The sequence below is a fragment of the Camelus dromedarius genome, chromosome 10 (genome assembly GCF_036321535.1).
Source record: "Camelus dromedarius isolate mCamDro1 chromosome 10, mCamDro1.pat, whole genome shotgun sequence".
NCBI classification, from domain to species: domain Eukaryota; kingdom Metazoa; phylum Chordata; class Mammalia; order Artiodactyla; family Camelidae; genus Camelus; species Camelus dromedarius.
The window spans coordinates 38338230-38914945 of record NC_087445.1 but is presented as its reverse complement, the minus strand read 5'-3'; the positions used below and the strand labels follow the sequence as shown (position 1 = coordinate 38914945).

The window sequence follows — 576716 nt, the reverse complement described above, 5'->3', positions numbered from 1 at the left end:
ACAGTAGACTAGAGAAAACAGCTCAAAACAGGTGCAGGAAAAGCCTGGGGAGAAAAGATGGGAACAATTCCTTTCTAATGAATCCCAAAGTGGCCAAGCTCAACATTGTCAAAAACAGGGAAGGGGGCAGGGGAGAAGTTGTCAAAATAATTAGTAAAAGGCTGAGTATTCAATGGCTGAGCCTTTGTATGTATAGCTGGCTGTGCTACATACCCCCAAACCAAGGCACAAAAGGAGAGGCAATCTTGTGAATACTCTTAATGTGCAAATGAGTGAGGATGTCAGCCGTAGGGAAAAAGAGATTGCGGAGTTGTTGCTCAGTTGGCCTCTTGGTCAACCCTAAAGCCATATACTTCTAGACCTTTTGTTATGAGCAGAAAATAAATTCTTACTTGATGAAACCAGAATTCATTAGTTTCTTTTTTTTTTTTTAATGTTGGGCCAAAAACATTCCAAAATTGATCCAACCTTTAAATGCACAAATGCAAGCATTAGAAAACTCACAATAATAATCTATGTAAGCAACAAACATTTGTAGGATTCGGTGGGGCTGGGGTGGTCTTCATCTTTTGTAGGAGAGATGTTAATAAATACTTTATAAATTTCATCAAGTAAGAAATAGATGTACAGGTCTGTAATGAGAATGATTTCGTTAACACCGCAGAAGTACAAATGTAAATTCTCAAACAGATTTACCCACAGAGATAGTGCTTTCTCAGACAATACAAGAACAAATTAGGAAGAACGACTTAAGGACTCAAATGCCATCATTTCAAATTTAAAAAATACAAGATGATACATATTGAGACTATGAGATCAGAGAAAATATCATATAAGATGATACATCATTTTCTTAATTTAATAACATGTGAATACTGATTTGTACAAATAAAAAGTACATTAAGAAGTAATACAAAGATTTGAAGTATTTCCCACGTATCTGTTTTGCAATTTTCTTCTCAAGAATGGACAAAAGAAAGCCAAAGTATTTTCCCTCTGCATAGCTGAGAAAAAATAGAATGTTCACAGAGTACAGAAAATAGTCTTTGGGGATAGATTTTAAAGATCCTTGGAAAGAAGTAATTGAATGGTTATCGGATTTCAGATGCCATCAGTGAGGGCTTTTTTTCTCCCTCACATTTCCATTCTCACTACTCTCTATTCATTTTCTCTCATTGTGTCAGGTACCTACCTTCCATTTGATGCTAATGGTCTTAAACATTCCAAAATCTTCCTTTAGGGTGTGACCTGACTTTAGGCAATCTGCAATAAATCAAGGAGTCTGTTGGCATAGCACCGGAGGACAAGAAGCAAAGAATATTTAAAAGCAAGATCATTCATCCAAGGACAGGGATGCTTTCTGCCAGACTTCTATTTTGAAATTACTGAGTTCTAAATGGAATCATTCATTCTTATTCACAGTTTACAATGTTAATAGCCAGCAAAGTGCTTCCGCAAGTAAACATCACTGTTTTCCTTTGTATGTTTGCTTCCACCCCGGTGATAAGCGTTGGCCACAATCAGTGCCTTCACTCCCTTTCTGTTTGTTACCAGCCCTGATGATTCTGGTAAAAGGGTGCCGTGCCTTGTCCCTGCTCTCCCAGACCCGTTCACTTCTTCAGCAAGACTAAAATTTACTTTCAGATTCAAAGTGCGGATATGGCGAGCTTCAGTTACCCAAGGGATACCCAAGTGTTCAACAGGTCACTAGATGGGCAAGGCTAGAGCTCTGGGGAATCAATCCTTACACATTAGTTTTGAAGTTCATCAAAATATGAATGAAGTATAAAAGCATACCTGTGGGTGATGTCTGTCATGTGACCATTAGCGAGCCAAATATACCACAATGGTAATACTGCTGCTATAGACTGAATGCTTGTGTCCCCTCAAAACTCGTATGCTGAAACCTAACCTCCAAGGGGATGATATTAAGAGGTGGGGGCTTTGGGATGTGCTTCCATCGTAAGGACAGAGCTCTCCTGAATGTGATGTAGTGTTCATGCTTTCGAGTTCTTTTACATTTTTTTAATGGAGTTCTTAGTAGATATGCTTAGGAGGAAGTTCATAAGGTTTAGCACTAGATGGCAGTAAAGACCAAAAGTTGAACGAAACCAGGGTGGAAAACTTGCAAGAGTAATAATTTTGAAGAAATATTATGGATTTGCACATTTTAAATCAATATCAAAGTTATCTTACCTAAAACAATAGCTAATACATGCCTGAAAAATATGCTGACATACTGTTTGTGCTCAACAGGTAGATTATCCTGGGAGAAACAATGGAAATATTGAAGCCAAATGGTTAAAAAACACAACCTAGTAACAAGGTGCCCGTTTGTATTACGACAGCTGTGCCCTCCCCAACTCCCTGGAGACAAACGTACGAGCTTTTTACGATATATGAGGATCAGGTCTAAAATACTAGAGTACAACTCTGTGCCTTCCGTCAGAAAACATGCATTCCCCAACCAGTAGAGAAATGTCTTCGCTTGGTATTTTAGCATTCTTCATTCTAGCATTTTCTTCATTTTTCAGAAACAGTTGGAAAATACAAAAAAATATAAAACAATATTAGGATGATGTGTAATAATTCTCACTATATTTAATGGTACTTTTTAAAAATTTAAAATAATTTCACTTCCTAACTTTTTGCCAGCACTTTATTTTAGAAAAGTTATATATCCATTGCTGTCCGTAAGCATATTTATCATTTTGCTTCTTTGCAGAATGTGAAGAGTTATGAGAAAACATTTTAGTCATATAGCCTTTGCATTCTAAACAGCACCATTTTCACCCTTTGATCAAAGATCCGGGGAACCTTAACACCTAGATGGACAAGTTTACCTCCAAGAAAGATCACAAAAGTAGGCTGGTTTAGTGAGTAGCCCAGTGGATCAGAAGTGTCTCCTCTCCACTCTGTTTTGATGCCGTTGTTCACTAATCAGCCCCTGTGATGACTCACCCATTACTTAATTGGAGTGAGTAGCTTATGCTTAGAGTGGGACCAGGTGCCAGGGGCATATACTGGACCAGAGACTATTTTTGTGTTTATTTTGTCTTTTAAGGTTGAAAAAGAAAAGTCTTGACTCTTCAGGTCAAGATAGGAAAGAACCACTAAAGGGAAAGATTTAAAATACAAATAAACAATAATCAGCTCCATAAGGTGTCAGTGCTTCCCTGTTGGATGCAGTTATGTATCTTTTCCATGTAATCCATCCAAACACAGGGAAACAAGGAGAAACAATGGGTTAACTGTATCCACTTTAGAAAAAAACTTCACTTAATACATGATCTTACTACAATGTTGTTACCGGGAAAAGGGAAGTAAGAATTACCTCGGTTCTTAGTCATCCAGAAAAAAAGAATTTTTGATGAGAGGCAAAAAGCATGACATAAACAAAATTTTTATTAGTGAAGTAAAAAAACAGTGAAAGATGGTCCACTCCCGAGAACTGGGAGCAGGCCAGTCCACGATAGGAAAAATGGCACCGTTCCTTTGTTTTTCCTGTTTTTATATCCTGGTTTCATGATTGATTGATTGAGTGAGTGACTGACAACTCAGGTTCCCTGCGCTCAGGTTGATTGACAGCTCAGGTTCCTTGTGCTCTGGATTGTTCCTTTCCCCTCCCTCTCCCCCTGCCCAGTGCTCATTTCTATCTAAACTGCCTAACAGTGTTCCTTTAAATAAGTTAATTTTTTAATTTTATATATAAGTGGGGTTTTGGGTTTGATGTTTTTTGTTGTTTCAGAAAAAGATATAAAGCTCACCCCCAAAACATGCATTAATATTTACTTGTAAATTTTGAAAGAAAATCTAGAAAAACGATCATAGATGACTAGGTCAAAAATTTCACATGTCCTAGCTTAGATGTAGAGCAAATGCACAAACCCCTTCTTTTGTCTTTGTTTAACTGGGTCTTTCTCCCAAGCTCCCAGACACTGGAAGAAAAAAATTAATTTTGAGCCCTATCTTGTGTAAAAGCCAATAATGATAGTGCTTCTAGGAACAAATGGCCAGTGTCTCACATCCCAAGTTAACCTCAAATGCAAGTTCCCCCCAGGAAAACAAGAGATGTGAACCAGGAAACAGAAGGGCCAGGGGACACTGAGCCAGATACTTCAGTCCTTCCCTGGACTATGACATCCTCCCCTGTGGTACACTCCAAAAATTCTTAGAGAGTCACCAAGAGAAGAAGAAATGAAAGAGAAACTAAACTCCATTTTCTAGCTGGATAGAGGGAAATATAAAAAGAGATTGTTAATTCAGACTGAAATTCACACCAGATGGCACTAGAAGTTCACTTTTTTTTCCTCCGCAAACGGAGCATGAAGGTTTGTGAAGAAGAGATTATTTTTATTCGACATAAAGAAGTTCCATTTAGGGTGGGCTTCATGGATACACAACCTGTGCAGACACATAGGGTCCCGCTCAGAAGACCCCACATTTAGTTCGATGGTCTGCTCTCACCTAGAAGTTCTTAATGACTTTTGGACAAGGACCCTTACATATTCATTTGCCATGTAGCCATGCTTGGCTATATTTTCTCTACTCCTCCATATTATGATGTGACTTTAATTTTTTTTATCCCACTGGAGACAAACCAATATGTTTTTTTCTTTATTTTCCTTTTGAAGATTAATATAGAAATTGATTTTCTAGGGCAACATAGAGAAGTTTTACATGTACTTTTCTGATGTTTTTCTTCTGTGGTGATAGATTTAGAAAGACTCAAGTAGAGAACTGAATGTGGAGAATTTAAAAGAAAATGCACGCATGCTAGATAAACCAGAATAAACGTACTTAAAGTATAAAAGTTGAGATGTTTGAAATCCAGAGTTGGTTTGCCTGCTGACAACACAGAATTTCCAGTGGTCACAATCTTCATGAAAATAGGACAGCAATAACTGTTTCCAGTTAGAAGCAAGAGACTTGAAGTTTGTGTCCATTATACTGGCCAAAACAGTCTTTTTTCCAAAGGGGTTGTTTGGTACATGACTCAGCTTGGGACTAACCCTGAGTTTTTATGGACTCCTGTGGTGGGGCCAAAGAGAAAACCACACCCACACTGAATTTTTTTTTTTTAATTGAAGTATAGTTGACTTACAATATTGTGTTAGTTTCCGGGGTACACCATAGTGATTCAGTTATATATGTATTTTTTCATATTCTTTATCATTATAGGTTATTACAAGATATTGAATATAGTTCCCTGGGTTAAACGGCAGGAACCTGTTGTTTATCTATTCTGTATATAGTAGCTAGTATCTGCAAATCCCAGCCTCCTAATTTGTTCCTTTTTCCCCCAACCCCCTGCCACCCCGCTTTCGCCTCTGCTTTATTTTCTGTGTCTGAGTCTGTTTATGTTTTGTAAATAAGTTCTTTTGTGCCATTTTTTTAGATTCCACATATAAATGATATATGGTATTTGTCTTTCTCTGTCTGACTTACTTCACTTAGCATGATAATTTCTAGGCCCATCCATGTTGCTGCAAATGGCATTATTTTATTCTTATTTTATGGCTGATTAGTATTCCACTGTATAAATACACCACAGCTTCTTTATCCGGTCATCTATCAGTGGACATTTAGGTTGCTTCCATGTCTTAGCTATTGTAAATAACACTGCTATGAACATTGGGGTGCATGTGTCTTATCGAATTAGAGCTTCCTCCATATATATGCCCAGGATTGGGATTGTTAGATCATATGGTAAGTCCATTTTGAGTCTTTTAAGGAATCTCCCTACTGTTTTCCATACTGCACCAAAATGCATTCCCACCAACAGTGGAGAAGGGTTCCCTTTTCTCCACAGCCCCTCCAGCATTTATCATTTGTTGACTTTTTGATGCTGGCCATTCTGACCGGTGTGAGGTGATACCTTGCTGTGACTTTGATTTGCATTTCTCTGCTAATTAGTGATACTGAGCATCTTTTCACCCGCAGTGAGATTCTTGTTGTAGAGATATATTCACGCCATTTCCCTTTCCTTTCCTTCCTCTCTCACCTAAGTTTTTGCATTCTGCTCTGTTCCTTTTTTACAGGTATTTTTCCTACTTTTACCTTGGACCCATTTGCAGTTCCAGAGCCACAGGAAAAGACAGGCAGAAAATAAGCTTTCCACTCCTTGAAACGATGACACTTTTGAACTTAATAATCTACAGTGAGGCAAGAATACAAAGAATATGATCTATCACAGTTTACTACATGCGGGAAATCTCATTTCATTTATCTTCGCAGTCCCTAGACGTGACCTGATATCTCTGACATCACAGGACATTTCATAATGCGTTCTCACACTCAAGGAAGGTTTCTTTGGCAGATATGCGTTGCAGCAGCTACTTGTATTAATATTCACTGAGTTCTCTGTGTGAGCTAGATGCTGATTCTCTCGTTTAGTTTTCATCACAACTGTCAGTATCCTCATTTTACAGATGAGCAAACAGGCGCAGGAAAGGTAAGAAACTTGGCCAAGCCTCATGGTCAGTGAGTGATAGGGCTAGATTTGAATCAAGCAGCCTGACTAATTCTGAATTATGATTGTGAACACACTGACCTCCTCTGGATCAGTCTTCAGAGCCAAAAAAACAAACAGTGGTAATAATTGCAAGAAGACGCATTGTTTATACATCAAAGCTAAAGAAAGGACTTGGCAGGTGGGTCACTTTGGCTACTCAGTCAATATCCCTAGTTTCTACTGGTGAAGCGCAGGAAAGGACTGTTTCCACATGACTGCATTTTAGGTTTCCAGACTCAAAAGACTTCTCTTTTCCTGTATTTCTGGCTCAGCCTGAAGCAGGTACACAAACTCCAGTACAAGGATTTCTTTTCAGATAGTTCAACTTCTTAAAGTCATTTCAGCGTAGCACTAAGAATTAGCTTAATCCCAATTTAATCTCTCCAAGATCTAGATCATCTATAGCAAAAGAAATGGATGAAAAACAATCCGCACTCAAACGTATTGACTGTTTGGCCTCTCATCACCAATTACCTTAGTATTTGAAAGCAGTGATTTTCTTTCAGTTTCTCTTAGGTGTTTTAGTGTTAGCTGCTCCCCCAGTTTCTTATGCACCTGTTAAGTGTCAGTCACTTTAACTCCATTATGTCTAATCGTTATAGCAGCTCTGTAAGGCAGGCAGCACCGGCTGTAGTTGTGGTATTTCACTGATGAGAAACTCCAGCTCAGGAAAAGTTATTACTCTCTTTGGGGTCACTTAATAAGTGGTAGAGGCTAGATCAGAACTCAGATCTCTGTGGCTCCGACGTCACTACCCTCTATACCACTCTGCCCTCGTATTATAATAAACCCTTAGCAAATACCCACGAATGTCCTCTTCTTCTTCTTCTTTACTAGTAATATCCCATGACTTTCACAAAGAGAAAAAAAATCATTATTAATCCCAACCCTCATTCACTGAGTATGATCTTTTAAACTATGAGATAAGTTATGCCAATAAATTGAATGTACCTTGTAAGCACCCCATAAAAATACTTCCCAAAATGGTTATCTATTATTATTTTGTCTTGCAGTTAAATAATCAAAATAGGAGAATCATGACAGTTTTTTAAAGCAGTGACGTTTTGTGAATCTGCACAGCCACTCTGTGGAGGACATTGCAAACGATGTTACATGGAATGTAGTGACTTGCTATTGTCCTACACACAGAGTGTCTTCTTTCCCCCAAATGACTGTCACAATATCTCTATTCTTCCCCAAAACATCTGAGACCTTGCCACTTCCTGTATTTTTTTAAATTGAAGTATCATCAGTTTACAACGTTGCATCAATTTTTGGTGTATGACAGCTGTTTCAGTCGTACACGTACATACATATATTCATTTTCATATTCTGTTTCATTATAGATTACTAAAAGATATTGACTATAGTTCCCTGTGCTATACAGAAAAAACTTATTGTATATCTATTTCATACATAGTAGTTAGCATCTGCAAATCTTGAACTCCCAGTTTATCCCTTCCCACTCCCTTTCCCCCCTCATAACCGAAAGTTTGTTTCCTGTCTGTGAGCCTGTTTCTGTTTCGTAAATAAGTTCATTTGTGCCATTTCCCCTTTTAAGAGGTAAAGTGTAATTACTCTTCACTTGAATCTGAGCAGGCATATGACTTGCTTGTAACCAAAACAATGTGGAGAAGTAACGTGAGACTTCTGAGGCTAGGTCATAAAAGGTGATGTAGTTTCTGCCTCGGTAGCTGGAGCATTTTTGTTGGAGCCCTGAGCTCCTGGGTCAGTCAGCTTACTTCTCTGAGCTACCGTGCTGTGAGGAAACTCAATCTAGTGTGCTGGAGACGCCCTGAAATTTTCATATATAGAAAGATGCCTGTGAGCCCTCGGTTTTCCAGCTCCAGCTGACGACAGCTGCAGGAGATTCCTCTAGCCAGACCTGCCTAGCCAGGAAGAGAGAGGTTTGAAGGTGACTTCCCGCAGCGGTCTTGGTGACAGCAGAGTGGTGGTCTCCCGGTTAGGATGTGGGAGCATGGAAATTTGCTATACTTTTTTTTTCTCCTGTTTCTCATTCCTTCACAGCTCCCAATTTTCTTGCCTATTTCTAAACTTGGACCCCTAGCCTTCTACCCATTCTCAGTCCCTTTTACTCCAACACATTCATTCCTTCATATATTCTTCTTTCATAAGTTAACAAATTAGTTTATCTTGCTTTCAACCAAAGACCTAACTGATACTCTTAACATTTAAGCTCAAAGAGACCTGTTGCTTTACATCATCATGTACACACATAATCGTCCAGCTTTGTTTCTAAGCAGAAGAATTAGTTCAGGGAACCTAAGTAGTTCCTAGACATGATGAACCTAGACATGATGTCTGGATCTCGGGAAGCCACTTTAAGATCATGAGGTAGCCAACATAAGAAAGATGCCAAATGATCTCAGGATTTCCTGATATTCAGTCTCTGGCCCAATGCCAGCAGCAGTCTTCTCCTTGATTTCTTGTTAAAAAAAGAAAGCAATCTATTTAGCCACTGTTAGTCATCTTTTCTGTTAATTACAGAAGGTCACAAAATTAACTGATACATACATAGAAACTGTCCCTGTGCATTCCATATGAGGCATATAGGAACAGGAAGTAAAGAGAAAGAAAAAAGTCAAAGGAAGTGGAGCTCAAAGACTTAACCTAGACACTCTGGTGACAAGTGTTACTGAGGATGCAAAGAGCAGAGGTGGGTCACCATGCTGAGTATTTGCTTTATTATTTAATAATAAGAAGAAAAATAAACAAATGAGGGTAGATAAAACTAACACAGAAGCAAGAATCAAGAAGCTTATGAGACATTTGAGCCATAGATGAAGTGTGTAGACCAAATGTGTGCTTAGCCCAGATAGAAAAGCATGAAAGGCCAGTTATTAACACATGGGGGACGGATGGTTTTGCAGTAAGTATAGTCTGTTTTGTACTGTTCCTAGATTTATATAGATCGTTGAAAATTCTGTTACTATGTAGTTTGAGAAATTTTCCATCGACAGTAAGTAGTTTCTACTCCTCCATGCCAAAACCAATGAGTCTCATGTGTTTTGACAAAATCACCATAGGTTTACAAAAACTCATGTATCAGACGAGGAAGGGTGAAGCAAAGTTTTTTTCTGCAAATACAAAATACCAGCTACCTGCTTTGTGTGTTTGTTCATTTATTTATATTTAAAGACTTAAGTATATTATTACCTAAGAGAGTCTGGGGTAGCTACTAGAAAAATAGAAGTGAATAAAACAGACACAGTTTCTACCCTTCTGAAACCTAGAAAACAGTAAGTGCAAATGAGCAGGCAACTACAGTACAGTATTATGGGGGCTTGGAGGAGGGAGACCTAACCTAGATTCAGGTGTCAAAAGACGACTTTTTGGAAGAACTGATGTCTGAACACTAGCTGAAGCTTTGTTAGAAAGGCAAAAACAGGAGAAATTTTTCAGGCTGTAAGGTTAGGTAAAGTGTGTAGATGTGAAACCAAAAGCAAAATCAATGAAAAGAAAAATTGAAAAATGGAATTAAAATTTAAAATGTTTCCTCTGGGAAAGACTACCTATTCAGAGGATAAAAAGACAAGCTACAGACTGAGAGAAAGTATTTGCAAACCACGTATTTGACAAAGGACTAATATCTAGAATATATAAAGCCTCAGAATTCAACAACAAAAAATAAATCATGCCCCAAAAAACAACGTAGTGACAATACCAAGTGCTGCTGAGGTTTTAGAGAAACTCGATTACTCGTACATTTATGATAGAAAAGTAAAATGGTTCAGCCATGCTGGAAAACAGTTTGATAGTTTCTCAGAAAACTAAACGTGCAGCTACCATTTTTTTAAAAGTGAGGAATTTTTATAGCTGTTGCCATTTCATCTTTATGCTGGTTCATGAACTATAGCTGAATGTCTAATTGTCACAATGCTGATGCAGTCAATCCGTTACTGTACAGAGATGCTCTCAATAATCTGTACTCAGATGGTAGAATGTAGGATGTTCATTTTCTAACTTTGTGCACATTTAATTTAATATGTAAAGTTTATTTCATTACATGATTATAATTTGGAATTCAGGCTCCTGTCCCTTGATATCACATTAAACCACTACATCACACACAAAAGAAAATCAGAATAAAAGAACTAACGACAGACCAGTTGTCCTGTAAAATCACTTTATTTTCTGCAACATAAACATCTTACTCAAGGAGTGTTACTAGAACAACCTGTTTATGGGGTTTTATAGTTTGAGGTAAATATAGTTTAAAAAAAAACTTATCTCTATTATGTAGAGTTGTAATACAAAAAAAGTGATTAATAGGCTCTATTTTTCAGAAAGGAGTTAGCTAGACTGCAGTTCTGCTGAAGAAACTCTCCTATTAAAGTCTATGATATGGAATGAAAAGATATGATTAAAAAGCCTTCTGATCAAAGGGCTTGAGATAATCAAAGGAATGTTTAGTTTCCTCCGCAGAGAGCCACCAGGATTTTTTCATAATCTCCCTTGGTTTCATCCTGTTGATTAAAAAATAAAGTATACTTAATGCTACCTGAAACCATAACCAATATAAGGTATTTTTTAATTGTAGAAGAATTATTGTATTAGTAGACTTAACACTTACAGAACATACATCACAGTGCATCAATTATCTAGGATCTTTGATAAGAATATCACTAATTAAATAATATAATTCATATAAAAAATAATCAGTTATTACATGAAAGACAACAACTTTCAAAACTCAGATTGCAAACTTCTTTGAATTAATTATATTATATTAGAGCCATTATTTTCTAAGAATGAAACATCACACAGAATTAAGTATAACATCATATATTTTTATATCGTCTTGAAGAATACCTGACAAGCTCATTAGAGAGAAAGACAAGCCTGTGATTTTCTCAGTTTTTCTTGGTAAATTTTAGTTATCTACTATAAATGCCAAATTGAATTTAAATAGTCACATATCTTTCATTAAGTCCAAAACCCCTTGACTTATCTTTCTATTTATTTTTTAACATTATAATATGATAACTTCAACCATGCATTTTATACATTTTGTGTATGACAAAGTTAAGGGAAAATTGAGGATAATAAATTTTTAATCCTCTGATCAATATTCATTGCAACACAAATCATTATCTCTCCCTGCTAAAATATTTTGATTGCTAAATTTATATATGGAAAACTATTTCCATAACTATTGAAAAATTTGCAGTCTTTCAGTATAAAACTCATTAGCAGATTTTACCAATGAAAGTTCAATTTACTTTAAACGATGTATCTTAATATAACAAATTAATCTTACATATGAAATTTACAGATACAAAAAGCCAGCCTTTCTCTTTGAAGAAGTTGCAAAGGAACTGTCACTTGCGGGGGTAGTATGATGAGAATCACAACGTACCAGGATGGCTTGGCAGAGAGAGACGCCGTACAACTTCTGATAGCATGCTTTGATGTCATTCATATCGATTTCAGAACGAGAAACCATAATCCTGATTAGTGTCTTATGACGAGTTCCAGCACCCTGTCCAAAGCAAATGATGGTAAGTGTCCTTCACCTTCAGAGCATCCTCTTAATAAGGCAGGATATGGGTTTGAATGTGAAGCTTTTGGTTTGCCTATGAAGTTTCTATGGAGAAACTATCTCCACATTAAAATACACACACACACTTTGCACAAGTGGTAATGAAATAACAAGAACCCAACAGCTACACCAGCAGCATGTAAGAACTTTTACAGCCTCCTAATTAGTCTTCCACCATCCAGTCTTTCCTCTGTCTATTCATTAATTAAAAATAAGCTTTCTAAATTGCAAATCTTATCATCTAATTCATCTATTTAAAACCCTTCAATGGCTTTCTGTTGCTTTTAGGATGAAAATCAATTATTTTATCTGGGCTTACAATGCCCTGCCTAACTCTACAACTTCTTCCACCACATACCATCACTCTAATTATATTTATTATCTTGAAAGGAATGTGCTACCTCCTCCTCCTGGACCAGACTTGGTTTAGCCCTTCATCTCTTCCACTCCTGCTCTCATCTGGCTAATTCCTCTTCAAATATCAGGTCTTAGTTTAGCTGACAGCAAGTCTACATTGGTTTCCAAGGTCTGGGGCACAGGTCCCTCTTCTGCTCTTTTACAATGCTAGGTGTCCATCATTACCCATCTAATTACCTCAGTAGATCCCAGCGGGCAGGGGGTCAGCACTGAGGGGGGCTGTACTGCCTACTACCCAGTGGCACAATGCCTATCACTTCATAGGGGCTCTTCCTATTACTTCTCTCTGAAGAGTTCCTTATTTGGGAGTTGCAAAGGAAAAAAAGAGACAACTTTATAACTTCTCACAATACGAGTATATAAGTGGCTTCCTATATAACAGAATGCATGCTGGACAGTAACTTTAAAGTCAAGCAGTTAAACTGGTATCTCAAACACATCCTAGTAACACCATCCACTTAGTAATCTTAGAACATTTTAAAGTCCTAGAGTGACGTTAAGCCACGCAATGGCATGGAAGACAGAATACTAAAAAAGATAAATGAAACTTAGAAAGGGGGAGATTGTAAAACTCACAACCTTGGCAGAAGTAGGTTGCTAAAATTATACATTAAAAGAGAAGGTATCTCACCCTTCCTCTACTGACTCAGGTTTTATGCGAATCATGAGTAATCCACAAATTACCTATGAGCTCACCTTACTATCTTACCTATTAAAAAAAGTAACAAATCTGGCAGAATTTTATTCTAATAAGGAAGTGTATTACCCTTTACACTGGATGGAAAAGTAGTTCTTTTTAAGAGAAAGATATTAAAATAAGTGAAATTTTCAAACAATAGGTTTTCCATTCTTCTCCCCACAAACAGTATTTTTTCCCCTAAGCAAATCATATAAGCAGAAGGCTACCTTCATGGCCTGATGAAGCTTCTCAGCAAAGAACATTGGTTTGCTTGTAGCACACTTCACTGCAAGAGAGGCATATTTTACTTCACATATTCACCACAAAAGGAGAAAGACGCATATAAAAGAAACAGGAAATACAGTTTTGCAAGTAAAATTCTATTCTCCATCCCTGTTCCTCACTACTTTGCTCCCCAGTATGGGATACTTGGCTTACAAAAAGCTATTCCCTAGATGATGATTTTGAATGTTCTGTCCCCTAACAATGTGACTTATCTCCTGTTACCTTAAATCCACCCAATAGCAACTTCAGTAATTCATGCTATCCTGAGTACACTCTTCATGGAAACAGGGAAACCATTAGGTGTTAATGGGCATGTTGGCATGCAAGAAATACTTTTTTCATGTTGTAATAAGAAAACAATTTTAAGTGGAATTGGACAGGCTTAAAATATAAGGCAACTGCCAAAGAAAGCACTTAAAACTTCTGTCAATTATCAAGATTCTCTACCCTGATACTCAAAGTGTGATGTCTTGACCAAAAGAGTTGGCATCAACTGAGAGCTGGTGAGAAATACAGAATCCCAGGCCCCACCCCAGACCTGCTGAATCAGAATCTGCATTTTAACAAGAGTCCCAAGGGATTCATTTGCATATTAGTGTTTGAGAAGCATTGCTTTAGAGTGCAGGTTCCCAAACCTTGACAGGCCATCTGACAAAATGGGAAACCTTTAAAATCTTTTTCTTCTGAAGAGCTTTTCAGAAGCCACCAGAGACCTACTGAAACAAATTCTCTGGACTTGCCCAAGATTACTCAATTAGCAAGTGACAGACCAAGATGTGGCTCTGCATTTATCTAATTCCAGATCCTGTGCTCTTAATAATCATTTTGAGTTTCCTCCGTGCCATGCCCAACCCGGTGTATTGCTTGGGGTAAGCAGGTGCCCAGTAAATATTGTCCACCTGTTTGTCTTTTTGAAAAAGGAAACACCTGTTATTACTAAGAAGGCCATTGTATAACTTTAAGTATTTATTGCCATTATCTTACAAGTTGTCTCTATTTGAAACATAGATAAATTATATCTTAGTTTTTGTTTTGTTTTGTTTTATTATATTTTGTTTTATAAATTATGGGACAGCCTTGGCAATGTAATTTCAAGTTAGAAAACTCTGCCCCCTCCAGGACTACATACCAATAACTGTGAGGCATTTCTCGATGTCGCCTTTCAGCTCCAGGTCCAGAACTTTGTTCATGTCATGCTGACTGTACTTGGAATACTTCTGAAATACTGAATATTAAATTTAAACTAAGAGATGTACAAAACTTCCTCTTCTTTTAGCAAAATCAGGGCAACTGAGTCAAAGCATTCCTTAGGAGCTTCAAAACACACATTTTAAAGCTAATCATTCAACTGAGCATATTTTGGATACTTCATCTTCTCCTAGGAATGTAACTCACATGGCTTATTTTGGTGCTTCTGTATATTTTGGGGAAATTCTTGCAAATGTTGACATTTATTATAAGTGGCATGTGATTGACAGCCATGGCACTACATCAGAGCTAGTGTCATAGCAAATGGATTTTCCCTCATATAAAGATCTGTGCAGTAAATTTCTCTTAATTCTAACATTAGCAATCAGAGTGCTATTACAAAATAACAAATTTTAGGTAGTCATCACAATCTTCCCTTTGCCTTGGCTTCCAGAAGACTCAGAGCTAAATCTTGTGATTAAAGGCAAGGACTCTTTTTTGGTTTTTGTTTCAAGCATCTATATACTGTTTACTAAAGAAAAGGCTTTTTTTGTTTTTCTTCATTGTAAGTTTATTTGTTCTGTTGTATGTGTGCATTTTGTCAGACCGATTCCAAATATTTGGGGGAATAGAAATAGTAAAAATAATGAACTAATGTTCTACAAGCCAAAGTCATAAAATGGGTTTCAAATACTGTAAAATGGTGTCTGTACAAACGTGGACAAATGCACAAATAGCAATAAGGGGTCAGAAGCACAGCATCCACAGTGACGCCGAGTAAGATTTCTCTCTTTCCTTTCTCTTATTTGTCCTCAAAACAACTGCATCTTTTATAAACAGGTCCCAGGAAACATTTGTTTTCTTCTTACCTCTGCGAAGATGGGCATAGCTTCTGGTGGTAAGAATGGTATTAAACACATTCACATCTGTCCCTTTTCTTCTTTCTCCTGCTTCATACAAGGCCTGTCAAGAAACACCAAACTCAACACTTGACTGTCTGCTGTCTTGATATGTGCACAAGAATGTTAGAGCTCTTCAAAGATTTTTGAGGCAGCTGCTTTGTGTCCAATACAATCAGAATAGGCAATGCTAAGATCACAAGTTCCCTAAAGATGGGGACCTTATTTTGTCAAGTATTTTCCACGGTATCTCTCCAGGTGCCTTGCAAACACTAGAGATGGAATATATGTTTGCAGAATAAATGTCTGTTGATTTAAATTGCTGTAAGATTTATGTTCTGTATCCAGACAACTCTAAGGGACTCTCTAATTTTTAATTTCACTTTTAATTGTTTAAAGTAATTATCAGCAAACAGTACTAATAAATCAATAATCCATCCATTACCAGATCTTGAATTTTGATGTTAGAATTTCTGGATTCAAATTCTGACTCTGCAACCTAATAGCTCTGTAATCTTGGACAAATACTTTGACCTTATTAAACTACAGAATTTCCTCTTTTGTAGAAGAGAAAGATAATCCTTGCCTTATAGTCACAAGCATGCTCTGTTAACTTTGAAATGTTAATTACCGTCATCCTCCTGGATCACACTAATCCATGTAGCTGCCATAAATATGTATCTAAGAGCCCTGATAGTCTTAAAATGGAAAGCAAATTCAGAAATGTCACAATCAAATAAGAGTGATTTCTTATTATGGAAATTATTCAAATACCAACTTTTTTCTTTGATATGATTACACAATTTCTAATATATTCAAATGGTCAAACTTCCAATGGACATTAAGTTATTCTGGACTTTTTAAGCAAACATCTGATATATATGCATTTATTCAACAAAAGTTAATGAGTGCCTATTATGTGCAAGATAATGTACTGGTACAATGAAGGGAGTGGGGGTGGACAAGTAAGTTTCTATTCTTACTCACTCACTGTGATGAATTTGTAGCAAATACTATCCCATGAGCAAGGTGTATGCAAATAATAGTTGTCTTTTGTTTGTTTTTTTAAACAAAAGTTCCAGGCCCTAAAATGATATAATTTTTCTAATGTTGCTAATGGATTGGTGTATATATAAAAAACCAGCAACCTTGCTGAAACTATAGATAACAATATACTTGAAAATATATAAATATCTTCTATTTTTTACAATTATAATATCATTATCATAATATTTTTATTAAACTTACACCTCTAAACCATTCCAGTGCTCACTGTTAAAGACTGTTAGACAGGCCTAGTCTTTCCACTTTCCTTAATAAAATATTTCTTGTCCCTTTCTTATACCTAGAAAAATAAAAACTCAAGAGTTCTCTCAACAAAACAATTCATGGGAATGACAAACCAAAATCTCATTGTTCTCTCCAGTCTCTCTCACCATCTAGTGAAAATACAAAGGCCACACTTCCTCTCTCAGGCCCCACAAGTGCAGGACAGTAAGCATCATTTGGAGAAAGGACTCTAGGTGCCCTTGTCCTGTCAGAGGAGCTCAGGTGGTACCTCAGCTCAGGATAGGATCGATTTGAAGAAGGAAGGTGGATTCTAGGAGGATTGGGAGCACTTGCTTACCCTGGCATCTGAATCAGCCAAGTCGTCGTTTACACCAAGATCCTCAGATCGGTCACCCTGAAAAATATCCCGTTCTCTTGTAAGTAATTTTCTAGCACGTAATCACACGATTTACTTAATTCCCTTCAAATCAGATAACTAGTATTTTTTTGTGTGAAAAAGTGAATTGCTCATTTCTATAGAGAGGTGAAATTTAAGATTTTACTTTTCATAAAAGAAGAGGCATTTCCTGAACTATTTGAGTTTTACCTTAACAAGAGACAGCAAAGCATTCCGATAATCTCCAGATGTGTCAAAGGTGATGTCTTTAGCCAGATCTCTCTTCAATTCTAATAAGAGAAATATATTTTACAGTAAACTAGTGATAAATAATGGTGATAATAATAATATCTCCATAATGGCCCACAATTTGCAAAGCCAAATGTTTTATGACTCATGAAACACATTTCAAATATTACCATTTTTTAATAAAAACAGAGAAATCAGAGCAAGTAAAAATTTTGATCATCAAATTTATTTCCTATAGGGCAATTAAAGCAATTTAGGTCATACTGTGAATGAAAACCTACAGTCCTAAAGCTTTAGCTATCAAGAATAAATTGCATTGGTATACATTACTAAGTCATACCAGAGTTTAGCACTGGTATGAATAAAACAGTTATTTAAAAGAATAAACCAGAGATACTTGCTTGAACACAGATCATTTATTTACTTTAAAAATGATAAATATCTTCTATGTAATATAGTTTAACTATGTAAGCATATGTATATGTATACACATCTATTTATAGATTTTAAACTTTGTCTAAACACCTCACTTGCAAAATAACGCTGTGTTAGAAAAAAATTAACTGAATTTATAACTGACTAGAAGACAGAACAATATAATAAGACATCATTGAACTACGCCTTGGAAAAGATGGAGAAATATGGATATTTACCTTTGTAAACTATGTTTTATTAAACAAAAAACTAAGAATAATGCCCCTCTTGATGATTATCACTGATAAATGGATCTAAGATAAATATTGGTAATGAGATAAGAATTGCAAGAAAATGAGGTTAAAACTTCCTCATTCTGATTCCTTTATTAGATTGCTCTGAAAACAGTTAGCAAGGGTGACTGTATTCCCTGTGCTTGGGATGAAAACCAAGCAGCAAGACCCTCTGTGGGGCCACATATCGGAAAACAAAAAGCTGGGTCTTGGGAAATTATCAAAGGAAAGCAGTGAGAGGCCCAGCACTGCCCAGAACCCGCTTGCAGATACTCCCTTTATGGTACTGAAAGTGTCATTTAAACGAGATGTTTCACTGAGTAAATAAAATGAGTCCTGGCTGCTGTTTCATCCCCGTGGGTCTGACTGGACGTAGAGAGTAAGTGAGTCATTTATGTTCATAATAGTAAAGTTAGTTTCCATCAGAGCATTATAAGCACCTAGCTCTTTACCGTTTCAAGGACAAAGGTTTGGAAATTCTTTTTGTTATCTTTTCAAAATAAAAGGCAACAGGAAATTTTTACAAAATAAATCTCAGAGGAAGAGGAAATGGTTTTAGAAAATTCTTTAAATTCAGTGCTTTGAATTGAGTTTTCCATTGCAATTATATGTGGCCATTTGTCCCGCATTTTCTATTAAGGTGCACGCCTGATGAGGGCTGGGACAACTGTGTCCCTTATCTGCACCTCAGCAACTGAGATGTTGTCTGGTAACAGTGTGGGCATGCGGTAGACACATGCCAAACAATGAAGAAATATTTTAATATGTAGTTTCCAAAGTCCCCATAATTAAAAGCCACACTCAATTTTAAGAGAAGTATAACAGATTTCCTTTCAAACTAAAACATTTAGATTGTTGGACACAAAAAAACTTACCTTCGCTATAGACCCTGTTAATTTCTCTGATTTCTCTGTTACTTCTTGATGCCAAAATTTCATTCAGAGTGTCTTCATCAGTTCCAAGGCCCTGAATTGAAAAAGAAGAAAAAAAAGAAATGTAGAAAAATCTTCATTCATGAACATCAACTAGTTTTGGTGTCCCCAAATTTGTTTAAATCTGATATTTAGTAAATTTCCCACAATACTTAGTAAATATCCACAGTATTTAATAATTTCAATAAGGTCTATTATATTGCTCTAAAAACAAATGGGTTTAAAGCTAATATTTTGGGCAAACATATAAGAAGTGAGATCTGTGACATAGTGTAACATCACAAGGGTAGTGGAAATAACATAGTTATCACCGATGTTTATTTATTCATTTCATTTCCACTGATTGACAGCCCTGTACTAGATGTTGAGAATACAACAGGAGGTATAAGTGGAATTGACCTATGCATTCTCTTGAGGAAAACAGTTTTGCTTAAATCAAGCGATTTACCTTCATAGCAGCACGGAGCTCATCAGCATCAAACTGGGCTGGAGTTTTCAATAGAGCCAAAACAACTTCCTCAAGGTGACCTGTGAGGGCTTTCTTCAGAGCTTCATCCAGGGGCTACAACAAAGAGATGTTATAACCTTCTAGTAAATAATATGCTAGGTAATGTGATCGTACCTAATCTTTAGGTAGTCTTCCTACCGATTCCTAAACCCAACCATCTTTTAAAGCTCTTTACTTTTACATAGAAAGGGGTACCCAATATTTCATGTTATTTTAATCTTTTAGATCTATATTCGTGTATAATTTCTTAAAAGACCGGGTGCTCAATCTTTTATATAGGGAGGAAATTACAAAGCTCAAAAGATTGGAGCTGTGTATTAACAGAAACAGTAGTAAGAATTCTTTACAAATAATGTATTAATAAATTTTCCAACCTTTGAGGTTTGCACTGTTGAAAAAAGCACCATAATCAGAGATTGACATTTTATAGTTGTCTAACTGCACTCCTTAAAGAAAGTACCCATATTTGGTATAAAAAATATAAAGCTTAATTTTAAAGTAGAATTATATGTATAAACTTACATTCGGACATTTAACAGCTTAGTTTAAATTTTAGCAGAAGACATGATCACAACATATTCCTTATTGACAATAGTAATCTTAATATCTGTCATGTTCAGATTAACGTCTTGTCTCCAATATGGAATACCACATGTGCAAAGAACAAGATGACAAAACAATGTATAAAACCAGTAAATTTGCTAGAATTGATTACATGGCAATATTGCAACCCCAGTCTTAGTTGTAATGGGAAAACAGTGACTAGAGACTGAAAGAACTAGGCAACTGTGTTTCAAAACCTATTTTTAAACCTAAGTATGGCTGGCATTTACTGTCTCGATTTACCACTACAACCTACCTTTCCTTTTTCCTGGAGATATGCCGCTTTGATCTGCTGGCGCTGTGCGTTGTTTCTCTTAGTTAGAATTTCAATGATGGTTGCTTCATCCACACCTGGAAATAAAGGGCACCTAGACTTTTAAAATCACTTTTCTTCATCCTTAATATCTGACATGAAATAATTCATTATCAAGATGCTCCAAATGAAGCTCTTAACAAAACTAAGAAGTACAAATTAAATCAAATGGATGGAACAGTACATATCAAATGGAAGCCCTTCAGATGACTTCCATTCGTTTGAATGAGAAAGGAAGAGGAAATTGTTCCTGAGCCTCAGTGTTACAGTGTTTGGTTCCTCTTTCAAACCCTAAGTATGAGCAGAGGCTTTGACTTTAGCATTGAGTCTCTGCCAGAAATGAGCTGGTAGGGATATCTGATGTAGCAGTAGAGATTCTACTGATTTGACCAAAATTTCCTGAGTGCTGAGAAAGGATATCTATATTCGTTGACAAAGAAGTCTTTTTATCTTCAAAATGAAACACTCTTTCCATTGCACATGTATGGTTTTCATAGCCATTCAAACAGCCATTCTGGAATGTCCAGGAGGAGAATGTTTTGGGGAGATATAATTACCTTTAACTGTTATCGCTTTATGCAAGGCAGCAACATCCGAGGATGGATTGAAGCTGGGATAGGGGCTCACTGCTGACCCAGGACCACCTTTGGATCCTTTCACAGTTTTCTGTGGATGAGAGAGAAATACATTACTGTCCATTCACTTGCATTAGTTCCTATTTTACTATTTAACTAAGTTTATTTTCTTGTCACTTGACTTACGATGTATTCCTGCTCCTCATTGTCAATAAACCAGGCCTGCTTGAGGAATTCAGATACCATTGCCATTTTTGAAGGATCTGGAAAAAAGCAGATGGATGCTTTTACAAACCACAAACCCACCACACATACACACCACTCCACCCCTCTTAAGTACACAAGATATACAGTAGTTTTGCCCTTACTTTCCAGGATTGGTCTTAGGCTCATCATAAGATGCTAGATGTAGGTTTTTTTTTTTTTTAAAGAGAGTGTCTACTGCCCTTGAACAGAAGCCTCAACTCAGAAAGTTGGCTCTTTCTCGGAGTATTCAGTCCTAACCTTAGGGATCAGATGACTTCTACAAGTAAGCATATAGGCTGAGGGAAGAGTTGGTGACTCCCTTCATTACTCCAAATTTATAAACCATCTATTGTATATGCCAAGCACTGAGGATGCAAAAATACTGAAACATCCTCTGCCTCAAAGAACTGAAAAGCATTGTGTGCTCTCCATAAGAAAACTCAAAAGCTAAGGACAGTTCTCAGAGAAGGTGCTGGCTGATCTGAGCCTCTCTCAAGAAGAACTGAGATTAGCCTGGCAGAAAAGCTAAAGAGAACAAAACAGAGAGAAGCTTGTCATATTTAGGAAGTTGAAAGAAGTTTACTGGAGCAAGAAATGTTAACCAAAGCCCAAATTTTAAAAAATAAATAAGTAAACTGTAAATGTATTTTCAAAGCTTTGGGAAAACATGAATAGATTTTTTTTAAAGAAAGTTGTATTTCAGAAAGATCATTGATCTTGTATCATAGAGTTTGGCCAAGAGATGGGCAAGATGGAAGATTAGAGACCATTTAGTAAGCTGTGAGAGAATCTATGTAGGATTAATGAGGACTTGAACAAAAGTAACAGGTAGAAAAAGAGCACAATATTTACATTTATAAAGTGAAATAACCCATGACAATCTGCAGGAGTGGATTCAGACTCAAAACACTATCTGTAAAAAGGTATTCCAGTGACATTTCTCCCTAGACTAACTCAGTTTCCTTTTCCATTCCTTGGTATAAAATTATTTCAGCACCCGGAGTAATTGCTACACTCACATTTCTTCCTATTTGAGCTGTCTAGACACTAGTCCTCCATGTGTTTTTCTACCCAACACACACACGCACACACACACGCACAAAACCCAGAAAAGGCTAATTTTATATCAGGTTCTTTGCTGTAACAGGATTCAGTAGAGTGAAATTGCACCATGCATGCCCTCTTTTGGAAAACTCTACCTTAAAGAAAATTTCTTGAATTGTCGTCATGGTTCAGCAATATTTTTATTTAATAAACCATGTATACTTTAAAAACCTAAAGTATGGTGAAAATTAATGCATTCTCTGGTTTATCTACAAAAGATGCCGTCAATGATCCTTTTTGTCTAGGATTGTGTTTTTAGAAGCCCATGCTCCTGGTCTCCACTGACCTAGCTCTCCATTCTCTTTTGTTTATTTCTCATGAGTACGTCTGAAGGCTGTTGGAAGGATAATCTTAGCAGTTTTAAATTCTTTATATGAAGCTAAATGACTCGTGAGAAGTAAAACCCATAACCTGATTCCTTAACAGCATGTTCAGACAAAGTGTTTCAATCCACACCTGCTGAAAAATAGCTGCAGTTCCAAGTAATGAGATTAAATACGTGAGGGAAATAATATCCACAGCAGAAACGATCTCCACTTAATTATCGTGGGGATTGTTCAAATTACTGTTCTGTCATCTGTGAGAAGAACCAATATATTGTGCATTCATTTAATCTCTTTCCATCCCCAGCAATTGATAAATTTAAAGTTATTTCCTGAGACAGAGTCATGGCATACAGTTTTGCACAAGGTTTTAGTTCCTATTACACTGTGATCTGGTACAATTGCTGTTGGCACGTGGAGCTTCATTTTCCTGTTGCTTAATTGGCACATTCAAAACTTGCAACTTCCAGGAAGGTTTCAGGTATTTAAAATTTCCATTTTTACCATCTCCTCCATGCCCTTTATGAAGTAGAATCCTCAAAATAAGTGATATGATTGGTCTCTGAACAAAGTACTTTCTCCTCAGTTACAGAAATATGTATTCCAATATTTCCACTCTTTTCAATTAGAAAAGAAAAACTTCAAAAGAGTTTAAGGCTACTGTAAAATACAATTTTAAAAATGAGCCACACAGCTTCAAAATAAACTTCATGAAAACTGCACTACACTTCGCAGTTTTTTTTTTCTTTTAAAGAAATACTTCTGTAATTCATCAATGTCTTAAAAAAATAAACTTGAGAAAGCCTAGAAAAATAATATTGCTTTATTAATTACATTAACACAAAATAACAAAAATAAATGGGTTGAATAATGTATTTGACACAAGAGTGTCCATAGAGGAGACAGCTTTGTGACATATCCTCTGTGTTCCTAGATTGTAGTCTGAAGTCATTTGGATGGCCTGAAAATATGGTCTGGAACAGGCTCTGGAAAAGAAAAGCAACCCGAATAGAACCTGCCTCAGGAAAGCAATTAGAGGAAAATAGAATCTCAATTCTTCCAAATGAGATCCATTAGCTATCAGCAAAGCTTAAAGACACAAGGATTGTGGCAGGATGTAAAAAATTGCCTTAAAGGAAATAGATTTGATCATGCACTTCTAGTTAAGTGCTCAAACACAGCCACATGTATCAACAGAACCTTTAACAGTTGCAACGCACCTTACCAATACCGCTGCAAAACTATTTTGCTCAAATTGTATTGCTAAACCATTCTGTCTGCTCAATACCTATCCTCCACCTGAAAACCAGCATTTTGTACTTGATAAAACCCATTCGATAATCTGAAGGCAAAATTTCTTAACTATAAATACATACAACATGTAAACATGTTTTATAGATTGCCGTGTTATACAAATATTTGTTACTATTCAGAGAATGATCTGATGTAGAAATTAGAATTGTACAGTAAAAAAAATTTAAAGAACCCTATAGTTCACAAGAGATTTTTCTTTCTTTCTGTCTTTCTTTTTACTTGCAATGTTTAGAACATGTACTAAGTATTTAAGAGCAAGTACTAAGTATTTAATTTTCCTTGGTTCAATCTGCATTTAATTTTGCTACCAGTGAGCTCTGAAGCCAAGTTTATCTCAGTCCTTAACATCATCTAATTTGAAGATGAAATTGGCTGACCAATATGGAAATTAATAATGTTCCAGAGGTCTTCTAATTAATCATCTGTTTGTGAACATACACTGCCAACCAGTCTCACTTAACTGTGAATAAGTTGTGTGAATTTCTAGAGATTAACATTTTTCATGTATTTATGTGTCATAAGAGAGGGCTCTTCCTCTCATTCAGCAAGAAATTAAAGATGGCAAATATGCATAAAAAGTATGCTCAAGATGCTAGAAAGAGAGGGAGCCATGCTTACTAAACGTAAGAGAAAGGTATTCCAGAAATGGTCCATTAGCAATTTTACCCCTGGGACAATTTGAGACAAAATTAGGTTTGTTATAACAAATTTAAATTCCTGATTTTTTTTTTTTTTTGCACTATGGTCATGTCTTTATTTTTTAATATATACAGACAGAAGTTTTTAGAGACATAGGAACATCATATCTGTGTGTTCTCTCTAATGATACAGAAAACATTAACTATATAGAGAGGGTGGAAGCAGGAAAAGGAAGAATTAATGTTAAAGCAAATGTGGTGAAAGGTTAACGGTTGGGGAATCTGGGTAAAAAGTATATGGTAATTCTGTGCAATATTCTTGCAACTTTTCTAAAGGTTTGAAATTATTACAAAAGAACAGCATAAATTTTTTAAAAACTGCAATATCTGTCTCTGTCAGCTTCATGAAAGGCTATTTCCAGAACTTCTGACAGAGGAAACTGAGGTTTGCGGTCTATCATGCCTTCCTGGTGACAAGCAAGTAAGACCAGAGTTCTGCAATGACAGCAGCAGAAATGAATCCTTGCCAGGACACCGTCGTTGTACCCACTGTCTACTTGGGAAAACAAAGTATAATTTTTTTCGTATCAGTTTTCTAGATACTAGTGGCAAGCATTGAGGCATTCATAAATCCATGCCTTCTGATTCCAAAATATTGTATATTCGTTTAAACTAGGGCCCAAAAATACAGTGACAAGATCAATGTTATTTTTAGTAGCTTATACTTAACAATCAAATTCATTCACAGTCAACCCATGGAGCCTGTAGCAGGTTTCACCCCAGCCCTAGGGAGTGTATTTTTCAATGCTTTGGCCTGTGTGCAGTTTTTTTCCTCAAATATATATTTCACAAGTCTTTCCCATTCCTACTCAGGTGAGCAAAGTTAATTAAACTGTACAATGGCATGACTGATGAAGAATTACTTTATGAAATGTAAACTCATAATGTCTTGATTTTAGGTCTTTGAACAGGGTGTTCCCTTTGCCTGGAATGCTGTTTCACCCTCCAGGCCTACTACCCTTTACCTAAATGGTGCCTCTAAGTGAGGACTCAGCGTGGGCCTCATCACGTCCCCCAGGAGGCCTTCCTTGGTTCAGCCCTGGGGTGAGTGACCATCAGTGCTCTCCCAAAGCATCCTGCCTTTCCCCCTACACTTACCCCTATTGTTCTGCATGATCATTGTCTCTATTTACAGCAGCATTCCATGGGGGCAATGATAATCTACTATTGATTATGAACCTCCAACCTCTGGCAGAGTACCTGGTATTTAGTATGCTAATGAGCATTATTGAATGGATAAATAGTGTATCAGTGCTGATTATTTAGGGAACATGTCTATACTAATTTAACTAATGTTTCCTATCAACAACTAGAGGATATAAAAATAAGAGGTAAGGAGTTCTGAGCCCTATTTTGAATCTCTTTAACTGGTTGTATGACCTCAAGAAAACATTTAACTTCTCGGGGGAGGGGGGTCTTCATTTATAAAAATAGGAGTGTTGGAATACACAGTAGCTAAGATTCATTATAGCTCTGAAGTACCAATCTTAAATTTCACCTCAAGTAGATGGAGATGGAGAAAATTAGCATAATGAAGGAAGGTATTATATAAATTGTATCTGTTCTGATCTTTCTGATAAAAATCCATCCCATTTTAAAGAAAGAGGAAATAATGTACTCCAAAAATGGCTTTTGGTTTATCACTGAAAAATAAGGTCCATTGGTGTAGTACTGATTTTTAAGTATGTCATAGATGAACGGGTCTAGAGAGGACTAAGAACCAGCTCAGCAATCTAACATCATGTACAGAAATCAGACTTTACAGATCTTTTGATTGAAAAAGTATTTAATAAGCATGAAACTCTAGCTGGTTCCTTAATAATATTATTAAGGATTTTGTCAACATCAGTCAAACACTGGATTTCTGCCAGAGGTGGCTGAGCCTGGGGCTAGGGCGGTAACATAACTTCTAGAGAAGAGGCCATTTCAGAATTATGAAGCCAGCGTTTTACCACTTTTGAGTCGTTTTGCAACGTACCTACCAAAATATATTCCTGTGGGTGGAGAATATTGCTTTTTCAAAATCCATACATATTTGTAGACACAAACAAGGCAAGAAAATTTGCACACCTTTCTTAATTTACTAGCACTAAAAGATATCAGGTCATTTACCATTCAGAATAGGCTAAGAAACAGAAATCTTGAAGGAACATTTGTAATAATCAATAGTCAGAAATATGGTTATGATTCAAAGTCTCTCCACTTTGTACATCAACACCAGTAAAAACTCTGCTTTAGATATGCTTTCTGCTTTGCTAAGGAGTTTTATGGCCATTAACTCATTGAACAATCAAGATGCTACTAAGTATAATAATATTTAGAGGGCCCTACTGGCATTCCCAAAGGATAACTTATCTGACACCACCCAGGAAATATTTCCTTTCCCCTTAGGTTTTCAAATCAGCACTTGAAAAGCCTGTCTATGACACAGAGACTCCAACAGAAAGAATGTGGCCACACCCTCTCTAAATGAAATGATTCATAAGCAGATCTTCCTATTTATTTACACTGCATAAGTGAACATAACATTAATTTCAAAACGTTAATTACGAAGGACATGATTGCCACTATGAGATCTGAATCTATTCTGGTTTTTTTTCTTTTTTCTTTTTTTTTTTTTTCACAAAAGAAGAAAAATTATTTAAGCCCTGCTATTTTGAAATGGTTCCCTGAAACCCACCTCTGGCACTTCCATTCAGGCCTGGCCCCCTCAAAACACCCACAGCCATCATGATTTCCACGTAAAACACACACAGTTCTCAGAAATTCATAACTTGTAGGAAAAAACACATTCTTTCCTTCTTTTCCATGGTAACTCACCAACAGTACAATAAACCACTATTAAGCAAAACTTCCTCATTTTTAAAATTATATTTCTTAACCAAGTGAACTAAACATTACAATTTGTGATTCCCAATGTAGTGTTACAAAAAGTTTTATCAGACATATTAAGTGCACCTAGCTATAAATCCCACAGAAGAAGCAACATTAAACATTGTGATGAGAAAAGTTTTCAAAACATCCAAAACTAACTGAAAGGAAAATCAAGACTTACCTTTTTTTTCACCGTTGTCCAAAGAACTGAAGAGAGATTCTCCTCTGAATGCTGTTTCGAACTAGAAGTGAAAACTTGGGCTTCTGATTTTATAGAATTTGAAAGGAGGCCACACCTAGCAACCAGAAGTTAGTAACTGGCTGCCTTTTGTTTGAAATGCAGGCCCTGCCTAGCCCAAAACAAAGTCTTGCAAAACTACTCTCTAAACCAACTCATAGCCGACAGCACAAAGGAAAAGAAACGGAAGTACAGATTTTTTTCTTCCCTCTTTAGTTTGCACTATTTTTTCCAGGGGAGTAGAATGCAAGAGATTCTCAAGCATACTGTACTAAACTCCTCAAGCCGGACACCAATGATTGGCACACTTTTTTAGTTAAACAAATCATGAAATGAAAAATCATAAACTTGAAAACAAAACAAACAAACAAAATGCTTTGGTTAAGTCCCAGCTTCATCACTAATTAGTATGTGAGCTTCGGGACATATTTAATTTCCCTGAATCTGTTTCAACTTTTGTAAAATTAGGATAATATTTTCTAGTCAGCCCGCTTACTAGAATTCTTGTGACAACTGAGAAAATAATGTATAATTTGTATCTTTTAATGTTACACAGTACTGGATTATTTTCTATTTCTTTTTCACCAGCATTTTTCTTGCCTTCAAAATAAAAGATGTTTTGTGATTGCATGCAGCTTGTTGCTATCAATATGAAATATGAAAGAAATAAAGTTCCAGATTGTCTTAAAATTTCAGTTAATGTTAGAAATACGATCTTTGTGACATTCAAAGAAAATATTGGCATCAGAGGAAGGCCTATGTACATTACTTCTTTTAATAGAATAAGTTATATATAAACTTTGCTACAAATAGACCTTTGACATTCTAGAGAATTTGAACACTAAACCAGAACTATAAGATGAAAGGATTAATGGAGTAGCAGCTATCACGGGACGGGTACCATGAGAAGTTTCCCACTTGATGCAAGGAAAGGAAATTTGTCCCGGTAGCTTCAGTGGTGATTCATCTTTATCCTTAATGAAACCTTACAAAATCATGTACGATGTTTCCATTAAACTATGTGCAAGCGTGAGCCGTCTCATAGCATTATGGTTCAGTGTGTGCTGCATTTTAGTGGTTTGTTTGTTTTCCTCCTAGATATCTCAGGTAATTATCTATCTATCTATCTATCTAGGTTTTAAAATCTATCAGGTTTTAAAAAATCAGTAAAAATACTTTCTTAAGATTGTCAGTTTTTGTAACACAGCCTAAATTCTCAATGCTAATGTTAATGAAGTCAGCATATCCTCAAGTAAATAACTTGGGAAAATGCCACTCTATTTTGTCACCTACCAGAGATAAGTATTGAACTAATTAAGTATGCGCTAACTAACTAATTGATTGGTATTATTGCAAACTGATCTTGACAAATGTAGACCAGCTTTCTCACCCCACATTTGTTTTGTCAGGTGAAAAGGGGAAAAGATAATTACACAAAACTTGTTCCCTGTTTGTATTTGTATCCCTAACTTTGGTAATGGAAACATTGGAACACTTCTGCACGGTGACACTCCTGTGAAAGGAAGAAAAATGTCCATGTACCTTTCATAAAATGTAACTACCTAAGAGAGACATACAGGCTCATTTGGTTTTGTTTTTGTGGTTAGCAGTAGCATAAACCTGGAGAAATTACGTTATATATTTGGATTTACAATGCATTGGCAAACCTATAATAGCAGCAGTAAATGTGGTCCTTCTGACAGAATTAAGGGAAAAAAAAGAAAAACATTTTTCCAAAATTAACTTCCAGCTATAACTCTAAAGGCAATGAAACTCCCAAATATAAAAAGGAAGAAAGTCACTAATCATATAAATTTGTTGCCGTGAATAAGTTGGAAACTTTTCCTCCCCTACACGATAATAACGTCAAATGGATTTGTGGAAATAGAAGAAAACATATCTTATGTTAGCATTTTCAGCTAAAGGATAATCACTGGTTAAATGCTTTGTGTATATGAAATGCCACGTACTGCAGCTCCTGAGAAATGAGTCACCACTCTTGCTGTTTTTCGATGACTCATCAGCTCCGTTTACTTTACAGCCAGAGAGAGAAAACAGAAAGTCAAGGAAGAGAGGGAAGGGAAAAAAAAGGGAATTAAAAGCAACCACTCTATTTTATGTTTTCACGGCATGTTTGTCTCTACGTCTGTAGTGCAGACCTGATAGTGAAGAGGAAATAAAACAAGGAGACAGTGTATGGAGTCTCCCACACACGTTATACCTTCACGGAGCAAGTGTTTGCATAAGGCTCTAGGAAAACATCTGATTTAAGTAAGGGGTTTCCTTCACCTCTTTATGTTAGGTTCTATCTAAGCTTTACTTTTTATATGGTGATAGAGGTAAAATCAGAATCAAGAACAGCATTTCACTGAAATCCCCAAATTTCCCCACGGCTTTCTCACACCCATATCCACAGCCAATGAGAACGCTGTTTTCAGTCTGTATTTCTAATGTGCTCACAGGCTAAAGCAGTTGGAGAAATAGTGTTCTAAATGATTTTCCCTGTATCGCTAGAAATGTCAAGTGGTCAAATAATCATCACACACACAAAATTACTGATTGTTATTATTATCGTTATTATTCTTACTCAGTTATTCCCAACATCACATGAAATAGAGAAATGATTTTTTTTTTCAAATTTGGCCCTCTCAAGTTAATGAAATGGTCAAACTAGGATGTTGAAGGCCAAAGGATTGCATCTTCTTTTGACCTCACTTAAGGAAAAAGAGACAAATTCATCTGTGTGTCACAAATTGAAGGAAGAAACATCACCTTTTTAACACATCAGTGTAGGAAGGTGATTGATTGAGAATGTGAAGGTTTAACGTTTTGATAAATTATCTTGCTTTCTTGATGTGGATTCAACAAGAATGATAGTTAACACCCTGTATTCCAAGGGATAAACCATGACCAGAATTCCCTGAGATTGGAATTTCCTTATCTCTACGGACTTTGGAAGGAATTTTCTCATTGGAATCAGGCCGAAGTAAGACTTTTTTTCTTTTGTTTTTGGTTTTGAAGGTCCAGACACATCTGGAGCAATGTTTCAACCATTAGGTCAGAATCGCTACTAAATCATGAAGTCCATTTGCTTTGTAGTGACGAACATTAGAAAAGATTTAAAAAGAAAGGAATAGAATAGAATGGAATGGAGCAACATGGAGACCACAGGAATGCTTCACGCATTATAAGGTAAGTGTTATTTTGTGAAACCTTGGCTTAAAGTGTTAGATGTGTGCTTGTGTGTGAGTGAATGGTGTAAAGATAAAAATGTATTACAACTGAACGTTGCATTTAAGGTATTACAAAGACTGAAGTTGTTTACTAAAGTGAATATACCCAAGCAAGGTAGAAAATACTGTGTCTACCTGATTGTATAACCTAGAGAATGCAATTATATCATAAGGAGTCATGTATATGTATGAAAATCAAAGTATTGCTTGTATTATCAAAAAATGGAAAACAACCCAATCATCCATCAATTGAGAAATGAAAATGAAAAAGATATAATATGAGTGAGCTAGATAATAAACATGAATACATCTAAACACTTAATGTTGACCAAAAAGAGCAGTGACAAAGGGTAAGTATAATACTACTTAAGAAAAAATTTTAAACATCAAAACAAAAAAATATGTTTTAGAAATGTTTACATATGAAATAAAGTTATAACGGCATGACTGAGAAAAATACTTACTAACTCTAGGTAAAGGTTAACCCTGAGGAGAAAGAAAGGTGAATGACATAAGATATAGGTTTTTCACCATACCTATATCTTCTTATTTCTTTTTAAAAAAGCATTCTGAAAAAAGCAACATTTGTTAAACTTGAATATTAGATGCCAAGGTGTTTATTATGGCCTTCTCTATAACTGTCTATGTTTAAAAATTTAAAAATTTTGTGTGATAATGGAATCAGACACTGTATGACTTTCTTATTCAGACATATTTATGAGATTCAGCCATACTATTGGGTACATTATTATTGTGTGTTTCATTGTCTTCACTATTCTCATTGCTGTATGCTATTCCATTGTATATACATATATCACAATTTATTTATCCATTTTTCTCTAGTCAAATATTGGAGTGTTGCTAATTTCTGGCTGTTACAAATTGTCCTACACAGACATTCTTATACACGTCTTCTGAAACTTTTGTTAGGTCATGGGGTTTGCATGCAGTCTACTTTGTGAGTCAATACTGCCACATAGTTTTCCAAAGTTGTGTCAGGTTACCTCCCATTTCAGCAGGAAATGAGAAATCCAGTCTTTCCTTATCCTTTTCAATATGTGCTATTGTCTTTTTCATTTTAACAATCCTGGTGATGTGAAGTGGTATTACCTTGGAGTTTTAATTTGTCTTTCTTCAGTGACTATGAAGTTGAACATCCTTTTAGATACATGTTGATCATTGGATAGTTATGTTCTTTCTTGGACTCCAGTTCAAGTTTTTGGTCTGTTTTTCTAATGGGTCATCTCTCCATTTCTTATTGATTTGTAGAAGTTATTTATATATTCAGATTCTTTATACAATGTTCACAAAGAGACAAAGCTTATCTGTTTTAATTTTTTTAATATTTTAAATTTGAATAAATTTACACACACACACACACACACACACACATACACACCCCATATGCACCCAGTAATTGGTCTGACCTAAAGAGATGGTTGCAGTTCTCAGTCCTGGGAGTGACGCAAGTGCTTTGGGGTCTCCAGACCATATAGGCTGCTTGAATCTGCTCAGATGCCTCTGTGTTAGCGTGGTCACAGGAGGGGCTGACTTTCAGGGGCTGACTTCATGGGACATGAAAGAGGTTAGCCCCGATTGCCATGGTCAGGGGGCCTGAATGCAGGTCCCCACTGTTGAGCTGGTCATCAGCAATGGAGATCATGGGAATCAAGAGCAAAGCGGTGCCCTTTCTCATTCCACTAGATTTTCTGAAACCTTGTATTCTGGTGCGACCCAAGGATAAGAGAGAAAGTGCTGACTATTCACTCATATTAAACCTACTGCCATTCTCAGGGTGTGAGTTTTGAGGTAAAAATTAGTCTCATTGATAACTTTAAGGAATGTTCTATTTGTCTCATCTTCATATTGTAATTCCAATAGCTACTAAACAAAAAAGCTAACATACTTGTGCTAAGATTGTATGTCTCTGCTTCTCTACATTTCCTTCAGTGGGTAAGAAATTTTAGGAAGAACAGAAACTCACATTCAGTGGTGGCTTAGAATTTATTACTGTGTGACTTAGGGAAACTTAGTGAATGATTTGGTGAGTCAGTTCTTACACTCCTATCAGCAGGATCATGCTAGGATTAGTAATTTAATGTTTCACAAGTTTATTCTTGAATATGGGATCCCCATTCCTCTCTGTGTTATCCTAAAAAAAGAGAATAAGATGGTCACATTGACTATTGTAACTAATTTTATCCCAATAAATTTTCAAGAAGTCTTGAGGAAGAAAAATTAAGATGTATGTTAGGGTCAAGAGGTCAAACTCTGCTTTCTAGGTTCAAGAACATCAAAGAAACTATTTAAATCCAAAGTTGTGAAATTTCAGGTTTCCTAATGCAGCTTAATTCCCATACGTTTTATATGCAAATTCTTCTATAACCTGTAGTAGTTTATTCTATCACAGTGATTTTTCCCTTTTATTTAAACCCGCTTTCAACAAAACTGTTTGGTAGGAAAAGAAAAAAATATATAAGCTCATTGCATGACAGTGTTTGAGTAATAGATATTGCTTATTCAAAAACCCAGCGGACAGGAACACTCATTCATTACTGGTAGGAATACAAACTGGCACAGCCCTTTGGAAAACAGCCTGATGGTTTCTTATAAAAGTAAACATAGGTTTACGATACAATGCAGTGATTGTACTCCTAGATACTTAGTCAAATGAGTTGGGAAACTTATTTTCATACAAAAACCTGCACACAAATGATTATAGCAGCTTTATTCATAACTGCCAAAAATTGGAAGCAACCAAGATGTCCGTTAAGAAGTAAATGGATTACCAGACTATTATGCATCCATCCAGCGGAATTTTACTCAACAATAAAATGTGTTATCAAACCAGGAAAAGACATGCAGAGATCTTAACTGTACATTGCTAAGTAAAATAAGGCAGTATGAAAAGGCTATATATACTGTCTGACTTTATAGGACATTCTGGAAAAGGCAGATTCTAGAGTAGAAAGATTAAGGGTTGCCAAGAGTTTGGGGAGTGGGGGGAGGAATGACCTGGTGGAGCACATGGTATTTTAGGGCAGGGAAACTATTCTATATTATCATAGTGTTATATGCATGGTATTTTGTATTTTACAAAATCCATAGAACTGTGCACCATAAAGAGTGAACCCTAATGTAAACTCTGGCGTTAGTTAATGATAGTGTATCAATAGCAGTTCACCGGTTACAACAAATGTACCACACAAATGCAAGATATTGATAGAGGAAACTGAGGCCAGGGGAAGAGCGATCTTAGGGAACTCCCTATACTTTCTACTCAATTTTACTGAAAACCTTAAACTGCTCTAAAAAATTAAATTCTATTGATTAAAAAAGGCTCATTGACTATATAGTGATAGATGAAAAATCCCTCAGTGAAATAACTCACAGAGTTATTTTTCTCTGTACTGATTCTTCTGTCCCCTCAAATTTTGTGGAAGCTTGTTCTATTTACTATCTTGGGGTGGGTTTTTTGGGTTGGTGTTTTTTTTTTTTTTTTTTGGTATCTTGAACTCTCTTTAGCCATTGTTATTTAATGTAATTTAATGTATTTTTCCACTTAATGTACAATGGATTTCTGTGAGAAATCTTTGTCCAAAAGGTATTCCCAATTTCCTCCTTACCCTTCTCCATTGACCTGACCTAGGTGATGTGGTAGAATTAGGACTAGATATTCCCATGTTGTAGGGGAGGCAGTGGGTGAGTCCGAATGCCTCTCCCGTGATGCAGTGTCCCTGTCTACATCCCTGTGGAACTGTGGCTACAGATGACCAACAAATCCCTCGGTGTGCGCCCCCAAGAAAGTGCAGGTCCTGACCGGCTTGCAGTTGAAAAAGAAATTTCTCCTAACAGTGGAGAACAAAAGACAAATTTTGTTTGCACTGTTTTGGATAAAGAGTAGATGGACAGTAGAATAACCGTTTGCTGATCTTTGTCTCTTGACATCCTGAAGTACTGATTATTATGAAGAATTTTTTAAAATTTTTGTCTAGAGTATATGGTTATCTGATTTTGACAAGGTCCTACAGCAACTTTACTTTCCGATTTCACTTTCCTATTGCAAGACAGATGTTACTGTAGTTAAAGGGTAGAGTCTTGCAACAACACACCACATTTTTTCGCCATGCCTTAAGGATGGCATGGGATTTAAGACCAATTGTCATAACTGAATGATGCCAAATGTCTTGCAGTGCCATAATTGTACAAAAATATTGGATGTGACTACTGTGTAGCTAGCTAGTATTTAAAAATTGTTCTTTTAGTTGCGTATATATTATATAGTTTTTATGCATCCATACTATGGAAGGTCATGAAACTGTCATGAAATCAGTATCAAAACATAAGATAAAAAAGAGGGGGAAAGCTGCACACTTTTTATAACCAAGATCATCTTTAAGCTCAAAGCCAAACATGCAAATTCTAACATTTTCTCTAAATCTGCTACATAACCAGGAGTCTTTTAGAGAGACTAAAAGTAAGCATAAGGTGAAAAAGAGACAATTCTAAATTCCAAGTGTGATAGCCATGTTCAGAAGAACCTCAAGAAGTTTAAATTCAGCTAATGGGTTTGTAGTGAGGAATCCAGAGAATTAAAGATCCTTAGGCTTCAGCAGCAGCTCTTCTTTCTGTCTGAAACTGTATCCTGTTGCCTGGTTAAGGTTTTGTATTTTTAAGAGGCTGTGGCAGGTGCTTGCAACATGCACATTTCAGTTTAATTTCCATCTGGGTGAACAAGAAGTCAGCTGCCTGGCGCTAAGGCATATTTGCTGTGGACACAGGTAAATTTGCTTAAAGTACTCTAAGTGTAAAGAGAGTAATGGCTTAGTTGAGTAAAGAGGGAGCACAAAAAACTCACTGGGATTAGAAATGATGGGTTAGGCAAATATTCTTCACAGCATCTGATATTTGCAATATGGAAATGAAATGCAGATCAGAAAAACTGCCTCTTGGACTTAAAATGCAATGTCTCCTAAACTTCCTTTAAACTAAAATATCTGTTACATTTCTATGTAGTTTGAGTGTACTAAGTTTACTATCACCATGAGATATTTTTAAAACTTTATAAAGGTGGGGTTTTGTGAAAACAAGTACCACGTTGAAGAGAACTATTGTGTAGCGAACAGTCACTACCGTAAAAGAGACTTTCTGAGAAAAACTAATGAAGAATCCATTTTGTGAACAAACTTGTTTTGCCGAAAGAGTCACCAAAGTTCAGAATGTCTAACTGTGGTTTGATGAATCATGACTTTAAAATTTGCCCAGGGCAGGGAGGAGGGGGAGGAAGATGTGCAGGGGATTGTATAATTCTGTCAGAATTTAAGTAATGAGAAGATAATACCATTTCTTTCTGTGAAATACCTGTATTTTTCTTTAATAGGCAGTTCAAGTTTAACATGACAAATGTTTAAAAGCGAAACATAAATTCTTAAAAAAAAAACATAAGAAGCTTTTTTCTTTTTTTTTCAAATTATTCATTTCACTTTAAGGAAAAAATGATAGAAAAGCCACATTTTTCCCCATGGGAGGGCTCTAAGAAGTGCTTAAAGTGCTTGTGTCTTGACGACACTGCAGTGCTTCCTAAATTTCAGCCATTGAGACAGGTGATTCTTTATGTCTGCTGCTCTCATGGAGGCTCAGAAGAGATTTTAAGACCAATTTCTAGGGCAAGGCACTCTTGCCTTTGAGCTTCTCTCTGTGGAAATCCTATTCATATTTTAAGACACAGCTCAAAGCCAATCCTCTACAGCATAACTTCAGATCTCTATAGAAAGGAGCGTTACTTCTCCAGAAAGCAAACAGCACATTGTTTGGACCTTGAATGCAGAATCAATTCACTTGAATTTTTAGTGCGCCTTTTTGGATATTGTCTCTCTCCCCTCCTAGACCAAGTTTCTTCAGGATGCATTCTTATTCATGCTAAAATTGTCCACAGGGCTTTGCACGTTGCGGGGGCACATCCACTGAAAATCAAACATTTATTCAGTTACTTAGCAGACTGATTCAGCTCTGCAGTCATGATGTGTAGCTCTCCAACAAATGATAGCAATCCCATGTACTAGGTGCTCTTCCAAGCACCGGGGACTTGGCGTAAAAAAAGACAAAAAAAAAAAAATCTGTCACCCTCACAGAATTTAGATTTTTTTTCAAATTATTTTTTTATGTTTTTTTGCGAGGGAGTAATTTATTTAATAATTTATTTAATTTTAGTGGAGGTAACAGGGATTGAGCTCAGGACCTCATGCATGCTAAGCATGCACTTTACCACTTGAGCTATACCTTCCCCCCCTTTTTAAAGTATTTTATTTTCCCATCACTTATTCCTTTTTCAATGCTATTCCTTTCTTCTTTTACGGGCTTGAGTGGGCAGGGTCCATAAGCAGGTGCTCTTTGAAATCGCTGGACTTTCCAGATGCTGCTTTCTGTTGCCGCTGTTCTCACTTTAAGTGCCCCCTCCTTTTTTTTTTAAAGGAGGTACTGGGGATTGAACCCAGGATCTTGTGCATGAAAAAAGCCAAGATCGGCATTGTGTCCAAGGGTGATGGTCAAATTCAGGAGGACTAGCTTGTCCCATATGGGCCAATGAAAGCAGGAGCACAAAAGGAGAGAATCTGAAGACAAACCAACTACAGCCAGCTAAGTAGCTCTCAACAGTAGAGGGGCAAGAAGCCAGACAGTCCAGATTCGATGTAAAGGGCCAGCACAGGATGATGGTGCTGAGGAATTCCTAATACTCACTGAGTTCTTGCAGAGGGCCAGGTAATGGCAAATAGGCTTTACTAAGGAGGAGGGGAGAGGAATAGACTCAAGACACAGAGGAGAGACCTTGGCAAGGTAAGCACCGTGGGAGCCTTAGCAATTCACCAGGGGAAAACAGTGTTTGCAGCAAGGGAAGTTTTTCAACTAGTTTGTCATCCTTTTACAAGTCAATTAAACTCTCCTTAATGTAAGTAATATCTATGGTATTGTCGATTTGTGCTGTTAAATGTAAGTACCCTGGATTAGTCAGGATTGCTCGTGCAGAAACCGAACTCCAGCAGGCTTCGTTAGAAAGGGGAGAATATGTGAGAACAGTACAGGGGTGTCTTTTGTAACTCAGGTATAGATCTGGCCCTCAGACTCTTAGAACCAGGAATCTGCACGTTGTTTGAAGGTTCTTTCTCTTCCTCTTATCTCTGCATGAATCAGACTAGTTTTTCTCCTAATGGTGGGAAACTTGACAGCCAACATTCTTGTCCTTCATACTTCTCACCTCTTCTCTGCCAGAGAAGCACTGCTTCTTCTCCTGTCTGAGGGGGAAAATCCTGGCAGTGTTCTGACTGGGCTCACTTGGATCAGTCACCTATACCTTAAGCCATCCGCTGGGGACTACATCCGCTGGTTGATGTACTACAGTTGGAAGACCTTACTAGAACCAGTTGGTTGGTTGGTTTTACCCAAAAGGAGATAGGGTTAGTCTTAGCATCAATAAGAATGCTTCTCAGACAAAACAACAAATGTCCACAACTTTCTTTCAGGAACAGAATCCACTGTCTCCCTCAGTATTTCCACTTTTATTGCCTGGAAAGGTGTAAAATTCTTAAGTTCCATTCTAAACCATAATGCCTTTATTTTCCCCTTGGTATAGCTGGAAAAAAGTCTTCCATAGTCTATAGAGTGATTTATGGATAATATGAAATTTTTCAAGTATGTAAAATTTTCGTACATTGCTCCCATCCTGAACAACAGGCAAGGAATAAGTTTTTCCTTTGGTACTAACCTAAAAGTGAAAAAATAAAATAAAATAAAATCCTCCTTTCAGTAGAAATCAGTATCAAAGTTAATTGGTTTAATGCTTTATGCAGTGATGTTTTTGAAAATGTGTTATAAATTTGTAGCTACTTGTCATGAACATCTATCACATGACAGAATTTGAAAATTTATATAAATAAGGTTTATTTTATTTTTACAATTGACATAGAACCTCATTTCATTTATTTTTATCATAGTGAAATATTATGAAGATGGGGAAAATGCAGTCCATATCTGTGTACAACCTAATCTTTTTGTTCCTTCATTTTTGTTACTCTGATCATAAGCCTTTCATTTACACAGTGCATCATTAATTGCAAAGTCCCATTATCTGAGTCTCTCATTTTATCCTGGTTGACTGCCATGTGCTTTTTCTTATTTCTTAGCCCAGCTAAGTCCAACAGAACATAAAATAGCCTTTGGGCTCGCGATTCATTGACTTTGAGTAAGATACACATTGTTGCGTAGGTATAGACAGAAATGAGATGAAGAGTAGAACAGACTTTTCAGAAGATGTATGTTCAACTGGATAACCCTCAAAGGTAGCAAATTTGAAATAATGAGAGCTTATTAAAAGCATGTTCTTTGTTAGGAATTTCATGACTGGTTTGTAATACCCCCAATCACTGCCAGTTTACTGGTCCATTTGTAGTCAGAGGGGACAAGAAGTATCCAATTAAAATTTATAGTCTACCCCAGACTCTAGAAGATTCATTCTAAAGATAGAGACATAGAGTACTTAGAAATGTTCATCATTTTACACTTAGGAAAACACCGCTTTTCTTTTTTTTTTTTTTAATTTAAGTATAGTCAGTTTACAATGTTGCGTCAATTTCTGGTGTACAGCACAGTCATACATGCACATACATCTAACCATTTTCATATCCTTTTTCACCGTAAGTTACTACAAGATACTGAATATAGTTCCTTGTGCTACACAGTATGAACTTGTTTATCTATTTTATATATAGTAGTTAGTATCTGCAGATCTCTAAGCACGACTTTTCATGTGAAAACTGAGATTTATATTCAGATGAATTCTTAGAATACACACTAAGTCAATGGTGAATTACCAAACGTACTAATTCAAGTCACTTTGTAGCTGTAACTGTAAATAATATATGTGTCATTGATGGCTCCAGATCCTGGGGAATAGAGAACAAAGCCCAAAGCCTTTGAGGATTGCCATGCAATATAAACATTTAGATTTTCTTTAAAAGGTAAACAAAATCTAAATCAAAGACATTTATTTCGTTTTAAGAAATAAAGATGTTGTTCCATTAAAAAAAGAAAGTAATAGTTTTATAAAGATTGGCACCTTGCTATTCTTTATATATATGTATATAACTGAGAACATGAACCAAAATTACTCATTTTTAATCTTTTTTTCTCCTAATAGTTGATCTTTTCTGATCAACTGCTTTTTTGATGCCTGAAGGCAGTAATCCACTTTCATATACATTCATAGATTGTAATTGCACTATTATAAAGGAAAATGATGATTTCAGGTAGAACTCTGTGGAAGAAAATAGATGTATGTATGTGTGTTTGTAAATATATATATTCTGTCAATGCTGAGAATACCTACAAAGTATATGAAGTGAAATAATACAATAATTTCTATTTCCAGTTGACGAATTTAAGCAACTGCCATGTTCATTAAGAGTCTGTCCTGGTTCTGTACCTGTCTTTCAAATGAAATCTTATTTTGCAGGTTCAGGGAGAAACTCTTTCCTTCAGTATCTTTTCTGGGGAAGAACACAGAACGTGTTTTATAAAGTAAAAATTTTCATCTTGCTTTAATGTCTTTAATGTCTAAAAAGATTGAAAAATGGGAATATAATGCAATGGTTAAATATTATTTTTGTTTGTTTTGTTTTTTTCCTTCTCATCTGCAGGCAGAGCTAAGACCCTGAAGGCTTGCCTCTTCCTGTTCCATTCTATGTCCTCAGCTTCATGTGTATTCTCAGCCCAACAAGACCAATTTCTCTACCATTTCCCAATATTCTCCATTCCCACTTGTGCACATTCACTTATCCTGTTCCCAGTAAAGACTCTCCTCCTTTTTCCCCATAAATCTTTGCATTCTTTAAAGTACGGCTGCAACCCACACTATGTACTCCTTAACTTTCCAGTTCAGTCCTTTGAGTAATCAGTCATATTCTTATTCCTATTAGTACTTAATAGTTTCTTGGTTTTAGAAATTTCTTTAGAGCATCCACTGAGTTTTTAATGCTTCTTTAATTTAAACCTTAAAAAATCCTGTTAGAATTATTACCATCTTCATTTTTCTCTTGATAAAAATGAAGTGAGGCTCTCACACAATTTCAGGCATTTTTTTCCTCCTAAGGGAAAAATGAATTAAATGACAATATTTGAACTCAGGTCAGGTTGTTTAGGACTGCAACTGATGTACCTGCCTACTACAATAGAGCAGGGCTCAGTGCATAGTAAGTGTTTGAATTAATTGTTATTCACACATTGCCTTTCAGAATTAGAAGGAAAAAATTAGACAATTCTAACTATGACTTAAGAGGAAGAGTGCACTGAACTCCTTTGTTTTGAGTTCGGTATGAATTTATAGCTTCTTCTGTGGTTTTCTATGAAATTATGTGCTTGATATCTGTCTCTCCCAATAGACTATAAATTCTCTAATTTATTTCTTGTTAGTTCCACTTCATAGCACAGTGCCTGGAATATAGCAGGCACTTAAGAAATACTTGTTAAGTGAGCTCATTTGTCTAAGAAATTCTTTAATCATAAGGAATCAAACAGAACAATCTAGTTTACTTTCCATGATTGAGAAACCGATAATATTGTCTTATAGTAGCTCAAAGGAAATCTGCTAGGGGTGCTTGGGCAGAATAAATGTGAGCCAATACTGACTGTTACATAATACAACACAGGTCCTATGACTGAGCATCAGATACGGAAAATTCATTTCTGTGACATCAGTTTTAGTTTCAGTTTCTGCATTCTAACATTCTTTCTTCTCCTTTCCTTCATTTTAAAATGAAATTCTTCACTGTTCATTATTGATACAATGACAGTGATGAAGAATGGCTCTCTTGTTTAGTAATCTATTGTAGACACATTAACTAACAAAATTTGGAGTGACCAGAATGAGATTTAGAAGGATATGACTGTAAGGAAAAAAAATAGTATTTGGGTATAATTTTTTAAAAACAACACTAGGAGGTTGGTGAGGGTGGAGAGGAACATATTAAGGGTGAAGCCAACTGAGAGAATCAAGGATAAAAGAAGCACTGTTAGTACCTGCCTGACTTGAGTAAGTTCCTGAGTTAATAAATCCTTTACATGGGACCAGTGCAGAGTTATTTGAAACTGAATGAGTAAGGAGGAAATGTAATCCATCATGGTAAACCTGAATTAAGACTCTTTGTTTCTTTAATGCCCTGGCTACCACCAGTATAAAGTACATCTCCAACCAATCCACAGGCTTTGCCTACCCATGACTCTGCACTCTGAAATACAAAGCTCTACAGGGCATTGTGCCTACGTGGGCAGGTGGCGAGACAATGATAGCGATTGTGTTTATCTATGATTGATTAGCTGACTCCTGTGGTTTAAGACTGAAACTCGACAGATCTCACCCTTTAATACACAGTGAGGCATATGGTGAGATTCCTGAGACAAGCCTGAACTTTCCTCAAATGGGCAAATAGAAACCAAGGAGAGTGGAGAGGAATGTCGCAGCCCCATGCCTGTCCCTGGTAACTTTCAGAGTATAAGCAGCGCTCCTTCTCAGGTTTCTTACACTGAGTGATCCACCTGCTGTAGTAGACATGTTTACCTCCTGTAACAATGCTTAATCATTTAAGTTATAAAACTGAGTTGGTTTTCTGCTGTAGCACAGACAAAGCTGTGCATGTGCACCTGTGTCTGTGTTTAACATTTACTCAGTGTCAGGTTTTCTAGACAGCAGTAACTGAAATTTTCTCAATATTTTTGACCAAATGATAACTGAGAACATCTGGAAGAGTTTAAACACACTGGGATAGTGGACTCTGCTACAGGATCTGGCTCAAGGGTGGCCACATGTTATTATGATATGTTCATCTTACTCTGATTCCTGCATAGAAACTTCATTGGTACTTTGTGAACAACACTGTGTAGATTTTTCCAAGAATAATAAGGCAAGTATTGATTCAGAAAGGTACATCTAATCATAGTCATTATTCAATTTAAGGCCATTTTGTTTAGAAAATACATTGGAACTATACTTACTAAAACCATAAATAATATTTATAAAACATCTCAAAGAACACTTCAAACCACTTTGTTGGTTTGAGTGGATTATTTAAAATATTTATAGATATGTGTATTTATAAATATATGCTTATTTTTGAGTATAGATGACAAAGTTGTCTTCATGCCAAAAATCATTTTACCGGTGGAATGAAGTATATGATTGATCATCTGGAACTTTATCTTCTGACTGCTGATTCTTGACAAAAACATCCTGAGGGCAGGGACATTAAAAAGTGCATAGTGTTTTCTTCTCAAACATGTTAACTATACAGTGTCTTAAATGAAAGACAGAGAAGTGAAATTCTATCTGCTATATCCATCAAGGGGGAAACTTTCTATTGGCTTTAGGGCTTACAAAACTTTTCCACATGTATTTATTCCATCCTCACATTTATATTGTTGGAAAGGTTGAGCAAGTGATATTATCATTGTACATATTTCAAAACTGAAACCCACTAAAGTTGAGATTTAGCTAAATAATTACTAAATAGGGGAGTCAGGACTTGAATCCAGACCTTATACTTTCTTTGCGTGCAGACCATGGTGCCCACTTTAACTTAGACATTTGGAGTCATAAAATTATCTAAAATTCTATATTACAGATTGACAAAACATTTTAGAAAGAAAATTATTCATTGACAATAAAAGCAAAACGTAAGAACGGAATATGAAGGCTTTGTGACTAAGAACCTATATACACATCCAACATTTAGTATTTGTAGAACCACAGGCATCCACTTTGTTTCCCTCTTTGGCAGAGTGTGGGAACCTCTAAAGGACACTCATGTTTCTAACTACTATACATCATTATTCGGTTTCTTGCATGATTCTTGAAAAACCAGCTCTTCTGGAGTTAACACTCATGGTGTGTTCATACCTTTCAAAGTTTTCTTCCTTTTTGAAACTTTTGTTCTTCTCAGTAATTTTTCATACCTGACACTTGAGACAAAGCGAGGTGATGAAATAATGATGCAGTTTGATTCATTCATTGTCTTCTTAATGAAAGGAATCCAATGCAAAGATATCACGCCTGTCTAGTTTTTGTCCATTCAAAATCTTTTCTCTGGGTTGATTGTTCTTGAACTCTGCTTTCCATGACTTTCTTTGACTTAGTCTCCAAAGTTCTTTTATCTTTGGATTACCTTTTACCTTTTCAGTTTTTGTGTGGAAATCTTCTTTCATTATTTCTTTGCGTCTGTTCCCTGAAATCATTGACTATAAATAAATACTTTAGTTTCAATTTTCTTAGAATTCTTCAGAAAATAAAAAAGTATGCTGCCTCTCCAGACAACTTTCTTTGTGTTTTTGGTTTCAAATAAGTTGTAATCCCTACAAAATTGTCAAGAATAAGTTTTATTGATTACAGCAAATGTAATACAAAATACTGTTATTTCATCTTCAAAACAAACCAACCAGAAAAATACCAAAGCATGAACTAAGTCAAAATGGGTAGATATTATGGTTTACTTTGATCTCACATGTCTTGGAAAATAATCCAATTAAATAAACTTCAAAATGTGCTATCACTGTATATCTGTGATGTATTTAAATAATTGATGATACTATTGATTGGAATTATTCATCTTTCTAGAAATTTAGAAAGTTTTATGATGTAAAGTATTTTGCTTGCATCAATGACATGAATGCTATAATTTGGGGGAAGTATTAAAATCCGATCTTAAAGACCTTGTTGAGGAGCAAAAACTAAATTATTTGATTTTCATCACTCTCAAGTTACCAAACTTAGATTTTTAAGAAATATCACCAAGATGATGACTCCAGAAGAAAGAAAAACCCTTACATTTTCTACAGATTCTGGGCTTTAAATATAAAATATATATTCTGCACTTTATTTTAGGAAACAAATTGTAGGAAATCCTGTATTTCTTCTTAAGGAAATGAATTTGGGAAAGAAAAAATATCAATCAATCATCACTTTCAAAAGAGGAGATTTGGAAAATTCTGATGGATCATCAATACAATTTTTCCTCCTAAGATTGTGGTCATTGGCTAATATTTCAGCACAATTTCGGGTAGAGGAGCAATGCAGTTAAGAAATCTTCCAGGAAATATTCTGTGCTGTTTCACATGATACATAGTTGATTCTAGAATGACATTACGTCTCTCTGAGTATATGGTGAGACATATAGGGAAACACAGGAAGTATCAATGTAAAAGTAGCTTTTGAAAGCATTTGGATTCTGGACAGTTACCTCATGTATCAGGAACACAGAAACCTGCTTGGGTGAGCAAGAGGCAGGACATATTCTGAGTACAAAAGCTGAGGCTTGCTACAACTGGCTCATCAGGGTGGGGCCAAAAGAGTCAACCAAGGAAAAAACTACATCACACGCAAAATGCGAACATCAAGCCAGTTGTTGGCCAGAGTCCTGACAGAGTCCTTAATACATTATTAAGAGATACATGCACTCCAATGTTCATAGCATCATTATTAACAATAGCCAAGATGTGGAAACAACCCAAATGTCCATCGACAAAAGACTGGATAAAGAAGTTGTGATATATTTACACAGTGGAATACTACTCAGCCATAAAAAAGAATGAAATAATGCCATTTGCAGCAACATGGATGCACCTGGAGATCATCATTCTAAGTGAAATAAGCCAGAAAGAGAAAGAAAAACGCCATATGATAGCACTTATATGTGGAATTTTTTAAAAAGATACAAATGAACTTATATACAAAACAGAAACAGACTCACAGGCATAGAAAACAAACTTACGGTTACCAGAGGGGAAAGGAGGTGGGAAGGGATAAATTGGGAGTTCAAGATTTTCAGATACTAACTACTATATATACAATAGATAAACAAGTTTCTACTGTAGAGCACAGGGAACTATATTCAGTATCTTGTACTAACCTATAATGAAAAAAACATGAAAACAAATATATGTATACGTATGGCTGAAACATTATGCTGTACACCAGAAATTGACTCAACATTGTAAACTAACTATACTTCAATAAAAAAAGAAATATCGTGGTTCACTGTAGAGTGTACAGATGCTCATCAGGATAGCTAATTTTTATTGACACAGTGTGGGTCATATATCACTGACAGAGTTCAAAGCGTAAAGGCTATTCTATCTTTTACTATTTTCTTTATGGGATTGGATGTAGAGAAAAACTCATATACCCAGTAACTTACTTTACCTGAACTCCAGTGTGATGAAACCTTGAGTTATGAAGTTCTTTTATTAAACTATTTTTATTTAAACTATAATTAAAACAGTATATAAATACTAGAAATACGAAAAATAAAAAGAATCTTTCACAAAAATGAAGATTATAATCCAGTTTTACAGAATCAGTCATTACAAAGTAAATCTACAGGTTACAGAATTAAGCAGCGGCATTAGGTGAAGATTTAAAGCTAGAATTAATTAAACTACTTCCAATCATACCCATTTATTTTTTAATCTGTATTTTCTACACTTCTTACATGTAGAACTTGATTTTCCACAGGGAAATCTTCTTTCCCATCCAAAATCAGCTTTCATATTTTTCTGCCTTCCAGTTTTGCTTCAGCCCATCTTAAGAAATAAAGGCAAAAGATAACATTTATTGCTCACATGCACACTGTCGAGTATTATGGGAAAAAATGTGTACCATACATTACCAGAGATAATTCTTGGGACAGCCTAAGAACCGGGTACCATTATTATCCTTGCCTTACAAGAGGCCTCACATTGGTTAAATAACTTGCCCACAAAACCTCAGTGAGAGAACTTGAACTGGGGGCAGTTGTTCTTTAAAGGTCATGCTCTGAAAAACCACACCATAAGCAATCCAAGTGCAAACTTCTCTCTTATAGAACTTTAATTTTAATACAATTTAGTATTAGGTGAACTTCAATAAGTTATGAGAAAATGAATTAAACCAGAGGAGTAAAACTGTATGTTTCACACACAAACACACACACACACACACACACACACACACACACACACACACACACACATTTTTGTTGTTTGTTTGTTACCATTCTTACAGAAGTTTTGGGAAAATGACTTCATTTCCTCTCTCTCATCCATAAAACAGAGAGAGTGTCAATGTCACTTACTTTTTTGTGTCCATGGAAATGATGTGAAAAATGATGATGCATAGTTCAGAATGGTAAGATGATGAGAAGCTTTATAACATGAGAGCTAATAGCAGAAATTCCGGAATCTACTGCAGAACGGTTCGGACTTGGTACTTACTAGCTATGTAACTTTCAACAAGTTTCTTAATCCTTCTGTGCCTCAATTTCCCATATATAACAATATTCTATATAGTTGTTAATCTATTATATGAGAAAATCTGTGTAGACGGGAGGGTACAGCTCAGTGGTAGAGCACCTGCTTTAGCATGCGTGAGGTCCTGGGTTCAATCCCCAGTACTACCGTTAAAAAAAGAGAGAGAGAAAGCTTAGCACAGTTTCAATATGTAAAAGTGCATAGACATTTCTCAATAAAGATTTATTTTGTTCCTCACAACAGATGAACTAGAGACTAGACGTTAAAAAGAAGAACAAGGCTGGTCCCTAATTAGATCACATTAAGGAAAGTAATTTTCCAAGACAAAAGTGAGTTTTAAAACAAGACAAGTTTAGATTTTCTTTTGGAAATGGTTATTTTACCATTTTGCTTTTTTTTAGAATGAAAATGAAGTTATTTTGGAGAATGAATTCATTTTTTAATACTTCTTTGATGTTCTCTGAACTTCTTCCTGTGTTTTTAAAGACACATGATCCAATTTTCCTAAGAGTTTGTCCCTTATGGAGAATAGATTAGAAGAAATCTTAAGAAGCTGAAAGAAAACAAGTGAATTATTTATAATTGCATTTCTCCTAATTGTGGTTATGAGCTGCCATTCAGGACAAGCAAAATGTTTATCATTTTATCAGAAGATTGTATGTCATGAAACAGGAATGAGGGGAGTTTACAAGTCATGCAATGAAAAACTCTGAAAACAAGCAGCATCCAATGATGCTGTAGGAGCAGAAATATGACTGATCCTAGAAATGAAGGGGAAGAGAAAGACAACAAGGTGTTCTGAAGCTGGAATATTTAATGCTGGAAACTCAAGGAGATACAAAGCCCTATGGCTGAGCGCTAAGCCTGTCACAGCATGTTTTCCTCTGAGTCTGTGTGCTGTCAAGGCACTTCCTTAGCTGGTTGCTATAGAAATAATTATACTTTGAGAATTCAAAAGCAGATGGATGTTAAAGTAGAAATGCTGTCATCTTTGTGTGTTGGCTATAGCATCCTCAAGATTAAAAAGGAGATAAAATTTTAAAAAGAAAAAGCATCATTATTTGAATTGAAATTTAAGAAATACTGATTTCATAGTTTAACAAAGTGTTTCACTTCAGCACAACAAAACAGTTAAGGGAGGGCTATTCAAGGGGGAGAGGGTACAGCTCAGTGGTAGAGTGTGTGCTTAGCATGCATGAGGTCCCAGGTTCAGTCCCTAGTACCTCCATTATACGCTGGGATGGCACTACTTTGAAAAAAAAAATACTCCAAAAAGCAAAGCTATTTCTTTGCTATCATTATATTGATGTTGATTCTGGCTTTCTTTTAAAATTTTTCTTTGTGAGATTTATCATATCTAAAGAAGATTTAATAAGCTATAAACATATGTGTGCATATGTGTATATTTGTGTGTGTATGAAGATAGATAGATATTATTTCTGTCCTGTTCTGTTTATCTTTCGGTCTTGCTTTTAACCAGTACTGCAGTATCTTAGTTTCTAACATGTGTAATGCATTTTAATATTGAAATGCATCTTCTTCCGGTTTCTCTGGGCCAAGACGCTTTAATAATTTTCAGCAATTAGGAAACAGCCACATCCCCCAATCTGGCATGATAATTTCTGGAAGGATACTATGATAGCAATTGTGGCTTTTTAGTCATTATGAAGTAATACATGACAGAGTTTCAAAAGGGCCTAAATTGTAAGACCATGTATCTGTTCTCAGTGGCTATTCATTTCCCTTTCACTCATCTGTTGTTGAAAACTTATTCCAGCGTGAATATAAACACCTGAATTTAATCTACTTGAACACACAAGTTAATCATTCCACATTAAGTACTCCTATTTAAGTTTATCACAAGGATTTCAAGTAAATCTGCCAATTAAGACCCTTAGATAAATGTATGGGTGCAGTAATATTTGCATTCTTATAAGCAGTGATAAACAAGTCCATTTCTCATTCAAAGAATGAAGGGAGTTAAGTTGCTAAATGGGAAATTCTAATTAAGAATGTGTTCAACATGAAGCATTGTAATAAGCTCTGGTGTATAAGATTGATCTTATCTGCAAGGGTCTAAGAATCAGGTTGGAAAACTGGACCTTTTATACATAAAATTTTCAACAACCAATCAAGGCTGAATATAGTAAATGTTAAGTGAACAAGATAGCTACTTAGAAGAAAGGGTGACTACCAAGAGATGGAGGTCCTTGGGAGAGGCTTCACTGAAGCCTTAAAACGGAGTGGCACTCACACAGAGAGAAGGCACCAAAGGGTATCCCAGAGACGGAAAGCATCACTGGCCTGTAAAAAGAGACTAAACTAGGCATAGCAGGCTTGCTGACAGATTTCAAATTGTAAGTGGATTATATGCAAAATATAAAGTTACATTGCAGAAATCTCTACAGTAGACACTTGTGGCATCATAGGGCCCTTCTGTGGGTGTCAGAAGTAGCTCAGGCTTTTAAACTGGTTGAGGAAGTGGTGTTCCAGGGCCACTGATGATATCAGGCTTCTGCTCAACCACTTTCAATACTTTTTTATTATGCGTATCAAACCATGCTCTTGCCAGCTGTCCATCTATTTTTCTTTTAGAAACAGCTTGGTGTATTAACCATCACCACAGTTCTCTAATAACATTGTCTATCATCAACCCTGATGCAGTCACCACTGAACTCTGCAGACATCCCAGTACCTCCATCACTAGCATATTCCTCGTAAGCTGAGTGATGAGAGCATTCTCTGACGCTTCCAAAGAACGCAGCCAGCTGGTGACTTCTCAAGTGTTACATAATAGAGCCATTCTAACATGCTTACTTCTCTGAGCCTTTTGATCCTTCCCTCAAAACTCTGCCAAGGGAATTCTGTCATTTGCTCTTAATTTAGTATGAGTCTTTTGTGCCCACAAGCCTCCAGCAACCGTCCCAACACCTGGACCATTTCCAGGTCCTTTTGCTGCGGAGTTTGCAGTCATGGTCAACTGTTCCCTTATTGGATAATTCCCCTTTATGGGCTTACCTTTCACCTCCCCAAACCCCACCCAAGTCCAGTGCTATTAAGACATACTTCCCAGCATGCTCTTCCCCACCCTCACTCCCACCCCAAATTTCTTTTGCTATAGTTAATCAAAGGACTATTTATAAGACTCACATTATCATCTGTTAGTTTCAATCTTTTTATATGCTTTTATGTTTTCAGATCTAATTCATATAATGTCTCATTGAAGTGGCATTCTACTATATAATGCAATATAGAGTTGATCTTAACTTTAGTCATTCCTAACATAACTATTATTTGTATAATTTTTATCTTCAGTTGGAGTTATAGTTTTTTATATTCATTTCCTACAGAAAAGATTTACTCTGGGTCTGTAGCTCAAAAATTAGTATTTCAAATATCTTTCTTATTACACATTTAAAGAAAAAATATCACAATTATGATAATTAAACTCTCAAACACTTATGCTTAAAATGCAGAGATGTGGTTCTTATCTTAGAAAAAGGAACAAAATGATAAATGTGATATTACAGTTTTTTCCAATTAGGAATACTTTGTGTAAATATATACAAAAACCAAATTATTATAATTTTCATTCTGTCAAACATAACAATGAATGCAGAATCACTTAGTACAATTTTTAATAATAGAAATTAAAATTTTTGCATGTAGCTCTGTAAGTGGTATAAGAAAATTATAAATTATCTACAAGGGTGAATCCATTTAAAGGCATTGTTTATAGCCATAGAATGGAAAATGTTCCAAACATAATTCAGCCTATGATAGAATAATCTTTATTTTTTTCCAGAGCTAAAATAAACATCTAAATAAATCTTACATTATGTTCTGTATGAATAATTATTTTGATGTCAGTTTCACAAATGTTATTTTCATACCCAGTGTTAATTAACTTTTAAATCTATTAATTAAAACAACAGAATCTCATGTTGTAATACAAATAAAGAAACAATTGTCTTCCTAGGGAGCCGAGCTAAATTAGAATTCAGAGCTTAGAAACAGAATATACACAAAAATATTAACCTTCCAACTCAACCAACCTCCAGTTAACACATGCATGAAAAAGTAGATTAAACAAAACCCTTAAAACTGAATAACTCCATGCTTGCAGGTCATTAGCTCATGATGAAAAAAAGAACAAAAACTGCATAATTCTTGCATAATTGGACAAGTTACAAACTGATGGTGGAAAGATTTTGTGAAAACACAAGTCAGTGTATATTCTAACATCATCTCCTATAAACCTGCTCTTACTCATGGATCTATCATCCCCCTTGTTTTCTTGGCCTGCAGAACCTTTTCCTTGTTCATCATCCCTTGGCCAGTGACTAGGAATAGCTACTTGGAAGACATCTAACCTACTTTCTCATCTAAGCAACCAGTATCAATCAACCCAGGCAGTATTTTAGGTACTGAAGATATAGGAGTGAACAGAAGTCCATGTACCTGTCTTCATCAAAGTTATATTTTCACTAGAGTGAAAGACATAAATAAATTCAAAAACAAACAAATAATTACCTTAAATCCTGAATCTTACTGTGCAATCCTTAAGTAAGGTATTTAACCTATTAAGCCTCAGACTTTTAAACCTGTAAAATGGGGATCATAATATTGCTTATCAATGGCTCTGTGTATGTGTGTTTAAATGAACATATATATATACAAAAGAATGTATATATATTATATATATATGTGTATATATATATTTTAAATCTTCCTTAAGGTAAAATTAGCCTTTATTAAAAGAGAATTATAAATCCCAGTCAGATTGAGGAAGGATCCTTGCATAGACAGGAATCAAGCTTATGAAAGTAAACATATGCTTTAATCAGATCTTCTGTTATAAATTGCCTTTGTTGACATGATCAAATATAAAGAAAGATGTAGATTATGGATGGTCCAGTGAGCAAAGAACCTTGTCATCTGACCGCTTGGGCTGAAGCACAGCTCCTCCAGAAAAAATTAGAACATGTCTTTTTCTTTATCCTAAGTTGTAGGCTCTTTGTCTCCCCTGACATTCAATGTGAAGATACTAAAAAAAAAATTTCTAATGCATCAAATCATTTTACTAGAGACCATCGTTCTGTGTTAACTCCAAATCTTAGAAATCAAAGTTAAAAAATAAGGATTAAAATTATAACTATATCTGATATGTGAGATGGTGTTAGTTCATAGGTTTTGCATTTCATTAATCACTTAGCTTATGAATAAACTCAGAGTCCTGTGTTCCTTTTCATTTCTCTGATCCTCTAACCAATCTGAAATCTCTCACAGGAGAGAAAGCTCAGTAACTGCTTATCTCAGGTCGGTATTAAAGTCCGTCATTGCTTGCTGACTCTAAACACAACAGAAAGCTTTCTTTCTTCCACGTTACTGCATAAGCTTGTGGTAAAGTTACATGAGATAATCCATGCAAAACTCTGCACACTGCCTCGTGTATAGTAAGTGATCAATAAATGTTAGCTACTGTTGTTATCTGACCCCTTTCTCTACCCTACTGGGCCTACCATAGTTTAGATCTTAACATATCTTGTTATATTTGCAATAGCTTCCAAGAGGTTTTCCCATGTCTAATATAAGCCACCCACACACATATATTATGTATTGCCACCCAAGTAAATGTCCTGATTAATAAAACTGGTGGATCTAGACTTCTAAACAAATGCCTTTAGTGAATTCACACCTTAATCAGGCATTCAAGACCTGCCACTACCTAGATCCGCTTTCCCTTTCTAATTTTAGCTCCCTTATGCTCCATAATGAACACTAAATTCTGGTTAAACATCTTGTTTTGCCATTGTTTTAAATAACTCATATTTGCTTTCCACCTGGAATGCCCCCACTCACCGCCTCACCCCCCCACTGGCCCACATCCACACTCTCCATTCTCTAAATGTCTTTTCCTCATAATCCTCTCAGCTGAGAGCACACTCTCTTCTTCCTCTTACTTTTCTCAAATAAGTCCGTATCATCTTCCATTTTCTTTTTACCTTATGACATTGTTGGTTTTGTACCTGCTTTATCTCTCCTGGTAGAGTGCAAGTCGTTGAGGGGAAAATCCATATCTGGTTCATATTGTATTCCCAAAGTGTCTGCACTGAACAAATATTGTCTAAATGAGTGAATTAACTTTTAAAGCACTTCAGATCAGACAAATGAGGAGGTTAAACATCCAATACAAATAGTATTTCACTACAAGGCTGGTTTCTTAACCAAAGAGGTGCTGACTTAATTTGTGATATGAGTTCTTCCAATCCCCAATATTCTGCCAGTAGAAAACCTACAGAAGTTGATTTTCTTAGTCTTCTGAATGAATTTAGGTAAGTTTAGGTTTCAAGAGACATGCACGTGCTAAATGAAGTTGCTTGCTAGATTACAAAACATGAAAGAGACAAGAAAGGGTAAAATGGCGTGGAGGTGGGTGCAGAACGGTGCAGAGAATGTAGCACCTAGTAAGCTTTTTAAATACATGATCTTGTTTTCGTGTTTGGCAGCAATCTAAGTTTTTCAGTGGAATGTGTCATATTCATCCAACGTGAGGCCAGCTCCTGGCAAGTTCCAAGAACCTGCCAGGGGGCAGAGTCAGAGGGCATAGCTGAATCTCGACATAATTTGAGGGAGTTCAAAGGCAGGCAAGAGTCAGTCTGTAGCTGGGAATGACAGGGCCAGGAAATAGAGATGAGACTCCAGCAATTCGTGCAGCCTCACCCATGCAGATTGAGAGGGCCCTGCTGAGTCCATCCAGGTGTGAGCAGTCACGTGGTGCCCTGGGAAAATCCAGAGAAACCTAGGAAACAATTATGTTAAACCAGGAAGAGAGAGTCACTAAAGCAGGCTAGAAAGGGAAACAGCCCATGTCAAACCAGGAGAAATACTGGTAGTTGTGCAATAGCAAAGGAGATGCGTGAACAGGACGTGGCTGATAAGCTAAACTAAGTCATAGCCCATGGAGTTGAATGCTCTTCTTATTAAAATGATTTCTATTTGCTATATTAATGAATCATATATATGCATGGTGTTTCAACTATGGAAAAACAAAAAACCTAAGAATCATTCTGCCACAAATAGCTGTTTGTTTGACCTTAATTATTGTACGTCTACCTCATCTGTAATTTTATGAAATCTTATTGGAGTTCAGTAATTTTTTTCTTAATGCATAATTCCACTTGACAAAAACAGGTATTAAAGAGCAAAATCAAGGATAATGGAGGAACACTGAGGACAGTGAATCTTGTAATATGGGTAAAAATGTTTTTGTTGCATAGTGATATAAGAAAAATCCAGCAATTTTATCAGAGTCTTAAATATACAGTGATGAAATGAAGCAAACAGGTTACATTTCACGAACACTCTTTCTGAGTTCAGTTACATTACGGTGAAAATCCGGTGACGTAATTTGGCTTAATGTAGGGAAGCGTTAGTGATTCTCATGTTAGCAGAAGCTTGAGCTTCACATCTTTATTTGGCGGAGGAGGTTTTCTCTCTTTCCCTACTCACTTATTCTCAGAAAACCAACAACTGGAATAATTCCAGTCAGGAATTAACCAGGATACAACTCAGGCTCGCTACCCCTCTGTGCCCCAGGCAGGTCGTCCTGAGTCAGTCACCCAGCTAAGGTGCTGCTGCAAGGCTGACTCAGTCTCCAGAGTGAGAAAGAGAGGGCACTCTTGCCCTGACCTGCGACCAGAGACTAGGAGAAAGGTCATGCGTTATGACTGACTCGGTGTGAAAATGTGGGAAGGAAATTTTGGGTCATTATATTATATCCCAGTGACTACATAATTTGTACAATCTATGTATTCAGCTGAATGAGGGTTATGTTAAAGTTTCCTCTCCTTAGATATAATGTCTACTCTCTTACTTAATGGCTTTAAAAAATGTAATCTTGTAACTCTGTATTTAAATCTTGTTTAAAAATGTGATGAGAATGGGAGAAAAACAAATTAAAACAAAAAGATAAATTCAAAAAAGAAAAAATAAGTATTTTTACCTTATATAAAGTAGTAAAATGTGTACATGAAGGGAAAACAGACCTAAGTTATTACCTTACCCACTCCAACTGCGAAAGGGCCTAACGTAATGATTTGGACCTATTAGACCCTCGATTCTTATTTATTGAATTTAATGCAAATATTCAAAATAAAGTTAAAATTAGATTGGCTATTTCTGAGAGAAGTTCCAAATGTAAGCATTTGGTTTTCTTTACACATAATGAAACATTAATCTGCTTACAGAATCTTGGCTACCTCAAAAAAATCCAATGACTCTGTCGAGAAGCTGAAGATTACCTAAAAAGGATTGTCAGCAGGGCCGTGACACACACAGTCATTGTGCCTCATACTCCCCTGCCTGGAACTGTTCCTGATGAAATGCAAGCTACCCACCCTGTGTGACTAAAGGTGTTAAGGGTGATGAAGATTATGGACAGAGTAAGCCATAATTAATTGCTTAGGTCTATGAAACTAATCCAAAATGTACATGAATTCCAATATTTAATGGTCATTATAAAAGAGATCTCTGATGTATTAAACCTTCAAAACCATTGATTCAAATCCATTCTTTTAGTGGGGAGGATATAGCTCAGTGGTAGAGTGCGTGCTTAGCAAGCACGAGGTCCTGGGTTCAATCCTCAGTACCTCCATTAAATACATAAATAAGCCTAATTACCTCCCCTCTCCCCCCAAAACAGTATACTAATATATTAATTTACCTTCCGAAGAATTTCCACTCATGAACTCTCAACTCAGTAAAAGCATTAATTCTAAAAGTAAACAATCTAAATTAATCAGGTATAAGCTTTCCTAGGTTGTCATATTTATCCAACATGAACAGTTTTGATGAAACTAATTATGCTGCTGTTTTTTTAAAGTTGTCTGTAAGTTGACAGGTTAAAATGTGTCCTTGCTTCTCTTCAGCAAACCAGAAAACACGTTCTTTTGGTTTGTTTGTTATTGTTATTGTTTTTCACATGTAGATCAAACATCTGAGAGCACTGAACCAAGAAATGTTAGGGTAAAGCGGACAATCAGCGCAGAGCCAAGGTTGTAGCAAAAGTTTCCGACAGAAAGAAAGACCCCTGAAATCTCACCAGCTTAATAAGTAAAAGTGTATTTCTTAGGGGGAAGGGTAGAGAGCTCAGCGGTGGAGTGCATGCTTGGCAAGCAGGAGGTCCTGGGTTCAATCCCCAGTACCTCCATTAAAGAAATTAATAAAGTTCTCCAGAGCCATGCTCTTAATTTGGGGCAATAAGACTACCTCTGGCCAGCAGGCTGTGAGTGGCAATGGTGTATCTTCTCTGGAATGAGGCATTTAAGAGCCTGTGTGAGTTCTTCAAGCTTTTCCTTCCAGTGACATTTGACTGCAGTTCCCAATGGTAGAGCCATAAGATTTAAAATAAAAGAAAAAGATCCTGATTCCTAAGTCAATGTGTAGAAGCGAGCTGCCCCAGAGAGCTCCCGGACCCACAAATGACTTGGTGTGGGCAAAAGCAGGGTAAAGTTGTACCTGCTAAGCCTTAAGATTTGGAGTTTGTTTCCACAGCGTAACCCAGCTCGTCTTTACTGATACCCCGGTGGGGATGAGCGCTTCAGCACGCAGCCCTCCAGTGGAGAAGGTCACAAGGGGCTCGTTTTCCTAGACGCCGACTGCTGCTGAATGATCGCTATTACGACTCAAAGTTAACAGCGTTCCATGAACAGGGATAAGGCTATGTGGCTAGGAATGTGTCTGTCCAGTTTACAAGCAGTGGTACATTTTAAATATAACAGCTAGTTCTCCCAAGAACAGATTTTATCTTACCTCTAACAATTTTTTTTCAGGATGTAAAATAATAATCTGGCTACGGTTGTTTTTAACTGAGGGCCACCAGATGTTTTCATGACAGACCTGAGTGGTCATTTCCTCATGGTAAAGGATAATAAACTCCCATGCGTCCAGCTCTTTTATTCAAATGGGATTTCCCATCTGCTTTTTCTGACATATCAAAAATAATTTCAAATATTTTTTAATTGGGCATATATAGATTACAGAAACTGATGACTTATAATCTCACTTTCTTTTTGAAAGACACTAGTAATACTTTTTAATGTGTTTCCATTTTTATTTTCTTTTAATATTTGGAAGTAGGAAGGCCCTAACTCCCTCTAAAATTGGAAACAATTTCTGTTAAATATTCCTAGGAGAAGCAAGGCTATGAAACTATTTTTACTAACTCTGCAGATTTTAATTTAAATAGAAGTTGTACATAGTTTGAAATTACTTACTGGGAGCCAGATATCCTTGCCTCTGGGAGGGCCAGACCTCATGACTGGGAAATGTACAGTCAGAGAAATCATGAAAGTACATTTTAAATTTTGCTTTGAGTTTTGAATCCTTTGGTTTCAGTCCAGATATAGGAAGTCAGATTTATGAATAAGAAAGCCACTTCTTCCCTCTCCTGTGATGAATCAGAGGCAGTGGGGCAGGCAGTTAGAGCCCAGCACAGATAAATAGAGAGGGAATTGCTAAGCTGTCAAATACTCTCTTTTAAAGACAATAGCAGGAAACAAAATGTTCAAGTACAACTTTAAATTTATAGAACTATTACAAACCTAGGAATTTTTAATACTCAAAACAACATAAGAGAGAAGTCTTCAAGATACCTCGTCTGGAAAAAAAGGAAAATCAGTCATGTTAGGAGGTGATTAATGATAATAAAATATGTCTCCCCTTGTTTATATTTCTTTAAAATTTGATTTCAAATATATTATTCTTTTAAACATGTTACCTTCTGTTATGGTACCAGAAAAAAATTTACAGGTGAATATCCAGAATCTCTTATTATCTCTCACAAACGAGGAGAATTTTTTTTCTTTGTCACCGTAATTTGGGGCTTGGTTGTGCAGCCTGGAATGGTGAGGGAGGGAGGGGACAGTAAGAACAGTAAGCTGAAACCCATCTGATTGACTCTTAGGGCTTAGGGTAAAGGAAGAGTGAAAGGGTGGCGACACGTGGCACAAGAGGTTGGGCTGGGTTAAAGGAAGATTTTAAATGATTTTAGAAATTGAGGGAGAAGATTGGGATTCAGTTGCCATAGTGTGATGAGTGATGAGTTTGGGGCAATGGAAGGATAGGTGAGGAGGGTTATGTCACGCATGGAAGCCTTCTTTTACAGGGGATTCAGTGGAGATTAAAGAAATCTCTCTCTCTCTCTCAAGATAAGAGATGATTTTCCTCAATTAAATGCTGAAATGGGCCAAAAAGTGACCAGGTTCTTAGGTCATTCTGACTTTTAACAAGATACTTTAATTATCTAGAAAAATATAGCTAAGCAGACATCAATATGCTCTACCAAGTCAATAGGAAAACAGCACATAATGATAGATCGACCTGGTCAATCACTTAACGAAAATTCTCACAATGGCGATCTGGGATCAGGACGTAGATTTCAGCCAGGAATCTTCCACTTAGAAGTAACAGAAACTGTCTAACAGGAGCTTGACAGCAGACGATGCTTATCCTACATCACAAGAAATCTGAAAATAAGCCTCTGTTGGCATTTGTTCAGCAGCTCAGTGACGGCAGGCCTAGCATCTCTGGTACTTTCTTCTCCTCTCCTGACTGAAACGTGTCTGCCACTCCACAGTGGCAGGTCCCTGAGATGAGAGAAAAACTACTCTGATTCTCGTAGTTCACGGCAAAGAAAGAGGATAACACAGGGAGTAGGATGGCCCCGAGAAGGAGGCTTGGGGAAGCCGTCAGAAAGGCTTTTGTGTAGTTCAGTATTACCTACTTCCAGTTTGATTTCTAGGGGTGTCCCACAGAGAGCAATATTTTGGGATTTTTATGATTTTCCTGTGAATAGCCTCACTATTCAGATATTTCCAATTAGCCTGGTTAATACGAGGTTGAAAGCAGAGGCAAGGAATAGGATGTATCTGGACCCTGAGGCATAACTTGTTCCTTCCATCCACCCTCTTCCTGAAGTAAAAATCTTTTCACAAAACAGTGTTGATACAAGCAATTCGACATGTATTTGTACTACTTAAAAAAAAAATCAAGCTCTTTAATTCTGAAAATAAATTGCCTTTTGGACAGAAACAGAAGGGAACGTTGTATCATCAAGGACTTTATTGGCGATACAAAGCAGCTAGTACATTTTATAACCTTAAAATCTCTAACAACATAGAGAAAGGGTCATGACTCAAAACTTGTATTTCCATCTGGATGATGGAGATTGACAACTTGAGAGGTTCCCAACAGAGCAAAGTCAATATAACCTATGTCACCTACTGACTAATGTACCTTCAAGCACGTTTGAAATAATACATTAGTTTATAGCTCCCAGGCCCCTTCGTTTTGTGCAGTACCACCTCTTTCTACGTGCTGTTCTGGTAGAGAGGCTCTAGTCTGCCCCTGCTCAGTGCATGTGCATCTCTGACCTGAGACGTTACAGTCCTGGACCACAGCGAGGAAATATACATTAGTATTTTTCTCTCTCAGTGTAACTGTGTGGCTTATTCCCACATCTCTCCTTTAAGGTTAGTTTGAGGTTAGACCTTGATCACTTCCTGATACCTTCCCATGAAAGTTTTCTACCTGAGTTCACTTGTCTTTTGAAGTTGAAGAGCTGGGAGTGTCCTGGATGGATGTATTTGTCATCAACAGAAAGCTGAGTTTTTTCAGATGGCTCATCAGAAGGGAAGTAAAGAATACAACTGTGGAAAAAGGTATTTTGTTACACAATCTGCAAATATTTGTATTAACTTGTAGAACAGGTTTGATAAAACACACCCCAAACCAAGATAAAATAAACATTCAAATAGCCTATTCTTCCTACTAATTCTCGGACAATGAAGAATGTGTTTCAATTTCCTTATCATTACAGATGATAAAAAAAAAGTTTATTGCGCTATATAGATAAAATTGAAAGGTGACAAGAACTGATATAATCAAAAAGTGGTAGGAATGGGAATAAATCATACACAACGATGTGTCTGCTGATATAGTAAGCCAACAAAATATAACCTTTTTTCCAAAAAATGTATATATTCTTATACATATTATTGATAATGATAAGGATGGACATAATAATAGCATACTTTTTAATTGAATGGCTGAATAAATAAACACTGATGATTGCTTTTATATAAAATTCTAGGAAAGGCAAAACTCGTCTATAGTGACAGAAGCAAATAGTGAATTCTTTGCTTTGTGTTACATAGTGAGAGATTATATTTAAGCCAAGCTGATAATGTAATCTTTAATACTGAAAATAGAAATACAAGTTTCCCAATATTCTCGACAGGTGACAAGACCACTGACTACCTCCAGTTCCCAGAACATTTAGCTGCAGGCCAGCCCCAACCATGTCAGAGCAGAACACCAGGCTCATCTTAACATTACAAATAACAGATTCTTTGAATGACACCAGCATCTTTAAACATATGGTGAAACTGAGCAAGATCTGGTTCTCAAGTTCAGACCATGAGAAATGAGGAGGAGGAAATTTATCTCTGAAGAGAGGATAATCCCATATACTTGGCATGTACCACAGACTGGGTGAACAGCTGATGGGAGGAGTAATTTAGGAGAAGAGAAAATTACACGGGAATTAGAGCCAAAGACTAGGGTTCAAATGTCACATTAACCCCTTACTAGTAGTTGAAGTAGTTCGACGTAAAAGTCTCCCATATTTCCCAAGTAGTGATTCCTTCACCTATAGAATTCAATTAATAAAACTAACTGTGAAGATAATTTTTGAGAATTAAATAAGAATATGTGTGATAAGTGTTTAATATAGGACATGTACGAAGTAGATGATAAAATATTTTGAGGTTAATTCTGAAAACATTATGTTAAATTTTTAAAAGTTGGCTTATATGTCATATGAGCTTTTCTTCTACTTTTTAATTTTTCTATTTTTCCCTGAATTTTTGCAGATGCACCAAATGCAACCTAAACACAAATAATGAAGCAAATGGGGTTCATGAGAAAAGAAGGTGAAGGATGGTACACATTTTCTATCATAGCTATGCTGTGGTACATAAGTGCTAATCATCTACCACTGGCCTCATTATCTTGCATTAAAACCGATTTTCTGTTAAAAATTATAGTATACATTATCATATGTCTTATGTTATTCCTTCTAAGGTTTTAATTTATATGATTGGCCTAGTGACCCACTTAGCAATCAAAATCTATAGTTTTTATTTTGAGAAAAGATACCTCTGAGGTACAGGTCTTCACAGAAAATGAATTTGCATCCACAGTCATGCTGCAGCGGCAGGTGACAGCTCCCCCTACTGACCAACAGTGTAGAGGACTATACGCATGGTCACACCCCTAAAAGCTATTAATAACTTACTGTGTGGGTCTATTGGTGGGAAGACCACTAGAGAAATACACACACATACACATGTATGCACACACACACAAAACGCTTTCTGCATGCATGCACACACAAAACTGTCCACATTTTCACTCCTGCCCCCATGCATAGGCTGGGCAAATGCTGAGCACTTGGAGGACAAGTTGATACAGCTGAATGGCATGCTCTGCTTGTGTGTAGCAGGAGTACCATCCATGTGGACTAATGCCGGTATTTAATAACAGCCACATAAATCTGCATCGCAGGCACCAAGATAAGATTTTAATTTCATCCAGTTACAAGGTTCTCAGAAATCAATTATGTCTGCATTAAATTTAAGTGTAACTATTTTTATAGTCTTTTATTAGTTTCTAACTGTGTCAGACTCGTTTTAATTTATTGAGCTATTTAATTATTCTTCATTCGATGTCTCCTCTGGGCCAGGCAGCATGCTAAGTTCTGGGTATGCAGCAATGAGCCAACCAGGCAAAATCTCTCCTTTCGTGCAGATGACGTTCTAGTGGGGAGGAATAAACATTTCCATTAATTCACACTCAGTCTCTGAAGTTTTCCATGTGTAAAATATTTCAAATAAGTAACAGTGAGTTTTAATCATCCCTTCATGAAGTTTAGAAGTACGAGCTTTGATTCACTTATGATAGCTTACACACTGCAGTTGACCTGTTCATTAGTAAACTTGTGGCTCTGTTTCCAGTTTCTTGCTAATGTTTTTAAATGGATCCAAAAGTGCTAATAGACAGACATCTTATGAAAATCAGATACTGTGAGATAAAAATGTGGAAGTCAGTGGTGCTCACGATATGGAACTTAGTGGGAGATATGTGTGTGTAGGAGAACTTACTACCGTTTCCTTAAGACCTTGATCTTTTTTCAGTCTCCCAAAATATAAGCTGTCTCTGTCACTAAATTCATCATTCTTCTCGTTTACAGGGGGTTTCAGAGAAACACGAAGTAAAGCGTGATTTGCAAAATCCCCATAAGCTTTGAAAGAGCAGGAAAGATCATCTAAACAAAAATGCCTGTGTACAGACCCGAGTGGGGTTCATGTTTAAGGTTACCTTCTATTAAAGCTCTGTTTTTAAGATACGCAGATTAGATTTTTGGAGCCAAAAGTTAACCTGTCCAAGACAGTATGTGAGTACGTTTATGAAGTCAAGAATTGGCCACAGCAGACGGCTGCTGGGTTACCACGTAGCTGCAGGCTGTTTTGATTACCATTGGGCCACTACCCATGGCCAAGTGCGGGGGAGGCATGAGATTTAGACTTCTGAGCTGCTCTCCTTGTTCCTAATACCTGCACAATGGGAAATGGGTAGCCTTGACTGTTATGGTCTCCCTCTGTGGTAAGGGGTTTGTTGAGGTTTTAGCCTATAGAATGCGCCCGAATAGTAAGGAGCAGAGATTACACTTAGCTAATGCAGTTTTGAGGATTCTTCCTCATCTCTCTGTAGAATGACCATGAGAGGAAAATAAAGATACTAAAGAGAATATCTGAAGCAGATCACGACCAAGTATAGTACAGAAGAACAAACTCTGGCAGGGTAGAGTGAAGGTAGTGTCAGAATGTAAGCTGTTTCCTAGAAGTGTAATTCTATATAAAATACTAAATAGACCCACAGAGATAATTCTAACTAGTGCTGGAAAAAAAAAACAACCCTTTTTATTATTAAAGTCCTTTACTGCTATAATCCACACATCTCTTCTTCCTTCCGCTGTTGGTATTCTTGATTGACAGAGGGAAATGGTTCACAACTGTTTGCAACTGCCCACTTTAAGGAAGGTAGCGTATGCAACAGAAAAATGCTAGTTCTTTCTCAGCCTTCAAAAGTCTTATCTTCGTGCTAAAGAGTAACGATTCACATAACTGCCATGCAGTTAGTCCGTTCTTTTTCCTGTTTGCGGGAAACTACTGCAAATCATGTATTTCATCATGTATTTATATTTTTAAAAGTCTGAAATGGAGCTGTAGATAATTCGGAGAATTCTATGTCTTTTCAATTGTCATTGTTGATATTGGGTCTTCTGGAAGAGGAAACAAAGAGATTTCACAGCCGCAACTCACTTTTTTCTTGTATACATACATATTTTTTTAATTGAAATATACTCAGCTTACAATATTGCATCAATTTCTGGTGTACAGCACAATGCTTCAGTCATACATGCACATACATCTAACCGTTTTCGTATTCTTTTTCACTGCAAGTTACTACAAGATATTGAATATAGCTCCCTGTGCTATACAGTATAAACTTGCTGTTTATCTATTTTATATATAGTAGTTAGTATCTGCCAACCCCCCCCCAACCCTGGTAACCATAAGTTTGTTTTCTATGTCTGTGAGTCTGTTCTGTTTTGCAACTCACTTTTGAAACTTCTTTGCACTCTGAGACTAAGGACTCGCCAACAGAAACACAGGGGAGAGTTAGAAGTTTGGGCCTGGGGGAGTCAGCTTGACTCATCCTCTGTCATCTCACCCATGTCAGGATGAGAAGTTATTCTCCTTAGTTGCCACCTTAATTTAAAATGCTTCTCATATGCTTGCAAAATTCACAGTGCACTTGACTAAAAAGCAATGTTATTTTTCTCTGGAGTTGCTTTTCAAAGTTCAGTTTGGGGAGTGAAGCCTGTATTCATTTACTATTGCAGCGATAACAAATAACCACAAATTTATTATTTTAGAGTTCTGCAGGTCACAAGTCCAAAAGAGGTCTCACTGGGCTAAAATCAAGGTGTCAGCAGGCTCTAGGGGAGAACATTTCCTGCCTTTTCCAGCTTCTAAAGCTGCATCCCCTGGTTTGTGGTCTTCCTCCGCCAGTGTTGAAGCCAGCAACCCAGGATCTCTCTGACCTTCTTCTGTTCTCACATCTGTCACATCTCTGTCTCTGACTCTCCTCTTCTGCCTCCCTCTTCCCCCTTTTTAAGAATCCTTCTGATTACATTAGACCCACCCAGAAAATCCAGGAGAATCTCCTTAATTTAAGCAGATAGTTAGCAACCTTAATTTTATCTGCAAATTTAGTTCTCCTTGGCCATGTAACCCAGCATAGTCACAGGTTTGGGGGTTAGGACATCCAGGGGGAGGACCTCTCAGGTGCCGCTATTCCCCTTACCACAGAGACTGTAGGTGAGAGGCACTGAAGTGAATTTGATACTATAGGGTCAGTTTATAAATCCGCACAGCAAAACTTGAATTAAACCTTTCAACCTCACCTTCAGATTGTGGGGCGATTTCATAGCTGATTTTGTTCACCTACTATTTGACCAAATGCTACAGCTGAATGAGTCATCTCTGTGTTAACTCACTCCATATATATTCTAGCTTACAGACATGATTTTAATAATATTCCCTAAAAATTCACTTTAACACTTTTTTAGACCATAACTGATTTTGAAGTATCTTTTTCCATCTCGAAAACAAGCATATATAAAGATAACAGTGTTTAAATACTGGAAACTTCACTGTTCTGCCCTTGCCCCTTTAGCTTCTTTCAATGTATATAGGCTCTGAGGAAGAAAAATGATAAATTTATGGAAGAAAGGGACATTCCTTCACCAAACAAAGAAACTGAAAACTGGGAGAGAGAAAGGTTAGGTTTAAAAAGTGTAGTTTATTATTCATAGTTTGGGCCCATGGAGTTTCAGTTAGAAGCTTTTATTGTACCCTGTGATAGCATGAACTCAAAGTTTCATCTGAAGTTTTTGTGAATAATAACCTCTCATTTTTTCAACCACAATTCGTGAAGCAGAGTGCTGGATTCTAGGATTATAAAGAGAAACGAGACAGGGCAAAGGCTTATGGACATGTAATTTCAGTGTAGGAAGGAAAGTGTGTTAAGAGAGATTTGTGAGTGATTAGAGGGGCACCAAGAAAGTGTATCTAACACATCCTGGAGAAGAAAAATAGAGACAACTTCAGGAATAACTTCCTAGCCAATAAATGCCTGAGCTGAGTAGTAAAGTGGAAAGAAGTAAGGGTAGACGTGAGCTCACACTCCACACACAAGGAAAAGCATCCACAGAAGTGTGAAAGTGTACCAGGAACTCCAAGCTTCTCATTCTCAGCGGGGTCGGCTTCTTCTTGTCCCTCAAGGTGCACTGAACAGACCATCTTCTCTGCGAAATCGTCCCTAATCAGCCTTACACAGTCAACCCAGTAATTCATTACTGTAGCACCCTATTTACTTCTTAACGGATATTTATTACAGTCTTTAATTATGTTCATGCACGTGTTTAGTGGTTTGCTTCTTTTCTCCCTCTCTAGAATGTAAACTCTCCCAGATGCCCTCTCATCATTACACTCCCCTGGAGTTTTCTGTTAATGAAATATCTGCAGTGATTTGGGCTGATAATTTCTTGTAAGGGTCTTCTTTATTCTTCCTCTTTCTTCATTCAGCTGCCCACCAACCGCAAGAAATTATGGTGGAGCTGGAAAAAGTCCAGAAAAATTTGAAACTTGCACATGGCCATCCAAATGAAACAGTGTCCCCAGGGAAGATGATTTCCTGGGATTTGGATGTAAAAGCGAACAAGAGAGCATAAACAAGCTTTTTTAAAACAAACAAACAAACAAGCAAACAAAAAAACCAAGCTGGGAAATGTAATCCTTTCTCATGGCTTTAGAATAACTAAAACGATTTTTAACATTAATCTGGTGGCCTTCAAGTAAGTATCTTTCTGATATTTGAATTTGTAATGCAAGATAGCATATTAAAAAAATTGAAACCATCACATTGCTTAACATTCATAAGGAATACATTTGAAGGCATTTATTTCATGGACACCCAAATGCATATATGCCATTTTCTTTTACATTTTTTTCCTTCAAAAGACTTTTGAAAAAGTACTTCACAATGTTATGTTGAGATGTGTTGTAGGTTCTGGCTGTTAGGTAAAGTACACTCTCTAGATAAGTGGCTCACTCAATTCATATTGTACCACAGCTTGAGAATCTTCAAAACTGTATCTTTGAAGGCAAAGATCTGTTCTTTCTGATGTGTAGCTTTTAATTTAAAGTTCTACCCAATCACTGGTTATAAGTAACATACACACACACACACACACACACACACACACACACACACACACCTTCTTAGGCTAGAAGTAAGGATTTAGACCAAGATTATATTTTTTATTTTCCTTTCTTTCCAGCATCTGGTAGTTTACAGCCAGACACGCAGCAAGTACATAAGACACACTTGATGAGGGCTCAGCCATAATGTCCCACTAGGCTCACAACCACAGCATCTAAATTACTGTGCAGGTAAAATAAAATGTTTCCTATCCCTGACTTTACATGAGAGATATTTTCACTTCTTTTATTTAGGAAAAAATTTGGTAAAATTTACCTGTAAGTAAGAAGCCTACATCTCAAACAGATCTTCTTAGGATTAAAGGGGAAAAAATAAGCCTCTTTTATCTTAGCAAGATTTTGTTCACAAACAGAACACTGCATTAGACCTAAGAAAGAAAGACATATAAACACACAATTATGTTTATTTCCAGTTGGACTGGACAAAATCAGAATAATGGAGCCAGCCAAGCCAGAGACAGTAATCTTCTTAATCAAGATCATCCTTTAAGACTACAGAAAAACTGAGAGGACATTTCATTTACATTCTCTTTTTTGCCCCCCTCAATGATTGGTATTATAATTGATCTTCAATTACTAGTGTAATTATTGATTTTCAGTGGTAAAATGCAATCATTGGTTGTCTCACAAATTGCCATTTATTCCCTTGCTAATATTTAAATTTTTAATTCATGCCAATATAACAAGTATTTATTTTATTCTTACTATCACAACCTTTTCAGATTTACTTCCTTGTTTACAAGATTTTGGTCTACAAGCAACATCTTAGTTATAAGCTTAACTGTTCCGTTCCCAAAACTTCATGTAGTAGTGGATAAATAAGTGACTCAACTACAGTAGATATTACAGGAAAGAATGTTTCCTGTACTTACTTATCTTTGATTCAAGAGAGAACATGAAAAGAACTTCAGAAGAAGCAGAAGTTTTTTCAAAGTAATCACATTATAACTGAATAGTGTTTCAAAAATATATATATATATCTATAGTATCCACAAAATGCATCTTCAAATTACTTAATTGTTTCTGTTTTTTAAACTTCATAGCACCTGATAAATCACCATGGATTCCACAGGAAATATTTCAAGATGACTCGCAAATTAATGAGTTAGTAAGCTAGGCTCAAAGCTCAAGAAACCCATAAAAATGTTATGAGAAAGCACTTAACTTGTGATTTTGCAAGCCCTGGAAGAGAATTAATTTTATGACAAAAATTAAATTAAAGAAGTATGCAATTATGAGTTTTAATTAATTTATTTTTATCACCTCAACGCGGTACTGCATCCCACACTTCTTTAAAGCACTGATGTTTCATAGCATCAGAGCAAATTAAGCATGAGACAGTTGGCTGAAATCATTTGAACTTACAGTAACAAAATATCAACAGTAAATATGGATTGTGACTTAGAAGATATATAAATATATGACTCCCACTGGCTGTAACATTAATTGCTGAAAATCTGCCACTGAGTTTATGCAACTAAAATTTAAGGTCATATGGTGATATACCTCAACATTTAGACTATTATTGAGAATAATAATCATGTACTCTTCATGAGAGAATAACTTTATTTCTAGAAGACAAATGGATAACTCAGTGGTAGATATGGTGTGTATTTTTCTTTTATGATACTTGTGCTTAGCCAAGATCCAGAGAAAGAATACAGTGAAAAAATGTCTTAGAATTATGATTGAAAATGCAAAATCTCTCAAGCCATTTTTAAGATTCAAAACACTGTGCATCATTACGTATCCATTCTTTCCACATGTATTTATTAAGTTAATGGTGACTATCACCTAGGAACACTTTAGTTAATAAAGTGTTCTTTTTATATTTACCCCATTTTGTTTGTTGCCTATTTAGAATACAGGTAGAAACTTTCTGGGAAACATTTTTTTTTAAGTCTGGTATTACATTTTATAAAGTTATTCTTAGAGCTGTCTTTCTCCTCTCATATAAGCACTCAGTTACTTGAAAAGATTTGACTACAACAGCAACAAAACCCTCAATTTATAGTTTTAAACCATTTCTCGCAATGTCTGGAAGATTTAAAAAAATATTTTCAAAGCACATATCTCCGAATTTAAAGTATATGATATTTTATACATGACTCTTTGCTTTTTATTAAGTGCATTTAATTGCCACCTTTTAGTACATTATGACATAATACTGTTTGCTAAGATAGTCTATTTATTTGAAAGGATGCTCAGTAACACAGTAAAAGGTAACATGGTGTTATTTTAATATAGACTTTTTCTTGTGCTCTTTACCATCATCAAGACTGTAGTACGTCTGTAGCGCAGTTGATTAGAACATTGGGATAATCATAGGTTTAATTTATGTGTGGGCTGCATGGTGTAAGTCCCTCATTGGCCTTTAATTAAAACAGCTAGTTATCTTTCAAATGCTAAGGGCAAGAAAATGTTGATGGATTAGTATCTTAAATCTTGAGAGCCTTCTAAAAACAGATGCTGGAGTTATGATGGCCATTATCAACTTTATATATAAAGTATTTATAAGTATCTTATTGTTAATGTTAGAGGAATGTCTTAGTAAACATTTAAATGTCACATTTTACCAGTCATAATTCCAAATTTCATGCCTGGTTTTGTTTGGTTTTCTTTTTTCTTGTCAGTGACTAATGGCTAAAGTTGGGCAGATTAATGCCAGGTTAATGATCAAGTTTGTTCTCAAAGTTAGTATTTATATTTATAATTAATTACCTAAGTCCAGGAATGGTGAGGTCTAGAACCTAAATCATTTAAACGGTTGCTCGGAGCTTAGAGAACATCTACGGACAAAATGACATTTAGTGGAAAATCTCAACAATAGGCATATCTTAAAATAAAACAGTGATTTGTTAAAGCATAACATGTATGCATTTTAAAAAATTACTTGTTTTGTCCGAACAGAAAATGCAGGTAGTTTTAGCACACAACACAAACTTTTACAGCCTTTAAAAAAGAAAACATAGAATTTGGAAAAAAGTTTTGACTCTTTACAAAATGTGAGTAATATTTTGTTTTAAAAAATAACATGGAAATAAAAATGGTGTTACAACAGTGTATAACTACATTGGAACAAAACAAAGAAGTTCCCTCAAGTTCACGGGGTGAGGTACAAAAAAGACTTGGTTTTCTATAGCACAGAGAGTTGCCAAAACCAGAGTATAGCGCTAAACAAACACGGTCTCAGTTCACTTGTTTGAATTTTATTTGAAAATTTTTAAAAACCCAATGGTTTGTGTTATGTAATATAAAACACAATTAGTGCTACTTGCACACTGGGGTGGGAGAGAATGCAAATGCATTTGGAAAAGTCACAGAATCATAGGTTCTCAGAGCCATAATGAATTTCAAATGACTCTCTTGATTCTTGAATCCTTCTCATAACTTCCCAGCCTATTGGCCATTTAAACTTTGTCCACATGTCTCATGGTGGAAGAGGATAGTTGAATAGTGGTAAGGAGAAAGTTCAAAGTCTGTCAAAAAATGATTGATCACTTTTTTGTCAGGTCCACATTATATACAGTGATAATCCAGCTGTATGACAAAGAATCTATCAGTTACTCAGAAAAAGAAAATGATGCTGAGATATTTGAGCACAAGAAAACAGATAATTGCATATGGGCAAATATTTGGTTCCATAAAGCATTTTTTCAAATGTACCAGAGAACCTTGAAAGGTACTCTGAGCGGTTATGAATTTATGAGACGTATTCTTGGATTTTATTTTTTATATCGATCACTAGTTAATAAAACTACTGCTTTCAATGTGGAGTCATAGCTTTTAACCAATCCTGTCTTACTGGAGATTTGCATAAAGAAGACAATCTCTTGAAATATCTGAAAGCAAAGCAGGGAGAGGAATAATAGTTTGAGACCTCAGTTATAACCCTCTGCCTTTTGGTAGGCATTCCTAAATCTCCTATAAAATATCTTGATGTGTTTATTTTTATTGTATTAACTTTCTCAGTGTTGTGATTTTGTTTTTTAAAATTCAACAATTTAAACTCATACCTAGTAAATGAATCACTCTATCTTAATGTATCTAAAGACATGAAAGTATTATTTCTTAAGGAATAATGGGATCCCCAATTTTAAAGCCATTTTATTTAACACAACATATTGCCTGTTACACAGAGCACATTAATTCCAATATTAAAATGTACTGTTATAATTCTCAATATCTTTGTGACTTTCTAAACTGTACGGTTGATGCATTTGTGTCAAATCTTTTCAGAACTCTTATGATGGCTAAACTCATATGAATCCTCAAGACAGAGAAAATAACACTGGATTGCATTAAAATGGTAAGTCCCCCAAATTAATTATTGCAGATAACCCACCATCACAGACAGGTGTAATTAATAATTAGTGATTTTCATTATGGGCTTTCAAAATCCATAATGTGTGTTACGTCTGGTTATACACTGGTCCATCTGGGCTATTATGGAAAGTAAAATTTTCCTAAAACTGCAAATTATTTAAAGAATAAAATTGACTGTAAGCAAAATTTTGTCCATTCACAAATACTGATGAATGTTTTACTGTGTACCAGATGCTGATTTTGTTAATCAGCTTTTTTGTGGTATAATTTCACTAAAATGAGCCCTATAAGTGTATAGCTCAATGAATTTTAACAAATGTATATACCCGTGTAACCAATACGATGATCAAGACATAAAAGTTCATCACTCTAAAACGTTCCCTATCCTCACTTCCTCATCTAGGCGACCACTGACCTTTCTGTTATACATTAGTCTTGCCATTCTAGAATTTTGTATAAGCGGCATTGTTCAGTAGGTACTGTTTCGCATCTGGTTTTTTCATTTGTATTTGGCATAATGTATTTGAGATCACCCATAGTTTTGTATTTCAGTAGTGTGTTTCTTTCTATTGCTGTGTACTCCTACTGTGTGTGGATAGACCAGAATTTGTTTCCCTGTTTACCTGTGTTTAGACTATTTTGCCTTTTTCCTAGTTTTAGGCTATTATGAACAAAATGTGATAAATATTTATGAATATGTTTTTATATGGATATATGTTTTTATTTCTCTTGGGTAAATGCATACATACAGCGTTGCTAGGTCATATGATCAACTTGCATTTAACTCCAAATGCTGTTTTAAGGAGCCGAGCTCAACTACTAGAGGTTGTTCTTTGCCATGTGGCCTCTCCAGACCTCTCACAATACAGAGCTCACTTCCTGGAGGCCAGTATTAGGATCTGTCTGACTTAAGGGGGGGCCCTGTTCCCTCTTGTAAAGGGCTCACCTGATTAAGCCAGACTCACCAAAGGTGATCTTCCCTTTGCTTAACTCGAAGTCAACGGATTAGAGACCTTAATTATATCTGAAAAATTCCTTTTGCCATAAAATGCAACATAATCATGGAAGTAATACCTCATTATATTCACTCACTCAAAGAGAAGAGATTATACAGGGCATATACACTAAGGGTCAGGTGTCTTGGCAGTCATTTTAGAACTATCTACCACACAAAGAAATTCATTGGATTTGTTCAAGTTTATTGACTTTACTCTCTCCATTTCCTCTCTTAATTTAAATGGTCATTTTTCCGAACTGAATGAGAGTGGTAATTTTGCCACACAGAGGAAAGACTTGAACTTCCATTACCCGAGGAGGATGATGGCTCATGTGTTCTTGTTCTGTTTATAGGGTGTTCACTTAAATCATTTTAAAACAGCTACCTTAAGGGAAAAGAAATTTAACCTTAGTAATTTTCTGGTTATAATAATAGTATTTTATGACATTAGATTTCTTTGACTTGGGGTTTATTTGTTTCTTTTGGGTTGTTATCTGAGTTATTTAAATGAATTCAAGCTCATTCTTAGACTTTCCCAACATTAACAGTCTTGCCCACCTTTAGAACATGACAAATATCAAAAGATACCACTCACTCTAGACGACCCATAAGTCTGCAGAAGAAACAGAGAAGCTAAAAGAAGATTGGAAGGATGAACCAATAAGCAATTCTCTCTCTCAATGTTAAATGTAAATCAGATCAAACTCCTCTTTATTTGGAATAGATTGAGATGGTATGGTTCACAGCAAAATTCTTAATCTCACCTGTTCGAGCACATACATAAAACTTGAAAGCATGTCTAGTCAGTCGCCATCAGATCCAAGAGATATAATTTATCCCAAGCAAATTCTGCCCATTGGTGGAAATTTGGGAATTACTTCTCTAATCCATCCAATTAATTATAGGTGCTGTGCTATTTCTTAATTTTATGTTTTTGGACTGTAGCACCCAAACTCTTCAAAACTGAAATAAATGCTGTTTCGTAGTTTTCTGTGCTAAATGCATTAAAGGGGTATGATGCTTATTTCTTTTTTTATTGTTTATTTTTTTTAAATTTAAGGTATACAATATGATGATTTAATATATGCATACACTGTGAAATAATTACCACAATAAGTTAATTAACACATTCTTCACCTCACAGAGTTACCATTTCTTTTGTATTCTTTTGGAAAATATTCCACCACATCCCAAAGAGAATATATAAAATCAGAAAGCCAAATAAATGCATCTCTAGAAAATTCTGTATTATCTATATTAATAAATGAAAATAATTGTATAAATCATTGAATAGAATATTTTGTAAAGAAAGCATTTATGTATGATATTAGAATCTGTTTTGTATTTGTAATATAATACTAACAAACAGTGAAATGCAAAATATTTTTAAATTTCATTACCAGGATCAAATCTCCCTGGTTAAAAGTAAATAAATCTAATTAAAACAACAATAGAAGACTAGAAATGTGTCTAACCCTTTGGAAAGTCAATGGAAATAATTTAGTCAAGACTAAAAGAATCTATGGTAGGGCAGTAAGGAAGCTGGCTTCCCCACCCTGCAGACCTGCTCTGTGAGACTCCATGCCTGCCCTACCCTTTCCATTCCCTCAAACATCGTCACAAAGGCTCTTTCTGTACTTTATAAATTTGGCCCAAGTCAAAGCAAAGAAAAAAAAGTCTTCTTATATTTATTTTTGTCCTTTCTGCCTATTGCATAAAAAATAGTCAATGGGCAAACTGAGAGAACAGTGATAAAGTAAAACAAAAGAAAACAAAACAAAGAAAACAGCAGCAACAGCAGCATGTGGAATCCAGGCATATTATCCAGCCTGAACTGGCGAGATGTGAAATGACGCCAACAGGATGCCTTTGGGTGGTTGAAATTTGACTTCAATACTTTTAATAGTCAAATACCTAGAAATTAAAATGCCATAGGAGTAGAACCACGTACAAACTGAATCTAAATATTCATTTGAAAGCCAGTTCACCCACTTCTAAACTGCAATTTTAAACAAGTTAATTAACTCCTCTGCCTTACAGTGTTTTCATCTTAAGCTCCGGGTGCACACACTCAGCTACATCAGAGGGTTGTTATACGCTGACGATAGGACGATCTTAGAGGAGTGCCTGGTTGAGAGTGCACGCCTAATAATTTTAGCTATTAGCATTATTTTTTTTAAACACAAACTTGGAACTATATTAAAAACATTCTAAGCATTGTCAAATGATGGCTTTAATGTTTCCAGAGCTCATGAATAGATGTGTTTATGTGCTCATTACCTTGTATTGCTTCTCTTAATAAACATTGTATTTCTTTTTAGATTTCTAATAATCAATAACTGGGGTTGATAAATCATAATAAGTACTAGAACACATTAATTTATAAATCAAGAGGCAACTGATTAAAGTTAGTATGTCCTGGTTTTGATGTTCTGTAAGCTAGTAGAGGTATTAATTAGTTTATACTTATGCTAATTTAAAATTCATGTAACAAAAAATCAAGTATATTATTTCCAAACCAATAGAGTCTTAAAATAATTATTTATTTAAAAGAAGAAAGATCAGGGAAAGAGTGAACAAAACATAGAGAAAGCAGGACATACACAAAATAAAATTACTGGAATTAATCCAGACATATTAGTAATGAAAATACATGTATGTAAACTGAAATAGTTATGATCATTCTCATTGCATTTGAGCACAGAATAAAACTTGTATGGCTTTCTATTACTGGTGGCATTGTTAGACGCTATACACTTTGGTAGAAGGAAATTTGGCAATTTGACAAAGCAATCTGACAATCACTCTGATAGTTTATATAATAGAAAGATCAGAAAACGTAGAGAAAGCCATGAATGCAGTACATTATTTAAAATTCTAAAAAGGGAAGGAGGGAGGGAGGGAGGAAGAGAAAAGAAGAAAGAAAGGCGAACAACTTAGTGCTGCTCAGAAATATAGGGGGATGTTAACATAAATTGTGATATATGATCATTTGCTAGATAACTTGGCAAGTATTTGATGCCAAAGAGACTATGTAACACTATGGCAAAAAATTACCATCAAATAACAGAACTGTTTTATGAACGCCATAATTACAAAATATGTATAATATATGCATAGAAAAACAAAAATATTTTAAACTATGTACATGACTGTTTGGAGTCATGTAAATATGGGTGACTTTATTATCCAAACTTTCTACAATGTGATTTAAATTTACATTAAAAGAAAGGATTTCTTATTTCAAAAATAGCCTCAGTGTAGTGTACCCCAGAATCTTTCTGAAGATACATATCATAAATGAGATGGTCTCAGTGTTTTTGGATTTGCTCAGGTCTACATTTCACAAGTGGCCATCTGAAAATACCGCAACTGCATTTCAGGCTGACTTTTCTCCCACACTGCACTCGCCTCTACATAGCACGGAGAAGCTAAAGTATACAAAAGTCAGATCTGCCATTTCTACCAAATCTTTTGGAACAAACTTAATAATGCTGCATCTTGTGTTATGATCTTGGGCAGAACACGTCACCTTTCTGTGTGTTTGATTAAATCGGGGTGGAGGGTTAGCTGTATGACATCTAATCTCTTGTCTCTAATTATCTGTAATTCCATCTCATTTGTCCCTTTCATTTTCAAATGGAGACAAGCAGAATGATAGCCAGTATAAATACTGAATTATACTATTTCAACCCTAATTTATCAGGTCATAGTCATCATAGTAAGGATCACAGAGCTGAAAGAAACTTCAGATACAGTATAGTCAGCCTTTCTCTCAAGGACTCTAAGCTCTAGAGAGTAGTGCTCAAATTTTATTTAGAAAGTTAGTAATAAAACTGAGAGTGAAATCAAGATTCTGGGCCCTCTGTCCAGTAAATAAAATAATATCTACAAAGTGATTAACAGAGTGGCTGTCTCATAGCCATGGTAATAATGCTTTTTTCCCCCATTATACTGTACACAATGGATATTCTGCTATATACTGAGACAGGAAATAATGATTAGATATATCAAATAACTTTTTGAAGGAAAACATTAGAATTTCAAGGATGGGAATAGTATCACTTTTTATTTGCAAATAATTTCATGTTTTCCAAATAGTTAATTCAAAAGGCATTTATTAAGTTCCTACCACATATAATCCCCGTGCTATGGTCTGTTAAAGCAATAGAGATGAATGAAAATAGAGACTTTGTCTTCCCAGGGCTAATAATAAGGGAAAACATTTATTGCACATTTACTGTGTGGAAAGGTGCTTTGCCAAAAAGTCTGTGTGCATATATACCATTCAGTTCTCACAGCATTGCTAAGAGTTACATATTATCAGCATTGCCTTTTTTCCAGGTGAGAAAATAGACTTGGGGAGTTTGTGCAGCCTTGTAGCTCCTTAATGGAAAAATTGGGATTCAAGGGAATCTAGGGGTAGAAATGCTAAATATTAATTCTAAGTATTAATATTTAATATATGAAACAACATCGTTCTGAATCTTATTAGTCATGAGTCATCATTTTAAGGTGATGACATGACATGAACCTTTTTCCCCTCATCTTCAACCTGTCCACGTCATGAAAGTATTTGTTTTAGACAATTGTGTATGAGAATTACATTGAGAAAGGCAGAGTATTTCTAATAGGTAAAGAGAAATAAAAAACACTGACCACAGAAGCAACAGAAAATAAAAGGGCATAGGAGGGAGAAAAAGCAAGAAAATAAATGAAAGTTTAGGGAAAGAATCAGATTTGAGGTCTTCGGTTTTTTGGAATCTGGGGCACTACAAACCAATCCCCAGTAGGTGGTGCTAGAGTATATAGAGTCTAACATCCGAAAAGGCTGGCAGGGTCCCTTTCCTCCCACGTACAAACACGAAACAAACCCACAATTGATCAAACACCGGGAGTTGAGCCTTGACTATTTGTTAGTGATGCCAGCTTTAAATTAAATGATATTTTCAGCCATATTATAAAAAAGAGACTGTTTGGAATGTGGAGCTGTTAGGAAGTGCTGGAATGCCATCACATGTTGCAATCCTTTATTCAGCACTTTTCCACTGGGGTTTTCTTTCAATATTCACAGATGTTTTCCGTGGCCACTTCATAAGTACAAAGCCATTGGAATTTTAGAGATTCTCAGTTCCACGTAGTAAAAGTAATGTAAAAGGGCATTTACAGATGCTCACTTCCTCGGCCTATTTCTCACACTGAAATAAAGAATGAGAACAGTACAATTTCAATATAACATGACTTCAGTTAAGAACACACTGACAGGTTAAAAAAGAACCAAACTCAAAAAACCCAACTTTTAAATTTCTCAATCAATTAGCACAGTTATACGTCCCCAAAAAACCAAAGACCTGAAAAAACTAACAAGCATTCCATTCTCGGCCCAGGTTAGCCGCCAACAAATATACGTTCATTGAAGTGTCATCTGTCTGTGAACCCTGATGCACCAAGATAGAATTTCTAATGTGTCGAGGAATGATCACTCGTCATTTTTCAGTACAACAGTATCTTTAATTTAACTGTAAGTGAATATTTGACAAGCTATTTATAAAAAGTAAACATATCTTCATTGGTTTGTTATCAAAAGCAACATTCATCTGTCTGTTATTCCTGGCAGAATCTTTCCAACTCAGTTTCATGGGCTCATGGGAGTCAAGAGATGGTTCCATTTTTCTAATATCCTGAAGGGTACAGCTAGTATGAAGGGTTTAGAAAGACTGCAAGAGAATATGGTGCATCTGCATATGTAGAAGACGTAACTTTTACATAAATGAGTGGTGACATTTGTAATTTAAGTTTTCTTCCTTCTGGTTTTATATTTCAGGAATAATAATTTTAAAAAAACAATGATTGTAATAGGATTATAAAGGTCAGGCCCCTGATGGAGGTTTAGGGCACTCCTTCAGTCACCCCACTATGCCTGAGATCCTGGACTCTCAGGTTTATAGACTTTGCAAAATTTGCTGGACTTCCAGATGGAACAGAAACCCAAGGCTCTCAGATTTCAGTAGCTTGTATGCTATAAGGCATCTAGACGTAACCAAATGGGTACCGAGACCAAAGGGCTTCCCCCATATGCTTTGTTTTTCATAAGATGAATGTGAGTGAGAGAGCACCAGAACAGATTCAAATTGAATCATCTTGGGATTGGAGCTGAGAGAAAGATCTAAGTTTATGTTTAAAATAAATGCTTTTTCTGAGATGTTAGACTAAGATAATTTAGTTCAAGTTCAGTTTCTCATTCTGAGATTTTTTTCCCCCGCCTAGGAATTATTTTAACTAAGTGTCCATCTCAGCAAAGGAAAGTAATATTGGTTTCAAAGAAAATTAGAAATATGAGGAGAGAAGAGAAAATTATATGAGGATAACTTTTTCTTTTTTGAATATTCTTGACCGGGGTAAATGCATTCATTGCAGGATCAAATGACAAAATAAAAATTCAAGTAAATATTATTATGTATCAAACTAGTTCTTATGAAATGGAAATCAGAAGGGTGGAACCTGTGGATTTTAGTAAACTTGTTACCTGCAAGAAAAGAATCATGTTTGGGCTTTCAGAATGTGAGCCAAGGGGTACCCTCATGGCTGAGTTATCCAGTGAAATAGAGACATTATCGTCTGCAGCATTCTACATAACAAGGAGGTGACAGACAGGAAGCTAGACAAGAACCTACCCTGGGTCGCACCACTACCCGTTTAAGCTCATTATGTTCTCTTCACACCTACCTTTCTCCAGTTCCTCAAGCAAACAAGGTGTGTGCCAGCTTAGGGTTAGAATTCTCAGGGGTAATCTTTCTTCTTCTGTTCTACCTCAACTAGAGCGAGGGTCAAAACAAACAAGTACTTTCACCATCTCCATTTTAAAGGAAAGGCACTACCAAACTGGACAGAAAATGTTAATTAAATACTACCAGACAAGTCAGATTTACCCATCAGTTACCTGCGTTTACAAAGAGTGGGAAAATAGCTCAAAGACGATGTTCTAGGCTAAAATCTGACAGCGTGTAGTTTCTACCAAACACAACATTTTTATCTACACGTCATTAATGACCTCTACACTGAAAAGTTTAATGTCGTTTCCCAATAATATTTTGCTCCAGCTATTAACAGCTTTTTGACATAATTAATGACTCCCTCCTTTTTGAAAAAAAACAAAATGTTTTTGCTGTTCCCCTTGCTGGTTCCTCTTGATTATTTTCATTCGCCCTTCTCCCTCGACCCGCATTGCTTAGGTGATTTCATCTAGTTTCAAGGGTTTAACTACCCACCTTATGCTTAAAATTCCTAATATTTTCATGGAAACGCCTGACATCCATACATCCATTTTTTAAAAATTCACATTTACTGTCATGTTGCCATCTTAAGGCTGTGTTATCCAAAATTCAACTTTGATTTCTTTCAGTCTATCCTTTAACACACACACACACACACACACACACACAACCTCTGATCCTCATGCACGTCCAGTTACTGAAGCCAACTGTGTAGAGTCATCCTGGATATCTCCAGGCTCATTCTCCACCCTTCCACACCCTGCTTCATAGCAATGAAAGCACACCTGTAGGAACTAAATCAAGGTTCTTCCTTGTCCTTTGTTTCATAATTGGTTTCAGTCAATAGGGAGCCTTTGCAGAAGTTTGGAGGGAGGTCACAGTACTGATTCCCTTGTCTGTATCCTTAAGGGGGCCGTTTGGGGATGGCTGCTTTCTTTACGGCTAGTCTATTATAACCCCTCTTAAGATAGGTTGTTATCCTGGACTTTCAGCTTCATTCTCAGGGCACTGCACTATTCTTTGAGTTCCTTTATACCCCACTCACATCTTTCTAAATAACTCCTTTATTAAACACACGGCTCATCATCTTAATTGAATATGCCATATCTTTTCCGATAGAACACTGATACAAGCCCTCTGTTTCACATCCAGCAAATTCTCTTCATTCGTTTTCATAATATATCGAATATGATGACTTCTCACTTAGAGTTCGCTGTCCAGGCACCATCATCTCTCTTCTGTGTTATTGTAATAGCTACTTCACTGATTTTCCCCTAGAATCTGAAAGCCCAGAAGAGTGTGCTATAATGATGTACAATTTTTTTTGAAACATAACATTTATTTCTTCTACACTTACCTTGTCAGGGTCATTAATGACCTCCACACTGAAAAATTCCGTGTCATTTCGCAGTGACTATCTTTACACTTGCCCTCCTATGATCTATTCTCATCCGTGAACAGAGCAATCTTTTAAAACAAATTATTCATATCCCTCGTGACTGAGCCCCCTTCATCTGTTTTCTGTCTCTCCTGGAGCCTCACTACTCCAGGCCTTCTGGCATTCTTGCTAACTTTTTAAATACGTTAAGCATTCTCATGTTGCAGAGTCTCTTCACTTGTCTGGAATGTGCCTTCCTTGGGTATCCATTTAGTCCCTACGTCACTATGACTGCATAAAAAGTCACCTTAGCAGAGGAGACTTTGCTCACAATTATATAAAAGGGTGTCCTCATCCCTTTCCACTGTCATTCTCTGCCCTGCTCTACTTCACAGTAACTCATAGTTCTTATCACCACTTGATATCATTTAAATTTTGTGTATAGGTTTATTTGCTCCGTCCTCCTTGGAACCTAAGTTCCATGAGAGCAAGATCTTTGTCTGTTTTCCAGTGATGTTTCTACTGTGTCTAGAAAAGTGCCTGGATTATAGTCGTACCCAGTTTAACCTGTGGAGTGAAATGGAAGAATGAATAAGTGAGTTATCAAATGATACCAAAGTTATGTTTGGAAACCCTGAGTGATAGTCAGTCCTAATCCTATTTGAGTCTCAACTATTTTTCAACAGGAAGCAAAGGAGTTCCCTAAATATAATCTCAAACATGATCAAATGTTTAAAAGCTGTTGATTGGTCTCAGTGTGACTTTAAAGCCGAAACACAAAAAAATCAGAATTGTGCAATAGGTTGTAAGGAAATGGATAATAAAGAAACCAGCTGGATAAACAAGATGGATACAAAAGAGAGTGCAGAACACCATAGTGGGTTCAAGTTATATTTTCATGGCGTAAAGGAACATAATTATGCTATTTACAATTAATGTTTGTTTTTTAATTAATAAAAAGGCCTTGAATAAAATAATGATTGTCAGGTGAATTTCTAAACTCTCTGTTAGAAGGGAAGTATTAATATATTAAATTTCTATTGTACAGGAATAGAAGATAACTGTCCATCATCCTTTCACACAATTGATTTACTTTATTTTTACAGTTTTGCACTTGGAAACCCCCAATACTTTTTATTGTATTACTAACCCTTTAAACTGAGCTCTTTAATGAAGCAATCTTGGTTTTATCCTACACATCTTTGATAACATTGCAACAATTCTCTAAAGTTTAACTCTACTCCCATTAAAGTATTTTTCCTATGATAGTTGCAGAGTGTGACTTAGCATTTTTCTGAAGGTTCTCAGCATCACAATCATCCAGAAGAGTCAAGTTCAAATTTCTGTACCCACCTTATTTGATAAGCAAAGAAAAATAAGACCTCCTTAACCCTGCTTAAATCAAGTGAAAATAGGGGAAGTTTATTGGCTTGAGTAACTGAAAAGGACAGATGATAACGGTTTTGCATGTGGCTTGTTCCAGAAGTTCAAATAATAGCTGTAGCACCTGCTATGTGTCCACCTATGGATTTTGTTTTCCTTCATGTTGCATTGATTCTCAGGTTCCTTATGACAAGATGTTTTTCATCTTGAGTATCTCTTCCCAGAGCCCCTGAAAAAGTCTTAAGAGTAACTCTGATTGGGCACTTTATGAGACTCAATAATTTTTCTGTCTTAACAATAATGTTTGAAACTAAAGTGAAAAAAATATACATTTATAATAGGGATGAAACAACAAAATTCTTAGGCCTAAATATAGGAAGAATAAAGTAAGACATAAAAAATTAATTTTTGAAATCTAAATGAAGTACATAAACCAACCAGAATAAGAACTATCATTGAAATGTTAGTACTTCCAAAATTAAGATATAAATATTATGCAACTCAAATTATAATCTCAATGGACTTTTCTATGGAAACATGTAAAATAATTCTGGAATGTGTAATGCAAGATAAAATCTCTAAAAGTTGCTAAGAAATTTATGAATACTGAGTAAGAACAATTAGGAAAGCAAAGTTAGAGATTTCCAGATACTAAGATAACCATAAAGTCACTGTAATCAAGTATATGATACTGGCATATAAGTATATAAATATATTAGCCATGTATGGTCAAGTACCCACAGAAATATAAGTATGTATGTAGCTTTTATCTAACTTAGAAAAAGTGGCTAATTTAATAAATGATGCTGATATGATTAATTATCCAGAAAGAAAAAGGACTGGACACTACCACTTTTTTTTTTAGAAGAAAAATATTGGAAGGCACTATTGTGAAGGAAAAACCGGGCTGGTCTAACAAGATAACTCACAAGTCTAGAAATGTGAAGGAGAGGCTGGGCTGGGCTAACAAGATAACTCACAAATCTAAGTACTGGAATACTGATCTGAGTTCTGCTGGACTAACTTGTAAATTTAGGTTAATTAGTGTTGGTTTGCTGTTCATGTTTTTTGCTAGCCAGCTGGGTTTTCAAAGATACATATCTGGCTTTGGAATGTTGGTTTGCTGCCTCCCCGCCTCCACTTTTGTGATGATAATGCTGCTAAAGCTGTTCCATGCCTATTGGCCAAATACCCCAAGCTTGTACTTTACCCTGTAAAACCTCATGTGCACGTCTTGGAGGTGTTCAGAGCTTCGGAGCAGAAGCCCCTCTGAGCCCGCCGGCGTAATACATCTGAGTACTCCAGCCCTCCGAGTGGTGCTTGTTTCTTGGCTGGCCTGTCGTTTCCGTAACACTATAGGAGGTTATTTGTATAAACTTGGGGTGGAGAAAGCTGTCCTAAGTATGACAGGAATCTCAAAAACCATGAAGGAAAAACTAGATGTATTTGGCTATTTAAAAATCACTTATATTTTCAGGGCAAAACTTACCATGAACAAAACGAAGAGGCAAATTTAAAGATATGGCTGTAAATTAAGTGTGGAATAGGTTTATTTTTCTTACAGACCAGTTGTTGAAGGAGCATTTCATATAAACTCCATGTGGAATTCCTATTATCACCTAACTATATGTACAACAGAAAGAGAAATTTTAAACTTTCTCAAATTATCGGCAGAATTTCAGTTAACACTTAAGTTTTATTGCCCAGAGATAGTTTTCTAACTAATGCTAAAAATATGAAAAATTATTCCAAGTCTTTATTTTAAAATAAGTAAATACTAAGCAGAATGGTGTTAGTTGGATAATATATAGAATGAAATTGAGGAAAACAAACACAAAGGCAATGGAAAATTGTAAGATCTCAACATGTTCCCTTCTGGATTTCCTTTCCTTGTCAGGAAGACAAAAGTTTGGAAGGGTGAATAGACTTACACTTTTGACCAAAAAGGAATTCTAGAAATGTGAGTCAATAGAGAGAACAGCCTGTTTTTCAGTCACAACTGTTGCAGTAAAAAGTAGAATTCTGGAAAATATTAAAAGCATATGCCACAAAGAAAGCAGATCTAAGTAACTACTTTTAGACTATCCTGAAATTATGAACAAAACATAAACACTATAATAACTGAGATACATGTTAAAGGCAGAAATTGTTTTGATTACTGGGGAAAATCCTGTAGATTCTCTTCCCAAGGAAATTAGAAAAAAGACAGTCTTGGCAAAAACTGCTTTCTCAGGAGGCCCTGGTAACTGTGAGCTCAGAGCGTTTTGTGTTCGGGGGAAGGTGGCAGAGGGTTGGGTGATCATTCATTTTTGAAGGACGTCAGTGGGTGAATGCACTCAATTTGTCCTAGATTCATTTCATTAAGAGAGAATGAACTCGCTAACTTTGCCAAAATCAAGTTCACTTAAGGTAACAGGCCAGGGATTTTTCTGACCATCTGTCTCATTATTAAGGGTATGTTTGTCATCACTGTGGCTAAAACAAAAATACAGAAAATAAGACGGAAAATACCAACTTTTGAAAAAGATGTGGGACAATCAGAGAACTCTTTTACTTGACTAGTGGGAGTGTAAATTGGTACAACCATACTGAAAAAATTAGTGGGAAGTTCTCGGTTAAACATACAAATCATTTAGACTCAGCAGTTCCTGTCTGCATTTATATGGGCCAACAGGAAAATGTACATCTGTTCACCAAAAGTCGTGCACAGGAATTGTTCATAGCAGCACTCTTCACAACAGACCCGAACTAGAAATTACCCAAGTGGCTTCTGTCAGCAAAATCAACTCATAAACGTGGAATGTTCACCTAATGGAACACTCTGTAGCAATGAGCAATAAGAATGAATGAAATATAGCTACTGTGAGCGAAAAATACTGCAAACCATATCAGTAAACAAAGAATGCTGAAACCATCAAGTCATCAGCGGCTGCCGCCACCCCCCAGTGAAGACAAGCCTGCAGCCTGGCCTCTGCAGCTACTCACAATGGTGCACTCTGAGGGGACTCAGAATAATAAAGGACAGGATACTGGCCCTAGATAGCTAGGTGCTTGTCAAAGGAATGAATTCAATGAGTCCAAATGTTTGCTTCCTCCCATACATAGAAAAGCACTTAATTCTTTAACTTGATACTTGGTTTTCTTTAGTTAACAGGTAATCTTTTAATGTTCCAACTACCTGGGTCTTGTTGTAAAGCTCCTATATATCCTAGCTCCTCCCCTACCTCTTCGGAGCAATCCCTCAGAGCATCTGAGACGCTGTCATCCCGGCTCGAATCCTCCCGCCAAATAAAACATAACTCTCAACTTATAGGCTGCGCATTTATTTCAGTTGACACTACACACAACATGGATTAATTTTTCAAATGGGTAAGTCTTGCAAGCACAGTGTGTTACAAAAGAAGTCAAGCACAAAAGAGCACATGCTGTTTGATTTCCTTAATGTAAAATTCAAAAACAGTCAAACCAGACTATGGCATTGAAAGTCAGGATAAGGGTTATCCTTGGGGCACAGAGATTGGAGACTGTCCGGGGGCATGAAAGGATGGAGGGGTGCCTCTAGGATGCCAGTGGTGTTCCACTTGGAAAAATTCATCAAGCTCTAAACTTACATTTTGTCTACTTTTTTGTCTGCGTGTTATACCTTAATAAAAAGTCCCTCCACCAATTTATGTTTGTTATATAGAGAAAGGAGCACTGGGGGAAGAGAGGTGAGTAACTTAACTTTCTTTAAATGGAGGAACGAGTTTATAAAAAAATTTTAACAAAAAAGCAGTAGCAACTTTCCACATGGAGAGTAATTATGTTCACATCTATCTTGCCCAATAGTCTGGGAAAAACACCACCTTTGATTCTTATTTCAAAATCAAAGGCTATTACTGCTCTGGCTCCAAAGAAGAGTTTTCATATACTTGGCTTCATTTCCCAATTTTATGAAATACCTAGAGTAAGAATACTGTTAACCGAAGAGATACCATCTTGTAAATCACTTCACCACCCCCAGCAATTTTAACTTTGGAAAGAAAGCCTTCGTTAACGATACTGTTCCCTGGCCCACAGGGCCCAATGAAGTTCGTTGCCAATAAATACTTGAAGGGGGATGATTCACCTGAGTACCTGTGGAAGGCCTTTACGTTCCAGGCACTAAGCTCAGCAAGCACTGCTAACACGATAGGTGATGCTCTGCCTTCCAGCCGTGTTAAACTCTCTTCCCAAGGTGATGAATTTCTAAACTGACCTGTTCTCACCTACTCTGAGAGGGTAAAACCTGCTGGCAATTCTAAATAGAAAGATGAAAGTCAAAGTGTCAGGCAAAACAGTGAGAGGCATGGTGAAACCCAGTGAGGACCACTGAGTATGGGATGCTAGGATATAGTATAAAATAGGTCAAGCTGGCACAAAGAAATCAAAGAATGAAGACTCCTTAGAAGAGTGACCAGCTGTGCAAAGCGGCAAGTTGGCAGAACCACAGAAATCCCTTGATCAACAAAGGGCATTCACTCTGTCAAGGACTCTTCACAAAAAGAGGAAGTTGCAAAGAAATTTTCAAACACACATCCCACTTAAATGTGCAAAGAGGAGAGGAGGAAGCTTGAATTTTTATGACCAGTCTTAGAAAGAGCAATTAAGATATGTATATATAACTGTATAATTATCTCTCTCTATACATATAGGCACATTATGCACTATCTATGCATATGTATGTATGTACATGTATATATGCACACTCACAATTATCATTATTTGCCTCTACCTTAAAGAGCTTCTGAAGTTAGAGATCCTCTTTTTTATGCCTGACATCTAACGGCCTGACTTAAATTAGGCACCAAAAACCACTCATTAAACACCTAATAAAAGTGTTGTGTAAGTGTGTAGAGCTTCTTAATTGATCAATGATTGACTCCAGACTTTTAAGGTTTTATACGGACAGTTTGTGTCTCTTTATTCTCAATTCCCCGCTTTTGTTTTAATTTTTGCAAAACTTCTTTAACTGAGTGTTTTAACTCCCACTTCATTTGTCTAGTCAGATTCTGAAGATTCATCCTCCTCTCTAGACCAAACCCATGAATTCTCTGATAGGTACTTTCCAACCTTAAACTTTTCTTCACCCTTATGTGAGTTCACAGAAGTAGAGGAAATTTATAATCTCAAATAAGTGCAATATTATATTCGAAGCATAAGCCTAAACTGAAATAGGCAAAAAGTCATTTTTGTCGGCATTCTACATGTCACATCTTACTCTTTCCCCACATATATATATATACACACACAAAATCATCAATAGGGTACATGCAATATTTCACACTTGCTTTTTTAAATATATCATTTCTCCATGCCAATAAATAAGCTTTTATAAGAATAGTTAAATAGCTATAAATATTAACCATTAGCATGCATTTATCACACACTATTTAGTTTTAAATTTCAGATCCAGCAGTCAGAAAATCAGGAAAGGCACAGTTGAACTCAATAACACCATCAATCAACTAAATAATAAGGGACATATGGTAGACTACTTTATCCAACAACAGCAGAATACACATTCTCCTCAAGCTTATATTTGGAGGATTCACTGAGATAGACCACATTCAGGGTCATATTAGAGGAAATTTTATAGCATTGAATGTATATTATTAGGAAAGAAAAGAGAGTCTAAAATCAAAAAACTAAGTTTCCCCCTTAGAAAACTAGAAAAATAAGAGCAAAGTAAATTCAAATAAAAAGAAAAGAAATAAGAATTAGAACGGAAATCAATTGAATTGAAAACAAAGAACTACTATAAAGAAAATAAATGACACCAAAGTCTGGTTCCTTGAAAAGAGAAATACAACTGATAAGCCTCTAGCTAGGCTGACGAGAGAGAAGGGGGGAGAGAGAGAGATAAAGCACAAATTACAGATCCTATGAGAATGTGGGTTTGGGGGGTAAGTAGAGGATGGGCGAGTTGGTCTTGTCCACAAAAAGCAAAGAGGGCAAGGAACTGACCAGGATGAGGTCTTAAGAACAATGTAGGCTTAGGCTTAAGCAGTAGGTGACAGGACGTGTGTGTGTGTGTGTGTGTGTGTGTGTGTGTGTGTGTGTGTGTGTGTGTATGTCATCCCTTCCAATATTCCCAGACCTTAAGTAAGCTTTCTTTAGAATCACTGCCAATTCTCAGTTACACCACTGAAAAATAGGTAAACCCTAACACCCATCCTTGAGTGTAACCCTTACAGGGAGAAAGCAGTGACCCCCTTCCCTCCATCAGTGTGGGCAGAAGTGACAGATGCCATCAGACAACAGACGTGTCTGGTGAAGTTAATGACATGGTCAGCTGCCGATATGCTTGTGCATTGGCAAGATGAAGAGGTCGGAGCGGGAGAAACATTGACTTTTTGGAACGCATTTGAAATGTGACTTTTGGAAAGTTTCCTAAGTGCTTGGGACACACTTTGACAGTGGTCCTGGGGAGAGAGAGCTAACATCCAGCTGGGGTCTGATGCCATAAAAATGAGAGTTTAAAAAAGAGACTAAGGGTGTATTTGATGAGATCTGGGTCTTTTGGCTTAAACAAATATGAGAAGACTGAACAGATTTCTAGACTGAGGAGATGTAGGCAGCAAGGTAGAAATTAAAACAGGGAGAGAGGTGGGGAAGGGTATAGCTCAGTGGTAGTGTGTGCGCTTAGGATGCAGGAGGTCCTGGGTTCAATCCCCAGTACCTCTGTTAAAAAAAAAATTAATTACCTCCCCTCCGCAAATAAATAAATAAGTAAATGAAACATAATTTTTTTAATTTTTAAAAATAGGAATAGAGATGCCAGAAATATTACCTGCACTAGAAAATCTCAGATACTTTTGTTGCTAAAGCTTTTCTTGCTCCTCTGCTAGATTCATTCATTTAATCATTAATTCATCCCCACATTCACCAAACAACCATTTACTGATTGCTGTGTCCTGAAACAGTGCTGGACACCAGGGATGCAGTGGGAAGCCAAGCAGATTTGGCCCTGAGTTTGTGGAGCTTGCCAGGAGCTGGGGAGCTCAGCATTAAAATAATGGACGAAATCAGGTACTGAGGCAGGGATGAGGGGGTGATCAAGAGTGCATCAAATGAGTATAACCCAGGGTAGGACCCTTGGAAACAAATGTCAATATAGATTCTGGAAAAGATAAAATTATATTTAGTAAATGTGTTTTAAAACATTAGAAACTCAGAAAGACTTTCATTAAGATTCATTAAAATGAGCGTTTTGGAACTTGATCATCTGATTTAGCTGAAAAATTCACTCATGCAACATGCTTCCATCCACGGGGGTACAGATGAAGGCAACACTATGGTGTGAGTGTAGTTTACAGCTGATGCGGCCTGACAGTAATGTTGAATTAAGGTTAACTATTCTCTGTAAATAACTAGAGGGATAGAGAGAGACCTATGAACTTTTACGATTTTTATTTATTTTGGCTCTCCCACTGTTGAAAATGTGTATCACAGAGAATCAGTTGCCTGCATCCTGCATTTTGTCCTTATCTGAAGAGGAAGCCAGCGGTGCATTCCTCGCAGGCATTTGTTTTTATAGCCTGTTAAGCCGTAAAACGACTCTCTTTCACTATTTCTGATTTAAGGTGTACATACGACAGTGCTTTTTTGTTTGTTTAAGGCACGCATCTTGGATTTCGTGGGGAAGTCCTGTGTGAATCTGAAACATCAAATTGTGTATCCACACATCTGGAGGCCTGGAAGCATCTGTAGATTTTACAGCCTAATTAACAATTGTGTAGATCGCAGATTCCCCAAAGACCCGTTCTGCCTCTCAAACGTGGTCCTGACTTCTTACCCCATCATAGGGCTTGATACCACATCTGAATTATAGGTTTAACTGGGAAAAAATTAGAGAAATTCAGTGTGGGAATAGATAAATGTCTTTATAAATGTTAGAGCAGGTTTTCTTCTTTGACAAACCCTTAGGGCCAGACACAGTCTGCTCTCGCTTGCATCATGCGGTGGATAATGTTTCTAGGCTGGCTTTCCTCGGATGGTGTTACCAGAGCCCTGAGGGGCTGAAGCCACTAGGAGGGCACAGAGTTATAAGCATCCATATGCCACTGCGTGTAGCAGGACATCTAATTTCTATTACACTGTCTTTTCACTTCATATATAATGACTTTAAGGACCATTCATCTTGGATTACCACTGATGCATATACCCGTATATAATCACCTGCTCTACAGTCATAATGAATTCTGTGTATAGTTTCCAGATGATTATTTATTTATGCTAATGTAAGTTATTTCAATACAATATTTAGATATACTGTGTTGCTTCTAATTATATTTCATAAAATAAATTATTCCAACATAAGTAAATATGAATAATTAAAATAAATCATTGTTACGTATTAAATGACAAAGAAAAGTTATTCCTATTTTGCTTTTAAACTTTCTTTTCCCTGTTTTATTTTTATTCATGTTTCTAAAATTACATAAACTGCAAACTTATGAATTATACAAAAAGCCCAATAGCAGGCTATTTAATTATGCCTTCGGAGCAGAGTATAAGTAAAAATTAGCATTTTACAATAAAATGTCTTAAAATAAATGCATAGAATCATGTTTGCTTACTGTGAAGAAAAACAACAGCAAAAATAAGAGGATAGAAAAATACAGTTCCTTAAAGAAAATACCAGATAAACAAATAACAAGATTCCTCTAAAAAAATGTTAAAACAAAGAAAAAAAACAAAAAAACAAGATTCCTCTACTGTTCTAGTCATCCCCATTATTGTTGAGTATACAAAAGATTTGATAGTTTCTTACAGAAAAAAATGTAAGAATAGTTCAGTTTGACACACTGTCACGTGGATAATACAAATAATTTCAAAAGCATTTACAAAAAAGGACAAGCAATCCAGTTTGTTTATTCCCAAGGCTAATGCTGAATTTATTTGTACTTAGAAAAAAAGACTAAGTTCTCAATGTCTGTCGGGTTGTTTAATTTCTCTGCTTCCATTGCGACATCCTGGCCAGGATGGTCATTATCTCTAGGGTCACTCCTCCCTAAGTGCTCTCTTGTTTGAATCAGACCTCAAACAGGTTCTTATTTCCCTCTTGGATTCCGAGTCCTTTATATTGCAACTCCCCCTTAAAGCTTTAGTCAGAAATTCTTGGTTTTCACAATTCCATTTTATGTTCCTCATATGCTTAGCTCATTAACAAGTTCAATTAAAGAAGCACATACTTAGTGTTGGATACTATATTGAACAATTTTTTTTAAATCACTGTCTTTTTTTTCTCATGTTATTATGAGCTGAATTGTCTCCTCCAAATTCATATGTTGAACCCCAGTACCTTAGAATGTAACTGTATTTGGAGATAAGGTCTTTAAAGAGATAGTTAAGCTAAAATGAGGGGCCGTTAGGATGAGGTTTTTAATCCACTGTGACCGGTGTCATGAGAAAAAGGAGAGACACAAGAAGTGTGCGCACATAGAGAAAAGGCTGTGTAAATCCCATAATTTTTCTGAGTTGAACAAGAACCCCTCCACCAGTCTGAGAATCTAAGAACACGAGCTACCCGTGGAGCAGGGTTCTGCATGGAGCTGGTATGGTTTGAGCTTCACGACTAATTCGTTCCTGGGCATCAGGTCAAGTTCGGCTCTGAGGCTCTTCTTCAGCTTGAGCTGTTGCAGAACTGTGGTGATGAAAATGAACATCTCATTTTGTGCAACATCTCCGAGACACTTCCAGATCCCCATTCCAAAAATCAACACTTTCTCAACGAGACTTTTATTCAGCTCCCTGTTTTCATTTAGAAATCTCTCAGGTTTAAGTAAATTGGGATTATCCCAAATAGTTCTGTATAAAATAGACGAAACTAAAAATTTTCAAAGAAATCATTTTATCACTTTAACTTTTGTTGCCAACTTCTCCACAATAATTTTGTTTTGCATGAAATGTTTTGTTCTAGTTTATAACACCCTCTATAAATTTATGTATATGTCTACATATAGTTATGGATATATACGCTTATCATGGGTATATACGCCATTCTTTCCTGTAATATACTGACAAGGTTAGTTATCATAAAGATTTAGTAAAATTATATTTAATAGTCACTAAAATGACTTCTGGTTCATTAAATAGTGAATAAAATACTTGAACATTTATTTCAGTTTTTAATTATTTTAAATGAATAGTTCCACAAAATTCTCATAAGAGCATTCCAAAACTGTGGTGTAAAAAAAAAGTAATGAATATCCAATTTCCTTTGCTTTTAGCAAAATGAGCAGTTTGAGCCACATCTCTCATGCTGGTGCTCACTCTCACTGTGTCTGGGAAACGGCCTTCACACATCATCACAGAGAGGAGCCAGGTCTCCCCGAGGCAGCCCTGATTGGGGGGTGACCTTCCGTTCCCAAGGTGTCGTGCCTTTGGTTCTCTCTTCTCCCTCCACCTTTTGTCACAAGCACTGCATCTGGCTCGCCTGTGACCACTAAGGTGAGCATGTTCCCTGCATCCTAAGCCGCACATCAGGGGCTCACTCCCCGAAGTAGTGGGCTTCTTTGCCTATGGGTGCCACTCTCTAGGAGAAAAGTTTGCTTTCTCTCTCCGTCAGAGGTCACAGCCTTGGAGACTGGGCTGGATTGGATACCAGAGATGACCCCTCCCCACTGCTTCAACAAAGTGCAGTTCTTTCATTTTTTTGGTGTCTTCCGCTGCTCCGTGGGGGCTTGAGCTTGTGACCTTTCAGATTAAGCATTAATGATTGCCTCATAATATCAAGCCTTGAACTACCTACTCATTTAACTTAAACAAGTGTCTCCATGCAGTATTTCTTTATTAACACTGTTAGCTCACTTTGATCACACTCAGTTTTCAATATAATCACGAGTTCTTAGGATTCTGGAACACTTGGGATACTTGGGGTTGTGCTAACTGAAAATAATTGCCATTCAGTTCACACTGACTGTATTTCTTCTTATAGTGGGTTTTAAAATGCTTCGGTTTGTCTGGTTACACAGATTGTGAAGGTGCTGTTAGGTACACAGGATAATCACCTCCCTCCCTCAGGGCCTGGAGCATAAGCCATCAGTCAGATGAGATCTTGGGTGAAGACGGAGAAGCTGTACACGAGGCTCTATATACAGCCCGCTGAGTGCGTAAGAGTGCAGTCGTCACCAGTTTACTGTAGACATCAAGCCCTCGTGACATGAAACATTTAATTTCCATTAAGTAAGATTTACGTATTAAGTAGGATTTACAGTGGATGTGAGTCCTGCTTCTGTTACCTGCCGAATATGTGATCTTAAGTAATTTGTTTACTGGCTGGGGGTTCCTTCGTCGGTACAATTGGGATCACGACAGCACCGCCGTACAGGACGACTGCCGTGGTCAGAGGGGACACTTCTGAGCTTTCTGTGCCGGCACACAGTAGGGGGTCTATAAATAATAGCTAAATCATCATTATTCCTACCACTGCCGTCACCACTTGCCATCCTCCCTTTTCCTGCCTGAGGTACCCTCAGCTCAGCCTGGGTAAGCCTCTAGCTTCATTTTTATTCACAAATATTTACTGAGTGCCTACTATGTGCCAGGCATTGATCTAGGTGCTGGGGTTGAGGAAAAAGCAAACAAACAAAAAAAGAGAAAAAAAGAATTCTTACTTGGTGGTTTACATTCCAATGGGAGATTTCAGGCTGCTGTTGAAACATCAGCTGCCCGTACCCACGCAGAGGGTGAGCGCATGAGGTCCTCAGCTCCCATCTCCCTCAGTGAGCCCACTTTTGAAATTCAATTTGCCCTGGATGAATCTGTATGAAGATTTCATCCTTCCTATTATGAGTGAGGAAAGAAAACTGAATTTCTTTCCAACTTCTTTCCAGAGAAACAGGAGACATGAAGTCTGATTAAGAAGGATGTAAATTTTTCCCAGATTAATAAATAGTGCACAAACAACCAAGTAAATCTGATCTCAAGAAATAATTTCAGTGTCTTGCTCATCATGATTTACTTGATACATGTTAATAAAGGTGCACGTTTCCAGGCTATTTCCTGAAATAGCCATTCAGAGTAGTGTCTGCCCTACAATAGGAGAGAGAAATACAGCATTACAACACATTCTGTAAATTCAAAGAGTCCATTATTCAGCCACCTCCCACCAGGCATAGCCTCTTTTTATTAATGCCTTTTTCTGATAATAATGATACGACATCTTGATAAATCTCCATTTGTTTATTAATTGATGTATCTTTTAACTACTGTCAAATTAGTAATTTATTCTTTTTCTTGTATTTATTAAATATTGGGCACTTAATATTTTGAAGGCATTGCTATGAGCTGAAGTCTCAGTAGAAAATTATCTCAGTGTCTCCGTGACAGAGTTGGTCATAAGTAGACACATCCAATTACAGCAGGAAACTATTAAGGAAATTACAAAGCAATTTCTTTGTACCCAGTGTGTTTTGGGCTTTCATTAATAGATTTGAAAAACAAAACATAACATTATTTAGTACTTGAAAGGAGGAACAACTAGGAAGTCTGAACTGTACGTTCTGCTCTCGGTGACATGCTGAGCAAATCCCACGTCTGCTCTATTTCATTTCCCAGCAGCGAAGTGATAGTGGTTGTACTGTTTAATCTCTAAGTTGCCTCGGGAACAAATACTCCATTTTCCTAGTCCCATGCTCAGACTTCTTTATGCACACTGTACACCTTTCCCCTTTATACCTCTGTAATTTTGCATGGCTTGGATTAAATCATGTTGTTTGCATACGGCACTCCCTAACTTCCTACATGGCCCTCACCTCACTTCTCCCCAGAGTAGTAGTGACATTTCAATTTGATGAGTCTGAGAACAATCACTGGACACACTTGTCTTAGCTACTTCCGAGTTCCCGCTTCTGATTAGCCGTCCCGTAGAAACATTTCATCTGTGATTACTAAAGAGCTGAGCTTGGAGGAGCAGGTTTCCAAACGAGACTGCAGTTGTCCAGCTTTGCCAGAGACTGAGTGGACAAGCCTGTCTAATCCAGATGAAAAGTACGAGTAAGCCTTCTTGGTCTGGCTCTAAGCTAAATTGTACAAACTAGCTCTGATCATTAAAAAAAAGCTAGTATTTGAACTTTAAATCTGATCTACCTTCATCTCGCAGGTGGTACCAAATTTTGACAAATAATGTGGACATTATTCATTGGGAGGCAAGGATGAGCCTCTGACCCAAGGTGAACTTCCCTTAGGAACATGGAATTGGAATCGTGAAAGATCATTGTCTCACTGGGCAGCTAGATCTAGAAGATGTAAGTCTGAAAATATGATTTGGGGACCTTTCACCCACCAGGAAGACCTGAGAAACTGGTCTGAAAAATAAATGAAGTAAAAAGGAAAAGACAGAGAGAGGCCTCATAGCCTTGCATTCACTGTTTCTAGGACTTTCACAAGATCTTGTCCTCAGGCTGAATTCTTTCCTGCTTACACTGGCTAGAATTGGTTTCCGTTACTTGCAACCAAGAGGATCCTAACTCCCCACCCTCCTCTACAATAAAGTTGAATACACATGAAGAATATTTTTGTTAGCTATTGCATTTTATAGTAAGAATGTCCAGTTCTCTTTGAGTAATCCAAACATTTGATTTCTTCAAGACTTCATATGTGTGTGTGTGTGTGTGTGTGTGTGTGTGTGTATAACTGAGAAGCATTCTTGCAAGCAGCAATAAATTTGTCTCCTAGTTCAGAAGACAATGATAGGGTGGTAGAAACCTCTAGACTCATGTTCTACTTTTAAAAAGCACCAAGGATCAAAGAAATATGTATCTTAAAACCCCTACTCTGAATACGCAAGAAAACCCTTGTTACCTATCTTATTGGTCTGTTTTACCTTTCCAAGTTCACAGATAAAATGTGGTTAATTACCAACTTGGCTGGCACTGTTTTCTAAGGAGTTAAAAGTGAAAGATCAGCTTCTTTTTATGAAGTAAAAAAAAAAACCAAATGTGTATTTGAACTAAAAAGAAAAACTGAGCCCCTAATCAATGCTACAATTTACAAAACTTCCTTTTTCTCTCTGTTCAGAAAGAAAACGGGGAACGCCTGCGTTGCTGCTTCGCAGCGTGCTGATTTGGGGAAACCTCTCCAGGGTTTCCAGGGGAAACCCTGGCCTCTTGCCAGGGGTCAGATCCAGAACTAAGCATCAATCTACACTGTCTTTCAAAACTCATACCTTCGTGAGGTAGTATATTATCCTGTTATGAAGAGGTTTCGCGAGATAAAGTCATTCTCCTCATTTATTTCCCATATTTTTGAGCTTACTAATGAATCACCAGTTACCTCTACCACTTGCTTTTTTACAAAATTCAATTTCTTGCAGGCATTCACCAAACTGTCAGTTTGTACACTGACAACTGTTGGAGGCATTTCGAAAGCCAACTGCTAGACAGATGAGAAGTAGGTGTGGCTGGAAGTGGGTGTAGCTGGACTCTCAGAAAGAGGACTGGGTTTCCCTCCTGCCTCTATCCTTACTTAGCTGTGGGACTTCTGTTAAACTGCAATGGCTCTTGGCCTCAGTTTCCCCATCTGTAAAATGGTCCCTTCAGACTAGAGGACTTTGAAGGCCAGCTTCAGCCTTCAGTCTTCAAAGCTGGAAGGGAAAACTGGGCAGAAGCCTAAGTGTGATGTCCAGGGTTAATTGCCCTACATTATCAAGTTGCCAGAGTTTCCAGAGCAGTTCAGCAGTTCATCAACAAACGTAAGTAACTGTGTGATCACCCTGGCTTCTTTTCCAAATGGGGCCCTTCAGGTTTTTGTTATTAAATTCCCTTTGGCAGTTTACCAGGCCCAGAAGCATTGCCAACTTTCCCAGCAACTTTCTTGGAAAGCTCTGAAGGCACACTCTGTCCCCGTTGTTTTGGGGTGAACTAGGGCTAACAACAAGGGGTGTACAGCTCTCTAAGGGTGGGCTGCTGCATTGTCCAAAATTCAAGGAAAATTCTTTAGAGAAGAGCTGGGTGAAAAGAGTGAAAGGAGGTTGAAGGTTTTTGTCCTGATTCTCAAACCCACAGACACACAACAGACCTCTCTCGGAAGTTGTGAAACCATTACGATGACCACATCCCAAATGGACCAATTAAGTCCAAATCTCTAGGGGTGGATGCATTTTAAAAAGCTCCTCAGTATGACTAAAGGGCAATCTGGGTTGAGGACGTTTTTCAAGAGAAAACAACCTGCTATGAGGTCAACAAATCCATTCAGTCAAATTACAATGAAGCTTGGAAGGCTCACCTGGGCCCAGAAATCTTGCCGTCAGTGGGAGGAATCTGGCGGAGGGAGATCTAAAAGAAGGTTTTAAAGAAAGTTGAGTGTCTCCTAGGAAACAGAAACAGTGTGGGCACAGCAGCAGCAGGCCTGGGGGAAGGCTGGCAGAGAACGTCCTGCGGAGAGACAGAGTGCAGGGTCGTTCTCGGAGCTGTGTGGGGAGGAATCTGGAGTTGGATTAGGGCATTTGAGGGCTGGAGGGAGGAAGGCAGAGGCCTCTCAGCTAGAATTGGGCCCTGGAAGCTGGGAAATTCCAGTGTGAGTGTAGGGAGAGGGACCACATCTGGAGCAGGAGGTTCTGAAGAAGAGTGTAGGATGGAAACGGATCTTGGAAAAAAGGCAGGGGTGCAGAGGGAGACTGGAAAGACTAATCATATAAATAAAAATTGCTGGTGACAAACAGAGGTAGGGTCAAAAGATATGCAGCAAGGAGGCAGAAGCAGGAAGGAAAAAGACTGTGGAGCAGAGGCATCGCTGTGCTGTGAGTTTCAGGCAACCAGGGGAATGCACGCGGCGCTCTGGGCAAGCAAGCGCAGGGGCGGGAAGACAGGGGAAATAAAACTCCAGGAAGCCCAGCCTCCTTTCTCAGGCTGGTTTGGTAGCTTCTCCAGAGTCTTCACCACCTGGACAGATTTGTATTTCCACAGCTGTTAACAGTTGACTTCTGAGTATGATATTTATAGCTTTGATTTGAGAAAATATTTCTATCTGTGTCAAGGCGCTTTTGTCCCATCTGGATAAACACCAGTTTTTCTACCTCCACAGCGTGTGAGGTGTACCTCTATAGGGAGATGACGTGTGGTTTGGGGACATCGTCCTGGCAAGGTGTCTGTAACTTACTATGTAATACACTTTTTTTTAAAAAAGCTGTGGAGTTTTTGGCCCATAAGTATTTGAGGTTTCAACGTCTGCTTTTAATGAGAATGTCTAAGAATGATCATTGCGAGCTGGAACTTTCTCACATAGGAAGAAAGCCAGGCCCCCAAAGAGAATGTTAAACCTCATATATTTCCTCAAGGGTAACCTTCAGGCCCTGAGCCACAGTGTCATATTCACAGAACATCATAGATTTCTAAATATTGAAACTCAAGAAGTCATATAGCAAAAAAAAAAAAAAAAAAAAAAAAAAATATATATATATATATGTGTATATATATATACATATATATATATATATATATATATATATATATATATATATGTATATATATGACAAAAGCTTACAAACCATAGAGATTTTCTGACCTAGGGGCAGAAGTTTTGCTAACCAGCATTTAGTCATGTCATAGTTAGCTACTGAAAAAAATTTTTTTACTCCTAATATTTTTAATGAAGTATTACCTTCTTAATGTAACTAACAGCACATTGGATTAACGCACATTGTAGCTACATCAAATTCCTGGTGCAAGTAGCCGTGGGATAGAAAATTAATAATAATCGCCTGGCAATGTATTACTTCAAAGCTTTGTTAGAAGAAAATGAGAATTGCCTTGGTTAAGAAGAGAATCCGTTCCAAAATAATAATTTGATAGCTGTTTATTATGTGCTTATAATGGCTAAGCATTTGAAAATACTTTCCATTTTAGTTCAGTTAATTCTTATAACTTCTGAAAGAACTGGTTTTCTTTTTTTTCTCTATTTGACATATGATTAATTTGGGGATACAGAGAAATAAGAAAATTTGCTCAGGCTAACAGCATATAAGTGGTGGAAAAAAAGATTTGAACCCAAGTAATGTAACTCTGGTACCTGTGCCCTCAGCCTCTGATTTTACCACCTTCTTCTGGAGAATTTTTCAGCTTATGCTTGAAGCTTCTATTGCTAACAGGAGCCATTGTTATTGATGTGACTTCATAAAACAGGAAATGCATTAGGTTGTAAGGTGTGCGTTCCACCCATGTACTAAAGGGCTGGGGATGGTATATTAGACTCCGAGGGATGTTGTAACAAATCACCACAAACCCAGTGGGTTACAAGAACCAAAACAGATTAACTCGCAGTCTGGAGGCAAGAAGTCTGAAATCAAGGTGTTTCAGGGGCCTTCTCCTTCTAAAGGCTGTAAGAGGGAATTTTACCTCGTCTCTTCCAACTTCTGGTGGCTCCAGGTGTGCCTGGCTGTGGCTGCGTCGCTCTAATCTCTGTCTCAGTCTTCACATGGCCTCTCCTCTTCTTTCAGTCTCTCCTCTGTGTGTCTCTCATTAGGACACTTGTCATTGGATTTAGGGCTCAATCAGATAATCCAGAAAGATGTCAACTTGAGATCTTTAATGTAATTACATTTGCAAAGATCCTTTTTCCGAGTTCGGTCACAATCACAGGTTTGGGGTGTGGACATGTCTTTTTGCCTCCATTCAACTCCCTGCAGATACAGTATCACAGTCACTGCCATTGCCCCGTGATTGAAGAATTGAAATCAGGTCATTCAAATTTTGTTTTTTTGTTTTTCCTGTGGGAAGAAGTTCTATATTCACGGATCAAAATTCCAATGACTTTTTTTTTTTTGGCAGAAAAAGACAAGTACATCCCAAAATTCATATAGAATCTCAACTGACCCTAAATATCCAAAAAAATCTTGAAAAATAAGAACAAAGTTTGAAGTCTCACACCTTCTGATTTCAAAACTTACTGTAAAGCTACAGTAACCAAAAGAGTATAGTGCTGGCATAAAGATAGACACACAGATCAATAGAATAGAATAGAGAGCTCAGAAATAAACTTTCACATACACGGTCAAATGACTGCTGAGACCATTAATGGGGAAATGACAGTCTTTTCAGCAAATGGTGTGGAAAATGGATATCCAAATGCAAAAGAATGAAGTTAGACCCTTACCTCATACCATATATGAAATTAACTCAAAATAGTAAGTCTATTACAATAAAAATTAGATAAAATTATAAAACTTTTGGGAGAAAACATGGGCAAAAGGCTCATACACTGGATTTTTTTGGACATGATACCAAAAGCACAGGGGAAAACAACAACAACAAAATAGATCATTTGGACGTCATCAAAATTAAAGACTTTTATGCATCAGAGGGCACTATCGACATGTGAAAAGGCAGTCTACAGAATGAAAGAAAACATCTGCAAATGGTTTTTATCTGACAAAGGATTCATATCTAGAGGATATAAACAACTCCTACAATTCAACAATAACAACAACCTAAGAGAAAAAGATGGACAAAGAGAACAGACATTCCTTCAAAGAAGATAAACCAATGGTCAAAAAACTCTTAAAAAATTGCTCAACATCACTAATCATCAGGGAAATGAAAATCAAATTCACAATGAGATATCAATTCTCACCCATTAGGTTGGCTGTTATAAAAATAAAACAAAATAAAACAAAAATCTCAAGAAATAACAGGTATAATCAAAGTTATGGAGAAATTGAAACCTTTGTGCCTTGCTAGTAGGAGTATGAAAAAGAGTATGGTGGTTCCTCAAAAAATTAACATTTAATTATCATATGATTAAAAAAGATTAGACGCCTGACCACATTTTAATTAGGCTTCTCCTTGCCCTCTTTTTGACCAGGCTTGTGCAGGGCCCTGTCTTCAGTAGGCCTGGTCTAGTTGTAGCCAGAATCCTGCTAAGTCAGTTTAGAGGAGATCGCTCACCCTTGATACCTGTTCAGGTTCCTCATCCTCACCCATGACAACTGATCCTGCTAGTCAGCCAGCCTTCAGGAAGAATACTACTAGGTCAGTTAAGCATGAATGCCCGTACCCTTGATGCTAACTTTTAGTATTTTTCCACCCACTGGCCCCTCAATCTGCTCATTGGCTATAAATCCCCAGCTTTCCTTGCTGTATTCAGAGTTGAGCCCAATCTCTCTCCTCCATAGTAATGGTCTTGACAACTATCACAATAGTCCTGAATAAAGTCTCCCTTACTGGCTTAACAAGTGTCAGAATGATTTTTTCTTTCATTCATGGTCCAGAAATTCACATCTGAGTATATACCAAAAATAGACAAAAGTGGGGATCAGTTAGATATTTGTCTACGTATGTTCATAGCAGTGTTATTCACTATAACCAAAAGTTGGAAGTACCCAACTGTCTGCTGATAGATAAATGGATAAATGAAACATGGTATATACATTCAAAGAAATATTACTCAGCCTTAAAAAGAAAAAAATTTTAACACATGCTACACCATGGGTGAAACTTAGAGACCTTGTGCAACATGAAATAAACCAGTCACGAAGGGATAAATAGTATATGATTCCACTTATACCTAGAGAAGTCAAATTTATAGACACAGAACATAGAATGGTGGTTGCCAGGGGCTGGGGGAAGATGGGAATAGAGGAGTCATTGCTTAATGGGTACAGAGTCCCAGCTGGGGAAGATGAAAATGTCTATGCAAACAGAAATTTAAATTTATCCTGGATACTCTTTATTTAAAAATTACAGTTTGTAGACTTTTTTAAAATCATGATTAACTTGATTTTTACCAGTGAAAGAAAAAAGTCCCAGAAATAAACATTATGCTGTACACCAGAAATTCACACAACATTGTAACTTGACTATACTCAATTTTTAAAAAATGAAAAAGAAAGAAGAAGAAAAACAAAACCCAGTGGGTTTGGACCTGAGGAAGGGTCCTAGAGCTATGCTATACCAGAGTACTAGAAATTTTAAAATAAATTTCTAAAACTTAAGATATATAAATTATACACTTAGCTTCTTAATATAAATTGATTTTGCATCTAAAAATAAATAAATACTTAAATTTTAAAATTCTATTAATAGTATCATATTTTAGATATCACCATACACTTTCAGGGTCTAAGTCCTGGAAAAGTCATGGCCTATTGAGAAGAAGTAAGGACCCATACACAAGGACATGTCTCTTTTTTATATAATCCAGTGTTTTCAAGGATGTGAGTTTAGCTCATTGATAGGTCATGATCAGCATTTTTAAGAAACAAAATAAAACAATGGAAAATATCTCAAGGTGTCGTACAGTCAATGTAGGCGTTAACATGTGAAATTTTTAGTATGTGTTTCCGTGTGTGTGTCTCCCGTGTACTGTGTGGAAAGGGAAGGTAGTTTATTTACTACGATACAAAGAAAGCTGGAAAGCCCACTAGCTTAATCAGAATTGATATCAAACTCATTCTTCGCTCTTATTTCCTACACTACTTGTATTGTAGGTACAAATGTGATATATTTCATTCTTTAATAATTTTCTTTACTCCTGCCCACATTAGATATTTCTAGGACCTTGTCCACAGCCTCTACCCTCCCCACAGCAATACACACAGATCAACTCTTCACCTAGAAATAGTTCCTCTCCTTCCACTTCCGTTTTCTCCTCAGAATTAAAGCAGTTTCAGCCAGCACATCAGGTAGATAATTACTTTAGCTGTTAGGAGTTTTCTTCTTTCCATTAGTAATAATCTTTAGTCTCTTCTCACCTGATGAAATTTGCCCAAACAAGATACCAGTTTGTCTAATTTGCTTACATTTATATACTGAGTCCCCACCCCATGGTATGGGCTCCAGAAGTATTTATTAAATATGAGTACAGACCCATGTACAAAAGTGAGCCTATCTGCCAGCTTCCCGTGGCCTTTCTAAAACACCCCTCCCCACCAGGTGGTTCAGTCTGATTCTCACAGGCCTAAAGCTTCCTCCCTGAGATCGTACAGTTTAAGCGGTAAAGGAGAGAAAGGGAACCTCTTCCTGACTGAGGTTACCATAGGGCTGGCTGCAAATTCAGTCCAGCCAGCAAAAATGTTTTGTTCAGCTCACACATTTTAATCAATGTCCTATATTGTTATTAGCAACTCTCACATTAAAAATTCAGCCTGTCTTTGAAAAAGCGTAAGATCAGGTGGCACCAGCTCCACAGCTGGCTGGACCTGGGGCAGCTTATTCATTCAGATGGGTCAAGTGTATAAATCTTTTCTTTAGATTTGTTTTTCTTACTAGACTGTGAGTTCCCCCAATACCTCATACCATGTTTTTTTTTTTTTTTTTTTCAGTCAGAACTCAACAGATATATGTAGGATGAAGGCACAGATTATGAAAGGGTCATTGTGCTTAAGGTCGATTTTGAGGATGGCTTATGTAACAGTTCTCTCCCCTCCTCCTCACTGCACCTAGAGTTTGTCCCACAGAAATCTTATCTACGCTCAAAGTTCCGTTATCTTCACCGCCATAAAGCTAAATCTGCAAGCCCGGCCTGTTTCCTGGATTGATTGAAAATCACTAACTGTCGCTCGACAACTCAGATGGTGTCATATGCCTACTCTTGACATCTAGCCAAAACATACTTTCCAACTGACTTCCCAATTTTTTTAGCACTGCTGTCATCCTTCCATGCACATAACCTTGAAGTCTCAGCAATTTTAGGCTCCTCTTCCTCCCTCGCCAGCCACATTCATCGAGTTACCAAGTCTAGTTTATTTATTCCTCAAAATAGTGAATGTCTCGGGTTTTTTTCTCTTCTCCTTCCTCTATTCGAGGTCAAGTTTTATCAACTTGATAAACACTTAATTGCTCTCCTTGCCTCCAGCTTCTTGCCTTTCAATATAGATTTATTTATAATACCAACAAATATTTAGCAAATGTCCATTGCTGTCTTAGGAGTTAGGGACACAGCAATGAACAAAAGTGACAGAGTCCCTACTCGCATGGATTTGTAACCATAATCATATAATGTCAGACAGCAATAAATTATATGAAAAAATTAATTACATGAGAATAGGGAATGATGGATTAGAGAGATATAACTTTAAAAAATAATAATTGTAATTCTTTTAACATTTAAATTAGTATGCAATTCAAGGATGCATATTGCATATAGTTTCCCAGATTAAACTTCCTGAAACGTTGCACATTATGCCACGTTTCTATTCAAACATATTCAATAATTGCTTATGTATATTTGTTGATCTACAGTGGGTTGTAGTCCAAAGTAGCTAGTTCAAGATTACTTAATCTGGCCCCAAGTATCCTTTCTTGCCCTTAGTGGATAAACACAGACTCAAGAGATAGTGGTTAACTTCCTGGCCTTATGCTTTGCTAATTGATCAGCAGTTTAAGCCTCTCTGAAGCATCCTTATACCTTTCAGGTTCCAGTGCAAAAGCCCTCTCTCTCCCTTCTCCCTGCTCTGGGTCATCCAGGATGACCCAGAAGCCACCACCTTGTAATGAACTGTCTCCTTGTGGTTATATTTTATGTTCCCAGGTGGATGGCACACTTTTGAAAGATGACTGACTATGTTATATTACTTTGCACGCTTCATAGTACCTTACCAAGTGGTTGGCATGTGAACACATGTTTATTAAGTTAAGTGCTGACCAAACGATTACTGAGTTGACCACTGTCAGCCTTTGTGGCTCCAAGTGGGCGCATCCTCACATCATCTGCCCTTTTCTCTTGGTGACACTAGGCCTGTACCTGAGACAGAATTGTCATTTGAATTGTCCACTTGAGTATGCCTTATATTTTCCCCTTGAAAGCAGTGTGTCGCTGTAATTCAAATAGATCTCACGTCATTTTGCATCTAGGATGAAATGCTTTGCTTTCTCAGGGTGTTAGCTTCCTACACTTGCCACGAGGGGGAGCAGCAGTTCTTTTCCAGGAACCAGAATGACTCCACACTTTTCATTCTTCTACAGTTGCCACCCCAATATTTTACTCTTCCTTGTACTTGTTCTCGTAAATTTTTCTTTTTTTGTTTTTTCTCCCGCATGTCTTTCCCACAAATGAAAGGCAGCTTCTTCACCTTAAGAAATTTTATTTTAGTTTGCTTGATTCCATTTCTCTAGCCACTAATAGTTTAATTTCACTCAGATTCTTAATTCCGTATTTTTAAAGAAGTGGATATCCAAAATGGCACTAGTACTCTTGTAAAATACTTACTGTTGGAAATAACAATCGAAGGGGAAACCAGAAATTATCTTTCAATCAATATCTGACAAGGACAGCAGGTCGTATCTATTTTTGTCCCTCAGTTTACCTAAAGTATTGAGCGTAAATAGGTATTAATACTTGCCAAATAGGAAAAACTCGTAACTAAAACTTGGTGTTCCAATAATCTACACATATACAATTCTAGAGCTGGGAAGAATATTAGAAATAATCTGGACCCAAATCTTCCCTTGCAGATAAGGATTTAAATGATAGAAAGGTCAAATGATGAGCTGAGCTAGTTCAAGGGCTCATTCAGGTCCAATGTTCCTTGCACAAAGCTCCATTGTCTCTCTTGTGAGCATAATGTAAAACCTGGCCTCTAGTTTAAACATAGAGCTGAAGTAGTTCTTTTACAAGTCTGAGAATTTATGCTAAGAATCCTTGCAAAAATGCTGCTTTGGGTTCTGAACACTATGAAATACCTTGCATATACAAATAGTGCTAAGAGTTCCTTGCCGTTGTTAAAGTTATTCAAATAGATCTATTGGTATCCGTTTGAGGCTCAGACTGAGCTGCAGAAAGCAAGTTACATAATGATAAAAGCAACAATAGAAATAGTAACAATAATAATACTATGTAATATGATTTCTATTTATGTAAAGAAAACCATACATGTAAATGCATATTTAAAGTTCTTTGAGTGTATACAGTCAAAAATGTTACCCATGATACTTAACTCTAGGGAGAAAGAAAGAAAGAAGCAGATGAATAACCAGGAAAGCTTTCATCTTGCACTGCATTTATTTCCATAATGTTTGAGTTTTTGCAACAAATATGCATAACTTCTGAGTTTATGGGCATTTAAAAGGCAAACATTAAAATTTTAAAAGGAAATTCCTTATTAACATTGTTATGAGAGGAAAATGTTACTTTTATGAAAGGCCATTGAACTTGATTAAAAAAAAAAACCCAACAACAAAGACATCTATTATTTCCCCACTGAGAACATGCAGTCAGTGATTAACCAGCATAATGATAAGAGCTCAGTATTCAGTCCTCATGGTGGCTCCGTATTGAGTTATGGCTAACAAAGAATGGACTTGTTTTGCAGGGGTGATTAAAAAATTCTTATGAGCTACTTCCTAGTACAACAACTACATTAAAGCTGCTACTCACCACAGTGAATGTCTTGAAGACATAAAGACATCAAGGCTTCATTATCACTCAAAGTTCAGGGTCAGAAGTTTTTCACCTTCCCCTAGTACTTGGCTCATGGGAATGGCCAAGCCCTGGACAGCTACTTCCAGGCCGCCCTCTGTAGACATCTTACTAGTGTCTCCTTATGGCCACAACCCCCCTGCCAACTTTGCTTACTAAAATGCAATTATATTAATGAGTATCTTTTATTTAAATTTAGCTCCATAATTTCTCCTTTACTAAAATTAGAACATAACAAAATAAATTTTGAACCCTTTATGTGCATCTTGTCCTTTACATGATTTTGGAATCTTTTATTAAAGAGAAACATTTACCCACTGCCCTCCCCTACTCCGTACATTGCCATAAAGGAAATGATACCCACCCTCAATTCTGTGATTTAGAACAATATTGGAACAAACATTTCTAGTGTCTCTCTCTCCCTGGCCACTTCTCTTTTCGGTGAAGAAGTAGCTTATCGGAGTGGTGAGTTTGGTGAGAATCTGGCTTTCATCAGTGCCAGGTTTCTCTATTGGCTGAGCTGAATGGGTTGAAGGCCTTGACCATGAATGGCCCCATCTCTCGTCTACTGTCCTTCTCCTCTTGGAATGTTCTGTTCCCAAGTGTACCTACTTTCCTCCTCCAGCTCTTCTGTGTCCACTTGGTAACTTCCTGAAGGGGATGTCTGCCACTCTGTAGACCGAGGAGATCAAATCCCAGCGAGGTCAGGCCCTACAATGTATTCAAATCCAGTATTTTCAGAATCATTCTGATTCTGAACTTTGATTCCCATTTATCTCCTTGGGTTGGTTCTAAATTGTATATAGTCCACAGGGGAAGATTTGTATGCAATTAGTATTCTTTGAGATCCAGAACTCTATATCCACGTGTGTAATGTGCATCTTCTCTTGGGCATCTCAAAGTGACCTCAACCTTGACAGACCCAAACTTAACTCATAATCTTCTCCCTTGGGCAAAAATCACTTAACAAAATGCCGATCCTCCTCTGAGCATCCTCTCCCTCAGCAAAGGCCACTGCCTTCTCTCTGGTTGTACGAGCGGGAGCCAGAGGTCTTCCCTGGCTGCTCTTCTTCATGTCACCTGGGTCACGTGTCCAATTCACCGCACTCCCCTGCATCCCCACCACCTCCTCCCTATTCTAAAACAGCCTCGTCTCTCACCTGAACTGCTGCCATCGCTTCTTAACTGGTCTACTCACACCTCCGCTGGACTCTGCTCAGTGAGCTCACCATGTGGCAGCCTGAGGCCATTTTTTTCCACGCCATTGATGGCGTTCTGTTTCTCTTTCAATAAAGACAAGCCTCCCGGTATAACCTTTAAGAGGGGTCGGCAAACTTTTTCCTCTAAGGGGCTAGATAATAAATATTTCAGGTTTTCCAGGCCATACCGTCTCTGTTGCAACTTTTCAACAGTTATCATAATGAAAATATAGCGACAAATAAATAGGTGCTTGTGGTCCAAGAAACCTTCACCTATAAACAAGCAGTGGGCTGCCTTTGACTCACAGAACATCCCACTGTCACTACTGTTCCGTGTCGCTGACTTCATGCTTTGCCCCTTACCGTGTTCTTTCCCACCATAAGGCCTTCACAGATGTCCTTCTATCTGCCTGGCTTGTTCTGTCGTCTCTTCACTTGGTCAATTCTTACTTTCTTCAGATCTTGGCCCAAAGCCACTTACTCAGGGAAGCCACCTGCAGCCTCGCCGTCTGTGTATAATCTCTCAAAGCCTCACAGAGCTTCCTCCAGAGCCCCCACCAGAGACAGCCCTCATCTCTGCAACCATCTGAGGAATGTTTGTGACCTGTCAGGTAACCCCCACTTCCTCCCACCCAACTGTGAGACCCACAAGGGCAGGGGTAGTTCTTTCTCTTGTTTATCACTGCATCCCCAGGCCCCAGGGCGCAGTACACAGCTGGCACTCAGTAAATTCTTGTTGGCTGATGGAATAAGTGAATGAGTGTGTGATCAACCATTCCTGCTCCCACCGCCACCAGCCTCCAACATCTCATGGTGACCTGTGTCTATTTTCTCAAGCCATCTCTTCATAAATTATTTCCAGCGGTGTTTCTCTCTCCCTCTTTCCATATCAGTCTCCCTTTTTTCTGCACACTTGGAGGAATTTCTATTGCTGCTGCTTTATCCCTCTGTCCTTGGCATATATCGGCCTTCTCTGGTGAGTGTTCCTCCAGCTTTCCTTTGGCCCCCAAATGCTCATGCCACAGATTTGTCGAATCTCTCCAGTCAAAAACCTCCCACATTTGGAGAGTAACACAGTTGCTTCTATTCACCTGTTACAATGAGGGCATTACTGCACTGTGAGAAACCATGGGGGCATCTCAGTAGACAGGTGGAAGAAGGAACCTAGATTTGAACATATGTTTGGTAGTTTTAGGGAGAGTTCAAGAAAGCAGGGCTTTAGCTCTAGATTGATTGTTGCTACCAAGAACTGAGGATAATTCTTTGAATTCTTTGGGCATCTTAATAACTATTGTCTAGGAGACCAGGAGAAATGGAGGACAGTTAAAGCTGTAACTGGTCACAGGCAGTTGTTACTCACATTAGCCAGATCGGGGCAACATCTGGTCTTTTGTATCATTTGAGTAATGTTCTTGTTTTTGCCTGTTAAGAGATGATTACAGAAGTTTCTTGTTTTTGCCTTGATCCAATAGTCACAGAGTGGCCTTGTCTGGTTTTGGCATTCTATGAAGTTCTTTCTCTTCAACAGGAGAATTCCACAGCCCAGCTGTGAATGGCAGGCCAGTTTCTAGGAGCTCCAGGGCCATCTTGTAGCGCCAGGTAGCTTCTGGCTCTCAGAAGCTGCTGTTCTTTCTCTCAGAGTGAGTCCTCCCAAGGAAGAGTGGGTATACGTGAGGGGTGTCCACACACCCCAAGGCTCTTGGGGCCTCGTCGTCTGTCCAGGCAGGCCGATCTTGGCCACCATGTAATAGAATTTCAGGAGTGAATACTTCTGTTTGTTATTTTTCATTGTGTCCTAGTAGAAAGGTCACATTAAGTTATGAAGTTAAATAAATAAAATTCCTCACTTGGTGAAAAATGCATGGAATTCTTTGGCTTGGACTCACTATTTTAATCACGGATAAGAATTTGAATGCACAACAGCTCTTAAAATTTTTCCCCCAGTACATCATTAAAAAAAAATCTCTTGAGTAATTTTGCAGAGATTGTTGACATGATGTCAAGTGAGAAGACAAGCAACTGTATTTTAGAAAAGAACCAATCTGCTAGCATTCATTATCGGCTGTAGCCATCGGTCCTGGGTATGACACGTGAAAAGGATTTATGAGAAGAAGCCAAGTGTGAGGTGCAGCCCAAGGACTGTAATAAGGCAGCGTCTGTATTCCTGTATGCAGAGTTAGAGGTTCATATTCGTGTTAGATGGTTCCATGAAGCAAGAGCTTCATAAACTTGAACTGGAAGATGGGAGCAGAAAGTACCCGATTCACCAGGGTCCCTCTGAGATCAGTGAAGCACAAGTTATGAAAGTGGAAAGAGGGAAGATAAAAAGCAGAGACGTAAATCACGGTAAAGTGTTCAATATAATTTGAACAATTAAAGTTGAAGCAATACGTGAAAGTGTATTCTTTTTTGGAAGAATAGTAGGAGTTGATCCATACGCCAATAATATGTGTTTTTCTCCCATTCTGTCCTTACTCTTGGCTCACATCCAGTTGCACTAGGAGTAGAACACACTACCACTTACTTGCCCAGAAGCTAGAGCTGGCGAGTCACCAACATCCATGGAGCCGATGGATGAATACTGGGGAGCAGAAAGGTTGTGCAGATGTGACAGGAGCAAATGACAGGGGCTCGGTCGTTCTCTGTTTCCCTCTGAGTGGCCAGAGCTCACTCCACGAGGGCCGAGCTCACCGTCTGAAATAGACAGCTACATTCTGGGCACCTCCTTTTATCTGTACCTACAAGATGAGGAGCATTTGTGAAGGTTTAACCTATTATTTTCATTTTATTTTACTTCCAAAATCAAAAGAGTCTCTGAGTTGAGGGCAAAAGGTAACTTTAACTTAGTGTCGACACAGATCATTAGAGAAGGCAAGCCACTACAGTGGAAATAGCCCATGGCTGGAAATCAGGAGTCCTGGATTCTCAGCTGTGCCTGCTGCAAAATATTTAGTGCACATGTCATTACATTGTTGAGCTCAGGGATGCTTCGGTTTCTTAAATGATACGAAGGTTTCCAAAGTAAAAGCACAAAACGAAACACAAGTCTATTGGAATAAACATAAATTATGCACTCAAACCTAACAAGCCAATTGACTAACAAGATACCTGACTTGAAATTAAAAACAGTTAAAGAATATTAGAGCATGTTTTTTAGGTTCATCAGTTCTAAAGACAGAACATACTGTAGTGTTTAATTATGGAGAATTGCTTTGCTAATTAAGATTTTACTAGACAGAAAAGATGTCACAACACACTCGTTAACTTAGATTTTCTTTAAAGAAGTGTAATTGTAAAGACAGAAGAACACAGCATAGCAGCTTTATAGATCATGTGAATAAGGCCAATGTTTGTGTTCTGGTTTCTCTTGGCAAAGCACAACTTTCTACCTCAAAGAAATAATGTTGACAAAAGCTTATTCTTTAAAAAAAAAAAAGTTTTCCTTAAACATCAAATGTCTCTTACAAAACATTTATATAGTAAAGTATAAATTAATCCAGCACCCTGATATTGGGTTTCCATTTTGAAAATATATACAAGACTTGAAAAATGAAGACCTTGAGCTCAAGAGTTTAAAAGAAAAAAAAAGAGCATTGCAGATTTGTATTGTACTGTACTGTATTGCATTATGTTGTAGAATTCTATTCTATTCTATCCTCATGCCCCTGAAGAACATTGCTGCGTAAGGCCTATCAGGAAATTAGCCTGATTAGACTCACACGGAGAACTCTGTCTGCCTGTGCAGGGCAGCAGCTCAGATCTCACTTCTGCTTTCAGTCCATCCAAATACGCACAGTCCAAGGATCAGCCAGAGACTTGGGGAAGTTTAGACACAGAATCCAGGGTTCTCCTGCTCTGGCTGCTTTTCTGGCATTCCCCTCTCACTCACTGGCAACCTTGGTTGTTCTGGTCTCCCTCTCCTGGCTCCTCTACGAAGGTGAGCCCATGCCCCACTGCGGCAACTGAGGCTGCATAAAAAAATTGGGAATTCATCCCTGTCGACTGCATCCTCCACATGTTACTCCCCTCTAGAACCTGCCTGCTTTTGTTCATTCTCTCAGACCCTCTGATAATCGGTTTCTGTATCTTGTCCAGCTTATAGCTGTTATGTGTAGGAGATTTAGTCTGTTAAAAGTCGCTCCTCCTTAAAGGAAGCAGAAGTCCATTGCTGCTTGCTTGTTTTGTGTGTGGAGGGGAAAGAGGGGAAATGGAGGTGTGAGAGGGCTGATGGAGTTCTGTGGGCCTCTCTCGGGTCAGCTAATGTGAACGAACTCTTTTAACATTCCTGGAATCCACAGTTATAGGGCACATATTTTCCCTTTTCATCTCCAGAGTCCAAAACTCACTCAGAGTATGTAATGAAAAAGACTTCATCCCTGCATTCATTAGGGACATGCTTAGTAGGGACCAAGCGGGGAGGGGAGAGGGCTCGAGAGGGAAGGAACAACTGGCCCAGCTTTCTGCATATTTTCCCACAATATAAATATATTGTCAAATAGTTCAAGGCCCACTAAAGGTTCTGGAATCTTTTTGCTATTTTTTTCCTTTCTTGATTTCTGTATGCTTACATATTTAAAGTAAATCAGATAATAAGACATCCCAAACATAAAATTTGTTTTCACATCTAACAAAATTAATAACCTGTACTTAATATTATCTATCATTCAATTCATACCCAAATTTCCTCAGTTGTCTCAGAAATGAACTTTACAGCTTTATGTTTCAAGTTATGATCCTAGTGACAACATACATTGCTTTTCTTTCCATCTGTAGTACTTTTTCTCTTTGTGTGGTGATTGCCTGTTGAAGGAACCAGGGGACTTGTCCTGCAAAATACACCACATTCTGAATTTGTCTATCACTTCTGTGATTCTGTTTAATTTTTACTCTCAACCTTGTATTTCTTGTAAATGAGAAGCTGGAGCTAAAGGCTTCATCAATCTTAAATCATTTTGATGCTATAAATGAGTATAGGCAGTGTTATGCTGACCTTTGGTATGAAGTATAATACATACAAATGCATTATATTGTTGAGGGTCTCTGTTTAGTCAGGAATGGTGTTTAATTCCGTGAAATGCCTTTAGAGATGTTTAGGGGATTGTTGCCCTTAGATATGAAAAATATTTAACCTAACATTGAAGAATCCTTGCATTCCAAGAATAAATCTCATCTGATATGTTATTCTTTCATCATACACTGAATGATTCTATTTTCTAACATCTTTAAATTTTTACATCAATATTAATGTGTTATATTATTCTGTAGTTTCTTTATTGTTCAATCATTAATTTTGAAAATCATGGCTACTCTTGCTTCACGAAACAAACTTGGAGATTTGCATTTCTTTTCTATGCTCTGAAATACTTTAAACACCACTGGCATTATACTTTCTTTAAGATTAGTGAAATGTCCTCTAAGCACTGTCTTAGCTGCATCTAATATATTCTGATATATAATGTCTTAATTGTCATTGGTTTTAGCAATGATGCAATTTTGTTTGTATTGTAATTCAATAATTATTTAACAGAAATTTTTATTATTTCCAGGTGGAGAGATTTTTGGTCTTTTTTAATTTGTTGAATTGTATTCAGGAATTGTTTGTATTATGTCTACTTTTTTAGAATGTAATCTAAAAATGGCATAATCAAGAGTCCATAACAGTGTACATGGGTAATATGAAGTATACAAGGTACTCAAATGCTATGACTGAGTACTGTTTGAGCAGTATTTTTTTTTCGTTTTGACGTGTATTCTTCATGGCAGTGTCTCATTCATTTTAGTAAGTTTGCCACCACTGAATTAAAACTGTGACGATCATCATGTCATATAAAATGTAAAATACAGATGATGGTGATGGTGGTGGTGATGATGATGATGATGATGATGATGATGATGGCTAACATTTGTGGACCATTTGCTGTATGCCAGGTACTCTTCTAAGCCTACACATTTATTATTAACTCATTTAATTCTCACAGTAATTCTATGATAGTTACCTTTGTTTTCCCCCACTTTACAGACGAGAAAAATGAGTCAGACTGATTAAGTACATTTCCCAAAGTCACAGAGCTAGTAAAGATTTGTTGATGTTAAATCAGAGGTTGTGAAGGCTGTAACAATATTTAAGGCAGAAAATATGTGTAAAATAGTGTCAGGCTAAAAGTAGAAGCTTAGTACTAACTCAATATTTGTTACTTTTTGACTATTGCGTTTTACATATAGTTCTTGTCTCCTATATTGTATTTCAAGCTTTTTTTGAAAGCAGACATATTAGAAGTCCCTGTAGTACATAAAAGGGTGCTAAGCAGTAGTACCGAAAATACAAGCTTGTATTGACATAGCACTATGTGCCAAGCATTTTTCTTAGTGCTTTAAATATACTAACTCATTTCATCCTTACAAGAATAGCGATCACTAATTATTATTACTAATATTCCTATTTTATGCATGAGAAATTAAAGCACAAAGAAGTGTAATAACTTTCCTAAGGTCATACAGTTTGTAAGTGGCAAAGTCAGAATGAGAACCTAGCCAGTCTGGTCCAGATTCAGCATTTTTAACTATTATGCTCTGCTATTCACTGAGTGCTTGTGAGTGACTGAAGAATCTAATGAGAAATGTTTCATTAGAGAATAATATGATTTGAGGTATGATTTCTCCATGTGCTTATTTATCCAAGTTCCAGATTTATTCTCTTGGAAAAAATCAGATAAGAACATAGTCTAGGTATTAGTAAACCATACTGAATAAATTAGAAAGTGCATTTGTAAAAATATACAGTTCTCTGAGCCTATAATTTCTTCTGAGACAATACTGATCATTAATTAAAGTCAAATTATAAATTACTTTTGAGAATCACAGCCATATTTGCACTTGTTCAATATTGTTGTTTAAATGTTCTCCTTTAGATGCAATGTACACTGCATGTTAGTGAAAATAATCATGATTTAGAAGCATTAATATTTTTAAAGTATAGTTGCTGAAATAAACTTCCCAAACCAGGAATGACTATTTTACCCAAAATGATGACGATTTTTCCTCAGATATATTATTTTAAGCCAATATATATTTCATTTATTTCCTACAAAGTATTAATTCCATATTTCAGAAGAAAAGAAGGGATGATTATTTCAAATTAAAGCTTGATGAAAATTTCAAATAGAAAGCTTGCAGATTTGCCCATGTTCTTCACAACTGTATCATTAAAGAAAAAGAAACAAGTGTTTAAAAATAATAACTACAATGACAAACTACACAGATAAGCATGCAGCACTAAGAGCTATCTTTTGATCCCTTTTTCAGGTGAGTCCATGCAAATGACACAAAAATACGTAAGAGATACCAGAATACATACTCCATTGTTTAAGACTTACTGAAGCACAAACAGATCTATTAATAAGGCATTGGAATCACATGAGGACATGAATCACTACTTCTTTAAATTTAAATAAGATTTAGTTTTTAATCCAAGGAATTAAATATATATAGTGTTTTATACACATATTCTGCATAGAAATATACAGTATATACAGGATAGATAGACAGATAGAGAGATAGATAGATGATAGCTCTCTTGCTTGGAATTGTAAAGTAATCACCGAGTACTGAACAGAGGGAATATCAAAAATTGTTACTAGAGACAAAGTAGGATATTTTATCATGTTAAAAGTGTTCAAAAGAGTTAAATACTAGAAGGAAATTTTTGAATGCTAAGAATGAAAAAGTATATCTTTTTCTTCTTCTTAAAATGTTTCTCATGTTTCCATATTTTCTAGAATCAGCTGGGTATTACTTTTAAATCATTAAAAAGTGTTACAACATTCCGCCACCAAAAAGGGGAATAATTATTTTAGAAGATTAGTCATTTAAAATACTAAATATAACCCCTGTATGAGCTGAAAATCATAACCCTGGTAGCGTCCAAGTTAGTAGTCAGTTTAGCATTAAAAGACAATAGTAATTCAGGATCAAGTCACATAAATAATAAACTCACACAGCCTTTAATGAAACATTTCTATCAAATTCAAAAAATAGATCAAGTCATATCTCAAATGATGCAATAAAGAATCACTGGAGTATGTAACCATTTCCATAATTTGATGTAGCAATAAAAACTGGGAGTAACAGGTCAATAAAATTCACCTAAGCTATGTAAGCAATGCACAAACCCACACTGATAATAAGTAGACCAAATAGTGTAACTTATCCACATAAACAATTATGGATACTCTGACAAGAATAATTAAAATTAGAGGGAAGTCACTTCCGAAAGACTAAAACTCAAAAGTATTTTCCACTTTAAATCTTCTGGTAGGCAACAAAGCTTCCCTACTGGGTCTAAATCTAATAACATACTTTCAGGCCAACAGTTAACAGATTCTGTCATCTTCACTCAAGAACAGCTAGAAAAGTTACACGCAGTCCAGGAAAAAAAAAAGATTATAAATCACTGTGTAGATGTGAATATCATTATGTCAGTACCCGTGCTAAGCTTCCCATTCTTGCCCGAGTCATGTCAGAGAAGAGGACTTTCTTCTGAGTCATTTATTTCCACGAATCCTCCTTCTTAACCCCACAGGAATTCAAGGCTTAAATTTCTTTGACTTTTAGGTAAGCATCAGTCTTCACAGGTGGGAAAGAAGCCCAGCGAACAATTTTAAATCATTTTCTTAAAATTCCCAGAAGTTCCATTTGACCAGACTCATTAAATAGAGAGTGACAAATACTTGTCTTCAACAAACTCCATTTCAAAGCAGGATATGAGGGGAAACAAAGACACAAATAAAAAACAACAGGTGGAATCAATGTTTGGATGGGCGAAGGAAGCGATGTCTGAGTTTAGATAGGACATTTCCAGGAACAAGAACACAGGCATGCTTTCTCGTCTTCATGCTCTTCAGTTTGATGTGGAGATCCGGATGGGACTTCTACTTCCCCGTTGGTCGACTCTAGCCGTGGGCTTCTGTCCCCGGAATCAGGGTGCGGGCTCCTAGTGTCCGCACATCGAGGTGATCTCTCACTTCACTGGGAGTATCTTCGTAGGATGGAACAGGGTACATTTTATCTCCTTGACTACATCTGATATGGGAGCCAGTTAGTTGAAGTATAAGGATTTGCATTGCAAAAGAAAGGCAAAATGGCTTGAAGACAATTTTACCCTCATTGGGGACTTTCTTGGGCTCCCTGCAAACTCCTGAAATAGCTGGTGCTGACTCACCTGCTTTGGGGACACACTTATTGTGGCCAAAATTTCTTATGGCACTTGATTTGTGAGATCTTAGATTAGCCATGTTGCTTGGCAACACGCGAACCTCCCTAGACATTGTCACTTTGACTTACCTAAATTCAAATTTTAAACTTTCAGAAACAGCACAGATGGTTTTAAGTTTAAGCATTTTCTATTTGTAAGGAAAAAAACATATACCCTATTCTAATTTACCCTCCTAGCACAAGAAATTCTAAGATTTTGTGCTAAGCAATTCCATTTATAGCTGTGTGAAATATCCTTGCCATTTTCTTCAGTCTCCACCCCAGCTGTTCTCACACTACCCACATTCAAAAAATCTTTCCCTATATGGGTTTTTTAGTCATAATTCCTTCTCCAGAGAGGAATGTGCAGTAATTCAAGTAAATATCTTGGCCTAACATCATAACCTGATTGGCAAAAGAGAGTGAGAGAGAGCAGGGAGAGAGAGAGAGAAAGAAGAAGGGAGGGATGGACGGAGGGAAGAAGGGAGGAAGGGAGGAAGGAGAAAAAAAAAAAAAGAAAGGGAGTTTGCATCTGAATTGTCTTGCAAGTAATTATTTTTCTATATGTGGCAAACTATTTTCAAAGGGACTTATATACATAATAAATATCATTAAGATTCAAACACTGTAATAAGAATAGAGTGAACATTTCTCCAAAATTTAGCATATCAACAAGTGTTTGTAAAGAATTAAAAGAAATATATTTATAGAGTATAATTTATTAATACACATTATTTAACATATCTGAAAATAAAGAGATGACTTATGATATATTAGTGTATCTATGCAGTAGAAAGATACATTAATATCCTATGTGGACAATAACATTGTGGTTGTGGATTATTTAATGACAGGTAAAGATGCTAACAGTTTTAGATTATTAAGTATAAAAGTAGGTTTCAAAAATTGCATGTAGAATGTGATTCCATTTTTTTTTCAGATATAAAGATATATGTGTATGTGTGTGTTATAAGGGCAGAAGAGGCACCAAATTTTTTTAAATGGTGGGATTATGAGAGATTTTAATTTTATTCTTTTTCTAAATTTTCCTCAATGAATATATACTACCTGTATAATATGAAAAGTACACTAGTTCAAGCTGTTTTTACACATACTGTGCACTAGACTGAGCTGATGATCAGTTTCATGCTGTGCTGGTTATTAACCTGCTGTGTGTCATCTCCAAACCCATCCTTCTCCTCTCCTTTGTGATGCTCAGACTGCAACTCTGCAAATAATCTCTGTCCTTTCCAGCAGGTTTCCTGTTAAGAGTCTACAAATGCGGGCACTAGTGGAAGACTGAAGGGCAAACACGGGGAGAGGGGTATGTGCTCCCTATTTGCCTGTTTCTGTGGGCATCACGTCTCAATTATTTCAACCCTCAAGGAGCAAGCATCATCACACCCCCTGGGTAGGACCGGCATTAAACAAGCAGTGTCCGCTCCCAACCACTACCCACCTCTTACTGAATAACCCTCAAAACTGCAAGTCCTGGCTGCAGGCAAGCTGCTCTTCTACTAGCCGACTCACATCTTCAGGTGCTAAGACCCTAAGAGTCTGTGGTAAACAGGTGTCTCATGGAGCCTCGGGCAAATCCCAGTAGGAGGACCACAGTGCAGTCCTCTAGGGTTTGGAAGCAAATGTATACTCTCTTCAACTCATTCTCTTCTTTTGAGAAACAGTTCCTGGAGGGCTTTCGATCCTTGTACAGACTGAACTCCTGACCAGGGGATGTGAAAATGACCATGTAGCCTGAACCGCCCCCCATGAACTGGATGTTATATAGTCCACCAAGCCAGGAGTTTGGGCAAGTAATTAATCATCAAGTGGATGTGTTTTTAAGAGATGCACATGAGAAGGAGGCTGAATCCTTCCCTTGCCCCTGGAGGTCCTTCTTTGACACCTATTCCTGCTTTGTTTTCTTCTCTCCGTAGATCCAAGGGATTTTCTTATGATGGAAGAAAACAACTTGAGCTGTTTATAGATGGTTAGAGCCTAAGGAAGGTGGCTCTAACACAATTTAGACGTTAATGGACAAAAGTTCATTAAACTGGAGGTTAAAACTATTACCTGGACACTTCAGGCTCCTTATGGTAGGTACTCAACTAACAGAGAAGGAGGCTGCTGCAGAGGCTGGGGAAAGGGGTGTCAATTTATCAAAGGGAACTGGAGGAGCTTCTAAGAGGGAGGGCGGGAGGGAGCACACTAACTGGATGATAATGATGCATAAATGAATTTAACTAAAATGCTTCAAAGGGATAAATGGGAGTATCAGGATTTCAAAGGAGGTTTTCATTCTTCCCTACAATTTGTGGTATTCTTTAAAGTTTTACAAAGCTTACACATTATTTACATAATCAGAAAAATTGATAAAGACTATTTTCAATGGGGAAAATAGACAGTAACATAAGCAATATTCTGTTTTTGTTATTTTTAAAGGCACTGAACTTGGAATACCTTTGTTAATTTGTAAGTTCAGAAATTACAATACTTTGGAGAGTGGCTGGGATTGAAGATCACCTTTGCTAAGCTGGAAATAAAAGTTTCCAGCTAATGAATGGTATAAATCCCACATGAGGAAAGGATGTGTATAATTCACATAATAGACAATAATTTAAAAAAATCTCTAACCCACCCCGCCAAGTTGAGGGTGCGGCATCATGAAAATGGAGCTGCTGAGATCCAGTGTGTGGTCCTTGCTCTAACATTCAGGTTTTATGTGGTCTCAGTGCCTTCTCATTTTGGAGTTTCTGATCTGTAAAGTGACCTGGACTAAATGAGATGTCCTCCAACGTGATGGTCAACAGACTCCCCCCAGCATGAGGCCCATACCAAGCATAAGGAATCGGAATCTCTGGAGCTGGAGGTTAGAAGTCTGTATTTTTAAAAATCCTTCATGTCTGGAAGATTTAAGAACCACATGGAACCCCACGTCACATCTAGCCAGGATTGTTTAAAATCTCTGGTTTTTGTTTGTTTGTTTGTTTGTTGGGGTTTTTTTTGCTGTTGCTGCCACACTCTTTCAGTGCAGGAAACAAGTTATCTCCAGTGATCTGTTGCTGCGTTGGTGACTGATGCTCATGACTGACGCTCCTGATACACACTAGTTGCAGTGGTTTCTCAAGGGCCGGTGAAGGGAGAGAGGCGGTTTTTCTTTGAGTGTTGCGTGCAGCTGAGGTTGTGGAGGCTGAGCAGGTACCCCCCCGCACACCAGCAAAGCCTTTCCTTGCGGTCATTTCCTTATCTGTGTGGTGAAAACTATGTGTGGTCCTTGAGAAGCGATGAACTAGATTTTCTGGATATGTGTTGTGTTAGTTGATCTAAATATTAATGAGATTTTTCAATATGCAAATAAAATGTAGAAAACAGCAGAAGTGAAAATTTATATACTGTTACATGAATTACATTCTGAAAAGTAAGTGAAATTAAACCACTTCTATTAAAAGTCAAAAGGGTCTAACATACTGTGTGTATCAAAAAGGAGGAAAAACGTGTCCTCTTCTTATTGCTCCATATATTCTAAATACCAAATAAGATAAAAGTTCGTGATATATTTCAAGTAGGGTGCTTTCTACTCTTTGATTTATTGGAGAATGTTCACATAATAAATATCATCTTTTGTTGCTTTCTAATTCTTATAGAGTTGAAAATATGTGATCAATTAAATCTTCCTTGCCAGTGATGAACCCATTAGAAAATCTATCTTTTCATATATTTTACACTTCTATGACTCATTTCAGTGTATGAAAAATGAGAGGTATGTTGTAGGTTAAAAATTTAATTGCTACCATTCTAAAATTATACTGTTAAAACAAATAGTGTGAAACTATAAAGTCTTAATTCTTTCCATTTTAAAAAAAATGAAATCTCTTTAATTATGACCTATTATGCCCCAAGCATTTTCCTAAGTGTGGAAAATTCAAGGATGAACAAAATATTGTCACCATTTCCCTAGATCTTGGATTTGGTTGGTACACTGTCATATAAAGAACTGTGATAAAATGTGATGAAATGGCCACAATAAATGCATATAAAAACTTTCACCTCATTTATAATTCCCCATTTTTTAATTTCCCCTTAATATAATAAAGTACAATGATATATTTAAATGTTTTGGTATGTTTGTTTGCCTTTAACTACCAAATAAAATGTATTTTAATGTCACAATTGATCTTGTTTCCCTTTTTAAGGAAAGGTAGCTTACAAAAAGGGCATGAGTTGAATGAACTGCCTGCTAATTTTGAAGTATTAGTGTTTTTTAATGAAGACTAGCATGTATAGAATCATATGTATATATTATATTTAGTAATATCAAAGAATCATCTATATTATATTTAATAATATATTATACCTAATAATACAATTATAAATGTCAAATTCCATTTTTTTCTATTGGAAAAGCCTTTTAAAAAATGCTCTGTGGAATTTTTTCCTCTTTCCTCACTCTTCTTTTATTTCTTTCTTTCTTGAGTGTCAGAATTCTAGTGTTAAAGCAGGTGAGGTGTTAAAAGAAATTTTAAAAAATTGAAATAATAACAACAATAGCAAAAAGGGAAAGAAAAGAAAGTCAGAAACACAACTTTAAGAAAATGCATATTTAACCAAGTCTGGGAGATCAAGCCAGACAGCACTTGGTAAATACTCTTTGAAGACAGTAACGCTCAAAGGTTGTGTTTGCTGTTGTGCTTGAAGTTTGCTTTGCGTGGGATCAAAGACACCAGATGACCAGTAATCTCACTTGCCCTTTCTTTTTCTACTCTCTGTGGACTCTGTATACACCTCCTTTCCCTGCAACCTTGCCTGCCCCTGGCCATCTCCCAGCTCACTTGTTCTTCTAAAGATGTCTGGGATGGTTAGGATTCAGCAGGTCACACCTTAGCCTGTCAGGACCTGGCGCCTCCTATGCCCAGCATTAGTTCATCGCTTCATTTCCCCTCCAAAGGGCCCAGTGACAAGTCTGCCTTGTTAGACACAAATCTCAGTGAGCCCAAGGCAGCCAGCAGTCTCCCGTTTGGCTACCTGTCATATCTCCTTACGTTTTGGCAGTCTGAGACACCCGGAGCGCTCAGCCTCAGCCAGGGCCATGCCCGGGAGGGTGAACGTGGGATAGACGGCTTCACTCAAGGGCTTTTAGATTAATCCACACAAAGTCACCATTTACAAACTGCATGGGGTGAGACACAAATTCATGGTAAATGTTTTTTAAGGTTTTAATTTAGTTTAATTCAACTCACCAGTCATCTATTAAGGCTTTGCAAGCTGAAGGAAACTGCCCATGGCACTTCAGTTTAAAACCTTTAACATATCATCCCTTTCCAGTTTTGATCTGCACGATAACTTTGCAAGATACGTGGGTAAATATTTCTTCTATTGTATTGCATCCCATTCATTTATCCGTCTATTCATTCACTAAACAAACGTTTTTGTAAAGAATCTATTCTATGTGATACTGCTCTTAGACGAGAGCTCAAAAGGCTAATGAAATACGGACCTTACTCTCCTGGACTCCTTGTCTTTCGGGAGAGACATAGGATTAGGCAGACATTGCATAGGGTAAAGGCAATGGCAGAGATCAGCAAAGAGCAAAGGAGAGATGTGCAGTGAGGTGGGATGAGAGGTACATGCAAGAACTGGATGCTCCAAAGAGGTGATACCTGAGGTGAAGCATGAGGAGGAGTAAGTTTGCCAGGAAGACAAGAAGCCCTGGCATATTTCGCTCCTATTTTGTAATTCCGTACCACCCCGTGATGCCCTCACTCACACTACTGCCTCTCCTCGGATGTTCCAATCCAGGTTTAACTGTAGTTATAGGAACTACATTTAAGGCAAAGTCACTTAGCAAATAATTGGCAGAAATGGGACAAAGCAAACTCATTCTGTCCGATTCATATTTAGTGCTCTTTTTTGTGAAGCAGTATTACTTCCTTAGGAGGAGATAATTCCCTTTAAAGAAAACATGGATAGTGGAGAAGAAGTGAATTATAAGTTGAGACCACTAATTATAAGACAATTCTATAAGACAATTATTTGTCTAATTATAAGACAAAGAATAAAAATAAGTTTAAGAATTTTGCCTGAAATACTCCACTTTTTGAACTCCTCTGTACAAAATAATTAGAGCAAAATGTCCATCTGTATTTTAAACTAGGCTTATTATGTGGTAAATATTTTGTAATTTTTGTGAGGGACAGACTACCATTCAAACTTGGCTAAATAAGAATAGGATTCAATTTACAGTTTAACTCCCTAACGAAGCAGTTGGTGGCTTTTTCTTTTTTCCTTTCAGGAATCATCAGAGGACTTAAAAGCATACTCTTACCCAGCCAAAGAGAATGTTTAAAATCACTGTGTTGAGTAATTAGAGGAAGTGAAAGGTAAAAAAAATATAAATGCATTCCTCCTGTAGACTTCCTGGAAGCAGGAGGAATATTATGAAATATCACTGAGAGAAATCACACAATGGAAAACTACTACACCGGAATTGCCAACTGCACTAAAATTCACTGTGTGGCTCTGGAGAATCTGCCAAGGTGCACCCTTCTACTTTCTTTTGTATAATGGAGATAATGGTCACTACTGTGTTTCAATTTACCAGTTTCCAGTAGATAAATTAAATGATATATGAGGAATACTTTGAAATATAAAACACTATGCATAAAGTACTGAAAAAAGAATATTTGTTTTTATTATTACAGATTAAATAAGTTGTGTGTATTCATAAAGAAGAAGGTTTGTATTAGTAGATATTCAAGGGAAGAGTTGATAGAGATGTCTTAGGAAAACCCTGAGTCCTCTCACGAGTAGATTGTAACAACTCTTGTTTTGTTGCCTACAATTTATTTTAAATGTCTTAGCATAGTTAATATGATAAAGGGGGTCTAATTTAACTCTAATCTACTTGATAGAATGGATTATTAACATTCAAAGTAGCCTAATTAGCATAATTAGATTGCATTTGAAAGGCTTTAATCAGTGTTGCATGTCTTCCAAAAACAGTGACTTCTAATAAGGACATCTCCATCTGAAATAAAACAGAGGAGATATCTGAGATACTTGCTCCCGCTGTAAAGATGATTTGAAAGGTGAACCAACCCTGTGCTAGCCTTCAAAACAAGTGTCCTGGTCCTAGGACTCCTGTTCTTTCCCACGGCCCACAAGCAAAATAAAGAGCTCACCTAATTTCAGCTGGATGTGTAGCTGATCCTCAAAACTACTGTCACGTGGGCCTCCAAAGAACCTTTCATGCAAGGCACTGGTCAACGGCTAAAGGACAGAGCGCTAAAATTTCACCTAGTTTGAAGAACAGGTTGTTTGAATGTTTTCATACCTTGGTAATAAATCTGTTTACGTTGACTTGTATCCGCAACTTGCTTTTGCTGTAATATACCACTTGGTAAGTTGCAGAGGGTGCACGGAGCTCAACGCTACCCATGACAAAGAAGGGGAGAGGAGGACTGGGACCAGAAATGAACCAAACAGACCCTAATAAGTGTGAATGAACAAACTGGCTTAAGTTACCTCACCAAAACTTTCTTTTGAGTATTACTTGGAATATCAATCTAAATTTTTCTTATAAATATACCAAACATCTACTATAAACTCTAGACTTGTTGAGGAGATTATTACTTGGTGAGCCACAGTATGAGTTCCTATTCAAAAGACTTCAAATTATTTCTTAAAAACATTGCTTCCTCTGAAGAATTAATGTGATTCTCTCTTTTTTAACAGTAAGAGTCACGCAGCCTACTTCACCTCTCCTTTTACTTTGGTTTGCAGAAAATTCTACGTAGGTTTGATATTTGATTATATGCCCTCTGGACTGATCCAAAGAGTGTTCATTTTCGTTTTCTTCCTTTATGTGGTTTGATTTTTAAAATTTTAGTCAGATTGCTCTGTATCTTATTACTATAATGCATTTTTATTTTACTTTTTTGCTGTCTTAAGTCCTATATGTAACAGGGATTAGAATTGCAAACATACTTACAAATAAATCTATCATATACTATGGATTTATGATATTATAAATCCTTAATTTATGATTATGGGCTATTGTAGGAAAATCTTGCAACACTTTTAAAAAAGACTATCTTTTCTCTACAAGTATAATTTCATAGTAAACAATTGAGAACTTAGAGAGATTTTAGTAAACAATAGAAACAACAGTATAAAAGTTAAATTTTTAATGAGTTGTAAATTATGGGATAATAGAATGCTGTGAACATTTGCAATAAGGAATTTTATTAATGTACATCTATAATTAATCACTTCCTCAAACAACAAAATTAGAATAAAAGCTCTCATACATCTTTTTAAATGTCTTTAATAACATATTGTAATACTCAGTCTTTATATATTTTCTAAAGTTTAAAAAACTTGCTAAGCAAGTTTTCAAATCAATAAATTATTTTTAAATCAATAAAGTCTTTCCTATTCCTACCACTTCTACCCTTCCCATCCCCAAGCTAATAATAAATGCAGAATCAAGTGCAAGAAGTACAAGAAAAGGCTTAATATCGCTTTGAAACTTGGGCTATCCTCCTTTAGGTGCTGAAATCCTTTTTTGGAGAAAGTCAGAAATTTGCGTTCAAATGGGGTAAAGCCATTGATTGGTTGGCACTAACTTCCAATATCTGTGAAGTAGTCAGCGGCCTAATTTGTTCCTTTAACATTTATTTCCTTTGTACTCAACATCTTTGAGGTTTAAAATTAGGATTAATTTCCTAGTCTTCATATTGTAGTACTTATCATCTCTCTCATTAGTCTAATTTGAGTTAATTAGAATCTGTAGTTACTTCTCAATCTGTGTTATAGTGGAACAATTGAAAAGAGAGGCACAGACACAATTACGTTGTTTTATTGTCTGGAGGAGACAGAAAGCCAGTGGGGCTTCCCTTATTAGGTTAAGATCTACCTGACTTCAAAATGTTCCAATGATACAAATAGCAATGGGAGCCATTGCACATTCCAAATTCCACCCCTCGCTCCTTTGCCCTACCCTTTACAATCCAATTAATTCAAAGGTGATGGAAGAAGAGAAATGTTCTACATGTCAAAATGACAATGCCCATTACATGATTTACAGAATGAGTAGTATGGGTGATAGTTTGGGGTGAATTTATGTTTTTCTTTTTAAAATGAATTCCCTTTTTGTCACGTTTTATTAAGATCCCCCTTCAAATAAATATGAATGAAGTAAGTGCCTGGATAATCTCTTTGATGCCCAGAGTGGTTTGATTAACATGAGAATGAAATAAATACAAAACGTTGTGGATCCATACCTCCAATTCCCTGATAATCTGGCAGTGGCGGTGTGGTTTGATATCCCAAAACAAAACTTTGCTTTTGTGTACAGGTTACGAAGCCAACTTTCATGAAAAGGGAAGACATTCCATTCTTCAAAATCTATTTCAGTGAACAAACATGCTATTTATAAAAACATCAAAGAAAGGCATAATAATTGGTATGATTAAATATACACACCATTTACTGTAATCAAGTGATCTATAAGCCTCCTGTCCAATGATTAAAACTTGGTAACTGTTAAGAATATAATCAGTATGAATGAGTCATTAACATTTAACACATAGAGGGTTTTTTCTTTTCAAACACATAGGTAAAAAGAATATTCCTTGTATATATAGAAAGATCTCAAAATTCACTCAAGAAAATTCTAGTTGAAAATCACTGGGAGCCATTAGAACATGAATAAATGTAAAACAAATGAAAAACAAATTTTAAGGTACCAAGATCAGGTGGTAGGAAACAAAATAAATGTCAGCTACTTAAGAAATCTACATTTAATAAGAAACAACTAATACTCTTCCAAAACGGATATTAAGGAATTATCTTAAAGATATTCGCCTCAGAGCCTTCTAGATTCACAAAAGCATTAACTAAGTTGTTTTTTTCTTATGTTTAAATAAAATATGTAGCATAAAACATTGTTGATTATTAACTAAAATTAGATTTTAGTTGACTATAATGTAAAGTTGTTTCTCAAAGGTATAGCTGTTATTTTCAGGAATGTTTTCAAGGGAGAACTTCGTTCCATAGGCTCACTGAGATAAGTGGTACAGAATGAAAATTCTAATAAATAAATCAGATTTGGGGGATACTACGTAGCCAGTATTTTTTTTCACTCTTTTAAAATATATAAATTAAGTAACAAAACATGATTAAATATTGTTATTAGAAACCAAAATTTTGATTGAGTTTTAGAAACCAAAAATATGGCTGAATGTTTGCCTTTTGTTATCATCTGTTGTAGCCTACACGTGTTACATTCACTTTTACTTGCGATATTTATGTCTGTGGGGTGCCTCACAAATCATGAGCTACAATTTCATTTGCAAAGGGAAAATGTGGGAATTCTGTGTTCTGTTTCCATCCAGAAAGGAAATTCAGTTCCATTTTCTCTGCTGTAAAAATGAGGACAGTACCTGCTTTTCTTATCTCCTAGCATTACTATGAGAATACTGATAAAATATATGTGAAAGCTGGGAGAGTAATAAAACCTTTGGCAAATGAAAGGCAGTATCAGAACTCTTACTGCATATCATGTTGAAAGATCAATGCACTCTACCTGGATGACTTGAGCAGAAAACAATGTGCTGAGAATGCTTTTTAAAACATTGCAATATTACATCTTGATGCAAACATGCAGAATTAGCTAATCCCTATGCTATTTTTGTGCCAATTAGAAAGAAAGGAGCTGAGTCCTCCATGCAAATGAGCGACCTTGCCAGGGCAAGGGCTTGGTGAGTGGAGTACAGGTTGGGTTTACTTAGGAACCCTTGTGTTGTAAACAGCTTTTACAAATGTACACTGTGACTCAGAAAACATATTTTAATTTAAAAGTTCAGTTTTTAAATCTAATATTAAATGTCAATATAAATATATTAATATAAACTATTAATAGTTTACTGTATTTATATTACTAACAAATATTTTATTACTATATTTTTACTATATTTTATTACTAATAAATATAAGATATTAATCTAATTTGGGTTGTGAACATTTACTAACAATTGAAATGGTCTCACAACCAAGGAGAAACATGTCCTATGTGGTTAGATATAGCTGTGACCACATGAAATGGCTATGCTCTAAAATCCATGTAGTAATAAGGGCCACAGATTTCCTAAACTGCAAAACTTTTAAGTTTGAATTTCTATTTAAAGTGTAGATCAGTACTGTTGCATTGAAAATACATGCAAGCCATATTTAAAATTTTCTAGTAGCCATGTTAAAAATATTAAAACAAGCAAATTTAAAAATGTTATGGATTATATTTTATGTAACTCAATATATCCAAAATGTTATTAATTCAACATGTGAAAAATTCATTACTTTGTTTTTGGGTTTTTCCTTTTTTTTATACTAAGTCTTTATTAATCATCAGATATGATTTGGAATTTTTTAAGGTATGGCACCAGAAAATGTAACAAATTTTTAAAAAATAATATTCAAATAAATAAGTAAATTATTAATCAAACTCAAAAAGCAATATTTTAACAAAATACATACATTTATATAAAATATCTTGTAATGTGTCTACTTTGTTGAAATATTAATTTCCTATACATGCTTATTAACTTACTCTGTTGATTGTCATCTTTTTTCATGAGGGCTTTTTATATCTGTAATAGTCACATTCATACTTTTCTATTTAAAAATTAGTAAGTCAAATGTTACCTCAATAAAAAAAAGTATCTCCTCCTATTCATCTTCTAAAAATCAAGAACCTTGTATCCTTTACTTTCAAGAAGGAAGGGAAAAACTCAATTTCTTTGTTAATAAGAGTATCCTTTTAATACAGAAGAAGGATTTGGAGTATATAATTGTGATCCTTTATATGACTTTTTTTGAGTTGCTACTTGGAAAATGAAACTATGAACAAAATTCTCAATATGTGCACCCAGACTACTCACATTCCTAGTCCCTGGGACAATGCAAGAACTGCAAAAACTGACGAAGCATTAAAAAAATTGTTTGCTGCAAGTTTTACTGCATTATTTTTTTCTATTTTTACATCCTTTTTACATGTACTGGAGAATGTTCACTTTTTAGAGATAAGCTTTATTATTTTGATGGGGAAAAAAAATCCCTGAAGATTTGTTCTATTATTTTATACCAACTTAGTCACCATTAAGTATTGTAATGAAAATCCTGAATACATGTTCTCTATAGGAAAGCAAATTTGAGTGTAATAATCTTCCCCTTTTCAATGGATAACTATCATTCAGATTTTTCATGTGTTTTTGCTTAACTGACCTTGAAAGTTTTCTTTAATTCAATATGTAAAAATATATGTTAAATCTGCACACCCAATTTCAGAAATTAAATATTTTCACTTTTCATAATTTTATGAATTTAAAATATCTATATCTCAGTTTTCTAAAAATATCTCAAAATAACTTCCTTGTGTTTAACACTTTGATGAGATGAAAAACACTGAAATTTTATAATAGACAGTTGCATAAAATTACTTTCCTCAAAAATTATGTTATTTTAAAATTATATACTGAAAAAAAAAACACTGCAAGCTTTCATTGTCTGGATGCTTTTACTACCCCAAACCAGTGAGAAAGTGTCCAGAATACTGGGAGCAATTCATCATTAAAATTTTAAGCCTTCCTTTACTAAATCTTTTCAATTTGCAAAATCTATTCAGCTCTATAAACAACTTTGTATCTGGACCTGACTTGGCATGAACCCGAATGACTTTCACAGGTAAATGACACAGGTTCTAGGTTCACAAACTCTTCTCCCTCCCATTGAAAATTACACAAAGTGCTCATGTAATTTCTCTCAGAGAAAGCAAATGTCTTATTATGCGCCTGTTCATGATGTCCTCTGAATAGAGAAGCAGTGTAGTATTTACTTCAGCAATATAATTTGTGCCACTATAAATATGCTGAGCTGTCTACTAACTCCATGAAGAGGCAGTGAATTGCAGTGATAAAGCAGTGTTCTATGCAGAGAATGACGTGCAATAAGAAAAGCATGCAACCTCATCTCTTTAAAAGAAAATAGCTTTTACAAGACAAATCCCATTGCAGACAGTTTGTTAATACACCTGACAATTTTTATACTGGCATTTTATTGTGTGTAATGCTGCTTGTAATAAGTAATACATCATCTGGGGTGTAGAAAAATACTGTTTCGCATATTTTTATTTTGAGTTCCAGCAGACAAAAGGAAGCTCCATCTTGATATTCTTTGCAAGTTTATAAGTTAACTAAATCTTGTTCATATTTTGGTGCTCCTACTGGAAGGTGTTTCTCATCACTGCCTAATGTCACATGTAGCCATTGTAAATGTGAATATTCATATGTATCACAAAGAACATGTCTCTTTCTGTTTAAATGTAGAAAATTAAAGCATAATAACTCTTAATAATTTTTACTTAAATAATACATCCAACCTATTTGCTCCTTTCTGAACACAAAGCTGTTGAGAGTTGTCATTTGGGGGAGGGCATTTCATTATTTATTTATTTAAATAATTTACTGAGGTGAAATTCAGAATCTAGAAATCAATCGTTTTAAAATGAACAATTCAGTGGCATTCAGTACATTCACAATGTTGTGCAAAGATCACTTCTATCTAGTTCCAAAACATTTCCGTCACCCAAAATAGAACCTCTTACACATTAAGCACTTTCCCTCTGTTAGCACCCTCCTCCCAGCCTCTGGTAACCACCGATATGCATTCTCGAGAGTTGTCATTTTGTGTAAGTAAGGAAAGATCTACATATTCCTACCAGCAGGATGACTGCTGGCCAGCTTTACCTCTTTATATTTATGTGTCATTTTGGGGTTTTGAGCCCCAGGATATATTACAGGCAAGGGCAGAGTTACGGAGAGATGGAGACTGTACTTGGAATCTTTTGGTACATTCTTCACTCTTCCCCTAGATGGCTCTGGGTTCTTTGGCTGCAAATGTGAGGCCCATCTTTTTGTTGATAAAATCAGAAAACTGAAAATATTAAGAGCTGGAGCCAAATGTGTGCTTCTTTTTCCCTCCTTTCCTGCCTCCATGCCCATTAAAAAGCACATCACTCCTACAGTGTCATCTAAAGAGCATAACACATTCTGCCATTGTTAGCCCTCTGCTTCCCTCCTAAGTAAAGAGGGAGATTGGATTGGGAGATGTGTGTATTGCAGTGGTTCTCAAATCCTGTCCCATGCCAAAAGCATTCAGAATACTTGGGGAATCGGTAGGAAATGCAAGTTCTTGAGCCTCATCCCAACCTACTAAATTAGAAACTCTGGGTGTGGGACACACCAATTTGTGTTTTAACGAATCTTCCAGGTGATTGTGAGTTTTGAGAACCATCACCATAGTGAAAGGCAACACACAATTGTCCAACGTCACGTAGTAGAACCAAGAGCCAAGAAAGCATGTGCCCTCACTCCCAGCTCAGATCCACTCACCCGGGGCTTTACGTATGTATGGATATCAGGTTCCTCTTGCACCTGTGTTTAAGGCCTATTTGGACAACTTTTGAAACAGAACTTCTCCAGGACTTGACTTTAATTGATAATGTCCTGATAATGATAGCATTGAATTTTGTATTTTAATAATGCAAAAAATAAAGGAGAATATAATTAGTAATATGTTTATTAAATATTTCTTGACTTTGATCATATTGGAGATAATGGGTCTCTGATCAGGCTCAGTTGTTTGTTTCAAGGAACTTGCTCCTACAAATGGGAAACTCTCAATGTTTTAAAACGCTCAACAAAATCTTTGTGAAGTCTGTTTCAGTGCTTGTTTGAGAATTAAAAAATCTCTTGTGGGACAACACTGATGTATTAGACCATTGATTAAACTGTTGATGTACTCAGATGCCTTTCTTACTTTTCTTCATCTCAGTATCGGGAAGTTCATCTAAAGTAGACCAGTGAAATGGTATTCAGTTCTCTTGGCACTTTCAGACATTCTGATGCTTTAGTGCTATGTCATTTTATTAGTCTATAAACTTGTAAACACATAAATGAACCGTAGGCACTGTCATAATTATGTTATTGTTTGCAGCCAAGATTTACTTTGCATCCCTCTACTCATAAAGAGCTTCTTTTTCAATTTATGTCTTGAGTAATATCTATGTATTTTCATTTTATATATTTTAAAATGTTAACATGGTGGTCTATCTTACCTTTCAAAATATTTAGGGACCTAACAAACTTCATAATTTGGGGAGGGGAATGACAATGAACCACCTTTCCTCTCAAAGTTAATTATTTCACCAATGATCACAGTATAATAGCTTGTCATGAGCATGAAGTTTTCAAAGAGGTTGGCACTGGAAGTTTTTCATTCAATACGGCTTTAAATATATTTCTTTCTAAACGAAATAGAAGGACGGAGTAAAGGAATAGTGGAAGGAAGACAAGTTATCGGGGTGATTATGCTTACCAGGGTTGGTTTCCCTACACCTCAGGTATTCTCCCCTCCCCGCCCTGTCTGTAGGGAGACTTTTGTCAAGTACAGCGAAATTACAGTCACTTGCGGGCTTGCGCTGCCAGACATAATCCAGGTAAAACACATTTGTATGATGCAGCCAAGTATATGACTTAGTGAGCTTATGATGGTATTCCTTTTGGTCTGTAAATTGATAGGCACAGTCAGAGGGATTATGTAAATAATCAAGGGAATGAAATGCAATGCAAGGGTGTAACTCTATCCCAGGCGGCCAAGCAAGAGGCAGCATGTACCTGGCATCACACTGGACTGAAGTGAGGTATCCAGAAATGGATGTAGTTGCTTTTAACAGTCCTGTTCCTCAGGGGGACCTACTCCACACAGTTATGTTAAACAACCTCTTATGTTAAACAACACTTCCAATGCTATGCGGGAGAGTCTAAATCGTTTCATAGTTTTTGGGGCCCAGAGCTCTCTTGGAGAAAAGTTTAGGCTTCTGAATTTACCGTGCTCTGTCTTCATAATTTTTTTCTAAATCTGTTATGTACCTAGTGCACAAAAAGAATGGTTTCTTGCATCGCCTCCCTAGCAAGGATCATGATAAATGTTTATTCATGTAATCATTAATTATTTATTGAATACATCTACTTTAAGCCATGTTGCCAGGGGGCATAGTGCTAGCAAAACACAGACCTGTAATAGCCAAGTGGATATGACAGATTCATAGACACCCTAGTGTGGTAAGTTCCACAGTTAAAAGGCATTGGGTGCTGTAAGAGCCCAAACAGTCTTAAGTGTCAGGGAAAATTTTCCAAAATAAAGTCCTAGTAATGCTAAAACCTGAGTAGTAATTAATCAAGTGAAGAGAGAGGGAAGAGAGTAAGTTACCATGGAAGCACACTTAGAGAACAATTTCAAAATTATATGGCAACAAATCGGTAGGTCCAATCCCTGCCTTCAAAACAAACTAGTGTCTTAAAAGTCAAGAACATTTACCTAACCATTAATTCCCCAGTATTTTGCAGTCTCCCTGAGTGGACCTTTTCCAGCGTTTTCTTGCCCTTATAAATAAGCCCACAGTAGTGTCTGAAGCATTGTAAATGCTCAATAAATATCTCATGAAGTATTACTTAAAATAATCCCCCTTGTATCATATAGTCTAGCATGAATACAGGAAAATAATAGAATCTTTTTTCTAGCAATTTCTGCACATATCTTTACCTTTTTTTTTTTTTTTAAGGTGAAAAGCTTTCCTTAGGAAGCTCAATAATGCCTATACTATCCTATTTCTAAGCATTCAACCAGGGGTATGGTGCGTGGGGGAAGGAGTCTTTTAAAGAACAACCTTGATCTTAACTATGAACTTCAGCGTCAAACTAATTTAACCCCAATCATCACATAATGACAAAGCATTTTGAACATGAATAGTCTTTTAAAGAACAACCTTTATCTTCACTATGAACTTTAGCATTAAACTAATTTAACCCCGATCATCATATAATGACAAAGCATTTCCCAATGTTAAACAGGAGAAAGTGTTTCACTACTAAGCAATTATTCCTTGTTATCGTATATGACCACATGTATGGTATCAGTCCTCCTCTTTACCTGCCTCAAAGTGTAAGGTAATTAACATGATGCCTAATTGCAAAAATATTTACGTACAGATTTATTGCCCAGATATCAAATATGTAAAAATCAAGAGGCTATCTGAATCTTGACTTTGAAACAAAGATTACTTCAGGGAAAGCTGAAAGCTGTTTAACCCCAATTGCTTTTAGCAACACAAGCTGACAATTAAGGACTTAATCTGTAACCTAGTGTGAGATTGGGGATCTATTTGTCTATTCACATTATATTTAATAGAGAAAACCTGAGTCAACTATTCCTTAAAACATTTGAATGCAAAAATTTTTTTTTAAGTAGGAAAAACACATGTTAAATGTTTAATTTGCTCTCTTTAGATATGTCTTTTAAGTCTGGTTATTATCATCCATGGCAAATAAGTACCTTAATGAGGAAGCTGGAAGTATAAAGTACACATAGAATTACGCATGATAAAGATTGAAAGGCAGGTCCATCCAGTCCAAAACATTGCTTCCCAGCGGGCGACACAGAGGACTTGGGAGCCTGAGTGCCTGCCCATGTTCAGGCCCCCACTGCTGATTTTTAAAGGACTGGAACGGGGACCCTGGGCTCTTAACTCAAGGCTCTCTTCACTTGTTCCAGCATCTCTATTTTTTGTTCAGATTTTCCAAATTGGAGTGATTACTATATTGTGAACTATGTCTCAAATCTGTTAGGATTTTCCAAATTGGAATAATTAATACATTGTGAACTACTGAAGAAAAATTTTAAAAGTCACTTGCAAGGAATATCCGTGCATTTTGATCACCTATTACAGTCATCGACCTCTGTGAAGGATACTTTAGTTGGGGGTCTATTCTTTGCTTCCCACTGCCAGTAATTAGCTCAACTTTCACAAATGCATGTGAATTTGGTATATAATTTGTGTTCTCTAGCAATTACATATGCTCAAATTAACCCTTTTCAGGAACTGTTTTGAGGATAATTCTTAAAGTAATTATTGACTAACTTTCACAGATCGTTTGATTAGTTGGTAACTCCTGTGATGTATTAACCCAGGTTGTCTATTCTGTCATTTCCTACCCACAGAAAGTATCTAAATTAGGGACGAATTATTTTTTCTCTCAAGGTCTTGATCTTTTAATAAGATGACTTGGTTCCGAATAGGCGCAGGCAGTGTAATTTACGGTTCATAGTCTCCTGAAATGCAGAGCAGAGATAGGCCAGTGGGTCTTCTCACATCGTACAGGAGCCCGGGGAAAAGATCTATAAAGTTAGATCCTCGGTTACATCACTGTGAAACGCACAGAAGTAAAGAACTGAAAAGGGCTTATGATTCTGAACTCAGGACTATTCCTAAGAAATCACAATTTTAATGAGAATTCTCTTTATTAAGCACTCCTCCTGTAAGACTGATGGACCCAATGACTCATTATCCAACCAGGCCATGAGGGGCAGATTTGGATAGATACCTGGGAGGAGCACCCTGCTGATAAGAGCCCTGGCATTCGTCCTTAAAATGTTGCTCTTTGACTGAGTTATGCTGCTCCTTTTCCAAGAGTCTACTAATAGGATGTCTATCCCTAGGACAGTTATTTCTCAGGGATGATTAGTTTTAGCAACATTCATTTTTTCCCCATCAAATATTTATTGAGCTAATGTATGATATGATATTTTTCATACATCATATTTAATATAGTAATAATAAAAAAATCTTGAAATACTGACCCTTACTCCATACAATACACTCTAATATAGTCTACTGAACTTTATTTTAAAAAATCTTAAGAGAAGAACAAATCTGACTCCATATCGGGTCTACTCTTTGGGCTCTATCTTTTGTGCCCTGCTGCCTGTGCTTAGTCATGCTGATGCTACACCTTTGTGAAAGGATATTGACTATTGCCTGAAATAAACATGATAGTTCATTCTCAAGCCTCTACCTCCTGACCTTGACCTTTAAAGGTGTGACACTTCTCATTCATATAGAGATTTAAAAATTGCAGAATAGGGAATACCATTTGTCTTATTGGAGGTTTACAGGAACACTGTGACTAGACTTGCTGAACAACTGCAGGAACAGAGGGTCATCACAATGCCTCTGGGGTCTGGCCAGCACCAAGAAGTCTACAACAACCAGCCACACACCACCCTCTCCTTTAGTATAAAAGAAGCCTAAATTCTAACTTGGGTAAGATGGCTCTTTGAAACACTAGTCCATCATCTTCTTGGTCTGCTGGCTTTCGCAATAAAGTCTCTTACTCCTTGCCACAACACCTCATCTCTCAATATATTGGCCTGTTGTGTGGCAGTAACAAAAATGCTCATCTCAGCCCACTAAATTGATATCATTACATTTTAGTTGGATAATTAATTTCACCAATTATTTGATTTAACTTGTGAAAAAAATACTGTTTTAAGCCATATTAAATTTTTAAGCCATTTAAAAATGATCTGTAAGGCTTGTAAATGATTTGGGGATTTTGAAGTTGTTTAAGAGTTTTAAGCAAAGAAATGGAGTGATCCTTTGGTATTTTATTTTATTTTGTGCTCAGTTAACATTTTAATTAAGGGTAACAAAATAATTAAATAGATGACACTTTAATTTCTCATTATAAATAGCCTGATGGAAATTATTGTTAAATCTGATTTAAATATTTCTCCTCAGAAAAGCAGTGACCTTAAGTCCACAATAAAAACAGCTCCTACAACTCAATAAGAAAAAAACAAACAACCCAATCAAAAAATGGGCAGAAGACCTAAACAGACATATCTCCAAAGAAGACGTACACATGGCCAATAGGCACATGAAAAGATGCTCAATAGCACTAATTATCAGAGAAATGCAAATCAAAACTATAATGAGGTATCACCTCATGCTGGTGAGAATAGCCATAATTTAAAAGTCCACAAATGATAAATACTGGAGAGGGTGTAGAGAAAATGGAACACTCCTATACCGTTGGTGGGAATGTAATTTGGTGCAGCCACTATGAAAAACAGTATGGAGATTCCTTAAAAACTAAAATAGAGTTACCAAATTATCCAGCAATTTCTCCTCCTGGGCATATATCCGGAGAAAACTCTAATCTGAAAAGTTACATTCACCCTAATGTTTATAGCAGCACTATTTACAACAGCCAAGACATGGAAGCAACTTACATGTCCAGTGACAAATGACTGGATAAAGAAGTTGCAGTGTATATATATACACAATGGAATGCTACTCAGTCATAAGAAAGAATGAGATAATGCTATTTGCAGCAACATAGATGGACCTAGAGATTATCCTACTAAGTGAAGTAAATTAGACAGAGAAAGATGAATATTGTATGGTATCACTTATATGTGGAATCTAAAATAATGACACATGAACTTATTTATAAAATAGATACAGACTCACAGACATATAAGACAAACTTATTGACATCAAAGGAGAAAGGTGAGGAGGGATAAATTGGAAGTTTGGGATTAGCATATACAAACTATTTTGTAAACAGAATAAACAACAAGCGTCTACTATATAGCACAGGGAACTATATTCAATAGCTTGTAATAACATATAATGAAAAAGAACATATATAAATGTGTAACAATCACTATGCTGCACACAAAAAACTAACACAATGCTGTAAATCAACTATACTTCAATTAAAAAAGAATGAAAAGAAATCCCTCCCATTTTTTCCAGTTTTATTGAAATACAGTTGACATCTAACACTGTGTAAGATTGCGTACCACATATTGACTTGATACATGAATATACTGCAAAATGATAACCACCACAGTGTTAGCTAACATCTCTATCCCGTCACATAATTACCATCTCTTTTTTGTGGTGAAAACATTTAAGATCTACTCTTTTAGCAACTTTCAAGTGTACAAAACAGTTATTATTAACTATAGTCACTGTGCTGTACATTCACGCCCCAGGATTTATTCATCTTATAACTGGAAATTTATACTCTTTTAACCAGTGTCTCCCCATTTTCCCCAACCCCTCAGCCCCTGGTAACCACCATTCTAGTCTGTTTCTCTTTCGGTATTTTAAAAGACAATTCAGCCTGTGCCATGGAGCATGGCTTGGAGGGGATGGAGACAGCCCAGATGCCAACCATCTGCACCGGAGCCTGGAGCCTCACTGAGCAGCAGAGGGGAATCTGCCTCTCCTTATCATAACTTGGCCCAGATGTCCAGGGAGCAACTGGAAGGTCAGGGTTTTAGATGGCGATTCCCACAAGAGCAGCGATCAGACTTAAGAAATAAGGAATAAAGCCAGGGAGTTATGAAATCTGTCTAGGCTTTCAGAGCTGGAGTTTAGAAATTTCAAACTATAGTATAGACTTGCATGTTAGCCATGCGTACTTTATTATCCAAATTACTTAGTATTTTAGTCACTCATGCATTCATTCATTTAAGATGTGTAAAATAATTACTATATGTCAAGACTGTACTAAGTGTCAGGGATTAGAGAAATAAGGCTAATTCCTGGCCTTGAAAGAAATCCACATGTCTTTTCCTGAAAGAAAACAAATCTTATGTTTTCTGTATTTATTTATCTTCTGTTTTTTCTACGTACTTAATAAAGGTCTGAAAATCCAGCCTGGCTTCGACATATTCCAAGGAACCTCTAGTATAAGGAAAAATCAGCACCACAGGAAAAGGGAAATGAGAGAACAAATCTGGAGCCAGTTGGGATTCAAAATGGACCTCTCTTTGGTGACTCTGCCTCCAGCGAAAACATCTTTTGAGGTTCTGGATTTTGTTTTCGAGAGTTGGCATCCCCTCAACGCTACATCATAATCTTAGTATAGGCCTTTTCAAAACATGTGAACTATTAAGAAAATCAGTTGTTTATCACTAAGAACCTAAAGACGAATGAAAGACACTCTCCAGTATTCACAAACACATCTTCCTAAATGTGTTTAAGCTGTCAGTGGGTAATGCTGGCAACAGCTGACACAGGTTTACAGAATACTAAGGGACAGAAGATAAAGATCTGAGCAGTAACACAGAACAGAAGTAGAGTTATTCAAAGCACTTTCCCCCAAGCTCCAGCACATACAATAACTCCTGTGTGTAGCAGGCTTCGGTGGAAGATCAAAGAACTAACACTTGAGACTATATCAAGAAATCTAGTCATTAAAGAGCCAAAAACGTAGATCAGAATCGTCCTTCAGATTATTAACTCAGGATATCTTTCCAGTAAAGTGAGGAAGAAAAAAGTAAAAAAAAAAGAAAGCAGTAAGCTGTAGTTCAAAGTGGGCCCCTAAAATATGGGGCATTCAAATATTGTATCTATTTTGAGTACCTGTAGACTGTTTCATCCCCCGTCAAACTGCTGATTATTTGGCCCACATTCCTGAAAATTATAAAAACACTACAGAAAGTTCTGAAAATTGTTTAATAATCCTGATAATTATCATTGCAAAAGGACTGGGTTCAATGGCAAACCATTCTTGGGTTCCCACTTGGCCCAAAAAATTGATATTTAGTCTTGTTATAGGTAGTTTACAATGACTAGTGAATATTTCTTTACTACTTCTTTAATTTTCAAAATAAAATAGTAAAATGAAATAATCTCCACAGCACTTTCCAGCCTTACGATCTTATACGTTCAAACCTTTTGGAAGGATACATCCACTTGATTAGAATGTACATATACAAAAAAAAGAAAGACTTCGTCAGTAAAGAACACACCTGAACTGTGACATTTCTGGAAGATGGCACCATGAGGTGGGTCTCATTGACCTCTGAATCTGTCTGTCTTGATGGATAATTTAATATGCTAAACAAAAGCCCCCACTGGGCACGTGACTTCGTACAACATCTGTTGACAAAGGCCACTTTTTTAACCTGAGAAAAGTGCAGTTTTTCCTGGACTTAATCTACATTAAGAAATGACCTTTAATTTCTTGCACAATGAGTCAGCATTATTTGGTACTAGGAGTGTAAACTAATTTCCACACTTGCTGTTATGCAATCCATGGCTTTTTTCCCCATGGCATTCTTATAAACTTGCATCTCATCACAACCTCAAAAGCCTTTATACATGGTCTTTTGTAAAGATGCACACACCTTGTGACCTTGTGTGTACACCTGAGGTCTTGTTTATACTTGGTTGTTGTGGTGGTACCCACAAGAGCATTTTTGTGGTAGGTGTTGCTGTTTGCATCAAAAGTCTAATTCAACCTTAACTTACATACCCCAGAACCTAGTAAACATACTGAATTCCATGTGACCACATTGTTTTGTATGTAAATAGTGCCTCCTAGAATTCTATGACTTTTGTGCCCTGAATTTAGTGGAGATAATCACCTCTTTGGTAAAGACTGAAAGGAGACAGTGGGGGCCTTGCTCTGAGACAGAGGCCACATTGTAAAAAAAGTTCTGAATGTGCTCAATATTAATAGTTCAAGTCTTGCTAAAATGGTTGTCTTCTGTTCTCTAATTATGTTGTGGATATTTATGAGAGGAAAACATCATGAAAGAGACCAGAATGTTATTTAAAACATATCATTTCATGAACATATAATACCCTAGTTTATCTAAAATGTGTGAGTCTCAAAACAACCATTCCTCTGTCAGTAGGTCGAAATACAGAGTATTGGATAGTAGCCAGGGGATCCAAGTCCAGAAGGAAATAGTTTTAATACACTGCATTGTTCAGACCTATAATCTCTTGTATTGTTATATAACATTTCACTCCAGTACTTGGAAATGTTTCTAAACCACAGAATGTCTTCAGCATTGCAAATAAGTTACTATGCCAACATACTTCTGCCACCCTGTTGAGTCACATTATTAGATAAGTTCCCTTAGCACAAATTACTTTTTGAGGGACTAGATTAACTTGGTTGGAAACACCATACTTTCAATACCTTTTAACAGAAAAACCTGGGATCTCATTGCATGCACGGTTTCAGTCAATCAACGTTTATTTGAGCATTTGCTAGGAGTGTAGTGGAGAAAGTAAAAACAATTAAGAAATGGTTCCTGTCCTAGAGCTGCTCAAAATCTAGGACAGAAAACTGATACATAATCACAACCAAAAAATACTATGATTAAGATTATAAGCAAGATTAACACAAAGTGCTATAATAACAGAGGGGTTAGCAACTGACTGGTGGAGCTTAGAAAGAGCTGAAGAGGTAAAATTGAAGCTGGAGATTGAAGATAATATTTAAGCTGTCCAGAGAAGGGGAATTAAGGCTTTCATGGTAGAGGGTACAGCATTATAAATTATAGACACTTCAAAGATTAAAATATATTAAGAAAATTAAGGCAGTGATAATTTATATGGCATAGATGTTTCACAGCTGGAAATATATTAGGGAACGGATGGGAGATAACAGGGAAAGTAGGATGAGCCTTTAGTCTGTGTACCTATTGCCAAGCAAGAAGGCTGAACTTCATCTAATGAGAAATGGAAGCCTTTGAAAGGTTTCTGAGCAGGAAACTCAAAGAGACATGGTTATAATTTCATTTTTAAAAACCTAATTCTGCTGGCCATATTTAGTGAATTTCAATTTTCAGTTGGCCCCATCACCCTTAGTTTTGGCCCTTCCTTGCTCCCTGTGATTCTGGTGGGCTGACAAACAAGGGTCTTACCTCTCCACCACCGGGCTGGGTACATGGCACAAGCTTGATATTCAGACTGGCCCAGGAGTGGCCCCTGACCCAAGAGAGCTTAATGTAAGTCTTTGGGGATGGGATTGGTGGATGACATCCGTGCTAATGGTCTTCATGCTTTTTTCTCTGGAATTTCTAGCTAAAGGGCTCATTCATGTAAGCATGTGGCTCCTTGGGTCTCTTTGTTATGATGTGGACAGAACCTGACCAAGGAGGTCAATGGTGAAAAAAGCAGAGCTGAGGCCTGGAGAGAGAGAGACAGAATTCTGACAGCATCATTTGAACACCTGCATCTAGCTACGCTTGAAGCCAACTCTCTTCTTCAATTTTTTTAACTTAATAAATTTTTTGTTTGTTTATTTCATAAACATAATTTGAGTTTGGTTTTTTTATTTGCAGGTGAAAATGTTCTCACAAAATGCAGAGGATAAAGGTCAGATAAGAGGGAAAGAAGAGCGATGTACTAAGAGGAATTAAAGTAATCTAGATGAGTGATAAGGACCTGAGCTAAGACAACGGAGCTAACGAAAAGAGGCTGGGTCCAAATGTATGAATCACAAGTAGACAAACTCCAGTGGTTTATTAGATGTGTGAGGGAGGAAGCAGAGAGGGAGAATGAAGAGTGACACAGTATCTGTGAAACACTCTCCACCATAACGTCTAGGCAAGTAAAAGGGTGAGTTCTTAACTAAAATGAATGACTGAAGAAGCAGGATATGCGTTGGTTTACCTTGGGGTTCAGTCCAAGGAAATCTATATGGTTTATTGCACTCAGGTGTATAGCCAATGTGAAGAAGCAGAGGCTGTGTGTGCATCTCCTCCTTGGTACTCCGGGAGTCAGGTTCCAAGCTTAGTGTAATTAGCTAACAGAGCACTTGATGTTCCTTCATCTAAACGCTGGGCACTGTCAGATGTGACGGGCCTGCTAAGCTGAGCACTGTGACGGATGAGGATGACTCACTGTGCTTTGCTTCTATGCCTGCCACTGCTTTGAATGGGATAGAAACTTAAACCCTCATCTTTGAAGCCAGTTTTTGCAGATAACTCTGAGCAGAGCAGTAATTCAATCTCCAGTTCCCAGAGGTATAAGTGATAGTGGTTTCAGAGAGATGATGCCACATCTGTGCCAAAATGCAGCTGGAAAAGGACTTCATTGTTTCTATTTAAGAGCTCAAGATTAATCTTGTGTGATTTGTCCAAAATGGTAGAATGGGAAAAACAAAAACAAAAACAAAAACGATTAAGCATGCACCTAAAATAGATGTTAGTTCTTAAAAAAAAAAAAAAAAGGAAGTCAAGTTATACAGTATCTAGTATAAATCTGCAACTTATCAAGGGACCATTCACATTTTTATGTAAAGAATCAAGACTTCAATATAGAGAGAATGAGCGGGGCCCACTCATGAGGAGACATGCACAACACACAGACTCAAGAAAACCTATTTAGCCTCATGGGCAATCAAATAAATGCTTATTGAAACCACTGTGATACTAATAACTTGGAGGCAGGAAATTAAAATGTTAAAGTGAAATCATCATTTTGGAATTGAGTATGGCAATATTTAATTTACAATATTTAAAACCATAAAATATCCTTACCCTTACTCAATATTCATACTCCTGGGATTATACTCTGAGGATATTACTAAGCAGAAGAAAAAGATAAAATGTCCATTATGGCATTCTCTATCATATCAAATATATTGGAAAAAGTTTAACTGACCAATAATAAGGAATGGATAAACAAAAAAGCTTCAAAGAGGGGTACAGGCACAAGTATTACAAAGCAGTGTGGAAACATGAAAAATAGGGTAACTTCTGAAATAAAGCAGCAGAATACAAAATTGTATACATACTGTGTGAATGAAAAGTATACATTTGGACAAAGACTAAGATGACTCAATGAAAACAGAAACAAAGTAATGCATGTATTGAAACATAATTTATGACTGAGATTATAAGAAAGATAAAAAAGGAACTATCAATAAATAGTCTTGCTATATACAGTAGCCAAGATCTAGAGATCATCATTCTAAGTGAAGTAAGCCAGAAAGAGAAAGAAAAATACCATATGAGATCACTCGTATGTGGAATTTAAAAAAAAAAAAAGAAAAAAAGGACACTATGAACTCTACAAAACAGAAATAAACTTGCAGACATAGTGAACAATCTTACGGTTACCAGGGAAAGGGGGTGGGAAGGGATAAATTTGGGAGTCTGAGATTTGCAAATGTTAGCTACTATATATAAAATTAGATTAAAAAAAAGTTTCTTCTGTACAGCACAGGGAACTATATTCAAAATCTTGTAATAACCTTTAATGAAAGAGGATATGAAAATGAATATATGTATGTATAGGCACTACTGGGACATGGTGCTGTACATCAGAAATTGACACATTGTAACTGACTGTACTTCAATTTTAAAAAAGAAAAATAAATAAATGGTGTTGTATGACACAAAGACAAAAGCAATTCCAGGTAGATAAAAAACTTTAATATGAAAGGTAAAATTGTCAAACTTTTAGAAGGTAATCTAAGAGAAATTTTTTCTGGCTTCAGGGCAAAGAATAACTCCTTAACCTATACATTAAAAACATTTACCATAAAAGAAAGTGATACAACAGATCTCATGAAAGTCAGAAACTTCCGTTCATCCAAAGACACCCTCAAAAGAGTAAAAATATAAGCCACAAATTGAGAGGAGATATTTGTAACACATATAACCCACAAAGCACTAGTATACTGACTACAGAAAGAATTGAAAATTGGGTGAAAATCATGAATATATGCTTCACAGATGATGAAGTATGAGTAGCCATTAAACAAGTGAAAAGATTGTCAAACTCGGGAACAATCAAGAAAGTTTACATTAAAATCGCACTGAGATGTGTTTCCTACCAGGTTTGCTATCAACAGCTGCATGAATCACACTGATCACCTCGAGGGAGCACCATCCTTATGCACTCAAATGTGACTGTCACCCCCCCCCCCCCGAAGCTGTGGAATGCATTGGCTCTGTCTCACAAACTCGAAACTGGCAGAAAATCAAAAGTCTGCCATATCGGCAAGGATGTGGAAAACACTGAGAATCTCAGTCATTTCTTACTGACATGTAAATTTGTTCAACCACCTTTGGAGAACAGCTTGTCATTATCTAAGACGATTAATGGTAGATTTGGAGGAGGAATGGAAAAGGGTGTTGACTAGTGACAAACAGAGAAATGAGAAGAAATTTAAAATAAAACTTTGAAATGGTTCCATTCAGCATACATTTTTCCAGATGTCCTTTGAAGCCTGGCAACAAAGGTGAGGAAAGCAGATCATAACAGGATAAAAAAAACTGTCAGGATGGATGGGGTCAAAGGTCAGGAGGGCACAAGTCGAGGTGAACTTGAGAAATAATTATCCACAGTATCCGTGTTAGTACATGGACTAAGACATGGGCCAGCACTCTATGACCTGCAGACCAAATCCAGCCTGACTACCTATTTTTGTAAATAAAGTTTTATTGAAACATAGTCACATCCTTTCATTTATGTATAATCTATGGCTGCTTTTTGCCCTACAACAGTGAGGAGGAATAGTTGTGCAGAAACCTATGGCCTGTTAAGCCTAAAATATTGACTATCTCACCCTTACAGAAATATTTTGCTTACCTCTGGACCAAAACATTAGAGAAAGGTTAAAAAAAAAAAAAAAAGACTACTTGGTTAAATTTTTTTAAATCCATTTTAATGGAACAGTGAAAAGATTCTTGACCTCCATCAGGGAAGAAAATTACAGAATTCATGTATGCAAAGTCAAAGCTAAACTGGAAGATAACAAGATCCAGAGCGTGTTCATGCCAGTGGGTTGCCAACCTGATATAGAGTTGTAACTAAATCTAGCAGACTTTTTAATATCTAGTAAGCAGAGTGGAAAATCTGGAACGAAAGGCCAAATACTTCCTATGAATTGACAAAGTTCTACATCATGTGGATATAGCTATAATTGTCCGAGTTAAGAAGATCAAAAAATAAATGGTGAGAGGTTGAGTTTTGCTACTGGCTTGTCAGGGTTTTCAATTGCTTCTTATGACTTCTGCAGTTATGGTAACAGGTTACAACTGGGGTATTCACTCACAGATGTATTTGTCAGGATAAGACTAAATGATTGTAAATGACTTCCAAAAATTCAGTGGCCTGTGGATAAAAAATATCCTTGTCTCTCTCTCATAAAGTTTCCTAGAGAGTTCACTCGAGATGTGCAAGGAAGCCTTACTCCTGGAGGTCATTCATAGACCAGATTCCTTTGAAATCATTGACATGCTATCCCTTAGGTACTGTCACTTAGTTGTATGGTTAGAACTGAATTCCCATCTGGCTTCCTGCTGGTAGAAAAGGGAAAGAGAAGATGGAAGAAGTATACTTGGTGCCTGAAGTTCTAGACCAAAAATTGGCACACATAACTTCTGGAAATGTGCCATGCTGTCATGTGTCAGCCTCCATCCTATTATTTTGGAAGATGAGGATAATGGATTTTTGATGAAGATAGCAGTCTCCCTCTCATAAGGAGTAATAGTTTTCTCTCTAGTAGAAGAATACCAGCCCTACCCATGATAAACACAGATGTAAAGCATATGATTCCAAATGTGGAGATGTTAAGGAAATCTACTTATGATATTTGCTTGAAAAAAAGTCCGTAAAAATTCTTCAAGGTTTCAACTTTTAAGCTGCATTATAAGAGATATGCAAAGATCTTTTCTCTCTTTTGCTTGGAGAGAAGAGGAGAAAATGTAACATTTTCCCAGTCACTGAAACTTCTACATATTTAGTTATTCAGAATATGAGAACAAAGTTGGCAGAATGACAATGTGGTCACAGAACAAATTAACCTTAGCCTAAGATAACAAAAACTGACAACACAAAGTTGCCACAGATTAAGAATACTGGCCAGGTGACATGGTCATGGCCTCCTTGCCTCTCAAAGCAAATAAAGTTTCGTGGGAAGTACCCTTGCATATTAACCAAAGAGGAATGGCTTATTAACCAGGTTAACCACAGTTTCGTGAATGGAAACTGGTGCTAATGACATTCTGAAAATTCTTTGGACCAGGTGTTCTTGTTGGGTATCCTGGTTCTTAACTATAATACGGATATTTTATTTATGGCAACTCAGGTTGAAACACTCAGGTAATCTGGAAGCAAAAAAACCATTAGCTGTTCAGAGGATGGATACTGAGTGGTCTATACTCAAATCTAGGTTACTCTCTAACATCAATATCAGTAATTTACAAACTTTAATGTGATTATGAAATATTCAGATTAAAGATGTATCAAGATAAAATCCACACATTTCTATGCGAGGTGGCAAGTCAAAGGAAGTAGGGACTACAGTGATTGGGAATGGTGGGTTGGTAAGGGTTAGGAAGACAGTAGGACTCTGAGGATGTTACTGATCTCACCAAACCTTAGTTTTCTCATCTGTACAATGGGGGAGATAGTTGTACTTTCAAACTAGATCTATAAAACACTTAAAGTAGAATCAGCTTCCTCAAAACTTCAGTTGTCATTGTTGCTGTTTTTGTCTTGATTCATGCAATTTGTCTGAAACTTTGATTTTGAATAATGAATAGGATTCCAATAGTGGAAAATGCTGGAGTGTAGAATTCCAGGCAGAAGGACTGGAATCATTAGCTACTGGATACTCCATTGGTATGAATCTAGAATGCAACAGGATTTAGTGTGGATTTACTAAGCAAAATGCCTTTCTAAGCCAGATGCCTAAAAGGGACTCTGAAGCACCAAGGTTCTTCTGTCCTTGAGTCTATATTTATAAGGAATTATTTTATTTACTCAGTTTTATGAATTTCCTGTTTTACACTTCTGAGGGAGAACTCTCCACCAGTCTCCATTTGCTGACTGGGGTAAAAGAATGTGTCTATGCACATATCAATGATAGCTTGATAGCCCAGATATGGAGGCACATACAAAAACATATCTGCAGGATCAGTCCTCACTCAAATGGTAGTTGAAATAAGAATAATTACATACTGTCAGTTTTGATACCCTGTACTGGTCTGCTTGGGTCAAGTGGTAAAAAAATGAATAATTCACAATTTCATGGGACAGAGTGGAATCTCTGTATACAGATGCTTCTTAAAATCCAAAGAAACAATTTTTCGCATTAGCTGTGTGATTCTTGAAATTTTGCAGTTTGAGGATTGAATCGGAAATCTTACTTCAAATTTGAGGGGGGAAATCGCTTGGAAAAGCAACTGGTTAGTGCACGATAAACTTCCCAGTGCTCTCCTAGGACTCTGAATTTTTGGAGTCCATTTTTATTTGGAGAAATAGTTTGGATCGCCTACAGACAATGTTGGGAGATTTTAAGTGTCTAGGGAGTTCATGACCCTCTTATTAAAGAAATTAGTCTTCATACAGGAAAGGAGGGAGAGAAGTGCACCACTGCTTTCTTACTAGGAAAGTTATATCCAGAGAGAAACACCCCCTCCCCCAAAGGTTTAGAGGGAGGCTTTGAAATGCAGGTCCAGGAGAAATCATGATACTATCGCCTAAGGGAAACCATTTCCTATGTTCACACACCATTTGTTTTCAAAATGTTTAAACTCCACATTCTGAATTGTTTCTTAGTGTTTTAAAGCCGTAGTTGTCTGACTTCAAAGAGGAAAGAATTCCTGATTCTCAGGGTGTTATACAAACCATCTCCAAAACTAACCAGAACATCTTAAAAAAGATTTTGAATTAATACCTACTTTCATTTTTTGAAGGAGGGGGATCCTGAGAGAAATCATTCTTTATCCTTCAGAAACAACAAGAAAAATTTACAAAATTTACCCTTTTAGAATATTCTTGAAGTGTTATCCAATACAGGCTAATCATTATTTATGTTGTCACAATATCTTAGAATTGAGACCGAAATAATAGGGCATGGGAGCAAAATATTTTAAACAGCATGAAACTCATATTTCCCCAGGGCAACCATTCCTGGGTCAGTTTGAAAGTAATAAAAACAGTTTCTTAGGCTTTTAGTATCCATGGTGTTGCAAGGTCTACAGCCTCATCAAAGAATCATCATTATCTGGAGTAGTCCTAGGGTTGTTACATGTGGTCAGTAATAAGTTTCTATCTGTTCCTCTTTATATTTTTAAAATAATTTATTGAGGTGAAATTTTCACAACATAAAATTAAGCCATTTTAAAGGGAACAGTTCAGTGACATTTGAACTGTGGTGCAGCCCACCACCCTTACCTAGTTCCAAAACATTTCCATCACTCCAAAGTAAAACTCATTATCCATTAATCAGTTTCTCCCCAGCCCTGGTAACCACCAACGTGCATTCTATTTCATCTGCTTTCTCTTTCGTGATCCATCCTTTTAGTAAGGGTTCTTACCAGGTTTTGCTGTCCATAAAGTCACCTGAGAGCACCCGACTGCAGCCATTTACAGCTAAAGAAGGCTGATCCTAGAGCCAAGGGCTCTGAGCTGCCAGTATCAACCCTCTGCTGCCTGAATGCTGTCCTCTCTCCTGGACTACCCTATCCCCTGGACATCGCATGGGCTCTACATCTCTGTTGCCATGACTCACTTAGTGGAGTCTTCAAAACTGCCAGTGATCATGTATTTTCTGGGTTCGTTAATGTATGTAAGCCACTGTGGGAGAAAGTGTCTTGCTTCACTCCTGAGTATCTCTTTATCATGTAAGTAACAGATAAATCAAGTACCCCTGACAATTCTCTGATATGTGGAAGAAGGATTTTTCATCAGTTAAGAGTTTTTCATTACCTTCAGCCTATTCCCTCCTTATACTGTGATGAAAACCCATGTTTAAGAGAAGGACTGCTGAGTCAGGAGCAAATCTCAGTAGCAAATGGCAAGCTGTGATAGGATTCAACCCTCATCTCTGATAACCAGAGCATCACTACAGACCTAGGTTTGCTTCTCTGGTGCTATCTTCACTCAGAATTATTCCCAGGAAGATCTTAGCCCATCCTTTAAAAAAACTCCTGATGGGCCAATATGATCAGTGTTCTGGACACATTCAAAATATCTGAATATCAGTAGATTTTAGCTTGAGTTTAGGCTCAACCTGGAATGCTAAGCACAAGTATAAAATTTAGTATTGCAGTAATAAACAACTGGTATAATTTTGTAACTGTAACATAAATTGACTAAGAATTTCTATAAAAGGGAAAAACTGAAAAAAAAAGAACTCCAAGTCAGAAAAGAGGTTTTTATACACATACACCTTTATGCATATGAGTAGAATCAATAATATACATTATTTATATATTATTATAACAGAGTATGAATGTGTTCGGACACTGCCATTTATTAAAAAAGCTTCTTATGAAAAGGAGTATATATATACTTACATAATTGAATCACTATGCTACACCATAAATTAACACAACATTATAAACTGACAATACTTCAATTTTTTAAAAAAGCTTCTCAAAAATATGTGCAAACAAAAAATGAATAAGCCGTAAAAATCTAGCTATCTGACGAACCAACTAGTTTTTCTTTAAATGACTGTGCTCTTTTTGGAAAAATAATTTCCATTTCACTCGTTATAGAAGGCTAGATCATGTGGAAATTCTCCCTCTAAAACAACTGAAAATGCAAGATAAAAATATAATAAGTAACTGTCAAATGCATACTTGCTCAGTGAGAAAGAAAGAAAAAAAAATTCCAGAAGCCAAAAGAACAAAGAGGAAACTTAAAATTGAGGGGTAAACAAACTGTTCCTGCCCTTGAGAATTTGCTGCCTTGATAGCCAAAGGGTTTAATAGCAAAGAAAGGAGCGCAGTCAAGGTTGCATGCAGAGGAGGTAGTAACTAAGACCTCCACATCTCTGAATGGCTTACATTCACTAAAGACTGTAATAGAAAAATATGTCCTTCGAATCACTGGGTGGGGAGGCAACAGCACGGTCAACAGCTCTTTAGCCTAGGCTGCAGGCATAAAAGCAAATTCTTCCTTCCTCGAGATTTCATAGACAAAGGCGTTTACTCTTTGTCTGTGTTAAGTCACTTGGATTTGAATCTGCAGTCCTTCCCAAATGCTAATTAAAAGAATATCAGAAAAACAATAATAAAATGTATGTTCTTCCCTTTACGGTACAGAGGAGCAGATATAATTTCACATTTTAGATTTAGTTCTGATAAAGTAGTGAATCGAGAACATTCACAAAAATATCTCAATACGATTCTCCTTCCCCGTATGGAGATTTGTATAAAAATGAATAATCCTGCCCCAGATCATAACACATTCTTGGAACTGTTATTTATACAAATGAGTCTTTTAAGACATTAAGATTTTGGAGATTGTTGCTGTGTTTTGTAAAATGTAACCTCAACAAACTTCTATGTGTTTGCCCAAGTAATAATATTTGAATCGACAAATTATTTGAGGTTTCATTGTTAGTCCAGAAGAACTTTAAACTTCCTTTTTTTACCATTTATACACAAAGACATAAAACATCTGTTCAATTCTTTAGTTAAATGATGATTTGAGATTATTCATCTCATTTAAATCAAAACAATACCCCAAAAATGATAATTTCAAAAATAACCAAATAAAACTCTAGAAAGAAAAAACATAGTCATTAAAATTAAAAACACAATGGATGCTCTAAATAGCAAACAGTCTTCTAAAGAAAAAGAGCAAAAGGATGATCTTTTTCTACTATATTTAGTGCTTATTACAAAGCTATATATACTAATTAAGACAATGTACTGGTAGTTGGATGGGCAAAATAACCAGAAAAATAAAATAAAGAACCCTCCAAATTGCATATTTGTATAAAATGTTATTCTATGACAAAGGTAGCATGTCAAGGTACTGGAGAGAAGCAAGATGGTTCAATACATGGAACTTGAAAAAAATGGTCATTCACATAGAGAAGATTAATCAGTAGCACTACTCAATTTTGTGCTGGTAAATTAACTCTTTAAAAAACAAACAAAAAAGCTCTGGCTTGCACTGGTTTGTAGCATTTGACAATTCCCATAATGCAAATACTCCACCCATGGTTGAGCTCAAGTAGACAATACAAAGTCATCTGGCTCTCAACTATGGGTCATTTAAAGAGACACATGCAATACATACAGATACAGAGACTGTAAGTGAGAAGATGAAAGAAGATTATGCAAATTCCAACCCAAAGAAAAGCTACTGTGGGTATAATTTATCAAAGGAAAAGTTGAGGCAAAAAGCATAGAGATGAACAGGGGCATCTTTTAAAAATAAAAAAAGTTCAATTCACAAGGAAGATAGAGCAATGCTAAATTTGTAAGCAAATAAAAATACTGCCTTAATGTAAGCTGCAACAATTTGGGGCTGTTTACTGCCAACCAGTAGGGAAATTAAGAAACGCATATCAAAGTAAACCATGAGTCAAGGAAGAAATCACGATGGAAACTAGAAACTAATTTTAATTGATTGAAAATGAAAATGCTATATCCAAACTGGTAGATGTTGCTAAAGACACGCTTAGAGGGAAGTTTAAAGCTTTAAATGAAGGAGGGCTGAAAAATCAAATGATCTAAGTAACAAGAAGTTAAAAAAGGAACAAAACAAACCTCGAGCAATGAGAATATGACCAAAAATTAATTAAATAAACAAACAAACATATAATTAGAGAGGCTCAACAAAGCCAAAAGTTCTTTGAAATACTAATAAAATTGACAATCTCCAGATAAGACTGGTCAAAAATTTGAAGCTCTCACAGACTCTCAAATAGAGAAATTAAACAGAGAAGAAAGGACTGTGAATCATGGGTAAAGACAATTTTAAGTAAATAGGTAAAGTAAAATAGAAATTGATTGAATAAGATAATAATTATATAATTATGCCTAGTTTGGGGAGTATAAATGAAGGTGGAGAAAACATTACAACAGACACATAGCACACATATAACATGCAAAACGGGAATAGAGAGAATCAGAGATAAAGGGTTCAAAGTCCTGAACTACTTGTAAGAGAGAGTGATTAACTTTATACATGTTTATAAATGTGTTAAAATTTATAGGTTGGCTAATAAAAATAGAAAGTATTTCTTCCAAATAAGAAAAGAGGTGAAAATGGAGGAATAAAGAAATTGTAATCAATGCAAGAGAAGACACGCAAAAAGAGAAAGAGTTTGCAATTACCTCTACTTAGTCCTCCCTTCTTAATAGTACAATTACTGATTTTGAACTGTAAGCCTGGTTGCCCAGCAGCAGTTTACAATCTTTATCTTTCCTTATAGCGAAGTGTGGACATTGACTAAGCTCTGGTCATTGAGCTCTAAGCTTCAGGGAAACCTCCTTAAAATGCAGTGGATCCTAGTCCTTTGTCATCTTTTTCCCCTTTCCCCGTTCTGAATCCTGGAATATGAATGTAATGGCTGGAATTCTGGCAGCCTTCTCTTACTAGAAGGCCAAGAGTCATAGTTCAGGGATGCTGGAGCAGTGAGCTTGAAAGGAGCCTCTGTATCTGTTAGCTCTGCCACCATGCCTCCCCCGGACGACCAGTTTACAATGTCTGTTTATGTTAAAGAGAAACCCATTTCCAACTTGATTATTTATTTGGGGTTTTCCATGAGGGGCAACCAAACCTAATCCTACCTGATAAAAGGACAGACAGAAAGCACAAAGCACATCAGTCATTACAATAGATAGAAATAGATAGGAGTGGACTAAACATACACGTGTAGGCAGAGACTCTTGGATTTAAAAATATTAACTGCTATGTGCTCTTTAAAACCCAGACCTAAAATATTGAAAGATGAAAATAATTATTTCAATAAATAAAATTTATAGTTTTACAAGAAAAAAAGGCAAGGAATCCAAAATACTTGAGGTTTGATTTTTGTTGTTTTGTCACAATCAGAAATAGAAAATTCAAGAAAAAGGGTTTGATTTGGGGAAATGATTATTAGTTCAATTAGGGGTCTTAAAATGTAAACTGAGACTAGGCAGTTAACTTAATTGAGTGGAAACAGGCTGAACTAAAAAATAGAGATAGGCGGGGTCTACACTGTAGTGAAGTAGTTCTCAAACTTGAGTTTGGATCAGAATCCCCTGACAGGCTCGTTAAAGCACAGATTGCTGGGCCTAACTCCAGAGATTCTGACTTACTGGTCCGAGATGGGGCCTCAGAGTTTGCATTGCTCAAAGTTTTCCAGGTGATGTGGATGTTGCTCCAGCTTTGCGCCCCAGGAGGAAACAGAGCCAGAACTACTTCAGTGGTTCTGACAGCTGGCCACACGTTAGATTTACCCGAGGAGCTTCAAATGCATACTAACAGCTGGGCTCAAACCACTGTTACTGAATCAGGATCTTGTGTTTTGTTTTGTTTTGTTTTGAATTCCCTTGGTGATTCCAATGGCAGGCAGGCTCAGACACTCTTCGGGTCTTCTGATGTTTAAGTTAAAATCTGGGTTTTTATGTAAATGTTTCTTTTTCTTTTTTTTTTTTTTTTATCATACTGCATGGTCCACAAGAAACAAATATGCAGGCTCTCAGTTTTCAAACCCAGCTATCTGACTAGATGTGACATGTAGCTCAGGTACCCAAAGAGCTGCTGGAATGTAAAGCCAGAGCTTGTAAGATAAGTTTGAAATGTAGTTATAGATCTGGGTATACAGGTGTAACTTTAAAATGTGGGAACAAATCCAAGCAAGCAAATGCAAACTAAGTTTGAGACTGTCCAGCTAAAATGATTATTTTAAGAAAATTAATAGCTTTCACAAACATCATCATCTATTGCATCTTACTTTTACAACTGAATGAACATCCAGTTGTATTACAACTGGAACTGGAAGGTTTTCAAAATGTCAACCTGAGAAGTTTTTATTCCAAGGTACAGAGGGGAGGGAGGCTTTCCTTTATTTGAACATGACTACTTAGATATTAATAATAAACCAGGGAAACATGCAGAGTGTGTGACCAGTGACAGCATGTACTATTTGGAAAACCTGAACTCATGCTTAAAGTGGTTAGTGCATTCAGTGCCCATGACTGATACAACAAATCACCACAAACTTAGTGGTTGAACACAGCACACACTTCTTCTCTTACTAGAGAATTCTAGTGGTGGGAGGGCTGAAATCAGTCTCACTGGCCAATATCAAAGGGGTGGGCAGAGCCAGCTCCCTCCTGAGGCTCTGGAGGAGAATCCATTTCCAGCTTCTGGAGCAGCATTCCTTGCATTCCTGGGCTCCTCGCCCCTGAGCTGTCAAAACCTGTGGTCATACCGCCTTCTGCTTCTGCAGTCAAATCTCCTTTGGCTCCCTTTTATAAGGATACTAGTACTTGCATTTAGGGCCCACCCTGATAATTCAAAATAATCTCTTATCTCAAGATCCTTAACTAAATCACATACGCAAACTTTCCTTTGCCATATAAGGTAACATTCATAGGTTCCAGAGAGATCTTTGGGGGCCTTTATTCAGCTTGGGAAAATTTTATAAAATATAACCAAAGAAATTACAAGGTTTTGTTTTTTTTTATCATGCATAAATTCGGAATGCCAGAAATGCCACTGAAGTGAAAATTCAGCTATTTAACTTTCCAAATGCTGAGGCTGAAGTCAAGGCAAATTGTAGATTCTGGCCAAATACTAAGAGAGAAGCACAGTTTCTTATCATCCCTACACACAGCACACAGGCTGTAACCTGCTTTATTATTAATTTACAATATATCACAAAGTTCACCAGGTCCCTCCTCAAGTATTTGTTTACTTTCCTATGCTAACCCATGATTTAATCTAACCATTTGGTATTTTTTCTTTATTTTTATAAATAATATTATGTTAAAGAAACGTGCTCATAATTTACACATATTTGATTGTTTCCTTAGATTTCTAGAAGCAGAATAACCAGGTCAAGGGTTGAATGTTTTTGATATTCTGATACAATTTCCAAATGCTATTAAGTTCTAACAAGCACTACAGGACAAGGGCCATTTCTCTGCAGCCTTAACACGTGCTGGGATTGGTATTAAAAAAAGTGCCCCTCAGTTCTTAAAAAGGGCTAACTTGTGGCTGCGCATCTTCCATTTATAATTTATTGGAGTCTACTGAGGTGGGGAGTACTCCCTGAGAATCGTTCTTTACCTACAACCACGATTTATCTCACTTGCCAGATTAACTTGGACCCCTCAATTTCCTTTGTAAAAATATTGTGACTGTATAATTGGCTTACAAGTTCAAAATCAGGGAAAAGGGAATATGTGGCATTAGAAATTAAGATACTAGTTATTTGGAATGAGGAAGAAGAGGACAGTGACAGAGAGGAGGTTCCAAGTGGGCTGTGGGGTTCTGATATTGTTCTATTCTTTGACCCCAGTGGTGGTTATTTAGTTTTGTTCCTTTTATGACTATTTGTTAAGATGTTCACTTATGATTTTTGCAGTTTTCTATACATGGTATATTTGACTTTAAAAAATTTTTGATAAAAAATAAATTAAAAGAGAAAAACAAATATTAGTACGGATCTTCATGTCTACATGCACTCAGTTTTGGGCACAATCTTCTCTGCTTAGCAACAGTCAAACTACTTTGCTCCAAACTCTGATCATTCACATGAACCTAGTATTTCAACGGCATAACTGAATTAAATGTGATTTAAGTTGTTGCCATATTAGGAGAAAAGGGAAAATGATTTCTATGAAAACTAAGCTGAGTGTTATGCAAACAATCTCATAAAATTATTAAACACACTGGCTATGTAATCTGTGCATCAAATAATTGTTTAAAAAATGAGAAAATTCATAAAAATCTCAAGTTTGTCTACATTCAGATTGTGTGAAAAATACCTTGAGGAAACAAAAACAATGTGAACACTATTTATGCAAAATTATTTCAAACTAGCAGCAGAACCAGTGCCAAGAAATGGTTTTGGCCCATGAAATTTGGCAAAAACCTATTTTAGTGACCTAACAAATTAGTGTCCTGATTGTAACAGATAAGAGGGGCATCTGCCATATCTTAGTAACAAGATGAAGAGAGAACAGTGATCAGCTATGTGAGGAGGGGATAGCAGAGGTAAAGAAGTTCTGCTAAGGAGATGAATGGCAGATGAGCAGAAATTAGCCGACAAACACACATGTCCATGTACTCAAATGCTCCTTCCATGTCCATTTTTAACATCAACTTGTAAACCAAGCACAGATTCTCTTATCACATACAAGATCCACTTTTTTCAAATTATTAAAACCCAAAGAGGCATAAGAGCCATATGGTGTCTGCTGAAATTGCAGTGATCAAAAGCAAAGGGATATATCCATAGCTGGGCTAACCAACCGGCAGACTCACCCAGTCATGCTGAAGGCAACACTGAAGAGTCTGGGACGGCGGATGTCACTGAGCAAAAGAAGTTCAGCTCCAACAAATCGATCCTGGGTTTTGAAATCAGAAAATGTGGAAAGAGGCTATTTTAAAAATTTCATCATACAATTAAGTTTGTTAAATGTGCATGTTTTTTATTTCACTTACTCAAGTTGTGGGGGAGAAGGTGAGACTCCATTAGCTTCTCAGTGACGGAGGCTTGAGTGGATTTCTGGAAAGATTCGTTACAAAATGAGACAGTACTTTTAGCAATGGTCGAAGACCTACCTGGTCTGTATGTTTCTTGATATAATGACAGCTTTCACAAAAGAAAGCGTACTGTGCTCCTCTCTCCCCTCCATGGCTCTGTGTGTGTGTGTGTGTGTGTGTCTCTGTGTGTGTGTGTGTGTGTGTGTGTCTCCGTGTGTGTGTGTGTGTGTGTGTGTGTGTGTGTGTGATTTAGCTTGTCCCTAAACAGGAAAGGATGATTAAATATCCTTCTTCTATTACTCCCAAGTTCAAGTTCCAGCCCCTCCTCTGCTGCAAAATCTTAGCATACAATAGAAACATATAAGCTTGGGTCCAGGCTTGAAGTGAGCCTTCTTGACCCCTGTGCTCTCTCCAAGGCCATTTTGCCTTTGTAAGCGAGGGAAGTGATGGAGGCCTTTTACCCATGCAACCACTCCCAAGAATGCATTCTTCCACAAGATGAATTCTAGAGGCAGGATGATACTTCAAAAATAGAGATCACAGGCCTTGTGGTTACTGGACAGAAAAGATCTGCCTTTCAAGTAAGATTAAGGTTGGAGAGTTCCTGATACTCCAGTCACAATGCTTTAGTCATAGAGGATAGTTGGTAAATATTTGTTAAAATTAAATAGGCAGGTGTGGTAACCTGTTTCCAAAGCTGTTCCTTTTACTTACATTCAGTATTGTCTGACATAAAGGGACCTGTTCTTATGTAATTATTCAATAAAATATGACTAAGGATGAGCATATAAATAGTGAGATGACACTCCAAGCGTGTGATGAAGCATTGAGCTTTCACTGCCTGGACATCCAATAAGCCACTGTTTGAATCCACAAAGAACTGCAAAGCTGAGAGCAGAAGAAAGCACCAAAACACAGCTGTCTGGGCCTGGCGAGAGCACCACACTGCAGGTTATGTAACAGCTGTTGTATAATTGTGCATTTAACTCAAAACACATTTTTAAAAGAGAAAACAATTAGATTTTTCCAAAAAGAATGAAATTGAGAGCAAGAGAGAGGGAGAGAGAGAGAAAGAGACAGTGAAATGACAAAGTTTCTATCTGGTCTTCAAGCATGAGGCGCAGGGGAGGCAAGGACCTTGGGGGTAATTGTCTTAAAATCTAGGGACATGGTCCATGAGCCAGATCCGGCCTGCCTCCTGTTTTTGCAAATAAAATTGTATTGCAAAACACCTACACGCATTCATGCGTTGTTTATCTGCAGTCTCTTTCATACAGAGTTGAATAAATTACAACAGAAACCTTTATCTATCTCTTTACAGAAAAAGTTTGCCGACCCCTGTCTTAGACGAATAAAAGGCTAAGCTTAATCGCCTGCAAGGGTGACTCCTCCCTGAGAGAAACAAAACAGCCGATTCTCAAGCCTATCTGGGAATTCTCTTATGCAGAGGAGGGCAGGGAGAATAAACAAAAATCAGAGCCAAGGTTTTGGAGTCAGACTGGTCTGAAATGAAATTCTGGTCTTGCACTTAAATTAGATCTGTGATCATAAGCAAGCTACTTACTCTTTCTATGTCTGTAAATGGGTAGCCAAGTGAGTATGGAAAAAGAAAGTAAGACTCCTGCACCTAACTTGGAGTAACTCCTCAGTAAGCCTTAGCCTCCCTACCTAAATCCAATATTTAGGGGAGCCAGCAATGGAAAAAAACTAATTGTTGTTCTTAATTCTTAGTAGTCAATTAAGAGCCATGCAAAGCTTTCCCTCTTGTTCTGTCATTTTTGCTAGAGCTTCAATAAAAATCAACAATTGTGTTTAAAATGGGAGCAGTACAGTTAAAAATTATCCCAACTTGAAACATTAATTGCATTTTAAGAACTTGAATTACTTGGGAGTTCCATTAAATTCACACTTTGAACAATTCCCTTATCAAGGACTGATAAATAAAACCAACTTCCAAAACCAGAGGTTACTTTCTTTTTAAATTAGTTTTAATAGAGGATATTGCCATATTGCTATTGTGGTGATGGTGTGTTGACAGTGCAGTCTGAGTTCCCTAAAAATCCTGCTGACTTTTCTGTTCCCATTTATAAGATAAAGGTAATTCAGAGCTCCTGAAATCCTAGTAGGTCTACTTACCAAGCACTGAAAATACATTTGATCAGTATGATTTTTTAAAGCTGCCTTGGGGCAGGGTCTGTCTAGAAGACCTCTCTTCCACAAACAGCACCCTGCTTTTCTGAGACATGGACTGATTCGCTGACAGCATTGTCCCGAAGACACCTGGCCAGGGTCCTCTCCTCATCAGCTTCCGCTGAGAACAAGTGTGCCCTTTGAGATTCTTTTTCAATCCTCAAATTCTCTGATTCCAAGTCTGTCAGAGAACAGAAAGTTTCACAGTAGCATAAAAAGCATGAAAAGTCAAAAAAATAATAACTGGCCTTAGTGGCCAGCGCAGCTGTGTTTCGTACCCTTATCACAGGTTTCAGCTGTGTAAATTAATTCGTCTGCAAATAGTGCCCTGTCTCCAGATGCAGCTTCAGTACTGGAGCACTGGTTTCTTAAGGATTTAAGTTTAAAGTCAAGGGCTTCCTGCCCTAGGTGTTACAAATAAGTAGTGTCGTTTTCTTTTTGCTCCCAGTTTGTTCATCCAATCATATCCCAGTATGCAAATAAACCTTAGTCCATGCAGATAAAAAGGAACAAATAAAGCCAAGTGCTCTATCGGAACCAAATCGCTGAGCTTGTCACCTGTGTTCCAGGAGCCTGACCAGAAATGTCCTCAGCCAGGCCAGAGATACCTGCCCCACTCACCAACTTGAAGTTTCAATATACTAAGGTTAGTACAATTTATATTTGCTGCTTTGCCTCAGGTTTATAAACACTACATTTATTTAAAGCATAAAAGGTCAGTTTAAGTAAACTCGTGTAAAGAGCCCTTTGCAAATACAAAAATAAAAGGCTTGCAAAATGCAGGTCTGGGTTTAGTGTCTTGATCAAATAATGAATTCTAAATTGTATCAGGCAACTTTCTATAAATTTATTTCTTAAAATATTTTTAAGTGAAAGGAATTCTCTTCAGTGTAAAAGTTCTCGTGCCAGGATTCAGTGGACTTTGCTAAGCAGTTCTGTTAACATTCAGCAGAGCCCAGCATATATGATAAGAGAGGCAAATACTTACTAGAGAAACTTACTGGAAATAGAGAGACAAATGGGAAATGATTTTTCAAAAGAAAAAAAAAAAAGAGAAATGGAGCATACTGAAATCAAACAGAGTATACTGAAGGAATGTGATTTTTCTACATGTCAAAAGAGGGTCAAAATTGAAGGACCTGAGGCTGATAATTTGATGAAGGAAAACTCCAGCTACAAAAATCTTCATGGGACTTGCATTATTTAGCATATTTGGGGAAAGAAAACATTCTTGCTTATTTCTTCAGCCAAATTTGTTGCCATTGGAGCTGATGCATTATTGTTAACCGATAAATATTTAGAGAAATGAGCAGGAGCCAGACCCAGACTTAAAAATCCACAGCTAGGGAGGAGGAAATGAGTCCTTTTTGAGTCGATCAAGAGTATCTCTGAACTTTGCCTGTTTCACATTGTTACACTCCTGCTTTCTAGTCAGAGCCTAGAACTCCCAAAGAAATAAATACAGCAAACAAAACCTAACGAAAATCACTTAAAAAGTGAGCTTTATGCTGTAATGCAGAAAGAAGGGTAAGAAAGGGACTCTTCCAGCTCAGGGAGAGCCATCTGCTTTCTGCATTAACCAATGAAAAACCAACAGCATTATTAAGTTAATGATAAAATAAAAGCTCCACTATTAGTAATTTATTTCCTTACTTGTAACCATGGATGGGTTTGAAATCCTCAAGTCTGTTACATTTTCATTTTCATAAGCCCAGCAAATGAAGAAGTTGTTCAGCTGACTGGCTCTTTTCCATAGGAAAGTGTCTGCAGAGATCAGATTATGCTTTTAACATGGTTGACCAGCAGCTATAAAGTGTATTAAAGTATTTTTTTCAGAAGGTTTTACTGAAAGGGAAAATATATTTTTCCATTTGATTTTATTCCAAACGGGAACATGAAAAATGTGATGAGTCCATACCCTCCAAAAATTTTACCCTTGGCAAAGGTATGCCCAAAAGATAATGAGACTCCAGTTTTCCCAATTTTCTTACTCTAAGTTTGTCATTCACAAGAAATTTCAGTCCAAAGTAAGCACATTTTAAAATGCATTCATTTCATAAAGATTAAAACCATTAGCAATGATTGAGTTATCACATTACTATTATTACAGTCTGTTTTTTTTTTTTTTCTGTGCTATTACCTGGGATATTTTGGTAGTCTGAATGCTACATTAAAAAAAAATGGTTTGCAGAAGTTTGCACTCTTCTTTGTATGTGAAATCTCCAGAAAGCTCTAGTGTGAAATATTCTTCCTCCTTCTTCATTTAGTAGTTATTAATTAATTAACCATGTGAGAAACAGTAGTAGACAAATGAGATGGTCCTTAAAATCTAACATACAAACACACATCTAGTGATTCTTTAACACAGAGAGATATTTTTAAGATTAAAATCTCCTGTTCACTTAAAAGTCATTACACAAGAATACCCTCTAGGGAAACAAACTGTTCAAAAAGAGGCAAGATTCCAAGAGCAGGCATTTGCTCTTACGTATAAGAACTTTTCTGGGTAAAAATACCCAATGCAAGTCAGAGAATTTTGATTGCTCACACATCTTCTCTATAAATCTGTTCTGCTTAGGTAGCGTTTTATTGTGATTTATTAGTTGCAGCATTTTCACACTTGGGAGGACACCAGCTATGTATGTAATTAAATCTAAATGGGTGAGCTTTTTCAAATGCCTTTGCATTTTCTTTTTACTGTGACTCACTGAAGAATTGTATTGGATTTATACTTGCAAGAGGAGTTGGAAAATGATGGTTATTAACTGAGTTTCCTGGTTGCAAACCAAATAAGTAAGGATTTTATAGTGTCTGAGAAATTGCCTTCTACGGCCAACCCCTAAACTCTTATTATTTTTCTCCCCCTATTTCAGTTTCTGTCTTTATTATCGCTAGAATATATTGGGTCATTGGAGCAAGATGGAGGGGAGAGCCAAGCAAGGTCGAGTAACAAAAGATTATTACAACTATGGTAGAACTGCATACTCTCAAGCTCGAGACTGCTTCTCATCCAAACAAAGGAAGTCACTGATGCATAGCTTTTGTGACTTAATTTCTAGCCCAGTCTGATTATTTTTCAAGGTGCATAAAACAGAGATCAGAGTTTCAGAAATACTTTCTACAATGATACAAAGATTTTAGAAGTTAACGCCTCCATATCATCAGATTCCTCATTTTCCCCCTTTCCAATTCCAAACAAACCCTACGTCTGCCAACTCCTCCGTTTTACTGAGATTTTAAAGGAAGAGCTTCTTTGGTGATTATGTGATCTTTGGGCAAATGACATTACTTCTCTCTGCCTCAGTTTCCTTATGTGTAAAGTGGGGATTTCCTAAGGTGGGAGAAAGCACCTGAAGTAGCGCCTGGCACATGGGAGGTGGCTGTTAACATTAGCTCTCCTAGTCGTGCTTATTTTCTCAACTCTTTCCATTTCCCAGAACCTTCTTCCCCTCAGCCCTTCCTAGACCCATCTCCCACAAGTGTCCCTCTCATCTCATCCTCTTCTCCTAGTTTTTCTGTCACCCTTTCTTGCACAGTCACGCCCCACCTGACAAGGATCGCATTGGAGTGAAGTTCCGAGGGTTTAGCTGGGATTTCAGGGATCAAGAACTTTCTCTCACAGGATCCGGTAACTTTGTTTTCCATTCTCTCTTCACAACACTTTTTTTTAACCTTAAAGAAGAAAAGACAAATAGAAAATTCAAGAAGATACTTTGCTCGGACAGGGTTCAAACTCCAAAAATGTTTACCTTAACTCTTATTTAAACATTAACTCATTGAGTAATAATCTATCCATGCTGAAAAGATCTTCATCTGCTAGTGGCATTTCACTCACACACACACACACACACACACACACAGAGAAAATATTATAGTTAGAAGTCATTGTGTTTACTCTGTGCTAATGACTATGTAAGATCTTTAAATAATTTTTTACTCCTTACAATAACCCTATGAGGATGTTACTATTCCTCTTTTGTAGAAGAAGAGATTTAAAGAACAGAGTGGCTAAGTAACTTGCCTTAAATTACACAGCTTGTAAATGACAAAGCCATACTCGAAATGCTGGCAGTCTCAGAGGTCACACCAGCAAGTGACTTGTCTAAGACCAGCATCATGACTTAGGACACAGCGTGGCTGGCATCCTGTTCTGGCTTCTTTACTTGGACTTTCATTGGCCCACTCCTGCTTACTGGAGGGGACATGCCCATGAGCCTTTCCAGCTGTTGCTCAGCTGTTCCCAGGCCAACAGGAGGAAGTTTGCCACCAACTTAGAAAAAGAGGAGAACAATAAGAAAGGTTGGAAGCAAAAAGAATTTCTGCTTTGATTGAAAAGGTAGGGTATGGGCTGGGAGAGGCCGTGATGCAGAGGACTTTGACGTAAGTGTGCAATTTCTATGTGAACTGCATTTCTTCAACTCCTAGGGAATAATAAATTTTGGTTAGAAGGGGAGATACTTTTCAGGATTTCTGGTATTATTGTTTAACCCAACTGAGTGAAAGATATTTTTTCAGAAAAGAAGCATTATGAATCATTAAGTACTAAGTGCTAGGCAAAATTTAAAATTTTGCTTTGTTTTGTTTTTATAATCTTTTAAATTCTTACAACAAATAAAGTCAGGCCACATGCATTTCCAAATACCCTCTTCACTCCTTTCTCCCTTTTTCCCTTCCCCTCTTTCACTTCCATTCCCTTTAAGAAGTAACTGAATGATTAGGTCTTATGATATAAAAAGGCTAATGTGATTCTTGTCTCATGGAGCTTATATTCCTGGAGGGTGTGGAGGGTGGGGGAGGAGGAAGACAAGCAAGTAAGTGAATAATCACAAATTATGGTAAATGTTAAAAAGAAGGAAACTGAAAATTGAGAGAATGTGAGGGGAAGAGTTTACTTTTGATGAGATGTCAGAGAGTCTCTTTAAGGAAGGACAGTTAATGTGAGCCCGAGGGAATCAGAGCATAAGGTGGCCTCGGAACGTGGGGAGACCAAGATCTATAGGTAATAAATCTCATGTGCAAGGATGTCTGTGGACAGGAGCTTGGTGTGTTCCAGGAACTATCAAAAGGCTAACTTGGCCGGAATTAAGTAAGAAAGAGAGAGCATGGATGAGATAAGACTGGAGATGGAGGCTGCAGCCAGACTGCCTGATGGATTTCATTTGAAAGAAACCACAGAGGGGTGCTTAAAACAGAACAGGACTTATGTTCACGACAAAGCTGGTTGTGCGGTGACAGTGCTTTCATTTGGGAAATCTCTTTAGCTCCCTTCTGACTAAAGCAATATTTTGTTTGCTCTTGGCTTGGTAGCAGTTGAACAAAGAGCTGGATGGCTGCAAGGTACAGTGGCTTAACAAGATAAACCCAGCTTCGATTTCCAGCTCTTCTACTTACTTAATGATATGGCCTTGGCCAAGCTTCTAATCTCCTGGAGTTTCAGTTCCCTTGTCTGTAAATTGGGAATAATAATGACTACCTTGGAAAGTGGCTGTGAAAATTAAGTGAGGTAATTTGTGGAAAGTGCTGGGCACTTATTAGCTCCTTGGTCCAGGCTCTCTTTAACCCTCTCCTTCCCCAAGATGACTCCTAGAATTCTAAATTTTTTTCAGTTGCCGATGTAGATGGAACAAATACTTGCATTGCTTGCCACAGTTCAAAGTTACTTTCGTCTGTTGCTCTAATTTGAAGTTCATAATTAATCATCAGGAAGTAGCTAGGGAGATGTTACTTATGACTCATTTTAAAGCTGAGGAAATTGAGCTCAAATAGCTTAAGTGACTTGCTCAAGGTCACACAAATTTTAAAAGGCAAAGACAGAATGAAATGGATTCTGAATCTTCTCATTTCAGATTTGTCTCTTCCACATAATTTCATGTCTTTCCTAAATGCCAAAAATAGTAGTTCTTGAATCTCACTGCATTGTCTCTAACAAGGGCTTTTGCACCTGTTACTTTAATACCATTCATACCTTACTCTGATTGAAAGAATGGGAATTTGGATGATAAGAGAAGAAAGATGATCAGGACACTATATCCCTAAATAGGTGGACCAGTAGAAAGAAGATACTCTAGCTCAGTATATCTCAAATTTGGATGTGCAAGTGAATCACTCAGGGACCGTGCTGAAATGCAGGTTCTGATTTGTAAATCTGAGGTGAGGTATGGGGTTCTGCATTTCTAACAAACAGACTTCCCGGCTTTGCCAATGCTGTTCAAAACGTGGTCTGTTGACCAGTAGCAACTGTCTAAAACTTTTGAGTCAGCTTTATAACTTTGTCCACAGTGATCACCATCTAATTACTTAGGGACCTGACTTCCTGTTTCTCCCAGGAGCTCACTCACACCCAGCCAGGTCAGAAGCACTTGCCTTCTGCTTCAGAAAGTGACAGAGTCCAGCAAGAACTAGATCCTGGCCACAAACCAGTGATGGAACCCACTGTTGATTTTTCTCCTGGGAGATAAACATTCTCCAAGAATGCAATATGTTAGCTCATCTCTGAAGACCGTGTCTTGGCAAATTGTTTTGTTCTCTGGCACCTGCCCAGCTTCAAGAAAACCTAAACAAGAAAAATCCTGAAGTAAATAGCAGCATACCCTAAAAGAGGGTGTTATCCCCATTTCATAAGGACTCTGAATACTACAAGTGTTCACATTATTTCTTTAAACCGGACTTCACCTAATGAATTTGTCATTAACTACTTCATTGAATGAGGGAGCGTGGTGAGGAAAACTCTGGAAGAGTATGAGAAATAACTCATTTGAAGGGCAACCCAAAGAGAGAGTAGTGCCTCTGAAACACCGTGAGTAACATATGGGGTGGTATAATACAGACCAGCATAAAAGAAACTTCATGGAAATATGGTCATTGCTAAATCAGCCCTACACTTGTCTCAAAATAGCAGCTCTGAGGTTTGAGGGATGGTGGGGTGGTGGTGGTTTGGGTTTTCATGATGCTATTATAATTGTGGCTAAATGCATTACACATTTACCAGATTTAAGTGGCAACATACAGCCATGTTCAAAAGAACATGAGCAATAACTGCTTCATAATTAAACATCCGATTAAAAGCCACTGCTCAGAAACAAATCAGAAAAGTAAATATTCGTGTAAATCTAGATTTCATCACATTGGTATATTTTGAGTATGTGCGTGCACTTCTGTGTGCGGGTGTATGCCCGTGTGTCAAAAGTTCCCACAAATACTGGTATTACTTGCAAGGTATGTAAAGCGCTGCTAATATTTAGTTTTCTGATATTATAATATCTCTTCCTGGAATACAAATATCAAACAACTAAATTATGCTCTACCTTTGGTACTTTCTTTAGAAGGAAAAAGGCTTATCTGCAAGCAATTATATTATTTGGTCTTGATATTGTTAAGTGTTAAGTATGTACAGAACTTTCTAGTGCTTCTGCATCTTACCTCTTTGATATAAGGTATACAAGATGCACGGAGATTGTTGACCAGTGTTTTTGTTGTCTGTGGGACAAAACGAAGGTGTGGCTCAAAACAGAAATGCCTTAGCATCTTGTCTTTTTCCCTGATTGAGCTGAAACGGCTGAAAGTGTTTTTCAAACAACAAGAAGGAAAAGAAACTCACGTTACTGAAGTCAGACTATAATACAAAACAGAAATGAAAGGAAAATTTTGTTTCTCCTACTTTTGTTTTGGTCACTCTCTCATTTTGTTTTCATTCTTTTGACTGCAGTTAAATATTTTCCTCCCATCTGTTATTTCCTCCTTAATTTCCTTTTAGATTTTTTTTACTTTGAATCTTAACATTTTGCTTTGTTGCCTTAAGATTTGGGTTATAAGTAGTTGCCAGAGATCTAGCTTTGATTCTTTTAAATGTTTGACACCCTCACCTGACTTTTGTTCAGTCTCTGTCTTATTATTTACCCCCCATCTTGTTCTTTCTCCCTGTCCCCACCTCTTACTCTCATGGTCTTTGGTACTTTTTAGGTTCCTAACTCTGAGAAACAGTTTACACATTTACAACATCCGTCACTTCCTATACACTGACAATAGCACCCATCACTCCACATGCTGAGACCCAGGCGCTCGGGTTTAGAATTTCACACAGGTGACACAAAATGGAGAAACTCATCAACCTTCCTTACTCTTGGCATAAATTAAAAGAAATCCTTTGTGCACTGAAAATGTGACCTGTCAAAATCTCTCTGCCACCAAAAAAACACTGGCTTCCCTTATGGGACCTGGAGCCACTGGCCCGGCTGCAACCTGAAGAGATAATGTGAATTTAGGGCATCCTATGGATCTGTTGGAGGGAGTCAGGGGTTCTTCCTTTCAAGCCAACATGTTCCAAAATCTCGTATCAGCAGATAAGACTAATAGGTTTTATTTGCTTATTAGTCAGCTCAAACTTGATTTAAGCCAGACATGTTTTGTGGAAAGTGCTTTTTTTATTTTGAATTGTGGCTTTATACAAAACACGTTAAGATATAGTAACTTTTACTCAGGAAAGGTTTTTTTTCCTTTCAAAATTATTATTTATTCTTGGACACTAAGCCACATTCAGGAAACAGCTAAATTAAAAAAAAAAAAAACAAAGGTCATATAATGCATCTCTTACAATCTGAATACTATCTAAAATTTAGATAGTAAAAATTAATTTTTAAATTGCCTCATCATTCCCATTGATTGTTTCCCCAGATAAGAAGCACCTGAAGTTTAAGAGTATGCACAGACATCTGTAATGTCCCATCAACACTGTGAACTTTAAGTTGATGTACACAGATATTATCAAAGTATCTTGAGTCCAAAATTCATAATTAGAATATAGTTAACATAATGGTTAAATAAAATCCAAGAATTTTTTTTTTACTCTTATAGCATGATTCCTTTCCCCTTAAACTTGCTAAAGGCAAACAGCAAATGGAAAATGAGGTCGTCACTATGATAGACCATTTCAAAAGGCCTAAAATAGGTTTCATAATTATCAAAATTTAACATTCGTTAGCCTACATTTCTCCATATAACCATTTTATGTAACTACAGGAAAGATGATTATTCAAAAACATTTGGTCACAGTTAGCCAGAAGGCAAATATAAACCTAGTAAGATTAAAACAGAAAAAAAAAGATCATTAAGGTAGTTCCTACCAATAAATTCTCCATCGCCAAGGGGGAGAGAAGGATGGTACAATGCCTCCTTCATCTCATTCTCTGTGCTGAGCTCTGTTTTTATGCTGAAAGGCCTCTTTTTGGCGGGAAATATGTATCATTCATAACTTGCAGACTACAGTGCTACGTCACTCCACGCTAAAGCCTTAAGACCTCATGCCTGGCCTGGAGGCCAATCCCCTGGACTCTGTTTGCTCTACCTCAAAGCCATTTGGGGTACATTAAAATCAGTTCCTGAAACATCCATTTGATCCTGTCACTCTCTTAGGACATCCAAACTGGCTTCATGTTCATGGTTGGAATTCATCTGTGACTTGTTTCCAGTAGAACTCTCTGCTGGGGCCAATCCCTCTGCTGTGTCCCAAATACCCCAAGAGGGTTCCCTCACTCTGCTCCTGTTTTTCTTCTCTCCACCACTCCCATCCTTCAAGGACGCATTCTTCCAGCCCGTGTTCCTCTCTTCCACAGGTTTCGTGCTGCAGTTTACTGACTAAAGCACTGGTCATCATGCTCTATAATCTTCAGTTCTTTACTGGCTGATCCTGATACACACATACTCTCCTTTGTGATCACAGGCCACGTGGAAGCAGGGGCCATAGCTCACTTATTTCCCATGTTTCCACACTACCTGCCAGGGTATTTCTCAGGTCTTTACTCATTGTTAGACAAACACTGTTCTGATAAAACAAAAGGGACCATTTCGGATGATGTGGATGTAAGCACAAATTCAAACAGAAGTTAAGTTCACCATGTTTTCCTATATTAAAGGTTAAAACTGAATAATTCAGAGTAGTTGCTGATAATTTGGGATCATCTACAAATTGATCTTTTCAGTTGCCTGGAGGCTGACAGATAAACCCATGTTGTTACTTTAATGCTCATTTACCAAACATTCACTGACTTGAAACTGGAAGGGGAGCTTCAAGTACAGTTTAAATGCGAGAGTCTGATAATGAAACTAGTTGGTGCACACCTATTGTAACAGTTCTTTCACAAAAAGAGATTGTATAAAGGGATTAAAATAAGTTATAATATATTGAGAGCATATTATTGATACATTGAAATTGCAAATTATCAGGGTAAGAGGACTTAGGTGGGAGTTGGAAAGTTTCACCACAGGCCTAACAAAATATAATACATTCTGTATCTTGTTTTTAGTTGAGTTTTGGTGAAATCATATTGCAGAAGGATGGGATTCTGGGCATATCTCTGACAGGGTGAGACTCGCACTCTCTTAGTTTAGAGATATAAAGTTGGAGGGGGTGATACTATCTTCAGGCAGAGAAAAGGCAGAAGTAGAAATCTGTGAGTGAATTTGACAAGTTTTGCAAGGCTGGCTAAAGAATCTAAGGCAAGTACCATAATGTTTTTAGTTTTCTGCTTGGATTTGATGAGCTGGTATGTAGCTAGCTAGTTTTAATACAAAACAGAGCATAATAAGTAATTTAATAGTAGAGTACTAAAATGCCATGTGAGAAAAAAGGAAAAAAGAGGTTAAATGACTAGTGAAATCTTCATAAGGAGATGACATTTTAAAAGAGAGTTTGAAATATGAGAAGAAAATAGTGAAACTCCCATCCAAGGAACAGCATGAATAAAGCCACGGAGCAGACGAGCATGGTGTTTGAGACAGCAGAATTAAGCTGAAACAGAGGGTAAACCAGGGAAACAGGGAGATAAAAGGTTGGAAAAGGATACTGGGGTCAAATCACAAGCCACCTCAAATTATGTGTTGAGGAGTTTGAGATTGGAGAACCACCTATTCTGAGGAGGAGACAAAATTTGAACTCGCTTGGTTTAGGAGGATTATAATAGGGTGAAAATTAAATTTCAATTAAGCAGAGGTAGGGGGGCAGGCAGAGCAGGGGGTTTTTTATGATAATATAAGTAAAACATAGTGATACAAAAGGATTAGTAGGGGCCGTGCCTGTCATTAATAGAGCAAAAGTGTGTGTGTGTGTGTGTGTGAGAGAGAGAGAGAGAGGGAAAGAGGAAGAATGAGCAAACTGTAAAACTTTAGTTTGAGGTAAGAGCAGCATAAAACTACAGGTGACAGTGAGCTGAATTTGGGAACGTAGTTTAAGTTGCTTCCCAGCCATCCCTTAAGAGGGGAAAGAGGTAAATGTTAAAGATGCATGAAAAACAATACACTTAAAGAGTTATTATAGGATTCCATAAACTGTGCTTTTGATAGCTAGAATGCTGATTCACTCCAAGAGACGTTGGGCAAGTCAGTATTTTAATCTGAATTTATCTTTCTTCAAGTTGAACCTAGATGCCAATTTTTTTCTTGAAGGCTAATAGGAGTTTTCCGGTCTTCCATGCCCGGTATTCCATTACCCTATCAGAGAAACAAGGATTTTCTTGATACTTCTAACATTCCCAAACCTCCTTATATGTGACTTTGGACAGCTAGTCTCTTCATCTGAACTGCTTTGCACCTCCCCCTCTGTTTATTCATGCCTACATCTTTTTCCTGTCAATTCCGGCTTGCACTACGATTCTTCTGAGCTCCTGCAAACACATAGGTTGTACTGGTGTGAACAGCAAAATAGGGAAGCTTATCCTTCTGCCTGTTTTTCAGCAAATCAAAATATCAGCGTGTACTTATGTGCGGACTTTTATAGTCTTACCTGTGTGTGGCTACTGGATTCTAGGTTCTTTGATTCAATTTTAAGTTATTTATTTAAGAATTCCTTACTGAGGTTAAAATCACTTTAGGGCTGGGATTGTGTTGAGCACTGGCTGGGATTTTTTTGTTGTTGTTCTGAGGATAAACCAGAAAAACAGACTAACACGGTCCTCGACCTTATCTTATACAACTTACAGCCTAGGAGGGAAGGCAGAAATTTAAAAATGACTTTTTAAAAAAGTGACAAATTTTACAATAGAAGTGTAGGAGACCAGGGAAATTTTTTGTAATAATCTTGTAAATCACAGAATATAGAGTTAATTATACTTAAGCATTTAGGGATGCATGGTAATATACTTTTTATTTATTCAACAGAATTTTGAGCTAAATTTGGACACTGCACAATAGAATAGCTAGGTCAGTGCAAACTCATACGCTAATTTAAAAGACTACTTTTATTTCAAATATACACGATGTAAGTAATTAACATTAACAATGTGTAATCTTGATAGCTGTCATCAGGGAATTTTTAAGCTAAGTAATTTGTATCTAGTATAACAACAAACTTAAACATTGGGGGGCAGTGTTTCAATAATTCTCCCTCAGGGTTGCACTGTTAATAACATCTTTAAATACATAAGTAAGAGGAGATGTCTGAATTAAGACATATATTATAAACCCAGTACATATGTCACCCTTCATTTAAAACTATATGGATCAAGTACCTGTGATTTAAAATTAAATAAAATAGTTCATGTCATAAAAATAAGTCTAACAGAAAATTGCAATACATAATATTCAATATAGTACTTATGATTATTTTTATACTTCAATAATTAATAAGAAAAAAAGAAAATAAACAAGAAATAATGGGATGAGGAGAGGGAAGAAGTTCCAGCTTTTGTCAAAAATGAAATATAACTTAATTCATCACAAAAGGAGTACTTCTTAATTTGGCTCAATCAAATATTTTTACTCTAATAAAAGATGAATGAGCTATCAAGGCCCTATTAGGCTCCATAAGGAAATGCAAATTCAGGGCTGCAAAAGTTGAAACTCAGACTTTTTAAATCACACACTAATACTGCTTTTCAAAAAAAAATTATTGAATTAAAGATTCTTTAAATTCTATGGAGCTTTACAATTTTCAAAAGTTTCACACACATGATTTTCTATAATTCCATAATAACCCTTTTTTAAAATTCCCTACTCCTGTATGCCTCTTCCCCTCCACTCTCCCCACTGGTAACCACTAGTTTGTTCTCTATATCTGTGAGTCTGCTTCTTTTTTGTTTTATTCACTAGCATGGTGTATTCTCTTTTAGATTCCACATATAAGTGATATCATACAGTACTTGTCTTTCTCTGGCTTATTTCACTGAACAAAATGCCCTCTAAGTCCACTCATGCTGCTGCAAAATATTGTTCTTTTTTATGGCTGAGTCATACTAACACTTCCTAATATTCTCATTCTTCTATTATGTACACAGAACAAAATTCCACTATTTTCTGGAACCCTGTGTTTCCTTAGATGCACACCTCTTTCTCATAGATGTCACTAAGAAATCTAGAATCTGATTTAATCTGAGGACAAATAAATTATTAGACAATCTTTTAAAAGGGAGAATGAAGCCCTTAAACTTTTAAAAAGTCAATGAGAGAGTATCACTATCCAATTTTTTTTTTCTAAGCAACATTATTTTAAAATCCTCCCTCAGGCTACCTTTAAAACTGTAAAATAAAGGTTCAGAAAATAGTCACTTATGACACCAAATCACCAGTGACCCAAAATGAGCACGTTCAGAATCTGAAGTAGAAAATAGACAATGATTCATAAAGATTAAGCCCACTTAGGCCTCTTTGCTCTTGCCTCAAATTCATGGTTATTTCAGATAACAGTATCTTTTTCTAGATTGTTTTCTCCAGTCTGTATTTTCTATGCTTTAAATGACCTCATATCTTAGTGAAATTTAAAAGTATTACTTTATTTTAGTATGTGTATGCGTGCATGCATGTGTGTGTGTAAAATGTCTTAAACAGCCAAAAAATTCTTGGAGGAGGCAGGTATATGAGGGAGGTGAAGTTATAACACTGGCCTCCCTTAGGCGTTCAATAGTGTTTTAGTTTGTTTATAAAGAGTTTCCAAAATCTGCTGCATATTTTAGTGACTTTTTACTTACCTTCTCTCCGTCTCTACAGATCTTCATAAACAACGAATGGCATAATTCGGTGAGTGGCAAGAAATTTCCCGTCTTAAATCCTGCAACTGAGGAGAAACTCTGTGAGGTGGAAGAAGGAGATAAGGTGAGTTTCCTGACACTAGTCCCATTTTATGCCAGCTTTCTTTGCTGCTCACATTCTGAACTCTCAATCCCCTATTCCATGTTTAAATAGACATGTCATGAAAACATGGTTTCCGGGACGTCTGGGGAAATGTTCTTGGTACATAAAAGGCACTTAGTAGTCATGTAATGACAATGAGCCTGTGCTTCTGGGTGTGGTGATTCTTTTCATGTTATTTTCCTTGCTTGTTTTTCAGTTGAAATAGGGTCTATATTTATTGTACAAAGAGACTGCATATGAAGTGATCGGTCATAGGTTTAAAAAGTAGAGAAAGCCTTTATTCATATAAATTTCTTCTTAAGGTGCAAACAGAAACTAAAGAAAATTTAATATAAGACTTCTGTAACAGTATATTGCCAAGTTATTTGTTAAAAATCATTGAATTAATATTAATCAGTACCTTTAAAAATTGAATTTTAAAGTGACTTAAATTGAATTGCAAATTAAAAGTGTTGCTCTCCAGCTAGTAATACTAACAACAAAAACTAGCTTTTATAGTGGTAATTTTTTAAAATTCTAAATAATTTTTTTAACTTAATACTCAATCCAAACTGTATGGGCAAAGTATTTTTAACCGCTTGTACAAATGATGATGAAACAGCAGCATGGAAAGGTTGAGTAATTTACTCAAAATGACACTGCTAATAATTAATGAAATCAGTGTTCAGATGCTGTGCTTCTGGCCTCAGGGCCTGTGACTGGCAGGTTTACTGCCTTACCCTATGATTATTATAAAAGTAAGAGAAGGTAATATTAAATAGTAGGGGGAGTGAGGAGAGTAAAAGCCTTCAGAATTTTTGTATAAACACACATCTTAAAAAGCACACAGTCTAATTTGAGAAGATTTTTCTAGTCCTTAGTTGTCCAGATGTTATCAAGCTTTAAATTTCTGTCACGTAAAATATCAAGAGGTAAATTATTTTGCTCCGTGAAAAGACTACTTACTGGAAATTGAAGTCAGCAAAACCCAACCCATCCCAACACTATGTTTAGTTAATTGTAGCAATCACGTGCTCCTGTCTTGTCTCCGTTCTTTTATTACTTTCTTCCTAATCAACTAATCTCAAGGTATTACACCTTGCAAACCTATTTGAAGGTAGCAATAGACCTGAGGGGTTCTTTGGGATTTAGGGAAGATCCTGGATTCAGGTTGCAGTATTATCAAAAGAAACAAGACCCATGCCTTGAGGGGCAAGAATGCAGAGTTTAGACAGAGGGCTCAACAGCCTGAGAAGTAGAAGCAGAATAGAATGGAGACACATCACCTGCTTTCAGATTTTGCCCTCTGTATATCAGAGCTCATTCGTGCATAAATTCTTCAAGAGCTTCTCATTGCCTCTGGGTAGGGGAACAAGCTCTTGGTTTCTGGCTTCTATCCTGGGCCACGTCATCAACATTAGAGTTCTAACCTCACCAACCCCAGTATCATGTCCCAAACGTTACATGTTGGTCACTGCCTCTGGGGCATGGCCACCGTGCAGTCCTAGTTCAAATGGCCATCTGTAGTAAGAGCACCAAAGTTCCACATTTGCATTTACCCTTTTTGAGCTTCTGTTCCTTTTTGTGTAAAACGTGGAGATAGGAAAGACTTGGGAGGGCTTAAATAAGAAAATATGTAAAGTTGCATAGAACAAATGCTCGATCATTATAGGTTTTACACTTCTTTAAAGGCTTCTCTAACCTTCCCAGGTAGAAGTGCTCTCTTCTGGGTCATTACAGAACATTACATTTACCTATATCCTAACCCTTGTGTTTTAGAGCTATTGGTTAATCTGTGAGACAATATGCTTCCTGTAGGGCTCAACACCATATCTCATCTTTTTACACACAGTATCGAATACACGATACATAATGGATAAATAAAATCATCTTTTTCATCAGGTTTTGAGTTTCCATTTACCCCACACACCTCGCCTTAGGTTTCTAGTACTACAGACTAAAGCAGTGATTCTCGAAATTTTGGATGCATTAGAACTTTTTGGAAAGCTTATTAAAATCTCTGAGCCCCATGCAACTCTAGAGTTTGTTTGGATAATTCTAGAGTCAGACCTGAGAACTTGCATTTCTGACAAGTTCTTAGGTGATGCTGATGTTGCTGATTGGGATGAGGGTAGGAGAATATACTTTGAGAACCACTGAAGTGCTTTGTTAAAACCATAAGCTGTATCTCCTCTCAGGTATCAGTGTTTAATAGGAGGCATGGGTTTTGACGAGTAAGAAAGTTGATGGTTGATGATTAGAAACGGTGCTATGATCATCATTCTGCATCTCTGCAAAACGGTACAAGACCAGACTTGGGCAGAGAAATACTGATGATTCTGGGCAGCCTTCTAGGAGACCCAGAAGCCTGTGTCCTATGAGCCATTCCCAGAAATAAGGGGGAAAGAGGAATCGTTTTTATCAGAGACTTCTAGACAGCTACCCAGCATTACATTACCTCAGATGTCCCTCTTGTTGCTTGAGAGGCTCTGACAACCCTTGGGGGGTGGGAGGAGGCAATAAAGGGCAAGATGAAGGTAAGGCTGAGCCTCTGACAGCTGCCTGCTCTTTCTCTCCAGAGGTGTAAATGGCACTCAGGAGGGAGAATGCAGAACTGTTTGCAGTTTGCAATTAATAAAAGAAAAAAACCAATCCTTGATGCTTTAGCTCTGGGACTTTGGACACCTCACTTTGCCACTGGCTCCTGGGTTTAATTTCATCAGTTAGAACACATCTGTGCCTAGTGTTCCAGATGAAATCTTGTCAGACAATCTGGGAACTATTCTTGGCATCATTGGTGAGATTCACCTTCTTCCTTAAGTGTAGTGATGATCTCACCTGAAGCTTTAGAAATATTTGTCATTCATTTTCTGTCTGCTTGTTGACAGTTACTCTTGCTCAGAGAAGGGCAGAACTGTCTGTGCCAATGTAGATTAAAAACATTAATTAACGTCCAGCAAAGCTTCAAATCAGGTCACAATGCTAATTGAGTTGGCTGGATACTTGATCTCCCAACTTAGATTGTTTATGGTGTAAACTGTCCATAGCAAGCAACTGTTTGCTTAATATCCAGTGCTCTTGTCATCATGTTCTTTTTTGGAATGACTTACAGCATTTGTTTTTAAATAATTATTGCTGTTCTCACAATTTTGCCAACAAATGTATTGTAACTTCTAACATTGCTTAGTGAAAGGTACAAATCTAGCAAATTACATGGTCACAGTAAACCTAATATTCTGGAACTGACTCTTTAGATAATGAGCCAAGAGGTTTTAAGGATTTAATTTATGAGAAGAGCGGAGCTAACAATGGGCTATATACTGCCTTTCAATGGTATTATAAAGAAAGGAGGAGGGGCAAGAAAAAATGGGGGTTACAAAGCACAGCACAGATGTGGGTGGGAACTGTTTTCTTTTCACTTCAGTGGCTCTTTTAGCCCATATTGGCTAATCCCGAAACTGCTTTTAATACTAAAGCATGACCTAAAAAATAATTGGTGAGGACAAAAGTAAATGTCCATTAAAGTAAGTGCCTATGACAGGTGTAAAAGTAAAACTGGTCTGATAACTGTTTTCTCCAAATCTGAATGAATTTAATATGGAAATGCATAGTCTGGGAGGGGTGGAAGAGTTTAGTCCTTCCTTAATTTCCTTAAGGGGCATTTGATACTTCATCATCATTCAGATTGTCTTCATACCTTCAACTTGTGGTCTCTTACTTCAAAAAAGGAAAATTTTAAACACTATAAGGTAAATGTTATTGATGGTAGAAGATCTGAGTTAATGTATCAAACTATCTTTCTGGTTAATAAAAATTATGTCCTTGGAAATTCTAGTCCTGGATTGAAAATCCAGAAACACTAGCCCTGGAATTACAAAAATAATAATAATCACTTACAGAAACCCTTATGCCCACAGTTTGTTATATAATGGAATCAATTAAAATGTGAATTATTTTATAAATATCAATATAAGAAAATCATTTATGTAAGAAGTACCCTTATGTAAAATCAATGTAACATGATAAGTTAATAAAATATATAACAATATTATTAAATATTGATTAACTGCTTATTGTAGGCCCAAATTGTAAGAAATATTATAGTTTATAAGAGATAGCAGATAGCAGTAAATACTCATTGCAAAGGAGATAATTATCAGGAGAGCCTGGAAGAGCACTAAAACTAGATTTTGGAGTCAGATTTGGGATCAAATTTTGGTTCTACTATCTGCTAGATTTCATGTTCTATAAAACCAGGTCCCTGATGCTTAACTACAGTAGAAACTGTGGGGGTTATAAAGGGTTTAGCATCGTGCCTAGATCTTAGTAAGCTCTTCACTAGTAGCTATTATCAAGTTGGATTGGTCTAGCTAGGGTTTAGGTAGGTTGTGATAATTGAGCTGGGTCTAAAGAATAGGCAGAATTTTGAATAGAAAGGGACGTGTTGGTCGAACATGCTAGGCAAGGAGAATTACAGGGGTAAAGGTGAGAAGTCATTTGGCCACATAGAGTACAAAAAATGTGAATACAAGTTTGTGTAGATACAGTTCGGTCCCAAGTGCTAGGCCTTGAAAATCAGCAAGAGGAGCCTGGCATCAGGACTGTAGGCAAAGAGAGCATCTGCAAATATTGGAAAGGAAAAGGGGTAAGGTCAAAGTTGCTGAGGAAGATTAGCCTGGTAGCAATCAGCAAGACAGTCTGGGGAAAGGAGACTAGACTTGGGAAGGCTAGCACCAATATGAGATAATGACAGTCTGAAAGAATACAGGGCAGTGAAATTGAAGGGAAGGGTTAAAATATACCAGAACGGCTGGGAGTTATTTTAGGTGGTTTGAACTGCTCCCGCAACAATAGCACTTGCTAACATTTAGTGAACACTTGACATAATGTCTGTCACATAGAAAACGTGTTTCAAGTGTTGCCTTATTTAATCTTCAACACAACTCCATGAGGTCATTATCCCTATTTTAAAGATAAGAAAACAGAAGCGTAGAGAAGTCATATCACAATATGAAGTTCATTTCAGAATATTTCTCCTGGTTTATAATAATGGTGTGATTATTTGGCTGAATGTTTCTCCCGTACAATCGGAATCTTCAAAAGAGCAATCTCCTTACTTCACTGTCTTATCATTAGCAGCCTGATGATAAGAATGTTACAGAATAGAGTGTTCAGCAAATCTTTAGATGGACGAATGGATGGATGAATAGACGGAAACTTCAAAGGTTATATAGCTAATAGGTGAGGAACCAGAATTGAAATCTGGGTTGTTTTGTTCCTAAGCTATATATTAACTACCATTGTTCTATTTCTGTGCCTGCAAGATAAAATATAAGAGAGAAGGAGGAGCATGATTCAAAGGACATAACCGCAAAAACGTCTTTATTTATAGCAGCATTCTCCAGGAACATATTTTCCATATGGCAGAGTTACTTGTCTTGAAGGCATTTATTCCATATCCCTCTGAGAGGCCAGGATGCCTATGATAAACCATATTTGGCTAAGGCTGATGGTAGAACATTGAGCAGAAGGATCCAAGTGAAAGCTGTGTCACACAGACCTGTTTAAACACAGTGCAGCGTGTATTTTATAAGCTGTGGTATCCACAGATCATGCTGGCAACTTTAGATTCTTGTGATTTGGACCCTGCACCTTTTTTTTTAAACAATGCTCTTCCAATAAGATTTGGAAAAGGTGAGAAGCTGTGGCATAAAACAATGTCCAAATATAAGCAATCAGTGTGATTAACTGAATGCCCAAAATATGACTGTATATCTTTTTCTAGGAAGGGAGAGTAATAATACATTTCTTTTATCATACATAATCATTATTCTCTCAAAAGTTACAGTAAAATACACTTGTGTATGATGGTTACAGTGAAAGAATGTTTGCTTTGTAGTCTGTATTGTGATAATATTATCACTTAACTAGACCAGATTATACTTCAAAAATATCCCTCTGGCCCCAGATCATCTTAGTGTGGTGATAACTACTGTAAAAATAATTTAATTTTTGTATTTTAATTTGCAGACTTGTAAGTTTGGGACTTCCTAACTGAATATAATCAAAGACAGGGGATATAAATCTGAGATCCATGCCTCCAAAAGGGAAGGTATCTTCCTTGAATGGGTTCAACTTAGTTTGGGCAATTAAAAAAAAATTTGAACAATTTTCCTTTCAGATTCTTTAAGGAAGCTACATCTCCTGCACAAAAGATAACCTATTAGCTTAAGAGGTACCATGATTTGTGGAGCTTACATCACTCCATGTAGTGGCCAGAATGAAATACAAAAGAACACTGGGACCATCTATGCCTTTAAAGTGTTTGCAATTGATTTGATGGAGGGAAAAAGACACATAAAGGAGTAATGGAGGAGGTGGTGATTTTTGCAGAAGATATATTCCATAGGAGCTCAGGTGGGATCTAAACAGAGGTCTACAGGAATGAGTGGCCAGGAGAAAGTATTTAACTGAGGTGGACTAGGAAAGAACAGGAGGAGTAAACTGTTTTGGAAAAAAAGAGAAGGACACGTGAGTGAAGGCAAGAAGCCTAGACTGAGTGTGGCATTCCTTGATTATTTGACTTCTGTTTGAATTAATGTAATTTTAAGCAGTGCCTTAGTAATAAGAAACTGACGTCTTTACTTAGTTAAGGATTAAAAGGACCTCTTTGTACTCTTAGTTGGGAAATGAGAGGTTGTGCTATACTGACCCTTCTCTATACTAGTCCCCCCACCTCCCTGCCTTTTTCCCTCTGCACAAGAGGAGTGGCACATATTTATAACGTTTAATCTTTAACAGCAAAACAGCTCTTACTCATCCTTAGCAGGTTCTGCATGAGAGTGCACAGCCTGTGGACTCACCAGAGATCCAGGAAGATATTTACTATTTTAGATCTTTAGCTTTTCCCTGAACTCTTGGTAACCCAATCACCAAGCAGTATAATGCCATGGTAGAGACAAAGGGGCTTCAGTCAGAGGGGCTCCGTGTAAAACACAGTTCAGCCACTTTCAGCTATTGAGCTTGGGCAAATCTCCTCTCTTTGCTTCAGTTTCTTCATCTGTAAAATGGGGGACATACCTGCCTCAGAAAATTATTGAGAATTAAATGAGTTAATATGTGTAAAACAATTGGAACCTTACTTCATGTATGGTAAGCACTCCAGTGATAGCAACTAATAAATGTGGTATTTCTATTCGTGGAAATCAAGCATGTGCTATGTGTGTGGGATGCACCATTACAAAGATTAGGCAGCAGGTGTAATTCCAATATATAGCAGTTGAGTTTGTACAACATGCTAGACTTTGAGCTGATGAAGACACGGTATTTGTTTATGAAGAGTTTTAGTCTATTGTGTAGGGTTATTGCCTTTGAACTCGCTAATACACTTAGCCCACGAATTAAATTCACTTTGACTTGCAGGAGGATGTTGACAAAGCAGTAAAGGCCGCAAGACAAGCTTTCCAGATTGGCTCTCCATGGCGAACTATGGATGCTTCAGAGAGAGGACGGCTATTATACAAGTTGGCCGATTTAATTGAAAGAGATCGTCTGCTACTGGCAGTGAGTATTAACCAAATTGGGCAGGACTCAGAATCCCTGGAAAGCATTCATTGTTTAGATTGGTCAGTTGTTTGGGTTTTAGTGATCACTACACACTCTACACAAACAAATGAAAATGAAATAACTACCAGCTCTTGTATAAGAAAGTTACCATTGAGTTTATTCTCAGATAGTAAGTAATCCTCACTCTGGTTATAGATGATCTTAATATCTACTCCCTCTCAGAATAGATTCTACAGTCTAAACTTTGGCAGACCCTGAGTTAAATCAAATTAAACAGATTTCTTTCCTTTACTTTAGAATATCTGAGCCTTTAACAAGGTCACATCCAAATGAAGATCCCAGAATAATACACTGGGTTTCTTAAACTTACTTGACCACTGAACTCTGTGAATGAAAAATCTCATAGAGTTTGTTAAAGGTGCCCAGAATATTTCTGTAAAATGAATCTTATTTCCCCATAATCTAGCCCACCAAGACACTTAATAAATGGCTAAATTTCTCCCTTCCCAAAATGCACATGTTCATAATGGTCTTGATTAAATTATGTTCTTTTCATAGGTGGAAGTGAAAAATAAAGAAAAATACATTCGTGCATTTATTGAAGTGATATATTGTTTATACTGCCTTTTAAAAAACATCTTAGAAGTTATATGAATCAGCATGTAAAATGGGTCGGGGAGGTGTTGCCTTGTCTTCTCCTCAAGTAGGTATTATAGGGAAGCCAATTTAACCCAAAGCAACACCAACATCAGATCACAGAGTAAATTTCTGTTAACTTTAGAATCTTAACTGGCAGTAACAAAAAGCCTTATGTTTTTAAATCAACATTAGCAATTATAGTTAATCAAAGGGCTATTTATTAGCCAATCAAAGATAGCATAATTTAAAGTATGCAAAAATATGAAATTAGAAGTTATACACAATACAACAACATTAACCACTATGTCCCGTAGGAAGAAAGCAGAATTTGTTAAAACTTGGCTTCCCTAATTTACCTTATCTGTGGATTACAGAATGTTGACCACCTCCATCAGCATAAGATCCTAATTTGGAAAAAAGATCAAGCCTCCAAAAATCTTGTCTGATTAGGTTTTGAGGTGGCATACAGTATAACGCAGAAACAGAAGACTGCACAATGTATGAGGAACCGAATAAAGTTTATCACCTGCACATTTCTGCCCTTGCAGAACATTAGGCCCCAAAGGCTCTTTCAAGTTCTTCTTAAGAAAAGGAGGAAAAAAAGAGAGAAGTCATCCTAAAACCATTAGGGTACTAGACTAGAAAATGTTGAACTTTACAGACTGACCATTCAAATAATAATTATGATCTTAGTAGTGAAACTGGGAGTTTCATGATTTAAAATTTTGCTGAAGAAAGCTCATGAATGAAAAATCCAGGGGTCACTTAACTTTGTGTGAATTGATTGGTTATATGCAGATGAAAAGTAAAAATTAACAATGATTACTGAGGCATTATTAATGGTCGCTGACAGTAAGTTGTCACCCATGGTTGTACTATACAATAAGTGAAAACTTGTTGGAACTCTGACTAAGGAGACTAGGCACCACTCACACAAGCTGTGTGTATATGAAATTGTGACCAATTCCTAAAAAGTTGGTTCACTCGGGGACATTCAGAATGAGGTAGATTGAGCACTAGGGTTTAGAAACCAAAATCTCACTACCCTTTCTACCCAGATCTTGCTATGTCCTTAAGCAAGTGTGATCTTAAGCAAGTCATTTTGACTCTTTTTTTTTCTTTTTTAGTCATCTATTTTAAACAAGGAGGTTAGACAAGACTGCTTACAGGATTTCTTCTATTTGCAAATTTCTCTAGCACATGATTACTCAACATACTGTTTTTTAAATCTAAAATTTCGATGGAAGTTTAGATTTGGGGTGTGATCTCCTTTTCAGACAATGGAGGCAATGAATGGTGGAAAACTATTTCCCAATACATACCTGATGGATATAGGAGGCTGCATAAAAACACTACACTACTGTGCAGGCTGGGCCGACAAGATCCAGGGCCGCACCATACCCAGCGGTAAGTAGTTCTGGGAAGCCACCAGGGGTGAGGGTAGGGGTGAGGAGATTACTGTAGAGATGAATGACTCCAAACTCTCCCTTTTAAAGATGTCAATCAAAAAGGGTAAAATTATTTTCTTATTGACTTTGAGACAATGCAGTTCTGAACCTGGAAGTTCTGCTCAGATTCACCAAATGGCTTTTAGAATTGTTTCAGCATAATCATACAAGGAGATAACACTATAGACATTTTAGAAAATATTAAAGTAAGAACATTCGTATGCCCACAATGACTGATTTAAGGCAGTTGTCTCTCTAAGGGCTCAAACTTTTCAAACCTGGCCTGTGTTTTACTCCAATGGTGACATTTATATCCTTTCTATAATGTAATTATTTAAGCCCCTTTGCACATTCCAGTGTGAGTCAGTTACAGTCATCTGTGCCTGGTCTAACTCAGTATAGTTACAGCAGAGTAATTAAACAAACCAATTCACACTGATTTGTTTCAAATAGCTTCAAAGAAAGATGGGCCTGTGTTTATAGCCCAGTTTAAGAATTTGTGTGACTGAATGTGTAGTGTTTTAGTATTTTAATAGAGTTTGCACTTAATAGGAGATAGGAATATGAAAAACATCAATTTGGAAAACATTATGAGTAGAATTTGATTCATACAAACTTATCGACTATGGAAATACAGTACTCTGCAGGACTGGCCCTGATGTGCATTTCCAATCTAACTGGAGCATCCAGCAGATTAGAAGTGATGGTCAGGAAGTGAAAAGGGGAGAGTGAGACCATGGTGGGACCAAGAACTGTGGTTATTTTAGAAACTTTGACTTTACCCTTTGACAAAATGAGAGAAGCCATTTTAAGTACAAATAGATCTTAAGGAGCCTTCCTGCTATGACAGCCAGGAAGCTTTCATGGGAACTAGAACAGAACAAAACAGAAAGCACAACCCCAGGATGACCACGTCAAACTTTCAGGTGTCTGAATCAATCAAATGCAGATTGAAGAGAAGTATCTTTTACTTCTGGCTTTTTTTCCCCCATAGATTAAGAGAGTTTGTCTATATTGTTTGGTTGGGGGAAAAAAATAGCCTTTTAGAACAAGCCAGTAGGAAAGGCTTATCACTCGTAGGGAGATTTTTTTTAATTCTACTATTTTTAAATTTTACTATTTTTAAAAAATCATAATATGTACTTAAAATAATTTTACAATTACTGGTAGAATTTAGAGCTGTCAGAAACAGAACCCTAACAATTTCTTTCTTAGCCATGTATCTTTTATTTCCTTTCTCATGAAAGAAAGGAAATTTTGAAAATAACTTTGATTTAGAAAATAGCCCTCCTATAGGATCAGAGATAGAAAGGATATTTTTCAGATCTTTTCCAATTTTGCATCTTTGCTTTAACCTTAGTTTTATGTTCTTCATTTCAAATGACTATTTGAGGGCTCAGTTTTTTATTTTGTAAATAATTGGAGATATGTTGTTGGTTTTTCTTTAATTATCGTCTATACTTTTCTCTCCCTTCAGCCCCAAACCACTACTCTGTGACTGTCTAGCACTTTTGTATATAAGTGATTGTGGGTTTTATTTTCCAGATGGAAACATTTTTACTTATACAAGAAGTGAGCCCATTGGTGTGTGTGGCCAAATCATTCCTGTGAGTTGTTCTCCTATATAATTTTCAGTCTTAAAAAAAAATGAGATCTAATTCTATTTCATTTAGTAATGAAGCTCTCTTAGGCACAAATGAATGCTTAGATATTTGCTAAATGTGGAGCAAATATAGTAATTGTTGAACTCCCTAAGACTGAGCCCCTTGGATATGAACCAGGTAGTCCAGAAACCTATCTATATTCTTTCATGTGTGTTTCAGTATTGCAGCATCACCGTATCTTAATCTGTTACTCTACGGTTTGTTTTTAAAAAGCTGTATTATATACTCTGTTTAAGACCCATGCTTTACAGGTACATGGCAGAATGGTCATTGCTGGCACATCTGCTGCAACAAGACACTGACCATGTCAGTGAAGCGTAGTGTGGCCCACCTCTCCCTAACTCCTTCCATCTCCTTACTGGGGTCTCTCATCAGCGAGAACAGCAGCAACCAGAGTGCTCTAATCCTGATTGAAATTTCTTAATTCAGTGGAAGAAATTGTGCCAGAGGCATTTGGAGCATGGTATGGAATATATCCTACCTTTAGATAAGAGGCTTTGATACTCCAAATTCCTCTTAGATGAAGTAGCATTTTTTAAAATTGAAATATAATCAATTTACAACGTGTTAATTTCTGGTGTACAGCACAGTTATTCATTTATACATATATATATTCCTTTTCATATTCTTTTCATTATAGGTTATTACAAGGTATTGAATATATAGCAATTTTAAGCAAAATCATGAAGATTTCCTTTTAAGTACAACAAGTAGGAGACTATCAATGATTTCACTTTAACTGACACATTCAAAAAGGCCACGCAAGAAGATGGTAAAATGTCCTGAAGTTCTTAGATGAGGAAGTGGCAATGACTTATATTTTGCTTCAATGAGATTGAGAATGTATACATATCAAATTTTGAATTAAACTGCTCATTAGTTCAGAAATCTCAGTGAAATCCATAAAAAATGACACAATCTTGAATACTAACAATTGCTAATATTTCATGCACTCTTGTGATGAGCCAGTTACTGTGTTAAGTGTTTGGCCCACTTTCTCTATGAGTCCTCAGGACAACCTTCTGAAGTAGAGAGGACGATTCGCAGCACTTGCAGATGATGAAATCATGCACAAAACATGTATAACTTGTCTAAGTTCACATGGCTGCTCAGTGACTGCGCTGAGATTTGAACCAAGTTGTCAGCCTCCAGACCCTAGACCCCTGTGTCCTTAGCAAGATACTGGTCTTGGAAATAAATACTACTAAATATTATTATTGGGTAAATAGCTAATAATTAAAGATCTACAGGGAGGGAGGAATAATTACACTTTTTAAACACTTATAGGTAACTTACAATATGTTTAGTAGTAAGGCTTGATTTCTAAACCATATGGTGATTTTTTTCCTGGTAGAAAAAGAACTCAAAATAACTGCACTTGATAAAATTTTAACTTTCATTTGCTATCCTCATGTATCTAGTTTATGTGGACTTTTTTTTTTAGCATTTATGAGTTGCTTTTAGAGATGAACTTAATTAGAATATATGAGATGACGAAACAAAAACTACTACAATTCTTATTTAACATGTACAGGGTGTACATAACATAGAGGTTGGAGTAACAAATGTGGCTTTCAGCAATACAAAGAATCTACTGTTATACATTGCTTTCTAGTGGAATTTCCCGTTGGTCATGCTCCTTTGGAAGATAGCGCCTGCCCTTAGCTGTGGAAACACAGTAGTGGTCAAACCGGCAGAGCAAACCCCTCTCACTGCCCTTCACGTGGCATCTTTAATAAAAGAGGTAAGTTTCCTAAATCAAAGTATGCACAAGAACTCAGGAGTCCTAATTTACATCTGGTGCTACTGTAAACTACATTATCTGCCAGTGGCTCCTGTCCAATGGGGACACATTTAGTAAGGCTGCCTGCCGGCTGGGATTTCTGGCAGTGAACCCAAATGAGCCTCTGCCCAAACGGAGACAGGAATCTAGATTCAAAAGCTTCATGTCAGTCACTTTTTTTTATATTACTTTTACCCAACTCTCATAAATGCAATTTCATGTTGAAACTGATACAATTTTTTTTTCAAATGTTGAAATGTAAGTTGGCTTATAACTAATGACCTGGAAATTCTGCAAATTTGTTCAAACTAGTCTATCTGAAGGGTGGAGCCCTCTGAGCTAATACACTTGCTTGTGGCATTGGGCTACCTCATTTCTAAATACATTCAGCCATGAGGGAATATGCTTATGTTCTCTTTTCTATTATGGTTTCCTCTGCATTTACCTTCTTCCTCAAAAACTGGCAAGTTTTTTTTTCATCAACTGTCCAGATTGTTTTAATATATTTTTCTTGAGAACAATTTATTGTCCTTTGTCTTTCATACCTTACAAAAATTTAAAAAATAAATTTTAGTCCTTAGAAATTTAAAAATCAGGAAATTTGAACCAATATTTTACAAATATTCTTCACTTCAAATTAAAAATAGGCAAAGGAGATGTCAAAATGAGACACTGATACAAATAACATGAAATTTTAATGTGTAATTTCAGTTGCCAAACTGCTTTATGCTTGATAATTTTTTAAAATTGGGATTGAAATCAATCTTTGAACCTTAATCATGAATGGAGTGACCATCCTTACAAAACTTTTAAAAATTAATTAATGGTAATAAGGATTAGCAACCAAGTTGATATGCCGTGAACAATCAAACAACAGGTAGAAACAAAAAACGTAAGACTCCTTTAGCTTTTTATTTTTGCTGAATGTATAATAAATGCATTGTCTTCCTTCTATGTGAGTAATTTACCAAACACTTTTACATACTGTCTTTTTGAGTCATCATGGGAGCAATGATCCCTAAGACTCAAACATGGACTTAGCATGAGGAGAAAGGATCCCTCAACAGTGCAAGCCTTGAGGTTAATTTAAGTGGGCGAAGCGAAATAAGAGGAACAGTAAATGATAACACTACTGACGTGACTCCTTCTTTGTAGAGAAACTCAAAAGATGAGCATAAAGAGGCAGCTTTCATCTCACACTCCCCTCTTTTTTCCCATAGAATTAAATGTCATAACTATTGCACGTATTCTCTCTTAGGCAGGGTTTCCTCCCGGAGTCGTGAATATTGTCCCAGGCTACGGACCCACTGCAGGGGCAGCCATTTCTTCTCACATGGATGTAGACAAAGTGGCCTTCACAGGATCTACAGAGGTAACGTCATTTACTCAGGCTGGTGGTTAAGAGCGTCTGCACCTCCAGCTGTCGGAAGCATGTTTTATGTTACTGCTTTTAAGCTGACATTTCCTTAAAACAAAAGTTCTTTTAATAATTCGTTCCTTATTCTAGCCTTCACACGCGTTTACAGAACATAAGCACATGTCATTGAGATGAAACGAAATACCTATTACAAACTCAGAAGGATCGGGAGTAAACGGTTTTCAGTGTGTTATTACTTTCCCTGACAAGAAATACAGCTGATTAGACCTCACCATATGATTAGTAAGGTTTAGGATAGAAAATATAAATTAGGCCACAGTGAGTTGTATGAATGAGTGTAATTTTATCCTGTAGATTAGGAAAACCAAATAGCAGAGCCTCACCCTTAGCTCCTTTTTTGGGGCTCTGTCTTCCCTGAACATTCTGAAAGGGAGCCAGCCGCTTAGCCTCCCTGATCCAGCCTAACTTTCCTGCCTCACTGGCTCCAGCTTAGCGATCCAGAAGGTTAAAGAACAGGACCCCAGGCATGGCACTTCAAGGAGAGGCATGAGGGATGGGGGGAGACGAAGGGAGGGGAGATCGAGCACACAATAATCATGCCACTTTGTGAGTACTCGGCAGTACTCTGTACTCTGTAGGGTGCTGAATGTTTTACTGCTCATTAGCTTATTCCGTACCAATATCTACCTTATTAGTTGTACAGAATAAAGCCGAATAAACTAGTAGTGAACTTGCCAAATGCCATGAAAGAGGCAAAACAATGGATCTGATGTTCATGAACATTTGCTACTTCTGCCCTTATGGCAACACCATAGTATCATGGAACACACTGTTTCCTGTAGTCTTAATAGTTCTTAATCACTGTGGACCTCTTTGAGAAAAATGGTAAACTTTTACTTTTTTTCCAACTGAGAAACAAAATCATGAGGCAAAAACTGATGTTTCCCTTTTTTGGCTTTAGCTAGACCTTTGGGAAAACTCAAGCAAATCTTTTATTTGCCACCTGAACTTACACAGAGCAAAATTGTAGCCTTTCTTTCTTACTCATGCTTCCAACCATTCTTCACGCTAGTTCTTTTGACATTTGTAGCTTTTAGAAAACTGCCTCTGATCTTACTCCCTTCCCCAAGACAAAAATTATCTATTTTAATAAAGTTTCTTCAGCAGTCCTTTCCTAACCTAAAAAATTTTTTTTAAATAAAAGACGCAGAATTTGGAGAATTCAAAGGGAGAAAGGCAGAGATTATCTAGAAAATGGAAAATTCTTAATCACTTTATATGAAAATTCAATTTTTGAAAGTGGTCATAAGAAATATGTTGTGGAAGGAAAATGGGGTGCAAAAGAAATTTCAGACTGGGTTTCCAAACTGCTAGTCTACTTTTAGTTCATTGTTACTAATCTACATTTAAAGATTTGATTTAGTGCATGAAATTTTTAGATAAGATAAAAACTTTAGCAGATTAGTTAATGCTCTACTCTAATGCACAGTAGCAGTCAGTGCTGTAATAACATAAAATGCAACCACACACTCAGCAAGCATCTACTTATCTTTTATTCAGTCAGGATAGAAACTTTCTATTAAAATTGGATGTGTTGAGTAGGAAAAGAAATCCACAGAATAAAAGAAGCAAGATAAAAGAAATCATCTTGCAAAGGTCATTTTAGTGTATTAAGACTTCAGTAAAAATAATAAAGAAGAAATAGTTATAAAGCAAGCCAGGTTTTAGAGATGAAAAATATATAAACTGTAGAAAATAATCTTCATGGGATGTGATCCACAAAGAAAAAAACTGAAAACAATTTCTTTCTCTGAAGAGAGGCAACTAGCATTCAAGAAGAAACCAGAACACTAGGATTCCAGCTAACTGAAGTCGCAGCACAGAGCATAGATCCAATTTCTTTTTCCTAACTTCACTGTCCAAAGGTGTGGAGGAGAACTGGAGAAAAAGGGAGAGAGATACGGAGAGAGAAGGGCTATCCATCAATAAACAGTTAAGTGAGCCCACAGCGATAGATAGTTCTGAGAAAAGGTGTGCAGTCATTGCCACTGCTACCAGGGAGGTGACATCTGTTTGGGAAATTGATGATGCATACAATCTAAGGGAGACTCTGAAAGAGTCCTCGTGAGGGCTCTTACTGAAGGTCACAGGAAGAAAGGGTTATTATCAGCCTTGACTCATCAGAGAGCGCTTCAGAGAGGAGCTAAGATATGAGCTGCACCCCAAGGAAGGGTAGGATTGGAGGCAGCCCAGGTCAGGGTGGGCATATAATGAAAAGCAGGGAGAGGTGGGATCGGGGTGAGGGGAGCGTTGTGTGCAGGGCAGTGAATATGCCACTTTGTCTAAATAGTTTTCTGGATTTCAATACAGGGGATGAAAAGTCAAAGTAGATAAGCTATGGTTGGAACACAATGTCAGATTGATCAGAAGAAAGATGAAATTCTGATTAAAATGAAAAATAACCTCCTGTCTAGCCATGTGCATCAAGATCAGCTATCATGTTCAGTATATCTGTTCTCATGAGTGTTTTCCTGATTCATTATATGTTTATGCTTGAGTGGAGGAGCCTTTGATATATGAAGGTGCCAAATCTGGAAAAATGTCATTTAGTGTTTTTCCCTAATGAAATGTAACTATGGCACAAATATCATAAAAATTAAAAATGCTAAATAAATCTGACTTCATGAGAGCGGATTAAGCTTCCTCCTCTGTAATGCTCCACTTCAGGTTGGCAAACTGATCAAAGAAGCTGCCGGCAAAAGCAACCTGAAGAGGGTGACCCTGGAACTCGGTGGGAAGAGTCCTTGCATTGTGTTTGCTGATGCCGACCGTGAGTAAAAGCCGTTCTGCTCACTTCTCTCCCTTCATTCTTTTTGGTGTCTTGTAACACCATACAGTGAAGGGTTTGCTTCTAATGTCAAAGTGTAAGGCATTAATTAGAGTCCAAAATTACTCTTAAAAATCTTAAATTGTCCTAAAGTTACAACACCTAGAGAAGTCTAACACAGACATGATTTCTTCCTGGCTTGGAATAGACTGCTATTTTCTCAACTGAACTCTAGAGAAGCTAACTATTTTGCCTTTAGGGGCCATAATGTACTCTTAAAAAATCTGTACCTTTAAGTATTAACATCACCTTAAGCATGGTGAGGTACACTCAGACATGCTGGACTGAGACCAACTGGAGAGACAGCAAGTTGCCCATTTGTCATCTCCCTTCTCTCTGTGTCACACATTCATTGAATGAAATGGCTGGAGAAAATGACACCTACTATTTGAGTAATTTCTCCCTTTATTTTCTAGCAGGTGTAGTTGAATTTATATATAATAAATCTCTAATTATGGTGTGACTCCACTATATAATACCCTAGGATCATTCTGATAATATTACCAAGTAGAATCCCACAATCATTTTTTCTTAAATGTGAGTCATTTAGCAGAAAAAGAAGGTCAAACATGCATCTAACTTTGTCCCTAACAGCTGCATTATTGGTATGAGGCAATAAACACAGATGGCTTATGGAATTGGCCTGTTAGTATTATGATCTTAGCTGAAGTTTTTAAGAGCATACTCCCTTATTATACATTCTTCAAACATGACAAGACTTTTGATGGTACCAAACCTTTCTGTAAACTGCTTCCACTACAACTTAAGCACATGTGATAAATTCACAAAATAAAGAAACAATAACTAATTGCTATAATGTTAAATGAAATCTTGTGCATTTAGGAAAATAAAATGCAAAGAATACTTTCTTTAGTTGTTTAGGATCTACTATTGAAGCAAACTCTTCATTTTAAGACCCATTCTGCCATCTCAAATAAACAGGTAAGAGTTTATAGGCATATATGAAATAATATAGCACATTTTAGGTACATCTGGAAAATGTTTTTCCTATAATAGGTTTGTAAGGTGGGTGAGAAATTCTGAATTTTAGTTGTATGTTTTTTGTTTTTTCTCCAGAAATATCACTTTTTCTGTTGATCAGCGTATCTAAGAATGTTTTGAAATTCCTATCTAATCTAATGGATATTTTATATTTTATCATTTAGTTAAAACTCGAGGCCTGAAAAAATATCCACAGTCATCTAAAGAATTACGAATGGAGATATTTATAAAATTCATTTATAGTGAGATTTGATTTTTTTTTTATATTTATAAGGCTTTACTCAGTGTTCAATGAGCTGTCTCTGCCTGCTAAAGCCATTCCTACACTTGTTGCCTTCCTTATCTTTGTCTCTTCCTACATTCTTGGTATTGCCCATATTAAAGTTGGTATAATAACCACTATTGTTTCAGATTCTACTATTTTTGCTATCATTTCTGTAGCAAGTAAAGGATCAGAAAGGCTAATTTGTCACTGGCTGATAAGAGGCAGACTATATTGAGTCTGTGTCTGACTGCAGAACTCATGATTTTTGTATACCACCAAGTTGCTTCTGAGAAATATCTATAAAAATATATAATCTTCAGAAAGTATCTCTTCTTTATCATGAACATCTTCTTTGCAGTGGACAGTGCCGTTGAATTTGCACACCAAGGCTTATTCTACCACCAGGGCCAGTGTTGCATAGCTGCATCCCGGCTCTTTGTGGAGGAATCCATTTATGATGAGTTTGTTCGAAGGAGTGTTGAGAGGGCTAAAAAGTATGTTCTTGGAAATCCTCTGACCCCAGGAGTCAGTCAAGGCCCTCAGGTGAGTATAAAATAGATGGAACAGCATTCACAGGACACAAGAATAAAGAAAAAAAATCCTCTTTAGGCCTGGTTTTTATTGAATACAACTACTTTCTATCCATGTATCTTCTTAGGTGACAATATTTTATCAGTTGGTGATTAAAAAAACCAATGACTTTAACTTTCAGTGGTAAAGAAAGCCTCTTCCTTTTCTGTTGCCCGGTTTTCACATCTAGGAACAGTTTGAGAGATATACTGGAAATTAAAGATATGAGGAAAAATAATGAATGCTGTACATTTGTTTTCCTCACTCTGTACGCCTCTGGATTCCTGTATATAGCCCATTCACTTGGAAATTCTTACATAGTCCTATCATTTATTTCTTCCTCAGACTCAACCCTTTGTCTCACTTCCACCCCTCAGATATAGGCAGCTGGCAGGACACTAAATTCTCTCCAAAGTCTGTAGTCACTCTGATCTTCTAAAGGTAGCATGAATGTCCTAAAAAGCCCTAATTTTGTGGCGAACTTCTCATTTTAGTTGTTAAAGTATTCCCTAGGGTTCCCATTTTCTCCTGCCTACTTAGGACCGCTGCAATAAGAGTTTCTTTCCTACCCAAAGGTCACCTTTGCCTCTTCCCTATACAGTTCTCTGTCTGCTGTGTGGAGTCCAAGAATCACCAATCCTTTAACCTCCCCAAACAGGAATTGGGGCAATAGTTAGCCACAATTACAGTGCACGGTGGGGAGGGACGTGCTCCTGACACTCCCAGCTAGGACTCTGGAGTCATTTCTTTCCTTATAAAAATATTGTTTCACAAACCACTTAAGTTCTGTAATTCTTGTAATAAATTTAGATGTGGCCCATTTAAGGAAGCAGGATGGCAACAATCAGGACGGGTCAGAAATTGGAACCAGACCCACTGTCTGCCCCAGGGGGACCTGAACTGGGTGGGGTAACCAGACTGTGGTCAGCGTGGAGCATGGACCTGGCCACAGGGGATGGTCAGGAACGAGGAGAACCAGAGGTCTAGGAATCTTCCTAAAGTACCAAAGCATCTGCTTCCCAACTGCCATGTCTAATTAAACCCAGTATGAGTCCCCTTTTTCTTCTACAGTTTCTAGGTAAGTATGGTTGCTTATCAACAAGCATTTCAGTGTAAGTAAGTGACAGCTGTGTGAAAGGTGTTGCAGTGCCAATATGCTGTTCTTGCGTGACTGTAAAACAAACACTAACCACAAATATTTATCTCCAAGGTTTCTTTCCAGAAGAGTCATGAGAATAAAATATACCCGGTGAATGAGTCTGAGCCTCTGTCAGATGTTTTGGTTGAAATTTTGACTTAATAACAATATCCTAGCATTTTGAAACCCTTATTAATAATGTATTATCTTTACAAGTTGCTAATTTCTTTCCTTTTCATGTGGTATTTTTCAATTAGATTGATAAGGAACAACATGAAAAAATTATCGATCTCATTGAAAGTGGGAAGAAAGAAGGAGCCAAACTGGAGTGTGGTGGAGGCCCATGGGGGAATAAAGGCTACTTTATCCAGCCCACAGTTTTCTCTAACGTCACTGATGAGATGCGCATTGCCAAAGAGGAGGTAAGTGGTTTCATTCTGTTCTGTTCCCTCTGTTGCCATATTTTGTCTGCATGAATGTACACAAAGTATTCCTTTAACATTCTCAGCTCTTTGAACACTTTTCACAGTAAATGTTACTCTTCTAATACTGATAAAAGATTAAGTTATTTTTGATTAAGACTAAAAATACTAAGGAATCCATTGGGCAGACCAAGAATTTCCAGCCCAGCACAGATCAGGATGTTTAACACTTTCTAGGTGCTTCCTTCACAGATTTAAATTAAGGGAAAATTAAAGTCCACGTTCATTGTGGCTTTTTCTCCTTTGGAAATAATATATTTGAAAATAATTAGGAAAGAATAAAGTGATATACAGTTTTTTTAAGTTAAACTCTTATTTTTGAGATAATTGTAGATTCAATTGCTGTTTTGAGAAGTAATACAGAAAGATTCCATGCACTCTTTACCCAGTTTTCTTCAATGGTAACATCTTACAAAACTATAGTATGATATCATAGCAAGTATGTCAACATTGATACAGTCAAGACACAGAACATTTCATCACCACATGAATCTCTCATATTTCCCTTTAACAGTCAAATCCATGTCCCTCCTATGCCACCCCATCCCCAACCCTGGCTTATACTTAACCACCAATCTGTTCTTTATTTCTATAATTCTGTGATTTCAAGAATGTTATATAAGTGGATTCATACGTCATGCAATCTTGGGGACTGGCTATTATTCACTCAGCATAGTCCTCTGTAGATTCATCTAGGTTGTTGCATGTAAGGATAGTTTGTTCCTGCTTAATTGCTGAATAGTATTCTACTGGATGCACTACAGTTTGTTTCACCATTTACCCACTTAAGAACTTTGATTTGTTTCCATTTTGAGGCTACTTTGAATAACACTGTTATAAACATCAGTATACAGGTTTCTGTGTCAACTTAAGTCTTCATTTCTCTAGGATAAATGCCCAGGAGTAGTACAATTGCTAGGTCATATGGTAGATGCAACTTTTTAAGAAACTACCCAACTGTTTTCCAGAGTGGCTGAGCAAGTTGACATTCTCATTAGCAATGTATGAATGATCTCAGTTTCTTTGCATCCTTGCTAACATTTGATGTGACTATTTATTTTTTGACCCATTCTGATAGGTAAAATAGCTCACTGAGTTTTAAATTTGCATTTCCTTAATGGCTAATGATGTTAGACTTCTTTATATAGGCTTATTTGCCATCTGATATCTTCCTTGATGAAATGTCTCGATTTCTTTTGCCCATGTTCTAACTGGATCGTTTGCTTTTTAGAGTTGAGTTTTGAGAGTTCCTTATACATTCTAGATACTGATCTTTTGTTGGGTGTGTGGTTTGCAAATACTTTCTCCCAGATTGTTGTTTGTCTTTTCATCTTCTTATCAAAGTCTTTCTCAGAACAAGTTTTTAATTTTGAGGAAGTCCAATTTATCCATTTTTCTTTTTATGGATAGTATTTTCGGAGTCAACTCTGAAGTACTCTTTGTTTACTCCTAGATCTAAAAGACTTCTTCCGTGTAGTTTTAAATTTTTTTTTCTAAAAGGTTTATAGTCTATATATTGTGTTTAAGTCTGTGATCCATTTCGGTTAATTTTTAGGCAAGGTATGAGATTTAAAGTCAAGGTTGCTTGTTTGTCCTTGCCTCTAGATCTCCAATTTCTCCAGCATCATTTGTCAAAAAGGCAATTTTTCTTCCATTCCATTGCTTTTGCAACTTTGTCAAATTTCAGTTTTGCATAGTTGTGTGTATCAACTTCTGGGTTCTCTACTCTGTTCAGTTGATTTGTGTGTCTATTTCTCTACCAGTACCTCCTTGATTATGGTAGATGTATAGTAAGTCTTGACACTGGGAGGACTGAGTCCTCTCTCTTTATTCTTCTTTTCAAAATTGTTTTAGCTTAAGCCAATTCCTTTACTTTTCCATTTTAGAATAACCTTATCCCTATATATTAAAAAATCTTGTTGGAATTTTGAGAGGAGTTGCAATAAACGTATACATCAATTTGGGGAGAATTAACATCTTCCAGTTATTGAACATTATAGGTCTCTTCATTTATTTATATCTTCTTTTATTTCTTTCATTAGCATTTTGTAATCTTCAGTATACAAGTCCTATACATATTTTACTGGATTTATACCTGAGTATTTTTTGAGGACTGAACCAGACTTACATCTCTCAAATGAACTTTACTTGGTAATGGTATAAAATTCTTAGTAGGTATTGCTGAACACTATTTGCTAATATTTTTTAGGAATATTTGCTGTAGTTGATATTGGTCTGTGGTTTGAGGGATATGGTCTGCAGTTTTTATTGTTTTCATTGGTGATAAAAGTCATCTAGTGACTGTGCATTATGTGCCAAATGCCCTGTAGGCAATACAAAACATAAACACATTTACATGAATATAGTAAATAGAAATATTTTATTTCTATTTTATATAGAGATTTATATTTATAACATTTGTATTCATTTATATAAAGTTTATTGCATATTATATATCAATAAATATATATTTATATAATACGTGACATTATATAAATATATTTATATAAATAAATAAATAATATTTTCTATAAATATTAAATATTCTCATTTAATTCTCCCAACAACCTCTTGAGAGTTATATTATATTCTTTTCTTTTCATGGAATATCTCCAATGTTAGAAGAAAGTCTTTAGTCCTTTCTTCCCAAAGGCAATCAAATGCTGTCTTTTCTTATTTTCACAAAGCTAGGGTTGTATTATTTTTCTAATGAAAATCTCAGAACATTTATAAGGTCTGTATTTCCTATGGTACATTTTAATGTTTGGAAACTAAATTAAATCAAGCATAATATTCTGATCCAAGAATGTTTCTAAATAATGACATGGTAGTTCTTAGCTCCTTCATGTCATACATAACTCATTACTCTTGTAAATATAACATGTCAAACTTTTTTCAACCTTATTACATCTTTAATTCTTTTTTGAGCCACAAAGTCAACTATGATTTAGAGATATGCTTGTTATCATCCTAAACAGCAGATGAGAAACCCAAGGCCCAGAGAGGTAAGAAGTCACATGGCTAATTAAAGGCATCTTGGGATCACAACCTACTTCTCAGGACCACCATTCCCCCACTTATTCTACTTGACCTACTGTTGCTCATATTAACTTCATTCTCCATGCAATCCACTTAACCTAACATTGGAGAATCTTGTTTTAGGATTGGAACCAGTTAGGTTAGGAACCATTCTGTTAAAAATAGATAGAATATTAGTGCTAGAAGGAACATTATGGATAATGCAGGCCAAAAGTCAAATTTATACCTGAGGTAACAAATCCAAAGAGCTTAAGTGACTTGCTACTGCCACAGAATTACAGAAGCATCATAAAGCTAGAGTGATCACTTAAGCTCACCTTTCCAACTCCCCTATCCATCAGTTTGCTCTTACCAGTGGTCAGTTTGCTCCTACCAGCGGTCAGCCAGTATCTCTTTAAACAACATCAACAACAGGTAACTCACTATCAGGCATTTCCATGTCTGGACAGTACTAAGCATTAGAAAGTTGTGCCTCTGGCTCCCTAGGAATCCCTTCTCTTATGTTCTACCTGTTGGTTCCATATCTGCCTCATGGTCTTTTTCCACGTAGAGGCATCCATATGTTGGAAAATAGCATTCATTCCTCACATTACTCCTCACCCTCCATGAACTTTTGGCACTATATTTTTCAGCTGTTGACCTTCGTAATTTTCTTAGACAAATATATTGCAGCTAAATATTTGGTGAGCACAAACTAATTAACATCAAGAACAGAGATCTGACATTCAACAAGGAAAGTCTAGTTTGCATTTAGGAATTGGATGTCATCTACCTCATAGGCACCGAGGGATTTAAATAAAGACAGTGATGGATTAATTGGCTTTGGACTCTGAAGGTGTTACACAATACACTACAATGAGAAGGCACTGACAACTCAAATGTACTTAACCATAATCCTTTCATTCAATAAACTTGTATTTCAAGTCAGTGATATAATAGAGAGTCTGAATGGGTTGTTTTCTTTAACCAACTCCCCACCCATGACAAAAAAAGTCATCAAACCAGGAGAAAAGTGTAGATTCAGATTTGCAAACAGGAAATAAGTAGAAAAAAAAAAAACAAAAAAGCTAATGCATATGGATAAGGATAATTAAACATACTTAGTTTTATTACATTGATTGAGCCCTCAACTGAATTATAGCTCTGCATTTCTTGACAAATATTTGTCTTCTTAGAGCTGTTGCTCTTGCATACCATGGTTAATAACAGATAAAAAGGATTAGGAAAAAATCTTTAACTAAGGAAACATTTATTGTGTTCCTACTCATACATAGTAGAACAGCTTGTTTGTTACTTTAAAGAAACCTGGAGCCATATGCTGTGTTCAAATAAAATTATGTAAGATAGTAATATATTTCATACAGTAGCTGCTATATGCCTGGTTCCCAGGTTACAGTATCATGATTAGGTTTACAGCCTTAGGATTTGTACTCAACCTCTATTGAATGGCAGCCCCACACTTCCCTCAATATTTAGATCAATGATGAACACTAGAAGACTGCCTTCTCTGATTTTCTCCTCCCTTAATTTACACTTTCCAGAAAATTCTGTAACACTCAGAGGAGCCCCCCTCTTATTTAATTTTAATATATGCTTTATGGAAACCATAACATAGGAGCTCAATTTTTAAGAGAAAATTGTTTTTCTCCCATCTTGGGACAGAATACAGAATAAGCTGAGTTTGAGCTGTGCTAAAAGAGGGTCTAGCAAAAGTGAAAGAGTGGTTTAGGCTGGAAAGAGCAAACTGTGATTTTTTGTTTCCGGTCCTGTGATTATAGTCATTGTCAATGAACTCACGCTTTAGTTAGTACAGGATGGTTGAGGATTTAAGGTCTTGCAGTAACAAATCATTCTGCTTGATATATGTGAATTTCCTAAGCTTTGGCTGAGGAGTAGAATATGAACAAAAATTATGTTGTTTCACCTAACTTGACTGATTATGAAAAGATTCAAGTCCAGTAGAATAAGTGATAATGCAATTGATGTTACACTGATATTTAAAGCATAACTATCATCAATCATTGCCTACTCACTTATCCAGTAGAAGAAGCATTGCTTTCTCTGGTTTGTTGTTTATGTAGTGACTTGAAAGATGAGGAAAAAATAGGCAGAGAATTTAAAATGTTCCTAAATGGGAAAGAAATTCTGAAAGTAATGATTTCATGCACAGTTGTAAGTTCTTGGAAGCCTAATTCCAATTCTAGAAAATTATTATTGCCCAATATATTTGTATCCCATCTTGTTCCAAAGAGAATTTTTAACACATGACAATTGTGGGTCTTAACCTACCATGCCAGCAGCTACAATTTTGATTCTTTCACATAGGTTTGAGATAAGAAGCAAAATCTTAATCAATTTAGAATAGTTTATAGGAGTGAAAAAAGAAACTATAATATCATATAAAATATTTAGTTGTAACCTATTACTTGGATTTATTTCATTCATTTTTTGTGGTATAGATTTTTGGACCAGTGCAGCAAATCATGAAGTTTAAATCTTTAGATGACGTGATCAAGAGAGCAAACAATACTTTCTATGGCTTATCTGCAGGAATTTTTACCAAAGACCTTGATAGAGCCATCACGGTCTCCACTGCTCTGCAGGCCGGGACAGTGTGGTAAGTCAGACTCATTTAATACGAACTTTTCAATGTTAACCATATCAACAGGCTACTTTGAACCTTTCCTGACTTTGATTTTTTGTTTGGAATCATATGACCTTCTGGAAAAGCAGCTGCTGTCTTAAAAATCAAACAAACTAAAACCTCTGCTATATTGGAAAAACTTCAGAAGTGAGTTTATATACAGATACATCCAGTGTTCTGAAACTGCTTGCCCACAATATTTATTGATGTTTGACTAATACAATATGAATGTTAGTAAGTAATTTCTAGGCACTCAGCACTACACTATACACAGGAGAGATAAAAGGTCTGTTTTAATCGAGGTAATTAGATAATAAGAAAATATTTATTCAGTGCCCTTATATATACAAACATTTAGTTCTTACATCAGCTTTTTACTCAGGGATTACTAGAGATGCCTGAAGGTCTTAATTTGGAAGAACATACTAAGTCTTGAGGTACATGTCTGTCCCATTTTTGACCTGGTTTGTATCTCTGATTTTTATACTTTAATTTAGAGGGTATAGATGGTAAGGCTATGCCTCTCAAACTGTTGCATCTCCTGCCCAGCCCTTCATCTCTGAACTGCTTTTGATGGTAATTTTTGTTCCATCAAACCTCACTTTGTCCCCTCAGTCCTGGCAACAGCCCAAGATTATTTTCCTTCTTGACAATGTCACACCGACTCCAGTTAAAAATCCATTACACGTTGAAAAGTACTTATCCTCAAGAGATAACCAAGCAATCCTTGCCCCTCTTGACAGCTCTAGAATCTTCTTTCTTAACCAAAGGGAGAGTCTATATTTTATCACATGCTCCATGCTAAGCACTGAACTGAATTCTTCACAAGCATTATTATCTCATTTTATCTTACTACAATCATTCATTGGTATGGCAAATTTATCAATGAAAAAAAAGCTTAGCAGGGTTACCTAATTGATCAAGATCACACGATAAATGACAGTTGAGATTCAGACTTATTTCAGACTCTAAAGCAGTGATTCTCAACCCTGGCTGCACATTTGAGTTGTCTGGGGAGCTTTAAAAATATCAGGACTGAGCATCACTACTCAAAAGCCTGGTTCCTTCTATAGTAGGATGTTTTCTCTCAGAGACTCTTACAATCAAATAACTTCTTCTTAAATAATCAGTATGGCTGATGATTAACAGAGAATTTTTCTAGAATAGAATTATATAATAGAATTCAGCATTGTTATTGCATGTATATGTAGTATCTCCATTTACTAAAGACTTACTATGTACCATGCACTATAAGAAGCACATTCTATACATCATCTTATTTATTCCTTGAAACGACCTTAATAAATATTATCACTTCCATTTTACACACAAGAAAAGATATACTTAGAGAGGCAAGATAACTTTTCCAGTGTCACCCAGGTTCTACGGAGCAGAGCCAGGATTTGTGGGTATAGCACTTCCCTTTTTTTATCATAAGATAGGATCATAGGAAGAGACTCAATTAGCATGACTGATCATTTTTGAGTAACATTTTTCTCTAACTGAATAGCTCTTAGTTCTTACTCTACTTATATTTAAAATAGTTTCATTTCCAGTGTAGGGTTTTTGACGTTGGAATAGGATGTTATGTGCCTGCTTAATTAAGAAGCTTGTTATAACATCATTCCACCCAGAATAGGAATCCCCAGTCAGGAATTTCTCTACTATTAAAACAGAGGCGACTATATTCTTATTGCTGTGTATCCTAGCACATAACAATGTTCTGGCATTGTCCCAGACATAGTCACCGCTTAGTGTTTTCAGAATAACTACTAAATTCCAAAGTTACTGGGATTTTACCCGTAATTTCAAGGTATGGATCTGATTTTGAAAGAGCTATTAAACAAAGATTATGTTATCTTGAGATATGTTATCTTTTTAAAATGTAAATTTATTCAAGGAATTGTCCTCCAGTATGGGAGACTTGGATAAGAACTCTGTGGTCCAATGAAAATAGAGGCTCTCTGATTGGGACAGTAAATGCTGTAACTGAGAAAACATCTGAATAGTATCTAAGAATCAAATTAACAACCAAACTCTTCCGAGCATAATACAATTTGTTTGGAAGTCACACTGTTGTTCACCTATTATAATAGCATGAAAGGGGGGAAATGTGTAAAAGAAAAACTCCTTGTTTTTTAACTCCCTTTTAAAAATATTTTATTCTCTAATGTATAATAATAATAATAATAATAATAATAATAATAATAATAATAATCATGTAGATAATTAGATTTTGCTGTTCACTTTGGCCACCAGGAAATTTAAAGGTAAATAAATTGTTCATGACCTGCATAACTACATTCTAACTTTTCCTCCTGGTATTGATCTTTTACCATAATTTTTAAGCATTCCAATTATCCATATTTTTATAATTATATTTGTCTATATGAACATTTAAAAACATTTTTTAAAATATGTCAAGGGATAAACAAATTAATAATGAAACCCAATGCCTGCCAAGGCCTCTGTTTAAGCAATTTTGTAAATTAATTAATGAAAAAAAGTGAATTGAATAATATGAGACATATTACAGTTGAAAAAGAAAATTGATTCTAGCCTGTTAAGTAACAAGCCACAAGAGAATTACAAAGCTTACTGAATATAAAGAACACCCATCCAACAAACTCGAGTCTCTCACACACCACACCCTTTCTCCAATGGCATACCGGCTATTCTGCCTCTTATAGTTCACAATACAACTTCTCAGGGACACAATATACTACCAACATTGCTATCCACACGCAGAACTATACCATCCGATTTATTTCTAGGCAGTATATATACATATACTTATACTCCTGCATTCTAATTTTGTAGTGCTACTTTTTTTCATAATGAGTATGTAATATTAAAATAAATGAAGTCGTTAAAGAGCTCTCTGAATTTCAAAAATTCCCAATTAAGGAGTTATTTCATAGGCTAAGTATGATCTATAATGTACTTCTCTTTTCAGGGTGAATTGCTATGGTGTGGCATCTGCCCAGTGCCCCTTTGGTGGATTCAAGATGTCTGGCAACGGACGAGAACTGTAAGAATGTCTTTTGATTCAGATAAATAGTTATCTTGATAAAGATGGTTATCACTTCCAGGAAATTAATTCGTAGTTACTACTGAAATTAAAACCTGCCTCTGTTCTTTTCTGGACATCCATACTGTCAAACAGCTTTTTAAATGCTGGATTTATCCCATAAGTGCAAAAAGGTGATGGCAGAGGGAAGTATAACTTAACTAAGCTCCTATGACTCATAGGGGATCATACTAAGCACTTTACATTAGTTACTGAACAACTGCCTACTTTTAGAATTGTTCCTGTATACATGAATGTAATATATTTGGGAAATGTTTCCAGCAAGAAGGTGGAAACTACAAATTGGTGATTGTAAGAAGTGTGCAAGTGTAAGAACACTTTAGCTACTTGAATATGCCTCTTACATAAATAAATTAAGTGCCTTTATCTCAAAAAATTTTTCAGTGTAGGAGAAATGATTCTCATTTGTTGAAATATTTTTGATGAAGATTCTAAAAATTTAAATTACCTGAATGAGTTATTTTTGGTACTAAAATCTAAACTGAAAGGGAAATTCAACTAAGAAAAACATGTTTTATAGTTATGACTAGATTGAGGAGATATATATTTTATATATATATGCATTTATGAGCCTTCAGTTGCTTTTCAAACCAGGATATGTTAACTTATTAAAAAATGTACACAAACATACTTACACAGAAAATGGTGGCAATATGTTTGCTTAATTTTGTTCAAGCAATTTTAATCATTTTATTTCTTAAACTTTTCTTATGGTTATCAATAAATTTTTAAAGTCATAAAAAAAGACATCATATTCAAACATAGTGAAGCTATGTAAATAGCAAGTAAAAATCAGGCTCAGTTTCTAAAGGTTATGAGTGCATTACATGGCCATGTACTTGCCATTTAAATAAATCAGCAAAATTACAATAAAACAGCTATCTTTGGGGAGCCAGTGAAAACAGGGCTTAAAGTGTTAAAAGGATCCAACCTGCTTCTCAATATACGTTCATTAAATAGTGCTACGTATATGAGATCCTAGGAGCCCCAGAAACATACCATGTTTCATCCTCCATATAATTGTGGAGGCAGGAGTGCTATGTAATGGATAAAGAAGATATGATATATATATATCCATATATATATATAGAATGCTACTCAGCAATAAAAAAAGAATGAAATTTTGCCATTTGCAACAACCTGGAGGGACTTGGAGGGTATTATGCTAAGTGAAATAAGACAGAGAAAGACAAATACTGTATGGTATCACTTATGTCACTAAAAAATATAACAAACTAGTGAATAAAACAAAAAAGCAGCAGACTCATAGATATACAGGATAAACTAGTGGTTACCAGGGGGAAGAAGGAAGGGCAATATAGGGGTAGGGGATTTTAAAAAAAGAGTTATGAAATTGTATGAAATCATGTGTGTGGAACTTTTGAAAACTGTAAAGCACTATAGAATTTAAAGAGTCTTTCATTCACTAAAAAAAAATTTTTAAAGATAACATAGAGCAAAATAACCTACACACAATATGAAATAAATAGTAACAGACTGGGAGTCCATACCTCACAGAGGTGGAAAAGCAGTTAAAATGCAGAGAGCAGTACTGGAGGACAGAAAATCTGGGCATCCCCGGAGCATCACATTCATGGCATCTCTCACTCTATTTCCGTCTGTCAAGCAAGGTCAGCATTTGCGGTGGGGATAGGAGTAGGAGAAGAAAATACAAGGTCTGTGAGCTCCTTTTGATGCTTTAGATTCTATGATTCTAACCTCAGTGGGAATTCAGTGGATAAAAACTTAATGGCAGTGGTCAAAAAGAGAAGACCTCACAGAAATGACTGGACTTAATCTGGGACATGAAACAAGTGTAGGAGGTTAGGAAGTAGAGAAGAGGGCATACGTGAAGGAATGAATGTTCATGTGGCATGTTGAGGAGTTAGTGAATTTGGTTGACTGGCAGGGATTTCCGGGGGTACTAGTATGCTTTCAGAGTTAAATAGGATACAAATTAAGAAGCCTTGAATTCAAGAAAATTGGCTTATATTGTATTAGTGGAACAGTAAAAAGCCATGGATAGCTTTAGAATGTTGTTGGGAAGGCAAAGTGGCAAAATACTAATTTCATCAAAAGTGCATGGCATAGTAAAAATATATATATATAATTGGGGAATAAGAAACCTGAATTCGAATTCTGACTCCACCACTTGCTAGCCATTCAGCGCAGTTCAAGTTGCCTAACTTTTGAGCCTCTATTTCCTCCTATTTAAAATGGAGACGTTAATGTTCCTCCTAAGGTGGTTATGAGAGTTAAAATACATACTATATGTTCATTCCATAGCATTGTAGCTGTCAGAAAGTGGGGACTCAACAAATGGCTTCACCCAACCCCAGTTCATTTTCTTTATAATATCCATTATTGAAGAGTCCCTTGGCAGAGCTAATTACTTTGAACAAAAAGCTGTAACAAAAGTTAGATTATTCTGAAGGACAGTTAGTTTTTTATTGCTGGCCCAGCTTTTAACACATTTCCCTAGGAATGTTGAAGATAAAATAATTAGAAGAGATGAAATAACTAAAGTAGATAAAATATATCAATTTTGTTAAAAACAGTTTGGTAAAACTTCAAGTTCAAGACATAAAGAAATCAAGCAAGAAAGTGATGGAAAACAGGAATAAGCCACCAATAATTTCCTAAAAATCTGGAATATGGATATAGATAATTTCCTCCTTTAAAATACAGAGGGAAAAGCTGTACTGTAATTTTTTACTCCAAAAATTCCAGCTGAGGATGCTGGTGTTAATGTCTACCTGAAACCAAATTTGGCAAATTTAATAAACAAGTTATTTGCTGCAAGACGTTTAAAGAGAATTACTGAAGTCATAACCTCAAACGACTCCCAAGAGTTCAATTACAGTTTATCTCCAAAACAGAAAGGTAGAATTGATCAGTTGGGAACAGAGTCCTCAAAGAGCTAAAAACAGTGGTATGCAGACTGAAATGTGGGGGTGGTCCTGAGTGCCCAAAGAACTGGCGTCTCAGACCATGGTGCTGGCACTGGAGGAAGTTAAATGGCAGAAATCGCTCCCTCTGTGTGGTTGCACTAATTTTTACTCAGATTAACACAGGTCACTTGAGACTTTGTTAATATGCCACTTCAAACTCAACTGGCTCTCAACACCTCACAAGGTATTTCTTTCCTCCTATTCCTTTCAGAGATGGGGAGAAAAGGTGTTATAAATTAGTGGGCTAATATGAGCAATTTTTGCTTGATTATATTTGCCAAGTCAGTTCAGAAAACATTTCCTCTGTGCCTACTTAATTAGTGCCAGGCTCATTTCTGAATAGAGAGTGAAAAACAGACATAAAGTGTTACTAGTATCTTATTATTCAGTGCGGACCATGGATGAGAAGCATGGCTATCGCCTAAAAGTTTTTTGGAAATGCAGTCTCAGGCCTTGCCCCAGATCTGCTGAAACAGAATCAGCATTTGAATCAGGCCCTGGGTGACTGGCACAATGAAGATTTTAGAAGCACAGAACCAATAACGAACTCATGGGCCAGGATTTAAAGAGAAATGTAAACAGATGTTTTGTGTTATATCATAGACACACATTGGAACACTAAGAAGCAAGACTTATTCCAGCCTGAGTATGACAGTTACCACACTTTGTACTCCCCTGAGTTTCAGGTGTCCATGTAACCCAAAATACAATGGAAAGCCTATTGGCAAAAATTGTAGGTTAATTTATCTAACTTACTATAATTTTATCCTTTAATGGGTTTCAGACAACTGAGGCTAAATCTTTAATTACTCTGAAGAACATACTCACTGAAGCTTTTAGAAGGTACTTTCAGAAGCTTAATGGCCAAGAAAATAATCAGTGTAAGAGGATTAGGTGACCCAGGAGAAAAAGATGTCTTCTACATACCTGTCAACATCACCAAACGGAAGGGGTAGAAAAGGATCAAGATCTTTTTCCTCTGTAAGCCCACATGTGCATGGGTGTTATGATTTTAAGAGTACTTTTATGTACGTGTAATTTAATCCTTTCATCAAAACAATACAGAGAATAATTTAGCCCAATCTTTTTATCTCTTAACAAAGGGTAAATCACAGTCAGTTTCCAAAACTGATAGGAGGCCTGGTAACAAATAACAAGATACAAGGGTTCTAATTGATTGACTCATCATTTGTGTTGGACTTAAGAGTTATATAAGCAAATGACAAGAGACGCATGAATAGGAAAATCCAACAACTACAAAAAGCCCCAAATTTAGACCAATGAACCCTCTCCTCATCTTAAAACCAAACCAAACAAACAAACAAAAAACTAATCTCCCTCCCCTCTACAAAAAATTCTAACAATAAGGTCAGGGTTTTTTTTTGTTTTGTTTTGTTTGGGGAAGCGGGGGAAGTTGGCTTTGGATTTGTTTTTGCCAAGAATCAAGAATCAAAAGATACTATTGAAACTACACCTAGAAAATATTTTGTTTCAAGCCATATATTAGGGCATGTTAGGATGAAAATAGAAGCTTGGTCATTTTCTCACCCTCATCCCTTCTGGGTCAATCACATGTGGTAAATACACTAAACTAAGCTACACTTGAATTTTAGTTTTCTATGCTACTTGAGTAATGACGTATTATTACTTTTCCTCTGGTGTTATATCTATCTTATTTATTTGAACCTAAACTAAAAATGATAAAATTCTTGTTGGGCTGATTTTTGTGTGTGTGTTGTGAGCCTTTTTATAGTCAAGTAAAGAAAAAAAGTAAAAAATGATCATGATCATTTAAAATGTAAGAAATTGTTTAAAAATTTTTCCCACAAAGGGATTTATGTATCTTATGGTTGGCTAGCTACTGTTTTGAAATCCTTCTGTACACAGAAAATATTTTCTATTGTCCCTAGCCAGATAAGCAGGAACAAATTTGTACCAACCCACTGACCACAGTACATTGTACTGCTGTGCTGAATTCTGTGCCTTTTCCCCCCTCTCTCTAGTGGAGAATACGGTCTTCACGAATACACAGAAATCAAGACGGTCACAATCAAAATTTCTCAGAAGAACTCATAAACGACAAGCGTGCAGAGATGACTCCTCAATGGCTAAGCGTCTCCTACAGTAGCTAATGTATCACAGTGGGTTTTAAATGCCAAATTGTTCCTTCCTTGATTTTTTTTAAAAACATAAGCAAATCATATTAGCATTAATACTACACATAGAAAATTTGACATGTAGCTTATTATAAAAGAATCATTTGCCTTCTGATATGTGACCCCCAAGTCCTATCTGTCATGAAAAGGATGGATTTGGGTGTAGATTTCTCTAGCTCTGTGACAGTCGTGTGCTTTTCTTTGTAGCTACTTGTCTAGGATAATCATTTTATAGAAGAGGACCAGTTGTCATTTAGCTTCTTGACGACCTTGATGACCCCTTGAGTACTTACAGCACCTGTTAACTGCAGAGGGGATGTGCTCTGTTACCATAGTTGTGAAGTTCTTGGAGTTTGTTGAAATGTTTCCTAGAATGTCACATCTGCTTGTCAAAAAAAGTAATGCCTGAAATACTTAGGTATAATCTAAACACAAAGCTTAATAAAAACAACCCTGCATGATTCTTGTTAAGTGTGAATTTTTTAAGTAGACTTTTGGTTATGGTGATTTACTCTGCCTGTCACTCAAAAACAGTATTAAATTGAACCTAAAGATATATTTAAAAATAAAAGTATAATCCACTCATTCTCAAATGGGTAAAGAGACACATTTTATTTTCTGGAGGAATTCTTGAACTCAATAAAAAACATTTGAGACAGATGACTTCAGTTCCACAGCAAGCATTTACTGAGTTCCTACACTACGTTACTGAGTTCTGGACACTATGTTAGGGGTTGTAGAAAATAAGTGGATAGTGGAGGGTCCATTATTCAAAGTGCCCTAATATGTTGAGGAACAAAGACACCATCCCAAAAAAGGATGGGGCATATAATGGAAATGAGAGTTCAGAGAGCCATAGGAGTACAGTAATGTGCCAAAGGGTAGTGATGACCTGTAACTGACAGACTTAAGAATGGCCTCATGAAGGAAACTTGACTAGATATGAACCCTAATGATGATCAGATTTGCAGTAAATAGGAAAGAAGTTCTACAACACAGTCCCTCAGGACATGTTCCACTGGCAAAATATTTTGGAAAAGTTCTATATAATATTTTCCCCTCTTGGAGTTGCAGCTTGCACATTGGTATATTCTAAGTTCTGGAAAGTCCTACAACCTGTTTAGTCTTATTGAATTAATAGGTTTTTCTCCCAAGTTTATTTAACCAGAGGTCTTGCCTTCCCCTCACCCTCATTTAGTACCAATTAATATTAAGAAATCCACATTGGAAGATGCTATTACATGCAATAAGGTAGTGCTGGGTGTTCTGAGCAGAGACCTGGGGGTCAAAGAGAAGCAGCTGGGAAAACGTCGTCTGTAGAACTAACTGGACCATATTTATGTATTTAGGCCCTTTAAGAGTTCTGCTTGTTCTGTTCCCATGTGGGAAGTGACTTAAGCCCAAGTGTAATATTTTTTGTGTATTACTATACATATTCTAAAACTTTTAGTTCAGCAGATTAAAATTTAAGCCTAGTATTCTTTAGGATAACATTTTTTTCAGATTCAGGTTTCATATAAATGGTTATCGTTTTACATTAACAGATTCTTCAGGGACACTGTTATTAGGACATTATGATAGCTACCATAGTCAAGTGCAACAATGTATGAACGAACGAAATTTATTAGCTTCTTAGACCTGAAATAACTTCATATCCAATTGCAAGAGTTTCTCAGATTTGTATGGGCCTATAGGATTTGCAATCTGGACTATGTTATACAAATTTGGGACATAATGCCCATTTTGAAAATTGGAGGAATCAAAGTCTTATGGAGAACTGAAAAATGTTAGGACATTGAGAAGAGAAAAAATCCAAATACAGAGGAGGGTTGTGTTTTCTAAAAGCCAGACAGTGTCTATATTATAAAAAGATGTGTTTAAAACCATGCATAAATAAATTAGTAGGCTGACAAGTTAATATTTAATGGCATCCCACCAGAACATTTTAAAATGTAGAACAAAGAGGGATGAACATAGAACAAGACAAAAGCCAGAAGCAAGTTTAAATATTTGAAAATCAAATCTTCCTTGTATAAATAAAACATTACAGGATTAAACAAAAAATATCTGTTTAATATTGGCTCATCTTGACCCTCTAGACATTGTGTTCCTTCCCCTCTGATTTATAAAGCCATACTGGCAATAATTCTTAAAACCTTGAGAAGTTAAATTAGGGTATCTTGTTAGCCCATGTGCTACAGGAAATACAATAAGGAATTTTATCATTAAGAATTCAATTCTGCAGTCATAAATACAATCTCATTGTCCTCAATATCCACCTGGCAGAAGTATTTTCATCTCCAGGAATTCCAAAGTAAGTCATAGAAGTTGGAGGTAACAGTTCAGGCAGAGGCAAGATCAGGGATCAGACATGGATTCTCAAATGTCTGGTGTCTTTTTCTCCCCAATTTTTAGGCCACATGTTTCTGGATTTATTTTGAAATAGCCAACAAGAAATGGCGGGAAATATTTTTCTTAAATTCTTGCGGCCAACTGAAAATAGAGTTAGCTCATGGAATTTTAGTCATTTCTTCACATAATTTGGGAGGGAGTAATGGGCCCAAAAGACACCTTTCCCTGGGAAATGCATATAATTTTTTGAGTATGTAATTTTATTCGGACTTTTAGAAGTGTACACGTTCCATCAACTAAACTCTTATTATCTGGTGGCTTTTGCAGATTATATCAAATAACCAGGTTACAATTTCACACGAAGCATAAATTTCCAATTAGAATTTCATTTGCTGATTTACCTTGGGTTTTCTTTTTCTTTCTTTCTTTCTTTTTTTTTTTTAATGCTCTCTGGAGATGGATTTGAGTCTGTCCTTTTTCATACTGAGAGAAGGAAAGGGAATTGGAGATGATAGTTAAATTCCCTGGACACCAAAAATCAGTGACTGCCAGGAGGGCATGGAAGCTCCCTCCCGTAACATGCTGGACCTGTGGTAGCCTGGAAGGTATCGTCCTGAGACAACACACAGATGAGGGAGAAACAGCTCAGTTACCACTTTGCCATTCTGTAGGGCAGAGGGGATGGCATCTGTCTCTGAAGGCAAGGCCACAAAATTCCCAGTGGGGGCTTGTGGTTGCTCTAGACTAGGCCTCTAAACTAGTCTTTAGATTCTGAGTGGTGGTTTTATCCCAGAGGAAAATAGTCACATCCACTATCATCTATAAACATTTAGGATAATTCCAAAATCCTGAGAAAGTCAACTTTCTTGCCTAATGGGATTTCTATGCCAAAGGTATTGCAGTGTGTTTTGCACATTTACTTTGGTGTCATATGCTGACTACTTTCACAGGCATTTAGTTTAGTTTAGTTAAGTTTTTTTTTTTGAAGTATGGTTGTTGTGTTTCATTTCTTTTTAATGGACACCTCTGAGCTTTACAGAAATGTTCATGAAGCCAACATGGCATTAGCCTGAAGCGATTTCACTAGAGTTTCAGGATTTTAGGGTTTCTTCACTTTTTGTCAGGTCACTTGTTCAAAGATTCATCAGGCCTAAAAAAATATACTAAATTTGAAAAAGCAAATTAGGCTGACAACTAATCTTTTTAACTTGTTGTCTAAAATATTTCAAACTTTTGGAGGAGCTGTTACAGCAACACAAAAATTTTTCATGTATCTTTTACTCACTAGTTTTAAATATTTTCCCACATTGTCATTTTCATTCATTCTCTAAATAGATTCATTTTTTCTTAAGACAAACTTCTAAAAATAACACATGAACATCATTGTCCCTTTATTCCAAAATACTTTAGTATCTTTTACTAAAAACAATACATTTTTTTTTCCACAAAGCCACAGTATAATTATTTCATTTAGGAAACTGAAAATTGACAAAATACTAGTATCTAGTACACAACCTATATACAGTTTTTTCTAATGTCCTTTATGGCATTTCCCCCTAATAATCCAAAACTGAATTCAAGACCATGTATTGCATACTTACCATAGCCTCCTTCTGTCTTACTATTCCTCAGTAATGACACCATACCTCGTAAGCACACCTAATATTCAGTCAGGTTGTGTTGTTGGCCTGGAGAGAATCCTAGAGGACACACAAAACTCAAAGTTACTGAGTTAACAAGAATCAGAGAAAAGGAGGTTGAATAGTTTGAAAGAATAGATACCTCAAGATTTGATTTTTAATTACCATCCTCCATGATAAACTGACAAGAATATTTATAAGCCAAATAATATACCTTCTCCCTTGGACAATTTTGAAGAAAAGCCATGAGTTCCCTTGCAGATATTAGTGATTTCCCTTTGTCTGCATTACTACAATATTGCCTTTTTTCATTTTACTTCCTAGCTTACTTATTTGAATATTTTTTTCCTTATTAACAAGTTGCCTACATTCTGGTGACATCTGGGGAGGTACTTGAATTTTAACTAGTTACAAATCCCTAGCCACAAAGCAACATCTTAAATGACTTTCCTTTCAAATTGCAATTGTAGTATAAAGATCTTGACCTTTGGAGTCAAAGAGATTCTAAATTCTGGTTCCACTGCTCACTACTGGTAGTATCTTAGGTCAATTATTAAACCTTTCTCATTTAGCAATCTTTTCAACAGATAATGGTGGCTATTGATACTTGGAAAGCAACATAATGTTCTACACAATCACATGAGTCCTTGGAGCCCGGTAATCTGGTTTCAGATCTCTGTTCTGTACTCACTGGCCCTGAGATTTGGGAAAAGATTCCCAACCTTTCTAAATTCCAAGTTCTTTATCTGTAAGGAGTAATTAATCATGGTACTTATCTAATCGCATTATCCTATTAAATGAAATGTTTGTTGTTCCTAGGATGCAAAAAGTGTCCAACATATTTATGATCTACAGATGAATGTTTTGGATTAATAACAATATCAACAAAAATAATAAAGTGTCTTTAGACAGCCAAGAAAGTACCTTTCTCTTGACCTTGACTTTGTATTTTTTATATGCTCTTTTCCTCAGTCTTTCAGTGACCTCGCTAATCTCAGGACTCCATAGTTGTGATTTGCCTATCCCTTCCACCATTAAAAAAAAATGACAATAATCATTTCTTTCAGATAAAGGTTAAAATTTACCATCAAAGCCAGAGCAGGATGGAGCATGTGAACAAAAAACTTGTCTTAGGGCTGAGGCTAGAAATTTGAATATATTTAATCCCAAAATGGGGTTAGTTCTAATTAAATGACTCAACTGCCTTTCACCCCTGAGTTGCCAGTCATCATGATTAATCTTTAAGCTAATAGTCAGGGACAGCGGGACTAAGCAAATGACCAACAGAAGAGACTGGTTTCAAATGCAGCACCAGAGCCCACGATGACATTGGTTACCTGGTGATTGATTCAGAGACTCAGCCCATATGAATTCAATGGGAAGGATTAGTGGACTTAAAAGCACATGGCTTAGCATTTGTGTTCAATGTGCAGTCATCCTAAATTCATGTAACCACAGAATGTCAGAGCTAGAAAAGAACTCGGTGTTCTTCTAGCCCAATAACTTCATTTCACAGAGGCACGGAGAAATTGAGCCACTTGAAAGGTTGCTAAATTACCATTGGCAGAGTCTGGCTAATGCCCCCTGTATTCTGTCTCCTGGTTCAGTGCTGCTACCTGGGTCCCATGAGGCACTGTAGAGGTTTAACTGATACCTGATTAAATATGTAGCATCCACTGTTTTATTTTATTTATTATGTTTTATTCCTTGTGTCTAAAAAATAAAGTTATGTAATACCCATTGTTACATTTTGTTTGCTTGTATTTTTATTGGATTTATTCCTTTTGTCTATAAAAGGAAAAGCTCTAAATGATAGTTTTTCATAAGCCTTCAAATAATGCAAATTAGTTTCACCCACTTACTTGCAAAACAAAGTGCCTTGATTTAGTTACAAAAACAAAATTCATTGCATTTACTGATTTAACAGTTATGGGAAGTCTACTGTGTACAAAATACTATGAACCGCAAAGGAAATAGTGGGTACTGAGATCTTATTCTATGAAAACACAATTCTAGTGACTTACAGAGGTTATTTGCTTTATATAAAAATGAAAGAGCCTGCTCTCTCAATGTTTACATCTAATAAAGGAAATGAAATGAGAAATACACACAGAATTCTGGAAATAAGACATAGAGTATACAAATAAAGACTGACAGTAAAACATCTGCAGTTGTTTGGAGAGAGGAACATGGTTTCTCCCTGGAGAAGCTTTTGCGGAGCAGGCAGCACCTGGCCCAGCCTGACACATAGTAGGACCTGACCAAGTGCAGATGAAGCAAGAAAGATGTTCTGGCCTAAAAGTCAGGAGTACAAGTTGAAAAGCCCCAAGCATATGTGGTGAACAGTGAAGGTCCTGCTTGGTTGGGAGACAAAGCTGGACAGGAAGTTTGGGGCAAGAGTATGGAAATCTTGAATTCCAAGTTAAGCCATAAAAATGTAACAGACAAAAAGAAATCTTAAAATGAATGGTAAATTTACTGAGATAAGTTTTTTTCAATTAAACTTTTAATTTTTAAATACTTACAGATTCACATGTAGTTGTAAGACACAGTAGAAAGAAATCCTCTGTACCTTTTTTGCCAGTTTTCCCCAATGGCAACATCTTTCAAAATTCCAATTCAACATCACCATCTGAACATGGATGTCAGTACAGCCGAGATACAAAACATTTCCATCATCTTGTGGATCCTCATGTTGCTGTTTTACTGTCACATTCACATCCCTCCCACCTTTACCTCTCCCTTAATCCTTAACAATCTGTCCTCCATTTCTATAATTTGCCATTTCAAGAAACATACAGTATGCACCCTATGGGGATTGGCTTTTTCCTTCAGCCAGCATAATTCTCTGGATATTCATCCAAGTTGTGTGTATTGAGTCATGATCATGTAAAACATATGATTAAATTTTATCACTTGTAATGGGAATTGTCTTGGCAGGTTTTAAGACAGATGTCTCTAGAGAAGGGTTTATTTTTTTTTTCTGTAATAACTTCTGAATGGAGTTGCAATGGCTTATTGTGTCCCAGCCAAGTGTGAGTGCAGAATGACAATGAGATGGTGGGTGAGCAGGAGGAGGGTCTGTTGGCAGGAACATAGAATGTTCTGTTTTCCTGCTTCTCGAGATGTAACTGAATCTCTTCTGAGGTTCTGACTTAGATTTAGGGAGGTAGAATGGACAATTCTTCCAGTATCCACATTAGAAACAAAACAAAGCCTTGAAGAATACAGAGTAGGGCCCCCATCAGAGAGTGTGTCCTCATGTTCTTAGGCAGGCTCACCAGGTCAGGAGACTTTCAACCCCATGGGTCTTCATCCATCTTCATTCATGAGTCCTCTCCAGAAAGCCTGAGGTAGGAAGCATGTGGCTTCTCCATCAGGACACTTTGACATACTGGTCCTTACATTGCCCAATAGACTAGTCCATTCCAGCTGTTCCCCAACCCAGAAGAACTTAGCTTGTCCCCACTTGAACCTAGCTCTTTCTCCCACCAGCTGCTGAATTAGGTTAAGATAACCAGAGCACTCAGGAGAGTTCCAGACCCTCCCTGCAGAGTGAAGGTATAGCTTACATGGGATACCACAGAACACCACAGGACACCACGGGACTCCAAAGAACTCCACAGGACACCACAGAACACCACGGGACTCCAAAGAACTCCACAGGACACCACAGAACTCCATGGGACACCACAGGACACCACGGAACACCACAGGACATCATGGAACACCATGGGACCCCACAGAATATCATGGGACACCACAGGACAACATGGAACACCACAGGACACCATGGAACACCACAAAACACCACGGAACTCCACGGGACACCACAGAACAGCAGCACCCCTTCCAGAACTCTTGGTTCACTCCAGGCACTATTCAAAGTGCACTCAATGAGTTATCTCATTTCTTCCTTGTAACAGCCATATGAGACCAGTACTACTTTCCTCATCTTGTAGGTGAGAAAACTGAAGCTCAGAAAATTTAACTAACTTGACAAAGTTGCACAGCTAGTAAGGAGTAGCATGAAGATTCACAGCCAGGCAGCCTAACTACATAATTCCCCTCATTCTGAACCAATAAACCCTAATAATTGGGCATCAGGCCCAGTCAGGCAATTGCAAACTACAGAATACTACTAGCACATGAAGGGAGCTGTCATCTCTCTCATTCACTGGCTCTACCAATCAAAAATTTACCCAAATATTTCTCTACCTGGTGACATTCAAAACAATGGTCTCCACAGCCCTGGTTTTTCAAGGTCTTATCGGGCCTAGTGGGGTGTTTCTGTAACATTTCAAGACTTTAAAGCTGATTTTCAAAGATAAAGGTATTTTCTTAGGGCTCATCTCCTTCAACAACAAAGGGTGTGCTCATTTTTAGGCAAATCAAATCTTAAGGGAAAAGGTAGAAGAGGAAATCTTTAGATTTAAGGATTTTTTTTTTAAATAGTTAAATTATGGCCAAGGGAAAAATCAAAGAAAGATTTGGAGAAATAAAGAATGAAAGCCCAGGGAAGCACAGACACTGAATAAGAAGAACTGTATGTTACTATAATGTGGACTTTGGTGATTGTTTCTTTAGGACTTAAGTCGGTGGTCACCTCAATCCAGAAGTCTCCCTACCACACGCATCTCTCCACCACTCTTCCAGTTGGTTGGCTCTCCTAACTGTCCCGTAGTTAACCAGTCAGTAAATCTCTCATTTAGAATGTATGGTTCTCAACTATAACCCTCTGTTTACATGCTTACTTCACATACTGGACTGAAAAATGGCAGCCTGAGATTGGATGCTGTGCTTTTATTTTACATTTCTCCATCCAGTACGGTGCTTGGCACTTACTAGGGGTTCAAATAAAACTTACAGAATGAATTTGCCCTCTGACACACTGGTCTTTTGCAAGCTCGGGCTACACTTCAAAAAAATGTGTTTTACATGTACAACGTGTATGCTTGATTTGCCCAACTGGACTTTTGCTCTTCCCAGTCCTAAATCTGGGGAAAATGGAAAGGGTATGGGCACCAGTGATCAGAGGATGCAGGCCAGGAGAGAGCCAAAGCCACTGCTCATTGCACGGCTGCAGGTGGACAAGAGTCATTGAGGTAGATCAGAAATACAGCCTCCTTACCACAGGCAGGCACACCAGTCCTTACAAGAAATATTGTAAGATTTTGCACCATAGAGCTGACTTTAACATCATGCGGACTTGCTTCAAAGAGCCAACTCCTAATTCTGATGTGAATAATTGTGCTACTTTGGGGAGAATAACCATTCTAGGTTTCACCTTCTTCATCTCATGAGTGACATGGGGACAAAACAGTGAAAACTTCAGAGGGCTGTGAGAATTAACCCGTGTGGGCAACGAATTTAGCATGATCTTCACCCATAGTCCGTGATTCATAAAAGCTAGCCATGAAATCATTAGCGGTGCAATCATTCATGACAGCTAACATTTTTGTTGCACTTTACATGGCACTTTGATGCCCATCATTGTACTTGATTCTTATAATATCTCATGAGGTGAGCTGAGAAGGAATTGTTATCCCACTGGATATATAAGAAATCTTAACTTTTAAGAGATTTACTGACTTGTTCAAGTTCAGACAGGTAAGATGCGATGATACAAAGATCATGCCAAAATCTCCTAAGTTTATTACTCCAGGCTCCTACACAGCCCCCTCACATCAGTAACCATTCTTTTATCTCATTGTACTTTTAAAGTCAGAGCCTGCCAGAGAAGCAGCTATAGCAAAGAACAGTAGTTCACTGTCGGGGAAAGGGTGGAAAGGAGGAAGGTGGTGCCTATGCACAGAGAACAAAGATATTCCTCCTTCATTTTGGCCATGAATGTCAAAGGAGAGCTACATTGGTTTAGTTTTGCATAAGGAAGAGATACAGGGATGAGATACAGCGTTCAGTGCCACTGGAATGACAACCCCATAACATCTCTCCCAAAGGGATGCTTGTTTTCCCTCAAAAGGCTGACCTCCTAATTCTTCTTTGTTCTCTTACCATTTCTAATACTAAGCAGAGTCTAGGGCAGTGTAGGTGGGGACAGCATAAGAATGGAAGGATCAGGCTGGACAGCACCATCTCTCCATCCCACAGACAGCTCTCTCTTGGGGGCCTGTGAATCTGACTGCAAATCCCTTCATATCAAAAAAAAAAAAAAAAAAAAAGACAAAAGCTTCAAAAGAAAGTCTGAATGATGATGGAGGTGGGACACTACACACATTTCTGGACCTTTCATCCAAAAAAGTATTGGAAGCAAAATGGTCATTATTAAAGAGCTGAAGAACCTCCCCCAAACAGGATTTACAGAATGAAGCATTCTGAAAGGTAAAATCTCTGAATCTTGCCAATCCCAGGCTGGTTCATGTAACTGAAACTGAGAGGTCTTTCATAGCCTTTCTTGGGCTAGCGTAGATGAAAATGTTTAGCTTCAACCTGCCCTTGGGATAATTGCATGTTCCAAAAAACATCAAACAAAAAGGCAGACTCGACTTTATTGGCATGATGTGCTATTAGGTTGTCAAGAATCCTGTGATCTCAAACTGCAAGAATAGGCAGAAAATGACTGTGCAGGGGATATTAAAGGATCGCAGGATATTCTCTCCATTGTTGCATTATCACTTTTTTTTTCTCCAATCATTTTGAGTTACATTCTGGAGGGGGAAAACTGGGTACGGTTTTCCCATAAGACAGATGGTGTAATTTAAAGAAAGAAAGTGGTTTTGCTGGGCTTATAAAAGTCCCATCTGATCGTCTCCTGGTTTATAAGGTGTTTTAGAAGCAAAGAAATGTAGGCAGCTATGACATGATTATACCCAGCAGGTAAAAAGGAAGCACAGAAATTCTGTAAGTCACCCACATTTCAGTTAACTTTCCAGGGCTTTTTTGGATTGTAACAGATTGCCATTGATTTGAGGAGGACGTCAGGATAAAATGACTGCAAAATCAATCTCCTCCCTCTAGAAACAGACAAAGTCCTTCTACACCTGCCATAGATAGGGTTACAAGTGGGAAAGGATCTAGCTCATATCTATCATTATGTAGATGAAGATATTAAGGCTCAGAGAGGTTAAGTGGGATGGCTGCTATCACACAGCTAGCCAGTGGCAGCATCCTGACTGAAACCCAAGAATGCTGATTTGTAGACTGGGACATTTCTCAGTACCCTTCTACCCGTCACATTTCTAACATAACATATTTGCATCTTCAGGCTGGAACTTACCTGTGAGTTTCTGGCCACACATTATTGGTCATTGTTTCATTTTGCCAGCTTAGGATGTGTTAGAGGAGCCAGCTTTTCTCTACTCTCACTTCATTTGGTTTGGGAAAGTGGGAACCCATGCATTTCCTCTAACTTTAGAGACTAGCATTAGTCCCAGTCTGGTTAATCAGAGTTCTTATCTTCCTGCGCTGGGGGACTGGTGTTGAGTTATATACACTTGGTCCCAGCAAAGCCAACCATAACACTATCTGAGAAAATTGCTGGAACTACAGAGAATGATTACTAAGACATCTAGCATATAGAATACATGAGAGTTAAGGGAACTAAATGGCACACAGCTCTTTTTAAATCTCCCACTGTCCTCTGAAAATGTATTTAGTGGGAGAAGTTCTTTTGATCCTGCATGAGAATGTCAGTAGACTGACGAATTTCTTTCACTCTCAGAGAGTGAAAAGTTCTTTATATTTTCAAGAAGTAATTCAGCATTTAGAATGTCAAGGCCCTCTTGTTAGTCAAAGACCTGCCTTTCCTCGAAGTCATAGCTACTTATCCTCCCCTGACTGGAGCTTGTGCCTGATGAAAACTTACAGATCGGGAAGGAGGGAGAACATGGTCCTTTCTTCTTACTTTTCTCTCTTCCCAACTTATACCTTTATCTCCTTTACCCCCAACTTGCTAGGCAGATTTCTTACTCTCTAGGGTCAAATCCGAGATGGAGGTAGGACGGTGTGACAGGAGAGCAGGGGACAGCATGGCGGCAGGAAAGCGTCTCCGAGGCTGGTACCATGGTGTTCTGGCTTTGTGGTCTCTGCTTCTGCCTGTCTCTCGTGGGCATTTTCATGGCTTCTTTAGAGAACTCCAATGCTGGCGTTCTCCTATCACCCATGCCCTCAACCAGACGAACATTTCTTCTCTATGCCTGGAAACTTATTCTTACCAGAGCCATAAAATGTTAGCAAGTCAAGCTTTCTTTCTGAACGAATCGAACACAGCTACCCTGACCACCCTCTCCTGTGTATAGCTCACACACGTTCTGTGATAGGCTAAACTGTGCCTGCACCCCTGTCCCCTGCATTCATATGTCAAAGCCCTAACCCCCAGTATCCCTGAATGTGACTGTATTTGAAGAAAGGGGCTTTAAAGAGGCAATTAAGTTAAAATGAGGCCATTGGGGTGGGCCAATATCACCGGGCTTACAATGAGAGATTAGGGCACAGAGGAAAGACCTCGTGAGGGCACAGCAAGCAGGCAGCCAACTGCAGGCCAAGGAGAGAGGCCTCAGGGGCAACCAAACCTGCCCGCGCCTTGATCGTGGATTTCAGCCTCCAGAACTGTGAGGGAATAAATTCTTGTTGTTTAAGCCACCCAGACTGTAGCATTTTGTTAGGGCAGCCCCAGCAAACTAGCACGTCGTCCAAGGGAAACATACCTACATCACCCTTGCTGTCAGACGTTGGGAGTGCAAGCTGAACATAGCAGCAGTTTTCCTTCATTCCACTTCTAGGGAAGCCCATCAACTTTTCTCTCATCCCCTGGATTCCTCAGGAGAGAGTCAGATAGTACTCGATAGCATGGGAAACTGATTGCAGATGGCACATAGCAAGCTCTCAGAGTGATTATTTTAAAGCTCTCCACTCAGATCTTCTCACAAACAGTTTTCTCCAAAGAAATATTTCTCCTAATTTCTCCTTAATGTTGCATAAGCCAACCCTTTTGCTGATGGTGAGATATTTTCAGCACTGTATAATCCATCTTCGGTTAACTCTGCAAATTCCACACATGGTTTAGTGCCTCCTTTGTAGTGCAACAGATAACTGAACCTCAGTGATTCAGCTGAGACTTTTATTTAACTAGATACGAAATCACATCCCCTATGGCAAGAGCCTGTGCAGTAATGAAGTCAACTCACAAAGAAAAGCAAAACCAGGAGACAGACAAACACAGAGTTGTGATATTATAATTCAGCCCTCCCTGAAAAGGTACTGCCTTTGGATGGTTCAGTTAAATGACCTAACTGCAGGGCTAGCATTCTCATTGTTTGTATCCTCATTTCCAAAGTTTCAGATGAAATAAAACAAATGATTAGAGGCTTATTTTCAAGTGTTTTCTTATTGGTTGGTTCAGGCCCTTCATCCTATCATAAAACTGCCAGTAGCTCTCACAGTAGCCGCAGAGCTGGGTGTGTGGTGTGAGCCTTGAGTCCTCACTACTCACAGGGCCGGGTGGAAATTCTCCTTAGAGCTCAGGAGTCACTCTGGGCGTGGAGGTTTGCCTAAGGAGGGCTGAATGAAGACTGAAGCTGTCTCAAGTAAGGCAAATGGCCAGAGCCAAAGTCTCTTGCAGACTCCCAGATGATTAAGTTTTTTGAATCCTTGTGCTTCACAGTAATCAACTCAGTCTTCATTTCCTGTCAGTATTTTCACTGCATTATCTTTTATATCTAAACTTGAGTCTCTGTTCATATAATCTATTATTCCAAGTGAGGCTTTCAATAAAAATCTCAGTTGGGATTCACTATATTTAGATAAAAATACATTTATTTATGCACACAATTTTGCAAATAATTTCATGGGGTTTATTCACCTTCTGAAATCCATCTGTAGGTGTTGTAACTTAAGAACTTCTCTTTTGTGATTTTGCCTGTACTGGCTTTCATAATATTGACTGAAACCCTGCACAAGGCAGGTTGAGTTTTTGTATTATTTTGTATTTTCAAATCTCAGATGTTATCAAACATTTTATTAAGTGCTTATTATGTACCAGGCTTTGGTTTTGCATGAATTACCTCATTGATTCTTACCACAACATTCTGATGTACATACTATTTTGACCCCCACTTTATGGGTGAGAAAACAGGTTTAGTGCTGTTACTGACCCTGGACTCAAACTTGGATCAGTCTTGTAAGCATTTCCCTCATCCCCCTGAATTAGTCAGGATAGGCCATAATGTGCTGCATTAAGAAATAAACCTCCAGATCTCAAAGGCTTGCACAGTGAAGTCTTCCTATTACTCTCACATAAAGTCTCAGGTGAGTGCCACAGCCTTCCTGCATGTTTTAGCTATGCCATCTGGAACACGTGACCTTCAAGGTAACCCCTTTAAGGGAAGAGGTAGATGGAAGAGGAATGCTAGCTTTCAACTGCCTCAACCCAAAAGTGATGCATTACACATATAAGCTGGCTTATAGAAATTTAAGAAATTGTATTAGCTTTCTAATCCTTGCCACCATCACAGGAAAATGCATTATATTGCAAAGCTATCTCAGAGGAGTACATTTTCCTAAATATTAAATAAGCTTAGCTATTTTTTTCCTGTAAAATATTTCTCAATCTTCCCATCATTATAGCAATGTACACCCCATAACAGACCGATGTAGTTATTATCTAAAGGTCTAGAAGAGGAAAGCTTTTGATAATTCTAGTCTGGAGTTCATCGGGCATTCATTTCTTCTTCTTGTGGGTACCTGGTTTCTTATGATGTATGGAATCTGTGATACATCCCAGAGACATCGGCGTGCTTCTGCCACCTCACTGCCAAACATAACATCTAAACCCATGAACAGCCACTCCAACGTCCAGCATCTACACATCAAAATAACGAGATTCTATAAATCCTCCAAAGTAATTTAGGAAAAAGTGAAGAATCTATAACTATCTAACTAGACATTAATTGAAACAAGGCACTGTGAAAAGCCCAAGGGTAATGGAAATGCAGAAACTATATATGGCCCTATCCTTCAGTAAGAAAATGCAAGATGTTGGAAAACTGTCTTTCTTGAATATAAGCAGAAGAGGAAGGCAAGCTGCTACTCAGAAAAAAATCATTTACCCATATTAGTCACGTTAATCAGGACAATTCTATTAGGATATATTAAACTCCTCCCCATTTTTTTTGCTTTTGGCTTTGCCTTCTCAATCATAGTAAATGACAGCTATATTTACTGAGCTATGGGCATGGCTGTGTATGTGTGTAGGTGTAGATGTACGTGTGGATGTATATTCTGTACAACTTCTCATCATTTTGGTGACATTACAATCTTCATTATATAGTGAAAGAAACTAGAGTGGAAGGAGGTTAATTATTTCTTCCAGGTCATAAGCCTAGTAGCTCGTGAAGTTGGCATTCAAACTCTGATTGGGATGAATTCAAAGTGAGTCCCCCTCCACCAGAGTAAAAAAGGGATACACAAGACTTCCTCCAGAGCTTCTTAAAGTATTACAAATAGGCATGCCTGACTCTGCCCTGTCTAGACCAGCCAATGGGTGTTGGAAGTAAGCAAACAGAATTGGGGTGCGGTCAGGGGAGGATCTCATGGAATCAGAAACTAGAATGGTAGTTTCCATGGACTGAGGGGTGGGAAAAATGGGAAGATGTTATAAGATGAGTAAGTTCTGGAGATCTAACGTACAGCATGGTGACTATAGTTATTAATACTGTTTGTATGCTGAAAATTTGCTAACAGAGTGTATCTTTAGTGTTCTCACCACATCAAAAAAAAAAAAAGTAATTACGTGAGGTAATGGACATGTTAACTTGAACGTGGTAATCTTTTCACAATGTATACATTTATCAAATCATTCCATTGTACATCTTAAATATATACAATTTTTATTTGTCAATTATACCTCAATGAAGCTCAAAAAAATAACAAGGGGACAGGAGGCTTGAGGCTTTTCTGTTCTGTCATCAGAGTCCTGAATAAGCCCCCGGCCAGGTTACCAAGAATGAAACAATGAACCCCTCTGTGCTAACAAGCTTTTACTCCACCAGCTAATTCATTCATTTCTTCATTTGTGGGTTTACTCATTTATTTGTTAACTCAACTTTTTTTCCTTTACTGTTGGCCCTACTTCTGAATGCTCTTGGGTTTACCCCATCCTCAGTCAAACCTCCACACCCAGAGGGACTCCTGAGCTCAAAAGAACCTTCCTGCCCAGCCCTCTGAGTCATGAGGGGTCCAGACCCACCACACCCAGCTCCCCAACTACCATGACCACTACTTGTTTTATGGCAAGACAATGGCACAAAACCCAACTGGCAATGAAACGCTTAAAAAGAACCTCCTCATCAAGGGAGTGGTTTTAATTCAGTTGAAACTTAGCAGATAAGAAAGTAAGATTAAAAGGTGATTAAAATGCTGAAGGCTCTGAATCAGGGCAGCCCTGAGTTCAAATCCTGGTTCCACCAGTTCTTATTGTGGGACCTTGATCAAGTTCAGTTTAAAGTTGTCACTTATAATGTGGGGATGAAGATGGTACCCAGCCCAGAGGTTGAGAAGGTGAAACAGGATCATGGGAAACACTCAGAACACATGGTGAGGCACACACTGGTCAGGGTCCTAGGTGGGGGCATGATAAAGAAGAGCCCGAGACTTTCCACACTCTTACTCAGCGTGTGCTCTAATGAGGGAGGGGAGAATGAAGAAACAGACAAACGAGCACAGAATATTTTGGCTGGTTGTAAGTGCTGAGAAGAAACATAGCAGGCTAACTGTCTAAGACTGTGGAGCAACTGGGTCACTCTTGAGGGGACACGCAGGGAGAAACATAGGGATTGCTGACACACCTGTGCCTAGTGAGTGCAGCTCCAAACAGATCTCCCCAGGTAGACCCCAAACTGACAGACCCGTTGTGAAGAGGAGAGAAATTCATCATCTTTATCATAAAATAAAGTCACAGTTTGTATCAATTCTTCCTTGCTCTCCTTTTTTCCTGTATGAAGACGACTTACTCAAATCCCTGAATATATGTGACTGAGCAATTTTGTTTAATGAATTACTGACCAAACTCATCCTTTTATATGAATTTGTTATCCTGCAGAACCCAGAACACTTTGATGATGGAAGGGGCTGGAAGTCTTGCAGGCTTCAGAGTTGTATGCCTGACACTTACAAGTCAGAAGTGGGAGCAAACCTGAGCTGGGAGGTTGGAGGGCCAGCCATTGAAGCCTTACATGGAGAAAGGAACAGCTTCTGACATTCCCAGGTTTGTGATCGGCAGGTCATGAAAGCCAACTTGGACCACTGCCCTAAAGTGGTCCACTCTTTCTGGGAAGGCAAGAAGCCTTTAAAACATTGGGTCCAGGGTGAAAACGGTATTTGGCAACAGTTCCTATGGGTTTCTCACGCCCCTCCCACCTGCTTGGTGTCTCCTCGAGAGGTTTCCTGTATAAAGAAAGTGCCTCTTAATCTCCCCCCCTCGCTTCCTTCTTCTGTCTGAGGCACCTGTCAGGGGTGTTCAGCCTTCAAAGACCCTTGAGCGAGTCCTGAGGCCCCAGGAGCCACTAACACTTCCCCACACTGTCTGCTTGGCTCTTATTTCCCCATGGGCTTAATGAGGCCGCCCCAAGCCCACACAACTGCTCATGCCTGTGCCGAGCTCCCCACCCCCTCCCCCACTGCTGTGGTCCCCACACCAATAACCTGCTTAATTTTGGTCAAATTGAAGGTGACAGCTCACCCCATGTGGAACCAGTCTTGCTCTTTCAGGATAATGCCTCTTGCAGCTCAGTTTTGATGTGCTGGCTTCTAAGGGATTATCATTCTTTAGCTCAATGGGATAGAGGCTTGTTTTAAAGTGACAACCCCCTTTCCAGTGCATTGGTTCTGGTTTGTGCAAACTGCCCCACAGGCCCTCCTGGCGGAGCAGGGCAGAGGGTGTTTGTGAGGCAAGGCAAGGCATGAACGGGCCAGCTTCGGGGCTGTGGCGAGCCCCTCCCGCTCCCTCCAGCTCCAGCCAGACATCTTCTGCATCTCTTTACAGAGGGTGCTCCAACAACAGGTTTTTAGTTGGAAAAGGATTATAAAAAAGGTTGAATACTTCTGAACTGGATTGATTCCCCACTACACACACCATTAAACAGGCCCACAAGTTCAGGGCGGTGTGACATGCTCCACAAGACACTGCATCTCAACCTCACAACTCAGATTGGAGCTGTGATTTCAGCTTTGCCCCATCTTCCTTCACTCAGCAGATAATTATTAAAAACATACTCTGTACAGGTGAATCTGAGCACAACAGGACGTCTTCCACAAACAAGACAGAGTAATATAGATCTGCTCTCTTCTGTGTGAATGTCTTAATGTCGGTTTCCAGGGACTGGGTTCTAGGCCCTCAAAGTCTCTTTTGAAAAAAAGTTTCTCTCAGGAAGCTGTGTGGCTGTCGTGGCTGGCTAGGCATCCCAGGGTCCCTGAGGGACACTCCACTGTTGGGCTGTGAAAAACCCTCAGGGGCATCAAAAGCAACCAGGTGGCATCACTGAGTACGTGCAGCATGGAACAGGTGCTTCTTACATGCACCAGGAGATCATGATGTTTTTAAATTTCCCATTTCTTGCAAAGAAGGATAGGTCTCCTAGGAGAGATAATAAACTGGGTCTCATACCACAACAAAAGTATAAAGGAAGAGAAGAGAAAAGAAAAGGAGGAAAGATTAAAAGGGAAATGACTTGGGGGAACTCTTGCAGTGAAGCTTGTAATCATGGTATATGACCCTCTGAGCACAGGGTTGAACTCCAGTCTCCTGGTAGGAGAACAGCAATCCTTCTCCCTTGAGAGTTCCCCAGGTTTGAACACAAAACTCAGTGTAGCCCAAATAAAGTCCATCCCGAGGTACGGTTCAGTGAGCCAATAAGCTTCCTTTTAAATTGTAGCTCTGACCCTAGGAGTTAAAAAGTAACCTAATTCTCATTCTTTCTCTCTTACACGCAGCCCCCTCCCCAAGACACACTCACATCTACACTCACAATCAAATAGGAAATATTCCCATACTATATTAATGGAAAGACAGGCTGCAAAACTCTCACACTATTTCCTCGCCCCTGCACTGCCATATGTTTGATACATACCACTTCTCAATGTTTTGGCAGCTTCATCTATGCATAAAAAAAGAGAGACAGGGGCAGAAGGTGACAGTAATCATCACAATTCGCTTTTTCTTGTCACATGTCCTAAAAAAGAAACAAATTATTCTGGGATAATTCCATACTGTGAAGACTGGCCCAGAAACAAAAGCAAAAGGCCTCAGTGCTTCTCCCCGTCCATGTAGCTACAAGAACAAGGGGAAGAACCCTTCTTTTGAGGAAACTTTAAAGTCATCTCACTACTTTGGAATATATCAAAAATATCTTAAAAGATCTCTCTTTGATTTCCTTGTTTTGTTTTGTTTCCTTCCTGTGCTCTCAGGGAATATGGATGAAGGAAATGACAGAAGTGAAAAGGACAAGACAGAGAATTGTTTCTTTTCTTGAGTTTTTTGCCACTGAAATAAAAATATGATAATAATAGTTACTATTTACTAAAATTCTGCCAAGTACATCATGGTTTCATTCAATCCTTGCAGCTCACGCAGGGACATTATCATCTCCACCTTACAGATGAAGACTGACTGAGGAAGTGAGGATGGGAATTAGCACAAAGTCGCAGGGTGTCCTAGCTGCTGGGAACCACTGTCCTGAACAAGGCACTTCGCATCGCTTATCTTGTGAAAGCTTCACAGCATCCATAGAATAAGTGCATGATTTCCAGTATTTTTATAGCTGGTCAAAGTCGCAGGCTAAGTGCAAACTCAGGGAGATTCCGGGCAGAATGCAAACCCAGGTCTTCCTAACTCCAAAACGTGTGCTCTGACTACTGCACCACAAACATTCTCATACTTCGTCAGAACAAATGTCCTGAGCTTTAGTTCAAAATGTATGGTCACCGTGCATAGCCCACAAGGAGAGATTTAGCCTTTCACTATGGAGTTTCTGAAAAGTGTTTTTAAAACCTTCTTCAACAAGCATTTACTGAGGCTTCTTCTGGGCCAGGCCTTAGACGGTTCACTGCAGGCAGGGCTGTGGTAGAGGTGATCCAGAACCTGAGCCCAAGGAACTTACGGTCTAGGGGAGTTCGGGATTGGAGGTAGGAGTGGCAGGAAAGAAGAAAGAGCGAGTAAATCAGAGAACAACACAAAGTCACTCACTTACACAACACACACTCAGTAAGGCAGAGGCCCACTAAGCCTCAGAGCAGAGTTTCTCAACCATGGCATTACTGACATTTGGGGCTAGATAAGTCTTTGTTGTAGGGACAGCCCTGTGTACTGGGGATGTTTAATACCATCTCTGAATTCTACCTACAAAATGCCAGGAGCACTCTCCTTCCTCAATTGTGACAACCAACAGTGCCTCCAGACCCTAGGAGTGGGAAGCAAGGCAGCCCCTAGCTGAGAACCAATGTCCTAGAAGTAGACCATGGCAGAGATAAGCAAGGCAACAGATAAAGTTTAAGGGTGTTAATAATGGTAGCTGATCTTTAAATATGGGCTTATTCCATGCCCCGTACTTTAGAAACCTGATCTCATTCCATTCTCACAATCACATTGTGATGGTTACAAATTGTGATGACGCCCATTTCACAGGCCAGGACTGAGGCACAAAGAAGCTTAAGTAGCTGACCCAAAACTACACAACAGTAATGGACAGAGCTGGGATTTGAACCCTGGCCTGTCATGTTAATCAATGCACTGAGATAAACAACATTTTAAAAGTCTTACTGGGCTCATTCATTTTCTTTACAGGCTCACAGACTAAATATAAAACTATCAACATAAGAGAATGAATATTTATAAGCTTATATGCAGTGTAATCTTTTTGAGGAGAGTCTATCTTATCCATCCTGGGACTGATTAATCTAATTCAGTCATGGGAATCATGCCCATATAACTAGGGAAAAGCATTCTTAATTCTGAAGAATAGGGTAAGTTTCATATCTTGGCATATCTTTTTGCCAGTCCAACCTCTAATTCTGTGGAGACAAAAAAAAAATCCCTGAAGATAATAAAATGCTATTGACTGAGACTAAATACATCCAGTTATTTTTATTGGAATGACTTAACAACAGGCAAAAAAGCTGACCTGGAAGTCTCTTCTTTAAACAAATACCTGCAAGGGCTCTTCATTCAGGGTTACTAGAAAGTTTTCATTTGCATTGCCAAATCTATCATTCAAGCAATGCAAGTAAATTTTCATTAGTTGTATTTTCTAGGTATTTCTCAGAAAATTCTAAGTGGAACATCTCCTTTATAGAAAAGGTTTTTAAATAGTCCATTTGCTGGGCTTAGATAGTTAGGAGAGAACAGTGTTCATTTTATATTCATTCTTTAACTCCAGTAGGCTATTAGGAATGGCTCCTTGTTATTCTATATTTTTTTTTACTGTATCTACAGTCTATTAGTGCCCTATCCCAGATCTGGTAAGTACAGGAACATCAACATAGGAATGTCACTGAAGCTTTATTAAATCAATGGATTTCACCGACATTCTTGTCTTTGAAATCAGGACCTGGGGGAGAAAAGCCATCAGCAGCTTTCTGACTCAGGGCGGCCAGCTCACTAATTCATAATTAGCCTACTACATGTAAGGGGTCAGGGGGGACCAGGACGGTATGTCAGACCTCTGACAGCCAAGTCTACACCAGTGGACGCAGCAATACTAGATGCATGTCAGGTGGTGTCTTGGGGCTTTCAATGACTTGATTTAAAAGTAGGACATTGTTCATACTAGCCTGGCTCAACTTTGCCTCTGTGCCATTTCACTGGAGAGAAAAAGAACCAGATCTGCTAGTTCACATAATAAAACTCCCCCGAGAAGCAGGGAGTTTGGCCAACTTAAAATGCAAGGCAAGATATTTTCATGCACTTCTAAACTACACTAGGAACAAATGTTGGGAAACATTGTGCTGGTAACAAATTTATGATTTCTACCTTTAATTTATAGAAAGCAACTATAAAATAAAGAATCAATCTGAATGGAAGAGAACTATGTACATTTCACAGATTTCCACAACTAAGGATTTCCACGAATTCTGAGAGGACTTCCTCCATTCGCCACATACACGTTTACCCATGTTAAAATAATAAGCCCAGTGCTCAAGTATATATATTAAATGGTTAAATCTTTCCTCATTCAAACACTTAATAGCTGAGCAAACTTCCTCTTCCCCTCTAACTCCTAGTCATCTTTTTAGGTCTATCCTTAAATGCCAGTTAAAAATTTTTTTCCCTAACCTCCTAATTGTAAGTAAGTTTCCATGTCACACTCTATCTTAAAAGCTGCATATTTTATTCATAGCATCTACAGTAATTTATAACTTTATGCATGTGTATTTATTTGTTTAATGGCTCTTTTCCCATTTAAGGCCTTACCCTCCCCTGCATCTCAAGTCCCCTGCACCAGAGTGGAGACTCGGTGCATATTCAATGAATGAATAATGAATAAATGAGAAGCAGAGATGAGGGTGACTGTGGATTCCCTAAGAGAAGCAAAGAGCAGCCCCTGCTCCTGGTTGGCCTTGGCTATATTTTGTTTTTCCTCCAAAGACGTCTGTGATAGTCCTTCTTGTATATTTATAATAGTATTCTTTTTTCTTGAGCCAGCTTGCAGCAGAAGTACCCTGAGTCACAGCCAGAGAGCGGGGCACATTGACATAGCAGTGAAAGAGAATATGATAATAACAAGGTAACGTTCCAAAAGGGAACTTCAGAGGGAAGAAGTAGTCCCCTTGGTATTGTTTATCTTTGCTTCATCCAATCTGAAACTGAAACTCTCAACCAAATTTACTTCCTAAATTTAACCCTTTAATAAACTGGCCTCTAACTCCACCTGGTGGAGAGATAGAAGCCCGTGGAGGTAAACCAACCCAAATGTGAATTAAAAGGCGCCACACCTACCTGATTTCCCAAAAAGAAAAAACATGTACTCAGAAAGTGAAATAGATGCCCCCCTGGGATGTGTTCCACCCACTCAAAGTCCCTGAAAATAAACAGGCTGCAACAATCATTTGCCTGTTGCTCTTGGTTCCCACTGCTGCCCTCCTACGTTCTGCCATGTATTTTAAGAGTCCAGGGACCTGCGTATTCCATTTCCCAGTTACCCGCCAGCTAGCTTCTGGTTTAGTGTCTACTAATGGGAAGTAGTGACAGAAGTTTGGAAGGCAGGGATGGGGAAAAGTGATTTGCTTCCTGTTCTAGATTCTGTTGGCACTTCCAGCAGCAACAGAGCCAGCACTCCATCCGCATCTTTCAGCACTTTGGCACCTGCAGCAAAAAGCCTCATCACGTGAAGAATATCAGCCTCTCAGGTCCCAGGACCTGTTCTAGGTGTTGCTTCATTTGTGGTTTCAACAGTGGCAGGGGCAGGCCCTTCTCCATGATCCCGGGGTCTGGTGAACCCATTGCCTTCATTTATTCCTTCAAAGGGGTTGCTGTTTCCAGAAGTTACTTAGCATAGAGTTACCTGAGTGTAACCCATTCAAAGAGGCTAAATTAATCTGTTTTCCTATCCCCACCACCCAGATGTCTCCAGAATCTGATTTTTGGTCTTTAACACTACTGTGAGCTGACGGGGAACAGCATTCCTGGGAGAGCAGCTCCTTCCAAGCCGCAGAGAGGGAAGACCAAAGTCTAGGTACATCTGGATCATACTGTTTTCACAAAACAGCTACTCCTTAAAATGAATTTGAATTTTTTAAAAAGTGCTTCTCAAAGTTTCGAAACTTAAAATAAAGTTTTGTTCCTCCCACACTGCTTCATTCATTTCATTCTAGAAATTGCCACCCCAATGTCTCTACTAGCAATAGCAAAACACTTACAAAAACATATGTAAGTTTCCAGTGATGCCAAAAAGTTCTCATAATGAAAGAACAATGAAGTAGTATCATTGTCCATTTTAAAGTGTACATTATTTCTAGAATTTCAAATATATAAAATTTCACAAAATTCATGGACTTCAGTTCTCATAACCTAACAGAGGAGAGTCATTACTAGAAAGGACATATCCTAAGTAAATGGCTTAGGTTTGTTTGTTTTCTTTTTTCCACATCACTTTGAACTACTTGGGTTCTTCAACCCAATTCAGAATCAGCTTATCAAGAATATATACCCTGGACTTTGGTAAGCCTGAGAGAGTATTCTTTTACTTTGGGGTTTGGAAAGATTATTTCCACCTTTAAAAAGGTATAAAAATCAGCATTTTGTAAAATTGCTGCAATCTTGGAACAGTGAAGAAGAAAAGCAAAGCCAAGAATATAAATACAAAATGAAATCATTAATAATGTAGTTACATGTTTTCATCCTTACCTTTACAACTATTTTAATTTTACGGTAATATTTGTAATGGTGTGATATTTTATGTGTGGGTTTTCTACTCTTAAGATTGTTTCAAGCCTTTAAGAGAATTTCATATTTCATGTTTTGATCCCATTAAATATGTAGAAAAGTAAAATTAAATAAATCCATAATCATTTAAATATTTTAGATATTTTCAATGGAACTCTGTTAAATATTGATAGATTAGTCCTGTAAGTAGTACTAAAATATTTAGAGAGATTGTGGGTATTTAATGTTTAAGTGAATGTTTATAACACAAAGGTTTTAAGTTTAATGAATTAGACATTAAACGAAGTGTAAGGAGAAGGCTGTTTTTTCTGTTGTGAAGCTAAAGTCTCTAGGACCATCTCTGGCTCTCTATAAAATGTCACACACTGATAGAAGGGTGTATTATTTGGGGTTAGGGAAGGATAAGTCAACACGTTAGTCTCTTCCAGCACCAACACCATCGATTCTTAATTATCAGAGACCAGGAGCCTAGCAGGCCTGGGGCTTCAGCTGCATTTGACTTTTTATAGAGCCAAGTCTTTTAGATGTTATACTTTTTTATTTTACCTGTGACTGTTCTATAGGTAAAGCAGATGGGGCTTTGCCATCATGATTATCTACTGCCATCTTGACTGAAAATCTCTCTTTTTGAACTTTTAAAATTGACCTGGAAGTATTTATTTTTTTAAATATCTGTCTCTCCTACTTAATCACAAACTCCTTTAAGCATTGGTCTCCTTTGTATAGACAGACTCTGACACAGTAAAGTGTTCAATAACTATTGTGAATGAATTATCGAGAGGGTAACATTTTGTGAATACTGGAAACGCTGGAAAGGGAGGGCAGAAACTACAGCTCAGGTATTATTGATGGGAAAGTAAATTGTTGCAACTCTTTGGAACTGAAGTTAGCAACCTCTTATAAACATGTAAACATGGTCATAAGCTTTGACTGCCCTGATAGGGATCTGGCCTAACGAGATAACGAGAAAGATGCAAAACAACGACAAAATTGCAAACAACTTGCATGTCTACTTCTGTGGAACTGGTTAAGTAAATTACAGTTTATTCATTAGATGGAAAATTAACTCTCTGCTAAAAATATTTTTATATATGATCTAGCAATACGAAAAAAATATTGATGGCATAAGCTTATTTTAAAGGCAGCATTTGGAACAATTAAGACACTATGAAACACATGGATTAAAAACTGGAGGAAGATAACCAAAATTCTAACAGTGTTAATTCCATTCCCTTCTTATTTCTCAAATTATGTAAAAACATGGTTTTGTAAATTGTCCTTAAAAAATCAGCATTAGATACATTTTAAAAAATTTTATTCCCTCTAACTACATATGCAGTTGTAGGAATCAAACAATATACATTTTGGAAAATGTGACGTTTAGTCCAGGAACAAATTCTAGTTTCAGCTTTTTAGGTCATAGGAAGCATGAATTTCAGGGACCCCACTTATTTTTTACAAGTTTTATACACATGGTTAAATGTAAGTTGATATTACAACAGTCTTTGAAAAAATAAAAAGAAAGGGGAAAGAAACGCTGAGTTGAAATTACAATGAAATGAGGCTCAGAGAGACTTAAAAACATTATGAAGCATCCCAACCAATGACCACCACCACCATGAGAGCCATGCCATCCTGGACGGTCCAGCCTAGCCCAGCTACCGATCTTTCAAATCACAACTACACCTGAAACTAAGCATCACCATGTATTACAGTCATCATCACTACCATCATCATCATTGTCATCAACATCAAGCAAACATTTATTAAACACATACTAAGTAATGGATATGTGTCTAAGTATTATATATTTTATTTCATTTCATTTCTCTTTCACAATCTTATGAGGTCTCTAACTTACAAGCAAGAAAATTCCATAGTGCCTTTTCATTCCTTCTTTTTGACCTGTATTAAAAATCTCAAGGTGAATTCCAAATAGCTGCAGTCTTGGGTCTTTTGGTTGGTTCTTTTCTTGAAATATAGTCAATCTTCTGCTTGTGCATGGAATGCATGCTTGTAAAATGTGTTAACACTGTTACATACATATGTTGTAAGGAATGTTCTACTCTGAGAAAAATAAAATATTACAAAAATCTTCAGTCAGGGTGTGTACATTTGGTATCATTCCCTGCAATGGACCCCCATGGTGGCATGTCTTAGTGTGTCCCCCACATGAGAGTCCAAGAGAGTCTCTGACTGGCTGAGCTCAGGTCACATGCCCATGCTTTGGCTTCATAAGAGGAGAGACAAAGAAGAGGTGGCCCCTTTGGCTTCTATAGGGGAAAAAGTACTTCCCATTGAATGCACAGATTCCCAATGGTACTGCGATGGTTAATTTTATGTGTCAATTTGACTGGGCCATGGGTATTCTGGGTGTGTCCATGGGTATTCTGAGGATGTTTCTGAATGAGATAAATATTTAAATTGTAGACTTAGTAAAGCAGACTGTTCCTCCTAATGTGAGTTGGCCTCATCTAATCAATTGGAGGCCTGAAATCAAGAAAAAGGCCGACCCTCCCACAAGTAATGGAAACTATTCCTGCCTGACTGCCTTGAGCTGGGACATCAGTTTTTCCTGCCTTCAGACCAGACTGGCTCTTCCTCGGACTCCAGCCTGTCAACTGGAGATCTTGGGGCTTATCAGCCTCCATAATCGCGTGAGCCAATTCCTCATGGTAAGTCAATAACTGCACGTGCATATATAGATACAGATACACACACATATACATCTTATTGGTTCTGTTCTGCTTCTCTGGAGAACCCTGGTAAATACAGGCAGGGCACTCAGAACCAAGACATCCAAAAAGTGACAAATTCCCCCTATAATAAAACTTCTGAACATGTCCTTCAATTTGTTCTTGTCCTTTCCGATTACACACCTCACTGAAGAGCAATAAGTAAATTAGGATTTACCATTTAAGTAAAGAACTTTAAAGAACTCCATTTTTATCTCAACTGTCATGTTACTGGTTCCAATTTTCTAATTTGTAATTTTAATAAAATAGGATGAAAATACCGTAGTTTGCATTGAATGGTTTGATGCTCACTGTACCGGTATTGTCTAGCTCAGATTAAAATGCTGGGTTGCAGGCAGCACGACAAACTGATGGCTTGCAACGCTCATGTTTCAAACGTATGAAATTCTACTATGAACTTGCTAAGGTCAAGACTTCTGATGTCCATGTCCTTTCCTATGAGGGAGTTCATTAACTCCTCCTTTTCCCGCTATAAACTGAGGCTGGTTGAAACTGCTATGGTGGGTGTGCAGGGGCTTGGAGGGAGACTTTCTAATTCTGCTCCTTTACCTGTAAGGCCTTCATCATACAAATGAAAACAGAAATGAATGGGCATAATAAAGAGCATTAGGATTGAAGCCACAGTTGAGTATTTTGACAATCACCTGTTAATTGGGGTGGTCCAGGCCATGAGGAGGGCAGGCGTGAACAGTTGACAGATTTGAAGCAAGATTTGCTCATTAGAGGAAATTTGTCTCAAATCATACAACCTGTCATTTCAACAGCACAACAAAATGGAATATAGCATTTAAACAGAAAGAACTGATTAATATATTAAAGCAATTATTCCAGTGAGAATAGTTCATTTTAATAAAGGTTAAAAAAAAAAAAAGAATCAAACCACTGCTCATCAAATTACTTACCTCTCAGCACAGGCAACAGGAATTCAGTATAGCTCAATGTAGAAAAATTTCTCTCTCAAGCAAGTGGGAATCCTGCCTCTTCTTCATTTCTGACTCTGTATTTATTAAGGGGATCTATTTATCACTGCAGTGAAGTCCGGAAATGGAAATGCCAAACTTTCATTTCAGGAGAGTATAATCTTTCTCTCTCACGCCAAACTCCTGGGGGGAAAAAAATTAAAGGATATTCAGCCATGCTGAAAAACAAAAAGAACTATAATAGATATGAAATTGTGAAAAATCCTGGAAGGACAAAAGGCCAACAATTTGGATTTATAAGGAAGCTAATAGCACAAGAGAAGTACGGGAAAGTTATAGCAGAAATGGTGGAAACAGCACCCAAGGTAATTCTACTGGTATTTCAAGGTGTAAATTTCCCATATGTCTTGAAAATTTTATGTCTTCCAGAGTTTCAAAAAAAAAAATCAGTTGAGAAATCAAGGAAAAGGGAAAAACTAATTTTTCTATGAGGTTAAAAATCAACACGGAGGCGTTACTGGTTCTAGGAGTTCAGTGGTATCTAGTTGAAAGCAAGACGTTTGTAGCTGAAAGTTAAGACCAACATTTCTGGGAACCTGGAGGAGCACGGAGGAGACAGGCAGGAGTGATCCCATCACTTCGTCTTGCTGTGGTTGTCGTTATAAGTGGGTGTGCGTGGCCCTGTCTGCTGCTAACAGTGATTTACTCTTGCAAATAATATGAATGTCAATTACTTTATCCTCATAGTATACTTTAAACAAATTCTATAAATAGTATGCCGAGAGCTAATACATTTGAAAAGCAAAATGTTCTTAAATTCGCAACTTCAACTAACAATTCTGTGCAATACTGTGAACCTTGCTAGCAGATTCTAATGTTATGTTACTCAGTATTTTCTAGTGTTTTCCAGTGTCTGAGTATTTGCTCTAAGCTACAGTTCTTTGTAAATACCTTAAGAGAGAAAATACAAGAACTGTGAATGTTATTGAGGAATACACCATTGGGAAATCAGAAACTGATCTAAAGTCTGGATGAGCAAAAGCAATATTGATGTCAACAAAAATACCAAAATTGCTTAAAAAGGAAATAAGCTTACAGGAAGCAATATGTATTCTAACACCCAACTTGAAGATAGTTTTGGATGAGTGAACAAATGTTAATGTGGAATGAGAGCACTTTTTGTCATGAAACAAAGACCATCAGATAGGGCAACTAATGCTTTGTGTGTCTTAAATTTCAAAAATTTAAACTTTTAAACATTAAACATATATGGTATAATATTTACATTTTAAAATAAGTTTTATTTGACATTTGTCTTGTCTTTACATTCTCTTCTTTCAATGTTTTCTATTATAAAGTGTTAGTATCAGAGATCATTCTATTATTAAAATATATAATTTTGCTCCAATATATTAGTTTATAATAATGATAAAAAAAAAACCTCTGAACTTTGAATAAAACCCTATGAAAGAAAAGGACTTTTCTTTATTATTATGGTCACACATTACTAATTTAAAATATGCAAATAAAAAAATTTTATAAGTACATCATTACATTATTTCAAGAATTCCAGAGAATTCCTGGGAATTCTGATTCTTCGTTCTTGAATCCAAAAGATTAATACTTTGGGTGAATTTGGAAACCCTATAATAATCTAGACCCAGAAATGTTGAAAGCCAGGAGCGGATAGGTCACAGGAGAAAAGGCGGGCAGGTCACTCACAAGGCCCCCACCCACTCCAAGTAGCGGTGCCTGAAGCGGCCCACGGCCACCAGGTGGCAGCAGCGAGCACAAGCACAGGTCTGAGGTGGGACGAGGCCAAAGGGAACATAAAGGAGCCTTCACTCAGAAGCCTCTTAGGCTTAGTTTCCTTTTAAACTATTAAGATATCGAAACTGTCAACTGCCTTAATTTACCTATTCTGAGTATTTATCTTTTCACTTGACCTTGACTGTTTACCAAGAAAATGTAAGTATGGTGGTCTCTTTTGTGTTCAAAGCCGGAAGCATGCCCTCACTAGAACAGTGTCTGGCACATTATTGGCCCTTAATAAATAGATGTTAAAAAAAATTAATGAGTGACACAGTTCAGAGGAGCAGAGAACGCTTCTACTTGGGAGTGGCCACTTTTCTATATGTGAAAGAATTTCCCCTAAAGAAAATGTTGTAATTGAAGATTAGATTCTCTGCCACAACCCTAATAAACCTTTTATAAAATAACCTAACCTTTTATACAATAACTACACACAGTTTTTATTTTTTTAATCTTTAGCCAACTGGAGAGTGAAGAATCAGCTTTAATAGGAAACTTAAAATTTCTTTAAGGATATTGTAAGGATTGTCTCAGCAGAAGTTAATAGGCGACTCAGAAGTACTCATTAGATATAAGAAAAACAGATTAAACAGTCTTCTGTTTACCTGCTCATCTACATATAAAACCATATATATATACTATACTGCATATATAATTGGGATCCAGATATTCAAAATCTGTGTATGTTTGTGTGCTGCTCATCAGAATATTTACCAGGATTAGAAGTGTATTTCAAAGTCAAGGCCTGTATTAGCACTGCTAGACACCAACTAATTCTTAAACTTTCTTTATGCTAAGTAAAGAAATATTAACGACTTAGCTAGGTATTTAAAACAAAAATTAAACAGTCATCTTGAAAACTGTGAGCTATGTCACAGTTGGAATCCCAGGAATGTTACTTCAACAAGATGTCACTTCAACTTCAACCCATAGCAAATGTCTGCCATAAAGATTCCTAGCACATGTGGAGTCCACGTGTCAGACCCTGCATGGGACACTTCACAGACTTTAACTCAGTGACAGCTCACTAAGCCTCATGGGGGAAGTACTCTTATTCTCCAGGATTTACTGGGGAGGACACAGGAGAAGTGACCGAGAAATGAAGCAGCAAACAAACCACATTTCAGTTCAGGGAACTGGTGTGTGGACTGATGTATTAGAAGAGAGGTTCATGGAGACTCCAAGGGAAATGGAGGAAATAAATTTGGAAACTTTGAAAAGACTAAGTTCTAAGCTGGAGAGGCATTTTTATATACTTCCTGCCTATTAGGATTGGATTAACCATTCGTTTTCCTTTACCAAAACGAAAACATATTTCTTGTCTCGGAGAATCCTGTTTTGTTGAGGGTTTGTTTTTTTTTTTAATTTAAACTTGAATTGTAAGCTATAGGGTCAGTGGTATCTGCATTCTTTTTGTTCCTTTTACCTCTGCCTTGAGCACATATTATGGTAAAAACAGTAATTAAATAAATTGACTATATAAAATTAAAAAATAAAATTTTAAATTAGACTGATACTCTTTATTCTAGGTTTTAGGGGAGTTTGTTCATTGTCTGACTTTACAGTTAGTGATACAGTTCTTAACAAAATCAAGCCACACAGGCAATCTCAGCAGGAAGAGGTAACCTAAAATGTCACAGGATAAGAGTTTCATTATTGCACAAATCAGTGTTCTTATGTAAAACGTTTTTTAAAAGTTTGAGCTCCCCCTTGTGGTAGTACATGAGAGCTGACACCCCCAAATCCCAGGTTCTTGGTGCAGGAACAGTAGGTAATATCTTAATAAGCCAGGAGAGAAAATGCATTTTTTTTTCAAAGCAGAAAAAGACCAAGAAAACCCTGACAAATGACTTCAGAATGTACAAAAGAGGGCTGTTTATTTGAAGGACTTATAATATCAGAAATATCAGAGTGCACACTGATGGGTTTCGGACAGCATCCTGACGACAGATGGAGTGTGTGTTTGTGCGTAAATTAATTTGTGCTCATTAATAACATATAAAATATTTTGGTATGTGCATAAAAGTCCGGGTTTCCAGCATCTCTTTAAAAATCAGAAGATCTGGGAGCCTGGGGTCTGCAATAGTTAGCTAGGGCTGAGCAGTGCACGCTCCCTAAATATAGGCCAGAACTCTTCATTCTGGTCCCACAAGACAACTTAACTTACTGTGTTGATCTGGTGGCCGCTGTCGGCCTCTAGGTTTGCAATCCCTGTTAAAGCAGGAAGCTTAGAGCGAAAAGTCACCATGTCATTGACAGAGCAAAAATCATGAAATAAAAGATCCTTCAGCGTCCCATCTTTGTCACCTCCTGGCTGGTTCACCTTGGCCAAAAGCGTTCTGTACCTTTTAGCCTCTACATTTTCATCATTTCTTACACCCATCCAATCATGCTGGGCTTTTATTTTTGCTAAACAGAGTGGTTTGTAGAGCAGGTGGGGATTATACTCTACAACATTATTTAAGTGATGTTTGTTTCTCTAAAACAGGCAAATCATGGTCAAGCTCCCAACTATCTAATTCATCGTAATTGAAACACTTTTTATGAAACTCCCTCTCACTCCCCAAGTCTACGTGAGTGAAAAAATTCAAAGCACCACCTCTGTTTGTCCCTTTCTCATTAGGTTTTTTGTTTGTTTTTAGGGGACTGATTTTATTCTCTCTTTTTTATATACATATATTTTTATTGAAGTATAGTCAGTTTAAAATGTCACTTTCTGGTGTACAGCACAATGCTTCAGTCATATAGGAGCACACATATATTCGTTTTTCATATTCTTTCACATAAGTTACCATAAGGTATTGAACACATATAGTTCCCTGTGCTATACAGTATAAACTTGTTGTTTATCTTCTTTCTCATTAGTTATGTCTCACCTCCAATGCCACCTTCTCAGACAAGCTTCCTTGACCACCTTGCTAGACAGCCCGCCCAGCCACTCTACCACGTTTACCTTAAATTTTACCTTTCACTTAGCCATTTTCAGCAGCAGAAGTTGTCGAAACCGTGGGTAATGAGTCAAATCCATTTCACCTGCCTTCACTAACAGAGGTCGTTTTAAGACTAGCAAGTCCTCCAAGTGGCAGCCTGAACAAGGTGTTTTCCCGAGCTGTTTTCCGGAAGCTTGGAGTCAGCTGCCTCTAGTTCAAGCTGAGCTGGTTGAGACCGGATAGGAACGCCGTGGCCTCCGCTGGGCATGCGCTTTCTGACGTCAGCGGGCTGAGCGCGCCGCCCTGGGAGCGCGCTGTGGCGGGTAGGCTGGTTACGCCTGCTCAGAATGACCATTCGTGGCTTTTTTCCCAGTCACCTTTCCCCACGCCTCAGACCATCCTGCTTCTTTATTCTTTACCCTGTAAGCATGCTCTGAGCCCCTTGCCTTCTGGGAGGTGGATCTGAGACTTGTTCTCCCAGCCCCTCGCTTGGCTTCCCGGTGAATAAACCCCCTCTTTGCTGCAAACCGCAGTGTCTCCGCGGTTTGGCTTGCTGCGCCTCAGGCAAAACGGACCTGGTTCGGTAACGTCGTTATTGTTGTTTTAATTTACCCTTTCATTTATTTGGTTCATTTGTTTGGTTTTGTAATGGTTTATTGTGTGTTTTCTCCTCATGGAAAGAGATCTGTTAAGTTCAGTGCTGTAGACTGCCTGATACTAACTGCCCACAAATGTTTCTGCGTCTTCTGAAGACTGGTTGTTTCTACAGTCTCACGTGCTGTCTCCAGGGAGAATAGAAAAGGATAAATGAGTGAGAGTCTGAGTCTCCGAAGTCCAGTTATCAAGGAAGGCCAAGGGCCATCACTCACCATCAAGAAGGTAACGATTCACTTTGCTGGGCTCTGTACTAGCAGGTGGGGATCATTTCTCAGCAGTCATTCCGACCCTGAACATGACTCCAAGATCCCTCCTAACAGGGCTTATTGGATTCACTTAGAATATCCAGTATCTCTTGTGATTGATAGATTTGTAACATTTGTTTTTTTTTAATTTTTTGATTCAGTTCTGTACTCTTAAAATGCATTTTAAAATAACTTGGAAAATCAGGAAGAGAGCTAATGTCTTCATTCCTAGGGCCAAATCTCTTCTATTAATCCTTTAGAGTGTAACACAGGTCAGCATGTATATGAAGAGTAAGAAACCAGTCAAAAGCCATGTGACCAATGTGTTTAAGAAAAAATTAACCACAAATGCTTGTCACAAAGTGATAATTTAATTTTTTTTACTTATAGGCTTAGGAAATGGTATGACTTAGCATTCAACCTTGACATTGACTCAAGAATATTATCCGTTTCCCAGAAAGGAATCTCTGTGATCCCCATTTATACCCTGCTGGTTATAAACAACTAGAAAATACAACACAAAAGTGACAATGTTTGTCAACACTTTCTTCCTCCCTCCTTCCTGCCCCTCAACTCCCCAAGACAGCCCAGACAAGACACTCCACGCATGCTAGCCTTCTTGACCGGGCATGTCCTTGCTTTCAAGAAACTGATTTTTAAAAGGTTGTTGTTGCTACTTGGCTGAAAAATTTCCCAGGACTTAAAATACCAGCCTTAGGTCCAAAAGAAGTATTTATTAACATTAAGATCCCAAGAGCTGTTGCACTCACGTTTTGGGATATAAACATTAATACTCTGCAAAAAGGCCACCTGTTTGTTTGTCGGTCGTAGTCCACGAGCTGATCAAGGAGGCTTGTTTCCTGTAAAGCTTGCTCTGTACTCTTTTTTTTCCCCCACAACAGCACTATTTACAGTAGCCAAGACATGGAAACAACCCAACTGTCCACAGACAGATGACTGGATAAGGAAGTTGTGGCGTATTTATACAATGGAACACCACTCAGCCATAAAAAAAAAAAAGAATAAAATAATGCCATTTGCAGCAACATGGATGTACCCGGAGATTGTCCTTCTAAGTGAAGCAAGCCTTTTCCTCTGACATGGTAAAGGGGCAGGGGTTCTTCATTCTCTTACTTTGCTTCTCCAGTTCCTCAAACCAATATCTGAGAAGTGCCTGTCATTGATGTCTGCCTGGAGGACACCAGAGTCCTTTCAAATGGGCCATCTCCCACGCTCCCCCAGCTTCCAGTTGATGGTAGTGCCACAGTGGGGTCATGCTCCATGCACACTGAGCAGAATGTCTCTCTTCTACATGTTAGATCTGTTCCCTGACCACCAACAGAGCATCACACGTACCCATTGTCCCAGAAGCCTCCCTCCACCAACTGGCCCTTCTGAGTCTGTCTGCAGTCTCTCCAGTGGACTCGACTCTATTCCCATTCCTTACCCCAACTTCCTCCAAGGCAGTGTCCCTCCCACCCCAGTGCAGATCAACTGCTGCAGTCAGATGAAGGAGGCTCCAGCTGTCAGCTTATTAGAAATGTCCTAGCAGTCCTGAAACCCAGCTCTGTGTACAAGTTAACTGAATCCTTCACTAAAATTGATTCCATAAACTCAGAGATCTTAGAGCAGGTGTCCAACAGAAATGGAATATAGTCATAAGGCAAGCTATATGTCATTTAAAAATTTCCAAGTATCCACATTAAAGAAAAACAAGTAAAAGCAATTTTAGTAATTTTATTTAACCATGTATATGCAAAATAATCTTTAACACTCAATCAAAATGAAAAAATTATATTTTACATTAGCTTTTTCATAGAATCTTCAAAACCAATGTGTATTTTATTTTTTATAACATTTTTATTTATAATTTTACAATGTGTTAAATTCCAGTGTACAGCACAATTTTTCGGTTATACATGAAAATATATATATTTGTTGTCACATTTTTTTCTCTGTGAGCTACCATAAGATCTTGTATATATTTCCCTGTGCTATACAGTATAATCTTGTTTATCTATTCTACATTTTGAAATCCCAGTCTATCCCTTCCCACCCCCCGCCCCCTTGGCAACCACAACCAATGTGTATTTTATATTTATAGCACATCTCAATTTCTTTGTTTTTTTTTAAATTGAAGTATAGTCAGTTTACAATGTTGTGTCGATTTCTGGTGTACAGCACAATGTTTCAGTCATACATATACATATATACCTTTTCACATTCTTTTTCCTTGTAGGTTACTACAAGATATTGAAAATAGTTCCCTGTGCTATACAGTAGAAAACAGTTGTTTAACTATTTTATGTATAATATCTGCAAATCTCGAACTCTCAATTTATCCCTTTCCCCTCTGGTAACTGTGAGTTTGTTTTCTATGTCTCTGAACCTGTTTCTGATTTGTAAATAAATTCATTTACATCTTTTTTTTTTTTTTAGATACCACATATAAGTGACATCATATGGTGTTTTTCTTTCTCTTTCTGGCTTCTCTTAGAATGACAATCTCCAGGTCCATCCATGTTGTTGAAAATGGCATTATTTTATTCTTTTTTATGGCTGAGTAGTATTCTATTGTATAAATATACCACAACTTCCTTATTCAGTCATCTGTTGATGGACATTTAGGTTGTTTCCAAGTCTTGGTTATTGTATATAATGCTACTGTGAACATTGAGGTACACGTATCTTTTTGAATTAAGGTTCCCTCTGGATATATGCCCAGGAGTGGGATTGCTGGATCATATGGTAAGTCTATTTTTAGTTTTTTGAGGAATCTCCAAACTTTTCCATAATGGCTGCACCAAACTACATTCCCACCAACAGTGTAGGAGGGTTCCCTTTTCTCCACACCCTCTCCAGCATTTATCGTTTGTGGACCTTTGAATGATTACCATTCTGACTTGTGTGAGGTGATACCTCATTATAGTTTTGATTTGCATTTCTCTGATAATTAGCGATATTGAGGATTTTTTCATGTGCCTATTGGTCATTTGTCTGTCTTCATTGGAGAATTGCTTGTTTAGGTTCTGCCCATTTTTGGACTGGGTTGTTTGTTTTTTTTCTTATTAAGTTGTATGAGCTGTTTATATATTCTGAAAATTAAGCCCTTGTCAGTTCTATCATTTGCAAATATTTTCTCCCATTCTGTAAGTTGTCATTTTGTTTGCTTACTTGCTGTGCAAAAGCTTATGTTTAATTAGGTCCCATTTGTTTATTTTTGTTTTTATTTCTATTGCCTCGGTAGACTGCTCTTGGAGAACATTGCTAAGGTTTATGTCAGAGAATGTTTTGCCTATGTTTTCTTCTAGGTTTATAGTATCTTGTCTTAAATATAAGTGTTAAGCCATTTTGAATTTATTTTTGTGTATGGTGTAGGGAGTGTTCTAACTTCATTGATTTACATGCAGCTGTCCAGTTTTCCCAACATCATCTTTTCTCCATTGTATAATCTTGCCCTTTTTGTTGAAGTTTAATTGACCGTAGGTCTGTGGGTATATTTCTGAGCTCTCTATTCTGCTCCATTGATCCATATGTCTGTTTTTGTACCATCACCATGCTGTTTTGATTAGTGAGGCTCTGTAGTATTGTCTGAAGTCTGGGAGGGTTATGCCTCCAGCTTCATTCTTTTTCTTCAGTATTGCTTTGGTGATTCTGGGTCTTTTGTGATTCCATATAAATTTTAGGATTATTTGTTCTAGTTCTAGGGAAAAATGTCTTGGGTAATTTGATAAGGATCACATTAAATCTGTAGATTGCTTTGGGTAGTATGGTCATTTTAACAAGATTAATTCTTCCAACCCAAGAGCATGGGGTATCTTTCCATTTCTTTAAGTCATCTTTAACTTCCTTAATCATTATTTTGTAGTTCTCTGTGTATGTCTTTCACCTCCTTGGTCAGATTTATTCCTAATTATTTTATGCTTTTGGATGCAATTTGAAAAGGGATTCTTTCTTTATTTCCCTCTTCTGATATTCCATTGTTAGTGTAAAGAAATGCCACTGATTTCTGTATGTTACTCTTGTATTCTGCTACTTGGTCGAATTCTTTTATCAGCTCTAGGGTAGTTTTTGTGTGGAGCCTTTAGAGTTTTCTATATATAATATCATGTCATCTGCATATAGTGACAGTTTTACCTCTTCTCTTTGAATTTGGATAAGCTTTATTTATTCATTTATTTTTCTGACTGCTATGGCTAGGGCTTCCAAACCTGTGTTGTGAGAGTGGGCATCCTTGTCCTGTTTAAGATTTGAGCAGGAAGGCTTTCAACTTTTCACCATTGATAATTATGCTGGTGGTGGGTTTGTCATAAGTAGCTTTTATTATGTTGAGATATGTTCCTTCTGAACCCACTTTGGTAAGCATTTTTATCATAAATGGGTATTGAATTTTATCAACTGCTTTTTTTGCATCTTTTGAAATGATCGTGTGATTTTTGTCCTTTCTTTTGTTGATGTGGTGTTTCATGTTGATTGATTTGCATATGTTGAACCATCGTTGTGTCATTTTGTCCTTGGGATGAATCAAATTTGATCATAGTGTATGACCTTTTTTACCTGTTCTTGGATTCTGTTTGCTAATATTTTGTTAAGGATTTTTGCATCTATGTTCATCAATGATATTGGCCTGTAATTTTCTTTTTTGGTAGTGTCTTTGGTCTGGTTTTGGTATCAGGGTGATCGTGGCTTCATAGAGTGAGTTTGAGTGTATTCCCTCCTTTTGACTTCCAAACAATGATTTTAAATATTTTCCTTAAGCTTGAGTTTCAAACTTCCAAAAAAAATGAGATAATTTCTAAAAAGAGCTTTTATAAAGCCAGAAGCAAGACAGTATCAAGAGAAAATATAGTGACATTTAAGGCTAATTGCTCTGAATTAGGAAGGTAGTAGACAGTAATATAATTGTATCAGTAAATTGACTCAAACTGTCTTCAAATGTGTATGTGCTGATTTAAAAGTCTATGCTAACAAATTAATGCTTTTGCACAAAAAATGTGTTTTGGAAGAACCCAAATTTAAAGTTAATACTTAACCTTTAAATAATCAATCTAAAAGTACAACAGAGACTAAACTAATTATGTTGTATTAATATAAAAAAATTGTAGCCCTTTAAAAATGTCCTGAAGTAATTTTAATGACAGAGGAAAATGTTAAATAAGAAAGATAAAAACCAAATATATCTTGTGATCCAAAATATTTTATTGAGTCTGCATGCATGAATCTGAAAAAAAAATAAATCAAAATATAAACAGAAATTATTCTGAGTAGTGAACTTAAAGGGTTCTTTTTCTTTTTTTATTCTATTAAAAATTTCTAAATTTGCTGTGAAACATGTACCACTATTATGTTTTTAAATAACCAGGGACTTGTATGAAAACTTTTTGATGTGTATGAAGATGTATATTATATCTAATTTCCCAGAAGGGGTCAAGTATTTCATGTACACATTGTTCCATTACTTATAATTACTAAGTTACCAAGACCCATCCTGGTAAAGGCATCTGGACCATCCAAGGCAATCCATTGCAAGAGAACTTTGAGAAAAAGAAATCTCTTATATGGGCCTGAAAACTCCTGTCACCATCAAATAAGGCTATTTCCTCCTTGCTGGAAGTAGATGTGGATAAAGGCTTTGACTACACTTTATTATTATTTTTTTTAAATATTCTTAGGTCTCAGTATGTCTTCTAAAAACTCAAGAGTATCTGAATTGACAGCTGAGAACATCTGCCAGTCCCATTTTTAGGTCTCTTGTTTTTGAAGCCTGCTTACTTATACTTTTAATATATATTTCTTTACAAATGAATTGTGGAAACACTTTTTTTTTAACCTTTGTAAACTAAACAAGGCAAAATAAAGTTGTAACTGGATATTACCCAGATCAATATATTTGACTCAATGGAGGCCGTCAAGTCATCAGACTTTGATCTTACTCTCATGGCACTGGATTCCCTCTGCTAAAAGTCCCTTGTTTTTTCCCACAGGAACTTGGTTTTCCATTGTAGGCTAAACTCCTTTGCTTGCATTCCCATTGACTAGGCATGTGATGGCAATTCTGAGGTCGAGGGTTATTCATCCATCAAAAAATCCTCACTTTGGAAGAGAGCTGAAAAAGGTAAGGATAATATCTGGATTTTGTTTGATATTAATAGAGAATAAGAGGAAGCAAATCTCTTTTCTGATTGACAGTGTATTATATCTGCGTCATTGAGAAGGAAGAGACAGTCTTGCCCTTAATTTTGTTCAACCCTAAAACAACTTGGCAGGTTCTAGTATCTAGTATCTGGAAGATGCTAGAAACCAAGGATATGGTAAGTAGGGCAAATAGTGGGAGGAAATCTAGAGAGCAGGTAATACTTAAGAGATACATGTTTAATAAATGTTTGATACATAATGTTTGATAAATATTTAGCAAACAGCTGAAGAGATACTGGCCTCACTGTGGTTCCTGGTGGTCACGCACCCAGTGTGGTCCCAATGTTTATAATAAGCCCATTCCCCCACAATTTGCACATACCCTTCTGGGAAGGGCCTGGTAAAGTGAACTGCAGTAGTCTAGTTCCAATCAAGTTGACTGAAGTAAAGGCAAGGGTCCAGTCCACAGAGGACACTGGAGTATTAGGCAGGGAAACTGACACAAAACCTCTTCCTATTGACTCATCCACTGAGGAAGGAAGACAGCAAAGGCTGAACCCCAAAGGCATCTAGTGAACCTGCCTCACCATATATAGTAAGACCTGGGTCACTAGTACATTTGCAGACTCAGCCATGATGGGCTCTGGCTCTGGAAGTTGTAGGGACCCTCCATCAGGATAGAAAACGCAGTTCAGGTCAAAGTTTAATATAAATTTCTTGATATGGTTTAAACTATGTGTATCTCCAGAAGCCAAGAGAGATAACTCTCGTGTGCTGCAATGCAGTTTTTCAGTATTTCAACAAATGAATGGTAAAGCTCTTCAGATGAGTAAATTTAGTTTTCATATGTATGTCAGAATTTATTCCTCTCAGAAAGAATAAAAGGTGCAGTCTTTCTGTTGTTGTTGTTCAACTTCTCAATTTTTCCCATGGCTTTGATCATTAGATATGGAAGTAATGATACAGAAATAACCATGGCAGCTGGAGCCCTCCCAGTGCAAGGCTACTCTCTGAATAGCTATAAAATGGGCTTGGAAGTGGCAGTCTTTCAGATGCTTGTCCATGTAGCAGTATGGGGATATTTTCAGCAGCTCTCTGGAGATTTAGAGAATTTCTAAAAAAATTTAACTTAAGTGGGTGTGAAGATGCTATAAAAATCTAACTTATTTTTTAATTTATAGAAAGATTGAAACTTAAGAGTATTCTGTCCGAATACTTATACCGTAAGTTTTGTTCAAAAAGTACACTGCCTTTAAGAGATGAAGTTCTTTGGGGACAGCTGACTGTCATCTCTCATCATCTTCCTTGAGAAGCAAACCAAGAGCTAGGGAGTCTCATCCACATTGTAAACTTGGCAACATATATAAACCGATTCTCTAATCTTATTACTTATGACTTATTACTACACAGTACAAAAATGATCCAAGGAGAAATAAGCACTAGTTTTATTTACTCATCTGCATTATAGTCTAATGAGTAATAAACTCAAGCATATCAACAGATAATTCCATGTCATACATAACAGTAATATTTCCCTGCAGGTAACAGAAGTTTTTGTTTCACAATGCTACTGCTGTAAGTTAAACTGATTCAATTTGATTAACAAGCATTTATTCAGCACCTACCTGTGCACAGCACTGTACTAGGCATACAAAAGAGTTAGAAGATACAATCCCTGCTCTTAGGGAGCTTACGGTCTGAATAGGAAAGATGATTCACTCATATAAGAAACAATAAAAAATTACAAATTACAGGAAAATTAATAAAATAATAGACTCTAAGTTAAAGACACAAGAGTCCAAAGGAAGTCTTTCAAGAGAGTGATAGGATTGGGAATAGAGACTAACCAGGAAAATTTGACCAGAGGACATAATCCTGAATTTGGTTTGATGGACCTGGTGAGCACATGGATTGGCAGAAGAACAGGGTGCTCATTCTGTGGCCAGTAGAAGAGGAGAAACTCAGACAGGGTAATAAAAATCAGCCAGTCAATGGCAGGGAATGGCAGGCAAATAGGCTTAGCTCTGGAAAGACACTGAGTTGGAAGATACAATTGAAGTCACAGAACAAGGCTGGCTGAGGGCATTGTTGCTATTCAAAATCAATTCAAACTTCAAATAATAATGCTTAAACACATCTATAAACTAAAGCCTCCCCCCCATAAAAATATGGTTTCCTAACCTTAACAAAAAAAATACAGAGCATTAGAATCTAAGTTCAGGAGACATGATAATTGGAGGTCATGAGCAGACTTTGATGGGATAGTAATCACTTACAGTGTGTCTTTTTTTTTTTTTTTTTTTAATTCATGAAGATTTGGGTTGTCTAAGCCCCATGTACCTCCTCATGGTGAGAGACCTTCAACCCAGTGCTGGTCAGGCCCCTCATTCACTTAGGATCTTTCTTCTAAAAAGCCCATTCCTCTTCATACTGAAGCCAGCAGCACATAAAAAGGTTTTGGGGTGTATATTTGTAGGGGCCATGGATGGGAGACAGAGTAAAAAGGGAAAACAAGATTTTAACTTTTTAAAAAGTGAGTTAATGAGTAACTTTATGAAGATATTTCTGAACTTACGGATAAAAGAGGATGAACTGTTCCTGTTCCCAGGCTGAGAAAACCAAGGCAGAAGAAATGTCTGAAATAGAAGTCCATATGAGCAAAAGGTTTGTAGATTAACCCAACAAGTAAGCCAGTAACCTGTATTGCTGGATCACACACACTTTTAAACTCAATCTGTTAAAGAAAATGTCAGGACAACGGCTTCAGGGAAAAAGGGGTGGTGCAGGAACAAATCCTTAGTTTGCAATAAGGTAGAGATCCTTCTTTCCTAACTAGGACTGGCGATGTCTTGACTGACCAGTGCGACCTTGATAATCCATCAGGTTTAGAGCAGGGAAACGGCAACTCCACACGTTTGTTCTCAGGGACTCCGCATAAGTCACTGCTTTTGAACAGCAAGGTGAGGAGTACTTCTGGGCTTCCGGAAAATCTATGAGAATTAGTGGCCACCAGCAGCTGCAGCTGTTGAAAATAAACAAATAGACAGACAGACAGAGAAAGAAGATAAAGAAGACAATGAAAATTTAGCTTTCAGTATGCTTAATGGTTCTCAGTGAGGTGGCCTAAAATCTGTATCTTCCAAATGTGCTCCATTCCATGTTGCCATAATATTTAGTTTTTATATTCCAAATATTTCTGTATTATTTTACAAAATCTTCTCAAATTTTAAAGATGGAAGTATAAAAGTTTGGCTCTTATGAATGAATGAATGAATGAACATTCATTCATTACTGCTTATATAATTAATATAGAAATAGATTTCTTTTATATTTTTCTAATAAAAGAATACCTCATTGCCCAGTAGATATCTAGTAGGTACTTACTGAGTGACTGTTATATATAAAGTCCTCTATTAAGTCCCTAGGAAATAACTATAAGATACAGTCTCTGTCTTCACAATGGTTACACATATTTTAAAGTACAAATCATGGGAAAATATCAGAAAAATAGCTCATGATAGCATGATATCATTATTTAAAACAAAGATAACAATATGCCTTAACTAGAATTCAGATCTTAGAAGTTAGAACTTCCATTCACCATTCTAAATGCTAATTGGATAATATAAAGTTATAGTCCCAATCCAGAGCAAATACAAAAGCACTGCAGCTATGTGCAACATACATGCTTCCAACTATATGCTGCCCACAAGGAACTCACTTTACTTGTAGGACACACATAAACTGAGGGTGAAGGGATGGAAAAAGCAATTTTATGCAAATCGGAACCAAAAGCAGGGGTAGCTCTACTTATATCAGACAAAATAGAATTTAAGCCAAAAACTGTAACAAGAGACAAAGGAGGTCAGTATATAATGATTGAAGAAGACATTAATAGAAAGGTATTCTGTGTTAAAGACTAGTAGAATTAGCATTGTGAAAATGTCCATACTACCCAAAGTAATAATACAATTCAGTGCAATCCCTATCAAAATTCCAATGGCATTTTTCACAGTAATAGAAAAAAGCAATCCTAAAATTCATTCAGAACCACAAAAGTCCCTGAATAGCCAAAGCAATTTTGAGAAAGAAGAACAAAGCTGGAGGAATCACACTTCCTTGTTTCAAATCATATTACAAAGCTTTAATAATCAGAACAGTGTGGTATTTGCATAAAAACAGACATAAAGATCAAGGGAACAGAATAGAGAGGCCAGAAATAAACACACGCATATATGGTCAGTTAATTTTTGACAAGGCACTAAGAAGATACAATGGGAAATTGATAATCTCTTCAATAAATAATGCTGGGAAAACATGAAAAAAAAATGAAACTTACACTATACACAAAAATCAACTCAAAATGATTAAAGACTTGAATGTTAAGACCTTAAAGCATAAGGCTCCTAGAATAAAACACAGGGGAAAAGCTCCTTGACATTTGTCTTGGCAATGATATTTTTGAATTTGACCCCAACAGCAAAGGCAGCAAAAGCAAATATAAACAAATGGGACTACATTAAACTAAAAAGCTTCCACACAGCAAAGGAAACCATAAATGAACAGACAACCTACAGAATGGGAGAAAATATTTTCAAACTATATATCTGATAAGGGACTAATATCCAAAGTATATAAGGAACTTGTATAAATCAATAGCAAAAAAATTAAAATAACCCAATTTCAGAACGGGCAAAGGACTTGAATAGACATTTTTCCAAAGAAGACATACATTTGGCCAATAGGTACATGAAAAGGTGCTCAACATCAATAGTCATCAGGAAAACACAAATCAAAACCACAATGAGGTGTCACCTCACACATATTAGAATGTCTTATCAAAAAGACGAGATAGCAAGTGCTGATGAGGATGTAGAGAAAAAGGAACTCTTGTGCACTGTTAGTGAAAATGTAAATTGGTACAGCCACTGTGGAAAATGGTATGGAGGTTCCCCAATAAATTGAAAATAGAACTGCCATACTATCCAGCAATCCCACTTCTGGATTTATATCCAAAAAAAGTGAAATCATTAATCTGTATTCCTATGTTCACTGCAGCATTACTCACAGTAGTCAAGGTATGGAAACAATCTAAGTGTTCATCTATGGATGAATGGATAAAGAAGATACACACACACACACACACACACACACACACACACACACACACACACACGAATATTATTCAGCCTTATAAAAGAAATACTGCCATGTGTGACAATATGGATGAATGTGGAGGGCATCATGCTAAGTGAAATAAGCCAGACAAAAAGATAAACACGCCACGTTTAACACCATAGGGGCAAAACATGGCCAGAAGCCTTACATACCTCTCTCCTGTTCACTTGTGTGAACTAATAAATTCCTGGGGGTTTTCTACTTAAACTAATTTAGGTTGACTTTTTTTTTTTTTTCCTTTTCCTTACAGGGGGAAAAAAAGCCCTACTAACAGAGTGTTAGAGTTAGAATTGAGGGAAGAGTAGGAAAAGATTTTCTTTGAACTTCTTAGGCATCACTTTTCCATGTTGAAGGGAAAGCATATCACGAATTTTGGGAAGCAGAAGTGTGCCTTATTCTAATAGTTTAAAATTTAAGGAGGTTAAAAGTAAGAGAGGTTAATGAATTAGAAAAGCCTCTGGGAAATCAACAGAGATGAGCCCAGAGGATACAATTAGTATCTTCCCAGAGTATCCTTCAATGTATAAAAATGGTCAAAACAGGCAGGAGAGATTCTGCGTCTGTATCTGCTATTGTGTGATTATATGGATGTTTTCTTCATTTTCCACCAATTTGCATGATCTCTTTTCTATCACCACTGCTACACTTACATTCCTGAATTTTTCTTTTTTTATTTCTCCCACTGGAAAACTGCCCAGGTATGATGCCTGAGAACGGCTAAAAAGGTGGACAGTAAAGAATATGGGGTGCCCTGCCGGGGCAACTGTGCCCCTTTGCATCAAATGCCCCATTTGGAGACAAAAAAAGGAAGTGTGTACTGATTGCAGGGGGAAATGCAAACACAACGTAGCTCCAACCTGCTCGCGCAGCTGCCATTTTCTTGTTTCGCAGTTTGTTCTCCAAAGCTTGCTACACAATAAAAAGAGAGAAGAACATGAGATCTCCTGGTGTTTTTCAGCGACTCTACATTAATAAAGACAAACATTTCTCTGAAATAAGTTGTATCCTACCTGTTTCATTTTCTTTTTTAGATCCAGATTTGCTGCCTTCTGACCCTTTGCAGTAGCATTGAGATAATAGATGGTCAAACTAAATTTTAAAAAAGAAAATAAAATTTATGGTATTTTTCAGCCCCTCAAGATTTTTTTAAATTTACATGATCAAATCATAGAATGTTGTCACTGGAGTGACTTTAAGATATTCTCTACTTTAAACCTTTATTTTGTAGATAAAAGACTGAGGTACAGAGAGGTGACACCCACTTAGAATTCCACTGACTCAGGTGGACCTGGGAAGTTGGGCCCCAGGCTTCTGTCTGCTATACCTCACTGCCTAATTTTAGCTTCTTCTTGCAAATGTATTAATATCACTTTAAAATTATAATTGAAAACAGCATTTTAAATTGATACCAATGGCATTCAAGAGAACATAAAATCTCTTGATGCTTTTTGGAAATGTGTTGAAATAAAAAGGAAACTGACTTTCCACTTTAAATTCCCTCCTTTGGCTTTACAACCAAGACTATAATCCTCATAGTCATAGTTAATTAACACGGATTTTTTTTTTAATCCATTGAATATTGTTTGCATGTCTCCCTCCTTCAAGAGAAAATGTTTCATAAAAGAATATTCTTGGCTTTTAAGTGACATTTGCATTTCTAAAAAAGAGCAAATTGTAGCCCAACATTTTTGCAAAATTAAACATGTTCATCTCCACTTAAAGCAAAACAAACAAAGAAAAAATGCAGTTTTAAAAAAAAGGTAACTGGCTTTGCTCTTTATTGCAAGTAACTGGATACCGAACACATTTCCTCTGCTCACCAACGTGCCAGATTATAACCCTTATGAGCCATCTGCTGCTGGAAACACAATTACTGATATCATTTCCACTGGGTTTATTTCTTGAACAAGTGATAGGAGTTTAAATGAAGTTACATACATGAAAGCATCTGGTGTAATACCTGGCATGTAAGTAGATGCTCAATGAGTGTGTGTGTGTTTATTATAAGGGTTTTCTTCACAAAGTACCTGGATTTGGAGAAAGAACTCAAGGATCTCACAAGTCACCTGCCGTTCTGTAATTCTCTATCCATCACTTTTTTCTGCCTTGAGATGCACTTCAATGAGTATTCCTCATAAATCATTTTTTAGTCTCCAAAGGAATGAAACCACCTGCAGAGAACTAACTCAAACTCTACTCAGTTACCCAAAAGCCATCCAAGCTAATTTAATATGATTCATTCGGGAAATTCAAAATGCTTGTAAACGTTCTCTAATTAAAGGTAATAAAAGGCCAAGCCAATTGTACCACCATAAAGTAGAAGATGAGACTTCTGTATTTGAAAAATCAAATCAACAATAAAGTGAAATTCAGGTTTTAAATCAGAACATCAGAATTAAAATCAACCTTGCAGAATACTATTTGACCTTATATCTTGCCAGTTTTCCTCTAAACAGTCTCTATCAGGGGTTGGCAGACTGGTCTCCAGGGCAAGTCTGACTCCCAGCCTGTTATGGATGATCCATGAACTAAGACTGGTTTTTTATATTTTTAAATAGTTATATATGCACTTATATAATATTCTCAGTTTTACTTCTTGCCTAAAATACCTACTAAAGCCTAAAATATCTATTATCTGGCCCTCTAAGGAAAAGTGTGCCAACCCGAGCGCAGACCATCTCTGACAAGTGGTTTCCAGTCCTCCTGAGCATTTCCATTCAGCCTGAAGTCAGCGTTTGGTGCTATAAATGAGTTGGAGGAATAAGAGGTGGGAAATAAGAAGACACAGGTTTGAATTTACTTATTATCCATTTGATTTGGGGCAGATCTACGTGCTTTCAATAGTATGATAAATGAAGCCCACTTCTTAAGGTTATTGTGGAAATTAAATGAGTTAATATATAAATCTTGCCTGGAACAAAGGCAGTGAGTGTTCATTCCTCTCCCACACTCCCAAGGGTAGCTTATTAAATCTTTAATTAGAGGCATTAGAACAATGTTGCTCCTTTGCTTAAATATAAATCTGTCTCTCAATAAATAAGTTAAGAATGTAGTCATAAAATATGGCATTGTTTTGTGTGTCTGTGTTTTAAAACAAGATCTTCTTTATTCCACAAAAGGGCCTTGACTCTTAAAAGGCTCATGATACTTAAAATGCACTTGGAAACTGCTATGTCATAAAAACATGGAGAAGGACCATCACTTCAAGGCCGTCTGGTGAAACATGCTGCATCCAGCAGGTCATTTTCTAATACACCTGCACCAGAGATTTCCTATCAGATTCTTAACGCCACCCCATGATCAAGATTCTGTAATACATAACAGTAACCTGTTTTACTATTTAATTATCCCTACGGGCTATTAGCTCTCCCTCAAAGATGGCATAAAGGGGTGAGGGTTGGATTTACTGTGAAAGCCTTACTATTACCATTTTGCTATATTCTCACCTTGGGAAAAATCACTTCACTCCTCTAAGTCAGTTTCTTAATTTATAAACTTGAAGCTGACACCTGCCCTCACTGATGTGGATCGTGACCGTAACCATCACTAAGATGATGGTAACAACTTGGCCCAGAACCCAGGTCATTTACTTAAACCATTGGAGGTTCTCTCCCCGAGATTTCCTAGTTTTACCTTTATTTAAACAAATCCAACCCTTGGTGTCACTTTGTTCGACTGAAGTGTCCATAAGGGTGGCTTCACACTTGTCCTTCTTAACTGAAAGCAGTAGTACTTCCAGACTTTCTATTTAGGAGGCCCTTAGGGTTTGAAAGGAAGGGCTGGGGCACTTTTTGTAGCTCTTCCATAGGAAGCTTTTTTCCCCCCCGGCTTAGAATGTAAGTTTATCTGTAATGGCCAAGAGTTTAAAACCAACAAAAGTAATATGGGAACAAAAGCCTCCTCTCAAGTTCCCCTTTGGATAGCATCTCCAATTTTGAAAGGACAGACTAAGTGGCCTTTCTAAGACCCTTCTGTTCCTCTGATTCTATTATGATGGACACACAGTTATTGATGGCCTTCCAGGAACAAGGACAGTGTGATTTTTAAGGACCCTTAAGCCTTTAGCCCTGAAATACAGCCTATGGGGCCCTCAAGGGGAATCTGAAAAAAGGCTCATCATTTCTATGTTCACAGCCATCTGCTTATGGAACAAGAGGTGGGGGCCAGGGGGTGGGGAGGAGGCGTAATGTGCTGATTAGATTTAGCATTTATGTTTCCCTTGCTTTAGCTGTTTACTGATAATTATTTTGGTTACTTGGGAGCAAATCTTATAATCCTAGGCAAGCAAAGATAGATGCAGATGGCTGTGAATTTCATGCAATAGGATCAGAGTACGGCTCATGAATTTTAGCCTCACACCACCATGCAATCAGTGCTGAATTTGGTTAGGTGACAGCGCAACCCTTGGGGAGAGTGAGAGAGGTGAAAAAGCTAAAATCTAAAACGAGCAGGAAGAACATGACACAGGCTTTTCCTCTAAGGTAGGAAAGCACATACGCCATAACCAAAACAACAGCGATAACCAGCCCAGGATTAGACAGCTGTCTCAAGATCTTTGCCATCCAGCTTGGGAAATCTTGCTCCAGTGTTTCTCCAATGACTTCAAACATCCTATTTTTGCCACTGGAAAAAAAAAAAAAAAAAAAAAAAAAGGGGCGGGGAGGGGAGAGAGAAATTTATTTAAAACATATGTAAAAACCATGGTTACAGCAAGAAAACTAGAAATCTTTCTCAAACACTGCCTAAGTATTCTCTCAGGCTAGAAATCTGATGTTTAGTTACAACTCCTGACACTTTGACCTCGTATTGTCAGCATATGAATAAGACATGAGAAATTTTATGCCAACATAAACACATAGTCAAAGCAGTTAGGAAATTAACTAGTAGGAGATTTTTTAAAAGCTGTATTTCTGAGATTCAGGTTACTTGGGAACAAATATATAGAATATATATATTATGTATGTATGAAAATATACTGTATAAATAGCTCATAAGACTACCCCTCAGCCAGAACACTCTCTTTGGGCTGAATAAATAGTGTACTCAGGTTTTTTAAATTAGCCTTGGAAATGAGCATAAGGAATAGCTTAATGAAATAAAATCCACAAATAATCCAATAGCTCTTTCCATGCTATAGCTTCTATCTCATTTTCCACCAGACCTCTTTCATCAGGGCTATTACTGGGTCACCATACTGAATGCTGAATCCTTTCTCAGTATTTCTTTTCAACAGGCCCTAATGAGTACCAGCTCAGTTCCACTGCTATGAATAGAAAATAGGAAGAAAAAACAAGTCTAAAAAGCAAAGGACTTGGTGAGTTTGTTCTCAGTCCCTATAAACTAGGGAAATGAGAGCAGGAGGTCTGTCTTAACTTAGTATACAATATTCAGAATTATAAAGTAATATCCATCATGCCAAGTTACTTTTCTATAGAAGCATATTGACTCTACTATGAAAAGATGTAATTTTCAGAAAAGATACTGGACTGTTTATCACCAAGTTGTATGCATCTTGAGAATAAAAGTTGGCACAACACTGAGTAAAATATTTTGGTTTCACTTTGGTTTTTGGACCCTTATATTGACCATTGTGAACTACTAAATGAACCTGACCCACAACTTCCAGATCAGATTTTTTCTCCTGATCTAATAGTATCTTTTAATAGACTTAGAGTGACTTCAAGTATCTTGACGGGAGTCACTGGACTACAGAGGTATAAATTTTACTTCACAAATTATAAATCTACACACTAATTAGCAAGACCTAGGATACCTAAGGGGAAATGAAGGTTACCAAAAATTTAAGATTATATCAACTTATTCCACTAAGGTTTCTTTTTCTTCATCCATTCTAGCTGGCCATGCATCACCTTGACATATAGAATATAGCCAGAGTAATGAAGTAGGCAAAGAGGTTGAGAAATGATAAGACAGCCCACCCTCCCTTCTCTGGCCTCTAGTGCTGTGGCTGATGAATGTCAGAATGGGGGAACTGGAATTTTACAATATAATCCCTACCCACAAAAGTCTGCTTTGCATCCAGTACATAAGAATGTGAAACTGTCAGCATCTCTGGGGATCCTTGGGTGCCTTTCCCAGGTCAGGTCTCTCGCTAGGAGTCCAGATCTTTTATAATATACAAACTATAGAAGCATCTACAAATCCTGACTGTATCCCTTTTCCTGACAGGTTAATCAAAGTGTGCCACTTCACCTTATTCCCAGAAGTCCTTTCCAGCCTGTTGTGACTATACAGTCCAGTGAAATGCTACTGAACTTAATCTACAGCTCTCCCTGGGCACAGCTCCGTCCACCCTAGACCAGAACAGTCTATGTCTGTCTTTTCAGTCAGACTGAAAAGTCCACAAGACCAGAATTGATGCCCAATGAACCCTCACATCTCCTTTAGTGCTTAGTGCGCAATAAGCCGTCATTCTTCACTAATAATTGATTCAAATAAGTCAATTAATTAATTGAACCAATTAATTCAAATTATTGGCCAACACTCTACTGTGTTTGGACTTATAGAGATGAAAGTATTCTGTTCCCAACCTCTAGAAGTCAGCTACACTATTATGAAAAATAGACACATAAAATATAATTGCAAACTAGTATAATAGCAGTGTCACAATATAATATAAACCTGTACATATTATATGATTGCAATTATTTGTAAAATCTGCACAAAAAGATCAGAATACAAAATGCCGAAATATTAAGAATTATTATTTCAGGTCTTTGGGGTTATGGAAAGAGTTTATTTTCATGTGAAAATGTTTCTATAATTTCCAGGTTTTCTGGGATAAACACAAATTACCTTTGCAGTAAGATGAAAATACATAAAAATACAATTACCATAATGTTAGCTGGGAGGTGTGTGAGGACTAGAGAATTATAAAGTGTTCAGAATTATTAGTGAGGGGCTGGGGGAAAAACAGTGAGTGTCAGGAAATCGGGTGGAGCAATTAGAATTTTCTCCCTCTGGACACCAAAGAAATAGTTTTTCAATTGCCAAACTGTTAAGGTAAAGGCACTTAATAGCCTATTGGAATAATTTTCTGGGAAATTCACCCACCTTAGCCAGTTCTTATGAACAAGAACAAGCTAGAATAGCTCATCAGATTGCTTTGCAGAATGGGTCTCCTAAGGTACTGTAGCCACCTTACCTGAAAACATAGCTGTATCTGGGAGTGACTGGCCCTCACTGTGGTGTCCCCACTAACCTACCTCAAATGCACGTGTACCAGTTTAGTGCCTTCCTAGGTGCCAAGCGGGGTCAGACACCCTTCACCAGGCAGGCTGGGCAAACCACCTCAAACTCAGCGTCTCTGAGGATGGCAAGCCAAGAGGTTCCTACAAATACATGTTTTCTCACCTCACTACCAAGGCAGAACAACCCTTTAAACTTTAAAACCCCAAGAATAAACCAAGTATACATTCTTTTGCTCCAAAATGAGGAAACTGACAGGAAAAAACAGACTATCTAAATAAGACAGAGATACCCCTTTCCCAATATTCTACTGAAAATACTTAAATTTCCTTGGTCTCAAAGTAGAGATATACATGCTGTAAATTTGCCTAAGCTTGCCAATTAGGAAACAGTTGGTCAAAATCAGATACTATGCCTTAGATAGGGGTTAATTTTTATTCATTAAAATCGTAGTAACTCAGTGTGATTTAAAGAGCGGAAAGGATCTGGGGCTCAAAAAGCTAAAATGTGCAGTCATTGTACATGCTAGCTCAATTATATTTTTAATAGTAATGCATAAACACCATCCAGCTCCATGTTAACCTTGTGGGGCTTCCCTTGCAGACAGCTAAGATCCTTTGATAAGTTTTCTGAGAAGGAATGACTTCCAATTAAAAAGTTAAAAGCACATCTAAAACTTATCCTGGATATTTAGTTGTGTGGGTAATTTATTTTAATCGATCACTCTTTTCAAAACTGCAATTTTATATTTAGCCTCCAGATGTCACTGTCTGCATTATTTATTTCAGCCCAGTAGGGTGGGGCGGGGGAACAGGACTTGTCAACTTCAGCTTCCTGAAAATGGAGGACAAAACTTCAGCTGTTTTTGCCCTATCAGCAGGCTTAACGTTTACTTTTTTTCTTTTTCAGTAAAGAAATAATGACTCAGACTATTATTAGAGTGAAAATGCCTCTTTTATACTTAAGTCTGTGGGTAACGAACCTTCTGCCTTTAATAACTTGGGTCTGACAGCATGAAGAGGAAATTATATACATCCATTATTGCATCATGCTTGTCATTCACATGGCTTTTCATTTTCGCATTTCCTTACTGAAAAGTAGAAATAACTCAAATGCATGCTGATCAGTGACTCAACTGCAGAGATTCTTGGGGGGGACTTGTGGTAGATTCATGTCTAAGGCCCTTTAAAAATCTCAATCCTCCAGATCCTGGAGACTGCTCTCTTGATAAATTTCACAGAAGGAACCCTGTGATACAGAACTGTAGAAAAGTACATTTCTAGTTTGAACCAAAGAGCCTTCTTGACTCTTTACTACTGACTTGAGTGACTTAACCTTGTTATTTGAGGAGTATACATGAGGAACATCCTTAATTTTTTACTAGCATGTAGAATTTGGATTATAAATTATGTGACCCTCTTTATAATTATTATGATCTAATAATGATCCCATTTTCCTGAGTAGTTTGTGAAGTAATCTCTTTTTCTTTCCTTTTTTTTTTTTCTCTCTCTCTTTTTTTCTTTCTCTCTTTGTGTCTCTCTCTGAAGTAGCAATAGCTTCCAATGTCTGAATGTGATGACCTAGCATCAGGAAAACGTGCACATCCAGACTAACGTAATCAGACTTGTTCGCTCCTATCTTCTCATATGGAAATAGCTCAGATTCATTGCACATATTTTACCCAGGCAGAGCCTTGAGCAATTAAATTATTTTCCCTTTTATGATTGCCAAATGAAAAAACAGATGAATTTCCATGTCATATAAGGAGCCTGAATACCCAAAAGATCTGTCCTACAGTCCAAAATGTCATTGTTGGAAAGAAACAAAAACAAAACTTTTATATACAATGAGTGACCACTCCCACCTCCACCCCTGAAAGAAAACTATGCCCAAACGGAATTGCAAAGGCAAGAACCTGAAGGGGCCACAATCAAAAGATGGTGGGAGGGATACGATCATGTACAGGACGGGCATGGTGGACAGGAAGAGGATGAGCAAGAGCATTCCCAGGTAGAAGTTATTTGATCTGGAAGCTTTGAAGACCCTGGCCTCAGGAACGTTGCAGCACATCACAGCCCAGCACTGGAAGTACATGGATGTGTGGAGCCGAAGGATGTTGATGCCTGGGAGGCTGGGAGCGAAGAAGGAGCCCATCCTAGAAAGAAAAACAGATCTCTGCTCAACATGGAGCTTCACTCCCTCACAAACTCACTGTTTATTTTACATCATGCTTATTTGCTAAAGGCAGAAAATGTACTGCCACTTTCAATCACATAACCTCTTTACGCTAATGAACTTAACGAATCTATTTCCATCTCCTGTACACATTTCACCATCTTCCCCACTATTGCGAGTACTGTATATACAATTCTTTCAATAGAAATTACGCTGGTAACTATCTATATGTGCTTGTCATCGGTAAATTTAAACTACAACAGAGCAAACAATATATTCCATTTGTTTTACTTTCCTCTTCTACTTCTAAAATAAATTTACTTTCCACTAATATTCATATCATTGATTAATATAGCTAAAAATTTAACTTTTTAAAATAATTGACCCTTAAAACCATCCATTCTATTCAAATAAACTGCACATATGGATTATTTTGTCATGGCTAACTCACTTTTGCTTCATGAAAGAGAAAAAGTTAAAATAAATTTTTCTGATGTTATTTTCTATTTGTGGCTATTATGGTGTTTTAGAGCTGATGGGAATTGTGTATTTGTGCCTAATAAGACTGTTTTGTTGATAATTGATTACAAGTCTTATGTGTTTTTGAGATGAAAATTCAACACACCCATTTAATTTAGTTTGTTTAGTTTATTTATTTCAGTGAGGTCACTTTTACTTGATGACTTCAGTGGTTACTTCAACCAAACGAATTTCAGTTTTATTTCATGGTGCTAACACATTAGCACCATAAAGCCACATTAGTGGCAATTTATTAGCCCAAAACTAAAAAAGAGGATACATGTATACTTATTATAGAAGTATAAGCAGAGTCCTGTCTTTTAAACTGCCCCAGTTATAAATAAAGCCCTCAGCTATTCTAGTTAGGGTTAGCAATTTATACTTCCTGGTTATGCAGAATAATTATTTTAACCAATCCAATGTAAATTTGGTATATTATGGGGGAGTTGAGTTAGATGAAGAAATTAGTTTCTGCTGTAATTCAATTTGTAGAACCAACATTCAAACATTTCATTGAAAAGTGGAATATTGCTACATTTTGGGTTGTCTTGATGATAAGATTCCATACCACAGATCTGAAAAATATTTTAACATACTGAAATGTCCAGAGACTTTGTAGAAAGTTAAGCTATTTTTTTTTAATGGTATGGACTTCGGGTGATAATGATTTGTCCATATAGGTTCATTGATTACAAGAAATGTACACTGTGGTGGAGGATGTCAGCAGTGGGAGAGGCCGCACACATGGCGGGGAAGTGGGTATGAGGACTCTGTATTTTCCACCCAATTTTGCTGTGAACCTAAAACTTCTCTAAGATACAAAGTTTATTAATTTTTTTAAATGAGGATAAACTTTGGAACAACACTGTGTATCCTGGTTACAAGACAGCAAGAGGGAACCTGGAGCCACAGAAACGTGAGCAAGTGAGTGAGTGACAAGTCCCAGCTGAGGGGTCAGGATTACCGAGCACTAGATTCTATTCCCAAATGCCAATATCTGCAGTGTAATATGCTTGCAGATGATCATGCTTGCTCCCTTCTAAAAGTCAGGCTTGGCCATGTGATTTGTTTTGGCCAATGAAATAGAGATAAAAATGAAGTGTCTCCCTATTGGTGAAACTTTAATAGTGCTGTGGGGGGTTTTGTTCTTGTCTCTCTCTGCTGCTCTGACCAGTGATGTTCCAGACGGATCCTGCTCTGTCATAGTCCATGATTCCATAGTGAGGGTAACTGACAGGAGCAGAGTCCGCTACCAACCCACATTGGACATACGGACTACACAAGAAATAAATATTTCCTTTCTTAAGCCACTAAGATTTGTATTTAATTGCCGCACAACCTCGTCTACCCTAAGACACAATGTTGCACATAATGCAAGAACTAAACTTTCCTAAAGCCACATATATGTGTACCTATATATAGGCATGCTTCATTTATCTGTAGGCACACATATGTACACCTGTATATGTAAGTGCATCTGCAGATAAAGAAGTCTCAGAACTTCACAATAAATATCACACAGGCATTTTGAACAAATGACTCAAGAACCTTAACCTAGAAAAAAGGATCCTGGCACAGTGGTATCTGAATCTTAGGGCTCATCCTATCTTCGCATGTGACTCACTAATCAGCTCAGCTCCCTAAGTCCCTTACCCAGAACTGATCCCACCATCTGTCAGTCAAAGATCACTGTAATACCTTAGCCTTATAAAATGCTTTTCTTCCAAGAAGATCAAAGCAAATGAAAGCTGCTTTTATTTAGCTCTCCTTATTACTCCAGTGACATGGTATGTGTCAGGTAAATTATTCACATTTGATCAACTGAGAAAATGAGGTAGCGGAGAGTGACAAGACTGGCAGGGAGATACAGGAGACAGCACAACGTCCAAACCCATCTTCTTTCTCACTGTGCTTCCTCTATATCCTGCTATGATACGGCAGAGATACAATGTGCTTCCCTCATTTAAAAATATGGTGACAAAACCTATGCTGCCTGTTTAAAAACACATGTGTAATATAAGGTTTTACTGATCGTATCAGACAATTCATAACAAAATGGAGTTTATCTATAAATGTTTGACTTTAATAACATCAATGTACATAACCTCCACTAGTCAGAAACTCCTAAAGCAGTTACTGAATGTCTCCATTTACAAACCACTAAAATTAAACACAAAATCTCCCTACTATTTTCATCATTTCTGTAGAAAATGGCCAAACTCAGGAATCAGATCTTCATGCCTCATAAAATAGTGGACTACCATGTGTGAGCAGCCTGGTACAAGGGAGCCTACTAACTTGGGTTACACACACCCCACACCTCCCCCACCACACCACATCTCTACTCCCTCACCAACTTTCTGGGAGTTGAGAAAAGACCATTTGTACAAAGGGTCGACTTGAAGGTGAATAAGAGTTATTTTGCTTCTGGAACACTGGGAAGTGTGTGAATATCTTTGTACATTCAGAAAACACAATCATTTTCTAAACTCCTTTTCAAACTAACTGGAAGCAAGATTTGACCAACATCTGAAGGATGAATACATGGAAAGGGATAGGGTAATGATGCCGTGGAGATTTTGATAATAGGTCTGCCCCTGAGAGAACTGGGGAAGATGTTTTAGATATTTAAAAATTTCAACAGGGAAAAGAGTGGACTAAATAGTTGGAAAATTACACGTGAAATCAATTAGGACACTGTTACAAGAGCTCTGCTGACAATGGAAACAAATTTCTAGGCCAGTCTGTTGTCTTCACTATGAAAGAACAAGGGATAGACATGCAACATATGCCTGCACAAATGGTGCCCACCAGGCCTGAGGGATTTATTACACTCTGTGTAAGAGCCAGGGAGTTTTAAAATGGATACAAGGCAGTGGTTTCTCATTACTCCAAAAGCAGAGTAAGCCGTTTTCTGCCATGACGGCAGAATCCCCTACAGGAAATGAAAGATCCAGGAGCGATACCTGTCGACAGTCACACGTTGGGCCACCCTGACTTTTCTCCCTGCCTGAGGAGAAAGGATGCATTTAATGACTTTCTGGACACATAAGCCATAACTTGCAAAGGCCAGCTAAGGTTGAAAGACTTGAGTAATGGATGAAGCTTGTGCAAAAACTGAGCCTAGTAACGAGTACTTGTCCTTAGGACAATGGTGTGGTCGGTGGCTCAATGTTAGACACGTGTCAATAGGATAAAGAGTCTCAGCTGTAACTGTTTATGGGTTGGGGTGTTCTTACTTAAGAGTGACAGATTTTCAAGACGCATTGTTCCCAGATGAATCCCATGCTATGATTCAATTTCTGAAGTCAAAAATGGTTTCTGCTGTATCAACTCATTTTAACCTGTCAGAGTTTGCAGTGAAAATGCTTTCATTTCATAAAAGATATGACAATCCTTTGTACATCAAAAGAAATAATTCTGAAGTGCAAATGGCCCCAAGAAACAAGTTATAAAACAAAGATCTTATTTCTAACTAAACCTTCCTATAACATGTATTTAATCTCTGTGAACTATTGGATTTGGTAAGATAGTATTTTTTAAAGTAGCTGTAAATTCCATTTAAAATATATTCAATAGTGATGACAAATAAAATCAGTTTCTCAGAAAGGCCCTACATTAATTTCTTTCATTCCTTTTTTTTTTTAAATTGAAGTACAGTTGATTTACAGTGTTGTGCAATTTCTTTCATTCTTAACACGTGGTAATGAGATTATGAATGTTTCACTGTTAGATACTAGCATCAAAGGATATAAAATTATAAAAAGCCTTCAAATAATCTAGGAGCCAGAACATAGACTCCCAGTATTTGAAGAAGGCATGCTCTGCAAAACAGGCAGATGCCTTTGAGACTTAAGATTGAAAATACGGGAAAAAATGTAAACTCTTCATAGCCATTCACTTCACAAAGACAAATGTTGAGTTTGACACAGACTGTGGACTCCTCTGACACCAGGCTACAGTGCTCTATGCAATAATGATCTTGGAGGTTTTTCTACAAGTGATAAACTGCCCGCCACTGGCCTACCAGATCATGCCTTGATTGAAGATCAGAGCGAGGACATTGCCACTGATGTCAAATTCAGTGTATGAAGGCTAGAGGAGACACGGACATTCATTGGATTAGCATCTCAAATGGTGAAAATTGAAAGGCAAGTGTTTCATATTTCTATATAGCTAGACTCTTAACTGCTTTCTTGCAGTAACAACAGCAGAATAATCAATGATAAATAGTGATAAATAGATAATAAAGCATCTTAAAGCATCTTTAAAAAAAAACAGTAAAACATTTTAAAATGCTGTCATTTGATGCTGTGGAAGTGTGGTGAGAGGCTCTTATAGGCTGCTGGTAACAGTACAACTTGGAGCAAATGTTTAGAAAACAATTTGACAGCACATGTGAAAAGCTGTAAAGAAAACAAAAAACAAAAACTTTTCTCTTCGACCCTGAAAATCTACTTCTAGAAATTTAACAAAGTAATCTTAAATGCTGACAAGTTTTAAGAAGCAGAGATGAAACCATCTAAATGTCCAACATCAGTTAAGTAAGTACAGTATAACTATGCTAGGATAATATATTGCAGTTAGTTACAGTCATTGTTGGAAGGATATTTACAGACCCAAGAGAAAACTATGCTCTAATGTTACACACAAACTATGTAAACATTCATTATTCTACACATTCATTATTTTTCAACTCAATATGGAACCATGCATAAAATAACGGCTTAAAAGGGGTCGGTAAAAGTAAGAGTTGTTATACGTGGGAGGTGGATTATGCTTTTTATTTTCTTCTGTAAGTTTTGCATATTTAAAATATTTTTCAACAAAAAAATGTGAATTTCTTTTAAAAAGTAGAGAAATACAACAAAAATTTAAGAAGTTATTCAACTCAGTGTCCAGTGTTTGTCTCCTAGATGATGCCGTCCTGCTCAGGGCAGCAGCACCAGGCTATTCCGTGTACGGAGGGGCCACCAGTCGGAACTGAGGTGGGCATCTGTACTAGGGTGACTCGTCCAAAGGCTTCCTGGCGACACATTAGGCATCCTACAGGAAAGCTCTACCAGTGGAGTAATGCTCATTAGCAAAGACAATAAGAGTGGCTCCTATTTAATTTGAGCTAGGGAATAATCAATCAGGAAGAGGACTAACTGGTAACAAGGGGAAAAGAGAACAGCAAAAAATACAAAGTGAGAGGACCAGGAAGACCATGACGGAGAAAGTAATAGAGTGGCAGGACCAGATTACTGACCCTGATCCTGACATCTGCAGGTGTGGCTTCAGACCGTATATATTTTCAGAGTAACTCCCTCCCCAGCAAACACATATACACACAGCACAACATACACGCACAAACATACCCACACATGCACACCTGAGAGTGTCTCTATTCTTCTTAAACCCAAGAACCTCAAAATGTATCTGTAAACAGACAGAACAGGTCTCTGATTTGGAACCCCCAAAAATCTATCATAATGTTTGAACACTCTGCCTCAAGAATTCTTATGAAATAATGCTATTTGCAGGAACATGGATGGATCTAGAGAATACCATATTAAGTGAAATAAGTCAGACAGAGAAAGACCAATGTCATATGATATCACTTATATGTGGAATCTAAAAAATACTGATACAAATCTTACTTTACAAACCAAAAATAGACTCACAGACATAGAAAACTAACTATGGCTATCAAAGGGGAAAGGGCTGGGGAGGAATAAGGAGTTTAGGATTCACAGATACACATTACTATACATAAAAATAGGTAAACAATAAGGACCTACCCTGTATAGCACAGGGAAATATATTCAATTTCTTATAGTAACACATAATAGGAAAGAATCTGAAAAATATATATATATGTGTGTCTGTATATGTATAACTGAATCGCTTTGCTGTACATCTGAAACTAACATTGTATATCAACTACACTTCAATAAAAAAAAAATTTGAAAAAAAAGAATTCTTGAATCCAAGCATCAATTTTGTCACCTCCCGAAAGGCAGCAGGATTTTCCTAGTCAACTGAAAATTATGGCTGATGTGCCTTGTAACAGATTCAGGGAGTAAATGGCAAGTCTGACATAACAAGAATGGTTAAATAATAAGACATAATAAGATGATACATAATGAAATAATAAATAACTCTATATATTAAGCAGGACAAAGATGGCCCAGATGATTTCAACATAAATTCACTCAAGATACTACTAAAGAATATACAAGGTGTTTCACTTAGTTTGCAGATCATCTAGAAGCTTAATGTTCATAAGATGCAAAGAGGTTCGGTTGACAGTTTTTGTTCTAAAATCAACCATGAAATGCACGTGTCCTTCATGGAAAATAAAGAAAAGGAATTGCTTCTAATCAGGAGAAATGTTAGCTCTGAGTCTCTCTATTTCCCAGGGAGCCTTTGCTCTGGGTCACCCCCCTTTCTCCTGAGCCCTGTGAGATCACATGTGACAAATGCTCAGTCAGTGGCCTGCACCATCTGTGGCCTTGGAACGGCTCTTTTCTGTGTCCATTTGAGAATCAAACCTTCAACCCTGGCCTCTTTAGAAGAGTGTCAGATTTAGCCCAACAAACTATGGAAAATGAAAAAAAAAAAATTCCACCTTTTAGAAGTACAGTTCTTTTATTCTCACAAGCACATAAACTTCCTAAAGGCCATTTGAGATGAGGTATTTTTATAACCAGGTGACTGAAAAAGCACAAAGGACACACTAGGAATCCCTGGCTTCATACTGCGTGTGCAGCAGGGGCAGCTGGAGGGATAAAATCTTTGATGCATAAATTGATCTGATGCAGACAAAGGGTAGAAGGTAGCCCTACTGTGCCAAGTGGTTTTGTGGTACAGACACTCGTCTGGGATTCAGATCTGAGTATCAGACTTTGCCCCGCCATTTCCTAGTTGTGTGAGCAGAGCCAGTCAGTGATCAATTCAGGCCTCACATAAATTAATGAAATGAACTGGATCAGGGGTCGGTGCTTTATGGCCAAATCTGGACCACCACCTATTTTTGTAAATAAAGTTTTATTAGAATATAGCAACATGCATTCATTTATGTGTTTTCTGTTGCTGTTTGGGACTAAAACTGGAGTTTGATAGTTACAACATAGACCATATGGCCTGCTGCAAGGAAGGCCACTTGTTTTCCTCTATGACTATACTCGACTGATGATACTTCTGACACAGATGTGTGGGTTTTTTTCCCCCAAACCAAGCATTTCCCCAACTTTCTGTGGCTATCAACTGGATGTCCTACAATTTAACTCAATTCTGACACTAACTATCGGAGTTAGCACAGATCCCACAGGTTAAGGTCTCAGTCCCACAAGACTGCTCCCACTTCAGACATTAATTGAAAACCCAGGTTGTCGCCTATACTGACTGGCTGGCTATAAACTGGAGATTCTCAGGACTCCCTTCTCAGGTTTGATCATTTGTTAGAATAGCTCACAGATCTCAGGAAAACAGTGTATTTAGTAGATTGCTGGTATATTATAAAAGGATACAAGGATAGCCAGATGGAAGAGATACACAGGACAAAGTATGAAGGAAAGGTACAGAGTTTCCATGCCTTCTCTAGACACACCCTCTTCCCAGCACCTCCATGTGTCCAGCAACCTGGAAGACCTCCGAATCCCACAGTTCAGAGATTTTTATGGAGACATCATCATAAAGACAAAATCAATCGTTAACTCAGTCTCCAGCCTCTCTCTCCTCCCTGGAGGATAAGGGGATGAGGCTGAAATTTCCAAGCCTCTAATTATGGTTATGTCTTTCTGCTGACCAGCCCCCAACCTGAAGCTATCCAGGAGCCCACCAAGAGTTGTCTTGTTAGAATAATGCTCCTCTCACCCAAGACACCCCGAGGAATTTGGGAACTCTGTCAAGAGCCAGGGTTAAAGACTAAATATAGGAACAAGAGATGTTCATATCACTTTTAGTACTTAGGAGATTACAAAGATTTTAGGAGCTCTGGCCAGGAACCAGAATGAAGTCCAAAATGTATATATTTCTTATTACATCGTAGTAAGACACCTACAGAAGCAAAATTACTTATCATTCAGCTTTTACAGAGAAAGTTTGCCTACTTCTGAACTAGATAATTTCTAAGGTCCTTTTCTAACTTAAAATCTGTAATTGGTTGAAAATTAGACCCGGTTATTAAAGAACTGCTTCTCTGTAAACTTCTTAAAAATGGAATTTAATACTCCATGCACTAAACTCAGAAACTCCCACTCTAAAAAGGAAACAAATGTAAGAAAGCAGACACATACACACAGAGTATAAAATTCAAGGCTCATTCTTTTAGAGGTGGAGTTTTTAAATATATGAAATTATACCATAGTTTAAATTTTTAAGCCAATATTACAATAAGAGTAAACCAATTTGCAAAGTGTTTGTTTAATTGCCTCTAAAATATACAAAGCTTAAACGTAAATCATGCTTGGGGAAAAACAGGTTTTCTTGAAACCTGAGATAACAAAATGATTCAGATAGAATAAGTGTAATGAAGTCCCTCAGAGCTGCTCATCCATAATAAGATTTTTAGGGGCCTGCAACAGAGAAGCCCATTTGGATTTGGGCTGAGGACCATAACCGTCAAGGCACTGGAAATTATCCTGTTTTATTTTTAGACCTTTGTTTGTGGTGGGCTAGAATCAGTCATCTACCCAGAAGAAAGACATATGGTGCTCACTGGACTAAAAAGCTTGAGAAAATCCATCCTCCCTCTGCTGCTTTGGTTATTTGGGGCAAACCATCAACCTCTGGATATCGTAAAATGCAATTCAGGATCTCAGAGATAATTCTGTCATTGTAATGACCTGTCCGACTTTCTTCACACAAATCTCATTCCTTACAGCTGGAATTATACTACTTAGAGCTGCAGGCTGGCCTGGCCTTTGGCTCTGGGGCAATGGCACTCAAGGTGGTCCCCATACCAGAAGCAGCATCAACACCTAGGAACCTGTTAGTGAATTCTCAGGCCCACCCCAGATCTACTGAATCAGAAACCCTGTGTTTTCATATGCCTTCAGGGCATCCTGATGTATCTTCAAATTTGAGAACTACTCACCCAGGACAAATCCTAGCCTCTTCTACCTCAGGCTTTGCACTATAACACTACTTGCCTGCAGATAGACTCCATTCCAATCCACCCTGTTCCATCCCCTTCCCCTTATTCTTACCCCTTCACTGGATACCCATGACTTCTTATTGACTCCTTATCATACCATCTTCCTGGACTGCTAAATAGTACCTCATTCCCAGATAGAGAATATCAGTTCATCTCCTAATTCTGTATCTCAGTCCCTCCTGCTAATTCCATTCTACAGCAAGAAATTATCTAAGCACTTGAGTCACAAATGCTGTGGATTGGCTCATGAATTAGTCATGCTTTGGCAGAGTCCTTGAAATTTCTAGGGGCAAGCATTACAGTGAAAATTCAATATGACGGGAATCTGGTTGATGGCTTTGAAGTCGATCAGATGTGGGTTTCAGTGCTAGCTTCATCACTGACCAGTTAAATGTCTTTGAGCAAATTATTAAACATCTCTAAACCTCAGTTTACTGTAAAGTAGGAAAATATTACCTACCTCATAGCACTGCTGTTATGGTTACACAGAATTATATATACAAAGTATTTTGTAGATGTTCTAACACACAGTAAGCACTACATAAAACTCTAATACCATATAATATGATTAGGAATATACTCTGACAGTCTGTGAATCATATGTCTCTTATTTATGGGTAATCCTGAGCTTCCTTCATCAGATCTCAAGGAAATCTCCCATATTTTTCATTTATGCAAATTTAATAAGGACCACCTTAAAAATGTAACTTTATTGAATTATAGTCATTTTACAATATTGTGTCAAATTCCAATGTAGAGCACAATTTTTCAGTTATACATGAACATATATTCATTGAAAAATGTAACTTTAAATAAGATGCTGAGGTTTTAATTTGATTGAACATACTCTTACCCAATGCCATGTAGTCAACCCATTTCTTCTTAGATAGCATTTCTCCACTTCACTGACAAATGGTAAGGATGGTGTCAACATAAATTAAAGTGAAAGTAAAGGCATTCTCTGCTGAAATACTACAGAAAACCCGAAGAGTTTACAAGAGGCTTCAGGGCAGTTTTATCAAATCAGGGTGGTTAAAATCCTTCCTGGGAGCAAACCATTCCACTCCGATGAGTCAGTGAACTCTTTACAAACACTGAGAACTATCTGCTATGCTCAGAGAAGCCCTAGGAAAGATTAACTTACATTACATGGTCTAACTGTCTGCTCCTAGCTAGTAATTTTCCCACCTGAATTCATCTTCATAGGTTTATTGTGATAATAGTTTGGCCATGAATTTATTTTATTTTTTTTAATTGAAGTATAACCTGGCCATGAATTTATAACTGGAAAAAATATATAGGATCACTTTTCACCCAATTTACTCAGATTTAACCAGTATAAAATTCAGTATATTTAACATAATGGCTTTTCCAGAAGGATACTTCGTTGCCCTTACTTATTCCCTGGCTATATAAAACTAGGCAACTCACTTCAATTCATAGTCTCTCAATTTTTCCTTTGCAAAATAAAATCACCATGACTAATTATGTCAAAATTCCACCTAAGCTTAACATTCTATGGATCTCTGGAAATAATGCTGGAGATTGTAGAGTTTAAATTTTACAGAGGTTGGCTGTTGTAATAGAAGTGAATGGACTTTTAAAAGGTATCTTTTCTACAACTGAGCAATTCAACTTAGAGAAATTTATCATAAGGAAATAATTTGTACATACCACTATGATTTATCTGTGAAGTTATTTATCTACATGGATATAAATAAATGTGATCACACTGTTTATTATAATAACAATAAACTAGATACAGTTAACTGAAAACAAACAAAAAAAACCTAACTAAATTAACTATAGTACATTCATATGGAGAGTATCACACAGCCATTTAAAAACTGTTATAGAAGCCCAGTCAATAACATAGGGAAGGTCACTGTTGGGTGAAAAAAGCAAGTAACTAGTCAATAAGTGTGTATATATATTTATACACAAATATACACACATATATATATTTATAAAAAATCTACAGTACTATATATAAATCTATAGTACTTGTTCATCTACATATAAACAAACACTAATACTATATGATTCAAATAATCTAAATAAATAAATAATGCTGTAAGTGGTAGGATTATCTATAATTTTTATTTTCATATTTAGCTTATGCTGGCCTTTCTAGATTTTTTTCAATAAATTGGTGTTATTTTTAAAGTTCAGGGAAAAAAACTTTCTTTTTGGTGGCAGAAGGGGACACATTTTTCTCTTTCGCTCCTGAAAGGATTCTTAAAAGTATCTTTTCAGCCAGTCTCAGGTTCTCCTTTGCCTCATGACAAGTGCTCTCTGAACTCATACTGGCAATTAGGAAGCCCAGAATGTCAGAGAAACGTTCTCATCAGCCTCTCCCGCTCTAAAACAGTACCACTTGGGATTTCGGCATCTCTGCCTGCACTGCCCGTACTTGCCAGCTGCTGGGCCCTGCCTTCCACAGTCCATCCACTAAGAATGCTTTCCTCCTTCTCAATCTTTCAAACTTCTGATCCTCCTTCGAGACTTGGCTCAGATGTCTCTTACTCCGTCCTGTCTTTGCATTTCTGTTGATCCCTGCCCTGCCCCTCCAACAAAAGTTGAAAAGCAGTGGTTTCTCTAGTTACATTTCCACCTCTGTGTTGACAACGGGAGCTGGCAGGATTAACGGGTAGCAAAGAGTGTGAGGAACTGGTGAATGAATGTTCCACCCGAAGTGGGCAGTAATTCCTCAGCTCCGGCCACTTTCTCCTGAGTGCGAATATGGGTCTAATGTTGTCAAGCCTCTCAGGTAAATCTTACGTCAAGTAAAACAAGAAATCCATTTTTTTTTAACGTAAAACTCCCAGTTTTTAAATAAAAACTCATTTTTAAAAAACCCACTGTAAACCAAAGAAGAAAAATATCTGTCAGCTGCGTCTAGCCTGCAGACCCACGTTTGCAGCCCACCCTTAGGCTTACAACTTCTACATTTCTGTGTCGGCTTATCAGCCGGCAGAGGCTTGCTCATAATGCCTTGTACCTAGCAGGCACTCAGCTGCGGAAGCTGTCCACCTGGCGGGTCAGTGATAACAGGGTCTGTATCAGAGATCCATCATCCAACCTCAATATTTTAAAACTTGTTTTGCTGCCGAGCTTCTCTCTGATGAGTCTTCCAAGGGTAATATGGAAGAAAATTCACTCTCTCTGACCTAAAACAGGAACTTGTCTTTTTTTTTTTTTCCTGCACTCTGTACTAACCCAAGAGCACTGTCAGCACTCAATAAATAATAAATTACAGTCACTTAATTACAGCTTTTATGCATCCAGGTCATGTTATATTGACTTCATATTTGAAGCAAAATTTTCTAGCACTTAAGAAGAAAGCAGTCAGTTTTATGCTTATAAAAGGCAAGCACAAGCTAAGTGATGGTCTAAGAAAGAAATGGCAATTTTTATGTCTGCTTCAGAACAGCTGAATCAGGCAAGGAAAACAGAAATGAAACCAAGCCAGCAGAACACCTCAGAGCAGGGAACGGGAAGACGACCCACGAGCATTCTGGATCTATAGCATTACCTCACCGTCGTCCACCAAATAGCGTGACCTAACAGCTTCTGGCTCCTCCAAGAAGCAATTGCAGTGCGGGGGACGGAGATGACCTAATACAAGTTACAGTCTCAAAGTCAGATGGCTAGGTCGCGGATCTAGCCTAGAGTCTTGAAAACAGTTCTGGATGTAGGACTTGTCCAGGGACTGAAGGGAATGAGACAGGAGGGAGGTCAGCAGTGAAGGACATCCCTTTGCTGGGGAGGAGAGAACCATCATTAGCTTAAGAATACTAAGGTGCAAGTTTGTTCTCTATGTCTGTGAGTCTGTTGTTTGTCAGGAGTAAAGGGAGTGGGAAGGGATAAACCAGGAGATCGAAATTTGCACCTCTTGGGGAGTGATGGCAATGTTAGGTATCTTGGTTGTGACAGTGGTTTCAGAGGTGTATACATACATCAAAATTCATCAAATTGTACATCTGAAATACGTGTAGTTTACTATACAGGAATTGTACCACAACAAAAGTGTTAAGACAAACAGACAAACAAACAAATACTAAGGCCAAAGTGCCTCCAGGGCCCACCCCTGGAGGCAGGCAGTTCTGTCAGGAGATGGTGCTGCCTGGATGGTACTAGGACACGGACGCTCGACTCTGAGTCAGTCAGGCAGCATAACGCCCGCCATGCAATAAGCCAGTTCTGAATGTGAGGTCAAGGCCTCTGTTTCCAGAAAGCTTTCTCTCCAGCCGAGGGAGACAGATAATAAGCATGTTCAAAAAAAGGCTATGTCAAATAGTTACAAGTCGTATGAAGAAAATAAAACTGTGTGCTGAAATTGACAGTGCCTGATGGGCCACCTTAGAGTGGGAGGTCAGAGAAAAGCTCTAAGGAGGTGGCATATTAGCTGACTGCCTGATGACAAGAAGGAATCGGCCCTGGCAAATTCTAGGCACCTGCACCCTTAGAGGGAAGAACACCCTAGTGCAGATGCAAGGACCAGCTTGTGTTTGAGCAGAAGAAAGAATCCCAATGTTTGTGGACTTTGCAAAGCAAGAGCAAAGGTGGTAGGAGTTGCGCTCAGAAAGAAAACAACAGATCGTACAGGATATCAAAGGCCCAGGAAAGGGATCTGGAATTCATTCTAAGTACCTGGAAGCCACTGGAAATGTTTGAGCTAGTAAGTACTATCAACCCTCAGGTGCTATTTCGGAAGATGACAGTTTCATTTGCAAAAGGGGGACAGAGCGATGTGTGCTCTGCTGCCGCTCTCAGACTCTGTGGGGGGACCTGCGGTTGAGCGTACCGGGGGTTTGAGGGGTTGTTGATGGAATTAACACCAGTGGGGCTCAGAGAAACCTGTGCTGTTGTCAGGGGAAAGGAAATCTACTGGCCCGGATTCAGTTCCAGCACTTGCCAGAGCCCTCTCGGCACCCCGGGACCTCCCTCAAAACTTCCCCAGCCCCCTGCTGTGTCTCTGTTGAGCTCTAACTAGACTGTGAGCTTTATGAAGCAAGCACCATATTTATTGACTCCTTTTGTTCCCCCAGTGTACCGCACAGTGACTGGCACATAATGTCCAGAAATTTGCTTAGTAGAATTCAAAGGAGTGAATAGAAAATGTGCTACTACCCATCTTGTCCCAGTTCTAGAATGCCAACAAGCTTTATAGGGAGAGAGCTGCCTATGGGTCCAAGACTTACCGAGTTCACCATTTTAACAGACAGGTTGAAGTCCATGGCTTTAGTCATCTATAATTTTACTAGAATCTAATTTTGTTAGAATATGGCAAGCCTGATCCCCTTTGAATTAAAACTATACTCATTGGCCTTGATTTATTGGCATCTAAGAGGCCATCTCACCTCCCAAATTCTTCTTCTTGCATGAGGAAGGAATACCACAAAGGAATACTGATATGAGAAAAATGAATATCATACTTACATATCCGTATTCCAAATCCCAGCACCAGCAGTAATTGCAAAACCTCACAAAACATGCCCGGAGAAAGTCCCCGATGAGAATTGTGACATAGGTGGTCAGAACATCAGAAACAGTCAGCCGCACAAATTCCTGTTGAGATATATCTGTATTAAAATGTGCATTTCTCCCTTCAAATGGTCCTAATGTTGACATCAAATTTCTCAAACTTTCTAAATAGTATTAGCTTGAAAAATGCAATTAATGGTAAAGAAACGAGTTTCCTAGCAAATGAAAAATGTTTTATGCCCATTTTATCAGCCTAAAAATAATTATTCCCTGTGCCAAAACCACTGTATTAAAAGTCTTCTTACTGAGAAACTTTTATAAGCATGACACAAGAACACAAAACAGGAAAATACTGACAATACAGAAGTTTAAAACTTTAATCTGACAAACAATACTATTTATAAAATTAAAAGACAAACTTGGAAAAAGTACTTGTGGCATATATGATAGAGGACTAGTTTTTCTAACACATTAAAGACTTTTACAAATCAGTCTGATAATAGATAGGAGATTCAATAAGGAAAAAATTGGCAAATGGCACAAATAAGAAATAAGAAGAAAGTATACAGTCAATTAAAACATTCAAAAATATCTAAACCCCACATAATACAAATACAGTTAAAACAATGAGTTGTTGCCTCACAGAGTGATAACGATTTTAAAATCCATGCTTCTCCATGCTGGTGAGAGTGCGATGAAATATGTATTGTTAGAAACGGATGAGGAAGTTAGGCTGGGATAACATTTGGCGGGAGTTTGTGAAGATCCATCACATTTTAAAGTGGTGGCATTTGATCAAGAAAATACACTTCTAGCATTGTGCTGTATATCAGAAACTGACACACTGTAACTGACTGTACTTCAATTAAAACAACAACAACAAAAAAGAAAATCCACTTCTAGAATGTACCCTATGGCAAAATTAACACAAGTGCCCAAATCTACATGTATAATTGTGAGAGCATTGTTTCTCCCAAACCAAAATTGAAAACAATTCAAATATACTCAAGAGGAAATTAATTAAATAAAAAAAGGGTGTCCACACAACAGAATATGATGAGCTCTTACATAAAAAGTACCAAAGTGGTTATGGACACACAGCCATGTGAACATACACTGAAAGCCACTGAATTGGGTACTTTCAATGGATAAAATGTATATGTGAATTATATCTCAATAAAGTTGCTTAAAAAGTGCTAAAATGCTATGCTCTGATAAGAAATGGGTTGTTAAAAATGTACAAAACAGGACATGTGGCATAAATTCATTGTTAACAAAAATCCTATGTATATATACATACATGCATATATGTATATATGTATATGCAAACCATGTATATGCATCTGCATAGAAAAGGTCTGGAAAATTAAAAACTTGCTACCTCAGTGGTATGGACTTGAAGTTAGTGCAAAATGTGTGTGCTGTGGGTTAGGGGGAAGTTCACTATTTCCTCATGGAATTCATAACAATAGGCAATAAATATAAGAGCAGACATACAATTATAAATTTTCATCATGATAATTCTCTTCTGCCCTTTCTTTTCTGTTCCTTCCCAGTAATTCAAGCCCTAAGGTTGAAAACACCAAAAATCTAATAAGACCTACTTTGCCAGAAATAATAGTATTCTTCTCTAATAAAAGAAGTCTTCTGGTTTTTATTTCTAGCTACCTCTATATAATCTCCCTTCTAAAATAACTAGCGAGAGAGAATTACCTTACAGGGCAAGGGCCCACTTGACTAGCATATATTAGTTTAATTTCCAGTCTCATGCTTCCAAGCAGTGCTTCCTAAACTCCAGGTAGTCGTGTACTACCTTCACGATTCTTGCCATGTCCGAGTACCATCTGAAATATTATTTACCTAATATTTCTTTTAACTTTAATATACTTAATTCTCAAAAAAATAACTGCTACTATTATAAGTAGAAGGTGTATATCATCTGCCATAAATAGTAGTTAACTATAATATACATATAATAAAAGCAAAAAAATTATACTGAAAACCTTAAAATGTAAATGTAAACAGTTATCTTAGCATTAGTTCCCACCAAAAGTAGTGCCTGTGACAAGGGCTTGTAAGCCAGCAGTATATTTGAGGAAGTGGAGACTGGGAAGAATGAAACAGGAAAGCAGAGAAAGCCTTTACCCAAGAGTGTGTTAAAATCTGTCACTATTGGGGCCACTGGGTCTTGATTCTTCTGCGGACCCGCTGAGTAGCTATACAGAGTAAGTCTCAGAATTGTCCACTCAAGAGACAGAAGAGGGAAGTATTGCTCTACCAGCCCCATTCCCATCAGTCAGGGATGGCCCTATGTAGTATTAACGCCCCACGTGGTGAGAGCAGAGAAGCGTTAGGGTAAAGGTGAGAATTTACATACTGCTTAGTTGAGATGCTGTCAGGAGACAGCTGCATACAGTTGCTTCCTGCAGCAATAGCTGGAGTAAAAAGATGAGTGTGATGTTTCTGCATATTCTGAGTGCCTGTCCAGCTCTCCACAGTCTTCTTGTGTTGCTTTTCCCTTTGTCTTCTCCACTCCAGCCCCACTGGCTTTCTTTCACACCCTCAAACTCCATAGACCCTGTTGCCTTCATCCTACTCAATCACTCTTACTTCACCTCCTAACTCAGTTTATACCAACTAATGTGCATCTCTATAGCATCACTCATAGGGAATTCTCTCACCTTGATGACTAGCGCACGCACTGCATTCTTGTAGTCTTTTGTTGACATTGTAAATTTGCAAACTTTGTAAGATTATTTAATTAATGACTTTGTTCCCCCTAAGAGGTTGTAATTTTCACAAAGGCAGAGAGCAGGTCCACCTTTGTTCCCATTGTACCTCCAGTACCTAGCACAATGCCTGACACTTAGCATGCACTCAGTAAATAGGGAATGAACGACTGAGTGGCTGTAAATTCCTGCAGTTACTTCTGGACATAACTTTCCTCTTCTCTCCTCTTATTCTCCTTTTCATTCCCCAGGCAATTTGAGCTCAGATTTTAATAACTAGCATCAATCAGAGGTAGGCTGTGAGGGATATTTTCAGGTTTCCACCACCACGCCAGGAAGATTTCCTCAGGTAAGAGAACATTTCAGAGTGGTTTTGAAGTCCTCCACATCCTCCTAAGCATCCTCATCCTCATCCTCATCCCAGTGGTCAAAATACTATTTTTTCCTAAGCAGTACTCTAACTTTCACATAAAATAGCAGAAAAGGATTCAAACATTATATTAAAATGTGAAAATATTTATTAACATACCCTAGGATGAATTCACTGAGTTATAAGGAAGGAAATTCCAAAAATGGTGGCCCAGCCCACCTTGGGGACATCATCCAACCCCAGTTCCCAGCGCGCTAGTCAGGATGGACGCACGGCCTCCACACAGGCCATCTGTGAGCGCCACACCCGTCACTTCACACTTGACACTCATGACTCTGTTAAACATGCCTGGGCAGCTTTGATCAGCAAACCTAAGAGGATCATTAGCAAGGAAAGGGAAAATAACAGAGAAGAGGCATCACAAAGTGTCACAGACTGTAGACAGTCCATGGCAGGAGTCGAAGTGTTGATGCTATTATGTTTCTGGGGGACGGTTCAAATCTACGGAGAAGGTTAAATTTGGGCTCCTGTCATTAACTTCCTTTAAGGTCTTGAGCCAATCATTTTACTCATCTAAGTCATAGCTCCTCATCTATAAAATGGGGATAATGATTTAACTTCTCTCAGAGGGTAGTTTAAAAATTCAAAGGCGTAATGCTTGGCACACTAGAGGCATATGATACGCAAAAGCCACGGTTGTCATTATCTTCAGCTCTTGGCTGCTTTCTCTCCGTCCCCAAAATGCAGACCTTATTATATAGCTTCAATAGTGGTCTCCCAAGAATGGCTCTGCTGCCTGCCTATCAAATGCCCCTGGAGATGAGACTAAGTGACTATAGCTTCAGATTCCCTGGAGAGACAAAGGAGCGGCCAAACTCTTAAATTCAAATTCACAGAGAGTCTTGAGTCCTACAGCATCCTTGAGGAAAAACAAGGCAGAGGGCATCCAATGGGAAGAAGAGGAAACATCTGGAATGTTCTCACAGAACAATGAGCAAGTCTTTGGGGTGCAGCCCCAACATTCCATGCAAAGCAGCTGCCTTTACTATTTCTTCTGGAATCTTTTTTTTTTTAAAGTGGTTAGAATAATTGTTTCCAGTGGCATGGATAGAGATATTGATCTCTTAAAGGCCACACCTTCCCAGCACCTCAGGATTTTTGCGTCCCCTGTGTTTTCTCTGCCTCCATGGATACCCACCTCCCTTATCAAAACTCCATTCAGAACCACAGCCCCTTTCCTCCTGCGACTCCTACAGACTTTCCCACAAGTGCTGGATGCTCCTTTAGAAGCAGGAAGGTGAAAGAGAAAAGGGAAACCCTACTGCAAATGGCAGTAAGAGAAGATGATGAAGCAAGGAAAACCACTGGGGTCAGGATTTTTTTTTTTTTTTTTTTTTTTTTTGACAAGACAAGCAGCATGGTCCAGAGGCTCCTAAGAAAAATTAAATGAATAACTTTTTCTTTATTTTAATTCAGTATGTGTGGGAATATCCCAGAAGCTTCTGCATAATCAGAAATATAAGTATTCTCCTAGAGTGCACTGACAGTCACATCTAATTAATTGCTGCCTCCTCCTCAGAAGTGAGCAGCTCTGTTTTATTCTTGACAGTTAGTACTATTAATCCTGTTTAACAGGTGTTTGCCTGGTAAAGCATAGGTTTTTTTTTTTTATCCCTCATGCCAGTCTGCTTTCTGGGATGTACATAGGAGAATGTCTCACACTCTTTGAGTTTGTGAAAACTATACTTCATATTTTTTTCATTTCTCTCAACTTTTGCTAAAGATTTAGGGAGAAGCCTAGATGAGATAAAACAGACTCATGTTAAGCAGCATGACAAGACTTTGCTTCAAGGAGCTTTGAAACATGGAAACCCCTATACTCCTGTGTATTCATTTCCTATTGCTGCTATTAGAAATTACCACAAAATTAGTGCCTTAACACAACACAAATTTCTTTTCTTACAGTTCTGGAGGTTAGAAGCCGAAAATCAAGGTGCAAGCACCAGGTGCAAGATGTCTGCTTCCTTGCCTTCTCCGGCATCCAGAGGCCACGGAATTCCTTGGCTCATGGCCCCCTCCCTGCATCTTTAAAGTGCATCACTCCAACCTCTGGTTCCACTGTCACATCCATTTTTTCTGACTTTCACTCGTTTCCCACTTATAAGCATGCTTGTGATTTTGTTAGGCCCACCAGCACAATCCGGGATAATTTTCCTATCCCAAGATCTTTAACTTAATCACATTGGTAAAGTCCATCTTCCTGTGTAAAATAGTGACAGTTTCCAGGGATTAGGCTGTGGACGTTTTTGAGGGGCCATTATTCTGTCTCCCACACCATGTACCATAAGTATCTCTCTACCAAGTGCAGGCAGCTTTCATTTCATTTCATTTATTATCTCATAAATAGTATGCTTTGTAAACAGAAATGTATGTATGAAATGTACGTATCTGGAAACAGAGTATTTAATAACATGTAACTGGGAAGAGAGGGGTCTATGTGATTCCTGAAAAGCTTAAAAAAATAAAGTAAAATAAAAACCTTAATTACATCATACTTTTTGGACTCAGTCTTCAGTGGTGTATGTCTAGCATTATACGTGTTTTTCTTATTTTTTTTCCACAATTGAAATCACAGGTGATTGGCTTAAGTCAGATGAGTGTCTGAAGCTGAGGATATCTAATGATATGCATATTTGTTTAAATTATGTTAGTTTTATAGGACTAATGCTAACTTTCAACTTTCCTTTTATCTTACAAAACAAAGTACACAGTAAAAAATTATTCAAATAATCTCACGAAGACTACAGTACTGCTGAAACTAAACTATTGTCTAACAGACAGAAGCACCAAAATGTCTGTTCATCAATGATGAACCAAAGTCAAAAATCAGTTTATGAGGAATTTCAATTCTAATGAAATAAAATTAAACGCTTTCAGAATGCAAAATTGGATTTGTATAGAAATAAGAGACCTGAAGTAGGTGTTTTTGTTTGGTTTGGTTTCCCTTCTTGGACAGAACGCCATATGAAATGTTTCTTTTATCTGCTAAAATATCACTAGTCTTAGACTAGGGTCATTTACATAACCATCAGGAAAACAACAAACCTAAAACAGTATTTCCTTTAACGCTTAAGAGGCAATATTTGATAAAGATGTAACATAACTGAAACGAGTATTAGTGTATACTCCCTTTTTTTAAAAACGGAAAATAGGTAACACTAACTAGAGTTCTATTTAAATATTTGCTTGGGTCTGTATCTAAATCTGGGTGCTTTATTATAACACATGTACACAGTAAATATCTCCTCTTCATATGCAACTGTAAAAGGGGTGTAAATGTAGCACTTACCTGAATGGATGCATGTGAGGCTGGCATGAGATGCATGAAATTCACAGCCAGCACATGGTAAAGAGTCAGTAAATCTTAGCCATTTTCATTAATAAGCAATAAAAAACAGGCCACACATATGGAAGAAATACTGACTCTGCTCTTTTTCAATCCATTCATTGTTAATGCACTTCTGTTTGTGACATTACCTGTCCCACCATTGTTTCCCAGCAGGGTCCCCGAGGTACATCTGCAGGGTGCACAAAATAGGGGGGCCCAGTGCTATTTCCACTGAGTGACGCATTGTAAGCCTTGATCATGTTGGCTTCCCAAAGGGTAATGTTGGCCTTTACTAGCTTCTCCTCTTCAATCTAGAAAGCAGAGGGATGGAAACAAAAATGAAGACAACAGATTTCAAAGGCATTTCTGGCAATCTTGAGACTGGGAATGATGGCAAGGGACAACCCAGACACAAGACTTACCTTGTTGTTAATCTCATCCATCAAGGCAAGAATAAATACATACAAGTTGCCTAAAAGAAGAGCAAAAATGCGCCCCAACAGCCATTTCAGAGCAATGAGGGGATGGTAGTCCTCCAATTCAGCAAATAAGTCAAACAACGTTGGACAGAACATCCCCAGGAGGGACATGACCATGTTCATCTACAAAAAGACATAAGGGATGAACTAAGTTAAATGTGTTTAAAAACTATCGTTTCTTTCCTTCAGAATTTGCAAGATTCCAGCTAGATTCCTTTGATATTTTATAAGACTTAAGATTATTTCATGCATTTAAAAAATTTGATCTTAATAAAACAACAAAGACAATATTCAACTCACATTCTCAAGATGTACATTTGCATGAGCTTGTGGATGTGCCAGTAATAATAGTCTGTTTCCTGGTATAATGAGGGATGCAATTTACATTACTCTCTATGCAGAGAATACATAGTTTTACAGGGTAAAACATGATATGGTTTTGATTCTGATACAGTTCACAACAAGATTTCCCAAGGAAATGGAAAATGATCTGCTTAAGGAATGAGGTCCAAACTGGAAATATTAATTTGACAACCAGCCTATGGGCTAGTTTAATCAGTTAGAATGGATCAATTCCTTGAGATGGGCTCAGGATTAAACATGGAGCTTGGGGGAATGCAAGGTGCCAGGGGCAAAAAAGAAAAAAAGAAAGAAAGAAAATGGAATGGGTTTTATCAAAGAAATCAGAGAGAACGTTCAGAGAAACAAAAGGAAAATATTGGAATAATGTTATCAAAGCCAAGGTAGAAAAGTTTCAAAAATGAAGACCTGGTTTATAATGCCAAAGGTAAGATAATTACGAAAGAGAGAAAGAAAAAATGGAAATATGACAAGCAGGAAATTTGTGGTCCTTATCTCTAGACCGATTGGCACACATTATTAGGCTAAATTAAGTCAAAGGAAAGAATACAGAGCATGTACTACTTTTATAATGAGGGGGAAAAAACCTTTAAATAAATTTTTAAAAAAGGTTCTGGCAATGTCTTTGCCTGAATACCTGGCTCAAATTGTCACCACTAAACAATTCCTATTTCCCCTCATAGACTCCATGTTTTGAATGATTAGAACTACCAGGCTATATTTAGAAAATAATCATCAATAGTTTTTTTCCATTTTGATTAAGAACATTATATAAATATGACTAGCAGGAACTAAAAGTCAGCATGACATAGTATAAAATCAGCATGATATAATTTCAGCCTAAAGTCAAGTCTTGGCAGAGCCTGTGTGATTTTATATAAGGTAAATTTAAATTCTGTTTCATCAAATTTGTAAAGTTATTCATGAATTCCCCTTATTACCTTTCTCAGTCCCTAGGAATCAGGGGTCCCCTAAGACAGATGTTAAACAGGTTCCTATAAAGAATCACTCTTTTAGTGATAATTAGCCATCCTTTACTATAGTTCATTTATACAGAAATGTGATCAATATGAACTGTGGGCCAAAGTGGCATAATAATTTTGCCTATAAATACTATCATAAATGCAAGAGATAATTTTGAAAGCAAACTTAGGAATGTGTTGAGGTTCTCTTTTGTTTTATATAAACAACGTAACTACCTAATCACTCTCTGCTTTACAGGTTTCCATGGAATGTCTATGTCATCATGTTCTCTTAAATGTATGGTCTCCCATCTCCAGTGTTACCGCGTCTGAAATACCTAGAATGTTTTTGTTTGGAGCCCTCTGCTGTAAGTAGGTTCTACCATTTTCTGTCCAAGATTTTTCTGGGAAATTCTATGCTTACGAAGACTTTCTTAATCTGTTTGGCCTACCAAGGCTCTGCAGAAGTTTCAGTGTGGAAAGTCTAAATCTCCACACACTTTGAAAATGTCCAAGTTCAAAGTGATGCCCCATCGTATTCTGGAACGTTTTATGAAAAGGAACCCCAGCAACAACACATGACCAACGATTTCCTGATTCTAAATATTTACCTCTGACTTTCTCTCTTGGGCCTGCCAAATGGGCAGATACCCTGAAGACAAATCACAATCACAGTATTTAATTCCTGGCAAAGAGCTGGCCTTCTTCATTTGAATAGCATTTTTCGGGGGAGGAAATGAGGTAGAAGGAGGAAGATGTGGAGAGGTGCAGTTAGGCTGCTAGTGAAAAAGAGAGAGAAGCCTAGACTTGCCCAAAGCAGGGGAGGCAATCTGAATATTTCCAGTAAGATAAACATACAAACTAAAAGCTTAATCATCACTGCTTCAAAGAATTCAGACAACAGTTGGATCTTTCCAAAACAGATGTAAGATCTACAGAGAAAGCAACATAGGGTCATAGAGAGAGTACTGGGCTTCAGCTCAAGATTCCCAGATTTTAACTCACTGTTCTCTGACCACGAACGCATCACCTAATCTTCTGAGATTCATTATCTCTGTCTATAAAATACACTGTTCGGAATAAATGTGTCCTAATCTCTCTTCCATCTCTACCTTTCTCTAATGTCACAAAGTGAAAAACAGACAGATAGTAGACAGATTTGGAAACAAGGCTACTACAGAGTGGGAAATGTGCACCAGGGTTGGTTCACTCTCAGGGCAGGATGACGGACACAGGTAATGAGTGGCCAAGTTTCATGTTCCAGCATTGAAGCACAACCCAAAAGATTTCAAATGTCTGGTTCTAAGCACATAAAAAGCATGCAGAGACGAACTTCATTTTTTTCCCACCACCCAAGGGTGTCAGGATCTTGCTGCGCAAATTCCTGGGATCGCTTCACAGCCCAAAAGATGAGGTATCCACTCCCGCCAAGTGTTAGAAACACGAAGAAGTTAGCAAGAAACCTCAGGAATCTGATCAAGTGGATGTTTTCTTCTACTTGGGCTGCTCGCTCTTCTATTATGGCTTCCTGTACCCAGGCAAAACAGAAAAAAAAAAAAAAAAAAAGAGAGAGAGAGAGAGAGAAAGAAAGAAAGATCTGAGCTACAAAAGGTATCATGAACTCAGGAATTATTTTTGCAAACATCAGAATGTGAGCATTGAAAATGTGAACTAAATCTGGGATTCCACAAACCAAGTGAATGTTTCCAGCAAGTGAGAAAAAATAAGAGAAAGAAGGAAGAAGTCTTACAAACAAGCTCTGATTGATCTAATACTATGATAGTCTTCATTCTAAATCCTATTCTAGTGCAGTTTTTTTTTAAAACTACAAAATAATACTTTAGAGTCATTTTAAATATTGGGCTAATGTATTCCTGTAAATAATTAGTGAGCATTGTTCTATTATTTAAAATATCTGATTCTGATTACTAATGGTCAGCTATTTCAAGCCAATGGCATTGTTTTAGTACCAAATTTAGGGAGAAACAGTACTGTCATGGGTAATCAATTATTTTCCAGTCATAATCAGAACCCTCCCCAGATACTGGTGGGAAGAAATGATGAGTTAATCTTGCCTTTAACTGTCAAGATACTTTGCTACCTAGACCCTTTCAAATGGCTCCAATTTTACTCTTAGAAATACCAAGAAAAGGCTCTTCAAGTTGGTGTCTTTACCCTAATGTTCATTGCAATAGAGTTGAATTTGTTGTCTGCTGTTTCAGGATTGCCAATCAAGTAGTCCCAGCTGGTGAACACCTTCCAGCTGAAGTTGAAAGTGTTGTCATCACCACCTCCATCATCACCAATATTTTTGGTCATCCTGTAAAACAGGAAGTTTAATCCAGCAGCCAGAATACAAGCAGAAAGGGAGAGGTTAGGAAAACTGGGTAAGCAATATCTAAAAGACATACATTTTCAAACAAGTTTGTTCTAATAACCAGAAAATAAAAGTTTCTTTAAAATTTTTTTGGTTTGTTTAAATTTTTTAAACTGTTCATTTTCAGGCCTTCAAGATGAAAAGACTACTGATCATTGATTTTAACAATTAAGCAAGTTATACAAAAATATGTACTTTTTATTTATTTGTTTTCCTAAGCTGTTTTCTAAAGGTCATATACTGAGTTCTCAACCTTTTGTGAGATAAGGAACTCTAGAAATCTGATGAAAACCATTGAGACCCTCCAGAGGGAAAAAATATGTATAGACCCTTAAATTGTTGTATACAACTTTAGTGGTTTCCAGACCTCCTGAAGCCTAAAGTTGGCCTAATCAGGTCAGGTCAGGAAACTCCTACATAGATTTCAATTCCTCTTAGAATCTCCCCATGGAGTGCGTACACAGAATGTATGAAAATTTTCCATACTCTACAGCTCTCAGACAAAAATCAAGATTTTTATGCAACCTAAATGCCAAGTGGCTACATATACTCTAATCAGTGATTTTTTAACATACATATATATATATATATATATGTATTTTTTTTTTGCTTGGAGAGTTTAAAATGCATTTACTTACAGGTTTATTTCAGTGGTTAGAGATCTATATTCCACTTACTTCACTTCCTTTTTTTTCCCTTATCACTTTAAATAGCAAATTAAAATTTCATGTGATATATATTATAAAATTGTCTCATGAGGTTTTGGTTTTTTAAATATAATAGTGATATGGAACTGAAAAAGAAAGGGGCACAATGACATAAAGCTGACATTATAGGTTAGCAGGCATCTCTAAGGTCACCTAAATTCCCCCACTGTTAGTTCCACTCCTAACAGAGGTTTATATATTTTAAATGGGCTAATGTGTTTGAAAAATAACCAAAAATAATTATTCCCTATATCAGTCTACCACTTCACCCTTTGCAAATGGTATTTATGTGTACTATCATATCTGTCCTTCTCAAAAACTTAACAAGAGCTCAGGGTCATTAATATTATTCTCTTTTTGCAGATGGGGAAGCTAAAGGGTAAAATCATGAAGTGATTTGCTGAACACTAACCAGAAATAAACCACAGAGGTGGGTCAAGGGCTTAGGTTTTCTGACTTCACTCTGGTGCCAAAGCTAAGACACGATGACATAAAATGCATTTTTGTAGGTCAAAAAGAGTTGAAATAAAACATTTCTGATGGCTTAACCTAAGGAGAAAATTATTTATCCGATTAAGATGTCACCACGTCTTTTTTGCACTGTCACTGAGCAAAGGGCAGGGCCTCAAGTAAAGCTAACCACTTGGGAAGATAAATTTTGAATGGAGCTTTGTCACTGGCAAAATTCTGTAGCTGTAGACAGCCTTCTAGAGAAAGGAGCTCTAGCTGGACAGACCAACTGGGAACACCAAGCATGTGGGAATTGACAAGAAAGGGAGTGGATTACTAAAAGGAGAAAGGAAGGATACTGAAGACAAACTACAGTCACAACACATTTTTGCCGAGAGGTGGCCTAGATGGCTATAAAGTATTCCATGCACAGCCCCATCTCTTGTCTCTAGAGGAAAGAAGTGTACATACTTACGAAAATTCTTCCTTTTTCAGAGGGGCTACACCTTTGAACTACTATATTGTTGAGAAGCAATCTCAACATATCATTTGCAAGGAAGGAAAGAGTGAAAGAAGAAAGGGTCTAAAACTAGGGTGACCAACCATGTTGGTCTATCAGGAACTGAGTGGGTTTCCAGGACACAGGCCCTTCAATGCTAAAACTGGGAGAGTACTGGGTCAATAAAGTTAGTCATCCTATCTTAAAACTCCAAGTACTTTCTTGGGTTTTTATCTAATTTTCCTCCTAATTTCCCTATTAAGTAATCAAAAATAGATATTTGCCTCCTTTGTGGATGAGGATGCTGAGGCAAACAATATGGGCAAGGTGGAAAAGCCCATCAGTTGCCTAGCTGACGTTAGAACTCAGTTTCCCTTGATCTGAGTCATGTATCCGATAAATCCTCACATGTTTATTCCAAAAATGAATTTGTCTGGGGGTGGAAAGGAGGGGTGGGGGGAAGAGATGATAAAGGATTCTGTACAATCATTTACATCTCATCAATTGGTTTTCTACTAAGCTTTGTCCCCAGGGCTAGGAGTCAGGTAGGTTCTCCTAGCCCTGGGGACAAGCTTTGGAATTGTCTTGCCATATAGGCCAATGAGCTTAAACCACTTGCCAATCAGGTAATAAGCAACTTTTTGGAAGGTCCCCTGCCAGAGGGAGGGACCTAAATCAAGCTGGTTTGGTTGGCATAACATGGCTGAGTGGTTATTCTGGTTTTCTTTTGTTTTGTTTTTTTAATGAACAGGGACCAACAGGTTCTGCCTATTGAGCTGATTCTGCAAATCACAAACCTCTGTGCACACAAAAAGAGGGGTCAGCAGTTCTTTCCCTGTCTTGTTTGCAACGTTGATTCACACCTTGAAGTATAAAAAGGCACAACTTTAAAACATGCTTAAACACAGGGTAGGCCCACAACCATCAGTGTGACCCAGTGAGATGATCAAAGGCCTGCACTTGTGTTCAACCCTTTCGTTTGGGAGACATAGTCTGACATTAGTGTCAGTATTAAAACCACATTTTATGTCTTATATATTCTGCATTCTCTAGACATGAAACAGGAAAATATTATATCCATTTCTCAAATTAATTTTCCCATTTGATTCTAGAAATCACTGCTTGCTCCCCAAGAGACCAATGAAACTTACGCTCTAAGGACAACCAGAAAGCTGTATCCAATGCACATGATCCCCACCAGGAAATAGGAGAGTGGCAGTCTGAAATTCATCCATCCAATTGTTCGTTTATTGTTGTAATAGCCATAAAAGAGGACGGAATATTGAGCCAAGCCCTAAAATCCAACAACAAAGCCACTTAGATGCTGTGAAGAGCAACTCAAAGAAAAAAGACCGACTTTTAAAAGGAGTAACAAAATAACATTAATTTTCAAACTTGGGAGATGGCTCTGACACGAGCTTATTGTTTTGCTTTACGAAGCGACAGTTTTTCAGCTGCCACATCGATTGAAAGCCTCTTGGTTCACTTAAAATTCAAGGATTTGTAAATAGACCAAATTTTTAACCAAATCTAGGCTTGCTCAGCTGTGGAGCCATTACCGTGAAATGCCCATTGATTGAAACATCAAAACACACTTCATGGTGTCGTCAGATTTACAGTTTTAAGAGCTTGCTTAATATTGGGGGGAGGATCTGAAACGTGCTTCCTCAAAGTGTCATGGCAGGTTTCCACTTGCAGTCACCTGAGCCACAGTTAGATTGGTTCTCTATAAACCACAGAGGCCATGTCTCAGCTCACACTTAGCAAAAACAAGGAACAGATGAGATGACATTGGAACCAATCTCCCCAACCTTCTATTCATCTCTAATAACAAGCATGTTTATAAATGCAATTATTTGCTCTTTCCTAAAAATTATCTGCCAGGGTTGGAATCATCATCTTACAAAGCCACCTGAGTAACTGCTCTCTAGACACAGAACACTGGCATATTTTGATGCTGCTTCCCTTGTAATTGTCTTTATCTTTCTCTCCTCTCATTCACTGGGTTTTTCAGTCTTAGCTTGGAAGCACTGTTTCTGTATTACTATATATCTACTTCCCTAGCATCTCTCTGACTTCATCTCTCTGTAATAACTTAAAACTACTATGCTTTGTGAAGTGAGAAGATAATAAAGTGCCAATGTGAGGCTTCCTCTTGAGATCAAGTGAGTCACTCTTGAACTTTAGAAAATCCAACTGGCTGCCTTTAACATCATTTATACCAGGCCAGGGACTTTGAAGCCCCCTCCTGAAGAGGGTAGGAGAAGAAGAGGGGGAGGAGGGTGAAAGAGGAAGAGGAGAAAATCTCCTGGATGCTAATTCCTAGAGGAATAATTAAGAGATGTGATTTAGAAAATTACCTTAAACAAAGCTCATGCCTAGCTCTAATCAGAGGCCAAAAAAGATTAGAAAAAACTATTGCTTTCAAATTTTGTGGCAAATTTATGTTTTAATACTCTGTAAAAATAAGCAGGAAAAAAAAAAATCTCTGGAAAATCTCAGAAGAGCTCATGGGAGGAAACAGGATCAGGATAGGATGAGAGGGTGTATAGGCAGAAACCAAAGTGTTTCCCTGCACCACCCCTGTCCATAGCTGCATTTTTTCAGCTCAAGAGAAAACAAATCCAACCATAAGAAAATAGGGGGCTCAAAAACTAATAGAAACTTTAAATAGGGGAAGCAAGTAGACTAATCTCGTATTCAAGATAAGAAACCAAATAGACATGGATTGGCCAATTGCTCAAGATCCCACATCATCCCAGGATAACCATTGGGAGGACGTCCCCACAGTTTGGACCCAGTTTGAGGACATCTTCTTGTTTCATACTCATCTAGTTAAGGGCTCTGCTTCCTCTCAGCTATTTTAAATTCAGTCTCCTTCTACCCCATCTCAAACCGTCAGACTGGCCTTTCCATCCCAGGGCAACAATAACAGAACCTGGTAAGTATAGGCACTTGGCCTCTTGCCTCGGTTTAAAGATAGCCTGAACTGTTTCTTTTTTCCCTGTAAAAACAATGCACATCATTTCCCCAGACTCCTCTATTTTCCCCTGCAACTGATCCTTACTTCATTTCCTTGCCACCATCCTTATACTTGGTGATAATGGTTTCAGGAATAAAAGCAATCAATAAATCTTGTTGAGCATTTAGCTGAACCTTACTTCATCTCACAGAGTCTTCACAAGAACCCTCTTGAAGTGGCTGCCGTGAGGGGCAAATCCATATACTTCACCACTGGGCTATACTGCTTCACTTGTGCTTTCTTCACCTGCCAAGCCATGTATCATGCTAATGCCACATCTACCCAGGAAAACAAAGAAACAAGAGACCCCCAGGCCCCTGGATTGGTCCAGAGTGGTGTCAGGACCTCTTGGAAAGGACCTGGACACCACTATTGAAAAAATTTCAAAAGGCCTCATCTCCACATACACAAACATTACAACCTAACACCTTTTCCTAATTCATAATGACAGCACTGGGATTAAAAGACCCCTCCAAAATAACAGAGAAAGTAGATCTATAATAAGCATCTGGTGAGCTTGTTATATTAGCCCAACAGCTACTGGGGCATCTAACTCATCCGGTGTATGTACCATTCAGTGTACGTTGAATGGCCGATACTTCATAAATATTAGGTCACAACCAAAAGGGATAAGGGCCCTTTCTTTGGAATCCTGATTACTTCACAAAGGTTTCTTCAGTTGGCCTAAAATTACATAAGTAGTGAAGCATGTAAATGAAAGAGGAGGTACTATTGAAGCGCTCATTGTTTTAAAGCTTTATCCAATCCATCTCAGTGGCATATTGAGGGGCGGCTTTAGACACATTGAAAGGCTTAAAAGAAGAAACCCCCTCCCTTTCCACCCAGTGGGCCCACCGCACGCCACACATCTTCCCCTTAAAACTCCCACAGTAGACATCTGGAAGTGACTAAAATAGCAAGGACGCCTAGCCTAGCCAAGGTTCCGTTCAGTTTCCATGTCAGCGCAAACGGCTTTCCCTGCGGGAGCACTCGCCCATCCCAAAATCTGTGACAGAGAAACCACAGTCAGAGCCAAGTTTCAAATGAGCACAGAAAATTCCCGTCCAACTCTGGGTTCCATGCTTGCACATTGCCTATTAAGACTAATTTCTGTTCGAATGCTGCAGCTGGTCTAGGCTGTAGTAACCGACACATACCCACCAGAATGTTTAGATAACGTGGTCACTAGGAATCAACTCATGTACTTATTGATATAACTAATTTTTATCGAGAACTTATTTGCCAAATACTGTACACAGATGGAGTGGGAGACTGGATTACAGAGGCCCCTAAAAATGTTCTGCATACAAATATCCCCTTTATGTGTTACCTGAAATTATATTAGAATTCCATCCCTTTGGTGTTTCTCACTACAAATAAATACTCACTGTGAAAGACAACATTCTATTCCCAAGACGGTAACTGAGTGTCATCATTCTTAACAAGCCTTTTTAGTTTGGAGTAACTGTCAGACCATTATTTTTTTTTAGAAAAATCATGAAGTCAGAACTGGTGGGAAAGGAAGCTGTAATTTCTGAACCATGCCTGCTGAGCATATGTGAAGGGGAAGTGGTACCACTCTAGTCAGGGTGTATTTCTACTTTCCTCTGAGCTGTTATAGGTCATTTATACCCTAGTGTCAAAGAAAGTTTCAAGCGTGGATGAAAGCTAGGGAATGACATCACTTAATACCTGATACAGTGGGGACACAGGAGAGAAGCAAGGAGTGAGACTGCTAACAACACCCCAAACAAACCTCGGCCAACTTCACAGGAACGGCAGCCAGCCTGGCACTTATGTGGTACCTGCTGAGATCCAGCCCGTGGCTGCCCTCCTTCTCTCCAACCAGACTCGCCAAGCTTCCGCCTCATGCTTTGCTCACCTCTTTTGAGTTTCTTTTCGTTTTGCTACAACCCAGACCTAGAGTTGTAAAACTGATGCTATATGGTCCTTAGATAGGGAGCATGTAGATTACAAAGGAGAAGCTGGGCTGAGCCTTCACAGATCTTCTAATTTTCAGTGGAGGGAATGAACTTCTATCTGTCTGTAGGACTCTAGACAGTGAATGCTGGCCCTCTAAATGCTGTGAAGCAGACAGTTTCTTTCGGTGCCTTTCCATATTTAAGTGACCTTGTCCCCCTGCTTCCTTCCCAGACAGGCGATGTTGCTGGTGCCCCAGTCCTCTTTCTGGCTCAGGGATACTATGTTCTCGCTGTCAGGGTTCCTCTTCCTGTTTTCTTGTCCCTCCAAGAAATGGGCATTTTCAGCTAAGTACCCTGAGTAGGCATTTAAAGAAAAAACATTTCTTAAACAGCTACCATGTGCCAGGCATTGTGCTAACCTCTTACACATGCAAAATTACTTTTTTATACCAACCTGCTAGATAGGGATTCATACTACTATTTTATACATGATAATTAAGAGGCTCAAAGTGGCTGTCTAATATCACACAAGTAGTATATGGTAGGATTTAAGCCCAGGTCTGTCTAAATCCATGACTGAATTCTTTTCCTTATGTTTCAATGCCTTTTAAACTATGCTGGCTTCTGTAAAGAGAACTTCCACTTGCCTTTTGTGCCATGGTCCACAACTGACGCTAATGGCGGGAATTCTAGATCCCATGCCAAGTGCCCATTAAACATCTCACTCCACCTGGATGTTCCATGAACCCTGAATCCAGTACATTTTAAATAAGTTCCCCCTACCTGCTTGTTCCTTCCATCTCAGGGAATGACCCACCAACCCACCCAGTTACGTTGGCCAGAAACCTGGATATTTTCATTATCTTGTCATTTCACTCATTAGACCCATGTAGCCACTTGTTAAGTCCTATAGTTTCCACCTCTTTACCCTATCTGATACTGATCCCTTCTCTGTACATCACTGCCTCTCTGCCTCCATCTTACACCAACAGACCCATACCACATTCACAAAGAATCTGCTAAAGGGTAACTCTGACCATATTTCCACCCTGCTTCAAAACCTTTGTGTTTTCCACTGCCTAGAGAATAAAGTCTTATTCTTTAGAATAATGAATGAAACATTCTTCCATGATTATACCCTTGTTTCTGTATGACACACTCATCTTCACTACTCTACTCTCTCCCTAAATACCAGCTTTGCTGGGTATTGAGCACATAACACCATTTGTTGCTTCTGTGCCTTTGTGCATACCAATCCCTCTGCTTGGAACACTGTTCCCAGTTATCTTCCCCATTTCAGAGCCTAGGTTAATCCCACTCTTCCTTAAAACTAGTTCAAGATACCTTTGTAAAGCCTTTGCCAACCTCCAGACCAGAGCAAGTTGTTATGGGGAAATAAATGGTCATTTCCTTCAGATGCAGGGAGCTTCACTAGACAGAATGCATCCAATCCCTCCTCTATTTACTTACTCCACCCCAGGGAAGGTACAGTGACTCCTCTGATCAGTAAATGAATTAATGGGTCTTGCCTTTCAAATTATGGGAAATAGAGTTACTGTTTACTGGGTCTTCTCAGAACTCTAGTAAACTTCAACACTGAATCCTCCCTTCATTATGCCTTTATGTGCCTAAGACATGTATCTGTTAGCCTGACATTGTCACATTGTACGTCAACTATGTGTTCACACATCTGATTAGACCGTAAGGTCCCTGTGGGCAGGGAATATATATCAGTTATCTTTGTATTTCCAGCATCTCACATTCAATTTATGTTTGTGGAATGACTGAATGAACAGAGAAATTGCTCTGGTAGTCATCAGTAATCGTCAGTTAGATTAAGCTCCTTCAAGTGATCATCTAAACCACTCTTTTCTGTTATTATGCTCTCTACTACCCATTTTAATAAAATAGAGTAAATCATTCAAGACAGCACATGATGGGGGAAAATGTTTGCAAATGATGCAACTGACAACAGCTTAATTTCAGAATATATAAACAGCTCATACAACTTAATAACAAAAAACCCAAACAATCCAATCCAAAAATGGGCTGAAGACCTAAACAAGAAATTCTCCAGTGAAGACATAAAAATGGCCAATAAGCATATGAAAAAAGCTCAATATCACTAATTATCAGAGAAATGCAAATCAAAACTACAATGAGATATCACCTCACACCGGTCAGAATGACCATCATTCAAAAGTCCACAAACAATAAATGCTGGAGAGGGTATGGAGAAAAGGGAAGCCTCCTACACTGTTGGTGTGAATGAAGTTTGGTGCAACCACTATGGAAAACTGTATAGAGATTTCTCAAAAAACTAAAAATAGACTTACCATACGATCTAGCAATCTCACTCCTGGGCATATATTCAGAAGGAACTCTAATTCAAAAAGATATACGCGCCTCAGTGTTCATAGCGGCAGCACTATTTACAATAGTCAAGACATGGAAACAACCTAAACTTCTATTGACAGACGATTGGATAAAGAAGTTGTGGTATATTTATACAATGGAATACTACTTAGCCATAAAAAAGAATAAAATAATGCCCTTTGCAGCAAAATGGATGGACCTAGAGATCCTTATTCTAAGTGAAGTAAGCCAGAAAGAGAAAGAAAAACACCATATGATATTACTTATATGTGGAATCAAAAAAAAAAAAAAAGACACGAACTCATTTACAAAAAGTAGACTCACAGACAGAAAACAAATTCATGGTTGCCAGGGGTGAAAGGGGGTGGGAAGGGATATAATGGGAGTTAGAGATTTGTAAATACTAACTACTATATATAAAACAGATAAGCAACAAGTTTCCACTGCATAGCACACTATATTCAATATCTTGCAGTATACAACCTATAATGAAAAAGAATATGAAAAGGAATATATACATATATGTATGACTGAAACATTATGCTGTATACCAGAAATTGACACAACATTGTAAACTGGCTATATTTCAATTAAAAAAAAGAAAAAAAAACACAATAATTAACATGACCATAAAGTTCTTAATTCATTAAATGAATTAAGATTAATTGAATTAAATGAATTAATTAAATTAATTGGATTAAATGAATCAAAACACCAAGAAAGCATCTGACAAAACTCTTTAATTTTTCCTACTATGTAACTGCCTAACACTCTTACAAAATGAAATAATCTCAGTGCTATAAAATGAGATGCTATGGGTGATTTCTTCCAACATAGGAAAAATGATCTTTTGCTTCACAAGGTGGAGATTAAAAGGCTTATATTATAGAGTTTTGTTGTTCAGTGTAACTCTACCTACCTCTTTAAAGTCATGAAACATGAATTCATACATGAAAAGAGATGTGTATGTGGTTATGTAGACACAGGTTACACTGGAAATTGCCTTAGTATTATTTTTTTTTTCTTTTTAAAAATTTTTAAAATTGAAGTACAGTTAATTACAATGTATCAATTTCTAGTGTATAGCACAATGTCCCAGTCTTGCATATACAGTATTATCTATTTTAAAAGGAGTTTTTGAATAAATAAAAATATTCCAAAAACATAGAGAAAATATTGAAACTACTTGGAAAAAATTAATTTTTTTAATTTTTAAAAAAGAATTCAGAAGTTTTTAATCCTATATGAGCAGCATACATTTTATTTCAAATATTTAAGATTAGTGAATGTAAATAATTTCAAGTACAATGTATAAACAAATAATATCCACTGAAGATATATGATGCAGAAACACAGAATAGAGTTTATACTGACTTGCTTTAAAATATTTGTAAATTTAAATAATCCATTCATCACAGCAGATGTATTAGACTAGACTCATAGCTATGTGCTACTTGTTTGTATTACAGAATATAATTTAATAGGTTGCGAGGTTCTAACCTAACTCAATGGCTCAGTCTTCCATCTATTAGCCTGGCAGCCAATATTAGATACCAGCAAATTCCTTCCAGGTAAACTGAGCTCTTCCAAACAGTTTTAGTCTTTCACCTTGATGTATTAGTAGATACATTTTCTTTGGTCTCCTCAATTCATTTTGCTCTTCTCCAATCTCTAACATTTCCAAAAATCCAAGTTTGATAATGCCACTATTCACCCACCACTCATTTAAATTACTTTCAATTACTCTGAGAAAAAAATAAATTATCATGGCCTAGATTCTAGAGAGTTCCACATATTCCAATATCCTTCTATATCTCCAATGACATCTGTTCCTGATGTCCCTTCACATTCTAAGCATTAGTATGACTAGCCTTTATTTTGTCCATTAAATAAGTCAACTCTCTCACCACAGGGCCTTTGCACATGCTGTTCTCAACTACTAGAATGCCTCTTCCTTCTCTCTGGCTCTTCAAAGCCCAACTCAAATGTTACTTTCTCAGGAAAACTTCTGCTATTATCTATTTCCTTCTCTTAGTCCACAAACCAAGTTCCCTGATATATGTTCTCATAATACTGCTTAGCTTTCTTTCATAGCACTTGGAACAGATGTAGTTAAATTTATTTTTGTGATTATTTGATTACTTTACAGGGACTTTGTTGATTTTTGCTCACCTCTGCTTAATGCCTGGCACACTACCTGGCACCTGGCAAACCCTCAATAAATATTCACCGAATTAATGAGAAGACTTGTTTCTATGATCACATCATAGAAAGAAGAAACGTTTTCATGTTGTAAGTAGGGAATCAGGATCATAGGCATCCCAAACTTGTGCAAAAATAAAGCTCATCTTTTGTTTGACAGGTATAGTTTGAAGGAGATGTTGAAAATGGGGAGTTGTTGCTGAAGCAAAGAAAGTAGACCCTGAGGAATCAGTTCAGGTTTAGGAAAACAAAAGGATAACAAGAGAGCTAAAAGCAGACCCAGGGATCTTTCCTATCACAAGCCATGGATGTGTCATAAACAGTCCAGGAGTAGCAGGTTAAGAAGCCTATATGGAGCAAGAGAAAGGACCTATGAATGAGAGCAGAAGTTAAGACGCCTCTTTTTTTAATCAAACCTAATGAGCCTATAGAATGAGAGAGATCTGAAGCAAACATTGGAGTCAGAGATGAGCAGCCCTTAGACACTGCCAATCCCAGGACCATGTGCGTGAGCGGCACCTGCCTTTGTTCAGTGAAGTCTTTAAAAAAAGTCTCATTACATATACAAATGAGAGGCTCCTCACCCCTTCAGGCTTAGGACTTCTGTATTCCAGGGAAGAGTCATATTTCTGGGTGAATTTGGAAATCTACAAGCTTCAATTTGTCCCCAAGAGGCTTAGTAGCCTGAATTGGGGTCATTGTTTCACCCTCTCCAAGGAATTATTTATGATTTAGGACTTCAGTCTCTGTTGAGCCAGCCATGGGCTAAGTTGAGAGAATGGGTTTGGCAAAGTGGGCATGCTTTGAAGCTTGCTGAAAATAAATAACAACAACAATATAGCAGCCATATAGGTATGCTGCTCAGATCTCCTTCAAAAGGTAGTGAAATGGGTGAAGTTTACTTATTCAAACTTCCAGTTATAGAATAAGTAAGTCATGGGGATGTAACATACAGAATGGCGACTATAGTTAATAATACTATATAACATATTTGAAAGTTGCTAAGAGTTGTGGACAAAGAATGTCGCTTGCCATTTCAGTGAACAGAGGATGTTGCAGCTATCAGGCCATCAGCCACTACAGCCATCTCCAATAGTAAGCCCTGAAAGGAGCTCAGGGCAGAAAAAGACAGGATACTGGTCCCAGACAGTTAAGATGCATATCAAAAGAATAATTTCAATGAGCCTAGGCTCTTGCATCTTCTCATACATAGAAAAGCACTAAAAATCAATAATTTGAGATGTCTGTTTTTTGTGATTAGCAGTAATCCTTTGATGTTCAGCTACATGGTTTTTTGTCTGTTTGTTTTCCCCAGAAAAAACTCCTGTATATCCTGACACCTCCCTTACCTCTTTGGAACAGTCCTTCAGAGCTATGTAAGAGGCTGCCATCCCAGGCTACAGTCCTTAGTAAGACTGCAGAATAAAATGTAATTCTCAACTTTTAGGTTGTGCTTTTTTTTTTTTTTCAGTAGACGGAGTGAATCTTAAAAGTTCCAGTCACAAGAAAAAAAATTCTGTGACTATGTATGGCAACAGATGTTAACTAGACAGTGTGGTGACCATTTTGCACTATATACAAATACCAAATCATTGTGCTGTACACTTGGAACTAATATGTTGTATGTCAAATTTACCTCAATTTTAAAAAATGGAGCTCCCTGAAAATAAAGATGCATTTGGACTACGAAGTATTCCTTAAGGAAAGATGCATCATTCCATACGTGAATCACAAAAATACATCTTCTAAATGTGGCCAGTACAATAAGAGATGAAGGAACTTAGAAAACTGAGAAGATGCTCTCGCTTTGGAAGATCCCTACTTAAAAGAACTGTTGATGCTGGTCAAATAAGAAACTGAACTGCTGTTTGTTAACACTGAGAATGTCTGTGACAGTCTCCTTTGAGGACAGATCTCAAGAAAGAGATGTGGCAAAAGTGGGCAGAAGGAATAAGCTTGGGATGATATGTTAGAGTAAAACAAACAATTTTACACTCAAGTCAGCCACATTTCAGTTTGAATTTCAATGCCTCCTTCAATTATCTGTGCTGTCTTTGGGAAACTAACCTCCCTGAGTCCCAATTTTCCTCAGCTATAAAAAGATTATTGATCTTCACCTTGAAGGGTTGTTATGAAAATAAGATTTAATGTATGTACCTGCTTAACACATAATGGATGTTAACTCTTCTCTCCTGCCCCTTCTCGGGCTCCCCCCTACCTCCCACATCTATGATGACCAGCGGAAAAGGGGAGGCAAAGCTGACTCACCATTTATCCCCATGTGCAATGTACAAAATGCTCTCAAGCTGGAAAGCTAAATGCATTTCCCTTTATTCACAACTCAAACCTTTACCCATATGATCTCACTGTCTGATATCAACTCAAGTTCATTCCAAATTCCACCTCAGTTCCTCCCTCTCTCTCCCTTACTGGACTATCAGTCTCTTCCTCTTTATCATTCCTACATCATTCTTGTGTCTCCCAGTATCTTGCCAACAAAGACATCATCTTCTTACTAACTTAAGTTCATTCTTCTTATTCTACTGCTTCAATTAATACTATTTCTGCCAATTTGATTCATAGCATACACATCAGACAATCTCTCTATTTCTGACTATTTTAATAAAATATATTTTCCTCCTGCTCAGTAAGACCCATCACTAGGTACTCAATAAAAAATAAATTTAAAATATGGTGCTTTGTAAATGGTGACTTTGAGAAGCCGTAAGACTGGCTGACCTGGCATATGTCAAATAGCACTTGTCTGCTTTTAGTTAAAGGGAATTTGGATGAGTTATGATGCGTGCTTACAGGCGACAGAGCACGGAGCCCAAGGGCATACTTCCAGTGGGGTCCAGAGAGAAGTTCCAAGATTCTACCATGAAACGCAACAGAGAAGCAGCTCTTCACAACCTCGCCACCCCCACCCCAAAGGTTTTCTGACTGTTTCCATCCTATAGGCTCTTCTACCACAAGAGGTCATGCTTGCATCTAAATACAGTGTTCTATGAATTGATTCTGCTTCTCTTCACCTGCATCTATATGGCATTGCTTATCTAAGCTGGCACATTAATCTTCTTAGATGCAAAAAACCAATCCATGTTCCAATTAGACCCTTTAGGCACCAATCATCTCTCCCCTGGGCCTGAAACATGTCTTTTTCTCCTAGCATCTCTGGGCTCTTTGGAAGTACAGAATTCTGAGTTTCCAGGGATCTCAAGGACATCTGGTCAGTGGTTTCCTCCATGGTGCCATGGTAGATGAAATACTGGGATGTCAGCTTACATCATCTTCTAATACAGAGTGGGCACCTTTATGAGGTAATTGTTCTGAAGAGTGAGTAAAGAATTCAGGCAAGGGTAAATATCGAACCTTTCTATTTGCGAAGCTAATTTGGGGGTTGCTTATTTATTGTGAAAGGTGAAAATGGACCTAAATGCTTCAACTCCTTCTCCCCTTGTGAAATATAGCATTAAATGGAGTCAGTCTGTGTTCCAGAAACTACCCATGAGAAGGCTGCTGGAAATTATGACAGGAAAATTACTGATGTGATACAGGATATAGAAAGAACACTAGATTAGGAGGCTTTTATTAGCCATAAAACCTTTCACATGCTTCTGTGACTCAAAGTTTCCCTAACTCTATAATGTGGGAAATGGGACGGAAGATCTCAAAGGGCACTTCTATTGCTAAAACTCTTTTTTCGTGATAACATATGAAATAATGTGTGATCACAGTACGCAGAAAAACTAAGAAAGAAATAAGTAAATAATATCACTTTGATGACTTTTTTCTTGACTTTTTAATAGTCTCTCATTGTCTTAGAATCATCTTCGGGCTGGCCTAGGGTTATAAAGGCAAATGAGTATCATAGGATACTGTTTCCAACTTCCTCTACACGGCACACGGAATTTCACCACACTGACCATGAGAGAGCTGTCGAGGGCAATAATAAAATCTCAGGGAGCCCAGTTACTGCCCACCCCTTTCCCCTAGTTTCCTCCTATATTCACATCCCAGACCCTCGTCCACCTCTTAACGGCTCTCTTAGGGACTCCTCCCTCTTGTCTTCTTCAACTGATTAACGTCTTTAAAATCCCACATGAACATTTTTTGCAAAACTTTTAATTTCAGTTAGCTGACAAATTTATACATGTACAAACTTCAAAATATATATATGTTTAAAAGTCAAAAGGCCTTAGGTTCATATTTCTAGTTCTTCCTTTCTCTGGTATGACTAAAACATCAGAAAACACCAATAGTATTATTAGTTCTTGCTCTTATTAACCAGACTGGAAGTTTATTATTTTGCTAGTCAGAGGAAGAGAATGAGAAATAAAACTAGATGGGGGTGCATACTAATAAATCATGTGAAATGTAAATGAGGGGGGAGGGTGGGAGGGAGAGAGAGAGAGATGGAAGAAGGAGAAATAAAAGATAAGACGTAAAAACCAAACTCAGAGGCCATCTCCTCTCTGAATCCACTCCAGCAAAATTAACTACAGCCTCCTCAGGGCTCCCCAGTATCTTTTTTTCTCCTTCATTTTACAACATGCAGAACACCTTGTATACTAGTTGCCTATGTATCTTTCTTTTACTGTCATCACTACCTTGAGGTCAAGAACCATGTCACATTCACTTCTGTAAAAGCAGTGAATCTTCATAGTCAATAAATAAGTGCTGAACTGAAAAGAAAATTCCAACTGACAGGCGTGATTTAAGATTCCAAAGGCCACAAAGCTGGGGCTGCCACTCTGCCTTATGCTTATTCTGGAGCTGCCTTGTTTACTCAGAGGCTGGAAACCTTTCCTAAAGTTTACATTTGCAGGTTCTGCTCACATCAATTGATTTCTTTGGTTCTGGTCTCAAAGCTCTGCAAGCCCTCCTCCTTGCTCAGGATTCCCAGTCAACAAGATTCATTAAGCCTCTATTGGTTGAGTGTTACATTAAGGGCCTCAAAGAGGATGTAGCAGATGGGATACCCTCTTTGGGAAGCTCACAATTTAGAGAGGTTGAGGGTAGAATTTAAAACATCTGTGAAATATGTGTATTAACACTATAATATGAAGACTTTGTTTTTCTCTCCTTCCTTCATTCCCCAGTCTACGTAAAATTTTATTCTCATTTGCTACTCTTCAAAAATTCCTTAAATTATCAAATCCCCAATCTCCACTATGCTACTTTCTCATCCTTACATTTCCAAATTATCTCTAATCTGGCCACTATTTTTAAAAGAATGTGTGGAATTGAGTAGTTGTCACAGACTTTTGAGTCACACTCTAAAATCATTTTTCACTGGGCAGAAATGTGTCTCTGCCCTAACAATAATCCCCACCCAGGGGAGCTCAAAGCATAACACTCATTTTAGTGCTACAATGTAATGATGCTCATTTGGGTACCACGATCAAGTGATACTCTTTTTCATATTACACAGAAGTTAGAATTTAGTATTGTTTACGATTTACTATTCAGCTTTATTTAGTATTGATTATTCAGTAATGCTAAATAGACTTGTTTAGGAAGTGAAGGGGTTAGTATGAAAGATGCAAACCCTAAGAAGCCAAAAGGATTTCCCAAAAAGCACATTTGCAAACTCTTTCTTTGTCCTTTTCCAAAGCCAGAGAGAATATTTGCATGAAGTCTTTGAACTCTGAGCTCACCTTCATTCAGTATTCTATATTCCCATTTAATCATATTATCACATTCCTAAACCCTATTAATTTTTTTATCTTCCTTTCTTTCATTTTTGTTTTAAAGGGGGCAGGGACGTCTCTCTTAAGACCTTCATCCAGCCCCAGTAGAGGAAGCTATAGAGTTTCAGAATATGGAAAAAGCTATCCTCTTATACGAACACAGCTGTGTGGAAACACTTACATTGAAGTCATACAACACACCAAAGTTGGCTGCCGATGCCTCTTCTGCTCTGGGAACTGTTTTCCTAGGTAAACTGCCGTATGGCAAACCCCAGAGGTACTACATGGAGAAATAAAGAATGCAGTTAACAATTGGAAATAAAGTCTGAGCCACACATGTGATCACAAATGGTTTCGTTTAAAAGCACTTCTGAAACTTTTTCATGGGGACTCTGTGGGTCTCCATGTGGGGTCCCATTTTCTGGGAACTGACTACTAAATGCAGAGTTAAGAACAAAGAGAACTCTAAGGACCCTGCATTCTGACTCCAGCCGACCACCAGCAGTCGGGCCAACCACATTGCCCAGAGGCTTGCTGAGAACCCCTTTACCCACCACCACCTCCAAACTGATCTCATTTAGGAAGTCTGGGAAGGAGAGAGGTGGCCTTTTGGGGACTATAGTGTTCAAGAAAACAGTTCTACCCACATCCTCAGATGAGAATGCGCCTTAGGGGTGGAGGGTGAGTCTCTCCCTCATGTCAAGGAAGAGGGGAGTAGAATCACTCATACAATTAGAAGGTGTCAACTAGGGGGAAGACTGCACCCTGACGGTGACAGCTGTTTCACTACTCATTCAGTTTTACTGCCCTGACTTTGTGCTATCAGATTAGAAGTGATGTTATTAAGGGCAGAGCCAGCGACCGGGCAAGAGTAGCGACACACCAGAGCTTTGGCGAGAACTGGAAAAGATACCCTCTAGCCCCAGGGCGGGAGCATGTTTGGCCAAGCAGATGCCTCTTCTGTGACCTGAAAACATCCCTTCCCTGGGGCTGGGGCTGGGGCTGGGGCCAGGGGAGGAGGAGGAATGTAGACAGAAACCTGGGTGCAGAGCTTGACTGAGCGAGGGCTGCAAATCCGCCCCTGCTCCCTCTCTCCACACAAGCTGCATGGCTTCCTCGGCAGCCCTGCAGCCCCTCTGGCTTCCTGAGACACAAAAGAACAGAGGATGGGTTCTACTCATGCTATCTTGCCCCAAAGTTGGAGACCACAGAAAACAGAGAAGGCTAGGGTCTCTGGCTTGCCAGGGATATGGGAACTTTGGGCAAAAGGGCAAATGCATCAGAGGAATAATGAGTGAGGCTGCTGGTTGAAGGCAGCTGAAAAATGTAGCACTGTTGCCAAGAGGTGACCAGTCCTGGACTCTGGTGGTTCTGTAAAGCTAGCACACAGGGAGCCCAATACCTCTCTTTTGTTTTTTTGCTGGAGTTGGTTATCAATGCCCAGAAAACAGGATGCCTCTCAGCATTTAACACAGTCCATTAAAAAGCACCCAGAACCAGTATGCTTCCTCGTTCTAGGAGTACATCCGCTCAAACACATGTTAGCTCCCTCCACTACTTATTAGGTATCCTGCAATTTCCAACAGTTGTAATAAATTAGCTACAACCTTTAATTTCCTCCACATGGAGGCAGCATGTGTGGGATAAAAAGTCACTCAAAGCAATTAGTTTTGGCTGCTGCCAATGCTGTATTGGACAAATTGGCTTTGAAATACTGATACCTAAAAAGACCAATTGTAGGTTAAATAAAGCCTAACCCATTGTCATCCTAAATGAAGTAAGTCCAGAAGAGAAAGAAAAATACCATATGATATCATTTATACGTAGAATCTTAAAAAAGGACACAAATGAACTTATCTACCTACAGAACAGAAACAGACTCACAGACATAAAGAACAAACTTATGGTTACCAGGGAGTAAAGAGGGTGGGAAGGGATAAATTGGGAATTCAAAATTTGCACCTCTTGGGGAGTGATGGAAATGTTAGCTATCTTGATTGTGGTGGTGTTTTCATTGGTGTTCACATCTGTCCAAATTAAAAAAAAAAAAAAAAAAAAAAAAGCCTAACTCAACTTCTGTATGGTAAGCATCCAAAGAGGTCAGAGTCACAGAGTCATTTAACTTCGTATGGGTAAGTCCCCAACCTCAATCTTGCTTCTTGGTCTTAGTTAATTGAATCTCCCCCATTCCCCACCACACTCCCTCAGCTCTGGGCTTTGCCTTCTTCAATCTAAACCCACTATCTGTTTTCCTCTCTCACTGACCTTGGTCCTAAGAGACCTGCCCCATCCCACTCTGGGTATGTGTGCTTTCCGAGGGGGCAATGGGGGTGGTTATCTTACTTTATAGCTGGAAAAATTTGCTCACTTAGTGTTTCTTCAGATAGAAAAGCTGGACGCCCTAAGTTGCATTAAGTAGCATCTCTTCCAAAGCAAACTTGGCAAAATAAATACATGCACCTCACAAGATGCCAAAGTCTTCCTCTTGAGCAATTAATATTTGGACACAGGGACAACCTTGAGAATCTGATAGAATCCATGAACTTTTACACAGAAAAATGCTCATTTCAACATACACACAACAATTTGTATATGATTTCAGGAGGCTCAGTACCCTTTGGAGCAAGGATTAGGATACCTTTGGCTCATGGGCACCATTTTGAAGATCAACCTTGTTACAGATACTATGACTCTAAGAGTGAAGGTAGCCAGTTAACTTCTCTAGTAGAGCAATTGCATAAGAAGCTTGTTTCAGCGTGTTTGGTAAAACGGAAGTCAGAATCTTACCTCTGGCAACATGATAAGGCTGAATGTCAGGATAAAGAGAACCATATTTACTCCATACATCCACCTCAAAAAGAGGAAGTAGGAGGCCACTGATGAGCCAAACTGACCTATTTAAAAGAAAATAAAAGTTTGAAAGAGAGGTCAAAACAAAAGCTGTATCTTAGGGCCTCCCAAATAAATCTTCTCATGGCAACACACTGGTTCTTTTCATTTTTACAGCCTCTAGCATTCTTCTTTTTTCTATCCAGAAAGAGAAAATGTTAACACGATGGAAGGGCTCTCTATTACGTAGATGTAGACTATGTCTTTAGAGCCCATTGAAGAGAAAGCTGCCTTTTGCTTAGCAGCCAGGATTGCTATTTGAAGAGCCCATATCATTCCTTGACTTAATAGTTAAATGAGCAAATTTACGTAAAGTGGTTACTGCAACACCTGGTCAGTAGTTAGCTATCATTATAGTGACTGCACCTCTTCCTCCTTTTTCTCCCGTAGCAATGTTCTTCTCAGAAAAGTTGACCACATCTTTTATGGATGGTCCTCCTACAGACCATTCTGTGCTGTTCTCCTGTGTACGTGGCATTTCACAGCTACAGTGTAGAAGCTGAAGTCCATTTATTCACTCTTCACATATTTAAAATATCTTCTGTCAGGAATTGTCTTGGATGTGAAACACTGTATCAGAGACAAGATTGCTGCCCTAATACAACTTAATTTTAGTGAGGTGTAGAAATAACAAATATGCAATAATTTAAAAAGAAATAATGAAATATAAAAGTATTATAATATATATCACAATCTATGCATTATATGTATGCATATTGTATGTAATATTATATACCATCTATTATATGTATATAATATGTATGATATAGTATATATGTATATAATGTATTATATACATCATATATGTATGTATCATGTATGTGCATATGACATGTATTATATATTATACATTATATATATTATATTGCATATAATTATATTATTATAAAATTATATATAACAATTTAGCCAGATAAGTCCTGGAGGGAAGAAGGTGAAATACTGAGAAGGGCTGCTTTAGATAAGTTTGTCAAGGAAGGTCTATCAGAGGAGGTAACAGCTGCGCAGAGTCCTGAAGTTGAAGGAACTTCCCCAGCAATTCCCAGAGCTGGGGAAGAACAGCTCAAGTGGAGGAAAGAGCAGGAATAAGTATTGTGAGGGAGGCAAGAGCTCAGGACAGTTGAGGAACAAACCTAAGGGCTGTGTGATTGGAGTGCAGTGAACAAAGGAAAGTGGTGATGGATGCAGGTGAAGAAAGAAGCCAAACTACAGTGCATAGGACCTTTTAAGGAAAGGTAAAAGGTGAGGATTTTATTTTAAATGTGATGTGAAGTCATAGACAGGTGTTAAGCAGTAGGGGTGGGGCAGGGGGAACTTGACCTTTTGAATTGGGAGGGGATAGGCAAGAATGTGCTGTCAGCTCGCACTCACCCCAGGGAAAAGGGAAGTGATCTGTCCAGTGCTCATCGACTGAGAAAAAACAAAAGCATTCTCTTAAATCAGAGACTGGAAAAGGAATTAAAAACAAGAATTTGAGTCTCAGGTTGAGATTTCATTGATTAACAAAAGCCAAAGTTCTTTGATAATCACTTAAGGTTCAACATCAAGTTACTAGTTTTCCCCGTCTCCTTGAGTTTCATTTTCAGTTGCCCAAGAAGACTCAGTGAACATCCTCAGCTACCCACTGCAGCAGGCTCTTTCCTGACTCATTTCACCAAACACCCCAGGGACCACTGGTTTTCTTGGGGCCGCTAGCTTTGAAGCATTACCAATGAGGAAGCATTATTTCAGGAGGAGGGAGGTTCTCAGGAGCAAATTTCATTTAGCCTCTGCTTGCTAAGATGAAGCCAAGCTCACTTAAGAGTCAGACCCCTATTTCTAGAACCTAGTCTGCTCTTTAGGTACTATCTTATTTATTCCCATAACATAGTGGCAGTTTTTATAGAAACTTAAAAGGAATTCAATGTCTAAATGGATGTTTTGAAAAAAATTGATTATTTTTAAGTCTGAATACTTGGATTCATTTCACTTTGTATAGAGTTCTATAAGATTTCCAGAAGTGTGTGGTGTTGACCAACACGGCCCCCAGGTGCTGTAATCAGATGCACTGGTCTGTCTGCAGAAATGCTGAGGCAGATCCTCCCCTCCTAGGCTATCTGATCATCCACCTGGCTCCCAGTGATTTCAGATCATTTCATGGCTGTTATCTATGTTCTCTGATAACAACTACCCGAGGACTGCCTCAGCCAGGTTCACTCATCATGTTTTATTGAAGGCAATGGACTTCCAGCTTGTTAGTCATTACAGTTACTCATTAACTGGAGAAGAACACTCGTCTCTAGGTATCCAGGGCAAGCTTTTCCCTGGAAACGCACATAAGACCCTCTGGTATAGAGCACAGGATGCTGACCCATCCTTCCCTCCTTCCTTCCTTACTGGCATTTTACAGTTTTTCCTCTTCTAATTAGCCCATCTTTTCCCAGACACCCATGCACAACCCCTGGCAAATGAGCTTCATAAATTGAGTATAGAGTGTAAATATACCTAAAAGCAAAAAAAAGAAAAGCAAGTTATAATGTTTCAGAAAGTACCCCCTACCCTACGTAAAAACCCATATTCATTGTGGGTGAAATATACTTTAGATTCCAAAGTTTCCAAACACCAGTTTTTAGCCTTGAAAGTGGCTTGACAACCATTTTATTTGGCGGTAGAGAAGTGAGAGCTTAGGCCTTTCTTTGCAAAATCCTAGGTATAAAGAAAATGAACTGCAGGGAAGTAGATTTCATTAAAACAAGAGTGATTGTAGGAAAGACCCAGACACAGGTCAAAGAGACCGAGGAATCCAGAAGACAATGTTCCTTCTGCGTGACACCTGCCAATGGCAGAGGGGGAAAGAACAATAACAAAACAAAGATCCAAGATCGTAAAGGAAAGAAAACAAATCAACTGGTTGACATCAAAGCTCCAAAAGCCCTTGCCCTTTCTCAGCACAAAAGTGAAGAAGACATTTTCCCTCCTCATGTTCATTTATCCTAGTGGTTCTATCCTACCAGAGAGTATTGACTGAAACAGGCATTTCCTTAAAAAAGGAACCTTTCTACAGTGTGGCTAAAAGAGCATAATTAAAAAGAACATTCATTTCCATGTGCTTAGTCTCTCAGACCAAAGTGATTTGTTCTTGTAAAGAACAATAATGAGGAGTCATAATAATAGCTAACACATTTTGATGGTCAGTTACATACACTAAGAACTTTACCAGCATCCACTCATTTCACTGCTCTACAACCTAAGGTTAAGTATTATTAGTCCCACTGTGTGGATGGGGAATCAAAAACTTAAACACAGCAGTTGACTGATCCAAGATTTGGTAAATGATAGTAATAACAACTAAAATTTAATGAATCTTTGTTTCAGATACCTATTTGATCTCTGTGTATTAATTCATTTAATCATCATCAAACCCCTGCCAGGGGAATCTTTTGTACTCCCATTTTACAGAGACTTAACTCTATAGATTACAGACCTAGTACACAATGGAGCCAGAGTTCTAAATTAGATAGTCTTGATCTCTAGGTGTTTGACTCTAAATTGAGATCTCTCTTATCCACAGTGCTATACTGCTCCTCACATATAATCATAGTTGTTAGTTTTTTTTTTTTTAAAACTATGCTATATAGAGTAAATACACAATGAATGTGTGTGCATGAAAGAATAGATATAGAGAATATCCATCCATCAGCTAAGGCAGGTCAAATTCACAAATTTTGATGATGCCCATAAATGACCAATTCTTTTCCTTCATCTAACTAATAAAATGCTGTTTCCCTAATGAATTATTAATATATTAAAACAGTCTTTGGTATTTATTAAAGTGAAGCCTTAAGCTTATACGATATTCTTGTTCCTGAATTTTCTAGTGTTTCTTTCAAATGAATATGAAAGTTTCATCTCTCCCTCTGGTTATTTATTACTAAGGAAAAGTAATTTGTAGTCTGTTATTATGTACAATTTCCTCTTGAACAGATGGGTAATAAGACAAGCAGATAAATACGAGCATTTCTAAATGGGAAAAGACCAATTAAATCACCTGCTACAAAGTACAATATAAATACTGTCTTGTTAGGCTAGTATTCAAAGCACAGTTTCTTTCAAACTGGTCTGGGGATAGGGAATTAAATGTGGAAAATGTAATTTATATTTCTGGAGCCCTTAGGCCAGCAGGGAAACATGCGATTTCAACTCTGTGCTCAAAGTTGTCTAACTAAAGCTATTTCTGGTCAAAAAAAAGAGATCTATCACACCTTAATTTTCATGCTATAATTTACTTTTGGGGAGAAGAAGATTTTGATTCTGAGAAAGACTTGTAATCTCCAGCTGGAAAGACATTCAGTGATTTAATCCATGGTTTTAATAGTAATGCTGGAGTCACAATGGATAGAGATTATATTTCCTGGGAGTACAAATGTACAGCTTCTTCAGCAAAAGATGCAATGCAATGTGGCTAATAAGGTGCAAGTAACCACAGAGTTTTAGGCAGGGCCCTCCTACAAGGCTGGCATGACAGTAAAACTCAATGGCATCATCGTGTGATGAACTTCACAGCATCCCCCTGTGGCAGAAATTATCAAATCTATTATTTATATGAAAAAAGTTGGGAGTCATCAGGTAAGCTCCTGGTCCACTCTAGTATATGGATCCAGGTCCTACTGGAATCAAGATGGAAACAGCATGAGTTTTAGACTTGATTTGAGTTCCCCTTGTGATTCTGCCAATTGCTGGACAGAGTTTTGTGGAAACTTAATCAAGGCTGGTAACTTGGGACTCTTTTAAAACTACATTAAAAAATTATTTAGTATTTATTTAGAGATTGAGCAGTGAGTGAGAGCAAAGTGGATTAGAAAGACTTTTGGGAGAGGAGCATAGAGTGTTTCTCTTTGCCACTTAACACAATGCATAATTATCCTCATTATTTATTTGCTTATATTTTATGAATTATCTCTCCACCCACCCACACACATATCAACACATTTGGATATAAGATCGACTCTTGCCTGTTTTTGTCAGTAGTGCATCCCCAGTGCCTAGAAACATGCCTAATAAATGACTGGCACTCAGTAAATGAGTATTTGCTCAGTCAATTAATCAACTCAGTCAAGCTTATTCAGAAGATTAAATGAGATATTATACGTTAGATGATTCTGCCTTTTTTTTTTTTTGGTGGGGGAGGCAATTAGGTTTACTTCTTTATCTATTCTTAGAGGAAGTACTGAGTGGGACTGAACCCAGGACTTCATGCGTGCTAGGCATGCACTCTACCACTTGAGCTATACCCTTCCCCGATTCTGACTTTTAAAAGGAATATAATAACATTTTTGAAACTTTGGTAAGATTAAATGGCCATTTCTTTAAGAGAAAAGCATTTATACTAGTTTTATAATATAAAGTATACATTTTATAAATGGGGTACATATTTAACCTACTTTTATCTGAAAAAAAATTTGCAGAGAAGGTAAATTATGCAGGCCTCTCTTAGCATAAGTCTGTTTTCCATTAACTGTTCCAATAATTTATAACTCAAAAGTATAAAGTAGAAAATTTCACATGCTTACATATGTATCTCAAACTGATTGCAACTAAATTCTGTGGAAACTCATGTGGAAATAGATGGCCCTAAATATGAAAGAATTGCCCGGGACAGACTGGGATTTCAAAACTGTAGAATAGATAAACAAGATTATACTGGATAGCACAGGGAATCACAGAGGAAAAAATGTGATAATGAGTGTGTATATGTCCATGTATGACTGAATAATTGTGCTGAACACTAGAATTTGACACAACATTGTAAAATGATTATAAATTAATAAAAGATGTTTAAAAAAAAAAAGAATTGCCCAAACTACAGGGCCAAAAAGGGGCAAAAAGACTTCAAGCTTTCAAAAACTGATTTGCATGTCACATCTCTTCCCATTTTATATTCAGTTCAGTTTGAAAGACCATCACAGACACACGCTTTCCCTATCTTTGGTAAGGCACTTTCTATGAGGTGGTTAGTCCAAACCAAAGACTCTGCTAATTTACTCTTTGATAGGTTTCACACTTCTCATCTAATGTAGTAGCCCAAAAGTACCTGGTGCACTTACAATTATCATTAAGATCTTACTACATTAAGTATCTTACAGAATATGAAATACATAATTAAATAACTCACTCAAAAATAAATACATGAGAAAATGGGAAATAATTCCCCAAATATTTAACTATCACGGAAATCTATAGCTACTTATTCTGCTGTTGTCCTGGTCTAGGACCAGGTACAAAAGAAAAAGTTTATAAAATCTTCTTCAAAGTGAAAATCAGCATGCCACATAAGGAAATGCACAAGCTTTGGGCCCAGAAAGACTTCACCTTATATCTTGGCTCCTCTAATAACTAATTCTGGGACAGTTATTTGACTACAACTCTAAAATGGAAAGCTAATGTGCACATTGCAAGCAAGTTAAAGATTAAATGAAATAATGTTTGCAGAGTGTCTGAGTAGCGCTCAGTAAATGCTTGTTATGGTGATTGTTGATAGAATCGAAAATAAAAGTCAATTCTCCACAGTAAGGCAAAGCACCATAAAAAGTTTAAAAAAATCAGGACAACCTAATCAAATAATAAGTGTGGCAAATAATGTACATTTGCTTGAATTGTCCAACTTGACTCCCATTCTTCTGAGGGAAGAGGAGAGGAGGGAAGATGACTGAAAGTCTTATTGAGCAGCTCTCAGTCTCTCTCTCTGTGACACACATGATAGATGGCAGTCATATGTGTAAGTCATTCCTGTGTACAATTTCTGGCAAGAAAAATAATTCCATCTGTTTCTCTCCCACTCAGGATAAGCTACTGCAACACAAGTGAGCATGAAATTACTACTGAGATAGGCCGGAACCTGCTCTAGTGCACTTTCAAAAGAAATAATTTGCAAATGTATATATTTAAACTGTCATTCCTTACACATTTCTTGGGATACATTTTATAACTGACCAAGATTCATTTTTATCATTTCATGAATGAGTAGACTGAGGCCCAGAGGGATTAAATGGCTGGCCCAGAGTCAAACAGTGAATCTGCAGCAAAGCAAGAACCAAATCCAGAGTTCTTTCCACACAAATTGTATCACTATCTTAAGGCTCTACATGGCCTTCTGTTTCTCAATACCTCTCAAGTTACCATATTCTAGCTGCACAGTCAAAACTTAAGAATTCCATAATGTCCACTCTTTTTGACATATTTAAATTTCTTTCGCTTTCCTAGGATGGTGGACATTTGGAAAACGTCCGCTATTTAATTTTATTCAACACATATTCATTAAGGCCAAGCATGTTCTAGGTCTGGGGATCCAGGAGTGAACAAAACAAAATATCTCTGCCTTCATGTCTACTGGAAGAAATGAACCCAGAATAAAATGAAACAGAATTACACTTAAACATTAAATTAAAGATACAGTCATTTAGACAGTGGTAAGTGTTGAGGAGAAAAATAAAGCAAGAAAGGGATGGCACAGGAATACGTGGGAGGAAGTTCAATTAACGAGCTGATGTGTTTTAATTCATTGCCATTTGATAATGAGAGACAGAGGACTGAGGGACAGTCAGTCCTAAAACGTGCCCAATCATGTCAGTGAAATATCCATCCACTGCATTATCTCCCAAGGGAGCCTCCATTTTAATTAGGCAATGCCACATTTAGCCAGCAGGAGAATCTGCCCCGCTATCTGGAGAGGCATGGAGGAAAATCAGATTCTAGTCAAAACTACTAGCAACCAGAATGTGGCAAGACTGTGCTCAAAATTATTTTAAATGTTATCCCCTTTTCTTTATATCCTTTATTATTTTAAAATGATTTACTATTACAGTTACAATATTTACAAATTTTTATTTGCCTTATCCTAAGCTTAAAGCACTACACTAAACAGGCTTTTGATTGGGTATGTTTTCCTGCCTTCTCTAACACTATGAATATTGTACAAAATGAAGGTATAATATGATATTCAGAGAGCGAGTTTCTGAATGATTATTGCTTATTCTGCCTTAGAGGTTTGAAAATGATGCTTTAAGATTTCTTAACTGTTTTCAGTGATTGTTCATTTTGATTGTCTAACATCCAAGTGCATGTATATTTTCAATGTCATGTTCATTGCCAAAATAAAAATCTCTGTCTTCTCAACAATATGACCCAATGTCCTTGTGCACAATACTGACTTCCATGTATAGCATAAAAACCAAGGTTAAAATGAGAATATTTTGGTCTAATGTAGGAAGGGAGAGTGGGGTCTCCAGCGCTGTGATTGCTCAGTGCTAGCAAATCTTCACAGTGAGCAAAGAGGATATAAAAACCTCTTTGTTTTCTTGTTTTTAATCTTTCCAATAGTGCAGAAACTGAGAAAGGCATCTGATAGGCTTATGAGACATTAATCTAGGACAGCATTCCCCATCTAATGAGATCTGATGAGCACTTACTTTCAATTGCCTTGATTTTATTTTCCCATGGGACACAAGCAGCTTTGAAGTTCTCAAAATCACGGAGAAATTTTGCCCATTTCTGAAAAGAAAGTCAAGTACAACAGTAAAACCCAACTGCTTATTTGTCAAGGGGTTTATCCTCAACCCCCATCCCCAAATATCTCAAAACAATGAGCTTGCAAATATCTCTGATGCTTTTTGTAAAAAAGTGAGACGCTGGATTTCACTTGCTTCCCTATGTGCCACCTACCCCTAGACCAGTTTAATTAAAAAATGTTTACTGACTCTCTGTTTCACAAAAAATATGCTGACCACTGAGAAAGATCTCTTTACTCTGCCACACAGTAAGAGAGCATGGACTGAGTTAGCACCTAATAAGGTGATTGGCAAATGGTATGTGTTTAATTAAATATTCACTGCATGAAGAAATTAATGAAATATAAATAAGACATAGTTCCTGCCTTGAAGGGCCTCTGGGCCTACTTGAGTAGACTGTACATAAACAGGTAATTTCCATACAGGATGATAAGTGTTATGACTTTCCACTCTAGTAGAGGTAGAACAGTCAGTTAAAGGCATGGTGCTGTATGAAAGGGAAGAAGAAAAAGGATCACAAATTCGTTTTTATGAAAGGTCTTCCTTCCATATTACCCAACAATGTTGGGCTACCCATGATCAAGAGGACCACTAGGAAGAATGGGAATGGGGTAGATAACCTTCCTTGCACGTGCACACATGACGCTGAGGTAATGTGTGAGCTAGACAGGCATGAGGAGCCTAAATCAGATCTGAGACAAGTCTGAAGTTCAAAAGGTTAGTTAAACCAGAAATAACCCAACTGTTCATCTACAACAGAATGGATATATAAATTATAGTATCTTCATACAATGGAATACAACACATTAATAAAAATGAATTATAACTCCCACAATGTGGTTGTATCTCATGAACATAACATTGCATCAAAGAAGCCAGAAACAAAAGCATACATACTGTATGATTCCATTTATTTAAATTGTAAAAACAGACAAAACAAATCTATGATATACATATATAGTGTATATAAATATATATCATAGATGTATCTGTATGTTTCATGTTTAAGATACGTGAATTTATTCACAAACCTCCATCTTCATGAGAATATTTTTAGCTTACAGGTGGTATAACATTTGTAAAGAGGGGATAATAATACCCACATGCCTACTTTACTGTGAGAATTAAATACGGAAGGATTTTTATATAAGGATGCAATTTTTATGGAAGGATTTAATTCAGTGCTTGGCATGTAGTAAGTGCTAAATAAATGTTAGTTTCTTTTCTATCTTTTCCAAAAATCTTTATTTATATTGGCATATCATTTGTTTTTTCTTATTTTCTATCCAATTTGTAGTTGATGTTCCTTGTAGAGAACAGCTATATGGCTCTATAACTTGTAGACATTTTGAGAAAGAAATCTTGACCCAGAAGCCCTTAACTCCCAGGGAATGAAATGGAAGGCACAGTCTTTTACATTTGGAAGTGGTAAAATCACACAAGTCAGTCTTTTGCCATAATTCAATGTTTCTCAACTTATTTTGTATTTTAACTCCTCTAAGGAGACTTTTTGAACAATATTTTTCCTGAAGTGCTCCTTCCCCAAATTTTAGTAACACAGATATACTGCATATCTGCGTTTTATACATATGAGGTATAAGATTTTTTTCACTCTCTCAGAACGGAACCAATTTCACCCACCTTGGAGGCGATATGGCTTCCATTGAGCGTACATGGCATCAGTCAAACTGAGTTATGAAAATACTTACCTTGGCCATCATCATCTTAAATGCAAACCATCGTTTTCCTTTCCCTTTCCCAAGAGCCCCTTCATTTTCACTCACAAATTTTTTTGCTTCCCTGAGAAAATAAAACAAAATAAGGAGTGGGTGGGGGTGGGTTCAAATTAATACAAGATAAAAGTAATGGACATTTAATTTTATTAGGTCTACTGCCTTATTTCTTCTAGACCCTTCTAGAAGAAGCTGAATTTCATAACCTTGGGACTTGTAATGGATGTTTAAGTTTTTTAATTCTGCCCAGGAAGGATAAGATATTTTAGTCTCACTTATTAATCAGCTGGTGTCATCAAAAAGCAAGAAATTTATGCTAAGTGTCAAAATCGAGAACCCTAGTTCTTCTCATTTCTACCACGTATAAAACTGGATCTGAAGTTTGCTTCAGATTCTGGTAGTCAGGATGCTTATTTTAAAATACTTTCCTTCCTTCTTTTTTAGAGAATTACTTAAAAAAAATAGGGCAGAGAGTTTAGGACAAACTGACACTTACTGACCTGAGTTTAATCTCACAAAAGCAATTATGATTTAAAACAAAAAAATCAGATGTAAAGTAAATGGGAATGAGGGAAGAGAGAAAAGGAAAGAATGCTTTTTTGGCCTCACATTCAGAAAAGACTTTAAATTTAAACTTTAACATTATTCCCAAATATTTATACATTTATAGTAGTCACATTAGTTTCTGTGTATGTGTTAAAAAGCATTAATTTATCAAAATGGATAAGGTAAACATGTTAAATATACTACAATTTTTATAACCATTTTAATCATTTTTGCTACTGTTGTTTGATACAGAAAAGATTTTTTAAAATAGAGGCAGTCCAGACTTGTCTTGACCTCTCAGGGGCCATAAAAGGCACAACCCAAGAGAACCCCAGGGATAACCCAAACCTGGATGTTGGGTCTATAGGTACAATGCTGCTGTCAAGTTGGTGGCCCTCGGAATGTGTGGTTTTACAGACAAGGTCCTTTAGCACATGACTATAAATAAACAACACACAAAGTATTCTTAAAAAAGTGAAAAGTTGATGAGGGATTTTTTGTAATCCTTAGTATCAGTGCTAAACTCATGATTTTACAATGCCCAGTGATCAAAATAGCACATGTCTGCTACCTTAGCCAATAACTACAAAATGGTACCCCATTACTCACCTACGCATGTGCACCCACCCATATTCTGCCATAAAAACACAAGCACAACAGAGAAGATTTTCTTCAGTCATCAAACACACTCCCCACATCAGTTTCTTGATGGCAGGGACAGTATTTTTTCCTTTTGTGTCTCCCAAAGCATTGCCCACTACTTTGACCATAGGAGATGTTTAATAAACTTAAACCTTCTTGAAACAGACCTGAATGGCATAACTTGAGACAGGGAAGTATCTAATAATTGTATTTTCCACATCAATTAATGCTTGAAGGCAAAGCCATTCTCGGCTTTGGGGCTGCACCCTTACTCATTAGTCTTCTCAGAAACTTAATAAGGGAATGGAGAATTATTAGACTGGCCTTGTCAAACACTCTGATATTTGACATAACTTCTGAGCTGTGAAGATGAATTGAAAAACAGTTTCTAAAACATTCTCCACATTCTGACATGTTCAGGATAAACTGAGCTCTCATGGCTGGGTTTTTGGATCCAGCAGTCAAGAAAACACATCATATTTAAGCTTCAACTCTGTTGTAGAGATAAGACAGGAACGAGTGTGGTACCTAGCAGACACTATAAAATGTTGAACTGATCTAAACTGAAAATCAAGTAACTTGAGTTCTAACCCAGCCTCTGTGATTTGTCTCTATAACCTTGCCCACATTTCTGACGCTCTCTAAACATGTTGAGGAGTTTCCTGCTTCTCAGAGGAAAGCCCACTTGCTCAAGATTCATACACACCTGAGCAAGTTTGGACACAGATTCCCTTGGTTACTTAGCTTTCAACAGGGCAGGGTTCTCAAACAAACAAAAATTGGGCAATTGCTTCCCAGGTGGCCGGGGTGATGGTGAGAATAAGGTGAGATTACAGATGTTGAAGTGTTGAAGGGAAATATTACACTGTCAATTCCACTGTAACACTTGTTTTGAAACTGAGAATTTGTTCTAACATAATTGTTATATGACGGAACAATTTGAGCATAACACAGATTTTGTGTTTGCTTATTTGTGACTTTATCTAAAGAAACACTAAGTAAATGTAAAACACGGCATCCAGCTAAGCCTAGCAGTGCACACACAAAATGCACACACCTCATCAACCAGCTACCTCACAGCATCCCAAGTATTTTCTAGAAAAGCCACATCCATTCAGAGCTGGTGTTACAATGACCCTCTTTCCATGCTTCACAATAATTTAGAAATTGCAACCTTGTTGTTTCCACAAGAAAACTTCTGGCCTTTTATGAGGTTAACTGCCATATTTATTGCAATGTTTATGTATTTCTTAACCATTTAATATATGTAAAACGTTGCTGCCACTTTATTAAATTTCTCTTTTTTTTAATGTGTCACTGATGATGTTTTGAATATTGTGCCCAATCCTCATTTTTCCTATAATCCCTGTAGTTTTCATTACCCAATTTTGTATAGTGTGTTGGTTTTTAAGAACCTATACATCCTGTTTTAGCCATTATTTGACATCAACAATTTTGAAATTCATAAAACCTTGTATACATAGGAACTATCACATCATTCTCTATTTTAATAAACATATAAATAGAGAATCAAAAATTCTTCTTAGTAAAAAAAAAATTAAAGTTTGTTTTTCAAATGTAATGAAGTGACCACTTTATGGGCATATCCACTACTCTTGATTTTTAGCAGATAATTAAAGAGCATCACTTTGGCCTGTTAGAATGATACCACTTTCTAGCTGAGAGGCCAATTAGAAAACATGACTGCTCTAAGCAGTCAGAAGTGTAAAGAAATAGCTATTCCTCCATATTTCTGACAAGATTTTTTATTTTAGGAGCTGATGATTATGTTACAGGAACACTAAACTAACAAGATTTAAGAGAGAAAGAGGGAAGCCAAGGTTATAACCAAATCTAAAATACCACAAAATTAATTATAAATTCATTTAACAGTATAGAATCCTATTTACATGGCATGCATAAGGTTTTTTTAAATATAATTTTCCTTTGAACAATCTAAACAATTTTTTATTTTCTGTCTTTTAAATTGCCAAGTTCTCCCTGATGCTAGGCATAGCTTCATATTTCTCTTCCAATTACTACTCCACCTCTACATATCCTGACTTCGGTTTTTCAAACCAAAGTCTGGACTTAATTCTAATCTCAAGTGTGAATTTCTTCTTCTCTCCCTAACGTCCTACCCCTCCTCCATTCTCTAAGAGAACTTCCCCAAATTTCATACCAAAGGAATCTCTGAACAGTCCTTCTAGCCCCTCCTGCTCCCACTGCCCACCCTGGCCAAAACAACGACTAGATTCAACTCATCAGAAGTCTGAGGGATGACTTTAAAACAAAGCCGGGGGTACGAAGTGGGTAGAGGATGGTCATTAAGCAAGAACAGATTCCTGACCCTCTAATCTGATGCTCTTGGGGTGTAAGAAAGCGTCTTGCTTAGACGAGGGAAAAAGAAAGAACACACCCTAATATTATTTTCAGGGCTGACCTTGGCAATGGGCTGGCATGATTTCAGAAGAAAAGAAAGCTAGTATCACCCAATCCCATCCTCCCTGGTAACAGATTTCTTAACCAGAAGACATCTTTCATTGTGCAGTTAAAAACAAGATACAAAAAGGAAGTATCCAATACGGAGCTAAATATTGACTGATACTTATCACGCTAAAGTACCCATGACAGAGACCAGGATGCAAGAAAACAGAAACAGAGTCTTTGAAAACTAAAAAGCAAAAGAGTTTCTTTGTATTTTTCCTGTAGTTAATCCATTTTCCTACACATTTGTACTGATCTGGATAATTTAAAGGGATTTTTCTATGTGGCTAAAATGAAATAGGCTTTTGTGGATAAACTTTGAATATCTATTGGCCTCAAACCATCCAAATGTCTGACTGAAAAATGTGTGTCATCCCCTTGAATTACATTCAACAAAAGCTGCCTGCCAACACTGTAATCCAGTCTCCAGGCCTCAGAGCTCAAAGCCCTGGTACAATATGCACAGTTCTCTGAGCTGTAACCCCAGACCTAGGGATAAATAATTGAGGAAGGTCTATTTAATGACAGTAATACCTGGCCTCATGATTCATTTATCAACCCCTTGTGTTGGTAATTGGAATAATAAGGTTTCATGGGCTTTCAAGCATGCTTTCACAGTTACTTGAAGGCGCACACTTTGGCCTAACTTACAAAATAGATAATTTACCCATAACACATGAGACAAGCCTGATTACACAAGGGAGTTAGGACATGTCATGCTGCCTTTGACACATGCTCATCCCAGGAAACATGTTCCTCATTTGGGTTAGGTTAAGTTGACTTTTCTTTCCTCTTGTTTTCAGTTTAGCAGTAACATTGAACAACCAATTTATTTCTCAAATAAATGAAAGCCTTTTCAAAACTGGTCTTTAAGGCAACTGTAATCAAAACTTGTACTCACGAGCACTACTTCCCAGTAAAGGGATCAGAAGAATGAAAAGTCTTTTGCTAAGAAGCACTGCCATTAAAAAAAAATCTGACCAATTTAAATTGACTAGAAGTCAGAACTCTGACTTTTCCTAAAATATTACTGAGTAACTGAAAGAAAGTTGAGGCAGTAAGAAGACAGCCTAAACGTACAGAGATTGAAAATAAGGATTATAGGCCTTCTAGATAATATAACTCCATAATTAGACAGGTGGAATTATTTTAAATCATCCTACACTGGAAGTGATGATTCAAAATGTGTTGTTGTAACAGGGATGCTAGTGGCAGTAGTTGCAATGGTTAAGATGTTTAGTTGTTTCATCTATAAAACAGATAGTAATAGCTATTCCATAGGGTTGTTGCATGCTTTCTAGGAAAAGATGTGTGTAATGTGTTTAGTAATAATGTATGCAATGTATCGGGGCAAACAGTAAGAGTGCTATGAATAACAACTGTTATTGACAGCAACAGTACCATAGGGCTGACTTTAAGTTTTAGGCTGACTCTCTAAACTACACAGTTGAGAAAGGACTAGATACTTCCAGGCAAAACCCTGAAGAAAGGCAGCCCATTTCTCCTCAGATTGTCATGCTGCTGAGATGCAGGAGTAGTGGGCATTGTTCTTGCTACTAAGTGAACAGGAGAGAATTCAGCCTCACATCTGAGGCCCACCGAGAGGGCCCAGGTGCCAGGGTTCAGAAATCCCGGGTGTGAGCCAGCAGGCGAGGAGGCGGCGGCGGGCGCAAGCCTGAGTCCTGCTCTGCCGGGCGGGCGGCGCTCTGCAGAGAGCTCAGGAGGCGGGGGCGGTCGGGGAGCCTCTGCGCCAAGCGGCAAAAAGAGAGCTCCCTCCCTTGAGTAGGACCACACTCTGCCCAGTTCTGTGATCCGTATCTCATAATGGAAACAGATTTGAGTCCTGGCTCTGTCACATACTAGCTGTGTGCTCTTGGGGAGATGTTGTTGATCCCAAGCTTTCTCAGCTGTAAAATGTGATCAGCAACATTAACAGCAATAACCGCTAATATACCAAGTGTTTGCCATAAACCAGGCACTATTTACGTCCATTGTCTCATTTAATCCCCACCAAATCCCGCAAGGTGGGAACTATTATCACCCCCATTTCAGAGATGAGGAAACTGAGGCTTGGATCAGTAAAATAAGTGTCCAAATTTACCCAAAGAGTAAGTGGCCCAGCTCAGTTGGGAACAGAGTTCAGCATCTCCAGTTTTCCCAGAATAACGTCATTATTTACCTCATGGGGTTGGTATAAGGACATATAAAAGTTGAGACAACATAAACAAAACAGTACTTGGTATCCCATGGGTAAGTGGTACTTTTGATTATTATTTGAAGATATCTATTATTTTTCTGGGGAAATGTTTATTAGACATTAGGTGAAACTTCAGAATAAAGAACAAGTTGTACACTGTCTTCACAACTGTGTAAAAATTGTGTATATCAGTGGCCGAAGACTGGGCAATTACACAAATAATCAGTTCCTCTATTTTCCAAACTTACAATATTGTCATACAGTTTTATTTACAGTAATAAAAGTATAGATTTTTATCTGTTTCAAGACACAGTGCCACATGAATTTTTTAAAAAAAAAGAATGCAGTTCTATGTTTTCTGTGAGGCATTCATAATTCCATTAGAAAGTTAAGACATAGATTAATATTTAGGGCATCATTTGATTACTACCAAATGAGTAAATGGTAAAATTAAAGTGTTGGAAGATTTAGATGGGAGACTAGGGTGATTAGAAGGAACCTTGAACAAAAGGAGGATTCAGTTACATGGTCAAGGTTGCAGAAAGGACATTTCAGCGCAGGGAAATGGTGTGAGCAATGGTGAATACATGGAAATGCACCTGGGGTCTTCAGGTCTTCAGACGATAAAGAAAACAGTTTAGGTGCTTTAAAAGGAGGAGCTGGCATGCCCCCAATGCCAGGTTAAGCACTGCAGAATTCATCCTGATGTCAGTAAGGACCCAGGAGCATTTTTCAGCAGAAAACTGGTAAGTTCAGTACAGTGTGCTATATGAAAAATGTTGCAACAATGATGTGCAAGATGAACTGAAGGGAAAAAAAATGAGAGGCTGAATGTGATTTGATTTCTAATTCCTTTATGCAGGCTGGTTCTTGTTTCTGGAAAGCCCTTCCCCTCTTTTCCACCTGTTTTCTTCCTTTTCATTTTCAGTTCAACAGCCAGGCCAACACTACAGCTTCTCCATAAGGCCTTTCCTGATTCTTCTAACATTCCCCTCCAGCCCCAGGTAATTTTACCTCTGCCCTTTATGTGGTAGTCACCTCATGTGTTGTAGTTAACCCATGGTCCATTTTCACCATTGCACTGGGATTTCCTGAAGGCAAAGTCCATGTCTTTTGTTCTAATTTCCCAATATTTAATATAGCACCTGGCATAGAAGTGAGTTTCAACAAATTCTATTTGAATGAATACCTATAGGAAGACTGGATGTTAGTTGGGCTGTGATTCCTAAACTACCCACATACACCTCAGAATCACCTGTGGGATCTTTTAAAAATTCCAAGGCCCAAGTGTCCCCATCCCCAGACCACTTAAGTCCCAATCTCTAGGGGTGGGGCACAGGTATCAGCACTTTTTAAGGTCCCTGAATGATTCCAAGTTGAGAACTAAATTTGGAATGAAATCAAATTTTATTTATTGAGACTAGTAAATTTAAGAGAGTTTTATGTGGCCAAGCAGTTGTTGGGGGAGGTTGGGCTAAAAAGCTATTACATTAAATATAATTATTTTGGTGCCCCCTTGCATTGGCAATACTTCGCATATTTTGAAACTTGATAAATTTCTTTTGGGGAATAACTTTACTTTTCAAGTCCCTAGCTCACTCTTTATCTTATATCCCTACAAGTTAACTGACTAAAAACATATGAAATAATCTGAAAACAAGTAACAAAGAACAAGTAAAAAACAAGTAAAAATGTTGCCTGTATATTCATATAACCACTTAGCCTATATGTGTGACTTATTCTGGTGTGCTTCCTTTTAGTAGCACCACTTCACAGATTTCACAGATTTATATATATACATATATACAGAGAGAGAGAGAGAGTTCACTAAGACCTCTAAAAATTTTATCAGCAATAAACGTTAGAATGATCTGTGCATAGAGTTCTTAAGACAATTTTTTCATGAGCTGTGATGACATTCATGGAGATGTGTCAAAGCCAGCTGCTGGTGTTGGTAAATAACCAAAGCAAAGCTTGGGTAGGTCAAGTCTGTATTAAGTTCAAAGTTACTACCCATAGAAATTCTTCAGACCTAGGATGACTTCTTTGCTCTCTGGGGCTATGAACTAATGTTAATTTTCATGGCTGGCTTAAATGTCAAAGAAAAACTCAAACATATTTCAGTTGTACCCTAGAGGTCAGTCAAGCATCTCAGAGTAATTTTAGATGACTGAAGGGAGAAACAACATAGCCGGGCTTTAGTGGTTTAATAAAGAAAGCACATTAGATCCTCTTTCTACTCGCTGATTAAATTTTTCCTAATTCTGCTCTATCTGGTTAATTTAAGAATCAATTTATGGTTAAAAAAATATTCCTGTCTATTATAATAGCAGGGAGAGAGGAAAGAAGATCATATAGGTTTTCCCAGGAGCTGAAAGCCTGTGCTGAGTTTTAGATATTGGTCACAGAATAAACTGGGTGTCAGCCATACAAGATCACAGGAAAATTCTAAAGTTTGTAACATTATCAGCAGACACAATGTGCAACTAAGTTGATATAAAGAATTCTTTCTCCCTCTAAAGCAAGCTATAATAGTAACTTTATCAATATCTCTCCAGATCTTATTAAGCTCTATATCAAGGATTTTGTTTGTTTGTTTGTTTTATTTTGGTTTTTGCTTTTGTTTTAATGAATCAATTGAGAATAAAATTAGAAACACTAACACCTGAAAGTAGGGGTAGCATTATGAAGGCTGCAGAGTTCTAAGACATCTAGGTATATCCTAGTCTACCATTATCGCTTTGGCTTTTGAACAGAAATGAGATTTGCAGAGAATGTATCCTTAAAGCCACAACTGAATTTTAAGATCAGGAGCTTAAGAGTAATTAAAAAAAAAAAAAGTTAAATCTAAAAGCTTACCTCAACTATTCTCAACACCAAAGATTTGCAAAATGGTAGCGTATCTTCTCCCTACCTTCACTGTGGGAAAATTATACTCAGAATTAGGTAGAAATAGCACTGAAAATATAGATTGCTGTACATAGCTGCAAGAAGGACCCATCTAAAATTCTGGTCAACAAATAAATTTATTTTATTTCTATAATTTTTTCATTCTCCTTTTCTAAGTGTATATTGAGTGTGTTTTATTTTTAGCAATGAGTTAAGTGCTTCGAAAGGAATTAAAAAAAATGTAGATTCCTTTCTAAAGCTTAAACTCCACTAAGAAAAGAGAGATATAGGTCCATATAATTGTTACATCACAGTGGTAGACAGCCTTGAGGTGAAAAGGGAGAGGGTAGTGGAGGCTTGAGAGCTTGTTGAAGATGCTATTGATGAGATAAGAATTAAACTAGACGTTAAAGGGCTGACAGAATTCAAGTAGGCAGAGAAAGGCATTCCAGTTATCGGTCTACAGGAATTTCCCTAACAAAGAAGATCTTTCCACTGTGAATCTCATATTCTTAGATATACTAATATTCAGGGACTGGTAGACAGAATTGTGCTAATTTTGCTTTGTTCATGAGCATTCTAATCAAACATGTTTAATGAATTCTCGATACTGTGAACCAGAAGGATTCCCAAAGCACTGACTCAGAGTGAGAGGAGCTATTCTGCTTTCAAAGTTTTGGTAAAATATTTCTGCACAACACCTGTGTGTTCATATTCACAGCCTGGTCAACATTTTTAAGCATTCTGAAATATTTTTGTGGTGATATATAGGAATACTAGAAAGCCTTAGTTTTCTGTTAGAACAGTATTTTCTGCCTTTTGATCCATGAGTGGGCAAGAAACTTAAAATAATAGTTCAGTAAGTTCTGCAAATAATCAAGACTACCTGGGAATTTGATTGCTTGCCACAAGACAAACTTAGCTGTGCAGTCTCTCCCAGGCATTTGACAACACAACTTAGGTGAGGTCACCCACAGAGCAGATTATGCTCTTATGTGAACTAATCTTTCTGTTGAGTTGACTTGGAGTCTTATGATTTCAGTTTTCTTCCATAGCTTCCCTTCTAAGCTTCCCTGATCCTTGTGATCAACCACTGATCAAGAAACTCTGTAATGGTGGATGCATAAAATATAAAAATTAATTCATCCAAAGAGTCATGTATCTTTATATAGACATTTAATTGTGAATATGTATGTATATGTGTAATAGCACATACATATATATGTGTATATGTATATTGCAAAAGCATAATTAACATGACAACTTGAAAGAAATTATTTATATCTAATTTTAAAATTTCTAATTTTCAGGACAGAGGGACTCTTAGACACATTACACTGAATATGTAAAACTATTCACCTTTCTTCTATTCATCTAATTCGTTATGATATTCTAATATCATGTTCTCCAAACATTACTTTTAGTATATGCATTTTAATAAGGCATAACCATTTTAACTCTATAGCAACAAGCTTATTTAAGTTCCCCAAAGTAGTATTCTACCTACTATTTCTTGGTCATATACATAAAACCATCTTCAAAAGTGCCTTATTATAAACTTGATAAAGTTAAGGGTTATCTTCATAATTAGTATCTTATCTGAGATCTGGATGATGCTTTCCCAAAGCAATAAGGACATATTTCTCAAATTAAGCTTATTTTGTGCTTATCATGTGCACTTTTGCTTTCCTTTTTACTGTTAATGTATTATGTCAAATATATTTAAAAAGCATTCCTAAATGATTTTTAAGTGATAATTAATGAATATCTGCTTTTAATCACTTTTCAAAGATCATATATTTATGGATAGTCTAATAACAAGTTGTGAACATTAGCTATCACTGACAGCTAAAAGTCTAAAGAGGGCAAGCTAGGTAAATTGCTATCTATCAAAAATTCTTGGAGGGTAGAATACTCTGGCAAGCTGGGAAAATTAATTCCATGTGTCTTTCCATATATAAACACTGATTGATAATACTCCAGAATGCAGTATACAATGAAATGCAATTAAGAAGATGAAAGTAACCACACTTTTACCTTAAAGAAACCTTTGGAACTTTCTTATGTCTAATATTGATTTTATATTATAATTATTATTGACAGTGTGCCATTTTTAAAAATCCCTGTTTATTTGAACTCTGGGATTATTTGAATTCTGGATAAATGGATGTTTATGGAAGGTAGCAAATGAGATTGACTGCCATGAGTCTTGGTAAGCAACCTTGAATATCAGCATTTTTAGACTTATTTTTCCAATAACTAATACCCTTCCACCAGCCATCTGGGGCAGAATTTCAGGCTGATTTAAATAGGCTGTATGTTTGAGATTCTGCGGTAGATACAAGAGCCATAAATACCTTCACAACTTTCCAGAAGAGATAGGAGATAGGAGCAGTACCCCACATGTGCCATCTGAAAAGCCTGACAAACCAAGATGAAGAATAGAACATCTCCAGGCAACTATGGTAAATGGTGCAATAGAGATAAAAACGATTCAATGAATCATGAGACAAATAAAAAGAATTCTTGGTAGACAAAAGTATATTTATCTCAAATGATTCAGAGCTGACTTCCTTAACAATTGAAAAAGTTTCCAAAACATGCAAGTCCCAAGAAAAAACAACCATTTTCTCATTTGGTTCCTTTCAGGATCCTTTAAGGGAGAATTTCAAAATGTTATTAGAAAAGCCTTATTAAATTAACACAATAATGTTCTAAGGACTCACAATAAAACAGCAAATGTTAACAGTCTAAACTGCAAGTGAGAAAGAATTGTCAGGGACATTGTTCTTATTTAATATGGAAAGATTCCTTCTAAGGCCATGAAAAAGATGAGACAGGCAATTGTGGCAGGTGAACTCTAATGTGAATGATTTCTGATCTCCATCAAGAATTGATTACTCTTGAATGAAAAACTTTTCCTCCTTTAGATGAATTTTTAAAAGAGAAAAGAGTGGAGTAGGAGGAAAGAAGAAAGAACGATTGAAAATCTCTGTACATGTTAATAGACCTGGGAGGAATTCTAAAGTATAAAATAAAAGACACTAAGCAGGGTGATCAGACTGAAAAACAACAACAACAACAAACAAATTAGGACAAGAGGTTATTAATGCACTGAAGACAAAAGAATGTTGCCCGCCATCAAGCCATCAGCCACTGTAGCCACCCCGCAAAAGTGCACCCTGAGGGAACTTCAGGATGGAGAAAAATAAGATATTGGCCTTTGATAGTTAAGATGCATATCCAAGGAATAATTTCAATGAGCCCAGACTCTTGCATTTTCCCATATATAGAAAAGCATTAAAATTATTAACTTGAGATAGCTTTTTTGTGTGATTAGCAATATTTTCTTGATGTCCAATTACATGTTTTGTTTTGTTTTGTTTTGTTTTTCAGCAAAAACTCCTATATATTCTGGCTCCTCCTTTACCTCTTCAGAACAGTTCCTCAGAGCTACCTGAAGGTCTGTCTCCCATGCTGTGGTTCTCAGTAAGGTCCCCAAATAAAATGTAACTTGCAACTTTTGGGTTGTGAGTTTTTTTTTTTTCCAGTTGACAGCACTTTGGACCTTTATCTAGAGTCCTGAAATTATAGAATAATGTTTGTTTTTCTCACAGGCAGCCCTAAGTTAAGCATTTCATTGTTGATTGTAGATTAAATAAATTAAATAAGTTATAGCATAATAAGCAGTTCTTCATTTAGCTTCTGCTCTCAACAGCTCCAGATTAAGGTCCCTCTAACACAAGCTTAGTTAATCAAAGGGCGTTACTAGATCCCTCAGTGAGGTGAGCCACAGATTGTTAAATTTTCAGAAATTTTGTGAGCTGGTTTTTGAACTGTTGGTAGCTTGAAATTGATCACAGTGTGAGTATTTACATCATGGAAATCAGCAAACACTACGAATCAAGGTTTTTTTGGTTGGTTTTGTTTGTTTGTTTGTTTGTTTGTTTGTTTGTTTAATCAGCACATTCTTGCCTTTTAGTCACATATTTATCCAGGCCCTTAAAAGAGTCCAGTCACGTTAATGATTCTCTTGCTTTGGGAATGAGTGTCCAACAACGAAAGAAGTCACCATTAACACTGTTACCCATGCAGGAAACAGTAATTGAATACTTATGATGTACAGAGCACAAAGTTAAGCCCTGAAGAAAGAGCTGTCAGAGACCTGTCACAATCTGAGGAGCTCAAAATCCGTTCTAAAGGAAAAGAGATTTACATACAATTTAAAAATGCAATACAATGCAGCATAACAACAGAGCCAAATGAATAATAAAGAGCCTATTTGAGTTCTATTTCTATAGGATTCAGCAGAGGAAAGACCACAGGGAGACAACAATTCATGAAGGAGATAGAATTCAGCTGGAAGAAGCACAGGATGCAGAAAAGTGGAGAGGAGACTGGAGCAAAGTGAGAAAATCTATCCAGAATGTCTAGAGAAGATTACTTATTTCACTGGAAAATGGTTCAAATGGGAAGTAGTGTGGCACAATAGGAAAAGAGATAAGATAGATAGATAGATAGATAGATAGATAGATAGATAGATAGATAGATAGATAAATTGATAATAATAAATAAAATAGATAAAAATAGAAAAAAATGGTTTTGGAGATGGAGAAAATTGGATTTGAATTTTCACCTTGATAGTTACTAGCTATGTAAGGCTACCTTACCTCTGTAAAATTTTTTCATCTGTAAAATAGGAATAACTTTCTGTTTTAAGTTTCTTATGAGGATTAAATGAGTTAATGTGTGCAGTATCCCCAACACAGAATCTGATACATAGCAGACTCTAAAAAAAAACTGGAGATGATCTTGTCCATCCCCAAATGCTCACGGTCATCATCATTAATAACTAATAATTTAGAAAGAGATCTAGAACTCAGATTGTGAATTCAGACTGTGGAGCTCACTGTTTTTTTTTAAGCAAAAGCTTTTAAATTTTGTTAATTAATGGGGACTTGAAGGCTTTTAACATATGACACGTTCAAAGTTGTATTTAAAAAGAACACCCTAGCTGCAGTGCGCTGTCTTTGGAGTTACATAGACTTGAGTTCTGTGATGTTGAGTTTGCTAAATTATTACAGACAACTGAATTCTGCTATTGGAATGGATAGAAGTCATAAAAAGTATTTAGCATAGATAGTAAGAAAGCTCTTGGCTCAAATTCAAGTGAAATTCATAGATGCTCATAATATTCAAGTGAAACTCACAGGCAAAGTCAACTTCATGGGCTTGTGACCTGTTTAGTCACACAGGGCCCCACAATCAGATGGGGCCAGTGCTTAATTTAATACTCTGCCATTGCCATCTTGAAATTCTTAATAATTGAGTTTTTAATTATTTTTTAACAAAAGGCCTTGTATTTTCATTTTTCACCAGGTCCTGCAAATAATATAGCTGATCCTGCACATAGGATCTGTTGAATATAGCTCTAATAAGTAAACTTATAGAACGTGACACATAGGCATAATTTATAAGATACGTTCTAAAACAGATAGTAACCTGTAATATCTACCAAAGAAAGACAGAAAATAGAAAATATGATGAACAAATAAGAATACTATAGATGGAAAGGGATGGAAAGATCAGTTTTGATCCTGTCACTTTGGGACTATTCATCACTGTTAAATTGACCACCCATTGGTGGTCATCCAACATGGTTCTATTTCCCCCATATGTGTCCTCCAGAAATGCAGCTATTACTCATGGCATTGCAACAAGCTAATTGACAAGTTACTGCTATGGTCAGGCAAACTTGCTTTATGTCATTCTGATAGAGCAGATGCCTATCTTTGGCCCAAGTCATCTTCATTCCATGGGTCCCTTTGAACCTCAGTCCCCTTAACCACACCATTAGTAGGATAAGAGAGACAAGGCATCTGAATATTGTGAAATCCAGGGTTTAAGAAGTGTGATCCTGTGGCCTACTAGACTACTCCATTGCCATTATTTCCCAGTGTGTTAGCTTATCCCCTCTTTTTGCCCTTGCTTCTCATTATGCTTTCAATTGACTTAATAAACCATGTGATTTGAGCATCTTAATTTGGTCTGTGAACCTTTCAGTCCCATGATCCTCACAGGAGCTTGCCTGGTATTATATTTAGAGGCCTTCATCGCATCAAGGTAATTTTCTACACAAGTTCAAATCATGGTCTGCCATTTAATAGCTGTCTGACCATAAACACTGATATATCCTCTCAGAACTTTATTTTCCTTATATGCAAAGTCAAAATAACAGTGCCTACCTTGAAAGATGGTTGAAAATGTTAAATACAGTTATGATAGTAAAACAATAACTAATATGTATAAAGTGATTAATATGTGCCAGAACCCATTCTATGTGCTTTAGGCTTATTAACTGATTTAATCCTCTCAAGAACTTTATGAAGTAATACTACTTTTATCCCCATCTATAGGTGAGGAAACTCAAGGATGCAGAAGTTAAGAAACTTGCTTAAGGTCACAGCATAATGCTTGATATGTAGGAGACACTTACTAAACAGTAGAAAAATTGGATGCTAATGTTACATTTTGATCAACAAAACTCAGATACACTGATTGCCTATGGACTCCCCATTCTTTGGATGAGAAAAATCAAGAACCAAAGGCCCCTGCTTTGGTTGAGTTATTGGTTAAAAAGAATCCCAAAGGATTGATATGTTAGTGAGTGTGTACACATGCTTAACAGTCCTCCTGTGTGGAATCACTCTTTCCTTCACAATGACAGGTGAAGGAAAGATGAACTAAAGTAGAAATCATGATTCTTGTCTAAGAAAATCTTAAGCTCCAAGGAAACTTGAGAGAAAGAGGTAGTTCTCTCAGATGGCTCCAGCAGAGGAAATCAACTCTGGCCTAGTCTTACTTTCCTAGAAATATTTTAGTTCCCCCAACCAAAAAATAAAATAAAATAAAATAATAAACAAAAAGCAGTGTGGGAGTATGAAGAAAGATTGAGTAAGGAAAAATGTTACCTTAAGGACTAGCTGACAGTTTCAAGTACTTGTTAAAATGAAATCCTAAGAGTAACTTCCTTGGCTTTACCTGGTGTTTCATTAATAAATCACCAGGCCTAGTTAGCCAATGGACAACTCCCAGGAATGCTGGGCCAGAGAGCTACAAAGCTCAGAAATTAAAGCAGGCAGTACAGCAGCTAAATAAACAGTTTTGTTATCAAAATAGATCATTTAAAAATGGCTTCTACCCAAGAGCCATTTCCATGCAAAATTATATTGGAGTATATACTCTCGCACCCTAATTTGTAAACTCATGAAATGTTAGAACTGCTCCTTTCCTAAAACAAGCTCTTTTAAATACCCAATTAAATGTTTTTAAAACGATTTCTTATGTTAATAGGCACAGAAGTATTTTTCCTTCAAAGGAATGCTTTTCATGGAAATATATTGTATAGAAAAGAGAAACCATAGGTCTCTGCTTGAAGCTGGTGGTGTGGCCAAGCAGCCTCCCTCTGACCTCTGTCTCTCTTGCCCTGAAGGTATTTCACCAAACTGCTTAAACTCTGAGGACAGCACTTTGAAAATCATGGGCCACAATCCAATCTTTTTGTTTTATAAATAAATAAACGAATCTCAGAGAGCTGAAGGTAGAAGCAGAGCTTAGACTAGAGTCTAATCTCTTGATCTTTAATCCAAAACCTACTCTAATAAAATTAAGTGGTTGCTTATTTACGTTTAGTCACAGGGCTTTTAATCTACCAGTAGAATGTTCTGATATAGTTAAAGGTTTTAGTTTTCAAGATGAGTAATAAGTAGACCCATTATTTTCCATCCAGGCGTTTTATTTCACCTGTGGTGGCAGCTACAAAGTTCGTGCAGCCACCTCTTAAAGGTAGGAGAAATCCAGTCATCCAAATTCTCAGTTAAATCCATTAAAAACTTAAACACAGATTATGCTTAAAACCCTCACTGTTGGTATTTTTTTAGGTAGGTAACTAATAAAAAATAGGAACTGATTTTCAAATAATTGGAAAATCCACTGCTGTTTCCCTTTCCCTGGCCCTTACCTACATATATTCTCACCCATTCAATAAACAGTCCACAGAATAGAATGTTCTGCTTAACAAAGTTTTCTGATCCTTAGAATTGAAAAAGGGGGGACTCTCAATCTTACCTCTCTATTAATGAGTTTTAGAGTAAAACTTAAAATACCCATTCTTCGTCTGGGCCAGACATACTTACCCCTCCACCCAGAGATTTTTATTCAGTAGGTTTAAGGGTATATTAGTGTGCAAAACTGTAGCAATACACAGGAACACATACATTGAAAAACACCATTCCACGGTGACGGTGGAAAGGAAGTGGCTTCTCTTCAGCCCTAAGGGGCCAATTCTGCCGCCTTGAAAATGCTGAGCTCCAGCTCCTGCGCCATGTTTGAGAGTCCATATGGATCTACAACCCATCCTTAGAGGTTCCTGCCCACATATTAACTGCTTATATTGACTGTTTTTTGACCCTGACAATGCTTATGTTCCTAGTGGCAGATAGTCTTTCAAAATGTGGAAACTATCCCTGAGACTCCCACAACATTCTCAGAACCAAAGCCACCATTCCTGAGGCTTTACTCTAAAACATATCTTAAAACCCTGACCCTCTGTAAAGTCTGTTTTAGAAGTTTCACAATTTTTTCTGAGTCCAGAGCCAGATGGGAAGCCTTGGAACTCAGATACAGATCCAAATCTGTGGTGAAAATAGCTGCTCCAGTTACATTGTGCCTAGTGGCTTGGATGCCATAGACAGCCAGGAGTGATGACTGGAGGCTACTTCTGGGAATCTCATAATCCTTAGACACACTCTCTCAGACTTAAATGTTTCTGAAAGAAACAAAGGGTGGGAGGGAAGCTGCCTGACTCCCATGTTTTAGTAACACTGGGGTAAAGAACACTTTACCTGCATGTACTAGCAATACTAGGAAGTACTGACCACTGTCTCTAATGATGTGATTGGAATCCATGAGGGAGAAGCTCAAAAGAGCATTTAGAAACCTACAAAGGGAGACAGGTTGGGCACTGCAATACGAACAACTTTATCACAGAGGCTGAAACCAAGAGAATCAGACTGAGCATGGCCTTTGGTACCAGCTGTGCATAATATTGCAAAGCCACAAAGCAGGAGCCATTTCTGGCTATGAAGAATCATCGTAAGACAATGAGCTTTGCTGACAGGTGAGAAGCCACTATTGTTTCTTCTCGGGGTCTAAAACTGTGCTTCCATTCTGCGAGATGGCTTTCACTCCAACGTTCTGAATCACTGTCTCTAACATGCCTAACTTGCTCCCCAGCTGCACGGGTAGGAGGCAGCAAACCTGAATGCTTATAAGGTCCAGCCAAGGAGTGCGAACAAGAGATGTGAACTGGGAACTGTGAACACCAAGGAGTGAATGCCCTGTGACTAGGGGACAGCAACTGCTTGGCCCAGCTGTTATTTTCATGTAGGAATGTAGACCAAACTTTCTACTTGTCCAGGAGAAGCTGAACATCTGGATTTTTAAAAAGTGAAACCTCCCACTTTTTAAAATCTGAAAACAACAAAAAATTTTATTATAAAAATACACCCCCAAATGGTTAAAACTGTCAATTTTATGTTATGTATATTTAGTCTCAGTAAGAAAAAAACAATAATAATAAAAAGAAACAAAAAGCACATGGGCCAAATAAAAAACCACCTATAGTCTAGATTCAGCTGGAGACTCCCTCCCCATTTTCAACCTCTGCCCTAGTAACAAGGCCTGGTATTACCCTTCCTTCCATCATAATCCTTATCTCTCCCCGTGTCTGACAATGACTTAATCCCTGGACTCCAGCCTAAGGCCACAGGAACTGTACTTTGTCGCAAGATTATCCTGTGGGTACATTTTGGAAGATCTGAAAGTGGCTGACGGTGGATTCTGACAAATTGTCAAGATATCCTATTTTCTGTGTTGGAGCATCAAAATTAGTTGTTCATCTAGACTGCAGTACCAATGTGCCACCATCCCTCAAGGCTGTTGCAGTTGCTCTGGCTAGGTCTGCTCCCACCTGGCCCTGCCAAGTCCTATTCGTCTACCTCTCTCCTGTCACACTGCAGGGAATCAGGCAACACTGAGTCTGTCTTGGGATGAAATAATAATTACAATGTGTGTTTCCCTGCTTTGTGTTATGTTCTGGCACCCTGCTAAGTGTTTCATATGAAATACCTCATCTTATGATTCCAGTATGCTGTAAATTAGTATAATTTCATAAGAAACCTGAAGTCAGAGGTCAACACAATTCATTCAAACTTGCACAGCTGTTACATGGAAGATCTGAGATTCAAATACAAGCCTGAAGCCCATCCCTTTTCTACTGCTCCATACGGGAAATGCAGGCAAGGAAGAGTGGGGCATATTTCTATACCTCCATGCAGGTGGAAAGGGAGGGTATATTTCTTGGCATTTTTACTCAATTTCAAATCATGCTTTGGAAGTTCACAATATTACTTTCTAATCTTACAACTTTCTATACACAATTACCTGTGGTTCCCAGGTTTGGGGATTTCCTGGTCAGTAATATTTCAAAATATATTTTGGGAGCCTACATAAGGTTGCCAAACTTCTATTTTGCCAAGTAAGGATGTTTTTAAACCTATCATTTGGCATCATTATCACTTCATTGAATGAAAACTATTTTAACAGACACACGTACACGTACACGCACACACGTGCACGTGCACATGCACATACATTAGCAGCGTCATGGAAACAGGAATGCTGCTTGTCTTTGCCTTCATTTATGGCTGGTGGACAAGCACATGCACAGGGAGTTCCCAGCCTACAGTTGTGCCGTGTTCCAAAAGTTTGCTGGCAAGACCACTGTTTGCAACCTAGAAAACTTTATTCCACAAAACAAAACAATACCGTCATAAATGATGCCTAGGTTCCCACCTCACAGTGCAGACCTGGGAGGTAACTGAAGCTCAGGAAGTTTAAGCCACTTCCTTAAGCAACACACAAGCTTTTGCATAGCCAAGATTAGTAGTGAATTGTCCTGATAGCTACTTCAGTTCTTTTTTCACCAGAGACAAAAACACTTTAATTTTAAGATTATTGTATATACACTATAATATTTAACATCATTAGTTAAATAGGCTCATGGAGAGATAGCTTTGGACATTTACCACTGTTTATAAAAATGGTTCTGTGGAAAAAAAAATGCAATCTGTAGCACAATTGTGAGATGCAAACATGGCTGTTATCACAGACACGGTCCCTTTTATTCACGCCCTACCTCCCCAACCACCATGGCAAGGAGATACAGTGTGATCCTCCGAGGTGAATCTGCTCATGTTCCCCAAAAAGGGATAATCATTTGACTTTTCATATCGGGAGTTTATAAATCTTACGTCTCCTCTGAGTATGTTAACCCTCAACGTAAGAGTGAAATTGGGTCGCTGACATGTTACCAGGAAACAGCTATTAGCATAGCCCTTAATTGCAATCCTATTTACTGTTCTGTTGGCTTAGCATCCTCCCTGTGCTGTAATAAGAACTGTCACATGAATATATCATTTGAGGCTGGAATCCTGCAGAGAAACAAGAGTGTGCAATCCAACAAACTTGTAAAATTCAAATATATTATCTCTTTCAGAGAGATGTAATGAATGTATTAAACTAAGGAAATTATCAGTTCAAGGAACAAATGATTAAAGGTGATCAGAGGTTATAAGACTCCAAAAAATGAATTTGCTCATGGTTGTTTTATTTTGTAATTGTTAGCCCAGCCTCTCTAGTGATACAATCTATATGTGTGTGTGTGTATATATGTACACATATATATGTTAACATGAATGATATGTAACATATATGATGTTATATATGTTTATATGGCCATGACCATTATATATAATGAGTATTACACATATGTTACATTATACATAGTATTTTCTCTAATATATAGGTAATACTCAGAGAATTTAGGAGATCAATATCAGGGAAAGTGTTTCTAATCATAAAAGGTGGCATCATACCTAAGAACTTCAATTTTCTTCTCCATTTTCCAAGGCTTACATTTGACAGTAGCAATCATTTGTCTTTTCTCATCTAACTCTGCCTTCAATCTTTCCAATTCCTCTTCATCAATTTCTTCTTCTTCTTCCCTTTAAAAAAAAAAAAACTCTTTAATAAAGTTAAGTTTTGCTTGACTTCCAAACTTAAAGAATGCTATCAGATACACAGCCAATCAATGTGTATCAGCTTGGCTGATATTACAGTAAATGCTGAGATCTATAAGTATTAGGGCTTATATCTGAACACTGATGCCAGATTTCTGGAATTATAACTTTAAACAATAATGTTTATATTCTGAAGTCCTGAAACTGTTTTACGTCCTCAAACTCTCAGAACTAGAAAACCTGGGGAAAGTAATAGTTATATATTTATCAATATAATTTCCTCTGTTACCTTGTACACCTTCCCCCACCAATTCTGCATTTCATTTAAAAACTTTATTTTTCAACAAGGATAGTAAATTAGAGGTGAATATGTCTTTGAAGTGCCCTTAAAAAATTTGTTAGCCCTGTCTCAAGAGAAAGAGAAAAACTGAAATAGGAAAAAAAAATATTTCTCAAAGGTAACTTAATCTGTTAATTAAACTCAAAACTTCAATTGATAAAAATTCAACTTGAAGTGTATTTGGTGGAAGTGAATCCTTTGAAGAGGCCTTCAAAGGAATTTAGTTTCTTGCTGAGCAAATGAGATGTCTCTTTACTCTTCTGTGTTCCTAGTACTGCAAAAATACCAAAGAGTCCAAAACTCAAAGGAAACAAAATCTAAATATGAGCAAAATGATTTTAAATCAAGGAATATAATGCCCTATTTGTAGAGATCAAATATTTTTTGGTAACAGACTGTTTCAGTTACGAGTTATTGTCACTTAATTTCAAATTTACCCTGCTATATTTAATGTTGTGATGTTGTGGCTGTGACCCTGTAGGGCACATTTCTGCTTTGTCAGTGGGCTCGATATTCGGCTGCGACAGAAGACACTGAAAAAGGATTTGGTATTTCCTTTGGTGTCCTGTTTGCTTCCTGTGGTGATGCTTACTCCTTAGCAACGCTTCTTCAGGAGACACAGGGGCTTCCCATAGCTGCAGGTGAAACTAGTTTGCCAGTTTTTCCAACAGATACCAGCTAGCAGAACCAGCTTCATTGCTCCCCCTGCAGACACCAGCACCACTTGAGTATCACCCCCTCTGCACTGGTTTCAGCTCCATGGGTCTCTCCTCTACGCTTCTAAGTTTTAATTTCAACCTCTTTCCATTGTTCCTCTAGCCCTTGGTGTGGTATTTGCTTCCTATAGTTGCTGTCACCAAGATACTTAGGTTCTCTTTTCAGCTTTCCAGTAAGCTGGTTAACAATTATTTATACCTACTAAACAGTGCTCTTATTAATTATTCTCTCTTCAATTAATTGTTGACGTTTCTTTCTCCTAGCTGCCCTGACAAAGAAATTGTAATCTGACTCAGGGTTAAAATATGTTTCTGACTAATTAAACTAAACTCATGACCACACACAGTAGGACTATGGCAAAGTTGTTTCTGAAAGTTTCAGCCGAATAATAGGAGGACATACCTATAGTTTTATAGCCCACCTTCAAAGTGATTTTGCAATCTCCTTTCTTTCCCACCAGTCCAGAGTTTTTAATCATGCCATGATTACTGAAACAAAAATTTATATTAACCCTATAAAATAACACTTGCCATCGACAGTTTGGTGTTTTAACCAATTCAGATATTTTGCTTTGAATAGTACTCCTAGTTCAAGAGAACTGTGGAAGTATACTCCACTAAGATACAACTCTGATTGACAATAAGTTGTTTTTATTTTAATTATTTGATGTTTATCACATAAAATCTTATGGTGCTGTACAACCATAACAAAATACTTACAAAGAATGAAAGAATGATCTATGCAATGTTTGGATTTATAGTGTAACTAAAGCGTGTTTCTTTTTTTCTTTTTTTTTAATTGAAGTAGAGTCAGTTTACAATGTTGTGTCAATTTCTGGTGTACAGCATAATTGTTCAGTCATACATATACATACATACATACATACATACATTCATTTTCATATTCTTTTTTACTATAGGTTACTACAAGATATTAAATATAGTTACCTGTGCCATACAGTATAAACTTGTTGTTTATCTGTTTTATTATATATAGTAGTATCTGCAAATCTTGAACTCCCAATTTATCCCTTCCCACCCTGGTAACCATAAGTTTATTTTTTATGTCTGTGAGTCTGTTTCTGTTTCATAAATAAGTTCATTTGTCTTTTATTTTTAGATTCTACATATAAGTGATATGTTATTTTTCTTTCTCTTTCTGGCTTACTTCACTTAGAATGACAATCTCTAGGTCCATCCATGTTGCTACGAATGGCATTGTTTTTTCTTTTTATGGCTGAGTAGTATTCCATTGTATAAATATACCACAACTTCTTTATTCAGTCATCTGTTGATGGACATTTAGGTTGTTTCCAAGTCTTAACTATTGTAAATAGTACTGCTATGAACACTGGGGTGCATGTATTTTTTCAAATTAAGGTTCCCTCTGGATATATGCCTAGGGGTGGGATTGCTGGGTCATATGATAAGTCTATTTTTAGTCTTTTGAGGAATCTCTATACTGTTTTCCATAATGGCTATGCCAAACTACATTACTAAAGCTTGTTTCTTTACTGCCATCTTTTAGAAACAACTTAACGAAAACCTTCCTAACATTAATTATGTACTCTCCTGCTATCTTAATCTCAGGACTTTGTATGTTTAACACATCCAAATTCTATGATTCCTTCAAAAGTCATACGAAATGTCTTCAATTCTCCTTTCTGATTATCCATACAAGAACAGTTTTCTCTTAAGATTCTAAACTACTTCGTACTTCTCTGGCATATTTATATTGTCTTATTTCATAATAATTTGTGTCTAAGTGGTCTCTCTCTTACTAAATAACTTCTAGAGAATGCAGACAATTGCATATTCATATCCATATCTTCCAAAGAAATTAGCAGATTATCTTCCACAGAAGTGGAGCTGGATAAATATTTATTGAATAAATGTTTATGTACAGAAATTTTCTGGATGACAGGGTTATCATCAAGTACACTAAAATATAACAATGTCTTCCAAGATTAATATTTTATGGAAAGTTATTCCTACACTAAATGATCTCAGACTGGTATATTTTTAAAGTCTTTGTTGTTAATTGTTGATTGCACCAGGAAGATCATGCTGTGCTAGGAGGTAGAATTGTTGTTGGCTAAGTTTCCTTCAAATATGCAGGTAATTAGAATATTGCTTTTTTGCATAATTAAAATATAATAATGCATAATTAAAATATTGCATTAGGGAAACTGCTTTTCTAGGAACCACTCAAAGAAAGTGTTAATCATATTAAAAAGACATAGCACAGACATGTTTTATCTTTTAAAATTTAGGGCTAATCTGTGCAAGAATGGCTTCCTATCTTAGGTTTGATTTATTTAAACAACAGCTGTCAGGAAGGAGGCATAATGTGCTGAATTTCTCACTGCTATGAGCAGATTACTTATTCATTTAAAACTGGGTCAAGAAAAGCCTGTAATATTATTAGAAATACTTCAAAATGCCAAACAAGGTAGCGTTTTTTAACTATCTTCAAAGGCAGTTAACCTTGGATTTAGTTGGTTTCAAATGTTTTGTCAGTGCAAGGGAAATTCCCTAAGGTGTTTCGCTTGAGCATTTAAATAAAGGAAGACCCACTGAATTAATTAACTTAAATAAATGTGCCCTGACTTGCCTACTAATCTTTCTCAAAATATATTTGCTAATACATTTTCTTTAAAAAAAAAAAAATGCTTATCCTCAAAATGAACAATAGAAGGTGAACACTGAAGTAGAGATCAGAGCTGTCAATCACCACAAATAATTTATGACGCTATTTAGAATAGTTGTACAAATTGTGGCAATAATAATATAATTTGCAAAACGTATGGAGACAAAGTTCCTTTTAGCCAAGTTGGCTCTGTGGAGGAGTGGGGAGGGAGGGGGTCAGGAGCGCTGTGGCTTCTCAGAATCAGGCTGAGAGTAGCACCAGCTAAGGACAGACACTGTCTCAGGGACAAGACTGCCCCAGGTAACAGGGACCAAGACCCAGTTGATTCATATGGTCGTATTTCTAGGGGTTGAGCCTTTGACATGAGGACCTTGAGCAGAACAAGAAAGCAGAGGAATTCTCACCCAACTCAAAGGACGGCTCTGAGGCACGAGTGGAGAGGAAAAGCAAATTCTGGAACGCAACCTGTACAATGCATACAACTATTGGTGATGTTTTTGCAGTGAAGTACCACTGTCAGAAAGCATAAGCTTTGCTAGTAGGACATATTAGTACATAATAATAACAATCACAATAAGACATGAGACTTAAAAGAATGTTTACTTCGTTTTTAAAAAGAACAAAGGATAAAAATACTTGAAAAGAAGATGGTCGTAAAAAAATACCAGAGTCAAAATGTAAAGCAAGTGATGTCTTAGTATTTAAAGAGAAGAAAGAGGAGGAGCTTGGGGAGGAGAAGAGAAAAAGCAGGAGGAGGAGGAAGATGAGGAAGAGGAAGATTTAAAAACTTAAATCAACAAAAATATACTGAATAAATGGGTGGGGTTACTCTTTTATTTTAAAAGGAACCATCATCTGTTAGTGCTAAGCTTATGTACCTGACAAGATGTTCACTTCGTTGTATTTCATTACAACCATTTATGAGGAGGAAGATTACAGCTAGCTATTGAATACAGCAGTGTGTCATCTTGGAGGACATCTTAGAAAGTTCCTCATCATTTAAAGTCCTGGGACTGTTCCAGAGGAGATCCTGTGGCCCTACCACCTGAGCGTGTCAGAGGAGCTAATCTCTTAAAACCTTTCCTAGGGGTCTAGGTTTTCTGTCAGTAAATGTGTTTGACACACTTTTCCTACCTGCCTGCCATCTGCAAATTTCTGGAAAGCAAAGACCGGAAAATTATTTTCCTGGAGTTTTCCTAAACAGCATTTAATATACTATTCTACACGAAAATAGCACTCAGTAAAATGTTGGTCTGGTAGAACTGAAAGATGAAGGGTTGTATTAAATACAAAATGACAACTCTAACCCTCTGTAAAAAGGCCAATAAACTTTTTTTCTGTAAAGGAACAGACAGTTAGTGTTTTTGACTTCAGGAGCTACACACAGCTCTGTCTCATATTCCTTTTTGTTATTTAATTATATTACTGTTTATTACAACTGTAAGAACCATTCTTAGCTCTTGGGTTGGAATTAACCACAGCTGGCCATCCCCTGCTCTGTAAGACAAGTGATTTGGGCTCATCATTTAGGAGGCTATCACTTCACCTCAGTAATGATGCACTTAAATAACAGTGTAACTTTAAAATATTTAAATTAACTATCATATGCTAATGACCTATGACAATTTAGATCTCTTATAAGAGAACTTCTCAAAGTCCATTCTTAATATATATTCATTTTTTAAATTCTATTTTAATATTAAAATACATTTAACTAAGTGGGGTAAAATGCCAGCATCAGATTAAGCCTGCTTTTCTGATAGTAGTTTTAATTACCAATTTTAAGGCAAGGGAGTGGTCTTCTTTCAGCATCAGGCACTTTTGACTGAGAAACAATTTCGGTTATAGATCAGAACTAACTTACGCTCCTCTCTTCAGCCTCCTCCTTCTCTCTTTTTCTCTGGCCTTCCTTGTTTCTTCATCCTCTGGCTCAGGTTCTGGGTCATCCTCATTGATAACATCTCTGGTCCGCTTTCTCTTTGGTCTCATGCTTTCTCTTCGAGGTAGTTTGTTTTCCTCCTCTTCCTCTTCGCCTAAACACAGCAGTTAGCACTTCAGTGAGCAATATCAGAAAAGTGCTCTCCCGCTACCAAATGTATTCTTACTTTTTAATTATCATTGTCACACATCTGAGACCACAATCCAGCAATCACCACATCAAGATAAGATGCACCTTGCCATGTGTATTTCATAGCCTGCCATTTCAATACATTTATCTAGATTCTCATTTCTTGTGGTTCACCTACTCAAAAATGCATGTGAATGTGGATCCCCAAATTCTAGTAATGCTTAGAACTCCAGTCTTCATTTACTTGGGTAACTAGATGATTTGGAGTTTAATATCATACCATGACCTCTAAGACCAAGTTTGTAGATTACCAATCCAACACATAAGGGTTGAATGTTTAACCACTATATGTTTATATATTTCTTTCCTAGAACAAAGGGCAAGAATGACAAGGAAATGCTACAAATCAGCAGTAATTTTGAAAAAACTAATTTGAGTCTAGACATTCCTCCTAATTCAAATTATTCTCATTCTTGACTTCAAATATTTCTTCTTTTTCCTAAATATTTCTTTCTCTTTATTAAATGAAATTGATAGCACATGCCTTTGCTTGATCATTCTATCCTTATGATTAGAAATAGAAACTTGTAAGTATAAATTTAATGTAAAGCTGAGAGAAATGATATTATTTTATTTTATTCATCAACTAACAATTAATGCCTTTTGTGTCCATAACTTCTTGGGAAGCTTCCAGGTAAAAAGTAGGAGAACTCAGTTCCTTCCTTCACTGTATATGATGTACTATCCTACTTCAATCTGACTTTTGTTGCTTTTTAATTTCTTCTGATATTTAGAGTCAATTATTGCAAAAAAACAAAAATTACTCATAGTTATCACTACCTCTTAAATAGAAGCTACCATAGGGAGAAGTTTGTACTTTAAAGTAAAACTATGAACTATCTGCAGCATACCCTTCTGTGTTATCTGATTCTGATTCTGTGGAAGCAATTTTGTGACTCTGTAAGTTATAGATAATTGGATAGCAATGCAAAATAATTCTTGCCTGTCGACATACAAATGAACTCGGTTCAGTGGAGAGACAATCCTCCACCAAAAAATGAAGAAAAAAGAAAAGAAAGAAATCCCACTAAACAGTCATGCTTATCATTTCAATATTCTGATCTATAAATATATCTGTTCTTTGGATTTTCCTTTGAACTGGTAACTGGTTGTAACACCTCACCAGATTCCTCATTAATTAGTTAAATATGTTTAGTTTTACATCTTTGTGTGTTATTATTTTATCCTTTTTTGAAAATTATCTTTTTTTTTTTAATTAAAGTACAGTCAGTTACAATGTGTCAATCTCTGGTGTACAGCACAATGTCCCAGTCATGCAAATACATACATATATTCGTTTGAAAATTATCTTTTAACATTACTTATTGAAACTTTTTTATTGATATTTCATATCTAAGACCTAAATATTACCAATGTTAATAAAATTTGGCTAGCAGAGAGAAACAAGAGAATAACTTTCCTAACTAGGTTTTGAAAACTATACCCTTTCATCAAAACCAAGACTGAGTTTCCATTTGTTGAATACTGTGGCAAATGTTGTGTGCCATTTGAACCCCATTCTAGCATTCTGAAAATTTACCCAGGCTTAACAGTCATTTTAGTCACTAATTATAGAGAGGACAAGAGCTTGATAGGGATTGAGAAACATTTTCACTCACAAATAACTCGAGAACTCAAGCAGCCACTTAGTACTCTGCAATTTAGGATATTTTGTATTAAGGCTAAACAATTAAACTTGCAAAGTTTTACTATGAATGAAAAGTGTATCATTAGATTTATCTTTTACCACTTAAGAGGACAAAAAGATAGTCTTCAGTGTTTTAACTAGTTTCCAAATACTCAAATCGTTAAAAAAAGAAGTGTTCTACAGCTGCCTACTAAATGCGGATTTGCACACAATGTTAGCTTTTGGAATGGGCTTGATTCAGCTTTGAAGGGTAGCAGAATAGGCCATCTCAAAAAGGAATTCAGAATATACCACCCCAAAATATACCACTCTGGTGTATTGACTATTCTAAGCTATAGGCACTTTAAAAACAGCAAATGCAGGAAGAGACTTTCTCTGAACTCACCATTTGGAGTTGCCTCCCAAAGCAACTCACTTGTCATAAACCCCTCCCCAGGAGTTTCATCCCCAAGGAAGGTTGACCGTGATCTCAGGAGAGGAGACTAGAAGTCAATATCACATCCAGACAGACTATAATCCCTATTATAAATTATAAATTCCATTTATTCTCCTAAAATCATTTGTTTTTCCCAAGAGACCTAGCTTCCCCTCCCTTTCCCCTATTAGATGGCATTTAAGCTAAATTCTAAGCCACCTCACAGAGTTACTCAGTTTTCCTGGGTATCTCCCATGTATACATGAGGTATACCTGTTAATAAACTTCTGTTTGTTTTTTCTCTTGTTAAACTGTCTTATATATTATAGGGGTATCACCTAAGAACTCAGAAAGGTAGAGGAAAAATTATTTTTCCTCCCCTAAGCAGTCAAGCCATAGCATCTAGGATCTATGTGAGACTCTGAGCTGTTTTCATATAAATATACCAAATTCATGAAAACAGTTGGCATCATGAGCACTCACTGGCTGTCATATTGGGCTCAGGTTTTTAATTGATGGTGTTGATGTATTCTGTAATTGACCTCTTCTTGAGATGCTGCTCTTTCTTTCAGTTTTAGTAAATTCAAAACTTTTGCTCATATAATGATCTTTCTCATGTCCCTGCCCTTGAGTGGTCTGCATGCCTGCAAAGGGAATCACAATCCAGGATCTTGAACGGAACCTAACCAAAGTAAAAACAACAGAGCAACTCTGACAAAATACCCATGCATTCAGTACAAAAGAACGTGCTTATTCATTTTAATTGAACTGCCTGATCAGTTCAGTCGAAATGGCCAGTCTGTTATACAGTAATAGATTCAGCCTTAGAGAAAAGCTTTTAGGACAAAGACTTTAAGAGGGAAAATAGCAGAGGAACAAATAAGCAAATTTTTCTGGACTACCATCTATTTGATCATTAGTAACATAAATTGGGTTGAATGTGTGTGTGTGCCAATTGAATCTGGAGCAGCCATTCTATTTGCTAGACTGATCTCTTTTGTGAGACCATCAACGGTCGTCCACACATGCTCCTGCGCTTACATGTGGTAGCATATTCCCACAAGATAAGAGGATGAATCCCCTGAATTCACTGTTGTCCACAGGAAATATATCCCAGGTGGGTCCATCTCCACTTACTTGAACTTTCCTCAGTATCACCATCTTTTTCCTCCACTTGGATTTGCACTGTTGAAGAAAGAAAAAATATAGCAATTCTTTAAATGATGGTACGATTGCTACTAACTGTTTTTACTGTTATTATTTTCAACATAAAGCTTTTTGTGCAGTTAATAAATGTTTTTCAATAAACTTGTCAAAGCGAGCATTGTTTATTAAAGATGTACAGCTACAGCGTTTTGTGCAGTGTTGTGCAAAGACTTCTCTGCTTCATCGCCTCCAAGGATTTGCAAAACATATCAATTATAAGCCTGTCAGCTCAATTCAAAATAACTTCAACCAAAATAAATTCTGTATTGCAATAAGTAAACTTGGGGTTTTTGGGTCATTTCATTCTATGATAAACTGAATTGTTAGTAAAGCTATATTCACATGCACAAACCATTTGGTTATTCTAACTAAATTTACTATAATAGAGAATATTTCATTTTAACTAGCTACCCAGTGTCAAAGAACCATTCAAAAAATTCTTAAAAGCTGATATTTCCTATTTTAGTTATTTCTATTGGTATTATATGGATACAGCCTATATTTTCCCATATATGATTTACCTTGACAATGTGAAGCCAGGTGATTTTCTAGTTCTTTTTAAGACAAAAAACATTTCTTCTGTTTATTCTTCCCCTCATCCTCGGCATCTTGTTTTTAGATTTGCTCCATTTTTAAAAAGGCATATAAAGGTTTTATTAAATTTTAATGATACAATAATATAGGAAACTATATTAATTGGCAGATTTTTTTCCCTTGTCAACTACTGTCCATTTATCATAGATTGAATCAAACAGAGACAAAGATATGCAACTTGCCACAAGAAAATTAGAATAAACTATTTCTTTAAAACCACAGTCTAGTAACTTGTTTAAAATATTAATTTACATATTTTTATTTAAGGTGGATGGGTGTAAGCCCAAAAACGCAAAGATAACAAACAATATAGTTGTGAACAGAGGAAACAACCTCCGGCTTTGTTTCTGCTCATACACTGTCAAAGGTTATTAATCAAAGCTTGACAGGCCTATTGAAAAGGCAGCACACGCTGAGTTTAAATTCCATTCACAAAGAAGATTATTGTAAAAGCACTTTTTGCCTTTAAACAGCATCTGCATAAAAATGTTTAGAATATGCAAAAATGGTATCATTCAACGTCAGCTGTGGAATGTGAAAATAAGTGTTCTTTTGTTCAGAGTGGATATACGCCTTCTGTCCCCGGCTGTAACTGGATGTGCACAGGACAAAGGTCTTTATGTCACTACTGAGAGTTCGTAATAGTGCAGGCAGACACTTCTCAGAAGATATTTTATGTTCAACAATAGGTCATAGTCTTTATTTGCAACTAATGCCACCACCAAATTTCTTCAGTTAAAGAAGACTTCACTTAGGAAGGCATCTTAATGATATAAGATTAGCTATGGAGCAGGGTCTGATCAGTGTACATATATATGTGTGTGTGTGTGTGTGTGTGTACACATACATATATAAACAGCTGAGGACAAGAAGCATAGGCTGACATAGAGCCTCTTCGGCAGCATAAGCAAAATTTCACACAAAGTGCTATACTGATTTATAATAATCAACTCACTAGTCATAAACAAATGAAGTTAAATAACAAAATGGAGAAAAATACTAAATGAATAAAAATATAAGCAAATCTTTAGGCAGGAGCATATACTAAACAAAAGCAGCAGAATGAAATGTCCCAAGCCAAGGAGATGAGCAACAAATCAATTTCCTCCGATAACCAGGGGAGATTAAAAAGCAGGGCTGGAGTCATGGATCATCTTCTCAGGTACAGGAAGGATAGTTATAAATGGCCATTAAATAAAACCTGAAAAATCCATAAGGGGAGACAGCCCTGTGGTTGCAAGTAAAGAACAAAAAAGAGCTATGGTTTCTGGGTGATGTAATGGAGAGTATTGCAGAAATAGCCCCTTCCCTCCTCTTGAAGTGACTTTCCAACAGCGATACTCATCTGTGCATGATCATCTGCATATTCTCATTAGGCGCCTTCTTTATTCAAAGACATTCCTTCATCTGGCAGTTGAGTCAGGGGTCGTGAAACACTTGCTTTTATAGTTACTGTGATAATAATTGGTTTATACTTGGTTCAAACCCTCAGCAAAGGCGTCGTCAGCATCAAGAACTAGACAGCAGCACCACGACCAGAGACTGAGGACTCCATCAAGAGCCTCAGGCCAAGCTTGATTTTAATGTAATGTTATCTGGACTGAAAAGCACCTGTCAATGCTGGTCTGCCTCTGCAACTCAAAGTGATGTTGAAGAACCAAGCTCAGAAGCCCCTCCCAGACAAAAGCCTGTGCAAAAAAAAATAATAATAATAATAACTCGGAACACTTAAATGGGAGCTACAGACTGTCTTTCCCTTCTCAGATAATTTTTGGCATGGCCTGTTGCCATCCCTTCTCTCAGCAATCCCTAGTAGCTCACTCCCAATCATATGAGCCTTTCATGTTCTGGCTGCTTCTCAAAGCCTATTGATTATGTTCTTTAAAAATAACCTCTCTCCTGGGGAGTGATGGGAGGACAATGAAGGGGGAGAGGGGGTGTAGGGCGGGGTCCTGTCAAAATGTTGAAGGCAGCAAGCAAAACTGCATTTGAAGTATGCTCATTTAAGAGAGGAATATGCAATAGGAGCAGATGAACTCCTAGGCAACCCAGATCCTCATTTCATGCAAATAGACTCAGTAATTAAAAACAGTAAAATGAAACAACAGCAAAATGTCACATTTCAGAGGCACTGGAATCGTTGAGAAAAGTAGATATTGTTCCAGGCTTTCTTTTTCAACCTACAGCACTGAAAGTATTTTATGGTTCTTCAGGATCAGAGTGGCCAAGTGGCTGGAAGAGTTGAATAGTATTGCCTGTTCCTCTGACTCACATTTAGCTCTTGAAGGGATGATCATAGCACCAAGTCATAACTTTGGAAACTGAAAATTCATTTACTCAATTAGCACTTATTGTGCACTTACAAGGGTTACAGAGCAAAGTGCTCTGGAGTAGGAGTTTGTAGACTGCAGAAGAAAAGTTCAGTTCAAGTTCAGGTATGAGTACCTTATCCAGTTTACTCGGGTTATAGCAGCAACCTAGTTACATTTATTAGCAACGTACTAGTGTGTTTCTTTTCAGGGTTCCTTTATTTAATGTGAGGAAGTGTCAACATCAGCTCTTTGCATATAAATAGGGTACTTTTCCAGGAAATAAAGCCAATATTTTATAATAACTATAACTGGGGTATAACCTTCAAAAAGTGGGAAAAAGACAAATGATGTGAAAAATTGTATACAATAAAGGGAAGTAAGTAAACTTTAATTTTTTTTAAAGCACTGCTATTATCAAAACTGAATACACGCACACTTTCACATTCACTTGTGAAATGGTAGAAACTGTACATTAATTAAATTCAAGTTGTATTATCTAAGAAAACTTAGTAAGTAAAAAATAAATGGGGTACCTTTCGCTTCAGACTAAACTGCCCTGGGACGGATATTAATCTATGCCATAATAAGCACATTTCCAAATCTTAGCTGAAGAACCCATGTCATCAGTGAGGGGTGTGATGTGGGATGTGAGAGGAAGGGAAGAACCAAGGATAATCCCCAGGTTTGGGGCCTGGGCAACTGGGAGGGTGGAGTTGCAAGAAAAGGACGTGGGAGACTCCAGGGAGAGTAGCTTAGGTAGGAACAGTTGAACATCAGGAGTTTAACTTGACTAGATGGAGCCCCCAAGCCACACTGAGGCTATTATTTCCCTTGTAGAGAATGGCCCAGCACTCGGCTTCCATTCATTTACGAAAACACTATTATTGGTGGGTGTGAAATAGTGAACAGAAGCCACTGTCTGTGAAATTGAATAAAAATGATAGATTGTGATTCTTCTTCCTCTCAAACCCAGGACATTAAATCTGATTCAATTTAACTCAGCAGCTCCCTTTATTTTTGCTACTTTTAGGTCAGGACAAGAAGATACTCATGACATTTGTTTATAATAAACCCAAGTCCTTCAAATGATGGAACTGAGTATGATATTTTGGAAGCCACTGAGTAAAAATAACTTATTATTTAGCTCTTATATCAATCAAATATCTTAATGAACCTGTAAACTATAAAACATTAAAAAAAATCCTCAGGAGTAGGAAAAACAGAATGAGATCATTACACTTAAATATCAATGAGGTATCTGGGGAGAAGGTTTGATCTGACAGACTTAGGCTGATATTCTTTCTACAAGTGCCAGCACCTTTCCTTAATACCATGAAAAACCTTAAAACCATAAGGTCTTTCTTAAGACCACTGAAAAAATCATGGGGCACATATGTTCAAGGACACCCTAATGGAAACTTGTATAATAAATGCCAAAAGGCTGGCCATATTTTCAAACATTATAATATCTTGGAGATACTTAATAGTTATTTTAAATTGTTGTGGTTTTATAATTACCAAAAAGGAAGAATTTTGGTTTTTGGTAAGAATCACCTACCCAAAGTAGGAGAGGGGGCAAGCCAAAAAATATATATATATACACAAACACACACACACACACACACACACACACACACACATATATATATATATATATCTGCTATAGTAGCTGTCATTCTCTAATGTTTTTCCTTTAAGATTATATTTATTTTTTGAGGCTCTGCAGCTCTTTAGAAGTAGAGAACAAATAGCTATTGATGCCTGCTTTATTAAAAACACAATATAAAATATTGTAGTTGCCAAATAGAAGAGAATGAAGTCCATGGAGAAACACATTTTACTATGAGGTTCCAGAGAGAGAATGGCTAACCCTGAGACAGAGAAAAATAGATTTGTTCAAAAAAGAGATCCCCCTTCTATCCTTGTAAAATGAAAATAAATCTTTTTTATATACATAAGGAGGGGAAGGGGATGCACACCAAATTTTTTGGCACTTTTTCTTTCTGTTTTTATGGTACATGAAACTAAGACTAAACAGGCTGAGTGAAGCGGGTAGCTGGTATGTTTCCAAATTCTACCACCCTTGAGCTGCAAGAGCAAATACGAAATGCGGAAGCATAGTTCTTCAAACGGCAAATTATGTATTTGTGAGAAACTGCAATTAGATATTTCTTGACACCATTGGTCTACAGAAAGAATAAAAATAGCTCTTATTCTATGTGGTTTGGAGGGCTGATTTTTTTTTTAAACTATACATATTCAATAAATAAATAGCTACTTACAAAGGCATTTAGAGCTCTCTGTGGTTACAAAAAACTAAGTGGTGAGTCTTGCTTCTTCTCTGCATTTAGATTATTTGGGGGGAAAGGACATTTCTTATTTAACCATGCTGTCATAATATATATTCAGAGTGTGTGCTCTCATGTTGCAATTACCACCATAAAGGGCAACCACTGTAAATAAGTGTGCTGAATTGAAAATACATTCTCTTGTGTGAGTTTTTGTGGCTACCAACCAGATGAAAATAGTGGATTATAAACCTCTGGCAGCTATGTTTATATATCCTTGGGTTGCTTAGAACCAAAAGGAATCTTTCTGTCCCCAACAGCCTTTCTGTAATATTCCTGATCATGAAGAAGAAGGGTTGTCAGCATTCATGAGTAAACAAAGAAAACAAAACAAACAAACAAAAAACTCAAGAATTGTGAAACAACAGAAAGCTTTGTTCCCAGAGCATAAAGAAGCAAGGCTGGCTGAATTCTGTATAGTCATTACCAAACCTTCATAGCACTAGCTTTTGTCCACAGAGAAGATGCTAATTACTGCTCATTAGCATATATTAGCACATGTTAATGAGTGTCTTCTAAAGAACAAAAGGCAGTGGGGGCAGACTTAGAGTCGGATGAAGGCTGGGTGGTAAGAGAAGGGCTTCAGAAGATAGAGGCAGAAAAAAAGAAAATGAGAGCAATTTAGAACTTGGATTTGTTTTCTGAAATTTAGAACTTGTCTCTCTGACAAAATATTAATAGAACTAAGGATGAAATAATTTAGTTTATTTTTTCTAAAAAAAAAAGAAAGAGAAAGAGCAAGTCAATAACTAGAAGAATTTTTCTTTTTTCTGCACTTTAGCTATTTGGGAACAATTACACTTTATAGGATTTGCTACTGAACTAGGGGTATTAGCTAACATCACCATCAGTTAATGAAAAGGAATCCTGAATTGTAAGCATCCTTGTGAGTTTATAAACATTCTGACCACCCATCGATCCATTTCAATGTTTTCTTCACAGACTCAATTTATAATATTCAGTAAGAATAAATATGTAAGTAATTTGTTTGTTGTCTGTCATTTTATTAAAATAGCTCACATAAAATGTCATATATGTGTTAATTTATATCCTAAGGGCAGCTGGTTAACATTTGAGTATTCTAGTTAGTAATCCACAATGGTAGAAGGGAGATCTAACATGTGAGAAGTTACTCAGAAGCACTTCAGCCATCCCTATCTCGAATTAACACTAGATGGTTTGTTAATTAGAGTAGTGCTTATTAGAAGTGAATTTTGTGAAATTAAATGTGATCAAGTTATATGGACTGGCTAGAAATATCATGTCTGAACCCTGTCCATGTCTTCACATGGTCTGAGAATATACAGGCTCAGTAATCTCCTCTTTGAATGGTAGGTATTGCCAACTAAAAATTGGCACTTGCCATCTGTCTCTACAAGGACTGGATCACGCTGGCACTTGCCATCTAACTCTGCTTGGATTAAATCATGAGCCGCTGCAGCCACTGCAGCCACTGACCTTCAACACACTCTGAAAGGAGTTCAGGGGGAAGACTGGGAATGGGGCACTCTGAATGAGGAAAACTGGCTGAGCAGGCCTCCACAGAGTTAGATATTTTCAGGAGATTTTATGACCCCAATTCTTGCATCTCCTTATATATAGAAAAGCACTAAAATCATTAATGGTGACATCTGCTCCTTGTGACTAGCAGCAAGCCTCTGCCTACACATGTGCTTGACTGCATGTGCCCCCTTCACTGAAATCATATATAATACTGAGTTTTCTCCCTGTCTCTTTGGAACAGGTTCTCAGAGCTATCTGGGATGCTGTCTCCCAGCCTATAGTCCTCATTTTGCCCCAAATAAAACTTAACCCACAACTCTCAGGTTGTGTGATTTTATTTCAGTTGACAGTATCTTCAGCCCAGGAGTCCCAAATGGTCCTCTGTTATGGCACTAAATAGAGAGTTTTGTTGTCTGACAAAACCCCAATGAAGTGGGCCGTTTATTCCCATTTTCCAGATAAAGAAAAGGAGAATTACAGAGATTAAGGAGACAAATGCCTCAGCTAGCATAGCTAGTAACTTGCAGAGCTGAAGTTTGTCTTGAAGTTCATCACCAAGTTCATCACCAAGCCCTACTGATTTTACATCATTGAATCTGTTTCTCTCATTCACCACAGTCAACATCACAGAAAAATTACGATTGCCTATTTCCAGGAGTATGGAATTAGCCCCTCTTGCCCCATTTGATCCATTCTCCATGCTGCAGCCCATTGCATACAATCATGGCTGTAATTTTATATTTACTTGTTAGATTGTATTTGTTTGTTTGACAATACATAAACTACAAACTTTTAAGGCTACATCTTATTGTCTCTTCATAGTACTCAATAGGATAAATATTATCTCCATTTTATCAGATGCCTTGACAGACGAGTTAAAAATAAAATAGAAAATACAGTAGGCTTTGATATTCTCAAGGAAATAAGAGGTTTTCAAGACTCATTAAAATTGTCATCCATTGTAAACTGTCAGAAGAATCTGTACAAGTTTTTTTCTAAAATATTATATTTTACATTTTGTACAAGGAACAAATGCTTTGATTTAAATAAATCCAGAAGGTTAACAGGGAATAGAAGAAGGTAGATGGAATGATGTGAAAGAGAGAAAGAAAGACCTAGACAAATCTTCTGGAGTCAAGAAGTAGCGGTCTAGAGAGAAAGTCTTAATGGTGGAGGAGAAAGCAGATAATTACATTTACGAACTTATGCTGAACATAATGAGACCTTAAATACAGGAGAAAAAAAATGAACCCCCTTGCCCCAATTAAAAGATCATTTTAAGACAAAAATGGGGTCATGCATTGGCATAAATATGTTTCTAAATAGCAGGGGCAAAATGAAAACCTGTTTGGCCAAACACTTTGGGAGTTTGAGAGTGAAAGAACATTATTTGAAATATGATTTTTAGGGAAAAGAAAAAGTAAAAAAGTAGGTAAATATAGAATTTTCTTTAGTGGGATGGGAGTTGGGACTGTTACAAACATATTAATAAATTTTAATTTCAACACATAAATATATGCCTTGTATAGACAGACTCTGAGGGTAATATTAAAACAAAAGAAAGTGTTTATCTGTGTGAACCTATGATCCATTCCCGGGATCATTTTGGCCATGGTTGTTAAATGTTTTATATGAAGTTTACAATCAGGGATTTCTAAATATCTTACTTTCTGCAGAATATCAGAGTCAAAACTGGTCAAATCATGTATCTCACAAAGGTCAATCAATTTCTGGGTAAAACTGACACCTCTATGAAAAAAAGAATATAGTCTATGAGAATGAAATTGAGAGCATATACTTACAACTTTTTCCCAAAGCTAAAAATTAAGACTCTTCTTTGTGAAAAATACTTTCCAACTAATTTCATTTTATTTCATGCAAACAATAATGCAATAAGATAGTTATTACCAGCACTATTTTACTGGTGAGAAATCTGGGGCTCATAAAAATTAACTGACTTGTTAAAATAGTGGCAGAACCAGAATTCAGCACAATGTCATGAATACGAACATTAAAACTCATGTTCTTAAACAACAGAACATGGAGCATTGCCTTCAATGTGATGGACAAGCTAACTCAGAATACACATCCAAGATTTATCCGTGCCCAATGGGACTGACTACTGAGATCAATACGTTCTAGTTCAACTTCCTCATTCTTTCAGAGAAACTCTGGATACACACAGGGCAAATGACTTACCAAAGATCATACAGCCAGTGAATGTCATAACCAAGATTTAAACCCTGATCTTCTATTTCTATGTCTATTTTCACACCATGCTACCTCAATTACACCCATTGCAAAAGTTCACCCAAAAGCTGTAAAAGTCTCTGCTATAAAATCAACAGTAATGAATACAAGCAACACATTTCACAGCAGTTCTGAAATAGGGCACATACCTAGATCCAAATTTAGATTCCTGTAATCAACTTCAGTTTCTACAAAATGAAATGTAATAATAAATGCATGCATTGTACACAATACAGAGCCTGGCACATAGCAAAGGTTATAATAATCTGCAAGGACTGTTCAAATGCTTTTAACATAAACTTAAACACAAAATTTTAATATCTTTCACCTAAAATTCCAGGAAGTCAGGGAAGACATATTTACTTTGAGCTTTACCTGAATACCCTGCATTCTGCTAGTAGGATAATTGCCACAATATTCAGTCTGAGATTATATTAAAGACTATTTCACCAGAAGGTAAAGACAAGGAATAAAATATTACCCTAAACTCTGTTTCTTAGTACTCTTAGCTAGTCCTCACCATGCCTGCTTATGATGCCAATCAATGTTGAAATCCATGCTGCCTGAGTCAATGGTTAGCTTCACCAGCCAATTTTTGCTTGTTAGCAATTGAATAAGTAATTGTAGCACAGGTCTAAGTTGACCAACAAACAAGGGACTGACAGCCATTTGGAGTAACCATCTTCTAGTGTCACAGAAAATAAAATTAGTTCCATACAAAGAAATAGAAGTCAATGGACTTTGGAATGAGAGATTTGAATGTCCTCCCTTACCCAGCTTCCAAATTCTTTTCCTTGGAAGTACTCTGGCAACCAGAGGATAAATTATTATGACTGTGCAGCAACAGAAAAAAGAGATGTAGGGTTGGGGGTACTCAGTAATTACCTGACTGCCTGTCAAGTCCACTGAAAGTTGGGATCTTGTCCCTGCTAATCTAACAGTACGCTGATTATAAGTGACTTTGTGTTTTCAGTTAAAGGTAATCAGTTTTATCTTGATTAAATGCCAGAAGGTTGGGAGTATAACTATTATCTCCCACAGGGAAGGCCAATGGCCAAACGTTAAGATCTAAGCCTAGTGATACGACAGCCAGGTGGGAGGTAGGAAAGAAAGCTGATGCTGATAAAGGGAGAACAACAAATTCATGTGCTTGCTATATTTTTAATTCCTCATTCTCTCTTCCTCTTTGTTCCATAAGATGGAATTACTTTGGCTACTGAGACAAGCCACATCCTAACTTTAGAAAGCAGGAACAGACCACATGAGATTCAGTTTCCTAATCCAATACAGTACATTTTTCAGGCAATCGAAGGTAGGACTAAAACGCTACTGGTAGCCTCAGAAGCTACTGGGCCTACGTAAGGTAATCAAGTATTCCCCCAAGAAACTAGTCCCTAGGTCATACTGAGCATTCTAGACTTTCTGCTGTTGGCTCTTCAAGGTGATCTCACCACTCAGACATTCATCAGAACTATTTAGTTCCACATCCTGTCTCCTGTGTCGTGAGATGGCACTGTGAATGCGTGTGTACATACCTGTGTGTATGTGTGTGTGGAAGAGAGACAGAGATAGAGATGAGAGAGAAAAATTTTAAAGACTTAAGGAAAATTCCAGAATCCTAGATTTCTCTTCATATCCTCAGCATTATTCTCAACCATCTACTTATAGTAAGTTAGCTCCGAGAAATAAATTGTTCCAACTGCCCATACTTGGTTAAGCTGTTTGCTTACCTTGAAACCCAATTATCAATATCCTGATGGCTAGAAATGAGATTAGCTTATTTTTTATTCATCAGCTCAGCCTGATAGCATTGCGAGTACATTTTAATGGATTCCATGGCCAAAGGCCATCAGTTTTCTTCATTCTGTGATACTGAGTTATGCCACTGTCTCCAAACCTCTTCTCCGGGCTCCCAAATCCTGGGGGATTTCTAGCAGGGGGAGGCCTGGGCACTGCTTTCTAAAACTTTAATGTGTACCAGAATCAGCTGGAGAGCTCTGAAAACACAGATTCCTGGGCCTCATCCATAAAGATTCTGATTCAACAGGTGGCCCCAGTAACTGGCTTTTCTAAAATGTTTCCAGATGATGCTAATATTTCTAGTTTTCATACCAGGCTTTGAGAACCACTATTGGGAACCCACTGAGGGAGTGGGGAAAGTTAATGCACATCTGCCACCTTCTTTTAGGAATAATAACTCTCATGATCTAGAAATTGACTTTTTTTGATTGTCCATCATTATGCCAATTCTCACACTGTCTTTTATTACTATAGCTTCATAATGAACCATAAGGGCAAGTGTGTCTTCCAACTTTGTTCTTCTTTTACAAGGATGTTTAGCCTTTTCTTCTAGGTTCTTTGCATTTCCACATACACTTTAGGATCAGCTTGTCAATTTATGCAAAAATTTTAAAAAGTCTAAGATATGGACTGGAATTGTGTTGAATCTATAGATCAGTTTGGGGAGAACTGATAACAATATTGAATCTTCAGTCCACAAATGAGCATATCCACTTATTTAGGCTCTCTTTCATTCCTCAGCAATGTTTTGTGGTTTTCAGTGTTCAGGTCTCACATCACTTTGGTCAGATTTGTTTCTAAGTGCTTTGTAATTTTTTCTGATATCGTAAATGATATTTGTAAACTTTTCAGTTTCGGATTGTTGTTTTTAATACTGGTTTGTGGTTTTCTTAGGATGTCTGTCTGATTTTGGTATCAGAGTAATGATGGCTCAGGGAAAGCTGGGAAATATTATCTCTTCAATTTCTTAGAATAGTTTGTTCAGAATCAGAATTATTTTTTCCTTGAATATCTGAAAGAATTCTCCAGGGATGCAATTAGAGCTTGATACATTCTTTGTGGGGCAGTTTTTGTTTGTTGTTGTTATTGTTGTTTTTACAGATAGATTTTTCTGCATGAAACTTTTATTCAGTTCTTTAAAATGAGCAAAAAGAAAGTAGAAAAAAGATGGTTAGCTCTCCATCCATCACCATTCATTTATAAGCAATAGCAACTGAGTACTCTTCAGGGAAAAGAATCCATTTTTCTCTGAATCTGAATATAATCTAACATGTATGGACTTGATTATTTCTCACCAGTCACATGCTCATGAATTCTTTTAGGGAGACAAAAAGTGAGGGAAGATTCTGGAAAAAAAAGCTACAGAAAGTAAGAGATTACTGCTTCATTTTTTCTCCTAGAACCTCATGCAAACTCCTATTTGCTTGACGCTTGAAGTTATAAAATATACCTCTATATCCCTCCCTATAAAGAAAGCCTGGATTATGAAACATCATGAAAAAAACAGGAATAAAGCAGCCAGAATTTAGCAAACAACATTTTATTCCCATAGCATTAGGAAGAAAGGAGCAGACTCATAAAATGTTTAGTGCTTTCTTTAGTAGTGGCTAAATTGTTCCACCTTGTAATGGAACTCAGGGAAATACCTCTGAGACATTCTGGAAGTTTAAAGAGAAATGATGGGAGAGAGTTTTAGTTAATTAACTCTACTTTCTCTTGGTTACCAAATTATGAGACCTCAGTTGACTATGTTATTCTTGGGCCAGGTTCCTGCCATCATCCTCACTTCACAGAAAACAGTAGTGAAACATCCAGATAATTCTTCCATTAATTCACTCAATCAACAAGAATGCACTTAGTGTCTATGGAGACAAAGCACCAGGAAGAACTGTGCATCTTAGTTGACAGAACTGTCTTGTTCTTGGAACCAGGCAGTCCTGAGTTCAAGACTCAGTTTTGCCACTCCAAAAAGTGTGACCACAGGCAACATTTAACCTCTCTGAGCATCAGCTTCCATTTCAACAAATTATAAAAATGAATAATATCACAAGAATGTTATGATGATTAAATAAATAAAATATATGTGGCAGTATCTGGTATACAGAAGGCACTCAAATCTATGCTAAGCTAACGAAATCTGTGGAACCATATAGTAAATAAGATACTTTCCTTTCATTCCAGGGGGTCCTAGTCTAGCTAGAGGACAAGCTACGCACAAACAAACAGTTGGTGTAAGGTGGAATGTAAGTAAGTACCCTAATATTTAATGTCAAAAATAGGAGCTAAGAGAGAGGAAACATCCCAGGGAGCTGAAATGGTCAGAGCAAGCTGCATGAAAGAGGTAGACTCACACTGAGTCTCTAGATGTAAGAAGCTGGAAGTCATCACTCCCATCCTAACAACACGAAAAAGCTGAACAAACTGAAAAATCAACAACTCTTCCAAGATCTGTCAGAGACTGAGATCACAGGGTAAACGGGTTGCCCCCAAAATTGGAGAGACAAGCAAACACAAAACTGCAACTTACCAGAGCAAAAACCCTACAAGTAGAAACCCTGTGGGAACTGTTACTGGGTAGGAAATTCCACACTGTAAGTGACAAATTGCTGAAGGCTCCCTGAGGACAATTCTGAGAGTTAAACTGAATCTCTCAAAAAAAGAATTGGTAGACAGGAAGTTATAGCCTAGTTTGGGTAAACAAAGGAGGCGGTCAGAATTTATAACAGTAAGTGCTAATACTTGTAAAAAATTAATAAATAGAAACTTCAATTAAATAGAGTTGGGAGACCAGAAGGTGGAGCTCTCATACCCTGTGATGAAAACAGAGCCCAATAGGAAGAAGACAGACTCCTTTCCTAGCAAAGACTCAGCCAATGAAAAGCCATGAACTTCTGGCTTACTAAAGCCCTCTCAACTTCCTTTTCCTCTCTATAAAAGCGCTCTCCTTCCCTTCCATGCGGGGACTTGCACGTGGCTCACCATGGTTGCAGACCCCGAACTGCAGTTCTCTTCTGATCCCCGATAAATCCATCTTTGATGGAGAAATATCTGGCAGTCTGTTTGTTTCAGGTCAACATACCTGACCATTCACTGCTAAGCAACTGAAAAACTGCAGGAATTAAAAATGTCCAGAGAAACCCAGTGACAGTTGTGTTACCTCAATTTTTAACCAGAGTAAGTGAGTAAGTCCATTTAAATATGGTAGACTGTATATGTCTGCCTTCAGGACCTCCCAAGATCCTACCACACATGATAGTGAAGGGATTTTAAAAGGTACAAATCCACAAGACAAAGGGAAGGAAGAAATAGGAACAAATGAGAGATTTCTACAACACTGTGAAAATGAGAAAACGGAGAAGAGAACTCGAGTTTATCCAGGCAAAGGAACTTCATGCATGTACATTTTAATGTATGGCAGCTAAGAGGCAGGAAGCTGTCTTACACTGCAGAATCCAGGGATGAGATCTTAAGAGGCTGGAGGGAGGGCGCAGGGGTGAGACGAGGGCAGGGGGTGGTGCTCAGAAACCCGCCCTAACTTGAAAGCCAACACTGGAAATTTCCTCTGCCAAACCACCTCACTAAGGTTCCAAGAGCAAGCAGACAGATGGAGAAACCAAAAACTACCAGTTATCACTAGCCATTTGTTAACTGAGCCACTGTTTGTTTTCCCCACAGGCAGGAAGGCAGGGCCTTTGTTGGTCTTCTTCAACTCTGTCCTTAGTGCCTGGCAAATAGTAGCCTTCGGTAATTATTTGTATCATGAATGAGTGAATGAATACATGAATGAATGAATGAACCAATCCATCAGTGAACAACAGGGATATTACACAGTAACTTTCTTTCAGTCTCAGACTTACCACATTTTCCTCTGAGTCTTGGGGTCTTTGGATTCGTATAGGAAATCTTTTCAAGAGGACGGAAGATGAGCAAAGTCACAGGAAGGAAGAGGCCCAGACCATGAAGGGAACAGATCAGCGCTTTGTCCCTCTGGGTTAGGACTGCTTCTTTAGGGCTCTTCCCTGATTTCCTTAAAAAGATCCTGTGTTTGGCATCTCTCATCCCTCTCAAAGCACTTTTTAATGTAGCTGTTGTAAATTTTTCCTCTTGAGATTTCTGATATTTTAATTTGCTGTCTTCTCACTCTAGCATTTGTGCAGTCTAGCAGCTCTGATCCTCACATAACCCTAGCCTCCTCCATGCAGAGGAGCTATAACTGCAGGGGGATGGAGAGGAACCACGACAGGGAACTGCAGGCCATGTTCCCGCTTCTGCACACTACCGTGTAGATCATTGCTCTTCACAGAGAAAGCAAATGTCACTTTGTCATGAGAGGGGTAATTTGCCCTCCTAGCGATCGATGCTGGTAACTCACAGCATCTAGCACCCTCACCTACATTTAGACATGGACAAGAAAGTTTAGAGGGGAGCAAAAAACTAAGCAGATGTTTTTAGATGAACCAGATGATTGAAGGTCTATTAGATTAATCTCCAAGTCTATAAACTAAGGCGGCATCATGGTGCCGGACATAACATTTAGGTCTCCTGACCCACAGCCTGAGTCACCAGCTGCCAGACTTGTGGATTCCAAAGAGGAGCTTGCAGTGGTTTATTCGCTTGCAGGTGCTTCCACCCGTCCCCTCCCAGGTCATTGGAATGCAGTGTTAAAGCACCCTGGATGTGATGTTCTACGTGTGAATATCTTTGCACAACTTTCTATAGCAACCTATCTAAATAAGTCATCAAGTCTAAAAATAGACCTACTTCCTTAAGTTCTGCCTTTGATTCCAAATAACCTACCAAGGAAAATAGTATCAGAGGCCAACCTCCTTTTCTAACACTCCCTGCAAGGTGGAGCTAAGAACAAGGAGTGGGGTCCTACTTAACGTCTTACTCCTACTGGGCCTCAGGAGTTGTCTTATAAAGCCTAGGTTCACTCCACTCACTATCCATGTTCCTATGCATACCACAGTCAACCAGTCACTCAATAAATATTTACTAAGTCTTAACTATTCTTGTGGCAGTAGAAGATACATGATATTAAAAGTCAGCCATGTCCCTGCTTTCCCATATTTTTCAGTGTAATCAATGATATGCTACATCCTGAAATTTCTCAAAGAGTCTTGATTACAAATATTTTACTGGCTATGATATATTGTTGCAGACTTTTCTATTTTTCTTTATTTAAAAAAACAACAATTTTTGAATATATAGCCTATTAAATGAGTGCACTTTCTCTCATATTATTGTAACAAAAGAAAATAAAATCTTTGACTGCTATTAAACATCAAAACATAAAAGATGAGATGTGATATATACAAAAGCTTCCTAAAGGGACAGAATGACTCCCAGGGCAGAATAAATGGTCAAAATGATGTTATTGAGGTAATTGAAAAATAAAAGGGGTCAAAAGAGAGGAACTGGTCAGAAAAAGAGGCACAGAAAATGGGAAGCCAAAGAGGAAGTGACGTTAGTGCTTATTAAACATTATCAAGTGGAAAGAGATCCAGATTCTGGAGATGATAAGCCATTGTGTTTTTGGGGAGTTTTTTTTCTGTTGTCCCTGACTACAAAACTGGAATATTCCATTAGACCTAGCTGAAATATCCCTCAAGTCTTTCAACCCATCCTGGCTCTGATCATGGGCTCTCTAAGCCACATTTGCATTATAATCTGGTTCCCCATGTAGATTTTCTCTAAGGCAATAATGTACTGGCCAGCAGACGTTAACCATCAGTGAGCTCAGCAACTCACCAACTGACCACAACAAGCTCACCTCATCCTTGAATTTTTTCAAGCTCACAATCTAAGAAAGTAAGGAAACATATATATGTATATTGAAAATGCAAAATTGGAAAAAAAAGATCTAGCCAGTGTGTTAATATTTGGTCTGGAAAAGTGGTCACTATCCATATAAGGAAGATGGAAGATCTTTACTCCAAAGCACTTGGAGAAGAGTGACATGTAAATGGTGCATATGATGCATACTTAATGCCACAGGAAGTATGAAGAGGAAGAAATTATGTTTTACTGAAGAAATCTAGGAAAGCATCACAGAGGATGTGGGCATCAGCTGAGCCTTGAAGATGGGCAGGGTGATGACAAGAAAAGATTGAGAGGGGCTAAGGTGATGACCTCAATGAAATAAAATATACAAGCTGGAAACTGTGCTGGGCCTGCAGGATTGGAGAGTGGATCAAATGGATTAAATATGAACTTAAAGCAAGACTTAGTTGAGATGGCAGAAGACCCTAACATACCAGTTTGGGACGTCTAAGCATCACATGATAGCAATGCAAGACCATCTAAGCTTTCTGATGAAGGACGAGACAGAATGGAAGGATACTCTAGAAATTAGACAAGGTCTGAAAAAATATGAGCCATGGCAGAAAACTAAAAAGGACTCCTTTACCTACCAATTATTTACATTCTAGTATAAAAATAATGTCTTAGTATTTTCCACCCAGATACCTGAATGAAAGCAAGCTAAAATGAAAAGTGGAGGACAGAGAGTTTAGAGTACCGGACCCTGGCTCACAGTAGTATTATTATGATATGGGGAAGCCACAGGAGGACACAAATCTTGGGCAACTTCATCGTTTTGACTGGAACTTGCAAGTATCTCCTGCAGGGTCCAGGAGACGCTTTTGCGAGAAGAACCTTGCCATGAAGATATTGATAAAGGAATATATTTATTTTCTAAGTATTCTGTGGAAGGTTAGTATTACCAAATGTATCTATGTGCACAATCTTTCGTGTGGAGTGAGAGAAACTCTGGAACTCTGAAAAACGGTGTGTGGAGAGTTGGAACAGAAGTAGAAAGTCAGGAAAACTTCTTTTTGTTTGAGTCAAAAATATTTTTTTTTAACACAGATAGAATTGGGGGAAGAGACGCTGTTGTATTAGTCATTGCCTCTCAGAAACCAGATGTTTAAGAACTGGAGAACTGACCTGAATGTAATGTAAGTTCAATGGAAAGAAAGTCTATTTGAAGTTAGAGAATTCCATTTCACAAAATCACCATATGTGAAGGCTTGGACTAGTTGCAAGTTTAATGTGAACACAGTATTAGTCATGGAATGAAAAAACTAAATCGAACCAGCTACTCTTGCTGGAAAGGCTGTTTAATTATTCATTATCCAGGAAATGTCATGGTGCTGCATAAACAAGGGGCCCATTTTCTATTCAGACTTTAAGCAGAAGACAGCATCAACATCGAAGAAGCAGGAAGGCCTCTCCAATCTACTCAGTGTGTAGACAGTCTTCCCCTTCAAGGAGGAAGGACAGACATGAGAAATAAGGCAGACAAACCATTAGCCTTCAGGTGTAGAAAAAGACTTGTAGCATCACGAAGTCATCCTCAGAGTTAAAAAGCAAAGATTGTGAACTGTCTGTCATAGATAATCAAGGGTCTCACAATTACAGATCCCAGGCAAGATCCAGCCAGGAGCAGAATGGAACACAGAAGGGCAGAGGAGCCACACCACCCCATAAGAAATTCTTTAGCTGTCTTGCTTAAAGATTCCAAAGGGTTCCCTTAAGAGAAAGAACTGGGAACCTATATCAAAATCTACTATGTGCCCTACTAACTATAACTATAGCCCACTTCAGTACATGCAGTTCACTTACTTAAAGGCTAAATAAATGCTACCTTTATTCAGGCTGCATCGGATTTCATTCTCCCAGCTCTGGATTTCAGGCAGATCCTGTAGCTTTCTGGTCATTTACAGTTATAAGAACCGTCTCACTTTGAAAATCCATACTCATTTTCTGGTATCAAAGTTATATAATATCCTGTCCAGCCTAAATTAGCCAGTCTAAGACTTGGCTACTGCACTCTCCTGAGGGCCTCAGTACCTCCCATAGGTACTGCGCTGATAGCGCACCCCACAGGCAGCCCTGGCATCTGTACAATCCTCACCCCAATAAGCAACCTTCTTGGGTGAAAAGGCACCGAAATCACTCAATCCCTGTTACTTTTCACTGTATCTACTTGTTTCAGGAGGAATAGATGCATTCTTGCCTTGATAAATGATGGAAACATAAGCTGTTCTCAGAAATTCTGTTCTATCAAGACCTATTCCTGTCTGTGAGTAGTTCATATATATACTCTTAGCATAAAATTTTTGAGGACAGAGAGTGAAAATTGGCTAGAAAGGAAGCAAAGGACAAGAACATTAATATTTATGGAAGACCTCCTATGTAGAAGTAACCCAGACTAAAAGAGATGAAATGATTAGTTATAGTGAATAACCATCATTTTATTATCCCAGTTACTCTGCTTTTATGGGAACTTTTCTACTACCTCCCCAATGTGTTCTGTGAATTGTATCCTGACATAAACATACACACACTTATGCACCCACATGGCTGAGAAAATGGAAGCTTTAGGCACTCAGCCTCAGCCTCCCCTGTCATGTCTACTACAAAAGAGAGAAAACCACACGCAGCCAGAAAGAATGACGCAGAGGTAAAAGACAAAGAGAATCTCATGGGTTTGCTACAGGGCTTCAGTCTCTGGTTCTAGCTGAGCCTGAGACTCAACTTCATTCTTCCTTTTCTTCCTTTCAGTTCCATGAGTCCCCCACCTCTGCCATCTTTAGCTTAGGCTAGCTAAGCTAGAATACGTTGTCTTTACCAAAACTCCCCTTAACATAATACAACCACACAAGATCGAAAGGTTACAAGAAGTGAAGCAAGGATTCAAATTCAGGTCTGCATGATTCCAACATGTGTTCCGCTACCCATGCTGCCAAGGATAATGATACAGTGTGGTGATGAGAGCAAGTATAGTTCTGCATAAACAGAACTTCAGCAGTCAGAACTTCAGCAGTCAAACATATTCAGAACCGATCAGATCTGTCACTGCTGAATGTTTTGGCTCCAAAGCTAAGGGTTGATCTGTGAAAAAGAGAAGAATCTTCACTAGAGGGCCATAGAAGAAGATGAAATAGTTGGAAAGGAGAAAAGGTGCATTTCATATATTGCCTCTGCAATTCAACTGACACTTAATATTCTGCACCCAAATGTTTTTCTCACAAGTACCTTATACTGCTCTTTAATATTTTCTATGTCTTTGTCTCATCTCCTCAAACAGGTTATGAGCTTCTTGAAGTCAAGGAGCGTCTATTACATGTTTTGTTGTATTGTGTTAAATGAATTAAAATTAAAGAGCACAGCTTGTTCAAACACAAGGGAATAAGATGGTAATTTAATAATCGTCCTGGTAAATATGAATCTCTACATTGATGAGGACTGAATTTTCTCCATGCCACAACCAGAAAAGGAGGAAGAATTCTCACATACTAATATGAGATATTTAAATTAGTGTTAGGGATAAATTTCCAAATTGAAGCAACTGTTGGATAATGTGTCACAAAAGGAAAAGCCCTAGGGATTCAGCTTCTTCAGAGGGTTATTTTCTAGTCTAGGACAATTTTGGTTTGGCCTTTTACTGTCTCACTTAACAAAGGTTTGTTGACTTCGTGTCCCTTCTTCAAGCCTTTCCAAGACCTATGAAGACATCAGACAAGAGTGGAATTTCATCTTTTCCCCCATTATAATAAACTACATGAATATACATTGTATTTCTGAATATTGGCATATGGAACTCAGATACTAAAAATTTGTATCTTTGGTAAAAACCAGGCCTGTGAGAACTACCCCAAAGTAGAAAAATATGTTTTGAAGGTATTTACCTTATATCATTTAAAGGTTACAGTAACTAAAGGGACTCCTCGAATACTCAAGCCAAAGCACACTATAAACTCATTATTGGAATTTTTGCTTCCAGCCACAATGAAGTAACCAGGAATTCATTGACCCTTTTACCTTAAGCAACTAGAAAGCCAGACAAAATATATGAAGCATCCTTTTTCAGACACTGCTCGACACCCCAAAACAGTGAGCCCTCAAAGAAGGAAAGCAAATGAGATGCACCCTGACGTTGCCTGATTGTTTTGCCCGAGGAGAGTTTCTATGTTGCAATACAGAGAGGGGAAACCCAAACCGAGACTTCTGGTCTCACTGTGTTGAGGAGACGTGGTTTTGAATTCAGGAAGTCGAAGGCAGGCACAATTTGTGAGGCGAAATCCCAGAAAGAACAAGCTACAGAAAGAGAGAGAGCGCGTGCTCTAGAACATCGGCTGAGTACTAATGTGTGCATACACGTGTGGTGACTACCAAGGCCAGGGAACGAACAGCAGAGAGGGTGAGCAGAATAGTTTGAGGAGTGCTCAAGAGTCAAGAGGAGTTCAGATTTTCCACCAGTCTGAGAGGAGAGACCTCCTAACTCAAGCAGGGTTGGTTAGAGTGCTCAGAAAGTTACTACCTGACCAAGTTAGCCCTGCTCTGAAGTCAACCTAACAGAGCTTAAAACCAAGTCTCAAAAGCATCCAGCTAATATAAAGTAACTTAATTGCATCACAGGAAGTAATCTAACAATATTTAAAGGAATATAGAAAAATCCAGAACCCAGGAATATAAAGTTCAACATTTCCAACAGTGAATAAAATAATTACCAGGTAAGCAAAGAAATTGGGAAAATAACGTCTCCCAACCAGGAAAGCAATCAAATCAATCAATCGAGACAGATCCAATAATGACAGGCATGACGGAATTAGCAGGCAACAGTCGTAAAACAGCTGTTGTAAATGCACTTCATATGTTCAAGAACATAATGAGAAAAATAGAAAATGTTTTAAAATCCAGATCAAACTCTAGAGATGAATACAGTATCTGAAATGAGAAATACACTGGATGGGATAAACAATGGACTAGATATTGATGAAGGAAGAACACCAAACTTGAAGATACCAGTTTTATTCAAAATGAAATATAGGAGGAAAATAAGATTAAAAAATGAAAAGGACATCTGTGACCTGTGAGACGATAGTAAACAGCCTAAAATACATGTACCCGGAGTCCCAGAGGGAGAGCCAGAATAAAGTGAGGAAATGATGGCCATAGTGTTTTAAATTTGACGGCAACCATGAACCAAATATTCAAAAATTTCAGTGAATTCCAAACAGAAAAAGAGATTAATAAAACTATACAAGGGCACAGCATAAACAAATTGCTAAAATGAACAGTAATAATGAGAACATCTTAAAAGTAGAGAGAAATGACATAAAGATAAGAATGATCACAGATTTTCATCAGAAGCTATGAAAGAGAGGAATCCTTAAGGCACTGAAAGGAAAAATAACCTATCAAACTAAAATTCTACTTCCATTGAAAAATATCTTTCAAAAATTAAGGTAAAGACCTTCAAACAAACAAAAGTTGAGAGAATTCATTGCCAATACACCTATTCTACAAAAAAGCATTAAAGGAAGTTTTGCATGCAGAAGAAAAGTGATACCAGATAGAAATGTGGATCTGAAATATGAAAGAAAAATCCCTGGAAATGGTAAATATATGGATAAATATGAAAATGTTCTTCTTGTTTTTCAGAATTTATTTTAAAGATAATTGAATGTTTAAAGCAAAAATAATAATGAAAGATTGTGGAGCTTATAATATATGTTGAAGTAAAATGTAGAAAAACAATAACACAGAGTGCAGGAAAGGGGAATAAAATGATATTATAGTAAGGTTCTTAAAATATATATAAAGTAGTATACCATTTATCACATCAAGATAAATGGTAAATGATAAATTAAAAATATATATTGCAAACCCACTAAAGTAGAATAGCAACAAAAAAAGATAGAGCTCATATACCAATAGGGGAGATAAAATGAAATTTAAAAATACTACAAAAGAAGTTAAGAGAATAAAGAACAAAGAGTAGATGGGTTAAAAGAAAGAAAATAGCATAAAAACACATTAAACATCATTAGCCCTTAGAGAAATGCAAATTAAAACCACAATGAGGTACTACACACTTTCCCAAAAGGCTAAAATTAAAAAGATTCACTTGCAACATCAACTTTTGGTGAGGATGTAGCTCACCACCACTGTCACATACTGTTGGTAAAAATCCAAAATTGCATAGCCACTTTGGAAAGTAATTTGGCAGATTCTTACGAAGTTAAACACTTTCCATACAACCCAGCAATTCCAACTCATACATTCACACGAAGACATATACTTAAATGTTCATATAGCAATTTTATTCATAATAGCCTGAAATTAGAAACAACTCAAATATTCATCAACAGGTGAGTGGAGAAACAAACTGTAGTACACCATACATGGAATACTACTCAGCAGTAAAAGAAATGCTACTGAAATGTGAATAAATCTTGAAAATATTATGCTAATTGTAAAAAGCCAGACAAAAAAGCACACATACTATGTGTTTCCATTTCAGGTAAATGGAAACACAAACTGATCTATAGTGACAAAAAGTAGATTAGGGATTGCTTGCGTCCAGGGATGGAGTATATGAGAGGCAGGGTGGAATGAGTGGATTTATGCCAAAGTGACATAAGAAATATCTGGAAGAAGTAGAAATCTTGATTGAGATGGTCATTATAGCATGTATACATTTGTCAAAACTTGCCAAATTGTACATTTTCAATGTGTAAAACTTATCATGCCCAAATTAGACCTCAATAGAGCTGTTTTTTTTAAAGTGGAATGAAAGAAATTGAAAAAAAAAAAAGCAGTACCAACATTTTATCAGTCAGAGGAATTTCGTCCTTAGTCATCACTAACGGGCACTTCAGACCCAAGAATTGCTGTCCACTTCAGAGAAATCCCGAAAGCACATGCCAAGTCAAAAATGAATGCACCAATATTCCTAATTTTCAAAGGCTCTCTAGAACTCGCAAGGCAATGTTTCTGACTCTAGTTTTGTTTTGATAATTGTTCAGTACTGCCCCAAACACATTTATCTAAAAATTCTTTGAGAAGAAAAACCCTGTCATACCACATTCTTTCCAGAACACATAAAAAGAATCAAATGAATTGTCTGTTGAATGCACCAATAAGTGACCAAATGAATAAATGAATAAAATAAATTTCTTGAGAATTTATAATCCCAACACAGCTATATATTTTTTAGCTCATTTAGGAAATGCAATCTAGTCATCTTTAAATACGATAAAACAACATTTATTTGAGCACAACAAATTTAGAATTTTAAAGAATCTCTACAAGCAGGGCTGAGTTTTACTTCTGCATTGTCGAGAAAAAAATGATATAGCCAAACATCAGCATAGAAACATGATGATGATTGCCACCTTTATTTCGTATGTTATATCAGAGTTTACAAATGGCTTTCACAAACATTAACTCATCCAAGCCAAATTTGTATCATCAGTACCCACATCTCTGAACTCCAGAAAATATGTCAGAGATAATCAAGCCATTCTCTGACCAAACCTTCTTTTTTCTTTTAATGCTTCTTTGTTTTGTTTATTGGAATTTCCTTGTACTCAGTTGACCAAGCCAGAAATTTGGGAGTCATTCTTGACAATTTCCTCTTTCTCATCTTCCCTCATTTAACCTCATCAAGCACTAGCATTTCTATATTCCAAATGCTTCTGGTGTCCTTTCTGTATCAGACACAAACTTTGTGTACCTCATCTAATTTCCTAAAATGCTTCCTTTGAAGGCTCCAGCAGCATCTCAGCCCTAACCAATCAGTTGCCCATGAAGTGCTAAGCACACAGCAAAGTTGACTACTTGCAAGCCCACAGTTTATAGAGCCTCTGTCACTTCCAGACTTGGATGCAACACTACACCATAGACTGTGGGTCCTGGTATCTTACAGCAGTGCCCATAGGCTCTGTAGAAAGGGCTGGATAACATAACTCATAACAATCCACAGGGTGGAAACAGGAGGTAGGAGGGATCCAGGCAGATAAATTTGCCTCCCTTCATCTCTTTATGAGCTCCCTCTAGGCACAGTATTTCCTTGCATCCTGTCTGGAGAAGTTTGACATTCTGAGCAGTACACCTCCCGGTTGACCTGCTGTGTCCCTTCATAGCTTGTTGAAAGTGGTAGCTGATGATATCACTTGTCACCTCCTCACATCTAACCATCATGGCATCTCATCACTACATATTGTACTGAGTCTGGCATATAATATGCACTCAAAAATGGAAGCTATTGTTAAAATATTGTGATACTATGTAACCAAAGTAGGCCATACAATTTTCTTTTCCTTTCTTATGAAGCCTCAACGTTGTCAAAAACTACACTCATCATCTATTAATTAATTTCCATCTTATTAAATATAAATTAAACATTGCTTTCACAGAGAAAGTGTGGAAGGAGATACCCAAATATCAATAATGATCTTTTTGTGGCAGGATTCTGTGTTTTTGTTGGTGCCATCATTTAATATATTTTTCTAAAATCTACACATTTTCTGCAACAACATAATCAAAATAATCCATTCATAATCAAAATAAACTTTAAATTGTTATTGTGAAAGCAATAAAATTAATAAATTATAAATAATAGACTAATAAACAGCAAGAATAATCAATAGCAATCTTGCTTGTTTAATGAGATGGTTGGCATTTAAGATAGTCTGAGCAGCCTTACTGCAAGTTTTTGTAAGAATTGTTGGAGATCTAAAAAGCACCTGCCAGCACCATCACTACCAAAATAGCCTGAGGAGTTTGAGGACCCCAGGTTGAAAAATGTCAAAGGTGCTGAAGTTGAACATCTTATATAAAATTTGAACCCTACACTTACTACTAGAAAACCAACACCACCTGTGAAAAGCTAACAAAAACTATGAGCTACTTCTAATAGCTTTTTTGGAAACATGTGTTGAGCCTCAAAAGAAGTGGTTGCTTTTGTTTTTGTGTTCTAAAGGCAATGGCCTATTTTGATACTAATAGCCCTAAGACTGGCCAGATGGTTGAAGTCAATAAAATAACTGGGCATATTAAATAGAATACTGCAAAGATTCTCAAGACACAGGCCTAGATGACTTTAATAGATTATCTCTGTCTCCACTTTCCATTCTAAGATTAAATAAGTCAGCTAAAGGAACGACGGAGACAAGGCCATCTGGATTAGAAGTTCTATGTTGAAAAGCAAATATGTATTTCCAGGTTTTCCATTTTTAAAAATTTTACCAGTTTGTCTTTTGGCTACTGAAATGAGGCTGACAACAGATCCAAAAGTAAGCTACGTAAGCCCACAGAATGACAGCTGAACATACCACACATTATCTGCATGGTACTGAAAATGCACCCCTGTGACAAGTCATAGGAACCAAACATGTTTCATCAGTATTGCTTCCTTTCACATAAATCCCACCCAATAGGGTTTTATGTCTCTTTTCTTCACTTTTCTGCCTTAATCCTCTTCCCTCTCCTCTTCAACTTTACTTAATTCAGAACTGTATCTAATTCACACACTGAAGCAGGACAGGACTCCCTCACAAAGCTGTCCCACACACCAATCTGACAAGAGGCCACTGTTATGGACTGAACCCCGAGTTCAAGTTGATGCACTGGAATCTCAGTGTATTTTGCTTTCTCCCATTGTCTTCTTAAAAGAAAGAAAGGTAAGTTCAAGCACTTACCAGATGGTGGAATCATACATCTGTTAAAGAAAAGAAGTTGAAGGAATACTGAACTTTCCCAATTTCTCAAGAAACAGAAAGACCTTACCCACAGAAAAACAGAAAGAGGAAAGTCCCAAAGAGGAGACAAAAATTGTGAAACAAACCTTTTAAAGTGACCAATCTCTAAGAAAAGTAGCCTACAACCAGGTCTTTATTTTGAAATACCTTTCTTTGGCGGCATCCTGGGCGTGTCCTGTCAGAATGTCTTGGCTGGGCTGTCAGCTAACCTGAAGAGGGATGACAGGTTGAAGGGACAAATGTTTCTGGTTTGGTCCAGCACAGCCACACACTTCTGCCTGTTACTGAAAGTGCACCCTGGTGCCATTTCACAGTCTGAAACATAAGAAGGTACTAATTTCCTCACCATTAAATTTTCATGAATGTTTAGTTTGCCATTTAGGGATGGAGTACTCAGGTCAAAAGGGTTGTATTTGGGGCTCATGTTTGAAATAAAACTAAACTGATCATTTAAGTCTTATTCAAAACAAATCTGGCTTCATCCCACTCTGTATGTGCTGGCCGGCCTCATTTTAAATGCCTTTCCTCCTAGGGCTTTATCCTAACTGCACGTACTGATGGCAGTGTAAGGGAATGAACTCTTAGAAAGGTGAGAAATACTGACCACTAAGTAGTCTTGGTAAATTAAATGAGTAAATAAAGAAGATACTCCTACCTGTGGAGTTCAGGTTTAAACAGCAAAGCAATAGTGCATTCAACTTAGCAGTCAATCCCAATGTGGGGAAACCTGGAGACACTGGTTCATTTTCCCAACTTCTCTGAAAATAAAACTTGCTATAAGAGGAAACTGCTCTTTTCTAGGAATTTTTTAAAACTTTTTTTCTGTCCCTATCAACACTGCTCAAAGGAAGGTGGTCATCTTTGCTTTAAAATGATAAACAAACAAAAAAAAATTTCCATCACTGAAAAGAAAGAAAGGGACAAAAAGTGCTGAAATTCAGTGTTGCAAAAGAGGCTGCCTTTTTGAGAGGGAGAGCACTGGCATTCTCTGGTTACTTCGGTGATAGCCACTGACCTTGGCAAGAGGAAGTACTGTTTTGAAATGGATCCTGGTGGCACATTTACACCAGGGCAGCTTTTGGCTTCACAGATGGATTTGTGCACAGATCTGACCCTTCTAGAATATAATGCCTAGTACATAGATTTGAGCCAAAGTAGCATGTAGCACACTTGGAATTATAGTTTAAAACAAAGCTCTGTAAAGGTGATTCTCACTTAGTTTTTTCCTATTCTGGATACTAGATCTTAACTGTAACAGTAAGGATATAGCTGATACAAATACTTACATTAAAAAAGGCCCAGAGTGGTTCTTTAACTTACGAATTTATAAAGAGATTAAGAAGTTTTATTGCAAATTATTGGACCTATAATCAAGAGTGGGAACAATATGGAATTTAATTTATGTTAACTTAAATATAAATATATAGAATAACTCTAAATGCTAATCTGACAAAAACTATAATAAATTTATGAATAAATTAACAAAAGATGTTCTGCAAGCCTTGTGTCAAGAAAATTATAAAAACAATACTAAACAAAAGATTAACACAAAAACCATAAAAGATAATAGATTAATTCAACTATGTTAAAATTTAAAATTTATATTCATCAAAAGATGTTTTAAAGAAATTAAAGTAGAAAATATTTACAACTCACACAGCACTTCATAAGAGTATGAAAAGTAAAGAACTTCTACCTGTCAACAAGAAGAAAATAAGCACCCCCAAAAGGGAAATAAAATGGCAAAAGATTTGAACAAGTAGTTCTATAAAATTTTTATTATAACCTAGTAAAAAATGAACAAAATGAGCAGTAATTTCGCAAAGGAGGGAACACATAGCCAATAGACATACAAAGAAAGGCCCAATCTCATCTAGAGAAATGCAAATTGAGACCCCAAGTGGTAGGGGTATATTGGTTTGAAACCACAAAGCCTCCCAGGTGAAATTTGAAACAGGCCAGTCCATGGAGGGCAAGGGGAGACCAAAGAGAAAAGCAGGCCACTCCAGACTGGTAGCTGGCGGCTTTAATAAACAAGAGAACTTACATGGGACTTGTTTTGGGTGATCGTAAAACGAGTAGATCGCGGCACCATCCCACAGAATCTTAAGGCTTTCAGAGGCCTTGGCTGGGTTCGGTTACGCATTGGGTCCAGATGGTCTCAACAACACCTTGCTCTCGCAAGACTGTGACCCTGGGGCAGCTCTGGTGCAGGGAAGGCAGGCAGAATGCACCTTCCAAGGGCAGGGGAGGGGACAAGGAGCCTCTGATTACCCAGGTCCAGCTTGAGGGTCAGCAGCAGCCACATCCTCTCCATGACCTCCTCCAGCACTCCACCCCTCGTGACTGGCTCTTACAATTTTACATGCCCTCCTTTTCCATGGTGTACCCAGCACTGTTTTTGATAAGATAATAATAGCAAAGCATTGAAAAATGCAAAAATTACAGAATATAAAAATAATGGAATATTTATAAAACAGAATATTATGTAGCAATAAAAGTGGATAAATCAACAAGCTAATACCAAAAATTTATATGTAAATGTAGAATTAGAAAAACTTAGAATTAGAAAAACAACTTTGAAAAAAAAAAAGAAAATAGTTGGAGGACACACACCACCTAAATTCAAGACTTACTAGAAGCTGCAGTGATCAAGGCAATGTGGAGCTGGTGTCCCGAGAAACAAATGGATCATTGCAACAGAAGAGAGAGACCAGAAATAGACCCACACATGCATGGTCAAAGGATTTTTAACAAAGGTGCAAAGACATTTTAGTGGAGAAATAACAGTATTTTCAATAAACACCAAGATTAGATATTCATACATTAAAAAAAAACTTCAATCTCCATCTCACCATATATAAAAGCTAACTCAAAATGGACCATAAACCCAGTGCAAAGTCTAAAAATACAAAAATTCTAGAAGAAGACACAGAGGATTATAGATTAGGCAAAGTTTTTGTTTTTAGACATAATACCAAATGTTCAGGCCATAAAAGAAAAATTGATAAATTGGACTTTAAGAATGCTTTTCAAAAGATGATGTTATGACAATGAAAAGACAATCACAGACTGGGAGAAAATATTTGCAAGTCATACAGCTGAAAAAGTACTTGTAATCAGAATATATGATAGAATATATTACAACTCTCAAAAGTTAATAAGAAAACAAACAACTCAAAAAAAAATGTGCAAAGGATTTGAACAGATACTTCACTGAAGAAGATAATGATGGCAAATAAATACAAAAGATACTCTATATAATTAGTCATTAGAGAAATGTAATTAAAACCACAGTGAGATACTACTACCTACTTATTAAAATGACTAAAATTAAAAAGCTTGGCTATCCCAAGTGTTGGAGAGGATCAGGGACAATCAGAACTTTCATACACTGCTGGTAGGAATGTAAAAAAGGTACATACTTTGGAAAACAGTTTGACAACTTCTTGAAAAGTTAAACATACACTTACCATATGACTTAGCTATTTTATCCTGAAATATTTATTTACCCAAGAGAAATGGAAGCACAGGTTCCTATAAAGACTTATTTAATTTACATAAAATTCTAGAAAATGCAGTGTAGTGATGGTCGTTGTTTCATCTATCTGAATTTTCAGGTTGTACATTTGAGTATGTGCAGTTTTTTGTATATCAGTTTTATCCCAATAAACCTATTAAAATAAAAGCTATGCATGGGCCAATAATAATAGTGTGTTATGAAGCAAATATCAAGATTAACTTACTCTTGTACAACTGATACCTAAAAGGAGAGAGAAAGAAAGTAAGAAGGAAAGAGAAAAGGAAGAATAGAAGAAAGGAAGAAGGTACAAAGGAAGAAAGGAAGAAAAAATACCTTTGAAAATTAGGTAGAAACAACCTAAATACACACAACAACATGGATAAATCTCAAGTGTTTATGCTAAGTGAAAGAAGCCTGTCTCCTAAGTCCATATAATGTAGGATTCCATTTATATGATGTTCTGGAAAAGACAAAACTATAGAGACAGAGAACATATCAATAGTTGTCAGGAGCTGAAGGAAGTGACCACAATGAGACTCAAGGGAATTTTTTGGGATGGTGAAACTATTCTATATCTTGCTGTGGTGTTTGTTACACAAATGTAGGTATTTGTCAAAACTCATAGAAGTATGCACTTAAAAGAGTGAATTTATTACATATGAATTATATTCCAGTAAATCTGACCAAAAAGAAAAATTGGAAACTGACACCTCTCAGGCTGCAGTTACTTTTCTCTGCTTATATTGAGTCTTTTTTAAAATGAAATTAATTGACAACTCAAAAAGAACACTTCATATTACCTCACCAACCCCTGGAGATATCTGAGTTTAAGCTCCTGCCTTAAACCCATTTCAACTAACACCTTTTTAGCATGATCAATACGTAGTCATGAATAAATTTTTGAACAAGAAGCCCTACATTTTCATTGTGCACTAAGCCTCACAAATTGTGTAACCAATACTAAAACCAGGAGCTTTTGGAGCCATCACTGAGCTTTCTCTAATAGAGGACAGTGAAAAGGACCGTTTTTGACATGGTGCATCCATTTGACATTGTCATAGAGCCCTAAGAAACATAGTGAAGCACCATTTCTATTAGTTATAGGACCTAATTGAGGTGAGTCGACAAACCACAGAGGCAACACATAGATCAAACTGGAGGGTGGTAATCAGACTACATGACCATGGCTACATGGCTATTTCTGAGTTGACAGAATGGATAACACCGGAATTAAAAAAAAAAAATCAAGAATAGAAGTAGTGCCTACAGCCTCAAGATAAATCACAAGTAGTTGGTATGGAAAAGACTGCCACTCAAGTGTCACTGGTTTGAGCCACATCCACAAACATAATTGTGACCACCTCAATTCTAGTCCATCTTGTCTGTCAAAGGAAAAGAAGGACATGCCTCAGAAATTTCTTTATATTTTCATCCAAAACCAGATCCCAACTAAAAAATATTCTGACAGGAAGGGTGAGATGAGGTAAAGACTTGTGGTCTCAGTCTCTTAAACGTGGTTTGATTCTTCATCCACAAAACATAAGAGGAGATAGGCACTGGAATGAGTGTATTAATGGTAAATATACTTTCCTACATTTGGAAAGTGTACTATCAATCAGGCTACTCACCCTCACGCCAGGCCTGAATATAGTTAAGCCCAAATCAAGAGATGAGCGATGACTGCCCTGGGGCTTTCTCATCAGGGTTACTTTTGTGCTGTACATCAGTGACCATGCACTTGATCATACAAATCGGGATACTTTTGAGAGTGTAAAATGTTAAGCTGAAGAGGATGCTGGGACAATGGACATAAACCATGGTTCATCCAGGCCAGCTATGACATATAGTCACCCTAACTGTAATATTATCACGTATAACTCAGGCATCTCATTAGCTTTTAGTGGTACCAATACACATCATCAATGAAAATGACAATCACAAAGACATTGCCATACATGTACCAAGTGCTTTTTCTGTGCCAGGCACTATGCTAAGCACTTAATTTTTTTTAATTTGAGATTGAAAACATCAGAAATACATATTTTGGATAATACACATAGGTGCGTAATGCTTTTGAAAATTGAACTGTAAAATTGGTTCCTTGGTCTATTTTTAATTATTTGGATGCAAACTGCAACTTATTTTGGTTGCTGGATTGGAGGGAGGAATGGATCGTGCCTAAAGAATTAAGAGAGATGAACAATGAAAAACCAATAGCCATTCTAAAATGTAGATAGTGAAAAATTAAATTACATTTGAGGGCAGCTTGAGTATGAAATGTAATTTTAAAATAAATACAATCTTTCTTGTTTAATATAACTTTGGTGTTAAAATTCCTTTAATTTATTCCTCGATGTATTAGATAAGAATGCTTATTTTGATAATAAATGCGATAGTGATTAAAGAAATTTCAAGCATATATTTTACATAAGTAACTCTGCCAACATTTGTGGAAACCACTGATGAAATTTATAAATTATTTCAAGGCTTCATATATATATATATCCAAAAGCAGTATCTGCCCAGAAAATCCTTAGGAAAACATCAAATATTTCATATATATATATATATATATATATATATATATATATATATATATATATATATATTAATATGGCTTCTAAAGACAAATATAATTATATAGGTAGATTTATGCTATTGCTATTATTACCTAATAAAAAGGCTTTAAAATTTATTTTCCCTTTCTCAAAGGATTTTTCTAAAATGTAATTAGGTTTTTAAAACTGTGAACGTTTTGCAGTCTTAAAAACAGTTGTGAATATATGTATGTTCATGTATGGCTGGAGCATTATGCTGTGCACCAGAAATTGGCGCAGCATTGTAAGCTGACTATACTTCAATAAAAATATATATACACACAAAAAAATTTTTTTAAATAGTTGCTATAAAAATTCAGGGGATTAAAAGTAGTATGCTAAATTATATTTATTAGTTGTGTGGACCATGTTTAAAATCATGAAGACTACTGCCTTAAACTTATGGTTAGCATTCTTTAAAATATCTTTCTTTTCACACACTACATAAATTCATATCACATAAACTGCAAACAAACCCACCAAATAGTAGAATAAATTACATTAAAATATCACCAGCAGTTATTTCCTATGAATAAAATTCTTTACACATTGAAATATTTCCCGACTATAAAAATAAATGCATGCTTATGGCAAAAAATAACAATGAAGAAGAAAAGTATAAATATGAAAGTAAAATTACATGCACAGAGAGATTATGAATTGGTCCTTAGCTTCTTTATGCTCTTCAGTAATCTACCAACTTTTACAGAAAATGGGTATCAATTTTCCAATCAAGATGAACAATGATTGTGCAGTAAAGTAAAATAAAATGTTACTGATTTGCTAAGAGCAAAAAGAAATGAAGAGATATGACAGTGTGTTTTCTATAAAGAAACCCTTGACTGTTCTTAGAAAAATTGGGTTTTAGTCCTGAACCTGGCATGCAGTAGCTCTGCAACCTTAATCAAGTGTCACTAGTACTCTCTGTAAGATGAGACAGAAGGAGACTGTCAGTTCATTCTCTCTGCTCATTTATTTCTGTCTGTGCCTTCGTTTAGCCAATATAAACATTCAGTCCATAACAGGGAGTCATTCTATTTAGAGGAGCTGAAAAGTCCAGTGGTCAAAGAAGGGAGAAACTGTCTCTAAGGGGTGAATATATCTGTGCTAAAACAAGTGGTTAAGGGCGTGCATTCAGCGGCATGACGTGACTGTGTCTGGGTTTACATCAAATTCGCCTAAAGACACACTCTGCTTAATGACAGCTTCCACTATTTCCAAACTCCAGCTTACCATCACCCTTTGCAACTCTATCTCATAGCTTCTTTCTATGCATTACTTTAAACTCCTGGTCCCATTGCTAGCTGCCTAACTCTGAGTTTCCCAAATCAAATTCAAAAGGAGAGAGAATTTGATTGACTTATCCCATCTTTTCAAATAATAATAACAACAATAATAACATGCAACGGGATTAGGTGTCATGTACCAAAGAGTGCATGTATTAACTCTTAATCCTTACTTCAAACAAATCAAATAGGAATAATCATTAAGCTCATTTTATGGAAGAAGAAAATGAAGATCAAAGTCAAGTGGCAAGCCTTGATTTGCACCTAGACAGTCTGACTCAGCTCCTATGCTTTTAATCACCTGTAATTTGATAGTCATGCGTCAGGTATCCACCACGGTCCAATTTTGGCTGCACCCAAGTAGGACAAAGCATGTGGTCCCTACAGTAGGAGCTAACGGCAGAGCCACATCATTTAAAGTGGCCTAGGCATGTGGCAGGAAACTACATTTGAGCTGACTTAATAGTCATCCAACAGAGTAACAAAGGCCACCTTAAACATGAAGTGAATAATTGGTTAGCAAAAATATATTTCCTGTACCATGAAAGGAGTATGAGGCCCTACCTACATAAAGGGTGAATCCATGGATTTGTTAAGCCAACTGGATAAGGAAAAACTTTACAAGTCTTTTAAATGTTAACATTCTTGTTATTAAATTCTGCTTTTGAGTCAACTCTCAGTGATAAATGAATACTGTGAAGTCTATTTTATTTTAATCGTATTTTATCTTATATTTTACAGAAAGTGTATAGGGGTAGTTAGAGAGATTCTACTCTCAAAGTACATCTTTCTATCACCTTTATCAATGAAAGAGTACTTGTCTAATTTTGAATGCCTACATTTTAATCTAGTCCTTTGCAAAGCTTGCAAATATGTCTCCAAGTTCTTCTGGAATTAAGAATTATATAAGAAAAGTTAGAGTTTACTTTAATTTTGGTTTCTTTATTGGCAAACTTTTTTCTACCATTTGAGCACTTATTTTTTTAAAACATTGTAAGTTACATATTTTTTAAAATAGGCTTTGCAGTGTCTTGAGTGCTTTTTATTAGAATTTGCGAGCCTTTTCAATCTACATACTTTGACTTCTTTCAACACAGGTTCATTTTCTTCCATTACATCTTTAATATTTATTCTGTTTATATTATCTTTTTTGGTTCCTTGGGAATAAAGTTCTTAGCTTTAGCATAAAACTCTGCTCTTCGCTTTCTATATCCATTAAGTTTTCCTTTTCCATCTTCTTGTCATTTTACTCTATGATCTATAAAAATTTTCAAGTTTGTTCTCCATTTAAGTAGCTGCAGCACTGAGTATGCTCTTTATTCCCTTGTTATAAATGTTTTATTGCTTTTACATTGCTTCAGTTCCTTCACTCTTTACTATCTCTCCCATATCTCTTTCAATCTCACTTGGTATCTTCTCGTCTTGGCTTGTTCTTTCCTGGTAGCTTTGTGCTGTTTCATAATGGTCTTGTTTTCTTACATCCTCCTCTTATTTTTGTGGGCTAAATTAATGCCTTTTGTGATTATACATCCTTGACAAGAAGACACACGTTCAGACTTGCTTTTCTCAAACAGGTAGAATGTGTGGATGGCTGATGTTTTCAGAGTCTATCCTGCTTTCCAAAACAGACTTCTTAAAGAGATAGGAGCTTTAAGAAAATGACTGTTCAGGAAGGCTGCATTTGATGTGAGACTAGCTGTAAGGCTTTGCATCCTGCGAGATATAGTTCTCAAAATAAAGTGTCATACTGTTTAATAGACTAGTACACAGCAATTTGTAGATTATAGATTGTAATTTTCCATGAGTTCCATCTTTTCAGAAAAATAGGACAAGTGGCTAGGGAGAGAAGATCTCATCTGAGTTTAGCAGAGCTATCCCAAGAGAAAGTTTGCCAGTACAGGGAATTTCTTAAAAAGAATTATCCACTTGCTGGCCAGCTCTGAGAATAGTTTACCAGACATCAGGAAACATAAAGCTGAAGTCTATTAGCCTCTTTTCTTGTTCATTAACAAAATATTTAGTAATATTTCTTTTATAAAAGTTAAACAACCATTAAAGAATATACAGAAAATGCATAAAAGGAAAAGGAAAAAAATTCACCATAGTCCTATCACCCAAACCCAATATACCACCATTAACATTCTGTGGATTTCTTTTCAGTTTCTTTTTTTAATGTATACTTTTACTGGGTGTTAGGGAAATGGAAGACAGGGGATAATATATATATGTGTGTGTGTGTGTGTGTGTGTGTGTGTATCTTTCTATATATGTATAATAGGATACTAAAATGTGTATATACATATATATATACACAAAATGCCTAGTTTTATAGGATGTAGTGGGGAAGGGATATATATGTGTGTGTATATATACATATATATAAATACAATTTCTGTATCCTACTTTTTACCTATAATTATGTTAAATGCACTTTAAATGTTATTCATAAACATAATTTTTAATGGTACATTAAGTTGCACAAAAGTGATGTACTATGGCTATTTAGGTTCATTCTAATGATTCACTATTTTGAAAATCTGCAATAAATATTTATAATAATTTTCTTATTACAGAGTTCTAAAACTAGTGCTATTGAATTAAAGGGCATAAACATTTAAATATTTTAATGTACAGTTAGCCTTACAAAAGTGTTGTACCAGTTTACAGAACAACCAGCAAAATGCAAATAATGCCTATCTCATCTTGTCCTTACCAATTTTATTAGTTCTATTCTTTGGCTGGGTTTTTTCCCTTTATGTTGATTAACAATAAGACTATTTTTTCCCATATATCTGTGTGCTAATTGCATTTCTTCTTTGGGAAAATACTATGATTAGTACAGTGTGTCTTCAAAAGATAGACATCCAAAAGCAAAAGGAAAATATTTATCTTATCAAGACAGTTTTGAAAGTTTATGGTCATTCCAAAAAGTAGAATTCCTGATTTCACCATTCTCAAAGCCTTTTATTCTCGTTCCTCATCACTCTGCTGCCCATTACCACCATATTTCAGTTAAATCAAACAATTTGCAGTTTCTCATATAAGCCATATGCTCTCAATTCTAAACCCCTTGACTTTGCACATGCTGTTCCTTTGTCTGGAATGTCCTTTCCCTTACCTCAAACAGACACACACACACACATACACCCCACCACCACCACCACCACCACCACCACCACCCATGCACACAGAGCCTGTAGCCTTTCCTGGGCTCCAATAGTACCTTATTGTTACATTTCTTACAACGTCTAACACCCTGCACCATAATCATTAATATTCTTTCTAGACTTTCCCACTAACCTGTGAGTTCTATGAGGGCAGGGACATCTCATGTTTAATCTTTAGATTCCACATCATTTGTCATCATCTCTAGAAGAAAGAAGAAGCTCAGTAAAGGGTTCTTTGAATATGATCAGTATTGAATAATAAACACAGTTGCCTTCCTAGTAATAGAACTGAGTGTCATTTCCCGTAATTGTCATGACTTTGAGGAGCAGCTTGTTTTAGTGGAAATAATAGAAACTTCAGAGTCAGACAAACCTAGGTTCAAACTCCCAGCTCTGCCACTACCTGGCTCAGTCCTTAGAGTAATTACCTAATATCTTTAAGACTCCACTGGAACAAATGGTCATTATGAAACATACTTTAATAGGATTATTTGAATATAAGTTAGGTAATGAATATATGTAAAGAATTTCATATATAGTAGTGGCTCAATAAATAATAGACTTTTTCTAGTTATTTTTGTATATTTAAAATGTATCTTCAGTCCATGTATATTTCCATTCCATGTACATTTCCATTATAATAAATGCTAACAAATTCCAAGAATTTGATTCTTATGTATGTATTTTTCTTTGAGTCATCAAGACCAAGAGACAAGGCCAATTGTACTGTCTATATTCTTGCTGCCTAGACAAGAATATTCCTTGTAAATAAACCTTAGGAAAGAATTAGCTGTAATCACAGTTGAGAAAAGAAGGCTTGCATTTTCCAAAGGCAAAAGAAATAAAGTACTTTGTAAAATAACACATGATCCATCATCTGCTGCTTAATTTTTTTTGCTTGTTTGCCCCATTAATACTGATGAAGGTATTCAGGGACCTGAAATTACTATAAATAAAAGTACCACTGTCCCTGATGGCAAAAGAAAAGAACTTTTGGAACATGCTCTATTTTTCATTTCTAAATATATATTCGCTTGTGCCACACTAAAGAAGTACGTGAAATCTTCCCAGTTGAAAAGTCAGATTTAAACCGGTGGTAGTTCAGGCCAAGCGCGTGCACACACATGCGCACGTGTTCACAAACACCAGAAATCCCCTGAAGCTCAACTTCTGTTTATCACGCAGCCAAGATTCATACATGCCTTCTGTGTGCCTTTCTTGAGGCAAAAAGGCATTTACATCCATCTGCCAGGGAAAAAGTTACAAAGTCTACACAAATGAGGATGACACAAGTATTTGTACAGAATAAATTTGCCAAGACCTTTTTCCCTGTACCCTTATTCCACGCAAGCTGTTTTTAAGTCCCACATGCTGTGGTTTCCCTTCTGCTGACAGCTCAAGACCATCTCCCCCAGGACTTCGTGTTCTCAGGCCTCATTCCATGCAATTCTACATGATTAAATGTAGAACTCGTAGCCCCTAGCATGGTGCTAAGCACAACAAAACATGCTCATTACATAAGTGTTCATTTCTAACTTTCCAGAACCCCTCTGAGCAATCACAGAATTATCCTCCACACCCTTCCACAGAGGGTCAAAGTAATTGCCCCAAGCAGGGCTTCTCAATTGCTGAGAAATGCCTAGGAATTTTCCATTTTAGAGGTTTCTGACATCCTAAAATATGAAGAAATGCCAAAATAGATTTTCAAAAATAATAGTGCATTCTAAACTTTTACACCTAATAAAGGAATGTTTTAAAATATAATATACTCAATGGTGATATTTACAAGTTAACTACAAGCTCTGGGGGAATATGTTACAGCCAGTGTAGCCCAGGAATGCGACAGGAGCTAACATGCGTGCTGCTCGTCTTCCTAATCTGTTCATCATGGTTTGTCTCTGTGTAAAGGCTCATTTGGAAGTGACATTTGAAATATAAATTTCAATTCCTTTGAAATGTAAACTCTTCATTTAAAAAGCCTTACTCCCATCTTCATCTTAGTGCTTGCCACCACATATCTATGGCAAAGAAAAAACCATAAGCAAATAATGAAAAAGTTGGGGGTAAGATTCGCCCTGAAAAGAAGTCACAAAGAGAGAGTTAGAGGAGTCAAATGATGCCATTATGTCCAGATCTACTTACAGGTTGAACCGAGAAGAATTTCTTTCCACAATACCCTGGCAACTCATTCTCTGTTGCCAGGGAGGCCTTGATCTCCCTTTTGGATAAGCAGAGTTCCACTCCAGTCTCCCAAGAGGGTGAACTGTCATTGGAGCCCTGACAATCAGGCCAATGAATAAGCAGGTGATATGACTAGAATAATTTTCCCCAGACTTTTTCTGGTGAAAGTAAGCTACTCCTCCTACAGAGATGGTTTGAGAGTTTAAAACTTTTAAACTGAGATCATTTTTCTGAAGTAATTACAAGGCGCCAATAAACACTGAACAACACTGGGTGCTCTTCTAAATGATGAACTATTTTACTTTTAAGAGAAATAAAGAAAATGGGATTTACAGTGATTATAATCACAGACAAACACACATAGATTAATGCATTTATAACTGGAAACTGCAGGTTAAAGTATAACACTAAATATATACCAGGATATGATATATCCATTCTATTGTGGAATTGTAGGGTTCATGACATGATGTGATTGTTTTATGGGCTACTGAATTGTATAAAAAATTGTACACAGACAAATAGTATGGAGAAAGGTAACAAGACATAGTGAAACAACACAGGCTTTGGTATCCTCCTTCTCATCTTCTCCTCCCTCCCATCCATATCTGCCTAGCCTCCAACTTCCCCAAAACTACTTTTGCCAACAAGGGAAACTCACTGTTGCTAAATCCAAAGAATACTTTCCACTATTTGTCTTACTGGATCTCCCTCCACAGCCTTTGACTCTGTGGGGAAATGTCCTTCTTTCTGCATACTCTCATTCTTAACTTCCATGACATCATCTCTCCTGGATGTCATCTGATCACTCCTTCCCAGTCTCCTTGCAAATGCTTCTTTCTTCTTGATCCCTTTGGTGTTGTTGCTAAATATGTCCCTGTCAGGGTTTTTTTCCTCAATATACATTAGCTCCCTGATGACTTCATCCATGACTTCAAGTGCTTTCCCCTTGCTAAAGGACTTTGCAATCTACACCTCCAGGTTTGATCTCTCTCCTGTGTTCCAGAACTGTAGTGCTGACTGCCTGTCAGACATTGTATCAGTATCTATTGCTTCACAACAAGCCATTCCGAAATAGTGTCTTAAACCAACGACAATTACTTAGTATTCATGAATCTGAAAGTCAACTGGGATCAACTGGTAGTTCTCACTGCATGCAGGTCCCTCATGCAGTTGTGGTCAGACAATGGCTCAGGCTAACATTGTCTCAAAGCTGCCTTCTTTCAATTGTGTTACCCAGGATGGAAGACATCAATAGCTGGAGATTAGAACTCCGGGCCATCTCTCTCTATAGGTATGTTTGTGGTCACTCCATGTGGTGGCCCCAGGGTAGCCAGACTTCCTACATGACGGCTGAAAGCTCTGAAGAGAACTTATGTTCAGAACTGATGTAACATTCACACCTAGGCCATGTTATTCTCCTACTGGGTGTAAACAATCTCATAGAATACTAACTTCAGACAAGGTTACTCTGAGATCATGATAAGATGAAATAAAACAAGGCTACTTCATAATTTTGTGTAAGTACCAACAAAAACAAGTGACATAGTGACATGGCACCCAAAAAATATCCAACCACAGAATTATTCCTACATTCTAAAAACACCCAATCTAGACCAAATACCTACTTTCTTAAACCTTCCCCCAAATCACCCAATCAAATCTCAAATCCTATAATAGGTTCTTTCTAACACCTTCCTACTGAAACATCCCATGGTTTCCCATGATGTACGTTCTCCCTTGCTAAGAGTAATAAATCCAAGTTGTTGAGCTACAAGTGTGTTCCTGGTGTGCTTTGACTGAAGGGCACCGACAGCTCCCAGAACAAGTGTCTCCAGGGTAACTAGCACCACCTTTGCTAAACTAGCCTTGTAAGTATGTATGTGTGTGTGTATTCCCTCCTCTTCCCAGGATTTAGCCACTTCCTCTCCAGATCATTCTCACCAATGTCCAATCATCTCATCCCTCACCACGCTGGTCTTTTAGTGTAGATGAACTCGAGCCACGCACAGGTGCCATTGTCAGAACACACTGTAGATGAGTGATGGATGTGGGCAGTGGCGCCACCTATGTCTGCTTCCCACTGTCCATAGGCAGTTGCCACAATCGCTACCTATAAACAATTAATGGTGGAGGAAGCAGCTCAAGCTTGGCTCATAATTAAGTTGGGGTGATTTATTGGTTCTAGCTGGAAATAGACTACTACTGCATTACATCCCCAGTACCTCCCTCAAAAAATAATAAATAAAAAAACCTAACTACTACTGCATTACGTCCCCACATAGGGAGGACCTGAAGAAGAAAGGTGAAGAAAAGCCTTCCAAGTGGGTAAAATTATGAGCTATGCACTTAACTGTCCACTTCATATGGAAGAAAAGACCTGATCCTCAGATATGCACTAGCTTTTAGTCAGTAGTAAATGTCTTAACCATTTTGACAGGAAATTGAAAAGCAAGTGATGTGAAAATCAGAGAAGAGGAAGTCTGGAAAAGAGGCACGTGGATGAACCTATGGGAATGAACACAAAGCAGATTTCACATTAACACCCATGGAAGAACATCTGCTATGGAGAAGACTCTCGATGGCCATGTGCCCAGGAGGATCCATCCTGTGACTCTTATGTAGCCCCTCTCTCCAGTGTCTGTGCCACAAGCCCACAAACAATGTTCATGGTACTGCAACAGAGGTGATGCACGGTCCAACAACATGGGTTCCCTCCCATAAAAGATAGCCTAGCTACTTCCCCTGCTAAATTCCCAACATGTCAGCAGCAGAGCCAAGCCCTTGATATACCAACATTCCTTAGGGTAACTAACCAAGCCACCTGGTAGAATATTAATTGTATCAGAATCATCTGTTTTAGAGCAGATAGCAACTTGTCCTTACCAGAATCAACACATACTCTGGATATGTGTTTGCCTTTTCTTCCTGCAGTGCTTCTAACTAGCACCACTATCCAAGGGTAACAAGTATTACAGAATACTTGATTCATCAGTATGGTTCTCCTTATAATATTGCTTAAAACCAAGCTACCATTTTACAGCAAAGGAAGTGCAGTAATGTGCTCATTATCATGGGAGCCACTAGTCTTATCATTTTATCCTATAACTCTTAAGCTCCTATAATGATGGAATAGTCTGTTAAAGGCTCAGTTAAGGCACCAACTTGGGGACAAAACCTTGTAGGGCTGGGCATTGCCCTCTAGGATGTGATATATGCACAAATGTGATACATGGTTTTCTCTTCAGTTGTTAGAATGCATGGGTCCAGGATGCATATCTAAGGGAAAGATACAGGATTGTCCCCTATATAGGATGATAGTTCTACCAAGGAACACATTAATCTTCCCACTGAACTTGAAGCTGCAATTATCAACAGGTTACTTTGGTTTCCACAAGCCAGTGAACCAGCAAGCAAAGAAAGGAATTAGCAAGCAAAGAAAGGAATTAGTGTATTGGCAGAGATCATAGGTCATGATCTTTTTGAGGAGTTAGGATTGCTATACAATAGGAGCAGGGAAGAACTTGTCTAAGACCCATGGAAGGCAAAGAAGGGTGAATTTGGAGCTCAGAGAGAATAAACTGATAGCTGGCACCTTGCAAGTTTTCACTGTTATTACTAAAACCATTATCAATATTCACATAATTCTTCATGGTTCTCTTAAGATTATTTTCCTTAAGATACATTCCGAGGAGTGGAATTACTAAATCCAAAGATTCAAACGTTTAAAAAACTTTGGATATATAATAATACTTCTCCATAAAGCTGTACAAATTTAAGTTCACTCCAGCAGAATACGAATACATGAAGAATGAGTACACTCTGGGCAGTTCTGGGAGTGCTGGAACAGATCCTTAGAGAGGGAGCGACCTTAGCTGACTGCCCAGCTTAGCCAGCTCCTGTTCTCTACTCATTTTTGATGGAGTCTTTCTCTGAGGTGATTTTAGTTTGTTTGTTAAAATGGCTAGCAAAGCAGAGATAAAACTAAGATTCTAATAGCTGGAAAACATTCTTTTAATGAAACATGAGACTACTCATAAGTAACATCTGATTCTTGACAAAAATGTGATTCAGGAAAGTCAAGAGCCATGTTCACATTTTGAAAATGAGGGCTTGGGAAATATTTAAGATGTCCCCTCACTAAAGTCAAGGTTCTCATACACTAACTTGTAGGGCTGTTACAAGGATCAGTAATGACATATGTAACATGAGGAGTCAATAAATAGTAGCTTTATTTCCTGAGAACATTGCCATTAAATTGCTAAGAACACAGGCATATATATTTTTCATACTATATATATATATTTTTTATACTATATATATATATTTTTTCTGCCAAAGTTGTTTTCATTAAGGATGTAACTATACTCCTCATTCCCAGGCTATAAGTGTGTTACAATAAAGTTATGCCCTGATGACTATTAGTTACAGATTTGGTGGTATTTCTTTCCAGCTTCTTAACAAATGCCATTTGTCTTTAACTGCTTTCACTGCAATAACATCTCAATGCAATGAGCAAAAGTGGATGGGAATCAGATATTACATGATCTCTGCATCTGTCTTTGTTCCCAGAGCACTTAATTTTTATTACCATTTGGGCACTTAGCCTGCCTATGTTGTAATAAACCATTTACATGTGTCTTCATCCTAAGAAGATTCTGCGAAGCAAAAGCCCATTTGGAGTAAACTGCTTTTAGTATTGTGCTTTGTATGTGTTAAGTCTCTTAAAAATCAGGGGTGCAAACACAAATGCTTTCACGGACCAGGCATGTTATCATAAATTAATGAAACAGGAATAATTTAAAATGATAGGGATTCGGCGGGGGAGGGTGTAGCTCAAGCAGTAGAGTGCGTGCTTAGCATGCCCGAGGTCCTGGGTTCAATCCCCAGCACCTCCTTTAAAAGTAAATAAGTAAACCTAACTATCTTCCCCTACCAAATAAATAAATAAATAAAATGATAGGGAGCCACAAGGTATATACAAAATTGGAGAAAGCTTATGCCATCTAAAGACATTTATACAAAATAAAATAGTAAAATAAAACAAAAGATACTGCTAGGGCAAAAAAATCTACAAGCTACATTAGACTATAAGACAGCTTATGACTTCTGTATGCATCTTGGGTGAGCTGAATTAGATGCTGAAGCAGTGCCATGGAAGAACTGAAAGTGGACTCACCAAAGAAAATCAGGGCTCATTTCCAAGCCAGACGTCCTGCTGATTCTAGCGGAGTCCTGTAGCCCCTCACTCTCTCTGTCTCCTTTTGGCTTCCGTGATGCCAACACCTCCCCCATTCTTCCCCAAATCATTCTCCCCAGTGCACTACATTTGAAGCCTTTATTTTTTTTTACTGTGTTAAAACTCACTAACACAAAATACACTGCTCTAACCATTGTAAAGTATAAAATTCATGGCATTTGGTACGTTCACAATGTATTGCAACGATTACCACTACCTAGTTTCAGAAAGTTTTCACCACTCCAAAAGAGACCCTCCCCATTAGATAGTCACACCTCAGTCCCCTCTCTTCAAGCCCCTGGCAACACTTTTGCTTTTCCCTGTAACCTCAGTTCAGCCAACATCCAAAGCAAATCAGAGTAGAACTCAATTCTGACAAGGTGAGAAAACAGAGCACAGAGTTAGTGCAGAATAAAGCTCTCCAGTTGTGTTCTCTGGATTCAAAGTTAGGATAGGAGGGAACACCAGTGACAATCCCCTTTGCTTTCCTCAGTCTGGCTAAAGATCCCACCCCAGAATCAAAAGATGTGACAGGTCTCCTATTCTCTTAGTTTTTAAACTGCATTTTTACTCTATTCTATCTAGTTTTCTTGTTCAGTTCTTTTTAAGATGCTCTAAATTGTGACTTAAACAAAAATACAATTAATTTGAAGATCCAAGCCTGAGGTAACTTCCTGTTTAAATTGAAGCTTCTTTCCTGTTCTCCATAATGGGCGTTCCTTTTCTTTTTCCCTAAATTGTGGTTGACCATATTCTGTTGCTCCTGCAAATGCTTTTTTGTTTTATGCTTTGAATTAGCTGAAAATGAGTTTAATATGCCTGGTATAAGCCCTCGCACAATCCCTCTTGTGTCAAATCACTTTCCTTGGCTGAATGGGGATTGTTAATTGATGGTGTCGGTCTCCTTGGAACCAGGTGAGGCACTTTGGAGAAGGATCCCCCTTCCAGGCCGAACTTCTTTAAATGGTGAATTGCCAGCTAGTTATACCAATATATCGAAAATACCTCTTGAGGAGCAACGTAATCACATAAATCCACATTGACCAGATCTTGAGATTCTTGGAGATCAATCTTCCAGTTACTTATTTATCAACGCATGAGAAATTCACTTGTACCAAATTTGGCCATTTTTCTCTAGGTTTAGGAAATAAGTACAAAGCTTTGTGCACACAGATGGGGGATTCAGGTTAACTTCAAATTAATGCAAATGTAATTTTAAAACTATAACTACATTTTCTACTCTGGACTTTTTTTCTTTGCTTGATAAAGATGACCTTCGGCAAGTCACCTCACTTTTTTGGGTCTTCTTTGTTTATCTTCAGAATGAAAAAAGTTGAATTCGATCAGCCATTTCCTATCCAGGGTATCGAATCTCTGAATACAGGCATTATCTATAGCCTGAAAAATAATGTATCTTTCATTCATACACTATCATTTTTAAAAATTTTTGAAGTTTTTAATTTGACAAGTATTTGTTAAATAGCCTCTTTTGTGTTAAAAAATTACAAAATTATGCATGCTAGCTATAGAAAATTAGAAAATAAAAATAAAATAAAATAAAATCTGCAACTCTGCCACACAGAAATGGTGTCTATTCACACATTAGTGTACATTCATCCAGTTTTCTTTCTATGCATATTTATACATATATTATTCTTGGCAAATCAAAATATACTGTAGACATGATATTTTATAACTTGTTTTTTACCTAATAAGACATTGTAAACATTTTCCCAAATCATAAACCATTTTTCTACAAGGTTTAAATGACAATTCTAAATGAGTACATACTGTTATTTCTGAATATTTAGTTTGTTCTCAATATTTCATTATTTTTAACAGTGCTGCTATGAGCCTCTATACGATTATATTCATATTGTTGCGAATTAACAATTGTTATTCTATTAATGTTCAAATTATTAACGTCTCTGGATGATGGGAACTCTTTTGGGGACTCCTGAGTTGTTTTGACACAATCCCCAGAGTCTTTCATACCTCCTCTGCTTTTCTGTGCGATCACTGTTGCAGGCATCTTTTGTATGTGTTCTTTCCCCTTTGTTTTTATCTCACTAGGGATGTGCAGTCAAATTACTGTGTTTTAAAAATCACTTGAAATAATTTCTCTTGTGTAGTTTTGCCTCCAACTCGATTCACAGTTAGTATCTTTGCTTTTACTTTCTTTTAAGAAATTGTTCCTTTTTATTTTGCCTTTTTGTTTTCAACTTATATAAAAGATTAACTTGGTTCCAAAGTCAAATCTATTAAAAAGCTATACCCAGAGAAGTCTTGCTTGCTTCTATCCTCACCCTCTTTATCCTTTTCATCTCCACTCATACATATATATGGAAAAAGAGAGAGGCTGATTTTAAGGAATTGACTCACACAATTGTGGAGATTGACAAGTCTGAAATTTGTAGGGCTAGCCACCAAGCTGGAAGCTCAGGTAGGAGTTGATGTTGCAGTCTTGAAGCCAAATTCCTTCTTCTTTGGGAAAACTCCAGTCTTTACTCTTAGTGATGGGATGAGATCCACTCACATTACTAAGGCTAATCTGCATTACTCAAGGTCTATTGACTTAAATGTTAATCACACCTAAAAAATTCCTCCACAGCAGCATCTAGACTAGTTTAATCAAACAACTGGGCGCCATACCCAAGATGACACAAAATTAACCATCACGTATACACATATATATTTATATTCATATGTTTGTGTGTATATATACAAACAACACACATATATACTCTTCTTGGATAAATGGTAGTTTACGATTCATGTTTTCTCTCTCTTGCTTCTTCACTTAACAATTTATTCTTCAGATCAGTGATTTATTCAGATTACTCCTGGCAGTGTACAGAAATAATCCTCACACCTTCTCTCAGCTGTATAATATTTCATTATATGGATATAACATCATGAGTTCACAGTCTCAGTTGGTGGATATTTGAGTTGTTTCTACTCTTGCTCTTACAAATTATGCTGCCTTTTAATGCGCTATTATTTTGTGAAATGTATGTAAATGCCTGTGTGATGAATGAAATTATTTTGGAAACTTTGGAATTTACAGTCTTTCAACATTTGGTACTGTCTCAGTTAACATATTTGAAACACGCAGCTGCTATCACATGAGTATCTAAGAGAATCTCTAACACTTACAAGGAATTCTCATACTGGACCGTCAAGCATTTTTCATGCCTGTAAGAAAATGTATGAATAATTTTTGAGGAAAAAAATTCTCTCTCTAATTTTTTACTTAATTTTTCTTAAGTAAATGGGTAATACAAAATGAGATATAAACTACTGATGATTATAGTTCCTGTATAATAACAAGACTAAACAACTTTACAAACTCAAAGCAGACTTACAACATTGATAAATTGAATTCAACAGCTATCCATTGGGGATAGGAGGTGGAGTCCAGAAATAAATCCTCTGAGGATACTAAGAGATGACTTTACATAAATCCTGAACATTATATACGAATATTCTTATGTATACATACACACACATTTTGATTTTAACTTTCCCCAGCACTTCACATATAGTAAGCAATAAAGCTGAGATTCAAACCCAGATCGTTCTGTTTCACTAAACCATCTAGACTAAAACAGGCCAGTGGCTTTTCATGACCTGGGGAAATGAAGATAGAAGTGGTTACGATTCACTGAAAGAACACTGGGCTCTGAATCCAGTTAGCTGTAGCCCAGCTCTACTATGAACTATCTTTGTGAATTTGTACACATCTCTGAACCTCTGGATTCCGGCTTCCTCATCTGCAGTGGTAAGAGGGCTAGATTAGATCATGGCCAGGGCCCTTTATAGTTCTAAAAGTCTGTGAATTTTCTGTACTGCCAAACATCTCTTTCACGACACAGGAATGACTTAAACAATAGTCTCCCTTTCTTGCTGTGGAGTTTCTTATTACATCTAAGCATCAAAGGGTGGGGTCAAAGAAGGACTGGGAAATTATTCTGCAAATTCGGAAAGTGTCTATTCCAAATATCTTAATGCTAAAAAGATGACCATTTGATTGAAGGATATGGTTAAAGAATATTATACATTATTTTGGAATCACCACGTTGGAGTAGAAAAGCCATTTTAGAAATACTTAGTTTAAGCCCTCACTTTACTGATGCAAGTTATGTGATTTCCCGCAAACCACACAGTTTATTCGTATTATAGACAGATTTATTACCTGGGTTATTAAGATCTAACATACTGTAATGCCTCCAAAATTACCTTCTCTTATTCACCACTAAAAATACAGAAAAGGAAAACAGTATAAGAGAGTGGTTAAGTGTAGACTGTGAAATTAAATTGTCAGAGTGCAAATTCCAACAGCACTACTTACTGTGTGATTTTGAACCGATTATGTAATCTCTTCATGCCCCAGTTCTCTTTATCTGTAAAATAAGGGTGACAATAATTGCATATACCTCTAGTTTACCAGGAAAATTAAAATAGTAATATATAAAAACTGTTTAGTATATTGTCTGGCACACAGGAAATAATCAAATTAGCTAGGATTAAGATTAGATTGTGTACCTGATACATTGGCTAAATTTGGTTTAATGTTTCAATTGCACTTCTTTCACTGGTATTCAGCATGAGAATTATTCTAAAATGGTCTTTTAAGAATTTTTAGTCTTTAAGATAGACCATGATAAAAGTGTCCATTAGAAAGAATGAACTGTAAAATTGATTTTTTAAAAGATTGGACCCAGGTATAGGGCTGTTTTCCACTGTAGTACACTGAGGTCAAGTTATTCCCTTGAAAATCCTGTAAAAATGACTCCGAAGTCACACAAAAGTAACATCTCATCCACTGTACTTCTCCAAATTTTTGTCCCCCATTAAGCAGTCAATGACTTGATTTTTGCCAGTGTATAGACATTGCTATAACATCACCATATTTAACTGACAGTGATTAAATCCATTTAATACACTGTGTATGAATTTCAAAAGGGCTTTATGACTGTTTATCTCATCTTTATGGACCTTTAAACTTAATAGCTTTGGTTGCAATAAAGAAGTGATTTCTAAAAGTTAAGCATCTCTTCAAAGCTGCTGCCAGACTGTTCAGTTGATCAAAATTATGTCATCCGGACACAGACCTCCATGTGTCCTTGTTCTTCAACTTTACTAATTAACAATATGGTGAGGGACAGGGAGTGGAGGGTGAGACATAGTCCCCTGTCAGTAAATAAGGACATTGTCAAAAGAAAAATCAGTTTAGTTCAGGGAATACAAATGTTGCAGGTTTGCTCTGGTTCAATAGTTTAGGGTAATATACAGGTTCCTTTAAAATGCACAGTACAATAACCCATGTTGGAGTTATACATTCTTCTCCTTCCCCTTCTGAAATGTTAAGGTCGCCAGTCTTAAACAGAGAGCCCCAGAAGATTATTACCAAAAGAACTAGCCCAGGGCCAATCATTCCCCAAGCATACCTTTTCTAACCACTCATTTCCCCAGCTGTCATTCTTCTTCTCTCTTCCCATTAATAAAATGTACCCAGTCTCTCCCAACTCTTGAGACCTTCATTAATCACATCCATCTACACTAACTCACCCACTGACATACACACAAAGAAAACACCCTCTTTGAGAATGCTAATGTTTCTCAGATTCGGCTATTCATCCCCCACCCGCACAGCAGCTTCCACCCACACGTATACCATGTTTTTATTTATTCCATTGGACCCAATGCCATTCTTTCACCAGGTGGTATTTCATCTTATCCAGGAAGCCACAGCCCAAGAAGACACAGCTTCATGACGCTGGACTGCAACAGGTTTGCTAAAAGAGGCATGAACACTTTAACCATCCATCCAAAAGACACTTAGGGGGCAAAAGAGTAAGTTCAGCTAGGTTAATATGACCAATGATTTCAGGGATGAAAAAACTGGTGAGGAAACCATCACATTCCCTAATAAATAACATTGTATTTCACTTTTCTAAATAGTACTGTTAAATAATCTAAAAATTAGAGCTAGAAAAAAAAATAGCTCTACCAGTCCTAACATCTATAAAATTAATTATGTGATTCTTTTCATTAAGTCACAGTGACATGGTGAGCAAACTGACAACCTCCTTAACCTCTTCAAGACTGGCATTTCTCAACCTCGGTAGTACTGATAATTTAGGCAGGATAATTCTTTACTGTGTGGGCTGGCCTGTGCATTGTGGAATGTTTAGTGATAACTCTGGCCTCCGCCCACTAGATGCCAGTAGCACCCCTCCCTCAAGTTGTGATAATCAAAAATGTCGACAGACATTGCCAAACATCCCCCAAGGGGCAAAATCTTCCCAGACTGAGGATACTCCCATGGATCAAAGAGAAGACTGCTTGTCCTAGAACAGGGATTGGTAAACTACAGTCCAAAGGCCAAACTGAAACCCACTGTCTGTCTTTATAGATAAAGTTTTATTGGAACACAGGCACATTCATTCACTTATGTATTGTATTTTTTATGCTACTTTCTCACTGAAAAGAGCAGGCAAAGGGTGGTGACAGGTATTATACAGTCCTTAAAACCAAAAATATTTACTATCTGGCTCTTTAGGAAAAAGGTTTGCCAACCCCCATACTAGTCCACTGATTTCAAACATTTTTTGTAGTAATGACAACTTTTGATAATGAAAACTTACATAAAAATTGTGTCAGACAGGCTACAGATGGAACTTTCAATTTAGTAATTTGCAAAACTAAAGCATATGCAGAATAATTTATATAGGCAATTTCAAACGTGTGACAGAGTATAGAGAAATCACAAAGGGCTAAAAAAGTTGGGCATTATTATCGTCTCTAGACCTGAAGGGGAGAGGGCCAAGATCAATACCCTGGACATGATGATTGGTTGAGAAATAGGAACATAAGTGAACTCTTGTATCTCAATGAGATACAAGAAGATGCTTTCCATTTCCAGAAATTAAGCTTTTTAATTTTTTTCCTTACATGACCCTTTTTCTTTTCTGTGTGTTTCATATGAAGCTACAGGCAGAGTCAACCCAGAGAAAGCAGAACTGAGAGAGGTATCTTGGTGATGTTATTTGAACCTTGGATCAAGTCAAGCCTGAGGCTTCCCTCTCATTTTACTTTTCGCAATTGCACCAGATTAATCTTCCCAAGGCATCATGTTGATTGCCTAAAAGCTCCTTAGTGACTGTGGTCAGTGAAATCCCAATCAGTGGTCTGATGTTAAAGTTATTTCATTACCTGACACTAATTCACACCCATCCTTGCTTGTCCTCAATGAGTCCCTTTCCTATCCCTCATGCTGTAGCTCCAGCTCCACTTGGCCGGAGGGGGGGGGGGTGCATGGAGCACGGGGAGGGGTGGAAAAGGAGCTTCTGCTCATATTTTTTCCTATTAGAATAATTTACCTCATGATCTTGACATTTTGATACTCTTCATAGCCTTAAGCTTTACCATAAATGCCCTCACTATTCATGACAAAGAAATCAATATGTGCTTCTTTTAAATTCATATGATCATCAGTTTTTAATGTTCCCATGGTACCTGCCATTTACCACTTTTTGTTGCAAACTCTGTTATAAATTCCTTATGGACAATGCCCATGAGTCATATAAAAACATTTATTGAGTTCCAGGTTCTGGATAAGGACAATAATGATAATGATTAATGAAGAAGAGGAAGAGGAGGAACAAGTAATATTTTTTGAGTATGGCTTTTGTATGAGGTCCTAGTCTAAGTATTTTATATATATTGTCTCATTCAATCTTCACAACAACCACATGAAGCAGGTGTTGTCTGTTTCTCCCATTTTACATATAAGAAAATTGGAGAACAGAGATTAAATAAATTGCTCAAAGTCTCACAACTTGTGAGACAAAGTCAATATTCAAACCCAGGAATTCTATACCTTTGTAATGTAACAGGAGATTCTCTGAGCAGAACAACTCCCAGCCCCCACCTTCTCACCTGTTAGGTAAGCCTTACTTTCTAGGCAAAGAAAAATATAGCAGCAAGTATTCATAATGGCCAAGAACTAGAGACAATTCAGTGCCCTCTAACAGGAGAATTGATTTTAGAAATGTGATCTATCCATAGAATGGAATATTATTCAACAATGAAGAGAATGAACTACTGATACATGTAACAACATGGATGAATCTCCAGATCACAGTACTAAGTGAAATAAAATAGTGTCAGAAAAGTATATAATGTATGAGTCCATTATATAAAACTCTAGAAACTATTAACTAAACTATACTGAGAGAAAGCAGATCAGTGGTTTCCTGGGGTTAAACCAGGCTTTAGGGGTAGAGAGAACTTTTAGGGTAACAGAAATGTTCTGGATACTGATAGTGGCCATGATTTCACAGAATACACACTTGTCAAAGTTCATTGAATTGTGCCTTTTAAATGGATGCAGTTTAATATATGTAAATTATATCCCAGTAAAGCTGATTTACATCATTAAAATAACAAAATAAAACAAAACAAACAAAAAACCTAGACATTCCACCACCAGAGGCTGGAGTCAACTACTATGCTAACTCCTAGTGTTTTTTATTTAGAATACACTTTCAGGCACTAATATTTGTAACGTTTATAAATTTGTTTAACAAAGAATTTCAAGTGTCTCTTTAGTAAAAATAATTCAACCCCAGAAAGCATAATCCCTACTCAGTTATCATAGTAGCTAAAAATACGTCAATGTTACATTTCACCAATTGGTCAAAATATTTTAAGTAACATAAATACATACATTTTTGCAGTCTGAATTTTTATTTTTAATCCAACTAAATTTGGCATTGCTATGGTCAGAGGAGATGTCTTATACGTAGCCTTAGAACACAGAAATTGTTCTGAACTAACATATTCATGAAAAATGTGTGTGTGTGTGTGTGTGTGTGAGAGAGAGTTTGCTGGACATTATGCATACATGGTTATGGATAGAGAAAGGAAAGCAGGCAAAGGGCCAAAAAAATAAGCAATAAAATGTCCTTGGTGTGTGGTCAGGCATGAAGTTGTAGCCTGGGCCTTCAGTGGCTCCAGCAATGAGTTAATAAGCCTATAAAGTATGTGTCATTTTAGATGTTCAGAGGCCAAAGCACTTGAAACAAAGTGATTTACATGACCAAGTTCCCCTGAGTCAGGATCATATTCTTATTCCCCAAGATGCCTTAAATATTTAGCAGAGCCACCTGTACTATTGAAAAAATAATCTCCACAATGCTCTCAAGACCACCTCCATACACAGTACTGTAAATGACACTGAATAAAATAAAAATGAAATGGTTTATAGTGGATGACAATCTAATGTTCCTCCCACCACCTCCCCAAACTAAAAGCCATAAACTAAAGAGTAGATGCTTTTTATTTTTGTTATGAGCCAGCAAGTTTGACCATTTCTTTCTAGTCAGATATGTTCATTGGGGTTGAAGTAATTTCCACCTAAAAATTTGAATATTTTCACAAAGAGTAGTGTTCATCTCAGAACAACACAGTATTACTCACAAAATACACCAATAAAATATACTCACGATTCCAAAGTTTCTGGATACGTGGCGTGCTTGGGAGATAGGAATTCATCAACAGGAAAATCACAGCAATTCACTAGCATGTAGAACTCTGGGTTCAGTCCTCGCCTATTGCTTACTGACTGAGTGACCTTTTGAGTTATTTTACTTTCTCCAGTCTCAGTTTCTTCATTTGTTATGGTGTTATAGATGTGACAGAAAATAATTTTCTCTCTACTTTTCCAAGTTCTAGCTAGGACCCCTGTAATCAAAAACAGATTGATAAGAGAAAAACTAATAGGTTTCTTAACATGTATACCTTATGTACACATGGTAGATACCCAGGTGAAAATGTGTAACTCTCCAGAGTGGTTTAGAATTCTGACTTAAATACCATCTTCATCTAAAGACAAAAGGAAAGGTGAGAAAATGTTACTTACAGGAGGTAATTAGTACAAAAAAGAAGGGTAAGGTTGTTATGTAGATTTAAGGTGATACCTTCTCCATTGATAAGATTGTCTTGTGATTTCAAGTCAACCCTCTTCGGGTACAGAGAGGACCCTGAACCCTTACCAGTGGAGAGTCTTAGGGTTGTCATGAAGATTCAGTGAGCTAATGTAAAAAGATATTCAAAACACAATTGGAACATAGAAAGTGCCCAATGAAAGTTAGCCATTATTATTTCAGAGCAATGGTTCTCCATGTGTGGTTCCTGCAGCTGCAGCACCACCTGGGAACTTACCAGAAATACAAATGCTCAGGCCTCATCCCACATCAACTGAATCAGAAACTCTGGGGACAGGGAGACAGGAAGGAAGGGGGCAGGACACAGCCATTAAAGGAATGACGCAGCAGTTAGCACCAAGATGGAAAAGTCAGCTCCAAATAGAACTGGAGACCCAAGATGGTGGCAGATGTGCCCTCCAGTGGACCTTGAGCTTCATTATATACATTGTAATGTATTAGAATGGTGAATCACACACCCACAAGCGCCATGACAGTGCCGAGCTAACCATGAGAGGTCAAAGAAAAGGCAGTGGCCCAATTCCTGGGAAGCCCTGCCCCTTCCTCAAAGTAGTTAGAATAATCCTCTCACTTGTTAGCATATAAAAACTAGCAACACTGCACCTTGTGTGGTGCTGTCTCTCTCTTGCCTTCTGAGACAGCCTGCACTCTATGGAGTGTGTATCTACTGCTTCTTTAACCCCTCTCCTCCAATGCCTCATGGCCTTTCTCTTGCCTTTTGAGATGGCCTGCACTCTGTCTATGGCGTATACAGCTCTCTAAATAAATCTATTTTTACTCAACTGTGGCTCGCTCCTGAATTCTTTCCTGTGTGAAGCCAAGGACCCTCACTTGACAGGGTGCATCCCAGGAACTCAACCGAGACCTTGCATATGGCCGTCCTCTCACATCCCCTTTTTTCCTGTATCAGCAGGAGCCAGTACTCTGTTTTAACAAGCCCTGAAGGTGATTCTGATACCCACTGAAATTTGAGAACCATGCTTATAGACTGTAGGGTAAAGGAAAAAAATAAGTTCTAATATAATTCATCAATAAGAACTTCTTATGTTTTGTGACTATTTAAATGCAGGAGAATGCTTGGTTTTGTTTTTTTTTTTTTTCTAAATAACTAGAAAAAGAAATCCATCAGTGGCTTGAGAACAGTAGGATTTCTGCAGGATAACTCTTACCATCTTATTTTACCACACAACCATGTTCCAAGAGATCTATTATTAAATTGTGTTAACGTATTTTATAAAGCTAAAGACACAATGGAAAAACTCACTTAAAAGAGAGAGCCTACAGTATTGGTGATAACTATGAAATTATACATTTGAACACAGCCTATTATTCATTAATCTCAGCCATTTCCATAAACAACATTCTATGACTATACAACTGGCCCATAAGCATATGAAGAATCAGTGACACATCTAGATGTAGATATGCAATGCAAGATTTCTATCTGTGCATTTTGTGGCTTAAGTATAGTCAATAAGGTGTGTCCACAGTTAAAAGGCAATATTGCCATTTAGAACAAAGCAAGCTAACGTGGATCCTTTTGTCACTCCATCCTTCATACTGTTGTCATAGAGATTTTTCTAAAGTACATATTTAATTATGTCACCATACAACTTAAAAGACTTAAATAGCTCCCTTAAGCCTGTGTATGAGAGCCTTTGTAATCTGGCACCTGCTGACCTATTTCATGGACCTCAGTCTTATAATTATACCTTCTCCATGGAGCCTTCCTAGTGTGAACAAAAAATACTGTAAACCATATCGGTAAACAAAGAATGCTGAAGTCATCAAGTCATCAGCGGCTGCTGCCACCCCCCAATGAAGACAAGCCTGCAGCCCAGCCTCTGCAGCCACTCACAATGGTGCACTCTGAGGGGACTCAGAATAATAAAGGACAAGATACTGGCCCTAGATAGCTAGATGCTTATCAAAGGGATGAATTCAATGAGCCCAAATGTTTGAATCCTCCCATACTTAGGAAAGCACTAAATTCTTTAACTTGAGATGCCTGTTCTTCTTTAGATAACAAGTCCAGTAATCTTTTATTGTTCCAACTACCTGGTCTTTGTTGTAAAGCTCCTATATATCCTAGCTCCTCCCCTACCTCTTCAGAGCAGTCCCTCAGAGCAATCTGGGAGGCTGTCATCCCGGCTAGAGTCCTCCCGCCAAATAAAACATAACTCTCAACTTGTAGGCTGAGCACTTATTTCAGTCGACACTAGACAGCCCACTCCCCATTACTAGAGATTTGGTCCTTCCTAACTCAGAACTTCCAGAGCACCACATGCAGACCTCTAGTTGTCATTTTTATATCGCATTATAATTCTCATTTGCACGTCTGTCCCTCAACAAGAATTTTTACTGGCGGCAAGAAGCACATTTTCATTTTTGTGTCCCCTGCAATTGGCATAAAGCCCAGTACAAAAGAGATACTTAGTAAATAAAGACTTTCTGTGGATCTAAAATGTAAGATCTATATATGACTGAGAGATCAGCCCAGGAAAATACAGCCATCATCTACAGTCTCTCTGCACCCATATAAGGACCAAAATCTTCTAATTTTGAGAAAAAGCTCTGCCACTTCCAAGATTCCAGTGTCATCCTCATTCTAGCAGACACAGTCTCCAAGACAGAATGTCCTCTCTGTTAGCACTGTTTTCTGAGACCCACTAAAAATTCGTTTCTTTTAAGACATGCTGACCCCCAAAGTTACTATGCCAGTTGATATTGATTGAAACACCCAATTTTTATCCCAGGCTATAAATCATGAGCTTTACAGTTTTAAGGCTTAAGTCAAAACTGCAAAGGAAGCTGGGTGCAGCAGTTTTAAAGCAGCTGACCCCCACATTTGTTGGCCTACTGAATAATCCTTCTGGCTCCAGAATCATGGTAATTATTTGCTCATCCACAACTCACAACTATTCATCTGACTTCCCTCACAGCCCTGATATCATTTCACAACCTCTCAGATAAGCATTTTAGGAGCTTCCCTTTCTAAACTTGGCTTTGTCCCCTGGTCTTTTATACTTGCTAAATCATTCAGCCCCGAAGCATTTCGCCCAGGGTAGCTGGAACACCCAGCCAGCTACCTAAACTAGTTTCTGCCCAGAAGCACTCACGCCTTAAGTTACAACACAACACCTTGAATTAATCACAAATTGTTTGAGAATATCCTGTTTGTTTGGTTGCTCCTGATCATCTGTCTACTGCCATATCCCTTAGGCCGAGAGATACATTTTCAGTTTTTAAGTAAATCCGAGCAACGAGCAACGGATGGGTCTGGATGGAATGACAACAACTCTCCCTGTAAGTACCCAAGCTCCTCATTGTCTGCCTGGAGAAACCTACTGGAGGTTCCCTGTTGGTGATTCTGAGATATCTGAGGTCGCTCCTTGCTTGGAAGTTTCTGTGATGCTCTTTTGCAGCAACCAACAGAAGCTTCAGTTTTCTCATCCTTACGGGGCTTCTGTAAGAATTAACTGAGACAACATAAATAAAGCGAGGTGTTGGTACACAGCACACACTGAAAATAACCAGTAAATGGCAGCCACTATTGCAACTGGATTTTGGAGGCTGTATTCATTTCCTAGGGTTGCCAGAGCAAGCACCAAAGACTGGCTTAGAACAATAGAACTTTATTGTCTCACAATTCTGGAGCCTAAAAGTCCAAAATCAAAGTATTGGCAGGAAATGCTTTCTTCTGATGGCTCTAAGGAAAGATCCTTCCTTGTTTCTTCTAGTTTCTGGGGGCTGCCAGCAACTCTCCATCCCTTGGCTTGTAGATACATCCTTCTAGTCATATGGCCACCTTCTCCCTGTGTGTCTTCATATCATCTTCCCTCTGTGCTTATCTGTCTGTCTCTGTGTCCAAAGTCTCCTTTTTACAAAGACACCAGTCGTATTGGATGAGGGCCTAATGACCTCATTCTACCTTCATTACCCCTATAAAGATCACATTTCTAAATAAGGCCATGTTCTGCAGTACTAGGGGTTAGGACTTCAACATATCTTTCAGGGAGAACACAGTTTAACCCATAACAGAGGTGAAGGGTAGCAGAATATGTCACCTTAAAAAGTGACTCCAGGAGTTCAGGACATGCCACTCCAAAATATGCCGCTTTGGTATATTGACTATTTTGAGCTGAAGGCACTTGACAAACAGCAAATGCAGGGAGAGGCTTTCTCTGAACTCCCCTTATCTGCCTAAAGACAGATCCTCTAAAAGGAACACACTTGTCATAAATTCCTTCCCCAGGAGTTTCCTTCGGCAGAGAAGACTGACTCATCACAGGAGAGGAGGCAAGAGGTCAACACCACACCTAAACAAATGTTGCCACAAACTGTCATATCTCCCATATATATTCTTCTAAGGTCCCATTCAGCTGTCCTGAAAATCATTCACTCTCCCCTAGGAGGCCTACATTCTTTTCCTCTTTTTCCTATGAAGATGGTATTTCAGTCTGAGTTCTTTTTTTTTTTTCAACATTTTTTTTATTGATTTATAATCAGTCTGAATTCTAAGTCACCTTCAAGAGTTACTTATTTTCTTCTGAGTACCTCCCATGTATACATGGAATATACATGTTAATAAACTTCTGATTGTTTTTCTCTTGTAAATCTGTCTATTATTACAAGAGTCTCAGCTAGAACTCAGAAAAGTAGAACAAAGTTATTCTTTTTCTCCCCTGCAGAAGCAGAGTAGCCCATTGTGGTAAGAATATGGAATGGTATTTTGTTTTTCTAATAACTGACACAATTTTGTTTTCTTGACTTCCTTTTTCTTGCTGAGAAGCAAGATTCTCTAATTATATTTCAACGGAGTGTTAAATTTTTTTTCAATTTCCCTTTTGTTATTAAAATAATCAGACAAGTTACTCCCTTAGGCTCTCCCTATCCCCAGAGAACACCTGCTACGGGTAAGGAGAAGGCAGCAATGTGTTGGTAGACCAGCTCTTCAAGGGAGAGAAAATCTAAAGACCCCAATTTGTAACATTGGCTGATTTCCACTGTGTACCGAGTGCTGTATAAAGTACTCCCACCAAGGCTGATTCAAATCACCAATGAACAACTGGCAAAATTCCTGAAAATTTAAACTTAGTCTCTCAAGCAGGTATGAACTGTTTCCAGCCCACCACTGAAGACATGGTCTACTTTCTCATGACTGCCTTCTCCCTTTCTCCTCTCTGATTCTCCAGCCTGCATTTACCTGCAAAACTTCAGCCAACTGCTAAAGGAGGAGGCAACATGGACGTCCTTGGGAAACAGCGAGCTGCTACTGGCGACTCTGACACCCTTTCTGACGGCTGTTGCTGTCTCTTATCTTCCAACGCGGCAGGGCCTCCTCTGCACAGCAGGTGTCCAGGGACTGGATGTGCATTTTTTGGTTCATTGGCGGGTCCTGAAGGGTCTTAACTAGGCCTCTTTGTACCTACTCCCCAGCCTTTTCCTTGTGCAATTCAATCTACAGACTTTCTGTAGCTGGGACCTACTCTTCCACAGTCCTTCTGGAAGACATCTGCAAGAAAGCTTTCACCCCATCCATCTTCTTTGGCATCCACCCAATGCAGGGAAATCTAAGTATCTTTGCAAATAAAACGGCAGGAAATGCAGGTGCCCTCTGGTTAAGCCATGTCTCCCCTACCACTTTCTCCTTGCCTAATTAGTATCAAACACTCTGCTGGTCCAATAAGAAACAGCTTTAGGACAAGAGACGGTTGTCAGCACCTAACCAAATAGAGAGGAGGGAACAGATTGCTCAGACATCCACAGATGTACAGGAAAAGGAGAGAAACAAGTCCAAAGTCCTTCTCTGAGTAGGGAAGAGTAGTTTTCACAATATGACTTCCGCATTCTCCCAAAAGTCAACATCTTCCTCTCTCCTGGTCCCCTTTCAATATAATTCACTGATAAAGATTGGGAAACCAGTTTGGCCTTTCTAGCAGTAGGAAGGCAAAGATTAGGAACCTTGTGACTGAAAACCAGGCCTTGGAGAATTCAGTCATTTTATTATCAGAGTTCTGAGTCCACTATATTTGCTACATTATTCAGCAACCTTTGGGAGTAGAAAAAGATATTAGCATCAATGGATAACATTATGAAGAGAGAACAATAACACGTCACAATGCTCCCTTACATTATTATTCTAGTAGTGGAGGGTTGGGGGTGGAGCTTGTTTTTAATCAAAACTACCCATAATCAAATCTGCCTCTCAAGTTGGAAGAACAGGGGGAGGAATTAGTTTATGTCTCTGAGAAAACAAATCTCTTTGCCGCCCCTTTTCAATTGTAGAGACTGGCGGGCGAGGAGAATTGAGACCTGGAGGAGACAGTTTAGCAGAGCAAGAGCACATCCACTTGTCTTTGGATACATAAGAAGAGCCCCAGAGCAAAGACTGAGGACAGTAGGGTCTATTTCCACTTCTGAGGGGGAGGCTACAGAAGTAGAGGAGAGAGAAAAAAAGATAATGGGAAAGCAACGCTGTAACAGCTGAGGATTGTTTTGTTTTGTTTTGTTTTTTCTATTTTCCACGAAAATATTTGCTGTGCTAAGATATAAACCCTCTATGGGGTTCTCAAATGTGCAGTAAAGCGTCCGTGAGGGTTATTTTTTTCATGTAATTCAAAGAGAAGGGGATGTGTACCGTCTTAGTTCAGCTTGGGGTGGAGAGAAGGGAATTTGCCTGGGGGATGAGAGGCTAGGAATATGGAATAAGTTCTCCCAGAAGCAGGAAGAAGGAGCCAGCCCTGAAGCAAGGTAAATCCCTGGTAAGGTGTAGAGATCTCGGAGAAGACAGAGAACAGCGGGTCTGCACTGACATCTGGGTTTTACTATTAATACTGTTGCTGTTGTTCTTATTCTCCATCAGGCAGCCAAACAGAACACACGCAACATAGCTCCCAGTAACACCCAAGACACGATGGCCCCTCTATCTGTGTCAGGAACTTGTGAGAGATATTATTACCAACTTGTCTATATGCCCCTAATCAGCACTAACTTTTATTCATACTCAGGGCCACGTGGTGAGAAGCTTGGAAAATGTGATCGGTTCCTAGAGCTGACATGCGGGTAGCCAGGATCGTGCCAGTTGCTACAAAGCACTACTATGGTTCTTCAATCTTAACCTAATAGAAGGTGAACAGCAGGTGCCCTCATGGTGGCCCTTCCTTTTCCAGAAACTGAAATCTGTCACAGAGCACTGCGACTCCACAGAGTTGAGTAAACTTGAGCCAATCTGCACTATTGTGAGGCATGCAGTCCCCATGTCCCGCTGACCTGCTTGGCAAGAGTACCTTTCCTGCCTGGCGTGAACAGCACATGTGTCAGCCTTTCTTCTCTGTGCGGGAAGAAAAGTCAATAGCTAGAACTTTGGCCCATTACAAACGTAAAATGTGCTACTCTGAGGAGGCAGCATTAGAAGGTCTTTTCTAATAAACTTTTCTCATTAGGAATTCCGCATCTTGTCATCTGAGAGGTCTTCCCGCGTGGTGGTTTTGCGATAGTTGCCACAGCCCTGTAACAGGAGCAGCAAAGCCCTCAGCTGATCGTATTTCACTTTGTGAAATTCAAATCCACAAATATATGCCAGGGTTGCTGGTGGCCAATGTCCCTTCCACCCTGTCACAAAATGAAGTAGGGGCATGAGATTTTCATGATGCCCATTTGTAAGTCATTGACACTAGAGTGTCTCATACACTTCTTTTCAGACACCCTACTGGGTTTTTCTTTGGACTTTTTTCCTCCTTTTTTAAACTTTCATTTCTCTAGTTAGTTACATATCTTCTTCAAGGTGGAACGAAAGCCTTTACTATTTGAATTCCATGCAGAAGACCTACTGATAGACAACTCTCTGAGCTGCCCAAAGCAACTCTGTGAACACAGTATACTGTTTTCCCAGAGGAGACGGTATATACACTTCCTCATCAGGTGTGCTTTGGTGTAGATTTCCACTATGTACCTTTGACCATCTCTCTTCTTGGAAGAGTCTCTACCGCTTGTCAGAAGATGTGCTACTGGGTGTTTTCAATAAAGACAGCCTTTGTCATTGGGGTCAACCATTGTGTAAATTTAGAAATGTAACACGGTTTTTGTATCTCAGTTTCCTCTTTCACAAAATAGACAGTTCCCTCATGAATCACTATTGCATACAAACAAGAATAATTTAGTGCATTACACCTCTAATACCTATTTTCAGTATATCTGGCATATTATGAAAGCAAAATAATTGAAAAATGGAAGAGAGAAGAGAAAGAAATGAAATGAAGAAGAAGCAAAGGAAGGAAAGGTGACAGGATTAATTAGACATTAAGGAAGCTCTGGGATCCCACTGTATTTTCCATTCACATCTTTCCCTGGCTAAAAAAAAAATCTGCTCTAAAAATAAAAAGCCCATATTTAGGGGTATATTCTAAGGTTGAGGATACATGAACAGCCTTCATACTTGTCAACAACTGGTTGTTTTGTCCACCTTTGTAACAGTATCTTGCACATTAAAGGTACTCAATAGAGGCTCTGGCAAATACTTGTAGAATAAATGTTTAAAGCTGGTGTGGATACCATTAGATGAAAGGTTGATAAGGAAAGGGAGAGATCAAGCTGAGAATACTTGAATTCAAAAATCAATATGTATATCATTAAAATGAAACAGCCAGATCTGATGTGCCTCCCAAAGTGATGCAATGTGAAATACACATCATATTCTTGCAAAAACCCGAACCTGCACTGGATCAAGGCTTTAGAGCTGAAATCCAGTTGAATAAGAAAATGGCAGCAGGAGGGACAAGTTAAACACACCTCAAGGAAACAGACAATGTAGGACATTCTACAGGTCAACTCAACTAGTATCTTCAACAGGACAATGACAAGGAGAAAAAGAGAGAAAACCATCAGGGACTTTGATTGAATCCCAATTTGACCAAATAAATTATACAAAGACAACTGGGGAGACTGTAAGGTAAACTGTGTATTAAATGATTCCAAGGATTTATTGTTTAGTCATGAATAATAGTGGTTTTATGGCCAGGTAAGAAAATATCCATGTTTTCAGATTTGTGTATTGAAATAGAACAATGTGATGTTTGAGGTGTGCTTAAAATAGTTAACACACATGCAAAAAGGGAAAGGGAATGGATAAATACTGTATGGCAAAATGTTTAAAATCACTGGGTCTGGGTAATAAGTATAAAGATGATATACGTATGGGGGTACATTTTGTTGTTTTCCATGCTTTATGTTTGAAACATTTATAATATAATTCTTTTCAAAACTAAATAACTTAGGGGACATTCTGACCAGGAAGGGGCATAAGGAGCTTTTTGAGGTGCTAGCAATGATCTCTGTATGATCTGGGTGGTAGTTACATAAATGTGTACAAATGCAAAACTCATCAAACTGTACACTTAAAATTATGCTCTTTATTGCATTTGAGTTATATTGCATTAAAATAAACAAACTAGTCTCCATCTTTAGCAGGCAAAATTAAATTAGATAAACACCTATATGAATAACTAAATGCAGCACATATCTGCTCCCCTGGTCCAATTGGATGCCTCCACTTAAGAGATTTCTGAGAATTCCTGCATCCACTCTTTACCTAGTCTTCTGAGTGCCAAAAAGCAATGACATTCACTCACAGAGAATGCTGTCTCCATGTTTTAGAGGCTGGAAAAACTGTCACCCCTGTTGCTGGGGTGATGGGATTTGAAAAAGAGGTAATTACAAGCATTGGGCTTGAGTCATTAGCATCTCAGAGCCCTGGAAAGAAGAAGTGGAGGAAAAAACTGATGTGTCTTTAGGCAAAGAGACAGAAGGAGAGAGACCTGAGGGATGGTCAGAAGTGAGAGCATCAGTAGAGGGACAGTGGCTCCACAGGGTTGGACCTCTAGGGCTGTGGCTCAAAAAAGTGTGTGGCACCAGACAGTCCCACATTCACCAGAAGATCCCGGGAACAGCCCTGAGGAACAACTGTTGATGCTGCTCCTAACCACAGGAAAAGAAAGGAAGAGAAAAATAGTGAACAGCTATCAAAGGTCATTTCTCAGGAAGACTGTGGACCGAAGAGTGGTAAACAGGTGAAGCACCAACACCTTAGTGTAATTAGTTTACTGTAATGACTGAATCTGATCCCTTTTACTGGCACAAGAGAGAATAATACAGAGAAAGGAACAGACGCTTGAAAGGAAGGGAAGAGAATCGATGAGGCAGGCAGCCCTGAAGATCTCTGGATCGCCTTGGAGGTTGTGCTTCCGTTTCTTGAAGAATAGCACACTTTCACAGCTGAATAGTATACTTTCACAGCTGAATAGCATTACGGTCCAGTCCTGTAAGATCTAAGAAGTCCCACAATCATCCCCTTCAGTTCAAACTGGCAGAACTAGGGTGGCTGATTAAGTCTGTGGGTCACATCATACTAATGTCCTATCCAGTGGGTTGTTTCACCACATCCTTGGTGCTCTCTGCAATAGAGATACACTGAGAATTTTCCAAATCTTTAAATTCTAGTTCCTTTTTGCTTAATATTTCCTTCAACAATTCACTTCTCTCTTCTTGTGTTTTACTAGAAGCAGTCAGAGGGAACCAAGTCGCTCCTCAGCACTTTGCTTAGTAATCTCCTCAGTTAAATTCCCAATTCATCTCTCACAGGTTCTACCTTCAAAACACTGGAATGTGAACAAAATTCAGCCAAGCTCTTTGTCACTTTATAATCAGAATTGCCTTCTCTCCATTGTCCAAGAACACGTTCTCCATTTCTGCCTGAGACGTCATCAGAATGGCCTTTACCATCCATATTTCTATCATTTTAGTCTTGATTATTTATTATGCTCTATGAAGATGGAAGCTTTCTTTACAGCACTCCTCTTTTCTTTCTGAGTTTAACAGTCCCTTCATGGTAACCTTGGCTTTTCTAGCACATATTTCAAAACCTTCCATTACCTACCCATTACCCAGTTCCGAAGCCACTTCCACAGCACCCCACTTCATGGTACTGATTTCTGTATTAGTCAGCTCAGGCTTCCAGAGCAGAATACCACAGACCGGATAATTTAAACAACAAATATGTATTTTCTCACAGTTCTGGGGGCTTGGAAATTCAAGATCAAGGTACTGACAGATTCAGTGTCTAGTGAGAAAGCTCTTCCAGGCTTTCAGATGGCTACCTTCTCACTGTGTCTTCTTGTGACAGAGAGAGGAAACTCTGATGTCTCTTCCTCTTCTTATAAGGGCACTAATCCCATCATGGGGCTCTATTCTCTAGTTACCTTCCAAATACTCCATCTGATACTGTCATGTTGGGGACCAGGGCTTCAACATATGGATTGAGGACACACAAGCATTTGGTCCATAACATTACTAGAGCATAATCTAGTTGATCCTGACTGGTATAAAACCTATGAAGATAAGGGAAGATAACCTCAGGATGAAGCCAACATTGTAGATAGCAAAGTGGAAAAATATACAGGATTTTTGACATCACTGAACCACTGGATCATCCCTCATAGGAAGTCCATTCTATTGCTAGACTTACCAGTTATATATAAGACATTAATTCCCTTATAATTTAAGCTATTTGAATCAAAACTGCTTAACTGGTACGTGATTATGTTCTGTATTATGTGATCCCCCCAAATGGCCACATCTGAATGGAATCAGAGAGGGCACCAGATCTCCGAGCAAACAATATTCAGGGTGGGCAGGGGTCTGTAAAGTAGCTGGATACAAAAGCTCTGTCCAGTAGGGACATCATATCCAGGAAGTGGCTGACCAAAATCAATCCAAGTCCTTCAGTTAAGTCTACTGGTAGCAGCGAGAGGAGCTGAATTAGAAGCAGAAGAGAGCTGCACATCGTGAAATCAATTTCATAAATTGTGGGCTATAGTCATAGTTTTCATTCTCTATCATAGAATTAAAAAGCCACGTATCTTCCCCATTATGAGAAAAATTTAGCAACATAAAAATTATGAGTTCACTTTCATACCTTCACCCCACCATATCACGCAGCCCGACATCACCAATTCAGTAACGTTGTGCCTCTGTAGGAGGATAGCCTGTCGTGGCTGAGCAAGAGCGGAGAAAGTAACTGAGGGCTGCGCCTGCCACCGAGAGGGTTACGAGACAACTGGCTAGAGATGAGCAATATTCCCACTGACCCGTCAGTTCCACAATGCCAATCAGTCTGAGAAGCCCAGCTATATGCCTATATGCCTGTTCCTGTTTTTCTGTGATGCTGGCTTTGGGTGGAGATCTCTAGCTTCCTTATTTCCTTCCACGTGTCCTTTGAATAAACCCCCTCTGAACTATGGTGCCTCTCTTCTCTGAACATCGTAAATATCCAATTACTCCAACCAGCTCTCTCAAAAAGAGAGTCCACTCTTCCTCTAACAAATTCCACTCGTATTTTTTAAGTGTAAAAAAGTGAGTCTTTTCTCCCAGAGCAACGTTTGTTGAAACAACCCTGGTCCTAGACTGCCACGTTGTAGTTGTTGCATCACTTGTTTCCACCAGATGGCACTGTTGCTGATTCACACACCCGGGAGTCCCACAAAATTTAATCTCATTACTGAACAAATGCTGGCAACTGCTTCAAAAAGATAACTGCTTCTCCACATTCCTGAGAAATTACCAGTTTTAACAACTACTGTCTCTCTAAATAACTTACTGGATGCAGCGGTGTTCTCTAGAATCTGGCAGGAGAGATGACCACTTAGCAAAGAATCACACAAATAAACACAAATCAGAGAAACAAAGGTTCCTGTTGCTAATGACCAAGCCTGAGGGTTGGAAATCCAAAGGAGCAAAAGAAACTAAATTTGAAGGTGGGGAGGGGAAGCATCCTCCCAAACAGTAGGAACAGCAGTTAAGAAGGAACTGAGACTGGAAGGATTATGGCACTTTGGAAAGGCTAAGAAAAAGAGAACCCAGAGCTCTGAAACTGAGGATGACAGCAAAAGAAAGGAGGAAATTTGAGGGGTCCCAGGGGTAAGTCTTTGGTTTCAGTGACCACCTATATAATGATTCTCAAATTTGTTATCTCTAATCACTGCCCCTACTTGATATATCCACTTTGTTTCAAAGACGTCCTCAAATACATGCACAGCACTGAATTCATGATCCTCTCTGGTCTGACTGGCCGTTCTTGAATATCAATAAATGGCACAACCTATACATTCAGTTGCAAAATTCAGAAAACTGGGAAGAGTCCTTGCAGTCTCCCTTATCCCTTAGCTGCAGGGACCATCCACCACCAAATCCTGTTCGTTTTATCTACCAAATCCAACAGTTTTCTCTAGACCATTGATTCTCCAGTGTGGTCTCCAAGCCAGCAACATTAGCATCTCCAAGGAACTGGTCAGAAATGCAAATTCTCAGGCCCCAGTCCAGGCTTACTGAAACAAGGGGGCCCAGAAGCCTGCATTTTAACAACCCCTCCAGCAACTGGCAGTCCAGTACACTTGGAGGATCACTGATCTACATCTACAGGGTCCCTGCTGCTGCCATAAATTTATTCCACTATTTCTTTTTCTTTTTTTTTTTTTTTAACATTTTTTATTGATTTATAATCATTTTACAATGTTCTGTCAAATTCCAGTATAAAGCACAATTTTTATTCCACTATTTCTTATCTGGACCACTGCAGTAGCTTCGCAATTGTTCTTCCCCACATCCATTAAAGCTTCCTTCTAGGGTGACTCTCAGCCCAAGAATCTATTATAATCTACAGGAATCTACTCTAAACCAACTAAACTCAAGTCTTTGGGGATAGGGCCTAGGCTTTGGTATTGTTTAAAAGCTTCACTTTGAAGGCCCAGACTGAGAGCCACTACTCAATGCTACTCTGCAACCAGGCTGATTTTTTTTTTTAATGCAAATCTGATCTTATAATTCCCCTACTTAAAACCAGCCAGGATCCAGCCTACATTTCTAACACCTACAAGACTAGCAAGTGCTCTGGCCCCTACATTTGCCACACACCCTCTGGTCTTCTACCATACTGGTCTTCAATCCCTTGCAGGTTCCATGCTTCCTCCTGCCTAAGAGTTTTCCACATGCTGCTTGCTCTCTTGGCCTAAATATTCCTGTCTCATCCCTTTTGCCTTGTAGTCCTCACTCTGCAGATCTCCATTCCAACTTCCCTTCCCCAGAGAAGTCTTTCCCAACCTTCTTTGTCATAGGAAGAGCTGGGTAAGGAGGATCCAGACATCCCAGTTTGCCTAGGAAGTCCTGATTTATGAATTTATGGCTTAAGAATGTACTTATCTATAATTTTATATTTATTTGTGGTTATTTGATTCATGTCCATATTCCTCACTGGATCAGAAACTGCAAGAGTTTGATATAGAGGATGCACTAGCAAATATTTGTTGAATGACTGAACAACCTTTTGAACACACTAATTAGTGTTCGCATTTATATAAGAGGAAACTGAGTCTACAGAGTTTAAGTATTTTGCTTAAATCACACAGTTAGTAGATGGTGTGGCTGGAATTTGGACCCAGGTCAGGGATTTTCCAATGTCAATAACCATGAAGCTGTGCTTGTAGAGAGATTTCACAGCCTGATTGAGTGCCTGAGTTTCCACAGTGGCTCAGGATTGAGCTTTGTTTGAGTCTTATTAGAACTGAGCTCAGCTTGAAGGCTACATAGATATTTCCTTTCTATTGAAATTTTAATCTGCTTCAAGGAAGTGAAGCTTATGGCTCTCAGGGTATAAAGGGCAAATGTGTGGGAGAAGCCAGAGATCAAACGGTCAAGTACACTTGTTAGAGAATTTTTCATGAGCTGAATTCAAATGCTATCAGTAAAGAAACTCCCCCTTGGATTTAAAAGAATAAGAACAAAGGACGAGGGGAAAGGCAGCTATCAGTGCCCAAAGAGAAGGCAGATGGAATGGTCTAGGCCTGGGGATGTGGAATAGATGCAGCCAAGAGCTGGGACAGGGGTCACAAGAGAAGCCAATGCAGCAGAACCAAAGAAGCTGCTTCTCCCTCAGTGAAAACCCAGGAGGAAACACTCAGTTCCCTGTAATTCATCAGTGGGTCCCCTCCATGTGTGCCAACTGCCCTTCCTCTTTCTGAGTAATAGTGAGATATAACTCCAGGAGGTCACCTTGCCTCATTGATTCCCACTTTTCTCACATGCAAAATGAGGAAGCTCAACTCAGATGACCCTGAAAGATGCTCTCTGCTCTACAATTTTGTGGTTCTGTGACCCACAGCCAATGCTATAGGAAAATAGGAACACACGTGAATACCGGTAATAATCCCCTTCTCAAAATCAGGAAAAGGATGTCCTATTTACGCTATTCCTCAACCCCTGTTGCATCTGATTCCTGACAAAAGTGCTTCAGGTCAAGTCCAGCCTGCTTTAAAGTCTAAATTGAACAATGAAGTTCAAAGCAAAATGAATCCCAAGTAGAATGAGTGCCACTAATCTACTAAATCCCAAAACTGAGGTATATTAAAATATTATTATAAACTAAACTATTATTATTAAACAAAAACAAGTTTTTAACAGAAAAATTTGATGGTGCTATTTTTTTATTTTTAACAATTTCATTTGTTTGCATTAGAATGAATCATGTATAATATAGACAATTAAATCAGAATAAACCCAGATTGCAGTTCACATTAGTGAAACAGTACATCTGATATGTGTTTTATAATTGGATCAAAACATTCTTATAAGGCTTACATCAGCACTAGGAATGAGTAGCTATGAGGCAGGATCATCTAGAAAACTGAGAATGATTCAACTCGAATGTACCTTTGTCCAGAATACTCATCCCCCAAACTCCACCTGAAGGAACCTTGTCATTTCTTCAACCCTGTCACTGACCTAAGAAGCAGTTTTAAACATGGCTCCCAGATTCCTTGACCTTCCTCCTATTGAAACATGGGGTCTATGTTCCCTCCCCTTAAATTTGGGCTTTATAACTCCTCGATAAACAGAATCTGGTAGAAGTGATGCTGTGCCAGTTTCCAGACACAGGCTTTAAGAAACTGGCAGCATTTACTTTCTGCCTTGGAACCCAGCCACCATGTTGTTAGGAATCCAAACAGACACACGTAGAGGCCACGTGTAGGCGGTCCAGCTGACAGTCGCAGCTGAGGTCTCAGTCTATAGCCAGTATCAACTGCCAGACATGTGAGCCATTAAGCTTTCAGATGATTCCGGCTCCCAGTTTTCGAGCTGCCCCAGCTGATGCCACATGGTGTAGAGATAAGCTGTTCCCTTCCAGACATATCCAGGTTTCAGCTTCATGAGCTAATTAAATGATTGTTGTTGTCTTCAGCCCCCAAGTTTGGGGTGGTTTGTTATGCAGCAATAGAGGGAGAACAGAAGCCTTCCTTAAATCCTAGCACCATTGCCACAACCACCTCTACCATCAGTACAATGGTCACGAGGCAGTTCAAGACAATTCACACTCTCCTCCTCTTGGGTACAAGACAAAAATGCACTTCCCACCTGCTTTGAGTTTAGGCTTGGTCATATGATAAATTATGGCCAGTGGAATGCAAATGGAAAGGATATGTGCCAATTTGGGGCAGAAGTTTAAAATCTCCTGGGCCATCCACCAAGTCCACTTCTTTTGTCACAGTGATGGTGGAAGCCCACATGGAAATGAATCTTCCATCAGTCAGACTCCCTGGTGGAACTACGGTGAACCGGGCTACATTGCCAACCCACGCTGGACATACAGCATGAGGCAGATATCATTATTCGTTGAGTTAAGCCACTGAGATTTTTAAAAGTCATTTGTTATCACAGCATATGACCAGGTTTCTCAATGGACATTCTGGGCTAGGTAATTCTCTGTTGGGGCATACTGTCCTGTGTATTGTAGGATGTTCAGCAGCATCCCTCGCCTCTACCTACTAGATGCCAGTAGCACCACCACCTCCAGCTGAGACAACCAAAAATGTCTCCAAACTTTGTCAAAGGTCCCTTAGACAGCCCCAGTGAGAACACTGACCTAGACAGCTCCACTTGATGCAACTACCATCATACAGAATTGCTTCCTCTTCATTCTTTGAAAGCCCTTCATGGAGTCTCCTCTATAGCACTCATATCATTCACCACATCAACTTACAATTAGTTCCTTGGACTCTGTCACCCTGAAGACTGTGAGGGCAGGTGGAAAAGTAGGGCAGGTGCAATGATCTACCTAGAGCTTGAGTTTTCTGTTAATGTTATACCAAGGGAGGTGCTTGGAACACATAGTCTCTTCCAGCAAGGTGACCCAGTTCAGGGCCACCACACAAGTGTGCAGACTGCACAACAGTACCTAACCTCAGAAATAAGTGGTGACTGGGATCCATCCCACTCTGCTTGCCATTTGATCTCCATGCATAAGGAGGGAATTTTTCTCATTCATCTCTCTGAAGAAGAATCTTTTTTAAAAAAACTTCACACTAAGGCTGGGCTGCTCTGACCCAGATTGTGTGGGAATCTGAGATACATCCACATAGAACAGGACTAGAAAATCAAAGCTCTCCTGCCTGATGCTGACACAGCGATTCCCTTTGTCCCGAATCTTGGAAAGAGATGGAAAGCTAGTTCAAGCCGCTGGACAAGAGTAAGTAAAAGAAGCTGAAGTTAATACTGACTAGTTTGAAAAGAAACAGTGAAAAGTTAAGTCCTCCCTTCCTACTCTTGACCCCTAATATTCCCTTTCAGGGCCAGCCACAGTCATTAGTGGCCGTCCAGAGGAACACTAGGCATACACGGGTGATATGTATGTGGGACATCATCTCTTTTTAAAACACATATATTAGCATAGTTTACACATTGTTCTTCATCTTCCTTCTTAACTTAAACGTGTATCTTAGACAGCATGTTGTCATTACATGCCTCATTATTTTAAAGACACATTTTTAATGTTATGGAATGACATATCTCATATAATCAGTTCCTTGTTGATGGGCATTTAAGTTGACTCCAAGCTTTTACTATTACAATCATTGCCTAAATAAATAACTTGGTACATAAAAGATAAATTAATTAAAATAAAATAAGACAGTCTAGCTATATCAGGCAAACTTGAGCAAGAGTCCCTAAAATTGGTTATTTATCTGAATCAAACTGGCATCTCCATTAATGGCCTAAAATCCCCAAGCCCTAATGTGTGGGCCTGTGGAACCCTCTAATCTATGTAAATTAAACACCAATTAGAACGGTCTATTAAAGTTTCCATATAAAACGCCAGCTAAACTGTATACATTAGTGCGTGTTGAAATCAGCCCTTGTATAAATTGTTTCTTAGCCAGTAGGAATCACTGCAATTGCTGTTTATGAAATTCCCTCTGGTTCTACTCAAGCAGCTCTTCTTGATGTTGTAAATGAGCTACCAAAGTCAAACAGTTCAGGTGGTGACATGGCCAGTGGAATCCGACATCAGTAGCGGCAAGACCCAAGGTACATGATTTCTCCTACCCACCCACCTGTGCCTTTACCACTCCACACCCACTGCTCCACCTGTCCACAGCACACATCATAATGTTTGATGGCTTGATTGTATCAAACTGTGTTCCTTGTCAAGCCACCACCATGTTCTATCCTGACGGCAATCTGACCCAATAGCTTTTCCACTGACATCTTTCCCAAGGAGAAGTCTCCATATGCCATAGTCTCTTTACCCTTCTGTACTTTGGTCAACTCCAATCCAGAGAAATTCATTATCTTGAGGACTTTCATATGCTCTTTATCCTCATGTGCTCTCTCTACCTTAGGAAAATACAGTTAATCCCTGTCATCATTTTTCCTTCCCTTTTCTTCCTGCACAGCCTTCTCCTTTCCTCTTTTGCTTCCTCTCTTCATTATGACTGTCAACTCAGAAATAGCCCCAATCATGATTGATAGGCATTCGAGAAATGCCAATGAAACTTCTCTATTAAAAAAAGGAGAAATGCAATTTTAAAACTGCAGTGCATATGATAAGGACTAGTATAGTGAAATTCCCAGAAGTCCCCTTTAAAAAGTTCTACTCACCTCTACATAAACCTGTCTTCCTCAAGAAACAGTATGAATGATAATCTATTGCTTATTAATAATGTTCTGTAACAACATTGTTTTGTCATTTCTCACTGCAATTTGGTAACATTAAGCTTTCTTCATACAGCCTCTGTGGCTTGAAATGACCTGCCTTCAATTTTTTGCCTTTGAAAAACCTCTATCTTTTAAGTCCTTGCAGAATAAGCTGTTCCTTTCCCTGTACCCTTATATCAAATTGTTTTTATTGCTATTTAACAACTATTTTATTTAGTCTTACATAATTTGAATTTGTCTCTCCTCCTATAGTCTCCAAGACCCTTGAGAGACTGAGCTCTGTTAACACTTACTTACAAACTTCCCTATCAGGAGCACATCTGTCTGCCATGTGGTAAAAGAACATGAAATGTATACTGAAATGATACGGGCTTCTGTGGGTTGGACTAGGAATCTAAAGACCACTCACAAAGTTATCTGTCTGCAAAACTACACTGTTTGTCAAACAACTGACTTATTGGTTTACTTATAGCATACTTTATTCCATAATAATTTCAGGTAGCCTATAGATACTTCAAAAAAATTTATAGTGGCATATTTTGTCAACTAAATTCAAGACTGAAGATCAATATCAACAGCCCAGTTACATAGGCCAGAGGACTTTATATTGCCATACAACTTGGGCTACAAGTTTGGCACTGAGCTTCCTGGCAGTAAAGCACAAAGGAAAATATGTTCAATCGCATGGTTCCCATTGTCCAGAAGGAGAAAACATGCCATTACTTGGGGGAAGCAAAATTTTTCTGACACTTAGTTCTGAAACAAAAGCTCTGGTATAAGATTTCTCATAGAGGATATTGAATAGGCAATCAATTGACTCAGTTGGAATTTCAGTGCATAATTTGTTCTTAAGACTAATGAAGAGCCATGTGTCAAGAGGTAGAGCCAAAGAGGTTAAAGTAGTGACATTATTTTATCTGCTCTTAAATAAAAAAGATCATTAGAACATGTCTAGTAAATAACCCTCATGCAATATCTAACATAGAATCCTAGAAGTATAAAAATTGTTGTGTTGTTGTCACTGGTTTTGTTTGCCTGTTTGTTTGTAATAACAATGAAGACATTTATGTTTCTAATTTGTGGAAATTTTGAATGGGGAACTAGAGGTTCCTCAATATTTCTGAGGGTTAGCATGGGTTTAACAAGTAAGATACTGAAAAAGGGTGATGATTAATTTACATTTAATCATTACTCCATGGAGACTGTTAAAACATAAATAAATTTAAATGATTCCCCTCAAAAAATCTAGTATGAAAAACTTAAGATTTTAAAATCAAGGGTTTTATTAAATTTTCTTCTCCCCCATAAATTGAGGTAGCAATTCTAGAATATCAGGATTATATGTAACAAATCAGCACACAACTAAAGAGGGCAGAAGCCAACAAGAAGGGAGGAAAGAGGGATTTAAAAAGCCTAATCAACCATTATGGAAAGTTCCAAGGGGTCTATTTGGGTCTCACTGTTAGAAGTAGATCAGCCCTTCCATATTCACTAAATCCCCAGTTAATACACAGGCTGCCTATCCAAGCCAAGATCAACTGTGCTTTAAATTTCATTTTAAACTTTTAGGGAAAAAAAAAAAGTAAATAAGCTATATAGCCAGAACACTAAATCATAGCACAATTTTCTAAATGTGTTTTTCTTGAAGTTTGCCAACTTTTATAAATCCTTGAATGTTTATTGTTAAGTAAAAGATGCCATCATTCCCTCTAAAGTTATTCAATGTGAAAACTGATAGCACTGTTTTCCTAATTCTGTTTTCGGTCAGTTATCTTCAAAATATTCTCTTGAACCCAAGGGGAAAAAAAAATCAGACTTATTTACAGTGCTGTCGAGCATGAGAATGTGAAATGTGAAGTGTTTTCCCCCAAAATAGTTTACTAATAAAAATAACCAGACTTTTGGGTCACTCCTCATTATTGGGTTTTATTTACAGAGTTCTATGCTGTTACGCAGGAAAACCAGTGGAGATGAGAAGTCAAATAAACTGCTAAGCAAAATGTATCAAAAATGTATTTGAAATATGAGCAGAATTTGAAATTTAGCTTCACTGATGCTTCTTGTAAAGTCACTGTATGGGAAAGCTATAATTCTTCTTCTAGTAATTAATCTGACCCAAGAATGCTCATGTTTAGAAGTCTAACCCAAGGAGAATCTACTTAGAAAGGAGAAAGAAAGATATAAATGGATCCAATGCATCTAGACATACCAACTATGATTCCATGAGCAAACCACTGAACAGAATAACATGACCATTATAGATGGCCAGGGATACAACCTAATACTTATGCATGTAATATTTTTGTGAAAGGTGGCACTGAAGAAACAATCTGGGAAGCTAAATATAAATAAAGAAAAGAAAAGCTAAAGACCACTGAACTAAGTTTTCCCTGTCACCCCTCTATTTCCTCTTCTTCTATTTAACAATGGTGCATCACAGATATAGAGAACAAACTAGTAGCTACCAGTGGGGAGAGGGAAGGAGGGAGGGGCAAGACTAGGTATGGGATTAAGAGATACAAACTACTCTATAAAATAGATAAGCAGCAAGGATATGTGGTACAGCACAGGGAAATACAGCTATTGTCATAATAACTTTAAATGTAGTCTAATCTATAAAAATAATTGAATCACTATGTTGTGCACATTGAAACCAATATAATATTGTAAATCAACCAAACGTCGACATAACTAAATAAATAAATAAATAAATAAATAAATAAATAAATAAATAAATATGATGCATCAGCCATCCAAGGAAACTTTATGTTTTTTGAACTCCAAAATGCTAATTCTTCACCAATCATTATGCATTATTTATGAGGCTAAAGATACTAGAATAAATTCATTTTTAAAATATAGTTCAAATAGCATAAAAATTCTTTTGAAGTTAGGATCAAACTGTTTTATAGAGCAATCAGACTTTTGTCAAGCAACCTGAACTTTCTGCATATATCGAAAGAGGCAGGAGTTTGCCACCCTGAAACCTCTCACTAAAGGCAGAGCAGCATGGGAGCATTTCTGGTTTGATTTGGACTTCATCCCACCCTGAATAAGATTCAAGTTTTGAAGAGGTGCCATGTTATCAGCAGATTCATGTTCAAAAATCTTCCCACCCTTGCTTCACTTGGGAGAGACATAGTTCAATGCTAAATGACCCTTTCCAAGGCCACTGGATGTTTGCATTTCTTTGTCTGGGAATCTGAACTTGAAGTAGACCACCAGTGTGGATTTCCCAGCTGTGGTATATATAAATGAATGTGGCAGCTAGATGGTATGATCAAATTTAAGGGGGGAGGAGTGCAGGGGTGAGGTATGTGCCCATGTGCCCATGTGCACCCCCAAGTCTAGAAAAGAAGGTTGGAAGTCAGTGTCCTCAATGCCTTAAAACATGCAAGGGAAGATGTTGAGAAACTGAGGCAAGATATGGCAAAACCTGAAGCCAGATTGGAGCCCCATGCTGACTCATCAGATACCACAAATGTTGTAAAGGAAATGACAAGGGTGTGTGTAATAAAACTGCTGGTTGAGAAAGATACGAGTGAGGCTGCACAGTGAGCTGATAATGAGGTTACTGGGAAAGAAATAAGGCAATTCTTCCAAGGCAAGAAATGAGGGGAAAGACAAAGGCAATATAGTGGGGAAATATATGGTACTCTAGGTTGCTTCTTAAACTTTAGGATACATCAAAATCACTTGGAGGGAATTGATAAAATATAGATTTCCGGACCCCACACCTATAGAAACTGATTCAGCAGATCTGAGATGGCACCCAGATATTTGCATTTCTAGCAAGATCCCAGGGACCACACTTTTTAAATAGCAAGGTTGTAGATTCTGCTGGATTGGAGGCTGAACCCCTGCTCTGTCATTCCTTAATTGTAAGCCTTTGGTAAAATTGCCCAGACTGTCTGAATTTTGCTTTCCTTATCCTCAAAATAAAGGTGATAGTATATACTCCATAAGAGTATTGTGAAAATTAAACAAAATAACATGTTTGAAGCACCTGGGACATAGTAGAAACTTTAACAAATACTTCCATTTTTATTCCCTCTGAAAGGCAGAGGTAGGGGAAATGGAATCATGACCCAGGAGGGGCTCCAGGGTAAAAGACAGGAGGGCTGTGTTCCCAGAACCTAGCTCAGTGTTTCTCAATCCTGGGCAGGCATCAGAACCCACTGGGCTGCCATTTAGAAGTGGAGATCTCTAGGCCTCATCCTTGAATCAAAAGACTGAGTGAAATCAAAGGGACTGGCATGAAGAGACTGGGTGATTCTGAGGCCAGTCAGAATTGAGTCCAGGGACATATAGAAGAGTGAGTCTGAGAGTTCCAAGGCAGAATCCTGGACAACAGAGACCAAGCAGGTGACACAGGGAACAAGGGAGACAAAGTTGTAAATTCAAGGGCAGTAATGAGTTAGTAGAAACCAGAGAAAGCAGCTTGTAGGGAAGAAGAAAGGGTAGTGGTAAAAGTTAGAGTGTGTACTTAGGTTACCAGATTTTGACTTGAACTTTAAAACAGGCTAATGAACAGGTTATAAATCATGCTAACTATATGGGTGGTTACAATCCCTCACTGTGAAGAAAGGCTCAGCTCTGTAAGCAAATGGACTATGCTGATTTTTCAAAGTGAACATGGTCGTAGTAAAGAGGAACAGGGAAAATTCCAGAAGCCCTGGATCCTCAAAGAGCAGTCCTCATTTCGGTCTACTCTCCTCAGATCAATTTCAGTGGTAGAAAGTGGAAAATTATCCACCAACCAGCATCAACTGGAACTATGATGGGTGAGTTTTCTATTCTAGGAGGCCTCATTCATTCTATTCCTTCCCTGGGTCCTCAGGCACCACTGAAGTGTGTTTCTCATAATGCTAGGCTTAGAGAAAGGCTGCGGGTGATGTGGTTTCGATGATAAATATGAAAAATGACACGTATTATAACTCATCCTTGACTCTGCCCAAGGCATGTTAGCATAATTAATACTTTAAGAAAGGTCCCTCATTGGAAATCCTTGTTTCAGTAAATTTGTTTGTAGCGTCCCTCCTGTCAGTAACTCCTGGGAACACACCGTAGGAAACACTGCCCTGTAGCAAAGTCTGTAGTTGCCACACCCCCTGCCTGCCCCACTGCCAAGATCTGGAACTGAAAGCTGCACTGTCTAAATGCAAAGTTGTTCAGACTCTGAAACACTTCCTGTTTGAAAGAAAATTTCTCTCGGCTTTCAAATTCGCTGACTTCAAAGAGGGGGATAAGAGCATCGCTTGTTTGTCAGTTGGCTTTCGTCATTGGAGAGGTTAAAAAGCAGACAGACATTTAATAACATGGACATACTTGCCTAGGATTCGCCACCCCTTGTTGAGATATCAGAAAGCATCACCACAAACACACACACACACACATTCACAATGGGAGCAGGGTGGAGAGAAATTATTAGTGTTAAAGGAAAAATGACATGGTCAAAGTCCTTGAGAAAGAAAATAAAATTGCAAGAAGTGAAGATGAAAACACAGTATGCTGGCTGGGTGAAGGCCCATACGCAGTTGGCTTGTTTTCCAGCAGGCTAATCCTCCCCTCCCTTGAAACTCCAGCTTGTAAATGTGTTTACAGCTGCTCAGACATAATATGCCAGATACAAAAAAATCCACTTAGTCATTGTTCCTGGTGAACCAGTTTTACAAGAGTTAACCTAATCCTTTGCATAAAGCTGAAAAGAGTTTGCCAAAAGCTTTAGCAAGAAAGAGTCATGCTCTTTGCCTAAAGGTTAGCTGATCTCAATCAGCCTGCAACAGAAACTAAGCTATTACTTATTTACAGGGTGAACTGTTTTTGATCTGACTAGAAATGGAGGCATTACGGGGTGTTCCGGCCAGTACCTGTGTTAATTGACACTTCTCCCTGTTATGCAATCAAAGTGAGTGTCCTGAGAATCGTTGGCTTCTTGTTCCTTTGCTTCACCCATCCCTGGGGCTCAAGCACAACAGTCTGCTAAATTGGGCATTTCTAAATCAGTTGTGCCACCCAGTCATATCAACTCTCAGGGTGATTAAAGAATTTTAAAGCAATTAAACTAAACATTACTTCCCTAGGTGGTGAGCCACCTGAGGGCAGAAACAATGGCAGCTCCAGAACTTCTAAGAGGAGGAGCAAGGGGCAGAGATGTTATTGGAAAAGGAGCAGTTGGAGGCTCTACCCAGGGGACTTGATCTAAAACAATCGTTACACAGTAAGTACATTCTGCACCTTTAGATTATACACTACAAGTCAGTAAAAAAACAAGTTTTTTCTGAGGATATTTTTGATAAGATGGAGAAAAATCCCAGTTGCCCATATTAGAGAATAAGAATGCCAAGGGTTGGGGAGGGTATAGCTCAAGTGGTAGAGTGCATGCTTAGTATGCATGAGGTCCTGGGTACAATCCCCAGCACCTCCTCTAAAATAAATAAACCTAATTACCTCCCCCTTGCACAAAGGAAAGAAAAAGAAAAATATATAAGAATAATAAATAAACCTAATTACCTCTCCTAAAAAAAAGATTAAAAAAAAAAAAAAAAGAGTGCCAAGGCTGATGAGTGGGGTGTGTTTTAGGAAATAGAAGCTAGGGATGTAGGAAGGGGCCTGGCAAAGCCCATCAAATCATGCCTTGCTGCTGAGCAGGAAACAGAACTGATTCACCTTGACAGCTCAGCTCTTAGCACGGTAATTGGCACAAGCACGAGTTCGGTACATGTTTGTTGATGCAAACGGGAACTGAGCACATGAAAGAGAGATCACAGGAGATAGAGGAGGGAAGGGAGAGACTAGAAGGAAGAGGGTCTAGAGGAAGAGGTCAGAGAGGAAAGAGAAAAGGGAGAGGAGGAGCAGGAGAAAGGGGAGAGAGAAGAGAGAGGGAAAAGATCATGATACACTTGGCACACAAGCTGAGATTATTCAACATATTCACGGGGCTCCTCTTGGCCAACTATATTACAGTTGTCCGAGCTTACCATGATCACAGTTCTTGTCTATAAAGTTGGATTTTTGAATCTGAGCTACTTCCTAAGTGATTTCATACAGTTTACTTTGACATCTTAATGGAGATTCTGCCACAAGGCTCCCACCCAAGCAGAGCCTTCTCCTTAGAAACAAAAGACACCCCCCTTCCACTGAGTTTACCAACAAAACCATTCTCCTGGGTATCTTTCCCTAACAAGCTATTCCTATACTTCTGAATACTTGTTTGGCTATCGGGAAGGTACATGTGAACCCAGGTTTAATCACCCCAGCCCTCTTGCCTGACTCAGAGATACCAATCAGAAACTAATGTTGACAGTTCTGTCATTTCTACTCCAGAGAAGAAAAATGTCACAAGTCCTAGTCTGTGAAGTAACAAGATGAGCAATACAGAACAAACCGGAAGGGAAAGAGAGAGAGAGAGACCAGAGCAAGGACCCAGAGCCACCCTGAAGGCTGCTGTGACCCCACACCCTTCTGATATAAGACTCCTTTGTTTCAGTTCACGTTGCCTTCTGGGCAAAATGGGCCAATAAAAGGCAAACCATCTGTGCATGTACTTCTCTCAGATGTCCACAAAAATCCCCATAGTTGTTACCTTCTGGGAAGCTCAGAATGTTGTCGTTGTTCCCAATTCTTGTTCCAGAGATCTGCAAATTTAAGAACATGGTATTTAGTTTTCAAACCTCATCTACTATTGTGGAATAATAATACAAATGAGACAATACATGTAAACCCATTGTGCAAGTGTAGTATTATTTATCTCCTTTTTAGCAGAGAGATGGAGGTGAAAAGGAGGTCAGGGTGGGGGAGGGGAGAAGGCTGGCCAAAAGGAGCACAGGAGCCTCATGACAGTTGGCAGCTGGCTCCTTTCCCCACACCCAACTCCAGTCACTAAAATCATCCCACAAGCATACAGGTCTGGAGGATCGAAAAGACAGCACTGGTCCTGCTCTTCTAGGAGTTTGTGCTTTATGATGGAGACAGATAAGTGAAGTTACAATGAATGAGTAATTCCAACAATGAAGGAGAATCCAGTGTGATGGTTAACTTTACATATCAACCTGATTGGACTAAGGGATGCCCAGATAGCTGGCAAGATAATATTGCTGGGTATTTCCAGATGAGATTAGCATTTGAATCAGTAGATTGAGTAAAGAAGATTGCTTTTACCAATATAGGTGGGCATCACTCAACCTACTGAGAGCCTCAATAGAACAAAAAAGTAGAAGAAGGGTGAATTTGCTCTCTTTACTTGAGCTTGGACATCATCTTCTCCTGCCCTTGGACACTGGCTTCCCTGGTTCTCGGGCCTTCAAACTCTGACGGAATTACACCACTGTCTTTCTTGGTTCTCCACCTTGCAGACAGCAGGTGGACTTCCTGGCCTCCTTAATTGTGTGAGCCAATTCTTATAATAAATCTCCTCTCATGTATATTTGTATATATCCTATTGTTTCTGTTTCTCTGGAAAACTCTGACCAACACACAGGGAAATGTGAGAGGACATGGGGACTGTAGGAGGAGTAAGTAGAGGACACTTTTCAGAAGAATTGATTTCTGAAGTTTCACCTTAGGCACGCATCACACTTCTCATGACCCCTATTGTAGAGTGAGGATAGGTGTAGAAAGTGATAGGGAAATAACCATTATCCGCCTTAAATGAACTTGGCAGCCTGTATCAGTCTGGGATTCCTATGGTTAGCAGGTGGCCTTTTACAATCTCCTTGTGGATGGATAAGGTTTCCAGTCAAGTTTCAAAACTGTTTCCGCATTATTGGAGAAAAGAGTGATATGAAATGCCTATTGTAAAAGGAAACATGCTTTGAAATTGGACCATCAACTCAATCTGGTTTGATGGGGACTGTGGCAAAAGAAAATTTTCAGCTGGAAAGGAGTACTACCTCTGTAATGGGAGCAGTCATGGCAGCATACTCAGATCTTTGTTTTGCAGCCCTGATATCACAGCAGTTCTTGAGCCACAGGGCCAGTCAGGACTGCCACCCACCCTGGAGCACCGAGGCTTGGGCACCCCATTAAACAAAGGTCACTCAACACACTCCCCTATCTGTGTTCCTTAACCACCTTAACTGGAGGAGACACTGCTCACAGATCATCCTGTTCTCTTTTACTAGTCCCAATCCTGCCATCTCAAAAATGCTTAGTTTCCAAGGAACATCCACGTGGAACACAGAGCATGGCTATAGCCTAATCAAAACAGAAAAAAAAAAAAAAAAGACAAAAAGGGAGACATTCTGAAAAGTAAACATTTGACATAAATACCACTAAAATGTTGCAAAAACAGAAATCCTAATTAAAGAGGATGAAATGAGTGAGATTTTTTTCTGAGAGTGATTTAGGATCATTATAAACCATACAAAGGGAAACTATTACTTGCTTCCTTAATGGCTTAAAGTGAGGGATGTTCTCTTCCAAGGTCCACATGCAGTACGGAATCATTGTGGTGGGTAGAAAATGTTTGCACAGCATGCCAGTGTCATCATGTACTCTGAGGCCATTTGTGAGAGGTGGATTTTGAGGTTGCACATTCATTTACTTCCTCTTATTCTAAACCCCCTATTTACAGAAGGACACACTGCTCATCTGCCTACACCACCCTTCTTTATTCTGCATTAGCCTTCATTTTCTTCAATTTATATTCAAACAGATATGACATTAAAAATTCTGGGTGTAGGGAGTGAAGATGGAAAGGATGTCCCTAAAGTGAGAAAGAACAATTGGATGGGCTGTGACTAGACACATAAAAATGGGTAAAGTATATGAGTAGAAAATTCTCAAGACAAAATCCAAATGGTTGATGTAGGGAAAAAATTTTCAGCCTTGCTAGTTATTAAGGGAAATGCCTACTTAGACAATAATGAGATGCTAATACACTCTGGGTTCTCTAGAGAAACAGAACCGATAGGAGACGGATGGATGGATGGATAGATAGATAGGCAGACAGACAGACAGACAGATATAGATACATTATAAAGAATTGGCTCATGCAGTTATGGAGGTCAAGTCAGCAAGCTGGAGAGGAAAGCTGATGATATGGTTTCAGTCTAAGTCAGAAGAACCAAGAGAGCCAATGGTATAAGTTCTAATCCGAGTCCTATTGTGAAAGCAAGAGAAGATCCTTGTCCCTACTCAAAGACAGGCAGGAAGACAGAATTTCCCCTTACTCTTCCTTTTTGTTCTCTTCAGGTTTTCAATAGGTTGGATGAGACCCACCCCGACTGGGGAGGCAATTTACTACCAATTCAAATGTTTCTCTTATCCAGAAATACCTTCACAGACGCATTCAGATAATGTTTAATTAAATATCTGGGCACCCTATGGCCCAGTCAAGTTGACACATAAAACTACCATTTTGTAACCAACATGATTGACAAAAATTTTAAGTCTAAAAAAAGCAAGTGTTGGCAAAGAATGAAAGGAAGCAGAAAAGTGTACAAATGGCTGGTGGGAATGTAAACTGGTATGGCCCCTTTGGAAAGCCATCTGTCAATCTAGTAAAGCTGAGTACAGGCACCTCCCATAGTCCCACTTCTATGAAAGTCTTTCATATTTATACAAAGAGAGATGTTCAAGGATACAATTTACAGCACTGTTGCTAACATGGTGTTATTCTCACTGGGTGATCAGAAAAGTAGAATTGTGTATCACAGAGTAGATTTTAAAAGTAAAATTAATCTACATGAAGTAACATGATAAATCTCAAAAGTATAATGTTGCATTTAACGAAAGCAAACTGAAAAAGGATATATACAGTATGAAATCTAAGTATTAACATTTAATGTAAATAATAGAATAAGAGAAAATGTTACTATATATTGTTTCTGGACAGATACATATGTAGAAAATTTTTTCAAAACATGCACAAGACTGATTCACACCAACTTCAGGATAGTTCAAACCTCTGGGATACAGAAAGGGTCAGAGGAGAAAGAGAAAGAGAGAGAGAAGTGAAAGCAATTACATGGTTTGGCTATATCTGAAATTTTACTTACCGAAAGGATTTGGAAATGTGTTGATTTTTCTTAAATCTAAGTGCTGGATATACAGAGGTTATCTTATCTTTGTTTTTCTGTACATTTGAAATATTTCAACTTAAAAATGAAAGAAATGAATTAAAAAGCAGTATGATAGTAAGATTCCACAAAATATAGTGCCTGGTCAAGTAAAAGAATATACGCTAAAAAAAAAAAAAAAAATCTGGGAGACTGTAGACCAAACTGTTAGTGTAAGTTATCTGTGGGAAGTTACTTCAAGGGCTTTATTCTGTACTTTCTACATTTTTGTTTTGTTTGAACTTTTGCCACGATCATGGATTACTGCTGTAATCAGCACAACCAGCCAAAATGTCTAGAAGGGGCAGAAGAGGTAAAGAAAGATGTGAATAAAGAGGTCTTTATTCAAAAAAACACCCTTTGAGCCCCACCCCTTGGTGTCATTTTTCAAAGAGTAGGCCAGAGGAAAAAAAGGAAAGCATTTTGTTCTTAGAAGCCAATAACTAAGCTAAGCCCCAATTTTACAATTATGCAACACCAGCTGCCATTTCTGAACATTCACAAGGAGCTAAAAAAGGGCTCATTATGTTCCTCTGAAATCTGCTCCTCATCCTATATTCTCTGTCTAGATAAATGTTGCCACCAGGCTCAACTAAGTGCAGTCTTGCCCCAATGCCACCACCTTAGCTCAAGCTCTCTCATCGATTGGTTCTTTTTCCTGCTTCAAGTCTTAACCTTTGGCATCCATCTAGCAAACAGCACTCAGCGCAATCAACCTGAAGCACATTTGATCATATAAATCCCTTCCTCAATTATCTCCACAAAAGTGTTTGTTTCTCATTACCGACAATATAATCAAACAAACAAAAACATACCAACTCTTTAGCATGGCTTCAAAAGTCTGGAGCCCTTTATGAACTAGTTCATGTCTACCTCAGCAGGCTGACCTCTTTCTATGCACACTTCAGCCCTGTAATCTCTGTGCAGTTATCTACAGTTTTCTGGACTTCACTGTGTTTTGTTAATGTTGCTTCCTCTGCCCCAAATGCCCTGCTTCTCTATCTCTCTGGAGAATAGTGCATCTACTTTTTCAATAAGCTCAGCGCAGCGCTTCCTTTATGAAGATTTTCCTGGTTCTTACCCATATATACTTAAACACACACATACACACACACACCCTGACACAGAGTACAGATTTTTTCACTGTACTATCATTTTATGGATGTGATGATTTCCCAATTCTCTCTGAATACATTAAATAACTAGTTGTTGGTTTCAATGACTTATTTTTAGTTCATGCCTGTATTCTCAAGTTACTTCCATTTTCCAAGGGGGTCAATTTGGTTTTGGGGGGATTGTCTTACTCATGCTGTTGGTCTTCCAAACACATCTGATAATTCTATATTCTACTGTTAAATTTACCTTTCATTTACGAAAATTCTTCTTGAATCTCTCATCTGCTCATCCTTTCCTTTGCTGTACAGGTCTATTTCATTTTGTACATCTACAGTTTTACTTTAGGGAGGTATGGAGAAACATAATTAGTCAATACAAATGTTCAGTCCCCCATCTTAGATCAGAAGGTTAGCCAACCATTTTAGAATCCACTGAGATAACAGATACTGCATATTAATGAAAAATAAACAAAAAATTTCTAAAGACCCAAAATATTTAAGAATGCTGATTAAGAACACTGTATTTAAGCAATAATTATTTGTAATAACTGAATCTTACAGTGTGAGCTTCTATGCCTGAAGCAATTCTCTTGTTTTATTTTATTCTGATCATATCCATATAGAATATGGTTCTAATCTAGTTTCCATTTTAATTGGAAAGGGGAGAATTCAGACAGGGACAGAAATCCAAGAAACATGGTTAGAGTAGGAGCTCTACTATGACATGTGTAGGAAATATATTTCCTACACAGATAAATCTTTGTGACTGAGTGTGGGTCAGAGAGGAGCACGTTGAAGAGGGAAGTTCAGCTTGGGAGTTTGAGAAGTGCAGGAGGAGAAGCCCCATACCCTTTTCTTTCCTTCCCACACTTCCAACTACTTACAGGTTTTCAATCCCAAGTTCAATTTTCACGGGCCACAGATATGGAAAGTTGGCCAAAGGTAAATTTAATCTATGGAATAAAACAGAATCCAAGACTGGGATGTCTCAGGAGGTAACAGTCAATTTTTAGAGCTCCAGGATAAAGTCTTGATTAATGAACAAACTCAAGAGGCAGAGTTGTTTGTTTGAGGCAAAATAAGACTACATGAGTATCTGAGCTGTCTTTAGCTGGAGAGCTATTTTGTGGATGATGCTTAAGAGCCATTTACTGCTTCCACAGAAAGGAAAGAAGGGCAAACTTCTTGTGAGTGTCAAATACCTGAAATTGTTTTGGGGAAAGAAGTTAAAATGATGCACAAAGAAGTCTCTATACTTGAGAAGTTTAAAGACTAGTGGAGAATTCAGACAATTAAACAGGCTACCAGAAGAAGGTGTGATAAATCCTACTATGAAGTGATCACCATGTGCTACGGGAACTTCAAGGGGAACATGTTTGCAGTGAGAGATCAGGGAAATGTTCCCGGGGAAGTGACATCTGCTCTGAAATCTGAAGGATTATTACATATTATTCGGAGAAAAGTTTAGAAGGAGACATCATGGGAAGAGGAAAGAGAATCTCACAACAGAGAGAAAAGCCTTGAGGATAGAGAAGAAAAGGCAATAGAGTCTTACTAGGAACTCATTATGGCTGATACATCATCTGTGAGGTGGAGGGTAGTGAGGCCTGAAGCAGGAGAAATAAGCAGAAAAAATCAGAAAGGGACTTATGCCCCCACACTAGAAAGCTTAAACTTGACCATGAGGGCAAAGTGGAGAGCAATGAAAGGGTTCAAGACTGGGATGCAACAAGATCTGATTTGCATTTTAGATCTCTCTGGCTGTACTGTGTGGAATGTACTAAGAGATGAAAATAATTGAGTACCTGGTGCTGGCAACTCCGGTAGGATTCTGTGGCAATAACCTCAGGAAAGAGGAGAGTGGTCTTAGACTAAAATAGTAGCAGTAGATTACAGAGAAGTGGGTGGAATCAATTTGCAAGGTATGTCTGTGGCAGAATGGACAAGGGTAAGAAGAACCTAATACTGCAGGCTTTGCTTTTTTATCTGAGTCCAAGGACTCCAGCTATTCACAGTGGGGCCTCCTTGTGACCTTTTCTTATTTCTGACCTCTTTCTCCTTCCTTCCCATCCTATCATTGTCAAGTTCCCCTCTCTGTTCTTTTAACATCTGTGGTCCACTATCCATCCTCCCTCCAATGCAGAGGATTGGTCTCCCCTCTCCCTACATCACTCACCCACAATCCTGTACCCCTCACAAAGCCTAAGCCAGTCCTGTTCTCAGCTTCCTGAGGACATTCAAAGAAAAGATAGTGATAGCCCTTGACTCCCCAGGGCCTTCAGAAGAGTTGAGGAGGGCAGATGAGGGAGTGGAGAAGAGATTTCTAAACAACTGGTCTCTTTTAAGATCTCACTTCTGTCATGACTCAGTCCTTTCTCTTGATTTATTCTACAGATGGTCCATCAGTCACTACCAAAATAAGTGGATGTGTGTACATGCAAAATGTACACACAAAATGCTTTAATGCATCCCCACCCCTCCAAAGGACAAATATCAATTCTCAAAAACATGTAGTCTATAAAATGATAAGGAAAAACCTAAACATTTTTTTAACTACCTCATAATTTGCAAGGCATCTCTCTTATACAATAGGTTCAGTATTTTATTTCCTCCTCAGCTTTTAAATTGTGCTTCTTCAGTCTTGGCAAGAATAAGAAAGGGCCCATTGTTGAATTTTCATACCTCTTCATGATCTCTTTCTAGATACCCAAGCAGCCATTCGAAGCTTTGAGATGAGTTGTTCTGAAGACTACATTAAATTCTTAGTTGTGTCTGCCTGAGGTAAGGAATAGTAGGTAGTTTTACTGTTTCAGTTTTATCTATCTGTCGTGTTCTTCTTGCCAAATAACAGAAATTGTTTAACAGCAGTGCAATATTATGGAAAGGACACTGGTTAAAGGAAGGCCTTGCCTCAGAAATGCTCACTAACTTCCTGATACTGAGTAAATCTCTCGAATTCCCTGAGCCTTAGTCTTCTCATTAGTAAACAATGGATAATGTGACTTTGGGTTGTTTTTTTCTTTCACAATCAATCTATATTGAGCACAGGAATATATATGAAAGTAGCTGGTGTTCAAAAACATATTGTATTTATTTTTGGTTAAAGGCAGAAGTAATCTAATGCAACTGTTAATTTTTGCAAATGAAGATGCCGAAGCACAGAGAGTGGTAAGGTTTGCCCATCCCATAAAGCGGCAGAGTCAGAAATAGATGCCAAGTCTCCTGATTCTTGTTCGATGTTCTTTCCATTACACCTTCTGGAGGGAGCCTGGGGTGTGTGTTTAAAGAGATGGAAGCCTTTCACTATAGAATCTGGGCCCCAAGGACATGTTTCCCCTCCCCCAAATGACAAGGCTAATGCCTGTTCTTTTCAACGTCCATGAGGTTTTGCCTTGGATGGAAAAGTTTTTTCCAGCACCACCTATCCTATTATCCTGTTTTGAAAGGGTAATCTGTCAGGCACATCAAACATTAAAAGCAGCAGGAACATTCTGAGGTTGGTAGTGTGTATATTTTTCTCACCGATTAAATCTTCACTCCTCAGCTATCAGACAAAAGGGAGGAAAAACTTTTCCCCTCCTCCCCTAAAAGGAGAAAAGCTTTTAAAACTGTTAGCAGAATCCACTATTCAAAATGGAAAAATAAAATTTTCAAGTGACTTCAGATGAGAAAGGCAAAAGAACACATGTGTTCAGGATAAAGTTTGTTTTCTCTTGGGCTAGAATATTGCTACTTCATGATTCTAAGCTATCATCACTACAGGCAGATTGTGGCCAACAATTTTATCAACACAATTTAATGCTTTCCCTAGGTTACTGGAATTTGGAAACTGTAGGGAAAGTTTTAAGCTGATTTTGTCAAATAACAAAAAAACTATCATTTGTAAAAATATATTTTTTCTAAATTGCAGAGTAAAGGATTGTATGCAAGATTCAAAGTTTCTTCTTTACCCACAACAGATAAGAGAGATTGAAGTTATTACCAGAACTTTGATATGATCACCTAGGAAATGATAACCAAAGAGGGCCTGGGCTCTTGGCTGCTCCACTATCATCTCAAACTCAATACATTAAAATTAGAATTCTATAAGTATCTTTCTCTCCTCTCTCAATTTATTCTCCCTCCAGTATCACCAATCTTAGCAAAATCACCATCAATCATTAAAGACATTAACTCCTTCTTTTCCCTCATTTTCTATCTTCCTCCCATCCCTAATGGTCGTTTTAAGTCCTCTTTTTTTTTTTTTTTTTTTTTTTTTTGAGACTCTGAAATCCACTGCCACTGTATTGATTCTGACTTTTATTGTCTCTTGAACTACTGGCATTCAGGTTTGATGAATTGGTCCCTTGGAGTCTGCTCCTATCACCCTCCGATCCATGTTTCTTAAGGAAAGTCAAATTACTGGTATAAAATATAAAGCTAATGATGAATTTAAACTGTCTATGGCTCTTGTTGCCTAAGTAAGGCCAAATTTTTCATCTGACCTGGATGACTTTTCTCAGTCCAATCTCAATCCACTTTCCAACCTCCTCTCATCACAACCCATTACTGTGACCATGCAATCGAAGCTTCAATCATACCCACCCCCCCAAATCCTGTTATATCTCTACACCTTTGCTTATGCTGTATTCCGTGTGTATAAGACCTATATTTGAACATCCATTGTCTACCTGGTAACTTTCTCCTTAATCTGAAAGGCAGCTCAAGTGCCACATCTCAGTTACAATTTCTTTTGTAATCCCCCAAAACTTAGTTGGATCTTTCTCTGTATATCCATGTGACAGTTTAAAAACTGTTATTATACCAATAATCCCATTATGATTATTTTTTTACTAGGGAAGTCTTTGGTAGGTTAGATTGTATCTTCCTTGTATCTCCAATTCCTAATACAGTGTTTGACACAGTAAGCATGCAAGTATTTGTGAAACAAACTAATTATCTATCCCTCCCCTAGTAATAATAAATGTCAGTGATTTTCACGTATAATCTCACTTAAACTTAAAAAAAAAAAAACCAATTGGTTCTCAAACAATATAGTATGGTACAAACGTACACTGATAACTCTATAAAATGTAAATTACATTAAAATATGTCAATTACATAAGAGCACTGTTTGCATGTTATCTGTCAGACAGCAAGTTGAGTGGATCACACAATAGCACAGGATGGGGTAAATTTGGTGCATAACAAGAGTTTTAAAAAATGATGTAATGTAGAAACCGGTCACCACCACCACCCTCCTCCCCTGCCCCGCAAAAAATCCTTTTTTATTAGAACCTGCAAGACCTTTGTGAGGGAAGGAGGCAGTTCAACTTAAACAATGAATCAATGTTCAAGGGCAAACAAGTGGCTAGAACAGTTAACTATGGGTGTTTCATAGCACTATGAGATATTGTTAGACAGTAATAATGATCAGGTTGTAATTATCACTGACTTGTTTGGGGCCTTCAAACATCTCTAACTTTATTGTCAAACCTTCCAGTATTTGAAAGTGTGTCTAAAAGGTAGAGAAGCAGAGACAGAATTGTGGAAGAGCAGTTTGAAATTGACAGCCTGCATTTAAACCCCAGCTCTGAACTCACTACCTCTGTTGACCTTCGGCGAGTCACTTCCACCGTGCTGATCCCCACACAGCTGTGCTCTAACATGGGACAGGACTCACTTCAGACGACTGTGAAAATTAAACAAGCTGAAAACAATGAGGGCTTGGAGTAAGCCCTTATTGTTATCTGCTATTTGTTGACATTGTTGTTCTGTTTTATCACTATGGCCTGTAGTGACACTAACATGCTAACTTCATTTTATCATCCTCTTTTTCCACTGCTGTGATCTCTTAAAATTAATAGTTTAACTTGCTCAGTTCTGGTCTCTCTACTTCCAAAAAAATCCTCTACATGGTTCAGAGGAAAATGAGCAGAAACCTAAACACAGCTAAGTTAATTTTTCCTCTTTCTCCAGAAGTCTAAAAACATAGTCCTGCTATTGTCATTGTCTTGTATCTGATTGGAAATACTTGTTTGCTGGGAAAATCATATCTAAGTATCTCTGGCTAATCAGTGTCCTTACAGGACCCAATTCAATCAGAAAAGTAAAACAATAATTATCAAGTTTGCTTGGTTAGTAAAGTGAAGTTTAATTGAGGAGATGTGATGAAACTTGCAAAACAACACCTGTGGAAGTAGACAGGCAATAAACACAAAAGGAAGAAAATAACAACTCTGTCAAACGTACTTGTAAACTGAGAGAACATTAGGGCGAAGTTCAGTGCAGGAGGCTGACTCAGGATATATAAGGACACAGAAGAGCATTAATTGTTATCTCACTAAAGTTATATAAAGATCAATGGCTGGAAATGTTTATACACGCGTGTGCAATCCTGTGGGACATTCACACATTGCTTCCACCATTAGATAGATACCTGTGCATTATGACTCTCGTGAAGTAAGTAGTAGTAACTTATGACTCATGGTGTAGTTGTTTTCATCCAATCACCAGAGTCTGACAGTTGTATATCGTGAGTATTAACACCTGCCTCCTAGGGATATTGCAATAATTAATGTTTTTAACAATATTTTAAGCTGTAGAAAGCTACTAACAAATGTGGGGTGATGTGTCATGGTTATCAGGCATAAGTATTATTTATTTTTCTTTCAGTCAAAGACATATCAGACCCAGAGCCTCCTTCTCACATACCTATTTAAGAATGAATTGATATTCTTCAGTCAAATAAAAGCTTTCAAACAATGGGATTCTTCCCTACATTCAACCTGAAATCAGTATGTTCCAAAATAGCTAATGCCTCCTAAACACATTGAGGTCTGCGTTTTGCACTCAGCGTCAATGATTCAATTGCTGCTAAATCCATCTGGATACCTCTTAATCCTCACAGCATTTGACATAGCTGACTGACCACTACCCTCTTTCTTTAGCCATTCTTTTTTTTTTATGTGTGTTTTCTTTTTTAGATGGCAGAATTATGGATGGATGATTTTTCTTCATCTCAGTTTTCCAAAATTTAACCATTCTTTTGTCATGGCTACTACAATGCCATATTTATCTGGGTTTGGTGTCTGTGTGTTTTGCAGGTTCTTCTTTGCCCATCCCAGTTTGTTTCTGTTCTAGGTTCTGTTCTTTGCTTTTTGGATTTTCTGCTCCTGAGCTTATCATCCACTACTGTGGTTCCTTATGAGAAACACTGAGTGCTGTAGCCACTCAGAACAGGACTTGGTCATTACAGAGCGGGTCACGGAATGGTGGTGTTTGAACTGATTCCTTAACACTGTGGTAAAAGGGGGCCATATACAGTTTCTGGTTTTTCTTCTATAACTCAACTCAGTTGAAGTTATTTATGTACAATTATATCTCTTAGTCTATTGTCTATTGTCTATTCCAGCTTACTCTTTATAAATATTCTCCTAAAGGAAATTTGTTGGTTTTCATTCTATTGTCTCACACTGGAATGAAGTCCACTTTAAAGAGTTATAGAAGAAAACGATGCTCAGCTCATTCCTTACATCAAAATATGTTCACTTGAATTCAATACAGTATCCAATTGAAAAGTTATGTGACTTCCTTAGTCCTCCAGTTTTTCAAACAAGAATTTTTATGATTGCTGAGTAGACTGTTCCATTTCTAGAGAAAAGTACACTTTCATTTGCATTTATTACAATGCAAAAGAATTGTTGGAAAGGGAAATTACACAACTTTTCAAAATAAAAGGTTTAACTTACAAACACACTTTTCAAGAAATTAATATTTTAATAGAATAGAAAACACACACACATGCAAAAAACATTTAAAAGGTGATCTAAATACCTTTTAACAAAAGAAAGAATAGGAGAGTAGGGCTAGAAAAGTCAGTCTGGAAGGGGTATGGATTTTGACGCAGACAGGTGGTGCAGCATCTAGATGACTCTGCAATTTTGTTGAACATTTTTATATTTGCAAAGCACTTTCAAATAACTCTTCCTGACAAGCATGTAAGCCAAATAACCATTATCATCCCAATTTTTCAAAAGCTAAAATAGAAATAGAGATCAACGGAGCAAACTGCCCTCTTCCAACATCAAATGGCAAGTGGTAACAGATTAGAAATCACTGAGCCTGAAATTCTATTTTGCTGTGTGAGCCAGGGTCCAGTCTACCCGTTGGATGAGTGCTGGTCTGCATTTGCCAAATCTGAACAGACAAAGCGGTGCACAATTGTGACAGTTCATCCAGATAATTCAGGTCAGAATTTCCCTGTGACCCTGGAATCTTAAAAATAATGCAACCTGAGTTATTTAACAAACTCGTAACTTTATGTTTAGCTTTCCTGAATCGGACATCAAGACTCTAGGAAAAGGGAAGAGATTTAACTCTCATTTGGATGGGCTGAGACAAAATAATGAGACTGATGAGGAATTTTGCTGAGATAGAAAGAGAGAGAGAGCAAGACATTCACTAAATACATAGGCCAGTTAGAAATGTTCCCCTATGTCTTCACTTTGGATAGTTCTTCTCACTGAAGAAGTAGTTTTTATTTTATTCCTGGCTACCCTTATGGTGCTAGGGGAGCATATCTACTACTCTCTCTGAATATAACCTGAAATGTTATTTTAATGTTTAATATTTAAATACTTTAATATTAAAATTTAATATAAACTTTAATATTAAAATAATGAACTCCCAGAGACTTTTCTGGGTCCTGACACACTCCACACTGGCCCAGCTGCAGAGTTCTAGATATTGCTCAATGACAGTGCAAACTAAAGAGAAACAAAACAGCTTGTTTTTCTTCTTCAGACTCTCCAGAACCAAAACACAGGAGGACCTGAGCGAGCAGAGCAAAGCCACAGGCAAATGACTCACTGGAAACCTTGAATGTTTGCTAAGTAAGGTCTTCTGCAGCATCTCACATCAAAGAGCCCAGGCTCCTCCGCCCGCTGCCAGCCCGACTTAGCTTGGAGAACACTTAAGGCATGTTGCTTCTGATGTCTGCTATTGGGAGACTCATAAACCAGGTCTGGGGAGATACTGTTTGGTGGTAGTGTTGTTTGCTTTTCACTTTTTAAGTTTTATGTGTGTGTTTTTTGTCCGTTTGTTTAATGATTATAAAAATAAGTGCTCAATATTAAACATTTGGAAAATATGGGACTTTTTTTTTCTACAGTAAGAGAAAAATCACCCATAATCCCATCCAGAAGCAACCTGTTAAAATTTCTGTAATTTCGTTTAGCCCACGGTTTCTCAACCTCAACACTGCTGACGTTTTGGACTGCTTAATTCATTGTTGTGTGTATGTAGGGGCAGGCAGTAGGGGATGCTTTTCTGTGTATTGTAGGATATTGAGCAGCATCCCTGGCCTCTACTCACTAGATGCCAGTAGAAATCCACCCTCACTCTCCAATTGTGACAACTAAACTTGCCTCCAGACATCGTTAACTGTCACTTGAGAGGCAAAATTGCTCCAATGGAGAACAACTGTTTTAGATAGTATGTTTTTGGAAAGAAAAAGTGTTGATTTGAAATTAATCAATGGGGAAGTTTTAGGAAATTCCTTAGGGAGAACTCAGTCCAAGCTGCTATCTCACAGTAAGGTTTACAGAGAAGGGACTTGTGCAAAGTCACCCAGTGAATTAGTGGTCAGATCTGCTGGGCTTCTGATCTACAGATCTTTGCACTCTTTTCCTTGTGTTATTTTTGTATTCTAACTCGATAGTCACATATGTGGGACACAATCAAAACTATCTTTATCTGTGGTTCTTGAATTTCAAGCCAATTATCATTCATAGTATGAGGTGTGATTCCTCCTGCTCTTCACACTCCTCCTCTGCCAATAATGACCAGTTGCATGGGTGACGACAGATTCTATTTTACTGAAGGAAATCTGGTTTTCTTAACTTACAGTATTTCTGCTAAGGGAAACTCAAGAAATTTCCCCGAAGTTTTTGTGCTTCAGAACCTGGTGCCCCTCTTTTCCTCTGTTCCTTGTTAGTTTTCTATCTTCAGAGCGTAATAATTCAGTGATTCAGGGTCCATTTTTTTCCCTCTTTGTTCTGATCCATTAATCTAAATATCAGGCCTAAATTTCTCTCCTGGAAAGCCCCTGTTTCTACTCAAATTCAAACCTCCATTATCTTCCATCTGGACTAAGGTAACAGTCTTCTTGCTTCTACTCTTATTCCTCCATAATTGTAATCCATTCTTCACAGAGCTCTTTAAAAATGTAAATCAGACCATGCCACTCCTTTGCTTAAAATCCTCCCATAGCTTTCCATTACACTTGAAATACAAACTCCTTGCCCTGGCCTACAAGGCCTTCTGTCTTCCCAGGGCCCCACCTCCTCTGCTCTAATCATTCTGGCCTTGTGGTTTGTTCTCAGACATTCTGAACTCTACCTACCTCAGGGTCTTTGCGCTTGCCTTTTCCTCTGTCTGGAATGCTCCTCTTCCATGTTCCTGTGACTGGCTCCTTCTAATCATTTAGGTTTCATCTCCAAAGTCAGTTCTTTAGAGAGGGTTGCACCTCATTAACATAGCCACCCCTGGCTTCACCTCAGTCACTTTGGATCATATTACTTAGTTTTACGGCCTTTGTAGTATTTGTTAATATATATCTTAATCTAAATAATCATATTTATTAATTTGCTTTTTATTTATAAAGTTTCTTTCCCCTATCTCCCACCAGAATGTATCTGGTTTCTTCACTGGTGTATCCCTATTCCCTACGATACCCAGAAGATAGTACATATAAGCTCAAGAAATATTTTTGAATGAACTAATATATGAACTAATGACAAACCTACAGAACACTCATGCAAATAGAATTTAGGATCCTTAACAGCCTTCTTTAATAACTGCCACCCCTCCTATTCAAACCTACTTTCCACTTCCTGCCCCATCTTCATTTTTCTGCAGTCATACCCAAAGCATTGAAAGGTTCATTTGGTGACATTGATTTAATAATCCATGTGCTATCTGACTCTGAATGAATCACTCAGATGTCATAAAATTTCCCAATTATATAAGATGTTGCTAATAGTCCTGCCTTTTTTCAACCTTATTCATGAATTCATTTACCTGAGTAAAATTATCTAATAGGCCCAAAGCCAAAAGGATCCAAAGAAAGTTACTAAAAGGATTCCACTTATTGGCATGGGATTACTACTACCATCTACTTCACCCAGTTGTTGTGAGAACAAATGAGATAATATCTGTTGAACATTTTAATCTTAATAAGAAACATTCATGCACATGAAAAATGAAGCTATTGATTTCTGACATTCCAGTGTGTCATTTATATGTTTTTGCTAATAATTATATTAAGGAAGGTCAACTTTTGTGCATTTCTCATAAGTCAAGGGAAATCTAGTTGCTTACAGCATTTACCCAAGATATTCCAACTCAGAATTTGGGAAAATTTAGGAGCAAATAAGCTGAGTAAATTTCAGGAATTTTTTTACCCCCCATTTCTCTCTAGAGACATTAACTATTGTCATGGGTTAGGGAATATCAGACGGCAAGAAAGCCCCATATAAATCACCTGATCCAACACCTTTATTTTATAGATGACAAAGGAATACTCACAAAGTCATATACCAGAGTCCTTCAAGCTTGTTAGTGGTCAATACCCACCTAGTGCCAGCTTTCCCTACTTTCATTCCAGGGATTGTTTTTGCCATGTCCCATTGCTTCTCACGAGCCATTATTCTATCACTCTCTGCTAACTTCCAAAGGTCAGGTTGCAAACTAGGAAGGGAGGGTAAAATGCTAAGATCAAGATTTCACCAAGAAAAAACAGATAATTGTGTCCTGATATTTCTATATATACATATCAGATTTGAGGCTTTTGATGAGAAATAACCACTCTTGTTGAAAGTATGCAAAGATGCATCTGGAAAGAATTCAGGTCAACATGGTCAACATTGTAAAACCTTGGCTAACTTGGACACCAGCCCTTTGGAATGCTCAGCAAGCTGTAACAACACTGAACCCAGAAGTAAGTAGCCTGGAGCAAGAATTTAGGAAAAAATGTTTAACTTGAGAAGCATTTTTGGTAGGAAAGAACCATCCTTAATCATTCAATAACAAATAAGCACAGCTGAGAAAAGCTGAAGACCAAACGGCAAGAACCAACACAATGGTATTCGTCAGTTCTGTGCATGGGAAAAAAAAAAAAAAAAAAAAAAAAAAAGAATAGGAACTAAAGCTTGTGAAATATCAAGACTTTGAAGAATCAAAAGTCAAGACTGTGTGTGCCATGGATTACGAAGGCATACTAAGTGTTTTCTGCTCTTTTTGAGAACATGGAGCAGTTGCAAATCACTTTTTTTAAAGGACTTCTATTTGTAAGTTAAAAGGAATATTCAGGCATAAAATTCAGTTAACTTAAAAACTGAATTCGTTTTCAGATAGCTGTAGGGATACACTTGTACTTAGACACACACAAAAAATGTGTTGAAAGGATAAATTGAGATGGCTTCATATAGAACTGCCAGCATGATTTCTAATCTTTATGTGTCTAGGCCCCCAGAAATCCAATTACCTTTAAGAGAAAATACCAGATGAAAGTAGCCACGGTAGTTTCTATACATTGAGTTGGCCACTTATCACCTGTTAATACAGGAGAGATAAATTTAAAATAAGCCTTTAAAATGCCAAGCTGGGGGGAAAATATATCAGCAGAAGTATAGGCAAGCTCTGATAAAATATGAACACACTATTGTGGTGTAAATTCTACTTTCTCTTCTATTTCATGGTTCATTTTATTTCTTCCAAGATCTAGCAATAGAGAAGATTAGAGAATTCAAAACTGGGTTATTTCATAAATAAATGGATTTCTTTTTGAATAGAATAGAAATCAAATGAGATATTTAACTCTACATACAGTTTTCTTCATCCTGGGTGATTAAAACAGAAAAAAAAAAAACCACAGTAACTGACATGTAAATATGCTTTTTATATTGGAACATTATATGTATATTTGTAAGTATACAGAATTAAACCCTAAAAGGACATTCTATGCAATATTGAGGATTACTGCATACAGCTGACCCCTGAACAATGTGGTGAGTTAGAGAAGACAACCCTCCCTGCGGCTGAAAATCTGAATGTAATTTATAATTGATCCTCTGTACACCCTGTTCCTCCATATTCGTGGTTCTGCACCTGCAGATTCAAGCAATCCCAGACTGTATAGTACTGTAGTACTTAGTATTGAAAAAAAATCCGTGTCTAAGTGGACTGGTACAGTTTAAACTCGCGTTGTTCAAGGGTCAACTGTATGTGTGTGTGTGTGTGTGTGTGTGTGTGTATTTATATATACATTTGTAATATTTAAATTTCAAAATAGATCATCATATGGAAAAAGAAGATAGAGTATCCTGATACTTTTTATATAATAAATAGAACAACCATATAAATCAGAACAGAAAATGCTAAAATCTAGTTATTATCGTACCTCAGGACAAAAAACATGGGTGGTTGTTTAGTTTTACAAATAGCAAGAAATTCAATGTAGCTATCATTTTTTGCTTGTAAAGTATTCTCTGATTCTTATATTTAAGTTAGCTAATTCCGATTAATGCAGACTCATTTCCAGATTTCCTGTGCTCCATGTTAACAAAGTTGTACCATAACCAGAGCTTCCTGCCACAACTCAAAGTGCAAATGAGGATCCATGATACATCCTCTAAATACAGTGCTTGTACCCCTCCCCAACATTCAAGCAATAACAAGAAGTTCAGAGATCTTTTTGGTCTCCAGCTCTAACCCTCTCCCTGCTTGTTTTCCAGAGGTCCCTGGTGCTTATAAGTCTCTTTGGGGGAATTCCTCCTCAGCTTGGACCTTTCTTAGTGCATAGACTTCTGTGGGGAGAGACAAGTGCAAATCTGTCCAAAGCACAGAATGTCTGCAGCAATTAATCTTCAGGAGTCTATTTTTCCTGTGGAAGAGCTCCCAAGCAAACACACTAAGATCTTTGGAGCCTTTCAGTCCCTTTTCCCCTTGCACATTTGGGCTATGATGAACCAAGACTACTGTTTACCAGTGTGATCAAGATCCCCTGGCAGAAGATGCAGGACCACTGCTTTAGTTTCCTAGGGCTACTGTAACAATTCACCACAAACTGGGTGGCTTAAAACAAAAGAAATTTGTTCTTTCATAGTTCTATAGGCTGGAAGTCTGGAATCAAAGTATTGGAAGGGCCATCTCCTCTCTCTGAAGGTCTTGGAGAGAATCTATTCCATATCTTTCTCTTAGCATCTGGTGTTACTGGCAATCCGTAGCATTTCTTCATTAATAGATACATGATTCCAATCTCTGCCTCCATCACCACATAGCCTTATTCCTATGTGTCTTAGTCTCTCCTCCTCTTATAAGGACAACAGTCATACTGGATTGGAGCTCACTGTAATCCAGTATGATTTCATTCTAATTTGATTACATCTGCAAATATCCTATTTCTAAATAAGATTACATTCACTGGTACTGGGGCCAGGACTTCAATCTATCTTTTGGGGGATACAATTCAACCCTTAATAGCCATATATTGTTTAATTGCCTGAAAACAGTGGCTAGAAGGGCCATACACACTGGCTCACCCCAATGAAGCTCCCCCTAACGTCTCATCAAGACAGCAGTGGCAAAGGCTGCTTTCCATTATTACCGTGCCCTGGCAACTCTAAACAATGTCAATGATAGACACACTAGAAAAGTGTCATCAAATCTATGTTTTTACAAGATATTTCTGGCTGCAGTGCTGAGACTAGGTTGGAAGTGGAACAAAAGTGAAAATGTGAAGACCACTAAGAAGACTATTTCAATAATATAAATGAAAAGTTGTTGCTTGAATTAAGTTGATAGTAGGAGAGAGAGAAGGAAATGAATAGGTCTGAGATCTAGAAGATAAATTTGGGATCTGTATTTGGGGAAAAACTGATAGGATTCACTCACAGAGTGGATGGGAGGAGAAAACAAGAGGAAGAATCAACAAGTCTGAGATTTCTGGCTTACCCAGTTGTGGTTGGTGGTGTCATTGGTTGAGATGGGGGAGAAACTGGTTTAGTGAACCAGTTTGTCTCAAGGTTCAAAGGTAATCTCACAAGAAAAAGTACAAAAATAAAGATAAAATGTAAAGCAAAACCCTGGTTTAAAAAAAAACAAAAAAACAAAAACTTCACATAGAGAAAACCAAGACAAAATCTAGCCCAGATTTTCATCAGGAAGCTGAGGCCCAAAGGGGAAAGATGATCTGCCCAATGAGTCAGAACTTCAATCAGAAGTCATCTCCTAGGTCAGACTCTTTGGGTCTAGCACTCTAAATACTTCACTTGGTTTGTTTGCTTTTATCATAATCCTTTTTCTTTATAGCCTTTTTCAGTTTGGAGGCTGTGTCTGTACAGAGCCTATGAATAAGTGAGTTCACTTATTCCTAAAGACACAGACAGTGATGCCAAGAAGTTTCTTCCTGTCTTCAGATATTTCAGACTAGCAATACTTCATTCTTGAGAAGCATATGGGACACTGGCAATCAGGATATTTTCATCTATCAAGCATTGTCTTCTAAAGCCAATACTCCCAAAACCATCCTGGAAGTCTTCTATGCTCTTTAAGAGAAGTGTAGTCATTAAAATAATTCAGTCAAACATTATTGTTACAAACCTACTGTTCTGTAGGTTATAAATGTTTTCAAAAGATGATCTTTGATTCTTTGCACCTACAAGTTTTAAATTTGGTTGCAGAGATTAAGCTATAGAAGTAACAACTGGTTAAGTGACAGTGCTAATCAGTACAAGATCTGACATCAAAATAGGTGGCTAGCTCAGTGAGGACCAAGACATTTCAGAAAAGGTGGCCATCCACGTGGGTGATAGAAATCAAAGATTATGGGGCTAGAGATAAAAATCAAAGAAAAAGAGGGCAGATGCAAATTTTAACCGAAAAAAAAGTCAATCCAGCTCATGGGCTGGCCAAGCCCAAAAAAGGGCTTTTAATGAAGAGCAATGGTGTTGGCGATTGGATTCCGTGGAGGTAGACCAGCTAAGGTGAGAAGAATAATTAAGCACTGTACTAGTGAGTATAAGAACAGCCCTAAGGGGGGGTCCTATTCTAGCTTCACGTTACAGATAAGAGAACTGAGGCATGGAGTGGCCACGTAACGTGCCTCAGTCACACAGCCAGCACGCTGTATTGCTGGGCTCCAAGCCCGGATAGCTCCGTTACAGAGCCTGTGCTACGGCATGTGGCCTCTCGCGTAAGCACTAGTGGTTTGTAACAGTCTAAGGGAGGGGCGTCAAAATGGACATGATGAAGTCTGGAAGTAATGACCAGGACAAAAATAAATGACTACCGACAAGTCACAGCAGAGACAGGGTCAGATTGTAAAGGCAGGAACAGGCTTAAGGGTCAGCTTCCAAACAGTAAGGGTAAGGATAAAGACTAAGAACAGCTTCTGGAAAATTTTTAGCTACTGGCTTCAAGAGAGGGTGGGAATAAAAGAAAAAAATTAAAATCATAGGGCAAGCACAACCAAAGATCAGCCTCCCCGAGGCAGATTCCTGGCTGAAAGCTGGCCGGGCTGCCTCTGATTTCACTACTTATGTGGCCACCTTTGTATCTGCATTGTAAGGAAAGAGTCATGTCAGCCTCTGAAAGGAAAATAAATGGAGTAAAATTTGATAGTGGAAACAGAGCATGAAATGTTTAGGGCACACCCTGAACACCATCTTCCTATTTCCTCTGTGAGGTAAAGGACCAGTATTAAAAAATATGAAGAAACAAGGCCAACTAGATATATCAGACTGTTAAACACTGAAATTCAGAAGGAGTGGCTGAAATTTAATCTTAGAAGTAATATGGAGCCACTGAAAGTTCTCGAGGCAAGAAGTAAGAGGACACAATTGGCATATCAAGTACCCTCACTAGAGTATGGTTTATAGGGTGGATTAGAGGGAAAAAGAAAGGTGCTAAGTGAAAAAGGTTAAATGCAGCCAAGGCAAGAAGACATGTAACTTCATATCAAGAGGATTCAAAAAGGCAGTTAAAACAATGATGGAAATACAAGCTTCCAGGAGAAAGCCAAACTTTCAGAGATGACTTGCAACTCTTGGAGAGCTTCTTCCTGCAATGCTAACAGTTTAGAAGGGTATTTTTGTAGTACATCAGTAAGCTCCTTTGAACAGAGGTGAACAGTGTAATTTAAGGTAGACTCATAGTTTCCCTTGAAAACATTCTTTCACCCATGGTAAATACAGTTTTAAGCAGTATCCCACATGATTCATGTGGCTGTAATACACCCAACTAGTTTTTCTTTCTAAAAGACCCATGAATCAACTGTCTTTGTCTAAGAATTAGGGCAATTTGCAAGGATCAACTTCACAGATAAGAGATATACACCTGAAGCAAGAATAGTGATACTGAAAATAAACCATTTCTGCTCTGGTATAAAAAAAAAATTAATAATAGTCTTTTTCTTTCACCATATCTTAGAATACTCCAAACCTCTATAACATGCTGTCAGCTACATTACTGGTCTTTGGTCTTTTTTATTTCTTAACCACTATTTTTAGGGACTTTTTAAAGCATTTAGAATGAAAACCTGAAAGTACCTTAAAAAAAGTCATTATAATCTTATGACTCAAGTTGTCAGTTTCTTTAACAGTAAAGTAAGGAAGCTGAACTATACATTCTCACAAGAACTGAATCTGTATGATTCTATCAGTGTTTTTATAAATATTTTTCTGATGATGGTCTTCAAAATATTTGGAATTTTTTTCTATATATACCAAAATAGTACATAGACTTAAATATTAAACATAAATTTAAGAAATTATATAATCCACATCTATATTAGCTATTTACAAATTGAACACAATTTCTTAATGAATGCAATCTTTTAAATTAATTGTTTACCAATTCTTGGTTGTATGAGTGAATAATTTTTCCAGAATGTTCATAAATATAACAAATTGAATTATATCAAAGAGCTTCCTTTGGTAGAGCCCTTTTATAAGGTCTGCTCAGCACCTCGCTCCACATTCATACCACCTTCCTGTGAACTGCTGTTAGTCTGTATGATCAAAGGGATGGATTCTAATACTGTATTTTTGTTTCACGGCCCTATCCCGTGACTATAGTTGATTGGGCCAGAAAAGGCATCTGACTTTGGGATTTGGAATTGGAAAAGAGAATGAAAGAGAAACAGCTATCTCTCTCCAGGTAGCTGAAGGTGGAACATAAAATGTTAGGAACTTTCAGCAATTTTATTTTTCCATTTGTGCATGGAAAAGTAGATAAAACTAGTCCACAGAAAGAGGAAAAACAAAAAAACTGAAATCAGATACATAGGAGGGCAGAAGTATCCAAGTCTCTGGTCTGATTTCTTTCTGAGGCTGAGCTGTTTCTTTTAGATTTTGTGAGTGTTCTGTATCCTTATCATAAATTATCATTTGCATAATCTACCTCTGGGTCTCTGCTCTGAGACTGTATCCCCAGAACACGAACTCTCACGTGACAAGCAGTGCAAGGCTGTGTGGTTGGTATCTCCTCAAATTCATCCGATTGCCTACCTGTACTCAGCCACAGCTCTGGTGGTCCCTGGGAGACACCGCTGGTAGAGTATATTCAGGAGAAAATAAGGAAGGGAAGCAGCAGTCTTTGCTTAAAGCAGCAGCTCACACCAGTGGATTACCAGGACATGTCCTCTTCCTCCTTCAGTTTATCCCTCAGTCTCTGGAGCAAGGTTCTCTCTGTGGAAAAGTAAATCATTCTGGCTGCCCAAAAGTCCAGCTAAAGCCAGGGATCTCTCTTGGGTTTCTCAAGAACTTTTCAGCCTGTCTCAAGCTATCTACTGTGAGTTGTTTGAGTTCTCTTCATGAGTACACTGCACAACAAAATACTCAACTTCAGACAGGCAAAGCAAGAGAAGGGGCACTTGATCTGGTCTTAGCAACTATATCTCATAAGCATCTCCCCCCCAAGGCAGGGAAGAATCAGTCCTTACACTAGAATACAGCTTCCCCCTACAAAACACAATACCCCCTTGTACACAGCATATACACAGATTAAAGGATAAGCCAGTTTGTCATAATAACAGGATCCTCTATGCCAAGTAGCCCAAGCCTAGGCTGGTAGACTGACTCCCATTTAGGAATTCAGAGCCATAAGGTCATTAAAAAATAGCTTTCTTTACCTTTTCCTTCTTAGGTATTCCTCACTCAGAAAATTTAGTCTAATCAGCAAGCGCTAACAAAACTACATTTGCACTTTTTCTGAAGGTTAATTTGAATCTGTCCAAGGGAATTAAAAAACACTATAGTACTCTTTTAAAAGTCTCATCATAGTCGTTCCAAAATCAATAAGGTGCTTGAGAGTCGGCCTCATCCCACCTCCCCAAATTTTTTCACAGTCACCTCAATATGATGTGGCTTTAACTCGGGTAAAGCAGAAGAAAATCTTTGCTTCTGTTAGAAGACTAGGTATATAAGCCAATCCTCTCACAAAAGATGACTAAGAAAGCTGCATGAAATTATAAGAGATACAAATCTTGGAAGCATGAAAGGGCTAACAGCATACTGAAGAATGACCAATCCCAGATATAGAGGGATAGGAATTCAGATTGGTATGCTTGGCACTATGGCCACTTTTGAACTGGAAGTATTTGCCAGTTTGAGGGAGATGGCCAAGAGGCTGTACTTTTGGTATCTTCACAGAGTTGGGAAGATAAAAGTCAGTGTCTAGAGACAGGGAAAGTAGGAATTCCATAAACCACCCCTCACTTTAGACTGATAGCCACAGAGCTGCACCCTGGAAATAAAAGTAAGCCAGAAGTAAACTATTCCTTTTATAAATTAAAGATATGCTGGGTGGCCTGGAAAATATCAAATATGGAATTTGGATTCCATACCAGAAGAAATAAGTGTACTCTGAGTTATTAGTGTCCCCAGGCAATTGGCGAGAGTAATTAAATATCTTCTTTGGTGAACAAAACATAATTCTAGACTTCAAACTATTTTTGCACTTTCTGTTTGGAAAATTTTTTGCCAAGAAAAAAAAAAAAGTCTGGCATACAATCAAAGTATCCAGGCATATATGGAGACTAGACATATGAATGTAAACCACAGGCAACAAAAATGGACTCCAGAGGCTCCAGATATTGTAATTTTTAAACAAAGATATAAACAACTATGTTTGCTATGTTTAAGAAAATAAAAGTCAAGTTTAAAAATTCTGGCAGAAAACAGGAAACAAGTGGCAAATTAGATATCCCAGAACTGAAAATTTTGATAATTGAAGTCAAGAATTCATTAAACAGATTTAACAGTATACTAGACACAGCTGAAAAAATAATTGGTGAAGTGGAAGTCAGGTCACAAGAAATTATCCAGAATGAAACACAAATACATAAAAATGAGAACTATAAGAAAGGAAGTAAAAGGCATAGAAAATACATTAAGAAGATTTTACATATATTTCATTGGAATCTCAGAGATAGACAATGGGACAGAGAGGCATGATTTGAAAAGACAATAGCTGAAATTATTCTGGAACAGATGAAATACAGCATTTACTCAGACTGTGCTGCAGAAGCACATACTGCCAGATGATTTTTTAAAATCAAGGAACATTAGATGTAGGCAATCATATATGCTGGCTGCACCCACTTATACATTCTCATTCCCATCTGATCTTTAGTTGTTCTCCACACAGGATCAATTGCCCTACTGTATTCTTTATTTTCTACCACAGGATCATTTAGCTCTCTTCCATGACTATGCAGCTCATAAAATATTCTACTGCTCTCCTACTGCCTGGACTTTGAAGAAACTCTATGAGGCTGTCTCATACCCACCAGTCCAAATACACCTCAGTGATATTTTCTTTCTTCCTAATTCATGTAGAAAATCTGAGCACTGCCCTGCTCCCCAGATCCTATACTGTGGGCCTCTCTAAACTTCACTCCCAAAACCTATGGTGGAGAGGGGTGGGAGAATGTCTCTTATCCTCTGCCTTCAGAACTTGGGCAGAGCCTTTATCAGAGATCCAAGTTTTCACTCTCTCTTGATTCTCTTCTTTCTTCTGGAAATTTTTACCTAGTTGCAGGTGGGCAAAACTGACTCAATCTGATGGTTTTATTTGAAGCCTTCTCTCTTATGCCTAGACCAGTTATTCATAAGGCTGTTACTCAAAAGGCTAACCCTTGATTCTGTTACATGTTCTGCTGGGTCACTTCTTCCCAGAAGAAATAAATGCCATCGAATAAAGCAGAGTAAAGACAAAGAAAAAAGAAAATCAACCTGGGGACAAATTTAAATGAATATCTCAAAATACTATTTTATAAACACATGAAGTCAGAAGTTTTGACAAATGCATTTATATTATATTACAATAATATATATACACAATACACAGACATTATTTTATGTGTACAGGTTTACCACAGCAGAATTTATTATTCAGAAAGTCATATGAATTTTTGTTTAATACCTAAATATCTTCTAATTAACTTTTGATGTTCTGGGCCCAAATTTTAATATATTTTTAAACTTTTATAATTATAATTATATAATAATAATAATTTTATAATTATTATATGACTAATAATTTGTGGCCTTGTCCAGTCTTCATGTTTTTACCAGTCTTTTACAAGTTCACAAAAATAATAGGGAGTGATTTTGCAATTATTTATCTAATCCTGTAAGAAATCTATCATGTAAACATGGCAAAGATCACAGTGAAGCTCAGTTTGTAAGCCTACCGCCCTAAGGAGTCTGGGAAATTTAGGAAGTAACAGGGACTCCCTGAAAGAAGAGAGGAGAGGGATATTAAAACTGAGAGTCAAGTCTTGGGTACTCAGATTCAGAACCTTTGGGAGGATAGAGGGACTTCCCTAACTAAGTTCTGGAGAAGTACTCCAAGCAAATAGAAATGTTGAAGGACATGGGTCCCTCCTCAAGTCTCAGGGAACAGTACAAGAACTATATGGAGGAGTGGAAACCATGAGGTCATATTTGGAAATGCCAAGGTGCAATTGTCACTTAGTGACAGAGCTTCTAAGCCTAGCTGATAGAGAAAGAGCACACAGCAGAGAAGCCCCTTCTTTGTGAAACAGACACAGCCTAGTGATTGCAGCCTAATAGCAATGGCAACAGAAATAATAACGAATTCTCCTAAAACAATCAAGGGACAGAACAAACAACAGCCATGGTGGCAGCAGGAAAAGAGACCTGTGCTAACATACAGGGATCAGGCTATGTCTGCAAAAGGCACAGCATTGGTGCTGGCAACCACAACAAAGAAAGGCTGGCAGCAGGAGGAGTGTGAGTCACTCAGGGCCTGGGGGAGGGCAGCGTGAGGAGAAGGGCAGGGGAAACAAGCCTCTTGCCCAATGGTAAACATCCTCCAGGTGAGCAGAGCCAAACCAGGAAACACCAGAATATCCACCTCTGGTTGCACAGGCTGATTACTGGGCCATACCACAGGGTTGCTAGATCAAAATATCTTGGCGTAGAACCTAAGAATTTGAATTTTAAACAAGTTTTTAGTGTGATTTTTAAGCAGTACTTCCCATAGGTCTGAGCAACTGGGAGTCTTGCCCTGGAGCCTACCTTTTAGAGAACTTTCTGCCAGCCATTCTCCTCACAGAACAAGAATGTCCTAGGGGCCAAGGTAACATGTCCAAAAGCACCCCATGCTCACCTAGCACACAAGTACCCTCCATCCAGGTCATGTTCCTTGCTCCCAAGACCCTGGATTCTCTGTCCAAATGACACTGAGAACAATTCAAGGGTCTGAATGGACCTCTTCTCCCCATATGTTCTCCCATGGGTGGACTACACTGCATGGTATGCATAACTCTAGAACCAACTATTTACCAAAGGGCAGTTGCTTGACAGGCCTGGAGCTTGTACTTGTGTGCTGATCACCGGTGCTCTCCAAGCCTCTCACACAAGGGCAAGGGCAAGAGCAAGAGGTGGGAGAGAAGGAGACTCCCCTTCTCTGCCTCCATCTGCACTTTTGCCCTGGGCCCGCAGACGTTAGGGACAGCTACTGCTCTAGAGACTTTCTCATTATTTTTGGCTTTTTTTAAAGTCACAAGGGGTTTGTTTAGTGTAACTTAGTTTTGTTTTTGTTTTGTTTTGTTTTGTTTTGTTTTATTTTGTTTTTTAGAAACAGAGAGGAAAAGAAAGCTCTTAGGGTCAAAATGCCAATTACAAAATGAATGGATGCTAGAATTTAATCCTGCTGTGACTTTACAGCTCTTGATTTTTCCCTTGACAGGTGAAGTCTTGAAGAATAAGTCTTGCATAATTAAGTGGCATCCTAAAACTTTGAATTCATAGAGTTAATTTAGTTTAAGTATTATCTGCTGAGCATTTATTCTGTGCTCCGCATCATCCTAGACAATGAGAGGACCAATAAAATATGATGAACATCCTCAAAGAAACGCCATTGGACAATTCAAGCTCTACACAAGGAATGCAAAAATAACAGCTGTTCAAGGGAGTGTGTTATTTTAAGCTCTAAAGTGAGTGCCCCAAATATGCTAACTGCAATAGGAATTTAATGTATCTTCAACAAGATCCTTCCCTTCTATTCTCAGGGTTGCCACCTTCTAGAGGAGGACACACACCCACCTAAACAAGGGCCTACTGCTTCAAGTTTTAGGAATAAGCAAGACTAATGAAGGATTTTTGCTGCACCAACATTTATTTATTTTTATTGTGTATGTGGGTGCATGTGTGTGTGAAAGAGAGAGAGAGACAGAAAGACAGACAGACAGACAGAGGGAACATAGCCACAACAGCTCAAAGTGTTTTTCTCTCTTGCAGTGATGATCCATCCACTGAGCCTCATCACCTATGACAAGCTCTGCATTTGTCAATCACAGATGGCCTTTGATAGGCTGAGTGTGGTCGGGATTTCTTTCTGTGTAGAGTAATGAGCAACAAAACTTGGGAAGAGATTCAATTATTCACACTGTTGTTAAAGTCAGATGTTCATTTTACCATAACATAAGCCCAAGGCATCTGAGTCAGCAGAGGCAACTACCCTGGGTAGTGTCTGTTTCACTTTTTTGCCAATGAAGTTGTGCCGTGCAGGATAAAGAGCAGCAGAGACAGGAAGCAGTGACCAAGGAGTCAGCTGGGGAATTCCAGCTGCCCTCTTGCCCTACTTATAAGGAATGGAGATGACTCATTGTTAAGAAGCAAACAAATGTTGATTTGGCTAACAGAACCCTATGCAAAATTTACGCTTTCCCTTGCATCCTCTTCTGGGAAAAATAAAAGAGACAGGTTATTGTATCTGGACACCTGGATAGCATTGTGTAATACTGGTACAAAAGAACAGGCATACATGTGTTTTTTTTTTAATGTGCTGTTTTGCATGTCCTTGAAGCCAACCTTCCTCTGGAACATATCTTTCTATAGAAGACAAGCTGTACAAGAGAAACCTCCAGGCTTCAGCTGTGCAAATGTGTGGTGATTTGGTGATCTGCTACTTAGAGACGTTTGAAATTTTCAGGCAAGCACACACCTATTAGTAAGTTCCTGTGTGGCCACTCAAACATAGGCTATAACCCAGGTTATAATCCTGGCTCTACACTAAGTAGCTATGTGTCCACAGTTTCCCCACCTATGAAATCAAAAGTTTCAACTCTTAAGGCTCCTCCCTCCTTTATTGTTTTATACTTTAAGGACTTTAGAAAAGTTGAAAATATGTACCTATAATGCCTTTCCTCTCCATCATTCATCTACCATAAGAACAAGCACTTATATGATACAGAAAGTGTTTCTGTTAACAGTTTTCTTTCAGTGTAGAGTTGGAAAGTATGACTCAGATGATATTGAGTCAAGGATAAGACACAACTTACAATGGAGTTAAAAACAAGTTCTGATTTACCTTATTGGGTTGTTGTAGTCATCAAGTGAGATTACATCCTTGGGAAGTTTATCAGGCATTATGCTCCATAGAAATGTGCTATAGACTGAATGTTTGTGTCCCCTCAAAATTCACACATTGAAACCTAATCCCCAATGTGATGATATTAAGATATGGGACTTTTGAGAGTTGCTTAGGTCATGAGAGCAGAACCCTCATGAATGGGATTGGTGCCTTATTTTTTTTTCCTTTTTCAGTTTTGTTATGTAAAATTATCACAGTTCAACTGCACATGCACATTATATTGCATGTAAATACACACATACAGTATACTGCACTTTTTTTAGTTTACATATATGTACTGGTCATTGGGGAGTAGTGCTTTATAAAAGTGACCCCTGAGACCCCCTCACCCCTTATGCCCCTTTTGCCATACGAAGTTACAGTGAAAAAATGAACATCTATGAACCAGAAATCACCAGGATATCACCAGACGCCCAATCTGCCTGCACCTTGATCTTGGACTCCCCAGTCTCCAGAACTATGAAAAATATGTTTCTGTTGCTTGTAAGCCACCTTGTCTATGGTATTTTATTACAGTATATAGTATCCATAGCCTGAATAGACTAAAACAAAATGTTGTTACTATTATTAAAAATAAATAGAAATGTATTTATTCAATTAACATTCATTGAGCACCTTCTGTACATCAGGTATGTGATAAACATTAAAAAAACACATTCTGTTTTCCCACAACTCACAGATAGTCAAAAGAGCCCAAATAAAATGATGATGATATTTATCCTTAAAATTGTTTTTTATCTTTATGAAATATTTCAGGCTGAATAAAGGAACAAATTGCTAAAGCTATTATTTTCTTCTCTACTTTCAAGTATTGTGCATCTTTTTAAATGCTCCTGTCTCAAACTTAAAGAAAAGCAGACCTGAGATTCTGCAAAAGCTCAACTGATTTCAGTGCTGGGTGAAGAAATAAAAGATGCTACAGTCTATTAACTGTTGGGACCAAGTATAGGGCAAGTTTTAATGGGCTCCCCAGCAGTGATGAGAGAAAAATGGACGATAATAACCTTACTGTAAAGGGTAACAGAAGAGTGACCTTGGGCTATGAAAAACGTGTTCTGTAGCCTTATGGCTGCAAAGCCCACTATCCTCATTTCGCACTTTATGCTTCGGTAGAACTGCACTTATTGGCTTCTAGGTCCTTTAATATAACATGCTCGTTCAGGCCTCTGTCCATTTTCTCATTCCTTGCCCTCAGCCTGGACCAAGTGATTCTCCAACACCCCTCACTCTTCTTTCTTCCTCCTCACTTCTCCTTTATGTCTCCCACCAGATGCTGCTCAGTATTCAAGATTCTACTCCACTTCATTTCCTGCCCAAAGTCTGTCCTAATTTCTCTCCACACCTGCAGTCTTTGTGAGGCATCCCTTCGCTGCACTCCTATCAGCCCTATAGCATCATGGCACTTATCACAAGGTGTGAGAAACACCATATTTTGTCTATTTCTTCCATTAGACCAGTGGTTCTCAAGTGGAGAAGATTTTGTCCCTCAGGGGGCATCTGGGAATTTTTGAGACATTTTTGATTGTCAAGATTGGGAGGAGTTGCTACTGGCATTGAGTAGGGAAAGCCCAGGGATGCTGCTAAACATCCTACAGTGCACAGGACAGCACCCACAACAAAGGATTTATTTGGCCGCAAATGCCAGTAGTGCTAAGATTGAGAACCTCAATTAGACTGAGTCCCTTTCCTGTTCCACCAGCTGCAAGCTCAGTGCCCAGCAGGAATCCAAACAATTTAAAAATTAAGTTAAACTTGAAATTTTAGTTGAAAAAAACCTTACTATAGCTTTCTGAAATAGCTAATAACTAATTTGAGTGTGTACCGAGAGTCGAAGGAAAATCAGTACTCAGAGGTAAAGGTAGGGAACAGCCTTCAGTCTTTCCCTGACACTTCCTCCTACCCAGCTCTCTCCACACCTCTTCACTTTTCACCTTTTTACCTTCTTTGGATGGACTCTTCCCCCCAACTTACTAGCATATTTGAATCCTACTTCAAAATAGGAACTGGAACACAGTGAAATAAATTGCCCCACATTTGATTATCTTAGTCATTCATTCCATTTAATTTTAATTTTTAAACATATAAATTACAGGGTGACATGCTGGGCATTGGAAGAAAAACAAAGATGAATAAGAAACTGGGGCTATCCTCACTGGGGAGATTTCTGTAGTGGTAGAATAAAGGAAATACAGTTTCATTTTCATTAATGTGATCAGGGAATGTTTCATAGAGGAGAAAGCCTTTGATTTAGGTTTCCACAGATGTTTCATAAAGTATTTTAAATGCACTACACATATATTATCATGTTGTCTTTCCTAATCTAACATCTGACCAGTAAGTGTGGCCCTTAGGATGTTGATTCTTAAGATTTGCATTTCTGCCTAGTTCTCAGGTGATGATGATACTTCCACTGGTCTTCTGATCATATTTTGAGAACTCCTACCTCAAGATAATCAGCCAGGTAACTCCTTGCCTGAAAATGGACATAAGAAAACAACCTGTGGGCTTCCACAAGCAGGAAAGGAGAAACATTCCAATGTATTCCTATAAGTAAGGAAGGGCTCAGTTTTCAAAAGTAAATTAATTGTCATACCCACTTCCATTATACCGTGTGCCCTTGGAGAACATGATTATTTATTAGAAACATATCATGAATTATGTAACATTTTTGAAGATTTTTATAATTAGAAATATTTTATTTGGTTGACGCATTATACTTAGGTCCCTAATGTCTAGAATTACACTTCTCATAGGCATAATACATATTTGAAATGCAAACTTCTACTTTAATTATAGCTTTTGGTTACTGGATGCTTCAGTTTAATAATTCCTGTATTGTTTTCTCCCCCTACTTTCAGTTTTCTCTCATTCCTATGTTCTTTGTCCATGTCACCTTGCAATTCTGGTTTTGTATCCAAGGCTATGTGCTCTCTCCTCCATTCTCATTGGTATGTCTTCAATCTTTTCTCAGAGTTGTTACAGAAGGTTGACCATTTTTGTGAATCTTAAAACTTTTAACCTCTGATCTAAAAATAAATGCTAAAATATTATAATGCTTATGAATATATTATATTCACAATATTAAGTTCAAAGTAATTGACATATGTCATGCTGTATGTTATAGATATGGTAAACTTAATCTCAAGCAGATTACATAGACATTGAAGTATGTGGATTTTTTGTACACAGCCTCTTTCTACCAGCTGTTTGTAAATATCAGACATTAGAAGCTTACAGGTGTGGTTTTTAAGTGATCCCTGGACATACATATATGTTCATTACACGGGGGGGGGGTCACTCATACCTACTGAATATTTGGGAAATGTACTCAAATACAAATAATAGTACCTATTACAAAAAGCATAGCAGTGTCCTTTTCCACAGCCAAGGACAAGAATTAATTTCTTTAAGCTTCCTTCACAAAAGAATGCAGTAAAACAGGAGGAAACTGAGACCTTATTGAAGAAATATATCTGCTGGGAACATGAGCTAATGGGTAATGCTAAGAAAGCTCTTACAGACATTTTTTTAACCATTACTAAAATAAAGACAGCACATGAAATAAAGAAATCGTTGATGCCATTTGGCATCTTAAATTAATGAGACTGAAAACTATATAATTAATTTCATTTTTTCATCCCTCACTCACTAAAAACTTTTCAGAAGACCAATTTCTCTAAGTTTCAATATGAAAATTATAAACTATCATTTTAAATTTGTAATTTATAAACTGTAAATTATTAGCTTCATTGCAAAGAGCTTGCATGCTGTTAAGTGGCATGCTGGTAAGTGTTTAAATACGTCTGGTCCTTTCTGACTTTTACAATTTAGAGTTCTAATTCCTATCATCTCAGTTTACACTATGATTTGAGGGACACGGAGATTTAACAGTGGATGCTCAAAGGCTCTCCATATGCCAACCTATGTTGCACAACTGGGGAGCAGTTTTTCCAAACCTTTTGTCTAATATGCATGTTAATATATTATGGCCTCTTTCCAAAAGTTATTCTGACAAAAGAACCCTCTGAAACATACCTGAGTTCTCACTATGTTAATAAGGAAAAGAATGTGGTATGAAAGCAGAGGTTGCTTCCTCAGCTTTCTTTACCTCTTGCCAAGTTTTGCTGGAAAAACCTCCTCCTATATTCATATCTACATAGAAATGCCTAACGTCTATTGAGTAATAACAATGTGCTAAGTTTTGTATGCATTATTTCATTTAACATTTAAAACCATCTTATGAGATAGGTATTAGTATTATCCTCATTTTGTGGATAAGGAAATAAAGGTTCCTAGAGGTTTAGAACCCCAGTCTGACACCAGAGCCAGAGCTCTTAGCCACTAAGCTGAACCACCATTCAACTTTTATCATATGCCTTTTCCTAACCCTCAGTTACGTCTGGTTTCTAAGTATTCTCAGTAAAAGTGATTTGCAATTGGCTGATATGGAATGAGAATTCAGTATACTAGAATTTGTTGAAAGATAGTGCAGGGGGAAAAAAACAGAAGGAGGAAGATAAGAAAAAAATGAACTCTGATCTCAGATAATGGGAAACTCTGGACTCATATATTAAGCAACTTAAACCTATATGTACAGAACAATAAAACCAGTGCTGGCTAATGTGTTCTTTGCATATGTCTCAGTGCCTTGCATGATACAGGTGCTAGATAAATGTTTATTGAATTAAACGTGGAACCAAATGAGTTCTAGAAGCATTAAAGGGATGTGATTATAGACATGAACAGGATTAGATGAGAAAAGACTCTTAAGAAAATATGGGTACCTTCTTTACAACAGTGAAGAGTAACTGCCCATACCACTTCCTCATCATCACAAAGTTCCAAAGGTCTTGTAAACATTGTGAGTATTAAATAAAAGTATCTAGCTTAAGAAAGCAATTTATTACAGTGAGAACTGCTATGATTCAACTGAATGTTTACTGAATGCCCACTAAATGCAGGTACTGCACAACATATATTCTGAAGCCTTAATTTGTTCACAGTACTGGCATAAACTGCCACATAACTATTCAAATTGTGGTCAGTACAAAAATGGTAATCAATGTAGCCATATTTTATAAGCTTACCTCTCTCTAAATCAGAAACATTCTGAATTAAGATAGGAATTTGATTCTAGGCTAATTGACTTTAAGTACCCATTTATTCTACTGTATAGTGTTTTAAATATAAAGCAAGCTATGTCATCTTCAAAAACATAGTCTTTAACATTGTTCCCTGAATTTAGCATGTTTAAAAATACACTGAAACTAAAATGGGCTATGTATTCCCACATGTCACAGAAAACTCACCCAAATCTAGAATCTTCCCCCATAATAGAAAGCTCTAAAACCCTTCTCCTTTCAAGTAGTCCTCACTGTATTTGAAAAACCAAGAAACTACATTTATTGCCACAAATATTGAAACACTTGATTCGACCAGCAAGTCACATTTCCACTGTTTCAGAAACAATTTTAGAAATGAGAATCCATGTAAAATCTCAACCTCAAAACATCTTTACCTTGGCAAAAATCATTTTCACAATATAAGAAAAGAATGGACTCATGAACTAGAATCTACTTTTCAGCAATTAAACATCTAAAATATCAAAGGGCTAGTAGGATCACAAATTTTTGAAAAGATGACCATGCACCATGCAAATGAGCATATGAGAAATGGTTCCACAAAGAAGTGGCATCCAAGTGGGAAAGAGGAGTCATTTACAAGGGTGCCTGGTAGTGCTATTTTTTTTTTTTTTTACTTTTTAATTCATGAACCTGAATATATCACTCTTTATTTAAATACCTCAATGGTTTTCCATTGCTTACAATATAAAATCCAATGCCATATTTTAACACAGCTCTCAAAACTCACTCCTCTATCTTTATCCCACTCACCAAAATGCTCCCTAAAGTCTTTTCATTCTAGCTTTCTTATGGCTCTCTGAAATAGCCCATGGGAAAAACTATAAGACTTCCATCCAATGAATAAAAATCTGTTGTGTGCATCCCTGTTTTATACAGTTTCCTCTAACTGAAACGGCCTTCCCCTTCCTTATTTGACCCACCTTTCAAAACCAGATTAAGAGAGTTTTTCTATGAGAAGCTGTCTCAAATCACTTAGTCAAAAGAAGTTACTCAACTTATTCTTCTATGTTACATGTTACATAGTATTGCTATTATATTATTTATTCCAGTTATTTTTCCCTTTTATGTTGGGAACTCCTTCATGGCAGAGTCTGTGTCTTAATTATCTTTATGTATCTCAGGCCCTAGGACAGTTTCAGTCATATAGTAGATGACTGATAAACGTTAAGTGTTGTATTAATGTTATGAATCCTAAATAGACATATGACATGTATTTGAAAAATTATCCCTACACTTTAATACCTACAGTTTTTATTTTAAATGATCTTCTTACAACATCTATGTATATTTTCCCCCCATTGTACCTTGTTTTACATCAAACCCTTTGCTTCTCTACTGGGTATAGTCTATCTCTTATAAATATTCAATTGTCATTGTTGTACAGCTCTGTGATGGCTAGCAAAAGAACACAATCCATAAAGATAGTTCATCTCTCTTCTTAAGAAGAAAGCTTTCCAAAAGTTACAGAATCAGAAAATTTGTGTGTGTGAGTGCATGAACACAACTCCTATTACGTAATATGGAATGGAAGCATGAGCTGAAGTCGTATTTGAGTCATGTCTTGGTTATCAAGACCTGTCCTACAAAGATTATCATAAAACTACTAATAAAATAATAATAAATAATATTCACTCAGATGTCTTCTGATTTGTTTAGTTTGTGGGTACAAATAATTGTCAGTTACACTCAGACATGCTCTTGAAAGAATTCCAGACCCTTTCAGAGTGTTCCTCCCTCCCTACATTACTCAATATGTCTGAATCATTCAGGAAGGTCTTAGAAATCATTCCTGGGCTTCGCATGTAAGATTCTGACCTTGGTGGTACTGCTGGCCATGCCAAAACTCGGCAGACCATGCTCCTACCACTGTTTTTTGTCGCCCCAACATTGTTCCCAGCCAGTAATGCTCACAGAGAGTGGTAGGTGGAAAAATACACTCTTTTTACGATGCCCTTCTTGGAGACTCTCAGAGAAAGCAGTAGGCAGAGGTAGAAAGCAGTAGGCAGAGGTGAAAAGCAGCAGGGTCCTGGGGTTCAGGGTTGCAAAGATAGTGAGACAGCTTTTTTCCTTCCTTTCTCCTTGGACTAATACACAAGGTGGTTTTATTAGGACTGATTTCTAGTATCAGTTGCCACACTTTAATACCTCTTTTACTCTCATGGACTCTCTGTACTTTGTCCTACCCCTGAATCTGACTTGTTCAGCTAAATGTTTTCTTTATGGTGAATTTTGTACCAGGACTCCAGCTGGCTTCATAAAATTTGTCAACTTGTGCCCCTACCTCCAACACATGCACACTCCAACCTCAAATCCATCAGACATGCCTGTAAACATCTGACCCCCAATTGTGAACTACATTTAAGTTGTTTGTTTTTTTCTTTCAGAAAGTTTCTCAACACCCTTTTGGAAACAGTAATTACAAAGATATACTCCTAGGGGAGAGGCATGTCATCCAACTCTATGTCACCAAAATATTCAAAAATCAGCCTTGAATCGGGAATGACTCCCTCCATGACAGCAACTGTCATTATAAGAAATATTTTAATTATTGGCATTTACAGCTTTGGGGAAAATCCAGGATCACTCATTTCAAACTGCTAGAGTGAGTATTGCTAAAAATATTGTCCATAAATATGACTAGAATTTGAATTAGACATTCTTTGAAAAATTAAATGATAGAGAAGTCATGAAACCAAATGCATTTGTTTTTCCCTGTCTAGTGAAATATAATTCTCTTCTTCTCCTTGGTAAATCTTATTAACGTAATATACTTATTATAAGAACCTCCCTTTTCCTGATGGATGGCTTTGGTTTGAGCAATTTCCTTCTGCAACTGTACCACATATAAATATTGACTGTGATGCAACATACTCCATAAATTAAGGTTTTAAATTCAAGAGCTAATTCATTGTTGGTTACATCAATGAGGTTTCATTAAAGATAAAAATGGTTTGCTGAATTTTTGTAACTAAATAGTTCAGAAATAGTAAAGTATGTGCAATTCCCAACCTAGGGAGAGGTTATGTACCATTCTGCTTCTAATTCTCTGGCCTTGCAATGTAACAGAGGCTCCTCTTTGAAAAAGGATAGGACAAAGTTCAGATATTTCAGATGACTGTGTGGAAAAAGCACTAAAGCAATTTCCTAGTGAATGTATCTAAAATATTACTCATTATACAGTTTGGGTATCAACTGTGATTGAACTTACTAAAGAATTTATTCTGTATGTTACACTTTGACATAATAGGTTAGATCAAAATGACACACAAGAACAGTAGAAGGCCAGTTGCCCTAAGTGCCTATGTATTTGTATTTCTACTCTAAATGCTTCCAGATATTATAGTTGTGTGGGGTAGAGCTGGTTGAAGTTTTTTGTTTGATCTTCTTTGACCTGCAAGGAGTCACTTAAGTGACCCTCCCGGGTAAAAAACAATATGGAGCAAGTATCCACCCATTGTCCTGGGAGAAGAATATAAAGTCTTTGGTTTTGTTTCAGTAGCTGAGTAAATCTGCCCATGTCCTGATAAGCAGAAGTTTTCCTCAGGATGAAGGTGGCCCAATTTGCAAAAGGATCCCAGTCCCTGAACCCTAGCCAACATATAAAGTGAAAACTTCTAGTCAAGGAAAATAAAGTAAAAAAAATCAGAGGTGTCTGTGGGGACTGGTGATGCAGAGCCAATACTAGTGCCTAAATATTTATGACAGAGGACTGGTTTGAGCAGTATGATAAATGCCAGAAGTGCCTCCAACCTAGGCACCTGAGCACAGCAGTTGTACTTTGGAGAATAGAGCATTCTCTATAAAGTTCACTTTGGAGCGCTGAGCATTAAAGTGTGAACTAAAACATGCTATTCACTTGGGACCCAGTATTAGGCCTAGTCAAACACCCAGATTCACTAGACCATCCCAGCAGCAGTATAGCATCCATCAGACTGTGCAGGACCAATCTTCATCCTTGATATTAAGTTGCGGCAAGAAGCAACAGCAGGAGGGTCAGAATTCACACCACCATAGCCATCACTATCGCTATCTTTGAACTAGGGTTCTTAGACTATTTGGGGGAAAGGAATCACAAGAAGAAATATTAGAATTTTTACTAGTATGTCTTATGGGAGTTATACATAGGAAAGCTTAAGTGTTTCACACATAAGGTCAAGAACTCCAGATGACTGTGGTTAGTAAAAGAGCCACATTTACATTATAATTCTGAATATAAATATAAATATCTGCTCTAATAGCTTTTAATTAAAATTTTGTAATATTTGACTCTTCCTTGCCATATAAATAAAATCCAGTCACCAACCAATCAAACAGAAAACTCATGCGCTGGGACAGGACAAAAAAAAACCCAAATAACTTGTTTTTAGATTTACCTCTCTTAAGGCCAGAAAATAATAGAGTGGATGATGTTGGTTAAGGCTGAAATGTTTTAAGGGTGGGAACCACCAAAAACACAGTCAGTCCATGTAAGAATACACACACACGCGCGCACACACACACACACACACACACACACTCACTCCTAAAAAACATCAGTTATTAAAGCACAGAGGTTTTTTTATACATCATGTTTAAGAACTGACTCCAGAGAAAATGACAAGTCTTAGATTCTAACTAGTGCCTAGGACCTCTATTTTATGACTCAGACTTTCTGTTCTTGTTAGGAGACAGGAGAGCAGTACATCTTCGTTTATTTAGTTTTTCTCCAAACCTACTTATCAGCTACAGTTACTATGAAGGTTGAAACCATGGGATAGTTGAATTCTCTCTATTTTAAGCAGTGGAAGATATACTGTGATTGTTTTATACTTTCCTTCCAGGACCAGCCATTAACGCATTTTAAAATTTTTTTCAGAGGTAACACCCGGATCACTCAGTGTCTTCTCTTGCCTTCGGGATGATTTGAGGAAATCTGTTGCAAACATGTCATGAAGTACAGGATAAAAAAATGTAGTCAATACCTTCAAAGTCCTTCAGTTTAGTGCATTTTATTGTGTGTTATACATTTTACATATTCCACTTGGACTCTCTCCTCTAGCTTCTGCATCCCACCTCACTCCCACACCCATCTGAAAGATAAAAATATATGAATGCTATCTTTGTCTACTCAGACTTTTAGAGTAATAGCAACAGCTTTGAAAGTCTTTCAGTGCAGTTCATCTAACCTGTGACATCATTTAAATGTAGTGACTCACATTTGCGTAGGACTTCAGGACTTAACAATATTTTTGCATTTGAGCCTTACACAACCCAGGGAGATAGAGAGAAGAGGAATTGTTACTATTCCTGTTACACAATGGAGAAAACCAAGCCTCTTTAGAGGCCAAATGATGACTAAAACTAGATAGCTAGTAAGGGGAACCTGGCTTGTCTGATTCCCAGGCTTGTGTTGTTTTAATACACTATTTTGTCTCTTTCCAGCTCTTATGTGACTTCCCACCTACCCATGCTTGCAGCATAGTCAGCATTTATATTTTTCTCATGGAAGGTAAATCAGAGAGCAAGAAGCAAAACAGAGGAGGGAATTTAGAGGATTCTCTGGGTAGGTTGCTCGGGATATAAGTACTCATTTAAATCTCTATGAAGAGTGCACATAGCCTTTACAGGAAATATCATATATATTTTGCAGCCCAAATTCAAGTAACAATTAATGTTCAGAACAGGAAAAATTAGTAGCCCAAGAAATTTTTCATAAATTCTGCGGTGAAGGTCCGTCTATTTTCAAAAACTCTCACCTTTATTGATGTTATTAGTGCCCAAGAGTACTTGAAATAGGCTTGTAATCCTACAGATATGATTAGATATCACATTTTTGCATTTCATGAGCTCCCTTAAAGCCTAAGCCAGGTCTTACTTGCCTTTATATTATTGCTGATAAGCACAGTGCCTTGAGCGTAATAAGCACTCAGTAAATATTTGGTTTTGTTGTTAAGCATTTGACAGATACCTTTAAGCCACCAGAGGTTCTGATTTAGTTATTATGTCTCTCAACAGAATTCTAAAGAACACTTCATTGTTCTCGACACACACAGAGACACGGTTTGTTCTGTAATAGATTCACTAATAAAAGTTATGTTTGCAGTTCTATTTCCAACCACAGCCCTTGATGATTAAACTGAGTCTTTAACTGCTCAACCATTATAACTTGGTAATAAAGGTCTGTGCGTATGTGTGTGTGTGCCTGTGTGTGTGTGTGTGTGTGTGTGTGTGTGTGTGTGTGTGTGTGTGTGTGTGTGTGTGGTGTGAAGGGGTAAAAAAGACTAACAACAGGCTTGGATTTTACAAGCATGTGGGCCTTTCTGCATTACTCCCTAGCATGGCTTCCTATTCCTTCTCTCACTATAAAATAGCACTTCTCAGCCAAATAATGTTTGTTTTCATTTAAAATTTTAAAAATATTAAAAAAAAATTAAAAATTAAAAAATAAAATAATAATGATTAAAAAATAAAATTTAAAAAATACATGTTATATACTTTAATATACATTTATATTATATAAGCATATATATAAAAAGGTAGACTTAATACTCATTTATATGTTACATTTTATAATTATAGATAAATACATGCATATATTCTTACATATTTGTGTATTTTTTTCTGTTTTCCAAAAGAAATATAAAAAAAGGCTTATTTAGTGAATCTACTCATTATTGCTTCCTTTTATTTTATGATATCTTAAGATCAATAAACGTTTACAGACATTAGTATAATTTATATAAATCCTGAAGGATCAAGTATTATCCTTCAGAAAACATTTTATCAATTAGGATATTTCAATGTATGGTGACAGATGTTAACTAGACTTATAGTTTCACAATGTATACAAATATTGAATCATTATGTTGTACACCTGAAACTAATGTAATGTTATATGTTAGTTATACTTAAATTTAAAAAATAGAATTTTTCAATCAAAAACGAAAAGCATCAGAACTCAACCCAGGCTCAGCAAAAGGAGACTGTTATGTCGGGATAGAACAAAAAATCTACAGGAAGGCTGGAGAATCAAACTCAGAGCCAGGACAGGGTAGGAACTAAGACCACTGAAATTGCTCAACCTTCTTTTAAGGCAGCTGCAGCTGCTGCTGCTGCTGCTGCTGCTGCTGCTGCTGCTGCTGCTGCTGCTGCTGCTGCTGCTGAAATTAATAAATGCAATGCCAATCACTGCTATTTTGTACTCAAGTCTCTTCATTCAGTGTTCAGAGCCCTAGGAAAGAGAACTCACTTGGCTTAGCTTTAGCCATATGCTCAGACTTAGTTTAGGATTAGGGAAATTACACAGCATCAACCACACAACCTGAGGTGGAGTCCTGAATGAAAGTGAGGACTACTCCTGGAACTGGGTTGAACGCTCCTGAGTGACCACAGCCACCTCATGTAACTTTTATGGCCCCTCTCCTTTTGCTGCCCCTACACTGTTCTTTCCATGCATGGATCTACTTCTAAAATGCCCCAAAATAACATAATGTAACTCCTTTGCTACCTACATACTCACCACTTCTCCAATGCAGATAATTTAAATTCTCATTACCTCCTGCACTTGTTTCCAAGTCTAGGATCTCTTGTAAGGCATCCATTTCTCCTCTAGTTTCAACAAGATTCTATTTCAATGTGCAGTAAGTTGTGGATTAAGCAAGTATATTTAATCACCACCTGTTATGCATTTAATTATGTCTTCCCAAAATTTACATGTAGAAGTCCTCACCCCCCAGTTTCAGAATGTGGTCTTATCTGAAAAACAAGGTCTTTATAGAGGTAATCAAATTAAAACAAAGTGAATAGTGGTGGGCAGGGAGCTAATTCAATAAGACTTAGGTTCTTATAAAAAGTGGAGATTTGGACTCAGAGACAAGGAATCCAAATTTATTTTAAGGAATTGGCTCATGAGATTAGGGAGGCTTGGCAAGTTTAAAATCTGATGGAGAAGGCCTGAAGCCTGAAGACTCAGGAAGAGAGTTACCATTTGAGTTCAAAGGCAGTCTGCTGACAAATTAGGAAGAGCTGATATTGCAGATAAAATCTGAAGGCAATCTGCTGCCAGAAGGCTCTCTAGCTTGGGGGACATCAGCCTTTGATTCTACTCAGGCCTTCAACTGATTGGATGAGGCCCATCCACAATATACCTTACTCAAATACTTAAGTGTAAATCTCAACCAAAAACACTCTCAAAGAGAGATCCAGAATAATTTTTTTTAGGTTTTTTTTGGGGGGGGGGAGTAAATTAGATTTATTTATTTATTTTTAGAGGGGAAACTGGAGCTTGAACCCAGGACCTCCTGCATGCTAAGCATATGCTCAACAATTTGAGCTATATCCCCCACCCCCAAATAATTTTAACCAAATATCTGGGCACCCTGTGGTCTAGCCAGGTCAACACATAAAATTAACCATCAGACATGGCCTTTCCTCTGTGTGTACATCTCAGTACCTCTCTGTGTCCAGATTTCTTCTTTTTATCAGACCAGTCAGATTGGATTAGGACTCATTCCACCAGCGTCATTTTAACTTAATCACTTCTTTAAAGGTCTCTTCAAATACAGTCACATTCTGAGGTACTAGGGCTTAGGGATTCAACATGTGATTTCAAGGGGTAGGGAGACACCATTCAACCCACAACACTATGATTACTGCTAAACTTTACTAGCACTACCATCCCACTACTACTACTGCTGTACTCCTCCTCCTTGTCCTCTTCCTACTATTGACACTTCCAGAAAGTCTCTTCATTTCAATTTTCTGTGTTTCTATGAAATAGATTGCATACAGAAGGCACTAGGAAGCTCAGGGTTTCCACTGAGACTGCATACAAGTTCAGCCAGAGTTCACAGAACACAGTTTAGATAGCTCATAAAGAATATTTCAAGATACAGGAATTTTAGTAAAGGAGGAAATGCTATACTATAAAGTTAGGCCAGGAAGATTGGAAAAACCAAGACCACCCTCCAGACTCCACCCTCAGGGGGGAGTCTGAATCTATTAGTGGTTACCAACAGGAGAGTTACTCAGCTCAGAGAGCCCAAACATTGACTCACCAGCAAGGGCTAAAGACTCACCAGCAGTTGTTAGATGTCACAGGGTTCCTCACTTGAATGGCTGGTCTGGTTTCCTCAACAGTAAGAGCCTAAGAAATGTCTACCCTTCACTCCTTTTTCAAGCATTAATTACATAATTGTGTTTACCAGTTTTATGGTAATCCTTAGAATATCATTGAGGAATATTGCCAATGAAGGACTAAGTAGTGAATCCAAGTACAAAGTACTCCAAATACACATATGCGCTCATACCCCCAGATCTTTTATCAGGCCAAGAGATAAGGGGTTTTCTCTGCTTCATCTTATATTCCACGTAAATTCAATTGTACACACAAAAACAGTAAGATTCCCAAAGATGAACACTGAGCCATTTTTAAATTCAGGTCCTCCATGGTACCTCATTCAGTGTCTTTTATATCATCTTTGTTCAGGAAATATTTGTTGAGTTTAGTAGAGAGAAGACTCTCCAAATTCTGAAGATGCTGGCTCTACTCTGCTCTCTCTTTCATTCAAAAATACGTGCCACGTGCAGCTACCCTGCTAGTCATCAAACAAGGTCACATCGCGGACTTACCCTGAAGTTGAGAGTCTATAACAGAGTGAATAGTTCAAATCAGCCTAACAGCTATGTATTCGGCCTGTGTCATGTGAAAGACGCTGCAGAGCTTATCATCCATTAAGGCAGGCCATGTGGACATGAATATCCATAATTCAAGGCAATTTGCTCTATTAATAGAGATATAAATAATGTACTTGGCATGAGAAATATGGTTAGGACAAGGCAAGAAACCGAAACCAGTGCCAGATTATAGAGCAGTTTGAAGGCTGAGCACTACTCTAATCACCACTGATAAATTCTTCTGTTGCCATTGTTAAAGCCTGAAAAAGTATGGAAACACAAAGCCTAGAGAGCCTTATTACCCTAATAGGCACAGAATGGAGCAGTTTGATAGTACTGACATCACTTCAGAGAATAATGCCATTTTTGATAAAGATCCCAATCTCATTCTCTCCCAAATAGTCAGTCATGAACCAAATATACTAATTTCTTCATATTTTAATTGACATTATAGAAGCAAGCCAGATATAAAACTCTTTAAAGCCATATGTAATAAAATAAAAATTATTAAAGGGAGAATATTTACACAATTCCCCCGAGGCCACCATTTGGTCACTATAAGACCGCTTCAGTCCTCCCCATTCCCCTCTACCTCTCAGACTGATGTGAGAGGAGGAGGGGACAAATCAGACAGGGGTGAAAGCAACTCACAAATAAAGAGTTGTAAGAGAGGGGGCAGGGAAGATAGCAAAAGCCAGATGGACCGGGGAGAGGGAAAGCTTGGATGGGGAAGGTGGATAGAAATGGGGACGGGGCAGCTAGTTGTGAATAAGAAAATGTAAAAGAATTGGGAGGGGGGAAAAAAAGTAGAGGAAAAGGACATGATGGTTCTAATTTGGATCCCCATAATGTGCTTTGAGAGATATAAGTAAAGAACAGATTTCCTTTTTAATTTGGGGGAAGAGGCAAGATAGCCTATTGAACAGTGTTTCTGAAATTCCACACTCTTCAGAGACTGAAACCTTGGGGTTCCCAATTTATTAGGATTGCAATAGAACTTAAAATATTTTGATCAAGGTGAACTGCAACGCATGTGTACTAGACATTGCCGAAGCAGCAGTTAAGTTTGATTTAACCCAGAAAACTATTTTCTTAACCTAGTGATACAATTTCAAGACAATGGATCTGAAAATGAAACATTTTAGGGATTCTAATTAGGACATGGGTGTTTGTTGTTGTCTAACTACCTATTATTTTTCCCAGAAGCAAGCCACTTGAAGTATCTAGGTCAGAAATGAAAACCTCTCCGCACCAACTGAATCGCAAATGCAAGCAGTTAATGAAAGCTTCATTTCTTTACAATCTATAGAATACATTAGCTAGTTAATGTTGATCTTCTAAAGAGCCATGCCTTTTATTTACAATAAAAAGATATGTATGGGCATGTGTGTATTCATGCCACGTAAGTGGTGTACACTGATATATTTACCAAATTAATTTAAGCATGTAATAACCACAATGCCACAAAAAAGCCCAGCTTGCAATTTGCTTATTGTTAATATCTGACATCAAAAGTTCTTGGAGTCTCAAAGCTGTAACCTAGATAATTAAAAAACAAACAACTATTGCTCAGTGCTTCTGAAAATCTACTCCTCCACAAAGCAGGCTAAAAGATTAAACACAGGTTATTATACTTAAAGGTACTGAATATTTGCGTTCAGACCCAAGGTAGCTCTAAAACAAGCAATTGGGTGAGTGGGAGAATCACACAATCTGCAGCAGATAAATACATGTCCAGAGGCCCTGACATCCACAAGATCAGTGTAGAAATAAGAATCTAAAGCAGAGGGAGAAAGACTCTTAAAGAAATATCTGTGCTGGGAACTGCTTATCATCATGGTTTGTAACAAGCCATCATTTGGTGCCTATTAACATGACAACCAGCTAGCAATTACTCGCTCAGAACCTGAGTACCTTTCAGATCTGCGTGAACAGTAATAACGTACAGATATGTATGTGCCATAAATGTAAGACCATAGTGGGAAGACCATTGCAGTCACACTTAAAGGAAGGATTTCATCCTTGAATTCAATGAAAGTTGAATGAAGTTCTAAACACAACTTCTCCCGTTCTCTGAGGGATGTGAAATTGTGCACAGCTCTCCTCTTGATAAAGACTTGTGGGAGGGAACAAAACCAGCAGCACTTACCTCAGCTTCCAACCTCTAGAGTCCATTTCAGTCCCCAGCCACGTCCCAAGGTTGGTCCCGGCAACCCAGAGATATGTTGTCTGGCCAGCACTGTGTTTTCAAATGGAGAAAAACTTACTTTTAAAATAAATCCAGATTTCTAGCATGTTGGGAAAAATTCGAAGATCCAGAATCTCTGAGTTGCTATGTTCACCTCAACAAGAGCTGAGTAGTTCTTGCTTCCTTTAGATAGGGCAGGGGTCCTCTGGTTTACCACAACCCTCACCTCTCCCTGATCCACTTTAGTTATGTGTGTTGCCTACCTGACCCTAAAAGCATGGGAGTTTACCACTCGGGGATGAACACCTCTCCTAAGAGCTCCAGACAAAACTGCCCGGAAGTTCATGCATTTACAAAAGGTTTCAGAAGTTCCAGAGCTTTCCTGAGTGTCCAGTCTGCTCCAGGGTGGGCTGCAAGACATAGAACCTTGCCTTATTTATATCTGGCTTTCTCATAGTCCACACGGTGCCTGTCACATTAAAGGCACTGTAAGTAAAAGGCAACATGTAAGTGTTGATTGTTAGAAGCTAAGTGTAGAATGGACCAGACTAAACCTCAAAAAGCTTTGAACATCTTTAGTTTACTCAAATCCAAATCTTTGGATCCTGGGTTGGCCTTAAATTGAAATAGTTCTGGATTGTTATGGGATCTCAGGGGTTGTGTTGACATGGAGGTCAGAAATCAGACACCCTGCATGGGGGTAAGTTGGTGTATAGTGGAAAAGGGACCTGACTAGTACAGAGGAGGAAAAAGTTCCCTCTACCCTCCGAGGTTCTGTGGCTGGCCTAAGAATTAAACTGACATAAGACAGACTAACTAGAGAAAAACATGTAAATTTAATTTAATATTTTTATGTGTACACGAGAGTCATCAAAAGGAAAATAAAGACTCAAAGAGCCGTAAGTCTGAAAGCTTGTGTATCTTTTTAAACAAAGAATAATAAACTATGGGGATGTGACAAGACAAAGGGTCTTAGGCCACAGATAGTAAATTATGGAACACTGACTAGGAAATATATGGGGAAACTAATGGGAGATAAGGGTTATTTTAGTAGGTTGGTTTGTACAGATCCATTTCAGTGTTGACTCCCAGTCTCTGGTAATAAGAATGTTCTTCTCTAAGTACAGGGAGGGCACCTTTTTCATAGGTCATGTTATGACCTGCTTTTAGGTAGAAAGGGGGAGGTCAGAGAGCCTGCCCTGCATATGCTATTTCTCAAGCACCTTCAGCTCAAAATAATCAAATCAACTCAAAGCCGTGTATTTTGGGAGGCATGTTCTGAACCCTTTCAATAGGCATTAGAAGTCCTGGATATACTGATTCCATAGATAAGTGCTTATTTATTTCCTATTTACACTAAATGCTAAGGATACAAACATGAACACAAGATTCTTTAAAGAGTACAGCCCAGGTAGGGTTCAAATAGTTTCAGTGAAAGCCATGTGAACTTGGGTGTGTCATTTAACCTTTCCAAACTCTGTTATTCAGAAGCAAAAAGGCGCTGGCATGTCTGTTTCTTGGGGACTTATTTCTTGCTACAGTGAGAAACAACTGAAATAATAAGATTGTACACTTTGCAAACTGTGAAACACAGACAGCAAGATGATAGAATTGGATTCTTCCTGCCTTTGTGTCCTAGGGCTGTAATATAGTAAATTGCAATCAAAAAAAGTAAGCAATGAAACACATCCCACTCCAAATAGAGTTCTACAAAGAAATATCCCCAAAGAATCCGTTGCGTGCCAATCAGACTCAGGTAGATGGATGACACAAAGAGGAATCTGAGTACAGGTCAAAATATGTTTCCTGTGGTTGGGAGTAACAGAAGACTCTTCCTGACTCACAGTAGAGGTGTCTAAGGCAGAGTGTGTATGGTCCTGGGGAAATTCAGATGGTAGGAGAGAGTTCAACTTAAATGTTTGCTGGTAGATCCAAGAGGGAGCTGCCATGGTGGGACTGCATTACCCATTGTGAGTTTACATAAGCAAGAGAGATGGGATGTTTCCTATTGACCAAAGTGAGCTATTCAGGACAGAGTAACCTCTGTTATTCTTGTTTCCTAAAGAATTAGGCCCCATAGACATATGAGGTGATCTTAGTAGAAAGAGGCTAGTTGTACATCCAGCGATATCCAAGGACTGAGCAAGGAGATGCTAGTGAACACCTGGGTTAAAGACACATCCATGGAGGTAAAGTAACCTGCAGGAGAGAGGAACTCAGCAAGGAAAGAGTCCATGAGATGGCCACACAGAAGCAAGAGTCCATTTTTTGTCCCAAATCCCTGCCTGTCAGGATTTCCAAGAGAGACTAGCTTTAACCATCTGCCAAGTCAGAGAGCCAAAGTCCTCTAGCCAAGAGACAACAGTCTTATCCTTTTATCTCTCCCTTCTCCCACACTACATTTGACTCTAGGAAGGAGGTGAGCAGGGAGCATGAAAGAGGAAGAGGAGACAAACTTGCTTCCTCTCTCAGTGTAGGCTTCAGCCAAAATAGGAGAGAGTTCAGGATTTCAGATTTCGGGCAAGAGAGATTTGATGTTAAATTGTACCTGCAGTTTTGACTTTGCATGGCCCTAGACATTGTCAAGACGGAATTAAAGCTATGTTTATGACTTAAAAGGACCATAGGGCAGTTGTTTAACTTACTGAACAGAAAAGACACGGGAGTAGGCTAGATCTTCACCTAGGGTCAGATGAAGATTACCCTCCAACTAATAAAGAATAAAGGGAAAGTAGGAAACATAAACAACAATGCATTTGATGAAAATGCACATGTCATTCACCATATGTATGCACTATATAAACAGGAATAATTCTGAGAAGCAGTAGCAGTTTTTCTTCTTCTTAAAAAGCAGCTTTAAATAATGAACTATTCCTGAAGTTGCCATAATCGACTTTTTCTACATCCTTTTTCTTAAGACAAAATGTGGGTAAAGCCTATTGACAGAATGATAATGGCTATAGGTCATGGCACAGATCTGAAGTTGAAGGTGAACTTAAGAGCTCGACAAAAATTGTATTAGAGAATTGTGGACCTCCCAAGTAATGTTGGTTGTCTCCCTGCTCCCTTGAAATGTAGGGTTTTCTTCAAATTTTGGAAACATGAGCAGTTGCTGTATCATGCCTCATGCCTCAGTGCTCAAGTTTCTGTGATCTGTCAGTCAAGTGGAATCCTTAGAAGCACCAACTGGCCCCACTTGGCAATGAAATTGAGTGTACATGGAATAATTATGCTATGCACCTGTGCCTCTATGCCACCCTAATAAAACTTCCAAAAGAGTGTCCCCTTTCTCCCCACCACCCTACTCAGGAAATTTAAATTTCTTATAAAGGAAATTAAAAAGAAAAGCTCTGTGATTCAAATAAGGATTACACTCAAGATTCTGCCATTTGGAGTATTCCTAAAAAAAATTTACTCTGCCCAGTCAGAGTAAGTCATCCTGTGGTTAATATATGGTTTAAACTGAAATCTGTCAAAGAAATTAGGTTTACTCCTTTACTTTAGCCTTGAAAAAATATAGCCCCAGGGAGTCTTAGATATAAGCTGTGTATACAAAACAGGCACTTTTTTCTTTTTAAATTGAGGATTATAAGGGTGGAAAAGGGAGAGAAAATGTCCTCCTTCTCTCCAAAGTCTTCTAGACTTATAATCCTGATTCCTTTTTTTAGGTCCCTCCTTCCCGCTCCTACATCTCCAAATTTTATCTAGAACAGTTTCAAGATTGATCCTTTGTTTCTGCTGTGTTGCCTTAAAGCTGTAATGCTTATCTTTTAGACAGTTACTACCGCCTCCTTTAACCCAGCCAATTGTCAGTGACAGCTGTGTTTTAAAAACGATCACTTTAGTGTCATAAAGATCACTGCTAATTAAACTCAACCACAGTATTTGGTTTGTATCTGAGTGTTTGGTTTCTGTCCTTCATTGTGCATTTTCCCAAGATCTTCTTATCCCAAAGTTAATTATACCGAAAGACAGCAGATTGTCTGAACCTCAGGGGGGATTTTTCCCCAGTTTGCCTTTTTGCTATTATTCCTAGAGGATTATTCTGAATTGTTTGTTGAAAAAAGTACCTTGAAATGAAGACAGAATTTATGATAGAAGTTTCGGATTTTGAGAAGGTTCATTTTTAATTAACATTATTAAATGGTATTAAGCAAGTATCTATACAGAAATATATCTTACTGCATCTCACCATAGAGGGTAGCAACAGTCTTAGAAGAACCTGGGCTATATAGAGAAACATATACCTCATCAACCCGTTTGAACAGCTACTCATATGATATCATATACTTAAAAGAAATAGAAGGCATGGGCCATGGTCTCAGAGACCACATAATCTAGTTGAACGGAACTGAATCTTTTGAATTCCATAGACCAATAACTTTTCTAGGGGAAAAAAAATTGGGAGAGACAGATAAGATAGAGATGTCAACTTTTTCTTATGGCCAGCTTAATGATAAAAATGACTAATATTTTCAGAGTACACTCTATGTGCCACACATGGGTCTAAGGGCTTTATTTATTTCATCTGGAATTTATTGCAACCCTTCTGACATTTTATAAATATATGAAACATGATTATTGATACCACCAATGTATTATACATATTTTACTATTGATATACAACTATATGTAGCATTGTGTGTGTGTGTGTACCATTATCATCCCCACTTTACAGGAAACTGAGGTCCACATAAGTCAGCAACCTCAGCAGCACTGGGATTTGAATACAACCAGTCTGGCTCCCAAAACCCTTAACCACTACTGTCTCACATCAGTTAATCTAGCCATTTCATGAAAGAGATTTATCTTAATACTAAAAGAGTAAACAAGTCAACTAACGACAAAATTAAGATTTGTTAGATACGATAGACTTAGCTTTATGAGAAAAGCTACATTGTCCTTATTTTTGTCACTTTGTATGGATCTATAAATACTGGAATTGGAGAGCCATGGAACAACTTTGAACAGACAAGATCTATACTTAGAAAGCGTAATGAAAATATGAGCCAATTTGTGATTCAAGTGAGCAGTACAGATCATAATCGCTAAAGAAGTGGAGCCCACTGTGGGTTGAAAGACTGAATGGTAGAAAGGAGTGAAGAGAGAATTTTAGACAGGACATAGGACATAGGAAAAAGGAAGGAAGGACATAGCAGGTGTATGAACAGCAAATATATCAGCTTGGTTGAATCAGAAATTTGACCCAAGATAAATGGCACAAACTATAGGCCCATGAAGTCTACCAGGCTTACAGTTATGTTTGTTTGGCCTGTATAGTATTTTTTAAAGTAATCTGTTTATTTAAAATATAACACACTTCCAGAAAAATTCACAAATTGTATATGTGCAGCTCAATGAATTTTCACGACTTTTGAACGCACTCATGTTAACTCTTCACAGATCAAGAAACAAAGAACAACTACTAGCACCCTATAAATCTCCTTCATGCCATTTTTCCAGCCACTACCCCCCAAAAGTAATCTCTATCCTGACTTCTATCACCATGGATTGGTTTTGCCTGTTTTTGAACCTTATATAAATGGAATCATACAGTGTATATAATTTTGTGTGTGACTTTTTTGTGTTAGTGAGATTCATCCATGTTGTTTCAAGTAGCAAACATGCATCCCTTCTCACTGCTGTATAGTATTTCATTTATAAATACACTACATTTAATTGATATTTTCTATTGTTGATGGACAGTTGTGTTGCTGCCAGTTTCGGGGTATTATAAATGAAGTTTTTCTGAACATTGTGGTACATAACTTTTGGGTCATGTATGTGTACATTTCTGATGGAAATGGAATTGCTGGATCCTAGTGTAGGTGTATGCTCAGCTGTAGTGAATACTACCAAGTAGTTTTCCAAGGTGGTTGTTTCTGTTTATACTCCCACCAACAGTATCTCATTGCAGTTTTAATGTGCATTTCCCTAATAATTATTGAGATGACCACTTTTTTCAGATATTTACTCACCATGCAAATATCCTTTTATAAAGTTCAAGCCTTTAACCTATTTTGCAATTGAGATGTATGTCTCTTTCTTATTGATTTGTAGATGTTTTATATTCTGCATATCAGTCATTTGTAAAACTCGTATTTTACATAGCAACCCTTTTCTCTCTCTTATTGGTCTCTTTTAGCAAACAGAAGTTCTTACTTTTAACTTATGGTTAGTACTTTTTGCACTCATTTTAAGAAATTTTTGCTTCTCCAACAACATGAAGATGTTCTTCTATGTTCTCTTCCTTATTACTGTTTTACTTTTCACATTACACATGCAATCCATTTTAAAGTGATTGTTATACATCGTGTAAGGTAGAGGTCAAAATGTAACTTTTTCATAGGGATACCCAATTCCCTCAGAACCATTTATTTAAAAGAGTATCCTTTATCCACTGAACTACAATGTCACTCTCATCATAAGTCAAGTGAACAGTGTATGTGGTTTTTGGTTTTGGACTCTGTTCTATTTGTCTATCTTTACATACGTGCTTTATATCCAGTAGTGTGTAAGCCCTCCAACTTTGATCTTTTTCTTCAAGGTTGCCTTGGCTATTCTTGACCCTTTGTTATTTGTAGGTAAATTTTACAGTTTATTCACTAATTATCACATATACAAAGAAAACAGAATTTTACTGAATCTACAGGTCAGTTTGGGGAGAATTTGCACCTTTATAATGTTGAATCTTCTAATCCATGAACATACCTCTCTATTTAGGTTTACTTTAATTTCTTTAATATTACAAAGCATACTTTTAAAATTTTGAGTCATTATTTGAAAATCTGAAGACTTCATGGACAAATAAGGATTTTCAGGTTCTCTTGAAGATAAAAATGTTTGGCAGAAGCAGTTTAATACTCCTGTGTGGCAACAATAAGCAGGAGCTGCCCTGCATATAACATGGCACATGCCATGTAAGTGGGGCATGTGTTCTTCAATTCATTACAGTTCCTACCACAAACCCAATGCATAAATCTGGACTCATAACTCTGACTTCACTCATTTATTGTACTGGCTGGGCCACTATTTGCGGCCAAAGGAAAAACAAAAAAGAAGGAAGGAAAATGGTGAGAAATGTGAAAAATAATGTTCATTTACTCATTCTTTCAATATTTATTGAATGCTAATTATGTGTCAAGCATTAGGCTACACGTTGGAGTATGCCAAGAAAACATAATTATTTTTGTGTTTGAACCCTGAGTATTTTAATACAATTATTTAAGTCAGAATTATAACAACGTTGAAAAGTTTTAACAAGGAAATATTTTGTGTGACAGTCTTCATTCAGACAATTAAAGGCAGTTGGGCGTGATAGAAGATGGGCACACAGAACAAGGGTACAGGAAAAAAACCCAGAGGAACTTGGAAAAAGAGCCTGTAGATGTTCTGTCACATTAACAGATAAATTCTCAAATGCACCAGGACATCAAGGCCTCACAACATCCTCAGGTTGAAAATGACAGACACAAAATGCCCTGCTATAACGAACAATGTGGACAGTCTTCTCCCCCTGGGAAGTTTCTTTTCTATTGATAGCATACTTGGGTTGGAAACAGACCAAGAAGTTCCTTGAATTTCAATTTCAGAAATTTTGACATTATCCTCCTGCCGATGAGCAATCAGTGGAGCTTTACTCTCTTATTTTAGGTTTTTTAGTATACTCAAAGAAGCCTGTTTCTTCACTGGATCCCAGGTTTGAAATAAATCAACCATGACTCTTGGGATACTAATTGGATTTCTGTGAATAGTGGGAGAAAAGAAGAGGAAAAATTTCCCCACCCAATGAACTTTTAGAAAACAAAGGGGCAGTTGAGAGTGAGGTGTTTATTTCTTTCACCAAGAACTCAAAGCACCTTTTCCACTCAGCTCATTTTGACTTTCCCATTCTAATCACTAGGATAATACCAAAATATGTGTGTGTGTATGTGTGTGTGTATGAGAGAGAGAGAGAGAGGGCGGGGGTGGGGAGAAAGAGAGAGAGATTTGGGCAGGGAAAGAGGCAGTGAAAGGGAAGTACAGTCAGTTGGTACTAATGGATTGCTAAATTTTCCCTCATGTAAAGATATTTTAGCCTTCTCTTTCTCCTGTGTCTTATGTCATGTCTTGGCATCCAATCAGCCTTATAAGAGGCAAGCCCATCAACTCCTTCAGCTCTCTAGGGTACCACTCAGACTATTCAGTGCACTTCTGATGCTCTAGTCTCTAAGTGGACCATACAAGGATATTATTTAGTTCAACATACTAGTGATACATAAGATAATTCCCTGAAGGTTTGAAAGAGTTAACCTGTATCCCTCCCTAAACATTGGCTTAGTGCAAGGGTTTGAATGAGAAAATGGGAAGAATAGAGTCGAGCATCTCATTAACTGCACAAAATTCTAGTGACATAAGCAAAAAAAACAGACAATATCATCTTTAGTATACAAATGGAAAAACTGAGAATCCCAAGAAGTTTTTGCCCACAGTCACACAATAAGCTGATCTCAGAGCCAAAACTGTTCCCAGGTCTCCAAATGTTCCATCTGGGGCTCTGCCTATGGTCTCCTCCCAATCCAAACTCTTGGAGGGAAGGGGCGGATGGAAGTGTGTGAGGGGGCAAAGGTTAACACAAGAGTCCTTGTGGGCCTTTGCAGATCCAAAATTCTGTCTTTTTCCCCCCATTTTCATCTCTCTGAAATGTAAATGCTGGTCTATTCCACTGTAAGCTCTGCTTGAGATGAAACAGAATTTTAAGTAGAATCTGGCAAACCATTCCTTTCCAATTTCCTTCCTGGACAGTAGTTACAGTCACCTCTGACCACACCAAACCCAGCAGCCTTTCCACGTTTTACCTCAGTTCCCATCAGCATGTTTGCAACTTCCCATAGTTTATTTTCATCTCTTTCCAGCAAACAAGGCCTCTTGTGAAATGAGAGAAAACGGGGTCAGCACACACACCCTCGCCTCTGGCATGACAGAGAGCACCGCACAGAGCTGGGGAAGCATGCAGTGGAGCTGCCAGGAGGCCGCACAGCTCATTTGCACGCTGACACCGCAGCTGGATTTTTTATGAGACAGAAATCTCAAGTTTAAATCAGCCTGTGGTTGGAAAGGAAGCTGGGAATAAAGAGTGGGGGAATTGCCATGACTCTGCAATTCGACTGTGACCAACTTCTTCATGCTGAAGTTCAGAATAAGAAATTTTGGAGCTGTAAATGGTCCAAATCACATCTTAATGAGAAAAGTGAGGCAAACAGGGAAGTGACTTATCCCAGGCCACATGACTCTTAAGTGGTACAGTCGGTGGATGAGGGCATTTCAAGCGTAAGGAACAGGAAGAGAAAGGCTCATATTATCTCAGTTAAGGAGGATCCATTTTATGGATGCACAGAGTGGGAAACTTTGGTGGTAACACAGCCAAACGTCACCAAGCACTAAACATTGCAGGTACATAAGAGCAGCTTTAGTAAATATATACCCAGTCTGCTACTTTCACTCTGGCAAACACTCAGACATCTGTCTGCCTGCTCTAGTCTTTTGCTGTTGTGGGCACAAACTACCCTCTTCTCTGCCTTTGTTTTACTGCTCTTATTCATATGAACACACACCTCTTTATTCTCCTGTCTGCTTCTGAGTTCCTGCTTCCTACAGCTTCTGCTTCCTGTGCAGGCTTTCTGACTTATCTTCTGTGTGTCCCCTGCTTTCTGCCCACCTACACGCAGGTAGTCAACTTGGATTACCTTACACACCAACTCGGATAGACTGACATTCAAGTTCCAGGAGAGGGGATTTGATGGGTTCACTTAATAACTCTGCAGTAGTTCTATAGAGCTCTGCCACCAGACCTTGGGATTATTACAGACAGTGGCCACAGGGAGAGGTCTTTACCCAGTCAATCAGGACAGAATAGAGAGATGAAGCTGTGCAGTCATCTTTCCTCAGAATGGGGTTTTGGGGCTGGAAAAAACTTGGGAGCATAACAGATTCCTCCTCAAAATAGTGCTTTGGACTAGATTCCACATTTCCTCAGTTATGCAGCATACAATAGTGAATAAGAAAATATTTCTGTAGACAGGCTGCCTGGGTTTTAATCTGATGACCATTACTTTCTGGGAAGTTATGCTTTAGAAAAGTTATGCAAGCTCAAATTCCTTATCTTTAACATAGAGATTATAACACTCTGCTTTATAGAGTTGTGGGAGGACTGGGGTAATTTACATAGAATATTTAGAAGAGGATACGTATTTTGTATGTAAGATCAGATCATCTGCAAATAGAGATAGTTTTGCTCTTCTACTTGTTAGCTGTGTCACTTTGCATATGACACTTAACCTCACTTTGCACATGACACTTAACCTCACTTTGCCTCAGTGTCTCCAACGGTAGAATAGGATTAATGGGGGTGCCTACCTCACAGGCTTGATGCAAGCATTAAAGCATTAAATGCATTAACATATATAGAACATCAGAATAACAACTGTACTTGTTGTCAGTCATTCGCAGTAGGGGAACTACCTGGCTGTCCCTGGAAGCTAGACCTTACCTATAGACAAGTACAACAAGATTCAGTGACACCAATAAGTACAGGAAGAAGCACATTAGGTGCTGGTTCTCCGTCCACCCTCTTTTCTTTTCTCACTTTCCCCTGCCCCTCAGAAGAGCCGTGGCTGATAGACTCATTTTGTTAGAAATCAAATTAAGGCATGAGCCAGCCATTCCTGCTATAGCTTAAGTCCCTCTCTGCCTTAAGGACCATTTCTAATCCCCCATTTGATCATCATATTTGGCATATTACCAGAGTTTGGGTTTTTTCCTCCCATTATTTTGATTTATGCTGTTAGTGAATTTGGGTTTCTATGGATTTTTTTTTTACAGTGCATTTCACCAAGAGTTCATTTCCAAGTGCAAACATGAGGACTAATGTTCCTAAAACTTTATGACTCATAAAATGTACTTTGCTCTCTTCCCCCTCATTCACCAGTATGATAGCAAATCTTTAACAGATTGCCTAGCACCTAGGGAGGCGGCTCCCAGTGCTCACATAAATAATTTATACTGATCAACACTTGCTCAAATTAATGGAAATGATAACGTTGTAAAGAAAGCATTATACTGTGTTTCCAAGTCTATTCACCAGAGGAATATTATTGGTATTCCTAGATATGCAGGAAACCTAATAGTTGAAAGTCTAAAAAAAAAATCACAGATTTTTCTTTTGAATTTCTTGATAGTCAGCGAAGAATAGTGTTTTCTTACAGTGCAAGATCTGTTATATGCCAGATACTGTTAATACCTCACTGACAAGGGGGAAGAAATAGCTCTCCCATCGTATGGTGCTGTTGCATTTCTATCAGCCAACAACTGTGGTTTCCTGAAGTAGCAAAACCTGAAAAAAATGCAGCAGCTCAGAGAGAAGGAATCAGAGTGGGCTGGTGATTCATGCATCCTCAGGAAGAGGGTTGGACATGACCTCTGAGACACCTGTCAACCCTGTTTTTTGTTTTTCTACCATTCTGCTCAAACATGAATTTATACTCAAATATCAGTTGCACCTGAAAAACAAACAAGATGTTTTCAATTCTTCTCCCCATTTCTCAGTGTTTTGGCTTTAAACTTTCTCCCAGAGAGTTGATAAGGCATGTACACAAGTTAAATTTAAGTCACTTTATTCATGCAATTCTTTGAGGCCCATTAACAGTTATAGAATGTGTTTGGGTGGCATTAAAGAAAAACTGCAAATCAAATATAGCTCTGGAGTTGAGGTCTGTATTTCACCTAGAGTGTAAGACAACACTACTTGCTCCTTGGGAAGGAGAAGAAAGGATGTATTCTTGACCTTAAGTGACCTATTTTTGATCCCTCGTAAACATGAAAAGTTGGCAGCTGGGTGTTGGTGTGCTAAACTCTGCCTCCTCATGCACATACCATGTTTGGAGGAACTCAGAGGCATTTCCTGTTTGGGGTCATGACCCAAGGCCAGAAATTGCAACTTAGGCAGAATTACAGCAACAATATCTGCAAGTGGGACTGGCACCTCCTAAAAGCCATCAGCCCCCCCAACCCTGCCGAGGAATTTAGAACCCAAATTTAGGCAGAGGGCAGTAGGGAAGCTGAGGCGGTTCGTTAAAGAGACAGCCCTTCCGTGTACCATGTATTGTGGCTTGAGCTCACCTTCACAGCCACCCCTGTCTCCATGCCTGGCTTCCCTTCTCTCTCACACATACACTCTCCTGGGGATGCGAGCAGTGGCTCAAACACAGGATTAGAGTTCTTTGAAGTGGTGACATCCGTTACAGATCCAAAGTCAAGTGTACAGGACCCTCAGTAAGGAATTTTGTGAGCTGAACTTTCTAAAGTTAATCCATCTAAAAGCTTAAGCTGAAAATACCCCTTTCATCTTGAAGGAGTTTTTCCACTTTGCAAAATTACCTGGTTAATTAATTCAGGCCTGGTAGTAATAGAACTAATTTAAAACTAAAATATCCATCATGGAACAGAACTAGATCTGCTGTTTTTATCAAGGTAAATTGGATAATTGCCAAACTTCCCTTAATTTTGTTTCATTCCATATAAGCCAAGCCTGCTGATTTATATGCACTATACGTACATATATCTTTGTATTAATAAACAAGTATATTGAGAGCAAACTTATAGCCAGAAACTTCCCTCCCAGAGGTAAGGATAAGAAAGAAAATAAGGGTTGTGTTCCCAATCCAGGCTGCTGGCTTTATGTAAATAAATAAAAACTTTATTTAAAAATCTATGTCTTTATTATACCTATATTCAGAGTTTGTATATATTGTAATGCATCTTTTTACTGACAAGTATCAACAAAATAATAAATTGATAAATGAGTGAAAGTTAGGATTAAAATACAATTTCAAGGCAGTTCCAAGGATGACTAAAATTTAGCAAATTCCCTCCTTTCCATCTATGAAAGGCTTTGGGAAGTTGTTCTTGCCCTTTGGTATGACTTTTCACCCCATGAGTCCCAAGGAGCTGGGCTAATGGAACTTCTCAACAGGCATCTTTCAGTCGCATCTGGCTGTTGAGCTGGCCTGAGACTCCTCCAATATTTCTTTACTCTGAGTCACCAACCACAAATTTAGTGACTAAAATACTACGTTAAAAGGAAGTCTTCAAAACAAGGGCCTCAAACTCAAATACCCAGAGGAACCAGGGAGGTAATGTACAGCCACGTGGGGAAAGGGGACAGTTGGAAAGTACAGACCCCAGTTACTTCTGCAGTCTCTCCCTAACTCCAGCCAATTTTTGCCATGAGAAATTGTAGGCTCTATATTGCTACACCTCTTCATTTTTAAGAGATTTCAGAAATCTGCTTTTATTGATATTTGTTGATTTACAAATATTTACAACAAATTTGATTTTGTAAAACATCACGCTAGGAAAACAAAACACACCTGTGATAATAACCACCAGATTGTGATCTGTGGTTTATAGTGTCATCTTCTACACACATAGGCACACATGGTGTGCATACCCACCCACCCATAAACAGTCTTTGGCCTCAAAAATGATAGATCCTGAGAGCTGAATTGGTCAAATTTCAATCATCTTTGGAAACAGCTTGAAATTGTGTAATAGTCCTAACTTTCATTCATTGATCAATTTATAATTGTTAAGATATTTGCTAGTAAAAAGATTTTATTATAATTCATAGAAACCTACTAAACATAGGGTTTTTTATTGAAAAATAAAGACATAGCTTTTTTATAGAAGTATAACTGATTTACAATATTGTGTTAGTTTAAGGTGTACAGCAAAGTTATTCAGCTTTTTATATGTATATTTTTTCTTTTTTTGAATATTTTCCATTACAGGTTATTACAAGATATTGAATATAGTTTCCCTTTGCGATACAGCAAATCTTTGTTGTTTATTTTATATATGGTAGTGTATATCAGTTAATCCCATACTCCTAATTTATCCCTCCCCTCCTTCCCCCATGGTAGCCATAAGTTTGTTTTCTGTAAGACATAGATTTTTTTTTAATTAAAATATAGTTGATTTACAATGTTGTGTTAGTTTCAGATGTACAGCAAAGTGATTCAGTTTTATATATAGGTATAAATACATATTTCTTTTTCAATTTCTTTTCCATTATAGGTTATTACAAGATATTGAATATAGTTCCCTGTGCTATGGAGTAGGTCCTTGTTGTTTATCTGTTTTATACATAGTAGTGTATATCTGTTAATCCCAAACTCCTAATTTATCCCTCCCTCCCTGCCCTTTCTCCTTTGGTTACCATAAGTTTGTTTTCTATTAAGACATAGATTTTTAAATGAGGTTTTCATTCATTTACTAAACTATGAACTCCAAAAAGAAAATCTTACTTAAAGACTAATAGTTTTATTTACACAGTTTATTTATGTACATAAATAAATAAATAAAATTATATGTGCAGAACCAAAAATTACATCTATTCACAAAAAAGTAAAGAGTCAATGTTCTCTCGTGAAAAATTTTGTTTATTCTCTGTAATTACCAGAATCAGAGAGTTTGAGTCAGAAAGCCTGAAATAACACAGAGGTCAGTGTCCTCACCTGTGTGAGGTAAGCAGTTAGTCAGCAGCAGACAGTTGCTAGGGTGTGTTCATGATGACAAACTTCTAGATGTATATTATTCCACAACGTTTTTTTTTTAAGGTATAAATGGGGGAGGAGTGGGTGATCTGACTTCTGATTATACATCATTTTAAAACTTCCATATTATATATCATATTAAAACTGTCAACTAAAAGAAGACTTTATCACTAAAATCCTTACTGAATCAGAAGGTAAAGAATTCTTCTTAAGGCAAAATGACTTCCAAGGACAGACAAGTAAGTTCCATCCTGATTTTTAGTTCGACACAAATATCTTAGTTCTTTGGAAAAAAAGATTAATTTAATGTTCAAATACATATTCATTATGGATTGAAAGTGTAATATACACTCAAGAGACATTCCATAGTGTTTATTATAGCCTTGAACAGTCAGTATGCAATGCCTGTATCTTTTTCCTCCCCTCACAAACAGCAGACTTCATTTTCCTGTAGAGATTATTGAAAGGGTTTTCAGCGTTTTGAGAATTGGGAGTCATTATATGATGCACATTGAAAATAGTTGCTTACTTAGAATAAGCTGAAAGCAAAAGGCTATTATTTCCAGTCTGAATCGTTCTAATGGGACTAGGTCAATCAGTCTCTTTCCTAAATCTTTATATTGAAAATGTTTTCCTTTTCCTCTCACTGAAAACTTCTGTTGCTTAAAAGCATTTGCAAACTCCGGTGAACCTATGTGAGTACCATGATGACAAACTTAAGACTAGACTTCAATGTTACTTATCATGAAATAGCTGCTTAAAATCAGACACTGTTGGAACTGAACCAAGAGGAGGAAGTTCTGTTCCCAAATTCACCATTGTTGTTGTTCTTCTTCCATGGATATTCATAAATCAGTTTGCCTCTTCAGCTATGAGGCAATCACTACCAACTCTTTTTAAAGGATTTGGAAAATATCTCTACTACATGGAGGTAGGCTTTGGAATCTGAAAGATTTGGAATCATGCCCTTGCTTCTGCCCCTGAATGCTCTTGGGCAAACCCCTTCAGCCCCCTGAGCCTTTGTTTCCCTATCTGGTAGATATGATATCAACATCTACTGTTCAGGCTCGTTGTGAGATTACAAAAGAAAACGCTTGGAAAGAGTTAAGCACTATAGGAAGACTTTAAATAAATACTTTAGGACAAAAGCAGTTTCAGTTTGTTAGAATGTGGGTGACAAAAACAACTTGCCAAGAGAGGTCAATAAATATAACCTTCAGAGGAAATTCTTGAGTTCTTAAAGTTGGTTATTTCCATTCACATGTAAATAATTCTTGGTGCTTACTGTGTTCAAGGAGAGCATGTCTGAGCAGGGAGGGAGAAAAGAAGGAAGGGAGAGATGTCTAGATAGCTGAATGGGTTCCATAAAGAATTTAAACTCTAGTCGTAAATGAGGAGCTAAGACTTCATAGCAAATAAGTATAAATCAGAACAGAAAGTCATCCAGGTAGTAACAGAGGCAGAGCTAAAGAGCAATGGCAGTTGGGTGGAGGAGATTATGTCGCCTCTGAATTGTTTCTTTTTATAGTCATGACCGTGAAACCTACAGCAAAGTCCACCCTCTAAAATCATTTTTCTCTATCAGGTGATTCCAGAGAATTTTAGAATTCAACTATATTTTTAACAGTTTGTGGTTAGTACACCTTCATTTTACAGATGAAGAAACTTGGGCTGGCAAAGATGAAATTAAGTAACCAAGTGATGGTACAGTCAAAACAAGAAGTATTGTGTTCCTCCTGCTTCAGACAATCCATAAGTTCTCTTTGTCTGAGTCAACTGGAAATACCCTCTGAACAATGCATGTCTCTTCTACCAGAGGAAGAGAAAGTTCAAGTTGCAGATAAAAAACTCTACAATACTTAGAACTTTAGACTTTTCCATGGCTTTAGTCCTTCTGTCCTTCTCCACTCTCCTTTTTTCTCCAGAGATTTTTATTTCTGCCTAGAAAACAGGACTTTCTTTTGATAATTTTTTATCTGACAAGCAAACCCGGGTATCCTGGGGCTAATGGCTTCTTCCTTCCTTCCTTCTATTCTTCCTTCCTTCTTTCCATGTGGCTTCCTAAGACACTGGTCTTTGATCCAGTGTTCTTAGATTGGCCAAAGATCCCTGGAGTCCAAGTGTGGCAAAAGATCTGAAGGGGTCTTGGGCAGGGTGGATTCTCAGCAGTATTCAGGATAGACAGAGACCAATACATACAAAGACCTTCCTAATTCCTTCATGAAAACTTGTAAACTCCTGGCCCAAAACTGAAGGAGGTAGGGAATCCCAAGAATTACTGAGATTGGATTTCTGACCTAGTTCACGACAGAGTCAAAATTAAATAGAAAGAAAGGAAAAAAGAAAGGAAGGTAGGAAAGAAAAAGGAAGAAAGAAATGCCTATGTATTTCTTACATACTTAAGACGTAGGGTGACATTCATCTACATTACACTTTACACAGTGATGTACTGATGTTATCTTTATAACTCATAAAGAAAGTAGTTCTCATTTAATAACTACAGAGCCACTGACCTTAGCTAGAATAAAGGCTACCATTAACAGCCACCATTACTAAGCATCTACCAAGAGCTTTATCTACATTATTTAATTTTATATAAAAATCAGAACCTACTCTCTAATTTTGGTGTTATTGTCTCTATTTTAGAGATGAATACAACATGGCTCAAGAAGTTGGATTAACTTGCCCAAGATCACACAGATAGTAAGTGGGGGCACTCGGATTAGGGTCCATGTCTGTCAGGAGCTACAGTTTACACCCTTTCCCCTGAACTGCTCTGCTGCCTGAGATCGTGTACTAGTCAAGACACAGTGACTAGAGCTCTTATTGGAAGTTGGGATACTTAGGATTTACTCCAATTTATATTCCTTACCGTTCTTCAGGCTTTTCCAAAGACTTTTGACTCTCATGCTTCTTTTACGCACAAGCGTATCTTCTATCGTGCTAATTCACTATCTGATCCTGACTATAATTCCATCTCAAATCAGGGCCTCCCGTCAACACTCCCCCATCAACTGACCCCAGGCCCATCCTAGATTTGCTTTCATTATTCCTTTCTGGTCCTGACAGCTCATAGGGCTCTCACTCCACTGTGAGGCCCAGAGGAGACAGTGAGTGCCAAGGTAGCCATTCAGAGAAGACTGAGATGACCACAGGCTGCAGTAAACAGGGAAGCCTCCTGTTAAGGGATGTTTGATGGGAAGAGATTGGTACGTGGAAAAGAGGGAGGAGATCATTGTTTTCAGGAAGGAAGAAAGTAAAACAGGTGAAAATAAGAATGTGGACATTAAGTAGAGCACACATGTTTAGAAATAGAAAAAAATGAAGGCAGAAAAAAACAATGATTGTTACTGAGACATAGGTTAGACCCAAAATGACTCCACAGATGTAAGCCATGATAACTAGGAGAATGAGGAGGACCGTAAGAAGAAACAAGGAACTCAAGAGGCAGACATTATTTACAGACAAGAGATGAACTAAACAAAGGAATAGCAGAGACAAAATCCGAATTGATTAGCACAATCTTGAATGCATTTATATCCACAGCAATTTAATGACGACTTAAGTATTCTAGGACAGAGTAGATAAAGCCAATTTAGGGTTTTTTTTAGAACAAGCAAGCATATCTGGTTAAAAAAAAAATGTTTAACCCTTTTTAAATTTTTAACTTTGGCACAATATACATAATGTAAAATTTACCATCTTAACCATTTTTAAGTATACAATTAAGTGGTACTAACTACATTTACATTGTTGTGTAACCATCACCAGCACTCATCTCTAGAATTCTTTTTTAAAAAATTGAAACTTTGTCCCAATTAAATAACTCCCCTTTCCCCTCTCACTCCTTCAGTCCCTAGTAACCATCATTCTATCGTCTGTCACTCTAATTTTGACTACTCTGGGAATTTCATGTAAATGAAATCATGTATTTGTATTTTTGGAACTGGTTTATTTCATTTAGCATAATTTCCTTTAGGTTCACATGTGTTGTAGCATATTTCAGAATTCCCTTCCTTTTTAAGGCTGAATAATATTCCATTGTGTGTATAGACCACATTTTGTTTATCCATTCATCTGTTGATGGACACTTGGTTGCTTCCACCTTTTGGCCATTGTGAATAGTGCTGCTATGAACATGACTGTACAAATCTCTCTCAAGACCATCCTTTCAATTCTTTTGGTGTACACTCAGAAGTGGAATTACTGGATCATATGGTAATTCTATTTTTAATTTTTTGAGGAACCTCCATAATGTTTTCCAGAGCAGCTGCACCATTTTACATTCCCATCAATAATGCACAAGGGTTCCAATCTCTTCACATCCTTGCCAACATTTGTTATTTCCTGTTTTGTTTTGTTTTGTTTTTTTGGATAGTGGCCATTCTAATGTATGTGAGGAGGTAACTTGTTGCAGTTTTGATTTGCATTTCCCTAATAATTAGTGATGTTGGGCATCTTTCATGTGCTTATTGGCCATATGTATATCTTCTTTGGAAAAACACATATTCAAGAACTTTGCCCATTTTTTAATCAGGTTGTTAGTTTTGTTGTTGAGCTTTAAGAGTTCTTTATATGTTCTGGATATTAACCACTTATCAGATATATGGTTTTAAAATATTTTCTCCAATTCTGTGAGCTGCTTTTTCACTCTGTTGATTGTGTCCTTTGATACACAGAAGTTTTAATTTTAATGTAGTCCAGTTTATCTATTTTTTCTTTTGTTGCTTATGCTTTTGGTGTCATATCTAAGAAATCATTGCCAAATCCAATGTCATGAAGCTACACCTCGCTAATTTTGTTAAAAACTTTATGAGGTATAAATTATATACCATAAAATCTGCCCATCAAAAGTGTATGGCTCAATAATCTTCATTAAATTTATATAGTTGCACCAACTACCACCCCAATTCAGTTTTAGAACATTTTCATCACCCTCAAAACATTCCCTTATGCCAGATTATAGTCAAACCTAGATTCCATTCCCAGCCCCAGGCAACCACTGATCTTTCTGTCTCTATGGATTTGCCTGCACCTGACTAAATTTTAAAAATTATTTTCAAGTAACCTTTAAAAAAAAACCTAGCACTTCACAGAATTTGGCGGGAGCGAGGAGTACCTCACATAATCGCCCATCCCACTTTTATACATTTCTTTTCACTGTTTCACCATTTTGCTATCAGGTTTTATTTTTATTTTAATCTCTGTCAAAAGCAAATTTGGAAATCAATCTTGTCGGTAAGTGGCACACTTAAAATATGTTATTAAAATGCTATTTAGTCCCTCAAGTGTATCTCCTATCACTGAATCTAATTTCCTTCTAAAATAAGGCATGACATTTCCACTAAGGCACCCAGGTGAGTTATATGCCTGTCCTAATCAACAGCCACCTGTCATGATCCAAACAGGTCTCTAGGTTGTTTACATTCTCTCTCCCTCCCTCCCTAACTCAAGACTGAGCCTCTTACTCTTCAGTACCAATCACATGTACACTGTACCTACTACCACCGGTACTGGGTGGAATTCAGGAACCTCAGTTGAAACTTGAGCATGCTGAAAGTGAATTCCTTGAAGCCTTGGTGTGTGGAGGCCCACACCCGTGTTATCTTTTACCCTGAGTTCCTTCCAAAACAAGTTTTGCTTTGTTGTTTTTTGGTTTTTTTTAATGTTAAGGAAGAAAGAAAAGGATTTTTTTTTTAAATAGGAAGGTGTTTTGGTTCATTTTGATTAGCAAATAATATCTCTGATACCCAAGGCAAATTCAGAAAAGCTTGCTTTAAAAAGAATAAAAGCACATCAAACACTGTCTGCGTAGATTTTAAATTTAATTTCCTGAGGTAACAAGGTCAAATTCTGACCTATGGGATTTTTTTAAAAGGTCAAATTCAGATTAAGAGCTTTGTGTTGGGCTAGTCCATGTGACATGCAGATGCTTTAGTGAGTTTCAATCAAGGATGATGTCTTTAACAGAGTGAAACCACTTCATTTTAGTGTTAGGGAACAGGATTAGAACTTGAATCATTTCATGTCAAAGCAAGATAACATTGTGGAAGGGTATTACTACAGAGCAGGTTATGCTCGTAGCTTGACAAGGTATCCCACACCCATATCATCTTTGTATGTTCAACTCAAAGAAAGCTAAGTAGGGAATATATGTCTTTGGCTAGAGACCAAGGAGTCTCCAGGAAAAGAAAATATTTAAACCCCAAACTCCAATGAGTTTCACCTTTATTTAACTGAGATCAATGAGCAGGGAAATCCTCCAGTGATGTTCTCCCAACGGAGGATCTCACCCTAAGAGAGGGGGACAATGGGCCAGTGGTCTGGTCTCAGGAGCATTACCTGAATAACTCCCAGGAAAGTTCTGGACACAGTACATAATTGAGATAAACAACCTCTCCTGGTCTGGGCCCCCCTGGATTATGGATATGCTTTTATGAGCAGTTATACCTCTTAATATAATGGTAAGCAGTCTCATTGAGTTACCAGGTATAAAATGATACGGAGCAATCATAGCCAAGTACAACACTGCAGGGATACTTCTCTACCTCCCTCCCCTGCACACTGGTCCTGAGAAGTTACTGCCAAACCATCGCAGTGAGGATATCAGGGGACTGTAAAAGGCTGCTTGTTTTCAACAGAGCCCTATGAGACTGGCTTCTTTGGTTCTCTCTCTGTGAGGCCCTTGGCAGCAAGCTTGGCAATGTTCCTCCCTGGACTGTCTACCAAAGCACCTTTTTTGCAATAGCTAAAAAATAAATTATAATACTTTAAACATTATGACATAGATTTTTATGTTTAGGTCATATTACAGAGGAAATTCTTTCACTATGCAAGAGAGGAATTAGCAAAAGCATGCATTCTTATTCTATGCATCTTTGATACAGCAGAGTGACCTGCAGGCAATTATTTAACTTGTATTAGAATCTTTGTTCTGAATTTAAAAGTCTCCTGTCCATGGAGTGGACAATTTATCAAGAACGAATAAAAGAGATTCTATCTCCATTCCCAAGAAAGGACAGTGGGCAGATTCTTGTGTTTCTGAAGCCCAGTCGTCCTTAGTGGTCCTTTAAGCTTCACTGTGGGAAGAAGGAAGAGAAGGTACCCTTTATTTAAAGAAGATGAAGAAGGAAAGATGCCCACATCCTGAGAAAATTCTAGAGTTCAAAAAAGGAAGAGAGGCTGTCATCTCAGAGACAAAGAGATGCTCTGACAAGCTTTGGTTGGATGAAGGACCTTGTGGGAGCATGGATGTGTAGGCTCCTGAAAAGGTGAGCAATAATTAATAGCCTTGGGACGTGAGCAAAGGGTTCTGATGGATGAGAAAGCAAATTGTATAAACTTTCGGTGCTACTGTTTTTCAAAGTCCCATGCTACTCAACAGGAAACTGTATAAACTGATGCATTGCTAATACCTGAAACAGCAGGACCAGAGGTACAGTAGAAAAGTGATGGCTCCAGCAAAGCCTAGACAGGGAAGGCAGCAGTGAACAGAGATTCACCAGGGGACCTGGTCTCTGGAGAGTGGAATTCCAGCAGACTATCGTTTGTTGTTCAAGCCCCTAGTGAAGGAGGATTAATAAAGTGGCCGCATTTAGGCTAAAAGATTGCTTATTCTTATGCTTGCCCTTTAAAGGGTCCACTGACCTGACTGACTGGTTGCTACTCAGAGTTCCAGGCCTATTGATCTATTGCTATTGATCTTACTGATTCTACTTTATTCCAGTAATTGAAAGTAATAATCAAGCTTGGTCTCTGAGTCCTTCTCCAAGGAGGTCGTCACAGGACTGTAACCTTATAAAATAGACTGAATTACCAAGAAGACCACACCTTGAGTGCTTACAAGATAAAGAGATCTAACCTCTGGCCTCTAGAACTGGTCGCCTGGAGGCATCATGTCACCATTCTAAGTCTTCTGATGAGAAACTGATTCTGTTGCTTCTTATCAACACTTTATTGTTTGAGCTATGGCTATATAACCACCCCACCCCATCTCCAAGGTGGGTTCACAGTTTTGAAGGCACTAGCCTGCTGTGAGTCCCCTTTGCCCGGTAAAGCAATAAAATTGCCTCTTTTCTTCTAAGCTCCAAGACCTTGTCTCTGGGTTATTTGGCTCATCAGGGACTGGGCCGATCTTTCGGCAACACTAGGGATTGTGGATGATCCAAGAGAAAGAGGTAAGGAGGTGTCTTTGTCTGCTTGGGCTGCTGTAACAAAAATACCACAAACTGGGTGGCTGATAAACAACAGAAATTTATTTCTCACTGTTCTGGAGACTGGAAAGTCCAAGATAAAGGCACCAGCATATTCGATATCTGGTGAGAATAATCTTCCTGATTCACAGACGGACATCTTTTCACTGTGTTCTCACATCACAGGAGGGGTGAAGAGCTCTCTGGGGTCCTTTTACTAAGGCACAAATCCCACTCATGGGGGCTCCACCCTCAAGACATAAGCATGCCCAAAGGCCCCACCTCCTAATACCATCACATTGTAGATTAGGTGTCAACATATGAATTGGGTAGGGGAGGGGTACACAAACATTCAGTCTATAGCAGAAGGCAGAAGTGTGGTACTGGATCTTCTTTAGTTCTGGCAGGTGAGGCCTAGAGCCAGTTTCATTTTAATCTGGAAAGTAAGGAAGTGTGGCATGATGCTCATCACAGGTCATGAAGCATTTCATACCTGTTATATAAATCATAACGTTCAAATTTGGAGTTTCACAAATCTGTTGGAATTTACCTCACCAGTTATTTATTCAAACAGCATCTAATAAGGGAAAACAAAGATAAATTCAAAGACTATGCTCTCAGAAGCTACTCGAGCTGACTGCCCTACAGCAGGTACTTACTATAGGAAAAGGAGGTAAATTCTGCAATGAGACATTAACAGGGAGCTGTGGGAGCCCAGCACAGCAAGGTTTTAACTTGACCAGGGGGAGTCTGGAGTGTTTCTAAAAGGAGGTGACGTTTGATTTGAGTCTTATTGCGTGGGAAGCTGTTTGCTCTTTCTCCAATTGCCAGTTCTTTAGTGGAGACACCATAAGCCAACACAAGTTCCCTCCATGAGGAAGTCTGTGAAATTGTTTCACTTAATCAGACAGGCGACATCTCACTCCCATCTTCTAGCCCTCCAACCTCCATTTGACCCCATTTACTTCAAGTGGCCCTTTAAGGCAAGAGATTTAGCTAGGGATTGAATTTCCTACTTGGGCAGCTGCCCAATAGTCACGTTTAGTCTTATCCCTTCCCACCTCCACGCCCCCCATCCCTACAGAATTTACCAGCCAGGTTCACTCTGTTGGGCCTCTTAATAAGAACAAGGGGATCAGACATTGTTAGGCAGAGAAAGTAAACTGGTAGGAAATACTAGTAGGTCTATCATATTCCTGGAATTGATTCATTCAATACTTTGTTGTTATGTCCTGAATCGATCATAATTCATTTCAACTCACAGTCACTGGATATCCTTAGACACTATGGGTAGTATCTTAGTTTGAATTGCTTTAAAAAACAAAAATACTATAGACTAGGTGATTCAAACAACTAGCATTTCTTTCTCACAGTTCTGGAGGCTGGAAGTCTAAGATCAAGGCCCCAGTAGATTCAGCATCTGTGAGCACCTACTTCCTGCTTGCAGACTGCTGACTTCTCGATGACTCCTCACATAGTGGGATCTCCCTGGGGTCCTTTCAATAAGAGCACTAATCTCATTTTTGAGGACTTCATCCTCCTGATCTAATCACCTCCCAAAGGCCTGCCACCTCTTAATATCATCACCTGGGGGAATGAGATTCCAACATATGAATTTTGGGAAGTCAAAAACATTCAGGCCATAACCGGCAGTGAAAGATCAAAAAGATGTGTGCTATTAGACCATAGTGGCTTAGAACACAAGCTCAAAGCCAGGTTTAGGATTAAATTCTAATTTCTCCAACAAATTCTCGTGTTTCCCCCAACCTGCTCCCTCCAAACCAAGGAGAATGAGTCATTACATCATTGTTTAGGAGCTACTATTTCTGATGAGAATGTGGCCTATCACTCAGATGTATAAGGGTAAAAATATATTAAGAACTGCTAAGATGATTTATGGAAGGGCCTAGTACATGCCTGGAACCTTATAAGAAAAAGATATTTGGCTGGTTTAAGGACATGAAATATAAATAAAAATGTGTGATTTTGGTAGCTGTTCTTTCCTGCCTGGGATTTACTGGCTAGCATAATGAGTACTATAAATGTGTTAGATTCAATTTACGTCTTCTCTATCCCTACACAAAAACACTTTGTTAAAATACCCATTAATGATTTCTCATCTCTTAAACTGTTCCAAATCTAATACATTTCAAAAAACTTACTTTTCCTCTATTTTTTATTCTATACTCCTACACGCTATTAATTTTCTTTTTCCCCAAATACACATGCTATTAATTTTCAATATAGAATTGCCATGATTAGCCATTTGCTCAGAGAAGAAATAAACTTCTTTCATCATGAGACTAGAACTCAGTCCATATCATAGTTATTGTGAATTCCTCCCTAAAATATTAAAATTGAGTATATATAGAATTAAAGTTGATTTCACTAAAAAATGAAATCTTTATATGACAGTAGACTATAAACATGAACAGTATACCCCTGATATTTTATGCCTCCCACACAAGTTGTTTCCACCCGTGTCTCAAGTGCCAGTCTGTTTTCATAAATTTCAATTATAACTGGCAAAATAGATCTGCTGGGAATAAGAGTTGGGCTGGGAGGGAAGAGGGGCATTTTGACAACTGCAGAACCTCAGAAAAGATGTAGATTTGCATTTGAGACTGGCTTGCAGAATGTAGGAAGGAGCTAATGAGAAATCAGACTTTCTGGCCAGTCTAGCAGCAGACATCAAATCTGGAGGTTTACCTCCTTGGATAAATACAAAAGGTAGAACTTCTGTAGTTTAGGCTAAAATTGACAGATGAAAAAGAGAATGACTGGATTCAAATATTAACTTGATTAACAGAATACTATGGTCTAAAGAAGAGAGCTTTAATGTCAGTAGTACTGTTTTGGAACCCATAGTTGTTCCCAAAACCACTGAGACATGAAATTATAGACTTCTTTTCCCTAGAAAAGACATAGAGGAGGTATTTCATTTAGAACAATTTGTGACATGAAAGTGGATTCTTTGTATCTCAACAAGTACCAAGTAAAGTTAAATGATTGAGGCAGAATTCTTCCTAGAGAAAGTGAACAAAAGTCACTATCATCAGAACACTCTTGACCCCAGAAAAACTGTGCCATCTCCAAACATACCCAAAGTCTTCAAAGTGCACCCATTATTTATATAAGAGTCAATAAGATCCAATGAAATTTGTAATCATACAATAATTTTCCAGGAACAAAAGCAAATAGCATCAGGTGTGTCAATTAGCTTACTGCCTATGGAAGGCACTACAAAAAAGCAAATTCTATCAATAATATCCTTAGTATTTAAATAGCCAGAACTAATGAAAGGCAACACTAATGTGGACAAATGTAAAATATGCAAGGAAGTATGTAACAACATGGAATAAATATTTATACAAAGGCACATGAAGAGGAGTTATCATAATTTGTGTCACTTTACCAAGCCTTCAGCAGGTTGAGGGAAGTTCAGTCAAAGGAGTTGTCAAAGCTAAAACCCAAGATACTCAGTAGGAAGGATAAACCCATATATCATTGTCTAAATCAGTGGCTTCTAAACTTTTTAATCCCATACACCTATGACTAAAACAACATTTAAGCTTATACCTTTGACGTCTGTATATATATGGTATATACTATATATGGAATGTATATGCTTAAATATATAAATATATAAAAATTATACTCTTGTATATTATGTTAACACATTATATACATAGTAAAACACACACAAAATAAAAATTGTAAAACAATGAGATAGAGATAATATAATTATCTTATTTTATTTTATTAATTTGTAAGAAAATCTATTTCTCTTTTAAAAATCATTATTAGTAAAAATTGTATAAACAATGTAATTTAATGTATTTAATTATTTTTTAAAATCATGGCTTAACATTTGTGATCTTGTCCAATTTCATGTTCATTATTTCTGTATTTGATCTTAACGACCGTCATGGCTGAAAAGTTATCTTCTAATGATACAAGGATGTGAAAAGAAAAAGCACCTCATTATCCTGCCTACTAATTCATGGTACTCATTTTTAATCCAATCCACCAATTATGCAACAGTTTGTTTAAATTTAATACAGTATTCAACTAGAGTAAGGTCTATAATGATAGAGGAAGTAAACCCATTATTTCATATATTCTCCTGATCATTTCAAAATTCATCAGAATTTATGAATTCATCTTTTACTTCTTTGGCAGCCAAAGAACTAGCTATACAGGATTAAGAGAAATGTCAACCCTGCCATTTTTTCCCACTATTAAGCAGTGCGTGAACTATTATTTTCAATCTCAGATATTTTTACAAAAATCTTTTTTATCCATTTGTCCATTTTGTGCAGCAGATAGTGAAATCCCTAAATCCATTTAACCAGGTACATATAAACTTCTGTGTGTGTTAATACACTGAAATCAAACAACAGAGAACCCCACCACCAGTACTTTGGGATTGGGTAAGTGCTAATCTTCCCTTAAGAAATCTTGAATGCCTTTCTGATAGTACATTTGTATAGGCACTAGTGCCAATCTGTATATTAACTATCAGTAAAGCTTAACTTCTTCTCTCTATATAGTAATGTGAAGCCATAAATTATATCTTTTTCCATACATCAATTAATGCTCTTGTTCACACCCTGATAAGCATGTCCTCCACTTTGAAATGAAATGTCTCTCCATAAAAATTTGTCTCCTCTCTTCTTACAGAGTAGGTGAATGAGTGCTTTATGGCCCATGGAGTAATTCTTGGGGTGGAGTTACATGTTAACAATTGCTAACACTTCTAGTGACTTCAAGTTCCTAAGTTAATTTCTTTCTTTACGGAGAATCTAGCTGAAAAATATCATCATATATTCATTCTGTAGCTGTTTATTGAGATTCTATTATCTTACCACTTTTAAAATCCATTTAAAATATTTGAATAATTTAGAACAAAAATGAATCATCTCTAAATAATCTAGACCAGAGACCAGAAACTTTTTCTGTAAAGGACCAGATGATACATAGTTTTAGCTTTGTCGCCCACACCTGTAGTTGTTGCTGCAATTACACAGCTCTACCAATGTAGCATAAAAGCAGCCACAGACACTATGTAAAAGAATGTGCATGGCTGTGATCCAATAAAACTTTATTTACAAAAATATATAGCAGAGAAGATTTGGCTTGTGGACCATGGTTTGCCAACCCCACTTCCAGACAACTGCTTCACTTTCCTTATCTGATTTGTCTACAGTGAAATGAGTCTGCACAACTTTACATACCTGACTTTTGAGTCACGCTAAATTCTTTTACTTAAATAAGTAAGAAAATTAGGGAAAGCTAGTCATTTTCTTGATGTATATTCAGATACTCGCCTTTACTTTTTCAGATATCCTCTTTACTTTTTGTTCTCAGGTGCACTGACTAAATGAGTTGGTCCCTTATTCCTTACAAAACAGAATTAATTTAACATAGAGGCAAAGGTATAATCGGGCCTGTGAAAGGAAAAAAGTGTTCTTGAACAATATCTGCTGGCTGGAAACTTCAATATGGCTCTTGTTTGTTTTTGTTTGTGAGATAATATATATGTCAAATGCTACGGAGGCAGGAAAAGCAAAGCATGACTTGCCAGGAAGAGGGTTTATCTCCCTTGTAATAAGTAATAAACTGCTTGGTGATGACTACGATGTACTACTGGCAACTTAGAGTCTACTTCTCAGTGTACTCTAAGACCTGTTCTACCTCAATACCCACCCAATGGTGCTCAAACTTGAGTGTCCAGACGTTTCACTTTGGAAGTTAGTGAAAATCTTGATTATCTATATGTCTTCTGGAGTAGAATCCAAGAATCTGTCACCTTGGGCTTCTGATGATTCTGATGGGGCCAGTTAGATGAAAACATAATGCTGAGGAGCACAGACAAAATTTACTGAGTTCAAAAATCTCCCCTTCAAGGCTGGTATAAAAATTAGTGAAGATATAGCTGAAGCTCCTAAATCAGAATTTGGCAGACAGTATATGCTCAATAGATCTAAATAATTTTATAATTATTATTGTGGTATAATTATTATTTTATACATAAATAGAGCTAAGAAAACTGAAAACTTTTAAACTTTTAAACTGGAAATTGCAATTAGGGAAAAAGGGAAGAAAGGGAATTTATAAATCCTCAATACCAAAAATGAATGCAATATGAGAGGGTCAGAAACAGCAAGAGTTAAAAAGAAGAGTCATAACTGCTGAATCATTAGGTAATCATTAAGCCAAACTAGAGACAAGTAATGAAGGAAAAGGGGAGCAAAAGCCTTAAGCTATTTGCCCATATGTTACGGAACTGAAGCAAAGACATGTTTATTATCTGGATCATCTGGGTCTGAGCCACAGTTCTCTGACTCTCTTTGCCCAAGTAAATCTGAATTCAAAGTAATAAAATTGAGAAAGTAGTGGGAGATAGGGAAAAGGAAGATTATCAAACTGTAGCTGAAGTCAGAGAGCCATTCTCATCTGAAAAGATCATTATTTTCCTCAATAAATTCCCAGAGACTGATAGTTTTGCCATTTTCTTTGACCTTGGCAAAGAATACGTTGGACTATATTCAGACCAGCCCTGGTTCTTCCACTCATCTGTTCATTCATTCATTGAACCAATATTTAATGAGCTCAGACCATGTGCCAAGCATTATTCTAGGCACTTGGGATAACTAAGTAGTAAACAAAACTATAGATAAAGATCCCTGCCCTCATAGAACTTACTTTCTAGCAGAGAAACAGAAGAAAAAATAAACTTGATGACTAAGTAAGTTATATAGGGAAAAAAAAAAAAAAAAAGGAGAGTGTGGAGAGATCAGAGGTGGCCAAGGTCAGTCTCACTGGGAAAGTGAGACTTGAGCAAAGACCTGAAGTAAGTGCAGGGGTGGGGCCAGCAGCTAGAGGTCATAAAGCATTCTCAGTGGAGCTAACAACAGAAGTCATAGGATAGGAGAGTGCTGGACTTTAAAAAAAAAAACAAAAACAGGAAGGCCAGGGTAGCTGGAGGAGAATGAATGAGAAGAATAATCAGAAATGAGAGCAGAGAAATAATTGAGGATTCAGATCACTGTAGAGACTTGCAGGCCATTTGCTGTAAGAACATTGGCTTTTATTCTTAGTGAAATGAGCAGCCTCTGGGTGGCTTTGAACACAAGAGTTACATGATCTCAGTTAGGCTTTAAAAGGCTCACTCTGGCTGCTGTGTTGAGCATAAGCGATAGGAGAGCAAGCGTAGCTCATCCCTGCAGTAATCCTGGCACACAGCTCATCACCTCCAGCAAAAGTGCTTTACACAGAGGGAACACTTCACTCGAAAGCATCTGCTGCAAATATTGATGCCTGCTTGAGCTTGATCACTGACCCCTAACCAAAAGTTCTGACTTGCTATTTGGTTTTGACCTCTAGCTAACAGGCAATCAAATTACGTGGTCCCAGCCATCCTACTGTTCTCTCAAATTTGCCTTAGCTCTCCTCAAAAAGGTATATAAAATTCAATCTTTTTTATCAAATACCTTCCAGAGTCTTATTACATTAAAAATCAATTGGAAAAAAGGACAAAAATAAACTTATTCATAAAACAGAGACAGATTCACAGACATAGAAAACAAACTTATGGTTGGTGGCGAGGGAAGGAGTGGGGAGGTATAAAATGGGAGTTTGAGATTTGTAGATACTAACTATACGTAGTTTAGTATATGTTTATATAAAATAGATAAACAACAAGGTCCTACTGTATAGCAGAGAGAACTATATTCAATACACTATAATGGCCTATAATGAAAAAGAATATGAAAAGGAATATGTATATATATAAATGAATCAATATGATGTACACAAGAAATTAATACAACATTGTAAATATACTATACTTCAATTTTAAAAAACTCTGCAACCCCTCTCACCCTAACAGAAAAAAGAAGAGAGTAACAGAGTAGAGGGTAGGTCAAAATAACCTACCAAGCTGAACCACATTGCTAAAAGGAGTGGGGGAAACAAACACCAAATGCCATTTGGTACCATAATATCAATATTCTATTAAAAATAAATCTCTTGCTGTTAGGTCAGAAAAAAGCCAATTGGTAACCACAGGCACTTGAAATCTACTTTAAGGGATAATAAATATCATATTTTTAGTTTCTAGTTCTTTATGTATACAAACAGAGTTAATATTCTTAACCCAGTGAGTTAGTATATTATTGTAATGTCTCAATGTTAGAAATCATGCCATGAAGACATTAAGTAATTAGTAAGAACAGGAGGCAGGACTCAAATCCAGAAAATGATACTACTACCCTATAATATGTAATTAGCTTTGAAATAAATATTTATACCTCAAAAGGCTAAAAAAAAAGTGCACTTCAGGATCATGTTCGCACTTTTTGTTTGTATGGTATATCCTGTTAATGTTGAGAGAACAAAGGAAACTTAGAAACTTTAGCCTGACCCTGACCTCAGTATGATAAATTAGCGTAAATACCCTTTAATTGGACAGTCAGGATTGGTAGTTGCTGGGTTAATTAAAATAGGAGTTAAAACAAGGAAAGATAGGAAATTACCCATGCATACCAAAATAATTTACTTTCTTTCAAACATTTTTTGTATATTCATTCATCAATCATTTGTCGTAGAACATTTGCTCACTCATTGGAGTTCCGTTTCTTTTTTGGATAAAGCATCTTTGATCTCCAATTTCAGTTTCTTTAAAGTAGAATTAAAAAAAATAAGTTCAGCTGTGAAGAAACATAAAAATCGACTTTTCTAGATATTTATGAGTATTTTTTTAACATTTTACAATGTCTTCTTATATTACACGGCTCCCTATAACCACTCCTCACCCCCAAATAGATTATCTCCAAAGCATTTAGTTTAGTTCTCTCCAAGCATTTACTTTGGTTCTTGTGGAAACAACTCTCTTTCTTTTCACACTCATATTTCTTTGGTTTTCATACTATTTAATAAATTATGTAATATCAATAATGAACACAACTGGCATAAACAGATTTGGGAATAAAAGTAGCTGACTCTTGGTAAACATAAAACTCAACTGGTGAGGGCAGAAATGCATGAATGTACTAGAATAGTCTTCTGGCTGCCAGTGTTCCTCTGCAATGGGCATCATCCAACATGTTTTACTGAGGGAATAAAGTATGATTACTCTAGTGAGTCAGTTAAAAAGAAATTGACTAACTGAGCATCTATGATATAGATTATTGAAGTTAAGTAATAAAATCTAATTGGAAATTGCAGAACATAGGAACCAGAAGGAACAATAACAAAAAAATAACAAGTATATCTGATCATTTAACAGATGAGAAAATTCAGACGTTAAGAGTTAGGTATCTTCCCAAGACCACTTCATCATTAGAAAGAGGAAGAGATTTGACATCTCTGTTCAGTGTCCCTTTCAACACTAGAGTGCTCCATTTTGTCACTACTTGATAAAGTTACTGAAAATGACTGAATTTCCTCTTTTCTCGAGTCCTTCTGTTTTTCAGATAAAGTACAATGAAGTAATTCTCTCACCTGAGACTAACATTTTTATTACCTAAAAAATTAGAGATCTTTAGCCTTGGGGTTTTCAATTAAAATAGACTAGTTTTTTAATTGGAGATTTCAATATCTATTACATAAAATTTGTCTCTTTCAAAAGGTGGGAACTCAGAACCAAAATTTTTGAGAGATATATATATATCCCATTAATTCACAAGGACTCATATTTGGGCATTGGTCAGGGTCTAGAAAATAGCTTGAGAGGGAAAAAAAGTGACTGAAATACTAGAAAGCCAGAATAAATAAATAAGAAACCAACCTTGCAGCTGGCTTTTCTATATACTTTGCCAAGATGCCTAAGGTCAATGGTAAATACTCAGTTCTCCTGTAATACTATCAAAAATATCTACCATAGAAATAGATCCGAACTGTAATATTTACTTTGCAAAAAGTATAAGGCTTATGTGATGTGTGCTTGTATATATTTATAAAAATAGGTCAAAATATAATGTAATAAAAGTTTAAGAAAAGGAACTGGGGAATTAGAACCAGATTTCATATTCTCCAATTTATTTTTTCTTATTTATTTTCTTTCTGCTAGAAAAATGTCTACAAAAAATTGATTTGGCATAAATAAATATGTATACTTATTAACTCCACCTGCAACTCAGGCCCCAACTTTCTGGCAATAATGAGGTACTTTTTAAGCTCTGAAGTCTCATGATTACTTCCCCCAAAGATAAATGGTGGGTGCTTAAAGTCACCTGCTGGTGGGCATCACTGCTCCCTTCTTGCAGGAAATCCTCATCCCCAACTCCCCCTCCCAAGGATCAGACTGGCACTGTCTTGGCAGTCACCTGGGTGATGGTTCCAAGTGAACTTGAAAATATTTACTCCAAAGCTTCCATGGTACTGCACTCCACTGGTTCTTTTCAAATCTCTCTGATTTTCTGTTTCCTAACAGATATTTTCCCTTCATTTTTATCATTAAATATTGGGATTCCCCAGGGCTCCAGACAGCCCAGTGTTCTAATCAGTCACCTTCTCTCCTTAATGATTTCATTCCCTCTCAGAGTCTTGACTATCATGTGATAGGGCCTTATAGTTCTATGGATCCAGCACAGTCCTCTCACCAGCAAATGAAAGCCAGGTCCAACTCCCGCTGAACAGCTCTATCCAATGACCCTTGAAAACTTAAATTCGTTTTCGCAAAACCTGAACATCTGATCTCCTTTCCTCCCAAAACTGTTCATGTGTCTCATGTGTTCTTTCTCTCACCTAGAAGAATCAATTATCCAATCCAAAAACTTCTGAGAGAATCTTCAGCAATAATTCTCCAACCAAATTTTTACCATTAAATTTGGATTTTTACTGTGTGTATAATTATAGAGTCTTAAGATGATGCTAGTCTTATTTAAATTAATAATCTTTGTACTTCACAATGTTACAAACCAAAAGAATTAATCCATTAATAACTTTTCCTAGGCACTACACAACTACCACTACCAGCACCACCCCTGGCTCTATCATACCTGTTTTTCCTCCCAACTAAGGCTCTTTGAAGACTTATGGTCACAATTACGCAATGGAAATTCCTAACTTGGGTAATCTTGTCAATATACAGCTATACAAAAGCAGCAGCCAGCACCACAGATTTTGTGTGCTTTATTTAAGAATACAGAAAAACAAACAACTGAGTATCTAGATATATATTCACACTTTCTCCCATGTGTGTACTTACATTTTTATTCTCCAGAACTAAGAAAAAGGAAAAGGGGGAAAAGCAAAAACACTTCCCTGGGAAAAATTTCAAAAAATAAAAAGGTAAGGAAGGCATTGGGTAAGGAAAGAGGTAAAAAAAATACTGATACATTTTCCACTTACACTAATTAAATCTAATCAAAGCTCACAACTAACCATTTTGTTGTGAGTTTATAATGTCGGCCAAAGGGTTCGCAGCTGATTAAATCAAGTATGGGCCATACTAAAAGCACTAATGACAAAGCAAGCCCCATTAGACTGGTAAAATATAACAAGGATCCTCTTTCATAAATCAATGTATTTCTATTTAACCAGAGCCTGCCACTCTGAAAATACGTCAGTAATCATTCTTCTCTCTTTCTTGATCTTTTGCTACTTTCTCCAGGGCCTGCAGTCAACTGTGGAGGTGGAACAATGAAGCCTTTCATGTAGGGGAAAAAAAAAAAAGAAAAAAGAAAACTCTGAGTATAATGCTCTCTCTCCTCCTCTGTATCACTGTGAACATACTAAAAGAAACAAAAAGAAAGGATCAACCCGTTTTCCAGTGGTCAAAACGTATTTTAGAAATAAAGGAAGAAATCCTTGAGAATGGCTTTGTGTCTTCCCGTCTTCCAATTGACTGTCACTGATAGTATGCATTAAACCTTTTCAATGTCAGGAATCCAAGTCCAGAGAAGGCATCTAAAGCACAGACTTGGGTTTTCTCCTGAAAACCAATGAATGACATTTGGCTAAGACAACTGAGAGCCCTTGACATTACAGAGATTTCTATAAGAAAACACGCTGGCACCACTGAGAATTTTGAATGCTTAGACAGACGAATGTAGACAAACCTCCTAAACCTGATCTTACTTGTTGTTTACAAAATAATTTCAAAAGATAAGCAGTGCAATCTTGGAACTTACATTTAACTTCAGGGTAAGGGGAGAAGCCAAGTAAAATACAGGGAGCTTTGAAAGATTAGAGCATACATTAGGCCAAGATTACAGCCATTCTCCGTTCTTCAGCTGAGAGTAAAAGCACAGCCAGACTATTAAGAAAGAGAATTGGTGTGTGCAAAAGATCTAATCAGTGTGTTGCTTCTAATCTACAAACTACTCAACAGGCAAGGGACTCAGGAGTCCATGTTTCTGCTATTTTTTTAAAAGTACATTGTCCTCACTAAATCTTTTAGTCCAATAGGTCTTGCTTTAACATAGTGTTTAAAATTAAAAATAATATTCCTTTATATTTGTGTAATACTTTACAAACTAAAGGGGTCAAGCAGGATTCATTCATCATTAACTCATTTTATCCTCACTTCAATACAGGTAGGTATTATCCCAATTATTAATCAGCCAGGATGAGTGATATCAACTCAGTTTTATAACTGGGGAGTCAGAGTATTGTGGGAACTGAGAAGTTTAGGAAAGAGTCTTACACTTTGGAAGTAATAGAGCCAGGACTAAAACCCAGTTCTTTGATGGTCCAGCATTATGTTACCACATAAATTATATTTAAATAACATAGGAACATTGTATAAGAGGCAAGTAGGCAGTTTTAATTCAATTTATTATATGCCAAGCAAAAGCATTTGTCTAAGAATTTCAGCCACACAACCCACCACAGCTAAATGTGTTTGGAATGAAGGACCAATGCTGCATGAATGAGTACTCATTGCCAAAGTTAATTTTTAACATCTTCAGCTATTTTAACTGAGGACCACACTAGGAAAGCAGGGACCCCTCCCCCCCACCAAGCCCCACTCTCCCAACACTTCAAGTGGCAACAGCTAATACAGTTTTAATATTGCTGATTTACAACCCATAATAAATTTGTTTGGTTGATCTACCCTCGAGGCTTATATAGATGTGAAAACAAAGGAACTAGTCATGAAGATTCTCTTTGTTCTGAATTTAGTTGAGAAAGCAGAAAAACATTAAAAAGACAGTTACATTTGGCATGAAGTATAATATCTTTGGTATATTATTAGTGTTCAATCAACTTGAAAGCACATGCAACAAAGATTTTCTAGGTTCTATATGTTTTAATGTAACTAATAGTCACTGAGCAGTTAGTATCCATAATGCATTATATCAAGTGAATGAAAAGTTATAAACTGGATTTGGGAAAAGGTGGACAGTGAATTGAGCACACGAATCTAACTTTCCTCCTTCCAGAAACCCCTATAAAACTAACAGTAAGGGGTGGACGGGTAGATAGATAGGCAGACAGATAAACTGTAGACAGATAAATTTTTTAAAGGTATATATCCAAGGATAAATGGAGATAATGAAATGATATTAATGATAATAATGACAGATGAATGTTTACATGTTACAAAGGGCCCCATAGACCCAAAAAGGCCAAATCTAACCAGCACTGAGGAAAGCTGAAAACTGACCTAATCTTCACTTCAAACTCCTCAAGTCTCAGAAATTGACAGCATCAGACACATAAGGAAATGGGGATTAAGGGAGAATGGGGAGCCAAAATAAGGAAGATTAGTTTGAAGTTTTAATAAAAAACAGTTAGATTCATTCCCCAACATTTTTCCAGTTATTCTGCTGAGTTACTTCCCTAACTAAATAGCAGAAGATCAAAAAGGTTGAGTCTCTGCTCCGTGGGAAGCCATGCATAGTCGAGGGTGTGAGTACTAGTCTGAAAATGTGTGGATCAAATGAATAACTACTTGACTATTAGACTGCAAGCAGACAGGCCTTATACTTCAGGCCACAGATTAGAAGATCCTTCTTTAAGGAATCAACCCAAAGTGGAAAGGCATGAATATGAAGGGATCCTCTAACAACAGCCTTGCCAAATTACCCTACGCGGAAACTCTGCATTAACAAACCCACCTATGTCCTCAGAGATTCCAGAGGTTCAGCTCAGGAAGTCAGATTCCCCACTCTGAATCATGAACAGTCAAGCAAAGATTATACCAGAAATCAGAGGAAAACTTCTCCTATGGAACACAGAGGTGAGAATAAGCTGAATGAAACACTTGGAGAAAACAGGCTAAACAGAGAGAAGAAAATTTTTTATGATTCTCGGTAATATCACCAGAGAGACGATTTTCATAGATGCAGATTGCTAACAGCTAACTAGCATCTATGAAAAAAGAGTAAGACGGTATTTTAAAAATTGAAAGAGTAAAAAGAACTTTTGGAAAATAAAATTCGATAGGAGGTGGGAAAACGTCAACAGAAGTTTTGAAAAGGAATGTTAAGGAAATCTTCAAGAAAACTATAAGGTTGGGGGATCCCAAAATAAATGCAGAATGTGACAAAACAATCTAACTGTATTATAGTTGTATAAAACAACCTCACTAAAGGGGATTGAGGGAAGAAGACGCTGACCTTAGCAACACTGGAAATAAAGTTTGTAAGACTAAAGGCAAAAGAAACTATACATAAACCCTGAACTCTGGTTGACAAAGTTGTTTCCTATGAGAGTACCAGATAATAATCTTGATACTGTGATACATATACTGGAATTGAACAATCAAGTAAGTGGATGGAGGACCGCAAGAGCCAGGTTTCTCTCTGTTGGAGTGGGAGTTTACAGATAAGCAAGGGAAGACAGCTAAAATGATCCATGTGGTAATGGATTAGAGCTGGAGGCATCAGTATAAATTCATATTTAGCTTAATATAGATACAGACATTAAATATAGAAATATTTATAGATATATGTATATACCCGAGTTGTATACAGACATATTTTTTTGCTCTGAAAGCTGAGAGGGTCTAGTAGCAACAATACTCCGGTAGCAACTAGCACACAGATTCTGGTTTTTAATACCATTCTCCAATAGAAGGAATTAGATCTCCTTGGAGAAATATCTAATTCTAGGATTGGGGTAGGAAATACTCAAGATAAGCTTGGAGCATCTTATAGTGACAGAAGGTAAGGAAATGCTCAAAATAAATAAATAAACCTGCAACATTGGAAGTATGTCAAAGGGACAAAGGAGCCAACTGAAACCTCCCAGTGGCCAAAGCTGGAAGGGTCTGAGAAACAAAATAAATAAAGTAGTAGTTGATTGTAACCCAAAGTATAAAATAAATATGCATGAGTCCATACTGCCATAATTAAGTAACTGAATAAATAAATAAATGAGGGAGAAAAGAAAACTCTCCCATTCAGGAGAATTCCAAATAATTTAGGTAGACACTCTGCCTCCTAGGAGGTGGGGCATAACTCCCCACCTAAGTAGAAGCTACGCATAGTGACATTTATCCACAGTACAGTATGAAAAGGGAATAAAATATTAATGTTACACTGCAAAAACCTGAGAAATACTACCTCAGCTACGTGATTATGGCTAACATCAACAGTGATGGCATGTTGATAGTATATCCTGTTGATATGATACAATAAAAATGACAATTTACCTCTGTGATCCTCCTCCCAAAAACTTACAATCCTAGTCTAATCATAAGAAAAACATCAGAAAAATCCTAATTGCGGGACATTATACAAACTACCTGAACTGTACTCCTGTAGAGGAATTAAAAAGAAACAATTATTTGGGAAGCAGAGGTGGGATGGTAGTGTAAATATGCAATTTTTTTTTCTGTTAAATAAGAACACAAATAATCTTTAAAACTGATTCAACCAAACTAAGTCAGAGAATAACAGTATAAACATCCTTCGAGACAAATTACAACGACATCAGAATAATTAAAATCCCAAATTTACCAGAATTAGATATGATTTCCTCTGGCAAATGAGATTGGGGATGGGGAAGGATGAGGCAGTTGTCCTTTATTATTTGAAATTTTTAGCTAGCACGTACATGTATTACTTTAATAAAAATAAAATAAGAGATACTTTTTAAATGACAAACGTGTCATTTTGCCCTGAGGAATTTTGCAATCTAGAACAGAAAACTGGTAACTAAAATGTGAGGGAGAGAGGGAAGAAAGGAGGCAAAGAGGGAGGGAGGGAGGTAACAAAATATTTATAGAGTGTCTGCCTTGTGCTGTGCATTTTGATGGATGATTTACATACACCATCTCATATTAACTTTCTGCCTCTCCAGTGATTTCCCCCTCTTTACTCTGAGTAATGGAGGCTTGAAAAGGCAGGCAACGTATTCAAGATTACACAGCTCCTACGTACCAGAGCTAGGAATCAAACCCGAGTCTATCAAAGTTTAAATTCATGTACTTTCTCTTATAGAAGGTAATCACCTAAGCACAAAAATTATTTGGATATCAGTAAGATTGCCCCTGCTAGAGGAAGCATAGTCAAGGGTAGGCCAGTTATGGTACAGATCGAGGACACAGCAGGACAAGGCAGGCTCCAGCCCCTTGGTGAGGCCCTCCCCAGAGAGCAGACTGATGAAGGCCCATTTTTGATGTTCGAGTCCTATCTAATGCATTCAAAACTTTTAACAGCTGGGGAGATGAATGATTCATCTGAACCCACCCCAACAGTCCTGAAATCTTTCTCTTTATTGCAGTGAGATGTAAGATTAACTAGGAAGAGAGATGGCCTCCTGCAAATCCCCACCACAACTAACCATCCCACCTTCCCGTTCCACTCCCCTGTCACTCACCTATGAGATTTGGGGCTAGACTGGGACAAATATTTGTACATACTATTCTTCAGCTGGCCCTCCCTTAGAAATCTTTTTAGGTATTTTTGGCCACCAACTTATTCCTTTCCTTGGAATAATTTTGTTAAATTTCCACCACCTGCTAAACTCTCAATTCCCCTTCCCTTTTCTCCTCCTTCCCTTCCTCCTCTTCTCTTCTCCCTTCTCCTCCCTTTCCCCCTCCTTCCTCTTCCTCTTTTTCATTTCTCTCTGTCTCTTTCAGGTGATAACTATGCCTACTATTTCTCTAGGAATCAGAGACCATTAGTCTAAGAACTTATAAATCCAATCAACCTCTATTCTCATCCATTCCTCCTTTTCTCCCATGTCAGAAGTGAAGCCCTTCTCCCAGGTAAAGCTAGTGCCTCTACTTTCATTTTTTTTCTCCTGTTTGCTCTTACTTCTTCTGGAATCTGCACCAGCTCTATCGTCTCTTCTCTGTGCTTTCTACCCTTCCTTCTCCATGGCACCTTTCCCTCACCCAAAAACATAGCTAAACTTCTTTCTTAGCAACATCCTTTCTTTCTTCTCAATTATACTCTTTCTTCCACAGATGTCTTTGAGCACCTGTTATGAGTCAACACTGTGTTGGATGATGAGAATACTTTGGGAAATGAAGCAGACCTGCCCCCATGGAGCTTACAGTCTAGTAGAGGAACAGATGATAAATAAATAATAAACATAAATTTTAAATTTGCCACAAATCTTAGGAAGTAAACAAACAGGGCACAGTAATAAAGAATAAAACGGGAGTCCACTAAGTTAGGGTAGCCAGGACAGGGCCCTTATTTTTCCATTATTTCCATTACTGGAGTTTAGGCTGCCATCTTTCACCTGAGTTCTAACGAACTCTCAAACAAGTTCCCTGTTTACCAATACCCCATTTATTCCTTCTCACATATTGCTACCATAGCTGAGTTTCTAAAGCTAATCAAATCTTGTCATTCCCCTACTTAAACCTGCAGTGGTTTCTCAAGCTCTGATCCTTGAGCCCAGCATTTTTAAAAGCCTACATGATTAAGAAGTGACTTTGAGATCTCTGTATAAACAGCAAACAGTACTGTGAAGAATGCTTTTTGCTGACTCGAACCTCCAGAACTCTCTTGGGCTTGTTATTTTTGCCAGTCAATCTCTGTTTTAATTTATTTTGTTTAAGCAGCCATCCAATGGAAAAGCTAGAGAAGCAGCATTCTCCTCTATGACCACTAAGAAGTCTGAAGAGGCAGGTTGGGCTCTGGAACCTGAAAAGTGGAGAAGGAAGTGACTGAGACTCTGGAGAAAGAAAGGGCCACCGAGATCAGAGAAAGGAGCTCTATAACATGAGCAGCAGGAAGTAGATGTCAATATGGGCTCCCAGACAAACATTTAACACAACTTCCTCTCTTTTGGCCCCTTCCCTCTAGCTGTTGCAGAAGACCAAATTTAGCATTTTTCTTTAAAATGCTATTATGAAAACTAGTCAATTAAAACAAAATAAAAATAAATTTGGTGAATTTCCCATTGGTGCAATGGGTTTCTGTGAATTGGCCGCTGAGTGAATTTGCTTCAAAAGTCTAGGGGGAAATTAACCTTCTGCCTATGTGACCAATTTTACCAGAGGGGAAGTGAGTTATGTGGGTCAAGAGTAATGCCATGGGCAGAGGACCTTCTGCCCTGCTTCCTTTTTAGTATTGGGAGGATACTGCGTCATTGATTGCCTTTGCATCAACTTGTGGATAACAGAGGGTGGGACTAAATTTAGCTCTCCCAAGCTGCCCTTGAAAGGGAACGTAGAACTTAGTTGAGGATCTGAATAGGAGCTTATCAGAAGCTGTGTTGACAAAGCAGATGAGGTAACCCGCCAGTGGTGGGTCAGAGCTGGCTTACCAGCTCAGAGAAGTCACTGCTAAATTTTGCAAGAAATTTTGCAAGCCAGTTGTTTTAACACAGCGAGTCTTACAAATTAAGCTAAACTTAAAATTCAATAAATTTTTTTAAAAATAAAGATAATTAAGTATTCAAAATTATTACCCTGTAGTTATTTTACTACATTTTACTATTATCTATGCTCTTGAGATTATTTATATCTATTGTATCTGTACAGTGCATCTCTTCCCAACTCTGCATTTGTTGACATCATACTGGTAGTTTGAAATGCCAAGGTGAGACTACTTACACCACAGAAGTCTGCAAATACTACAAATTAGGGCTCCTCCTACATAGAATTAACTGCTAAGTATTTTGCAGCACACCACTGCCTATGGTCCACACAGCAGGCTGGAACCTAGGAGACTTACACTGAGCCTCTACAGAGCCCACAAGGCAAAGCTGAGTCAGCAAGGATGAGAATGGTCCATGACTTATACCAGTTTCAGACTCCAGCATCAGATGCCAGCAAAACAGCCCAGGATGACACCAGTTCTCATCAGTGGTCATCAGTCCAGCGAGGAGCCCAGAACAGCTATGACACAGCAGAGACCACCAAGGACCCAAAGGATACCAAGAACCCCCTCCCTCTCTCCACAACCATGAGATCACTTAAGTTTCACATTCACATCTCATTTTTAAAACAAACAGGAGGGAGCAGAAATCTAAAAAACTGAGCTCTTTATCTGACAGAAATAAGAATTTATTTGAAGAAATGGCTTTCTTTATAGAATTGAACAAAATTCATATGGTGGGACTGAACTGTCCCTATCTCCCAAGCTTAGCCACCTGGGGCAGGGAAGGTTGAGTAAGGGGGCTCTTTTGTGAGGACAGACCAATTACAGAAGGAGCCATACTTTGTTGAGCTTTTATTAAGTGGTAAGTACTTGTCAGTATCTTCCATACACAAATGAAGAAATGAAGACTCAGAACGTTTATGTAACTTGCACCAAATCACACAGCTAGGAAGTGGAAGAAGGCAGGCCTCCGAAGGAAGGCTGGTATGTCTGCAGGGTTTGAACTCTTTTGTTCTACTGCCTGTCATCAACCCTCCTCAGGCCTTCCTTGGGTTCTTTTGGCTGTTAGGCACTGCAGCATGACTCGGACAAGCCAGAGGGGACTTCCTTATAGGAAAGCATCTGGAATGGACAACCTGAAAGCCAAGTCAAGTCAGGAAAGCTATTAGTTGAGAGGATGACTATATATATTTTAGGACCTGGGACAAGAAATAAAACATTACTGGAAAGGAAACTGAGGTCAGATGCTAAGCACACAAATCATGAAGAAAGCAATAAATAGGCAATCGAGCTGGCAGCTAATAGAGCTGAGAGCCTGAAGCAGTGACTGAGGTGTGGAGCAGAGGCTGGACTGTGTAGAACCAAATCCAGGAATAGTGAGCAATCATTCCTTTTATGCAGGCCCAGCTCAGCTCGCCAGCATAGCAGTAGCATCATAAAAGAGCCAAATCAGGCATGAAATCAGCCTTTCTCCAAAGTGATTATTACTCATGCATTCCCTCCCACTGCCCTGCATGCCCCAAGACTAACTCCATCCTACTCTTCCTCGTTTTGAAAAATAAGTATTTTATTAGCTTATCAAAGTAATTCATACAGATAACTTTAGAAATTCATATAATACAGAAGAGCTTATAAGAAAAAGCAGCAATCACCTGCCCTGCCTCATCTCCTTTCCGAGTCCAGTTCTCCACACTTTGCACTCAACTTCTATAAACTTCCAAATGCCCCAAGTACTCCCACAGCATTCACAGAACAAAACAAGCTGGAACTTGTCCCAGTATTTCTCCCCTGGTTTTATTATCTCAGAAAGAGTGGGAGGAGCTGACCATAAAGGTCCCAATGTATAGAGCCTTGGTGAATACAAAGAGACTGAGATCCAGAGTAGGCACAGGAGGGAGGTGGGGGTGTCTACCCAGCCCCACTTTGGTTCACTGATTTCCACGGGAGGATGGATGGTTTCTCCCCATTGTCTGGTGTGTACTGTATACTTTGCCAGCTCGAGGGAATGAGTCAGCATCTCCCTCCCCCTTTGTTTCCCATCCACTTCTATTGTGGCTCTACAACCTTGTTGACTCCCTCTAAGCTGAGAAAAACTTCAAACACAATTTGAATTCAAAGGCACATTTTTCCATCTCTGCAGCAGAAGTTCTGGGGTCTGGTGCTGCCTTGTAGTGGCCTTTTCATCTGACTTTCTCTCTAGGCCATTCTCAAGATGAGGGCACAGTCTGCACATTAAAGTGTGCCCAGTGCATGCTCAGCAAATACTTGCTGAATGAATGAACACATGAATGATGTCCTTTAGGAGAGCAGACAAAGGAATTCATAAGATGAAAAGGCTACTATCTTTACACCCAGATTTCTGTAGAGCTAAATAAGAACCCTGTTTCAGCAGCCAGCCCTCTCCTGGTTCTTTGGGTCTGCGTGGTTCAGTTTGGCTGCTTCCTGAGACCTAGTTCCAGGATTTGTGATTCACATGCTTCCTTCCTGAACACTCCAAGGCCCTGAAAGAAAAGGCAAAGTGCTTCGCAAAGCTACATTGCTACTGTTTCAAGAAATTATATGAAGGACAAAGGAAGCAGGACTGTAGGACATGTGGAAGTCCCCCAGAACTCCAGCCCGTCTCCCCCGAGATTTCCACTTTGATACTTCATCCCATTATCTAAACACTTTGATAACTATTAAGTTGAGATTCATTCCAGAAAAACAATATTTGGAGTAAATAAGTTCCAAATTTTTTTATTTTGTTGGGAAAAGAATACAGTAACACTGAAGAATAGAAAAGTGGGAACAACTGAGGAGAGAAAAACATCAAGTGGGAAAAGAGGCAGGAGAAAGAGGAGATAATAAAGGCAATGGGAGAGGAAAGAGTGACTGAGCTAAAGGACAGGAAGGGATCTGGACGAGGGGCACAAAAATGAAATGTCAAAAGCAGGCCCGTGTAAATGGACAATTTTATGGGAAATGTATGGTAAAAATATGTTCTGAAATGGGGCAAAGGAGACAAGCAGACAAGAAGTTTGGATGATACCATACTTGGTCCACAGAAAATCATTTTGGCTTTGGTTGATTTAAAAAAAAAAACAAATAAACAGCCAAAGACCAATCAAATGTGCCATTCCTCTCCGATCTTCATTATATAACCTCTTGCAGCTAACCCAGAGCATCAGCACAGCTGCTCCAGCAGAGAACACACTTGTAACTGTGCCAGGGGTCACCTTTCCTAACTTGTTACATGGAGGGCAGCTGAGTTCTGCTTGTTTTCACAACTAAAATTAAGTTTCCTCTAGCCTGCTTTTGTGAATTCCTTCCGAAGTTACTCCTCCACCTCTCCAGCCTCATTTTCTCAGGGGAAATAATCAACTGAACAAAGAGTTCAATTATTCCCCATATGTAGGAGAATGGACCCACAGTAACTCTGAGAAGAGAAATCATTCCAGAATTAATTCATAGCATGAAAAATTCTATACACACACACACACACACACACACACACACACACCCATTCACACTCGCACATCCACATACCACCTCCAGGGGACTTCATCTCTTAAACAGTATTTCACTTACAATCCCTTAAAAGACAAATCCAGTTTTTGCCTAAATGAGCCTAGGTTCACTAGACACCTATTTTCAAATTGTCTATTGGGTACACATTGACGGCCCTTCTCTTATATTTCATCAGTATAGAGCTCAACAGGGAACTGTAGCTTAGTATGTGAGAGGTCAACCCACTGGTGAAGAGAAGTCTGTTCAAATTGTTCATCCAGCATTGAGACATTTATTTTTCCAATTCAGAAAAAAATAGCAGAGGGGGAATTTTCTACTCATGTGTATCTCCTGACAAAAATAGAGAAGAAAATATTACTGTGCCCTAGGAGTTTAGAATAAAGCTGATGAGAATGCACTCAGGAGTTTTTTGAAGCACCAATGGGGACTACTTACAGACTTTCATCATAAGTAGTAAATTTGGAAAACCACGTTATCCTGGAACAATTATATATTTTTCTCCATGAGCTCTGGAAAGTACTGATATGGAAATATGGATTTATCTGCCCACTGAGTCATTTGGAAAACATATTCTGATTCTCTTTATGATCCCAGCCTGTCCTCCTGGCTTTATAATATGGGAGTTAATTTCTTTTGGCATTACACCCATTTCTTCATCTAAGGCATATTTAAGGTTCAAGTACATCTCTCCAGAGTTTTGCAAATACTCATACCGAGGCTTTCAGGAGAAGGAAGAACTTTAAGTCCATATGGAGAAGGCTAGTTAGTTAGAACTGTTGGTCCCTCTAGCAAGAAATAAGGGATTTTCCTTGGAGCAAGAGGGAACTAGTTAAGCAGAAGCAGGTTCAGGTATGCATTGAGGAAAAACTTTTTTTAGCAGACACAATGCCTAACAAATTCTGAAACTGACTATCAAAGAATACCTATTACAGGAGACATTTAAAAGAATTATCCATGTTATTTCACCATTTCTTTGAATTATTTAAGTAGTAAGAGGTTTACAAATGTTGAAAGTCCTAAACTACACTAGGAAAAGCCACACACACCAACCATCTCTATTATAGAGCCTTATTGCATCTCTGTTTTAAGCTTTATTATAAGAAAGCAGGTTCCAACAAGAAATCACTCAGCAGCCACATGGCCACCATGGGTCCTAGCTCTTCCGATCATGGGGATGTAGCAGGCTTCAGGAGTTTAGGAGTAACTCAACATGTGAGAATGCACAAGCTCGAATGGCCCATCTTCTTTTGTTCAACTATCATTTTTAACTTCCCAAGAAGAAATCTGGGTGAATTTTCTTTTCTTTCTTTTTTTTTTTTTTAAACACAGGGCTTTTTTTGCTTTTATTTGCAGGGGTTAGGTAACTAGGTCTACTTACTATTTTTTTTAATGGAGGTACTGGGGATTGAACCCAGGACCTCATGCATGCTAAGCATGTGCTCTACCACTTGAGCTATATCCTCCCCCTTGGGTGAATTTTCTATCACTTGATATGAAATAGAGAATAGGCAAAGATGTCTCAGTATAACAAACCAACTTCCTCCACATATAGACTCTCCACTTAAATGGACAGTGGTAATGACAGTAAGGTTTGTTTGAGAAACAATAATATATCAATTGTATCAGATTCTGAGGAAAGAACTAGTTGGGGTCATTTTTCTTAAAAGGTTACTTTGTAACAATGATTGAAAAAGGAAAACTAAAAGGAAAAAAATCTGCAACACATGTGGCAAAGTATTAATACTTCTAATGTAAAAATGGTTTTAATAAATAAGAAAAAATTGCAATTGAAAAAATGAAGAAAGGACATTTGTCCTTTTGGGGGGCTACTCAGCATCTAAATGCCCATCTAATGCAGATAAGTACTCGTGGAGAATAAGAACCCCTTTTTACTACAGAATCCAAAGGGGCCAAATAATACTGTTCTTACCCCACTGATTACTATAGTTCAGGCATGTGACCTAGGCTCAGTCAATGAGGTGCTGGGACTTTGAATCTTGAGAATTATGCAAAGACAAAGGTGAATTTGAGAATTTACTTACAGTAGTATTGAGAGTCCCAAAATACTGACAGTGGGTTGTGTAGAAGATGCCAGTGACAGCGTATCAAATGTCCTGTTCTATGGTGTTAGATTTATTGCATTCCCCACTGCCCAGCCCTCCTTTACCAATCCTGTTTCTCCAACCATCTCACTGATTCTGTACACTACCCCATATCCTTCCAGCAAAATCCATTTCTATCTAGATTAACCAGAATTGGCTACTGTTGCTTGTAACCAAGAGTGCCGATTGATAGAGGAAATGAAATGACCGTTCTCAAAGGAAGCAACATATGTGGAAAATAAACACAGAGAATGATGTTCAACTTCACTAACAATCAAGGGAGAGTAAATAAAGAGAATAAAATATGCCTTTTCACAAGATCAGCAATTATAAAAAATTGTTGCAATTCAGGGTTGGCAAAGGTGTACAGAAGCAAGCAATTTAATAAGCCATTAATGTTAATAGGAATATAAATTGATGCAACTTTTCCAGAAGAGAGACTGGAAACATATATCAATATGTTAAATGTGTATACTATTTGATCAGCAATTTCACAACTAACAATTTATCTTTAGATAATTAGTCAAGACTCAGCATTAATGTTTATATGACAGCAGTGTTTATAATTAAAAAAAGGAAACATGGAGAAAATACATGCAAATGATATGACCAATAAGGGATTAATATCCAACATATATAAACAGCTCATATAATTCAACATCAAAAAAAAAACCAAACAACTCAATTAAAAAAGGGGCAGAGGAACTGAATAAACATCTTCCCAAAGAAGGAATGCAGATGGCCAACAGGCACATGAAAAGATGCTTAACATCGCTAATCATCAGGGAAATGCAAATCAAAACCACAATGAGATTTCACCACCCATCTGTCAAAATAGCTATCATCAAAAAGTCTATGAATAACAAATGTTGGCAAGGATGTGGAGAAAAGGGAACCTTTGTACACTGTTGGTGGGAATGTAAACAGTATTGGAGGTTTCTTAAAAGACTAAAAATAGAACTACCACATGACCCAGCAATTCCATTCCTGGGTATATATCCAAAAAAACCCCAAAACACCAGTGGATCCCAGTGTTCATAGCAGCATTATTTACAATCACTAAAACATGGAAACAATCTAAGTGTCCGTCAACAGATAAATGGATAAAGAAGATGTGGTACACACCCACACACACACCCACACCCACACACACACAATGGAATACTACTCAGCCATAAAAAAGAATAAAATTTTGCCATTTGCAGCAACATGAATGGACTTGGAGGTCATTATGCTAAGTGAAGTAAGTCAGACAGAATTTTAAAAATACAACGAACTAGAAAATAGAACAAAAAAGAAGCAAACTCATACATACAGAGAACTAATTAGTGGTGACCAGTAGGGAGGTGGGAGGGGCAACAAAGGGGTGAAAGGAGTGAGGGAGTGGGAGGTACAAACTACTGGGTATAAGATGGGTGCAAGGATATATTGTACAACACAGGGAATATAGCTAATATTTTGTAATAACTCTAAATGGAAAGTAACCTTCAAAAATTGTATAAAAATTTTAAAAAATGTTTTTAATGGAAACAATCTAAACATTCATCAATAGAGAAATTATTAAATTTTGATATATACTTTAAAAAGAATATTATTCAGTTATTTAAAGGTTCAGGTTATAGCTATATTTACTGAGAAAATCTTCACAGCTTTCATGGAAGAGAACAAAGGGTTGCAGAAGAATAAATATTGGCTAATTTCATGTAAAAAAAGATGGCAGAATTCTAAGCTGTACCCCAGGATCTCTGTCCCTGCTGTTTTATCCATGACCATGTTACATTACATAGAAAAAGGGATTTCACTGACATAATGAAGATTACTAACCAGCTGACTTTGAGTTAATCAAAAGGGAGATTATCCAGTTGGGCCTGACCTAATCACAGGAGCCCTTTAATAGCAGAGCTGGTGGCAGAAGGGGAACTCAGAAATTCAAAGCACGAGGAGTTCTCAAAGTGCCCTTAGTGGCTTGAAGATGGAGGGGATCACATGGAAAGGATGTGATGTAGCCTCCAAGAGCTAGGAATGACCCCCAACTAACAGCCAACAAGAAAGCAAAGACCTTAGTCTTATCTGCAAGAAAATTAATTACACTAAAACCTGAAAGAGCTTGGAAGCAGATTTTTCCCTAGATCTTTCAGATAAGAGCCCAGCCTGGTTGACAACTTAACTGCAGCCTTGTGAGACCTTGTGAAAAAAATCCAGCTGAGACCACAAGAGTTCTGAGAATTGATTACATAGCAATAGAAAACTAATAACTAATACATGAAAACTAAAACTAATACATAATCTACATTTGTATATAGAGAATAGACATATATATACATATATATACACATACATACACATATATACACATATATATATACATACATATATATATATATATATATATATAGCTAATTATATAACTATCACACTCACGCCTCACAGCAGGATGACAGCCTGAACAACAGGCTCTCATAAAATAAAATATACATTATTGTTGCCTCTAGGCAATGAGATTTTTGATGGAGGATATCTAGTTTATTTTTAATACTAACCTGTATTGCTTATTTTTCTTCACAAATATAATCAGAAAAAAATTTTGATATATTTAAAAAATGAAAATCATTAATGTACCTGAAAGTCATTTCAATCTCTATGGATTTCTCTTGCCACCTAGAAAGGAGAGAAGCCTTCCTGCTCCAGCATCAGATACCAGCAAAGTAAAGTTTTAGGTCAACTGGTTTGTTTTGGTTTTTTTCCAGAATCCAGAATTAGGAAAAATTTCAAGTGTAGAAACGAGGACAGTACTTAGAATCAAGAAAGCCGAGTTCAAATACAACGTCGACAATTTCTTATCAATTTTTCTAGACTTGTCTCCTCAGTTGGGAAATGGAGACATAATACCACCTAATGTAAAGTTGTTACAAAATCAGCCGTAATAACATTTGTGAAAATATATAGTGCAGTGTCATATGGATAACAGCCAACATATACTGAGGGTTTACGATTTGCCAGGAACCATTCTATATGCTTTACATCCTCGGTACCGAAAATGTGGTGCAGCACAGGCATCACCCAGGAGCTTGTCACACGTGTGGATTCTCAGGCCCCACCCAGACCTAATAAATCAGAATCTGCATTTTAACAGGATCCCCAGATGACTCAGGTGCATATTAAAGTTTGAAAAGTCAGTTCTATCTGTTACTTAAAGCTTACTTTTATCCTAGGAAGAAGATGCTACATCATTCCCATTTTACAGGTAAAGAAATTGAGTCTTAGGGTAATTTGCCCAACATAGAAGATGCAATCTGATTCCAGACAGTCTACATCCAGAGCCCACAGGCTTAACCACTCTACGTTACTGCTTCTCATAGCAGATGTCTGACCCAAAACAGCTGGATTTAACTGTAATTCCATAGCCCTTCCTGTCCCACTCAGCACTGCAATCCCTTGTGTAGTGAAGGCCTGGACCTCATCTCCCAATTGCAAAGAAGAAAATGGGAGAAAATAACATTGTAAAGCCCTTGGGGAACTGAGGCAAAATAGATTTAGAACAAGTCCTTGTAATATCTTATTCTTTCTGTTTTTCTATTACCTTCTATTATTACCAAATGTGATTATGCTAGTATTAGTCTAAAAATCTACATGCACTGTTCCTCCCTTCTTTCTAAAAGGTCCTCCCAGACAGAGACACTTAAGTTGATAGGCAACCCCATGCTCAATGAAGCATACTTGGTACATATTCAACCTGTAAAAAGGATTCAAAGATGTATAAGAAACATTTGATTTAAACAAGTTCCAAGGTGGTGGTATTTTAAATCTTAGATTGTTAATAATACCTAACACTTGCGTATCTAAAAAAATTTTTTAAATAAAAATAAAAATAATAAAAATAAATTTAAAAATAAAAATAAATAAAAATAAAATAAATTAATTAAATTACATAATTTTTTAATTAAAAAAAAACCCACTTGCATATCACCTTACAGATTGGTTTTTGTATATATTATGCACCATAGTCCTGACAATAACCCTGGAAGTAGGTATATTATTCCAGTCTTATAGATAGGAAAATGAGGCTTGGCTAGTAAGTGATAGAACTTGGGCTTCAACCTATGCTTGGAACACATCCACATTTATCATGTGTATCACTATAAAACAACTTCCCCCAATGATTATCTGTTAAAGTCCAATCCCAATAATTATGACTAACTAGGGGAAGAACAGCCCAAAATACTGATTTCTGAATTTTAATTATATTTAAAGAAACATAATTTTTTTTTACAGTAATATGAGCATAATTTGCTCCCTGGTAGAGAAGTAAATATTTTCCCTGCATTTCTTTTTATATTATTAATTTGCATAGCAAATGCTTTTTTCATAGATTTTGCAGCAAAAATGGCATTTGTGGAAGCAGCTGGCACATGGGAGAAATTGAATAAAAGTTATTTAAAATGGAAAACAAAAACTTCAGCCCAGCACTTGTCCAATCCATCACAATTCTATTCCTAAAATGAAGTGCAATGAAATCCTTTTTGATATTACTTCAGAGGAAAAAAAACTATCACATATTAAAGACTAATAGTGTTCAGATACACTTTGCCTACCCATAACTACATCTCTTTTGTATCAGCATGTGATATGCAGTGTAGGTACAAATCAATGACATTAACAATGATGATCTACCACATTCTTTATTCCTTTTGTAAATGCCAATATTTTAACAAATCTATAAAAAAAGGAATTCACTGTCCAAAACGGTAACTTCTATTATTTTGAAAGGCATATCATGCTTCTGCAAGATTGTCAGGATAGTAGCCCTCTTCTGTCAATTGCGCATAAAAGGTAATAGTCATTTCTGAAAGACTTCTTCAGGATATTGGCTCTCTTGCTATATAGACAGTGGGACGAGTATACCCTTCTTTCTCTAGTTGATGGATAAAAGGTGGCGAAAGAGAAAATTCATTTGATCTTGTGAAGAGTACTGCCAATGACAGTTACTCTTCTCAACTCACTAATTTCAAAGGTTACTGCTGCTCACTTAAGGCAAGGTCCTATTTATTGTTTCAATCAGGTAAGCATAGAACAAATCAGGGAAAGGAACACTGTGAAGTTCAGAGAAGAATTATAAGAACAAACTATAGTTGACATTTCTATATAACCAAGTATATTAGTTTCCGAGGCTGCCATAATGTAGTACTACAAATTGAGGGGCTTAAAACAACATAAATTTATTCTCTTACAGTTCTAGAGGTCAGAAGTCCAAAATCAAGGTGTCAGCAGGGCCACACTCCCCCTGAGAGTCTGGGTAGAATCCTTTCTTGCCTCTTCCTAGCTTCTTGTATTGGTTATCAATCCTTAGCTGGCAACTCCATCGTTCCAATCTCTACTATGTCTTCACATGGTGTTCTCTCTTGCATATCTATGTCCAAATTTCCCTCATCTTATAAGGACACAGTCAACATTGTATTGGGGCCCATCCTAATCTGGTGTGGCGCCATCTTAACTAATTATACCTGAAACAACTATTTCCAAATAAAGTCACCTTCTGAGGTACTGGGAGTTAGGACTTTAACATATCCTTTTTGGAGACACAATTCAACTCATAACACTGGTGATGCTGATCATATTATTTGGACTCCTGCTCCTCTACAAACTATTGGACAGATCTTCATTGAACAGATTTATTAACGCCCACTGTGTGCCAGTCATGGTTCTAAGCACCTAATATATATCAGTAAACAAAAAGGCAAAGACCACTGACCTTTTGGAGACCAAATATTTCTATTATATAAATATATAAAATGGACAGTATTTATTGGGCAATTATGCTATGTCAAGCATTGTTCTAAATGTTCTACATGCATTACTTTTTTTTTCGTTTTTCAGTTTTATTAGTTAGCATTGTTACAACTTGACTGCACATATATAATATATTGCATGTAAATGCATATATACAATATACTGCACATATTTTTTAATTTATTTATTTATATATATATATATATGTACTGTTCAGTGTTTCTAAGAACAGTTTAGAGCTTTAGCTTTTTAAACTTACATAGTTATCAAAGGAATAAAGCCAACCACAAAATAAGAATCAACAGAATTCAGTATCCAATCATAAAGGACAGTCATATGTACTTACACATATTCAATAAATCAATCATCTAAGTTACAAATAATAAGTAATTCATTTGTGTCCTCTTCTATTAGATTCCTCATATAACTGATATTATAAGGCATCTTTCTTTCTCTTTTCGGCTACATGCATTACTTTTAAAAATCATCAGAATAACCCTATAGTGTAGTTATTGAGATCTCTATTTTACCAAGGCAAGGGGAGTTAAGCGAGTTGAGCAAAGTGACACAGCTAGTAAAAGGAGCAAAACTAGAAAACAAACCAAGCAGGCTGGCTCAGAGCCCAGGCTCATAACCCCTGGACCATACCACACCCTTTTGGATAAGACACTGATCAAGTGGGAAGCACATACTGAAAGTTTTCCATTCTTATTCCAACAACATTAAGTATTCTTTAAATGTTATAATTTTCTGTAGTGTCTTTCAGCTTCAAAAGTCTAAACCTTTATCAGCAAGTATGTTTACATGATAGGTATTCTTAAGGTGTTAGGTGTAGATCAAATGTCAATAAATTGAATCCTATACCATGCTGGACATATATATTTTCAAAGATGATTTCACTTCATTTTCACATAATCTTTTGTTGACAAGGACTCTTAATTCTTAGATTTACTTGTTGACAGATAATTAACAGATAAATAAGTAACATACAATTAAGAATAATTCCTCCATTGTGCCTCTCTCTCTCTCTCCTCCCTCCCTCCTTCTCCTTCTCCTTCTCCCTCTCCCTATCTCAGCAAAGGCTTAAACCTACTAGGAGAAATTGCTATTTAAAAAAACCACAAAGAGAATGCTTTTGAAATAAGTATAAATGGACTTTAAATTAGATATTATCTGTTATCAGGATCTCATATGCAACACTGGTATAGAATGACATCTATCAGCATTTATAGATGCATAATTTAAAGGAAAATTCAGACTCGGTAAAGTCAATTTCCTTGGGTCCCACACAAAGGCCATGCTGGGGAGAGAAAACAAAAACGGGTCATGGGTATTTTCTAAACACATTCATGGAAAAATGACTGTGGCTGGAGGGTAATTCCCACTCACCCCTCCAATCTCTGGGAATGCACACTCTTGGCAACATTCTTCCAACTGTAATTAATTTTATACACTACTTAGAATGATTCAGTTCCCCACTTAGGAGAGGAATGAGAGCCAAAAGATTAGAAAATCTTTCCCATTGCTTTTCTTTGCAGATTTTAGGGAAAGAACTTCACTGGCAAAACTATCAGGATTTGAGGGGTTCCGTCACTCAATCTCCCATAACACAATGGCTGGGAGCTCCAAGAGCATGCACAGTGATATCCCGAAAACCCTAGTTTTGAAGAAGTTGTAAAGAGAAAATAAAGGAATCTTGTTTGGGTCATAGTTACGTAATAATACTGAGACTCTTCATAACAGTGAGGCCAAAAGATCAGACACATAGGAATTAATAGGAAATCTTCTTTACTTCTTGTCTGTATGCCAAATTTCCTAACTCTGATAGGAAGATCCTAAGGGTTCAAGATCTTGTTTTGTTTCCTTTATATCCTCACTCGGTGTCTACTCAAGGAGAAAATGTTAGTAGGGTGTTAACACTACTAACATCTTCAGGTCAAATTACTAAAACAGCTATATACATGAATAATATAAATCATGTAGCATAACATACAAAAAATTAAATAAAATACTAAGCAGAATGTATTAAGGCTATAAGAGTCTATAAGTATCATAGAGAAGCAGTTATCCTAGAATAGAAAGACTATTAGCCTAGACAAGTGCTTGAACCTCTGAGTCTGCAATTGACCAGCTGTGGGATCCTTGGCAAATCCCTTAACCTTTGAGCTAGAATCTCTTCATCATCATATTGTTAAAGGCACTATAATGGAGATATATAAAAATTTGAAACCTAAAGATTTGTCCTCTAAGTAATTCTGATCTAAGGACAGAAGATATACAGATATGAAGCAAAGATTAATTGCAAGATGTATCTATACATGAGCATGATGTTTGATATATGGGCATAATAAAAACTATAATCATGGGATTATTTTGAGAAATAAATGCAATAATGTATGTGAGAGTGCTTAATAAAACAAGTTTTGAAGATTCCATGCTATAACCTCATTTCCACCAGGCCAGGTTTTATTTTTGTTGTTGCATTATTTGACTAAAACATTTGCTGCATCATTGCAATAACAGGTACTATTGAAATAGTCACACTCAAAATGTATGAATCCCAAGATGATTTGAGCAAGTATTCCTGTGCCCCCTAAGGAGAATTAAGTGATTCTCTCCTCTTCTGCCTTCTACTTGTAATACGCAAGAATGTATAGCATCATACTTGGTAGACTTTTACCACCAACGCCTACAGAATGAAAATCCCTTTCTCATCATAAAAGAAAACACAAATTCAAAATCTATGCTTTACTGAAATACCTTTTCCTTGATTAATTTCACCAATTACTTTTTGTCATCTCTACCATAAAGAGTTTACAGAATAAATGTTCTGAGCTCAAGCTTGGAAAGCTTGAGGAATATTAACAAGGGAAAGTTATCAGATAACATAATAAATGCAATGAAACTGAATTCTTCTAATAGAACTATGCATAATCACAGCATGGGTTTTATTTGAGTTATATGAGATTATTTTAAATTTTATTCACCTTTCCTAAGCAATCATAAGGATGTGTTGGATATATAGTGTGAATCTATCAAATTCCAAAGGATCTGGTTGCAGTTAGGCAGAAAAGTCAGTATAATGTGGCTAACAGGCATCTCAGCTCACAGCTTTCAAAGATATAAACAGGGGATCACTTTGTTTGATCTTATAATGGAAAAGCAGGGGAAGCCTAAATGCGGAGGATAAATGTTGTGCCTTAAATAGCCATAAAGCAACAATCTGTGTCAGTTCATGGCAGGCAGAAACCAGATTAATTTTGGAACACAGCATGGTAGAAAAGAATCCGTTAATTCTCAAGACTCCTAAGCCCCCAAAGACTGCTGCCACCACTTTTCCTGTGCTACAATCCTTCCCCCCATGTTGGGCAGCAGTATATAAATGCCAGCTATTTAAACACTGCAGATGATGTCTATGGTTGAGAACTAGGAGTCAATATTGGGGGCAGGGGGACCAAATTCTTCAATGGCTCTGACTCCCAGTGTGCATTTTTAAATCCAAATTCTGCATGCATGTAGCTGACCAGAATTAATAAGAGTCATTTAAGCTCTGAGTTTAGGGTTGCATTCATCGGTATAATAAATAGGTTGAATGACAAAATCATCTTTAATGATTGGCATCTCTGTGAAATTAAAATCCAAACCAAATTTAAAAATTGGCCACTAAAGGACATTAAGACCTTGACCAAAACAGATACAAATAAAACACAAAATATAAATATAAATAAAAGAATATAAACATTTAATAAGATTTGAAATGAATGAGTGCATGAAGTCCATTAAAACAAGGATTTAGGTCAGGTCACACATTGAATATGCTTTACTTTCATGATAAATTAACCCTGCAAAATAAACAACTACAAAATCTCAGCAGCAAAAAACATAAAGCATTTGTTTTTCACTCATGGGATTCAACTGATTTAGGCTGGACTCTAAGCTTTGGATTTTATCTAGGTCTGGTCTGTGTCTGGGTTCAGTTCCTCTCATCTTTCCTGGACCAGTACCCAAGCCAGGCACAAGTCTGTTTCAAGTGTTTGCTTTATAACACATCTGCTAAAGCAAGTCACATGACCAAATCTAAAAACAAGGAGCAGAGAAAAACACTTTGGCCACCCTCAGGCCCTGGCAAGGGTATGAATGTATAATACCACCATATCAGGAAAATGAAGAATTGCAACCAATAATTCAGTCTATAACATTATGGATGTCACAAGGGGAAATGAGTCACTTATATCCATACTAAACCTTTATATATCAAAGAAACACTACATCAAAATAAGAAAGGACTTAATAATCCTCAGAGCTGAAAAGAACTATAGTCTAACTCTCACACTTCATAGATGAGGAAATTGAGTTCTCAAGAGGAAGAGTCCTCCCCACACCCATGTGACTGTTTAGTGGCCTACCCATACTGGGCCAGTTCATCTTCCAATACACAAAAGCAGGACACACCAGAGGAAGGGGAGGACCCCTCTCACCATGCAAAAGGGAACCAGTTCCAGTAACAAGTCTTTTCTAAAGATGAAATTTTTTTTTTTATAAAATTGAAGTGTTTCACTAAAACACAGAGGTCTCAGGCCTCCTAGAAATTTCTATCAAGAATTACAATATTACATAAACTGCCAAACTCACAACTTCTATAACCAGCTATTATGCCTAATTTAACCAAAAAAAAATTCATCTGTATATAATCTTTATATAATCTGTTCATAATCATAGTCTATAATCTTTATCCTTCCTCAGAGGGAACTAGAAATACCATGAATCTTTGCCAAAGTTATTCTGTTCGTTATTCTCCTTGATGGTACCAACCAGTTTGTCCTTAAAAGTCTCTAATGTTTACCCTTCACTTGGGGACCTACACTAGGAGACTTACACCTCTTCCAAGGTCCTCCCTCATGACACCCAAAACTACTTCATGTTCTTTTATTTCTCTCCATCTTAGCCCTCCATCTTCACAAAAATATTTTTTCACTATCACATGTTCCTCTCATTATTTTTAAATTGTGAAGAGATAAATGATTTGTATTCACAGTTAAACACCAGCACGTGGCCTGAGCCAAGCACAATGCTGGCATACTGAATGAATGAAACCTGAATGATAAATTATGAAGACTGCATAGAGGTGTGCTGACTGTTCCAACCAATAAACACTAAAACAAAGCTAATCTTTTGTATGCATAGTCATGCCCTTCTGTGTTAATAGGCACAAATAAACTGCTCACATAAATGAATACAAAGGATTGTCACATTCAGAGAATAAAATACTGTATTTCTGCTGCAAGTAGAAAAAGGAGGTTGTGGTGTAGTAAGAAACTGTTTCAAAATCCCTCAGTTCTTCAAATATTTAAAGGTATGTCCATCAGAAGAAAGAAAAGACGTATTTGGTGGAGCTCCAGAAAATAGAACTAGGACAAGTAGGTGAAGTTAGGGAGAGAAATTATTTATGTTCAAAATATGGAGTAACTGGGTAATAATTAGCGCTATCTAAAAATGGAGTAGGCTGCCTCATGTGGCACCAAGTTCCAGGTCACCGGTAGCATCTGAGGAGAAGCAAAGTGACAGCTTGTCAGAGATGACATTCAGGGGATTCTTTCTGGACAGGGAGGATAAGAGAGGATGATGTTATGAGGCGACTGACTCTACGATCCCAATTCCCCCCACTTTCACTCCCTCCTAGCTTTAATAACGCCTCCTGGAAGGCAGTAATGGTGAGGTGGTTAAGAGGAGAGCCAAGGCAAGAAAATCTGGCTTCCAGTCCCACCCCTACCACTTACTAGCCGAGTGACCTTGAGTGAATCACTTCACATTCCTGTAAAATGGAGTTTTTCTACCTCTACTTGTTGTGAGGCCTAAACGAGGTATTACATGTGAAATGCTTCAGGGCCTGGCAAAGACTAAGCACTCAACAAATATTAGTTGTTACAATGATTATTATGACTCAAAGTAGGAGAAAATTAAAGGAGCTAGAGCCATATTGGAAAGGACACCATTTTTTAACTACCAACCCTGGCTATGCAGGGCAAACACACAACAGTGGGGTTGGTGTAGACAAGCAAAGGGTGAAGTGCCCGTTCTGGTAACCCCAACAGCACACAAGGTGGCATGGTCAATGTCATGAACAATCATGGAATTTAGATACCTTTGCCTTTTCCACAGCAATCACTGACTCGTTGCCAACACCGAGATATACTGTGACTCTCCCCTCTTCACTATGGTCTCTACTATCAGATTGACCGTATCTCCCTAGAAATATATATCCAGCTGCCCACTGTCATCCTTAGCCTGTAAACCAAACATGCAGAAAACAGTGTGTTCATTGAGGCAGGTTGGGAAGAGAAATTTCCAAGGACTACTTGCAAATAGCAAGGGATAAAAGAAATTACATCCAGTAGATTCGTTTTGAGCTACCTCTTCGTATGTGGGCACACTTGACTTGGCTCTCTGTGAGCCTTTTGCCCCACATTTACTATTTCATCCTACTGAGATATCTGGAACACACTCTTCCTCCTGTCTTCCCAGCCCCAACCCTGCCAGCTGTGAATGGTTCATTTCCTGCACCTTCAGCCCACAGCCCTAACCTGACCTCTCCCATCATATCAAGTTATTTATGTACTGCACTGCTATGCTGTGTCAACTTGTTCAACAATGTTCTAGGTCTAAGCTCCTCAGGGAAAGGATCTTGTCATTCCTACTTTCACTTTGTGACGTACCACGCGTATCCCCAGAACTATATAAATAATAAGATCAAGTTAAAGGTGGATTTTCTATATGTTCAACTTCTTAAATGAGAAATGTCACCTTCTGTCTCTGATTTTAATGCCTTCGCCTACTAACAGATTTTATTTTCGTATTTGGTGGGGAAAGTAAGTATCTCATTTAATTTAAATCTACTCCAGTGATTTTTTGAAATGGGGGGGAGGGGGCTGCCCTTGAGAGTTTAAACTTAAACAACAGGCCATCAGGCAAAAATTTCAAAAGAATATTTCTCCCTCCAGTAATAACATATTTTAATTATATGCTGTTTTCTTAACCAATATGTAGTATAAATTTGATAAATGTTTATTGAATGAATAAACAAATGAGATTCAATGAACCTCATGACAAGACTAGAAGATAAGCTCGGTTGGTGGTGATTTTCCCATTTTACTACCAAGGAACTAGAATTCCTTCATCAACTCGATAGATGCATTTTCTTTAGATTTGAAAAAAAAAAAAAAGGAGAAAAGAAAAGAAAAGGGGGAAAAATAAGCAGCCAAAGCTAATATTTTTGTTCCTCACTTTATAGATAAAAGAAATTAAGAAGTCACAGAGATTAAGAAATGTGCCCTAGGCTGCAAAATTAGGAAGTAGCAGCTCTGGGTCTAGGACACAAGCAAATAATTAAAAGACTCTGGAGGAGAGAGGGAAAAAGGAAAAGAAAATAATTTTCCTAACAGTATTGAGTATCTACTCTGTGCTAAATGCTTTAAATATATTGTTATTTAATCCTCAAAAAAAAAAAAAATCCAGAAAAGTAGGTGTAAGTATGCCCATTTTCTAGGGGAGAAAACTGAGAGTGGAGAGACTAAATTTTATGTCCCAAATTTTCTGGCTCCTGTTTTAGTGAACTTGCCATTACACTGGTACTGTTCCTTTCAGGGTGACCCACAGGGCCTGTAGTCAATTACTAAACTCCAGAAACTGCTTTCTTCATCCTGGGTGGCAGGAAGAAGAGAGACAGGTAACAAAAGCATATTTTAACCAGTGAATAAATCTCCTTTTCTTAAAGTTCCTCTGAGAAAAGACAAGATAGATTATAGAAGGAAAGGAAGACCTTTGTTCACTGCCTTTACACTTTCTAATCCCAGTCTGTTTGAGGAATCTTCTCCATCTCAGACCAAAAAAGATTCATCAATGGACAGACAGAGACATAGATACTTTTAGAATCTTCCTGAAGACCTCATGTTCCCTCTTTTAAAATTCTGTTCATCTTTTTATCTTACTAGATGTTAAGTCTACAATTAAGAACATAAATTAGTTACAGTACTTGTAGCAGCGTGTGAAATGGTTTAAATCACAGCATCAGGATCAGACTGCCATCTCCACCACTTTGGACACTGTGCCTTACTTCCTTTATCTGTAAAACAAACAGAACCGCGACCTCACAGGGTGATTGGAAGAATTAAATAAAATTATATGTCCTTAGCATACAGTAAGCATGGCTATTACAACTTACCAAATACTGAATTATATATAATTATTTCCTTTCTGTTTTTAGGAACTATGGCTAAGATAGGACTTTTAGAAATTAATTATATCAAAATTACGGCAATTTATTGCTCTGAAATCTGCATATAGTTGCAAATAAAATCTTGATTTCATCCTTACAAATTATTCAATAATTCTAAAATATAAACACCAATTAGATTCTGTTAATAATGTTTGAAATACATGCCCTGAGTTTATACAAACAACAGAGAAAATTACTGGAGTCTTTAAGCTTGGTACAAGACATGTGGTAGTAAATTTTTGAAAGCATCTTTATCTCTAATTTTAATAACTGTAGCCTGAACTTTGATATATCTAAATTTGTTGAAATATTAAGCGCTCAGCCCTGCCCATCTAATTCTTGTTATCTGTATTTGTTTCCTAATGTTTCTGTATCAAATTAGCACAAACTTCATGGCTTAAAACAACAAATGTAGTAGCTTACAGATCTCTAGGTTGAAAGTCTGAAATGGGCCTCATAGGGCTAAAGTCAAGATGTCATCAGGGCTGACTTCCTTCCTGAAAGATCTGGGGAGAATTTGTTTCCTTACCTTTTCCAGTCTCTAGAGGTTACCTGCTTTCCTTGGCTTATGGTCCCCTTCCTTTGTCTTCAGAGACAGCAACATTGGGCCAAGTCCTTCTCACATCCTGTCTTAGTCAGCTCAGGGTACCACAACAGAATACTGTAGGCTGAGTGGCTTAAATGACATATGCTTGTTCTCCCACAGTTCTGGAGGATGGAAATTCCAGATCCGGGTGCCACCATGGATGGGTGAAGGCTCTTTTCTTGACTTGCAGATGGCCACCTTCTCACTGTGTTCTCATATGGTAGAGAGAGCAAGCTCTCTGACGTCTCTTATTATAAGGGCACTAATTCCATCATGAGGGGCCCATCTTCATGCCTTCATGTAAACCCTAAGTACCTCCCAAAAGCCCTACTCCAAATGCCACCACACTGGGGCTAGGGCTTCAATATAGGAATTTGGGGAGTACACAATTTAGTCCATAGTACATCTCTTTTTTCTAATTAAAATATAGTCGATTTATAATGTTGTGTTAGTTTCCGGTGTACAGCAAAGTGATTCAGTAATACATATATATGTATATATTCTTTTTCAGAGTATTTTCTATTATAGGTTATCTAAGATATTGGGTGTAGTTCCCTGTGCTATACAGTAGGTCTTTGTTGTTTATCTATTTTATACATAGTAGCATGTATCTGTTAATCCCAAACTCCTAATTTATCCCTCCCCTCCTTCCCACTTTGGCAACCACATTTGTTTTCTATGTCTGTGAGTCTTCTGTTTTGTGAATAAGTTCATTTGTATCATTTTTTTAGATTCCACATGTAAGTGATGTCATATACTTGTCTTTCTCTGACTTACTTCACTTAGTGTGATAATCTTTAGGTCCATTCATGTTGCTACAAGTGGCATTATTTATTCTTTTTTATAGCTGAGTAATATTTCAGTGTGAGTGTGAGTGTGTGTGTGTGTGTGTACATATAAATGTATAAATATCACATCATCTTTATCCATTTACCTGTTGATGGACACCTAGGTTGCTTCCACGTCTTGGCTATCGTACATATTGCTGCTATGAACATTGGGGTGCATGGATCTTTTCAAATTAGAGTTTTTGTCTTTTTCTAGATATATGCCCAGGAGTGGGATTGCTGGATCATATGGTGACTTTATTTTTAGTTTTCTGAAGAACCTCCATACTGCTCTCCGTAGTGACTGCACCAATATACATTCTCACCAACACTGTAGGAGGGTTCCTTTTTCTCCACACTCCCTCCAGCATTTATTTGTAGACTTTTTGATTATAACCATTCTGACTGGTGTGAGGTGATACCTCATTGTAGTTTCGATTTGCATTTCTCTAATAATTAGTGGTGGTGAGCATATTTTCATATGCCTGTCGGCCATCTGTATGTCTTCTTTGAAGAAATGTTTGTTTAGGTCTTCTGCTTATTTTTTCCTTTTTTGAGGGGTGTGGCAGTTAATCAGCAAAGGGTATGAGGATGTTGGGAAGGGCACAAAATATGGAACGTTTCATGAATTTCCATGTCATCCTTGTGCAGGGGCCATGGTAATCTCCTCTGTATTGTTCCAATTTTAGTATATGTGCTGCTGAAGTGAGCACTTCTGCACATTTTTTGATTGGGTTGTTTGGTTTGGTTTTGTTTGTTTTTATACTGAGCTGTATGAGCTGTTTGTATGTTTTGAAAATTAAGTCCTTGTCAGTCACATTGTTTGCAAATATTTTCTCCCATTCCATAGGTTGTCTTTTACTTATGAAAATTAAATTGTATATAATTTTCACCTGTCACACAACATTCTTCTTTTGATTTTTTTTCAATCATTTAAAAATGTTTCAAACTTCATTCTTAGCTCACAGGCTGTACTAAAACAGGCAGCAGGCTACATTTGGACCACAGGACAGTTTGCAGTTGCCTTCCAAAAACAACAAGTCTTGAGAATGATAAAACTGGTAAGTTATGTTTAGTGGAAGAAAGTCACCTTATAAGTATAGAAAAATCAATTCTATGATAATGTATGTGAAGCATTTTAATTATAGAAAGAACTGGCTCTACTGGTTCAGGTATTTGCCAATATTTAAGTCACAAACTTAAAGTGGCTTCATTCTTTCATTCATTCATTTGTTTAACAAATATTTATTAAATGTCCAGTAGGTCCCACGCACTGTACAATGGATGTACTGTGACAAAAGAGCAAACATTCTACAAATTCATTCCTAGAACATTTTTTTACAATTACTATATAATATTGCTTTAATCTTCTTGGGATTTTAAATTTTTTTTAATTAAACTTTTTAAATTTATAGAAATATTTGTCTTTTTTTAAAATTCATCCAACCCAAGCTGTGCAAAACTACAGTCAATGATTAACAAGAAGAGAAGGTGTTAGCCCAAATCAAAGGTATCACTGACTTAAGCAAAACGAAGAGCTTCTAACATGAATGACAGTGAAACTTCATATTCAAATGAGATGGGAAGACAGTTCATGTTTTATCATGAGCATCAGAGATGGTTTAATTAGAAATAACTATAATAGTTTCAGCTGAGTAAAAGATACTTTATATTACCTTCCCATCTCTAGTAGCATGAAATTAATTTTTAGAATCAGTGATTAAGTGTAAGTTTCTACCCTTCAGGAAAATAATGGTCACAATGCACTAATCTTTTGCAAATCAGGAATTGGGGCACTGTAGCCAAAATCCGATTACCAAAGTGTATTCACTGACTGTCTCTTAATTAACTGACTAAGAAAATGAGTCTGTTCTGAGTGCTTTTGAATATGTTTGTATGTTTGGGTGTAGCTTTGACATTCATCACTGTTCTGTCTGTAATAGAAATTAGAAACAGCTTAAATATCCATCAGGAAAGGAATATATGTATTATATATATATATAAGGAATTTTATATATATAATATATATATTAAAATTTGTGTAATATATATTATATGGTATGGAATATGACCATTCCAAAAGATTATTCTATCTCAACAGTCATTACTGAAAAAAGATGCCTACCCTATGTTAGTTTTTTCTTTTTTCTTTCTTTCTTTTTTTTTGTGGGGATGTAATTCGATTTGGTTTGGTTTGGTTTTTTAATGTATTTATTTTAATGGAGGTACTGGGGATTGAACCCAGGACCTCATGCACGTTAAGCACGTGCTCTACCACTGAGCTATACCCTCCCTCCTAAAGATTTTTTTTTAAGCAGTTTATAAAACAGCATTTAGTGTAATGTTATTTACATAAGGTCACATATATCAGAATGCTAATCAAAAATTTTTAAATGATTATTTCTAGATGACCACAGTTTGGGTCATTTGATTTTTACTGTCTTCTTTTCATTTTCTCTATTGTTTGAATTTGTTTTTTAGGAATGTATGGGCTATTTGTTCAATCCTTAATAAACAAAGTTTTTTGGTAATCTATAAGATTAAAAATGAGCAAGATTTTTATGATTAATTAACAAATCATAAGATTTATGATACGTAAATGATCATTTCAGTAGCAAAAATAGTGACAAGTACATAGAACTTGTCAGGGATGGCAAGCTTTAACTCACACAGTGGATTTATCATAGCTATTGAAATTTACCCTTAATGTGAACTTTCTGAGAACACGAATCTATTCCCACCATTCTGCTCTCAGCAACACTCTTTCATTCGAAAATTTAGAAGAATATTGTGAGCCTTGCCTTCTCCTTTTATTGCTTTCTAGAAGCTCAGCATCCCAGCATTGAGAAGTTAAGAGATCAAGTCCAGATCACTCATCCTACAAATAAATGAAGGAACTGAGACAGGGAGGTGACATGACCTGCCCAACACTCCACAGGTAAAGCTTGTCAACACAATCTCTTTCACTATCTTGTCAGTCACAAAAAGTTGTATACATTAAATAGTATAGGTTTTAAAAATATGTAATTATATCTCAATAAAGTGGTTTAAAAATAAACAAATAAAGTGATCTCAACTCCATCATCAAACTTCCTTGGTCTTCCAGAACTCCCACATAAACCCAAACCAAGCTTGAATTGGGATTTGTTAGTGTCCTGGTGTGCATGTATTCATAGAGCTCTGGAATGTGCGAGGCTGTAAGGACAGGCAGTGGGAAGACCGAAGCACGCATCTGTGATGCTGATCTGGCAAAAGGTGCAGAGGTGTGTTGACATGAGGGATCTTAGAGGCAGGAAGTTTTAGGAGAAAGAAGTATTTATGTGTTATCCAGATGTCCTAAAAACCTTGATAATGCTTTTACTGTGCATCCATAGAGGGATTCAGATGTAGCATTTGCAGCCTTTTATCACTGAAGAGGTGACTTTTGAAAATAAAGTAGTAAATATAATTCCATAGTGTATGAAGAGGAGAAAACATAAATTTAGAGATTGGGTGAAGGAAAATATTCAGTAAAAAGTTATTTTAAAAACACTAATAGCTATAATCTACTACCATTTTACATAAACTACCACCACAAACTTTCATTACAACCCACAAACCTTGGCTCTTCAATTAAGGCTACACTGACTCCCTGACAAGACAGGACAGAGCAGTAAGAGGAGAGCTTTGAACGTCACATCACTGATGGTGATGGGGAAGAAAATGCTAAAAGGAAGGTTATTCCTGCCAAGTGGTGCTCTGGAGTTTAGAAAGAGGAAGACTGTGAAAAGCCATTGGATATGGTGTTTGGGCCTTTTCAATATCCTTTCAGAGTTTTATTCTCCCTCCTGTCTTGTTATTGTGAAATCTGACCTTACTTGACTAACTGATTTTAATTACTAGGACTGAACTGATTCTACAGTAAGTGTACTATCCTCTAGAAGTAAATGATTCATCTGTATGAGGTAAAGGAAATTTTCCAGGAAGGCAAGTTGCTATTTAGCAAATGCCTTCAGCTTATCAGAGTAGCGGTAATCATTTATTCATAAATATTAATTCATTCCTGCAGTCACACCAATCTATAAAGTCTGTAAACATGCTTTGTAAACCTTTCCTCGTTCCTTCCCTCTCTTCAATCCCTACCTTCGTGCTTAAAGCTATTACAGGTATTCTGCAGAAAAGTGCGGTTAAAATAATCAACCACTGCAAATGGGATGTGACTCTGGCGTGTTTCCCTTAAGTCAGACTAGCTCTTAACTACTTTTGTCATAAGGAAGTTTGTATTCATGTACTTGTAAACTTGGTACAATTATTTACCTTCAAGTGTTTTAGTCATTCCCATTGTCCTGCTTTTCTCTGAGTTTCTGATCACACTCACTCACTCTATTAGACCATTCTCATAATTGTAACATCTTTCACATCCACATATAGGTTAGTGATTACACTTTTTCTCAAAGTGTAATCTACTGACAATATGCCCTAGATCAGCAATGTCCAATAGAAATAGAATGCAAGCGATATATGTAATTTAAAATTTTCTAGTTACTACATTAAAAAAATTAAAAGAAAAAGATAAATTTTCATAATATATTATATTTAACCCAGTAAATCTAAAATACTATCATTTCCACATTGAATCAATCTTTTTAAATTGTTAAGGGGATGTTTTACATGTTTTTGTACTAAATTTTCAAAATCCAGTATGTATTTTATGCCTACAGCACATTTCAATTCGAGCTAGTCACATTTTGTGTGCTCAGTAGCCACATGTGGCTAGAGGCCGCCATATTGGACAGTACGGGTCTAGATTCTGAATAAAGATATTAAATGAGATCAGACTTTTAGCTGAGCCTTCTGTTAAGGTCCTCTCCCTCATCTCACCACCACAACCACAACTACATCAATTTAGAAATATAGTTCTTTCTCAGGCCAATCTTTCCAACTAAATAGGAACTATGTCTTAAACATTCCTGCAATCTCTCTCCTATCTTCCATTCTCCCATATCTGCAAACCTTTCATTTCATAAATGGGAAATGGTGCCCAGGGAGGCTGACAATTGACCCAAGGTCAAATAGTGGATAGAATCTAAATTTAGTCTTACTGATGACCAGAGCAGCACGCTTTTGACTTCCTTAAGCACTCAAATATTCCCCTTCCCCTTATTTCTGCTTTAGAGTTCAGTCACTTTTCTGTTTAGACTCTCCAAAAAGAAAGAGTTGATGGGTTTTTTTTCCTTTTTTTTAACTTTTTTTTTTATTGAGTTATAGTCATTTTACAATGTTGAAGAGTTGATCTTACTTATCCTTCTTGGACATTAAATTTAGAGGCTGAAACTAAACTGATCCTCCAAGCACAATAGATGGATTTAGGGATTGCTCACTGGTAGCTGAGACCTGGCAACGTCCCTTTTCAGTTCTTTAAACATAAACCTACTAAACCTTCCACCTGGGAAAGGAAAAGAGGTTACTGACTAGCTGACTTTCCGACTAAACATTCTGCTATATGCATTCATTTACACTCAGAAGGCTAGAAGATTAGATTCCAAAATGTTATTATGGTACTCTCTCTAGGTGTCACTAGTAATTTGTTATTGTTGTTTATTAGTGGTTTGGGATTTTTTTGCAATGAATACATGTACTATTTTTGTGCAAATAAATAATACATGTTAATAATAAATGAATGGTCTGATCATCCAGCCCTGGTTTAATTTTCCCAGATCTACAAATAGAAGCTTTTTAAAAAAAAAAAAATCACTTCAGATTTCAGATAATCATCTAAATATTTTACAGGGGTAGAAATGGAGACACAATGAAATCTGAGGCCCCACTGTATAAAAATCATTCATCAATATAAAATGACTTAACAGTAATTCATGTTGAGAACCAAGACTATTCCATTTAAATTTCTATCCGTGCAGAGCATGACAACGCTTGATCCCTTTAGCAGTAATGCTCAGGGTAACCATTTGTTGAGCTCTCCTTTTCTCCTACCGAAAAAAAAAAAAGAAGACGCAGGAGGAGGAGGGAGAACTAGGAGGAGGAGGAGAGAGAGGGAGGGGTGGGGAGAGGGAGGAGGAGGAGGAGAAGAAGAAAAATCAAAACAAGATAGGCTACAGTAAGTTCCTAATATTATAAAGCCAAAGAAATTGAGAAAGAGCACATTTCATGTATTTTTTAAAAATATTCTTGTCTTAGGTAACTTTAAAGCCTTTTTATTAATCATTTTTAATGGACAAAAAAGTAAGATTCCCACACATATTAGTCTGTCTGGAATGATTCATACTTTAGCTTTCAACATACAATTGGAAGTGGCAAAAGGAGAAGACTTTGTATTTTCCTAAGATTTTCATGTTCACATTCCATGCTATAAGCCTGCATGTCTGGATACTACTTACAATTTGTAATTTTTTTGGTATAGATGCACTATTTGGCACAAATTTAGTACAAAACACACAGCTACATTAAAATAGCTACATAACTATTTCAGTTAAATTCCACAATATTTTAGGTTCACTAGCAGAGCTTACAAAATAAAGGAATAAATGTTCTTGTAATTCAAGTTGAAAAGACCAGGTTTATAGTTTTGTGTGTTTAGATGTACACTGCATTTCTTCTAAAATAGGGATATACCTATAGTTTAGAAAATGCATAAAAGATACAAAAAAAAATAACCTTAGTAGCAATGGGATCAGTCTTTTGGTTTCTCAATAAACTGGTGTTTATAGATACTTATTTTGCTCTTTCTGTTTGGGGAAGGGGGTGGGGAGGTGGAAACTGAAGGATTTGCAAATAAACATAAGAACTTAGTGTTCTTGATAAGAAACCTTGAAGATCACACAGTCCAACCTCCTTCTTCACTTCAGAGGGGACAGTAAGCCTTTTGATTTCAGAGTAGACTTTGCACTACCATGACAGTATTCTCCAGTTTGTTAGGTTGTGAAACTCCTAGAAGTCAATTTTTTTGTGGAAATCTATTAAAATGTTGATATATTTGTCTTCCCTGGGGACCAAAACTTTAACTAACAAAAAAATATGATTCTATTATATTTATATGTTATATTCAACCTCGACTATGCCCGGGGGGAATATGTTAAACTGAACACAGTGAGTTATTTCAGAGGTTTTCTATTAACATCTGTATACTACCTACACATTTGGTTTCCTCTGCTTATCAGCAAATAAGCAGTGTAAGATTGCAAAGGTTTAAGAAAAATTTAAAGAGACCATGAACGTAAATGTAGAAATTCCAAGTTTATTATCTTTTTTTCTAAAGCTAAGAGACCATACAAATATCTAATCATTACATTTTACACCTGAAACTAACATAACATGTCAATTATAATGCAAGTTAAAAAAAAAAAAGATGAGACCAACATCATTTCATGTCAGCCATGGTGCATCTGTGACCTCTTGAAGCTTTGTTTGTTTGTTTGTTTGTTTTTAAAAATTCTAAGTTGCTTCTCATTTGGTACAGCAGAGATAAAACATCTGAGTGACTATTTTTGTTTTGTTTTCAATTCACTGTGCTAAAATCATGTGGTTACTGTGTGTACCTTATGTTCTTTAAACGATGGTTTTAAATGAAAATATTTTGAGACTATAAGACATCTTTCAATGTTTTGGTGCAATTACCACAATCAAAACTAATTTTGAAAAGTACTCAATTAAAAGGCAATTGAATGTTGGAAGTGACTATTAAAAAGACTATTTAAGAGTAGACATACTGACTCTTCTTGATTTCAAAGGCATTCTGTATGTATGAGAATTGTCTATGTTATAATTCTAAGTAGAAAAAAACCCTGGAGATTTCATTTCATATGTAAAATTTAAGAGAGAGAGAGAGCAAGCTCTGGAATAAAATTAAAGTTGTTGACATAATTTACTCAAGGTGGTTAAAAAAAAGAACTTTCAGTTTTTATGTTGTAGACCTCCATATTATTTAACCATTTTGTGTCCCATATAAAGTACATACAAAGTATTGTTTCCAAATAGAAAATTTTACCAAATCAGTAGAATGAATCTTTGAGACGTTATTCTTTGGTATTCTACTCTTAAGATTACTTTCCTTTTATAATTGAAACTTTGCTTTTCACATGGTAGGTCCTCAATAACTTAAACTCAATAATTATTATACTCAGTAATTATTATGTATTATTTTATTATTTTTACTATTTATTACTTTATTATTTTATTATATTTTATTACTATTAATACTCAATAATTATTACTCAATAGCTTACGAGATTGAACACTGGGTTGCCTTTATTTTTTGCCTACAAAAATAGCATTTTAGATGTTCAAGCTAATTGTAGCTGCTCAGTGAATAAATGACAATGTTGAAAAAAACAACTGAAGGCCCAGGATAGTGATGACTCTCAATCCTAAGGGCAGTACCTAACAAATCAAATGTCTCAAATAAAAGGACGGACAAGTCTGGGAACAAGCTAGAGAGCCTCTTGAAACTCCACAGTGTAAATTCCCAGCTGATCTCCCTAGTTTTCAGTTTTATAAAGGAATAGATTTTCAAAGTCTCTACCAGCTGAAGGATTTTAAATCTAGGCCAAATAACTAATTACAACAAAAGAGTGTTGGTTAAATATATTTTCTTTCCTTTTTACTGAGGAACAAATAAGAAGGCCTAGGCTAAATATGTAATATTACAATTTTCTTAGAACGTGACTCAAATAATAAGTTTTTAAAAAACAGATACATTTTCAAAGGAAGCTGTGAATTGTCTTCCTTGCAGCCTTTTAGAAGTAAGACAGAAGTGACTTCGTGTGGCTACATGACTTGAGTCCAGTTCTGCTTAGAAGCTGGTGGGAGAGATAACTGGTACTCTGAGGCTAGAGCTGTGTTACATGACGGAAATTCAAGTGCATTCATGCTGATTTTTCCCCTTTGCAATCCAGCATTTTTAAGTTAGAGAGTAAGTGTCATTTTCACAAGCTTGAGCCAGCCTACCTGTAACCGTTTCCATTATCATCAATGCTTATAATTAAAACTGGACAGAACAGCAGAAATGTAACACCTCAGAAGCTTACACAATTGGGTAGAGTAAAAGGTAAAGAGGGTTCCTTGGGAAACTAAAAAGTGCTTGGATTTTCTACCATTTCTGGTATCTAAATATATTACTAGGAAGAAGAAGTATGAACACATAAGATATTCTAGTCCTGGTTTATTGATATAACTTTAGGTTGACCTCTACAATAATACTTATTAGAAATGTCATAATAATAACCATGGATATAATAACTTTTTGCAATTATAATTACAGGTTGCATCTATGCAACCTCCAGGCAAAGACTTCGGAGCAGCATGATCCTCTCCACCATCCGATACCATCTGCGTTTGTATGTGTTCAGTTGTTCAAATGGTTGGGGAACTTGGTTTTCAAAAGCAATTTCAATTTAAAATTGTTTTCCTCCATTAAAAAAATATGTTTAAGAAAACAGCTAAAGACATACTCACTAATTCATGTAACATGTATTTCTTTAAGCATTTACTGGGTGCCTGGTACTGTGCCAAGCACAAGGACACAGAAATGGAAAAACAAACATGGTTTGATGACTATACCAGCTCACATATAAAACATATTCCTTAATATGACACATTACTTATGGGGAATAACATACTTTCAAAAATGATTTTCTGCCTCTGGTTTAGCAGGAAGTGCTAAACCACAAAAATTCACAATTCTGTACACACACATAAATTCACCATTTCTTCAGTATGAGTGTAAAGAAAACACACATTTTGGCCTCTGCAAGAGAAATGTTATTATAATTTCAATGATAATAAGTACTGTTTATTGAGGACCATCATTGGGCTTGTGTTTAATATTAATTCTAATCTTCAAAACATCACTGAAAGTAGGTATTATTTTCATTTTATGGATGATTTATGTTGAGAAGTACTCCCCAGGATAAGCCCATGATATTCTGAACAATTTGCAGGTCCAAAGCTGCAGTTGCAGCCCATTTAAGAAGACAAAATAACAATGACCATTTACTGAACATTTACCTTGTCCTTGCACTGTTTCAGGCCCTTTACATTTATTGTTTCATTTCATTCTCAAACTAACCCTGCAGAATAGATAACAATGTTCCCATAATACAGATGTAGAAACTGAGGCTCATAGAGGCTAAGTAATGTGCCCCAAAACCCACAGACAGTGAATGGCCGCCTAGCAGGGTTACCAACCTGGGGCTGTCTAACCTTCAAGGACTCTCTCTTCTCTAAAATATCCCGAAACTCCACAGACATCCACTCCTCTAAGCCTCCATTCATGTTCTGCTCTCTGCCTAAAATGACCTCCCCTGCCGAACTCCCACTCATTCTTCAAGGTCAGATGCAGATATTACTTCTTCAGTTCTAAGCACCCAGGCAAAATTTGTCATCATAGCACATGTTTTTGCAACTACTCTAGCACTTATCACATCATATTGTAATCATTTGTATGTATTTCTCTTCCAAGGAGGTTAAGAAGATCTTGAGTGCAAAAAAATTGTTTCTTACTCATTTTGACATCCCAACACACAGAGCACAGCTTGGCACATAGATTGACACCCTAAGTTAATTGGTGGCAGCAGACCTAATAACTTGTGCAGTCATGCTGTAAATTAAAAGAACCTCTAAGAAAGTGACAAAACCAATACTCCTGCCTCTATTTGTGAACCACATTTTTTTGCATGTTTTTATTTATTTGTCTGTTTAAAAGACCCTCAAAAGAGTAAATGCTACCACCTCTCCAACTTCTCTATTTGTGATTCTCCTAACAGGTCACTCTAGCCTTATTCCTGTATTTTTCTGCCCTCTGAGTAAACTCTGCCTTCTCATACTTCCAAAAACACAAAATAGAATTCTTATAAAATCTGTCTTAATTTTGCCTGTTTCCTGGTTAACTAATCTGTATATCGCGTAAAATTTCTCTCTGGATTCTCATCGCAGCAGTAGGCCTTTTTCTTGCCAGCGAGAAATGTGATGACCACAAGGGAGTCTATTGGTGCCAGAAGGAAGGAGCACACTGAAATATGGTGTGCGGCTTAGCCCTTCAAGCAGAGCAAATGCATTTTTGTTTACCAATGCTAATATTTTCTTATACGGAGATAAGTAAACACTTTGATCCCTGTTTAACAGATTGGAAAACAAAGGTATAGAAAGAGTAATCATTTGTCCTAAATCCTATTGTCCTAGTGGTTGGAATTTAATCCACCTTCCAATCTGCACTCAAACTCAAGGCCAAATTTTCAGAAAATGGCGTGTAGTTATATTATTTTCTTTATCAAGACAATCAGGTCATCCCTTTAAAAATAACTCCTTTCTGCTTGGGAAGTGATATTAATATACAGTTATCCTAAAAGCTTATATGCAAAACAGGCTAATAAAAAGATCTGGCTTTTTTTTAAAGTCTATACTGAATAGAAATATCACAGCTAATTGGCAGTGCTGCCTGGACAAAGAGTTACAGCTTTGTGGTGTAAAAACATAGCCTGCATGTCCAAATTAGCTCAAGAAATTTCCCATTTCTGAGAAGGCGGGCTGGCTGCCAGCTCTCTAAGAGAGAAAAACACACCCTCTAGAACATGAATCATTACACAGCACATAAAGTGAGTGTGTGCACACACATACACACAGAGGCATTTTAAATAACTGCTCAAGACTTTCCAAAATACCCCTTCACCACGTTAAGGTACATACTTTACCAACCAAGATCAAGTTGTCCTCATCTATGCTGTCAGAAAGAGTAGGCTATTTACCACTAGCATTGCTACATGAGAAGGCTCAAAGTGTGCTGTAAACAGGGGTGCCAAACACACAGAGCCAGATGACTCAGAACTGATTTTAGAGTACACACTTGTAGGTTGAACTTAGTGTCTGCAGCTGGTTATTTGTCAATCCTGTTTTAAAAACAGATTCACTGACCTTTATGCCTAGAACTAGTTATCTTCTAAATCCTGTAACTGAAGTGCAACCTTCTTAGAGAAAGAAGACCTAATCAACGTTTTTAAGCATATGTGGACTAAGATGATCATTCTCTGGAAAGGTGGATTGGAAGTTTGAACAAGGACAGACGTGAGCTCCCCAGGTTGAAACACAAGACCAGAGGCTAGGTGACCTGCCAGAACTGAAAGTGGGCATCTGCATGGCTCCCATTCACGTCATAAATGAGCACAGTGGATGTCCTTATTCTTTTTATTGTAAACACTCAAAAGTACTGACATGTTACAATTAGATAGTTTACAACTGAAATGAGCCCAAAATGGTTCCAAAATCTAAAGGCAAAGAAACCAGATGCCTCAACATGCTTCTCTAAAAAGCAAGTTTAAAGGACACAATAAAATATAAAAAGAAAACTTACAAGAATAATTGATGTGCTTCTTAACTGCCTTGAGACAACAAATTCCTCAGAATAATCAGTTCTATATTTAGCTAGCAAGTCAAAAAGAGCTACTGAGTTGGACCAAAGATTTTTTTCTCCTTTATTAAAATTTTTGATTTTATCATAAATGTTATGGTATTGGTATCACTGTCCAAGGGTCTCAGAGTTTAATGCATATTTTTAAAAGTTAATTTAACAGAGTAGAACCTCAACTTTCAAATTACTTTTCTTTTAATACTGGAAGAATATTTGTCTATTTTAATTATTTTAAATTTTCTTAATTTTACTGTAATGTTTATTTTTAAGGTTGGTGCTTCTTAATGTTCAGTATGTTTAAAAGTCATTCTCTCATGTTGAAACCACGAATCTCCTCTTCTGTATTATCCTCTAAAGCTTTATTGGTTTGCCTTTCATAGTTAAAGGATCTAGAATTCACCTAAAATTGATATTTTTGTGTATGGCATGAGTGGGTTAAGTTGGGGGGGTTTTCCAGATAGAGCATCCTCTTTTCCAGTGCTCAGCAGAGTCATTTTTGTCATCATCATTTAATTTTTTCATTAATTTTCCACAGATTCTCTTGACTCTTTACTGTGTAAAATGAGGGTGTTTGCACACTTACCATTGCACCCCCCTCCCCTGCCTTCCTTTCATCTCCCAACATCTGTCAGCTAGAGCTTTACTTTAATGTCATCAAAGCAGAGTGTTTTCATTCTGTTCTCAATCAAGATTAACTCCTCCATGCTTTGTGCATAGGTTTATTTTAAAAGCTGATAACCAATAAACAAATTTTATATTATTATGACTATTCATCACATTATTCATCACAGAGCCAAAAAGTGCTAAGTACATTCTATTGCCTATGTTTCTGATGTCACAATCCTTGTGTCGGTCAAAGGAAAATACACAAGTACCAAGATTAGAGTCTCCCCTCTTACATTTCACCAATTGCTGAAAAATAATTACATGTTAAATTGTTTCATATTTGGAACATGATGTTATTGTAAAGTGTTTTGATCCACCTAGAGCTTCTGGTTATTCTTTTTTACCTTCTTAAGGATTCATTGGCTTTTCCCACCATATCCTAACATCTTGCAACTTCTCATTAACAGCAGCTATTATCTAAAAGAGATTTCTTTTCCTTGAAAATATTTTTCTGTAGGCCTGCCAATCTCTGTCCTAAAGTAGACCAATTTCCTTCCTTAGCCTACTACATAATTGCCATCTTGGATGCTGTTTCATTATTCTCCTAAACGAGCTCTGTTTGTGTATCCCTGAAAAGAGGCAGACCAACTGCAAGGTTAGAGGGAACACAACCCACACAAGACCACCCTCACCTGTGACATCAATTGCAAGTTTGAGGGGTTTTCCAAACCATGCTCAGTTTTGATAATTCACTAGAAGGATTCACAGAACTCACTGAAAGCTATTATATTCATGGTTAAGAGTTATTACAAAGAAAGAACACAGATTAAAGTCAGCCGAGGGAAGAAGTACATAGAGTGGAATCTGGGGAAATACTGAATGCAGAGCTTTCACTGTCCTTTCCCCATAGAGTCAAGACATATTATTTCTCCAGTATTGATTTGTGACAATAAGCACAGATATTGCCAACCAGGAAAGCTCACTGGAGCCTCAGTATTTAGTTTTTACTGAGGCTCCATTACACAGGCATGACTGACTGCCCTCAGAGCCAAATTTAATCTCCAGTTTCTAGGCCCTCGAGGTGTGACTCAAAGCCCTACTCTGAATCACACTGTTATTGTTTGCTGGCCCAAAGTTCCTAGGAAGACAAAATCACTCCTATCAGGCATGACATTCCAGGAGCTTAGAGATTACCTCCCGAAAGCTGACTGGCAAAGGCCAGACCTCTTGTGGGGCAAGGTTAAATTATTTATTAAACAATTCCTCATCTTCCTTTTTCTTGGTTTCCACCCTCTTTTTACTGGAGTATATCCTCAAGTAAAGGTTCACAGACGTAAATTGCCACTTTAAATCTTTAACGTTCTGAGAGTTCACAATGATATCTCTAAATATGGGCCTTTTTAAAATTTATCTGATTTGGCTCTTATGGACCCTCTGAATTTAAAGATCTCCCTTTAACTCTGGAGATGTTATTTCTTTAACAATTCCTTCCCTCTATCATGAGTGCTTTGCCTTTCTTTAAATTAGCTCCATGAGAGAGGAATAAACAAATGTGCTCACCTTGACATCGTGAACTAGAAGCTACTCTTATGAATTTAAAAATTATTTTAAAAACAGGTGGCTTTTATTTTCACAGTATGTTTCTTGTCACTACATCAATGGCAATGACACCCACCAATGAATGTATTCCCTGAACCTCAATTACACAATTCCAGGTCAGGAGCATCTTAGGAGAGGTATACACACAGAGTCTTATATGACACTTCCTCCTTTATCATATTACATATATAAGATATCAAGTTAAACACATTAAAAAGAAAAAAGGACCTAAGTGACTTTATTCTTAAAATATATTTTCAAAGCTGTTCCTATCTAAAGAGAAACAATAGAAACAAAGTATAAAACTCTTACCAGGTTCCAGAAGGCAGCTGTGGTGTAGAAGAACATTGGCTTTGGCATCAGAAGACTTGGGGTTGAGGCCTGGCTCTGCTTCTGTTGCCTTGTAACTTTGATTGAGTTACTAAATTTTCTGAGTCATAAGTTTCTCATCTATAAGCAGAATGAGAACACACGTGTCTCACTGCTGTTGTGAGGCTGAAAACAGACGTGAAAGAACTTTATAGATTACAAGTAAATAGAAAATAAAATACATTCTCCAAATGAATACATTCTCCAGGGGAGGTTTTGTGCAGAACTCAACAGAATCCTTCAGGGGGAAAAAAATTTTACATCTCTGTGATCATCTTTCCTCAGACAAGGAAAAAAAACACACAAAAAATCACCTGAATTTCCCATGGGTTCCACCAACAAGATAAACACACTCACCAGAGATGATCATAAGCATAATCATAGACTCTACAAAAGGTATATAAAAAACAAGTCCCTAATTCTGAGCTTATTCATTCTCCTCCAGCAAACATACAATGAATGCCAATGATAGTCAAAGCCCTTGAAATAAATTTTTAAAATATTAGACACAGTACTTTCACTCACTCAGGAAGTTTCCTGTTTGTAGGGGAGATCATGTATGTTCCCTTATAGCTACAATATTAGGTATAACAAGTTGTACATGCCTGATACAAAGTAATGAGAAATACTAGAGCTGAGCCTTAAAAAATTAGTAGGTGACATTTCATTTTTCCCACCTATCAGAGTCACAAAATTCCACTGAATTTTATCAGAAAATGAAAAGACTTATGCACAAGTCTATTCACTGCAGCCCTTAAGCATGATATCATAAACTAGAGGGGAGGGGGGACCAAATGTCCTTCAGTAAAAAAACTTGTTGAGTAAAACATGGTCTACCCACAAAAGGGAATACCACACTGCCAATTTTTTAAAAGGGGGTGATGGGGAAGGTCTCCAGTACATGATCTCCGAAATGCTGTTAAATGAGGAAAGCTCAGTGAAGATATGCATTAGAATGGTTACCATTTAGAAAAGGGGGTATACAAACAAGTACTATATTTACTTGTTAAAAAATGGGGCAGGAGAAAATAAGAGTCTTTTCAACAAATGTTGCTAGAAACACTGTATATCTACATCCAAAATAATAAAGTTGACCCTTCTTACAAAATATGACCATACACAAAAATTAACATGGTTCACAGACCAAAATACAAGATCTAAAACTATGAAACTCTTAGACGCTCTTAGAAGAAAACAGGAGAAAATCTCCATGACAAGGAGAAAAAAAAAAGAGTAGGTTTTCAATTGGCTGAAATAAGTGGAAGAACATTCCAAGAAAAGGTAACTATGCTCACCAAGGTAACAGATATGGGAGAGTATGGCTTTGTTCTGGGAATTGTGAAAAACCTAGGTTGTCTGAAGAATGGGTTCCATGTAGAGGATATGAATAATAGGCCATAATGGAGAAAGCCTCTCAGGCTAAATGCATGTGGACTTTATTCCATAGGCAATAAGGTAGACTTGGAAGGTTTTTGTTATCAAGTGGGGTACATAATAAAATAGAACTTAATAACAATAATCTTTTACTTTTGTACTGATCTTCACTCTTTACAAATTGCTTTTACATACATGATCTCATTTGACCCCCATCACAATTCTGTGGTGTTATTGCTACTTGTCGGTAGAAGCAGCTTTAAATGAGACCTAGAGTCCAGGTCTTCTGATTCCAAATCCTATCTGCTTCAAATCTACTTCCATCACAGGAAGATTGATGGGTTGAAGTTGTGTACAAAATACACTAAATGAGAAGATCTTGAAGGTAGTAGGGCAGATTCTGAAGAACAAAGGAACTGCAGAGACAGAGTCAGAGTTTAGGAGCCAGCATTTAGCAAAGTAATCAAAAACAAATGAGCAGGGTTCTTCTCTTCTAGAAAGTTTGACTCTGCCCTGAAGGCAGTGGTAACAGGATTCTAGAGATGATCTCATATTTCTTTAAAATTCCCCCATGGTACTGACTGCTGTCCTAGGCACAGAGTGTTGCCAAATAGGTGCCTGGGGCATTCATTCCCTTCAGCCAGGCACTGACACTACATGCCAAGGACAGGGAGAACCTTACTCCCTACAGTGTTCTGAACTGTACTAAATGCTTCCAGTTGCCTAGTGCACACTCAGATCACATCACTTCAACAGAATGAAATCAGATGCCTCTACCAACGTGACAAAGACATGTTTGTTTAAATGACAACTGTAGGATTCCCCCAAGGACATGTGGGCCATGTGAAAAGTAGGAGCACAGAGCTCACAGCTGTTCATTTCAGCAGTCAACAGTGGACAACTGGTAAGAATCCAAACAATTTTGTATTGTTTAAGTCATAAATGCTGCTGTTTTTGTAATAGCATCCCTGGTAATGATGCAAATTTGATCTCTCAAAATAAGGATTTTTCAAGACAGGTCTTGCATATGTTAACAGAGACTTGCATTTAATTCAACTTTAACATTGAATTATAAATTTGTAAAGATGAAAATTTTCTAACATTATATTACCTTTAAGTTACTTTCTAAAATAGTTAAACAGTTAAACTCCAGCTTTGTTTTAAGGCCCCCTCCAGGTTGTCTTGGGGTAAGCTGAGCCTTCTCAAGATTCTACTGCTGACTCACTCGCCTAGTTCAGACCCTTTTAGGTTCCTGAGAAATGCTGACAGAAGTGATAAAGCGAAGGATTAACATCCTCTACTCTAATTCTTAAGTAGAGGTTTTCTTTTTTCTGTTTTCTGGTTTTTGTTTATTACACTTCAGCTTGAGAAATCCTAACTTTAGAAGAAATCTTTTGTTGAAGCCCACTATATAAAACCGCTAAAAGTAGAGCTATAGGTGAAGGAGACAGGAAAAGAGGTGGGGGAGAAATGGAGACCTGAACATTCATCCTTCCTGGTGCCTGAAGTCTTTTGCTGGACACAAAATAAAACTATTGACCTTGAAGATTTCTGAGTTAACTTAGAATTTGATGCATGATCTTCAGTATATAAGAGTATAAAAACACTGAGTTAGACCGACCTCCCAGGTGTGAATAATTGGCCACTTCACTCTTCATTCTTTCCGCAATTATTCACTGAATATTTATGAGGTGCCAGCCACTGTTCTTGGCACTGGGGATATAGCAGGAAACAAAAGAGACTAATTTTCTGCTTTCATGGAGCTTACATGATAGTAGAGGAAGACACTTAATAAAGTATATATGTATTTGATGTAATAAGAAAATGGATATGAAGAAAAGTAAAACAGGATAAGGGAATATTAAAAGGGCATACATGTGTGAGTGTGCATGGTGGGTGGGTGGGTGGGTGTGTGTGTGTGTGTGTGTGCGCGCGCGCCATTTTATATGCTGGGTTGAGAAAGGCTCCCTTGTGAAGGTGACCTTTAATCAAAGAGTCAATAATGTGAAATACCTAGAACAAGAGCTGTTCAGGTGGAAGTAAGTGGAAAAGCACTGAAGCAAGTGGGTGCTGGGCACATTTGAGGAAGAGCAAGGAAGCCAGAGTGGCAGAAGCAAAGTGATGAAGAGTGAGAGCAGTAGATGTGGTGAGGCAGACATCAGTATCTCTGGGGAGGAGGCCGGATCACCCGAAACATTGCTTTGCAGGGGCCAGCTGCAAGTCATGGAGTAGATGTTCAGTAAGTATGTGTTGGAGAGAATCAGAAACACCACTGTTTTAGTAAAAAGAACACATTAAGGAGTATGTATAATTTTGCAGTTCTTCCATGAGACAGTCTGAGGTGGAAATTTTGTAATGTATTTGTCTGATCAGAGTTCAGAACATCTCCCCCACCCTAGTGACTCCTGCCTGGGGACAAAATGCCCTCAGTGTTTTCAGGGCCACATCTCCCACCACCTCCCCAAAGTCAGTTTCTGATGTTCTTATTGCTCAGATTACACAGGATGGCATGTTCCAAGGACAATGATGACTAGTGAAGGATGAACACCATTAATAGATTAGATTCCCTGGCACATAAAGATCACTTTCTGTTTTAGATCAGAAAAGAAACAAATTGTTGCAAAATCAATGACCTTGCACTGTAGCCCTGAGCTTCACAGCACTTCTGTAAAGCGTAGTTTTGGTCAACAATGTCACTGCCTCAGCCACTTAGTGCTGCGTTAAGCACAATTCCTGAGCTAAACTGATACTATGAAGTAAAAATTGTTAACTGTTTTATTTGTATTTCTGGGAGCAGGCCACTTTTAGCATAATTTCTTAGGTGGAGTACTTTTCAAATGAGGTTTTATGGTAGGCTGTATAAAATCTTACCAGATAGGCCTATGTCTTGTGTTTCCTTTTTAAGGATAGCCACCGTCCCATTGTTTCCTCTCTTGGCACCCGTCATCCACCAAGAAACATGGCTGATTTCTGGTTTTCTGATCCCCTTTGCAATTTGTGACTGAGTTAACGAATAACAACAAAAGTCATCCTATTTGCAATTCTAAATATATCAAGATTTCCAGACTGTTCAAGAAAAAAAAATGCAATCTTTGCTTTTAGATTTTTTTCTTAAAGGGACTTTTCATCTTGGTTGTAATGAGGTCAATTCCAGGTCACATACCCCAAAAAAGCCCTAAATCTGTGTAACATAGATAATGAAGTAACCTAGACTGTTGACTGCAGGTGAAACAAGGAAGAGTAGAATGTTTTGCAAGCCTATTATGAGTAGAAGCAGGACATTACATTTAAATTGCATGATGTTAAAAGTCAAAAAGGATAGGAACTTTTGCTGTCAGAGAGTTTGTTTGGTTTAGTTCCTCTTCAGCACCCTTTGTGCCCTGATATATTAGGCTACAACCCAAGCGGTAGGCCTCTTATCCTTTTTATCTTTTCCTGTCTCACATGGGTACCCTACTGACCCTGTGGAGAGGGAAGTCAATAGTTTTGGCCTCACCATTTATATAGCTGGGTTTATGAAAAGATATTCAGTGCCAGTAGTTCACAATGAAGGTCCTGCCAAATTCCTTGATGACCATGAGGCAGGGCGACCACCCACCTGCTTCAGGTATGTTCTCCTCCACCTTTCCCCAAAATAAACAACTTGCACTAGGGTGACCAATCATCTAGGATTGCCCACAGCTGAGGATGTGGGACTTCCAGGGATAAAACTAGGGAAGTCCCAGGCAAAGCAGAGGAGTTGGTCACCCTAACTTAGACCCCCATGAAGTATGAAGCAGCTCTTCACTGGGAGCTGTGGCCATTGGGCCTTGGTGGTGGCGCAGTGGGGCTCTTACCACATCCAGGGTAAGGCCTTACTGTCCAGGCCTTGGAGGTACACATGTAGAAGTCCTGTCATTTGTCCAGTACCAGGGTAATCTCTGACATTTTCCACATTAGCAACATGGGGATAATAATTGTGCCTACTTCCTAATTCTTCTATGACAATTAATTAAGTTAATATTAATATGTATAAAGTGCTTACAGCAAGACCTGACACTTAATCAGTGCCTAACAAACGTTACTTGCTGTCACTGTGATAGTTTATGGATGGGAGAGAAATGATACAGGACTTCACACTGAAGTTGATTCTCTCCTAGTGAATCCTAAACATCATATATGTATGTTGCCTTTTTAGAAGCGGAAAAGAAAGAAAGAGGAAGGAAGGGAAGGAGGAAGGGAAGAAGGGAGAGGAGGAGAGAGAGGGAAAGAAAGAAGGAAGGAAGGAAAGAAAGAAGGAAGTAAGACAGCCAGGAAAAAGGGAGAGATTATGGTAAGTCAGTAATATTTGTCTACTTTCTTAAAAAGTAATTCTCCCACAAGGACTGACATTTAAGCACAGTCAAAGCCCATATGAAAAATGTTTTTAACATGCAAATAACTGGTATTAATACTTGGCATTTTCAGAATAAGTTACTACTCTTATCAACAGTTTATCATAGTAAAGAAATGCAAACAATCTGAATATCCACCAGCAGTTATATCCAAACTCCAATCTTGTTAATTGAATTTGTTAAAATGAGTAAGGTCCATTTTTGTGCACTGACATGGAAAAGATCCCAAAGCATACTGTTGCAGAACAATATACATAGCCCAATTCCATGTAAACAAATCACAAAGCTCTCTCTCTCTCCCTCTCTCTCTCTATACATATATAAATATATATAATGTATATGTAAGTACATGAATGCATAAAATCAGGTTTGAAAGTATAGAAACAGAAGTACCTAAAGATTATCTTTGAGAAGGAGTTGGGTGCGGCTTGAACAAGAAACTCACTTTCATGTTAAAATCATGTGCTGCTTGAAATTTACCCAAAGAGAATATACTCATATATTATCAATACTTTGTAATTTTAAAAATAGCATAATAAAACAGATGTAGAATAGAATTTCATCCCCAAATTCTTTTGTTAGTGTTTTCTCCTTCCTCCTTTTCCTTCATCCCCAATATCCCCCCAAAATAGGAAAACAAATTTGCTGGAAATGGCAAAGTATCCAGGTTACTGTACATGAGGTATATAGCATATAATTCTCTAACTGATAATGAGAGTTGACAATAGTAAAGAGTCCACAAAATTACACCCAAGTACAAATCAAAAGAAATAGCCATCTTGTTGAACATGTTTAGCAATAAATTCTAAAATATTTTGATAGCTGTTTTTAACCAAGGGCATCTTCATAGTCACAGAATACATTTAAATGCAAGACTAAAGTTACATTTTTCTGAGGTCTCTGCAAACTAGATAATGGTAATAATAGGGATTAAATCTTGCATCACGATTTTAGGGAAGCTGGGATGGGTTCCCTTGTGAGCACATATTTTCTCAGTATTAGCAGCATCAGCACAGAACCCAAATGCTGAAGATGCTGTCTAGAGGACTTCTATGCTAGGTAGAGAGCTGACAAGCGCCCCCTAAAATTTTGTAACTGGTTTGTTTAGGAAATGCACTGCTGCATTGAAAGAACTCGAGTTTTGAACTCAGACTGACCTCGGTTTGACTTCACTCTTCAATAACAACTATATGATTTGGGATATACTACCTACCTCCATATACCTCTGCCCTGCCTCTGTCAAAAAGCATAATCATCACCACTTCAAAGGATTACTGTAAAAATTAAAATAAGATACATAAAAGTACAAAGTAAGCACAAAATAAACACCAAATATTATGTGCCTGACGTTTATATTGTTCCTTTAATCCTGATGCAGCTATAGTGTCATTTTGGTTTCAATTTTTTTAAATAATTTATTTTGGGGGGGTACACCTCAGTGGTAGAGCACCTGTTTAGCATGCTTAAGGCCCTGGATTCAATCCCCAGTACCTCCATTAAAATTTTTTTTTTAAAGTAAAAAAAAAAAACAATAATTTATTAAGAATTTCTGGCTTTTCATCCTCTTTAAAAATTCTAACTATAGGGTCAAGTGATTACAAAAGAATAAAACTTTTAAAAACACTTAATGAACAGAAATTTACTCATTCAAATATATACTCAAAGAAATCGTGGGGTCTTAAATTGCCAAGGGCTGAAGAAGTCATCTGGTTGAATCTAACTCCTATTGCATGAAATCTTTATTTCATTCTCTCCTCCTAAAAGCTACTCAAAAAGGAGCATGCTTCTTAACCTCTTATTCAGAAAAAAATTGGGGAAGTCTTTTTGAAAGGAAGAGCTGGACTAAAGTGAAGGCACAAATATACCTGGGGTATCAATACTACCTCTTTCTACCAGAACCACAGCACTTATCCATGGAAGTGGGTGAAATCACTCTAAGAGTATATATAGTAGAGAAACAGTGCTCACGTCTTAGACTTAAGGAATGCCACATTTAGAAGCTGGATAGAGAAGTCAGATCCAGCCTACAAGACTTAGGAGTTGCCTGTTAGGTTGGAAGAAATTATCTAAGCAGAATTTCTATTAAGTTCACAATTCTGGGTGAGATGAGTGATATACAAGATGTATAAGGGTGGTTCACATTATAATGTGAGATATAATTGTAATATAAGTTAAAAGAGGAGATGTTCCTGGAGAGGCAACAGAACACTGAATCAAGGACAGAAGGTTAGAATTAAATTCCCAGCTCTGACTCTTACTAGATGTGTGACGCTGGACAGCACACATGAGTTGCCTTGAGCCTTAGTCAACTCCTCTGCAAAGCGGAGATGATAATATCTATCTCAATGGGCTGTGGTGAGAATTTATTCAATTAATGCATTTGAATACACACTAAATGAAAAAAAAAAAAGGCAGAAACATAAGGCACTTGCCTTGGCTCTCTGCCTAGAACTTGCATTCCTCCAGGACCAGGGCCTACCCTACCCATTTCTCTTACCAGTCTTCTGATTGAATCCTAACTTCCCCAATGGTCTCTATTCGCTTTCTGTGATCTTTTTCTGTTGCCTAACAGCTGGGGCCTTGGTGCCAATTGCCACTGCCGCAGCTGTATACCATTCCAGTTGCTGTGGGGCTCTTGCCGAATCACTGACCCTTATTCTTGATGGTCCTTCTGGCCCACCCACCACCCATGAGCCCAAGTTATGATATGCTCCGAAGTACTGCTTCAGATCCAATCCCAGATCTAACTACTGTGATTCAAAATAAGTGCCTAACATCTTTACCAAGTTTGTTTGTTCAGTCACAGAGACTTCTTAATCTCTGTGACCAAAGTACCTTGTGTCTTAAAAAGGTGATCGAGAGCAATACATATATATATATATAAATTCATCAATTTCCTTCACCTTGAGTTCTTGATTTACATAAATAATAAAGGCCTTTGTTCACTTAAATAGTCATAAAAATCGCTTATGGCTATGTTAACAATATCTGGATTGTGTCTAAGTCTTCTCTAATCAGGTAAGCCATCAATGCCATTTACATGAAGATTCCTTTGAAGCTGTTTTCATTGAAAATAAGTATGGCTTTAAAATTACCAAAAGGTCTACAATAATTAAATTGCTACTTCATCAATTCCCTAGGGGAAAAAAAATTGAGCCAACCACTTGTTGAGCTAGGTCTAAAACCAATCCATTATTGGATTCACTGATATTTTAATTATTATCTAATTATTAATTATTAAAGAGAAAGAAATTCAATTAAATAATAGTATATACTACTCTTAACTTTTAATTAGTTGATTTGCTTTAAATACAATATTATATCCCTTTCAGTCAATCATTTTGAAAATAATAAAAATAGAACTGAGTCTCGTTAACTTGATATTTGAGATTTGGGAAGGAGCTGAGAAAGGAAAGGAAAGAAGGGTCCTATGTGAATACCAAATGACATCCAATGGTTTTTAAAAACCCAGCAAAGACTTTGTGTTTCACCAAGTCCTACTCAAGCACAGAGAAAAAAGTGAAGTTCCATGACAGAGTATCACAATAATGCCACACAAGCAATTTTTTTTCCATAATGGAAAGCTACACGTCAAACTAAAATAACTCCAGGTGTTTTATATTTTACAGGGGACTAATAACTTTTATCACTTTTTTTAAAAAATGTCAGTTTTTACTTTCTAAGAAATTTAATTAATTTGCTCTTTGCCAATCATCAATCCCCTGTGTGGCCCATCTTTAGACTGCAAAGAAAAATGTAAGTGAACCTACAATGACCCTACTTGAATTGTTAAGCAGAATACAAACTTTTCCAACTTTCTCATATGACAGGCCAATTTGCCATAGTCAGCTGCTTTAAGGAAATAAGCCTGGTTCCACTGGTGATGGGGATGACTGGTGATGGGATTCAAACCTGGGTGAGTTTTCAGCATCCACTGTCATTGGTTATATGCTCCTGTAACATTCTGTATCTTTCTTTCAAAATATTTACCAGTTCTAATTATATATTTATTTGATAATATTGTTAATGTCTTTCTCTCAAACATGATAGTAAGACTCATGAGAACAAGGGTAAGATCAATTTTTCCCACCAATGTATATTCCAGCACCCAGTCTGGTGGGTACCTAGAATGCAGTAAGTGTGCAGAATATTTTTATGGAAAAAAGATGAATAAAGAACAGTTGAGTTAGCATTATTTTCAAGGAGTACTTAGGAATGGATCAGTACCAGTCACGTGGTATGTCTCATGTAATGAAATTCTACAAAAGGTATTTTTTGAACAATCAGTTACCACATTTCGAGCACGCCCCCACTTTCCCTGTTATCTTTTTTGCAGAGGCTGGTTTCAATCTTTTCTGATGACCATAGACTGACAGCTCTTTCGCATACTATTTTGAGAGTATTCTATTATATATTTTCTATTTTATAGTTTTTGTCCTTACAATCCAACTGTAAATTTAGGATGCCAAAAAAATAAAAAGTCCTTAAAAGCACATCCTCTAATCTGTTACACTGGCAATATGAGAAAAAAATATTTTTTAACCTTTTCCCTTCACACTGTGGAGTAAGTCAATGGTTCTCAAACTTGAGTGTGCATCCGAATCACAGAGGACTTGTTCAAACAGATCACTGGACAAAGTCTCAGAGTTTGTGATTCTATTGGTCTGGTGTAGGGGCCTGAGAATTTGTATTTCTAACAAGTGCCCAGGTGATGCTGATGCTGCTGATCTGGGGACCACACTTTGAGAATGACTAGGGTAGTTGCCGGAAGGGTAACTTGCTAAAACTAGGTTCAATACCAGGTAAACTCCTGGTTGAAATAGTTTCATAGAGAAAATTATAATGGTTAGTAGAGAAGATGAATTATCAGAAGGTGCTACATAACATATATTATGCAATACATTATTAAATAACCAGCTTGCCTTATTACTTACTTGGGTTTCTTTTTTTCTTTCAATTATGCTTCTTCAGGAATTATCTTGTTTCAGTTTTCAATAACTAAAATTGTGTGTGTGTGGTGAGGGGGGAATCTCAAGTTATTTTTGTCCTCATTAAGGACCATTTCCCTCCCTTCCCTCTCCTTCTGCACTTCACTTATCTTCTTAATTATTTACTTATCTATAAAAACAGATATATAGTACCTATCTCACTGAACTGCTGTGCGGATTAAATGAGACCCTAAATGGAAAATACTTAGCCCTGAAAATGGTCTGTAAATGCTACCTGCTATGTTTTTACTAATTTGTCTACTCAAGAAATTCCAATAGATCTGGGACCAGTGTCTGAAAACTACTTATATCTCTAACATATTAACTGCCTACAGCAATAACTCTTGTAAAGATGTTCAGTTATTTTCTAGGGATACTGCTTACTGTGACAGAGAACTGTCTGATCTGAAAATTTTGTCAAAGGGCACCAGGACAGCAGTCTCCCAAATATATAAAATTATAAAGAAGAATCACCTGGAGCACTACATAAAATCCAAGTTACTGAGTTCCACCCCAGGGAACCAAAACTATCTCCAGGGTAGAGGCCTAGGTGATTATTTAAAGGTAAATAATTACTCCAGATGATTTTTATGATCAGCAAGTTTGGGAAACACTGAAGGGACCTCTCACTCCATCCTAATGGTGGCTACTATAAGCCGTAAGCATCGTTTCTATTTACTCATTAGGCCATTGTTTACCAGAAAATTTCTTAAGTCTTTTCTATCTTACTAGCTTGTTCTTCTGAATTGAACTAAAGTCACCTGGGGAGGTCAGCTGCCAGTGGGTTTTTTTATAGGTGGTGCTTTGAAAAGGTTCTGTGTTTTTAGTTAACTCACCCTTTCAAACTAGTCGGGGCCTGTGCCTCATTTCTGAATTGCCCCCTCTTGAACTTCCTCCTGCAACGTCTCCTTTTTGATCTCTGTCTCAGGTCTAGCTTGTTTGTCCCTTAACTTCATTTCTTGAGAAGAACATTTGGTGCTTTCCCAGTTCACGACGCTTTGCTGGAATAGTCAATTTCCAGGGATTTTACAGGCTGGCCAAAACAGTTTGTTCAGAACAGCGACGCCGGTGCAGAGGACTGGCAGCCAGTCGGCCAAGCATTTCCTGACTCTGCACAACCGCCCGTGACCTTGGACCAGCGAGCGAGCCAAGCGCCGCCCGCCCCACTCCTTCCCGGCGGCACGAGGGCAATGCTCAGGCTGGACTTTAGAACCAGGGAGTGGGAGGGAACTGGACGGGGGAAGCTTCGTAAACAGGTGAAAAGCTATACATCAGAAGCTATACATCAGCTCATTTTCTCTTCTCTAGGTGAATCGTCCCAACTCGTTCTTGAGGGGGACCAGGGAGGAGGGGGAGGGGAGAAAGGAGGAAAGGGAAGTGTCTGCCAAGGGCTCGAGACAAAGCGTGAGAACTCAGATGGCGAAAATCAGGGTTGACTGAGAAAATCGGAAGGAGAGAGGCTGAGGGCGGACAATCGGGTTAAAAATAGAAACTCATCCTCCACAGGACTAGTTTTTTCCAGCTCCACCCTGCGGCCGGCAGCCCAGCCGGTGACTCGGCTCCGCGCAATGGCAGCGCGGTCAGGCTGAGCCCCGCCTCCCCGACCCGGTGACTGGAGCCGGAGGCGCGGCGTCGGGCACGTGACGTCACCGCGCGCTCCCCGCCGCCGCCGTCGGGGTTTTCGCTGACGCACAGACCCCGCCCCTCCCTCCCACTTTGCCTCACTGACCGAGCGGCGGGCGGAGAGAGCACGTCAGTCGGCCGGAGCGGGGAGCTGTGTGCACCTCCACTTGGGACTCGTCGCTCCCGGGAGCCGCGCAGCTCCCTTCGCGGTAGCAGAAGCGACAGAGAGCGCCATCCGCGGACCGTTGCGGCGCCCAGGCCCCGTTGCGCGCGCCCCGCTCGCCCTCGGAGTCGGCCCAGCCCGCCGCTGGTGGAGGCTGAGGCGACGACGGGCGACCGCCGCGAGCCGCCTTAGCCGCTGCGGCCTTCGATCCTCCCTCCGCCTCCTTCTTTGCCCCCCCCCCCCGCTTCCCTCCTCCCACTTCCCGAGCTCCGGCGTGTCCCGGCCACGCTCGGTGCCGCTGCGGGAACAAAGGAGGAACCCGCGGCGGCGACACCACCTCCGCCTGCGGCTACGACCTGCTCCCGGCCGGCCGCGGCGGTTCCAGGGCGGCCGGCTTACCTATCCCGGAGGCCTCGGCCCGGCTCTACTGCGCCGGCGTCGCGCGCGAGCCCGGCTCCTGCCCCCGCAGGGTGAGTGGTGCGGAGCTGGGGGAGGGCGCCCGGCTGCTCGTGCCGGGCCGGGGGTGGGAGTGGGGGCTGGGACTCCGCGGGCCTCCGGCAAAGCGTGAGCGACTCGCGGAAGGCGGCGTCCGGGGGAGGGAGCCCGCCCGCCAGCTCAGGAAGCACAAAGACGGAGGCGTCATCCTGTCGTCGTGGCTGGAGGCCCGGTTCCCTGCGCCCCCGGCTCACTCGCACACGCACGGTCGGGGGAACAATGCCCAGCTTGCGGCCTCCGGGGCTTCGGGCCTCTCTCTAGTCCGTCCTGGTCGCCTTCCGCGGTGGCGCCGGGTGTGGGTGGCCTGACCGGGAAAGACAAAGGCGGTGGCGGCGGCCGCCGCGCCCCCGGCCCCTTAACCGCCGCACCCCTCATCTCTGCCTCCTCGGAGGAGCCGTTCAGGGTCGGGGTTGGGCGCGGGATGGGCAGGGTGAGGGGCTGGCTTGGCCTGCGGAGCTGCTGTTCTGCATGACTCAGTGGTTTTTGAAGAAGGCCCTGCTCGGCTTTCCTGAGCGAGGCCTTTGCTCAGAGATGCATGGGGATAGAGATGGGGGACTAGTGGGACCCGAACTTGTTTTAAAATCCCCTGGAACGTTGGGTGAGGGGGACTTCTGTCGACGGGTTTTAGTTTTACCGATGTCGCTGCATTTCTCGCCCAAGATCTCTTTCGTGAAGGAAATGGAGCACCTTCCCCTTTGTTTCGTGCATTTAGTCTGGTGAACGTAAAATTCATTGCTCTTTTCCCACACACTGTGAGGAGCAGTGTTTTGGGAAAAGGCCCAGATTCTTTGAATGCCTCTTAGGAATCTTGTCTAAGAACATACTAGGGTAAAGTAGTATATATAGGTCATAGAGCCATAGAGCTACTGTTCCTAAACTTCGCATTCAGGTAATTTACAGACTTTTAAAAAAAATCTAAATGAATTGCATTTTACTCCTTAGTTTTAAAAGTAGGATTTGAGAACTGAATTGGTGAAAATATTGCAATTTTATTTTTCAAGTTTTTTCAAAAAATACCCCCCCAAAAAGATTTGTTTTATTTTTCCCTATTTTCTGTCTCTCAGGCCAGGTATTAAGCCTGAAAAGGAGCCTTTAAAAATCACAGTAATCTTCTCTATTTGCAAAGAGGGAACCGAAATCTGGAGAGTAAGGGCTTGCCCAAGGTCACTGGCTTAGTTAGAGGTACATTAGAGACTAGAACTCCGATCTCAATTCTAGGTGGGGTGGACATTCCTAACATTTTTGTGCACCTGAAAGAACTAAATTTCATGGGTGTAAAAGCCTTTCGTTATTCATATTTGAGGCTGGAGAATTTTCAGTTACATGCCCCCCAGTCTTTTAGGTTTTTGTTTTGTAGTTATGAATTAGAGGAAGCCACAAACTATAAAGAGAAACATTTCAGCTGTAAAAACTGTAAAAATAAACATTTTAGCTATATCTGATAGAGCTGACCCATGAATGCTCAAGTTTGTAACAACTTGAAAGTTACTAAATAATAATGGTATTGAATTTTTCTAAAATACTGCAAAGTAGGAGAATACTGTATCTAATGGTGAACTAATCTCCCCCTCCTGCCCCCCTGCAAAAAAAAATTGCCACTAAACAGGAGAGTGCTTTCTGCCTTGATGCTCTCTTCCCTTTGCTTGATTTTTAGACAGTCCTTTTGGCTTCATGAGTGATTAATGATGCTTGCGTCTTCTAGATTGAATTTGAGATTGTTCTTTAGCCATCCCTACATTAGAAAAAACTGTAGGAACCTTAATGGCATTTTTTTCTTTTGTTTTCTTACTGTGTCAGATACATGAACGCTGCATCCTTAGTTCTTGGGGTTGTGTAGGAGTTGGCAGGCTCCGAGATATAAATAGAAGCTGATTTCAGAGGCCCCTGTTGACTAGGCTTTATGTGAGAGCCTCCATCCAGCTCAGCCTGTCACATTGCAGCCTTGTGACAGGCTGAAGCGCCCTCCCATGTGATCCAAGCTTCTGAGAAATATTAAGGCAAGCTGTGCACATGTGATGGCATTTAAAAGCTGGCTTTCTACGAGGAAAAAAAATCCAAAAAGTGGGAGGCCATGTAGGAAACTAACGTCCTGGTGTCTCTTGTGTCTCAGAGTTTGGAGGCTATTTATAGTGAATTGAAGGTAGATGTGTTTTCTGAAGAAAGGTGGAATACTTTGCGTATGAAGTCCTGGGATGAGATTCCCCCACCCCCGTTTATCTAAGTGAAACATGATTTTAGAATTGGATTAGCTAATATTAATATGGGTTGACTCTTAAGACAATTTACCTTTAAAGCCACTGTCAGACGACACTAGAAGTTAGTGTAGAAAGTGACTTAGCATAATTCTTCAAGCTGGCTTTAAGGAAGGACCCTACTTTTTGCATGGGGAAAGACTCGTAACTTTGTATGGTGGGCATGCAGATAAATACACTATTTGAAGCATTTTTTGCACGTTATACTCAAAATTTTAAAAAACCAACTGAAAGTGTTTTAATAAACTTCATAAGTGATGTTGAAATATTTGCACTACCCTGCTCCAAATGAGTCAGCTGAATTCCACTTACTATTTAAAGAGACAGTGTCAACTAAATTAGTACTATTGTCTGAAGTAAGTTGCAAATACTGATCAATCTATACAAGCTTGATTGGCTTGAAATATTTTCAAGCTTTAAATATGGTGTCTTACTAGCAAAAGGAAAGACTACTATCACTTAAATGTTTAGGAGAATAAATGTCAGAATTCTAGCCAGGTCGAAATTGGTTAGCCCTCTGCCCCCGCCCTTTAATAATTTTGGTAGAAAATGTTAATACTTGTTAAAACATTGTTTTTAATAACTGACTAAAGAGTGTATCCTAGTATGTGATGGTTGGAAAAAGCCTTATGAAATTCTAGGGAATAAGCTCTAGCTTGAAGTAAGCTACCGTGCTTTTTTGAAATGTTTGTAACTTAATAAAGCACCTATATTGTCAACATTAAGGTACATTAACATGACAATGACCACAAGTTACACGATCTCCTTTTGAGTACTTTCAAATATGCTTTTTGTACATTCATACACATTTTATGGTAACATGGAAACCCTCCAGTGTTTTCTTTTTTAATTTTTCTTAAATGTTTATGTTCTGTTAACTCAGGAAATTTACTAAATTTGGCAAAACATTAGTGTATTTGTGCTAATTTTAACAAGGCTTCTGGAAAAGCAAGAGTATGCTTCCTGTATAAAGCTCTTTCTGATAACCTAGCATTAAATATTAACCATTACTAAAGGTTTTGTATTTATATCGCTTTGCTATATTGAAATTGAGAATGGAAAGGTTTCATTACTTTCTGGTATGAGGAAAACACGCTTGTTAAAAAGTTTTAATAGAACTGTTGGCTGACAAACCTATGGCTGAAAATTTGTATGTTGCAGGTTTCTGGGCACTGACTTCCAAGTATACTCAGACCCAGATTTCACATGTCAACTCTAAAACAAAAGGAATTTTCTATAAGTAACTGACCCTACCTCTAAATTCTTAAAGAGCTTCACTTTCTGGTGCCAAGCTAACAGGAAAGGCTAATTGATCCACCAGCTCTCTTTCCAGCCTCATAAAGGTGTTGCAGCATTTTGAAAGTACAGATGCTCTCTTCCCTGTAGCAGGATTGTTGAATTACTAGTGGGCCCAAGTGTGTTCAGGTGTTTTAAGAACACTCTAGAGCTGCATCCAATATATACAGCTAGTTTAAAGAACCACTAGTAGATACCGAGTCAACAGTTGATTGTGATTATTTGAAATGATATGCCTATAGTGCTGGAGAGCTGAAAGTGATTTTAAAATACCAATTGCACTAATTGATTTAAACACAATTCTGATATCTGGAAGGGTGACCTTTTCAGGAATTAAAACAGACATTGACAGGTAAAATCACACATTTTAATGTATAATGGCAGAATTGTTCTAAAGAATGTGAAGTCATAATAGTTCATTATTTATCAAGCTAAAACACAGTTTCTTTTATGTCCTTTGTTTTATAAAGGCAAAATATAATTTAGCCTACCCTTTTTAAAGATAACACAATTTGGGCCTTTGTTAGAAATAGACTCAGTGCTTAGAAATGACAAAGGTACAATCGTGACTATCATACTAATTTAGTGATTCTGTGTTTTGTTTTTGTTTTTTTGATTACATGCTAGTTTCTAAAAAATTTTTTGTTGTTTTGTTTATAGGAGAACAATGGCTCAGGAGACTAACCAGACCCCAGGGCCTATGCTGTGTAGTACAGGATGTGGCTTTTATGGGAATCCTAGAACAAATGGAATGTGTTCTGTTTGCTACAAAGAACATCTTCAGAGACAGCAGAATAGTGGCAGAATGAGCCCAATGGGTAAGTTGTTTCCAAGGAATAACCCATTTGAAGAACTGGTGGACAGAAAATGTAGAACTAAGAATTGGGGCCTAAGACTGAACCAATGCTGAAAGTCCAAGGAGAGAAAAACCCAAGAAAACTTGAAATTTAAAGCAACAGCTCAAGTGCTTTACATACTACATGAGGAATGAGTGACTGTCTACAAGCATCTTCTAGGTTTTTCATTTTCCTTTTTGAGGTTTTGTTTCATACTTGTGTTCACTGGATACGAATTTTTTGGTTTTGTTTGTTTGGATATCACTTAAATAGAGGATTCTGCAGCACAATGAAAGTACTTAAGTCACTAACCTAATGAAATGCAAGTATTTGTTACTTATTAATAGTTTTGTTCCTGAGTGTTTGAGGTGTTGCTTTGTTTCTTACAAATCCTTTTTTTGAATAGGAACAGCTAGTGGTTCCAACAGTCCTACCTCAGATTCTGCATCTGTACAAAGGGCAGACACTAGTTTAAACAACTGTGAAGGTGCTGCTGGCAGCACAACTGAAAAATCAAGGTAAGATTGAATGTTTCTGGGTTTTTATTATTATTACTATAGGAGGAAATAAAAATAACTAACATAATTACGAATGTTAATAAAAAGGATATTATGTTATTTCAAATATATTACATTATCATAAGGCAGTTAATATATCAGATGCCCTTTGTTTTGCATGTGTTGCACAATTGGAGATTCCAGTGTCTTTTAATATATGATCTTGTAGGTCACTGAGTGAAGGTGTATATCATAACGTACTGCAGAACAATCTCAAGTATGCTATGTTGAGAATGCGTGCTTTTATTTCCTTGTGATTGAGGTGTAGGGATTGTAGAGAATGAGGTTCTGTAGACTATATTGTAATGCCACGCAAGACATTTTGGCAAAGCTGCCCCTTTTGCTTTCCTTATTCTCAACCATTTGTGCTGGGCATCTTTTTTAGATTATTTAGCTCCATTTGGCCATGTTGGAAATACTATATAATTTAAAGTTGAACTGACAACTTACCTCACAGAGAAGTACCCCTAACATCTTTAAAAATGTTTGCTTGAACTCAAATAGAAATGTGCCTGTGGCTGCCTTGCCTGTAACTCAGCAAATGACAGAAATGAGCATTTCAAGAGAAGACAAAATAACTACCCCGAAAACAGAGGTGTCAGAGCCAGGTATGCTTTTTGTTTAATACTAGTTGAGTTCTGGATTTGGTGGTACGAGAAAGGGTTGGTTGGGGGTATTCTTTCCTTCCCATTGATGGACCAAAGAGGAGCAAGAGCTACAACACGTAGACCGAGCAAACCACTGTCTTTAAAGTAACTTGTAGTGTGAAATAGTCACTCTTTATTCTCTTCTTTGCCCATTTCCCCTTAACCTCACACCCACAAATCAGCAAAGTTTATAATACAAAGACTGGAAGTACTAAGAATTTCATAAAGTTAGAAGGTAGTTCACCAATATATTTTAGAAGTATCTAAATCATTAGAGAAGACATACAGAGAAAATTATATAGATTAGATTCCAAAGCCATCAAAAATGTTACAATAAAAAATTCAGCCTTGATATTAATATTGTAGAAAATATTTGAGCAAAAAACATACTGAACACTAATAAAACTTCCAAGTTGAAGTGTTGGATCCCTACGGGAGTTAAAAACTCAGTATGGAAATGCATTTTGGTTTTCATTAGATAGTGACTGATTGCTCTGGTGTTGCCAGTTTGATTTGTTTGAATTACCTGTGCTAGACCCTAGAACAGTGATCTGCCTATTTTATAGCGCATCTAGTTCATTTGATCAATTACTGACTGGTACAGTATTTACTGAAGACAGTATAAAACTTTATTGTAAGGAAATAGGGTCAATGGATATGTAATCTGCTTTGAGGCTTGCTTTTGCTAATATTACATAGGCAAGCTTATGTGAACCATATCAATCTTAATTGATAAAGTTAAGATGAAAATTTTAAGTTGGGCAGGGGAATCCGTATTTGGCATTTTGAAATGAATTCCATCCTTCTGAAAAATTGACCAAATTCATATTTGTGGGGCTTTTGTTCTGTGTTTTTGTTTTTTTAACACAAAATTACTATGACCTTGGAATAATACTCTTTTGGATTAAATCTGCAGCTATTCTGTGCATTTATTATTTCTTGGTAGACAATCTGTAGTTTGCTGCTCTTTGCCTTTTCTGTATCATTTTTCTCTTCTTAACTCCCTTTTTTCCCTATATGTCTTGGGAACCACTATTCAGTTTTCAGATGTGGCCAAGGAAATGGCTGTCATCTCCTCCCCCAGACTATTCTCACATACTGTTCTTTACCATCATACCATCAGGAAAAATTATATTAAGGCTGCCATAATAGATTATTAGGAATAAGTAGTAGCTGGAATACCACTGTTGATCTAATATTAGGCTGTTGATCTCACTGGGTATATTACTAATGCAAGTAAATTATAAATTTGGAGAGAATTTTAGAGTAAGTTGTCATTAAACCAATAGGTTTGCTCTGGAGCTTCCGATTTATGCTGATAACGTTAGTGCTGTCCTATTGTTTAGGCAGTAATTTTACCATTGTATACATTAATTTGCTATTTTTGAGGTTTGGATTAATGTTAAAACTCAGCTAACAGTACTTCTGGTGTCGCTGAATTTTATAAAAGTAGAATTAAATTTTGGTATTTTTTAAATAACCTGGTGGTAATGTGGACTTTAATACAGTAATCTGCATTCTTATATTGACAAATTCTGTTGATGTCATATATGAACTAAAACTTGAATCCGTTTTAGATAGAGAAACAGGAACTTTTAAAAGTAGATCATATCTCTAGTTGTCCGAACTTTATACCCGGTTTACCTAAGTATCGCAAAGTAAATTAAAACTGCTTTAAATATTCTTGTTTTGCCTATAGAATCCTATTTAATCTAAAGTCACAACTCTTCAAATTCTTACGCTGTCCTAAAAGGACGGTGTTTGCTAATCTTTCAAAAGAAAGAGCTTTTTATAAAAATTTTCCAGGTTTTCTACATAAGAAAATAAAATGACAAAGTAATGTGACATTTTGGGATCTGAAGTTAATTAGGAATTAATGATTTGAGTTCTACTTTTTGAAATTTGCTGGTTTTATCTACATAATTTTTCTTTTTTCTATTAATTTTACTACCAAAATGACTATAGTTACGTACCTCAGAAGTTGGCAACCATATTTACTGAGTAGTAATGAATTTGAACTGCCCTAATTAAGAAGTTTGCGTTTAGGCAATTGCAATATGGAAAAGCTGAGCAGGTAACCACATCTCTCAGGTCTTTAAAACTTAAAATTAGGATTTTGTTTCCTAGTACTAGCTGTTAAGAGTGAATTTAAAGGAATTTGAGCGATCATTTAATAAAAATTTACAGGGACAAGTTGTATTATGTTAATTGGCAAGAAATGCTCAGATTTGAAAGTTCCGATATTGAAGTAGAAGATTTTATTTAAAGTACTTGTTTTCAGGAAAGGCTTCTTAAACACTTCCACTGAGACTCTTACTGTTTCTCTTAATTTTTTTTTTTAACTTAGATAATTGTCAGCCAGTGAACTCTTGACAGATTTCTGATTTTTACCCTTGTTTTTCAGTTGTCACTCAGCCCAGTCCATCAGTTTCTCAGCCCAGTACTTCTCAAAGTGAAGAAAAAGCTCCTGAGTTGCCCAAACCAAAGAAGAACAGATGTTTCATGTGCAGAAAGAAAGTTGGCCTTACAGGTACTACAGAACACATAGCACCATGTATATTCTACTGCTGAGATTTAACAGTAACTCCTTAAGAGACTCCTAGTTATTCCCTAAGGGACTCGTCAGTCTTGCATATAAAACAAAATGTCCAGCTTTCAAGAATAGAAAGTTTCCAGAGTAGACTAAAAGTGGGACAACGAGGAGAAGTTGAGTTTGATTTCCATCTCTCTAATCATATGAAATCCTTTCCTAACTTCAGGCCTTCTCAATCTCCTTTATTGAATTGATCATCCCTTTTGATTCTTTCCTTTGTTCTCCTGGGGGAAAGGTAGCTGAATTAAACAGTAAGCACCTAACTTTGAACCAGGCACAAAATGGTCTACGTACTTTTTAATTTTAATTGTTTCCTTTAAATATCAGAACTGTATGGTTCTTTTCCTAGGTTTCACATTACCCAGTTAACTTATGGTAGGACTAGGATTTGAATTCAGTTCAGCCTGACTCCAGAGCCTGTGTAATTTCTACTCTGTATAGGACCTACAGGAGTTTATGGAAGAGAGTTAACTTGAATTTCTCATCATTTTAAGAAAGCTTAAAAGCATTTTCACGATTTAAAGTGACAGACTCTTCCATGTTGCAAAGATCCATGAAAATCTGATTCCTCTTCTGTAGTGACTTAATGCCAATTCGTTGTTGTTTTTTGGGTTTTTGTTTTTTGTTTTCTTTTAATTGCTACAAGTTCCCAAGTGACTCTACTTCCTCTTATATGTATAGGGTTTGACTGCCGATGTGGAAATTTGTTTTGTGGACTTCACCGTTACTCTGACAAGCACAACTGTCCTTATGATTACAAAGCAGAAGCTGCAGCAAAAATCAGGAAAGAGAATCCAGTTGTTGTGGCTGAAAAAATCCAGAGAATATAAATTACTACTTGTGAAGAGACTGAAACTTTGTTTTTATTTTAATATATCGTAGGAAAACATTAAAGAGCAGATGCATGGCCATTTTTCTTTGATGTTCTCCAGAGTTTTACTTCACACTTGTCTGTCTTATAGTTGATATTTTAGGTTGTTTGGGTGTTTGTTACAGGCAGAATTGGATAGATACAGCCCTACAAAATGTATATGCCCTCCCTTGAATAAAATTGGATGAAAATCTGCACAGCAAATTGAAATACACAGATAACAGGGACAAAATTTAGTTCCCTCGTGCCAAACAAAATATGTGAAATATCTGCATGTTTGCAGCATATCTGCCTTTGGGAATGTAATCAAGGTGTAATCTTTGGCTAGTGTTATGTGCCTGTATTTTTTTTAAAAAATGGTACACCAGAAAAGGACTGGCAGTCTACTTCTACCATAGTTAAACTTCACGCTGTTAATTTCTACATGTTCTTTGGAAGCAGGAAGAAAGCTATAAAGTGGATCAGACCTTTCCGTGAAACCAGTGTTCGGTGCCATATGTGAGCCTAGTTAATTAGTCTTCTAAAAGCTGTCAAATAAGACATTCTGTGAGAGGTATACATCGCAACTGGTTATAAAGAGTAAACATCAAGCCAACAGGGTCTTGAGCTATCTTTGAAACTTACTGTGCTGGCCTGCACCAGAAGATGTCTGCATTATTCTCATTGCTAAAAATGCATAGCACAGAACTGCACTAGGATTAATTTGTTTAAAAGAAGAATTAAAACTCTACGTTTGGTTTTCACATACAGCAGCTCTGTTGAATAACATGCATCTGAATTTTAAGTTGCAAAGGTATCTCAATAATTTTTCATGTGCATATTTTGTTGAGTGTTTTGGTTCAAGAAAGAATGTTTAAAGCTTTTTTAAAGACTTCAGTTCTTAATGTAACTGTACCCTTCTGCATGGAAAATCATAACCAACATGGCTGCAGTAGACTTCTTAGTGGTATCCAGCACCACTTGCAGAGGGCTGCTTTATCATATTAATTGTACTTGGGTGTAGGACTCTAGTGTTCTTGGGTGTATTGCATGGGCTGCATTATCTACAGCATTGTACAATAACAACTAGAAGAGGCAGTATACTTCACTGATGCTTGTCTGGTAATATCACTTCTGTGTTATAATGGAAGGTTTTTTGTGATGTATGAAACTTGTGTTTTTTTATATATAAATGAGTATAGTTAGATTAGTGTCGTGGTAATGCCTGTTTTCATCTGTAAATAGTTAAGTATGTACACGAGGCACTACTTCTGATTTACTGCAGTGTTCAGTCTTAGTTTTTACTTTTATTCTTAAAGCATTCAGTTTTGCTTTCAATTTTCTGTATCTTAGTTTCAGTTAGATCTGCAGATGTGTACAGATAGTTCATATTTATGTATTGCACATAATCATGCTATTCAGCATTGATGCTATATTGTATTATGTAAATAATAAAAGCCATGTACAGAGGGAAACTTCCACTTGTTCATTGGGTTTTTAAGCCATAGTTAGAAATCCTAAAGGGGGATAATTAGAAAATGTTACATATTCAACTTTTTAGTTGC

At 37.4% G+C, this 576716-nt stretch overlaps 4 protein-coding genes, 5 long non-coding RNA genes and 2 other non-coding genes across 13 annotated transcripts; 5 read left to right on the top strand and 6 right to left on the bottom strand.

Annotated features, from left to right (window-relative positions):
* Positions 1-10644: 10644 nt before the first annotated feature.
* Positions 10645-27997, bottom strand: ANXA1 (annexin A1). Its single transcript, XM_010999971.3, has 13 exons — positions 27839-27997; positions 21285-21361; positions 21081-21189; positions 20467-20561; positions 19548-19661; positions 19043-19133; positions 17422-17501; positions 17173-17229; positions 15516-15609; positions 14588-14683; positions 13401-13459; positions 11895-12017; positions 10645-11001 (listed from the first exon to the last, which is right to left on the bottom strand). Exons 2-13 carry the CDS (start codon positions 21348-21350, stop codon positions 10945-10947), a joined length of 1041 nt encoding a protein of 346 aa, XP_010998273.1. The 5' UTR covers positions 21351-21361; positions 27839-27997; the 3' UTR covers positions 10645-10944.
* A 2966-nt stretch (positions 27998-30963) lies between these two features.
* On the top strand, positions 30964-118406 carry LOC116152655 (uncharacterized). The gene is made up of 4 exons (XR_004136217.2): positions 30964-31087; positions 71163-71232; positions 117858-117927; positions 118286-118406. It is a non-coding gene; the product is annotated as an uncharacterized LOC116152655 (long non-coding RNA).
* A 41078-nt stretch (positions 118407-159484) lies between these two features.
* ALDH1A1 (aldehyde dehydrogenase 1 family member A1) lies at positions 159485-208228 on the top strand. Its single transcript, XM_010999961.3, has 13 exons — positions 159485-159616; positions 172942-173046; positions 180487-180627; positions 182547-182676; positions 184263-184324; positions 185997-186125; positions 187423-187536; positions 190270-190372; positions 192055-192239; positions 193662-193826; positions 199385-199542; positions 202526-202600; positions 207615-208228. The coding sequence occupies exons 1-13, from the start codon at positions 159554-159556 to the stop codon at positions 207685-207687; spliced, it is 1503 nt and encodes a 500-aa protein (XP_010998263.1). The 5' UTR covers positions 159485-159553; the 3' UTR covers positions 207688-208228.
* A 3411-nt stretch (positions 208229-211639) lies between these two features.
* Positions 211640-240738, bottom strand: LOC116152657 (uncharacterized). Its single transcript, XR_004136226.2, has 3 exons — positions 240605-240738; positions 235810-236010; positions 211640-211819 (listed from the first exon to the last, which is right to left on the bottom strand). It is a non-coding gene; the product is annotated as an uncharacterized LOC116152657 (long non-coding RNA).
* A 139-nt stretch (positions 240739-240877) lies between these two features.
* Positions 240878-253648, top strand: LOC116152653 (uncharacterized). 2 transcript variants are annotated; one of them, XR_010382685.1, is made up of 5 exons: positions 240878-241152; positions 241251-241448; positions 244174-244219; positions 247456-247586; positions 253483-253648. It is a non-coding gene; the product is annotated as an uncharacterized LOC116152653 (long non-coding RNA). The 2 variants fall into 2 exon arrangements; XR_004136214.2 differs by lacking the exon at positions 244174-244219.
* On the bottom strand, positions 246652-250359 carry LOC135322266 (uncharacterized). Its single transcript, XR_010382686.1, has 3 exons — positions 250182-250359; positions 247348-247577; positions 246652-246692 (listed from the first exon to the last, which is right to left on the bottom strand). It is a non-coding gene; the product is annotated as an uncharacterized LOC135322266 (long non-coding RNA).
* On the bottom strand, positions 250491-557591 carry TMC1 (transmembrane channel like 1). The gene is made up of 23 exons (XM_064490277.1): positions 557350-557591; positions 553048-553230; positions 429012-429063; positions 347953-348000; positions 344489-344657; positions 338775-338903; positions 317994-318084; positions 316186-316267; positions 309113-309151; positions 307640-307746; positions 305034-305132; positions 290789-290931; positions 287780-287924; positions 286938-287132; positions 284226-284405; positions 283953-284114; positions 277272-277400; positions 266715-266782; positions 261909-262148; positions 257282-257407; positions 253795-253873; positions 253642-253693; positions 250491-250628 (listed from the first exon to the last, which is right to left on the bottom strand). The coding sequence occupies exons 2-23, from the start codon at positions 553093-553095 to the stop codon at positions 250606-250608; spliced, it is 2406 nt and encodes an 801-aa protein (XP_064346347.1). The 5' UTR covers positions 553096-553230; positions 557350-557591; the 3' UTR covers positions 250491-250605.
* On the top strand, positions 419534-442731 carry LOC116152654 (uncharacterized). 2 transcript variants are annotated; one of them, XR_010382684.1, is made up of 5 exons: positions 419534-419957; positions 427238-427334; positions 427510-427646; positions 436305-436382; positions 442386-442731. It is a non-coding gene; the product is annotated as an uncharacterized LOC116152654 (long non-coding RNA). The 2 variants fall into 2 exon arrangements; XR_004136216.2 differs by lacking the exon at positions 427238-427334.
* LOC116152804 (U6 spliceosomal RNA) lies at positions 538743-538849 on the bottom strand. Its single transcript, XR_004136510.1, has one exon. It is a non-coding gene; the product is annotated as a U6 spliceosomal RNA (small nuclear RNA).
* Positions 540357-540429, bottom strand: TRNAV-AAC (transfer RNA valine (anticodon AAC)). Its single transcript has one exon. It is a non-coding gene; the product is annotated as a tRNA-Val (tRNA).
* A 7967-nt stretch (positions 557592-565558) lies between the features above and the next one.
* Positions 565559-576626, top strand: ZFAND5 (zinc finger AN1-type containing 5). The gene is made up of 6 exons (XM_031449893.2): positions 565559-566095; positions 570329-570486; positions 570911-571022; positions 571566-571669; positions 574113-574238; positions 574983-576626. Exons 2-6 carry the CDS (start codon positions 570336-570338, stop codon positions 575129-575131), a joined length of 642 nt encoding a protein of 213 aa, XP_031305753.1. The 5' UTR covers positions 565559-566095; positions 570329-570335; the 3' UTR covers positions 575132-576626.
* Positions 576627-576716: the final 90 nt, after the last annotated feature.

Excerpts from the sequence above, each read along its gene's own strand:
- ZFAND5 (XM_031449893.2), top strand. The coding sequence starts at position 570,336 with ATGGCTCAGGAGACTAACCAGACCCCAGGGCCTATGCTGTGTAGTACA. Across the intron at positions 571,023-571,565 it reads AGCACAACTGAAAAATCAAG|AAATGTGCCTGTGGCTGCCT; the intron begins GTAAGATTGAAT and ends GAACTCAAATAG. Across the intron at positions 571,670-574,112 it reads AACAGAGGTGTCAGAGCCAG|TTGTCACTCAGCCCAGTCCA; the intron begins GTATGCTTTTTG and ends CTTGTTTTTCAG.
- ALDH1A1 (XM_010999961.3), top strand. The coding sequence starts at position 159,554 with ATGTCCTCAGCCAGGCCAGAGATACCTGCCCCACTCACCAACTTGAAG. Across the intron at positions 159,617-172,941 it reads TGAAGTTTCAATATACTAAG|ATCTTCATAAACAACGAATG; the intron begins GTTAGTACAATT and ends CCGTCTCTACAG. Across the intron at positions 193,827-199,384 it reads TGCGCATTGCCAAAGAGGAG|ATTTTTGGACCAGTGCAGCA; the intron begins GTAAGTGGTTTC and ends TTTGTGGTATAG.
- ANXA1 (XM_010999971.3), bottom strand. The coding sequence starts at position 21,350 with ATGGCAATGGTATCTGAATTCCTCAAGCAGGCCTGGTTTATTGACAAT. Across the intron at positions 20,562-21,080 it reads TAAAGCGATAACAGTTAAAG|GTGTGGATGAAGCAACCATC; the intron begins GTAATTATATCT and ends CTTTATTTCCAG. Across the intron at positions 19,662-20,466 it reads ATCTCCAGGAAAAAGGAAAG|CCCCTGGATGAAGCTCTGAA; the intron begins GTAGGTTGTAGT and ends TCTTTGTTGTAG.
- TMC1 (XM_064490277.1), bottom strand. The coding sequence starts at position 553,095 with ATGCCAAAGCCAATGTTCTTCTACACCACAGCTGCCTTCTGGAACCTG. Across the intron at positions 307,747-309,112 it reads TCACTTCCCTTTTCCCTGGG|GTCAGTTTGGCTCATCAGTG; the intron begins GTGAGTGCGAGC and ends TCTTTTAAATAG. Across the intron at positions 250,629-253,641 it reads AATGGCAGCTGCGCGAGCAG|CTGCAGCTGCTGGTGGCCAC; the intron begins GTTGGAGCTACG and ends TATTTTCAACAG.